Source organism: Trichomycterus rosablanca, chromosome 12, assembly GCF_030014385.1.
Source record: "Trichomycterus rosablanca isolate fTriRos1 chromosome 12, fTriRos1.hap1, whole genome shotgun sequence".
Taxonomy (NCBI): domain Eukaryota; kingdom Metazoa; phylum Chordata; class Actinopteri; order Siluriformes; family Trichomycteridae; genus Trichomycterus; species Trichomycterus rosablanca.
The window spans coordinates 6948407-7518625 of NC_085999.1; the positions used below are offsets into that span (position 1 = coordinate 6948407).

The 570219-nt window shown below is 39.0% G+C and overlaps 10 protein-coding genes and 2 long non-coding RNA genes across 22 annotated transcripts; 7 read left to right on the forward strand and 5 right to left on the reverse strand.

The window, feature by feature from the left end:
* The first annotated feature begins 2450 nt into the window (after positions 1-2450).
* stk39 (serine threonine kinase 39) lies at positions 2451-65107 on the forward strand. Its single transcript, XM_063005453.1, has 18 exons — positions 2451-2628; positions 8815-8927; positions 11796-11904; positions 12383-12524; positions 12634-12689; positions 15597-15706; positions 15940-16041; positions 17243-17376; positions 18076-18124; positions 18222-18287; positions 31616-31738; positions 34085-34114; positions 35635-35691; positions 39834-39895; positions 55903-55955; positions 56227-56295; positions 56798-56862; positions 64727-65107. The coding sequence occupies exons 1-18, from the start codon at positions 2508-2510 to the stop codon at positions 64799-64801; spliced, it is 1536 nt and encodes a 511-aa protein (XP_062861523.1). The 5' UTR covers positions 2451-2507; the 3' UTR covers positions 64802-65107.
* Positions 65108-68298: 3191 nt separating this feature from the next.
* b3galt1b (UDP-Gal:betaGlcNAc beta 1,3-galactosyltransferase, polypeptide 1b) lies at positions 68299-258841 on the reverse strand. The gene is made up of 4 exons (XM_063006115.1): positions 258793-258841; positions 162756-162805; positions 71744-71777; positions 68299-70401 (listed from the first exon to the last, which is right to left on the reverse strand). Exon 4 carries the CDS (start codon positions 70267-70269, stop codon positions 69193-69195), a length of 1077 nt encoding a protein of 358 aa, XP_062862185.1. The 5' UTR covers positions 70270-70401; positions 71744-71777; positions 162756-162805; positions 258793-258841; the 3' UTR covers positions 68299-69192.
* Positions 74394-89210, forward strand: LOC134324645 (uncharacterized). The gene is made up of 3 exons (XR_010014208.1): positions 74394-74436; positions 80144-80186; positions 89175-89210. It is a non-coding gene; the product is annotated as an uncharacterized LOC134324645 (long non-coding RNA).
* Positions 258842-273854: 15013 nt separating the features above from the next.
* xirp2b (xin actin binding repeat containing 2b) lies at positions 273855-300386 on the reverse strand. The gene is made up of 8 exons (XM_063005940.1): positions 300253-300386; positions 291619-291765; positions 290528-290656; positions 288355-288397; positions 287627-287724; positions 277703-286985; positions 276026-276156; positions 273855-274652 (listed from the first exon to the last, which is right to left on the reverse strand). The coding sequence occupies exons 2-7, from the start codon at positions 291673-291675 to the stop codon at positions 276065-276067; spliced, it is 9702 nt and encodes a 3233-aa protein (XP_062862010.1). The 5' UTR covers positions 291676-291765; positions 300253-300386; the 3' UTR covers positions 273855-274652; positions 276026-276064.
* Positions 300387-319674: 19288 nt separating this feature from the next.
* LOC134323814 (uncharacterized) lies at positions 319675-328653 on the forward strand. 2 transcript variants are annotated; one of them, XR_010014115.1, is made up of 3 exons: positions 319675-319732; positions 324506-324587; positions 328428-328653. It is a non-coding gene; the product is annotated as an uncharacterized LOC134323814 (long non-coding RNA). The 2 variants fall into 2 exon arrangements; XR_010014116.1 differs by lacking the exon at positions 319675-319732 and adding an exon at positions 324368-324415.
* Positions 328654-349803: 21150 nt separating this feature from the next.
* Positions 349804-391610, forward strand: csrnp3 (cysteine-serine-rich nuclear protein 3). Of its 2 annotated transcripts, XM_063006196.1 has the most exons (6): positions 349804-349839; positions 351527-351554; positions 383296-383462; positions 388076-388335; positions 388441-388737; positions 390359-391610. In XM_063006196.1, exons 3-6 carry the CDS (start codon positions 383315-383317, stop codon positions 391514-391516), a joined length of 1863 nt encoding a protein of 620 aa, XP_062862266.1. In that variant the 5' UTR covers positions 349804-349839; positions 351527-351554; positions 383296-383314; the 3' UTR covers positions 391517-391610. The 2 variants fall into 2 exon arrangements, with proteins under 2 accessions (XP_062862266.1, XP_062862264.1); XM_063006194.1 differs by lacking the exons at positions 349804-349839; positions 351527-351554 and adding an exon at positions 376308-376347.
* Positions 391611-398150: 6540 nt separating this feature from the next.
* On the reverse strand, positions 398151-417292 carry galnt3 (UDP-N-acetyl-alpha-D-galactosamine:polypeptide N-acetylgalactosaminyltransferase 3 (GalNAc-T3)). The gene is made up of 10 exons (XM_063005653.1): positions 416796-417292; positions 414091-414263; positions 410724-410873; positions 410008-410242; positions 408879-408996; positions 405701-405901; positions 401068-401199; positions 400577-400678; positions 399757-399909; positions 398151-398571 (listed from the first exon to the last, which is right to left on the reverse strand). The coding sequence occupies exons 1-10, from the start codon at positions 417290-417292 to the stop codon at positions 398458-398460; spliced, it is 1875 nt and encodes a 624-aa protein (XP_062861723.1). The 3' UTR covers positions 398151-398457.
* Positions 417293-428185: 10893 nt separating this feature from the next.
* Positions 428186-452843, reverse strand: ttc21b (tetratricopeptide repeat domain 21B). The gene is made up of 29 exons (XM_063006253.1): positions 452719-452843; positions 450562-450691; positions 449216-449326; positions 448926-449092; positions 448683-448805; positions 447776-447933; positions 445816-445900; positions 445598-445696; positions 443849-444041; positions 442527-442624; positions 441788-441988; positions 440683-440812; positions 440443-440600; positions 439529-439753; positions 439117-439355; positions 438101-438173; positions 437166-437276; positions 435415-435553; positions 435163-435269; positions 434807-434995; positions 432730-432840; positions 432565-432646; positions 432230-432380; positions 431735-431896; positions 430121-430316; positions 429038-429262; positions 428719-428839; positions 428567-428634; positions 428186-428466 (listed from the first exon to the last, which is right to left on the reverse strand). The coding sequence occupies exons 1-29, from the start codon at positions 452749-452751 to the stop codon at positions 428389-428391; spliced, it is 3963 nt and encodes a 1320-aa protein (XP_062862323.1). The 5' UTR covers positions 452752-452843; the 3' UTR covers positions 428186-428388.
* Positions 452844-461259: 8416 nt separating this feature from the next.
* On the reverse strand, positions 461260-488177 carry scn1laa (sodium channel, voltage-gated, type I-like, alpha). 7 transcript variants are annotated; one of them, XM_063006663.1, is made up of 26 exons: positions 487914-488177; positions 487575-487693; positions 487325-487393; positions 487094-487222; positions 485361-485455; positions 483999-484271; positions 481319-481385; positions 480879-481020; positions 479774-479980; positions 479250-479507; positions 477884-478198; positions 476916-477039; positions 475518-475756; positions 475216-475389; positions 474748-475101; positions 474122-474556; positions 472950-473070; positions 472120-472274; positions 471113-471286; positions 470556-470678; positions 464215-464490; positions 464032-464085; positions 463787-463924; positions 463593-463697; positions 462542-462812; positions 461260-462443 (listed from the first exon to the last, which is right to left on the reverse strand). In XM_063006663.1, the coding sequence occupies exons 1-26, from the start codon at positions 488175-488177 to the stop codon at positions 461260-461262; spliced, it is 5865 nt and encodes a 1954-aa protein (XP_062862733.1). The 7 variants fall into 7 exon arrangements, with proteins under 7 accessions (XP_062862733.1, XP_062862730.1, XP_062862728.1 ...); XM_063006660.1 differs by having other exon boundaries at positions 476916-477019; positions 477900-478198; positions 481319-481383; positions 484030-484271; positions 487325-487405; XM_063006658.1 differs by having other exon boundaries at positions 481319-481383; positions 484030-484271; positions 487325-487405.
* Positions 488178-500714: 12537 nt separating this feature from the next.
* On the forward strand, positions 500715-507906 carry slc38a11 (solute carrier family 38 member 11). Its single transcript, XM_063006665.1, has 12 exons — positions 500715-500756; positions 500866-500977; positions 503523-503597; positions 504180-504314; positions 504723-504788; positions 504871-504977; positions 505100-505179; positions 505283-505353; positions 505801-505962; positions 506112-506224; positions 506969-507100; positions 507613-507906. Exons 1-12 carry the CDS (start codon positions 500715-500717, stop codon positions 507904-507906), a joined length of 1389 nt encoding a protein of 462 aa, XP_062862735.1.
* A 5094-nt stretch (positions 507907-513000) lies between these two features.
* On the forward strand, positions 513001-538678 carry mbnl2 (muscleblind-like splicing regulator 2). 2 transcript variants are annotated; one of them, XM_063005378.1, is made up of 10 exons: positions 513001-513227; positions 522026-522723; positions 525363-525527; positions 526176-526385; positions 526541-526777; positions 528084-528137; positions 528492-528636; positions 530833-530868; positions 532347-532447; positions 534314-538678. In XM_063005378.1, exons 2-10 carry the CDS (start codon positions 522550-522552, stop codon positions 534326-534328), a joined length of 1137 nt encoding a protein of 378 aa, XP_062861448.1. In that variant the 5' UTR covers positions 513001-513227; positions 522026-522549; the 3' UTR covers positions 534329-538678. The 2 variants fall into 2 exon arrangements, with proteins under 2 accessions (XP_062861448.1, XP_062861449.1); XM_063005379.1 differs by lacking the exon at positions 513001-513227 and having other exon boundaries at positions 522194-522257; positions 522560-522723.
* A 2338-nt stretch (positions 538679-541016) lies between these two features.
* Positions 541017-559882, forward strand: LOC134323963 (ras-related protein Rap-2a). Of its 2 annotated transcripts, XM_063005589.1 has the most exons (3): positions 541017-541487; positions 541589-541906; positions 558394-559882. In XM_063005589.1, the coding sequence occupies exons 2-3, from the start codon at positions 541593-541595 to the stop codon at positions 558629-558631; spliced, it is 552 nt and encodes a 183-aa protein (XP_062861659.1). In that variant the 5' UTR covers positions 541017-541487; positions 541589-541592; the 3' UTR covers positions 558632-559882. The 2 variants fall into 2 exon arrangements, with proteins under 2 accessions (XP_062861659.1, XP_062861658.1); XM_063005588.1 differs by having other exon boundaries at positions 541017-541906.
* The last annotated feature ends 10337 nt before the right edge of the window (positions 559883-570219 follow it).

Sequence of the window (570219 nt, forward strand, 5' to 3'; positions counted from 1 at the left end):
AAGACACATAATTTATCCAAGTCCCTTGTCTGTTGTGAAGGCTGGAACATTTTTGTAATGCATTTTTGCCCCTTTTTCTCCCCTTTTTTAGCGGTCCAATTGCATCATGCTTCCACTCCGCCTATGCCGATCCCTGCTCTGACAGAGGAGATCGAAGCTAACCCACGCCCCCTCCGACACGTGGGCAGCAAGCCGTATGCATCTTATCACCCAAACATTGACAAGTGTTGTGCCACCTAGCGTTGTGTACGGAGAGACACACCCTAAGAGCACTCTTTTCCTCATCTCTGTGTAGGCGCCTCTAATCAGCCAGCAGAGGTCGTAATTGCACCAGTCTGACAGAGAGAGACCCCTATCCGGCTTAGTCTCGCCCATCTGAACAACAGGCCAATCGTTGTTCATGTGGCCGCTCAGCCTCAGCCGGCAAGGCAGAGCTGAGATTCGATACGATGTATTCGAGATACCAGCTCTGGTTGCAGCGTGTGTTTTTACCGCTGCGCCACCTGAGCGGTGGCTGGACCATATCTTAAACATTTATAGTAATTCTATTCCAGGTCCTGGTGGATCCACAGTTCATCCAAGTAACACTGGTACATAACACACAATGTTCGACTTTACTTAATTTCTAGTAAATATACAGACACCTGATCAGCCATAAGATTAAAATCACCTTCTTGTTTCTACACTCACTGTCCATTTTATCAGCTCCACTTACCACATAGAAGCTCTTTGTATTTCTACAATTACTGACTGTAGACCATCTATTTCTCTACATACTTTTTTAGCCTGCTTTTACCCTGTTGTTCAATGGTCAGAACCCCCAGAGGACCACCACAGAGCAGGTATTATTTACGTGGTGGATCATTCTCAGCACTGCAGTGACACTGACATGGTGGTGGTGTGTTAGTGTGTGTTGTGCTGGTATGAGTGGATCAGACACAGCAGCGCTGATGGAGGTTTTTAAACACCTCACTGTCACTGCTGGACTGAGAATAGTCCACCAACCAAAAATATCCTGCCAACAGCGCCCCGTGGGCAGCGTCCTGTGACCACTGATGAAGGTCTAGAAGATGACCAACTCAAACAGCAGCAATAGATGAGCGATCGTCTCTGACTTTACATCTACAGGGTGGACCAACTAGGTATGTATGTCTTATAGAGTGGACAGTGAGTGGAAACTCCAGCAGCGCTGCTGTGTCTGATCCACTCATACCAGCACAACACACACTAACACACCACCACTATGTCAGTGTCACTGCAGTGCTAAAAATGATCTACCACCTAAATAATACCTGCTCTGTGGTGGTCCTGTGGGGGTCCTGACCATTGAAGAACAGAGTGAAAGCTAAAAAAAACTATGTAGAGAAACAGATGGACTGTAGAACTACAAAGTGCTTCTATATGGTAAGTGGAGCTGATGAAATGGACAGTGTGTGTAAAAACAAGGAGGTGGTTTTAATGTTATGGCTGATCAGTATATACAGTATATATATATATACTACATTCAGTTGTATGAACAGAAATTGCACCAATGTTCTTTCAGATCAAATAAGCACTTATTACATTGTAATTATACATTTTGAATTTAAAAAGTATACTTCAGCTTGTGTGAATTAAAGGTGATTCATTCATTCATTCAGTCAAACACTGGAAAATTAAATCTTACCAAACTATTTGAACGCACATTAACAATATCTGTCATATTAATTAAGAAATGTAACAGTGATTACAATAATACAATATTTGAAGAAAGCACCCAACATTTACATATGTTTGGGCTTGTTTAATGTAAATCAGGGTGAATTAAGGTGGGGTAATATATAAGTAAATAAGGGGCATATGCATCCTGTGTACCTTAAGTGATTTAATAATTAAGCTGATATTAAAGCTCATATATAGTGCACCTTTTCTTCTATGGTCGTTTTACTCTTCTTTAAAAGTGGATATATTGGCTCTTATTCATTGGTGTTTAAACTCCACATTCCCATATTTATTTACACTGCTGTCCAGCCAGGGGCCAGGGGCTTGGTCTCACTGGAGGATTTATTAACAGGCCTGCAGATGGACCCCACTTCCTCACTCTCTGCATAAACAGCCCTGCACTCAGCCCATAATTTACCCATATGAGCCTCACAAAGGCCTGCTGGCTGGGACATAGATCCGCCCCTCCCTCCAAACGAGTAGGTTACAGTTAATATTATAGTCAATCTTTAAATCTGATGATTTGGATTAGTTGCTTAGCTGGTAATGAATACAGAACTAATTTAGTGTGTTGGAATTAAATGTCTTGAATATTTTCACAGCAGGGTGTGTAGTTATCCTCCTGGCTACATCCAAATCCGCACAGTGGGCACTACTTAGGCGCCCTATCTAGTGCGGTAGTCGGCTGGTGTGAGGATTTGGACGTGACCTCGGTCGGAGACAGCTGAGAGCGGCGCTTTAACCGTTAGCTGTTAGCAAAAGTGTTAGCATAGCTGCTGGCATAAGTAATCATCCGCAGCAGCATCATGGCGGAGAGAAGCCACTCATCCCCGGCTCCGGCTCCGGCTCCCGGCCACAGTCCGCAGGCGGCGCCCAACACCAGCTGGCCGATTGTGAAGGATGCGTACGAGCTGCAGGAGGTTCTCGGTCAGTAAGAGAGCGGAAAGATGGATGTTTAATGCGTGTATGTGGTGTAAATGTGAATGACAGGAAGGGCCCGTGTGTGTGTGTGTGTGTGTGTGTGTGTGTGTGTGTGTGTGTGTGTGTGGAGTTCACCGGCTTTTTCATGTGTTAGAAGAGCAGCAGTGTGTGATTGATAAGAACTGTTTCTGTTTTTACTAATGTAATGCGGATGTGACTGACAGCTTCATTTCACTACTGCTAGTTACAATGTACTATATAGTACCTGATTAAACTATAACATCAAACATTTCATCATTTATTCGTGTTAGACTGCGGGGTCAAAAAATTAAAAGTAATTATTTTGATTTAAACTAGACCAAAAATTGGTATCGCGGTATTTTTTAAGATTCTGACGGTTTCACGGTATATCACGGTATGTTCTATGTACATTGTATATCACAATATACTATATAGTGGCTGATTAAACTATAACATTAAACATTACATTATGTATTCGTGTTAGACTGCGGGGTCAAAAAATTAAAAGTAATTATTTTGATTTAAACTAGGGCTGGGCGGTATAAAAATTGGTATCGCGGTATTTATTAAGATTCTGACGGTTTCACGGTATATCACGGTATGTTTTTTTTATATATCTGTGGCTGGTTTTACTGTCGTAAGTACATAGAATAAAAAAAGTTTAACTTTTTAATGTATATAATGTCAAAGTGTCAAAAGTCAAAGTGAACTTTATTGTCATTCAGACTATACAGCTAGGAGTGCACAGCTGAACGAGATTGCGTTTCTCAAGCTCCAATGTGCAGAATATATATATATATAAAAGAGCATATACAAGACAAAATATACATTACGTTTTAAAAAAACGTTTTACTTTACTTTACGTTAAGTAAAGTAAAAAATATATACACACTAAGTAAGAGATATTGCACATGATTTGCAGTGGTGAGGTACCGGTGTAATAAATAAATAAAATGCCTAGTGTTAAACACTTAAATTATTGCACAGAATATAATAGAAGAGTAGCAGCATGATGTAGGTATTTAAATCTTAATAAATAAATGTGTTAGAAAGTCCGTAAGTGTGAGGTTAGCATAATGTGTGTAATGAAGGTTTTGAGTACTATAAGCTTTGCTTGGCCCCACAAAATAACACAATATACATATGATGGAATTAGTACGTGTGAAACAGTTGCAATATATAAAATTTTTTATTTTATTTTATATTTAAGTATTGTACAATTACACTTAGCTCTCCCTTTAACGAATAAAACGACGTTTATAAACTCCACTGTACAACTTGACCACTGTTCTGTTGTAGAAAAGTGGACGACTTTATATATCTCCACTTCCAGTTCGCTTATAACGTTGGTTTAGCGACTGACCCGAAGTATTTTCACCCCGTCAGACAAACCTGGAATCCAGTGTTTTAATTATCGCTCTGAAAGCTTCTTTCTTGACTGTTTATAGAGGAATCGTGTCCTTGCATATGTGGATTGTTACTGCGTTCGTAATGTCGTTGTTTGCAACAGTATACAGTGCATATTTGGTCTTCCTCTCTTCATCCTCCATCTGTTTTTGTTTATTCTTTTTCACCATATCGAGGAAACCTCTCTCATCTGTTAACAAAGTCTACATTTTCTTCATATAAGTATACTTACAATAAATACATTTATTTCTAATGTACTAGTTTCCTCATGAAATTCAGCCTAATGTTTTCATCAAACATGTTCCTTCAAACATGTTCTCACCAGAATCCAGGTTTGTGCCCAAAGTTTGTCTATGGAGGCTTAAGTTTGTCATATTTGAAATAACCGACTGCTTATAATGATTTGCTCTTTCTAATATTTCCTAAACTCATTTATTTATTTTTAGTAACTTCTTTAAACTTGTCATAGTTGCAGTGACTACAGAAACACTGGGTCCATGGCTGCAATACCTGGTGAAGTGTGCCAGCTTATCACAGTGCACTACATATTTAGCCCTTTAAAATACGCAATCCACCTAGTGGCATGTTTTGGGAGGTGGGAGGAAACCAAAGTACCTGGAGGTAACTCATTTAGACCTGGTGAGGACATGACAGACTTCTTGCTGTAACTTACAGTAACTGAGAGGAAGGACCACCTACACACCAGCTCTGGAAACTGTGACAGCTTCAGAAATTGTTTTATTTAAGTGCGATAACCAGCAGAGGAAAATCATCAGTGAAATAATGCAAGTTTTAAACATAATAGATATGACATTAAGAGAAAAAATGTGTTTATTTAAAAAAAAAGAATTATTAGGATTTTGTCTTAAAATAAAGACAAAGCTAAAAACATTCAGAATTGTAGTATAGTGGGGAGGGTTTGGCTGGTGAAGTGGTCCAGTGCACTAGTCCACCAACTCAGAGCTGTATCTAGGGCGGCTACATAGACACCATCGGCTTTGTTGAGTTGGGGGCGGGTGGGTGGCCAAAAGGGGTTCCTCATCGCTGCTCCAACTGCAGCCCTTGCTGGCTAGTTAAGGCATCTGAACTAGAGATGACTGATTCACAGACAGTAGTGAGTGACTCCCTATACATGATACTGCTCTCTGTGTCTCTGGCAGGTGAAAAGAAGTGGCTGACAACTGCATGTTGAATATTATGATACAGATGTCTTCATGAAACCTGATAATAATACTATACTAAGTTTTGCTGACATTTGCTAAATAAAGCAAAGAAAGAAAAGAAAAACAAGATATAGACTATGGCTTCATCCGAAATCGCATACTTAAACAGTACGTTCTAGATTCGAGGAAGTATGCACTGCTCAGGCGGTAAAGCAGTAAGCTTTTACATTACACAAGTATGCAGCTTCAGACGTACTACGTCCGCCATCTTACCAACGTCAAGTGATGCATGACGTTACATCACCGCAATTATAACAATTTTAAGAACAGACAAAATTAATTCTGTAGTTCTCCACAAAGCTGCTAATAACGTTACTCAGGGCTGTACGCAATAATAACATTTTTAATTTTTATCTTACTTACGCTTGTAAACAGCCGACTCTCTGCTTTCCACCATCTATTATCTTTAAGCGTCTTTGAGTATCTTGAAAAGCGCTATATAAATAAAATGTATTATTATCTATCAGCTCCAGTTGAATTATGGGATAGATTAGCGGACCGCAAGTGTGCATCATTTGCATACTCAAAAATGGCTGCCCATGAAGTAAGTCATCCGGGTACTTTTCGCGTACTCTTTAATGTATACTACGTATTCAGACATACTAACCGCTCTCGCGAACTTCTTTCACGTACTGTTCAGTATAGAAATATGCGATTTCGGATGCAGCTTATAAACTAATGTATGTAATAGGGATGTAACGATGCACCACAAGACAGTTAAAAATCGGTGCACATGTGCCACGATTTGAATCGGTTATTTATTTAAGATGAACTTTAAACAGCAGAGGGCACTGGCGCTATATATTGTTTTTACACAAAAAGTGAAACCAGCATTGTTTTGCATAGTTTGTACCTACCTCAGAAAAAAAAGGCATTCATTATTTAAATAAAAGGTAAGCACAAATACAGTATTTTATTTTATTTTAAACAGAAATAATAAAAGGAAACTTGAACCCAGTGAACCCAGTATCGTGAATCGTATCGCATCGTGGGTTGAGTGTATTGTTACATCCCTAGTATGTAAAGTTGACATTATGGAATTATGGACATCTTTAAAAGTATAAACTTTCAAAAATAATACTAAATACTAATAATACCAATAATTCTAAAATCAGGAATACTATTATTAGCTTTAGGTTGTGAACATTTCTATAAACTATTAGCACAATGTTGCTAGTTTCTATGGTGTTGATGGCACATGCCAGTGATTATTTGGACCTTAATGCTTCTTTGGGATCAACTTTCTGTTTTATTCATGCCAGCTATGAGCTGTTTATAATGGTATTATTACTACATTTCTTTCTGTGTGTGTGTGTGTCTTTGTGTGTGGTGGGTGTAACTGGCACAGCTTTGCTAAGGAAATGGCATTTAATTCACCTTCTGTCTTTTCCGGTTGGTTTGTATCTGATTGGTGTAATGTGCGAGCATCAGTCGCCCCCTGTTGGCTGTTGCTTGCACCTTAGATAATGTTCATCTTTCAGATGACTGCTGATCTTCCATTCTATTGTTAAAGACTGTCAAATGACAGTTTTACTTAATTCCTATTCATATCTCATTAAAGACTAAACACAAAATGATCCTTTTCGATGACGCAGTGTCAGTAGATAAGGCAGGCCAGTGTAGACAAACAGTGCTAGTCATGTCATCATATCAGCTGATAAGCAGGAATGCTGCTGAACACATCCTGCGTACATCATTTGTGCTATGTTTTTAATCAGCACCACATCCAGGACCCCCTCCTCCTTATCTGTCAGCAGCAGTTGGCACAGTGTGTGTGTGGTGGGTCACACAGTTGCTGGGAACACCGACTGCCTTGTATTGATCATGCAGACAGTGTTACACGTGTAGCGGTGCTGCTTATTTCGATAAGGTGTCTGGTTTAAAGTATCAAAATATATTCAGAATTATTCATGTTATTCATAAATAGCTAAATCTTTTTTTTTATTCAAACCCACTGTGTGAACAGTTCAGCAGAGATTATGTGAAGCATTGGGGAGTTCGACTGATCAGAAAACATGGGGTGCCATGTGCTGTAACTGTCTGCTATCAATAAGATAAGAGCTTTAGCCAAGAAGTCAGTAGCAAATAAGCTTATATTAAAAAAAAACAAAAAACATGAATATAAAATATATGGTTGTATTTTCTCTAGAAATGCTGGCAGGCAAGCAAAGTTAGAAAGCGAATCTTTTTAGTCATGTGAATATACTTTGTTTTAAAATAGTTGTAGCCTTAGGTTACTCAGTAGTTCAGTTTTACTTTATGCATGTGTTCTTGTTTGATGTTAATTTAAATAGTATTTAATTGTAAATATGCACTAATGCTTGCATGGCAACTAACAAACCTTTTCATGTTACATATAGTAGAAATTAGCATCATTATCATTAAAGAAGTTGCAAACAGCTGGCAAAGACCAATTTAAGAATGGTCTATTTTGTCTCTCAATATTTACAGCATTGAGAAGAAAAAAACAGCTTGTTTGGAAGCTTGGGTCAGAACGCAGGGTCAGCCAATGGTTAAGGGCCTTGCTCAAGGGCTCAGCAGTGGCTGCATGGCAGAGCCTGGATTTGAATCTTCTAATCGATAGCCCAAAGCTTTACCCACTAGGCTCCCACTGTACCCCTCAGTCTACTCAGTGACATGCTTGAAGAAGCAGAAGGCTGCAAGTGCATGAAATTAACATGCTAACCAGATTTCTAACAATAATATAAATACGATAAGCAGCTAAGTGTCAAAACCAGAGTCAAATTAAGAAAAAGGAACTAGGCTTCTTCGAATAACGTGGGTACGTTCATGTGACAAGTTAGGCTGCTTTTAAATGATAAGACTTCTTTGTGCTTTACGTGCTGCTTTGTTCAGTCTGTCAGATAATTTATCAGTTAGCATTCCTGAAGAGAGATCCATGTATTGAACAGATTTAAAATAACAATTTAAAATTTTCTGTATTATATTGTGTGATTATTGAATATTTAGATTTTGTTGATGTTATAGGATACAGATAATATATCATTTTGCTGTTTTTAGATTTATATAAATGTTTGCTTTATAATAACAGTGCAACATGTTATTTTCTTACCTAGGAAGCAAAATGAGGTGATATTGAGTCTATCGATCCTAACATCATTAAAATTTGGTGAGGTTTGAGGGGAAAATGACTAAAATAAGAGCTGTTTGGGAAACCATGCGAGCCATTTCCTAGCTGAGCCAATTAAACAACGTTTCCTTTAAAGCTCTGTGCAGGACACAGGAGTTTCTTCTCACCAATCTTGCCAAATAATGTTTTTATGGACCCTGCTTTCAACACGGGGCCTAATTCTACTTGAAAATGAAAGGTCTCCCCCAAACTGTTGCCAACTGCAGCATTAAAGCTTTAAATGTATTTAAGCAAACCGAAATTATACACCTGTTAGAAATAGGTGCATCTGAAACCTTGAAACTCGGTTATTAAAAGGGTGTCCACATACTTATGACCACCATATGTTGTACATTTAACTTACTGCATAATGTTGAGGTGTATAAATGATTTCTTTTCTGTCATTTCTAGGCAGTGGAGCCACAGCAGTGGTTCAGGCGGCTCTCTGCATCCCTCGACAGGAACGTGTTGCTATTAAGAGGATCAACCTGGAGAAATGTCAGACCAGCATGGAGGAGCTACTGGTAAGAGGGAAATGGTTTAATCTTAGTCTGTATGACAAAATATGCCTACATGAGCTTTTATGGCATCCTATTCTAAATCCATAGGCATTAATTTGGAGTCCCCCTCCCAATTTTGCTCACACTTAAGTTGGATAAGGGCCCCTGGCTTGCAGTCTCTGTTTTAGTTCAAGGTCTTCAGTGGGGTTCAGGTCAGGACTCGCCCAACCATCCTTTTATGAAACTTGCTTTTTGCACTGGGGACATGCTGGAACAGAAAAGAGCCTCACCCAAACTTTTACTACAAAGTTGTCCAAAATGTATTAGTATGCTGAAGCACTGGGAAATTCCCTCACTGGACATAGGGGTCTAGGCAAGCCCCTAAAAACAACCTAGCATTATCCCTACAAACATTACAGTTGGCACAGTACAGTCAGGCTCCTGAATGTTCTCCTAACATTCGCCAATCTCAGGCTCGTCTACCAGCCTGCCAAATAGAGACGAGTGAATTGTCATTTTACAGAACACTCTTCCACTGATCCAGTGACAGTGTGCTTTACACCACTCCATCTGACACTTGGCATTGTCCTTTGTGTTCGAAGGCTTGCATGAAAGAAATCCATGACATGAAGCTCCCGGTGCACAGTTTCTTTGCTGATGTTACTGCCAGAAGGAGGTTTGGAACTCTACATGCCTCAGCATTTGGTGACCCCACCGTGTAACTTTAGGCGCTCTGTCACTCTTGTGGCTGTGGGTCATAAACACTTCCACTTTTTAATAATACTAAAAAGTACTAATACTAATACTACTACTAATACCTTTTAATAATAGCAATACTGGCACGGTGGCTCGGTGGGTAGCACTGTCACCTCACTGCAAGAATGTCCTGGGTTTGATTCCCAGGTGGAATGGACGGGGTCCTTTCTGTGTGGAGTTTGCATGTTCTCCCTGTGTCTGCATGGGTTTTCCTCAAGAAGCTCTGCTTTCCTCTCACAGTCCAAAGACGTGCAAGTGAGGTGAATTGGAGATACAAAATTGTCCATGACTGTGTTTGGCAATAAGACTTGAACTGATGAATCTTGTGTAACCAGTAACTACCTGTCCAGTCCTAAATGTAACCAAAGTGTGTAAAACATGGCGTTAAAATCCTAATAAAATAAGTAAATAATACTGCTCACAGTTGATCGTGGAATATCTAGGAGGAAAGAAATTTCACAAACTGACTTGTTGCAACAGTGGCATCCTATTTCAGCACCACGCTCAAATTCAGTAAACACTTTACCACGACCCATTCTTTTATAAATGTTTGGAAAGGCAGACTGCAGACCAGGTGCAAAACATCTGAATCTAATGATTAAGAGCTGTGTCCCAATACTTTTCTATGTAGTGTATGTACAAACATTAAGTCCCCCGACATAATTCCAGCTGTGCACACACAGCACAGCACATAATAATTGCTTAGCTAATTTCTATAGTTCTGTTTGTCAGTTATTGTGATGTTTCTCAGAAAAGGTTTAGCTAAATTCTGAATGATGTCCAACAGCCAGCATTTTTCTTTCTTCTTTTTAAAACCCATTAAAAATCTGAACTCTCCCTGCATCACAGAATACAGTATATAAAATCAAATAAAAAGCTAAATTCAGGAACACGTGGAGTTGCAGAGTCGGTTGCTCTCATAAGTGAATTGTTTCCATCAGTCATATTTGTTTTGCCTTTTGTGAGCCTGATGAGAGATGCATTTGATCAATGACTGTTCTGTAGGAAAACATGGTTTGAGAAAAAGATAATAAATCTTTTTATTGCTGGCAAGTCTTCAGACACAATAACTGATTTCTGTTCATTTATGCTTCTCTGCGTTTTAGAACTGAATCGTGTAAGTTTTTTGTCTTTCTTTTGTCTGCATACTAGACTTGGCACAGTTTTTACACCAGATGCCCTTTCCTGACGTTGATAAATAGAACAGCGCTTATTTTCAGCCGCGATCCTCTGGAACAGTTTTTACCTTTACTTTAACAGATTTATATACACTCCTGTATCCCCCCACAGACACACAGCCATTTGTGTGTCTGTGCAGGTGCTGAAATTCGAACATGAGAGCTCGAGATCTCAGCACTGTTGAGCTGGCCCGTTTCACCGCTGTGTCACCCGAGCGCCAATGTCTGTTTTTTCAGAAACCTTACCATGAACTTGTGGACGTCTTGAGAATGTATTTGGAATTTTTTTTAGCAAAGGACAAAAAGGTCGCAGAAAATATTAAAATTATTAAAACATATGTCTGTTACAAGTGTTTATAAACATGTAAAAACTGTTCCAGAGGTTTGCAGTTGAAAGCAAGAACTGTTATTTTTCAGCGTCAGAAAAGGCATCCGGTGTAACAACTGCAACAGTCTGGTATGTGGATTATGCATTTTTACTCCAATTTTTCTCCAAATTTACTGTAGTCAATTTGTCTTCCGCTACTGGGGATCCCCGATTTTTTTGCAGTTGAGGTGGGTATATTGCTGCTCACGCCTCCTCCGACCCGCGCGCAGCCCTTAACGGAACCCTTTTCCACCCATGCATTCCGCACAGGCGCCTCTATCCGCCAATCAGGGTCCTTATATGGCATTTGAAGACCCCGCCCACACATATTCCGGTCATCCCTCCCTGCAGGTACTGCCAATTATGCCCGCTAGATGGCGCCCAGCCGACCGGTGGCAACACTTAGTTTCGAACCGAGGAGTTCAGAATCCCAGCACTGGTGTGCTAGCGGAATATCTTGCTGCGCCACCTGGGCGCCCTCCATACCCTTTCCTATAATAATTCTTCTAGATCAGCACTAGTTCTTACGTGTCTGTAAAAGAAGTTTTGGAACAAGAGTTTCACCTCGATGTGATTTCTGTCTCAATCCAGAAAGAAATTCAAGCTATGAGCCAGTGCAACCATCCAAATGTAGTCACGTACTATACCTCATTTGTGGTAAAGGACGAGCTTTGGCTAGTGATGAAACTACTGAGTGGAGGTAAGAGCCATTTTATTTATTGCTTTAAAATGTTTAATACAATGTTTAATACAATGTTTAATACAAGTGTGCTAGCACAGATCCTCAGATGCATTTATAGCTGACATTTCCATTTTAACCTAATAAAGCTTAAAATGTAAATAAAGTAATGCTCTGTTCTTATAAAGGAACAGTCTAAAGGCTTTTTTGAAATAAAATTCCTTGGTTATATGAAAACTACAACCTAGAGTGTCTTCTTTAATGTTAACATGCCTCTTTTACGTTAATGTCACAAAGCCTGGCAAAACTGAAGCACTTTCATTAGTGGTCTCAGACCTTAGGTCCTCACTGTACCTGTTTCTTACAAGTGTAAGAAGTGTTTAAATTTCTTACAAAATTCTTACCAGAACCTGGTACATTAAATACATATTGTGTATTTCTTTACTGTATGGTTTAAAGGATTTGGCTTTGTCTATGTTTATTTTTTTTGTGTGTTTAGGTTCAGTGTTGGACATCATAAAGCACACGTGTAGCAATGAAGAGCACAAAAACGGGGTTTTGGAGGAAGCTGCAATAGCTACTATTTTAAAAGAGGTTTTAGAAGGTCTCGATTACCTGCACAGAAACGGACAAATTCACAGGTAGGAAGATAAACTAGATTCTCTATTACTGACAGTTTATTATTACAGAATGGATTAAATCATTTTAAATGGCTTTTTAGTATTTTGGCTTCTTAACATGTCGTCTTAGGGATGTGAAAGCTGGGAACATTCTGTTGGGAGAGGATGGATCTGTGCAGATAGCAGGTAGGTTTTAAAATATACCATCTTCTAGCCGTTCAGACTGGGGAGATTTTTTGTCCCCAGTCACAGTACCTCAGTGCTGACCTTAACCAGTTCTGAAACATTTCTTTATGAAAAAATAAAGGATGATCATCTGTTTTATAAAACACAGTAAACAAGATTGTGTGATTTGTTAAGTCTTTTGAATATTTATTGAGCTGATTGAAGTAGAGAGAAAAGATTCAATTTTCACTGATCAACTTCATTGTATTTTGTAAATATAAACACATTTAGAATTTGATTACTGAAACACATTCCATAAAAGTTGGCACAGAGGCGTGTTTACCCCTGTGTCATCACCATTTGTATTAAAGACACTTTCCAGTGGTTTGGAAACTGAGGACACACATTGTTGCAGTTTTGCAAGTGGAATGCTTGTCCACTTTTGCTTGATACATTTTTGGCATTTAGCAGACGCTTTTATCCAAAGTGACTTTTTCCAAAGTGACAGTATATTGTCTAAGCAATTGAAGGTTAATGGCCTTGCTCAAAGGCCCAACAGTGACAACCTGGCAGTGGTGAGACTTGAACCGGCAACCTTTCGTTTACTAGTCCAGTACCTTACCGCTAGGTTACAACTGCCCTGATACGAGACTTTAGCTGCTCAACAGTCCTTGGTCACCGTTGTCTGATTCTCCTTTTCATGCTGCACTATACATTTTCAATAGGAGTCTGATCTGGACTGCAGGCAGGCCGGTCAAGCAGACGCACTGCCAAGTATCACTAACGGTTTTAACTGTATACCGAAAGTGAGCAACATATATTCATAAATACAAACTAAAATCAAAGCATGATTAAAAAAACAATTTTGTAAAATGTAAAAATGTGTTAGGAAATTACAATACAATAAATTTTTAGTGATGCTAACCTACAATGATGCTCACCTACAAAGTCAAAAAAGCTACCCTAAAGAACTCATAAAACCCCAATCTGTACCATGCAGTGTCCGAGCCACTATTATCGCTCGACTTGATCCTCAACCCAGAACTCGAGGAAGTCATTAAGGATCCTTTCTGTACTTGCACCCAAGAAGTGGAATGAACTTCTTCGCTCTGTTTGAACATCAGAGTCTCTCACTGTCTTCAAAAGACGATTAAAAACCCACCTGTTTACTGAACACTTAGGCTGAGAACTAACATGTATTACTAACGTTCTTTCAGCAGATTTGTATTCTTGGACTGTTGTCTACTTAAACTAGAGTAGGGAAATGTTTACTGTGGAAGCTCTTCTGTAAGTTATACTGGATAAGAGCGTCTGCCTAATGCAAAAATGTAAATGTAATGTAGTGCATGTAAGAGGGCGTCATTATTAGACCGAAGCTGCATCCAAGCATTATTCCTAAATCATTGTGTCATTCTGAATGGTCAAGTAGCAAACCTAATTCAGTCTGAGCTGCACATTAAGACAGGATTAAATAATTCTGCAAGGCTATTTATTTCTCTGCATTAATTAAACGTCCTTGGCTGGGAAAAATGCAGCAGTAATTAGTTTGGCTTGTTGCTCTACACATAGTCACATGCTTTTAGAAATAATGAAAGAGATTTATAGTTTACTGTAAACTCCTAATGGTTAAACAAACAAATAGTAACTAAACAGCAGCCTTCCAAAGACAGAAGAAAATGAATGCGTGAATGCATTGCTGGGTGCATCACGGTTCTGAATTTAATATAATTGCTTAACATTCATTTGTAGGATATTCTTCTTGATTTTTAAGCCCAGTATGAATGTATTCTCCAGGCAGAATGGGAAAAATATTTGCATAAAAAAGCATATTGATATTTTAATGTAGTCATGATTGGGGTGGACTTTCTCATGATTAGTGGAGTGGCAGATTAGTGATTTGCTTTACATAAACAGCAGCATCACGGACGACCTTGGCAATCATTGATTAATGTGGGCTTCAAACTGGGCAGCATGCATGTAAAATTAGGGCTGCTTGTTTTCTGATCACTGCTGATCTAAAATGCTGGATCTTTGTCATAATGCTGCTGACGTTTGTGATTAATGCACTCACCTTTGCATTTGTATAGATTTGAGGAATTAAACACAGCTTATTTTGTATTTAAAGCAAATTATTGCCATCATAAACACATCATTAGATTTAAGAACACTAAAAAATACTTTTATCTCTGCACCGTGATGGGCTGGCTGACCCACCGTGACCCTGACCGTGATTAAGCAGTGGTAAAACAGGCTGACTTCACTCACTGACTTTTCTTCCCTACAAGCCTATCCTTTTTGCCATGTAAACAGCTTCTGTGATTAAACTGACACATTTTAGTAATAGATCAATTTTGGTGATCTGTAAAAATACGCTATCCCACCAGTGCTGTTACTCAAGCTCTAGAGTTAGAATTTCAGCTCTGCTATCAGCCGGCTGGGCACTTACACAGACACACGATTGGTTGACACTAAGTGTCTGTAAGGGTTCATATAACTGCTGCAATTACGCCTCCTTTGGCTGATCTATGGCATCTGCACAATGAGACAGGGGGTAATGGAGATCAGTGTGTGACTGTCCATGCGTAAAACAGATTCTCATATCAATTGCCTTGTGTGGTACTGCGCATGTGTTGGAGGCGGAGGTATGTGATGTTGCAATCTTCCTCAGTCAGGAGTGGAGGTCTGCAGCAGTAGAGGCAAATAATGATCGGGTAAATGGATACGAATAGATTGGGAGAAATTAGGAGAAAATGCATAAACAGAGAATACAAAAAATATTGGTGTTTGGTCAATATGTAGATATCTATTGGTGCATTTGATAGAGTGTAAAATGTGAAATAAATCTTCACTGCATGTGATAAAAATCTGTACGCATGTACTGCTTGTACAGTATGTTATACTGGGAGTTTTTTTGTTCTCTCTTTGCAGACTTTGGTGTGAGTTCATTTTTGGCGACCGGAGGAGATGTAACCAGACATAAAGTCAGGAAAACCTTCGTGGGGACGCCATGTTGGATGGCTCCAGAGGTGATGGAACAGGTGAGATGTTTTAGAATATGTCTCACTACTTTCCGGACTTGTTTAAGATTGGTGATATTGTAAGTTTAAGCCAATATAACTTTGTGTTATTGATGATTTACTTATTTCTTCACTAACTATTAAAACTATTAGACTTTGCTAGCTTTATATATTTATATCTTATCTATATTGGACTGTTGACCTCAGGTTTGTTTATTGTTTATTAGGATTTTAACGTCATGTTTTGACCTCAGGTACGAGGTTATGACTTTAAGGCTGACATTTGGAGTTTTGGAATCACGGCCATAGAGTTGGCTACAGGATCTGCACCTTATCACAAATACCCACCTATGAAGGTAAGAGTCTTTATTTCCTGTTTACTATACTGAGTAGTGTACAAAAACATAAAAGATACTTTGAAAATTCAAATCACACTTATAAGTGCTAATTAATTAAATGCCGCATATTTTGCAAGTTATAAAACTAAATGACAAACCAAATTATTAAATGTTATATATGCTATATAATATGCTATATATTTATTGTACAGTACATGGTCAAAAGTATGTAAACACTTCTTTAGACTAGTGAATTTTGCTACTTTATTTGCATAAAATCAATACACAGTTACACAATCTACATAGACCAACACTAATAGACACTGATTTGACTTTTTCACTGATAGAAAGAATCAAAAGAGCCGAGTGAAACAGGCTGTCCCATTTAACAACAAATCAGGTCAACAGTTTGCTAAAGCTTCCCTGGGGCACTGCATCATGCAACACATGCCACAAAAATGTCCTCAGTGGTAACACTTACTTTACCACTCCAAACGGATTTAGAAACAGAGTCAGTATGTTACATAATAAACATAGTAAAAATTGGTTTGCAAATTTGCAGAAATACTTGACCTCAACCCCACCCAACACCCAATTTAAGGTGTAAATTGGAATGCCTACTGGCAGCCAGCATTTATCACTCAACTCAACAAACTCAAGGGTGGCATGGTCACCTAACAGCAAGAAGGTCCTGGGTTCGATTCCCAGGTGGAGCGGTCCAGGTCCTTTCAGTCTGGAATGTGCATGTTCTCCCCGTGTCTGTGTGGGTTTTTTTTCTGGGAGCTCCGGTTTCCTCCCACAGTCCAAAGACGTGCAAGTGAGATGAATTGAAGACACAAAATTGTTTATGACTGTATTTGACAGTAAAGACTTGAACTGATGAATCTTGTATAAGCAGTAACTACCTGTTCTGTCATGAAGGTAACCAAAGTGTGTAAAAAAAAAAAAATGAAAATGAGTTCCCACATCTAATGAAAAGCTTTCACAAGAGAATTTGCTCTCTTAAGTGAGTTTTTTTTAGCAAGCACATTGTTGTGACATTACATGTCCACATAATTCAGATTATTACAGAAAACTAAAAAAAACTATCCTGGTTTCCCTCACAACTAAATTATCATGTCTTAAAGTCAAAAATGCAGTTTCCTTAAACCTGCATTTTTTTTGCAAATGTAATTCAATCAGACACTGACTGTGACACTGTATTCCTCATCATGTACAGGTCTTAATGTTAACGCTGCAGAATGATCCACCAACGCTCGAGACAGGAGTGGAGGATAAAGAGATGCTTAAAAAATACGGCAAATCTTTTAGGAAACTGATAACTCTGTGCCTTCAGAAGGACCCCACTAAGAGGTACTTGGCTTCTTTTAATGTTCACATGGAGAAGAAAAGTGAACAGTGAGTTGAAATATCTACAGTAGAAGATGAATTTAAGGCTTAATTAAATAATTCGTATTTTTAGTGCATTTTTTAGTGCATAAATATTTTTCTCTGTGTTTTTTTTTGTAAATTCAGAATCAATAAAGTGATTTATTGTTGTTAAGCCAAGTGCAAAAACCCAATTAAGGTCAAACCGATATAGATTACTTCATGTCAGTAGTTAGAGTAATGTAATGGCTTGTTTTAAAACCGGATCTGTTCAGAAGTGATTAGGGATAAACAGAATATTTAAACTTATCAGAATTATTTTTGGGTGGCACGGTGGCTCGGTGGGTAGCACTGTCGCCTCACAGCCAGAAGGTCCTGGGTTCAATCCCCAGGTAGGGTGGTCCGGGTCCTTTCTGTGTGGAGTTTGCATGTTCTCCCCGTGTCTGCGTCGGTTTCCTCCCACAGTCCAAAAACATGCAGTCAGGTTAATTGAAGGCACTGAATTGCCTTATAGGTGAATGTGTGTTTGTGTGTGTTACTGTGTGACTTGCGCCCATTGAAAAGCTGGTATAGGCTCCAGTGAGTGAGAATTATTTTTTCTGGCCATTGAATCAAATCAAACCAGTCTGAAGAATGCACCCTCGTAATGTTTACATACCTTTACAATAATTCATGTCTTTACAGGCCGACTGCAGCCGAACTTTTAAAATGTAAATTTTTCCAAAAAGCAAAGGTACATTTTATTTATTTTTACATTTTCCTATCACATCCTACTTCAGAAAGCTCCTTGTACTTTACCTTCACCTGCTGGTTTTGTTTTTCTTCTTCAGAACCGGGAGTACTTGATCGAGAGACTGCTCTCCAAAGGACCAAATATGAACCAAAGATCCAAAAAGGTATTTTTATTCTGACCAAAAATTCCTTTGAGCAATTATGCTAATAAAAGTGGACCCTCTGTTGACTGAACTGTGGTCCATGAGGTTTGCCAGTGTGGTGCCTCGGTTTAAGAATAGTGCGACTCTCCACTAATTGGTGTTTTTTTTCCGTCTGAGTCTAAACACTCCAGTTTCAGAGGCAGAAGAAAGACACAGTTCACTGATTTCATTTGGGACGCTGCCTGTGGTTTTGTGTACCTGCCTGTAATATAATCGCACTCCTTTAGTTAAAGCATACGCCACATTAGTTTGACTTCTGTGGGCTAAACATTAATTTTGGGAAATACTGACTTGGTAGTTTTTTTGCATGTGACTTTTAAACCAGCATTTATACTTCTATATCTGTGCATACCTGATTTGGCAAACCTTCTTGTTTATACTTGGGCTTGAGACTGGCATTGAGAGCGCACTGACAAGTGCACCTTCCAATAGCTGAGCTGTTCCGCCACCCTCCCACAGACATGGCCAATCATGGTGGTGGGCTAGCACATTTATTGCACTGCTGTGCCACCCGAGCACTGTTTATCCATTTTAAATGGGAATAATAGATCATGTATGTGTGTGTGTGTGTTGCCCATTACTGTTGCTGTTGGTACTGAATGAGCTTTGCAGCCCGGCAACTGCCCTTGTATCAGTTACCCAGCGCTGTAATAGAAACAAGCAAGATGTTATTACATGAAATTGTTTATTACTCGGGTGTATATGTTTACAGGCAAATTCTGCTTAATTTCCCATGTGACCAGGCAGAGATATGAATCCATTATAAAAAAAAACCTTCCTGTAAGCTTAGTAAATAGAATGGTTCATTTCTAGGAAGATGAATTGTTTTCTTTTAAATTGAAGCTAATTGATTTGGGCTACAAACTGCTTGAATTTAAAATTAAATGAAAAGTACGTGACAAAAATACGACTACACTTAACTTTACATAATTCTACAGTAAAAAGGGAAATAAGAATTAAGTGTACAAATAGATTACAATATGAGTCACACAGTTTACATTGGTGACAAGATTTCACCTTCAGTCCATAAAATTAAGAACAAAGAGAGTGCAAGAAGAAATTAATGAACAAAACATGTCACAAATAAAATGAAACATGTATGTATTTATGTTTGTGTGTGTGTATATTTCACTGCTTATCCTGGTCAGGATTGTGGTGTGTCCGATTTCCCCGTAATGCAGTGACACACCCCAGACAGACGTAGCCTATCGTGTCTGTATGACGGACATGTGACCGGCTGGAAATTGTAGCTAATTGTTTTGAATTACAAACTGCTTGAATTTAAAATTAAATGAAAAGTACATGACAAAAATTCGACTACTCTTAACTTTACATAATTCCACATTAAAAAGGGAACAAGAATTAAGTGTACAAATAGATTACAATGTGAGAGTCACACAGTTTACATTGGTGACAAGAATAAATCATAAGAGATCAGTAATAGAAGCTCTTTGTTATCACAAAGGCGATGGGCGGCACGGTGGCAAAGTGGGTAGCACGGTCGCCTCTCAGCTAGAATGTTCTGGGTTTGATCCCCAGGTGGGGCGGTCCGGGTCCTTTCTGTGTGGAGTTTGCATGTTCTCCCCGTGTCTGCGTGGGTTTCCTCCAGGTGCTCCGGTTTCCTCCCACAGTCCAAAGACGTGCAAGTGAGGTGAATTGGAGATACAAAATTGTCCATGACTGTGTTTGATATAACTTTGTGAACTGATGAACCTTGTGTATCAAGTAACCACCGTTTCTGTCATGAATGTAACCAAAGAGTGTAAAACATGACGTTAAAATCCTAATAAACAAACAAACAAACATCACAAAGGCGGCATTTTTACAACTTTCACTTCTTCTCTCTAAAAATTGTTTTGGGTACAGTCTTACCTATTGTTATAGTACAAGTTATGATTACATTTTGATCAAAATCCTCATGAATTATTACGTAATGTTACATAGTGAGAACTGCTCCTGTATAACTTGACATACAGTACAGGCCAAAAGTTTGGACACACCTTCTCATTCCTGTGGTTTTTCTTAATTTTTTTTAAATTTTCTACATTGTAGATTAATACTAAAGACATCCAAACTATGAAGGAACACATATGGAATTATGTAGTAAACAAAAAAGTGTTAAACAAACCAGAATATGTTTTATATTCTAGATTCTTCAAAGTAGCTATCTTTTGCTTTAATGACAGATTTGCACACTCTTTGAAATTTTCTCAACCAGCTTTATTAGGTTTCCACCTGGAATGGTTTTCAATGAATGTTTGTGCCTTGTCTAGAGTGAATTTTTGGAATTTGTTGCTTTTTTAATGTGTTTGAGACCATCAGTTGGGTTGTGCAGAGGTAGAGTTGGTAAAATATAAAACATATTCTGGTTTGTTTAACACTTTTTGGTTCACTACATAATTCTTCATAGTTTGGATGTCTTCAGTATTAATCTACAATGTAGAAAATAAAAATAATCAAGAAAAAACATTGAAGAGAAGGTGTGTCCAAACTTTTGGCTGGTGTGTCCAAACTTTTGGCCTGTACTGTACATGATTGGATTTTGCTGGCTTGCATTGCTGGTTATTGGCACTGAAAGATGGTTTTATACTCTCTTTATTCATATTGTTGCTTAGTCAGTGCCAGTCCTGTCCTTCTTCTTGAAAACAAAAACCCTATCATAAAAAGTTCGGTAGTTTTAAATATACTTAACAATTCTTTCATAATGTATTACTATTACCTTTCTCAAAATGCCTTGCCCCTTGTTGTGCACACTTTTCCAGATGGTGCTTCAATGTGATGTTAAGTAATTATTTTCCCTAAATCTGTTGGTGGTAAATAACTATTGATCTCACTGGCAGGTTTGGCATATTTACAAGGAACCAGCCCACACAAGTCTCTAGATTGTTACTATAGTGAGGACCTGGTTACCTTTTTCTGCTAAGTTGGCGAATAATGCTGCATATAACTTGTTCTTTGTGGGTTTGTGCAACCAGCATTGACACCTTGATCCTGCAGTTGCATCCAGATTTCTGTGAAAAGGCCACGTATAACAAGAGAGAAACTTTTACATGCTGTCAGGTTATTTATTATAAAAATAATAAGTACTTTTTATTACAGCACTTGCACAATATGGTAGAAAATGGCTTTAGATCTCTTCTTCAATAGTGTTTCCTTTATACATACACCGATTAGGCATAACATTATGACCACCTCCTTGTTTATACACTCACTGTCCTTTTTATCAGCTCCACTTACCATATAGAAGCACTTTGTAGTTCTACAATTACTGACTGTAGTCCATATGTTTCTCTGCATGCTTTGTTAGCCCCCTTCATGCTGTTCTTCAATGGTCAGGACCCCCACAGAGCAGGTATTATTTAGGTGGTGGATCATTCTCAGCACTGCAGTGACACTGACATGGTGGTGGTGTGTTAGTGTGTGTTGTGCTGGTATGAGTGAATAAGACACAGCAATGCTGATGGAGTTTTTAAACACCTCACTGTCACTGCTGGACTGAGAATAGTACACCAACTAAAAATATCCAGCCAACAGCGCCCCGTGTGCAGCGTCCTGTGACCAATGATGAAGGTCTAGAAGATGAACAACTCAAACAGCAGCAATAGATGAGCGATCGTCTCTGACTTCACATCTACAAGGTGGACCAACTAGGTAGGAGTGTCTAATAGAGTGGACAGTGAGTGGACACGGTATTTAAAAACTCCAGCAGCGCTGCTGTGTCTGATCTACTCATACCAGTACAACACACACTAACACACCACCACCATGTCAGTGTCACTGCAGTGCTGAGAATCATCCGCCACCTAAACAATACCTGCTCTGTGGTGGTCCTGTGGGGGTCCTGAAATGTATGCAGAGAAACAGATAGACTACAGTCAGTAATTGTAGAACTACAAAGTGCTTCTATATGGTAAGTGGAGCTGATAAAATGGACAGTGAGTGTAGAAACAAGGAGGTGGTTTTAATGTTATGGCTGATCGGTGTATATTACTAGTACAGTAACTAAATGTGATGGCTTCTTTCTAACAGATTAAAGCGGACTATTTTTTTATGTCAGTGAATCGCCCGTGTTTAAGAAAGGTGCCATGACTGGTTACAGAAAACTGCATATTTCTGCACTGACATGAGTAAACGATTTCTTCTCTAACTCAGGCAGCTTAGCTTGCTAGGAAAAACACTGACATCCTTCCCTGTTCTAGTCATTTGACATTTTGGCAGTTTTGTGTATTTTAAGCTGTAACTGTTCCAGACAGCTATACTTGCATTTTGTGTTTTTATAGATTGTTGGATTTGTATGCACATGTGAACAAATGCAATCAGGCAGTAAGCAGTAGCCAGAAACTACGTCGCTCATGCAGAACGAATGCAGCGTCAACTCATGCATTCAGAGGAGTGTCATGTATCCAGGCTCTGCCAGGAGACAAAGACAAATCGGCTTTAATGCAGGAGCTTAAACAAGCAGGCACTGCACTTAAACACAGCCATTTTCATGCTAGGCTCTTTCTTACTCAGTTTTAACTGACTGTGAGGTCAAATAGAGTTGGATTTCACCTTCAGTCCATAAAATTAAGAACAAAGAGAGTGCAAGTGGAAATTAATGAACAAGACGTGTCACAAATAGAAAAATATGTATGTATGTATGTATGTATGTGTGTGTGTATATTTCACCGCTTATCCTGGTCAGTGTTGTGGTGTGTCAGTTGTAGCCGTTACAGTTACAGTTGTAGCCTAGTTGTTAAAGTACTGGACTAGTAATCAGAAGGTTGCTGGTTCAAGCCCCACCACTGCCAGGCTGCCACTGCTGGCCCCTTAAGCAAGGCCATTAACCCTTAATTGCTTAGACTGTGTACTGTCACAGTACTGTAAGTCGCTTTGGATAAAAGCGTCTGCCAAATGCCTAAAATGTAAATGTGTCCAATTTCCCCATAATGCAGTAACATACCACCGACAGAACACCAATCCATCGCAGCGCCTCAGTCACCCTCTTCTCAAATGTAGCCTATCATGTCTGTATGTAGACACACGACTGGCTGGTAGCACCTCTGGGCATTCGAACCCTGGATCCCAGTGATAGCAGACTAATGGTATTAACCACTGCACCAGCCGAGCAATACACACACACAGCAGTAATGTTAGGATTGTGAGAATAACATAAATCCCATATAAATCAATGCAATTGCTCATAAAATACACATAAATGCCACATAAATAACAAGTGTCCAATTACAAAAATTCACCATACGGATAGGGAGATTGTTGCATCAGAATTTGCAAGCACCTGTATCCATCCATCTGTAACCATTTGTGTGTAGCCAATTAGCTACTTTTAACAAATCCAGTCCAATACCACAGTCCATTGTTTAAACAACACACTAGCACACCACTGTGGAGTGTTCGAATTGGGTGTTCGAATCTCAGCAGAGCCACAGACCCGGCCGGGTGTCCACACAAACACAATTGGGTGTGTTTGTGAAAAGGAAGGTTGGACGAATCTCCTCCCGCTGCCTCTGCGATATGCGTTCTCTAAAACTGGTCCAGGTGGAGGTCCAGCGAGAGGCGGGGAGTCACATGGAGCATAGCACTCGCAGGTGACCAAAGACTGGACATCTAGCTCTCCTTGATCAGATCAGGGGTTGTGCAAGCGGCAGCAGATTCACAATTGGGAATGGGAAATGACTAGATTGGGGAAAAAGGGGGAAAATGTAGGAAAAAAAAAATCACAACTATGATTATGTTGATTTCTTGTGCAGCTCTGCACATTATGGTTAAAATCTCATGATGAATGAGATTGTATGAGTGTATTACCATATACCATACCCATTTATCTTTAGCATTTATAGACACTAATATTTAGCACTTTAGGCAGGAATATCCTAGACAGGGCACTGATCCATTGCAGGGCTTCAGCCATCCCCCCTCAGACATGATCAATAATATTTGTGAAGAAAATGCCCGCTGGGTGATGGCACAGATCTCAGTGGTGGTGGGCTACCATAATAGTGGACCGCTGCACCACACAAGCACCTAGCACTCGTGTCACAAAGCTTAATTAATGTGTGTAACATCATGTTTTGCACACTTTGGTTACTAATGACAGGACAGGTAGTTACTGGGTACACAAGGTTTATGGACACAGTCATGGACAATTTTGTATCTCAAATTTATCACACTTGCATGTCTTTGGACTGTGGGAGGAAACCGGAGCTCCCGGAAGAAAACCCACACACGAGGATAACATGCAAACTCCAAATAGAAAGGACCTGCACTGGTCCACCTGGGAATCAAACCCAGGACCTTCTTGCTGTGAGGCCACTGAGCCACCGTGCCACCCAATAAAGCAGAACAGTGTAATGTAGCCCCATCATTGAAATGATGTCCAGTTTTACTTGGCTGTAGTGAGTATTGTGAAGCTCCAAGCTTCATCCAGTCACATGCACTGAAGTCCATGAACAGTTCAGATTTGACAGCACCTGCAGATCTTGGTATGCAATGATGGAACCTCTGGGAAATGCAGTTGTAATTGAATCACAGAAGCTGATTGCAGCATCGTGGCTGAATAATGAGAATTATAAGTAGATGATGCTGTATTTTGGCAGCCATTGCTGGCATGTCTCTTCATCAGAGAGAACAATCTGCTGGCTTAATTGGTTTTATCTATTCCTGGTGTTTTTGTTAATGCTGTTGTAAAATGCCTAGAGCTGATGAATAATAACTACATTTTGATCATGTACATGAGCTATTGCTTTGTATTGAAGGTGCATTTTAACTGTCGTTTTATTTATTGCTCTAATTAAATATCCCTATTGTAGGGATGGGACTGGATTTTTACTGCACTGTATTACTTTTTCCATTTCCAACTTTTATGTCAGTGATTCCCAAAGCAAGATGCCCTGATAACTGGCCAGTGGTGCTGCTTAATTATTAATTCATTTATTTATTCATGTTTTTTACCATTGCTTAATCCTGGTCAGAAAACACCCAGCACAGGACGCCAGTACAATTGACCCAACTCAGTGTGTTTGGGGGCGGCACAGTGGCACGTTGGGTAGCACTGTCACCTCTCAGCAAAAAGATCCTGGGTTTGATACCCAGGTGGAGCGGTCCGGGTGCTTTCTGTGTGGAGTTTGCATGTTCTCCCCGTGTCTGTGCTGGTTTCCTTCAGAAGCTCTGTTTTTCTCCAACAGTCTAAAGATGTGCAGGCAGGTTCATTGGAGCTACAAAAATTGAATGTGGGAAAAGTGTGAATGTGGGTGAATGTGTGTGTGTTTGTCCTGTGGAGGACTGGTGACCTGTTCAGGGTGTGTCCTAGCTTTCGCTCGGTGAATTGTACCTCTTGCAACCCTAAATATGATAGGAAGGTGGTAAAAAGAACAATGAATAAATGAATGTCTTGGGATTTGTAAGAGGAAACTGGAGCCCTCAGAGAACACCCATGTGGACACAAGCAGAACATGCAAACTCCACACAGAAAAGACCCTGGTCGTTCTGCCAGGAAATCAAACCCAGATCCAGCTGTGTGAAATTCAACAGTTATTAGAATGGGGGGTATTTTGTGACTTTGAGTAAGAGAGAGAGAGGCGTCACTAATCTTCCATAATTCAGCCCAGCAAGCTTCCTCTGGCTGGCTATTGATTGTTTACACATGATTGTGAATGATTTCCTTCACTTTCACGGCATTTAGTGGACGCTTTTATCCAAAGTGGCGTACAAATTTGAAAGAATAAAGCGCAAGCAGTTGAGGGCCAACAGTGACAACCTTCTGGAATCTTAACAACTGAGCTAACACTGTTTAATTTCTGTTTTCTGTCTCTACCCATTTTATTATTATTATTATTATTATTATTGTCCAGTTGCCATCAAGTTGAGTTTGTTTTCTGGCGATCATATTAATTGTGATTTTCCAGAACTTCCTGTCTGCAGTTTGGGTTTTCAGGCTTCTTAATGGCTTGTTTACTGTTTCTCTGAATGTGTCCATTCATCGTATTGCTGGCCATCCTCTTCCTCTTTTACTGTCAACTCAAGCATTGTCTTTTCTAACAAATTAGTTCTTTTAATAATGTGTGCAAAATAAGCTTCAGTGTGCTTATCTGGGCTTTAAGATTTGATTTGGTATAGTATAGTATAGTGTCAAAATTCCTCCTGTCCCACTTTTTAGTCCAGCTTTCACATACATAAAGAACCACAGAGAAGTCTGTTTAGTTCTGATCTTTGTTTGAAGAGATAAATCATTACATCTGAAAATCCTTTCCTGTTCCTTTTCTTCATTCTTGTTCTGTCAGTGTGTATTCTTATCACAAGGTCACATCTGGCTTCCCACAGCTAATAACGCACATGGTCATGGACAAAATAAATCTGAGGATCAGGTCAGAAAATATGTCAGATGCGATCTGAAACCAACCAGGGGATTCAAGATTTATTAAATCCACAATCTCCAAAAACATCATTAAATCCACCAAATCTCACCATTCATTCAGTGCAAATTATTGATTAGCTTGAATACACTGTTGTTTAAAAGAAGCAGCATGGGTAAAGCACGGTCACATGAGGATTCTGGGACCTGATCACCTTTGAAATCCGATTCCATTCTTTCGTATTACAGTTCACTTTCTCTGGCTTCAATAAAGCCACTGTGCTTTAGATTGGTGTACAGGGATGAAGTGTACAATTCCTCTTTTGTAATCCTTACTAAAGCCTGTTAAAATTAAATATCAACTGGTCCGGTGACCTTTTTTAAAGCAGTGAAGGGCATTATATGAACAAAGAAATTGACATTGTCATGAACTTTTCACTGGTTTATCTTCAGATAGCTTCTAATAGTGGATCACAAACCTTTGAGATAAGCTGGGTGCTGATATTTCGATGGATGAATTGATTTTCCTGTTACATTTCCTTTAACCATCAATTGTTCAGGTCATGTTGATCATGATGGTTTAAGCTGCTTTTAGTTAACATTGTGTTTGTGCTGCTGCTTGGCCAACAGGGGGCAGATAAGTTCTTTGTTTAGTCTTAAAATCGGCCGTGAAAGGGGGGCTTTGAATGAGGGGCAGACCAGAATGTCATCCCACATCCCCAGGGCGAGCAGGGCTGATAAGGCTTTTAGACTTCCGAACACAGATGATTTTGGCATTGAATGGGATTAAATTTGAAATCTCTAGATAATAACGTGAGTGATGTTCGGGAGCTCACAGTATTTTTAACAATGAATGATGACATTTCTGTGCTTTTAGGCTTTGATGCTTAGTGCATTTTAAGTAGGGAACATTTGTGAGTATAATAGCTGCATAAAGACTGATGGAGCAGTAGATTTATGACTGTATGTGAATTTTATATTTACATTTAAAACATTTAGCAGATGCTTTTATCCTAAAGGAATTATAATACTTGTGTAAAAAATGCAAGCTAAGTAGTGTTAAGGGCCCAGCAGTGGCTAGTCCAGTACTTAATTTTTGTATTTATTTATTTATTTTACTGTTTTGTTTGGTGGCACAGTGGCTTGGTGGGTAGCACTGTTGCCTCACAGCAAGAAGGTCCCTAAATACAATTAATAAATAAAATTAATAAATAAAAAACACTATTTTATTTAAGCATTTTCTCCCTTTTTCTTTTGATTTGGCATAGCTGATCAGTTTTCTGCTGCTGGGATCGTGTCCTCTCCTCAGACACACGCTCCCTCCAACACCTCTTGTGCAGTCAGCCGACCACTTCTTATTTGACCATACTTTAGTGGATTTGCACGTGAGGCCAGTCCCACACACAGAGCGTAACGCACTGATCTCCACGTTCCTCCACATCTGTACAGGCCTCGTGCTCCAAACTAGGGTTCTTACGCTGCGTCAAAGACCCCACCCAGTTTTAGTTCTTTAGGTATTTTCCTACTCAGCAGACTAGTGGCCAGTTTTGTCTGCTGCAGGCACTGCCATTTGTGCCTGCCATGAGGCGCCCAGGTCACCGGTAGCAGAGCTGAGATTTGAACTCAGACTCGATTTGTAAAAAAAAAACTACTTTATACACACAGCTTATTAGATTATTGGTTTGGTGGTGTAGAAATCTATAATTTCATTTAATTTAAGTGCCTTTTAATGATGATGGATAGCTGGTGACCCATATAAATATGGCTAGGTTAAATGTGCACTTTAGACCAAGCCACAAGTATCACAATGTGTATCGACGTTTGGTGAAGCTTGGTGCAGATCTTGAAAAGTAAAAGAAATTTCAGGTCACAAGATGAAACTATTTCATTATTTCAAGCCAAACTAAAAGATTACATGTAAATTAATGTAAGGGATGTTTAGTTAATTAAAGAGTAAGCTGTATTTCATTTGGCCCCTTTAATAATCTAACAATGTACAGATTCTACACAGTTTATGTATTTACCTGAGCATTCAGGGGTAAACTGGAGCCCCCTAAACAATGTGCGTCTTTTGTTATCTGGTCATTTACATGATTGTGATTACAGTGTAACTTGCCCACGGTTTGAACTCTGGTAGTGTTGCTACTTGGCCAACAGGAGGCAGATAGGTTCTTTGTTTTGTTAAAGTATAGGCCGCCTGTCAATAGCCACAACATCAGCTTGATTGTGCACGACAGCCATGGCTAGTGTCTAATTAACTCATTATAGACAATTACATTTTGGGCATGAATTGACCGTCTAAGTGTGAATCTCTAGGCCCTGTGATTGGCTGGCATCCCATTCAGATTGCATTCCAGCTTTGTGCTTAGTGTTTCATGTAAAGGCTTTGGACTTATGACTAAGGATCACTCAGTGATTGTAATTTATTAAGTAGTGGAAAGTGGGACTGGTAAAGCACAGCTTCAGGCACCCAGTTTGTCTTTGAGGAGTTTGTAATGTTCTAAAATAAATGCAAGTAGGTGGGTTGGCTAGTTTCATTTGCCTTTACATTGTACTAAGTCTTAATAAGGAATTTTATGTTGCCATCAATTAACTGGAACCCTTTTAAGGTAGTATTCTGACTTTGTGCCCATTGTTTTATGATTGACTCTAGACTCACTGGTACTGTGATCATGGTTACTAAAAATAATGACTGACAATAAAGGTTACAGATCACAGCCCACGTTCAGTACACAAAACTATTTCTCACCTACAGAGCTCTACATAATCTAATCCCATTGTTACTTGTCTGAAATACACCATCCCTACACTAACTACATACTGTTAGATGCTCAAGGCATGGCCTTCTGTCTGTACCAAAGTTACCACTCTCGTCATTTGGTGTTATGAGTACCAAACTTCGTGTTATGAATCACCACTGCAAAACCTACATAACATCACAACATTCAGGTCATTCAGATTGCAGCTAACTTACCTTTCACAGTGTCCCATCCTCCAAATCATGCTCTAGTCTAGCTTTTTTCCCCCATACATATATTTGTTTGTAGGAACTAACTACTGTCTAACCATTTTGTGTGTGTGTGTGTGTGTGTGTGTGTGTGTGTGTGTGTGTGCAAGTGTGTGTGTATGAGTTTCAGGGTCCAGGTACTGTTGGCCATTTTGTCTTTTTCTAAACTCCAAGCCTCCATGTTATTTCAGCTAATGTTTCTTACTCATGTATTATTTTGGTGAAGGTGCCAGCAGAGAGGCAAAGAACAGCTGGCCCGCTGGTGTGTACCGAAACAGAGAATGATGCTGGGAGAAGGGTACATGCTCCTACACTTGATTAGCTTGTGTGGTGTCTGCTTTTGTAGATGTAGCTGCCCGTGAGCTTTATAGATGAGTTTAAGCTTGGTAAAGATTGTAGAGTTAGTGAAGTGTGTGATGTTTTTGTGTCGTGTTTTTGGCTGCCCTTATACAGTGCAACCCTGAGCCTTAACAATGTTTAAATAAGTCTTTTAAAAAAAAAATTATGTAACATATTTAACAAATTTGTGTTGCCACAGGCATCATTTCACATTTACCTGTGTTTAAAAAATAGAAAAGTTCTGTATAGACTTTGGCTTTTTTTGTTCACGGGTTTCCTCTGGGTCCTCTGGGTTTTCCCTTTCTCCATACAGTAAGCATGTAGGTGGGTTGGCTACATTAAATGCCTCTCGATGTAAAAGTAAGAAAGTGGGCGAATTTGTAATAACCTGGGATATAATGGGTTTACTTTATGGATTTTATATTAAATGAATAGAACTGCCATTATTTTCTCTTTCATCTATGATGAACCACCTACAATGATGAAATGGGTCTTTTAGGCCCTGTGAACTACACTGCATTGTTAGGACAAAAAAAGCCACATCTGTAGATCTCTGGGATCCAATTGTACAAGGCAAGGCATAGATCATGGCAAGGGCATTTGAGTCTTTACAGGTCACAGTAACCTAAATCGCTGTGAAATGTATTCAGCCCCAGTGGAAATTCACTTGGGATGAAAGGATATGCCATTAAACCTTTCTGGAGTTGTGCATTCAGGTAGGAAGGACCGTGGTCAGTCTTGTGAGGACGGAAAGCAGGTTGGATGGACATGGACATGCAAGACAGCTTCTGTTGAGTTGGAGTTTGCTAAAATCCATGTAAAAGCAAAATGAAGAAAATATTTTATGGTCTGATGAGCTGTTTTTTGGACAGAACAAAAAGAGCTATGTCTAGTGAGAAACCGGCACAGCGAATTACCTAGATTATACCATTTCTATATACCAGTGGCCCCCAACCTTTTTTGCACCATGGACTGGTTTCATATAAGATATAATTTCACGGACCGGTGGGGGTGGGGGTATTTAAAGTAGAATAACTGTACTACTCACAAATGAGCTTTTTTTTAAGAAACAATAAAAAGTAGAAAAAAGGAAAAAAGCAGTCTTTTCATTGCTGATGTAGCGATCTCTAATTATTTATTTATTCTGTGTGGCCCGGTAATAAATGACCCATGGACTGGTACCGGTCCGCGGCCCGGAGGTTGGGGACCACTGCTATATACCATTGATTTGTATGATAAAACACCTCCGACCATTAGCACATACTGACAAATTTAGGTACCAGGGAGCACATATTTCCATTTTTATTTGATCCTGGCTGAGCAATTAATTTGGCTTTTGCAGCCAAGTTTTACACACATCTATAATGTTAATAAAACTCACTGCAGTAGCTTTGCTGCTTCGGAGGATTAATTGATATTTTCATTATTGATGAACCATTATGACTGATTGATGCAGATTTTCAGTGACAGAGTAAGCTACACGCTGACTTAAATACATCTGCCAGTCCGTGTTAAATATCGACTCGCCCTCGGCCATGGGGAACCAGTAGCCTGTGTTCACTCACTGATGTGAGAATGTGTGTGTATTTTTAGGTAAAACGAGTACCGGGCTCCAGCGGTCGCTTACACAAGACAGAGGATGGTGAATGGGAATGGAGTGACGATGAGCTGGATGAAAAAAGTGAAGAAGGGAAGGCAGCTGTCAACCAACCAAGGGTAGGATTAACCCTGTCACGACTAATATAAATCACCTAATCATAATTAATCTGAGCTAATCTGGATTATTTCAGATGATCGCAGTTAAATGTCAGGATCCACCAGGTTCATTAGATGACTATTATCAAATTTTAAAAACAGGATTTTAAGTTTGCCAGAATTATTATGAAAGAACTTTTATTTGGGTGGAATTTTAAAAATGTTTTTTTTGTGCCATAAAGAAGAGCGAGCAGTAATTTTGTGGTGCACTAATTACTAATTAAAGAAGTTTAGCTGGTTCAATTTACGATGTTAGTTTAATTGACCTAAAAATTTAATTATTGTGTGTGAAGGTTTCTTATAATTAATAATTATTAATCATTATTATTATTAATCATTATTATCATTTGCAGTAATGCAATTATTATTGCATTACTGCAAATGCAAGTTCAAATGGGGTTTCAGTAGTTGTCATTGTCAGTATTTTTACAATATATCGTGTGCTCATAATTGATTATCCTAGTCAAACATGAATGAATACATTTAAACGCTAGAAAATAAATTTATTAACCAAATTTCTTCTTGCTGTTACACCATTTTGCCTCTTTTTTATTTATTTTTCTCTTTTTCTCAGATTTGTTCTTCTAATTTTCTCCCCTAATCTAGTCATATCCAATTACCCTGATTGCGTTACGCTTCCCCCTCTACCGATACAACTCTCCACTGCTGACTAAGAAGCTTCGCAACTGACACACGCCCCCTCCGACACATGAGCAGTACCGACTCTCTCTTTTCACCTGCACGAGGCAAGTTCATGTGCGGATCAGCCTTGTGCACGGAGAGCCACACCCTGATCAACATTATTCCTCTACTCGGCGCAGGCGCCATCAATCAGCCAGCAGAGGTCGTAATTGCACCAGTTATGAGGAACCCTGGTCTGGCTCATCCCACCCTGAACAACAGCCAATCATTGTTCATATAGCAGCTCAGCCCAGCTGGATGGCAGAGCTGAGATTCGATACGATGTATTCAAAATCCCAGCTCTGGTGTGCTAGCGTGTTTTATCACTGCGCCACCTAAGCGGCCTAAAATTTGAATTCTTTCAAATGTCTATGTGTCATCTTAGGACCAAACCACATGCATCTAGATACATGGTTTATTTTACAGTAGAAAATTATAATGTAAAACAAGCAACAATTTTCATTTTTGAAAATAATAATAACATAAAAAATTGCATTTAGATAGCACTAGGAAAAAAAACACTTAGGACAGAGAAGGAGAAAGAAAGTGCTGAGAGAAAAGGTAGATTAGAGATTGCCAATTTAAGAAGAAAATGAGCAGAGGCACAGGCTTTATGGTAATGAATTTTATAGCTTCTATAGCTTGGGTGCCATAATGCTGAATGATCTACCACCAGCACCAACTAATCAGAATTTAGGCACAGACAAAGTACCACTGTCAGAAGACCTAAGAGATCGTTCAGGACAGTAAAGGTGTAGAAATTCAGATAAATAGACTGGTGCCAGACCATGTAAAGAATTGTACATCAGCAAGAGAACTTTAAACTGAATACGGAGTGGGACAGGTTGCCAGTGTCGCTGATAAAGAAATGGAGTGATATGAGCTGACTTTCTAGAATAAGAAAGAACTCTAGCAGCAGAGTATAAGATTGGGTTCAAAATACATGTAATAAAATCACAAATCTTTTATACTCTTAGTTTCACAATGTTACAAAGCTTTAAATACCCACAGTATCACATGTTATAGTGTTGACAATCTTTGGCTGGGTAAACTAAGACTCTTAAATCCTGTAAAACTGCAGCAGAGTTCAAGTTGCTTTAACGCTTTAGTATTCCAATGCTTTCTGATATTATTTAGGTGTAAAACTGGTGTGTAAATTTATTCTGCCACCAGATGAAGAAGAGCATTCCTATAGTAAAAGCATGTGCTGCATTTATGAACAAGCAAAGACATGTGAAGACCACATCATTACTTCATCAGCAGCGTCATTTGTTTGTCAATTCTAACATTCTTCAGTTTCCTATTGTAGATAGATGTTTGTATTGACGCCTCTTGGCTTTGCTGTTCTCTTCAGTGCATGTAAAATGTACAACACACAATCAGCTATCAGAGTTACCGAAAAAAAGAACAACCCAAAAAAGCCGACAACCATGCTTTACTAAAAAACAGCTGTAAATCAGCATGTGCTAATGAGGTTGGAGACGCATTGCTTCTGTGTATTGTTTATCATAAAATGCAAATGAGCCGGTGCTGATTACATTTCTACACAAACAGCTACAGCTGTCGATCATACTTTGTGGCAGAAAGGGGAACATAATATAATCCTGTCTGTTAATTGCTTTTCAGTCGCGGAGGGTCAGAGACGAAAACGAGGACGTAAGTGGCTCTTTATTCTGTTTATATACAGGTTTGTTTATTACCGTGTAAAGTGAACCTGGCAGTACTGTGAATTAGTGTTTATTAGTGGTATTTGGAATGCAAAATGCTGAATTTGCAGTTATGAATGTGCAAACAGACAAGCAGTCCCTCTGAACTCATTTGGTTGTGACCCTTTTTAATTATCCACTCACACGCTGTTTTATAATGTGATTACAACCATCGGGGGGACGCAGTGATGATCTGATAAACTACGTATGAACTCCAATCAGACACAACATTAAAACTACTGGCAGGTGAAGTAAATAAGATTCAGTATCTCGTTACAATGGCAGCTGTTTTGGGGCTGTATTAGGCAGCAAGTGAACAGTCAGTTCTTGAAGTTGGAAGCAGAAAAAATGAGCAAGTATAAGGATCTGAATGATTCTGGGGAGGACCAAATTGGTATTCTAGACGGCTGGATCAAAGCATCTCCAAAACGGCAGGTTTTGTGAGATCTTTCTTGTTTAGTACCTGCCAAAAGTGGTCCAAGGAATGACAAACGGTGAACCAGTAACAGGGTCATGGCTGCCCAAGGCTCATTCATGCACATTGGGAGTAAAGGCTAGCCCGTCTGGTCTGATCCCACAGAAGAGCTACTGTACCACAGATTGCTGGTAAAGTTCACGCTGGCTAACACACAGTGCATCACAGCTTTCAGTGTAGCTGCAGACCTGTCAGAGTGCCCATTCTAAACCCTGTCCACCACATGAGCATTAGACCTGGATCATAGGCCGCTCAGGTGGCACAGCGGTAAAATACTCTAGCACACCAGAGCTGGGATTTCGAATACATGGTATCAAATCTCAGCTCGGCCCCAGAATGCACTGTGGAAAGATGTTTGATGCTCTGGAAAATGTTCTTCTGTGAAACCTTGTGTTCTGCATTTATGTGGATGTTAGTTTGACTAGTACTACCTACCTAAACATTGTTGCAAACCAAGTACAACTAACTCTTCATGGCAACGTTAATCCCTAATGGCAATGGACTCTTTTAGCAGATAATGCGCTCTGCCACACTGCACAAACTGTTTTTGAAGAATATGGCAGCGAGTTCCTCAATGTTTACTTGGCCTCCAAATTCCCCAGATCTCCATCCAATTAAGCATCTGTGGGATGTGCTGAACAAACAAGGCCCCACCATGCAACTTTCAGGACTTAAAGGATCTGTTGCTAATGCCTGGTGCCAGATACCACAGGACATCTCCAGAGATCTTGTGGGGTCCATGCCTCATCAGGTCAAAGCTGTTGTGGTGGATTAATGTGGACCTACGCAGTTAGACATGTTGTTTTAATGTTGTGGCTTTTGTTGTCTATATGAAGTATGAGTCTATTGGAAGAACAAACACTATGTATTCAATATTGTGCAAATATTATAGGTTTTTTTCTTTTACTGGATTAACAGTGGGCTAGGATTTGTTACAATCGAAAGAAAGTTTCCAGCAGCTGATTAGGAGCTTTTGTGTCTCGTTTGTTCTGCAGGGTGAAGTGAATGCCAATAATATTCCTCTAGAAGACTTGTCCATTCAGCATCCCCAGGTGAGGACTGTGTGTCTCGATTTAAGAACGCCGTGTCCTGTTCTGAAAGCTTTTGCATGCCCTAAAATCCTGTAGGAGTCTTTTTAACTTTAAAAATAGCATACCTTTTCAGGTCTAGCATTCTGGTTATTACCTATGAAGTCACCACCGAGTTGTTTTTGTCTTTGTTATTTTTTAAAATTTTTATTAATTTTGTTATGCATTTTCTCCCCATTTTCCTCCCGATTTAGCACACTCAGTTTGTCTTCCGCCGCTGAGAGATACCCGATTGCATCCGAGGAGAGCACGTCGCTGTACACGCCTCTTCCGACACGTGCACAGCCCTCCTCTTCTCGCCCATGCATTCTGCACAGGCGTCTCTTCCACCAATCAGGGTCCTTACACAGCGTATGAAGACCCACCCGCCCACACATAGTCCGGCCCCCATCCTGCAGATACGGTGGCCAATTAGTATCTGCTGCAGGCACTGCCAATTATGCCCGCTAGATGGCGCCCAGCCGACCGCAGGCAACGCCGAGTTTTGAACAGAGGAGTTCAGAATCTCGGCGTTGGTGTGCTAGCGGAATATCTCGCTGCGCCACCTAGGCGCCATTGAGTTATTTTTAAGTGCCATCTTTTGCTGGTTTCCTCACTCAATCAAGATTGATGCATTATTGTATTGCTTTACTGCGTCAATGTGGCAGTCAGCTGAAAATATTTAACAGCGACACAAAAAGAAAAACATTTTAAATTGGCATTAGCCAACTGATTAACAGATTATTCTGTGCCGCTGTACAGTTCAGTAAAAAGTGCTAATCTGACATCTGGAAGGGACGTAGAGAACAGTGTCGTCTTAAATGTACAGTAGGTGTTAAATTAGCACTGCTGATTTTTGCGATGCTGTAATTAAGTTAAAGATCTGCAATTATTTCCAGTCAGCCTATGTAGCTTTTGCTGCTAAGCAACAGAAACTTCCTGGTAAACACTTGAATCTGAAAGCTGTGGAGTGTTTGGTCAGAAGTGCATAAGAGAAAAATGCGTAAGATCAAGTTACAGTGTAAGATCATCGGAAAGTACTTTGTTTTTTATAAATGTACTCGAGCATGATGGGGAGGTTTGTGTACTTCCTGAACAACAAAACAAAATTACAGCTCATTTTTTTGTCCGCCTTGTATGCCAATAATGGTTGAAATATGATGGCACAGGGATTTAATAACAGTATTACAGTACCTGCTTATTAACTGCACAGTAGCACAGCCGATAGAGCGGGTGTTACACAATCCAGATCCTGGGGTTCTGGGTTCGATCCTTACCCCCAGGCACGATCTGTGTCTTGTAAGAACTGAGTTCAATATTGAACTTTTTAAAAGACATGAGTCTTCAAAGTCTGCAAGTGGTATAAGGCTAACATTTACCAATAAGACTGTTGTACCAACAGTCGTTAAAAGTGATGGTAAAGGTGCAAGGATGCTTGAAGCCCTCCAGTAGGGCTTAATAAAGGCAATTCTGCAGAGTCTTTGTGTCTCCAAAGTGATGCGAAAGATAAAGCTCCAATTATAGATACCACTTGGTTGCAGTGGTTGGCTGAGGGGGGTGGTGCATGTTTTTTTTTTCATATGGTGATAGATAAGTGTTACCTACACTGATCAGCCATAACATTAAAACCACCTCCCTGTTTCTACACTCACTGTTTATTTTATCAGTGTTGCTGACCATATAGAAGTTCTACAATTACTGACTGTAGTCCATCTGTTTCTCCGCATACTGTTTTAGCCTGCTTTCACCCTGTTCTTCAATGGACAGGACCCCCAGAGGACCACCACAGGGCAGGTATTATTTACGTAGTGGATCATTCTCTGCACTGCAGTGACACTGACATAGTGGTGGTGTGTTAGTGTGTGTTGTGCTGGTATGAGTGGATCAGACACAGCAGTGCTGCTGGAGTTTTTAAACACCTCATTGTCACTGCTGGACTGAGAATAGTCCATTAACCAAAAATATTTAGCCAACAGCACCCCGTGGGCAGCGTCCTGTAACCACTGATGAAGGTCTAGAAGATGACCAACTCAAACAGCAGCAATAGATGAGAAATCATCTCTGACTTTACATCTAAAAGGTGGACCAACTAGGTAGGAGTGTCTAATAGAGTGGACGCAGTATTTAAAAACTCCATCAGCGCTGCTGTGTCTGATCCACTCATACCAGCACAACACACACTAACACACCACCACCATGTCAGTGTCACTGCAGTGCTAAGAATCATCCACCACCTAAAGAATACCTGCTCTTTGATGGTCCTGACCATTGAAGAACAGCATAAAAGGGGGCTAAGAAAGCATGCAGAGAAACAGACTACAGTCAGTAATTGTAGAACTACAAAGTGCTTCTATATGGTAAGTGGAGCTGATAAAATGAACAGTGAGTGTAAAAATAAGGAGGTGGTTTTAATGTTATGGATCAGTGTATACTGTAATATTGTATTAGTCCTGGAGGCTTGCTAGTCACTGTAGGTTACTGTCCTGTGAATTTTGGTCTCCTTATGGCTGTGCAGCTTCCTCCTGGAAATACATGTTACCTCCCACATCTCAAAAACATGGCAGTAAGTGGAATGTCCACTATAAATTGGCATTAGGTAAATAAGTGTATGATTCCCTGCAGCGACCAGTGTTGCACCTGATCCTCTGAACCTGAACTGGGTATTAAATTGTAAAATCCTGTAAAACTACACGATGGGAAAATTGTATTTAAAAACTAGACTAGACACCTTCCTAATAAATCAAAGCTACTAATACATTAATAACTAATAACACTGCTCTGATGCATATTCCGGCCCTAAGGGCTGATAATGGTAAACTCTTCCCTGCAGATCTCTGTCTCTCAATTTAAGCTGTCGAGGTTACATAAGCATGTGAGAACTGGTGTAAGACGTAGCACGTTTAAACCAAACCCGTGGCTATTGCTTTGTGGGCCAGTGTTCCCAGCACTGTGACATTGGGAGTGAAAAAAATGAGTCCGAATTTTTTTTTTTTACACTTTTCCCATTTATGAGATGGAGTCGCTGCATTAAGGCTGGGTCAATTAATATCAGATCAATATATTATTAACTATACTGTAGTGTGAAAAAAAGTAATTGCCTTTATTCTGATTGCCTCTGTTATAGCTCATTTTTCACACTGTAGAAAACAAAGCAATAATACACAAAGCAGCTTAAGTTAAAAAAAATGCTTTAAAAAAGAATCCATGCTTTTGTATTACTCCAAAAATATTCTCTGTTACTGAACTCTTTCAATCCTCATTATTCAATTCTTAAATATTTTATACTGTGTATATTAACTTTTACACCGACTAGGCATAACATTATGACCACTGACAGGTAAAGTGAATAACACTGATTATCTCTTCATCACGGCACCTGTTAGTTGGTGGGATATATTAGGCAGCAAGTGAACATTTTATCCTCAAAGTTGATGTTAGAAGCAGGAAAAATTGGCCAAGCGTAAGGATTTGAGTGAGTTTGACGAGGGCCAAATTGTGATGGCTAGACGACTGGGTCAGAGCATCTCCAAAACTGCAGCTCTTATGGGGTGTTCCCGGTCTGCAGTGGCCAGTATCTATCAGAAGTGGTCCAAGGAAGGAACAGTGGTAAACCGGCGACAGGGTCATGGGCAGCCAAGGCTCATTGATGCACGTGGGGAGCGAAGGCTGGCCCGTGTGGTCCGATCAAACAGATGAGCTCCTGTAGCTCAAATCCTGAAGAAGTTAATGCTGGTTCTGATAGAGAGGTGTCAGAATACATAGTGCATCGCAGTTGCAAAGCTGTTTTGGCAGCAACAGGGGGAAAACACTTGGCCTAGACATGTTTATCAAGGCAAGCTTGGAATTATAAATGATATAAGAAATATCTGCTGGCATTTTTATTCGGTTCTTGTTTGTGATTATGCTTGATTACAGCTGGTGACTTTTCAGTACCATAAACATTACAGTAGGAAAATATCTGAAACTCTGAAGCACTGATAGCTTGTTGTCTCAAAAACAATGTTATGTCTTAATGCAACTTTTAAATCTAAATATTTTGATACAAATTGTGTTTCGGATAAATTCCTCGAGGATGGTGAATCTATTTGGAAGTGTGCTAACCAGTTGCATTTTCTCCCCTTGTTAAGATTCAACCGCTGGAAAAAATCTCGAACACTCATGGGGTTGTGAACATGGTTCTAAGACTGAGGTAAGTAGAGTACCTCTTTTCACCCCTTAACGCATGAAAAAGCCTGAACCACTCAGCCGTGTGCGCTGCTAAAGTGGTCTAATAACAGTGTTTTGTGTTCTGGAGACTGTATCTGTATCTTTGTGTCTCTCTTTAAATAAAGCCTTGTGCTCGGTCTGGTTGAGTACATATAGAAGGGAAGTGACCAAAATCAGAGCTGAGTGCTTAGATGGATGTTCTGAATTGATGTGCACTTTAATCTTATTCTGTCAACAGCCAAATGATGTTATCGGATCATCTAAGGTGAACATGAACCCAGGGAATTTCTCATAATGTTATTACAACTGCATGATGACAACTTTCCATTTTAATTCATAATTTAGTGTTGATACAGGATGGAAAATTTGATTCAGGATGGAAGTCCTTGTTAACATGCTCATCTTTCCAACCGATTAGTCTCTGTGTTCCGATCAGAATGAAAACTTTGAAATCTCTGCTTCATATATAAAGCAGAGGGTGCTTGGAATTGATTGGGATTCAGTTGGCAGACGGGGAGATAACAGTATTTCTGTGTTTGATAAGATGGTAATAAGTGATATATTGGAGCAGCGGTGAGGCTGGGGGCAGCAGGAGATTGTGAGATAGAGTAGTGGGAGGGCTTTAATCTCTGGAGAGATTACATTTGTAGTTATTGCACTGAATTCCAACCCTCCGCTTCTTTTAACCCATGTTGAAAAGAATTTAAAGGCCATCATGGAAAAACTAATCTAATTTAGCAGCAACTAATAGGATGGTACAATAGTGCTGCTGCTGCTGCTAAAAGTCCTGAAAACCTCTAAGGAGTAGTCATGTTTTTGCACTGTCTGTGTACATTTGCTTTGGGTACTTTTGTTTCCTCCCACCTCCCAAAAACATGCAGATGCTAAATTGGTGACTATTAAATGCCCATAGGTTGGTGTGTTTTACCATGCAATGTACAGAGCATATTTCTGGTATATAAGCCATCTCTAGCGCAAGATTATTAAACACTACTTGAATGGAAAAGCTTTAGAGCCATAGCAGACATCCCTGTCAGTACAATCAGTTCAATAATCTGCCTGTGGAAAGATCATAGAACCACAAATTGTCCCCGGACAGGTGAAACACAAAGGGTTTCACAACATACTCTTAGATTAATGATAAAGGTAAAAGAGAAGAAGTCAGCAGTCACTCAAAAGCATTGCAGGAGAACCTGAAAGCAGCAGGAACAACAGTTAGCACTTTGTTCTGATAGCTCATGCAGATGTGCATATGATTAAAACCTTACCCACAGTGAAGTACTGAAGTAAAAGAATTGTTCTATGAGACTCTACAAATGTCCTTTAGCATTGTACGCCATCAAAGGAAATGTAAATGAAGCAATGCATTAGGACATTAGGACAAGATAGATGGTTTACCCAAAAAATAAGGCAAATAACTCCTGGTTTCTTTAAGAAGGTGAATGCATGTCCTGACTAATCTCCCATTTAAAATGTGTGAAGGAAGGTAACAGTCCATCAGTGTGACCCGGTTGTTTGCAGTTCAATTGGAAGCGGACACAATCCTCGTTTTCCGCCTAACCAGATATCAGTACCCAAGCATGCACTTTTAGGTTTTTTTACGTAAAAGCAACACAGCAATTTACCAAGCCAAACGACTTTCTGAGGTTTATCATTCAAAACATCAACACAGTGAAAAGATGACCAGAGGATAATTTGGCTGACGGAGGGATGAAAGGAAGGAATGTTTTTATATTTGAGAATTTATTAAAGAAGCAGCTGTGTGCATTTCCCACACGACACAGATTTCTTAGGGTCCGGTGTCTCAGTCATCTAATAGAATGTGAAATGTGTATACACTGACTGTAAAATGACACCAAGACGAGACATTATAAATAAAGGATACACACTATATCCTTAGTTTTGAGTGTGAAAGGTTTAGAACTCATCCATTATACCAGTCACACACAGCCTTGCATCCCAGCTTGCCCTCAATGCCCAAAGTCCCTTTTCTATAAAAGAAAGTCTCATTGGAGAGAGGAAGTGCATTTATTCTAACCTTCACATGTAATTGAATGGCCCTAGCTTCTTATTACTCTTCATGTTGCTGTTCTGTTCCTGCCTGGGTCTTATTTTCACACCTCTGGTCCCTCTTTACCTTTACTGAACACGGTATAAAATGTGAAAAGCCAGGGATAAAGGTACTTTAAGTCGGACATTTGGGGTGGGAATACATTGGGATTTTGTTGGAGCAGGTAAGCTGGAGGTAAAAGATGCAGTGAAAAAGTCGCCCCACAAGTCACATCATCAGCAATTATCCACCTGATGCACACGTCCTGGGTACCAGTGTGCTTTTTTAACTCTAGTGTGCTTTCCTGAATACGAGGGTTGATAAGACAGTATTCACAAGCAAATTTAAAAGATCTCAGTGAGGGTGGAAGTAGTAGAAATTGGTCGTGTCTGAGACACTGAGAGAGAGCTTATAATTCGGATTTAGCGCCATCTGATTTCCACTTTTTTGGACGCTCAAAGAAGCTTTTTCATGTGATGATGATGTGAAAGCAGCGTGTATCAGTGGCTACGCGCTTAACCAAAATCATTTTTTGCTGATGGTATTAAAAAGTTGGTACGACGCTGGAAAAAATGCATTGGAAGGTGATGTAATTATGTAATTTGTTTTTGAAATTCTTAATAAATAGAGTTAAAAAAACGAACTCTCGTATTTTACTTTAACCCAGCTTCAGTGTCCACCTACACTTAAACGTTCTGAGCTGCTCTTCCCTTATCTGTGTGGGCTTCATCCAGGTACTCTGACATCTTCTCATATTTTGAAAACATGCCAGTAGGTAGTCTGGCTACTGTTCGTTGCTCCTAACAGTGAGTGAGTGCTTGTGTTTTGTGTTCAGAATGCAGTCTAGACCAGATCTTGAAAAAGCTGTAGGATATTTTAAAATCTGCTCAGCTGAACATAAAACCTCATCCTTAATAACCCCGCTTTGCTCAGATCCAAATCAGTGACTCCAGAGCCTACCTAACAGATACTCTGGTGTCATCCAACCTTAAAACATGCTAGTAGTTGGACTGGCTACTGGAAATTTTATATTTTATTAGTTATTTGCATTAAACTCATAGGTTTCTGCTTTCTTAGTACACTTAACAAGGGTAGAAATGACTTTTTAAAGGTTTCAGAATTCCAAAGACTGATACTGACCTTGACGCACAGCCACACATACACACAGCCATGTTCTTAACAAACTGACCATTCTTGTAAAATGATAAACAAGTTGGCCTTGAGCTGGGTCGCTGAGCAGAGTTAGCCTGAAGGGGCAGTAAAGCGGGGTATAAATAATGCGATAGGGCGGACGGTATCCACCCTTCTCTCCTGTAAAGGCCTGTGTGTGTTTGCATGGTGAGCGGGTCATCAGCTGAGTAATACATTGATTTTTTGCTTTTACTATTACTCCGGTTGTGTGTCAATCTTTAAGGGTTATTTTAAATTCCCACAACACTACTTTCAATTGTTCTAGATTTTTGAACAGGTTAACATGCTGACTGTGTTCAAGATATATTCTTTACCCTGCGTTCACACCCATGCTTTGTTGCCCATATTGCTGATCACTCGTTGCCCTGTGTTCACATCGGCAGCGTTATCATTGGTAGTAAACATTTGTTTGGCATGATTTAACCAATGCCAAGCCGAAAAAAACCCAAATGCCATTGTAGTAGAGCAAATGTTACCAGCTAGTATCTACACAGCATCTATAAAAAACAATTTGACACAAATCAGATTCATTCCCACCCAGTTTTTACCACAAATCAGAAGTGTTTCAGTAAAAGTAAAAAATCTTGGAGGGAAATTGCTCCTCTATAAATTTCCTCCCTGTGTAGTCCATCACTGTTTGTGCTGTTAATAAGATAAGAAAACTGGGTTTGTTCTTTGCAATTGTACTTCCATCTCTAGTAGGTACTCTCATCTAGGAACCAAAAAAGAAGCATACCGAGATGAAGTGCATGTGGCTTAATGTTTAATTTCTCTTGGTAATTGCCACATTGCTTTTCTCCTAAATAGTTAAACTTCGCTTTGACAGCTTTTGCCTGCACTACCTCATGTCGGCGGAAATTGCTAGTTCGTGCGAATGTTGCCGGTGTTAAAGCAAGCTAACACCCAGAGTTTTAAGGCGGCATTATCGACTTGGATCAGGGTAAAGCAGTTACTGAAGATAAATGAATAAATAAATATTCAGGGCATAGCCCTTTCATTCATTAATTCATGCACATATCATTCATTCAGTTGCTCACTCACACCTCTCACACACACACACACCTCACTCACACACAGCCATAGAGACTTTAGCGTCTAGTCTGGTTTTGGGAGATGGGAGAGAACTGTAGTACCTGGATGAAACCCACACAGACATGAGAACAACATACTTCTCAGGACCTTTCTTAAACAGCTTATGACTACTATTGGAATTGAAACTTGCAAGCAACAGAAGCAACAGAACCTGGAAATCACCTCCATGTGGTGCAATCGACAGGCAGATACTAAAGTTTTTGGTTGTTGCCTATGTTTGGTGTTGTCTTCCATATGTTTTGTAACATCACTGCAACCGAAACATTGGCTGATGTGAATGCAGGGTTGGATTGAATGATCAGTAGTGGATGGTGTGGTGGAAAAACCCTTGATGAAATACATCAGAGACTGGATTATGAGTAGAAAAGAGTTTTAATCTTGTTTACAGAGAAGGATCACACCTGCAAAGAATGTAAATGTTGGTCCAGTGAATGCTATAAGATGGAAATAAAATAAAATCACCCTTTATACTCCCATCAGTGACCTTGTAAGACAGTAGAGGATCCCACCATTAACAGAGATTGCTTTTCTAGACCATAGGAATTGGTCTAAACCAGCTAGAATTGGGTTTTGAAGGCCAAACAATTCATTTGACGCACCTCTTGTCACATACACCACTTTCCAAGAACATTCCATTGTAGCAGTATTCTTGGAATATTGGAATATGACTACTGGTAATCATGCCCTAATCATCTCCCACAATGGATCGTGGTCCATGGTTAAAGCTGAAATGAAGGGCAGTGTTAGAAGAAGTGAGCTTGAAGTGTAGCGGATGCTAAACGAGGAGTTTAAGGGAACTCTAGGTTGCACCATATGTAGCTAGTCATCCTGCAGTGTGTTTTCCTCTTCTCCAGCACATCTGATTCAGCTCATCAAGGCACAAGCAATTAAGCAAAGTTGGATCAGGTGTGTTAGAGCAGGAAAAAGCAAGCTGTGCCAAGAGTCTAAACATCTGAAATTCAGACCTGCATAAAATAGCTTGGGCTGTTATGTAGGAGGCTTCGCTTCGGCTTCAGTACGAGCTTTAAGACGAGAAGCAGCTTGTGCTTTTCTACGATCTGCTTCTATGTGCTATTTATCTCGTGCTTTGCCACGCATTGCCTCATTAGATATCTTAATGATAGACTCAAAACTAAAAGACTTACATTTTCAACATGCCGACACACACACAGTAATGCTCGCATTGTACCGTTTGCTTCCAGGGCATTTTCTCTTAAATAGTCGTACAAATCATGCACAATGGGATTTGTCCAGCTCTGTCAGCTCCTATTAGCTATCAGCTGCTGTCTGACCCATCGCTTTTGACTGCTTTTGTATAGAAATGCAATATTTCTGTATCGCCTGTCTGCCCAGGGATTGTAAAAAAGAGCCGTTTATTTGCCATTAGTGCATAAGCAGCTTTTTAATCTGACAGATAGCCGACTAAGCATCACATTACATTTGATGCGCTACAGTGAAATCTTTTTATATTTTACAGACCAGATATGCTGAAAGCTGTTTTTCCCCTGACAGGTTTGTGCCATAAAAGCTTCTAGCCTGTACAGCTGTCACTAGGGTGCCTTTTAGGATAGGATAGTAAAAGCACAATTACGGCACCCCAATCTATTTTATTTTATCAGCTTAGTGGATTTGTTAATAAACTGTGTAAGAAATGTGTGAACCATCTGTTTTTAAAGGCCGCACAAACATTAACAGGCTCTCTCATCTGAAATATCTGAGCTACATCAGTGTGTTAGAGGCTGTCCAAAGAACAAATCTCAAAGTCAAAGGAATAATCAAAACAAGTCACGGAAGCACATTAAGAAGCACAGGCATGAAGATGTGTATAAAACAACCTCAAAGTCATGGAACATTCCTTATGTCAGTTCAATCCATCCTGAAGCAGAAAATAACTAGAAGCTACAGCCCAGACAGCCCAAATATCTAGGTCAGGTTGTCCATTCAAATTTAGATACAGCAAGGGCACATGTTCAAGGTCTTATCTTTTTTTTTCCACAGAAGCCCTTTGGAGCAAGTTAGAAGTCTTTAATGAAAAAGAAATACATACAAAAAGACTTGTCAGTTAAGACTATGTCTTGTGCAAGTCTAGCAAGGCACATCACCTCAGCAACATGAATCTTAGTATATAATACTGTGGCTCTAGAAGGCTCTATGAGAAGCTTTTTAGCAGAGGGGAAAGAAAACTCTTGGATGAAAATCTGGGCGCTTGATTGATGCATTAGACTAATGCACTAGTCCACCACTGCAGAAATTTAGGAGCCTAGAACTCAAGTTGCTTAAAATGCGACCTCTACTGTTTGGTTGAGACACCAACACAGAAAATGGGGGACTCACATACGGCACAGCGTGTCTCTCCATATGCGCTACGACTTTCTGTGAGAGTTTACTGCTGGTGGTATAAAGAAGCAGCCAAGCAGTGCACGAGTTGGAGGGGGTGGGTGCTAGTCTGCGACTCTCCTCCACAGTAATTGGAATGGGGGAAATTGGAATGAAAATGTATGAATTGTTTGTAGTAAAGTATAACACCCAAACACACTTATTATGTCTAAATAGATAGAAAATATAAGTGACTGATGTTGGCGGCACAGAGCTGGCAGGTGGTTTTGGTGCTTGACCGGTACCGGTCCATGGGTCATTTATTACCGGGCCACACAGAACAAATAAATAATTAGAGATCCCTACATCAGCAATGAAAACACTGCTTCCATTTCCAACACACTGGTGTTTAATGTCTCATCACCCCCAGGTGAATGCAGCGTCTCGTTGCAGCGAAAAAAGCTAATTTGTGAGCAGTATAGTCAAGTCAAGTCAACGTTATTTTTAAAGCACATTTAAAGACTACAAGAGCCAACCAAAGTGCTGTACAATATAAAAATAAGGTAATAATACCATAAAATGTAACAGTAAAGAATAACAAAGGACAGTAAAATTTAAGATAATTAATAAAAATACAGAAACAATAGGACAAAGTTTAAGATATACCCTGGACATAAGAAGACATTTTTTTAAACTTATTAAGGGCAATGAAAAGCCTGAGAGTATAAGTGTGTTTTTAAATTAGACTTAAAAAACATCAATTGTGGATGACATCCTAATAAAAACAGGCAGACTATTCCACAGTTTTGGGGCAACAACGGAAAAAACGTTGTCACCTTTTGACTTAAGTCTAGATTTAGGAATGTATGGCAGCAAATGATTGGAGGATCTTAAAACTCTTGAGGTTGAGCATGGGCGCAGGAGCTCAGTGATGTATGTTGGAGAATTGCCGTTTAGTATAGTTATTCTATTTTAAATTCTCCCACCCCCACCGGTCCGTGAAATTATATCTTATATGAAACCGGTGCATGGTGCAAAAAAGCTTGTGGACCACTGTGTTAAACAGTAAAACATAAAGAAGTTTAAAACACTTAATTTACACAGCATTTTGCATACACTTTTTATCCCAGATGTCTTACAACTGTGACCAAATACAATACAAGCAATGTTGGCAGCTGTAGCCTAGTGGTTAAAGTATTGGACTAGTAATCAGGAGGTCACTGATTCAAACCCCACCACTGCCAGGTTGCTGCTGTTGGGCCCATGTACTGTAAGTAGATTTGGAAAAAAGCATCTGCTTGGCCAGTATCTTAACCAGAGCTACCACTATCCTCCATTGACTGTCATTTGTTTACCAGCATTACCACATGACAAATGAAAATAATGACCTGTAAGTGGTTTGTTTTACATACTTTGTGTGTCTGTAAAATTGTTCATCTAATAAATCAGGACTTTTATAAGTTGCGGTCAGACTAAAACAAAGTTACAGAGATGGTATTTAAGACGGTTACAGCTTGTGCTCCTCTGCAATCCTGTTGTAAGCTTGTTGTGTGTTGACTGGTGAGCTGTTTTGATTGAGAGGCTGTGTGTGTGGACGTGTGACAGACAGTGTGAATGCTAATGCGCAGTACAGAGTATAAAGAGGACTGGAGGAGGAACAGGGGAGAAAGGGCCGAGGGGGAGGAATGGCTGATGAAGGGCGAGGACTGCATAAATAAGATGGTTATACTTTATGAAATTTAGAAAGGTGAGGGTCAGTTGCTAGTGCTGTACAGCAGAATTAAGATCAAGCTGAAGAGATGGATGTTGGTGTAGGTGTTGTACCTACAGGATTTGATAATGTGCCTGAAGAGGTTTGATTTCAGGTTGTTTTGAACACTCAACAAACTCTCAAACGTAGAGATGCGTAATTAATCATGTACCAAATATTCAAAAGTGTTGTTGGTGGAAGGGGTCAAGGCTTTGTGTAGGCCAGTCTGTTCACTCAGAACTTTTTGACTTAATTTTTTGACTTAATTTACACAGTTTTTTGCATACACTTTTTATCCCAGATGTTTTACAATTGTGACCAAATACAATACAAGCAATGACTTAATTAAATCACCTCCTGGTTTCTACACTCAGTGTCCATTTTATCAGCTCCACTTACCATATAGAAGCACTTTGTAGTTCTACAATTACTGACTGTAGTCCATCTGTTTCTCTACATACCTTTTTAGCCTGCTTTCACCCTGTTCTTCAATGGTCAGGACCACCACAAGACCACCACAGAGCAGGTACTATTTAGGTGGTGGATCATTCTCAGCACTGCAGTGACACTGACATGGTGGTGGTGTGTTAGTGTGTGTTGTGCTGGTATGAGTGGATCAGACACAGCAGCGCAGCTGGAGTTTTTAAATACCGTGTCCACTCACTGTCCACTCTAGTAGACACTCCTACCTAGTTGGTCCACCTTGTAGATGTAAAGTCAGAGACGATCGCTCATCTATTGCTGCTGTTTGAGTTGGTCATCTTCTAGACCTTCATCAGTGGTCACTGGATGCTGCCCACGGAGCGCTGTTGGCTGGATGTTTTTGGTTGGTGGACTATTCTCAGTCCAGCAGTGACAGTGTGGTGTTTAAAAACTGCATCAGCACTGCTGTGTCTGATCCATTCATACCAGCACAACACACACTAACACACCACCACCATGTCAGTGTCACTGCAGTGCTGAGAATGATCCACCACCTAAATAATACCTGCTCTGTGGTGGTCCTGTGGGGGGTCCTGACCATTGAAGTTCAGGGTGAAAGCAGGCTAAAAAAGTATGTAGAGAAACTGATGGACTACAGTCAGTAATTGTAGAACTACAAAGTGCTCCTATATGGTAAGTGGAGCTGATAAAATGGACAGTGAGTGTAGAAAGTAGGTGGTCATAATGTTATGCCTGATCGGTGTATGTTGAACATTTAATTCCAAAAATCATGGGCATTAATATTGAATTGCTCGTGCATTTTTGAGTGACTATTTTAGACATTTACATTTTCGGCATTTAGCAGATGCTTTTTATCCAAAGCCATTTACAGTTGTGACAGTATACAATCTAAGCAATTGAGGGTTAAGGGTTTTGCTCAAGGGCCCAACAGTGGCAACCTGGCAGTGGTGGGGTTTGAACTGGCAACCTTTTGATTACTAGTCCAGTATCTTAACCATTAAGCTACAACTGCCCAAATAATGATGTTGGATGAAAAGGCCTGGCTCATAGTTGATGTTCCAGTTTATCCCAAGTGTTCACTAGTCATGTATCTGTGCAGGTCATTGGGGTTCATTTGTAACAAACTTGTTAAACTATGTTTTTATGGACTTTCTGCTTGGTATCAAGCAAGCAGTGTGCACTCTATAAGTTTTATTAAACTGTTGATTAAAGCTAACACTCTCTGTTGCTTTAAAGCAATTAAATTCACAAAGCTCAGGCTGAATAACTGCGATAAATAATAGTGATTTTAATGTGGCACAAAATTATTTTGAGTATCATTTAGCATGAGTGCAATCCTGCTGCAATCTTGCAATTATGTTCTCTTGCTAAAAAAAGCAAAGTTAGACATTAGATATGGATTTAAGTTTTTAAATGAAAGCTGAAGATTTTCTGCACTCTGGGAGGTCATAAAGCTGCTGCCACACTGATTAGTCGACTGCACTGTGGAGAGAAAAATAGAATGTGCTGCATGAAAAAAAACAATTAATTTATGCTAAAATTATTAAATGAAGTTTTTCTACTCTTTGATAGAAAATAATAAGCATTTTGGAGTGGATTCCTGTTTTGGTATATGCATAACATTAAATGAACACAAAATCAGAGGTGCCAATTTACACTAAATCCAGCTGAGTGATTTGAAACACGTCCACACTGAACGTTTGGCTTCTTTTAACATTCTTACTCTTATTTAAAGCTCCTAAATTTAGAAGCAAGGTTTCTGGCCCGGTTCAGATTCTTGCCCATTTGGCCCAACCATGCTGTGATCTGTTCTTTTCTTTTCTGCTTTTCTCCATCACTGTGCAGAGTATTTTCTTTTGAGTCCGAACGAGCAGGCAGATTGAGATGGAAGGTTTGGGATCTGTAAGTCAGATAAGGCTGTGGCAGACGAGACAGAGACGCGGACTGTTCTCCCGTCTAATAGATAACACAGGGACTCCGTTTTTATCCCTTCCTTTGCTGGCTAGGATTTTTCACATCACACTCCTACAGATGGCTGCTTGTCAGCCAAGTAGACGATGTGCCGCTAGAGTGATAGTAAACAGCTTAAGAGATGAAATCCTAGCACACGTGTTTGGAGTTTGGAGCCTAAATTGCAGCCCACATTGTCAGCCATAGCCTGCAGTCCATCACACAGTCAGCTTCATTCCATCGAGCTCCGCCAACACTGACATCCACATGAATGTCCAGCTTCAAATCAGCTCCTCTGTGCTGTCACTGCAGAGTTGGACTTAGCAGCGTGTGGGCGACGGAAGAGGATATTTTTTGAGCTAAAATGAGATCAGCAGTAACTGCTGTCAATGTAATCTGGACTTGGTGGAAATTGCGCTAATGCAACTGCCAATCGAGTAAATCAGCTCGGTCGGTTGCTTAAACAGCTGGAGGGGAGATTTTTATTAGTAAAAAGTCTAACACCCACACATGCTCTCTCCAGGACTGCACATGAGCTGCCCTCTGTCAATGCAAATCAGATGGCTTTTATGTTAATAGAAACATGGTGTCATGGTGGTATAGCAGGTCACCTTGGTGCCACATTTTTACTTCAGCCTTTGCCTTTACTTATGGCCTTGTCTGTTTTGTTTTGCTCCCAAAAATATTCCAGTAGGAGGATTGGCTTATCTAAATTGTCCCAAGGTATTATTGCGTGATCTAATAATACTTCTATCGTAATATATAATGACTTTGATTGACAGGGAATTATGGCTATATTGCACAGCCCTACCTGTTGTGATGTATGAATGAATGAACTGTAATGAACTGTTTATGGATGAGTGCATTTTTATAACACCATGTTTTTACTCCTGAGTTACATACACGGTAAGATAGGTTTGTATTTACATTTACATTTTTGGCATTTAGCACACTCTTATCCAGAGCGATTTACAGAAGTGCTTCCGTAGTAAACATTACCTTACTCTAGCGTACGTAGACGTTTGAGTTCTTTGGTGGTTAGATGGCTAACAGTTTTACATGTGTGTCCCCAACTTGATATTTGCAAGGAAATGTAATATCGTCCCAGTTTTATTCAGGTTAAAATGTCTTTTATTGTATTTGCTAGTGAGTGTTCCTTTGTTCCTCGTGAGAAATGTGTCAGAAATTGCAGAGTGGAATCTTCTCCCCTGTTATCATATGAGATTGAATAAGTCGGGCATGTCCACTGTGACAGGTAGCATATAGCACTTGGTTTTTATATTTTCTAGGGTAATTCTTTGGGTGGGTCTTGACATCTGGGCATATTTCTCAAAGCGTGTTGTTGGGTATGGAGTTCCACTCCATTGGCCTGGTGCTTAGCATATACACTGATCAGCCATAACATTAAAACCACCTCCTTGTTTCTACACTCACTGTCCATGACATGGTGGTGGTGTGTTAGTGTGTGTTGTGCTGGTATGAGTGGATCAGACACAGCAGCGCTGTTGAAGTTTTTAATACCATGTCCACTCACTGTCCACTCTATTAGACACTCATACCTAGTTGGTCCACCTTGTAGATGTAAAGTCAGAGACGATCGCTCATATATTGCTGCTGCTTGAGTTGTTCATCTTCTAGACCTTCATCAGTGGTCACAGGACGCTGTGAAAACTCCATCAGCACTGCTGTGTCTGATCCACTCATACCAGCACAACACACACTAACACACCACCACCATGTCAGTGTCACAGCAGTGTCACTGCTGAGAATGATCCACCACCTAAATAATACCTGCTCTGTGGTGGTCCTGGGAGAGTCCTGACCATTGAAGAACAGCATGAAGGGGGCTAACAAAGCATGCAGAGAAACAGATTGACTACAGTCAGTAATTGTAGATTGTTTGTTTATTAGGATTTTAACATCATGTTTTACACTTTGGTTACATTCATCACAGGAAAAAGCAATTACTCATTACAAAAGATTCATCAGTTCACAAGGTTGTATCGTACACAGTCGTGGACAATTTAGTGTTCCCAATTCACCTCACTTGCATGTCTTTGGACTGTGGGAGGAGACCGGAGCACCCGGAGGAAACCCACACGGACAAGATGAGAATATGCAAACTCAGAAAGGACACAGAAAGGACCCGGACCGCCCCACTTGGGGATCAAACCCAGTACCTTCTTGCTATGAGGTGACAGTGCTACCCACTTAGCCACCGTGCTGCCCCAGTAATTGTAGAACTACAAAGTGCTTCTATGTGGTAAATGGAGCTGATAAAATCGACAGTGAGTTTAGAAATGAGGGGGTTTTAATGTTATGGCTGATCAGTGTACACAGTTATTAGAGATATAACGTCTGTTGCTGGGGGTTTAGGATCTGGGGTTAATGTCTCAGTTCCTCCCCTGGCTAGGCGGTCAGCTTTGGATGCTTGCAATATAACCTGGTAAATTTCAACAGTTAATATATTTTTTAAATGACACAGCTTATATAACATTCCAAACAATTCATTGCCAAAATTCAGTCCCACAATTTTTCTTTTCATCTTTATGACTTCGATCTTTTTATTCTGGGTTTAATTAATAACCAAGTTGTTTAAACATGGTTTGACTAATTAGCTGATACGGCTTCTTATATTTCTTCTTTGTACATGTGAGTGGTTTTATTAATAGCTCAGAGGCATTTGAAACACCATAAAACAAAGAGCAAAGTTTCTGACTGTATACTTTGTACTAATTAGTATAGACACCAGTAGCAGTTAAAAATAAAATCAGCCCTACACCAACACTACAGAACATAAACCACAGCTAATAGCTTTTGCCAGTAATATAGGAGATTCAGATACATGCTGCTATAAAAGTGCTCATTTCCAGCATTAAAAGAGTCAAAAGAAACCAAATAATCGCTTGATTTATCAGTGATTGAAATAAAGTACACAATCAGAGCACATCACTTGTGTCATTTAGAAAGACCACTTTACCACAGTATTTCACTTTTACACTTTTTCTTACCATCAATACGAGGGATCTTCAAAAAGTTTTTGCACTTTTATATTTTGGTTGGAAACGGTGAGGGTGGGAAGAGTAGTAACTGGTTGTGTCTGAGAGACTGAGAGAGCTTATATCCGGATTTAGCGGCATCTGATTTCCAACTTTTTAGACGCTCAAAGAAGCTTTAAGAGGAAGAAGATTTTTATGTGATGATGATGTGAAAGCAGCGGTGCATCAGTGGCTATGCGCTTTATTAAAAACATTTTTTGCTGATGGCATTAAAAAGTTGGTACCACGCTGGAAAAATGCACAGGAAGGTGACGATGTAGAGAAGTGATGTCATTTGTTTTTGGAATTCTTAATAAATAAAGTGCTGAAACTTTTTGAAGAACCTTTGTAATTATAATAGGACACTCGGGTGGTGCAGCGTTAAAACATGTTAGCCTACCAGAGCTGACATCTTAAACTTGCAAGTTCCAATCTCTATTCGGACAAAGATTATCCCTTTTGAGGGTGGGAATGCTGGAGGAGATTCCTTATAACTGCTGCAGTTACGACCTCTGCTGGCTGATCGTTTGCGCGTCCACAGAGATGTAGGTGATTGGTGCGCGACTCTCTGCGAGCGATACAGATCTCAATATGAACCCACCTTGAGTAGGTAGAAAGAAGGGATTGATACTGCACACGTGTCAGAGGGGGCGTGTGTGAGGCACACATGAATAGAGGTCAGCAACAGTAGAGGAGGCAAAATGTGATCGGGTAATTGGATCCAACTAGATCTAACTAGAAAAACTGAGAAGGGTTGCATTAAGAAAATCCCAGTAGAGAGGCAGGGTTTTGTTTATTGTAGTTTTTCTTTGAGGGTAGTGATAGTGATATTAGTAATAATTTGAGAAGCAGCTTCTCACTTGCCCTGGACCTTGACAGCATTTTGGGATTTAAAGGATGCAGTTTGAAGTGAACTGGTCTTGCACTGCAATAACACTTTCAAGAAATGGTCTTTTAATATTGAGCCAAGTCTTATTAACACCTAGTCCAGCTCCAACTGGGTGTCTGGGCCGGTGTCCAAACTCACTCCTACTGTTGCTCTAGTGTGCGTTTTATCTAGTGCATGTGGATTAAACTGTAAAATGTATTTTGGATACACTGAAGATCATTAAAACAATTGTAAAAAAAAAAAAATCACTTATTTAACAAAAGATTTCCGTCATATATCTTATATCTATATTATTTATTGGAATGGTTTGAAGGTTGATTTTCTTTTTTTTTTTAATTAAAGAGCCTGTTTTACATATTTTTGTGTGATTAAAAAGAAGTCTATTTATCATTAATTTGTCACTTTGTATAACTGCAATTGTTGCAATGTGTGGAAATAATAGTATTGTAGTGGTGTGCATGTGAAACACACAAACTGCAGTGCAGATCACTCTTTATCTTTTTAATTAAAATGATTATGGAATTATTAACATTTTAATTAAAATCTTTTTAATATCAATTTAATCTTTCACCCAATAACTGGGTGTCCCCAGTCGAACCGTAGTGTCCAGTCTGGGAATGTGAGGGGATGCAGCTCATCTGACTTCATTGTGCAGATCATTACACCCCCTGAGACAAGGTGCAGCTGGCCACTTCATTACCTATTGGCTAGTTTTACACTTTCATCTAGTGGACACCCATATGTTTCAGTCACACAGCTGGATCCCAACTAACATTTATAAGGTATATCCATTATCCAGTATCCAAAACCATAAGCATTAATTTGGAGCTGGTTCCACTGTGCTGGCTCTCTGACAAGGCTTTCCCGAAAATGTGTATTTTGTGCCCATTCAAAAGAACATGTATGCCTGGGTGGGAGTTGATGTTCCAGTTGATGTTCCGACTCTTTAAATGTAATGCTAGAACTGAATACATTCGTGCCACAAAGTCAGAAGCACATCATTTGTTATTTAATGCATCCACCTAATTGATCGTATGGTGTATTTGCCAGTAAAGGACATTATATGTTGGCACAGATCTGTGCGTATGCTGTTTACCATGTACTTATCTGCCACTATTTTTAAATGCTCAGGTTTGCTTCAGGTTTTTGTTTGAGTTCCTGTGTGTTTTAGGCAGTTGCATCCTATCTTGGCTGACTATAGGACAGACAGGTGGCCTCATGTTTGACTTTTGGCTTTGCTTCTGTTTACTTCTCTGTCTCTTTCTCACAGGAACTCGAGAAGGGAGTTGAACGACATACGGTTTGAATTCACTCCAGGCCGAGGTGAGGGCTGCTCCAAACACATTAGCATAAAAGGGCAGGCATCACTATAGACACTGCAAATGCATGTGGTGACTGGCTTTATCTGCCTGCTTGCTGTTTGTGTGAATTTAATTTTAAAACCACACATGACCTACCACTGGTATTTTCAGAAGCTGTCTGAGTGCTTTGATGCTTTTACTCTGAACATTTGTGTTTGTGTTGGCAGATTAAACATCATGAATTTATTTACTCACTTCTTATCACCTCATGCTGTGGTGTATTATCCTTACAGATACTGCTGACGGTGTTTCTCAGGAGCTGGTTACTGCCGGTCTAGTCAGTGGACTTGATGTTATAGTTGGTAAAGTGAATTTCAATTTAAAGTTGTAATATAACCTCACTCACTCATTCACTCACTCACTCACTTTCTTAACCGCTTATCCAATCAGGGTCGCGGGTGGGGGCAGGAGCCTATCCCAGCTTTTCAATGAGCGCAAGGCACACAGTAACACTCTGGACAGGGCACCAGTCCATCGCAGGGCAGACACACACACAGATACACACACCCATTCACCCATAGGCCAATTCAGTGTCTCAAATTAACCTGACTGCGTGTTAATGCTACTGTTTTTGGACTGTGGGAGGAAACCGGAGCTCCCGGAGAAAACCCACACAGACACGGGGAGAACATGCAAACTCCACACAGAAAGGACCCGGACCGCCCCGCCTGGGGATCGAACCCAGGACCTTCTTGCTGTGAGGCGACAGTGCTACTCACCGAGCCACCGATGCACCGTACCATACATATTTTTATTTAAATTCTGCAAACAAATAACAATTCATTTTGTGTGCACATTTTTCAGTTGCTGCTAACCTTCAGAAGATTGTAGAAGACCCAGTTACCTATAAAGTATTGACCTTTAAGCTGGTGAGTACTACAAAAGAAAATGCCACAGCATGACCAGAGTGATAAAAAAAGACCTGAGTGAACTTAGCTAGAAACCAAATGAGTCAACCCTAAAATAAGACTGTAGACTTATTACAATAATCTTGTAGCTCATGGTAATTCACGTCAGTACTGTAATCTACAAACCCCATGTCCAAATTTCATAAAATGCAATAATTATTAAAGCAAAAATATTAATTCAATTCTGTTGAACCTGAACTGGCAAAAGAACTTTTAATGTTTTGACCGACCAGCTTGATTTTTTTCACCAAATATAAACAATATAAACAAATTTGCAATTTGATGCTCACAACACAACCGGAGCTCCCGGAGGAAACCCAGGCAGACATGGGGAGTGCATGCAAATTCCACACAAAAAGCACCCAGACGGACCGCTTCACCCAGGAATCAAACCCAAGACCTTTGTTGCTGTGAGGCGACAGTGCTACCCACTTAGCCACCTGGCCGCCTAAAATTACTTGGAAGAAACATGGAGAAAAGTACAGAGAAATAACTTTTAATGTTTTGACTGACTAGTCTGATTTCATTCACCAAATATAAACAATATAAACAAATTTGCAATTTGATGCTCACAAAACACCTTAAAAAAAAGTTGAACAGGAGCAAAAAGAATATTCAGTTTACACCTTTTTCAAACATTTCACAATAAAGCAGTTTAATTAATAACAGGTGAGAGGATCATGATTGGAATATAAAAGGCCACCAGAGGCACCACTTTGTGAGCTGAACTTCATGAGAGAATTTTTAATCAGGCTTCAAAGTAAATTTTAAAGTCCTGCAACACCCCTGTGGAACATGAAAATTAAATGAATACTTTTTTTAAAAGTTCGTCTTGTTCATAGGTACTGCTGGGGTGCCAATAGCTGTGATATGGTTTGATAAGGACATATTAGGTTGTAAAATGAATGAATGAAGGAATAAAAGCGTATGCACAACTGAGATACTTGACATTTCATAAGGAGGTTACAATTTATTAATTTAGTCAAGTCAAATTTATTTGTATAGCAGTTTTTACTCTCCTAACATTACAAGGATTTATTTATTAATTCATTAGGATTTTAACGTCATGTTTTACACACTTTGGGTACAGTCATGACAGAAACTGTAGTTAATGGTTACACAAGATTCATCAGTTCACAAGTTTAATGTTAAACACAGTCATGGACAATTTTGTATCTCCAATTCACCTCACTTGCACGTCTTTGGACTGTGAGAGGAAATCGGAGCTCCCGGAGGAAACCCACGCAGACATGGGGAGAACATGCAAACTCCACACAAAAAGCACCCAGACTGCTCCACTCGGGAATCAAACCCAGGACCTTGTTGCTGTGAGGTGACAGTGTTACCCACTGAGCCACCGTGCCGCCCCATATACAGACACCCCCTAATTCTTGAGTTAAGGTGGCCTAGAATTCAATTTAAACTTCCACATTTCCCAGACTGCTTTTCACTTTCTCATTTATTAAAACACATTGATTCTTGGTAGTTAATGACTGGGGATCCCTGATTTCTTGCAGTCGAGGTGGGTGTATTGCTGCTCACGCCTCCTCCGACCTGCACACAGCCCATAACGGAACCCTTTTCCACCCATGCACTCTGCACAGGTGCCTCTATCCACCAATCAGGTTTCTTACAGCGTTTGAAGACCCCGCCCACATATTCCGGTCATTCCTCCCTGCAGGCACTGCCAATTATGCCCGCTAGATGGTGCCCAGCTGACCGGTGGCAACTCCGAGTTTTCAAACTGAGGAGTTCAGAATCTCGGCACTGGTGTGCTAGTGGAATATCCTGCTGCGCCACCTGGGCACCTCAGAAATGCTTTTGAGAGAGAATGTTATTTGTAAAGCTAAGAACAAGTGAATAAATAATAAAATACTAAAATTACAGCAATTAATGTTAGATTCAGTTCAGATTCAGTTAGATTCAGGTTTAAGTCCAGATATGAGTGCCACAGCTTTATAATATCTGGTACTGTATGTTGTGTGGGCACTAGATCATCGTAATGTGCTCAGTTTAATATGCAGTTTTTTTGTAATCAAGCTCAGACACATCAGTTAGAGGGGATTTCTCTGACAGCAGGCGCTGCTGTGCCATCATTAGGATTGTGAGTGATGTAGGCTCATAGTTTTATTGCAGATGTTTTTACAGGAAGTTCCTCTCAATACTGTAGACAAATTATGCTATAGTTTTTTTGAAGATATTATTTTTCTTCTTTATGATGCTATTCTTTCTGCCTGTCAGAAGCTTCTGTTGGTCTGATGTATGTATGCCTAGCTCTGTGTGATGCATGACAGCGCAGTTCTCCAGCACTGGAGTGCGAGAGGCATTAAACACTTTACCATGCATCCCAGTGAACAGTGCAATATGGCCCAGCCTGCATCTAATCACTGCTTTAGATGAAGTGCTGCAGTGGAATTAAACATCTGTGCAGGAGTGCAAGCTCTACCCTCTCTGCTCCTCAGTGCTGGAACATTTCTCCAGCAGCTGCAAATCACTGTCCAAAACATCCCTCCTACATCACAACAGTCGCTACAATGTTAAATTTTAAATGTCCAACCTTTCAGAATCTATTTCTCTGAATGGGAAGAAACATAACATTTATCTTAGCAGGCAGATATGTGGCAGCATACAGACATCGGTCAAGTACGTCAGGTAATGTTTACATCAGGATGGGGAGAAATGTTTAGTGACTTTGACCATGCCATTGGTTGTCAGTACCAGACTGGCTGGGTTAAGTCTGTTAAAAGAACGGCTGATTTTTGAATTTTTGAAAGAGAAGTAATAGGTAGCAGTTCTGCAGGCTGAAATGCTGAGTTTGTGTGTGCAGTCATAGTAGAATATCTGGTGTGAGCTAACAGGAAGGCTGCGATAACTCACAAGCATAAAACATCTCAAATGTACAAATGTTAAACCTTGAGGCAGATTGGCACAACAGCAAAAGACCTGCTTTCCCCCTGTATACCACTGGCTACAGTGGGACATGCATACCTAAACTGGACAGTCTTAAATGCTTCAATGTGACATCTATATGGCACTCTCAGAATTTGGCAAAAGCAGCATATATCCATGGAACAAACAAGCTTTTAGTCAATAGTTTAGGCTGGTTGTGTAATAGTGTGAGAAATAGTTTCTCTGCACATGTGGAAGCCTTCTAATACTAGCTAATACTAGGATTGTTTTAATGCCACAGCTCATTCTGCTTTTGTTGTTGCCCCTGTGCATCCCTTTATGGCCACAGTTTATGTACAATAGCTACACCCAGCATAACAACACACCATTTACCAAAGTCATCTCAAACTGGATCCATTGACATAACAATGAGTTACATTTATAGCATTTAGCAAACGCTTTTCACCAAAAAGACTTACAAGTGTGACTGAATACAAGCAATTAAGCAAATAAAGGTTAAGGTCTTGCTCAAGAGCCCGACAGCAGCAGCCTGGAAATAATAGGGCTTAAACCTGTAATCTTTAAATTACAGTTACAGTACCCCAAACCTCCTTTAACATAATCAAATCTCAGTCCAACAGAGCTAAAGAAATATGTTCAACTCAGAATCCAGGCCACATTATTATCTGGTACACACTCAAAAATGTTCAGCTAGTGTGACATCAACCTCTTGGCTCCACAAGTTCAAGCCAATCACCTCAGATACGTAGACTATTAAAAGATAATATATGTAAAACAATTTTGGTAAGCAGTTGTATTACACCATGCCACCCACTCAAGTAATCTTCATATTACTTAGCAACATGCTAACACTAAGCATGCCAGACTAATCCACAAGCACAGCCCATAAAGTAAACATTATTCTTACCAGTATGAAGTCTTGCTGGTATTCTGTCTGGTATTGAAGATGCAGTTCATCTCAGTTGTAGTGATCCTCACTCAAACCTGCAGATCATTAGGATTTGACCTAGAAATTTTTCACTCACTGAAGCTAATTAGCTCATTAGCTTAATTGAGCATGTCAAACTCGGTGAAGTCTCCAAGACTCTAAGGAACTTCTACCAAACAATTATTGCTCCAGTAGATTTAATTAGTAGTTCATACACTTTTTTCGGTGTACAGAATGAAACCAAACACACAGGTCGACACCCTTTTGGGAACCCTTTGAAGGTTTTAGTCAGAGGTAGCCAGTTAGCCCTAGTGGACAAATAGTAAAATTATGAGTGGTCACTTCCTGTCTTGAGTGCTAATCATATCTGAAAGCTTGCTAACTTGACTACTTGGCACTTACCGTGCTAAGCTCATGTACAATTGTGATTGTTATACAGTAGAATGTTAACATTGTTGACTAGTGTTCCATAAGATGCATAGAAGCCTACCTACCACCAACGTAGGTTAACTTAATTAGGTTAGGTTAGTGGCCTGGCTCAGTAGCAACCAATGTGTGAGCTATGTGCTAACATTACTTACATTTAATGACAATTAAGGTGTTTTGAAAGGTTTTGCTAGTGTAGAATAGAACATATTCTACATAAGCAAATATATATATATATATATATATATATATATATATATACACAGTATATATATATATACATACATACATACACAGGTGTACAGTACAACGAAGTTATTTCATTGCATATCCCAGCTTGTTTTGGAAGCTGGGGTCAGAGTGCAGGATCAGCCATCATACAGCACTCCTGGAGCAGAGAGGGTTAAAGGCCTTGCTCAAGGGCCCAACAGTGGCTGCATGGCAGAGCTGGGATTCAAACTCTCAATCTTTCAGTTGATAGCCCAACACTCTACCCACTAGGCTACCACTGTTGCCTCACAGCAAGAAGGTCCTGAGTTGGATTCCCAGGCGGGGCGGTCTGGGTCCTTTCTGTGTGAAGTTTGCATGTTCTCCCCGTGTCTGCGTGGGTTTCCTCCGGGAGCTCCGGTTTCCTCCCACAGTCCAAAAACATGCAGTCAGGTTAATTGGAGACACTGAATTGCCCTATAGGTGAATGGGTGTGTATGTGTGTTTGCCCTGCGATGGACTGGCGCCCTTTCCAGGGTGTGACTGTGTGCCTTGCGCCCACTGAAAAGCTGGGATAGGCTCCAGCACCCAACACCCCACCCCCACCCCCCGCAAACCTGATAGAATAAGCGGTTAAGAAAGTAAGTGAGTTGCATATTTATTAAAATTTAAATAATTGTTAACTTAGGTTTATTTACTTTTCTTGGCAATAACAAAACTACAAAACAAAAAAATGATTATACTGGAAACTGTAAATGCAAGCAGGAATTCATCCTGTCCAGTCTGTTGCAGATCATCAGACACTTACCTATTTATTTCTTTACACTCACACCTGGGGGTAATTCACTCTGTCCACATAATATCATAAGAGATAAGTGACAATCGCAGTACCCAGAGTAAACCTAAGCATGATAAACTTGTGAAGTTCAGCAGCACCAACACTATGTACTGTGCCACCCTCCTCACACAAACTAAAACTGATATACAGCCGTGTATCCAGGTGAGAGGAATTATATTTGGCATTGTGAAGCTGGGATCACAGTAAATATGTTGTGCTGTTTCTTTTTCCTCTCAGTGTAATTCATAACAGTTTACTATGAGGATTAATGTGACGTGTCATTGTACAGTTTTATGGTCAGACCTCTCTACAGGCCAGCGCTGCCCTCATAGACTGAGTGAAATTGTCAACTCAGTTTTTCATCACTGGCCTTTTAGCTGTGTGAAAACACACAGTTCTAAGGCCAGTCATAAATTGTTGGACACTGTCTTGCTTTTTCAGCTTCTTCAGCTCAGAATGTACGACAGTGTGTGTGAGAAAGATCGATCTCCTCCTAGAGTCTCCCGAGTCTGTCACAGTGTGTGTTAGCTATGATAAGGACTCACACAGAATGTTTAGTTTGCGTATAGCTCTGCAGTTTGTACAGAGACAAATGTCAACGGATTTATTTCTACTTTTCTTTATTCTTGATTCTCTTTTCTCCCACTATAGCTGTTCTTTCTTATTTATCCTCTATATGGAATATACTGACGGTCCCCAACTAATCAGAACCTTCTTTCAAATTCTCATTTTTCATTTATGCAAAGCAAATCTAACTTGCTCTGAGCAAACTTAGAAAATTTTAAGTAAAATTAAAATCAAACAAGTGTTCATAGGAATATAAAATTGAAAACATACCAGAGAAAGTATTTGGTTCTTGATCCAACCCAAGTTCACTTAGATATTTGCCTGATGTGTGGCTGAGGCACATCACCACAGATTCACTTGAGATTAGGTGTGCTTTAAGGGGTGCAACTAGCTTAAAGTGACACTTTTAAACAAGAATCACATTACTGAGTTTAATGTTAACATAGCTTCACGCTTTAGGAGACAGTGGCCCATTGCGCAGAGCTTTGGGCTATCAATCGAAAAGTTCAGAGTTTAAATCCCGGCTCTGCCATGCTGCCACTGTTGGACCCTTGAGCAAGGCCTTTAACCCTCTCTACTCCAGGGGTGCCGTATGATGGCTGACCCTGCACTCTGACCCCAGTTTCCAAACATGCTTGGATATGTGATGAAAGAACTTCGTTGTATATGTACACTGATCAGCAATAACATTAAAACCACCTCGTTTCTACACTCACTGTCCATTTTATCAGCTCCGCTTACCATATAGGAGCACTTTGTAGTTCTACAATTACTGACTGTAGTCACACTAACACACCACCCCATGTCGGTGTCACTGCAGTGCTGAGAATGATCCACCACCTAAATAATACCTGCTCTGTGGTGGTCCTGTGGGGGTCCTGACCATTGAAGAACAGGGTGAAAGCAGGCTAAAAAAAGTATGTAGAGAAACAGATGGACTACAGTCAGTAATTGTAGAACTACAAAGTGCTTCTATATGGTAAGTGGAGCTGATAAAATGGACAGTGAGTGTAGAAACAAGGAGGTGGTTTTAATGTTATGGCTGATCAGTGTATATTTGACACATAAATGCATTCATTCATTCAGCTTTATTAAGTAATTAACACGATCTTGAAGTAGCAGTAATGCACGCTAGTTCTGTAGATTTTAGGTGAACAAAAGTCAATAGCAGTTACAAGATAAGACACCAATAATGATGCATTTGGTACTAAAGCTATTCTCAAAACATAGGTCAGTATAACATGGCCAGCAATGTCTTTCGCTGGTTGAGAAAAACATTTACACACAGGTCCACGTGTGCAGGGTTTAAAGTACTGACCACATGTAGTCTGTTTACCAAGTGCTCCACACCGTTCCTTATTCATGATTTAAATAATTAACAGATTTCGTGGCTGTGATTTAAATGCTTAGTTTTCCTGAGAATGAATCCACACACTCTCATAAGGGAATGCATCTGATGGTGGGGGGTTGTGGTAAACCCATGATCTGGTGTATAGAGTCAGATTTCAGCACAATTTTTATTGTTTATTAATGTGCATTTTAATGCAGTAAACAGGTTTCTTGGTGTATGGTGTGTGACATTTGCAAAGCTGCACTCAATTCGAGTTAATAATAATAATTAAAATTTTAACCATTGATTATTAAACCCAATTAATAAGCCTCATTCAACTATCACCTCATTGTTTATCTGTGCAGTATTAACATCTCTCCTTTAATAAATCTAGATTTTTCATGCCAAGGACTGGCACACTGTCTTGGTTTCTTTCCCTCTTTGCACCCTGCTTTCCTGGCACAGGCTCCAGATCCACCCAAATACTATTAGTCCAGAGAAATAAATAAATAAGGCTGTATGTAATTGGTCACCTGCTAAACGAATGTGTGGTGCCTAAGCGAAAAATGTTGCTAGTGAATTTTGCTCTGAATTAATAAATGTGTGTGTTTGTGTTCAGGCATCTGGCTGCGACAGCACAGAGATCCCTGATGAGGTGAAGCTGATTGGCTTTGCTCAGCTCAGTGTTACCTGATGGTGTTTATTTGATGAATGATGATGAGGAGGAGAAGAGGAAGGAGGTCCTGTTCTGAAAGACTGACTGCAGCAAAAAGAATAACTACCCTCATGCTGCCACTCCACCCTTCTCATTTAGCTCATTCTGCCACAAATTCCCCTCCACACACACACACATACACACACACTTTAACTTGCTCCAAATGCTGTACCTGCAATGTTTAAGCATTCCAATACCCTCAGTCCTGCTAACTTGATGCTCTCAGGTGGCAATAGCCTAGCAATGACCAATTATTATTACAATTAAAATAATTAGACGTTAAAATGTTTCAGCACAGCTCTTATTATTTATTGAAACAGATGCCTTTATGTGTCTTTCTTTTCGTTTTCATGTTTTTTTGAAGGCTCATTATTACACACGATGTTAAATCTAACCCGATGTCCTCCATCCTTCAGTTTGTAACCTTATTTATGGAAAGACGCAAGCACATGCTCATTAATTCAATAATGAATGTTGTTTTTAAACTGAAAATGTACTGTATGTAATCAGAGCAGAAACACCCCCATCCCTCCAGCTGCCATGTGCAAATATACTGCTTTTCTGTTCAGGACAGTGTTGATGCTGAAGTGCTAGAGGTGCCTTGTTCATTAATCCGTGCCTAAGAACTAAGAACATAGGTGACAAGCAGAAGTTGTATAAAGCACAGACTGCTACAGCAACTTTAAGCAAAATTGCTTTTTAGCTAATAGCTTCATTTAATAGTATTTGCACTGGTTAATGGCTAATGTTGAAATGACAACACTGTAATGCACTTTCATTTGGACCATAGAATGCCATGTGCTTTTGCCCCTGGAGGTTTCTCCAGATTTAACCTCTAAAGCTTTGTTTTGTGACAGATTGGTCATTATTACTGGAATGTGCACCAGAATTGTGATATGCTGGAGAGAAACAGTGGCTCGAGTATAATCGAGTAGCTCTGTCAGCTCACTGCATTAGCCGACATGGTGGCTTTGATTCCGTCCTGTATCTGTCTGTATCTGATGAACCAAACTGTAAGATGTAACTGAAGGAGGCTTCAAACCAAAAGGTAACTCATGTATGTATTGAGTTCAGAAACAAGTACAGAAGTTCCAGATTCTTTAAATTTTCAACTGTAGTTAAACATAGTAGCCTCATTATTAGAATAAATATTATTTTATGATGTTGTGTTTTGTACTATTTTTGCATTTTTCATTACAGCAATTTAAACCACAAAACAGGAACAAAACAACAAGGTGCAAGATAGTGTGGGTTCTGCATATTTAAGCAAAAAGGTTATTTAAAATGACATGATGATGAGTTGGAAGAATATCTGGATATAGTAATGAACTCATTCACTCATCTCCAAATACTTGTGGACACTTAAACATCTCCTCCATGTTCGCTTATTAAAAAATTATTTTAGACCAAGCATTGATAAGAAATCAGGAGCCCTTTTTATGCTTTAACATCCAGCAGTTTTGGAAAGACATTCTCTAGCTCAATTCATTAAAAAACAATTCATTTGGTTTTATATAATTTCTCCTCTATTTGAAGGTCTGTATTATACATTTGGGTTGGTATTGTACTCCTGGCATCCAGAAAACCTGCATTCATTCTTCAGAGTGACAGATGACGTGGCATGAATAATCACTTTAGAGAATGGGTTTTCACTTCTCCAGAGTGCAATGATGGTTTTCTTTACAACACTTTAGTCAATGTTGGATATCAAGCAGCAGCAAACAAGCAAACACTTACCATGCAGGGTCATGAAATATTAATAAAAGTCCAGTTAACAACTGCTGATATGGTTTCTGTTGGTGATGCACTTCAGTGTTTTGTGGTTCTTATAAGATAAGATAAGACTTTATTGATCCCGAAGGAAATTGCAGAATCTGTGAACTTCTTGTTGCTCCAGGATCAAGGTTCTGCAATCCAGGTTCTAAAGAGTTTAGCTTAGGTTGGTGGGTGAGCTGCTTGCTTATGCACAGCTGGTTTAAATTAGCAGTTAATTACCAGGTTTCGTACATGTGCCTGTGGGAGGTAATTATCAAACTATGCTGGGCTCTAGGAAAAGTGTAACACATTAAAATCACATTACTGAGCTCTTCAGACAATTAGTTAAATGAAGTTTGCATGGCTATGTGCTTGATTTTTGCATCTAGTTTCAACGATTGTGGCTAAATTAACCAAACTGAAGTATCTAAATAAACGGGGTGTTCACATACTTTTGGCTATGTAGTGTAACTTCAAATTTACAGACTAGTATTTTGACTTTGTACCTATAGAAATATACATGTACAGAAATGTGACAAATTATAAGCATAAACAATGTTTAGATTGTGATATCAGACATTAATGACATTAGTACATGATAAGAACTGAATAGCTTTCAGCCTTGTGGTTTATTATTTACTCACTTTTTTGACTGTTTTTAATTCATTAAGGTTAAAAGGGTCTGTAATACTTCTATAGTTTTAAGTCAGAATATTGACTAGGCCGTAAAAGCACATTTATCTTTTAAACCAGTCTTGGTTTATTTTGGCTTTATGGGGTTGTTTTGTTATGATACTTATAAGATAGAATTATCATTCCAATATTGCTCTGCTTTTGTACAAGACTGTAAATTAAATACAAGAAAATGTGGCTGAATCCTTGGAGGAATTTTAATATAACGACTGAACATGAAAAGTCAGACTGTTGGTGCTCGCTTTCTGAAAGACAGACAGATGAGCAGTGGTGTCCTCCTGACACAAGATTTTGTCATTAATCTCCCTAGACAATTAGCTGAGCAGGACCCAGTTCACTGTATTGACTATGGACCACTACATTACACTGAGCTACTTCTGGAACATAATGGTACACTCTTCAAACTGGATTGTAAAAAGGTTGGCATGATACCATTGTGCATACTGCAGTGCTGAGAATGATCCACCACCTAAATAATACCTACTCTGTGGGGGTCCTGACCATTAAAGAACAGGGAGAAAGCAGGCCAAAAAAGTATGTAGAGAAACAGATGGACTACAGTCAGTGATTGTTGAACTACAAAGTGCTTCTACATGGTAAGTGGAGCTGATAAAATGGACAGTGAGTGTAAAAACAAGGAGGTGGTTTTAATGTTATGGCTGATCAGTGTATATAATGAGAAACATGCCCTCACAATTAACCCAGTTAAAGATTAGACATGATGTCAGATTCAGAAATGAATGGTCATTCTGACCCAGTGAGATTAATAAATGTTAATAATGAAATTACTCAGCAAAGTGCACAATCAGCTTGGTCTGTTTCCGGACTCTTTTGTTTCACTGTTTGATTAAACATGTTCTCTGTGCTGCGACCAAGCAGGAGGACTGATGTGGCATCACTGACTTAAATTCAGTTCTATACAAACCTACAGCAATGAGACACTCCAGAGAAACGACACTATGCTTAAGTTTTTATGTTTAAAAAATCCACAGTATATTACAGTACAACATTCTCTCAGAGATCTCATCTATGCTTTTCACAATGAAATGTCACAGTTTGCTTGAAATGTGTCAATAAAAAAATATACACTGGAAAAATCAACTTTTGACCCACACAAGTTCTAGAAAATATTAGATTACCATTGTTCTGTACAACGTCCAATTAAATAAGTATGTAAAATTTGTAATGTAATTTGTAATCCTTCCTCCCCAAATATAGTAAATGTGCTTTATATGATACTTAATACTGAGTAATCAATATATAATATGCAGTAACAAATATGAGCCTACTGGACCAGATGTAAGGATGTTATTAAGCATTGGCTACAGAAATATTGAAAATAATTGTTATAGTTGTTATTATGCAGAATTATATATATATATGGACATTTTTTCTGGAAAAAATACAAAATAATAAATACAAAAACAGCTATATGTAAACAAATATAAGCATCTTTTGGAACATTTTTAATAACATAAGCTTAACAGTTCATGTGCTGAACGTATCAACACTAACTTTTAATTATACTGTATCTTACACAACTATAGGCAATGAATGAAAATCTTCAAGGACATTCATGTTTTTCTTTTATCCAGCTCGGTGTGGATGGTAACTGAAGCCGATGACTGTTTATGTATGAATTAGTATTAAGGTACTCATACTCATATACAGCATGGTGCATTTTCACTTGATGCAATTTCACTGGCACCAAAATAACACTCAAACGACACTGTTTATTCATCAGTGTAGCTCATATTTAAATGCCAGCAGGGCATTCCGGGCATCTAGATCTTGATGATTTAAAGGTGAGGAAATATTAAATCTGTTTCTTGAGCAGAACACTGGATAATCTCCAGAGCTGCACATGTTTTATGCCCTGTATATAAAATGGCCAGAGATGGATGGTTGCCCCACAGGCGTTACTAACACTTCAGATGTTTCTTGCTGGACATGTCATTCCAGATCCGGTGCATCTCCTCAGGTGAAATCTGGTGCACGGTGATGACCCGACGGTACCTGCAGAGGCTGTAAGCCATTTTCCAGTGATTAAAGCCACTGTTCTGATACGGATGAATACCGAGCTTCCTCAAGCAAACCCCCACGTAAACGTCCTCCAAATGGAGTAGCCGGGTGTGAAGGGAAGTTTTATAGATCAGCTCAGCAACATCTGCTGAGAAAACATATCCTGTGCCAGAGCAGAACGGTGGGTACTTGCTCTCTGGGTACAAGTCTCTGGGCATGTACCATTTACTGCGCATATCCCGAATAGGTGATCCGTTTATGACGTAGCCTGTAAAGTACCTCCGTCTGGGCTTGGTATCCGGCTTTAATAACTTATAGACCAGATTGTCCATGTTGACGAAGATGTCGCTGTCCGTCTTCATCACATACTTGGCCTGGTTGCAAAACGTTGCCACCCATCGCATTCCCATCAGGGTTTTCAGGGTAAGATTATGGTAGGAATCCACAAAATCCTCCACCACGATGTCATGAAAGATCTGACTCTCTTGCTCCACCATTTCATTAAGCATGTTATCTGTGCTGCGACCGAGCAGGAAGAGTGTGATGATGCGAAGGTCGTTAAATGTGCTCTCATCCCCCCACGTCTCTCGAATCGCCTGTCGTGCGTCAAACTCCTTGTGCGTTGTGCTAATAAGGATCACGAGAAACGGCACGTTGGTCTCGCACTTTTTGGGTTCATTAATGATGAAATCGAAATCATGGGGGTTTAGCGAGCGTGTTCGAATGTTGGTGAATGTAGTGTTGGCATTTTTTTGGACCTTAATGTTTTTGTTTGCAGGCACATTCAGCTGGCCAACATATGATGTTGTTGGTCTGGATAAGCTTAAATACCACAGCGCTCCTGCCCAGCAAACAACTGTCAACACGTACAGGCATGACACTTTTGAAGGCATCATTAAGCATTTATGTGTGCGTAGGTTGGTGAATATCAAGTAGCATCCAAGCCATTGGCGACAGTGTGTCTGGCAATGTTTCATAAGGCTGCATCTGGGTTGCTTGATATTAATGTAAGATTAAAAATGGGTTTAGAGAAAAATCATTTTATGCAGAAAAGACAAGAAGCTGCTGTGAGGCTCCAAATGTTCTTTCCAACGAGTCTCCATTGATGTCTGAAAACACAAACAACATACATGTTTTAATAAAAGTCTTTATAGACTCAACATTCATTCACAAAAACAATCTTTAGGGTTAAAAGTAGCTTTTAAGTGACCAATGTAGAAAGAGAATGATGGTCCTAATTTTAGAACTTAGTTACAAATAATAGGCCATTCATAAGTAATTTGATTTAGAACTAAAAGCAGCTCACTATGAGAGAACTGGCCTACTAAGGGAAAAAGCTTTTTCATAACAAACGTTTGTTTGGAAGCATGTTCATTATAAATAGTTAACAGTTTATAGCAGCTTATAGATAGTAAAGTACTGGTTTGAGTTAACTGGTTTGAATTAAATTATAATTTATTTATTTATTGGGATTTTAACATCATGTTTTACACTTTGGTTACATTCATGACAGGAACAGTAGTTACTCATTACTCAAGATTCATCAGTTCACAAGATTATATCGAACACAGTCATGGACAATTTAGTGTCTCCAATTCACCTCACTTGCATGTCTTTGGACTGTGGGAGAAAACCGGAGCACCCGGAGAAAACCCACGCGACATGGGGAGAACATGCAAACTCAACACAAAAAGGACCCAGACTGCCCCACCTGGGGATCGAACCCAGGACCTTCTTGCTGTGAGGCGAAGGTGCTACCCACTGAGCCACCGTGCTGATTCCAATTGTTATTTAACATAAAACAAGCATGTAATACTAAAATGACAATCAAATAACATCTGCTATTTGTGTTTAGTTTTAGTTTATGCCTTGTCAACCTTATTTCCTGACTTTCTATTCAGATTCTAGGATGTCTGGGTAGATATTTAGTATGAAGCCACAAACTCCACTGTACTGGTATATTAATACGGCCACATTTTGCATACTGTCTATGAAAAATCAGAATTTGTATTGATTAGATGCCTGTTATATTACATTAAAGTATAAAGTACATTAATATAAGGGCGGCACGGTGGCTCACTGGGTAGCCTCACAGCAAGAGGGTCCTGGGTTTGATCCCCAGGTGGGATGATCCGGGTCCTTTCTGTGTTGAGTTTGCATGTTCTCCCCATTCTCCCCATGTAAAACATCTACGTGGGTTTCCTCCAGGAGCTTTGGTTTCCTCCCACAATCCAAAGACGTGCAAGTGAGGTGAACTGGAGACACTAAATTGTCCATGACTGTGTTTGACATTAAACTTGTGACTTGATGAATCTTGTGTAATGAGTAACTACCGTTTCTGTCATGAATGTAACCAAAGTGTAAAACATTACGTTAAAATCCTAATAATAAATAAACAGTAATATAAGACAACTGTTTAAAGAATTAGTCATGAGTGCTACATTATCTTACCATTTATCAGCCTTTTGGAGATGGCAAAGATCATCTGCAAGGAAAAAACAACCAAACATTTGAAAAAAAAAGCCAAAAAAAACAATGAGTGCATGTATTCCATTTCATTCTGTATTTAAACAAAGCACACATTCAAATCATTTTATAAACATTAGAGTCACAATTAAATTAGTAAAATAAAGAATCTACAGAGTCTTTGGTTTAGTAACATTAGTTCTTTTTCTAAGAGTTTTCTCTTTCAATCTGCATGTTATAACTTTGTAGTCCTAATATACATTTACATTTTTGGCATTTAGCAGACGCTTTTATCCAAGGTGACTTACAGTACTGGGACAGTATTCAGTCTGAGCAATTGAGGGTTAAGGGCCTTGCTCAAAGGCCCAACAGCAGCAACCTGACCAGCAACCTTCTGATTACTAATGCAGTACCTTAACCGCTAGGCTACAACTGCATAAATAAAATAAAAAAAGGATCTACAGCTTTGAAGTACATGAAATGAAATAAAGCTGGTGCAGGCAGCTCAGCAGAACTGAAGGACTTGTACCAGAGTACGTGTGGTAGTTCTGGTGTGTGTGAGTTAAGAACAAAAATGTTTTATTGGTTTTTCAATAAAAGGTTAATTCAAGCGTGAGTCCCATCCTACATTCTCACATGTTCTCAGAAGAGGATCAGTTCTGATCTGTGTCCTGAATCTGGGCTGCTGTTATTGATTTGAGAGCAATAACATGGATATTACACACACGCTGTATTTCATGGCTTATCAAGCTTCGCTGAGCGGTAAACTAAAGGTCATTATAATGTCACCCTCTCTCTGTCTTCACTCATTTATTTATTCATTGATTTACTGTCGCTTTATCCTGGTCAGGGTGGCGGTGGGACTCATTTATTAGGCAGAAGACAGGAAACACAGTGGACAGGTCGCCAGTCCATCACATTTACACACACACTGACACTTTCGATTTCTAGTAGCTTCAAGCACCCAGAGGAAACCCACATGGGAGAACATGTACACACCCTACAGTTGTAGTCCTGGGATATGGTAGCGCCAATTTTGCTATGCTTGGACTTGAACTTGAAAGGTGTTTCAGACTTGCTCTATAGACGATGTTGATTTAAAAGCTGATGATGACTAACTACTACTGTAGCTAAACACTCCAGTACATGACTAACCTACTTCCTGCATGAGCAGTTCATTTAAATGGAACACTTGATGCAGTATTAAAGCCCTCAACTGGCATCAATAGAGTAAAGGTAACATAACATGGTTTAGTGTTGGTTATAGTCCAGTATCACAGTGCTTACTCCAGTGGTTTAGTGTGTGTGTATTAACAATGGTTTAAAACATGCAAGCCGTAGCCTAGTGGTTAAGATACTGGACTAGTAATCAAAAGGTCGCTGGTTCAAGCCCCACCACTGCCAGGTTGCTGCTGTTGGGCCCTTGAGCAAGGCCCTTAAACCTCAATTGTTTAGACTATACTGTAACTGTACTGAAAGTTGCTTTGGATAAAGGCGTCAAAATCTAAATGCTAAAAAAATTCTAAATGCTGATAACGTAAATGTAAACATGCAGTTTACTGCACAAAGCGAACCGTGATCGAGTTTTAGCAGCAGTTTCTAACATAACTAATTACTTATTTTTAATTTTCTGGTAAAATGCTCCAAAGAATAATTCATGGTTGCCGATTTCAGCTCCAGATTGATTAGATTAGATAAGACACGTGTCAATCTTAATTTTAATTTCATATTATTATTTTTTATTATATATTGTGAATTTATTTACACACTTAGTAATGATCATTGAAAGGAGTAATTTAGAAAAGCCTATAAGTGGAGGTGGGAGAACATCAGATTGCCCAGATGAACATGCAAAACTCCTAAACAGATCAAACCATTTATTCAGCATCACTGTGCATCTAATATTCATTTATTATTATCAAATAAATAATTCAGTCAATTACTCTTGTCTAACACTGACATCACAGTTGTAGCCTAGTGGTTAAGGTACTGGACTAGTAACCGAAAGGTTGCCGGTTCAAGCCCCACCACTGCCAGGTTGCCACTGTTGGGCCCTTGAGCAAGACCCTTAACACTCAAATGCTCAGACTGTATACTGTCACAGTACTGAAAGTTGCTTTGGATAAAGGCGTCTGCTAAATGCTGAAAATGTAAATGTAAATCACGTAATTTCCCATTAGAAAATAAAGTAAACATGAACCAGTAATGCAAGAGCAAATCCTTTTTTAAACATCTATTTCAGCTTTTATAAATGATCACAGACTTTTACTGAAGGATCATTTAATATCAAATCTGATCACATAAATGATTAAAAAATAAGACCCCAAGTTACAGAGCACCTCTACATGCTGACTTCAGCCACAGATCAAGCAAATCGACTTTTGCTGTGTTCCCTTATTGTTCAGTCATTAGTTTTGAGTTATGTGGTATATAAACCTCATCTTTATCACACCCCAAAATATGTATAAGACACCACTGACCATCTGCTGTGCCGAGCAGAAAAGCAAAGCCGGTCCCCTGCCGGGACGTGCACTAGCAGGTGCAGGACGAAAATAAAAATTAAACATCTATAAAACTTTCTTAAATCTCCCAATCTGTTCTGCAGGGTACATCAAAACCAGAGTGCTGGCTGAGAGTGAGGATGCCTGACGGGGATTCAGCAGAACGTTACCAGGAAGGTGAGGTGAGAAAATCACTGTGATCTACATGTCTGATTCATGTAGAGTTACCGCACAGCAGGAGGTCGGCTTCCCAAGTCAACACATTATACATAAAGGACGATTTAGATTCCACCAGATCAGATCCCCTGCTGACCAGCTAGTGTGATTAAAGGGCAGAAATTCAGAAATACACAGACACAAACATACAAATATAGTAACAGCAGCGGGAGGCTATAGACCAGAGGTCTGCAGTTTTATAAAGTCTGTGCCTGCCAGGCCCTGCACTATAGCAGCTTTATTATCCTAAAGCTTCGTTCCTTCTCATCCACAGATTCCACACACACACATGCATTTTACACGTATAAATGTCAGTTATTGATTAGTTTAAACTATTTTATTGTTCTGTATACAGTATAAAATAATATGTTCTATCAGTGTTTCTTTCTTACTATCTAGCTAGATGCAAGGCGATGTTCATCAGCTTATTTTTATGTTTTATTGGGAAGTGGTATCTCTGCGATTAAGGTACTGGACTAGTAATCAGAGGATTGCCGGTTCAAGCCCCGCCACCACCAAGTTGCCAATGTTGGGCCCCTGAGGAAGGCAAAAAATTATATTTATTAATGTATTTACTGGGTTTGTTCACTCTAGATACTTGAGTGTGTCCATATTTATTGACAGTCTTCATTGATATTACACTATTTCTTTATAGTTTTCAATATATCCAATAAATCACTTGAACCATTAATATTTATATGTTAGCACAATATGCACATGTATTAAGCATGTATTAAGTATTAATTTATGTATTTTATTCACTAATATTTTAGAATAACCAGAACCTGGCTCTGCCAGCATGGCTTGGTATTTTGTCCATCCCTGAAATAATGTTTATTTATAATACATTTGTATCAGGCATCGTTGACAGACTTTCAAATAAGATTTTACTTTACACTTATTAACAGTTACAATAATATATAAGTACAGGCTTCACAAAAAGTGTTTCAGACACTGAATCAGTCTTGCTGCTAATGCCTAGTTCACACTACACGATTTTTGCCCTGATTTTTGCTCGCCAACTGGTCGGCGCTAGATTTGCCGGCTCGGGAGCAACTCTGTGTTCACTTAGCGATCGAAACTCGGCTCTCGATCTCTATGTGTGAAGTGTTCATAACTCTACTACAGCAGATTTACACAATCAAAGCTTAAACAGAGATAAAGTTGTAGAGGGCAAATGTCCAGCACTGAGACAAGAAACAGCAGCAGATAACCACTGCCCACCACAGATAAGCAAAACACATACAGTGGATATAAAGTCTACACACCGCTGTTACACTGCCAGGTTACTGTAATGTAAAACTTCAGAACTCTTGTTGTGACCTATAAACCGTACAATTCAATTTAAAGAACAAACGGTACGCTTTTGGGCACTCAGGTGCTGCAGAATTTTGATTTTACAACAACAGTCAGTATTTTGGGTTGGAGTCTTATCAGCATGGCACATCATGACTTTCAATTGGATTCAGGTCTGGGCTCTGGCTGGACCATTCCATAACGGTTATCTTCTTCTGGTGAAGCCATTGTTGTTGATGTGGAGGTATGCTTTGGGTTGTTGTGCTGAAAGGTAAAATTGCCTAAAATCGTTATCTCTTTATGTTAGCAGGTTTTGTGCCAAAATTTACTGATATTTGGAACTGTTTATAATTTATGGCATATGTAATGCCTTGGAATTTTTTGGTACCCTTTTCCTGACTGGTACCTTTCAACAATGAGATAATTTGTAAGCTCTGTGTGGACCACGGCTTTAGCTGTAAGATTCAACTAAGTAAATGTCAGGAAAATCCCACTAGAAGAGTTAGTCACTTTAATTAATGGGAGGCATCACTGATCACTATTTAACGTGCGTCTGAATGTGATTGGTTCATTATAAGAGGGTGTGAACACTTAGACAACCACATTATTATAGGTCACATTAAGAACGACAATGAATCTGAAATGAAAAGCATGGCTGTAGGTATTGAAGGGTGCTGGATTTACACAACGCAAGATAATATTTACTCTTCAACACTAGCAATAATGAAGTTGCTTATCTCTGAGATACAATCTTCATATTTCCATATTTTGTATTACCAACCATATTTACCAGTGGATGGATAATTTAATATTCTATTAGGCACACTTTCACATTTCGTAAACTGAAAGCAGTTTCTCAGTCCTGTCTGTGGGAACTTTATTACAGCAAACTACAAATAAGACTTAAATAAAACTACCTTTAATAAAACTAACAAATGCATATAAACTACCAATGTATTCTCTAGTGAACCAGAGAGGACTAAAAAAAAATATTTGGCCACTAGCGCCGAGGTTCTGAACTCCTCGGTTCGAAACCCAGCATTGCCACCGGTAGGCTGGGCGCCATCTAGCGGGCATAACTGGCAGTGCCTGCAGCAGACACTAATTGGCCATCATGTCTGCCAGGATGGGATGACCGGACTACGTGGGTGGGATCCTCAAACGCTGTGCAAGGACCCTGAGTAGCAGATAGAGGCGCCTGTGCAAAGTGCATGGGCGAAAAGAAGGGGTCCGCTAGGACTGCGCACGTGTCGTAGGAGGCGTGAGCAGCAATATACCCTCCTTGATGCAATCAGGGTTCTCAGCAGCGGAAGACAAATTGACTACGCTAAATCGGGAGAAAAATGAAAGAAAATGCATAAATAATAGAATAAATACATAAAATAATAATAATAAAAATATTATTTGGCCAAGGTTGTTGTGATCTGGCTCACTGAACTGCATTACCCAACATCAGTACCTAACCCTAAGTATCCAGTTCTGGCTGAATAAAGATATCAGATCAGACATCCTTTATTTGTCATATATACATATACAGTACAATGAAATTCTTTGCATATCCCAGCTTGTTTGGAAGCTGGGGTCAGTGCGCAGGGACAGCCATCGTACGGCACCCATGGAGCAGACAGGGTTAAGGGTCTTGCTCAAGGACCCAACAGTGGCTGCATAGTAGACCCTGGATTTGAACCGCCAATCTTCTGGTTGATAGGCCAAAGCTCTACCCACTAAGCTACCACTGTCACTTTATTCACTGAATAAAGTAAATGCATGCTTGTATTCAAGAGTTCACACAATCCAATTATAAATGTTACATATAAAAATGATAAAATGCATTTGCAGACACAGTGCTCATTTGTGTGATGGACAGAAGCTCAGAACAGGAAGTGTTTGGTGTAACTTTGCTCTGTCTGGCCCGTCACCTCAGTGTGAATGTTCTGACTGTTCACATTGTAATTGCAGCATGTCACAGCAGCAGCAGCACTACACCTGAGTGCACATACAGACAGCACAGCTGCCACATTACATTCAAATCTTATTAACTTCACTGGATGTAAAAATGTGCTTCAACGTTTTCTCCACCAATTACTGAACTAATGGTTAAAAGCTGCAGGTCTCAGAGTCGAGGACAGTAACTGGATAACAGTGAATAAAACACGGTACACAAGTTGTGTAAGGAGTTATTTCAATTGGAAACATTATAATAATTTAAAATGTTTTATTCTTAATCAATAATTTGCTTTTATGCTTCAGGCTTTCTTTATCTGCAAGCACTCAGACTGGATTATGGGGCCAAAATCATTCAGCACTGTTAATATTCCAGTAAAACAGATTCATGTATATTTTAACTGTGGTATCTGTACATAGATGCCAAATCGATCAATTATTTTACTTAATTTATTTATTTTTTTCTATTTTATTTATGCATTTTCTCCCATTTTTCTCCCAATTTAGTGTAGTCAATTGGATCCCTGACTGCAGTCGAGGTGGGTATATTGCTGCTCACGCCTCCTCCGACCCACGTGCAGCCCTTAGTGGAACCCTTTTTCACCCATGCACTCTGCACAGGCGCCTCTCTATCTGCCAGTCAGGGTCCTTACACAGCGTTTGAAGACCCTACTCACATAGTCCGGTCATCCCACCCAAACAGAACCGTGTCTGCTGCAGGCACTGCCAATTATGCCCGCTAGATGGTGCCAAGCAATGCCAAGTTTTGAACCGAGGAGTTCAGTATATCGGCGCTTGTGTGCTAGAGGAATATCCCGCTGCACCAACTGGGCACCTTTTTTTACTTTACTGTTGACAGTAGTGCTACAGTAGTATACACTGGCCTAATCCATATACCTGGACAGTTTAAGTCTTTTAATTGTTACTATTTAGCCCCATTGTAAAACAGACAAACACATTTGTGAAAATGGAACAAAAGATCAGGTTTCTGACACTCAGATGTACAATATACACTCATCAGAAGCTCATTCAAGTCAATAAATTTGCACTGTTCACCTGTTATTAATGTGACTGTGTGGCTGTGCTTCAAGTTTCAAGATAAACATTTCAAATGATCTAGCACTGTAGCAGAGAAAAATAGGTTATTAGAATGACATAAATGTTTTAGAAGAGGCTCTTTCTCTGTTTTAAATCATGGCTAAAGTGAAGCATGGCACTTAAAAACGTTTTCCAAACCACTATCATGCACAACAGATACAAAATGTGCCGACTAAAAAGCAAGCGACTCCAATCTACATTCAAAATAGGGACAAAGAGGTGGATTTAAAGAACAAGCTGCAGACTCTAAACCACTTTTCAGGAAGGTAAACAAGGCATTGCTGGGCATGGGGCTTATGCATACAAACATTTTACAGCAGAACAAGTCAGGTCAGATTTATAAGTATAGAGCATTTTACAATAGGCATAGTCTCAAAGCAACTTTACAGCATCCAAAACAGAGACAAAAAAACCCTGCTGAGCAAGCCGAGGGTGACAACGGCAAGAAAAACTCCTTTAAAATTACAGGGAAAAGCCTGAGAGCAGTGGCCCATCCTCCTCGGAAAAACTCATCTTTTACTTTATTTTCTCCTATTTACATTATGACAGTAACTGATGGGTTTATGTAGGGAGAAGAAGATATGAGTAATTGCTACCACAGTTAATCAAAACAACTATGAAGTATTTAAGTCTGAGGTGTTTTCTGGAGATTTTCTGTTTCTGGAGTCTGGAACCTGCACAGAATAAAGTACACTCTGAGGGATGGACTGGTACTTCTGGACTCTTCTGTCAGAGAGATGCTGTCTCCTCTAGTTGGGATCTTTGTAGAAAGGATTTATACAGCAGCAAAATAATAACCCACAACACACCTCAAAGCTTTGAAACAACTACTCAAACACCAAAAAACATGATGACCTACACCCCGCTGAGAATTGACAGGAGCACTTTAAAACAAAGAAAATTCAACATTCAGTAACATTACAAGATGCTTTTGAAATATTGTGATATCAGATTTGCACAACTTGTGGAGTCCATGTCAGCTTGAGTGCATCCTCTCTTTACAGCAAAACAGTGGACAAACCAAATACATTAATAACTTTTCACTAAAATTGTTGTATATTTTTAATGAAAAACATTATATTATATTGAAGAAAAATGCTAAATGGAAGAATGTTTACTGTGGTTTCAGACTTTACCCTTCCCCCATTACAGTTTGAATAATAATAATAATTGTTTAAAAATATAAAACATTTTTTAAGCTTTAATTAATTTAGTGAATTTAAAGGGATTTTTTCTACAATGCTTAATCAGTTCATTGAATTATGTTGGGTTATGGAAACAGTCACTGAGTTCTTGTGGCTGATGGTGACCTGTTCTTTTTGTGCACTAGAAATCCAGTAAAGCCGGCTAAATTGGCAGCAGTGGACAGTGGGGTGAGTGAGTTCTCTTAATGGCTGTTCAGCTTTAGGATCATTAAGGTATTATAAGTACTGGAGTGACTGGTTAGCATTAGCCTATTTAATTTTAATTGGGTTCTGGCACACTGTGCCTGAGAAATAATTGGGCGCCTGCATCTCGAATTCGTTGACATGAAGTTTACACGCCGACTGAAATGCCGCGTTAAAATGTAAAATGATGCTTATTTTGGATGTAAGTCTATAGAAAAATAGTACGGCTCTTTAATGGAGTTTACACCATTTCACTGGTAAAGCCCCAAGCAGCTTGGTAAACATTTCGAGGTCACTATTATAATGGCTAATGTATTTCTCATTGATCATGAGGATAAGATAATGAATGTGTTGCATGCCAGATCCAGTCAGTGGATTTAATGAATAATTTATTTAGATTTGTTATTCCTAAAAGTATAAAGTATATCTTCTTCTTCTTCAAAATAAAGCATATATATACAGTATATACTGATCAGCCATAACATTAAAACCACCTCCTTGTTTCTACACTCACTGTCCATTTTATCGACCTCACTTACCATATAGAAGCACTTTGTAGTTCTACAATTACTGACTGTAGTAATAAGTAAGTGTCACCTTGTTCTTCAATGGTCAGGATCCCCACAGGACCACTACAGAGCAGGTATTATTTAGGTGGTGGATCATTCTCAGCACTGCAGTGACACTGACATGGTGGTGGTGTGTTAGTGTGTGTTGTGCTGGTATGAGTGGATAAAACACAGCAGTGCTGCTGGAGTTTTTAAACAACTCACTGTCACTGCTGGACTGAGAATAGTCCACCAACCAAAAATATCCAGCCAACAGCGCCCCGTGGGCAGCGTCCTTTGACCACTGATGAAGGTCTAGAAGATGATCAACTCAAACAGCAGAAATAGATGAGCGTACATCTACAAGGTGAACCAACTAGGTAGGAGTGTCTAATAAAGTGAACAGTGACACAGTATTTAAAAACTCCAGCAGCGCTGCTGTGTCTGATCCACTCATACCAGCACAACACACACTAATGATCCACCACTTAAATAATACCTGCTCTGTGGTGGTCCTGACCATTGAAGAACAGCATGAAAGGGGGCTAACAAAGCATGCAGAGGATCAGATGGACTACAGTCAGTAATTGTAGAACTACAAAGTGCTTCTATATGGTGGAGCTGATAAAATTGACAGTGAGTGTAGAAACAAGGAGGTGGTTTTAATATATATATATATTACATTTTTTACAAATGACATTTTATTGTATAAAAGGTTGATGTGTGACGGATGGTGCACACTACTCTAATTAGCTGGGTGCCGGGGAGCAGTTGACCAGATGCATGGACAGGAAAGCAATTCATTATTTAATTACTAATTATGCATTAGTTATTCACTGGAAAAATATGATCCATATCTATTAAAAGCTCAGGATAATTCTACAATGGTGTTTACATGACTGTAGGCAATATTGCATGAGATTTAAAGTTAAGTAGCCTGTTTCAGCTAGCAATTTTATGCCTTGCAGAATTACAGTGGTATGCAGCAAATAGCACAACGCTGCTCCATTACACCCATCCATCTCTTCAGCACAGAGACGGCAAACTGCACTCTGTTTTACCCTGCCTGCCAGCTACAGACAGCAAGGAAACCCACACCACAATTAAATATACACTGACAGTCATTCATTACTTACAGTCTAGAAGGAAACTGTCAATACACAGGCCAGGAAGGGTCATGATGCCACGGATGGGTTGTAGTTTCAATTTGGGCTGACGTAATACATCCATTATTCAATCCTAGTGTTAAACACTTACCAAGCAATACGTATTTAGTTCCAGTGTATAATCCGTTAACACTGTACACAATGAATACAGGATGCTAAACATGAAGGTAATCCATTACTGAGCCTCTTATTAACTCACTTAATTAAGCAAAAGTACTACTAATTAGTATTACTAATCCGGCTCTGGAGTGGTGCAGTGGTAAAGTACACTAGCTCACTATTGCTGAGATTTGGGGATCGAGAGTTTGAATCTCAGTGATGCTATCGGCAGGTTTTATGTCTGAAATCTTTTACTAATGTCTGTTAGGGGAAGCTCCTAGCCATTGGTAGGTGCACTTGTCAGTGCAGTGTAAAATTTTTACCAAGTCTGGTATGTGGACCACTACCGCTGTGGTGACCCCTAAATACAGGATCAGCCGAGGGAGGGGGAGGAAAAAACAGTACCACTAATCATCGTTATTTATTTAGCACTTTTAATTTTGAGCCCACAATCTTATCTATGCTTTACATACATAGATAAAAGAGAAATTGACTATAATTTATACTGATTATTTATTTAGTAATTTAATGGAATTATTTATAATAAAGTATGGTGATAAAAAATTTGCAATTAATGTAAATGACTAAAAATCAAAATAGTATTTCAATTACTAAAGCAAGAATAGACAAGGCTAAACAAGCCAGTTTTAAAGTACAATTACAAGAAATTATTAGCTGCTTAAATTAAATTAAAATTTAATTTAAAGCGCCTCCTGTCAAAAGTCAGGAGCATCATAAGTGACTCCACTCACCCGTCACAGACTGTTTACCCTTTTGCCCTCAGGTAAAAGGTACAGTAGCCTACGCTGCAACACGGACCGTTTTAGAAGTTAGTTTCTACCCGACCGCCATCAGATTTATGAACAGAACAAATGAACCCAAATCTGATACATATTTCATCTAAGGGTATATTATGTGTAATATCCTAATATCTTAACATGCAATAACGAAATGTGCAATAACGCAATTAGCAATAATTATCATTATGTATAAACACTGTGAATTTTTCCGCATGTGCAATACTTAATAACTACTATGTGCAATTTTCGGAATGTGAATATTATTATATTTAACTTTTGATATACCTATTTTAATTGTATATATATATATATTTTTTTTTTTTTTTTTTTTTTTTCCATTACTATTTTATATATACTCTATTTTAAACCTTAAATCTTAAATCTTGCTTTCCTCATATCCTCTGTTTTTGAATTTAGGAGCATATAAAAAATACAGGAAGGTTTTTAATCTTTTTCTTTAAGTGCAGAACACAATCCTAGCATTTAGAAAAAATCCTACATTGTTACACTATGAGATCGACATGATCTGTGAAAATTTAAAGGAAATAAAGGTGATAAAGAAGCAGCCAGTCTAAACCAAGAAAACCATGGTAATATAATCAGTTTTTCATTTCCAATAAGAACACGAGTTAACATTTTCTAAACAAACTGAATCTTAATTAAACAATACTGCAGGCTAGCCAGCAACACATTACAGAAATTTAATCTAGAGGTTATAAAAGCTGGCAGTATTAACATCCTGCAGAGATGGTTGCCATTTTGCAGGTTCTGACTGATACTGCCTGGGATTTCACCCGCTACTCCAGTGATGTATTGACGTATTGACGGTCCAGGGTGAATTTCTGGCCTGCAATCAGTGGTTGGGAAAAGGTTACGTTCTGTATCATTACCCTGATCAGAATGATGTGGTTACCAAAGATAAATGAATGAATAAATTAAACCTGAAGGAGGTGAAACAGAAAAACAGGACAGAGGAGAAGAAGTTTCAGTCTTTTAGACTATTATCAGTGTTAACACCACATGGTACAAAGAGAGACTTTGAAATCACTGACAAAGGCACAGATTAAAGACAGTAAACCAACTGGGACACATTTAACAGGCACATTAACAGGCTGAGCCATTAAAGGACTTTCTGATCCAGCCTCTCCAGTGTTGTTTTGGGTTGATGTTTTGCCTTCCAGTCTGATTTTTTTAAAGGATGTTACTGTATTTAAATACATTTATCCATATTTTAATTGTTATCATGTTTCACCAGAGTGATGAATATAGTGAACTGATAAGCACAAAAGTGCATTCATTTCTTAACACCCCAGGTGAAAATACTGTTATTTTAAATAGAACAGAAGTTCAATTTCAATTTTCATAGCTATAAAAATCTTTTGTGTTAAAGGCCGATGCACAAAGTGACATAACTTGGTCTAAGCAGCACAAAATTTGTATCACAAGCTTTAGGAAAAAGTAATTATGGTCTAATAAGCTTTAACCAGATTTTCTCCCATCTGGACAAATTTACATTTGGCAGAGGCTAAAGGACACCTTCAACACACCATGTCTGCTTCCAACTGTTAAGTACGTCTGATCCATTGTGTTATAACAGTAAAGGCAGCCATCTCAAAAAATCAGTTAGCCAAATGAAAGCTTTGCCTGGTTTTAGCTAATAAATACACCGATCAGGCATAACATTAAAACCACCTCCTTGTTTCTACACTCACTGTCCATTTTATCAGCTCCACTTACCATATAGAAGCACTTTGTAGCTCTACAATTACTAACTGTAGTCTATCTGTTTCTCTACATACTTTTTGAACCTGTTTTCACCCTGTTCTTCAATGGTCTGGACCCCCACAGAGCAGGTATTATTTAGGTGGTGGATCATTCTCAGCACTGCAGTGACAATGACATGGTGGTGGTGTGTTAGTGTGTGTTGTGCTGGTACGAGTGGATCAGACACAGCAGCGCTGCTGAAGTTTTTAAATACCGTGTCCACTCACTGTCCACTCTATGAGACACTCCTACCTAGTTGGTCCACCTTGTAGATGTAAAGTCAGAGACGATCGCTCATCTATTGCTGCTGTTTGAGTTGGTCATCTTTGAGATCTTCATCAGTGGTCACAGGACGCTGTCCACAGGGTGCTGTTGGCTGGATATTTTTGGTTGGTTGACTATTCTCAGTCCAGCAGTGACAGTGAGGTGTTTAAATACTCCATCAGCATTGCAGTGTCTGAGCCACTCATACCAGAACAACACACACTAACACACCACCACCATGTCAGTGTCACTGCAGTGCTGAGAATGATCCACCACACAAATAATACCTGCTCTGTGGTGGTCCTGGGAGAGTCCTGACCATTGAAGAACAGCATGAAAGGGGGGTAACAAAGCATGCAGCGAAACAGATGGACTACAGTCAGTAATTGTAGAACTTCAAAGTGTTTCTATATGGTAAGTGGAGCTGATAAAATGGACAGTGAGTGTAGAAACAAGGAGGTGGTTTTAATGTTATGGCTGATCGGTGTGTAAGGCCTGTTTAAGTCATGCACCTTTCATGTCCTTCTCATTTTATCTCCACATTTGAACAACTTTAAACCTTCAATTATTGCAGTACTGACACAAAGAAAATCTACATCCCTTTATATCAAAGTATTGGAAGATTTTCTTTTTGCAGTGACCATGGCTACTGTAATTCTAGGCAATCCTGGAATGCCTTTATTAATAACTGTTCTAAGCTGCAGCTGTGGTCAGGATGTATCTTTAGCAGAAATCATTCCAAGTCTGACTTTTCCTGCCAAAGGCATTTATCCTGTTCCTATTTGGCATGCATGAGAAATCACCTAACATAGCCATGTATATTCATGAAAGTGGAGACAAGGAATCTATTGAATCTTGGAGGAAATTGCATCCACTGAAATAATTAGAGGAAACATCCAGAAGTCACAAAATATATGATGCTTCATCCGAGCACTGGAGGGTAAATTGTATTGGGACAGACGTACAAAAACTTTAATCAGAGTAAAAACAACCATTTTATCCTAATGCTTTCTATAGTCATATTCAGACCAGATTAGTAATACATTTCTGCTGCTACTTACAGTTTATAAGGAGAGAAGTGGAATGAAAGTTAGCAGAAGTAAAACGGAGTACATGTGTGTAAATAAGAGGAAGGATGCCAGAAAGGTTATGTTGCTAGGAGTTCAGGTGATAAAAGTGAACGAGTTGAAATACTTGGGGTCAAGTGTACAAAGTAATGGAAAAGTAAAGTGTAGTAGAGAGATGAAGAGGACGCTGGAGTGATTTGTAACAGAGGAGTGAATCTGCCAGAGTAAACGGGAAAGTTTACAGGACAGTAGTGAGGAGTGCTATGGTATATGGCTTGGAGGTGGCAGCACTGACTAAAAGACAGGAGAGGAAGCTGGGGGTGGAGATATTGATGCTGAAAATCTTGCTGGATGAACAAGATAAAGTTTATTAGAGGGAGGGACAGTGCAGGTAGGATGTTTTTGGAGACTAAAGTTAGGACAGCGAGATTGAGATGGTTTGGGCATGTGCAGAGAAGGAATAAGAGTTATATTTAGAGAAGAGAGATGAGGATGGAGCTGCCAGGAGGTTTATGGATGAGGTGAGGGGTGCAGGTGGTTTAGGTGACAGAGGAGGATGCTCAGGTCAGGGCAAGATGGAGATTAATGATCTGCTGTGGTGAATCCTAACAAGAACAGCCAACAGAAGAAGAAGAAGAAGACTTACAGTTTACAAGGATTTAGTTCTTTCTAAGCAACTTACTTAATGGCTGAACAGTGGCAGCTTGGTGGTGGTGGTGGGACTTAAACCCTCTAATTTTAGATCAACAGACCAGAACTTAGGTGAAACTAGCATCATTGTGGAGGTTTTTGTCACAAAGCTGCTTCACATTGATGTTGTGTCTCCGTGTTCCTATTTACTTGTAATAATCTCACATCTTCATTGCAAACTTTGTCCAATGCTGGTCTGTCTATGTCGCTGTTGTATTGTTTATTCTATCTTTATATATAGTATTCCCTTTTCTGTTATTTAATTATATGTATATATGTTGACACATGCACAAAGAAATTCCTTGTACATTTGGTACTTGGTAAATAATAAAGATTCTGATTCTGTATTACAGTCTAATTGATTATATGCAGACGTTAAAAAGTAAAAACACATGCTGGAACCAGAACTGGGATCTCGAATACATCGTATCGAATCCCAGCTCTGCCTGCCGGCTAGGCTGAGCGGCCACAAGAACAACGATTGGCCTGTTGTTTAGATATGGGCGGGACTAAGCCGGATGGGGTTTGTCTCTCATGACTGGTGCAATTACGACCTCTGCTGGCTGATTGATGGCGCCTGCACAGAGATGGGAAAAGAGTGCTCTCAGGGTGTGTCTCTCCGTACACAACGCTGAGCTGCACTGCACTCGTCAAAATGTAGGTGATAAGATGCATACGGCATGCTGCCCACGTGTCGGAGGGGGCGTGGGTTAGCTTCGTTCTCCTCAATCAGAGCGGGATTGGCATTAGTGGAGAGGAAGCATAAACAAAAAATATTTAAAAAAAGACATGCAAAAACAACTATCAAACATGGCACAGTTTGCATAATTTCACCTTACACCCTTTTAATTTCTTTGTTAACATAAAATATAGAGCCCCTTATGAACGAGATTTTCTAAATTCTATTTTTTCCTTGTATTTAAACATACAACATCCAACTTTTAGTTTTCTAGAAATAAATGGTCTTGTTATCAGGTTCTAACAGCGAATGTTTAAATATAGTAAACAAAAATAAACACTTTTGCATAACAAAGGAGGCACCTATCTAAAAATATCATGTTTACGCTTCAGGGGTTACAGGGTTGTTAAGATCTGGATGGTATATTCTCCTGTAAACAACACAAGTCAGCCTTACTTCATTTTTGAAAAACTTGTTTCCTCAGGTACTGTTAAGATCCTACATTACAGAGAATTCCAACGAGAAAACTCACCTAGCAGAGAAACCGCTTTAACCATGTACTCATACATGTCATACAATACTGTCTATCTGAACAGTGATGTTATCCAAATCGTAAAGGCCTTATTTAAAAAAAAAAAAGCCTCACATGATGGGCTAGACAATTAACCAGGGGTGTCGACCTCATTTTCACTGAGGGACACATCTGCATTATAGTGGCCCTCAAAGGGACGATTGTAATGTATCCTGCTGTGATTGCAGTCTGCCTTTTAAGTTTTATATTTACATTTTTTTACATTTATATTGTACTCCTTTACCAGAGACACGGCCTCATAACACAGACGTACCGAGTTTTCTTCTTGAAGCACAAACTTGTTTTCACTTTCCCATCTTTCATTAAATTTCCTCCTTCTGCTTCAATTTTCTCTTCTTGTACATTTTGGGATGATTTGTAAATATTTCTCAACATCATTTGTTGGAAAACCACCTCGGTTAAACGCTGATGTGGAAACACTGCCATCTAGTGGCGGGATGCATTATGGGAGATGCAGTTTATGTACGATTTTAATGTACGGTGTATTTTAAAACAACTATGCGTCTTGATGTGACGGGCCGGATTTGGCCCGCGGGCCTTGAGTTTGACACGTGGTCTAAATGAATAATATTCTGCAACAAATATATATTAAACACTATATACACAATTAGCACTACATTCTGTAACAACACAAACTCTGTTACTAGGAAAATTTGTAAAACGCAGTAAAAGAGAAATCTGTGATTTGTTCATTCTGTTGAACCTGTATTTAACTGGCAAAAGTACTAAAAAATTGCCAATGTTTTCACTGCCTTCTTTTGTTCTTGTCCTGAATGTTGCAGGCATTAAATTCAAAACTTAATTGCTAAATTAAATAATGTAATTACAGAAAAAATGGCCAGTCAAGGCTGAGCTCTACTGAGTAAAATTCTAGAGAACTAGTTGCCTGCATTCTGAATGCAGCAGTTCTGTTACTAAGGATACTTGATGTTATTTTTTCATTTTTCATTTTCAATTCCACCAGGAAACACTGGGCGCAAGGCATGAATCCCCTGGACAGGGTGCAAATTCATCACAGGGGTTTGGCTATCCCAGATATAGCCAATCATGTCTGTGTTGATGCCCGGACACTGATAGCACCACTGAGGTTCAGTCCCTGAAATATGTTGCATGAATACACTGATTTAGCAATTATTGAATCATACAAACAAGGAAAACAGTTTAACACACCCTTAATGCCAGTCTAGATCACACTATTGATAAATACATCTCCAATGAAAATAACCAATGAAAAGCACTGACAGTGTTAGAGAGAGATACATCACCGTGACTCTGACTGGTCTTTCCTCTGTCTTTTGTTTCAGTATGAGCACTTTGGCTGACTGCTGTTTAATGATGCATAAAGGTCTTCACAGAGGTCACTTTTCTCCTGCCTGTGTTCTATGTTTCTGGTGTGTTATAGATTTATAATTAAACCCAGTCCCGATAAGAAACCCTGCAGGATACTCTGCTGTGTGTTTTCAAAATGTAACACATAATAAGACAAAGCTTTTCTTAAATCGCACAGATGCAAAAGGTAGTCAATAAAAAAGCCAGCAGAGCCCAGCATGATGTGTGCTCTCTTAATGCTTTTTTTTTTTTTTGCTTTTAATGAGCGATTTAGTAATATCTGAAGTCTTAGATCTGCTTCCTCTATAAAGAAAACATCTGAAGTCAACGCAGCAACAAAGAACTGTGAGTAAGATTGAAGTCTGCCACCTTCTGCTCCCTGTGCAGTCATTATCATCAATAGCTGGTGTTAGCCTTCACAGATCTCCAGTACAAGTTGAGCTGTCTGAAATGGGCAGAAAGTGCAGTTCATCTCAAAGTCGTAAAGTCGATCTGCGCCCACTAAAATTCCTGATGACACAGGCTGTTTTTGCAGGCTATCGCAGCCTCTTCCTGCAGGGACAAAATGTGCAGGTGATGTATCGTAGCTGGCATGGGTTATTATCTGAACCAGGCAGTATGGCTGGCAGGAGGGAGAGCAGGCTGATATGTTTCCAGATTCTGAACAAATTGCATCATCACTATTAATAATAATAATAATAATAATAATAATTATTATTATTATTATTATTACGTCTTTCTTACTGTAATAGTGCTTTACAATTACAAAAGGAATCACACCAGAAAACAGAAAAGTACATAATGTTTAGCTGACCTCTCCAAAATCCATAGCAGTGATAAATCACTATTTAGCTGGTCACAGTGCCACTCATGGCTGACAATGCCAAGCCACATATAAATCTACAAGCAGCAAAATCCATCAGGCATCACAAGTGTAAATGGAATTGTGGGGTGGGAACAAAAATTAGCATAGCACCCAACAGTGCGGGGTTGAACAGCCATGAGTCATCTTATAGTGTGAATAGTATTTCCACCTCACAATATTCACAATCTGTTATCTATTCAAGTTATTTATGTAAAAAAAAAGAAGACATAATTCTGTAAACCAATGTGTGTAGTTATTGTATTAATTAATATCACGCAGTGGTGTGAAATGAACATTGTATGTGAGGAGCTACAGTGTGTTACAGAATCACCAAAAACACTGAAATTACGTCTCACACCCACAAAGTTCAAGTGTGTTTTATTACCCAGCGTTAATAAAGCTATTTTAGAATTTTCAAACTTTAACTAACTAAATTTTTTTACATTTTAACTACAACCACCACAACTTACACTGGTACTACTAATAATAATAAGCATTATTATAAGTATGTGAGCAAATATTTTCACACTTACAAACCTCAGTAAATCAGCGCTTAATAGGGATGTAACGATACACTTTACCCACGATGCAATACGATTCACGTTACTGGGTTCATGATACGATTCTTTCCTGATTTTTTTAAACAAAATGAAATTGAAGACAAATTATGAAATTATAATTTTATGCATTTTCTCCCCTTTTAGCACGTCCAATTGCCCAATTGCATCATGCTTCCTCTCCGCCTATGCCGATCCCTGCTCTGACTGAGATCGAAGCTAACCCACGCCCCCTCCGACACGTGGGTAGCAAGCCGTAAGTGGGAAGAAACCGGAGCTCCCGGAGGAAACCCACGCAGACACGGGGAGAACATGCAAACTCCGCACAGAAAGGACCCGGACCGCCCCGTCTGGGGATCGAACCCAGAACCTTCCTGCTGTGAGGCAACAGTGCTACCCACCGAGCCACTGTGCCGCCCTTTAAGCCAGCACTGATTATTTACAAATACATGTTTGTGTTTAGATTACACAGTACAATGTGTGAGCATTTTTACAAATGAACTTGAAAGTGGCTTTTATATCCTTGTGAGCTGTTGATAAATCACTGACTGTTGCTCCAAGCGTTATATGAGGAGAATGTCTAACTCAACTGGTGTAGTTCCAGAGGCTTTCATGAGAACAGTATGGGTGATGAATCTAAAATGCTTTTTTCTGCAGGGTTAAACTGGTTGGAGCTCTGTCTTAATGCTAAAATCATCATGCATACAGAAAACATCCCAATACCTATATAAAACCTTTACCAAATAAATATGACTTTCTTTTGACTGTGCAGCCTATAATTCCTGCTTAGTATTCCATAATACAGCGCTAGCATAAAGTGCTACAGGCTAAATCTCTCTCAGAATGTCAAGGAGCAGAGCAATCAGCCTACATTCTTGGCATTTAAAACACAATCAATAACTTTTACTTAGGAGAAAGCTGCAGTGTGGTGTATTTACAAGGCTTCAAGGAAAAACAAACCCCCAAATTTATAAAGGATTGTAATTTATACAACAGGCTGGTGGTTTAAAAAGGCAAATTCAGAAATTGCTTAACATGTGCTGTCCAGGGTGAGGGTCATAGCGTTTCATTATAGTCCAATTCATACTTTTATTTGTTTATTCATTTACTAGGATTTTAACGTCATGTTTTACACTTTGGTTACATTCATGACAGAAACAGTAGTTACTCCATACACAAGGTTCATCAGTTCACAAGTTTAATGTCAAACACAGTCAACAAAGACAATTTTGTATCTCCAATTCACCTCACTTGCATGTCTTTGGACTGTGGGAGGAAACCGGAGCACCCGGAGAAAACCCACACAGACACAGGGAGAACATGCAAACTCCACAGAGAAAGGACCCGGACCACCCCACCTGGGGATCGAACCCAGGACTTTCATGCTGTGAGGCAACAGTGCTACCCACTGAGCCACCGTGCTGCCACCATTTCATACTTAAATACAGTACAATGAATCTGGCAAGACCTGGAAATAAACCAACACTGACCAAACATGAAACAGCATATTTTGTTTTTTGTATTTTGTTTTATGCATTTTCTCCCCTTTTCTCCGTTTAGAGCGTCCAATTGCCCGATTGCGTCATGCTTCCTCTCCACTAATGCCGATCCCAGCTCTGATTGAGGAGAACTAAGCTAACCCACGCCCCCTCCGACACAAGCGCAGCAGCCGTATGCATTTTGTCACCTACACTTTGACGAGTGCAATGCGGATCAGCACCGTGTACGGAGAGACACACCCTGACTGTGCAGGCGCCATCAATCAGCCAGCAGATGTCGTAATTGCATTAGTTATGAGAGAGAGATCCCATCCGGCTTTTTATATCCCACCCATATCTGAACAACAGGCCAATCGTTGTTCATGTGGCTGCTCAGCCCAGCCGACAGGCAGAGCTGAGATCTTGAATAGATTGTACATCTGGTTCCAGCACGTGTTTTTACCGCTGCGCCACCTGAGTGGCCGAAACAGCAAAGTTCAACACAGACACATGAAGACGACTGTGATAAACAACTAAACACACTGGGGCAGAACAACACATGATGATGACAACCAATTCAAAATGACAATATTTATGACAATATGTCTGCTAGTGTCAAACAGAAAGAAGGTTTAACTATATGTCTGCATAAGAACAGTGCACACAAACCGGTCTTCAATTTTGTTTGTAGATCACGAGTTTTATATTTAGATGCCCTAGTGACTTGAATAACTAAATACTGTGGTATAAATTATGAGTACGTTCATTCATTCATTATGGGCAGGAAACACCCTGGACATGTCGCCAGTCCATCACAGGGCAATTATGAGTATGTAAATAATTTAAAATAAATAAATAAATAAATACATATAAATTTTAAGGACCTAAGAGTTGGCTTATAATGACTTTCTTAAGCAGAATATTGAAACATACTTTGCTTAAAGCAAATATAACAAATGTGTGCTTGGTGGTTGACTTTTCTATCTGTCTACCTACCTACCTACCTACCTACCTACCTACCTACCTACCTACCTACCTACCTATCCATCATCCATCCATCCATCCATCTATCTATCCAACTATCTATTTAGTATCTATCTATCTAGAGTTGTTTTTCCTGGTTGACTCAATTATAAAAGCAAATTTAAATTTAGCATATACATATATACATGTACACATTAGATTGTAATGGGCTAAATTAAACTGGACTGTTCCACTATAGCAGCAATAAAGAAATAAGATCTCACCACAATTAAATGATGTCTACATTGTGCTGAATCAAAGGTCTTAATAAATCATTTTAGCTGCTTCAGAAAGCTCATAAACAAGCTGTACATTACTGTTGCATTATTCCATGTGGTGAAATTAGTTAAGTAAGCAGTTTCCATTAAGAAGATGGCTGATTAAAATCTTGTACATATAACTCATCATTTACACTACACGGACACAATTATGTGCCAGTTGAATCTTAATGAAGTTTGTCTCCACACAGGCCTATGATCACCATGCCCAAGCCAAAGTATAACTGGAGTGGTGTAAAACACACCAGCAGTGGACTCAAATATGTTGAATATGATGAATGATTACCACGGTGACCTTAATTTTACAGTTTTGCTGTAAAAATAATACGTTTCTGCTGAGGGATTTTCTTTCTCTTAATGAATTTATGAGATAAAGTGAATTCACAATTTATTATCTATTAATCTGGATGGATGGATTGATGGCTGGATAGACAGATAGATGGATGTCTGTATTATAATAATAAATACCAGTCATTTCACTGCTCTAAAACCAGAGTGGTCCTTTTATGATCCCAATTTTTCCTACACTGCCTTACACTACCTTTATAGGTCTTCTATCCTATCCATCAGTCTAGCTATTACAGGTGATGGCTGGATGGCTTGTCCTGTTACGTCCATCTTCACTTTTTTTTTTTTTACATTTTTTCAATGTTCTCTTACATAATTTGCCTTTACCCATTTTTTTTCTCAAATCAACAGCATTGTCATGATCTACCTTATTTGTGTATTTCCTGTAAAGCGCGGGTAGAGCATGTAAAAAGGGGCTATTCCAGGATTTAAATGCTAGACTGAGGTACATTAATGCTGTCAGGATGCACATTATTCACAGCACATGCAGTAAATAAATCATTAAATACATCTATAAAAAAACTCATCTCTCAAGCAGCACGAGGGCTCCGGTGGTGGAGCTGCTACAATCATAATGAAACAATGCAAAAGTGTGTGCAGGGACACGGGGGTTTGTGCTCTTTATGACGATTTTAGCATTAAGACAGAGCTCCAACCAGTTTAACCCTGCAGAGAGAAGCATTTTAGAATCATCACCCATACTGTTCTCATGAAAGCCTCTGGAACTACACCAGTTGAGTTCATATAACGCTTGGAGCAACAGTCAGTGATTTATCAACAGCTCACAAGGATATAAAACCCACTTTCAAGTTAATAAAAATGCTTAATGTAAAAATGCTCACATTTAAATAATCAGTGCTGGTTAATACTGTCACTACAAGTAACATGGTAGAAGTTACACTTGTTTTATTAAGTATTTTATAGGTAGTTAAACTATTTAATTAGCCAATAGTGGAGTAGCTGTTAAAACATTGCAAATCTATCAAGTCGCCAACTTACATTACTGGCTCTTAAATTTATTTTAATATATACACTGATCAGCCATAACATTAAAACCACCTCCTTGTTTCTACACTCACTGTCCATTTCATCGGCTCCACTTACCATATAGAAGCACTTTGTAGTTCTACAGTTACTGATTGTAGTCAGTCTGTTTCTCTACATGCTTTGTTAGCCCCCTTTCATGCTATTCTTTAATGGTCAGGACCCCCACAGGACCCACCACAGAGCAGGTATTAACTGGGTGGTGATCATTCTCAGCACTGCAGTGACACTGACATGGTGGTGGTGTGTTAGTGTGTGTTGTGCTGGTATGAGTGGATCAGACACAGCAGCACTGCTTGAGTTTTTACACACCTCACTGTCCCTGCTGGACTGAGAATAGTCCACCAACCAAAAATATCCAGCAAACAGCGCCCTGTGGGCAGCGTCCTGTGACCACTGATGAAGGTCTAGAAGATGACCGACTCAAACAGCAGCAATAGATGAGTGATCGTCTCTGACTTTACATCTACAAGGTGGAGCAACTAGGTAGGAGTGTCTAATAGAGTGGACAGTGAGTGGACACGGTATTTAAAAACTCCAGCAGCGCTGCTCTGTCTGATCCACTCATTCCAGCACAACACACACTAACACACCACCACCATGTCAGTATCACTGCAGTGCTGAGAATGATCCACCACCTAAATAATACCTACTCTGTGGTGGTCCTGACCATTGAAGAACAGGGTGAAAGCTAAAAAAGAAGTACGCAGAGAAACAGATGGACTACAGTCAGTAATTGTAGAACTACAAAGTGCTTCTATATGGTAAGTGGAGCTGATAAAATGGACAGTGAGTGTAGAAACAAGGAGGTGGTTTTAATGTTATGGCTGATCAGTGTATATTTATTAGATTATTACTATAGCAGTAGTACCAGAATAAGTTTATTTATTTATTTTTAAAGAAAAACATGCTTAAACTCTCTAGGTGTGAGATGTAATATCAGTGTTTTTGGTGATTCTGCACTTTGATTTCTGCATGCTGGTGGCCTGTAAGCTGCAATGTAATGTGGGTTTCAGTGGCCTCAATGCGATTTTTGTACTGATTTACAATAAGACGTTTTAGGGACACTTACTGTTGCATTCTGACCGTTAAGCACTGCAGGTGTAAATATTTGCTAACACCCACATTCATGGAAAAATGCTAGTGGGTTTAATGTATTGATAAATGTACACAAGTAGAAAAGACATAAAAAAATGCAAAGAAAATTGGCTGTAAACATATTAGAATCAGCCCTTAAACATATAAGTTGGGGTCAAGAAGAACAGATTATCAGCAACAATATGATCACTTCAGGAACGTAGAGTGACCTGTAACTAATGCTACAGACTGATGTTTTGCATTATGACTACAGTTATGCACAGAGGACAGTAAGGCACTGGATTCAATATTCCAGTTTCACAGAATCCTGCCTACAAAAACACATTAAATTGCAGTGTTAGGTCTGCATTTAGTATTTTATAAATTATTATAGTCCATATATATAAATACATATTAATCTAGTCCAGTGGTGCTCATACATTTCATGGTCTGAAATTCATCAATCTATCAGTCCATCCATCAGTAATTATCTCTGTCAGTTCAGTTAGTTTGATTTTCTGCAGCTGGAAACTGAACTGCATTTCCTTTCCTACACCCCATGTAATGCTAAAACATAAAACTATTAGACATATTGGAGAAGGATTTTCATTAATCTGCCATGATAAGAAAGAAGACCAAACAACCCCAAACTTGCAGCCAAAATGATTTAAGGTGAAGGTGTGTGCATGGCCTGATCAATTTTCCAACTAAAATCCCATTAAATGATAACAGAAGCTTCAGAAACTGCCAGTCCATCACAGACACACTTTTAACCTTGGGAATTAAAGATGGCCAACATTAAATATATGTTAATTTTTTCCTATTTGTAAATCTTTTACAGTTTCAATTGTCAACATTTTGCATTAAAATACTAATTTCTTTATACTAGAGATGGGCCCGATCCGATCCCGGATCGGTATCGGGTCCGATATTGACATCATATACAGATCCGATATCTGAGGGAAGGGCCGATCTACCCCCCTCTCTGTGAGCACACTCAGTCTCCTGCCATGCCCCTTTTGTGATTGGTTCCCAGAGCCAATTAGCTCCAGCTGTCCCTCATTTGAGGAAGTATAAGAGGGAAGCTAGGTGACACCTCAGTAGAGGTTATTTTGATTTGTGTGGCCTGGCCTTGCATTCTGTCTAATGGTCGGTGGCTCATGGTTTCCATAACTCTGTTCTGTCTAGTTTGTTTGCATATGCTTAGGGTGTAGCCTTTTGTCTTATTAGCCTTGTTAGCATTCTTAGCCTTGTTTAGATTAGTTTAGTCATGGTAGTCTTGTTAGCCTTTTGTCTTGTTAGCTTAGTTTAGCATGTTTAGCCTCATCTTAGTTTAGCTGTGTTTCGTTTAGTTAGCCTTTGTTTTACTGTGTTTAGCCTTGTTTAGCTTAGTTAGCCATGTTAGCCTAGTAAACTTTAGTTAGCCTTGTTAGTCTTGTTTGGTCTAGTTTGCTTTGTTTGTCCAGTTCATTTTCATTAATAAACCTTATTTATAATACATCTCTGCGAGTGTGTCCACCCCCTCTTGTCTCGTCCAAGTTCCATTACACATTATACCATGAACCCGTGACAACTTCAGTCAGTAACAGGGAAAAAATAACATTAGCTGCTTATTTTACTAAAGTGTCCATTGTATGGAAATATTTTAGTCTGGAAACACAGAAAAGCAAAACAGCTACTTGCAATGTGTGCAAAGCTAGTGTGTCAAGGGGTGGAAGTAAAGTAATATTTACTACTACTACTACTACTACTAATAATAATAATAATTCTTTTTATTTATGGAGCATTACAAGAATAAAGAATTAATAAAAACTTAACCGAGAAAACAAATGCAAAAGATAATGTTATTTTGTTTTTTGCTCTTTTAATATGAGGATCTGTGTGGTTTCAGTCTCATAATCTAACCCTTAACACAATAACAATCATAATAATATTAAAGTATCGTTATCAGTATCTGTATCGGCAGTTGTGTATCGGGATCGGAACTGAAAAACTGTGGATCGGCATATCACTAGTTTATACCTATAAACACATATAATTTATTCCTATTTATAAGTAACACAGCACTCTAATGACCTTTAATGTATAAGAGTTAACAACATACTAATAGTGATGTGATGGTGTTTAACTGTGATTAGATTTTTCACTACTGATCCAGATGTCCATATGACTAAGAAATATCTGAACTATTCTGGAATAATAAGTATGGCTGTCATGAATAGTCGATAGCATGGTCAGAGTTAATGCCCCTTTGTTGTAGATTTACTCTCTCAATCCTCAAAACAGAACTTGCCATTCCATTTTTGCATCAAGAGAAGCAACACGCTTGTTCTTATTTTGTTACATGCCAGTTAGAGTCTGCGGCTGATTTCTGGCTTTAGCCCCCAGCCAACCTCGTGTTACCTTCCCCGACAATCCATTTATTCCTCACCAGCCACTGAGAGAAAAGTCTCAGATACAGTCCTCCATTTTCTCATTTCTTAAGCAGTTTTTCCATTAAAAGCCTGCAGGTAGAAAGACATTTATCAGCAAATTTTGATTTATTTTATCTTGGCCACCATGGTGGCAATGCAGTTAAAGTGTCACATTTAAAAAGGCCCATCTATCTGTTTAAGTGGGTGACCCGTACCAGCCTTTTAGGGAAAAGGTAATGTCAGTATAACAGATGATGGTAAGTGGACATTTTTTTCCCCTGACGAAATATACTTATTACAATCTGAAGTGGCTTCATTATATTCACTGTGAGCTTCCAAAAGCTTACACACTTTTTAAAATCTAATAATTTAACTCAGGAATTGTTTGGTGTGAGATAAATGTAAGAAAATGTCTGTCACTAATGCCAGGAATTATATTTCATGCTAATGACACACGCATCATAAATCTTTCAACATCTTAAAGATAATTATGTATCTAGGACTTCCTGAGACCCTTGAAAGACATTCATTTATTAGCTTTCTGTACCCTGTGCTCTCACAATGGCTTTTTAATTTCACCGTTCAATTATTAAACACTTTAATCCCTTCCTGCTGCTCTCAAGGGAAAAGCTGCATACATTTCACCTTTAAAGTGAGAGCTGGAGGAAGTGCACTAGCTTCACCTCCCCCGCTATCAATCAAACAATCTCCCATGATGGATGGCTAGGAAATGGGCAAAAGAGAAACCATTTAATTACAGGTGCTCTAGAGCCGCAGGGCAGAAGGGGAAGCACCAAAAATAAACTAAATTGTCACAGACAAATGAAAGCTGGTGCATCGCATCAGAAATGCCAAATTATCATAAATCAATGTTGTTCCGCTAGCACAGTTAAACACCATGTGAGGTAATTTTAATGAGCAAATGATACAGCCATCCTGTTTAAAAATGATGCTCAAGTCAAAGATGCTAATGATAATGATTATAAAGCTTTTTACTTAGAAATGCATTACACTTATTTACAATTATGGCATTTAGCAGACACCTCTATCCAAAGCAACTTACAATTGTACCTAACTGCAGTCAAGCAATAGAGGGTTAAGGACCTTGCTCAGGGGACCAACAGTGCCAATCTGATGGTGGTAGGGCTTGAACCTTATGAGACCTTATGATTCCTAGTCCAGTACTTTACTCACTAAGCTACCACAATCCTGTATCATTTCTTTTTAGTAATCCACAGTAATCCATTTTATAATAAAATCATTACAGACATGCAATCCTTTAATCTGTAACAGTAAAAAATAAAAGCCAGTCCAGCCTTTAGTCATGTTAATAAAGCAGCTAAATACAGCTGTCATTATTGTTTAACTATATACATTAAAAATGATAATGAATAAAACCATACAGAATGTGGTTTAAACCAGCCATAGATTACTGTTTAACATAAATACTAAATATTATATTTAATATTACATTATATTTATTATATTTACTATTAAATATTTATTTAATATTTAATATGTAATATTATTAATATTAAATATTAAATATCAAAAGCATAATTTTCTAGAGGACTTCTTTATGTTAATATACACTATATGGAAAAAAGTATTGGAATGCCACATCTATTGCTAACAGGTGAAATCCCTCTAACTTTACAGCAACAGTTTAGGGAAGGCTCCCTCCTGCTCCAGCATGACTGCACAAAGCAAGCTCTAAAGAGAAAAAGCTAAGTATGAAGAAACTCCAGTGTCCTGCCCAGAGTTCTGACCTCAGATCCACTGAACAGTTCTGGATTGAACTGGAACATGAATTGAGGTTTTTTTTACCAACATTAGGGCCCAGTCGTACTACTGCTATTTTGACTAAATGGGCACAAATTCACTACAACAGACAGTCTTGTAATAATTTCACATAGAGGTCACTTAATGTATACTATCTGGTTTATGTCTAGGATAAGCTGTAGCCTAGTGGTTAAGGTACTGGACAAGTAATCAGAAGGTTGCTGGTTCAACCACTGCCAGGTTGCTGCTGTTGGGCCCTTGAGCAAGGCCCTTAACCCTGCTAAATGCCGAAAAAGTAAAGTAAGTAAATGTCCACCAAGCTCATGGTCTGACGTCCAAATACTTTTGGCCATACAGTATATTTAAATAGTTCCCCTCTGACAGACCATCTTACATAACATATTTAAACGTATTAATACAAAGCATAGGCAGGTAATAAGACTCTTTTTCAAGTCAACGTTATTTCAAATGTCATCCACAGGAATTGCTCTATGGAAAGCTGCTCAGCAAACTTATCTGTTCTAAATCCTTTCATTACTCCTGCAGACCGGTAAAGACAGCTCTGGCACCGAGACCTGGCAAAGGGAGGAATATGAAAGATGGTGCCAGTCATGAAGGACGGATGGAACGAAACACCAGAGCCAGAAGGTTGTACAATGAGAGGGGTTGCCCTTGAGCTGAGACAAGTTATAACTGACAGGTTTATTAAAATAAACAAAATGAAGCATCATTACAATCAAGCAATCTGACACGACGTTAGCTTGCGTTAGCATTCATTACAAATCCTTCACACACGGTGTGGAAACACTGTGGAAAGCAGCATCAAGACAAGTGTTGTTACCTGCCAAATTATCAGAAGATTTTTACACTTAATGACGGACTCATTAAGTTAGCTTCCTCAGCTAAATGGCTAAGCATGCAACAGTAGCTGGCTTAACATGTTAGCTATATTTTCCTTGTAGAGAAATGAAACTACAATAGGGCAGTTGTAGCCTAGTGGTTAAGGTACTGGTCCAGTAATCAGAAGGTTCCTGGTTCAAGCCCCACCACAGCCAGGTTGCCACTGTTGGGTCCTTGAGCAAGGCCCTTAACCCTCAATTGCTCAGACAATATACTGTAACTGTACTGTAAATGTACAATAGCAAAGGATTTTAAAAGTACCATCTTTAGGTAATAGCTGGGTATATACAGTATTTTTTTGTTAGTTACCTGTTTTAGCTTTCTAAACTGTTGTGTTTTTGGGTTAGATGTCCAACAGACTGAACAGGGTTCAATCCTCGTCTTCGACAATCGTCTGTAAAAAGTTTGGCATGTTCCCCGATTTCCAATCTGAGTGTCAAATTATACTTGTTTGACTTGTTCCAATGCAAAAAACAAACAAACAAAAAAACCGAAACGTGAATACCAAAGAGTTTGTATTTGCAGCAATTTTATAGAATGAATGTTCTTAAAGTAGAGGGGTGCCAATATTTTTGACAATGGCTGTAAATAGTAAATCTTGTCTTGTAGTCTTTACAACACTACAGTGACACCTTGTAATTCTATGTCCCCTAAACTCGAAATCTTTACATTTTTAAACGTATTTTTTAATTTTAAATGAACAATGAACAGCCGCTTTGTTCAGCGCTATGCTTGAGCAGTACAGTAAGACAAATCTGTACTATAGCTGGGGGTTCTGAGAAATTGTGAGAATCACCTTTCGACACAGGAACACTAAACTTCTCTGCACCACAGGACAGTTAAAAATCGGTGCACATGTGCCACGATTTGAATCGGTAATTCATTTAAGATGAATCGATATTCACTTTAAATAGCAGAGGGCACTGGCGGTATTCACCTCGCCTGGTTGACGGCACTTCACAAAGTTGCCAGGTAAGGGATTTTCCAGTTTGTACCTACCTCAGAAATAAAAGGACATTCATTATTTATATCAATAAAAGATACAGTACAAATACAGTATTTTATTTTAATTTTTTTAAGAAATAATAAAAGACATAATTTGTCTTTAATTTCATTTTGTTTAAAAAAATCTGGATAAATCGTATCGCGTCGTGGGTAGAGTGATCATGTATCGTTACATCCCTAATTATTACTGATCATAACATGTTCTCTCCACAAATAAAATTCCTCGCTCGTTGTTTTAGTACAATAAGTCTATATAAAAACACTGAAATACAATTAAATATCAGTTAAAAATCTACATAAAGCCGCTCAGGTGGCGCAGCGGTAAAGACACGCGCTGCAACCAGGGCTGGATCTTGAAAGTGCGTCGTTTCGAATCCAGCTCTGCCTTCACCGGTCAAGGCTGGGCGGCTATATGAACAACGATTGGCCTGTTGTTCAGGTGGGGGGGTGCGGGATTTGAGACCGGAGGGGATGCTCTCTCAGGACTGGGGCGGTTGCGGCCTCTGCTGGCTGGTTGGTGGCGCCTGCATGGAGACGGGAGGGGGTGCGGCGGAGTGTGTGATCCTCCATGCACAGTGCTCTGCCACGCTGCACTCGTCAAGTGTGGGTGATAAGACGGTCGATTGGCTGTGCACGTGTCGGAGGAGGTGTGGAACGGCCTCGTCAGTCCCAATCAGGAGCAGGGACCGGCATTAGTGAGAGGATGATTGACGGGATTAAATTGGATGCGCTAAATTAAAAAAATAATTATATATTTCTGTATTATATTTCTCAAGCATATTTAAATTGCCTAATGAACAAAGGCATTTAGTGTTTTTATATTTTGTGGGGGTTGCAAAATATAGGGTAAGAGGGTAAGAGGGGAGCAAATGAGTAAAGTATGAGTGAATCAACAATTTCATGGCTTTAAAACAATGCAGCATCAGCATCTCGTATTGTGTATCTCAGTCAAATAGTACTGTTCAATTCAATTCAACTTTATTGTCATTATACAGTACAATACAGTGTTGTACAGTATAACAAAACACTGTCGGGCTACATCTCCTGTGCAGACAACAAAAGACAATAGTGCAAAAGGTGCATACATAAAGGTGCTCAGACAAGGTGCACAGACAAAGACAAAGGTGCAATAACAATGTGCATGGACAAAGACAAAGGTGCATTGACAAGGCAAGGTGCATAGACAGGTCTGAGGTAGTGAATTAGCAGCTTAGGTTTAAGTAAACAAAGTCCAGTTAAAGTGCAGTGAGAAGGTAAAGTCCTACAAGTGTATTGTGCAGGGTTGGATAGTGACGGTCAGGATTGTGTATGTTATGTTCTGGTTGGTATAGCAGGAGTGACCAGTTTAACTGCTCGTGGATAGAAACTGTTCTTAAGTCTGGGGGTTCTAGCTCGGATGTTCCGGTACCTCTTCCCAGATGGCAGTGGCTGAACATGGCTGGTTTATGTTCAGTCTAGAAGCACTACTACAAACTACAGACTGTATCCTGAATACAGAGTTATTTCTTACACCAGTTATTTCCACATATTACCCAAATTCATTTCTATTTCTTACACTATCATTTCCACATATTATTACTACAAATATTTTAAAGAGTCATCTGTAAAAACATCAGCTCCATGAACACTTTATGCCTAATAAGATCCCAGGCTGCGATTTCAGTAATGGGTGAAGGAATTCATTTCACACAAGGTGAGCTTTTCCTTTTTCATACACCCGGGAGAGCTCGTATTTTTCCTGAAAAAAGAACAGCACTCATTAAACGAATGCTTTTGTAAAGGCACCAATCAAGCAGAGAAATGAACCAGTGTGAGAACGGTTCCTTAAAACAGAAAAGGCTTTCTGAAGAGAGAATGCATATCGGTGGACATTTACTGAGCTGATGGCACTAATTCAGTGTGATGAGAGTAATTATGAAGTATCATCTTAAAATGCCAATAGCAGTGAAACTGAAAGAGAAATGAGAGTGAGGTGAGGGTGAACATGTACAAACAACCAGAGATGTCATCACAAATTAATAGCAATCGATTCTGCTTTAATAAACGACCGGCACGAGAGACAGCTGCCAGACGCTGATTGCTTTTAAATGGAGGGACTGAAGGAGGAGAGAGTGATCTAGTTTTCCTTTACTATCAAAGCCATGTCAAGTGAGGAGGCACCGTCCAGCTGCATCTAACCTCTTCATCAATGAGACACTTACACTACACTAGATAAAAAGATAAAAAACATTTAGTGTAGGGCTGCCGCAATTGGTCGACCTAGTCGATGACGTCAACGCTAAAAATGCGTCAACGTCAATATTTTAAGTCAGTGCATCATTTTTAAAACTATGTTTAAAAATGATCCTTTTTAATTTCTACAACGTTTCCATTCATATAACATTCATTTGATTCCCTCAGCACTTCTTGCTGTGTGCATGACCTAAGTCGTATTTGGTCCAGTCACTGGTTGGCGGCATTAAAATATGCTGTCTGCAGCAGTCGGAGGACGATTGTAGAGAGGTTTGAGAAAACTGGCACAAAATAACAAGGTGGTTTGTACACTGCAAAGCTTTGATGGTACCACAGCAGCACCAGCGCGATGCTGCACGTCTATATTGTTTCATTAAGCTTCTTAATAGCGGGGGAAATCTTGGAATACCGTATTTCTTAGCGAGTTCAGTTAGACCGCCGCGCACTTTGCTGCGTTGGGCTTGCGATTTTTGCAGTTGCTGCGGCGATCAAAGCGCAAAAGGTTTCTCATGTGAATGTGCCCTAACACTTACCACTTTACATTGCTTAGAATGTGACGTAAGTTTTGAGTGAATGTGTAGGTTAGAATCTGGGCTCATTCTGTCGTTACTGTATGTTGGACTTAATGAGACGTGCCCACCTCTATTTTACTTCTGCTATAAGTTTAAGCACTTGGTTTTATGCCATACAGTTTGTTGTTAAAATAAAAGAAGCTTAAATGAGATTCTGAATAAATTTAGAAGGAAAATTAATCATTAGATTAATCGACTAATCGATAAAATAGTCTATAGATTAGTCGATAGAATAGTCGTTAGTGGCAGCTCTAATTTAGTCCAATGGTGTTTATTGAATTTCTAGGCTAGACATGTGATGGCAGACAGTTGTAGACTTAGAGATATCACATGTTGCCTTGAGCCCCATTTTTCTCTACAGCCTGCAATCAGCCTGCAGCAACAACTTCAAATCAAATTACAGTAAACTACAGAATACAGCTAGAGGGGATAAATGATAATAAAAAATAATCAGCCTTCTAAGTTTGCTTTGTACAAGATACAGTAACAGTGGTAAATGTCTGTGAATGCTTATTAAAGCATTTGTTACACTGAATGATTTCACATCAGGCAACACACATAATACAACAGCACAGGAGGACGGGGGGACTGAGGGGTTGACAAGTAAAAACATTATTTTCTGCCTTCTGTCTCCATTTGCATTTCCTCGGTTATTTTGATGCTTGCATGACAGCCTTGTGCAATTGATTTTTGCTCCTCACTTCAACCATTTTTATCTGGTGCTCATGCTGGCACTTCATCCACTCACTAGGAGTGGCTGATGAAGCAGCAAAACGTTTATACCCCATCAGGTCTTACACAGGTCTCAGGCACAGTTACAGTTGTCTGCTTATTTGATATGAGACTTGATCCCCCATCACCCATCGCTGTGCTTAACATGAAGCACACATGCCCACAATGTGAGGTTATTATGCATCAAGGTTTATAAATAAATAATAATCTAAAAAATAAGGGTTTTAAAATTTAGAATCTATTTAAAAATCTGTGCTATTTGAGAATCAGAGTTGCTCTACAGTTTCTTGTTTCTTTTTATATTGCACAATATAACACCAAGACATAATCCTAATAAGCAGACATGCTTCACGGAGGATAGACACAGCTTTATTTCTCAAAAAGTACAAATTATTTCACTCTTGAAAGAGTCTTGAGGCTTACTGTGTCTGTCACATACACTGATAAGCCATAACATTAAAACCACCTCCTAGTTTCTACACTCACTGTCCATTTTATCAGCTCCATTTATAGGGATATAGAAGCACTTTGTAGTTCTACAATTACTGACTGTATTCCATCTGTTTCTCTTTCATGCTGTTCTTCAATGGTCAGGACCCCCACAGGACTACCACAAAGCAGGTATTATTTAGGTGGTGGGTCATTCTCAGCACTACTAGGTAGGAGTGTCTAATAGAGTGGACAGTGAGTGGACACTGTATTTAAAAACTCCATTCTAGTTGGTCCACCTTGTAAATGTAAAGTCAGAGACGAGTCTAGACCTTCATCAGTGGTCACAGGACGCTGCCCACGGGGTGCTGTTGGCTGGATATTTTTGGTTGGTGGACTATTCTCAGTCCAGCAGTGACAGTGAGGTGTTTAAAAACTCCAGCAGCATTGCTGTGTCTGATTCACTCATACCAGCACAACACACACTAACACACCACCACCATGTCAGTGTCACTGCAGTGCTGAGAATGATCCACCACTATCTATCTATCTATCTATCTATCTATCTATCTATCTATCTATCTATCTATCTATCTATCTATCTATCTATCTATCTATCTATCTATCTATCTATCTATCTATCTATCTATCTATCTATCTATCTATCTATCTATCTATCTATCTACAGTGCCTTGCAAAAGTATTCGGCCCCCTTGAACTTTTCAACCTTTTGCCACATTTCAGGCTTTAAACATAAAGATATGAAATTGTAATTTTTTGTGAAGAATCAATAACAAGTGCGACACAATTGTGAAGTGGAACGAAATTTAGAAATAAAAACCTGAAAAGTGGGGCGTGCAATATTATTCAGCCCCTTTACTTTCAGTGCAGCAAACTCACTCCAGAAGTTCAGTGAGGATCTCTGAATGATCCAATGTTGACCTAAATGACTGATGGTGATAAATAGAATCCACCTGTGTGTAATCAAGTCTCCGTATAAATGCACCTGCTCTGTGATAGTCTCAGAGTTCTGTTTAAAGCGCAGAGAGCATCATGAAGACCAAGGAACACACCAGGCAGGTCCGAGATACTGTTGTGGAGAAGTTTAAAGCCGAATTTGGATACAAAAAGATTTCCCAAGCTTTAAACATCTCAAGGAGCACTGTGCAAGCGATCATATTGAAATGAAGGGAGTATCAGACCACTGCAAATCTACCAAGACCCGGCCATCCCTCTAAACTTTCAGCTCAAACAAGGAGAAGACTGATCAGAGATGCAGCCAAGAGGCCCATGATCACTCTGAATGAACTGCAGAGATCTACAGCTGAGGTGGGAGAATCTGTCCATAGGACAACAATCAGTCGTACACTGCACAAATCTGGCCTTTATGGAAGAGTGGCAAGAAGAAAGCCATTTCTCAAAGATATCTATAAAAAGTCACCTGGGAGACACACCAAGCGTGTGGAAGAAGGTGCTCTGGTCAGATGAAACCAAAATCGAACTTTTTGGCCACAACGCAAAACGTTATGTTTGGCATAAAAGCAACACAGCTCATCACCCTGAACACACCATCCCCACTGTCAAACATGGTGGTGGCAGCATCATGGTTTGGGCCTGCTTTTCTTCAGCAGGGACAGGGAAGATGGTTAAAATTGATGGGAAGATGGATGGAGCCAAATACAGGACCATTCTGGAAGAAAACCTGTTGCAGTCTGCAAAAGACCTGAGACTGGGACGGTGATTTATCTTCCAACAAGACAATGATCCAAAACATAAAGCAAAATCTACAATGGAATGGTTCACAAATAAACTTATCCAGGTGTTAAAATGGCCAAGTCAAAGTCCAGACCTGAATCCCATCGAGAATCTGTGGAAAGAGCTGAAAACTGCTGTTCACAAACGCTCTCCATCCAACCTCACTGAGCTCGAACTGTTTTGCAAGGAAGAATGGGCAAAAATTTCAGTATCTCGATGTGCAAAACTGATAGAGACATACCCCAAGCGACTTGCAGCTGTAATCGCAGCAAAAGGTGGCGCTACAAAGTATTAACGCAAGGGGGCTGAATAATATTGCACGCCCCACTTTTCAGTTTTTTATTTCTAAAAAAAGTTTAAAATATCCAATAAATTTCGTTCCACTTCACGATTGTGTCCCGCTTGTTGTTGATTCTTCACAAAAAATTACAATTTCATATCGTTATGTTTGAAGCCTGAAATGTGGCAAAAGGTTGAAAAGTTCAAGGGGGCTGAATACTTTTGCAAGGCACTGTATCTATCTATCTATCTATCTATCTATCTATCTATCTATCTATCTATCTATCTATCTATCTATCTCCATCCATCCTAATCTTTCAAAAGTATGTGTAATATTTGGCTAAATGTATCTGGTCACTTAAACATGAGTTTGTTGAACATCCCACTGTAAAACCATGGACAGTAACATGTTATTGCCCCCCTGATTGTGGCCATAATAGCTTCCCCACTTCTGAAAAGGCTTTCCAAAAAAATTTGAAGTGGTTCCAAAAGACTTTGGCGAGTATTTGTGCCTATTCAGTCAATAGGGCTCTAGTGAATTTAGACACTTGTGCTGGACGGGAATGTCTGGCTTGCAATCAGCATTTAAATTCATTCCAAAGATGTTTGCTGGGTTGAGGTCATGACTCTGTGTGAGCCTCTAGAGTTTCTCAGATTTGTTAAAGATACAGATCTACTTGACTACTGTTGCAGACCCTTATTTGAGTCCATGGGTTAAAGGTTAAAATTTCATAAATATTATGTACCTACCAAGAACATAAATAGTGTGACATGGATTTATTTGTGTTTTTATAATGTATCTGAGCCCACTGTCTGTAATCACTACCGGCCTAATTAAACAACAGGAAGCAGCCACACGGCTCACAGTGAAACTACTGCTAATGAATGGCTGATGAGAATTAATGCTGCCACACTATTGACCGCACTTAGGGTTGGAAAATTGTGGCTTTTTCAAAACTGAATGTTATTGTGCTTAATGACAAACCTGACAAATGAATGCAACCCACGCCCCTGCCCTAACCTAACCAACTAGTTCCTTAGCAACACTGCACAAAATCCACAGTCGACACGAATTCATTCAACAACCAGAGCAATTTAATGTGGACAGTGACAAACATCACATTTGGTATAATGATAACATCTGGAGAAAAGGAAAAGGTTAACCTTACAAAACAATTAAAATGTAGTATACAAACTGATCCTGTTATACACTGAATGTGTACAAAAAATGTGTGTATTTACTAACACAACACAGAATGAACACAGGGCAGGTAGTACTAAGACCCTACCTAATTCATGGCTGTGAAAATCGCATCACAAAATGTGAAATGAGTCTTTTTCTCGTGTAATACAGTTTGCTGTGGTTAGCAATTTAACATTTTTTTCTTCATGTAGCATTCAAGTGCCCTACATTTACTGGTTAATTTGCACTATGAGGCAGTCCTAGCAATCCTATGGCAGTTCAGTTAGTCAAAATGTTCAAGGTGTCGAAGTGTAAAGCAGCTAAAAACACGACTCGGGTAACCTCAGTATGGAAAGCTCCCAACCTTTTCTGTGGAAGGGGGGGTTGTCAAAACAAGGACGAGTATTTTTGTATTTGAGGCAGAGCCTCGCACCTTTGCTGAATGTTCTAGGTTTACATTCAACCGTTAAGGTAGCTGTGCTGTGTATTGTAGCTTTCATTTATTCTATCATTCAATTTATGAGTGTTATTTAATAACTGCTGTAAAATATGGCTCTTTTGTTTAAAAATCTGTGAAATCTTTAAACAAGGTCCGAGAAATTAAGCACATTTTCCCGTGGATTTAGTAGGGCCCTAGTTATTACTGGCGGTAAAGTTTGAAAATAGCTGTTTACAGAGATTCAGATTTGTTACTGCCAAGATGTCAGTATGAGATTATTATTATTATTGGATTAGCATCATTATGTACTGTTTTACTTTGGTGACAAATGATTGCATTCAAGGTAATTGTGTGCTGTTACCAAGTAAACAAAACAAAAATGACACCAGTACATTAGACACAAATCTCGGAGGACTAAATCTAATGACAGAACTGAAGTTTTTAAATGTATACCACCCGAGAGCATGGGTGGCACAGACTTAAGCATGCTAGACTATTAGTGCTGATATCTCAAGGTCCCAAGTTCAAATCTCAGCTCTGCTACCGGCCGCCCGGGCACCTACATGAACAACGATTGGCTCGATTGAGGGAGGGACCCATAGGGATTCCTCATAACTGCTGTAGTTACAACCTCTGTAATGTCGATGACGACTGAGCTGAACTGATGAGGGGATAACAGAGATTGGTCAGTGACTCTCCATTCACGATACAGATCTTTGTACGAACTCATGCAGGTGAAAAGAAGTGGTTGTCTGCTGCACATGTGTGGTAGTTGAAAGTGCACAGGATACAGTGCTGGATGTTAGAGTGTTGCTCTACCTGCAGGCATGAGCAGGCATGAGCTGATCTTGTCATTTATTATAAGTGTATTATTACTATTTAAAAATCATGCCTGGCTCTGTAAGACTATATGGCAGGCAACAGAACAGTTGATCCTAAATTGTGTTTAAGGCTCGGTAATGCAAAATGTCCCAGACTTGGTACATATTTAGTACAGCACTGCCCTTCTGTGCATCTCTACAGATCTGCTCACCTGCTTCGGTCTACATGAACAGCCCAAACATACAGTACAACCCTGCACAGATACTAAAAGGGGTGTTTGAAGTCCTCACTTTTGCCCTTGGCATATCCCTTGCTCTCATTTCCATGATTCACCTTCTCCGCTCTTCAATGTTTTCTTATCCTTTGTGTCTTTGCCTTTCTCATAACCCTCTTAGTATCTGTATCTCTAAATCTCTCGCGTTCTGTCTCAGCACTGGCAGGTAGTCATTAGGCGCGAGCAGATGGCGCAGCTGCTGATTACTTTGAGTGTGTTCTCACCAAGTACAGCCCCGGAGCAACATGGAAGCATTCAAAATATCATTCTGACAGCCAACACAGCTAAATATCTCCTATGATACAGACCACTGTTTACTGAGAATCCTGTCACATTTGCATAGAGTAAACAAGATTCTATAGGGTGACACATCTTCATTTGGCTATAAAGCAGTAAGTAACAAATGATCATATTGAGTTGCTTTTTACCCCGGTCAGGCAATATACAGTCTTAAACTTTTGCCACCCTGATGAAACATTTATAATTTTGGGCTCTTAAATTAGTGAAACTAATAATTTTCCTGTTCTGTTTACAACAGATCAGCAGTACCATTGTTCTATATCAGTGGGCCCCAAAATACATATATATATTTTTAAAATTTTTTTTTTAATGCATTTTCTCCCTTTTAGCACGCCCAATTGCCCGATAGCGTCATGCTTCCTCCCCACCAATGCCAATCCTCGCTCTAATTGATCTGTATTCGAGATCCCAGCTCTGGTTCCAGCATGTTTTTACAGCTACACCATTTGAGCAGCCCAAAATTTGTTTTATGTCCAGAATAAAATTTAAAATTAGCCATGTATATGTGTGTGTTGGAGCAGAGGGACTTGAAATATTATTTGCAAAAAGGGGGCATTACAGAAAAGTTTGGGAACCACTGGGTTAATAGAAATTGACACAATTTAACCTTAATGCACTATTATTTAAATATCTAGACTGACATTAGTTAAGCAGTTGTAGCCTAGCAGTTAAGGTACTGGACTAGTAATCGAAAAGTGGCTGGTTCAAGCCCCACCATTGCCAGGTTGCCACTGTTGGCCCCTTGAGCGAGGCCCTTAACCCTCTATTGCTTAGACTGTATACTGTCACAGTACTGTACGTCGCTTTGGATAAACGCGTCTGCTAAATGCTAAAAATATAAATGTAAAAATATGAGATGACACTAAGCATTACACAGATCACTCTTTCATGTGCCATTTCTAAATAGATTAGAAAACATACAGAAATATCTAATACTGCCAAATATGAAAGATTCCCAATTCATGCCTCAAGCTAAACATCACAAAAGGTGCTTTTATAAAAAGTGAGATACTGTGATTCTTTCAAACAGCTTTTTTTATTTTACATGAGGCACATTATTTCCCTTCATGTATTTACACAAGACTTTCTAAACTGTCCTGACATGTGTCTACATGTGCTAGAGTTGACATCTGTTAGATACTAGATAGTGAGAGAGTGTTGGAGAGACATTTCTGCATGAATGATTCGAGCTGAGTTGAGCTGAAAAGAGTTCTGGGTCAACATAAATAAATACACACAGCAAGAAGATCTCAGTACAATCAGGTTAGGGTTTACTATTATACCGACCAGGCATAACATTATGACCACTGATGGGTGAAGTGAATAACACTGATTATCTCTTCATCACGGCACCTGTTAGTGGGTGGGATATATTAGGCAGCAAGTGAACATTTTATCCTCAAAGTTGATGTTGGAAGCAGTAAAAATGGGCAAGCGTGAGGATTTGAGCGAGTTTGACAAGGGCCAAATTGTGATGGCTAGACGACTGGGTCAGAGCATCTCCAAAACTGCAGCTCTTGTGGGGTGTTCCCGGTCTGCAGTGGTCAGTATCTATCAAAAGTGGTCCAAGGAAGGAACAGTGGTAAACCGGCGACAGGGTCATGGGCGGCCAAGGCTCACTGATGCTCGTGTGGTCCGAGCTAACAGACGAGCTACTGTAGCTCAAATTGCTGAAGAACTCAATGCTGGTTCTGATAGAAAGGTGTCAGAATACACAGGGCATCACAGTTGCAGGGCTGTTTTGACAGCAAAAGGGGGACCAACACAATATTAGGAATGTGGTCATAATAATATTGCTTGATTGATGTACATAATGTTTTAATTAAGTAACACATATAATACAAAGATGTACTGAAATAATACTGGATTTTTTAAAAGGAATATGCAGAAAGGTAAATTATTCTGGAAAGGCACACTGACATATTACTGAACCAAACAGCTGCTTCAGATTTAGCACATCCAGCAAATTGAACTAAGTGCAGCAACCACAATAATTTACTCAGTGTTACACCTTCAGGTGTAAATCAGCATAGTATAAATACATTTCACTTTATACAAACCCACTTACACCTGCATGATTCATGTGTTTACACACATTTTTACCCATAATGCACTAAAATTATGATTTTACACATAAAGCAATAGCATTACTGTGACTTAAAAAAAAAATCTAAATACTAAATCTGATTGCTGGGGTTTAGACTGCCAGATGCCACTTACATTTACAGCATTTAGCTTACGGCATTAGACGCCTTCATCCAAAGTGACTTACATTACAGTTACAGTCTGAGCAATTGAGGATTAAGGGCCTTGCTCAAGGGCCCAACAGTGGCAACCTGGCAGTGGTGAGGCTTGAACCGGCAACCTTCTGATTACTGGACCAGTACCTTAACCACTAGGCTACAACTGCCCCACTTCAATAGACTGATGCATTTACAGCTAAAGTCTAAGGTTTACCTACACTTGTGAGAGACGAGGATGCCATAACAGTCTCGATTTTGTTTATGCATTTTTCCCCTTTTTTCCCAATTTAGCATTGTCAATTCGTCTTCTGCTGCCGGAGACTCCGGTCGTGTCTGAGGAGGGTATATTCGCTTGCCTCCCTCCGACGTGTGCGTAGTACACCGACCCTATCTTATTCGCCCACACGTTCGGTGAAGTTGCGCATGAGGCCAGTACTCGTGCGCAGAGAGCCACGCACTGATCCCCACGCCCTTCCACTTCCTGTACAGGCGCCTAGGGCTACTAACCAAGGTCCTTACACAGCGTCGAAGACCCCACCCATATTAGTCCGGTCTTTATGCATTTTCTCCCCTTTTTCTCCCTTTAGTGATTGAGGAGAACGAAGCTAACCCACGCCCCCTCCAACACGTGGGCAGCAGCTGTATGCATCTTATCACCTGCACTTTGACAAGTGCAGTACAGCTTAGCACTGTGTACGGAGAGACACACCCTGACAGCACTCTTTTCTCATCTCTGTGCAGGCACCATCAATCAGCCAGCAGAGGTCATAAGTGCATTAGTTATGAGAGAGAGGGACCCCATCCGGCTTAATCCCACCCCTATCTGAACAACAGGCCAATCGTTGTTCATGTGGCCACTCAGCCTAGCCGGCAGGCAGAGCTGGGATTCAATACAATGTATTCAAGATCCCAGCTCTGGTTCTGAGCAGCCTCCCGGGAGACTTTAAATAAACAATGTTGTCTGCTGCAGGCACTGCCAATTATGCCCGCTAGAGGGCACCCAGTCGACCGGGTTTTTACATTTTTAATAGAGTTTTAGATATATTGGCTTTCGAGTGGAACAGTGGGCAAATGTGGTAGCACAGTACCACTGAAATCTAGTCAGATTTATTGCTGCTTTACATCTGCAACCTCTGTCCAGTCAAAGCACCAGCATAAGTGATAGATGATCTGGATGGTATAGCGTGTCTCCACACTCCATGGGCAGGTGAAAAGAAGCAGTCGGTGACTGTGCACATGTCAGAGGGGATGCATGATAGTCTCAGCTCTCCTCAGCAAGCATTAAGATGGTACTAATAGTAAGTGGTCGGGGGGACGGGGGCTTGGAATTCGAGATGACTCAGAGCAAAAGAGGAAAAATATTGGCTTTCATAACTTTTTACAGTTGTTATCATAGAAATGTAATTATATTGTGTTAAGTAAAGCAACAGAATACAAATGACTAAAATTCAATGAACCGTATAGGACACAGAATTGCATATTCCTACTTTAAAAGACCAAATGTTTACTGGATGACTGCATTGTGACAACAAACATTTCACACTGAGCCTTGAGTGTATTGCTCATGAATACAAGGCCCATCCAATCAGATGTGTGATTACAAGAAAGTACCGTTTCCCAACATTACATTTCACTTACTGGCTTCCGGAACGATCTCTAACCTGTGAGACGAGACGGCCTCTGGAAAGAAGTAATAAGATAAAAAGACAGTAGTGAAAGTTCGTGAGCCTGAACTGCACAGCTATATAATGGACACAGTGCACATGCGGAATGCTTAACACTGTGGGAAATGATGCCCGATGTAATGCTGCCACTCAGCTCGCAGCATTAGCATAATCAGGAGAACCTCAGGTGTAAGAGGATGAAGAAAGCTCGATATGTCAGCCACCATTACATCTATTAGTCTGTAGGAGAGGGAAGCTGAGTGCATCTTAACCAGGTTTATTCACTAAAGTGTTTTAGAATTGTTCCGTTTTCATAATGCACTTTTCTCTCTATTCTTTAACTGTTTCTTGTCTTTTAGATTTAAACATATTCCTGAATCTGATCTACAGACTGTAATAAAGGTACAGTAATCTAGTACTTAATTAATCTACACTTAATCATCCATAATAATTGGCAGTTGTAGCCTAGCGGTTAAGGTACTGGACTAGTAATCGAAAGGTTGCTGGTTCAAGCCCCATCACTGCCAGGTTGCCACTGTTGGGCCCTTGAACAAGGCCCTGAAACCTCAATTGATTAGATTGTATACTGTCACAAAAAGCGACCGCTAAATGCCGAAAATGTAAATGCTACGTCTACTTATTTTTGGCAGTTGTAGCCTAGCGGTTAAGGTACAGGACTGGTAATCGAAAGGTCGCTGGTTCAAGCCCCACCACTGCCCGGTTGCCACTGTTGGGCCCTTAAGCAGGGCCCTTAACCCTCAATTGCTTAGACAATATGCTGTCACAGTACTCTAAGTCACTTTGGATGCCGAAATGCCGAAAATGTAATGATAAGTTATTCAAATACACAGGCACACATGGGTCTATAAGCACCCACATATTAAACTGCATCGTCAGGACAAGGAATTATCTGTAAATCTCTGTGATCTATCTGTAGCAAGACACAGGTCAGGTTAAGGATAAAATTATCTAAGCCTTTGAGAGTTTCCAGGACCACACAGACCTAAATAATTTTATAATAGAAGTATACCTGCACAACCATGAACCTACAAGAGTTAGGTAAAGTTTGACATTTGCTGGCCATATTGGGCATCCATGCAATAAAAAAGAACCCAAGGGCCATTCAACAAAAAGTCTACTCGACCAAAGTTCTGTGAAGACAAGGGAGAACAGCTTAAGTCAGAAGCCACTGTTAAGTAAAATGTATAAAACAGCTCACTTGGTATTTGCTAAATAGCATGTAAAGGATTCTCTGGTCTGATAGCTAAATTAAACATTTTGCTATTACAGAAAAGCAAGCATTTTATCAACCACGGACGTCATGCAGAGGCTTCGCTCGCCTTGTCGCATACATGGAAGCTGGGTGAACTCCGCGACAATGTCTGTTGGTCGGTAAAAAAAGAGGCATGCCATGAAAACGTCTCTCAGAGAAAGTACGGTGGTATCATCACCTTCATGATTCCTTGCTGAGAGATTATAACAAATTTGTGAAAGCAAACGCGACAGACAAACCGAAACCACTGAAAGTACGCCAGCTTGTAAGCTCACAAAGGTGCGTTCGGTTTCATGCAACGCTCGCGAGAACTTAGTTTTGCAGAAAGTATGCGGAGGCCTTAACCAATAACCGATTAAAACACATTACAGAGTGTCATCTCAACAAGTTACACATGCTAGAAACAGCTTCATGTTGTGAACGTGGCATTAATGTAATGGCATAAAACAGTAAGATGAACATAAACACTGGGAGCAGAACCAGTTCAGCATTCAGAATGTAGATTTTATACACAGTCTGCAGCAAACAGTTCATATAAGTGCCAACTAATCAAGTTAATCAAATATTAATGGTGCAGTTGTTAATTAAAGCTCTTTCGAACAACATTTTTAGACAAAATTCAACGTTCATTATTTGAAATAAATGCATAATAAAGTTCAGATTAGACACAACAAATACGGTTGCACACAGAGCTGACGTACAGTGCCTTGCAAAAGTATTCAGCCCCCTTGAACTTTTCAACCTTTTGCCACATTTCAGGCTTCAAACATAACGATATGAAATTGTAATTTTTTGTGAAGAATCAACAACAAGTGGGACACAATCGTGAAGTGGAACGAAATTTATTGGATATTTTAAACTTTTTTTAGAAATAAAAAACTGAAAAGTGGGGCGTGCAATATTATTCAGCCCCCTTGCGTTAATACTTTGTAGCGCCACCTTTTGCTGCGATTACAGCTGCAAGTCGCTTGGGGTATGTCTCTATCAGTTTTGCACATCGAGAGACAGAAATTTTTGCCCATTCTTCCTTGCAAAACAGCTCGAGCTCAGTGAGGTTGGATGGAGAGCGTTTGTGAACAGCAGTTTTCAGCTCTTTCCACAGATTCTCGATGGGATTCAGGTCTGGACTTTGACTTGGCCATTCTAACACCTGGATACGTTTATTTGTGAACCATTCCATTGTAGATTTTGCTTTATGTTTTGGATCATTGTCTTGTTGGAAGATAAATCTCCGTTCCAGTCTCAGGTCTTTTGCAGACTGCAACAGGTTTTCTTCCAGAATGGTCCTGTATTTGGCTCCATCCATCTTCCCATCAATTTTAACCATCTTCCCTGTCCCTGCTGAAGAAAAGCAGGCCCAAACCATGATGCTGCCACCACCATGTTTGACAGTGGGGATGGTGTGTTCAGGGTGATGAGCTGTGTTGCTTTTACGCCAAACATAACGTTTTGCATTGTGGCCAAAAAGTTCGATTTTGGTTTCATCTGACCAGAGCACCTTCTTCCACATGCTTGGTGTGTCTCCCAGGTGACTTTTTATAGATATCTTTGAGAAATGGCTTTCTTCTTGCCACTCTTCCATAAAGGCCAGATTTGTGCAGTGTACGACTGATTGTGTCCTATGGACAGATTCTCCCACCTCAGCTGTAGATCTCTGCAGTTCATTCAGAGTGATCATGGGCCTCTTGGCTGCATCTCTGATCAGTCTTCTCCTTGTTTGAGCTGAAAGTTTAGAGGGACGGCCGGGTCTTGGTAGATTTGCAGTGGTCTGATACTCCTTCCATTTCAATATGATCGCTTGCACAGTGCTCCTTGAGATGTTTAAAGCTTGGGAAATCTTTTTGTATCCAAATCCGGCTTTAAACTTCTCCACAACAGTATCTCGGACCTGCCTGGTGTGTTCCTTGGTCTTCATGATGCTCTCTGCGCTTTAAACAGAACTCTGAGACTGTCACAGAGCAGGTGCATTTATACGGAGACTTGATTACACACAGGTGGATTCTATTTATCACCATCAGTCATTTAGGTCAACATTGGATCATTCAGAGATCCTCACTGAACTTCTGGAGTGAGTTTGCTGCACTGAAAGTAAAGGGGCTGAATAATATTGCACGCCCCACTTTTTAGTTTTTTATTTCTAAAAAAAGTTTAAAATATCCAATAAATTTCGTTCTACTTCACGATTGTGTCCCACTTGTTGTTGATTCTTCACAAAAAATTACAATTTCATATCGTTATGTTTGAAGCCTGAAATGTGGCAAAAGGTTGAAAAGTTCAAGGGGGCTGAATACTTTTGCAAGGCACTGTATGTGCACCAAGAGCGGGTATAATTGCATTTTAAATTGCCATTCGCACTCTGTACTTAGAATTTAGACCATGTACCTAGTTAATCACTGACATTTACTGATTCATGGATGCTTGCCATGCATAACATGATGTAAACACTTGTTAATGAAGGTGCCTATAAAAAGCTGCCTATGCAATAGAAGTGTGTACATTGTGTGTAGTTAGATCGTAGTTAGTTTAGCCTTACCACATTAGCTGACGTTGTCAAAAAATAAAACTACTAAAACGTGCAGGGATGGTAATACATGACCAACCCCGGAGCATCCAAGGACAAGAGAGAGTAAAAGATAAGAGAGGTAATTAGACTTTCATTACATCCTATTTCTCAGCCCAGTTACTCTGTTAAAGCTGCCTGAGATCCAACATAAAGCACAACAGCCTGGTGTATAGTAAATAGCAGAGCATTAAGAATGTCACAAGATATCATCTTTTTATCCATTAGAGAAGATCAGATGTCTATTTTTTGCTCTGCTTCATGATAGTACAGATTAGGATTTAATACACGCACAATGGACATTGTTTGGCAAAAGGAGACTTAGCCTTTAGTGCTAACTGTTCACCCATCACCAGCTCTCAGCTGCAGCTGTAATGCAGGTCATTATGAAGGAGATTACTTCATTTTCATCTCATTATCGGAGGGTCTGCAGGGCTTCTGCCTGCGCCACAGACCTGCACCGGTGCAGGATGATTACCTGGCTTTCATCTCTCCTCTGTTAAAGGCACTTAAGGGACACTGTGGGTCTGTCTGAAAACCTACTGATCTCTCTACTTAGACGCATTTTACGTCATCCTGCGTGCGCTCCCGAGAAGAAGGCTGTCTGAATTCTTAGATGCCTTAAAATGCTGCCTACTAAGGTGCCTTAGTTTAAAGCGATTAACTGACTGAATAATGAGATAGCATCTGATGCTTCCTTAGCGGTGAAGGCAATCCCAGCATTCAGTGCAGCACAACTTTTCTCACAAAAAATTACAAATATGACGGACGGATGAGGAGCAACAAACAGAGTTCTTTCCTCTTTTTGTTCCTCAGCCTTTGCCCCGTTTTTCGGTTACGGGGTCGGCATTTCCGGCTTCTTCCCGTTAGTGGTCGTCATTGGGAGGAAACCGGAGCACCTGGAGGAAACCCACGCAGACACGGGGAGAACATGCAAACTCCACACAAAAAGGACCCACACTGCCCCACCCGGGGCTCGAACCCAGGACCTTCTCGCTGTGAGGCAACAGTGCTCTTAGCCACCGTGAAACAGAGTTCTTTCCAAATGTAAATAAATTCTTATTGATTTGTAATTTGGATAAAGGTGCACAAGTGTCATTTATTTGCAAATTCCAGCTTGCCAGTGACAACTTAACCATTTTTGGTAAACAGAAGGAGATGTTAGCTGTTGTGCTAGAGGGTTGTGCCACCTTAGCCCATTGGTTTGAATGGCCTGAAGCTATTTTGTGTTAGCTTTGTAAGAAAAAACGGCGGTGACATACACAGCCATAACATTAAAACCACCTCCTTGTTTCTACACTCACTGTCAATTTTATCAGCTCCACTTACCATATAGGAGCACTTTGTAGTTCTACAATCACTGACTGTAGTCCATCTGTTTCTCTACATACTTTTTTAACCTGCTTTCACCCTGTTCTTCAATGGTAAGGACCCCCACAGGACCACCACAGGGCAGGTATTATTTAGGTGGTGGATGATTCTCAGCGGATCATAAATAAATACCATTTTTAAATACCGTGTCCACTCACTGTCCACTCTATTAGACACTCCTACCTAGTTGGTCCACCTTGTAGATGTAAAGTCAGAGAGATCGCTCATCTATTGCTGCTGTTTGAGTTGGTCATCTTCTAGACCTTCATCAGTGGTCACAGGACGCTGCCCACAGGGCGCTGTTGGCTGGATATTTTTGGTTGGTGGACTATTCTCAGTCCAGCAGTGACAGTGAGGTGTTTAAAAACTCCAGCAGTGCTGCTGTGTCTGATCCGCTCATACCAGCACAACACACACTAACACACCACCACCATGTCGGTCCACCACCCAAATAATACCTACCCTGTAGAGGTCCTAAGAGAGTCCTGACCATTAAAGAACAGCATTAAAGGGAGCTAACAAAGCATGCAGAGAAACAGATGGACTACAGTCAGTAATTGTAGAACTACAAAGTGCTTCTATATGGTAAGTGGAGCTGATAAAATGGACAGTGAGTGTAGAAACAAGGAGGTGGTTTTAATGTTATGGCTGATCGGTGTATTTGCAGTAATCGCCCAAATAACCTGCCTTATAAGTCGATGTCTTATTAAAATCCTCTCTACTTAAGCAGCTGATCAGGTAGGTAGTAGGCAAGGCAGTTTACTAGGTTTTCAGACAGACCCCTTCTGTTTTACAGGACTAGCGATAATACAGCTCTACATTAGCTAGGGACATCACACAATACACTCACACAAAGGACTCACACAAGTCTCACCAGAGCACCTTCTGGATTTACCAGGATTTTCTGTTTTAAATTTAAAGCACAACATTTATTCCTGAAAGTACATGTGTGTACTGTAAAAAAAAAGTTATTTGCTTTTTCATCTTTTCAATTTCAAGACAATTAAACGTCCCCCATAGCTGCAGTGTATCTGTCTTCTCACTTAATTGGTACAAACCCCCCTAAAGGACAAATCTAACAGATGATAGCAAATTAAAGCGATTCATTATGATTTTGTGCATGGCTGGGATGCTATACTTTAAACTTTGTGAATTATCCAATTTTGCATGCTTGCAGAGCATAACTGATCATGTTAGTCAGTGACATTTGCTTTAATTTTGCTGTAGGTTAGATTTAATATAACATGAACACATTTAATTAGATCACTAGAGTAATCTGGTAGATAGAAAAAGCCAGTTTGTGAGACTGTGTGTTTTTCACATATACAAACCTTATTACCATAAAAGCTGGGACACTTAGTTAAATGTAATAAAATGAGAATCTGTGATGTGTTCTTAAACCTTTACTTAAATGAAAAAGTACAAAGAAAAGATTTCTAATGTTTGCAAATTGATTGCATGTTGTAAATATAAACAAAGAGGCACGTTTACCACCGTGTTTAAAAACTGAGGACAATAAGTGCAGTTTTAGTCATTCATGCTTGATAGACTCCAGGTGCCTAAGAGCCCATGTTTTCCATTGTATAATTCTACTTTTTCTTTTTTTAATGCATTGTTTCCCCATTTTCCTCCCAATTTAGCGCACTCAGTTTGTCTTCCGCTGCTGAGAGATACCCGATTGCATCTGAGGAGAGCACATCACTGTACACGCCTCTTCCGACATGTGTACACCCCTCCTCTTCCTCTGTGCACTCTGCACAGGCGTCTCTTCTGCCAATCAGGGTCCTTACACAGCGTATGAAGATCCCACCCCACACATAGTCCAGCCCCCTACCTACAGATACGGTGGCCAATTAGTATCTGCTGCAGGCACTGCCAATTGTGCCTGCCAGATGGCGCCCAGCCGATCGGTGGCAACACCGAGTTTTGAACCGAGGAGTTCAGAATCACGGCGTTGGTGTGCCAGCGGAATATCCTGCTGCACCAACGTCGCGCGTCCGATTCTACTCTTTATGATGCGCCGTACAATTTTAATAGAAGACAGATCTGGACTGCAGGCCAGTCAGGACTACACACTCTGTGTCTATAAAGCCACGCGATTGTAGTGTGTGCAGAATGAGCTGAAAGAATGCTGAAAGAACCATGGACAGAACAGGAAAGAACAGCACCCATCTTTGCTTGTAAAGACTGAGACTTTGGAGGATCCTCGTTTATACACAGTTATGATACTGTCAGTTGTTTGCAATTTACCTGCTAATAAATGTCCCAAAGTGGTAAACTAAATACTAACTTTATGTGTGTTGCAAGCATTAATTTCATAATTTGTTTCTGTTTACAAAATACAATTACAGAGCTCAGATAAAACATTAAAAGCCATTTCTTTGTACTTTTGTCAAATAAAGGTTTAGATAAATGAAGTGATTACAGGTTCTTGTTCTTTGGCCCATTTTTTTCAGGAAATAGGATTTGTGAATAGCTATATCACTAAACAATCATCCTCAAAAAGCTTTTTCATTCATCCAAACAATCAAAGATAAACTGCATTTGTAATGCAGGACGTGATGAAGCAAGACAGTGTATTGTCTAAGCGAGTCCTTTATAAGAAATGGTCTAAACATCACTGTCAAAAGTTCATAGCGAAGATCAATATACAGGTAGCCAAACAAACACTAAAATAATTTATGATCGTAGTCAAAGTAGCAGGCAAGTAAACACAGAAAAATAAACAGAACGAGGATCTTGGGAACAATGGTTAGATGAATCATTCACAATCACTTTGTGAAGAAACAGGAAACACTGAGGGGGGTAATAAGAATGATAATCAAGGGCTGATGTGGAAAAGGTCACATAAAACAAAGACAATAATCAAAACGAGGTGGTGACAGGGCACTGAAACAGAAGCACAACAAAACAATACGTTATAACATGACCACGGGAATCTCAGAGCCAAGGGGAGAAAGTGTAACAACATTGGTATCTACAGTATGTTGTACTAACCTGCAAACAGACACAAAATACCTAATAAAATAACTTTATTAGATATTTGTGTAAAAGCTATTTATGATGTTATTATTGTATGAGAGGTACACCGATCAGCCATAACATTAAAACCACCTCCTTGATTCTACACTCACTGTCCATTTTTTCAGCTCCACTTACCATATAGGAGCACTTTGTAGTTCTACAATTACTGACTGTAGTCCATCTGTTACTCTGCATGCTTTGTTAGCCCCCTTTCATGCTGTTCTTCAATGGTCAGGACTCTCTCAGGACCACTACAGAGCAGGTATTATTTGGGTGGTTGATTATTCTCAGCACTGCAGTGACACTGACATGGTGGTGGTGTGTTAGTGTGTGTTGTGCTGGTATGAGTGGATCAGACACAACAATGTTGATGGAGTTTTTAAACACCTCACTGTCACTGCTGGACTGAGAATAGTCCACCAACCTAAAATATCCAGTCAACAGCGCCCCGTGGGCAGCGTCCTGTGACCACTGATGAAGGTCTAGAAGATGACCAACTCAAACAGCAGCAATAGATGAGCGATCGTCTCTGACTTTACATCTACAAGGTGGACCAACTAGGTAGGAGTGTCTAATAGAGTGGACAGTGAGTGGACACAGTATTTAAGAACTCCAGCAGCACTGCTGTGCCTGATCCACTCATACCAGCACAAAACACACTAACACACCACCACCATGTCAGTGTCACTGCAGTGCTGAGAATGATCCACCATCTAAATAATACCTGCTCTGTGGTGGTCCTGACCATTGAAGAACAGCATGAAAGCAGGCTAAAAAAAGTATGTAGAGAAACAGATGGACTACAGTCAGTAATTGTAGAACTACAAAGTGCTTCTATATGGTAAGTGGAGCTGATGAAATGGACAGTGAGTGTAGAAACAAGGAGGTGGTTTTAATGTTATGGCTGATCGGTGTATTTGAATTTATTAAAGTCAGCCTGATAACTTGTTAAGAAATAATTTAATGTGCCTGCATGATTTTAGTCTATCACCTCTGTTTAATAACAGGATTAGTCTTGTTTATTAAGTTCATTAGGTTTAAAGACGTGTTGATGTATGTTATATTTTATCTTTCTTGTGCATAAAAATCTAGATTGTGTAACATGATTAATTGCAATCATCCAAATATAATCACAGGTAAATATGAAGTAAAATGTATTTAGTTGTTAATTGGCAGGTCAATTTAAATATATAATAAATGGCATCACTAACAGACACTGACACTGTCAATACAGAATGAGAACTGCAGCAGTCCTGGACTACACAGCACTTTCTGTAGGGACCATAAACAAAGCATGTAGTTGTTAATTTGTCTCTGTGAGTGATAAGATTCTTGCTTTAAACTGTCAGCATGAACCCATTTTAGTTTTCATGCTGTGCTATGCTTCAATTTCCTGCCCATTTATAATTTTCCTCTATCAATATTGTGACTTAATAGAGAAAGCAGTTTGGATTACATTCATATATTCAAGCTTTTACATACGCATAATTTTCTTCCTTTTTTAAAATAGGTTTTAAATCAAGGGATGGCAAGTAAAACAATTCCGATACTCTAAGGAATAGCAATTTTTCTGTAATGTACCTCAAGTATTCATGAAATACTTGAAAAGCGCTAGCTTGATTACAAAAAGCAGCAGGACTTCTCTTTATCAGTTGAGAGCAGCTGTATAATGTCTTTCCTCTTTTTAATACCAGAATCATTTACTGTGTCTTTTGTTCTAAACCAAATGTGCCTGGAAAGTCAGAAAAGGTTTTTAATATCAGATGAGATCTTGATCTCTTGATCTCTCCGACATTAGTGGTCTAGAAGTTGAGTAAGTAAACTTGAGTGTGGATTGAATCAGATAGAACATGACCATCATGCTACTGTGTTAAATACAGCAACACTAATGTGGGTGCACTTTGGAAAACCATTGTCACTTAACACAGTCCACTGCTGCATCAAGTTCAAGAGAATTAACAAATCCCAGATTAATGTTTCACTGGACCTTACTTTTTTGGAAATGGGGTTGAGTTTTTTATACTTTTTCTAAAGCTGTTTGCCTTTTTTTCTTTTTTTTTTACAAAATAATTATACATCCATCACATAAGCAATCGGGCACTTGTAGCCTAGTGGTTAAGGTACTGGACTAGTAATGGAAAAGTCACTGGTTTAAGCCCCACCACTGCCAGGCTGCCACTGTTGGGCCCTTGAGCAAGGTCCTTAACCCTCACTTGCTTAGACAATGTATACTGTCACAGTACTGCAAGTCGCTTTAAGATAAAAACATCTGCTAAATGTAGAAAAAGTTTATATCTTAATCTGGTGTGTGTGTGTGTATGTTACAGTGTTAAAACCAGGACGTGAGATACAAATAATCTGGCTGTTGCTTGTTTACAATAAAATTACTAAAGTTTTATATTGAGTGAATACTTATCCTCATGGACTTTGAATCTAAATTTAGCTATTATAAACATTTGGCTCATGCAGAGACTGTGGTGATGCCAAACACTAGAGGAAGATTTGCTAGTGGGTGATTACCAAGTTCTTTACTTGTAGTAGAGGTTAAACTCTGTCCAACCAACACGTTAGGAAAACAAATGATAATTTATTATAATTTTTTGACTTGGCATCATACATAAGACATCCCTAATACCAGAATTTAATTAAATGTAAAACCTGCAGTACTGTTTTACCTTTAATTGTTTCTATTTTATCTTAATAGAAACAATAACTGCCCTTGGCGCCCAGGTGGCGCAGGGGGAAATATTCCGCTAGCACACCAGCACTGAGATTCTGAACTCCTCGGTTCGAAACTCGGCGTTGCCACCGGTCGGCTGGGCGCCATCTAGCGGGCATAATTGACAGTGCCTGCATCAGACACGTCTGCTGGAGCGGGATGACCGGACTATCTGGGTGGGCTCTTCAAATGCTGTGTAAGGACCCTGATTGGCAGATAGAGAGGTGGAGAGTGCATGGGTGAAAAAGGGTCCCGCAAAAGAGCTGCACACGGGTCGGAGGAGGCATGAGCAGCAATACCCACCTCGACTGCAATCAGGGATCCCCCAGCAGCGGAGGACAAATTGACTACGCTAAATTGGGAGAAAATGCATAAAAAAAAATAATAATAACTGCCCTTACATTTACCTGCCCCTATAAATGGCAAAATACTAGCAATGATTTAATATCATAGCCAGTTATAGCTATAATTACCACTCTGTTTCCAGAAAAGTGGTTATTTTACATAACTGTGGTTATTTACACGACCTTCTGACCTCATTCTTCTTCATTCTAATTATAACAGCTCTTAATAAGGTTTAATTATATGTATTTTCCTGAAACATTATTGTTTTTTGTAATTACCCATACAGTAATGCAGCTCAGCATTAATCCATGCATATTTATAAACACACCTACACTGTATGTATGTTTAACCTGTATGTAGAACATGCAGCTACGATCTACTCTCTATTAAATTCATTACTATATTTCAGTATCATGGCAACACATGCAGTATATTATAATGCACTAACATCGATTAAAAACCAAAGCACCACTAGGAATTTTACAGAATATGTCCAGCAGACATGTGTGGTCATTGTTCAAGCTGGCATCTTCAGCTGTTATTATCCCAGCTATCTGTGATCACTAGAAAACAGCTAATCCACAGCTACAGGCATATTTATTAAAGTTTTGACATCTGCTCGTGTAGCTGTTACTCATTCAGCCCGTCTCAGTAGGAAAAGTCTGATGATAGGAAGCTCCTCTGAGACTCACACCAACAGCTGCTCATACGCATGTGGTAGCACATCCACACTGAGCACCTCTCCACACTGAGTGCTCACACACAAAGACATGCATGATTTTCTGACCCATATGCTAGTCAAAACAAAAACACTCGAATAGAGAAGACATCCACCACCTGGGGAGCTCCACATTCCAATACTATTCACTCCTGGCTTTCTCGCTTTTGTAAAAAACAGCTCTGAATACACTGAATCCATCAGAGCACAAGGACTATTTCACGTGTTTATCATTTGGTGAAAACGTGTTACTCATTTGAGAAAAACAAGTCACTTTTATTTTATTAGAATTTTTACGTCATGTTTTATACACTTTGGTTACATTCATGACAGGACAGGTAGTTACTGATAACACAAGATTCATCAGTTCAAATTTAATGTCAAACACAGGTATGTACCTTTTTGTATCACCAATTCACCTCACTTGCATGTCTTTTGGACTGTAGGAGGAAACTCACGCAAACACAAGGAGAACATGCAAACTTCACACAGAAAGGACGGCCCGGACCGCTCTACCTGGGAATCGAACCCAGGACCTTCTTGCTGTAAAGCGACAGTGCTACCCACTGAGCCATCATGCCGCCCCAAACAGGTTTACTATTAGAAGAGCTATGATGGTAATAGGAACAAAACCAAAAATACTCACTCACTCACTCACTCACTCTCTTAACCGCATATTCAATTGGGGGTGTGTTTGCTGGAGCCTATCCCAGCTTTTCAATGGGCGCAAGGCACACAGTAACACCCTGGACGAGGCGCCAGTCCATCGCAGGGCAGACACACACACACACACACACACATTCACCTATAGGGCAATTCAGTGTCTCCAATTAACCTGACTGCATGTTTTTGGACTGTAGGAGGAAACCGGAGCACCCGGAGGAAACCCACACAGAAACGGGGAGAACATGCAAACTCCACACAGAAAGGACCCGGACCGCCCCACCTGGGAATCAAACCCAGGACTTTCTTGCTGTGAGGCGACAGTGCTACCCACCGAGCCACCGTGCCACCCAAAACCAATAATAGATTATTTTAAATCATGTATTTAAATATGTGGTACATGTTACAGATTGTAGATTTATTTATTAACATTTCATAATTTACTATAACAGGGGCTTGGGTGGTGCAGCAGTCTGTTACGCTGGCCCACCCCCACTGAAATCTGGGTTCCAATTCTCAGAGGTGCTATCATCAACACCAAAACACATTGATTAAGAACATGAAGGCTAACGTATTTATATTATTATATTATATTATACTGTAGAATAATGCTCAGTTGTACTGATCTTATATTTAGTCTTTCAGAGCATCATGTACCTGTTGCACGTTATATTTTTATTATCATTATTTTTTCATTTCATTGCTTTAATGAGATGCAATTATTGTATACAGACAAAAATGAAAACATAAAAAGGCACTTTGTATCAATAAGCTTCGTTTACCAGGCATAGATACCACATTATACACCACTACAACAGAAATAGTGCCTTTATGGGGAAAAGTGATGTTAGGTTGAAAAGAAAGCTTATTTCCTAAGAGATCAAATTTACATCTCAGCATGGGAAATTTATTATAGAACAGAGTAGCACGTCTATAAATCCTGACGTGAAAAAGCACAAACAGGCATGAAAGCAGCGATGAAATGGTACACCGCTGCATCAGAATAATGAATCACTATTAAATACGGCAGCTGGTGAACTTTATTTTTATATTCTAATTGGATGTTAGCTTAAACAGATTCTGCAGGTTAAAGAGATGCTGTTTAACATCCGGATACAGTGTGATGCACTCCCACAAAAGTTCAAACCAAAAGGCAGTCTAAAATAAAGATAAGGTCGGCGTTCTTTGCTGACCTTGACTCCTCACCGGAATTTCAACACACGGATGGTGTAAAATGTATAATTTACACTGGCTGGCTGAAACCCAAAGTACAAAAAGAACACACTGGTTCTCGGCTATCACACACAATGTTAAAATGTTCTTCTCCACCTGTTAATGCATCCTTCATTACTGCTAAACATTTATATTTCATATATACACCGATCAGCCATAACATTAACTACACTCACTGTCCATTTTATCACCTCCACTTACCATATAGAAGCACTTTGTAGTTCTACAATTACTGACTGTAGTTCATCTGTTTTACTACATACTTTTTTTAGCCTGCTTTCATGCTGTTCTTCAATGGTCAGGACCCCCACAGAGCAGGTATTATTTAGGTGGTGGATCATTCTCAGCACTGCAGTGACACCGACATGGTGGTGGTGTGTTAGTGTGTGTTGTGCTGGTATGAGTGGATCAGAGTTTATAAACACCTCACTGTCACTGCTGGACTGAGAATAGTCCACCAACCAAAAAAATATCCAGCCAACAGCGCCCCGTGGGCAGCGTCCTGTGACCACTGATGAAGGTCTAGAAGATGACCAACTCAAACAGCAGCAATAGATGAGCGATCGTCTCTGACTTTAAATCTACAAGGTGGACCAACTAGGTAGGAGTGTCTAATAGAGTGGACAGTGAGTGGACACGATGTTCAAATACTCCAGCAGCGTTGCTGTGTCTGATCCACTCATACCAGCACAACACACACTAACACCACCACCACAATGTCAGTGTCACTGCAGTGCTGAGAATGATCCACCACCTAAATAATACCTGCTCTGTGGTGGTCCTGTGGGGGTCCTGACCATTGAAGAACAGGGTGAAAGCAGGTTAAAAAAGTATGTAGAGAAACAGATGGACTACAGTCAGTAATTGTAGAACTACAAAGTGCTTCTATATGATAAGTGGAGCTGATAAAATGGACAGTGAGTGTAGAAACAAGGAGGTGGTTTTAATGTTATGGCTGATTGGTGTAAATCGATAGTTTGATTGATAGATAAATAGATGTATCACTTTATTATACCAAAGGAAAAGTCAATATTACAGCAGCTCAAGGTACATTAAAGTAAAAAAGTATTTAAGTAAGTGTCCCTGTATAAGACTATGTTTGTTTGTTAATTAGGATTTTAATGTCATGTTTTACACTTTGGTTACATTCGTGACAGGAACGGTAGTTACTCATTACACAAGATTCATCAGTTCACAAGGTTATATCAAACACAGTCATGGACAATTTAGTGTCTCCAATTTACCGCACTTGCACGTCTTTGGACCCGGAATAAACTCACGCAGACACGGGAAGAACATGCAAACTCCACTCTGAAAGGACCCTGGCCTGCCCGGCTGGGAAATCAAGCCTAGATTTTCTTTAACTGTGAGAAGACAGTGCTACCCACTGCACCACCGTGCCGCCCCACTTCAAATCAAAACTATTTATTTCTCTCAATGTATCACCTCAATAAAAACAGCACCAGTTTCCAGGCTTGCTGAGACAAGGGATTTGATTGTAAGTGACTGAGCTCCGGCTTATACAGGTGATGCTTTACTATCTCCTACTACAGGACTGTTGAAACACAGTAGCACTGCAACAGAAACCTTCAGAAGATCCGGGATTAAAGCAGAAAATCAGGTTTGGAAAGATCAAGGGTTGAAAAATTGCAATACGGTGCAGGGCTTATGTGATTTATTTTAGTGAATCAAGTGATTCTGTTTAATATCAAAGCGTCTGTGGTATTTACATTCATTCTGTTTACATTTACTTTACTGCATGCAGGAATGTACTTTTCAATTCCTTATTGCCAAAAGTAAAATGTTCTTAAAAAGTCATTCCTGTTTTTTTTTGTTACATCAGAGTAAATATTACAGAGACACTGAAGAGACGTCTCATGAGGACGTGATAGAGTTCTGAAGTAAACATATCACTCGGAAAATTCCTTTCAATTATTGAAAAACTCTGCAACAGTTTATATTTTATTCATGTATGTTAAATTTAGCAAAATGAGAGATACAGTGAAACCTCGATTCTCGATTTTAATGTGATCCAGAAAGTCAAAAACTGATCTGGTTGAGAATAGAATCAAATTTTCCCAAAATAATCAGTGTTAATTGGATTAATCTGCTCCAGCCCCCAAAAATGAGGTATTATAAACATATACATAAACATTCCTGTTTAATAATACAGTACTTACATACATACCATCATACAAGAAATCTACACAATAAACATAAAATAAATGAAAATTAACTTCTATCTTTTTTTTATTATTTTATTTATGCATTTTCACCCATTTTCTCCCAATTTAGCATAGTAAATTTATCTTCCGCTGCTGGGGGATCCCTGATTGCAGTCGAGGTGGGTACATTGCCGCTCACGCCTCCTCTGACCCGCCTTTAACGGAACCCTTTTTCACCCATGCATTCTGCACAGGCGCCTCTCTATCTGCTAATCAGGGTCCTTGCACAGTTTGAAGCCCCCACCCACATAGTCCGGTAATCCCGCCCTAGCAGAAATGTGTTTGCTGCAGGCACTGCCAAGCCGATGGTGCCCAGACGATCGGTGGGCTTAAATGGACATGATGAAGAAGGTGAATAGGAAGTGAGGTGTTAATGTTCGGAAAGGGAGTCACCTACCATAAAAACGTTAGGTAACTATCCTTCTGCTCTTGAGTTTTTTTGTCTCTTTGCATCACTAAGCACTTTTACACCTTTTGCAACATCAGCTGCTTTAATAATCTCTCTTTATGTTTTAGTACGGTGCTGATTATACATTTCGCCATTCCGAACTGTGTAGCATTATCAGACATTAATGTCATTTTATATTTTGTTATGAGTTATTTTTTCAACTCTGTTAAGGTTCTTACGACTTTCCTTCTTGTTTTGCTGCTATCGCTTTACGTCTTTGGTCCCATAGGGTTTTAATAAATAAGAATATAAAAAAAAAAAAAAGGCAAGTTTAAAAAGCAAATTTGCGCACTGACCAAAAGGGTGCACTGACCAACAGAAACAGGCAAATTGGCCAATCAAAACTGGTTGGTCGAGAACAGAGAATACAGTCGACAACTGAAACAAAAAAAAGACATTAGAGAACCGAGGTTTCATAGTATTACATGATAATTGCTGCTGACCTTTTCAAAGCGTCTCCAATGAGACGAACTGTTTGATATGATGCGATAAAAACGGCTGTACGAACATGAACAAAGCTTTACGTGACTTATTGTACTAAAACAACAAGTGAGGAATTCCATTAGTGGACAGAACCTATGAGCAGTAATAACTGAGAGACGTTTAGTGTTCCTGTGTCGTTCTTTTAGTACATTAAACCATATTAAGCTTTTTTAACAATAAGCATTTTAGACTCTCAGAAAAACTAATTCTCACAATTTCTCAGCACGAGCTGTAACACAAGTTTAAAAGTGAAACAGTGAGGAAAATCCAGCTAAACACAGATACATGTGGAGCTTTCAGAGTGGATTTGACGGTTATTTCACACAAATACAGATTCGTGACATGGTGCACTTTGATAAAGGCAAAGCGGTGATTTGAGCCAAGGTTCGTGGTTTTGCCGCTTCTCATGTAAAAGCGTGCTTTTGCCAACTTCAAAGTCATCATCTCTTATGTTTCCCATTATTTGCAAACATCTTTATGTGTACACTTGATTTGAATGTCAATACGCTAATTTGCCAATTTGCTTCAGAGAAGAATAAAGTGTCATGTAAATTAAAACATGAAGTCGCTCCGGTGGCGCAGCGGTAAAAACACACGCTGGTACACCAGAGCTGAGATCTCGCAGCCACATGAACAACGATTGGCCTGTTGTTCATATAGGGGTGGTGTTGAGCCGGATAGGGACTCTCTCAAGACTGATGCAATTACGACCTCTGCTGGCTGATTGATGGTGCCTGCACAGTCAGGGTGTGTCTCTCCGTACACAGTGCTGAGCTGCACTGCACTCGTCAAAGTGTAGGTGACAAAATGCATACGGCTGCTGCCCACGTGTCGGAGGGGGCGTGGGTTAGCTTCATTCTCTTCAATCAGAGCGGGGATCGGCATTGGTGGAGAGGAAGCATGACGCAATCAGGCAATTGGGCGCGCTAAAAAGGGAGAAAAAGCATAAACAAAAATATTATAATAAAAAAAAATGAAAACATGATGTCTTGGTACCGGTGAGTGAATAAAGACTCAGCATGAAAGCTAGAAGGAATTCATATGCAGAGAAAATACTGTCTACGTCAAACTCCGTTCTTTCAGCCTCAAGGACACTAGAAGTGGATGACTTTCTATTTTCTCTCTCTATTACTCACTCTCTCACTCATTCAGGATTTCGCTTTGTTCTTTGTCCTCTTGGTTTTGCCCTAATGCAGCTGCTGTAAGACTCTGCCCTCACAGTCTCTTTCTGAAGGTTAATACCACATTATAATCGGTACATAATTTTGAACATTGCATATAGCGTATTCTACATAAACTAGGTAATATTCCACTTTCACTTAATTCAGCTAGGCTTTGTGACACAGAACTGATGGAAACTGGGATAGTTAGCACTGTTAGCTCTTAACAGGATGCTATCCACAGTAAAATCCATCTGAACTCCAGACACGCTCACCACTCTTAGATCATGATGGTTTGTAGGTTAGGAGGCACCTCCAGGTGCTGGTGTAGCTCGAAGAAATATTCCAGTGCCAGTCACTCCACATGTTCCTGCTCTGAAACAATGAACACCCAGTGTTTCTGGGAGTTATTATATCAGTAAGCGTAACACACGGTGTAACAGTTTCATCATCATGACATCAGATGTACCAGCGCAGACATTTGTACCACTGCAGACGTGTGTCGGTGAACATCTGTATAAGAGAGCATGACGGGAAAAAAAAGACACCAAGTGACAAAGAGTTGACGTTTGGATGACAGAAGAAGAACAGCCTGCCCCTGCAGCATGAACCTGTAATTTTGGAATGCCATCTGCTGCTGTGCCAGTCTGAGCAGCCTTACAGTATAAATATGGCACCAAAGTACAGACTGTAACAGGAGAAACCTGAAGAACTGAACTCTGCTGAACTGCTTTTAAGAAGAGCTTTATCATTTTTCAGCAAAGGCCTATTTTAATAATAAAAATCTCAATAAACTACTATGTATACAGTATACAACTAAGCACACATTCACATGAGAAGAGGCAAAACTGCTTTTGCGCCGGCTGTGCCGTTGTTTCCTATGGTGTGTGCCGGTGCTTCCCTGCACTCATGCACGCACTTTGCCACGTTGGGCTCACGATTTTTGCACTTATCACGGTGCTCAAAGTTGACCTGACTGACCCAGTTTGCCGCTCCCTTTTCAAAGTGCCTCCAATAAGACAAACTGTTGGATATGATGCAGTTGGACTCAAGCTTAACGTGACTTATTGTACTAAAAGGAACTCAACTAGTGGGGAGAACATATGACCAGTAATAATTGTTCTGTGTTCTTGATTATGTCGTTCTTTTAATACATTAAACCATGTTAAGCGGGCGGCACGGTGGCTCAGTGGGTAGCACTGTCGCCTCACAGGGGTGGTCTGGGACCTTTCTGTGTGGAGTTTGCATGTTCTCCCCGTGTCTACGTGGGTTTCCTCCGGGTGCTCTGGTTTTCTCCCACAGTCCAAAGAAATGCAAGTGAGGTGAATTGGAGATACAAAATTGTCCATGACTGTGTTCCATATAACCTTGTGAACTGATGAATCTTGTGTAATGAGTAACTACCGTTCCTGTCATTAATGTAACCAAAGTGTAAAACATGACGTTAAAATCCTAATAAACAAACAAACAAACCATGTTAAACGTTTTAGACTCTCTCAGAAAAGCTGATTCTTACCATTTCTCAGAGCCCTGAGCTATAACACAAGTTTAAAAGTGAAACAGCTCCGGTTTCCTCCCACAGTCCAAAGACATTCAAGTGAGGTGAACTGGAGATACAAAATTGTCCATGACTGAGTTCGATATAACCTTGTGAACTGATGAATCTTGTGTAATGAGTAACTACCGTTCCTGTCATGAATGTAACCAAAGTGTAAAACATGACATTAAAATCCTAATAAACAAACAAACAAAAAGTACAAGTTTGTGTTGGATGGCTTTCATATATTCCTGAATCAAAAGTACAACCGTGTATAATAATTTTTTTTTACCTAACTGGTAAAAAGCACCTTGATTTAAGCCAGACAATGTGAAAGCATTGAATAATTTACTCAGCATCTGTTAATCATACATTAATTTATTTTATTCCTGCAGCACATTGCATAAGTGTTTGTGTACAAGTTTAAACCCGGTTTGAATCTGTCATTAAACCTTTTTAATTTAATTTTAAGAGTTAAAACCGTCTGTCTTCTGTTTATGTATTCAAGCTCTGTATTTACAATCTGTACACTTTGCAACCCTGAAATACTGCTCACCCTGTTTAAAAGGGAACATTAGTAATCGATATCAGCCTCAAAAAGGCTGATTGCTCTCATCTCTAGTGGTAATATTATATTCTGGATTGGTTTTGCCACCAGTGCAGAAAGTACACACAGTAATAAAGAAAGATTACCTCAAAATCTTCAGCTCAACCTTAACCTAAAATGCATATCAACACTTGTTCTGGAATGGTTACATCAGACTAACATCTAGCTTTCAGGGTGACATTAAATCCATAAACAATACGCTGACTGCAAGTGAAAAGAGCTGAGTAACAGTATAACACTATAATCAAGTGTTAGATCTGTTCTGTAAGTATTTTTAGCTGATTCAGTTGTGAGCCAGGCCGTCTCGTCCAACATCACTGGCGGCCCTCACCAATGCTCTTCTAAATAAATTCATTCATTATTCATTCTTGTGGTGGAAAATCTTCACAGGAGAGTAGAAGTATGGTCATCCACCGACCAGGCATAACATTATGACCACTGACAGGTGAAGTGAATAACACTGATTATCTCTTCATCACGGCACCTGTTAGTGGGTGGGATATATTAGGCAGCAAGTGAACATTTTATTCTCTAAGTTGATGTTAGAAGCAGGAAAATGGGCGAGCGTGAGGATTTGAGCGAGTTTGACGAGGGCCAAATTGTGATGGCTAGACGACTGGGTCAGAGCATCTCCAAAACTGCAGCTCTTATGGGGTGTTCCCGGTCTGCAGTGGTCAGTATCTATCAGAAGTGGTCCAAGGAAGAAACAGTGGTAAACCGGCAACAGGGTCATGGGCGGCCAAGGCTCATTGATGCACGTGGGGAGCGAAGGCTGGCCCATGTGATCAGATGCAACAGACGAGCTACTAGGGCTGTCGCGCTAACCGCAATTTTGAAATATCGCGGTATAGACCAGCCAACCGCAGGGCATGCCAAGCAACCGCAACACCGCGATATTCACGTTTTTTCTTTCTTTCTTCTCTTTTTTTTTATTGTTGCAGGGTCCATCTTGTTTTATACGCTTACATTCATGCGTAATAAATGTTAAATAAATTCATAATGAAAATGAGCTAAGAGCGACATTTTCCCGCAACCTGTTCTCATGCGTTGCTGCTGAGTGTCAGGCTTTGTGTTTTAAAATGTAAACAATCGCAACAGGAATTATAGGCAAGTTTATTAATGATTAAATTGAGTTCACACTCAATAAATACTTGTAATTTAGACGACATTTAAACAGCCTTGGCGAACTAAAACACTTAATGACGGTTAATATGGCATTGCAGCCTGCAGATTCTCTCTTGCTGGAATTATTTAAATGCATTTTTTCGTTGAATAAAAATGTATTGAAACGAATAATAACTTGAAATGTAGTATATATTGTTATATTAATTATACCTACTAAATAGATGGTTAATAATGGTGCGATAACCAGGCTAGACTTTCTCTGATCTCTAAAGTCGCATGCAGGTACAGCACATCTACAGTGTATTAATGCAACGAGCACCATCAGAGAGAGTTTTAGTGCCGAGGGGAACATCGCTACCCCACTTAGATCCTCTCTAAAACACATCAGGTGAACATGTTGGTTCGTCTAGCGCGCATGATAACGCAGGTTTAAACTCTTACAGACTTTATTCTTTATTCTATTTTTTTTTACCATATTTTGATTAGATGTGCATTTAAAATATTTAGCCTAAACACTTTTTTTTTTGTTTCAGTGTATATCTAGCCTAGGCTAGAAGCTTATTTAAACCTTTTTTTAATAGAGAAAAGACGCGCATCCCTGCTCTGTTCTGTATTTAACAATAAACACGCATTTCATTGGTCTTAAAGCTGTCTCATCTTTGTCATTATAAATCAGTAATATACCGAATCATAGTCTAACAATAAAGCTTGTTTATATAGCTCTAAAATCCAGATAAATTAAGTAATTTAAAAAAAAAAAAAAAAAAAATGGCGATATAACCGCATACCGCGATATTGAGACAGGCTGAATATCGCAAGGTGAAATTCTGTCACCGCGACAGCCCTACGAGCTACTGTAGCTCAAATTGCTGAAGAAGTTAATGCTGGTTCTGATAGAAAGGTGTCAGAATACACTAGTCAGGGTCCACCACCAAAAGTGCCAACAATGGGCACGTGAGCATCGGAACTGGACCACGGAGCAATGGAAGAAGGTGGCCTGGTCTAATGACTCACGTTTTCTTTTACATCACATGGATGGCTGGGTGCATGTGCAAAGGGGGAACCAACGCAATATTAGGAAGGTGGTCATAATGTTATGCCTGATCGGTGTATAGTGTATATCATTTATTTCTAATAGGACAATCAGGGGAAATCTGGAGTAGTAATTCCACCATTCAGCATGAAAATTAAATAAAGCATGAATTTTTTATGCATTTTCTCCCAATTTAGCATAGTCAATCCACTTCTGGGGACCCCAATGGCGTCTAAGGAAGGTGTATATTCGCCTGACACGACAAACACTCCCACAGATGTGTGCGCAGTCCACCAATCCCTTCTCATTTTTCCATACTTTGCTGGATTTGCACATGAGGTCAGCTTTGCATACAGAGAGCCACGCCCAGATCTCCGTGCTTCCTCCACTTACTATACAGGCGCCCTGGGTAACCAAGGTCCTTACACAGATTTGATAACCCCACCCCTTTGTCTGGTCTTTCCCACCCAGCAGACTGGAGGCCAATTGTGCCTGCTAGAGGGCGCCCAGCTCACACAGCCATGACAACCCCATCCCTTAGTATGGTCTTTTCCACCCAACAGACTGGAGGCCAATTTTGTCTGCTGCAGGCATAAGCCAATTGTGCCTGTTAGAGGGCGCCCAGAGCCGAGTTTCGAACCTGGGATATGGTGTACTAGCGGATTATCCTGCTGCACCACCTGGGCGCCTGTATTTTTAATAAAAGGTCAAAAACGAATACCAAAATAAAACTTATACAGATAAGCAGAATACATGTATTAAAAACTAGCCATGTGAGAGTGACACACAGAACAGCTGCCATGCACCATTCTGATCATGTTTTCTTGTTGCTCTTGATTGATAAAGCCTGCCATTGTGTGCATATGGCATTGCCAACAGTGCTTTAACCTGAGGTTCATGACCAAGATGAGAGCTGGGTCAGGAAACGACAAGATCGACAAGAATGATCTGCCTTTTTTTCTATCCGTCCTTTTACACTCAGCTACAACAGCTATATGTTACTCAAGGACACGGTCTCTCTCTCACACAGACACAAAGGCTCTCTCACAAAGGCTTTGTGATTATTACTGTTATGGGTGTATAACAGCACAAAGTCGTTCGGTTAAAGGTCCACAGAACTCAGATCAGTGGACTTTAAGGGTGGTGTGTGTGCGCCTCGCAAGCACGGGGGCACAGAGCATGAACGGACAAATCCATATGGGAATGCTTTTTCATTACAGTCCAAGAGCTGACGTTCTCTCTTTCAGAGATTATAGCAAACCTTCTTCACTCCAGCGCTGGTCATTTTAAAACTCATTCATCCTCTCCACCTAGAAAAGCAAGTCCAGTTGAACTGTGAGAGCAGAAATTATTTTATATATATCAATATATTCCAGAGACTGCATCCTAAACTGTGATTAATAATCCACATAAGAGCATCAAAGAGCTGGGGACAGTTTTGTAATAATATTCCTGCACACAGCAGCATATAAAATAAAATAAAAAATATTATCCTAAATGTGACGTCTATATTCATAAATGTTACTAAAACCCTCATCTCGGCTGCCAAATAAAATAGAGGAAAGCTTTAATTAATTAGCAAAATAATTAATAAAAATATTTTCATTAGCTGAAAAAATTTATAAATAAATACAAATGACTTTCTCTCAGAGCACCCAGACAGATGTTCAGGCCAAACAGCAGAACCAATTAAATCCCTCATCCCTGACTGCTGCAGCTCATCAATTCAGAAAATGCTTTGCAAACCATCAACTATTATTGTGTGTTTACAGTTTATGCTGTAAAAATGGTGCCTGTATCATTTAATGCTGCTTTAATGCTAAACTAGATCTTAATCCTGCTCAAAGACTGAGGAACGTTTATGAATGAAGCCATAATAAAATATTGCCGATGTTAATAAAAAGGTTTGTTAAAATGTTACAGCCACAACCTCATATAACCTACAGTAGGGTACAAGTAGTGCTGAGTATACAAAAAGGTCTGCATAGAAGTGATGTTGCCAAGTCCCATACGTGATTGTATGTATGTATGTATATACACCAATCAGCCATATTAAAACCACCTCCTTGTTTCTACACTCACTGTCCATTTTATCATATACAAGCACTTTGTAGTTCTACAATTACTGACTGTAGTCTATCTGTTTCTCTACATACCTTTTTAGCCTACTTTCACTCTGTTCTTCAATGGCCAGGACCACCACAGAGCAGCTATTATTTAGGTGGTGGATCATTCTCAGCACTGCAGTGACACTGACATGGTGGTGGTGTGTTAGTGTGTGTTATGCCGGTATAAGTGGATAAGACACAGCAATGCTGATGGAGTTTTTAAACATCTCGCTGTCACTGCTGGACTGAGAATAGTCCACCAACCAAAAATATATCCAGCCAAATGTGCCCTGTGACCACTGATGAAGGTCTTGAAGATGACCAACTCAAACAGCAGCAATAGATGAGCGATCGTCTCTGACTTTACATCTACAAGGTGGACCAGCTAGGTAGGAGTGTCTAATAGAGTGGACAGGGTATTTAATATCTGCGGTTCTGAGAATGATCCACCACCTAAATAATACCTGCTCTGTGGCGGTTCTGACCATTGAAGAACAGCATGAAAGGGGGCTAACAAAGCATGCAGAGAAACAGATGGACTACAGTCAATAATTGTAGAACTACAAAGTGCTTCTATATGGTAAGTGGAGCTGATAAAATGGACAGTGAGTGTAGAAACAAGGAGGTGGTTTTAATGTTATGGCTGATTAGTGTATGTGTAAATATATATATATAGTGGGGCCCAAAAGTATTTAGTCAGCCACTGATCCAAAAAAAAATCCAGGAAATCACATTGTAGGATTTTTAAAGAATTTATTTGTAAATTATGGTGGAAAATAAGTATTTGGTCAATAACAAAAGTTCAACTCAATACTTTGTAACATAACCTTTGTTGGCAATGACAGAGGTCAAATGTTTCCTGTAAGTCTTCACCAGGTTTGCACACACTGTAGCTGGTATTTTGGCCCATTCCTCCATGCAGATCTCCTCTAGAGCAGTGATGTTTTGGGGCTGTCGCTGGGCAACACGGACTCCACAAATTTTCTATGGGGTTGAGGTCTGGAGACTGGCTAGGCCACTCCAGGACCTTCAAATGCTTTTTACGGAGCCACTCCTTCGTTGCTCGAGCGGTGTGTTTGGGATCATTGTCATGCTGGAAGACCCAGCCACGTTTCATCTTCAATGCTCTCACTGATGGAAGGAGGTTTTGGCTTAAAATCTCACGATACATGGCCCCGTTCATTCTTCCCTTAACACGGATCAGTCGTCCTGTCCCCTTTGCAGAAAAACAGCCCCAAAGCATGATGTTTCCACCCCCATGCTTCACAGTAAGTATGGTGTGCAACTCAGCATTCTTCTTCCTCCAAACACGACGAGTTGAGTTTTTACCAAAAAGTTCCATTTTGGTTTCATCTGACCACATGATATTCTCCCAATCCTCTTCTGGATCATCCATATGCTCTCTGGCAAACTTCAGACGGGCCTGGACATGTACTGGCTTAAGCAGGGGGACACGCCTGGCACTGCAGGATTTGAGTCCCTCTCGGCGTAATGTGTTACTGATGGTAGCCTTGTTACTTTGGTCCCAGCTCTCTGCAGGTCATTCATCAGGTCCCTCCGTGTAGTTCTGGGATTTTTGCTCACCGTTCTCATGATCATTTTGACCCCACAGGATCGAGGGAGATTCTCAATGGCCTTGTATGTCTTCCATTTTCTTACAATTGCTCCCACAGTTGATTTATCCACACCAACCTGCTTGCCTATTGTAGATTCACTCTTCCCAGCCTGGTGCAGGTCTACAATTTTCTTCCTGGTGTCCTTCGACAGCTCTTTGGTCTTGGCCATGGTTGAGTTTGGAGTCTGACTGTTTGAGGCTGTGGATGGGTGTCTTTTATACAGATAACGAGGTCAAACAGGTGCCATTAATACAGGTAACGAGTGGAGGACAGAAGAGCTTCTTAATGAAGAAGTTACAGGTCTGTGAGAGCCAGAAATCTTGCTTGTTTGTGGGTGACCAAATACTTATTTTCCACCATAATTTACAAATAAATTCTTTAAAAATCCTACAATGTGATTTCCTGGATTTCTTTTCTCATTTCGTCTGTCATAGTTGAAGTGTACCTATGATGAAAATTACAGACCTCTCTCATATTTCTAAGTAGGAGAACTTGCACAATCAGTGGCTGACTAAATACTTTTTGGCCCCACTGTATATATATATATATATATATATGTTTCTGAAATATACAGTGTATCACAAAAGTGAGTACACCCCGCACATTTCTGCAAATATTTTATTATATCTTTTCATGGGACAACACTATAGAACTAAAACTTGGATATAACTTAGAGTAGTCAGTGTACAACTTGTATAGCAGTGTAGATTTACTGTCTTCTGAAAATAACTCAACACACAGCCATTAATGTCTAAATGGCTGGCAACATAAGTGAGTACACCCCACAGTGAACATGTCCAAATTGTGCCCAAAGTGTCAATATTTTGTGTGACCACCATTATTATCCAGCACTGCCTTAACCCTCCTGGGCATGGAATTCACCAGAGCTGCACAGGTTGCTACTGGAATCCTCTTCCACTCCTCCATGATGACATCACGGAGCTGGTGGATGTTAGACACCTTGAACTCCTCCACCTTCCACTTGAGGATGCGCCACAGGTGCTCAATTGGGTTTAGTCCATCACCTTTACCTTCAGCTTCCTCAGCAAGGCAGTTGTCATCTTAGAGGTTGTGTTTGGGGTCGTTATCGTGTTGGAAAACTGCCATGAGGCCCAGTTTTCGAAGGGAGGGGATCATGCTCTGTTTCCGAATGTCACAGTACATGTTGGAATTCATGTTTCCCTCAATGAACTGCAGCTCCCCAGTGCCAGCAACACTCATGCAGCCCAAGACTATGATGCTACCACCACCATGCTTGACTGTAGGCAAGATACAGTTGTCTTGGTACTTCTCACCAGGGCGCCGCCACACATGCTGGACACCATCTGAGCCAAACAAGTTTATCTTGGTCTCGTCAGACCACAGGGCATTCCAGTAATCCATGTTCTTGGACTGCTTGTCTTCAGCAAACTGTTTGCGGGCTTTCTTGTGCGTCAGCTTCCTTCTGGGATGACGACCATGCAGACCGAGTTGATGCAGTGTGCGGCGTATGGTCTGAGCACTGACAGGCTGACCTCCCACGTCTTCAACCTCTGCAGTAATGCTGGCAGCACTCATGTGTCTATCTTTTAAAGCCAACCTCTGGATATGACGCCGAACACGTGGACTCAACTTCTTTGGTCGACCCTGGCGAAGCCTGTTCCGAGTGGAACCTGTCCTGGAAAACCGCTGTATGACCTTGGCCACCATGCTGTAGCTCAGTTTCAGGGTGTTAGCAATCTTCTTATAGCCCAGGCCATCTTTGTGGAGAGCAACAATTCTATTTCTCACATCCTCAGAGAGTTCTTTGCCATGAGGTGCCATGTTGTATATCCAGTGGCCAGTATGAGAGAATTGTACCCAAAACACCAAATTTAACAGCCCTGCTCCCCATTTACACCTGGGACCTTGACACATGACACCAGGGAGGGACAACGACACATTTGGGCACAATTTGGACATGTTCACTGTGGGGTGTACTCACTTATGTTGCCAGCCATTTAGACATTAATGGCTGTGTGTTGAGTTATTTTCAGAAGACAGTAAATCTACACTGCTATACAAGTTGTACACTGACTACTCTAAGTTATATCCAAGTTTCATGTCTATAGTGTTGTCCCATGAAAAGATATAATGAAATATTTGCAGAAATGTGAGGGGTGTACTCACTTTTGTGATACACTGTATATAATATATAATATATAATATGCAATTGGAGCAATCTGCTCTCCTAATGCTAAGCTCACACTACACAACTTGATCTCTTATAATCGGGAGTCTTTTAAGTCGTTGTGTTTTTTTTTTGTTGTAAAAACAAGGAGGATAAAGAAAAAAAAAGAATCTGGGTGAAGGAGTGGACTGGGTTATGCGGCCAGCAGGGATTGTTTGTTCTGTTCTGCAGAGAGAGTTGGAAATCAAATATTTTTTGTAATGAAACGTGGGTATTATGTGTTTTGGCATGGACGTTTAGGTCTTAAATACTGTAAAGCTTGTGTGTATGCTGATATATTCTGATAAAGACTTTATTATTCCCTCTGCCCTACACATTAACTCCTCCCTCCGGGTTTCCCTTCATTCTGTATCTTGTATTCACAACAATCACAACCTGATCGCAACACTTTTCACACTACATGATTTGGAGTCGCCGACAGGTCCAGATATTCAGCATGCTATAAATTTTTCTTGAGTCTGCAAGCAATCGGTGAGTGCTCGGCGAGCTTCTCGGATCGAGTCGTTGAACAGTTCACACATAGCAATCGAGAGCCGATTTCCAAACCCAAAGTGAACGCCGATTTGCCACATCGGCCACATCTAGTGGCGACCTGTTGGCGAGCAAAAATCAGGGCAAAAATCATGTATTGTGAACTAAGCATAAGGTAGGTCTTCCAAGAGGCCTGGAAAAAAAAGCTTGGTACACAATATATGGCCAAAGGTAAGAGGATACCCACTCTAATTATCTTGTTCAGCAGTTTCAGCTACCTACAGTCTAACAGGTGTATAAAATCAATTACAACAAATGACAGTTTGTGACAACAGTCTGGGAAATGAAGGCTTAAAAAAGGCTTATATCAATCCAACTAACCAGGCTTATGTACTATAGATAGGGCCCTGCAAAATTCAAGGGAAAATGTGCTTAATTTTACAGACCTCTTTTTTACAAAAAAAGTGCCACATTTCACCGCAGTTATTAAATTACACTTAATTGAATGATAGAATAAATAGAAGCCACAACACGCGCCCAGGTGGCGCAGCGGGATATTCCGCTAGCACACCAACACCGAGATTCTGAACTCCTCAGTTCGAAACTCGGTGTTGCCTCAGTTTGGCTGGGCGCCATCTAGCGGGCATAATTGGCAGTGCCTGCAGTAGATACTAATTGGCCACCGTATCTGCCGGGTGGGGGCCGGACTATGGGTGTGTTCAAAAAGCTAGTGAGCTCTCTACATAGACAGCATTTTACGTCATCCTACGCGCGCTCCCGAGAAGGAGGCTGTTCGAAATCCTAGATGCCTGAATAAGCTGTCTAGTTAGGCATCTTAAAATTTCAATCGGAAGCGTCCTTAGTGATCAAGGCAATCCCAGCATTTAGTGCGGCAGCTCTTCTCACACAGAAAAATAAAAAAAAACATGGCTGACGGTGCGGAGAAATGAACGAGAATGAGTTATTTTCAAACGTGAATAAATTATTATTGATTTTTAAACTTGTATAAACTTGCACAAGTGTTTTTATTTGCAAGTTCGGGCTTGTCAGCAAATTTAACCGTTGTCAGTACACAGAGGGAGATGTTAGTTGACATGCTAGCGCGCTGTGCGCGCTGTGCCATTGGTTGAATGGCAAGATGTTAACTGTAGCGCATTCGAATAACCTGCCTTATAAGTTAATGACTTATTAGAATCCTCTCTACTGAGGCAGCTGCCTATGTAGGCAGTAAGACAACAAGGCAGCTCACTAGGTTTTCAAACACACCCTGTGTGGGTGGGTGGGTCTTCATACACTGTGTAAGGACCCCGATTGGAGGAAGAGACACCTGTGCAGAGTGCATGGGTGAGAAAAGGAGGGCTGTGCACGTGTCGGCATATACAGCGACGTGCTCTCCTCGAATGCAATCTGGTATCTCTCAGCAGCGGAAGACAAATTGAGTGCTCTAAATCAGGAGGAAAATGCATAAAAATAAAAAAAAGAAGATACAATACACAGCACAGCTACCTTAACAGTTGAATGTAAACCTAGAACATCCAGCGACAGTGCTGGAGTCATGTTTTTAGGTGCTTTACACTTCGACATCTTGGACATTTTGACTATGTGATTGCTAACTGAATTGCCGTAGGATTGCTAGGACCGGCTCGGAGTCCAAATTAACCAGTAAACGTGTTAAATGTGTTTTAATTTGCTACACACAAACCTTAAATTTTTAATTTCACAGCAAATTGGCTCATTTCATGGTCCCTGACACGATTTTCACGTCCATGGTAGGGCTTTAACTAAAGATAATTGGAAACTAATCCACTTTAGGACATGATGTCAAATGTGAACAGCATATAAAAATAAACTAAAATAAACAAAAAAACTCAAACCCAAACATGATGTGTGCACAGCAAGCATGAGCTTGTCAATGCACTATCACAGCATCTTCAATATATCAAACGAGCACAGCCCACATCAGTCCCGACATGACAGACTTACATTCTCCTCCAGAAACTCGTGTGGCAGCGCTGTATAAGAACAGGGCGCCACTTTCACAAGAACAGAAATGAACCCGGGATCATTTGCCCTGAAGCAATTCAGAAGCAATTTTGCCTGAAGGTAATACAGAGCTGTAATGAGCGATTTGGATAACACACTGTTCATGTAATGGACTGTTCCCAATCTCAGCCACATAATGATCTTATACACTGATGCCACTGTGCTTCTGGCTGAACCTTCTTAGGAGCAGAACATTTGACACAGCAGCCACAGACGTGAGTAAAAACAAATGACTTTTTTGTTAAATGGTCCTTGATGATTTTAAAAGCACAGCAGGAGGACCGAGTATGACGATGCTTGTTCCACGCTAACATCACCATTTTCTAATTTATTATAGCGTAGATCATGCAAGTAATTTATCACACTTTGACAGCTACTGACCTTAGTAATAAGATTGACCCCACGCTGACACTGAGGAGGTTATTTAATAGAGGCGGTGTTGGTTTACTCTGATGTTATAAGTGCAAGCACATGCCTACAGAAAAAGCCTTGTACAGTGCAGAAAAAGTGTATGCACTATAAGGCCAAAAGTAAGTGGATGCCCATTCTAATTATGTTCTTCAGGTGTATAAAATCAATTATAACAACAGTCTGGGGAAGGCCAGGCCTTCTTATTCAACATCACTGCTGCAAGAAGGGGATTTTAAAAATGTCGAACAAGCTTTGGTCAAGTCAGAATATCTTTATTGTCATTATACCAGGTATAACGAAATTAAGGTGCAATACTCTCTAGTGTTATAAGCAATACATTTAAAGAAAAACTAGAATTTACAAAATACCAAAATTTGCATTTACAAAAATTAACAGAATTTACAATAAAACAATAACATTAACACACAAAAATAGACTTTCTGTCAGTAACAAGCTGGTGGAAAATTTGCACATTACCCTTAGTAAACATTGTAAAATTGCCCAAAAATTGCACATTACCCTTGTAAATTAAACTGCACATTACCCTTTGTAAACATTGTCCGAAAATGCAGTTTGTAAACATTGTCCAAAAATTAACAGTCCCACTGTTAGTAAAATTGCACAGTCCCATGTGTTTAAAATCACCTTATATAGAAATATTTAAGGTTCGTACTGCGGTGGGGTAAAAGCTATTTTTGAGCCGGTTTGTCCTTGTCCTGATAGTCCTATACCGTCTGCCTGACGGTAATAACTCAAACAGATGGTGGCCGGGGTGAGATTTGTCCATTACAATTCTGTTGGCTCTTTGAAGGCAACGAGACCTGTGTAGGTCCTCCAGGGTGGGTAGAGAGCACCCGATGATTTTCTCTGCAGACCTCACAATCCTCTGTAGTTCTTTTTTGTGTGCTGCAGTGCTACTGGAGAACCACACACAGAGGCCGTGAGTGAGGACGCTCTCTCAAGTAAGTTATGTGTAGGGTAGTTTTTTTCCAATAATTAACTTTATGGTATGTAACTGCATGTCTGATTGACGCCACTGCCAGCATGTTTACTCTGTGCTCTATAAGTCTTGAGTATGTGTGAATCAGTGAGTAAGGCTGAATGATAAATGGTTTTTCTAACAAATATCACCATCACAATTTAAGTTTTGTAACATACAGTGTAAGTGATGTTAGAATTTAAGTTGTGTAATATACACCGATCAGCCATAACATTAAAACCACCTCCTTGTTTCTACACTCACTGTCCATTTTATCAGCTCCACTTACCTGGTATGAGTGGATAAGACACAGCAGTGCTGATGGAGTTTTTAAACACCTCACTGTCACTGCTGGACTGAGAATAGTCCAACAACCAAAAATATCCAGCCAACAGCGCCCCATCCTGTGACCACTGATGAAGGTCTAGAAGATGACCAACTCAAACAGCAGCAATAGATGAGTGATCGTCTCTGACTTTACATCTACAAGGTGGACCAACTAGGTAGGAGTGTCTAATAGAGTGGACAGTGAGTGGACACAGTGTTTAAAAACTCCAGCAGCACTGCTGTGTCTGATCCACTTATACCAGCACAACACACACTAACACACCACCACCATGTCAGTGTCACTGCAGTGCTGAGAATCATCCACCTTTGATTCCTTCACCTGTTACCAATTCACCTTCTTATTGTGGAATGTTTTAAAACAACAACAAAAACGTCAATATTCTATAAACTTTTCACTTTTTTTTTTAATGCTTTTTTTCCCCATTTTCCTCCTGATTTAGCGCACTCAATTTTTGTCTTCCGCTGCTGAGAGATACCAGATTGCATACGAGGAGAGCACGTCGCTGTACATGCCTCTTCTGACACGTGTACAGCCCTCCTCTTCTCGCCTCTCCTTTATGCACAGGCGTCTCTTCCGTCAGTCAGGGTCCTTACACAGCGTATGAAGACGCACCCACCCACCCACACATAGTCCGGTCCCACCCTGCAGATACTGTGGCCAATTAGTATCTGCTGCAGGCACTGCCAATTATGCCCACCAGATGGCGCCCAGCTACCGGTGGCAACACCGAGTTTCTAACCGAGGAATTCAGAAACCTGGTGCTGGTGTGCTAGCAGAACTTTTATTTTGCCTCTGTACCAACTCTTTTGGAGGCATCAAATTCTAAAGGTGTTTATATTTACAAAACACAGTGAGATTGATCAGTGGAAACATTGGAAATCATTTCTTTCTACCTTATTCAGTTAAAATTGTAAAGGAAATGAACCAATCACAGTTTTTTTTTCATAAAAATCTCCCAACTTTTCTGGTAATGGGGTTTGTACTCAGAAAGTAAATCATTAATGTACTTGTTTTGTTTTTTGTTTATTTTACTTCCCTGAGGGTGGATAAAATATAGGCTAGACGAGCGGGTAGGCTGACTAGCCTGGAAGACATTGTGGAAATTTCAGCCTGTGGTGCATTATTTATTATCTATTCAGCCGCTGGTTATAAAATGCTGCAAGCTGTACTTCTCACAGCTTGTTAAATGTAATCTCACTTCGAGGGCCCAAAGTCTGCAAAATCAGGTTTATTTCTTTTTCAGACCACTCTAGAGATCTGTTACAGCTGAATCGAGCCAGATTTCTTAACACTCGGCATGCCCAAAGCCCAGCATGACCGGGAGACAAGTGCTTACACCCGGTGGCATTTATTAATATATTATGAGTAAATCAGCACACAAAAAGCATCGTGCCTGTGAGAAATGCACTTAACCTCCAAGCGTTCCCGTAGAGCTGTGGTCATATAAAGCATAAAACAAAACATACCGTAGTGCCAGCATGCACATAATAACTGTAGTTAAGCCAATGGCTCATTCAATGCCCGGGAACAGTAGAGACTGAAGTAAAAACCCGGCCATGGATCAGCACATCTGCCAGATGGACGTCAGCAATCACAACAGTTTACTGGATAACATGTAATGATCAACCTGGCATCGTATTTAGTGAAGTCCTGTCCGAATTAATCAGCATATTAAATACTTACACTGACAGTAGCACATATCTAGAGTTCTGCTCTCTGTGCAACAGTACTAAATGATTTTTTTTAATTATGTAATGAAAGTTCTTGTAAGAAAGACATTAAATTAAAATTTTTCTTATTACAACTAACAGCCAAACTTTATAACATAGACTTAAATATTACATACACTTGTTCAAAATTAATCTCTGGGTAAGAAAATCCCAAACTGTCACCTGATAATAAAAGAGATTTTATTGTAGATGGTCAGATGTAATCCAACAGCCTTCAAAAACAAATCTGCTCTGAATAAGAAGCTGCTGGCAGGCGACACTGTCAATGGTCAAGTTATCTTACAAAGTCATGAGCTTAGAGGCTGACAGGCAAGAAAGAACTTCCGGCTTCTGCTTCTTCTTTATCCATGTGATCAGTACAAACAGATTGCACAGCAGAATCTAAACCCATGATGGAAAGCTTAAGTGACTGTGAACTTTTTCTTTTTTTTTTAATGCATTTTCTCCCCATTTTCCTCCCGGTTTAGTGCACTCAATTTTGTCTTCTGCTGCTGAGGGATACCCGACTGCATCCGAGGAGAGCACGTCGCTGTACATTGCCTCTTCCGACACGTGTACAGCCCTCCTCTTCTCGCCCATGCTCTCTGCACAGACGTCTCTTCTGCCAATCAGGGTCCTTACACAGCGTATGAGGACCCACCCACCCACACATAGTCCGGCCCCCACCGTGCAGATACGGTGGCCAATTAGTATCTGCTGCAGGCACTGACAATCATGCCTGCTAGATGGCGCCCAGCCGACCGGTGGCAACACCGAGTAATAAATAGAGTTAAAGAAGTGCGGAAACTTTTTGAAGAACCCTCGAATAACATATACATGTTATCTAACACAAATCTTTAGGTTAGATGCTGAAGTGTGTCTAAAAATGGAAACACATTGAAACTAACTGTAAAAGACAGTAAATAAATCCATTTTACTACTTACTGTGTTGTGAAAAAGTCACAAAGTAATTTAATTACACAGACCTAAAAAAATCATAGACTTAATTAGAATTTAATTTAAGCACTGTTTGTTCTCTGTGTTTATTACAGTCATTTATTTTCAGCCATGGTTTGTTTTTGTGGAGAGATATAAAGCATTAAACAGCAGATCATATTTTCTCAGTCAGCCATGAGCCTCTTCCAGTGCGGTGAGTCACATGACTCAAGCTATAGACTCAAATGTGTTTAAGTGTGAATGATGGTCTATTACACCAGAAGCCAGTGCCCATTAAGCCTACTTTGTGTGCTATATGGTACCACTAAGCAAGCCACATAGAGAAGAATACAGATAATGTGAATGAATCTCTCTCACACCACCATGGATCACTCACTCACTCACTTTCTTAACCGCTTATCCAGTCAGGGTCACTGGGGGGTGCTGGAGCCTATCCCAGCTTTTCAATGGACGCAAGGCACACAGTAACACCCTGGACGGGGCGCCAGTCCATCGCAGGGCAGACACACATATACACACACACACACCCATTCACCTATAGGGCAATTCAGTGTCTCCAATTAACCTGACTGCATGTTTTTGGACTGTGGGAGGAAACCGGAGCACCCGGAGGAAACCCACGTAGACACGGGGAGAACATGCAAACTCCGCACAGAAAGGACCCGGACCGCCCCGCCTGGGGATGGAACCCAGGACCTTCTTGCTGTGAGGCGACGCCACCGTGCCAATAACCAATTAATGTGAAAAAAGTTTAAAGAGAGCACAAACTACTGTATAGTGTTTTAGTTTGCTTTTCATAAAAGTCATGTTAGAAGGACACCTTGGCCTGTTTATCAATTCCAGCTTAGCTCTGGACAGCGTGCACTGGCCAGCTGAGAATTATTCACAGAAATGTCTCCGGCACTCGCTTAAGGCGACAGCTGCTCTTTCCCTTTCTCGGAGCACTGTGTTAGTGCACATTTCTTTAATTACCATCTATAATTCACTTTCAGCTGATCAGAGTTATTGAGGGATAGATTAAAAGTTAGGGGGAGAGCGGTGGTAAAACAGGGCATTAATCCTGCAGAAGGTGAAGGCAGTGAGAGGGGCAGCAGCAGCAGCAGCAGCATGGTACGGTCGAGGAGTCAATCAGTGTTTTGTAACATCACGCTCATTGCTGTTCCACTCAATAACATTCACACCCAAATCAGTGGTGTTCAAATCAGCTTTAACCTAAATATACTACAGAGACAGGCCACTGACGCTAATTCTCAAAGATCGATCTATACTCCAGTGTTTCTCAGCACAGCCTGGACGTACAACATCTGTAATGTGTAATTACCACAAAAAAATGAGTGTCACAATTCTGATTTTATGATTTTCAAATTATGGTGTAAGTAAATGTAGCTATAAATCTGCATCATTCTCCCTGTCAGAGCTAAAATGACATTATTGGAAACAAAATTAGATTAGATTCAACTTTATACAGAGCCAATGAAATGCAGTAGCATCTAACCAGATGTGCAAGATAGAGATTATTTACATATAATACAGTTAAAGTGCAGAAGTGACCAGATAAGTGAAATGAGGAGACACAAGGTAAAGAATATTCAACAGGTAATGCTGATTGTACAGCGTATAGACTAGTAAATAATTACTAATGAAAGGTGGGTAAAGTGGCTAAATGAATGGGTAATGAATCAGAATAGAGTATATACAACGGTCAGCCATAACATTAAAACCACCTCCTGGTTTCTACACTCACTGTCCATTTTATCAGCTCCACTTACCATATAGAAGCACTTTGTAGTTCTACAATTACTGCCTGTTGTCCATTTGTTTCTCTACATGCTTTGTTAGCCTCTTTTCATGCTGTTCTTCAATGGTCAGGACCCCCACAGACCAGGTATTATTTGGGTGGTGGATCATTCTTGGCACTGCAGTGACACTGACATGGAGCTGGTGTGTTAGTGTGTGTTGTGCTGGTGTGAGTGGATCAGACACAGCAGCGCTGCTGGAGTTTTTAAATACCGTGTCCACTCACTGTCCACTCTATTAGACACTCCTACCTAGTTGGTCCACCTTGTAGATGTAAAGTCAGAGACGATCGCTCATCTATTGCTGCTGTTTGAGTTGGTCATCTTCTAGACCTTCATCAGTGGTCACAGGACGCTGCCCATGGGACGCTGTTGACTGGATATTTTAGGTTGGTGGACTATTCTCAATCCAGCAGTGACAGTGAGGTGTTTAAAAACTTCAGCAGCGCTGCTGTGTCTGATCCACTCATACCAGCACAACACACACTAACACACCACCATCATGTCAGTGTCACTGCAGTGCTGAGAATGATTCAACAGCCAAATAATACCTGCTCTGTGGTGGTCCTGTGGGGGTCCTGACCATTGAAGAACAGGGTGAAAGGGGGCTAACAAAGTACGCAGAGAAACAGATGGACTACAGTCAGTAATTGTAGAACTACAAACATGGTAAGTGGAGCTGATAAAATGGACAATGAGTGTAGAAGCAAGGAGGTGGTTTTAATGTTATGGCTGATCGGTGTAGGTATGGCAGATACATACAATATATACATTATTGTTTATTGTCATGTTGATTACAGTAAATTTTGGTTGTTTTTGTTGTGTTTGTATTTTTGATTATGATCATTTTCATCAGCACCTTTATCCTGCTCAGGGTTGCGGTGGGTCAAGGGTCTTTTTCCATTTACTCTGATGCCCTGCTAAATGATAGCACCGCCAGGGTTCTAACTCAGGTCTCAGGGGTGGTGAGCTAGCGTAATAGACCGCTGAGCCATTCCAGCGCCGTGATGAAGATAACTGCATCTGATATCATTGCAATCAATATCAGAGGGGTTTGCTTACATGAGCTGGTATTTTCTTTTGTGTTGGCCAACATTTTGACTAACTGGTCATACAGTATTTCATTTATATCACCGTAGCTATCAAAAAAATCTGTTAGATGTTACAAAATACAGAGTTAGAGCACAAAATGTCACTCTGGTGATAACTAATTACTCACATTGTTATGTAAAACAGATAACATGATAAATGTCTGAAAATTGAAATGACTGAAAAATTAACACACTGGCAGGAGCCCAGTAAGAAATCATAATGAGGAACTGTTAGTAAATTATTTGCCACAAAAATCTAAAATCGCTTGCCACACCCTTTTCTACAAACTTTGCCGCATTGCAATGATTATGCAAAGCACGGAAACGACAGAGCTCGCCACGGAAATGAAACGCTTAAAAGACTGATTACAATCTTTGACTGGCTGAAACTATCAAATACATTATTTTTCAATTACTCTATCAAGTGCTACCATAAATATCTGAACATTCTCCACAAATTAGAAAAGCCATGTGTCATGTCACCATTTCCTACAGAACATGTGTAATCTGTTTTCTACCAGTGTGTACATTTAGCTCAGAGCGATTAGTTTTAATGACATACCTGCTGATAAAAACTGCTAGTCAGCTTTCCCACCATCATTCACCTGCATTCGTTTCCTGCAGAAGACACTACATTTAACCAAGAACTATCAGCGAGCTACATGGAACTGAACTATACTAAACAACTACTGAATGTTTCCATGCATTCCTGCTGTTCTTATAATCTAAAGTAATTGATAAATGAAAACCTAATGGGGAATGTGGGGAAAAGATTTTACTGCCATAATGCTGCAATAATGTAGTTTAATGCTATCATTAGAAAGCACAATCACAGGACACAGGGAATCAAACCTACTTGCGGTGAGACCACCGCATCGCGTCCACTGTACTTATAAATAATGAATTAATTTAAAAAATAAAAGACACTATATAAAAAGTATACATGTGAAGGTGAAATAAAACCAAATCAAGATTTTACAAACATAAAAATTTAAATGTAATTAAAACTGCACCTGCTTCTATTATTTGCTGACACAGAGGTAAAAATATTAAACCCAGAGAGAGTGCAGATAATCTCAATTAGGGATGTAACGATACACTCTACACACTATGCGATGCGATTCATGTTACTGGGTTCACGATACGATTTTTTCCCGATTTTTTAAAACAAAATAAAATTGAATACAAATTATGACAAAGTTTCCTTTTATTATTTCTCTTTAAATAAAATGAAATACGGGTCCGCTCAGGTGGCGCAGCGGTAAAAACACACGCTGGAACCAGAGCTGGGATCTTGAATACATCGTATCGGCTGAGCGGCCACATGAACAACGATTGTCCTGTTGTTCAGATATGGGTGGGATATTAGGCCGGATAGGGGCTCTCTCTCATAACTAATGCAATTACGACCTCTGCTGGCTCATTGATGGCGCCTGCACAGAGATGAGAAAAGAGTGCTCTCAGGGTGTGTCTCTCCGTACACAGTGCTGAGCTGCACTGCACTCGTCAAAGTGTAGGTAATAAGGTTCCCACGTGTCGGAGGGGGCGTGGGTTAGCTTCTTTCTCCTCAATCAGAGCAGGGATCAGCATTGGTGGAGAGGAAGCATGATACAATCGGGCAATTGGACGTGCTAAAACGGAAAAAAGGGGAAAGATGCATAAATAAAATATAAAAAATAAATAAATAAAATACTGTATTTGTGCTTATCTTTTATTTATCTAAATAATGAATGCCCTTTTATTTCTGAGGTAGGTATGCCAAATAATGCTGCACATTTCCCTTTTTGTGTGAAAAAAAAACTGAAATGAAATAAATCCCACATTATATAAATAAATAAATAATACAAATAAAGAAAGTATCCTCAAATAAATAAATTTGGCTGGAAAATTCCAAACCTGGCAACCCTGTAGTGACGTCAACCAGGCGAGGTAAATAGCGCCAGTGCCCTCTGCTGTTTAAAGTGAATATCGATTCATTATACATGTAAACCGATTTGAATCGTTACACATGTGAATCAATTTTTAACTGTCTTGTGGTGCATCGTTACATCCCTAATCTCAATCATTTCTAAATTAAAGTTAATTAAACCAAAAAATGGACAGGTGTGCCACAAGATTTTGAAACATGTTCTTACGATAATGATTTGGGGGAAAAAAGAGAAAAGCCACAAGAAAAAACCCCAACAACTTTTACTTAAGTAAACTATTCATTTTAATTGTTCGATTTCATTACACATAATAGCAGAGTAAAAAGTGTTTTTCTGTGGCACTTCAATTCTGTGGTCAGGTGCAAATTGTTTGTCTCAATTATCCTTGAGATGTCAATTTCAGTCCTGCCATGGAAGTACTCTGAAGTGGCATGGACAGGCAGATTGGTAAGAAATGAGATGAAGAAACAGATGAAGGCAGGAAATACAGGAACATCCTTAAAAACCTTCTCTAGAGCGCATATACACACTCAGACTGGGGTGACGAGTCCTCTTTCAATACAACAACAACATCAAGCAGCTAAAACAACACTGAATGTCCTTGAGTATGCCAGTCAAAGACCACAGAACATCATCAAACATCTGAGAGCAGTTCACTGATGCTCGACGTCCAATCTAACAGAGCTTAAGAGAATCTGCCATGCAGAATGGGATAAACTGCCAAATCTAGACAAAAAATAGCTATAAAATTGCTCAAAGAGGCTATAACGTTTTGAATAATGTTTGAGTCGTACTAGTACGTACTAAACTGACCCAAATTTTTTTCAGTTACAATCACTTACATTAACATTCATGGTATTTATGTAGCAGATGCTTTAATCTATTACATCGATTACAATTGTAGCCAGATTACAGTGCAACCAATTTAAGGTCTTGCTCAGGAGTTCAACAGTGGTCATTTGGTGGTGTGGCTTGAACCTGCGACCTTTTAATTACTAGTTCAGTACCTTAACCATCAAGCTACCAGTGTTTAAATTGAGACTCCACCACGTTTGTGCTGACAGTAACTTCATGTGCTAAAAATCAATTGTGTTCGTTAAGCTGAGCAGAAGGAATGGAGGAATGTAATGATTACTATAATTACGGTAGACATAAATACTCATGAGAACAGCAGGGTTGCCATTATTGTGCAGTAAATTAAGTCACTGTCCTGTAAAGTCAGTAGGTTTAAAGGAAGGGGTTCATAGCTATTGTGAAGATGTGAAATTTGTGTATACAGACGCATGATTCCAGCAATGCCTACAGTACTTCTTACCAAACTTCAAATGAAGAATGTAATGATTACTATAATTACAGTAGACATAAATACTCATGAGCACAGCAGGGTTGCCATTATTGTGCAGTAAATTAAGTCATTGTCCTGTAAAGTCAGTAGGTTTACAGTAAAGGATTCATGGGTATTGTGAAGGCGTGAAATTTGTGTATACAGAATCATGATTCCAGCAATGCCTACTGTACTCCATACCAAACTTTAAATGAAAAGCTGTTAATGGCAAAATGAATCAAATGGGTCAGTAGCTAATACAGCTCCTTGCTTAAATTGCACTAAATTTAATGTATATTTGTATGTCATGTTTTTTTTTATTTATTTACAATAATATCTGATGATATTTTGAAAAAATCTGTGCATCTGCATCAGACTAAATAATCCAATCAGCACAGGATTCCCCCAACTACTTCAGCCAATCATAATAAGATACAATTATTAAGCCGCTCAGGAAAAAAACACACGCTAGCACACCAGAGCTGGGATCTCAAATACATCGCATCGAGTCTCAGCTCTGCCTGCCGCCTGGGCTGAGCAGCCGCATGTGGGGGTCCTGACCATTGGAAAACAGTAAAAGCAAGTAAAAAAAGTATATAGAGAAATAGATGGACTACAGTCAGTAATTGTAGAACAACAAAGTGCTTCTATATGGTAGGTGGAGCTGATAAAATGGACAGTGAGTATAGAAACAAGAAGGTGGTTTTAATGTTTCGGCTGATCGGTGTATTTATATATTTATTTATTTATATATAATGGATTGGCAAACTTAGCTTTTACCAGCACAGTTCCATTAGAAAAACAAAAGTGACAGGCAGCAGGGATGAACTGAAATGATTTCAAGCCTGAGCACATTGTACAACCCTCCTCCAAAGTTAAAGCAAATAGTCATGAGGAAGGATTTAAATAATCAGACGGCAGTAAGAGGTGTGATTCACAGAAAGCGAATTCTGTCCAGTCAGTCCAACAGATAACAGAGTAAGAAGTATTTAAAACACTCACTAAACACTAAGTACTGCCTGAAATATTCACTCTCCTGCGCAGCTGAAATGGACCCAAATAATTTTAATGAGCAAATCCATTAGACACACTGGTAGAGAGAAAAAGAATCTGCTGACAGTCCACAGAGCAATGAGAGCACTGCTCTATTTATAGTCTAAAGTGTAGTGAGCTCAACCCAAATGAGCCGACTGGGGATCACTCTTCTGTATCTTACTCACAGATTAATATATATGGTTACCCCCTTCACAGCACTTCATCATCATCCTCATATGCTGCACGGCCAAGAGCACGTGTATACGTTTCCTGGAACATCACATCTACAATGTTTCATAATGTTATTGTTGTATAATTTTAAACTTACTGGCATTAATATTGAGTTGGTCCTTTGTCTGTAAGAACAGTCTACCCTTCTTAACATCTCATTACATTTTAAACCATGTGACTGTATGTGGCTGAAATCCCTGTATACAAGACCATTAATAAAGCAAGGCACTAATATTAGGCAATAAAATCTGCCTGCAGATGGATTTAATCTTGAAAGGTGTTGCAGGGAATTGAAAGCTCTGAGCAGCTTCACAAAACTCAAAACTTGTTTTTTTTTAAGATCTGTCAAACTTTGAATAATCAATTAGACTACCATATGCTGGTGCTGTGATAAACCCCATTAGCGAATGTATTTCTACTACTTTGGGGTCCTGGGCGGCACGGTGGCTAAGTGGGTAGCACTGTCGCCTCACAGCTAGAAGGTCCTGGGTTCGATCCCCAGGTGGGGCGGTCCAGGTCCTTTCTGTGTGGAGTTTGCATGTTCTCCCTGTGTCCGCGTGGGTTTCCCCTAGGCGCTCCGGTTTCCTCCCACAGTCCAAAGACATGAAGTGAGGTGAACTGGAGACACTAAATTGTTCATGACTGTGTTCAATATAAACTTGTGAACTGATGAATCTTGTGTAATGAGTAACTACTGTTCCTGTCATGAATGTAACCAAAGTGTGTAAAACATGACGTTAAAATCCTAATAAACAAACAAACTTCAGGGTCCAATGGGAGTATGTTTTATACCACTTCAGCCACTTTTTTGTAGTATTGTTGGCAATACACAGCCACAGAAACCCAATCAATAAAGCACCGGAGAAAACAGTTTCTGTTGTTCCTACTAATGGTAGATTAAAACTCAGTACTGAGTGTTGCAACTAAGGACTGATCAGGGCAATTATAGCCTAGTGGTTAAAGTACCGGTCTAGTAAGCGGTCTCCTCCTCTACAACATTGGGAAGATTCGGCCATTTCTCTCCATGGAAGCCACTCAGATTCTTGTGCAGTCACTTGTAATCTCACGGTTGGACTACTGCGACTCCCTCCTGGCAGGTGCTCCCATGTCCACTATTAAACCCTTGCAGCTCATTTAAAATGCAGCTGCTCGCCTGGTTTTTAACCAGCCCAAACACTGCCACATCACCCCACTGCTGCGTTCTCTTCACTGGCTTCCTGTAGCTGCACGTTTAAAACACTGATGCTCGCCTACAAAGCCAAAAATGGACCAGCCCCAAGTTACCTTCAAGGTCTAATCAAACCTCGCTCTGTACCACGCAACCTCCGAGTCACTAGTCTTGCTCGACTTGAGCCTCCACCCAGAACTCGAGGAAGACGAGCATTAAGGCTCTTCTCTATTCTAGCACCCAAGTGGTGGAACGAACTTCCCCAGGCTGTCTGAACATCTGAGTCTCTTGCTGTCTTTAAAAAACGATTAAAAACCTTCATCACCTCTTTACTAAGCACTTAAGCTGACATGTACTTACTTACTAACACTCTTACTCATTTCTTGCAACAACAAAAAAATAAACTTTGGTTCTAACACAGTTTCAGCAGATTTGTGTTGTAGAGTAAGGTTATGTTTACTATGGAAGCACTTCTGTAAGTCGCTCTGGATAAGAGCGTCTGCTAAATGCAGAAAATGTAAATGTAAAATGTAAGCATAAGGTTGCTGGTTCAAACCCCAGCACTGCCAGGTTGCCACCATTGGGCCCTTGAGCAAGGTCATTAACCCTAATAAATGCTTCAGCACTTGTCGGTTCTGTTCTGTAAATTGGAGCTACTGCCCTACTGCTTCCTCAGCTGTTGTTGCTTATTTCATCCAAAAAGCACTTGTGGCTGAACCTTTTAGACCAACCATCCATAGACTAAACCAGACTCCACTTGTTACATCAGTTCAGACTGGTCGCTAAACAAATGATCGGTTAAATCAGGCATAGCTCCAGTCTGGATGGTATAAAGGCCTGCAGCCATGCTGATTGTACAAATGAGACACTCTTTTTCTAGATATTTCCACATCACAATAAAATCACTAACAGCTCACCAGGGAGGCTCAAGCAAAGCAGAATGTTGATAGAAAAGTGCCATTCAGTGACAGTGTTATGTTGAAAGTCAATAAGTATGACCTTTTCTGCTGCCAGCAACCAGTCTATTGCGATTGCAGGGCGGTATGATTGAAGTTAAGTGGCTGTTAGCCATGGGTTTGGATAAAATAGCCAAACCCAGTAATTAGAAATGGTGTCAGTCTATTTTCAGACATGTACCTTTCTGCAAAAAGAAAACAACTGGACAGCTTTATTAGCCCTTAATAAGATATAATTTTTAAAAGTGTGAGAGATTTACTGGAATTTTACTTGGTAATTGGTAAATACATAAAGCTTGCATTTCCAGTGAGAAATACACAAAATAATGAGCTTATATTTATTATATATATCCAGGCTGTACCGTATGCTAATGACTAAAAACTAATTGACACTTGTGGTGGGTGGGTTGGGTTGCACAGCCGCAAAGTACACTAGTCCACCACCGCTGAGATCCGGGAATCAAAAGAAAAAGAAAATAGAACGCCTCTATTTGTCATATATACATATACAGATGTACAATACAACAAAATTATTTCTTTGCATATCCCAGCTTGTTTGAAAGATGGGGTCAGAGCGCAGGGTCAGCTGTTGTATGGCACCCCTGGAGCACAGAGGACCTTGCTCAAGGGCCCAACAATGGCTGTGTGGCAGAGCTAAGATTCGAACTCTCAGCTTTTCAGTTGATAGCCCAAAGCTCCACCCACTAGGCTACCACTGTCCCAAATTGTAACCAAATTGACAAATGGAGCGGTCAGGCAAGTGCACGGACAAAACTGGCTAACTGGGGATGTGCACATGTGAGTGCGCTCTCAGTGCCAGTCTCAAGGATAAAAAAATAGGAGGTTTCACCAGGAAGGTCATCTGGCATAAAAACTGTGCCAAGTCTGGCATGCGAACCAAGTCAGCTGTGGCGACCTTGAAATATGGAGAATAACAAAACAAAAACAACAACTAACTGATTAAATACAAGCATAAGATATTTGTAAAGGTCAATTATTAAATAAATCTCTCTTCACAGCTGATGGCATTTAATATTTAATTATGTAATTATGTGCAGCCAGATTTAAATGGGCATTTAAAAAAATGTCATACTCATCAAGATGATATATCAAGTGTACTATTAAATATGGAGTGTTCAACACTCAGCACTTACTTTAAACTGGAGTAACATTGATATCTGATTCTATTTAAATATATCTAAATATATTTGTATACTTCCACATCTACACATGCTAAAACACAACATTCAAAAACACGACGGAATACACTGATCAGCCATAACATTAAAACCACCTCCTTGTTTCTACACTCACTGTCCATTTTATCAGCTCCACTTACCATATAGAAGCACTTTGTAGTTCTACAATTACTGACTGTAGTCCATCTGTTTATCTACATACTTTTTTAGCCTGCTTTCACCCTGTTCTTCAATGGTCAGGACCCCCACAGGACCACTACAGAGCAGGTATTATTGAAATGGTGGATGATTCTCAGCATTGCAGTGACAATGACATGGTGGTGGTGTGTTAGTGTGTGTTGTGCTGGTATGAGTGGATCAGACACAGCAGCGCTGCTGGAGTTTTTAAATACTGTGTCCACTCACTGTCCGCTCTATTAGACACTCCTACCTAGATGGTCCACCTTGTAGATGTAAAGTCAGAGACATCTCATGTATTTCTGCTGTTTGAGTTGGTCATCTTCTAGACCTTCATCAGTGGTCACAGGACGCTGCCCACGGGGTGCTGTTGGCTGGATATTTTTGGATGGTGGACTATTCTCAGTCCAGCAGTGACAGTGAGGTGCTTAAAAACTCCATCAGTGCTGCTGTGTCTTATCCACTCATACCAGCACAACACACACTAACACACCACCACCATGTCAGTGTCACTGCAGTGCTGAGAATGATCCACCACCCAAATAGTACCTGCTCTGTGGTGGTCCTGGGAGAGTCCTGACCAATGAATAATAGCATAAAAGGGGGCTAACAAAGCATGCAGAGAAACAGCTGGACTACTGTCAGTAATTGTAGAACTACAACATGCTTCTATATGGTACGTGGAGCTGATAAAATGGACAGTGAATGTAGAAACAAGAAGGTGGTTTTAATGTTATGGCTGATCGCTATTAATAAGATTCACTATTTACCACCAAAAAGACTTACATATAAATATTTAGAATAAAGCAACTCGAGTGTACAGTATACTGCATGAATCAGTTACAATATGAATGAAGATATGTATTAATATTGGTGAAGGTCCTGGTATGTCCAGTGCTGAAAACACCCTGTCCACCAGTCCAGCATCAGTCCACCCTGTGTGATACCCTGTGTGATGCACTTACATCCACTTACAGCTCAGGCCAGATTAGAGTAATCAGTCCACTTAATAGCATGTTTTGGGAAGGTAGGAGTAATCCATTAATCAAGGAAACCTAGACCTTAAACGCAAACAGGCAGTACCCCGGTGTGAGGAACAAACCGGTATACTCTGTACTACACAGTCCTTATTATATCTGCTGGGCAGGAATAAAATAAAATGGTCTGCCAGTGCTGCCCATAAAATCCAAGGTAGAATAAATGATACTGTATATAAAGAGGGATGTAAATATGAAACTTATGTTTATCAGTCTGGTCAGTGTGGTTATGATATTCTGTTTAAAAAAAAACAATCTTACAAGCTACTTCATTTAAAACTAGTCATGCGTCTATCTTGCACTGGAGGATGTATTTAAACCTTTAACTACACATTTGTAGATGCTACTGCTACTGTCATGCTCATGTAGACCGTTTGTTTGCCATCATCAAATTATTATACTGAAGTTCATGTTCACCTGGGTATCACATTACTGCTAAATCTGATTTGTTTTTTACCATTATACAACAAGTCAGTCTAAAAAGCAAAGAGTATACAGCAGCTGTTAGCACAGTAACAAAGCTATATTTAAGACATATTGTACCTCACATATGTGCTGTCCTCTCCACTCCATGCCCATCCTCCTCGGCTCATCTGTGGAGACAGAGGTGAGAGGTTATAGACAAAGCGCTCAAGAACATGACATGTAGAGAGAAAAAAGAAAGGTGGAGATAAACTCAGAGACGGACAGAAAGACAGAATGACTGGGACAGTGAGAGAAAGGATGACACAAAGAGAGATGGATGAAGGATAAATGGCTGCATTTTTATGAGTCTGTCAAAGTCTAAGACTGAAACAATTGATTATTAGGCTTGGTTTGATTGGAAGGCCCACTGTGACCTGTCACTGTCAGAAGATTGATGTGTTGTAGTCTAACTGAACGAAGGATTTATATCTTAAAGAAAAGCTGTCGCTGAGAAATGATCCTCACACCACGTGTGCTAGTCTGTTCCTCACAGCATTAGAACCACGGCATGTTCAGTGTTTGTGTTTTACTCTGAACAAGATGATGAAAAATTAAATTAACACAAACTCATCAGATTAAACTGGTATTACTGTGCTATAGACGGGGTGTCACACTTATTATCAGGAAAATGCCTCACAAATAGTCTAATAAGAATGACTAGTTAATTAGCTTGATTATTGGAATTACTAGTTTTGCTATTGTCTACACATAATAGCCCCACCCCTGGGATCGATCCCCAGGTGGGGCGGTCCGGGTCCTTTCTGTGCAGAGTTTGCATGTTCTCCCCGTGTCTGTGTGGGTTTCCTTCGGGAGCTCCGGTTTCCTCCCACAGTCCAAAATCATGCAGTCAGGTTAATTGAAGACACTGAATTGTCCTGTAAGTAAATGGGTGTGTGTATGTGTGTATGCCCTGCGATGGACTGGCACCCCGTCCAGGGTGTTACTGTGTGCCTAAAAATGCAAAAACATTACTGACCACTTGTTAAAATATCAGGTTTTTTTTTGCAGTTGGTCACAGACTAAATAGCTAAAAAAAAACTAATGAAGCACAGTGGACATGAGAGAGAGGGATATCTGCTTTCTGAGTATCAATATGTAGTTATACAGTGTATCACAAAAGTGAGTACACCCCTCACATTTCTGCAAATATTTTATTATATCTTTTCATGGGACAACACTATAGACATGAAACTTGGATATAACTTAGAGTAGTCAGTGTACAGCTTGTATAGCAGTGTAGATTTACTGTCTTCTAAAAATAACTCAACACACAGCCATTAATGTCTAAATAGCTGGCAACATAAGTGAGTACACCCCACAGTGAACATGTCCAAATTGTGCCCAAAGTGTCAATATTTTGTGTGACCACCATTATTATGCAGCACTGCCTTAACCCTCCTGGGCATGGAATTCACCAGAGCTGCACAGGTTGCTACTGGAATCCTCTTCCACTCCTCCATGATGACATCACGGAGCTGGTGGATGTTAGACACCTTGAACTCCTCCACCTTCCACTTGAGGATGCGCCACAGGTGCTCAATTGGGTTTAGTCCATCACCTTTACCTTCAGCTTCCTCAGCAAGGCAGTTGTCATCTTGGAGGTTATGTTTGGGGTCGTTATCCTGTTGGAAAACTGCCATGAGGCCCAGTTTTCGAAGGGAGGGGAACATGCTCTGTTTCAGAATGTCACAGTACATGTTGGAATTCATGTTTCCCTCAATGAACTGCAGCTCCCCAGTGCCTGCAGCACTCATGCAGCCCAAGACCATGATGCTACCACCACCATGCTTGACTGTAGGCAAGATACAGTTGTCTTGGTACTTCTCACCAGGGCGCCGCCACACATGCTGGACACCATCTGAGCCAAACAAGTTTATCTTGGTCTCGTCAGACCACAGGGCATTCCAGTAATCCATGTTCTTGGACTGCTTGTCTTCAGCAAACTGTTTGCGGGCTTTCTTGTGCATCAGCTTCCTTCTGGGATGACGACCATGCAGACCGAGTTGATGCAGTGTGCGGCGTATGGTCTGAGCACTGACAGGCTGACCTCCCACGTCTTCAACCTCTGCAGCAATGCTGGCAGCACTCATGTGTCTATTTTTTAAAGCCAACCTCTGGATATGACGCCGAACACGTGGACTCAACTTCTTTGGTCGACCCTGGCGAAGCCTGTTCCGAGTGGAACCTGTCCTGGAAAACCGCTGTATGACCTTGGCCACCATGCTGTAGCTCAGTTTCAGGGTGTTAGCAATCTTCTTATAGCCCAGGCCATCTTTGTGGAGAGCAACAATTCTATTTCTCACATCCTCAGAGAGTTCTTTGCCATGAGGTGCCATGTTGAATATCCAGTGGCCAGTATGAGAGAATTGTACCCAAAACACCAAATTTAACAGCCCTGCTCCCCATTTACACCTGGGACCTTGACACGTGACACCAGGGAGGGACAACGACACATTTGGGCACAATTTGGACATGTTCACTGTGGGGGGTACTCACTTATGTTGCCAGCTATTTAGACATTAATGGCTGTGTGTTGAGTTATTTTCAGAAGACAGTAAATCTACACTGCTATACAAGCTGTACACTGACTACTCTAAGTTATATCCACGTTTCATGTCTATAGTGTTGTCCCATGAAAAGATATAATGAAATATTTGCAGAAATGTGAGGGGTGTACTCACTTTTGTGATACACTGTATATGATTATTATTATAACATATTAGGAATAACTGATCTTTGCCTAATAAATAAATATCATTTCAGTGAATTACCTGATAAGAGCATTTGTTATATATGTAAATGAGTAGGATTATTTATGTTTTACGTTTATTTGGTGTAAAACTGAGACAGATCCATCTTTAAACTACTATAAAAAATAATGTCCATATTAATGTTTGAATTGAACTGTACTGGGTACAACAGCGTTTTTTTTAGTTCCGTTCTTCCTCTCACTTTCTTCTCTGTTTCAGCTCCAGCGTTCCCTGTCCTGCTTTCTGCCACTGGACGTGTCAGAATCGTTGATGTGAGCAGTTTATTGGGAAATGAAAATGCTGAATCCCATGTCACAGCAGGATCCAACAGTGTGTTCTCTCATAAAACTGTGGTGGCCTGATTATTTAGTCTGTGTTCCTCAGAGCTGACATACACACATTATAATCACTGCTGCTGTTCTCCTCTCTCGTATTTTCTTAAAGAGAAAAGCTCGTGTAAATAACACCACTGTGTGATTGAACTGTCAGTGAGCGTGAGATAGTTACGTTGGGTAATAATGTCTGCGCTCATTCAGCAGGCTAATATTTAGATTATCAGTTCAGTGCACTCATTTGTAAATAAGCTGTCTGTTGGAATGATGAATGTGCTCTGGTCTATGAGCCAACACCGAAAAGAACTGGGGACAAAAGAATCATGTTGTGTAAAATTGAAGCCACATTTTTTCTGTTTTTCACAAATTCTTGAGCTGCCGTGGTAATGACAAATAAATGCTCTAAACCAGCATTCACACTGATATATTTATACTGCTTTAAAAATTACCAAAGGGAGAATTATTATTGAAATATTAATTGCCGCTGACAACTGATAACTACTGGCATGGAACTGCAGGGTAATTAATGAAGCAGATTTATCATATTTAGTGCTGTAGCGGTGGCAGGGTGACAGGACTGATACTGAGAGAACTCCTTCCAACTGAGATTAATGAATGTCAAAGCACTAAAAATATTGTACATCTCAGACTATTTGTTGACCTTAAAAGAACAATCCAACACACAAAATCACATCTGCAAAAAGTTAAAGTCAAGCAGTACCGTGCAGCGGATTTATACAGCAAATGGAATTCAAGTGTGGTGAATTTATGGATGTTAGATATAAGGTAGTCGCACAATACCTGGAATAATAATAATTAGAAGTATAATAAACACATATTAAACAGGTTGTGACAGTCACACAGTCTCTACTCATACACCCACCACACACCCCAGTTTAACTGTTGAGTCTAGTTTTAGCTTTTACTGCTGCAAATTAAGCATTCACTGTTTTATTCACCCAGTTTTCCTCCCAATCTAGTCATGTCCAGTTACCCGACTGCATTACGCTTCCTCTCTACTGATGTTGACCTCCACTCTGACTGAGGAGAGTGACCAACACATGCCCCATCCGACACGTGTACAGTAGCCGACCGCATTTTTTCACCTGCACCAGGCGCCATCAATCAGCCAGCATTGCATCGTAATGGCATTAGTTATGAAGAATGCCCTCTGACATGTGTGCAGTGGGTAGCACTGTTGCCTCACAGCAAGAAGGTTCGATCCCCAGGTGGGGCAGTCTGGGTTTACTCCGGGTGCTCCGGTTTCCTCCCACAGTTCAAAGATATGCAAGTGAGATAAATTGGAGATACTAAATTGTCCATGACTGTGTGTGATATAAACTTGTGTAATGAGTAACAACCGTTCCTGTCATGAATGTAACCAAAAGTGTAAAACATGACGTTAAAATCCTAATAAACAAACAAACGTGTGCAGTACCGATCTTTTCACCTGCATGACGTGAGTTCATATGTGGATCAGCTTTGCTCATGGAGAGACACCCTGATCCCCAGTATCCCCCGTCTCTGTGCAGGCGCCATCAATCAGCCAGCATTGCATTGCGATTGCATCAGTTATGAGGAATCCCCTCCGACACCCTCTCTGCAACCGAGTCAATCATTGTTCGCGTAGGTGCCCAGCCTGCTGGTAGCAGAGGTGAGATTTGAACTGACGAGTTTGAGATGTCAGCTGTCAGCTCTGGTGTGCCAACGTGTTTTACAGCTGCACCACCTGAGCGCCGTAAACATTCACTGTTACAGTGAATGCTGTTAGGACCGGTTACTGCTTCCTTTAAAAATGTGCTAATGTGAAGCTACACAGAGAGTCTGTACTTACACTTTACATGCCAAATTCAGCAAATGTTAATGAGGCATTTACCTCCTCATTGTTCTGGGTTTGTCCTCTGACTGTTCTTGGTTTGTAATGCACTTCTCTTGTGGCACTTTAGTGTCACATCTTGTGAAATCACATCCTGTGTTTGATTTGTTTAGATGCCTTTTGATTTGTACTGTGTTAATACCTTAAAAGTATAGCTCAAAAATTTATTTGAAAACGAACTGAGAAGGGGTCTGAGCAGGGGGGTCTTGGTACGTTTCTAAACGGATTCCGGTGTGCACCAGAAAGCTGTAACAAACTGTACTAACAGAGCAATTACACCGGAGTTTGTTTTAATCAAACCAAAGCTAATAAATGTAAACACACCCTTATAAATCTAGCATGTACATAATAAGTAGCGTAGTCAGCAAGTTTTCTTCCACGATCAGAACGCAGTATTTCGGAACCAAGGACAGCAGCCATGTGCTACAGTTCATCACTGTGGAGAGCTCCAACAATGTGCCCCATAAAGCAACAAAAACAAGGTCAGCTAGCACACAGTGCCCGTCTTTCTCCTACAGGAACATTACAGCTTTATACACCGATCAGCCATAACATTAAAACCACCTCCTTGTTTCTACACTCACTCTCCATTTTATCAGCTCCACTTACCATATAGAAGCACTTTGTAGTTCTACAATTACTGACTGTAGTCCATCTGTTTCTCTGCATGCTTTTTTTAAGCCTGCTTTCACCATTCTTCAATGGTCAGGACCTCCACAGGACCACTACAGAGTAGGTATTATTTAGGTGGTGCATGATTCTCAGCACTGCAGTGACACTGACATGGTGGTGGTGTGTTAGTGTGTGTCATGCTGGTATGAGTGAATCAGGCACAGCAGCGCACTCACTGTCCACTCTATTAGACACTCCTACCTAGCTGGTCCACCTTGTAGATGTAAAGTCAGAGACGGTCGCTCATCTATTGCTGCTGTTTGAGTTGGTCATCTTCAAGACCTTCATCAGTGGACACTGGACGCTGCCCACGGGGCGCTGTTGGCTGGATGTTTTTGGTTGGTGGATTATTCTCAGTCCAGCAGGGACAGTGAGGTGTTTAAAAACTCCAGCAGCGCTGCTGTGTCTTATCCTCTCATGCCAGCACAACACACACTAACACACCACCACCATGTCAGTGTCACTGCAGTGCTGAGAATGATCCACCACCTAAATAATAGCTGCTCTGTGGTGGTCCTGTGGGGGTCCTGACCATTGAAGAACAGGGTGAAAGTAGGCTAAAAAAGTATGTAGAGAAACAGATGGACTACAGTCAGTAATTGTAAAACTACAAAGTGTTTCTTTATGGTAAGTGGAGCTGACAAAATGGACAGTGAGTCTAGAAACAAGGAGGTGGTCATAATATAATGCCTGATCGGTGTATATAGCAAATAGCTGATGCCAATTTACAATTCAACAACTGAGGGTTGAGGGCTTTGCTCAAGGCCTAACAATGGCAACCTGGCAGTTGTGGGGACTGAACCAGCAATCTGTAAATTACTACAGTATTACATTACTATATGCAGTAATTCATACCCAAACACTGCACAACAACGTGCACTCATGTATATATCATGTCTTATGTTTTAAGCTTCCTGAAGCGTTTTAATATTCCTCATTCTCTATCACTGCTCTGCAGACGTAGCTCAACAGCATTTGATTATACAGTAGCATAATGACAAAGCTGAACTGAACTGGATGATGCTAAAAGCCTGACACAAAGAAAGGCTGTGTGTTGATGTGAAATTAGAGCACAAATAGAGAACACTTGGAGCGCACACAGGAAAGGTTAAAGCTGAAAGGCATTCATAGCAGGGAATAAACAAAGAGTAAGTCTCTCCTGCTGCACACCTATAATTTAGAAATCTCCTTAAGGACAATATGGTAATGTAACGGTGAAGGGTAAAATACAGCAGGGGACATAAAAGAAGCAGTAAAATGTAATAAACGAGGAAGTTAATAGATGATGATGCGGGGCAAAGACGTTAAAAACATACAAATCTATTTTAGTAATGGATTAACACAGGGGTTTTCAACCTTTTTGGACATGCCCCCCCTTTCCGTGTGCCGATGTTAAACTTGTGCCCATGTCCCCCCAATCAACCCTCGCCCAGAAACTATTGTGAAAGCTCCTGACAGGTTAAAATAATAGAATTAATGTTGTGCACATCAAACATATGATGCAATTTCGCAAGATTTAAATATTTACAGTGGGGTCAAAAAGTAGTCAGCCACTGATTGTGCAAGTTCTCCTACTTAGAAATATGAGAGAGGTCTGTAATTTTCATCATAGGTACACTTCAACTATGAGAGACAAAATGAGAAAAAAAAATCCAGGAAATCACATTGTAGGATTTTTTAAGAATTTATTTGTCAATTATGGTGGGAAATAAGTATTTGGTCAATAACAAACAAGCAAGATTTCTGGCTCTCACAGACCTGTAACAACTTCTTTAAGAAGCTCTTCTGTCCTCCACTCGTTACCTGTATTAATGGCACCTGTTTGACCTCGTTATCTGTATAAAATACACCTGTCCACAGCCTCAAACAGTCAGACTCCAAACTCAACCATGGCCAAGACCAAAGAGCTGTCGAAGGACACCAGGAAGAAAATTGTAGACCTGCACCAGGCTGGGAAGAGTGAATCTACAATAGGCAAGCAGGTTGGTGTGAATAAATCAGCTGTGGGAGCAATTGTAAGAAAATGGAAGACATACAAGACCATTGATAATCTCCCTCGATCTTGGGCCCCACGCAAGATCTCATCCCGTGGGGTCAAAATGATCATGAGAACGGTGAGCAAAAATCCCAGAACTACACGGAGGGACCTGATGAATGACCTGCAGAGAGCTGGGACCAAAGTAACAAAGGCTAACATCAGTAACACACTACGCCGAGAGGGACTCAAATCCTGCAGTGCCAGGCGTGTCCCCCTGCTTAAGCCAGTACATGTCCAGGCCCGTCTGAAGTTTGCCAGAGAGCATATGGATGATCCAGAAGAGAATTGGGAGAATATCATGTGGTCAGATGAAACCAAAATGGAACTTTTTGGTAAAAACTCAACTCGTCGTTTTTGGAGGAAGAAGAATGCTGAGTTGCATCCCAAGAACACCATGCCTACTGTGAAGCATGGGGGTGGAAACATCATGCTTTGGGGCTGTTTTTCTGCAAAGGGGACAGGACGACTGATCCGTGTTAAGGGAAGAATGAACGGGACCATGTATCGTGAGATTTTAAGCCAAAACCTCCTTCCATCAGTGAGAGCATTGAAGATGAAACGTGGCTGGGTCTTCCAGCATGACAATGATCCCAAACACACCGCTCATGCAACGAAAGAGTGGCTCCGTAAAAAGCATTTCAAGGTCCTGGAGTGGCCTAGCCAGTCTCCAGACCTCAACCCCATAGAAAATTTGTGGAGGGAGTTGAAAGTCCGTGTTGCCCCAAAACATCACTGCTCTAGAGGAGATCTGCATGGAGGAATGGGCCAAAATACCAGCTACAGTGTGTGCAAACCTGGTGAAGACTTACAGGAAACGTTTGACCTCTGTCATTGCCAACAAAGGTTATGTTACAAAGTATTGAGTTGAACTTTTGTTATTGACCAAATACTTATTTTCCACCATAATTTACAAATAAATTCTTTAAAAATCCTACAATGTGATTTCCTGGATTTTTTTTCCTCATTTTGTCTCTCATAGTTGAAGTGTACCTATGATGAAAAGTCTGTTTCTCCGGGTACATCATAGAAATTTGGTGTTTAATATCAGTTACAGCTAGTCGTAATTCGTAAGCGGTACGTGCTTTTAATGTAGCCGAGAGCAGAAAACATTACTTCACAGAGCCAAATACAGGCAAAAGTACATCAGGTGGTAAGTTCACCAGTTCAGGATACTCTGCTTTAAGAGACAGCAAAAATCATTGATGTACATTGCTTATGTCTAGTTCACACTACACGATTTTTGCCCTTATTTTTGCTTGCAGACTCGTCACCACTAGATGTGGCAGCTCGGGAGCAACTCAGCTTTCACTCGGGGCTCGAAACTCAGCTCTTGCTCGCCATGTGTGAACTGTCCAACGACTCGATCTGAGCGGCTTGCCGAGCGCTCGCAGACTCGAGAAAAATATCTAGCATGTTAAATATCAGGATCAGTCGGGCGACTGACAATGAGTGCTATGTCGAACTACAGCCAATGAGAACGCAAGATATGGGGTGAGGGGAAACCCGGGGGAGGAGTTCTAAAAACATGGGACGGGGGCGTAATAAAGTTTATATCAGAATACATCAGCACACACACAAGTTTTACAGTGTTTCTGACCTTATTGTTCTCGACAAACTATCATACCAACGCTGCATTGCAAAAAATATTTATTAACCTCCAACTCATTACAGTACAGACGATACCTGCTGTTCGCGTAGCCAAATCCACTCGGGTTCATTTATATATTCCTACTTGATTTTACGCTGCACATCAGCGCACAAACAATTTTGATCGCTCGCTTATTGTTGATGTGCATTTTTGGACGTGGTATCAAGTTTTTGTGACAAAACGTAGTTTGGGAGACCAGAGAAGCTCGCCTGCGATTACAGTTGGTGATAGATCATGTGGTGTGAAACCCCCTATCGCCGATCAGTTGTTTAGTGTCAAAACCACAATGACTGAAATGGCTCCTGAGTGCAAGAGATCAAGTTGTGTAGAGTGAACTGTACAGCAATCTGAATGACCTGAAAGTCGTCAAGTGTGAACTTGGCATAATCGGCATCAGCGCTATCGGAATGGATGACCTCACTAGTGGAGTCCTCGGCTAAAACAACGCAGTCATTGTTTTTGCCACTGATTTATCTTTACTTTTTTCAGACTAAGCTGAATAACTTTAGACATGCTTGTGGTCAGCAAGACTAATCAATGTCTCCTGTGGGTGAAAAATGAATTGCTTTAGCTTTAGAAGTAAAAAATGTCGTAATGTCGCAGGTACTCACAGGTTGAAAACCCCTGGATTAACACACCAACATAGAGTCTTTCAAACAGCGGTACTGTGTATTTACTGGGACATTTTCTCAGCTGAAGTTACAGACTGTGGATTCCCTCTTCAGCCTGTAAGTCTGTTGACAGGTAGAGAGTTTAACAGCTGAGCCAGCTGTGAGATTGTCACAGTTAAGTGACTCGCTGCCATTATCACTGTACGCAAGCAGCTGATGGGAAATCGTATCTGTGCACAGCTGAGCAACTATTTAAGCTCCAATCACACGCACACACACGCGCACACACACACAACTCACTTTTCCTTAGGCTGAAGTATTGAAGCAAAATTTACCTCATCCAGACAAAAAATCCCTGTAGGCAGTTTAATTAAAGTTAGCTATTGATCTGCACAAAGCTAATTTGATTAGTCCAGCGTAATCACAGAAGATAATGTGTCAACACTACTGTTTGAAATACCAGCAAGCTTTAATAGGTATTGTTCAGCAGTTATGTCTTAGTTGTCACAGCCTAATAGAAAGCAGCTTCTACAAATTTGGTTTTAGCTTCTAGAAATTTGACGTGTCACTCCAGCTGGCAAGAACGTGGTCAGCGCTATGGCAGAGCACTAATAAATGCAATCCTTAACGTGTGCCAAGGTGCTTTAAGTCAGGGATAAACGGACTAATCCCCAGCTCGATTGCTGAAATGTGCTTCTTATATGCAAGCGTGGTTGCTTCAAATCCTTGGTAATGATATTCATTAAGACACAAAACACTTAATTGGCATTAAATCGACAAAATGCTTATAATTAGAGCTACTAGAAAATGGTTTTATTTACAAAATATTTTCACACTACGTATTGTTTGAGAGCTTGAATTATCTCAGTTTGGATCTCACTTCACCTGTGAGGAACAATACAACAATTTAAGCAATTTGCTTTAAATACTAATAATATCCTTGGGCAATAATTATTGTGCAATTTGGCAGAATAAGAGAAACATGCCATTAGGCAGAGTGCCTACAATGATTATAAGCAAGGGACGTTCTGCCAAATCCAAAAAAAAGGGACCTTTTAAAAGCATGAAAGCGAAGATTTCAGTCAAAAATTTTGCTTCAGTTCCCAGCACTAGAAAAAAAAGACAGGAGACAAGGCTGTGGCCTTCAACAACTTTGAACAGGGCTGAATTACTTCTCCTTTTCTTATTTTGTCTCTGTCTGTTACTAAGCGGTGGCAGATTTCATCAGCACTTCTTATTCAGAAAGTTTGCACGTCCTTGGTGAGTTCCTTACCTCAAAGCCTGGACTTTTCTCTGTGTCTTTCACACCCTGTCTGTCTGTCACTAACTGCAATTTAAATAATCCGTGTCTCTCTGGGTGTCTCATAATTACACACAAACAAATAAAGACAGTTCGTATTCAAAAATTACTGACAGCGCGAGTGCACGATTAACGCTCAGATAGTAACTGCAATCTCTCAACAGGCATCTTAATAACAATGAGTGTAAGATCTAACTGGCTCTGCACTGATATAGAGGTGATGTATCCGCTGTTAAACATTTATGACCTGCAGGTAAATTATTACTGAGTGGACAACTACATCAGTGCAGATGTTTGACTTGTGTTCTGCATAACTGCACAAACTACTGATTTATGTATTATCATATTATGATTATACATACAATATACATATAACATGTTGAACTCGCAAGTTCAAATCTCGGCTCTGCTACCGTCAGGCTGGGCGCCTGTATGGACAATGAATGGCTCGACCGAAGGGTGGAAATACTGGAGGGGATTTCCACCCTTTCTCTCTGCTGACTTGTCGATGGCGCCTGCACAATGACATGGAGGATAATAGAGACTGGTGTGTGATACTAAGAATCTGTGCAATACAGATCTCCATATAAACTCGCCTTGGGTGGGTGAAACGAAACAGCTGGCTATATTACACATGTATCGGAGAAGGTGTGTGTTAGTTGCAGCTCTCCTCGATCTGGAGTGGAGGTGTGCTGCAGTAGAGGAAGCAAATGTGATCGAGTGATTGAATACAACTAGATTGTGAGAAAAATTCGGACAAGAATCAACTTTTCATTTTATGGCTGTGAGTTACTTTCCAATTATTGTATTTATATACATTATGTACTTAAAGTCAACTAAAATAAAAAATAACATTAGAGGAGCAGCATTTATTACACAGGCTTGTTTTTTTCCAAAAAACTCCTTCCAAAAATATCAACTGGATAGATTAGATGTATTGGATGAAAGACAAAAAGCTGAATTTTAATTGTGAATTTGTGGCTAAACAATAAACAAGTTAGAGACTCTTTACATCACACTTACAGGTTTGGCTTTAACATCGGTATGGTATCTGTAGGGTGTATTTCTGACTGGTTCCCAGGGTATGACTCTAGACCACATGTGTCAAACTCAAGGCCCGCAGGCCAAATCCGGCCCGCCACATCATTTTATGTGGCCCGCAAGAGCTTAAAAGACGTATGATTGTCTTAAAATACACTGTAAAATCCCACATAAACTGCATCTCCCACAATGCATGCCGATTTTGTGAACCGCAAAGTGACCGCATCACGCCATTAGATGGCAGTGTTTTCACATCAGTTTTGTTTTCCAACAAGTGATGTTGAGAAATATTTACAAATAATCCCAAAATGTACAAGAAGAGAAAACTGAAGCAAGTTTGTGCTTCAAGAAGAAAAACCGGTACGTCTGTGTTAAAAGGCTGTGTCTGTGGTAAAGGAAGACAATATAAATGTAAATAAACATTATAAATATACAGAATAAATTTGGCATTTTTACACCAAACGCAGAATTTAGCCTACAAGAAAAACAACAAATTGTCCAAGACTTAAAAGACAGACTGCAATCACAGCAGGATACGTTACAATCGTCCCTTTGTGAAAATGAGTTTGACACCCCTCATCTAGACCAACTGTAACAAGTGTTGAAAAAATCATAATATACATTACAGTGACAAACTTGATACTTAGCAAATTAGGCTGCTGAATTACACCTCAGCTCACCTCCCTCACTATAAATAAATCTGATGATTAGTAAAAAAGAAAAAAAAGTAGGTTCAGCATAATCATAACAGAAACACCTAAAGCACACATGGGCATTGTGGCAAAACCAGCTTTGTGATATCCAAAAAGAATATCAAGACTGAAAAACAGTAAATGAGGTATTTTGACTCCAAACAAAATAGCAATAGGGCATTGTGTTGAGTTCATTTAAAAACATGCACATTTTGTTCACACCTGTTTTTGTAAAAGTTGGTTAAATAATAAAATAATGTTGATCTGTTACTCTGTCTGATTCTCATTTTCAATGTGTAATTGAAAGATCAACTCATAACAGTAACAGCTTATTAACACTGTACAATGTTCTGCTCTTGATGAAGAGATGCACTTAATATTGAGCAGAATGAAGTGCTAAGTGCAGCCTATTTGTCCGTCCCTTCATAACAGTAACTGCTATAACAGCACAACAGAGTGAAAAATCCTCTAGATCTGTGTGAAAGATCTCAAATTAGCAGACATATGGTTGCAGTTGTTGCTGCTAAGGGTGGCCCAAAGAGTTTATTTTTGAATAATTAAAACTGTTGTTTCAAATGTACAACCCCAAATCAGAAAAAGTTGGGACAGCATGGAAAATGCAAATAATAATTAAAAAAACACAGGGTTTCTTACATTTACTTTTGACTTTAATTTGATTGCAGACAGGATGACCCTGAGATATTTCATGCTTTATCTGCTCAACTTCACTTTATTTATTAATAAACATCCATTCCTGCAGTTCAGACCTGCAACATATTCCAAAAAAAGTTGGGACAGTAAAGCATTTACCACTTTGTAATGTTGCTATTCCTTTTCACCACACTTAAAAGACGTTTTGGCACCGAGGATACCAAGTGATTTAGTGTTTCTGGTTTTATTTTGTCTCGTTCTTCCTGCAAACACGTTTTGAGATGTACAACAGTACGGGGTCGTCGTTGTCACATTTTTCCTTTCAAAATTCTCCACACATTCTCTGTTGGGGACAGGTCAGGACTGCAGGCAGGCCAGTCCAGTACCCGAACCCTTTTCCTCTGCAGCCATGCCTTTGTAATGTGTGCAGCATGTGGTTTTGCATTGTCTTGTTGAAAAATGCTGGACGTCCCTGGAAAAGATGTCTTGAAGGCAGCATATGTTGCTCTAAGATCTTAATGTACCTCTCAGGTTTAAACTGTCTGCAATCGAATAAAAGTCACAGTAAATGTAAGGAACACTGCATTTTTATTTTATTTGCATTTTCCATACTGTCTCAACTTTTTCTGATTTGGGGTTGTACTACAGTTCTTTACGCCCTCATGGTCTCATTTTACATGTATTTATTGTTTGAGGGTTTAAACATTTAGTGTGAGAATTTTACACAAAGACCTGAATGAGGAGCAAAGCATCAGTGAGGAGCAAAAATATTGCATATTTAAGTACCTGGACTTCTAATGAAGCAGGTATTTTGACAACAGCTCTTGTAAACTAATCATCATTCTCAGCCTCTTTTTGTGTTAGTATGTAAAACAGCGTTAATGTTAAAATCAATCCCATCAAGCAGAGCTCTCTCTCTGATATCTGTCCTGGGAAGCAGACTGATATAAACAAAGTGTGGGAGAAATGTTGAAGCAGGAAATAAGGAATTCAGGGTGTTTAGTGGAGCTCTTTATACATTCTAAGCGTTGAGTCTATGTGCAAAGGACTCTGGTGAGTCCTCCAAAGAGCACACAAGAGATAGGCGGTGATTAACCTTCAGCGAGCAGTCCATGTGCTGCAGCCTGACAGAGCGCTGACAGGCAAAAGGATGAATGACACCGAGGAACTCAAGCTTCATGCAAATTCAGTTATCTCGCCTGCTTTTATATATTTAAATACCAGAAAAAGGACCTGTGTATAAAACATGAGAATAATACAAACACAGTAAATGTAAAGCTCCTATAAGAAATGATGTTTTGACGTTCTTATAAATAAGACATTAGCAGAAACAACCAGATGACAAAGCAAAACAGGTAAAGATGCACAAATCTGATAGTAATCAGAATTCAGGGCTCTTATTTACTGAAAATGCACAACCGTCCAATTCATCCTGAGGATTTTAGATAAGATTGATATCTGGGTTCTGTGCAGAGCAGCTAAGTCCTACCACACCAACTCAGCAAAACGTATTACAATGAATAATGAATTATATTTATAAAATATTACTTTTTATTAAGCTTGTTTTTTAAATGGTGGCATGTTATGCTAAAATAGGAAATGACCTTCCTCAAACTGTTGCCCCAATAATGAAGGCACATATTTATTTAGAATATAAAGGTACAATGATAAGAATTGTACTGTCCACCTAACTCCAAAATAGTGATGTTGGTGATGAACTGATTGAACTACTAACCAACTCTGTTTACTAAACAAATTCATTGTTTGATTAATGTAGTGTAAATGAATTACTAGCTTAACTGAACTGACATGAATTGAGAGAACTAAAGATCTTTCACACACACACAGAACACACACACACACACACACTTAACATTAGAACAACTTTTGGTAGCTTCAGTTGACCTGACTGCATGTGTTTGGACGTGTAGAATGAAAATCCACATGCAAACTCCACACAAAAAGAACCCTGACCACAGGTCCGGGGAACCTAACCTCTGTATTCTGGTTAAGGGTCTGAGTGAGTGGGCGAAAAGGTAGAAAAGACTCCAGACACACACACACACACACACACACACTCAACATTAGAACAACTTTTAGTATCTCCAGTTGACCTGACTGCATGTCTCTGAACTTGTGAAAGGAAACCCACATGAACAAAGGGAGAACATGCAAATTCCACACAAAAAGAACCCTGACCACCCATCCAGCAAACCTAACCTGGGCAGTTCTTGCTGTGAGATGACAGCACTACCCACTGTGCCACCATGCAGAGCTTTAATACAAGGGTCAAGGGTCACAGTGGGTCCAACTGAGTGGGCGAAAGATAGAAAGGTTCCCGGACACACACACACACTCAACATTAGAACAACTTTTAGTATCTCCAGTTGACCTGACTGCATGTCTCTGAACTTGTGGAAGGAAACCCACATGAACACAGGGAGAACATGCAAACTCCACACAAAAAGAACCCTGGCCACCCATCCGGAAAACCTAACCCTAGTTTAGCTCTATAGGCCGTTAGCTACTGACTGACTTCATATAAAATCTACAATTTAATTCCTGAACTAGATCTATCCAGTGTTTATTGTCTTACTGCTACATTTTAGTTTTTTTTTATGAATAAATCCTTAATGATGTGAAACTGTGTTATATTTTTTAATAAGATGCTAAAAGATTATTAATTAATACACTTTAATGCCAAAAGTATTCACTCACCCATCCAAATCATTGCAGACTGCTTCTACAAACATTAGTGAAAGAATGTGTCGCTCTCAGCATGGTACCGTGATAGGATGCCACCTGTGCAACAAGTCCAAGTGAAATTTCCTCGCTATTAAATATTCCAGTCAACTGTCAGTGGTATTATAACAAAGTGGAAGCGATTGGGAATGACAGCAACTCAGCCACAGAGTGGTCGCCACGTAAAATGTCAATCGCTACAGACCTCCAAACTTCATGTGGCCTTCAGATTAGCTCAAGAACAGTGTGTAGAGAGCTTCATGGTGTTTATGGTGTGGGGTTGTTGTTCTGGAGTTGGGCTCGGCTTCTTAGTTCCAGTGAAAGGAACTCTTAATGCTTCAGCATACCAAGAGATTTTGGACAGTTTCAAGCTCCCAACTTTGTGGGAACAGTTTGGGGATGGCCCCTTGCTGTTCCAACATGACTGCGCACCAGTGCACAAAGCAAGGTGTGGAGTCCTGACCTCAACCCGACAGAACACCTTTGAGATTAATTAGAGTGGAGACTGCGATCCAGGCCTTTTCGTCCAACATCAGTGTCTGACCTCACAAATGTGCTTCTGGAAGAATGGTCCAAAATTCCCATAAACACCTTGTGGAAAGCCTTCCCAGAAGAGATGAAGCTGTTATAGCTGCAAAGGGTGGGCCAACATGATATTAAACCCTGTGGATTAAGAATGGGACGTCACTCAAGTTCATATGTGTGTGAAGGCAGACGAGTGAATACTTTTGGCAATGTAGTGTAGTTTACTGTAAGCACTTAAAATGTAACAGACATAAATAGAATAGAATTGAACATCATATATACATATACAGGTGTACAGTACAACAAAATTCTCTCTTTGCATATCCCAGCTTGTTTGGAAGCTGAGGTCAGAGCACAGGGTCAGCCATGTACTGCGCCCCTGGAGCAGAAAGGGTTAAGGGCCTTGCTCAAGGGCCCAACAGTGGCTGCATGGCAGAGCTAGGATTCAAACTCTCAATCTCTCAGTTGATAGCCCAAAGCTCCACGCACTAGGCTACCACTGTTCCTGTAAAGAATGTAACGGCAAGCTAAGAGTCTTAAAGAAATAACTTTCCTTTACATTTCTTTATAAGAAAAATAGAGATCTACTGAAATATGTATTAGCTTAACTTCACACATTTACGTATGAAATCATTTCTTACACTGTCGAGATTCTCCAAAGCAAAACAGTGATTTAAGATTTAAATGGATGAAGAGCTGAAATACCCTTGGCAAGTGGTTGGTATACGAGGCTACAGATGCAGTGCACCAGAATTTAAACCCAACATGACAGGCTAAATTGAGGACACCAGAAGGAGAAAAAGTAAATAGCTCAAGCGTAAAACTGCACTTAGTTTTATATATGAGACACAGGGAATGTCACCATGGTGAGGCAACAGCCATACTATCAGCAAAACTGCAATTAAACAGCCAGCCGGAGAAAATAGAGTCAGACGTCTCCTAAAGAATCTGGTAATGGTGTCTGCATTATACACCTGGGGGCTGTTTTTAAGGGAGGTGGAAATGACTACATGTATTAAATATACATCAAATAGAAAAAAAAATTAAACAAAAGAAAATGTACAATTTTTTTTATTATTATTTATTTATTAGGATTATAACATCATGTTTTACTGACTTTGGTTACATTCATGACAGAAACGGTAGTTACTCATTACACAAGATTCATCAGTTCACAAGTTTATTGTCAAACACAGTCATGGACAATTTTGTATCTCCAATTCACCTCACTTGAATGTTTTTGGACTGTGGTAGGACACCCACACAGACACGGGGAGAACATGCAAACTCCACACAGAAAGAACCCAGGACCTTCTTGCTGTGAGGCGACAGTGCTACCCAGCTCTGAATTGGTTTTGACTGTTTTTACATGACAAGCATTAAAACCTGTTTACACATCAGTTTAGAAGACAAAAAACAAACAAAAAGTACAAACAAGTTAGTCTTAAATAACATGCTTAAAACTCTCACTTTGAAATTATCTAAAAAAACAAGAGTACAAAATTTTCTTAATAAAGTTCATTCCTATATTCAAAACAACGCTAATCCACATCGCAATGTAAATTTTCACGAATAACAAATGGAGGTTTTAAAACAAAGTTTACTTAAGGTTGCTCAACCATCAACATGTATTTAGTGGAATTACACCTACTGAGAATGTATTTTTATTAATAATAAAAAAAAACAGGGCGCCCAGGTGGCGCATCGGGATATTACACTAGCACACCAGAGCCGAGATTCTGAACTCTTCGCTTCGAAACTCGGCATTGCCACCGGTCGACTGGGCATAATTGGCAGTGCCTGCAGCAGTTACGTTTCTGCTAGGGCGGGATGACCGGACTATGTGGGTGGGGTCTTCAAACGCTGTGTAAGGTCCCTGATTAGCAGATAGAGCGGCGCCTGTGCAGAGTGCATAGGTGAAAAAGTGTTCCACTAGGGGCTGCGCGCGGGTCAGAGGAGGCGTGAGCAGCAATATACCCACCTCGACTGCAATCAGGGATCCCCCAGCAGCGAAAGACAGATTGACTTTGCTAAATTGGGAGAAAAGGGGAGAAAATGCATAAATAAAATATAAAAAAAATAATTTTAAAAAACAGCAACTGTCTTTTAACTTTGTCTTTACAGCAAATCATTGTTCATATAGCCGCCCAGCCCAGCCGAATGGCAGAGCTGAGATTCGAGTAAATGCATTTTTTAATTGAGCAAAGCTCTCTGCACGTTGATCTATCTGAAATTTATGAAGTATAATTTAAAATGTTCATAAAAAAGCCCTATATGAATGAGCATTTTTTTAAAGCCCTCACTCTCTAACACTACACTTTGCACTTTACCCCTAAACTCAAAATCTTTGAAACTCAACACCCTTCATCGAGAAATGTGTCCCCTTAAACTCAACGTGTGTTTGACTGCTTGTGTTGACTGCAGCCAATCGTTGTTCATATAGCCGCCCAGACCAGCCGGATGACAGAGCTGAGATTTGAACTGACGAGTTTGAAATGTCAGCTCTCGTGTGTTAGCGTGTTTTACCGCTGCGCCACCTGAGCGGTCAGATGGATTTTTAAAATAAGATCATTTTGTAGGTGCAGCTTTGATATTAGCTGAATGTAAATTATATTGCATGTTGCAAGCCAGGCACGGTGGCTCTGTGGGTAGCACTGTCGCCTCACAGCATGAGGGTCCTGGGTCCGAAGTCCAAAGACATGCAAGTGAGCTAAATTGGAGATGTTATGGACTGGCAACCTGTCCAAGGTGTTTCCTACTCTTTGCCCAGTGAATTGTACCCACCGCAACCACGTTTCATGAGCCACAAACAGCCCAGAATGTCCGAAGGTCTGAATTATCGCTACACAGAGAACAGATTTATGTAACCAGTATTAGTTCAAAGAAAAGAGCAATTACACAAAACTTCGAGCTTCAGCTGTGCACCCTGGCTGAGCCGCTGCTCAAGTCACCCTGTTAAAAAGAGAAAGTCTGAGGCAATTTAATTGCTTTTAATCATCAGAGTCTACAGTGACCCGAGGGTAGAAAGTTCCTCCGAGAGAGTCGAATTAGCCCGATAAAAATAAACAAGAAGTATTGGGAGGACTTTAATGCCTTAAATATATCCAGCTTGTGGAAAAGTGTTAAAAATATTCTGTCCAAACTTCAGGGAAGTGACCAAGGGTATGTGGGGCATTCCGCAGAATTGGTGCCATTTCCGTCAAAAGAGCATTTGTAAGGGCATTTATTGATGTCTTAGTTGGCATCGTTTAGGCATGTCATGCTGTAGGTTTGATGGCAGCTGAAGGCATCCTTTGGAGGCACAGCCACAGCCAAACTGTGATGGTCTGCAGTAGTCAGTATCTATCAAAAGTGGTCCAAGTTAGGAACAGTGGTAAACCGGCGACAGGGTCATGGGTGGCCAAGGCTCATTGATGCACGTGGGGAGCGAAGGCTGGCCCGTGTGGTCCGATCCAACAGACGAGCTACTGTAGCTCAAACTGCTGAAGAGGTTAATGCCGGTTCTCATAGGAAGGTGTCAGAATACACAGTGTGTTGCAGTTTGTTGCGTATGGGGCTGCATAGCCGCAGACCAGTCAGGGTGCCCATGCTGACCCCTGTCCACCACCAAAAGCGCCAACACTGGGCACGTGAGCATCGGAACTGGACCACGGGGCAACGGAAGAAGGTGGCCTGGTCTGATGAATCATGTTTTCTTTTACATCACGTGGATGGCCGGGTGCGTGTGCGTCGCTTACCTGGGAAACACATGGCACCAGGATGCACTATGGGAAGAAAGCAAGCCGGCGGAGGCAGTGTGATGCTTTGGGCGACGTTCTGCTGGGAAACTTTGGGTCCTGCCATCCATGTGGATGTTACTTTGACACGTACCACCTACCTAAGCATTTTTGCCGACCATGTAGACCCTTTCATGGAGACGGTATTTCCTGATGGCTGTGGCCTCTTTCAGCAGCATGATGCGCCCTGCCACAAAGCTAAAATGCTTCAGGAACGGTTGAAGGAGCATAGCAATGGATTCCCCAGATCTCAATCCAATCGAGCATCTGTGGGATGTGCTGGACAAACAAGTCTGATCCTGGAGGTCCCACTTACAGGAGTTATACCTTCAGGGTTCTAGTGGAGTCCATGCCTTGATGGGTCAGGGCTGTTTTGGCAGCGAAAGGGTGGCCAACACAATATTAGGAAGGTGGTCAAATTGTTATGCCTAATTGGTGTATATCCTAAACTTGCAATTAGATCAATGTGTTGGACACTTTGCTCAATCAAAAATGTCTGTGCCTCCAAAGGATGCCTTCTGCTGCCATCAAACCTACAGCACGACATGCCTAAAAGATACCGACTCTTTCCCCCAAACTCCAGAGAAGTGTAGAAAAGGAGCCGTAATGTAATTTAACAGGAAATCATGGTGCGCTGTAGACAGTACCAGGAGAAAAACCCATCACTGAGGTAAGTGATTGAACCCAATGCTGTACCGGGTCAAAGGGCCAAAACGCTGCTGCAATTCACCGCTGTAATTCTTATCTCACTTCTCCTCTGTACAGACCCTCTCCTGTTCCTCACTGATGCGTATTATAGCTACGATACACCTCGGTGTGAAGCGCGAGATGAACAATACCGCCGCTCTACCCTGTGTGAGCTCTCATTTAGCATTTCATTCGACGGTGCATCAGCTCGGTTGTGAATCATGAAGTGAATCGCACATGATTCAGTATATTATCACTCAGAAACGTTAAACGTAGAAGCTACAGGGTGGACAAAAGGCATAAGAGCCATTTCTGTCCCAGGATATGAAAATTAACTTGCATGGCATGCATTTTTTAACTGAACAAAGTGCATATCATAATGACCACCTTCCTAATATTGTGTTGGTCCCCTTTTTGCTGCCAAAACAGCCCTGACCCATCAAGACATAGACTCCACTAGACCCCTGAAGGTGTGCTGTGGTATCTGGCACCAAGATGTTAGCAGCAGATCCTTTACCTCCTGTAAGTTGTGAGGTGGGGCCTCCATGGATCAGACTTGTTTGCCCAGCACATCCCACAGATGCTCGATTGGATTGAGATCTGAGGAATTTGGAGGCCAAGTCAACACCTCAAACTCGTTGTTGGGCTCCTCAAACCGTTCCTGAACCATTTTTGCTTTGTGGCAGGGCGCATCATCCTGCTGAAAGAGGCCACAGCCATCAGGGAATATACCATTTCCATGAAAGGGTCTACATGGTCTGCAACAATGCTTAGGTAGGTGGTACGTGTCAAAGTAACATCCACATGGATGGCAGGACCCAAGGTCTCCCAGCAGAATGTCGCCCAAAGCATCACACTGCCTCCGCCGGCTTGCTTTCTTCCCATAGTGCATCCTGGTGCCATGTGTTCCCCAGGTAAGCGACGCACACGCACCCGGCCATCCACGTGATGTAAAAGAAAACGTGATTCATCAGACCAGGCCACCTTCTTCAATTGCTCAAGTGCCAAGTGTTGGCACTTTTGGTGGTGGACAGGTGTCAGCATGGGCACCCTGACTGGTCTGCGGCTATGCAGCCCCATACGCAACAAACTGTGATGCACTGTGTATTCTGACACCTTCCTATCAGAACCAGCATTAACCTCTTCAGCAGTTTGAGCTACAGTAGCTCGTCTGTTAGATCGGACCACACGGGCCAGCCTTCGCTCCCCACGTGCATCAATGAGCCTTGGCCACCCATGATTCTGTCACCAGTTTACCTCTTCCTTCCTTGGACCACTTTTGATAGATACTGACCACTGCAGACCGGGAACACCCCACAAGAGCTGAAGTTTTGGAGATGCTCTGACCCAGTCGTCTAGCCATCACAACATGGCCCTCATCAAACTCGTGAAATCCTTACGCTCGCCCATTTTTCCTGCCTGATCACGTGTAGAGAAACACACTTTTACATCAATTATGGAATTTTCAAATACGTAAACACATATATTAAACACTGTTAGCACACTACAGCACAGAAAAGTCAGTTACAATAGCAATCCTACGGCATTTCAGTTAGCAATCGGTTAGTCTGTAATGTTCAAGATGTCGAAGTCTAAAGCAGCAAAAAACAGTGTTTGTGGTGGTCGGTTTCTTTTAGGCATGTTGTGCTGTAGGTTGTGCTGTAGGTTCGACGTTTGCCATCAAACCTACAGCACAACATGCCTAAAAGAAGCCGACGCTTTCTCCCAGGTTGTAGGAATCTTTATTTTAAAATAATCTTTTAAGACCGCTCAGGTGGCGCAGCGGTAAAAACACACGCTGGAACCAGAGCTGGGATTTCAAATACATCGTATCGAATCTCAGCTTTGCCTGCCGGCTAAGGCTGAGCGGGACTAAGCCGAATGGGGTCTCTCTCCCATGACTGGTGCAATTACGACCTCTGCTGGCTGATTGATGACGCCTGCACAGAGATGAGAAAATAGTGCTCTCAGGGTGTGTCTCTCAGTACACGACACTGGACTGCACCGCACTCGTCAGAGTGTAGGTGATAAGATGCATACGGCATGCTGCCCACGTGTCGGAGCGGGTGTGGGTTAGCTTCGTTCTCCTCAATCAGAGCAGGGATCGGCATTGGTGGAGAGGAGGCATGATGCAATCGGGCAATTGGACGCACTAAAGGGAGAAAAAGGGGAGAAAATGCATAAATAAAATATAAAAATAATAATAATAATATTAATCTTTTAAATTCTCTCTTCGGCAGTAAAGTGTCGTGCGTACATTCAGTCCTGGTCCTCATAGTCTCAGTGCCACCGAGTCTTTAATCTCATCTTCTAATCTTTCCTGATGGCGTTTGGCACCACCTCTGGCTTTTTCTTCCCGCGCACCACTATTATCTAGTGCTAAAGGGGCTGCATTTTTTCCTCCTCTGTCTGTCACTAATTAAAGCAATTATCTGGCTATTTTTGTGCTAAAGCGAGGCTCGGGACAGGCGTGTATTATAACAGATGAGACAGAGTGGAAGCTTGATGGGTTATTTGTCCTTAATGAGAACATTGCTTCATGATCTCTGAGTAACTGCTTTTATTCCCATGGTTAGTAATTGCACACAGCTAAATATAATGGAACATCTAGCTTTATTTGCTAGATATGTTATTTTAAATCCCCTATTATAAAACATATGCTAGCCGATTAGAGCCACTGACTTGCAACCCCTCTAAGTGATGGGCTAGTGTATAAGATAGCTGCACAACCTGAGCATCAGGTTCTTTTTTTTGCAATTTTTTCTCCCAATTTAGTGCAGTCAATCTGCTGCTAGGGACCCTGATGGTGTCCAAGGAGGGTGTATATTCGTCTGACACACCCTCCCTCCGATCTCTACGCTCCTCCACTTTCTGTACAGGCACCCTGGGCAACCAAGGTCTTTACACAGTGCTGATAACCCGGCCCCTTTGTCCAGTCTTTAGCAGACTGAGGCGCCTGTGCAGAATGTGGGAACAGAAACAATCCTTCCCAAGAATACTGCTATGTGTTAAAAGCTAATTATTTATCTGATATAACTGATTATTTTCACTTTAGTAATGTGTGCTGCTAAAACACCGTAACAATTAATAGAGCAGCACATACTTTTACCTTTGGTCATTTGAGTATTTTCAAGCTCAGGTATGGATGTGGAGTTGACTGAACTTCTGGAATTATGATAGTTAATTGAATTTATATAAATTAATAAACTGGAAAATGATTTTTAATTGGGCATTAAGTTAAAACTAAAGAATTACTTAACATTATTTAGCTCACCTGAATGTGTTTAAATAAACTGTAGTACTTTCTTGCAGCCTTTATAATGAGTAACATCCCACCAGCTCTTTAATGCACCATTATTCACTATTTCCTCTGAACAAAGGATTGAGACACAGCCACATTAAATGCTGTCGTAACTCTAAGCTACACTTTCAGGAGACCTGCAATTTAACAGAGTTGTTTTCTCTGTAATGAGTTTTTTTCTGCTCCACCTTTAAGGCAAAATCACACACAGATTTTCTAGACATCAACCCAGACAGAGTAAAAGTCTGGCCCAGCGAGACCATTAGGGAGCAGACACTTAAAAGTGACCTCGGCCGGTTGCACAACATCTAAGCTGACCGAGGAGGGCCGCAGGCAAGCCCATGCCTCCTCTGACACGAGTGAAGGCGGCTGCATCTTTATAACTCAGCGTGTACAGAGGAATACGTATCTGTCTCTGTATTCTTCTAGTGTCAGCTCCATGAGCAGGTAGTAAGATTTATTCAGATGTACTCGAGCTGGGGTCTCTGAATCCCCAAACAGACAAGGGGGAAAGAAATAAAGGAATCAATTTAGGAAAGGTTATTAATAGAGCCTTCACTGGAAAAATTCAGTCCCACATTTCACAGCAATCATTAAATTACACTCATAAACTGAAAAGCCCCCTTTCATGCTGTTCTTCAAAGGTCAGGACCCCCACAGGACCACCACAGAGCAGGTATCATTTGGGTGGTGGTCACTGCAGTGCTGAGAATGATCCACCACCTAAATAATACCTGCTCTGTGATGGTCCTGTGGGGGTCCTGACCATTGAAGAACAGGGTGAAAGCAGGTTAAAAAAATATGCAGAGAAACAGATTAACTACAATCAGTAATTGTAGAACTACAAAGTGCTTCTATATGGTAAGTGGAGCTGATAAAATGGACAGTAAGTGTAAAAACAAGGTGGTGGTTTTAATGTTATGGCTGATCAGTGTATATTGTTGTTTATGCATCAGTGGTGTAAACTGCAGTCAGAGCTAATTAAATAAACAAGTAGTAACATGTTGCCTATTTTAAACTGCACGCCGGCAAAGTGTCTACCCAGCCCTGGTGCCAACTTCCTGTTGGCAGTGCACACGACAGTTGATTTGGAGGTGTTTTATCTATATGCTTTCTTGGCTCTAGCTGTTAAATATTGTTGAATGAACTGCCTTCAGGTTAGCTGTAAATCACTGTTACAAATTTTTTAATCTCAGAAATCTACCTGGAGCAGCTTTTTGGAGAGAGAGAGTACAGGAACATACTGGAGTTCTGCAACATTGCTAACAAAATTCCAACAAGTACTACTACATGAAGATATCCAGTGCTCTGTTTAGCCACCGGTGTTACAAGAAGGACCTGGAGAATAAAAATGGTACTTGAAAAAAAAAAAAAAAAAAAAAAAAAAACATACAAAAAAGTAGTGGGGCTGATTGGTCTTGGCATACCAGAACCACACAAGCACTGAAAACAACCATTACTCTGGCAAAATAACAAGCCAGGGAATAAAGTAGCGTTTGTAAACCTGAAGTTCTAATAAAGACACCAAAAACAAATAAGACAAACAGAAAATGATTCCGAACTGGAACCAATGACCATGCCCCCATGTACGAGGCAGAAAGATAAATTATATGCCATGGACTTCTCATTCACCAGATCTCAACCCAACCCACACTCATGGCAGATTTTGGATCAATGTAGCTGCGCGCCCAGACCTTTTATGTGTTAATACACTGTTAAAAGATTGATCTCAATTGGGGCAGCATGGTGGCACAGTGGGTATCGCTGTCACCCCACATCAAGAGAGGCTTGGTTTGATTCAGTGTCGCCAGTGCTAGGTACCCACACATACACACATCTGCAGCGTAATAAAAGCCTATTCATTGTAAATGAAAGGCATTTAAAGAAATCCAACACTATGTGGGAAAAGAACCATTATAATAAAGACTTCTCAAGACTTTATTCCACAACCAGGCTGCTCTGGAAAGCTTTCAGAAAACAAATACCAAAAAAATTACCCAGCAGTGGAAGCAGGCTGTGGATAAGTGCAGTTTGTGTTCAGATAATCTTTCAAAAGTTTTCATTCCGGGTTAGAAGCCTGCTCATTATTTCTGCTTCAGTAAACTTACTTCCTAATTGGCATCATTCTTTACTCAAGAACTGGAACTAAGTAGTAAAAACGGCTGGCTCAGTGCAAGTGAGTAAGTGGGCTGTAAGGAGTTTTTGGTGGTAGGATTTTGTAGGCATAGACATTGATGTAGTGCATTCCCACTGTATATCTAACTACTACTGATGTTTTATCTTATAATTAAGGCCCTACCTAATTCACAGGCGTGAAAATCGTGCCACGAACCGTGAAATGAGCCGTTTTCTGTGTAATATGCAATTTAAAATTCAAAATTTAAGATTTGTGTTTTTCGATTTAACATTTTTTGCATAGCAGATAAAATACGAGGTGCAATACGCAATACTAGTGGTACTTTTCTTTAAAAATCCGTAAAATCTGTGATTTATAAAAAAACAAGTTCTGTGTAATTAAGCACATTACCATGAATTCAGTAGGGCCCTAATTATAATATCAAAGTGATGGTCCTGGTAAAAAAGTAAATAGTAAAAACAGATATTTTGTAAGACATTTTAAACCCTTGTTATAGATTAAAAGCTTAACAAAATTGCATACTACTGTACTAATATAGTTAGAGCACTAAGTACAGTACAGTAATATGTTTGAAACTGCTTTATTTGTCTTTTTGTACATATAGACACTAATCTTAGCTGCAGCAGCAGCATTAAATATTCAGCCACACCCATTCACACATCCCTACTGATCAATTCTGCAGATGTGGACAAACATTTCTGCATTAAATGAATAATAATAATCATAGACACTTTTTAGCAAAGAGTATCTGTAGGGATGTAACGATGCACCAATACACAGTTAAAAATCGATGCATTTTTGCCACGATTTAAATCGATAATTCAAGTAAAATGAATCGATATTCACTTTAAACAGCGAAGGGCACTTGCGCCAGCCACCTCGCCTGGTTGCCAAATCGAGCTTTATCCAAAATGGGTGAAAATTTACTTTTTTTAATTTTAATTTAATTTTACTTTATAGCACTTTACTTTACAGCACTTTACCAAGCTTGGAAGGAGCACAGGCAAAACCTTAGTTTATTTATTTGAGGTTACTTTCTTTGTTGGTATTATTTATTTATTTATTACATAATGTGGGATTTGTTTTAAAATTTCATTTGTTTTTTTACACAAAATGAAATGTGAGGGGAAATGTGCAGCATTGTTTTTGTTTTTGATTTAGATAAATAAAAGATAAGCGCACATACATTATTCTATTTTATTTTTTAAAGAGAAATAATAAAAGGAAACTTTGTCATAATTTGTCTTTAATTTCATTTTGTTTAAAAAAATCAGGGAAAAATCGTATCGTGAACTCAGTATCGTGAATCGTATCTTATCGTGGGTAGAGTGTATCGTTACATCCCTGGTATCTGTACATTAATTTAAGTCTTGACATGTTTAGAAATTAGAATAAAAATGGAGTCCACCCCTTGAAACTGATTGGAAGTAGTTTGGCACACAAGTTTGTTTATAAGGGACAAACAAGGCATGAAGTCCAAGTATCTGTCCCAGGATCTCTGTGATCAAATTGTGGTAAGGAATAGATCAGAGCAAAGATATAAAACAAGGTCTGAGACTTTGTTTCCAGGACCACCGCAGCCTTAATTATTTTAAAATGGAAAAAAAAACTTGGCACAACTTTGAACTTTTGGCCAAATTGGATATCCAATACCCTGCTATGGCCTGTATGGAATATTTGTATTTATATTGACAAAATGTATATCAAACAAACCAGCAGAATCTCACAATCACATTTATGCTGTCAGTTTTACTTTAAATTAATCCAGAAAAAGTTCAATATTTAATAATGCTTTGCTATCATTGCAAAATGAAAGCACACGTAAAACAACAGCACCGCGACCCAGATCAACCACACAGCAGCATAACATCATAACCGCTGCTTTCCTGAGCTTCTGTTCCTCAAATAGCAAATCAAATTTATATTTGTGTGTTGTTCCATTAGGGATATAATCACCTTGTTTTTCTACTTGAAGGCCACCTTATATGTTTCCAAAATATTTCCAGAATATATTAATACATTTTGAACTGTGTTTATCCTCCTATAAGGTAAAAATCAAGAGAGAGATTGAAATTCTGCCCAAAATCTAAATTTGGAAGCCCTGATTGGTTTATACAGCTGTTGTTTTTCAAGGCTTGAACCACGAATGAATCTCTTTCACAAATGAAATGTTTCTGACTCTTTACTCGGTGATTCAGTTTGCATGTGTGTGCGTACACTCGCCCACCCGCTCATGCGTTAGAGAAAGCGTTATGCGCAGCGCTCGTGCTCTGTTTTAAATGTTCTCAAAAGGTAACCTGTGTATCCTAGACGTACTCGATATATCGAATATGGCCATTTTAAACATCGTGTAAAAAGTAATATCGAATATATCAATATTCGCGATATACCGCCCAGCCCTACTTGAAATCTTTTTACTATTTTACATTTCCTGTCCACACTAACAATCAGGAACCCACAAGTGATTTGTAGTTTTATAACAATCATTGCATGTCATGTATACCTAAACAAAAAAGATGCAATAAAAACGCAGCTGAAATCTTAATTGATCTTTGACACTTCTGATCTCGAGTACCTATCATGAATAATAACCGTGAAAGAACTACAGATGTAAATCAAACGCATGCAAATACAACACATGAGCCATGACAGACTCTATCAAAAGATCTTGACCTTAGAATTAAAGCTGTGTGTCCAATCAGTGGATTTGTGGTCACGGTTAAATGCTGTGTGCGGATTGCAGAATTAATCTCTGTAAAGAAATGTAAGCCATTCACAGGCTTCCCCAGGGATTCAACACGACATCCACGCCATATGGCACTGCCTCAAATTCCTAAAGCTCACTCTGAGCTGCGCCGCATGGATTATTTTTTTTACAGCGTCTCAGTGTTTTGAGAACTTCACAGCCCCAGACCTCTTACACTGCCACACAGTATGTGATTTCAGCTCTGCCTTGTCTCCCTGATCAAGACCCTTGATCAGATGCCCTGGTTAATTGACCAAGACCTTTGCTCAGAGGCCTAATTTGGCCAGACAGCCAACTCTAGGAAGGTTCAAGGGGAAATGCTTGTTTGTTTGTTTGTTTATTTATTTATAAGGATTTTAACGTCATGTTTTACACTTTGGTTACATTCATGACAGGGCAGGTAGTTACTCATTACACAAGATTCATCACTTCACAAGGTAATATGGATTGTCATGGACAATTTTGTATCTCCAATTCACCTCACCTGCATGTCTGTGGGAGGAAACCGGATCACCCGGAGGAAACCCACACAGACAAGGGAAGAACATGCAAACTCCACACAGAATGGACCCGGACCGCCCCACCTGGGGATCGAACCCAGAACCTTCTTGCTGTGAGGCAACAGTGATACCCACTTAGCCACCGTGCCGCCCAAGGGGAAATGCAAAGCCTTAAATAGTGTTTTCTATACTTGGACTGTGTTTTATACCCTGAACTGTGCCCTGCTGCATATGGATGGTAAGATCTACACACAGGTTATTGGACTCCATGGCTAAAAGATGCAGTTGGTACATTTAGACTTTTCCTGACCACACCGGTGTAGTTGTTATAATAAGCAAAGATCCACCTTTACACTAAGACATCATACAAAATATTCAAGCCATTTCTTTTAAAATAAATAAACAATTGCACTGTAACTGCATCACTTATGAGGAATCCCCTCCAGCAACCAACCCGATGGACGAGCCAGTTATTGTCCATGTAGGCGAACAGCCTGCCGACGTCAGAGCTGAGATTTAAACTCACAAGGTCGAGATGTCAGCTCTGGTGTGCTAGCATGTTTTACTGCTGCACCAACTGAATTAAATATATATTGAACAAAATAAAAAACCCACACTGCATGTGTAAATATGTGCGTAGAGTTAAACATGAAGTCCGACTCCATGCTGATGCTAAACAGCTTCACTGTTTGTGATGTTCATGCATTATTGTTAGTATATTGGGACACAAGCTCAGCTGTAGCTGGCCACCTTTGATGAGGGTGTTTAGTGTTGAAAGGCCGAAACACCCCTTGATTCAAAGGTACACTATATGATGTGTCCCGAAATTTACATCTTTCCACGTCTGAGATACAGCTCTCACGCCACTCTCAACACCAAGGCAAACCTCATGTGCATACCATTTACTGGCACAAAGGACAAGTTTACCATCACGTCCCGTGTTTCATGATTCATTCATTCTTCCTGACCAGTTAAAAAAATCGGGCGGCACGGTGGCTCGGTGGGTAGCACTGTCGCCTCACAGCAAGAAGGTCCTGGGTTCCATCCCCAGACAGGGCAATCTGGGTCCTTTCTGTGTGGAGTTTGCACGTTCTCCCCGTGTCTGCGTGGGTTTCCTCCGGGTGCTCCGGTTTCCTCCCACAGTCCAAAAACATTCAGTCAGGTTCATTGGAGACACTGAATTGCCCTATAAGTGAATGTGTGTGTGTGTGTGTCTGCCCTGCGATGGACTGGCTCCCTGTCCAGGGTGCCTTGCGCCCATTGAAAAGCTGGGATAGGCTCCAACACCCCCGCGACCCTAATCGGATAAGCGGTTAAGACAGTGAGTGAGTGAAAATCTAAATGTGGCTGTACAGCTTTGACACATGCACAGCCTGGGTGGGTCACAAATCAACGTTGGTACTCTGAACAGACTGTAGCTGCGCTCTCTATTGGAATCAGGAGACAACATTACCCGTACAGTAACTCCACTGTCGGCTCTCTGTTAATCATAGACGTCTTTAATAGAGACTGATGAGTAATAATGGTAATTATGTTCATTCTAAATGTTAGAAGCTTATATGGTTTTCCTGGTCTGCCTGCTGGGTGTGTGAAAGCAGAACCTAAACTGCATTATGCTGCATTTTTCTGCATCATCAGTAACAATTTGAGACTGATTATGTACAGTTTCCATTCTAACAGGCATTTTACTGAAGAATACTTGAGTGAAAAGCACAAATACCACACCACATTCACTCTCTTAAAATGTAATCGTTATGCCAATTGAGCTACTTAAAACAACTAAGCTGGATTGTAGCCAGCTAATCATGAACTGAGCTGTAGTGATTTTACAAAATCATACAAGCAGGTACAAAGTTTATGAAAGCAAATACATGAATTATTCATATAATGAAAGACAAAAGATACAACATATGATTGGTTACAAATTAACAGAGAAACACCTTATAACTACTCAATTTTCATTATGATCTTGGACACATACTGGACTAAGTACAGTGGTACCTTGTAACTCGCCATCCCCTAAACCCAAAATCTCTGAAGCTTGACAGCTGTACCCTTAAACTTGACGTTTACCTTAAACTCGTGTGTGTGCGACTGCCGTTTTGTTCAACGCTCGGCTTGAATGGTGCGTTAAAACAGTGTAAATATGAGACGATTAAACATTTATATGGAATAACCGTCACTTTGAAAGCTCCAAATGTATCTACACTGATCAGGCATTACATTATGATGAAGGTCTAGAAGATGACCAACTCAAACAGCAGCAATAGATGAGCGATCGTCTCTGACTTTACATCTACAAGGTGGACCAACTAGGAAGGAGTGTCTACTAGAGTGGAAAGTGAGTGGACACGGTATTTAAAAACTACAGCAGCACTGCTGTGTCTGATCCAGTCACACCACCACCATGTCAGTGTCACTGCAGTGCTGAGAATCATCCACCACCCAAATAATACCTGCTCTGTGGTGGTCCTGTGGGGATCCTGACCATTGAAGAACAGCATGAAAGGGGGCTAACAACAGATGGACTACAGTCAGTAATTGTAGAATTACAAGTGCTTCTATATGGTGAGTGGAGCTGATAAAATGGACAGTGAGTGTAGAAACAAGGAGGTGGTTTTAATGTTATGGCTGATCAGTGTATGTGTGATTAAATTCAAAAGTGTGATAAAATTCCATCAACAACAACAACAGTACCAGTCCTCTCCAGCCTCAGCTAAGGTCAGTGTTTGTGATTCTACAGTACACAGAGACTAGGTAAAACATTCTATTGAAATGATAACAAGGACAGGATCACTGCTAACATCAAGACAAACATCAGTGCTGAACTAATATTTGCAGTGAAAAAAAGAAGTACCTGGATGATCACCAAACCCTTTGGAATGATCTGTTATGCCCAGGTGGACACAAGTAAAAAAAAAAAACTAAAAGGGTTTTGTTTTTTTGGACATGAAGCAAATACAGCATTTTATAGTAACAGTCAAACACAGCAGTGAGACTAAAATGGTATAAGGCTCTGCTTTGTTAAGCTCAGCATTTGTGACTCAGTTCCTTCTTTGTGGACTTTGTAGTGAGATCTGTGTAGAAATTCTCTGAGGGAAATTCCACACTGTGTGAGTACGAGTACAGTTAAAGATCTACATCTCAGTAATCACCAAAGCTTTACAGTAAGGTCTGTAACTCAGGAACGTCTCTACAGATCCCCCCCCCCCCACCACCACCACCACAAGCTTTACTGTGACAGCTACAAAATGTAATTAAGTCTCAGAGGAGAACACAAAGCTGATTTAAATACAAGTACACTTAACAGAAACAACAAAAAGAATTAATTCAAAATAAAACACTCATTAAAGAAAGCCAGGGTTTAGGATGTCAGTCTGTATGTAATATCACATTTGGTAGAAATAGGGCTTTATAAAATCTGCAGTCTGGAAAACAGAAAGCATGCAGATTTAAAAATTACATTTTATCTTAAGAGAAACACTGATAGCTGTCGCCAATCTTTTATTTTACTCCACAGCTCAAAAAAACCTCTGCCACACTGTATGTGTGATTTCAGTTCTTCCTTGCCTCCCTGATCAAGACCCTTGATCAGATGCCCTGGTTAACTGACCAAGACCCTTGGCCCAGATGCCTAATTTGGCCAGACAGCCAACTCTAGGAAGGTTCAAGGGGAAACAAAGCCTTAAATACTGTTTTTTATACTGTTACATTTACATTTTCTGCATTTAGCAGACGCCTTTATCCAAAGCGACTTACATTACAGTATACAGTCTGAGCAATTTAGGGTTAAGGGCCTTGCTCAAGGGCCCAACAGCAGTAACCTAGCAGTGGTTGGGCTTGAACCAGCAACCTTCTGATTACTAGTCCAGTACCTTAACCACTAGGCTACAGTGTGCCTGGTATACTTGCTGCATATGGATGGTAAAGATCTGTAGACGGGTTAATGGACTCCATGGCTACAAGATGCCAGTCAAATAACAAAGATGCAGTTGGTATATAAGCTTTTCCTGACAGCACTGGTGTAGTTATTATAAATGGTATGAGGGGGCTTTGTTGAACTCAGCATTAAAGCCAAAAGGGCCTGAGTTTGATTCCCCAGCTGGGCAGCCAAGGTTCTTCCTGTGTCTGTGTGGGTTTCCTCCAAGTGCTCCGGTTTCCTCCCGCACATTTAAAAGGATTGAGCTCACCGCAATCCTGACCAGGATGAAGTAGTGGTAAAACAGTCAATGAAAGAATAAATGGATGAATGTAAAATGAGAGCACGCATGTGCAAACATGAATGAGTTTCCATGTATGTAGTATATCCTCTGAACACACACATGCGTGGCAGGGTCGCATCTTTATGTTAGTGAACTTCTTACAGTTAGCATTTATTTATTTATTAGTATTTTAATGTCATGTTTTACACACTTTGGTTACATTCATGACAGGACGGGTAGTTACTGGTTACACAAGATTCATCAGTTCAAGTTTTAATATCAAACACATTCAAGTATCTCCAGTTCACCTCACTTTCACTTTCTTCTCACAGGACTGATAAGATAAAACTCCACAGTCTCTGTCTTCCTCTTATCTCCCACTCCACTTCTATTTCACTCCCCTACTACCTATCATCATGCTCTAGATTACTCCACTACAGCTCTGCTTTTCTCTTCTAATTTGGTCTGGAGATCACCAAGAAAAACTGAGGACATGGCGGGAACACACCCTTAACAGGGCGCCAATCTTTCACTGGGCACCACACCCACACGTTCATTCACTCACACTTACTTTCTTAACTGCTTATCCAATCAGGGTTGCAGGGGGGTTGTTGGAGCGTATCCCAGCATTTCAATGGGCGCAAGGCACACAAAAACACCCTGGACGGGACGCCAGTCCATCGCAGGGCAGACACACACACACACACACACACACACACACACATATATATATATATATATACAGTATATATATACACACACACACATTCACCTATAGAGCAAATTCAGTGTCTCCAATTAACCTGACTGCATGTTTTTGGACTGTGGGAGGAAACCGGAGCTCCCGGAGGAAACCCACACAGACACGGGGAGAACATGCAAACTACACACAGAAAGGACCCGGACCGCCCCGGCTGGGGATGGAACCCAGGACCTTCTTGCTGTGAGGCCACAGTGCTACCCACCGAGCCACGGTGCTGCCCACGTTCATTCAGTCACGTTAAAATAGCAATTTATAGAAGTCAGTCAGTCTACTGGAGTCTTTTCAATAGGTGGGAAAAAACCCGGATACTTGCAATCAACCCACACGCACAGGAGAAAAAAAATGAACATACTGATCCTATAGACAGTTTCTGGTTGAACTCCTTAGGGTCAGAGCTGTCCAACACCGAAACCTTATGTGTTTAAATGTAACCTTATTCTAAATATGACAAGTAATCAACAGTTGTGCTTCTCTTGTAAAGAGAATGTATTCTTGTACATAATACAGTCATCCATTCTACCAGCTGCACCAACATACTGCTGATGAGCTTTTATATTCACCAATCAGCTAAACAATTAGCCGTTCCTATTTATAATTTTAGGATTTCCATTATAATCTCATTTATCTTGTTTGAATAATTTTCCATCTCTTCTACTGTCATGGCAGGTTCAAGTGTTCATTTAAAAGCAGGTGCTTCTACTCTGCTTCATTAAAATTCTTTACTTAAGCAAACACTTTCATAAAGGTCCATTTGTGCTGCAGACCCACTACAAAAGCACTAGACAGCTGAAAGTCATTTCTTCTCTGGATTAATCAGCATTAATAGGATTACTGGTAGCCTTCACTGTCCTTCGAATATTTCTTCTTGCTTAAGGATTTAATGCGCTTCACCAGCTGAGTCCCACTATGAATTTCTATTGTTTCCCCCTCAGCTTTGTTGCCATGTGTGCAGGAGGTCCAGATCTTTTAGGCTGTCTGTGGGCACATCATATTTAAAGCCAGTTGACGGTACAGTTTAAACAGTTTAATCGGAGTCTAGCTGATTCTCTGACTGACAGCACTGCTTCAAGTCAGCACAGCAGACTTTTGATCAGACCTCATATGGGAGATGGTTCGCCACCAGCATGCTCGAACAAAAGTCAAGTACAAGTGAGTGTGCAAAGAAAAAAACAGCCACCTCAATAAAGCCAAATCTTAAGAGCTTAGCTTTACTGGTGTTTTTTATTAACATATGATAAAAATGGTTCATAATAAAACAGTAATATGATCATGCTAGTAGGAGATGCCTTCTGATGGTCATCTGATGGTTGGAAAGAAGAAGGGGTACTGTCTTCAGGGTCGAGGAATTTCAGTCCTTCTAGTGTTAGAAACCTCTGATTTCTAATTTAAGAACATTGTGCTTAGTAAATAACATACAACCAACAGTTTAGCATAAAATCTCTCCTTGATTTAATTGATTTGAGTTTAGAAGCAGCAGATATCACATAAATTACCATTAGTGAAGTCATGGAGTAAGTTCACTAGGTATTTTTGAGCACTAGGAGGCCCGAGTAAAAGTGTGCAATAATGTAGACCAGGGGTGTCAAACTCATTTTCACCAAGGGCCACATCTTTATGGTTATTATGGTGGCCCTCAAAGGGCCGATTGTAACGTATCCTGTTGTGATTACAGTCTGCCTTTTAAGTCTTGGACAATTTGTTGTTTTTCTTGTAGGCTAAATTCTTTTTGGTGTCAAAATGCCAGATTTATTCTGTATATTTATAATGTATATCAACATTTGTATTGAACTCCTTTACCACAGACACGGCCTCATAACACAGACGTACCGGGTTTTCTTCTTGAAGCACAAACTTGTTTTATCTTTCCCATCTTTCATTAAATTTTCTCTGCTTGTACATTTTGGGATTATTTGTAAATATTTCTCAACATCACTTGTTGGAAAACCGCCTCGGTTAAATGCTGATCTGGAAACACTGCCATCTAGTGGTGGGATGCGATCACTTTGCGAGTCACAAAATCGGCATGCATTGTGGGAGATGCAGTTTATGTACGATTTTACAGTATAATTTAAGACAATCATATGGCTTTAAGCTCTCGCGGGCCACATAAAATGATGTGACGGGCCGGATTTGACACGTGATGTATACTATCCAGCCCATTAGAAGTTGTATAAGTAAAAATATAATATATGTAATAAATATAAATAATTCAATATTAATAAAATTTCATTTAATTAAAATACAGTGGAAAAAAGGTTGTTTGAACTATATGATTGGTTCATTTCAAATTTTTTTTGCCTGCTCCCATTTATTTTCATTAGCAATTTATTTATTTATTTATTAGGATTTTAACGTCATGTTTTACACTTTGGTTACATTCATGACAGAAACGGTAGTTACTGGTTACACAAGATTCATCAGCCATGGACAATTTTGTATCTTCAATTCACCTCACTTACACAACTTCAGACTGGGAGGAAACCCACACAGACATGGGGAGAACATGCAAACTCCACACAGAAAGGACCCGGATCGCTTCACCTGAAAATCAAATCCAAGAACTTTTTGCTGTGAGGTGACATTGCTACCCACCGAGCCACCGTGCCGCCCTCCATTAGTAATAAAATAACAAAGAACTCACTTGCACAACCCTGAACTTTACACGCTGTTAGAAATTTATGGCAGCATAATGCATTACCAGTGCAGAATATATATGGTGTACGATACGAGAGGAGCAAAAACTCTAAAAGCAAAAACACAAATACAATTAAAAGATAAAGTCGTGGTTCTGAGGCACTGAGTCCTTGAGAATAAACACAGTTGAAAGATTTATCACACACACTACTACAATGTCATTACTGCACTTTAATGTTGTCTCTACTGAATGCAGCCTGCAGAATATCAACTCAGCAGCGATACCCTCTCTGCAGAAATGTGAAGGAGACTAATGCAGGGCAAAAACAAAACGGCAAAGCTAAATTTAAGAGGTTTAGTAATGAGTCTACACTGAAAGTCTGTAAATCTGAAAATATTGGACCAATTTAATGAAAACTAGAATCTTAACTATGCAACGAAGAAGCATGTGTACATATTTATGCATCTGTCTAAGCAGATCAGAGAATGTGTGTGTTTTCAGCCCAGTCTGGCTCAGCAAGCCGGTCAGAACAAGGAAAATGTGTTCATGTGTGCGAGCATGTGTGTGTGATAGACAAACAGCCAACAGCTACTTCATTAAAATGACAGCTGGGGTATTGAGAAGACAGTTGATTTACTGGGTCAGCTGGAAAGCTAAGCTTAAAATCACAGAGCTGTCTTATAAATGAGCATCTGGACACTTGAGAGTCGAAGCCTGTCGGCTTAAGACTTTGTTGAGGACTAATCGTTTTTCTTCATGTGCGACAAAAGAGCACAGCAACCGAGGGCACCAATAAAATATTATAGAGACGTTAAGTTGGAACATGTGGCGACAACCAATTGTGTTTGCAAGGACACAGACAAATGCAAGTGTAGAGAGTGTATCAGAGCTCATCCTGCGCCCAGGTACCAACACGAGGCAGTGTTTACTGTACTTAGATAGAAATGTGAGAATAAGACACTAATAAACTAAATGACATTTAAAATTTTGATGATCAAATACAAGCACTTGTGAACAGTGCTGTCAGATGGAAAGCTGCTTGTAAATTCCATCACTGATCAGCCATAACATTAAAACCACCTCCTTGTTTCTACACTCACTGTCCATTTTATCAGCTCCACTTACCATATAGAAGCACTTTGTAGTTCTACAATTACTGACTGTAGTTCATCTCTTTCTCTACATACCTTTTTAACCTTGCTTTTTAACCCTGTTCTTTAATGGTCAGGACCCCCACAGAGCAGGTATTATTTGGGTGGTGGATGATTCTCAGCACTGCAGTCACACTGACATGGTGGTGGTGTGTTAGTGTGTGCTGTGCTGGTATTAGTGGATACAGCAGCGCTGCTGGAGTTTTTAAATACTGTGTCCACTCACTGTCCACTCTATTAGACACGCCTACTTAGTTGGTCCACCTTGTAGATGTAAAGTCAGAGACGATCGCTCATCTATTGCTGCTGTTTGAGTTGTTCATCTTCTAGACCTTCATCAGTGGTCACAGGATGCCCACAGGGTGCTGTTGGCTGAATGTTTTTGGTTGGTGAACTATTCTCAGTCCAGCAGGGACAGTGAGGTGTTTAACAACTCCAGCCGCGCTGCTGTGTCTTATCCACTCATACCAGCACAACACACACTAACACACCACCACCATGTCAGTGTCACTGCAGTGCTGAGAATGATCCACCACCCAATTAATACCTGCTCTGTGGTGGTCCTGTGGGGGTCCTGACCATTGAAGAACAGCATGAAAGGGGGTAACAAAGTATGCAGAGAAACAGATGGACTACAGTCAGTAATTGTAGAACTACAAAGTGCTTCTATATGGTAAGTGGAGCTGAAAAAATAGACAGTGAGTGTAGAAAAAAGGAGGTGGTTTTAATGTTATGGCTGATCGGTGTATTTAGACAATTTTGTATCTCGAGTTCACCTCACTTGCACTTCTTTGGACTGCGGGAGGAAACCGGAGCTCCTGGAGGAAACCCATGCAGACACAGTGAGAACATGCATACTCTACACAGAAATGACCTTGACCACCCACATAGGGATTAAACCCAGGACCTTTGTGCTGTGAGGTGACAGTGCTACCCACTGAGCCACCGTGCCTCCAAGATTTCACTTTAAATGAAGCCTTCATTGGTTGAATGATGCAGCAAACAAACAGAAAACAAATAATATTTTAGATTAGCAGGATATTTTAATACTGCCATATCACAATTATTCAATTCCCACATAACACTGCTGATCTTAAAACCTACTGCTAGTCTGTTTGACCTAAAGTTACATGATTACACCACTGGGATCTCAATTATAACCATTAATTTGCTTCAGCTGTTGTGTCTTATATAAACACCACCCTCAGGACCAGAATAATAGTGGATCAGTAAAGACACAGACACTAATACAAGGCAGTGTTTACTGTACTTAAATAAGAATGTAGGGAATAAGACACTAATAAACTAAATGACATTTAAAATTTTGATGATCAAATACAAGCACTTGTGAACACCACCCTCAGGACCAGAATAACAGTGGATCAGTGATGCAGGAAATGGAAATCCTGATCATGTGCATCAACAATTGTGACACATTTTAAAAAGAACGTCGTGGTGAAATGAAACCTGATAATAATTGAACTTTATAGCAAGACAATCATCCCAAGCACACTTCCAAAACAACCAGTGCTTGGTTCAGAAATCGGTCTTGGAGTGGATGTCTCATTGAAAATCTTTATATATACAGTGTATCACAAAAGTGAGTACACCCCTCACATTTCTGCAGATATTTAAGTATATCTTTTCATGGGACAACACTGACAAAATGACACTTTTGACACAATGAAAAGTAGTCTGTGTGCAGCTTATATAACAGTGTAAATTTATTCTTCCCTCAAAATAACTCAATATACAGCCATTAATGTCTAAACCACCGGCAACAAAAGTGAGTACACCCCTTAGTGAAAGTTCCTGAAGTGTCAATATTTTGTGTGGCCACCATTATTTCCCAGAACTGCCTTAACTCTCCTGGGCATGGAGTTTACCAGAGCTTCACAGGTTGCCACTGGAATGCTTTTCCACTCCTCCATGACGACATCACGGAGCTGGCGGATATTCGAGACTTTGCGCTCCTCCACCTTCCGCTTGAGGATGCCCCAAAGATGTTCTATTGGGTTTAGGTCTGGAGACATGCTTGGCCAGTCCATCACCTTTACCCTCAGCCTCTTCAATAAAGCAGTGGTCGTCTTAGAGGTGTGTTTGGGGTCATTATCATGCTGGAACACTGCCCTGCGACCCAGTTTCCGGAGGGAGGGGATCATGCTCTGCTTCAGTATTTCACAGTACATATTGGAGTTCATGTGTCCCTCAATGAAATGTAACTCCCCAACACCTGCTGCACTCATGCAGCCCCAGACCATGGCATTCCCACCACCATGCTTGACTGTAGGCATGACACACTTATCTTTGTACTCCTCACCTGATTGCCGCCACACATGCTTGAGACCATCTGAACCAAACAAATTAATCTTGGTCTCATCAGACCATAGGACATGGTTCCAGTAATCCATGTCCTTTGTTGACATGTCTTCAGCAAACTGTTTGCGGGCTTTCTTGTGTAGAGACTTCAGAAGAGGCTTCCTTCTGGGGTGACAGCCATGCAGACCAATTTGATGTAGTGTGCGGCGTATGGTCTGAGCACTGACAGGCTGACCCCCCACCTTTTCAATCTCTGCAGCAATGCTGACAGCACTCCTGCGCCTATCTTTCAAAGACAGCAGTTGGATGTGATGCTGAGCACGTGCACTCAGCTTCTTTGAACGACCAACGCGAGGTCTGTTCTGAGTGGACCCTGCTCTTTTAAAACGCTGGATGATCTTGGCCACTGTGCTGCAGCTCAGTTTTAGGGTGTTGGCAATCTTCTTGTAGCCTTGGCCATCTTCATGTAGCGCAACAATTCGTCTTTTAAGATCCTCAGAGAGTTCTTTGCCATGAGGTGCCATGTTGGAACTTTCAGTGACCAGTATGAGAGAGTGTGAGAGCTGTACTACTAAATTGAACACACCTGCTCCCTATGCACACCTGAGACCTAGTAACACTAACAAATCACATGACATTTTGGAGGGAAAATGACAAGCAGTGCTCAATTTGGACATTTAGGGGTGTAGTCTCTTAGGGGTGTACTCACTTTTGTTGCCGGTGGTTTAGACATTAATGGCTGTATATTGAGTTATTTTGAGGGAAGAATAAATTTACACTGTTATATAAGCTGCACACAGACTACTTTTCATTGTGTCAAAGTGTCATTTTGTCAGTGTTGTCCCATGAAAAGATATACTTAAATATCTGCAGAAATGTGAGGGGTGTACTCACTTTTGTGATACACTGTATATAAAAAAAAAAAAAAAAAAAAGCAGCTGCAGCATTAAAGTTATCAAACCTCACTGAGCCGGAAGCTTTTGGACAGAAAATATGGGCAAATATTATACAAGAGTGTTGTTAGAAGCTTGTTAGCACTTACTGAAATCGCTTATCAGAGGTAATCAAGGTAAAAGAATTTTCCACAAAAACCGAGGCTGCGGTTGAATGACGGTGCACATTTGTCAGGAGAACTAGATGTTTTTCATTTCAATTAAGAATTTTATCAAATTGTGTTTTCAAAAGTGCTTGTATGTATCAGAAAATCTACTTTCTACATTTACTGAAACTTCTAATAGTATATTTTTACTCAATTCTACACACACCGGGCCGCTCAGGTGGCGCAGCGGTAAAGAGTTGGGGTTTTTCGAATACATCGTATCGAACCTCAGCTCTGCCTCTCCGACTAGGCTGGGCGGCAGTATGAACAACGATTGGCTGTTGTTCAGGGGTAAAAAAAATTCGGATCATAGGTCCTCATAACTGGTGCGACTGCGGCCCCTGCTGGCTGACTGATGGCGCCTGCGCAGGGCTGAGGAATAATGCTGATGGGGGTGTGGCCCTCCGTGCACAGTGCCTGTCAAGTATATGAACTTGACTCGTGCAGGTGAAAAATGCAGTCTGTACTGACTGTACGTGCCGTATGTCAGTTGAGAGGCGTCCTCAGTCAGCGATGAGGGGTCGAATCAGTATAGAGGACGCAATCAGGGTCATTGAACACGACCAGACTGGGGGATAAAAATCAGGGGGGAAAAAATAATTCTACACACATCACCACAATACCTCACAAAGCAAAGGGGGTTAAATATTTCCGAGTGCAACTGCAGATTTATCCAGAAAATAGAAATATCCTCTCAGCGGTAGTGTTCAAGGACACGGTGAGATCAAACTGCTTCATTACTATTTTCTGCTGATTTCTTTAACATCAGGGCTCATACATCAGCATTAAGGTTTTGTTCTACTCGTCCATGGGAGCTACTGAAGGAAAATTACAATTTATTGTTAGATGATTAAATCGAAACAAATTATAGTCAAACTACACCACCGTAACATTAGATAGTTTTTAAAATATTAGATTCTTGCAGTAGTTGATTTAAATATTTTTAAAAAAAGGTTTTACACAAAACAGTAGGGATGTAACGATGCACCACAGGACGGTTAATCGGTAATTCATTTAAGATGAATCGATATTCACTTTAAACAGCAGAGGGCACTGGCGTTATTCACCTCGCCTGGTTGACGGCACTTCACGAAGTTGCCAGGTAGGGGATTTTCCAGCCTAATTTATTTATGTGAGAATACTTTTTTTATTTGCATTATTCATTTATTTATATAATGTTGGATTTGTTTTAAAATTTCATTTCAGGTTTTTTTACACAATAAGCATTATTTGGCATAGTTCTTAAGAGAAATAATAAAAGGAAACTTTAGTCTTTAATTTCATTTTGTTTTTAAAAATCTGGAAAAAATCGTATCGTGAACCCAGCATCGTGAATCATATCGCATCATGAGTAGAGTGTATCTCTACAAAACAGTTATTCCTTTTAGCCATGGAACATTTATTAAAGTATTAAGCCACATTCACAATCACATCCATCAAAAAAACACAGTTGCCACTGGTCTTGTGAAAACAATGTCACATGCTAACTGGGCAGCAAGATTCAACTAATGACCTTTAATTTATTACCAAAATTAGAATAATTACACAAAAGGGAACAAAAATGTGGCTTTTCAACAGTCTGAGATTTTTATTCAAAAGAAATCTGCTCTCCAGCTTTCAGTCTCGGTCTGGAACTCCTGACATGTCACATGAAACACAGAAGCAGACAGACCCTTTTAGACCAAAATGACTCTGGATCTTGAACTGGTTCCTTGAACTGGTTGAATCAGGCTTCTTAGAACCTTGATGCTATTCAGAGAACCAGGCCGTGTTTGCACCAGTTTTTACTGGAACCAAGGATGCGTCATCAATGGAGAGGACGCACAACTGAAGTAAACAGTAGTAGCAAGCTGGTGTAGTAAAAGTGGCTAGATTACCAGCAAGCATTTGTGCTGATGTTACAGATGTTTGTTTCTATCCAAAGAGCAAGCATGGATTAACTATCGGTGAGAAGAAGACGTTCTTTTCCTACAGATGTAATCAGGGTTCATGCTGAAAAACCTTCTGTTCTTTGGTTCCAGCTGGGAATGAACGTTTATGCTTTAGAATCGATTAATTTAGCTGAAAATGTTCCACACAGGGCTGAGAGAGAGAACAGGGGAGAAAATAAAGGGGTTATAAATAGGCAGAGATTAGCAGCAAGTCTAAGTACCAACTCGCTAATTAACCCTCTTAATCCTCCCCTTACCTCCCTCCCGCTCAAAAGCTCCCACTTAAAACACACCTCACCAGCTACAGACGAGGAACTGGCCGGGTGCACCGACACATGGAGATGTTTAATAACACTACATCATATGTTTAAAGGGAAAAAAGCATCTTTAATCTATTTAGAGAACAGGTCTTGATGTAATCATGTGTTAGCCATCATTACAGTACAGAACATGAAGACTAAACAAAGCAGCTTGATCCTTAGCACGAGTGGTCAAATAAAAAGCCAACTTAGCTCAAAGAACAGAACGCCTTTATTAATAATTTATACATATACATGTGTACAGTACAACGAAATTCACTCACTCACTCTCACTCACTGTCTTAACCGCTTATCCAATTAGAGTTGCAAGGGGGGCGGGGGGTGCTGGAGCCTATCCCAGCTTTTCAATGGGCGCAAGGCACACAGTTACACCCTGGACGGGGCGCCAGTCTATCGCAGGGCAGACACACATAATCTCACACACACACACATTCACCTATAGGGCAATTCAGTGTCTTCAATTAACCTGACTGAATGTCTTTGGACTGTGGGAGGAAACCGGAGCTCAGACACGGGGAGAACATGCAAACTCCACACAGAAAGGACCCGGACCGCCCCGCCTGGGGATGGAACCCAGGACCTTCTTGCTGTGAGGCGACAGTGCTACCCACCGAGCCACCGTGACAACGAAATTCTTTCTTCGCATATCCCAGCTTGTTTGGAAGCTGGGGTCAGAGTGCAGAGTCAGCCATTGTACGGCACCCATGGAGCAGACAGGGTTAAAGCTGGGATTCGAACTCTCAACCTTTCAGTTGATAGCCCAAAGCTCTACCCACTAGGTTACCACTGTCCCAACTGCTGCTTACTAACTGTTTTTTGTGTTTTGCACCATTGTGTGAAATGGTACTTTTGGTGAGTCTCACCTCCTGAAACTGGGACGTGGTGCTGTGGCTTGAGACATTCCGCTTTCCGCTTGAGACAAGCATGGTGCAATGCCCAAATTCACCAAAACCGGAAGGATTCCCAGGACAGTAAAAGGAATGTTGACGTTCCCCGCCAGCGAAAAATCGGAGTGAACCTCACAGTCCGGCATCACGGCTTCAAGAGTAAAGTAGTACCAGCTAATGAGCTGAGGAAGGTGACAGTTACCCCTTTTCCACCGACGCGTATCCAACTCGCGAACTTGAATCGATATTCACTTTAAACAGCAGAGGGCACTGGCGCTATTTACCTCACCTGGTTGACGGCACTTCACAAAGTTGCCAGATAGGGGATTTTCCAGCAAAATGTATTTATGTGAGGATACTTTCTTTATTTGTATTATTCATTTATTTATATAATGTTGGATTTGTTTTAAAATTTCATTTCAGTTTTTCAAAGAGGTTCCAGACAGCAAACTAGCGTTCTAATCTGGCACCACAGAATACTTGGTTTTTTAGCGTAAACCGTAACGGCGTCTGTGGGCGTGTCACAGTGTAGAGGTTTGAGAAGCACCTAAACCACATTTAAAGTTCACCTGATTAAATTTTGAGCCAGTTTGCCGCTGATATTTTCAAAGAGATGAACTGTGATATGACGTGGTAAAGTGACCTGGACAGTATAAACGCTTAACGTGAAAAATAAAGCATAACGTGGCTTGTTGAAGGTGAAGCTTTTTCGACTCTCCCAAGAAGCAGATTCAGAACCCCGAGCTGCAGAACCACCACACGTGAAGTAAATATGGCTAAACACAGATACATGTGTAGCTTTTAGACTGGATTTGATGGTTATTTTACAGAAATGGATGTTTGTGTCACGGAACTTTAATGACGAGCCGAGGGTCGCGGTGACAGCAACGCGCAAAGCGCTTCTCACATCAATGAACTAAAGAAAATAACAACTGCAACAAACATGTCTGCGTCTTCTTATCACCGGTAGTTGAGCGATGCATTTTGCATAAAATGAACGAACATCTGTAGCAACAGCACATAATCTACACGCTCCGCCATCATGTTACTACTCTTTACTTCCGTTGTGTAACGCCCACCGTTGATGGTGCATGCTTGGTTCCCAAAAACCGGTGGAAACATGGGTCGGGTCTCTACAAAACACCAATGTTCGAGTTAATCTGAACAGAACCGGTTCAAGAACCAGAGTTCTTTTGGTGGAAAAGCGCTAAGAGAAAAGTCGTGATTTATAGAAAACCTTGCACTTCTCTCATAAGCGCTGTGCAGTCATTAAGAGAAAGACGGCTCACACTGTGACTCCATGCTTCCTCTGCCAGCCAAACTAGGTCCTGGGAAAAATCACGTCTCCAACAAAGTTGCAACATTAAATGTGTATTTAGTATTCACCCCATGACACGGCTGTTGTGACATGACTGTCAGTTTAAATAACTACAGTACATGAATAAAAGGGTATAGAAGTGCTCCCATTAAAGTAACCAGAGGTTTTCAATTGACGGAAAGTAAAAACACCAGTCAACATACAATAAATCATTCATATAAAAATGAAAAACCTAAAAAATTGTTTCGTGAATTCTCTTCACACAGCAGATATAATATTACAGCTGCACAATGTTATACACGCTTGCGCTCAGACAAATAGAAAAGATGTAAAACTCCTCACAGACAGTTACCAGAGGCGAGGATTTAACCCCGGACCCTGTGCTGCCAGAAACCAGAGTACTCAGAGCAAGCCCACAAAGACACGAGGAGAACAAGTACAAGTACTTACAGAAACTGGAAGACAGATTTGAACTCAGGTTCCAGAACCCCTGTGCTGTGTGACACCTTCACTACCTGTTGTGCCACTGTGCTGACATCTGTTTTCTCCTCCTAGAACTGCTATTTCCTGGGTCAAGTTGTGGTGAGTCCATTGCAAGGTACCATTACAGTACCCCCCCCCCCCCCCCCCCCCCACACACACACACACACACATACAGGCACAATTCCAGCATCATTTACAATGGATATAAAAGTCTACATACTTATGATGTAAAATAACAAAAAGAAAAACTAAAACAATGTGGTTGTATTACTGTTCACACCCTCTTATAATAAACCAATCACATTCAAACTCATGTTCAATAGTAGTCAGAACCTGCCATCAATTAATACGACTCTGATTACAGTGTAGCCTTTCTAGTAGGATTTTACTGCCACTGACCTACAGCAAAAAAAGATCTCAAAACTGAACTGTAACAGACTGATGCAGGAAAACTCAGTAGGCGCTCAGGTGGCACAGCAGTAGAACACGCTAGCACACCAGAGCTGACATCTCAAACTCGTCGTTCAAATCTCAGCTTTGCTATCGACAGGCTGGGCACCTACACAAACAATGATTGGCTTGTTGTTTCAAGGGAGGCCAGAGAGGATTCCTTATAACTGGTGCAATTACGACCTCTGCTGGTTGATTGATGTCACCTGCATGGAGACGAGGGATAAAAAGGATCAGGGTGTGTCTCTCCATACACAAAGCTGATTCGCATATAAACTCGTCTTGTGCAGGTGAAAAGATGCAGTCGAGTACTGCACACGTGTCGGAGGGGGCGTGTGTTAGTCTTGGCTCTCCTCGATCAGGAGTGGAGGTCAACATCAGTAGAGAGGAAGCGTCATGCAATCGGGTAATTGAATATGACTTGATTGGGAGGAAAGTTAGGATGAAAATGCAAAATAAAAAACAATAAAATTATTAAAATAAATTATTAAAATCAGTTTCTTTCCATTTCAAAATAAATTAGCAGTTCAGAAATAGAGGGGGAGTAAATAAGAGAGCATCAGATACAATGTCAGAAAAAGACAAAGATGATGTGATGCTGAGAAACGGTGGGACCAGAAGTTGTTGTCCGGTCCATGCTGACAGCAGAGGATGCAATGATCTCTGATTAAAGATCCGGCTCCTGATTGCTAATAGCTGAAACTGCTCTCCACTCATGTGAATTACACCGGATACAAAAAACACACAGTTTTTTCACACTTCAGATTAGGTCTAGAACACCAGCTGTGAACAATGAGCCCTGAGTACTGAGGGACGAAGGTTGAATATGTATTTACGTGTTAAGGTCTATTTGTGCTGTAAATAACAGGTTTCTTCATGATTTGCCATTAAAAGTAAACACAAAGATTAATATTTCAATAAAGAAATAAAATTGAAATCAATATAGTCAGTTTAATCATAAACAACTATTTCAAAGTATTAAAAAGAAAAAAAAATTATTTTATTTTTTACTACAATTGGCAGTGCCTGCAGCAGACAGAATTGGCCACCGAGTCTGCTGGGTGGCAAAAGGCTGGACTAAATAGATGGGGTCTTCAAACGCTGTGTGCGGAAGACTAATAGGCCACGCTAAAAATCGGGAGAAACAGAAAGAAAATTCGTAAATAAATAGAAAAAAAACTACACAATTATTATTAATTATATCTCTGTGTAGAAGGTTAACTGTGGTCGTCATAGTCTTTACAGAATCTTTTTATTTTATCACTTCGAATTAAAAGTGATTGAATATGTGTGTCGTAATGCTGCGTACTCTCTAAATACCTGCAAATCTGCAGATTTCTGCAAGAAAGAGGAAATTCATCTTATAAATCAGGTGCACTAACTGTCTCACTTAACATAGGTTTGTGAAAAATTCTTTCTTCCTGCAGGTCATGGGATTTAAAAAAAATACAAACCAGTATAACAGAAAATCTGTATATTTTTAAGGGTTTTAAAATATTTATATTTATTTATTTTATTTTATTTATTTTTTCTATTTTATTTATGCACGTTCTCCCATTTTCTCCCAATTTAGCATAGTTAATTTGTCTTCCGCTGCTGGGGGATCCCTGACTGCAGTCAAGGTGGGTGTGCAGCAGATTACCTGAGCACAGTATCCGACCCTAAATTAAGAAACACCCTGACGAGGTACAGACTGAGCGCACACGACCTGGCCGTGGAGACGGGGCGACACATCCGGTCCTGGCTGCTCCGGGAGGAGAGGTTGTGCCAGCACTGCACTCTCAGTACAGTAGAGACGGAGCTGCACTTCCTCACCCGGTGTACCAAGTACCACCACACCCGGGCCCAATTCTTTATCAAATTTATCATCATCCCCAGCTGCCACCAGGTGAGGGATAGTGGGTGACCATGTCACACACGCGCGCGCACGCACGCACACAACAAATTTTTATGACTACCTCATAACTGTAAATGTCACCATTTTATTGTTATTATTTGCACTGTTTTTATTATTATTTTATTTTTGCACCTGTAACTGTTTTGTATAGATTTGTTTTCTTATCGTTATTTTTCTTTTCTCTGTAACTGAGCTTTGGCAATACGAATGTCCTTATTTCTCATGCCATCCGACCCCGCTTCGCCCTTAGCGGAAGCCATTTTCACCTATGCACTCTGCACAAATGCCTCTATCTGCTAATCAGGGTCCTTACACAGAGTTTGAAGACCCCACCCACATAGTCCAGTCATCCCGCCCTAGCAGAGACGTGTCTGCTAATTAAACTTGGATAAAGAATCGCTTTAAACAATGCTGAGACTGATTCTTTCAGCAGTAATTTTTCATAATTGTATGACAATGGATTTACATAGAATCACATCTACTAGTGTGTAATGGGTCTGTGCAGAGATAATATCAGACCTGACATGGCACTGCCAATTATGCCCGCTAGATGGCGCCCAGCCGACCGGTGGCAATGCCAAGTTTCGAACCGAGGAGTTTAGAATCTCGACGCTGGTGTGCTAGCGGAATATCCCGCAGCACCACCTGGCACCATATTTATATATTTTAGTATATTTAAAGTAAAATTAATACAGAGTCAGGTGTTTAGTTTACTCATTTTGTAACTAAACGAATAATTTTAATAGGTCCAATAGTGCAACTTTAAGTAAATAATGCTTATCTGCTAAACGACACTGAGCATGTCAGGTCTGATATTATCTTTACACAGACCCATTACACACTAGTAGATGTGATTCTATGTAAATGCTTTGTCATACAATTATGAAAAATTACTGCTCAGCATGGCTAAAAGCGATTCTTTATCCAAGTTTTATTAAAAATTATTTATTACCCGAGCGCCGTCTCTAAATCCTATGTTCATTTCAGATGTAATATTCATATGCTGAATTCAGAAGACTGGAGCATATTCATGGTAAGGGCACGCAGAGTCTGGAATGATAAATTAACTGCAGAGGTATTTAAAATTAAATTGCTAGAAGGAAACTCACAGAGTCTGAATTATTTCATTCCGATTTCATTTCACATCGCACTCATTCACACAAACACCCACCCAACAGGAGGAATTCTAATGATATGAATGAAACAGACCGGACAGACAGAGATAGCAGCAAGTAAGTGTGATGTTCGGCTCAGCTTTAGACACACTGAATGGCTTTATCAACATGACATTTCCAGTTCCCTGTTTTGTGTGAACGGCACAAATTGGTACAGCAAACAGGCATGGTAATCAGCACATCCCTCAAAATGCCTCACAATTCTGAAATTCTGCTACATGCTTAATGGCAGAAATTTACATAATTAGGGTAACAATGTACAGACAGGTGGAAAAAAGCTAAATCGGCACTAATGAGTGTAGACGCTTCCTGTCAGATGTGCTGCGTGATACATTATGCAGCTGGCATCCTACCATGCAGAGAACTGTGGACAGTGGATAGCGCTGTCGGCTCAAGGCAAGAAAGGCCTGGGTTTGATTCATGGCTGGGTGGACAGGGTCCTTTCTGTGTGGAGTTTGCATGTTCTCCCTGTGTTCGCTTGGGTTTCCTCTGGGGACATGCAGTCAGAGCAACTGTAGCTACTAAACATTGTGAATATGAGTGTGTGTGTGTGTGTTTGCCCTGTGATGGACTGGCGACCTGTTCGGGATGTCCCCTGCCTTTTACCGATGCATCATATCTCCTGTGACTCTGACCAAGGAAAAGTGGTGGTTTGTTTATTTGTTTATTTGGGATTTTTAACGTCATGTTTTACACTTTGGTGACATTCATGACAGGAATGGTAGTTATTTATTACACACGATTCATCAGTTCACAAGGTTACATCAAACAGTCATGGACAATTTAGGTTCTCCAATTCACCTCACTTGCACGTCTTTGGACTGTGGGAGGAAACCGGAGCACCCGAAGTAAACCCACGCAGACACGGGGAGAACATGCAAACTCCACACAGAAACGACCCGGATCGCCCCACCTGGGGATCGAACCCAGGACCTTCTTGCTGTGAGGCAACAGTGCTACCCACTTAGCCACCGTGCCGCCCAAAAGTGGTGGTAAAACAGACAATGAATAAATGAATCCTACCATGATCTTTGAATGATATAAAAAGTCCAGTTGATCGTGATTTGATTTTAAGGAAGGGTGTCTTTTAAGATGCCAATTCAACGTAAGGTAACATGTTGTCCGGTTCCTCTCAAGGTTTCTTCCTGTAATGTTATTGGAGTTTTTTCCTGCCACTGTCGCCCTCGGTTTGCTCAACAGGGGGTTTTTGGTCTGTAGGTCCTGGATTCTGTAAAGTTGCTTTGAGACAATGCCTATTGTAACAACTGCTATACAAATAATTTTGACTTGACTTGACCATACTGACATTTATGCAATGGTATAAGACATTTAGGGTCAGCTTGTTTTGGGACCAACTTTTGGTACTACAGTTCCAGGATAACAGCTTGGAACACAAGGGAAGAGACTGAAGACTACATATCATCGTGTATTTTAGAAAAAGTAAACAAATATGCTGTATCCAGGCGCCCAGGTGGCGCAGCGAGATATTCCGCTAGCACACCAGCACAGAGATTCTGAAGTCCTCGGTTTAAAACTTGGCGTTGGCACCGGTTGGCTGGGCGCCATCTAGCAGGCATAATTGGGGCAGTTGTAGCCCAGTGGTTAAGGTACTGGACTCTTAATTGAAAGGTCGCTGGTTCAAGCCCCACCACTCTTGCCACTCTTGGGCCCTTAAGCAAGGCCCTTAACCCTCAATTGCTTAGACAATATACTGTCACAGTACTGTAAGTCGCTTTGGATAAAAGTGTCTGCTAAATGCCAAAAATGTAAATGTAATTGGCTGTGCTTGCCGCAGACACTAATTGGCCGCCGTGTCTGCCAGGGGGCGGGATGACCGGACTATGTGTGTGGGGTCTTCAAACGCTGTGCAAGGGCCCTGGTTAGCAGATAGAGGCGCCTGTGCAGAATGCATGGGCAAAAAGAAGAGGGTGTGGGAGCAGGCGTGAGCAGCAATATACCCTCCTCTAATGCAGTCAGGGATCCCCCAGCAGCAGAAGACAAATTGACTACACTAAATTGGGAGAAAATAGGAAAAGGTGCATAAATAAATAGAAAACAAATGCTGTATCCAGAATTTTAAACATGAGACAGCATGATTGATTAAAATATTAACGTGGTAATAATAAATAGATTAAAAATCACAAACTAATTTACCTCCCTACTTTGTTATGCAAAACCAACCCAACAGAAAAAAAAAGGCGGAGTTTTTTTGTTTTTTAATAAACTGTGTATAATTTAGTACTGAGTGAAGTAAAGACTACTGTAAAGAAAAGTCATTTAGATTAAGATTCAGCAATTTTTATAACGAGCCATTAATCAGTGCAAGGAAATACCTGATAAATAAATCCATTGTGGGGCGGCACGGTGGCTAAGTGGGTAGCACTGTCGCCTCAAAGCAAGAAGGTCCTGGGTTCGATTCCCAGGGGGGCCGGTCTGGGTCCTTTCAATGTGGATTTTGCATGTTCTCCCTGTGTCTGTGTGGGTTTCCTCTGGGTGCTCCAGTTTCCTCCCACAGTCCAAAAACATGCAAGTGAGATGAATTGTAGGCACTAAATTGTCCATGACTGTGTTTGATATAAACTTGTGAACTGATGAATCTTGTGTAATGAGTAACTACCGTTCCTGTCATGAATGTAACCAAAAGTGTAAAACATGACGTTAAAATCCTAATAAACAAACAAACAAACAAACTATAAATCCATTGTGTTCGCGACTGTCCGGTCATTTTACATGTAACCAGTTGTTTATGTGTGACAGACATCTGGCAAACTAGCAGATAAATAACTGCATGTTTTAAAAAGCACGAGGTAAGACACTATATCCTGTCTCTATATGGCAGAAACAGTATCTGTAACAATAAAGCTTGTCGTACTGTTTCAGTGCATGGCAAGAGGAACACTGACAGAACGACTCATTATCCTGAAAGCAAAGCACACAAACATAAATTTGAATTTAATGAGTTAGCGAGTCAGCTGTTTCAGGTGTATTAGTTCCAAAATGTCATCAGATTTTACATAATAACAGACGGAGAGGGCTTTTTGGCCAATCTGGATGAATATTAACTACTCAACCGTAAATACTTCAATCATTTTAATTCATTGCACATTATCAAAAAGATGAAAATAAGTGAGGCACCATAAAAGACAAAATAACAGCTCAACAAACGGCTAACTCCCACCGCCGAGCCCTTCGCTCATTATCGGTGGGAATGGCGGGGTTGTGCGACTCGTACAGATGCACCTGTGTCATCCATTTTCACAAGGTGAATCATTAGAATAAATCGCTTTCGACAGAGCTTATTAAAATAATGCAGTCATGTTCTCTGTGTGTGTGAGGTAAAAGCCTGGTTTCTGCTCCCATGTGAGCGACTCTGCGTTTCCTCTTCACGGGTGCACCGACGCCGAGTTAACACGCGCCGCCACCAACGCGACACACACGGATAAATCAGCAATACGCCATTTAGTCAATCTGACAGTGCCGAGAACTTGAGGTGAGCAGTCAATACCAGCACTGAGCTGAAAACAAATAAGTGATTTAGACAGATTTACACTAGGAGTGTACTGGATGATGAAGACCTGGATGTTTCGAAAAGGCAAAGTTACCTGTAATAGAACAATAAGATTTATATGTAATATAAAATCTGAGTAAGAATTACATGATATAAGGGTCAGGGTCGGTGCCTTTTGTGTCTCCAGTACTGATCATTGTATTTATTAAGTAAATTTTAAACAATACAATTACTAAACATCTTACTGAAATAATTAACACTTTCAAATACTAAACACAATGTTTTCTACCCCTCCAAAATAAAATGACTGTATACATACTGTTTTTATCTGTTAGATAGCAGAGGTTTTCCCATGTCCCCAGTGCTGTACATTCTGATTTAGTGACGATATATGAGGTTTAATCATAATAATATCTCAGTCTTTCAATACTGTATAAATGTTTTGCTTAAGTCCCTCTAAACCTTGGATTTATTTTCTTTATGAGTTTGATTTTATTGCTGATTATGAGGGTTTTTCACACGTCCCTCAAGTTGCCGTCCACCCTGTTATCTCTTACTACTGTCTCTTAAAATAAAGAGCTTTTACATACTGACATCATTTCCTGGAGCTCACATGAACTTTCTGGAAGATGAAACAATTGTGGAAGATGAGCGGCTCATTAAACTCCTCATGTTGTTGTTTTTTCCACATTTTATCCTAAAAGTCTTCTATGGTCAACCATAACATGTCCACCCTGTTACGGAATATATGGGAAAAAGCAATACGATTTGATCATTTAAAAAATAATCACACTAAAAAGCAGATTCTATTAATTCTTTGTCTGATTTCACTTTTATGCTAGCATGGTTTTGCTCACTCGCCAGCTAATGGCTAATTTTATGTCAGAATGTCCACCCTGTTATGGTCCACCCTGTTACAACCTAATACGTAACAGGGTGGACGTCACAGTGTATATGAGGTGCATGTGTAATTTAGCTTGACCAATATTAGTTTGGAAAAGTATAACACGTCCTTTTTATAATAAAACATGAAAAACAAATTAAAACAGTGTTTCATTTTCAAAAAGTTTTAAGGTCCAAAAGGCACCCAATCCCAGGAATGACCCATAAACAGCTTAACATTTAATGAAAATGCCAGTGTTACGCAACCTAAATCAAATTTAGACCTGTCACTTCTTTAAAACCAACAAAAACACAAGCAATCTGTACCTTAGACCTGTGTTTTTTATTTTACCCCAGGGGTCGCGAGCCAAAAATAAGAAGAAATAAACGGGCTGCTCAGGTGGCACAGCAGTGAAACACACTAGCACACCAGAGCTGGGATTTGGAATACATCATATAGAATCTCAACTCTGCCATCTGGCTGGGCGGCTGAATGAACAACAATTGGCTGATCGTAGGGTAGGATAAGCCAGATAGGGACTCCTCATAACTGAGTGAATTACGACCTCTGCTGGCTGGTTGATGGCGTCTGCACAGAGTCGAGGAATAATGCTGATCAGAGTGTGGCGCTTCATGCACAAAGCTGATCGGCATGTGAACTCACCTCGTGCAGGTGAAAAGATGCAGTCGGCTACTGCACACATGTTGAAGGGTGGGGGGGGGGGGGCGTGTGACAGTCTCGCTCTCCTCAATCGGGGCGGGGGTCAGCTCCAGTGGAGAGAAAGCATAACGCAATTGGGTAAAAAAAGAATTGGACGCACTAAAAACGGGGAAAAAAATGCATTGAAAAAAAAATTAAATTAAAAAATTTTAACAGCCGCATGAACACGAAATGAATGTGTACACAAACGCCCCCTTGTGGAGGCTTTATGTTACACCTTGTAAACCACAGCAGGACCAGATTGCCACTATTTGATTAATTAAGTGTATTTTGTTCTGTGTTTTGATGCATTGTTTGTGTTGCCTGGGTCGGAGTAAAAATTATGAATAAAATGTGGGTCGCTTGAAAAAATGTTTGAAAAACTCTGCCTTATAGCAACATGAAGCAACAATAAAGCAACATTAGCTAGTTTAAACTATATGACAATACAAAAAGTATGTGGACAACTGACCATGAGCTTGTTGGACATCCCATGCCAAAATCATTAACACTAATATAAATTTTACCCCAGTCCACCCCCCATGTAGCTAGAACAGCCACGTCTTACTGAAAAGGCTTTCCACAACATTTTAAAATGTGCAGTTTGTGCCCATTTATATAAAAGAGCATCTGGAAGGTCAGACACTAATGTCGCTGACCTTATAATCAACATTACAATGATAAGCTCAATTACAGCAGCCATACAGTGGAACAAACAGTCGTCTCCTTACCTAATATTGTCACTAATGTGCTAATATTTTTAAAATATAAACATATTCACAAGGATAAAATTCAATTTAATAAAGTCAGTTAATCAACAGACCAGTGGCTATGAATACCCATTCTGCAGCTGGTACAGCGCCATGGTAACCCAGTCAGTCACAGTGTATAAACTGAAGGTTACTGCATATGCTTTTTTAATATAGCGAGCAAGGTCATTAATCATTTTAGAACATAAATTCTTCTGGGTTTTTGACAGTATTTCTCCTTTTATCAGTAAACTGCAGCAGCTACACTAATGTTAATTGTGAAGTACGTTTTAAGGTCAGTGTAACTGAATGATTACACAAGTGCATGTCAAATTCCATTCCTGATTCATGTCGTGACCTGGTAAAAACAAACCAACCGCAAATTTTAACATTTTTCAAATTATTTTCATCGACCGCTTTATCATGGTTGGGGTCGCAGCAGATTACTAATTTAATTAGTTGGGTTGGAGTACTTTACAGACATAATAAAATTACTGTAAAATTGTCATTAATGTGCCACTAAAACCAAGCAAGACTCTCAACCAGCAGTGCTCATTTACGATTACTAGAAGATCTAAAGTGTAGGTGGTCTTCCATTTAAAGCAGCTGTGCAGGAGGCACAACAAAACTAAACCATCTCTGAATCCATTCTCAGAGGAATCAACATTCACAGTTCATATGTTACATAAGCTGCTAAAAACACAACAACAGTTAGAGGCAGTGGAGGGGTTAAAAAAATGAAGTAAAACCTTAAATAAAAAATACAATCAAAACATTACTGAAAGTGTAATTAGTAAAATTAAAGCATATATGTGTTGATTTTTTATGTTTCATATGTTTTATAAGTTTTTGCTTTTATTTACACCACCTGTGTACTGTATATTATAACCTGTAAAACAATCAACGGTGCACCAATTTATTGTTGATTCTTCATTATTTACAGCCCAGCTCCCAGATGGACAATTATTATGGATTGACAATTGACATTTAACAAAAAAACTCTTTCAGATTCATAATGAATGTTTAATAAATGCATAAACACCATCCAGGGTCCTGCATGTGTTTTGCTGTTGATTTTTTTACTCATGACTGCTTGCAGGCTGTTTTTAAGCCATTAACATTAACAGGGAACTGTTAATTTTATCACTGTATGGTTGCGTCTGTTGTCTGGTGGTAATCCGGTGTGTGATTTCAGCTTAGTTATCTACCTTTAAACACATTGTAAACGCTGCTTTGTTGCAGCTTTTGGTGCAGCTTTATTGACAAGGTAATCATACAATGAAAAGTCTTGAAAAATTAACATGTTGCTAAATCAAGCTCATAGTTGATCTATGGAACTGGCCTGAGAAAACTAAATGTAACTCATTTGACTTTGCTCCACAGGCATTCATATTGCACAACTGATTTGAAGTATTGAACTTGTGAAACTTGTATCTAAAATGGCGACACTTATCATTATAATTGGCTTATTTTCTAATAGATTTGTTTAATATCACATGCTTTATCTGTACACAGTGTTAGAATGAATAGGAATCAGACTTTGCCATCGTATTTTACCAGGGAAGATTACATAATAAGTGTAAAAAATGCTAAGATGGTTGATCTCCATGAAGGAGGTGGTTTAATTTTGTCGAGAGAAAACCTTGCTGTGAGTGGGTTTCCATGGCTAAAGTTGAGAAACCCTGATCTAGACTACGTGGTCGAAAGTTTGTGGACACCTGACACCAAAATATCACATACACAATCGCTGGTGTTAAAACAGTTGGTAAAAGCATTATGCTATCAGAACACTGCTGAAATCAGGCAACAAAGTGTAACCAATATACATCTCAAAGGGAGTTGGTTTGGGTTGAGGGGACTCTGGCCAATCAAAAATTTCTACACCATTTCTCTAGAATGTCAAAAAACATTGTAGCAATAACATTTCCCTCGTACTAACTGAGCAGCCAAGCCAAACCATCGGTACTGTTCCTAGACCATTATTCTCGCTCCAGTAGCTATCTACTGCAAACTTTATAGACCCACACTGAACCCCAGAGACCAGACATAAACTATTGACCCCATTCACTTCCCTCCTTTCTGTCCATAATTCTTAAACAAGCTATATACAGTCAGTTATCACTTTTTTACCAGATCTCTAAGATCAGTTAAAGTCTGGCTTCAAGGCAGCTTACTATCATCAGTCCTGATCCTCCTCAACCTGTCTGCATCCTTCAATACAATCACATCATTCTCCTATCTACCCTCTCCAAACCTAAAATAACTGGTTCAGCATGGCAGTGGATGGCTTCCTACCTGGAGCTTATATTTACCAGCTGTCAGGTATAGTTGAGTCAACTGTGCTGCAGTCAGTCCGTTTGCAGGCTCATGCTGCTGGACCCAGGTGTGGCCATATGCTGGTACGAACCGCAGCAGCTGCTCCAGGACGAGCTCTTCGATTTCTTCATAATTATGTAATTATGGTCTCGCCCAACGGTGGCAAAGGTCTTTCAGTGGGCGATAGGTCTTCCTTGGCATCTCTCCTGCTAGTATGAACCCCCCCCTCAGCCTCGGAGGAGATGTCAATCTTCATAAGCAGTGCCTCCCTCATGTCTGGACATGAGCTGGACATCTATTCATCCATGGCCGTATATGCCTCAGGAGCCTTGCCTGTCAGCAGAGTAACAAGTCGTTAAGCCCATTTTTCATTTGGCCATTCCCAGATTCATGCCAGCAGTTCAAAGCCAAATGTCCTTCCTATCTTTTGCCTGGCTGGGAGATTTGTGAGAGGTGAGGGACTGGCTCTTGTGGATCCTGATGTCCCAACAACTGAGAGCACCTGGGTGCAGGTGCAGGAAGCAGCTCTCTGGGACTCTGATCATCTGTAGATCATTTTTTCAAATATCTTGGTGTTCCACCTGCTGCCCAAGTTCTTGCAAGACTGGTTCTCAGTTTATGGAACTTATGAGGTAGCCTGTCTTCCTGGTCTTGCTGTGTGTAGAGTAACTGACCAAAGAGCAATGTCAGTTCTGAAGACTTGATTGGATCAGCAGTGTCCTGGGCTATGTGGGCTATGTGTCCTGGACTATGTGGGCTATGTGTCCTGGGTTGAAGGAGATTTTGTCTTCAGAAGAATCAGCTTCTGTGACCATAGTGCAGTCATCTTTGGCACCTTCATTTTCTAGTGGCTGCCACCATGTGTCACACCTTACATGCAGGTGAGGGTAGATGGGCTCCAGCAAGGTTGTGGGATATATTAAAAATAATGACAAAGCACAAAAGTACATCTATGACAACGGTGTTTATTTCATGACAAAAGTAGGAATGATTTTAAAAACGTGAAGACAAAAAAGTGGTTATGAATGAAAAGTGAAAAGCAACATTTCCCATGAAACCACAGACTTTATTAGCCAACTATTCACTCTCTAATTATGAATAAAATGAGCCCTACCAAACCCAGAACGTACCAGTCCTTCACCTCAACAGAGGAGCGACCCACAAGTACTGAGACAGTATATTATCTAAGCAATTGAAGGTTAAGAGCCGTGCTCAGGGGCCCAACAGTGGCAACCTGGCAGTGGTGGGGCTTGAACCAGCGACCTTTCCGTTACTAGTCCAGAACCTTAACCACTAAGCTACAACTGCCCTAAGTTGAAAGGCAACTGCTGATTAATTAAATCCAGATTTTAATGTGACTTGTTCAAGATGGTTACTTAAAGCATATCAAGCTCAAAACATATAGGGTAAACTAAAACATTTTTAAATATATGACTCCCTTCTCCAAAAGGACCAATCAGACAGTGGCCTACAGAGAATGCATAACTTTCCTATTATTTAAAGACACCTGAAACTCCATTTGGACCTTTTCCCAGACCAGAAAGGTAAAATGGAGCTCATGTAAGTATTTTAAGGTAAATAAAGTTTCCACAAAAAGTTTGAAAACCCCTTAACTGTTAATTGAGTGAGATTATTAAAGTACAATTTTAATGAGAATGAATAAATAGCGGCATTAGCTGATAAAATGGGGATGTGTTTGAACTAATGTAAAACTAAAGAAAAGACAGAACTGAAATGAATGGGGGGGGGGGGTGAAATGAAATATGTAATATAATTAAGTTTGTACATCCTGCTATAGATGGGATCTACAGTACATCTCCACTATGCAATCTCGTAAATGGAGTCCCACAGGGTTCTGTACTTAGTTCTCTTATCTTTCCATATACACCCACTCTTTTAATAAAGTCATATTCTTTACAGATTATTTTACCTATTCTAATGACACTCAGCTTATCTATTCATTAGTTTCATCAGACACTCTAGTCTTAGCTGGCATCTCAGCATGTCTGGGAGAAATCTTCTTATGGATGTCAGCTCATCACCTGAAACTTCATCACCAGGAACGTAAAGCAGTCTTGCTTTGACTTTATCTTCATGCCAAGATCTAAACCTTTCTCATAATGACTCAACAATCAGTCCGAAAAAGTATGAAACCTTGGTGTTATCCTTGATGGCCAGCTACCCTTCTGACCAAATCATGTCAGTTCTTCCTCTACAACATCAATAAGACTCAGCCATTCCTCTCCATGACAGCCACTCAGATTGTCGTCTCTTACTACTGCGACGCCCTCCTGGCAGGTCCTCTAATGTCTACCATCAAAATGCAATTAATCCAGAATGTAACTGCATGCTAGGTTTTCAATCACTCCATGTGTTGCCGTATTACCCCACCGCTGTGCTCTCTTCACTGACTTCCTGTAGCAGCCTGTTTTCAATTTAAAACAATGGTCGCCTACAAAGCCAAAAATGGACCAGCCAAGCCTACCTAGAGAGCTTAACAAACCCTGTTCTGTAACATGTACTCTTTGGGCCTCGAGCCTGGCTCATCTTGATACACCCATCATTACGGCTGGGCGGTATATCGTGAATATCAATATATTCAATATTACTTTTTACATGATGTAAAAATGGCCATATTTGATATATCGAGTACGTCTAGGATACACAGGTTACCTTTTGAGAACATTTAAAACAGCACAAGCGCTGTACATAACGCTTTCTCTAGTGCATGAGCGGGTGGGCGCGTGCACGCTCACACATGCAAACTGAATCACTGAGTAAAGAGTCAGAAACGACTCTTCAAACTAATTTTTCATTGGAATCGAATCGGGGAGCCGTGCTCATATCTATGGTAAATATTCATTAGTTTTGCTCACACAAATGAATCAATTCATTTGTGAAAGAGATTCATTCGTGGTTCAAGCCTTGAAAAACAACAGCTGTATAAACCAATCAGAGCTTTCAAATTCAGATTTTTGGCGGAATTTCAATCTCTCTCTTGATTGGCTGTAAAGGCATAAGAGACAGTATTGTGAACGAATTACCAGTTTTAGCTTTTTACCTTATAGGAGGATAAAAAAACACAGTTGGAAAAATACACTACATTGCGAAAAGTATTCACTCGTCTGCCTTCACACACATATGAACTTGAGTGACGTCCCATTCTTAATCCATAGGGTTTAATATGATGTCGGCCCACCCTTTGCAGCTTCAACTTTTCTTGGAAGGTTTTCCACAAGGTTTAGGAGTGTGTTTATGGGAATTTTGGACCATTCTTCCAGAAGCGCATTTGTGAGGTCAGACAGTGATGTTGGACGAGAAGGCCTGGCTCACAGTCTCCGCTCTAATTTATCCCAAAGGTGTTCTATCGGGTTGAGGTCAGGACTGTGCAGGCCAGTCAAGTTCTTCCACACCAAACTAAAGAAAGTTGGCGACCTCTGTGCACTATGCGCCTCAGCATCCGCTGACCCCGCTCTGTAATTTTACGTGGCCTACCACTTCATGGCTGAGTTGCTGTCATTCCCAATCGCTTCCACTTTGTTATAATACCACTGACAGTTGACTGTGAAATATTTAGTACAGAGGAAATTTCACGACTGGACTTGTTGCACAGGTGGCATCTTATCACGGTACCACGCTGGAATTCACTGAGCTCCTGAGAGCGACCCATTCTTTCACAAATGTTTGTAGAAGCAGTCTGCATGCCGATGTGCTTGGTTTTATATACCTGTGGCCATGGAAGTGATTGGAACACCTGAATTCGATGATTTGGATGGGTGAGTGAATACTTTGGCAATGTAGTGTATTAAAATATTCTGGAAATATTCTGGAAACATATAAGGTGGCCTTCAAGAAGAAGAACAAGATGATTATATCTCTAATGGAACAACACACATATAAATTTGATTCGCAATTTGAGGAACAGAAGCTCAGGTAAGCAGCGGTTATGATGTTATGCTGCTGTGTGGTTGATCTGGGTCACGGTGCTGTTGTTTAACATGCGCTTCATTTTGCAATGATAGCAAAGCATTATCAAATACTGAACTTTTACTTTATCTGAAGTAAAATGGACAGCATAAATGTGAGATTCTGCTGGTTTGTTTGATATAAATATTGTCAATATGAATACAAATACAGCTTTATAATAATACAAAATATAAACACTGTAATTCTGTCAGAACTGATCAGAACTACCATGTTTTGTGTTTTTAAGAGAACTTATAAACTATATAAGCTAAAATACGAGCAGTGGTCTGAAACTGTACTTTAAATTTACATTATATCGTATCGTATATCACCACTTCTCAAAAGCATATCGACATATGAGTTTTTTAGTCATATCACACAGCCCTACCCATCATAAGTCGAGGAAGACTGGCATCAAGGATCTTTACTGAACTAACACCCAGGTGGTGAAATAAATTTCCTCTTACTGTTTAAACAGCTGATTCATCAAACAGTGACTAATAATAATAATAATAATAATACATTTTATTTATATAGCGCTTTTCAAGATACTCAAAGACGCTTTACATAAGACAAATAATCAAAACAAATACGTACATACACCATACAAATCAAATCATAGTACAAAATCAAAATAGTACATCAACATCAAGAATAATTAAGATAAAAACAAAGAGAGCAGCATAAGACAGTTCATTAAAAATTAGCTAAATTATGAGAGAGAACAACAAATATAGAACAATTTCTTAAAATTAGACAGAAACAGGACAGATTTACAGTGTATCACAAAAGTAAGTACACCCCTCACATTTCTGCAGATATTTAAGTATATCTTTTCATGGGACAACACTGACAAAATGACACTTTGACACAATGAAAAGTAGTCTGTGTGCAGCTTATATAACAGTGTAAATTTATTCTTCCCTCAAAATAACTCAATATACAGCCATTAATGTCTAAACCACCGGCAACAAAAGTGAGTACACCCCTTAGTGAAAGTTCCTGAAGTGTCAATATTTTGTGTGGCCACCATTATTTCCCAGAACTGCCTTAACTCTCTTGAGCATGGAGTTTACCAGAGCTTCACAGGTTGCCACTGGAATGCTTTTCCACTCCTCCATGACGACATCACGGAGCTGGCGGATATTCGAGACTTCTAGCTCCTCCACCTTCCGCTTGAGGATGCCCCAAAGATGTTCTATTGGGTTTAGGTCTGGAGACATGCTTGGCCAGTCCATCACCTTTACCCTCAGCCTCTTCAATAAAGCAGTGGTCGTCTTAGAGGTGTGTTTGGGGTCATTATCATGCTGGAACACTGCCCTGCGACCCAGTTTCCGGAGGGAGGGGATCATGCTCTGCTTCAGTATTTCACAGTACATATTGGAGTTCATGTGTCCCTCAATGAAATGTAACTCCCCAACACCTGCTGCACTCATGCAGCCCCAGACCATGGCATTCCCACCACCATGCTTGACTGTAGGCATGACACACTTATCTTTGTACTCCTCACCTGATTGCCGCCACACATGCTTGAGACCATCTGAACCAAACAAATTAATCTTGGTCTCATCAGACCATAGGACATGGTTCCAGTAATCCATGTCCTTTGTTGACATGTCTTCAGCAAACTGTTTGCGGGCTTTCTTGTGTAGAGACTTCAGAAGAGGCTTCCTTCTGGGGTGACAGCCATGCAGACCAATTTGATGTAGTGTGCGGCGTATGGTCTGAGCACTGACAGGCTGACCCCCCACCTTTTCAATCTCTGCAGCAATGCTGACAGCACTCCTGCGCCTATCTTTCAAAGACAGCAGTTGGATGTGACGCTGAGCACGTGCACTCAGCTTCTTTGGACGACCAACGCGAGGTCTGTTCTGAGTGGACCCTGCTCTTTTAAAACGCTGGATGATCTTGGCCACTGTGCTGCAGTTCAGTTTCAGGGTGTTGGCAATCTTCTTGTAGCCTTGGCCATCTTCATGTAGCGCAACAATTCGTCTTTTAAGATCCTCAGAGAGTTCTTTGCCATGAGGTGCCATGTTGGAACTTTCAGTGACCAGTATGAGAGAGTGTGAGAGCTGTACTACTAAATTGAACACACCTGCTCCCTATGCACACCTGAGACCTAGTAACACTAACAAATCACATGACATTTTGGAGGGAAAATGACACGCAGTGCTCAATTTGGACATTTAGGGGTGTAGTCTCTTAGGGGTGTACTCACTTTTGTTGCCGGTGGTTTAGACATTAATGGCTGTATATTGAGTTATTTTGAGGGAAGAATAAATTTACACTGTTATATAAGCTGCACACAGACTACTTTTCATTGTGTCAAAGTGTCATTTTGTCAGTGTTGTCCCATGAAAAGATATACTTAAATATCTGCAGAAATGTGAGGGGTGTACTCACTTTTGTGATACACTGTACATGCAATCAGGAAACTGAAAACTTTACAAGTTTTAGGATCTAGGACTTCACATTTCTGTCGTGATCTAAGTATAAAAACTATTAAAAAGAATAGCAAAAATAAAAGCATTTATTTCGTGTTGTTACAAGTTAAATGCCATATTGAATAGATGAGTTTTGAGAAGTGACTTGAATTTGGACAGGTCAGGACAATCTCGTAGGTGTTTGGGGAGAGCATTCCATAAAGATGGAGCAGCTATGGAAAAGGCCCTGTCACCCCAGGTCCGGTGCTTGGTCCTAGAGGGTATGGACAGTAGGTTAGCCTCAGAAGAGCGAAGGCTACGGGAGGGAATGTGCTGATGGAGCAGGTCGGTGAGGTAGGATGGGGCCTGATTATGGAGAGCTTTGTGAGTGAATAGAAGAATTTTGAATTGAATGCGTTGAGCAACGGGAAGCCAATGAAGTTTTTGTAGAACAGGTGTAATATGATCACGGGAGCGAGTATGAGTAAGGAGGCGAGCAGCTGAATTCTGGATATACTGAAGTTTTTTTAGGATTTTGTTAGATGTACCATAAAGGATGCTATTGCAATAATCAATTCTGGATGTAATAAAAGCATGAATCAAGGTTTCGGCGGCAGAAAAGGAGAGTGATGGACGTAGACGTGCTATGTTTTTTAGATGAAAGAAAGCAGTTTTGGTGATGTGATTTACATGGCGGTCAAAAGAGAGGTTGCTATCAAAAATTACACCAAGATTTCGGATGTTAGAAGACGGAGACAAAGTGTCATTATCAATGGTAATTTGAAAATTTTTTGTGGTTTTTGCCAGGGTTGTAGGACCTACGATGATCATATCTGATTTTTCACAGTTTAATTTGAGGAAATTAGCTTTCATCCACAATTTCATTTCAGTGATGCAATTTGTCAGAGTGGAGTGAAGTTCAGTATTAATGGATTTGGAGGAGATGTAAAGCTGAATATCATCAGCATAGCAGTGGAAATGTAAACCATGCCGACGTATGATGTCACCAAGGGGGAGCATATAAAGAATAAACAAAAGGGGACCTAACACTGAGCCTTGGGGAACGCCTTGGGACAGTGGAGCAATGGCAGAACTACAATTGTTGATATTAACAAACTGTTGTCTGTTTACGAGATAAAAGACTAAAGACTCACTTATTTAAGTGCTTAAATAAAAACTAAACCTGAACTTTATAAAACTCCATACAAAGAGTCCGGCATTTGGGTTTTTTTGTATTTGAAGGTTGTCTACTTTTACAGGAGTACAGAAATGTTTCCAGCGGTAAGACTTCTGTAAGGTGCTCTGAGAAAGAGCGTTTGATAAATGCTGTAAATAGAAATGTTACAGGTCGCACTATCAATTTGTGCAGGTTGAAAACTCTGCATACTGACATCTGTAAAATCCAGAATCACCAGCAGACTGCTAAACGGTAAAGCAAAATTCATTCATCCTGAGAAGAATCTGTAACAGTTTTGCAGTTCAGTGTCAGTGTGCTTCGCTTGACATTGTGGATGATGTTTTTGGGATTACGTGTGGCTGCTCAGTTATGAAAACCCAAACCGTGAAGGTCCAGATGAACAGATCTTGTGAACTGTGGATGCACAAACGTTTCATGCTATGCACTGTAGCAATATTCACTCCTGTTGACCAGGCAGCTCTATAAAAGATATATTGTATATATTTATAACTATAACAATATCTTTATTTCTACTGTATATTTATACTTATAAATCTGTACATATTGTTTATAAAAATAGATATACTACTGCTGCTTCTATTATTATTATTATTAATGTACCAGACGCACAATTAGCACATACCTTTTTTTGCACACCATATATTGTTTATATGCAGGTTGTACATTCGCCTACTTACTTTATTTGTATTTGTATTTGTATTGGTTTCTCTTCTTTGCTTGTTAAACTACTGGAGGCCAATAATTTCCCTCGGAATAAATAAAGTATCTGTCTATCTAATCTATCGAATCTATCTATATATCTATCTATCTAATATTTGAAAACTAACTAGTGGAATAATCAAGGTTTTAAAGACATTTTATAATTTGCTGATCTAAAATAATCGGCCCAGTGCATTGCATGTCTCAATAGGTTGTCCTCAATTATGTTAACCCTTTAATGGTCTGCTCTACTGTTGACGATCTTACTTTGAGTCTAAATACTTGAGTAAAAAATAAGCTGTATTTAAATAATCTTGTTTTGGTCATATCTACTCCATATTCTCATTGGCACACTCATATATATGCCTGTCTATATGTAAAAATGAAGCATTGCACCTTGCAGACTTTTCCACTGGACTAACTGTATACATTAATCGACCATAACATTAAAACCACCTGCTTGTTTCTACACTCACTGTCCATTTTATCAGCTCCACTTACCATATAGAAGCACTTTAGAACTACAAAATTACTGACTGCAGTCCATCTGTTTCTCTGCATGCTTTGTTACCCCCCTTTCATGCTGTTCTTCAATAATCAGGACCCCCACAGAGCAGGTATTATTTAGGTGGTGGATCATTCTCAGCACTGCAGTGACACTGACATGGTGGTGGTGTGTTAGTGTGTGTTGTGCTGTGCTGGTATGAGTGGATCAGACACAGCAGCGCTGCTCATGGAGTTCCTCACTGTGACCTCACTGTCACTGCTGGACTGAGAATAGTCCAACAACCAAAAACATCCAGCCAACAGCGCCCCATGGGCAGCGTACTGTGACCACTGATGAAGGTCTAGAAGATGACCGACACAAACAGCAGCGATAGATGAGCGATCGTCTCTGACTTTACATCTACAAGGTGGACCAACTAGGTAGGAGTGTCTAATAGAGTGGACAGTGAGTGGACTGCTGTGTCTGATCCACTCATACCAGCACAACACACATTAACACACCACCACGTCAGTGTCACTGCAGTGCTGAGAATGATCCACCACCTAAATAATACCTGCTCTGTGGTGGTCCTGTGGTGACAAGGTGACACTGAGGAACAAGGTGAAAGCAGGTTTAAAAAGTATGCAGAGAAACAGATGGACAACAGTCAGTAATTGTTGAACTATAGTTATGGCTGATCGGTGTATATTTTATTTTATTTAAGTAGAGCACACTAAATCTTGTTGTACTTGTACAATGACAAAAAAGGTTTTCGTATTTGTTAAACTCAAAAATATTTGTAAATGGTTTAAGAAAACAGCCGTTCTAACCTATATGTCAACTTAATAAACTAGCAGCTGAAAAATCATCCAACTGTTTGGTAGAGGCTCATTTGTTGTTGGTATAGTCCCAAGACAGTAAGAAATGCAAAGAAATACTTTTTTAAACATTATTCCCCTGGTGATACCATTAATGGGTTAAGCATACAAATTAATAATAAGTTCAGCAAACAATCTACCTGACAATCTAAGTGGCAAACGGACTAAAAACGTATCTTGTATTCACAAGTACACAGAGAACTTAAGCAGTACAAAAATATCTGAAGTGAGAAAACACACCCACTCAGAAGTGTGTGTAAAACCTACACATGCTGTTATGACAGGCGGGTTTGTATTTACAAATGCAATAAACTACAATAGCTACAGATCATTCTCACTGATGGTTAAATGCTGAGTAAGCACAGAGCTTTCAGTACACACGAGCAAGTTGTGTTAATCCTGAAGATCCACACAAAAATTCACCAGCCTGGGGTTTACAGGCATGTCACCACACACCAGTGCAGACACAATGCTTCCCGTCTCTCACAAAGCTTATTATTGTACAATCCTCACAGAAGGAAAGAGATTTATCACAAGTCAGGAATAAAAAAACAGACTGGATGTTTCTGACGGCACAAAAATAAGAGAATCCAAATAAAAAACCAACAGCAAAGGCTAAATTATTATAAAAAAACAATACTTCTAATTCACTCCAGCAAATATTCATAACTGTTCATGAAAACATGAGAAAAGGAACCTGATATCGACTGAAAATCACAAACACAGCAGCACGGTCCAGTTACAATAGGTGCAAATTAAAGGCTCAGATGTTTGTGTGCGGGTTTAGATTTAAAGGTTAGACGTCTTGTATTTTTCAAAGTGGAGTTTAGATATTTAACCACAAGTATACAGAATATTTATAATCTTTTAATAAGCCCCTCTGTGTCACGATTAAGAAATTAGCTAAAATACTTACGGCTGACATGATTTGAGACTGGCTCAGATGTAACTAGTGAAACTAATGAGCGGCTTTTGCTATGTTAAGGTTTTCTCAAAAAAAAAAAACATAGTAACTTAATAATATGACAATAATATGACGTGATGCATTTACGTTTAAATGGGATGCTATAATCTTGTCTTTAACAGTGTATTGTTTTACTGTCTTAAAATCTACAATCAGAATGATGGATTAGTCATGTACATGGTGTATTTGCTCATCTTATTGCTCCTTTTGCTATGTTAAGCTGTTTTGCTTGAAAAAAAAACGTAATAATATGACGATAATATGACAATTGTATGGGATGCTATAATCTTGTCTTTAACAGTGGATTGTCAAAAAATGATTGGTTAAAACAAATTGCCAGAATTTGCAGTCCTTTCACGTTACACTCTTTCAATAATCCTGAGTGTCTATTTATTCTACAGTAAGAATGTTTGTTAATATGATTATTTAATATGAACACTTAATATGATTACTGAGACTATTACTGCCTAATTTAACTTCTGCCTTTAGCCTGTAAATATTTCTATCCAATCTACTGCTAGTCATTTTATTTTGCAACTTGTGTAAGCCCAGTAAAACACTAACATCCAATTATCATTGTTTACCAATTATTACCAATTATACATTAAATGTATGTTTGCTTCTCATTCTTGATGAGCTTTTCTCTGATGTGGAGATAATTTAGACCTCAGCTCATCTGATTTTTCCTCCATGTAAACATCTGCTGAGCTCTAAATTTGAATCATTGCTTCAATTACTTTAACACTTTAATTACTGCAACAATCCCAAATCAGCCCCATCTATGGTTGAGCAGAAAACTAACTAATAAAATCAGATGAATATTTTTCTCTACAATGGCTTTAAAACAGATGTGACCGAGGCTGCACTGAGATTGAAGTTGAAAATGAAGATGTGTAGCTATATTTAAATGAGACCATACTGTATTTTTTATGTAATGTATAAAAAATATTACAACCCCAAATCAGAAAAAGTTGGGACAGTATGGAAAATGCAAATAAAATAAAAACACAGAGTTTCTTACATTTACTTTGACTTTTCTTTGATTGCAGACAGGATGAACCTGAGATATTTCATGTTTTGTCTGCTCAACTTCATTTCATTTACTAATAAACATCCATTCCTGCATTTCAGGATCTCCAGTTTGTCAATAAATGCGTGAGAAAATGATTGAAATGTTTAAAAACCATGTACCTCAAAGGATTGGAAGGGATTTGCATATTTCTCCCCTTACAGTGCATAATATCATTAAATGATTTAAGGAATCGGGAAGAATTTTAGTGCGTAAAGGCCAAGGGTGCAAGCTTAAACTGACGCCCGTGATCTTTGATCCCTCAGTCGGCACTGCATCAAGATTTGTTTGTTTATTAGAATTTTAACGACATGTTTTACACTCTGCATCAAGAACCGCCACTCAACAACAGCTGGTATAACCACATGGGTGAGGGATTACTTTGGCAAACTTTTGTCAAGTACTACAATACAGAGTAACATGCACAAATACCACTTAAAATTTTACTGTGCAAAGAAGAAGCCTTATGTTAACCATGTCCAGAATTCTGAAACGAAAAAGTGACAACGACGACCCCGTACTGTTGCACATCTTAAGACGTGTTTGCAGGAAGAATTGGACAAAATAAAACCAGAAACACTAAATCACTTGGTATCTTCGGTGCCAAAACGTCTTTTAAGTGTGGTGAAAAAGACTGGCGACATTACAAAGTGGTAAATTCTTTACTGTCCCAACTTTTTTTGGAATGTGTTGCAGGCCTGAAATGCAGGAATGGATGTTTATTAATAAATGAAATGAAGTTGAGCAGATAAAGCATGAAATATCTCAGGGTCATCCTGTCTGCAATGAAATAAAAGTCAAAGTAAATGTAAGAAACTCTGTGTTTTTTATTATTTGCATTTTCCATGCTGTCCCAAATTTGGGGTTGTAAAAAATTAACAAGTAAAAACATTTTGCTTACAAAGCAAATGACATTTATCAACAAGTTCCTGTTTTGTGGAAGGTGTGTACAGTTTTCACTAATAGAAAACACAGATGAATCTACGTATAAAGCCAGAGATTATTGTTAGAGATAATCACTACACTATATACAACAATAACTGCTCTATTATTCTTACAATGCATTCAGGTTGTGTAAAGTGTAAAACACAGAAATTGATTAAGGAGCCAGTGATACGTCTACTGTCCTTGAGAACAGAAAGCCTTGTAGTAAAGAAGTCATGCTGCAGCGGTTCATGTGTTACTGCACAACGATGTGTAATCACAGAGCTAACATCAGTCACAGTCAGCATCCCAATGAGAAGTTACTGTTCAACATAAAGCTGGCATGAGAGTAAATTAAAAATAGAAATAGGGCTGTATAATGACTAAATGCATAATATGTATCCATCATGTTGTCCTGCTATGCACAAATGTGAAACAAACAGTTGAGTAATGAGCCTCACACAAAACTCTGTGGCTCATCACAGACACCAGCTGCTTACACACTCTACCAGTACAGTAGACCCTTGAGTTCAGAACCGTTTACCATACGAACATTTCGGGTTATGAACGATCTTTTTCAACTTAACGTATGAACAAATTTCAGATTACGAACCGAAATTCGTGAAACACGTGGCGTCAAGACTCCGAGCATCTCTCTCTCACTATATATATATATACAGTGAGCGAACATTCGGACAGCGGATGGTGTTTTTCCGGTGTTTTCTTTATATTTTGTAAAAGTCAATTGCCCCAAAGAATGTGCAGAGGTAGTGCAGTGGTAGGCAAATGAACAAATCTATTACATTTCTTGTTGTATAATTACTCCTGCCAGTAGGTGTCACTGTGTATCAGACAGAGGGGACAGTGAGTGAGAGAGAAGAAGGAAGTCCGCTGAGTAAAGTATTCTTTTTTCGTGCAATTACACCTACAAAATACAACACTATTGAAATAAAGAAGGAAATAATAGAGAAATATGAGAGTTATTGTTGTTTCTGGTAGATACATTTTATAAAAAAAGGACATTATGGTGTATGGTACAGCACACGTACTGTACTGAGATGTGATGTGTTTTATGTACAGTACTACTGTGTATTGTTGTTTATTATTGTTTATTACAGGAATGTCTATTCTATAATTTAAGGGAAAATATACTTGTATTTATAACAAAAAAGAGCATTTAAGACATTAGAAAGGTTAGGTAATGGGGTGGTTTGGAAGGTCTGGCACGAATTAATTCTATTTACATTATTTATTATGGGATTAACTAACGAACATTTTGACTTAAGAACAGCCCTTCAGAACCAATTACATTCGTAGGTCAAGGGTCTACTGTATAGTGTTTAACTGGAACTGCATATACTGAAAGTCTGTTTCAGGATTGAGCCTGTTTGTATAGTCTGTTAAAACTGCTTTAATTTCCCTAAAATCGATAATCAAAGTAAATATGTATTTATATGAGTGAATAACTGAAATACGCACTTTAATGTTATTTTATTACCACTAGGTGTTTTATATGATGCATGTGCATCTCATGATTAGACACACAAGTGGAAATTTAGCAGGTCAGTGGTAAGAAAGTGGATAATGTAGTATGGATGTTATTAAAATGGTCAAAATGTAAACTAGATTAGCACAGTTGTGCCATAAGTGAGTTAATAATACACAGCAACCTGGGTTCAAACCTCAGTTCTAGTCAACGTTTGTGAGAAGTCTGGGATGTCAACCAAATGATCACATATTTCTTCTTCATATTACGATATCGTGCCTCCTAAAAACCTGTATTTGCCTATACACCAATCAACCATAACATTAAAACCACCTCCTTGTTTCTACACTCACTGTTCATTTTATCAGCTCCACTTATCATATAGAAGCACTTTGTAGTTCTACAATTACTGACTGTAGTCCATCTGTTTCTCTGCATGCTTTGTTAGCCCCCTTTCATGCTGTTTTACCACCACAGAGCAGGTATTATTTACGTAGTGGATCATTCTCAGCACTGCAGTTACAATGACATGGTGGTGGTGTGTTAGTGTGTGTTGTGCTGATATGAGTGAATCAGACACAGCAGCGCTGCTGGAGTTTTTAAACACATCACTGTCACTGCTGGACTGAGAAAAGTCCACCAACCAAAAATATCCAGCCAACAACGCTCCATGGGCAGCATCCAGTGACCACTGATGAAGGTCTAGAAGATGCCCAACTCAAACAGCAGCAATAGATGAGCGATCGTCTCTGACTTTACATCTACAAGGTGGACCAACTAGGTAGGAGTGTCTCATAGAGTGGACAGTGAGTGGACACGGTATTTAAAAACTTCAGCAGTGCTGCTGTCTGATCCACTCATACCAGCACAACACACACTAACACACCACCACCATGTCAGTGTCACTGCAGTGCTGAGAATGATCCAAGACCTAAATATTACCTGCTCTGTGATGGTCCTGTGGTGGTCCTGACCATTGAAGAACAGGGTGAACGCAGGTTAAAAAGATATGTAGAGAAACAGATAGACTACAGTCAGTAATTGTAGAACTACAAAGTGCTTCTATATGGTAAGTGGAGCTGATCAAACTAATGCATTGCTATTGTTTGGCTCCATGTCCACTGTGTATTTTCATCTTTCTCCCAATTTCCAGAAAGTCTCTGGTCCCACTATTATAATGGTTACGTAATGTAGTAACTAAAAGTAAAAAATGTGGACTGCATGTTCTTATTCTTTACCACACAGAGAGAAATAGTAAAACATTTCAACCACTAAACTGAGCCTTCTGTCAAAAACAATCCTCAAGAAAATGATCACCATCACATTTTCATACACAGGCATTGTTTCTATGGCAAACCATTGTGTTACTTGTGCATGCAACCTAAAATATCAAATTAGTTTGGTAAAAATAAACCAACTGTATTACGTAACACACACAAACAGATTGGTTTTTTCTTTTACATTTTAGTTGCACTGAATAAAATTCTGGATATGAGTGTCTTAGGAATCAGTGTTGGATTTTAAATGCTGGCATTTGAATAATAGTAACATTTACACTATGGTCAGAAGTATGTAGACACCTGATCATGGGAATTTGTAAGGTCATGCACTTGTGTTGTTTGGGAAGGCCTGGCTCACAGTGGATATTCTAATTGATCTTAAAAGTGAACAATCGCCGCTCAGGTGGCGCAGCGGTACAGTACGCTAGCGCACCAGAGTTGGGGTTTCGGATACATCGTATCGAACCTCAGCTCTGCCTTTCCGACTGGGCTGGGTGGCAGCATGATCAATGATTGGCTGTTGTTCAGGGCTAGAGGTAAAAAGTCGGATCATAGGTCCTCATAACTGGTGCGACTGCGGCCCCTGCTGGCTGACTGATGGCTCCTGCACAGGGCTGAGGAATGATGCTGATGGGGGTGTGGCCCTCCATACACAGTGCCCGTCGGTGTATGAACTCGACTCGTGCAGGTGAAAAATGCAGTCTGAACTGACTGTACGTGCCGGAGTGGGCGTATGTCAGTTGAGAGGCGTCCTCAGGCAGCGGTGAAGGGTCGAATCAGTACAGAGGAAGCAATCAGGGTAATTGGACATGACTAGATTAGGAGAGAAAATTGGGGGGGGGGGGGAGTGAACAATCGGGTTCCAGATTTCTCCACATCAAACATGTCAAATCATGTGTTGACGAATGTTGACAAGGTGTACAAACATGCTAAAACATGCTTTTACCACAAAGTTGCAAGAATTGATGATTAAATGATTAAAGACATTAGCAATAATTCATTCATTCATTAGGGTCACGGGGGGTGCTGGAGCCTATGCCAGCTTTTCAATGAGCGCAAGGCACACAGTAACACCCTGGACGGGACGCCAGTCCATCGCAAGGCAGACACACATACACCCACACACCCACACCCACACAATCACAGGGCAATTCAGGGCATTAACCTGACTGCATGTTTTTTGGACTGTGGGAGGAAACCGGAGCTCCCGGAGGAAACCCACACAGACACGGGGAGAACATGCAAACTCCGCACAGAAAGGACCTGGACCGCCGCGCCTGGGAATCGAACCCAGGACCTTCTTGCTGTGAGGCGACAGTGCTACCCACCGAGCCACCGTGCCGCCCACATTAGCAATTTTTTAAAACATTTTCAATATATGATTAGGAGGTGTATCAACATGCTTCTGGCTGTACCTTGTGTTAGTTTACATTTGCAATCCAGGGTTAAGGGCCTTGCTAATGGGCCCAACAGTTGGCTGTGTTGTACAGTATACTGAATTTATTCAGATATTGTTTGATTTAGTGGTAATGAAAAAGTATGCAAAAAGCAGTTTTTATTTGCTTAGACACATGCTGTAATCAGGTAATGCAGCGGTCCATTACGCTAGCCCACCGCCACTGCCCAGTGTTTCTAGATGGAAGTGGACCTGGCGCTACCCTGACCACAATAAAGTGACTGATAAAAATAAAATAAAACGGGGAAATGCTGCCATCAGCCCATCATTGATCCTAGTACAGTAGATCGGGCAAGATGTATTAGTCCATAGAGCCAAACAAATCCTTCATGCATCAGCCACTATGTTAAACTGGATCTGACTGGCATACATGTACCACAGCATAACAGCACTTAACAAAAGAAAAAAACACCTAATGAAACCATCTATTTTAGAGCACGACCCTAAATGACCACATTTCCCTGACCAATGTCCCTTTAACTCAATCTAATTCAATGTAAATCAATATCTGTATCTGTGACAACTGCAATATATGTCACAGTGATATCTGGTTGGACAAATTCACTCTTAATTCCACACCTAAATATCCCTAAGGTCACACTCTGAAGATTAGTCACAGGCATTAGCAACATTATGTTGACTATTAATTTCGCTCCCTGACATTGCCCCATTGCCTCAGGTCTGCCCGGGGATCTGTAATGATCTCATCGATCTTTAACATGAGGGTTTGATCTCTGGTTGGGCGCCAGTCCAGACAAGGTCTGTTTCCCACAACACCAGCTTATCGGCATGCAGCGAGAGCGAAAGCCGTTCTTGTGGTATATTCTCCAGAGGTGCAATTGCTAATGTCTCGCCAGTAACATTCTCTGGCCCATTTCAGGACCCTGAGTTATTGCCTTTACACTAACAGCGCTCAGGCTTTTGCTGCTAATAAATTGCAGTGCTCAATATTGGAGCAGTGAAGTGTCACTTATGAAGACCGAACCTGGCACAGAATTTGTTTTCCATCTTTTAAACAGCAGGCCTGCTGCATCTCCAACAACATTGATTGTGTCTTTTCCCGGTGATGAGATACCGGAGCATGGGATCAGCCGAATAATTCAATTAAATAAAAACCAGTGCTCTGGAGCAAGGCCGGATTTAATATGGATCACTTTGGGGTCAGTTCATTAGCATGCTTCCCGCTAGTGGGCTGCACAAAACTACAAAGTCATTGTGACCTTCGTGGTCAAATAAATGAAATAATTAATTTCAATATATTTATATATAAAAATAATTTCATGTTTGAAATATGGGGCGGCACGGTGGCTCGGTGGGTAGCACTGTCACCTCACAGCAAGAAGGTCCAGGGTTCGATCCCCAGGCGGGGCGGTCTGGGTCCTTTCTGTGTGGAGTTTGCATGTTCTCCCCGTGTCTGTGTGGGTTTACTCCGGGAGCTCCGGTTTCCTCCCACAGTCCAAAAACATGCAGTCAGGTTAACTGGAGACACTGAAATGCCCTATAGGTGAATGTGTGTGTGTGTGTGTGTGTGTGTGTGTGTGTGTGTCTGCCCTGCGATGGACTGGCGCCCCATCCAGGGTGTTACTGTGTGCCTTGCACCCATTGAAAAGCTGGAATAGGCTCCAGCACCCTACGACCCTAATTGAATACTCGGTTAAGAAAGTGAGGGAGTGAGTGAGAGTTTTGATTATGTATTTAAGGTTCTTGTCCACATACAACACTCGGCCCAGTTTTTAAACTGGATGCACTCCCGGACACAACCGTCAATCATGTCTGTGCAGACGCCTGACCGGCCGATAGCACAGCTGGATGCACTTTCTGATGCAACTGTCAGTTATGTCTGTGCAGACGCCTGACCGGCCGATAGCACAGCTGGATGCACTTCCGGACACAACCGTCAATCATGTCTGTGCAGACGCCTGCGCAACTAATAGCACAGCTGAGATTTGGGCTAATATACCTTACCACTGTGCCACCCAAGTGCCCAGGAACACATAATTAATAACTGACACAAATGCTTCAGTGTTTTACATACAGTGGGCCACTCACTGACATTCAGATACTTGACCTGCAGCCAGTCCAGTGTTGTTTTAGCTGCACGTTCCGGTCATTGTCATGTTGTTTACTCCAGAGGTGTTTCTGTATTTGGCTTCATTATTCCATCCCTAAATTTCTACCAGTTTCTTTGTCCCTGCCACTGAGAAGCACCCACATGTTTGATTGTACTGATGGTATTAGTCAGGTGAAGTGCAGTGCCTGGTTCTGACAGATATAAGCCTAAAGCTTGCTGTTATATTTAAAGAATTACACTGTTACTGTTATCTCATCAGACCAGAGAGACCTGAGAACGTTTTTCCTCATGTTTCCTCACGAGTCGATTAAAATGCTATTTTAATTTTTTTTACCTGTAGTAAACATGTTAATGTACATTTATGCACACACACACACTATATATATATACATATATATACTGTATATATATATATATATATATATATCCTAATATTTCTAAAAATAAAAGTCAGTCTCAGTTACAAAAAAGAGTCCAGTTTTATTTTAAACTATTATATTGCATAATAAATGTTTCTGTATACTGTAGTGTTCTAATTAGGATAAAACCTGTAACACTGCATCAAATAGCTATTTGATATATATATATATAATAGCTATATATAGTAGTATTATTCTCCAGGACACTGTCTTAATTAAAATAATGTATTTAATAGCAAATATTTGTTTTCAATAGAGATGGGACGATCGATCGGCTACGAATCGGTATCGGCCGATTTTTAATCAAAATATGCTATCGGCGATCAGCGATATTTCCTAAAAGTAGCCGATCCGATCGTGTGATATATATAAAGATCACGTTAAGTTAACAGCTCAGTGAATTGATCCAGACTTTGAGCTACGAAGCACCAACCATCACATCACCATTCATCAACAATCGTACAGAAACCATCGTGAAAACTCTTTGCTGATTGTAATATTTACTTTAAAAAGATAATTCAACCCGGTCACATCTGAGTCGATTCTATCAGCACGTTATATAAACTCCTGGTTCACTTTGGTAAATCGTAAGCGGTTCTTACTTGTGATGTAGATGAGAACAGAAGACGTTACAGAGCCAATTCGAGGCAAAAGTTTATTCATTACCAAATTCGTTAGTTCAGGATCATCTGCTGAACTTTTAGAAAACTTTTAGCTCCTTAGACGGAACGAGTCTGACTCGGTTACAGATCTGTGGTAATAGCAGTTTAATGAAGCTTTTTAATGTAAGAGAGTCACACAGAATGTTCTGTAGTAGCTGGTGTTTATTTAAAACCACGACATTTAATTAATAACAGTAAACACGGAGAGATAACTGTGAAGAGAAACTTACGCTTCACATAAAAACGAATCAACTCATGAATCAATGAATCACTTATAGCGATACTGTGAACTCTGCGTCTCTGTAACTCTGTAACTGCGTCTCTTCTAAAGGCACAAACACACACACACACACACAAACACACGCGCGCTGCTCCAACGCCACCCCCCCCCCCCCCCACCCCACCCCCCGCCCCCGATCGGAATCGGCTATCGGCCGATGTCCCTGAAAGGAGATCGGAGATCGGAATCGGTGCCAAAAACCCCGATCGGTCCATCTCTAGTTTTCAAGCTTGCATCCTTGCTTGTTGATCCGTTTTTTGGCCATAGGATTTATCATTTCACAGCAAAGTTAAGTTTGTTTCTTTCTAAGGGGAAAAGTGGAACCCAATTAATCAAACAAATTAGCTGGCAGGAACATAACATAACCAGACTGAATGAAGAAACACCATACATACTATAAAACACTGATGCCAAGTTCACACTACACGACACGACAGATCGCTGTACAGTTCACACTACACAACTGGATCTCTTAGACTCGGGAGTCTTTTCAGTCATTGTGTATTTCACACTACACGACTGATCGGTGATCGGGGGATTTACACTACACAATTTACCATCGGGAGGAATCGCAGATGAGTCTGTCTGGTCTCCCAAACTATGTTTTGTCACTAAAACACACGCGAGAAGTGATGAGGGGTTTATACCACGTCCAAAAATGCACGTCAACAATAAGCGAGCGATCAAAGTTGTTTGTGTGCTGATGTGCAGCGTAAAAGCAAGTAGGAAAAATAAATGAATCTGAGTGGATTTGGCTACACAAACAGCATGGATTGTTCTGTAGGCAAGGCAAGGCAAGTTTATTTGTATAGCACCTTTCATACACAGTGGCAATTCAAAGTGCTTTACATAAGGAGAAATTTAAAGCATTAAAACATTCCTGAGATCTAGAACCTCAGAAAGACTTCTCGCAAACATTTAGTTACAATTAAGAAAACATGAAATGAAAACAAGAGAGATAAAAAATTAAGAACATGAAAAACTAAAAGAAAATATAGTAAAATGAGGGCCACACAGACTGTAGTGAGTTGGAGGTTAATAAATATTTTTGCAATGCAACGTTAGCATTATGTTTTGTCCAGAACAATAAGGTCAGGTATACTGTAAAACGTGTGTGTGTGCCGATGTATTCTGATAGAAACTATATTATGCCCCACATTTTACAACTCCTCCCCTGCCAGTCACCAGACTGATATCCAGATATTTAGCAAGCTAGATATCTCTGTTCAGTCAGTGAGCGCTCAGCGAGCCGTTGAACAGTTCACACACAGCTATCGAGAGCCGAGTTTCGAGGCCTGAGCGAACACTGCGTTGTTCCTGAGCCGGCAAATCTAGCGGTGACCAGTCGGCGAGCGAAAATCAGGGCAAAAATCGTGTAGTGTGAACTAGGCATAAGCATTTTCTCGACCTGAAGCTTCTGTTACAAAGACCTTATTTCTGTTCATCTGCTTTACCACCTAATAAGTTTAGAGTGCGGCAATGATGCTGAAATGCATTTGTCACTCCTACACAAACACAGACGGTGTGTTAAAACACCCAAACACGATCACATGTCCACAGAGAAACACATCACCCCCCATCTAAAGTATTTAGAAAGATATCAAATAAAACGGGGCTTGTTTAACTTAATCTACACCTGTGATTATCGAGTCAGAGTCATTTATCTCATTTTTTAAGCAAAATAAAAATGTTACCATAATTTGTACACAAATACACTGATCAGCCATAACAGTAAAACCACCTCCTTGTTTCTACACTCACTGTCCATTTTATCAGCCCCACTTACCATATAGAAGTACTTTGTAGTTCTACAATTACTGACTGTAGTCCATCTGTTTCTCTGCATGTTTTGTTAGCCCCCTTTCATGCTGTTCTTCAATGGTCAGGATCCCCTCAGGACCACCACAGAGCAGGTATTATTTAGGTGGTGGATCATTCTCAGCACTGCAGTGACACTGACATGGTGGTGGTGTGTTAGTGTGTGTTGTGCTGGTATGAGTGGATCAGACACAGCAGCGCTGATGGAGTTTTTAAACACCTCACTGTCACTGCTGGACTGAGAATAGTCCACCAACCAAAAATATCCAGCCAACAGCGCCCGGTGTGCAGCGTCCTGTAACCACTGATGAAGGTCTAGAAGATGACCAACTCAAACATCAGCAATAGATGAGCGATCGTCTCTGACTTTACATCTACAAGGTGGACCAACTAGCTAGGAGTGTCTAATAGAGTGGACAGTGAGTGGACACGGTATTTAAAAACTCCAGCAGCGCTGCTGTGTCTGATCCACTCATACCAGCACAACACACACTAACACACCACCACCATGTCAGTCTCACTGCAGTGCCAAGAATGATCCACCACCCAAATAATACCTGCTCTGTGGTGGTCCTGTGGAGGTCCTGACCATTGAAGAACAGGGTGAAAGCAGGCTAAAGAAGTATGTAGAGAAACAGATGGTCTACAGTCAGTAATTGTAGAACTACAAAGTGCTTCTATATGGTAAGTGGAGCTGATAAAACGGACAGTGAGTGTAGAAACAGGGAGGTGGTTTTAATGTTATGGCTGATCGGTGTATGTCAGTGAGAATATGCTTTTGTGTCCCTCAACCGCTTAAGTCACTTCTGTCCTCCAGCCTCCACCCACAGAGATATTACAGTGGAATACATTTTCGGATGGGAGGCAGAACATTTTCCCTTCATGACACAGTGGTACAGTAATTAAAAGATTCTTTGTTCTTACTCCTTCAAAGATTTTTTATTTAAGTTTTTTCACACTTGGAGGAAAAAGCTTCAAGGTGTGTATGTCAGCTTTACATTGCACACACACTCAGCAGGCAGGATGTCCAGCTCAGCTCAACTCTAGAGGGTTCAGCTTTGTAGATCATTTCTCTGTGGATTTGTTTTACTGAGTTCAGTATAGAAATTTCTGTTGCATGGTGTGCACTAGTCTGACGTGGCAGGTTGCATGTGGCTTTAAGTCTCACACTCACACTCACACTCACACTCACACTCACACTCACACACTCACACTCACACACACACACACACACACACGCACACACACACACACACAGCTCTAGGAGCAGGTGATATGACAGGCAAATAGAAGTGATCCTCTTTCCAAGCTGACAGCTACAAGAGTGGAGAGGAAAACCGCACCCAGCACATAGAAGGCATGTGTATCAGAGTTTAAGCCACAGTCCAGCACAGAGTGTCAGGTGTGTCTGAAGTAGCCAAACCAACTAACAAATGCATCAAATCTAGCATAAAATCGTCATTGACTAACACTGTTGAACTAAGGAGCTCAGACATACAGTAGTCGATACATGCAGATACACAGACACACCCCGCTGAGTTCAAACTGCCTCTGGATGCAAGATCAGCACAAGAATTCTCCGTTAGGAGGTTGATGGATTTGATTTACATGGCTGAGCAGAAACACATAAGCTGAAGATCATTGTGGGCACATCCATGTAGTGATTAAAAAAAACAAGAAGAGTGCCTTTATTTGTCATATATACATACACTGATCAGCCATAACATTAAAACCACCTCCTTGTTTCTACACTCACTGTAGTCCATCTGTTTCTCTGCATGTTTTGTTAGCCCCCTTTCATGCTTTTCTTCAATGGTCAGGACCCCCACAGGACCCCCACAGAGCAGGTATTATTTAGGTGGTGGATCATTCTCAGCACTGCAGTGACACTGACATGGTGGTGGTGTGTTAGTGTGTGTTGTGCTGGAATGAGTGGATAAGACAAAGCAGCGCTGCTGGAGTTTTTAAATACCGTGTCCACTCACAGTCCAGTCTATTAGACACTGCTACCTAGTTGGTCCACCTTGTAGCTGTAAAGTCAGAGACGATCGCTCATCTATTGCTGCTGTCTGAGTTGGTCATCTTTTTGACCTTCATCAGTGGTCACAGGACGCTGCCCACGGGGCACTGTTAGGTGGATATTTATGATTGGTGGACTACTCTCAATCCAGCAGTGACAGTGAGGTGTTTAAAAACTCCAGCAGCGCTGCTGTGTCTTATCCACTCATACCAGCACAACACACACTAACACACCACCACCATGTCAGTGTCACTGCAGTGCTGAATGATCCACCACCCAAATAATACCTACTCTGTGGTGGTCCTGTGGGGGTCCTGACCATTGAAAAACAGCATGAAAAGGTGCTAACAAAGCATGCAGAAAAAACAGATGGACTACAGTCAGTAATTGTAGAACTATAAAGTGCTCCTATATGGTAAGTGGAGGTGATAAAATGGACAGTGAGTGTACAGAAAAAGGAAGTGGTTTTAATGTTATGGCTGATCGGTGTATACACGTGTACAGTACAATGAAATTCTTTTTTCACATACCTCAGCTTGTTTGAAAGCTGGGGTCAGAGCTGGGGTCAGTCATTATACAGCACCGCAGGACCCAACAGTGGCTGCAAAGCAGAGTCTGGATTTAAACCAACAATCCTATGATTGATAGCCCAAAGCTCTACCTACTAGGCTCCCACTGTCCCAGTAAAGTGGTGTAAAACACGCCGCCATTGTTAATCTTTGTATCTGTACTTAAGTATGATTTACTTTAAAAACAGACAAATTTTATTCCTGTCACTTTCCAGAAAAGAAGCTATAATGCTGGTACAATATAACCTCAACCACCTAACAGTGCATCTGAGACATGCACCACTCCCAGTAAACTGTGCCATTTTATTGACACATTCTTAAGCAAGCTAAGTACTTAATCCAAATAATCCAAATCCTCCACTGAATATCTATTTGCAAACCTCATTTCTGAAATAGATGCATATTTCTGGAAAAAGACGTTGTCTAGACATATGCCACTCCAAAATACCAATATAAGCCTCTGCATGAAAAAAAAACCAAGCTGAAACGTGGACTCGTCTCACCACATAATACGTTTTTACTTTCTTTCAGTCCATCTCACATGACTCTGAACCCAGATAACTCACCAGCATGTTCACACAAAGTTAATATGCGACTTTTATTTAATAAATGATTTCAGATTGCATTTCTTGATGCAGCGGCAGACTGTGTTAGGTGAGAGGGATTTTCCAAAGTAATCCCAAGTCCATCAAAGTAGCATGACAGTTGTAGCCTAGTGGTTAAGATACTGGACTAGTAATCAGAAGGTTGTTGGTTCAAGCCCCACCATTGGCAGATTGCCACTGTTGGGCCCTTCAGCAAGGTCCTTAACCCTCAATTGCTTAGAATGTACACTATAAGTCGCATTGGATAAAAGCGTCTGCTAAATGCCGAAAATGTAACGTAAATGACAGTTTCTCAAACAATACCGCCTGAGAGCTTGATGATCACGCACATTCAGCAGAGGTTTCCGCTCTTGGCCTTTATGCACTGAGTTTTCCCTGCCTACATTAACCTTTTTATGATATTTTGAACTGTAGGTGAGAACACACACACACACACACGCATACACGATGGACTCTGACACACACATACATACAGGATGGACTCTGACACACACACACACACACATACATGATGGACTGACAGACACACATAAATACATGATGGACTCTGACACACACACACATGATGAACTCTGACACACACACACATGATGAACTCTGACACACACACACACACACACACATAAATACATTTTACATAAATGGGTAAAATATAATCCTCTACCCTGGATACAAGCTGTACTTAGTAAGAGCAGAAAGAGGAAAAACAAAAGGAACAGAGCTATAACATAAGTGTGGTACAGGAATTGTAACACAGCTTATTACTCATTCAGATTCATTGTAAATTTCAGGGCGGCAGGTTGAGCAGGGCTTGAGTAGTTTAGCGTGAATGAACTGCTTAAATACAATTACTAGCCAGCATTCTCTGAATCCTTTTAACACGAGGTACAGAAGACTAAACTACACAGTGTCCATGCTAGTGCGTTTCACACAATGAGCTAAACCGTATTAGCTTCAATTGAAAAATTCACTTTAAACAGACCTCTATGACCAGAGGCTAGCCTGGCTATAATCTTATGGAATTACATTTTTTATTACTACAAACGTTTGTCTTTTCAAAAAAATACAGTTTTAAATTACTGAGGGAAACAAATATCATGTTAATGTGTCTCATTAAGATTAAAACCAGAACTGTGGGATATCATCACTAGTGTATCAATCATAAAGTTTGAAGCTTGACCTTTTTAGTATTTATTATATGCAACATATTCATAGTACTCATTATGTGTTAATGAACAGGCTAAATGTCATTTAAAGTTCTTATAATGAAAAAACAAATATATTTTAAATCAGAAAACAAAACACAAATTGTGATTTAGATAGTTGACCCATAACCATTAGTAGAGATTTTTCATTTTCATTTTTAACACGATAATTCATGATTTGTCTGTTACCACAATCAGCCAAGTAAAAATTCCACAATGCGATGAAACACTGACACACCTACCCAAAAAATAACTTGAAACAAGGTTAAAATTATTTACCATGTATAAACATTCGCTCCAACAGACGAAAAGCAGCACTTTATTTAGTGGTTAATTGATATTTGCATTGTTAGGATTAAACTCTTCTCCTGACAAACATTTAAAAACGTCTTCAAATATCCATGCTGTCCTTTTGAGACATTGATATTTTTTTCTATTTATGACTAGTTTGCGTGTTTCACTGCAGCATTGTTGGGATTTTTAAACACTTCAATGTCAATGTGAACAGTTCTCCATTGAAAAGCCAGCATCCACTGATAAACGATGAGCTTAGCTTAGTATACGTTGAGCATTCAAAATAAAAAATCTCTAACTGTACACCTACACCGAACAGGCATAGCATTATGACCACCTTCCTAATATTGTGTTGGTCCCCCTTTTGCTGCCAAAACAGCCCTGCAACTGTGATGCTCTGTGTATTCTGACACCTTTCTATCAGAACCAGCTTTAACTTTTTCAGCAATTTGAGCAACAGTAGCTCGTAGCTTGTGCATCAGTGAGCTTTGGCCACCCATGACCCTGTCAGCGGTTTACCACTGTTCCTTCCTTGGACCACTTTTGATAGATACTGACCACTGCAGACCGGGAACACCCCACAAGAGCTGCAGTTCTGGAGAAGATCTGACCCAGTCGTCTAGCCATCACAATTTGGCCCTCGTCAAACTCTCAGATCCTCACGCTCGCCCATTCTTCCTGCTTCTAACATCAACTTTGAGGATAAAATGTTCACTTGCTGCCTAATATATCCCACCCACTAACAGGTGCCGTGATGAAGAGATAATCAGTGTTATTCACTTCACCTGTCAGTGGTCATAATGTTATGCCAAGTCGGTGTATAACCGATAAGTGCTAATAGAAAGGCCAGTAAGTAAAAATACCAGTAACACTGCTGCACCTAATAGGATCTTACCAGTACAACACCTGATACCATGTTCATGAAACTGCAGTGCAGATCATCTGATCAGTGGGGGTCCAATAGGGTCACTTTTGATAAGATAGTTGGGGGAAAGGCATGGCAAAGTGTACAGAGCAAAAGATGGGCTTAAGTCAGTAATTGTATACCCACAAAGTTCATCTGTATAGTAGACATCTACTTTACCAGATGTAACTGCTTTTGTACTTTAATTCAGGAGTGGGCAAAAAGCCACAGTCCTGTTACTGTATATGTCATTTTATATCACGATCGTAAATTATCAGTGTAGTATTTATTCAGTAGAAATTTGATGCTAAAATGGTTTAGCACTGTATGTGATATACTGTACTGATTGTGGTTAGAGATGGCTAATGCAGATCCCCAACATCTGTCAGGGACTGTAAAATAAACTAGCAGAAACAGTTGTGTGCACGACTTAATGTATCAAGTTAAAAGCACTGGCAGCTGCTTTTGTTCTACTAGCAGATAATTAGGAACGAGCTTTAGAAAGAACAAAGATCATTATCTCCTGCCTTTTGTTTCACACAAAACAAGTTCTCCCATATACCTTATGGAGACAACAAGCTCTATTAATTCTTACACTCCACATATTCAGGACAACTGTGAATACAGCCATAATGAGCACATGTATCCTACTGAAAGAAAACTCAAACAAACAATACACAGCCTCTGTACGCTGACAAAGGGTTTATAATGTAAGATTTTGCCTACAAATGTATGACAACAATGCTAAAAACAGAACAGCATAAAATGCTTTATTTAAACTGTGGCACAGAAAATCCAAACACTGAAAATCCATCCCTTGCTCACACTTGGAATTTATTTCACTAGTCAATATTGGCAGCATGTCTCTATTGACCCTATGGTGTGGTTAATGTCACTGCAAAATAATCAATCGGTGCCGGGGTTTATTGAAGCTTTTTCTCCCAAGACCAACTTTTTCTAATCAATGTGCCGATGCCAAGAAGCAAAGCTCAGAACAGTAATTACAACAGTAATTTCATCCTGTTATTTATTTGCTCGTTTGTGTGAGTGGCAAAAATGAGAAAGATTCTGTCAGAGACTCGATGGATCGTATAAATAATTCAAACAGCAAACAGATCCCTGAGCATCTCAGACTGTTTAATATCAAATTGGCACAGTGCTACGCTGAGACACCTGGGACCCTGTGAAAGCAGTCCAACAGAACTGAAATAAGAAAAGCCTGTGCACTAAAAAAATACAGTTTAGCAGCTTAAATCACAAACGCAGTTCTAAATGCATCAGCACAATTCACAAAGGATTTCAAATGACTATGCAAAGGTGCAAAAAAGGCTTTTAGCTTTGTGATTGTTGGGAAAAAGCACCCTGAAATCATTCTGTCATTTATTACCACTTCTTAAAAATAGGCAGGTGTTAAGATTAATCATAACGTTAGCTCAATTTTATTGATAAAGCAATAAAAAAATATTACCTTGTATGCCCTCTTTCATCAGTGCTTACACTATGTTTATTTTACTTTGTGTGTCAATGACCTGATACAGCAAACAGTTAAATATGTATTTACTAATCTTAATAAATAATAATTCAGTATAGGGTTCAGGTTAGTTAATTTAATGAATTGCTATTGCCACAGTAAAAAAAAACATTGTTAACATTGGAAGACCTAGATGTATGATATTTATCTTTGTCTCAAGACAAAAATACCTAAACTAAATACTTCTTATTTAATGGCAGGTACACACAACTTCTATTAAACATGTTCTGTTTCACAAAAAACGTTATTTTAAGCACTACACTAATATACAATATGAAGACAGAACTGAATCACTTGATTGCACTGTATTCTGCAGCTAATAACCCTCTATTATCCCTCCTACTTATTATAGAAAAGTCAAATAAACTGATAAATGCTCTACAGCATTTTGTTCCAATAATGCATGACTGCCCTGGCTCCAAGGTAACGGCAAACCGTATTTGTCAGATTAACATTCAATGAACCATACACAACTGACATATTGGTAAATAAATATTATTGACCAACCTAAAGGTTTTTGAAAACAAATTTACAAGGATTTAGAAAACTAAATAAAAAACAATAATGTGGTTTTCCAACCACATGGGGTTGCCTGGAATGTAGAAGGGGTCACAGGGGATCTTCTGCAAACCAATAAAGTAAAGTATTCATCTAAATTATGAAATATTTATAAGTAATACCTATTAAACTCCAATAATTAACTTTGCTAAATATAATTCTATTAGATTAAGCTCTTAACATTTAAAGGTCCTCTAATGGCTCATTTTAATGTTTTAAAGAGAAAATCATTTTGCTAACATTTGGTGGAATGCGCTCTTATTTACAGCACTGACTTAAAACTATATCCCACAGTTTTGACCAGTTACAAAAACTCTTGTTCTGAAGTGTCTTTTTCAGATCATTTAAACACTATAGAAAATTAGGTCTAATTCTATAAAATCAGTAGTAGCTTATCAGTGTGTCTGACTATGTCATTAAAACTTTCTTGTAAAATAATGAGGGGAAAAATCAGTGTGAAATGAGCCAGAGCTTCAACATATGGAACAGAAATAATCTAATTAAACCTAAATGTCTAACCTCTGTTAACAAATATAGATGTTTAAACAAACAAACGTGTTTACAAGCATTTTCTGAGGTACAGACAAATACACACTCACAGGCCATTTTATTAGGAACACCTGAACCAGTAATGTTCAGAAGGGTTATATACAGTAGGTTAGTGCTGCTGTTTGATTAGAATGACAGTTATATTCACAAATCTGCATTTATATAAACATGCAGATTGGTTGTATAGCAAAAGAGAGAAAATTAGAAGTATTTGGTAGCAAACAATAGAGTTTACAAGAGCTAACTAAACATGCTGTAAAATATAACATGATAGATTCACATGTACAGAGATTAACATGCAAGCTCATACTGACATAAAACAGCTTCCTCTTTGTTATCTGATTGTGTAATAGTTATAATTTATTATTAAATATAAATGTATTTTAAAAAATTGTGCTTGCTCTCTAAATTAAAAATGTAAAAAATCAACTGTCCCATGCCCACTGAGGGTGGGTTTCAAATCAGCAGCCTGAACTCTCTCTATATCACTTGTGTCTCTGAGATCTGTAAATAAAACATTAGCTGTTGAAATTGAATTGACTTCTTTGTCAGTTATCAGTGAATTATTACCTCCTCTAAAATTTGCAAATTTACAGCTAGAGGATCCTCTAATACAAAAAAAAAATGTCCGACAGACAAACTACTCAGTTCAGTCTACATAGTGATACCGTCCTATTACTCACCACACTGTTAGACTCACAGGGCCAGCCATTATTTCTAACAACATTCTCATCTGGGAAAAGTCACTGCAAAAGTTGGCTATGAATTAAGCTGAAAACAAGCTCTGCTACTCCCACGAATGTCCACACTTTTAACAGTGCCGAAGTTTAACACATAACGAACATAAAACAGCTTCAACAACCTATTATTTTAGTACTGTTACAGAAACTGTGGTTTTTAATGTATAATCTCAGTGTTTCGTTACTGTTGCTGCCAAGAATGATAACAAATACATTACAATAACATCAACTATATCATTTGAATTATACAATTTGGTATTATTCATAGACTGAATTACATATCTCTCAGAGTTCTTCCCCTACAATCAATTAGATAGGGCTGCATTATGGCATAGATTATAGGAATTGATTTTAGGCATATTAAAAGAGAATGCACATAAACTTGTCGTGCTACAATACAATACAAAATTGTTAATTTTATCTATATGTTATCATTCTACATCTTTGTCTATTTATGTATTTGTATCATTCACTGCAGAAACAGAAGCCTGCCGTTCCAAAGCTCGAGTGATAATTCTAGACAAATGAAAGCAGGGTTTTCACACATGTAAACACAGTTCATCCGTGATTACTTAACATTACTGCATGTTTTTAGACAATGAACCACTGTTTTGACCACTGCTGTGGACAAGCTGAAAAAGGATTAAAAGTCACTTGGTTAAGGTTCTAAAAACTACATCTATAGTTGAAAGAAAAAAGCTGCATTCATATGAACAGACCTGCACCCAATAAGCACTAAGTGAAGTGAATAAAAAGACCGTTTATAACCTGGCGTTAACCTTTATCTGTTGTAATTGACCCGGAGCAGCAGGCTTTTTTTGTAGCTGACGTCTTTGTGACAGATTTTAGTTTTTAACACTTCAAAAAGAAAGAGTGTCACACAGCCTCTCACATTCAGCGCTGTACTTCATACATTTCATTTGGTGTTTGCCTGTCTGTGTGTGCAAGTGTGTGTTTATTTGCACCAACTGTGACAGCGCACCAGGAGGAAGCAATGATTATTAAAGGCACATGAAGCCGTTTTTAACCAAACACTTATTAAATAAAAGGGTATTTATGTTTGCGTACAAAACTGTGATGTCAATTGCTGAATTACAGTAAACAAAAATGATGACTTTTCCATTTATTTGGGTAAATTAAGCAGTTCTAATTAGTAGCTCATTTTGAAAATCCCACCTCCGACAATGTTGGGACAGTTTGTAAAAAGCAGTATAGAAAGAATCTGGGATTTGTTCATTCTCTTAAACCTTTAATAGACTGACAAAAGTACAAAGTAAAGATTTTGATTGTAAGCAAGATTAAAATTTGATGCCTGCATCACACTCAAAAACAGTTGAGACAGAGCATGCATGTAAACACGATGATTATACTGCGACACCTACTGTCTGATTGAGGTGCCGGCGCAAGAAATTCAGAAATACAGAGAAAGAAATGTGATCCTCTGTACGTGTTACAACTCTCTGTACGAATCAGCTGCTGGACAATGTAAAAGTGTACAGAAAGCTAGTGCTAGCTAACAGATTAACTATTACCTAACAACCAGTGGCGGCTGCTGGTCTTTCAAAGAGGGGAAGCTCATTGTCGGCTTACATCATAAAATTTGTCGATTTATTTTTACATAAATTCTGCCCTCTGAAGGTCAGTGAAGCTCCCAGTGAATAAGTGACGTGTAGATCTCAAAATAGCTGTCAATCAAAACGGGATTCAGCCTTTCGACTGATCCTCCAATCATCTTGCAGAAGCTCAGCGTCCAGACCCGCCCACAGCTCCATTCACCCCCAGAGACGCTCAGCGTCCGGGGCCGGGACAAAATCGTGGCATTTATCCAATGACCGGCGAGTTTCGAAGCAATGAAAAAAAAGTGAAGAGACGCTCAGCTTCTGCGAGCAAATGCATTAACCCTACGGGAGTTAACAAAATCGAGTCAGTCGATTTGTGATAAGTAGCTGATTCTGAATGAACTCGTCTTCGAGATGAACGTGTTCTAACGCATTTGTACTCAATGAAATGTTAACACAACTGTACATATTTGACCATTTAATAATGGACATTTTAGGGGAAGCTGAGCTTCCCTTGCAGTCTTAGAGAAATCGCCACTGCTAACAACCCCCTCTCCACCGAAATGCTGACATAAAGGGCCACAGACGAAGGAAGAGCAAAGGAAAGCTAAAAATATTTAAAATAGAAAGGGGAAATAGATAGATAGATAGATAGATAGATAGATAGATAGATAGATAGATAGATAGATAGATAGATAGATAGATAGATAGATAGATAGATAGATAGATAGATAGATAGATAGATAGATAGATAGATAGATAGATAGATTAGATAGATACTTTATTGATCCCGAAGGAAATTAAAGCCCCAGTAGCATAGTACAACAAATAATTAACAGTACAAAACAAAACAAAAGCAAACACAAAAGAAAAAATAGAACCGAGTCTTTCTTGTGATTAATATAAAATAAATAACTGGTAACTGTAATGATGCATGAGGTATATTGCTAGTGTAAAAATTGAATAGTAATTAAATTATTAAATAGTAAAGTGACATGTGACAATATTGCACAATGAGGCCAGTATAGCCATATATATACATACACATATACACCCATATACATACATATTCACACATGCAAATACATACACACATACATACATATATATACACCTGCACATGCACATGCATACAAGTACGTACACACATGGCTACACTAGACACCCTCACTCTTTAGCTACAGTCAGCCGTCCCTGCCTGGTGGAGTTGTAGAGCCTAATGGCTCTGGGTACGAATGACTTTCTAAGCCTGTCCGTGGAGCAGCTCTGAGACAGCAGCCTTTGTAAATGGACCGGCGACGGGGTGCGAATTATACAGTAATTGGGGCGTTAAGTAAGTGGGCAGCACTGTCCCCTCAGAGCAAGAAGGTCCTGGGTTCGATCCCCAGGTGGGGCGGTCCAGGTCCTTTCTGTGTGGAGTTCGCATGTTTTCCCCGTGTCTGCGTGGATTTACTCCGGGTGCTCCGGTTTCCTCCCACAGTCCAAAGACGTGCAAGTGAGGTGAAATGGAGATACAAAATTGTCCATGACTGTGTTTGATATAACCTTGTGAACTGATGAACCTTGTGTGATGAGTAACTACCATTGCTGTCATGAATGTAACCAAAGTGTAAAACATGACGTTAAAATCCTAATAAACAAACAAACTAACTAACAACCCCCTTTCCCCCAAACTGCTGTTTTTTATTTCTTTTTGGGGGGTGAGGGGGTCCAGGTATTAATAAGAATAAGAACATTTGAACCATGACGGCAATCTGCCCAAGTGTTTCCTGTCTTTCACCCAATGAATCAGACCTACCGTGACCCTGACCAGGATAAAACGGTGGTAAAACAGACAATGAATGAATAAATAATAGAATGAATATTTAGTAAATCAGAGTCAAATATAACTACTTAAAACCCGACTTACAAATGCAATAAAGTCCACTAATAATTTATTCATGAAAGCAGAACAGCATGAAAAAGAATGAGCACAAATTCACATGCATCATGGATTTTCTTAATAAACTATTCTGTCTGAACCTGCTTATTTCTAGATAATAAAATACATTCATGTGCACGCATGTTTAATGAGAACATTCACACAGCTTACCGACAGTCTCACTCAAGGCGACTAGTCAAGCAGATAGAGGAGGGCACCTTCTCAAAGTGTGATTCTCAGTGGCCAAAATAGAGTATCATGCATGACTGAACACTTTAGTGGCCCCTGTTTTCACAGCAGCATCTTACCTCTCTTACTTCTAACATTTACTGAGAAAATCGCTCTTCCCATGTCACATAGAGACTCTCATGTAACCACCGTATAGAGCCTGTGGTTCAGTACAGGAGGTAAACATGGATCTGCGCGTTGGAAGATGTATCTAGTGGCGATCCAAATCTATTTAAAATACCATTAAATAATAAATTTTTAAAAATTCCATAATGTATGTAGTGGGGAGTTATTCATTTTACTGTACTTCAGCCTAGAGATGCACCAATACCATTTTTCCCAACCGAGTACAAGTACATGTATTTTTGTACTTGCCGATACCGATACCGATACCTATTGGATCAGATAATCTGACATGCTAGAAAACTCGATCCGGTCGCCGAGCGCTCGGCGAGCCGGTCGGATCAAGTTGTTGGATAGTTCACACTTAGCGATCGAGAGCCGAGTTTTGATCGCCGAGCGAACGCCGAGTTGCTCCCGAGCCGGCAAATCTAGCGCCGACCAGTCGCCGAGCGAAAATCTGGGCAAAAATCGTGTAGTGTGAACTAGGCATAACGCAGCAACGTGCACTAGGTACGTTTGCGAGTACGAGTTAATGAGCGCGGTATCGGGCAAATACCCGATACCAGTATCGGTACTCGTGCATCTCTACTTCAGCCTATGAGGAACGGCATTAAAAATGTTCAAGTTTTTCTAAAATGATAAGGTTTTTTTCTATGGTGAGTTTATGCGGATACATGCTGTATTACTGTGTTTTTCGTTTGGTGTGTGTGTTTTTTTTTTCTCTCGTTAAATGATTATTTCATTTTTTACTCTTTCTATGTTGATAGTTTTTTGTTGTTTTCTTTTTTTTACTTACATTTTCACTCTTCGGTATATATGTCATGTATCTGCAGAAGTATTTGTTTTGTTTTACATTGTGAAACGAAGAGAAGAAAATCAATAAAGTATCAATCTTATACTAAAATATACTTATCTTATACTTATATTAAAATTAACCAGATGAAGGGAAATATGTGGATTTGCAGTCTGAGGCAAATTCTATTAGTGATCAGAAGAACTTAACCTTTGCCAAAACTTATTTATTTGTTTATTTATTTGGATTTTAACGTCATGTTTTGGTCACTTTGGTTACATTCATGATAGAACAGGTTACACAAGATTCATCAGTTCACACGTTTAATGTCAAACACAGTCAAATCTCCAATATATCTCACTCGCACGTCTTTGGACTGTGGGAGGTGAGGTGGAAAAACCCTTAATAAAATACCTCAAAGACTGGATTGTTTGTTTGTTTATTAGGATTGTAACGTCATGTTTTACACTTTGGTTACATTCATGACAGGAACGGTAGTTACTCATTACACAAGATTCATCAGTTCACAAGTTTATATTGAACACAGTCATGGACAATTTAGTGTCTCCAATTCACCTCACTTGCACGTCTTTGGACTGTGGGAGGAAACCGGAGCACCCGGACGAAACCCACGCAGACACAGGGAGAACATGTAAACTCCACACAGAAAGGACCCGAACCGCCCCATCTGGGGATCGAACCCAGGACCTTCTTGCTGTGAGGCGACAGTGCTACCCACCGAGCCACCGTGCTGCCCAAAGACTGGATTGTGAGTAGAAAAGTTTGCAGAGAAGGATCACACCGACAGAGTCTCACATGTGATAACAACTGATAAAATAGACATCCTTTTATACTGTTGTCAGTGATCTTGTAGGACAGTGGAAGATTCCACAGTTAACACAGGAACTGGTCTAAATCGGCTAGAACTGGGTTTTGGATGTCATACAATGCACTTGATGCACTTCTCATCACGTACACCATGTACACATCAACAATGCCCTGAGCATATCCACATTTTCTAAGTAGTAATTGATTATGTGTTAATACTTCTAGTGTAAATGAACATTTTTCTCTCACAGAGGAAACCGGAGCTCCCGGAGGAAACCCAAGCAGACACAAGGAGAACATGCAAACTCCACACAGAAAGGACCTAGATCTCTCTACCTAAGAACCAAAGCCAGGACCTTCTTGCTGTGAGGCGACAGTGCTACCCAAAGAGCCACCATGCTGCCCTCCTTCGCCGAAACCTCCAAAAGTCCTGGGTTCTTATTTCCCAGCTTCTATTTCGAGTTTTCCGTTTCAGTGTAAATGGTTCTGCGGCGCTTCAACCCGCTGTTTAAAGCAAGTCAGACAGGAATACAGAGACCGATATTTCTCATTCATATGAACTTTTCATTAGCAGTTCTAGCAGCACACAGCCGAACAAGCAAACGACCGTTACCTGACACAACCGTCCACAGCCGGAGAGAGTTCTGCTCTCTACAGGTATTCAAACCGCCGCGCTAAATCCATTATAGCTGCACCAGACCGACCAATGGAAGTACCTCAGATAAAACACATTTACCTTGCAGCAATAAACACCATTTTCAGCGATGAAAACGGCAGAAAAACTGACGCTGTAATTACCGGGTGAGTCGCAGCGGTTCAGTCCGCGGCTCCCTGCGAGCGCTTCGGCATCTCCGAGCGACACAGAGCAGCGCGCGAGGAATGCTGATAGAGCGACTCGCCCCAGCTGGATCCCAGCCAATCAGAGACAAGCCTCATCATACCTTAGCCAATCAGCTCCCCAGAAACACACGCTACTTAGCATAGCAAGGTAGATTGACGATATGAAGAAATCCAAAGAAATTCAGAACTCGTTTAATTACCAAAGTGAGCAATTATACAAAATGGCAAGAGGGTCATTAAACCATTCCAGAGCTATTTATATTCAGGCAATATTCCTTCTTATCATTTTTGACATTTAAGTCTCTAATTTTAAAATTAAATGACATTCATTCATCTTCAGTAACTACTTTACCCTCCAACATACGGGCAATTTTAACTAGCCAGTATAACAATTAGCATCTTTCCATGAGATGGAATCAGGGAGAGATTCTGAAATTTCTGAGAGAAAACGTGGTAGCCTAGTGGGTAGAGCTGTGAGCTTTTAATCGGAAGGTTGAGAGTTTGAATCCCAGCTCTGCCATGCAGCTGTTGGGCCCTTGAGCAAGGCCCTGCGCTCTGACACCAGCTTCCAAACAAGCTGGGATAATCGAAGAAAGAATTTTGTACTGTATATGTATATATGCCTTCTTCTTCTTCTTAATTTCAAAATTATTTGCCATCTATTCATCTTTAGTAACTACTTTACCCTGACCAAGGGTGCAGTGAGCATAGCTTCAACATACGGGCAGTTTTAACTAGCCAGTATAACAAGTAGCATCTTTCTATGAGATAAAATCAACAAGGAGAGATTCTAAAATTTTTGAGAGAAAACGTTATTAAAATATTCCAGTCTAGGAAAGATTACAATCATGTTTAAGGCTGAGGAACATCAGCGAATTACAGTGAAAGTCATTATCTCCAACTTGGAACATTAATGAATCTGCTCAAAAGTTGTCAGCCTACCCAAATTCCATTATCATTGCTTTGAAGACTCAACAATCATGAAAGACCCTCCAACATACGGGCAATTTTAACTAGCCAGTATAACAATTAGCATCTTTCCATGATATGGAATCAGGGAGAGATTCTGAAATTTCTGAGAGAAAACGTGGTAGCCTAGTGGGTACAGCTTTGAGCTATTAACCAAAAGGTTGAGAGTTTGAATCCCAGCTCTGCCATGCAGCTGTTGGGCCCTTGAGCAAGGCCCTTATCCCTGTCTGCTCCAGGGACGCCGTACGATGGCTGACCCTGCGCTCTGACCCCAGCTTCCAAACAAGCTGGGATATGTGAAGGAAGAATTCTATTGTACTGTTCATGTGTATCTGTATATAGGACAAATAAAGACATTCTTCTTATTAACATCTTTCTATGAGATGGAATCAACAAGGAGAGATTCAAAATTTTTTTGAATATTCCAGTCTAGGAAAGATTACAATCATGTTTAAGGCTGAGGAACATCAGCGAATTACAGTCAAAGTCATTATCTCCAACTTGGAACATTAATGAATCTGCTCAAAAGTTGTCAGCCCACTAAAATTCTATTAACATTGCTTCAAAGACTCTATAATCAAATTACAACAGAATCCAGACCGAGCTGCTGGTATAACTTACCTAAAATGAAGTCAGCATCCATGATTCAATCATTAGAGAGATTCCTGGCAAAAATGGAATCCATTGAAAATTTGCAAGGTTAAAATCACAGCTAATCAAAATGAACATGAAGGCTCTTTTTGTATAATTTTCTGTGGACTAATAAATTAAAAGTAAAACATTGTGCAAGTCATGGGTCCTGTTACATGCAACCTAAACCTAGTACAGTTAGAACATTATATCAAAAGTTCAACACGGTGGTGGTTGTGTCATGAGGTGAGAATGCTTTGCTATTTTAAGGCCTGGGTGACTTGCCATAATTGAAAGCAGAAAGGAGAATGTAACAAGATCCTAAGCACAAGAGCAAGTCTATCTCTGAATGGCTGAAAGAAAAGAAATTTAATGTTTTTGAGTAGTCTATTTAAAGTCCTGACTAAAACCCCATTACGATGCTGTGGCGGGACCTTAAATTGGCAATTCATGCTTGAAATCCTTTAATGTGGCTGAATTAAAGTGATTCTGCAAAGAGGAGTGGGTCAACATTTATTAACAGCAATGTGAAGTTAATAGAAACATTTGGTTACAGTTGTTGCTAAAGATGTTTAAGGTTATAGGGTGAATACTTACTTGTCACAGAGGTAACATAGGTGTAAAAACGCAACAACAGGCTCAGTTCTTTGTTCTACCACATCCTAAATCTTCTCTATAAATACTATAACAGAAATAAATGTTTGAGATACAGTACACAGAGGGGGGCAAATATGTATACACACTTCAAAAAAGAAAAACCTGTATTTACATTTACAGCAGACGCTTTTATCCAAAGCGACTTACACAATGAGCTGAACACGATGAGCAATTGAGGGTTAAGGGCCTTGCTCAGGGACCCAACAGTGGCAACTTGGTGGTGGCGGGGCTTGAACCGGCAACCTTCTGTTTACTAGTCCAGTACCTTAACCACTGAGCTATCACTGGCCCCTGTATAAAATGTATAAAAGATAGTTTTAATACTAAATTTATACAGACATCAAGGGATGATTATGTCATCTTCAAACATCATACTACACACTGCTACATAATTCGATTCAACTTCAAACAAAAGTCTAAAGAAAAATAAAGTCTGTATACATTTTTTGCTCCCTTCTGTATATAATATGATGAGAATGCAGTGGGCGAGAAGGTGTCACACAGAAACACCTTGGGTTGTCTGGTTTCCTCTCATATTTTAAAAAGCCCAAAGAAAGTAATAATAATAATACGTTTGACTTCTACAGCACCTTTCACAGACTCAAGGTCACCGTACAATATCACACATCAAAAAAGGGTTATTGAGATTATGTATGAGAGAGGAAAAACTGAGTAAACAGATGGGTCTTGAGTCGAGATTTAAATGAGGTAAGGTTTGTTACTTTGCTGAGGTATTGCATTTCAGAGTCTTGGGACTGTGGCACTAAAGAATCTGGATCCAACTGTGCAGAGTTTGGAGATAGAGGTGGTAAAAAGGCCAGTATCTTAGGATCTAGGTCTTTTAACTTTAAGCAACTGCTGAGAGTTAAATACAAATAATGCTGCAGTGTTTTAAGAATATTTCTAGAATTACATTTACCTGCCTGGAGGAGTTTGAATTATTCGTGAGCGAGATAAACTTTTTTCTTTGTTGCTTTGTTGTTTATTCATTACAGACAAAAGGTCAAGTGCTTAAATCAATTAATTGTCAAATATCAAACAAAATATTTTACATTATTTTGGGACGTTGTTTAAATATTAACTATAAGGTTTTGTTTTCTATTTCAGAGTCTTGGGACCGTGGCTCTAAAGAATCTGGCTCCAACTGTGCAGAGTTTGGTGATAGGGGCTGTAAAAAGGCCAGTATCTTAGGATCTAAGTGTGCAGGGTGGTGTATAGGGGAGAAACATTTCAGAGATGTAAGATGGAGCAAAAAACTCCTTTATTTTCAATTGTTGTGTCACATTTTTGCAATTTCAGGACAGTGTCAATCTGCAACCTCCCAATTACCAGTGTAGTACCTAGTATAAAAAAATATAAACCATGTTGCCATCACCCCTGGATAGGGCACTACACACTCACCCATTCTCTCATCAGCATAAAACAGCCAATTTTACCTTATTCAATGTTTTTTGGGTAGTGGAAGAAACTACCCTAGCCAAATTACCCTAAAATTTTTATTTTAAATTTCACTAGTTTATTTATATACAGTAACTGCCTTAAGAGTAGCTATCTGCAATGTTTTCTGGAGGTGGGATAACCAGATGATCTAAAACACTTGAAAGAACATGCCAAATGTTTTAACAGACAGTGAAACTTAAAATTCAAATCCAATAACCCTGGTGCGATGTGCCTTCCATTCTTGAGGCTGCTTCACCAGGCCTACCTGGAAAGAGTTTGGAAATTTTACCTACATCCAGTAACAGATGATTTTTGCAGCCTATTTGGAATGACACAATACTAATGAGACCTAAGTTTTGAATTCAGTAAATGAAGTGTCACTGTGTTTTCTACTTAATTAAACTAAAGTATAACAAACAGTCTCAACTTCATGGGTGCAATCTGTTGCAAACACTATTGAGGTAAATTTATTGCACAGTTAGTTTAAATTCTTCTACACATTATTTGTGATCTTTAAAAAGGCATTAAGAGACACCTATGTGCTCTCTTATTGCCCACCAGAAGACTTAGCATCTGTTAGAAATAGCATTAAAAAACTGTAAAACTTCAATTTGTTGAGCTCGGAACACTCTGCTAAGCTTGCCACACTCTTAATGTTTCAACTAAACACCCTTATAGGTTTTTAGTGTGTTCCTTATAGGGAACCTTAAAGGAACTATGTAGATCCCAACAAAATAAAAGCTTCCAAATAGATTGCATTTATATAAAGCAATTTTAGGTGCTTAAGATGTAAAACAAATATAACCACATACAGGGTGCTGAGCAGGTAGAGTTGGTTCTGTACAGCAAATGTGTGCCTGAACCTTACCTTCATTTATTTTCAGTCAGCAGTTTGACATGTTTCCCTGATCTCAGCATGGGTTTTCACTTGATCCCCTGGTTTCCTCCTACCTCCCAAAACATGCAGAAGGTGGAAGTGCTATCCCTTGGTGGGTGGCACCAAACCCACCTGGACCCTTGCACATGAAGCAGTTACAAGTCCAAGTATGTGCACATGTTTCAAAGGGTTTGTCAAAGTAAATGCCTTACTTATCCAAACGGGTTCCAAAATAGTGCAAAATATTTCTGAAATCCCACAGGGAACCCATAATGCACTTTTCAATGTGAAGGGAGAGAGACACAATGCACTCCAGGGAATCAGGGATAGTGTAACCTGCAGCAAAATACCCCTAATGCACTTTGCAGTTTTTAGAGTGGTAAGCAAGGCAACACTTTTGGACACAGTGATACAGTAAACTTCTGCAGAGTTTAAATGAGTTAAATGCTTTAGACACTGCCATTCATTCCCACACTCTCATTCCCCTATAGTCATGCCTGATTGGACCCATGTCTCTTTATATTTGGGTAGGGTGAGGAGCTCAGTAGAGTTCTGAAGATAAATCCTCTCTGCTGTAATTTGGCGAGATGGGCAAGGCCAATACTGGGGGCAGTGAGGTAATGTCAGCAAGGCTACTCTGTTAATTTGGGGGAAGTATAGGTCTGATAGGTCTGGTCTTTTAACTTTAAGCAAGTGTTGAGAGTCAGGTTAAATATAAATAAGGCTGCAGTGTTTTAGGAATATTTCTAGAATTACATTTACCTACCTGAAGGGAGTGGCACGGCGGCTAAGTGGGTAGCACTGTCGCCTCACAGCAAGAAGGTCCTGGGTTCGATCCCCAGGTGAAGTGGTCTGGGTCCTTTCTGTGTGGAATTTGCATGTTCTGCATGGGTTTACTCTGGGTGCTCTGGTTTTTGTCCCACAGTCCAAAGACATGCAAGTGAGGTGAATTGGAGATACTAAATTGTCCATGTTTGATGTAACCTTGTGAACTGATGAACCTGTGTAACGAGTAACTATCATGAATGTAACCAAAAGTGTTAAACATGACTAATAAAAAGTATTTTACATTAGTTTTGGACGTTGTTTAAGTATTCACTATAAGATTTTGTTTTCTACGTTTTCCAAACTGCATTTCTCCCAGATAAGCCATGTAGCTTTTAGTTTAGACTTTCTTCCAGTTATTTGAAATTGGACATTGTTTTCTCAACTTTTGACATAATTGCATTCCAAGGATCTTACTGGAAATATAAAGCCAACAACAGGGAGAAGAAATAGTAAAAGAAAAAAGAAAAAAAAAGACTTTTATTTGTTGCTCTGTACACCAAAAAATAATGGATTTGACAGCAGTCTTTTAAAACATCTAAATCTCTAGACCTAGAGTATTAGTCCTGCAGTGCCCAAAGGACTGACACATAATGCTTTCTTTAATTCTTCAGCACAGTGGTGCTCAAACTATGATACAAACACCACACAAAACACATCAGATGACCTTGATAAAACTGAATGTACTAAAATAAAAGAAATAAACGTTTCAGGTAACATATTTTAGAAAGTATGTGGGGTGTATGTATTTCCATTTTAATAAAAACGGTGTGTTTAGTGTTTAATAAAATAGTGTAGGCAAAGCATCCAGTATCCTTTAATTTACCTACACGTCACACACAACTGTTCAGGCATCCAAAAGTTAAGCAATACTAATGACAGCATGCATTAAAAATCAGATACAAGACTATACATTGCAAGTCATATTAGTTTGCAATTAACTCATAATGTGACAACGAAAGAACCTCATGTCCACAATAATACACTGGTTAACCCATTTTACCGAAGTGGTAGGTGTTCACTGCACATAAAAACCTACTATGTGGGAGACTTATAGGTGGTACTTGGAAGTTCTGGATGGATCAGGGATGATACTTTAGTAAATTTGGGCCATATTCAGAGTTGATGACAATCAAAAGACGTAAATAGACAAGTTACTCACATTCAAAGTTTTAATGTACAATGTAAGGAGCCGCCCTGACATGAGATTTTAGTTAGATGTAGTTTATTTCCTTAAAACAAGCCCTTACCTTTAAAATATGCATCATAAACTGAATACTAATCACTACTGTATATGTAACCCAAATTACATGCATAAGTATTGTACAAAGAACAGTGTTTTTGCTAATGCAGTATTAAAATAAAAAAATGAAAAATAAAATATAAAAATAAAAACACTAACTAGAAACATGGTAGTTAATTCTGCTGTTTTGCACCCGCTTCACCAGCCAAAAAATATTTGAGACCTTGATTTAATGCTCTGTTACACTTTATTTAGGCTGAAGTGTTTTTGATGTTTACCTGATTGTCACACATTTCCTATTTCATGCATTAAAGTAATAAAAGAAAGAAACCACAAGAACAGTATAGCTGCAATATACCACTCCAGTGAAGTGTTTAAATAAATGTAAATATTAGGAATATGAATGTAAATAATATTAATTACCTTTCAGGGGCCTTAAAACAACCTTTAACCATCATTCTTTATTGGAACACATTTTGTGTGTATTTTATTAATGTAATAATGACATTCACAGGGCTGCATGGTTGCCCAGTAGAGTGGGTGCCACACAACAACAACAGTCTTAAAAGGACACACATAAATGAGTAAAATCCCTCAAGACCCTAATTAAGAATTAAAACCCAGGTCCATATGACCCTTGTGCTTTGTGTTACACATCACAGTTGCCCAACATGCCATCCTGTAAATGGTTTAAAGTGTTAATAGCTTTAAAGATCAGGCATTATACAGCATATTCCACTATTAAAAACATTCAAACATTAACATAAATGTAGATGATTCAAGTACATTAGCCACAACCGTGCTTTAATAAATGCATGATCTATGATAACTTTGCACAAGCTTGCAAGTCTATAAAAAAACTTTATTTTTACAGTGTCATTAAAACATAGATTCTGAAGTATCCTGGTTCTGTGTTCTTCCTCATTGTATTCATGCTGTTTAATGGGAGTTCTGAATGGAATTAATTAAGCAACATTCCCCCTAAGGGGGCTAGCTACAATTGTTGTCACTAAGCAATCTAAAAAGCATGTTTTCATACATTCCAGTGTGAGAGCTGACTCGTCTTAATTTATATTCTGATAGCATCCTAAAATATAGTCTGGGTATAAAGAATAAAACTATAAAAATATTTCTGATATTGAAGATTATTGAACATGTGCTGCTTTGAATAAAAAATCTGTGATTTATAATAGAAAAGGCGGTTTTGATTAGTCTGAACTGAAATAGATACGGTGCCTCTAACACCTGGCCTTTATCCTCAAATCCTGATTAACTCGTCTCTTATGAAGACTCAGCACAGAGAACTGTAACCCACAGCATTGAATTAAACACAGAATATGCTAGATATAATGAACAAGTGATTATAGCAGGCTTTAGGGAAATGTCTAACTGAGATTAATGACAATATCCAATTCGGACCATTGCTGAGTTTAATATTAGATGAAAATGCAGATGCATAAAATCTACTGCAACATTTATATGAGTCATCATCAAATATTGTATGGGGAAATATTATAGGGGTTTTACAGAGATAAATATATTTTGCAGGTCCTATTGTCTTTAAAAAAAATTATTTGACATTTAAAAAAATACACTACATGACCAACATATAGTATGTGAACAATGCATCACAAACTACTTACTCATTCATTCGTACTTGTGCCTAGGGACAATTTAGAGTAGTTGTCCACCTACTGGCATTTTTACAAGTTGTTAAGTTGGTTTAGTATGCACAAAGTTCAGGCTAGAATCTTGACTCTCAATCTCTATGTGTGAACTGTTCAACAACTCGATCCGAGCAGCTCACCAATCGCTCGCCAATCTAACATGTTTAATATCTGAACCAGTCACAGACTCAAAATCCTGTAGTGTGAAAGGCGTTGCGAGCAGGTTGCAAGTGGCAGCGAGTGTGGAACTACAGCCAATGAGAACAGGGGGAGGAGTGTAAAAACGTGGGACAGGGCATAATATGATTCGTTTAGTATACATCGGCACACACACACAAGCTTTACAGTATTGTGTGATCTTATCGCCCGCACCAAACCCTAATACCAACGCTGCATTGCAAAAAATATTTATTAACCTCTAACTCACTTCAGAACAGACAATCGCTGCTGGTCCAACTCGCTTTAATGCTGCACATCAGCGCACAAACAACTTTGATCGCTCGCTTATTGTTGACATGCATTTTTGGACACGATATCACTAAACCCCTCTACACTTAAAAGACTCCCGATTGCAAGAGATCCAGTGTGTAGTGTGAACTGTACAGCGATTTAACGACTTGAAAAGTCATGTAGTGTGAACTTGGCATAACTGGTGTGCCAAAGACCATGGCATCAACCTGATTCAACAGCCTTAGTGTGTATTGAAACACATGCTTTAACATATTATATACGTATGAACTGTTGTGGTGTAAATTCATTAATTCAAAGGTCATTCATGTATCAAAAACACAGATTGTATGTCTAGTGTCTTTTTGAAAGCCCAAAAACCAACTTAAATTTAGGTCCTGAACAAAAAAAACCACAACCTTGTATCACTGTGTTATGAACATGATAAGCATGCTTTCGTATATAAGAAACAACTTGACAGTTGTTGTGGGAATTCAAAATAACCCTTAAAGATTGACACTGGTGTAATAGTAAAAGCAAAAAATCTATTTATTACTCAGCTGAGGACCCGCTCACCATGCAAACACACACAGGCCTTTACAGAAGAGAAGGGTGCCTATCGCAGTATTTATACCCCACTTTACTGCCCCTTCTGGCTAACTCTGCTCAGCAACCCAGCTCAAGGCCAACTTTCCACATCAAACTTGTTTATCATTTTACAAGAATGGTCAGTTTGTTAGGAACATGGCTGTGTGTATGTGTGGGTGTGTGTCAAGGTCAGTAACAGTCTTTGGAATTCTGAAACCTTTAAAAAGTAACTTCTACCTGCAGAAACTTATGAGTTATGTAAAGAAGTATTTATAAAATATAAAATTTCCAGTCACACAGTCTACACCCCAAAACTTCATTAAAGGTTAAAAACTGCTCACTGTTGAGGATATTGAATGATACATGAATACTTTTATTTTGCATGGGTTTTATTTTGCATGTTATATAAATAGTCAAAAACATACTGGACATTTTCTACCACATTGTTGCCCATCACATTTTGAATCATCCGCTGTACCTGGTTGGTAGCTGACATGTCATCATTTAGCTTACTTTAAGCATGAATGCATTAAAATGTAGGAACTAAAGTAAAAGTACCCTTTAACATGAAATCATTTCTGAGGTTTTGACTTTGCTTTACACACTTTCTGTCATACTGTCCACCTCCTGTCTTTAACTGCTGCTAAATCATACCTATATATTATTTACATAAAAATTCAAACTGTTCTTGTCAAGTTTCAGCAAAGCTGTGAGAACCATGTCCTGCTTAACAACCCACTCTTCCCCAAGGCATTCTTTACTGAGAGATATTGATTTTAAAACGATGTTATTGCTTACTTAAGATGACAGGAAAACACATTGGGGATCACCAAGTAGATTCTGGATTTTCATAATAGCAGTAATGAAACTAAACACAACAAATTTTCATCACTTTTATACACTGATCAGCCATAACATTAAAACCACCTCCTTGTTTCTACACTCATTGTCCATTTTATCAGCTCCACTTACCATATTGAAGCACTTTGTAGTTCTACAATTACTGACTGTAGTCCATCTGTTTCTCTGCATGCTTTGTTAGCCCCCTTTCATGCTGTTCTTCAATGGTCAGGACCCCCACAGGACCACCACAAAGTAGGTATTATTTGGGTAGTGAATGATTTTCAGCACTGCAGTGACACTAACGTGTTAGTGTGTGTTGTGCTGGTAAGAGTAGATAAGACACAGCAGCGCTGATGGAGTTTTTAAACACCTCACTGTCACTGCTGGACTGAGAATAGTCCACCAACCAAATATATCCAGCCAACAGCGCCCCGTGGGCAGCGTCCTGTGACCACTGATGAAGGTCTAGAAGATGACCGACTCAAACAGCAGCAATAGATGAGCAATAGTCTCTGACTTTACATCTACAAGGTGGACCAACTGGTAGGAGTGTCAAATAGAGTGGACAGTGAGTGGACATGGTATTTAAAAACTCAGTGCTGCTGTGTCTGATCCACTCATACCAGCACAACACACACTAACACACCACCACCATGTCAGTGTCACTGCAGTGCTCAGAATCATCCACCACCTAAATAATACCTGCTCTGTGGTGGTCCTGTAGGGGTCCTGACCATTGAAAAACAGGGTGAAAGCAGGCTAAAAAGTATAAAGAGAAACAGATGGACTACAATCAGTAATTGTAGAACTACAAAATGCTTTAATATGGTAAGTGGAGCTGATAAAATGGACAGTGAGTGTAAAAACAAGCAGGTGGTTTTAGTGTTATGGCTGATCGGTGTATGTAAAAAAATCATTCAGTTATTAAAAGATTTTGCTGAAACTGAACTGAAATAAAAGCAGATTTGTAAAAACAATAAACATAATGTAGATATAAATCCTAGAGCTTAGAATTCTAGGCGCTACCAGTGTATAAATTATTAATTCATTTACTTTCACTCATCACTTTATCCTGGCAGGGTAGATCCGGAGCGTATCCAGACACATGGAGATCGTGTTTAATTGCCACACAGGCAGTAATCCGAGGCACAGATTGAACCTGGGTTGTTAGAGCTGTAAGGCACCCTAAACACTATTTGCTGCACCATCATGCCATTTTATTATTTATACTGCTTCTTATATTGTAGTGTTGCTTTTCTATTACACTATTAATTATGGATTGTGTGTGCTTAAAATCATTTACATCAGTGACAAGCTGTGTGGCTTAAACCAGTACAAGGGTCATTCCTACAATTCTGAGCCTTTTGTGTCTCCAGTACTGATCATTGTATTTATTAAGTAAATTTTAAACAATACAATTACTAAACATCTTACTGAAATAATTAACACTTTCAAATACTAAACACAATGTTTTCTACCCCTCCAAAATAAAATGACTGTATACATACTGTTTTTATCTGTTAGATAGCAGAGGTTTTCCCATGTCCCCAGTGCTGTACATTCTGATTTAGTGACGATATATGAGGTTTAATCATAATAATATCTCAGTCTTTCAATACTGTTTAAATGGTTTTGCTTAAGTCCCTCTAAACCTTGGATTTTTTTTCTTTATGAGTTTGATTTTATTGCTGATTATGAGGGTTTTTCACACGTCCCTCAAGTTGCCGTCCACCCTGTTATCTCTTACTACTGTCTCTTAAAATGAAGAGCTTTTACATACTGACATCATTTCCTGGAGCTCACATGATCTTTTTGGAGGGAAAACAATTGTGGAAGATGAGCGGCTTATTAAACTCCTCATGTTATTGTTGTTTTTTCCACATTTTATCCTAAAAGTCTTCTATGGTCAACCATAACATGTCCACCCTGTTACGGAATATATGGGAAAAAGCAATACGATTTGATCATTTAAAAAATGATCACACTAAAAAGCAGAGAATTCTTTGTCTGATTTCACTTTTATGCTAGCATGATTTTGCTCACTCGCCAGCTAATGGCTAATTTTATGTCAGAATGTCCACCCTGTTATGGTCCACCCTGTTACAACCTAATACGTAACAGGGTGGATGTCACAGTGTATATGAGGTGCATGTGTAATTTAGCTTGACCAATATTAGTTTGGAAAAGTATAACACGTCCTTTTTATAATAAAACATGAAAAACAAATTAAAACAGTGTTTCATTTTCAAAAAGTTTTAAGGTCCAAAAGGCACCCAATCCCAGGAATGACCCACAAATAAAACATTTCCAAGTAAGATAAACACTACATGGCCAATGAGTATGTGGAGCATTACATTCTAATATTATCACAGAAACTGTAGAAATTTTGTTCTATTTATAAAAAAGCATTAGTGTGGCTTGATTTGCTCTAATGTTGGGTTCTATGGTCTTGGTGTCATATAAGACAGGGTTCAGGAAGAGTTTAAGTCAAGACCTGTCAGTTCTTTCACACCCAGAACTTTATTTTGTGCACTAGGCCATGATTATGCTGAAGCAGGAAAGAGCCCTCTCTAGAGTTTTACCACAAATCTGGAGGAATCTCATTCTCTAAAATGTCACTGTATGCTGTGGCATTAAATTGACTTTTCCTGGAACTAAGAAGCCTTTAGCTTAAATGTTTTTCACCCAGTGGCCCATGTTTGCTTCTGGGCTACACTGTTGTTGCTCATAAATGTTTTAAATTCAGAATAACAGCACATACACCTAACCAGGACAGATTCAGCAGGGCAGATTTTTACCATGTAGTCATCTTCATGCTGACCAAGGAGGGCTGCAGACTGGCACATCATGTATGGAGAGTCACGCTACACCCTATGTGTTCCTCTACTGCATGTGCAAGTGCTCCTACCAAAGGGGGGGGGGGGGTCGCTATGACAGTGGTGGTGGAAAAGGGACCCTATCCAACCTTTACTCCCTCAGACATTTTCTGTTAAAACCAATGATTCTATTGTCATTGTTTGTTCATTGAGTCATCCATCAGCCATAACATTAAAACCACCTCCTTGTTTCTACACTCATTGTCCATTTTATCAGCTTCACTTACCTGTAGTCTGTTTCTCTGTATGTTTGGTTAGCCCCCTTTTCATGCTGTTCTTCATTGGTCAGGACTCTTACAGGACCACTACAGAGTAGGTTTTTATTTGGGTGGTGGATCATTCTCAGCACTGCAGTGACACTGACATGGTGGTGGTGTGTTAGTGTGTGTTGTGCTAGTATGAGTGGATCAGACACAGCAATGCTGATGGAGTTTTTAAACACCTGTCAACCAAAAATATACAGCCAACAGCGCCCTGTTGGCAGCGTCCTGTGACCACTGATGAAGGTCTAGAAGATGAACAACTCAAACAGCAGCAATGGATGAGCGATCGTCTCTGACTTTACATCTACAAGGTGGACCAACTAGGTAGGAGTGTCTAATAGAGTGGACAGTAAGTGGACACGGTATTTAAAAACTCCAGCAGCGCTGCTGTGTCTGATCCACACATACCAGCACAACACACACTAACACACCACCACCATGTCAGTATCACTGCAGTGCTGAGAATGATCCACCACCTAAATACTACTACCAATACCCTGTGGTGGTCCTGTGAGGGTCCTGACCACTGAGGAACAGGGTAAAAGCAAAAAAGTAAAAAGTATGCAGAGAAACAGATGGACTGTAAGTGGAGCTGATAAAATGGACAGTGAGTGTAGAAACAAGAAGGTGGTTTTAATGTTATGGCTGATCAGTGTACATGGCTGCATACCTAATTTAATTCACATTACATTTGATGTAGACAGATTAATAGGTGTGTCAACAATGGGTCAATGCAACATTAATTGGTAAATAATACAACAAAGACATTAAACATCAAAGCTTTTTATTGTTCGTAAATCAATAAATGATCAAGCTGTATTACTGACCCAGCTTTCTTAAGTGACCAGAAATCGTTTTGTATAAATAGACTATGCTACATATAATGTCAATAATGTCAAAATATTTTCTGGTTAGGGTTGGACACAAATGCCCCAAACAAAGAAGAATTATACTGATTAGATATACATTCACATAATAAAATAATCACATTATTTTCATCTGCACGCCAGGTGCTAAAATGTTTGATGATATGCAGAACGACAGAAGGATAAGATAAAGATATACATAAAGAATACAAAAATAATCAGAGACAAATTGGAAATGGATACCGAAACAGATACAAAACTATTGTAGTTTCTCCATGGACAGTAAAATGTAAAATGATGTTACAGAAAATGTTAACCAAGGAAAATGTGATTAAATGTTACCATTTAAAAACTATAGTCCAGCTCAGGTGGCGCAGCGGTAAAGTACCAGAGTTGGGTTCTCGAATACATCGTATCGAATCTCAGCTCTGCCTTCCGACTGGGCTGGGCGGCAGCATGAACAACGATTGGCTGTTGTTCAAAGTTAGGGGTAAAAAGTCGGCTCATAGGTCCTGCTGGCTGACTGATGGCGCCTGCACAGGGCTGACGAATAATGCTGATGGGGGTGTGGCCCTCCGTACACAGTGCCCGTCGATGTATGAACTCGACTCGTGCAGGTGAAAAATGCAGCCTGTACTGACTGTACATGCCGGAGGGGGCGTATGTCAGTTGAGAGGCGTCCTCAGTCAGCGGTGAAGGGTCGAATTAGTATAGAGGACACAATCAGGATAATTGGACACGACTAGATTAGGGGAGAAAATTGGGGGAAAAAGTGGGGAAAAAAAAAAAAAAAAAAAAAAAACCTACAGTGTGTGTTAAAATAGTAGAGCATAACAAAACAACCTACATAAACTCTCAAACAAAAACTGGCACAAAATAAATATGGCACCAAGTCACCAAGATTTTTCTTTCAATCATTCACATTGTCTTACATACAAACATCCTACATACTTTATTTCATTTCTTTTACATCATCAGTATGCAAGACACAATCCATCATTAAGTACCTGCCTTTCCATCTCACTTTTTACACTCTGTCAATATCTTTCAGTTTTCTTTTTTGTCCACATTCAGTCTTTCTTTTATCACCATTTCTAAATCCTCAAACTGAAGATTATTGCCTTGTCCTCGATGCTATCACCCATGATTTACTCTCTTAATAATTCACACTGTGCATTTCCTTGGGTTGTTTTGTTATGTTTTTAGGATTTCAATATATATGTGCAGTCTTTCCGTCTCAAGCACCCATTATACATAAACGTCTTATTTAAGTGTACTCCTCTGTGATGCTTTATGTCGTTGTTGTTTTGAAGACTTCAAACTTTCACATTTCGGAGGCCACTCTGGTTTTACTAACTGAACACCCAGGTCAACGACCAAGGGCTTCTTCTGTGAGTCTGTTTGTGGGGGCCACGCTAAATTTTTATTAACTTTCTTGGGGTTTTGATCAGCTTTATCAAACGTGTCTGAGACAGAAGTGATGCTGCTTCGTGAAAGGGAACTCCTCCAGTCGAATCCTTCCTTCTGTGATCCAAATTCTTCATCAAAATTTCCTTTGGATTTGAAGAGTTGTTTATAATGGGGCAGGCAGTACAAATGTCCATGGAGAGAGACATAGTTTCCAAGGCTGTTAAACACATGGCTTGATTATTATAAAGTTCACAATAATACCACAGAATTTATGCCATCCCTCATCGCCTATAATTATAATCATAATCATTTAATCACTGAAGTGATTGAAGCAGTTATTGTACTTTATCTGTATTACATTGTTTCTCCAGTAATCACAGCTTTCTGGATTGTTCATAAGAAATAGTAGAAAAATAAGTGAACTGTTATGTATTAAATTGATGTTACCTAAATGCAACGTCTAATATTTACAAAGAAAATGAGAGATCTTTTCTCCTACTTAAGCACTGCACATTAGCACTGTTTATTAATTTTCATTTTATTTAATTGGTGGGATTTTTCCCTGAATCACTGGACATAATGCAGTACGACACCACAGACTGGACGCCAACCCAACACAGGGCTATGCCCCCCAATTCCCAACGGCAACGGCAATCATATCTGTACGTAGATGCCAACCAGTCAATAGCACTGCTAGGATTCAAACCCAGGATTGCAGTGGTAGTGTAACACAATGTACCTAGTCTAATAAAGTTACTCCTAATATTGCGTCTGCAGGACAGCCACTCTCAGGAAGAGTGGCAGGATTACTACATTTCTACCATTTGTAAACTTTGTGCGAGATGTACGATGCAAATCTGTTCAATCTGCCAATACTGCCACACATGCACATTGTCTCTGATAGTGTTAAAACTGGTAAACCATATATCCAATAAATTCTCCGGACTAAAGATGAAATGTGACCAAAAAAATAATAGTTTTTTTAATAAATAAAGTAATATGGCCACAACAAAAAAGTGTGTAGGAAATTAATATGACAATTAAGGCATTTTATGCAGGATAACATTGTTTTATAATAAAAACTCTATACAGAATAAACTATTATTAAGTCCCTATTAAACTAGTTTATATTTTAATGTATAATTCATTTAATCTATGTCAATACCCAAGCCATAGTCTGGGAAAAATGCATTTCCTCTACACACAGGAACAGTTGAAAAGAAACTTCTTTTAGAAAAGAAAACAGGGGCCTGAGGATCACATCCCATCTGTGGATGGATTACACCTGGATTTAGGACTTGGAAGAAATTGTGTAGAAAACTGGCCAGTATAAATTGGCCAACCCTGTAGACTTGCGGGCTATTTTTAACATAACATACAAGGTTTTTTTAAACAGAATGTAACAAAATTGCATCTAAAACTGGGGCAGAATGCTTAGTACATTTAGGTCAATGTGTCTGTGTCTAATTAATACAGACATGCAGACACTTTCAAAGTGTTCACAAACCTTTAAAATATTTAAGCTGATACACTGAATAATATAATAATAAATGTTTTTTATCATAGAGCATAATCATGCACATGACTCACCTCAATTTGTTTTTGCAGTATTCACAGGAAAAACAGGCTTTATGGAACATCTTTTTGTCTGCTATCAGACTCTCCATGGGGTACACTCTCCTCCGACACACTGTGCACAGCTCCGACTTGGGAACTCTGATCTAGAAAGAGAAAGAAAGAAATTCAATCTTACACAATATAGTTTTCTCTGCATCATTTATAATCATCTCAAAATGGAAAGGATGGCGGCTCTGCTTTAGAGACCAGGTTCAATCCTTGCCTCTGGTTGATGTCTATGTTAGCATCTGTATGTTCCATCTCTGTCCATGTAGGTTTTCCTTGGGTATTCCAGTTTCCTCCTACTAAAATGATGTACTCATCATAAGGGTTTACCATCTATAAGCTCATCGACCTATATTTTTCATATTTTACATGATATATTTTGCATTTTAGTGTGTTTATTCAATTCCTATATTGTTCATCTATTTTAGTTTTAGTGTTTATTTAATGTTTATTGTTGCACCATGGGTCTGAGAGTAATGTAATTTCAATCCTCTGTATGTCCTGTACATATTGCAGTATTGACAATAAAGCAGACTTTGACTTTTATTTACACACATACATCTCCTTAATTGTTAAGTGATAAGTTAGCAATACTTCCTTGGAATAAAAATATGTGGACACCTGACCGTGAGCTCATTGGACATCCAACTTTAAAACCACAGGGCTTTCCACAAGATTTTGGAGTGAATCTGGGGAAATTTGTGGTGGTTCATAAGTGATTTGTGATGTTGGTGAGGTCAAGCACTGATTTTGTCCTAAGGCCTGATTTGCAAATAGCTTTTTTTTAAATCAGTTCCAAAAGTGTTTGGTGGGGTTGAGGTGAATGTTCTGTGCAGGCCAGTGGAGTCTCTCCACGCCAAATTTGTTAAACCATGTCATGGAGGCAGTGGCTAGGAGCTCATAGGCCCCAGTGCAAAAAAAAATTTGGGCCCACTTCATGCAATGTGCCTTCTAGTAACATTAAGCAGGTTACACAGATTCCCAAAATCGCTTGAATTTTGATTACATGTATTCTGATATTTCATTGTCTTTAATAATATTTTAATATTTTACTTATCAAAAATATTGTAATATAATAATAACGACCTGGCATGGGTAGTGAGGTGAGGTTTGAGTTCATGTTGTGGAGGGCCCGCCCCCCTCGCCCCCCCAGTAGTATCCACATACTTTTAGCAATATAATGCATGAAAACTAACATGCAGTCTCAAACAATGCTGTTTAAATGTGTTGCTCTATTTTACATACTTTAACAAGCCACAAAATAAAATAGTAAAGACATAATGCTAAAGATAAAAAAAATGCTGCAACAAAGAAAATAATATGCCACAGTTTAGGTCACAAATGTAAATAAAACGAAATTATGTACCACATGTAAAAATAAAAAAAGCTTGAAAATGTATTAAATCCAGCACAGACGTGCAGGAATGCTGTTAATACGATGTTTATAAACTAGCAAGCATTAATAAAGATAACTTAGGTAATAAATATGCACAGAAGGACTACATGTAGCTAGTGGTGATTGTAGACAGAGAATTGTTTTATCTGGGGAATGCAGTTAGTCTCTCATCCCATCATGCAGTGTTAGCATGTTTGCCAGGCCAGGCAATTTCCTTTAAGATCTGACAACCAGTTAAGTTCCCTCACCTGAGACGCTGCAGCCAAGGCTTTTAAACACAGTCTCACTGTCGGTCCACATCTTGTGGAATTTTTTCATCAGTTCTTCAGCTGACGCCTCAGGGGAAACCTTCGCCTCTGGGGCTTTTTTCTTTACTGCATCGGCGTAAGAGATTGGAACACTCTGCGAGACAACATTTTCTGAATGCTTAGATATGGTCGTGGAGCTTCTCGTTTCTGTTATCCTCGTGCCAGAATCATGGACAGCAGAGTAATGCTCTGTAATGGTTTGTGTCTGTGAAAATCCAGGCGGATCGACCGACTTTTCCAGCGTTGTTTCTTTGCGCAGAGGCAGAGGAGAGGTCTGCTGGGAGCTCTGAGGGAATGTGTGCTGAGGCTCGTGCTTTGAACTTTCAGATGTGATTTCCTTCACTCTTGACGCCTGCTCCTCCTGTTTGTTTTTTCGGCCTTTGATAGAGGAACTTTGCTCATCCGTTTCAAAAGTGTTTTTCACAACACTTATGTTAAAATCTGGTATATCCTCTTGTTTGGTTGCTTTTTCTTTCTCTAACTCTGGGCGTTTTGTTTCTTGGCCAGGCTGTTTTGTGTTATATGTAGATTCTTTGCTGGTGTTTATTTTATTTTCTGCGGACCAGTTAGCTTCTAGCTGACCTTCTTTCGCTGGCATTTTCAAACATTCTTTTGTTTGAATCCCTAAACACTTGGAGAGATCTTTTTGTGCAAATGTCTTATTTAACTCAATTTCCTGAGTCTTAATTGAGACTGCTGTTTTGTCCACATCTTCTGAACTGTCCTTATACTTCTCCCGAATAATTGCTTCCTCCACAGCCATGGAATCCGATTTGATTTGGCGGTGGAATGTGGCTGGAATTTCTACAATCTCAGACTTCTTTCCAGTAACTGGTACAGGATGAGGCCCAGGATCAGGTGAGGGTCCACGAGAGAGTCGGGCTGTCACTTCTCTAAGCCTTGTCAGACTGTCGGCCCTGCCCCGAGTGGGTGACGGAGAGGCTCTAGTTAAACGAGACGTGGGTGTTTCAGACCTGCGTGGTGGAGGAGTAGGTGGCATTGGTGGAGGTGATGGTGCTACTCTTTGTGGTGAGTCAGTTCTTCTTGTGGATTCGATAGTAATAAATGTGGGTGAAGATGACCTTGATCTGATGTCCAAAGATTTATTGTTCTTCTCTTCCAACTTTTGACTTTCATGGGCCCCTTTTTTCTCGTCTACTTCTTTCTTTTGAGTTTCAACCTTTTTTGAATCAATAGTAATCCTCGCGATTCTTTGTGTAGCTCTGCCCAAATCACTTTTTTCAGAGGTAGCCTCGCATTCATGTTTTTCAATAGCTGCAATATTACTTTCAACATCCATCAGTTTCTCTTGAACAAGATTATGTACATGAGCAACAATTTCTTTGAGTTTCTGCGTGTTGTTTTCATCTTCCAATATTACCAAACTATTCTTATCCTCTGGACCAATGAGCCATTCTGGGATTTCATTAAGCAAGGTCTTTACACTTTTGGAGTCAATTTTTCCTGTAGTTTCCTGTAACTCTGTGACATGAGACAGCAACTTCTGAGCTGTGGCACATTTTTCCAATGCCGTCATGCTCTCTGTAATGGTTTTCAAAGGCCCCTGTCGTGTCAGCTCCTCTGTCACATTTCGGCTTTCATCTTCAGGTTTGCCTGTAATCTTTTGGCTGTCAACTTGCTCTTTCTTTTTCTGAGAGGTTTTGGTCTGTTTTTGAGACTTTACAGTGATGGCCTGTTGCTGAAGATGCTGCTGAACTTTACTCTCTGTGAATGTGATCTCTTTGTGGAACTCACTGTTTTCTCCTTGAATGGTTTTCTGTGTCTGCACCACTTTGATTTCTTCTTGTTTCTGATTAGGTGTTGAGACTGAGTGTTTGTCCTCTAAGGACAGAGCAGGCTGAGGTACGGTGGTATTACTTTGTGTTTGTTGAGTTATTTCTTTGTCTTTCTTGGGTTTAGCCCTCCTCTTTTTCTTTGACAGGACCGGACCTTCCTCTGCTTGCTTCTGTGTGACCTGTTTTTCTGCTTTATTCTCTGTCACTGTGACTTTTCTTTCAGTGAGATCTTTAACCCGGGCACTTTCCTCTGTCAGCGTCACACTCTGAGATTTATCTTCTGCCATTTTTTCTGTACCTTCATCTTTCTTGCGACCTTTTTTTGTCTTCTGAACCTTTTGCTCGGCTTCCATAGCTTTGCTGTCTGTATTTATCTTTGTCTGGTTGACCTGATCAGGAGAAGCTTTTCCGTGACCTTTTGCTGCAAAGACAAAGGTTTTCTTACCTTTCTCATTTTCGGATTTGTCTGTCAATTGAGTATTTATAATTTCTTCATTGTCAGCTTTTATCTCACTACTCAGTGACTCGCTGGTAAAGATAGCTGGATGATCTTTTGTTCCAGTTATTGGAACACTGGTAGATGCCTGTTCGCCCTTGCTAATGATTATCTCTGACTCGGTAACAGAGGTAGAGGTTATTTGTTGGATATTAGTTGTCATGGATCTGTATTTTTTCTTCTTTTTTGAAGTGGTAGGTGTGGCCTGCTGCTGAATGGAAGGTGTCTGATTAGTAATGATGTGCTGTTTATCTGAGGAAATGTCAACAGGAGATTTTCTATTTTTGGTAGAGATTAATGTCTTGCTTTCTGGAACATCTGACAGAGTGTCAGTCTTAGATGAATTAGACGACTCTGTGTGTGATGTGACTTTGGTCGTCTTTTTTTTGGTTTTAATTTGGGTGATATCTGAGGCACTTTCTTCAGACTGTGCTGAGCTTGTACATTCTAAGGAAAAGCTGAGGAGGGCTGGGCTGATTAACTCATGCTTGTGAATTTCAAAGCCTGGGGAGCTGGGTGGTGCTTGGATTTCTTTTTTCTCCTCTTTGGACTTCTGGTCAGATTTTATTAATGCGTTTTTACCTTTGCTTATGGCTGATTGGCTTGGTGGGGGTGGTGATGCCGGCGGGGTGAGACCCATGTAAACGACAATTTTCTTTGTCTGATATGGAGACCCAGGTGGCTCCGTTATAATGGATGACTGGATCTCAGATGAGATCAGACTAGAAGAGACTGATGAAATACTCTGTGACTGTGTTGAGCTGATATTTGTAAGTATTTCAGTGTTTATGGGCCCTTGAGAATCTGTTTGGGCCTTAATATCAGTATTATTAAGTTGTATGACTGGTTTCAGCTTTGGCACTTTACACAGAGCCGGAGCTTTGACTGGCTTTACTGTTAGCTTGGTAGGCTTTACTGGTGTAATAATAGGAATGAGGTCTAGCTCTTGCTGAGATGGAGGAGGAGGAAGGAATTCTTGTTCCATTGCAGGTGGAGGTGGAGGAGTAGGTGGAGGAGGTAAATGATCAATGCTGGATTTTTCCGGTTCACTGAGAGGTGGAGGAGGACTAGGTGGGGGAGGTAGGTCATTATCAGCCCTAGTAACAGGAGGGGGCAAAGGAAAAGGAAGACTTTCAAAATCTGGAGAAGGAGAGGGGGGTAATGGAAAGTCAGGTTCAGGTAAAACAGGCATACTTGGTGGGGGTGGTAAATCGACCTCTTGCTTTTTGTCTTTGGTTTTATCTAACCTGATCAAGCCTTTACGACCACCTTTAAGATTGCGGAATTCAGTCTTTATTGTCTTAACCTCATGGGTCTGATATATCGTTTTGTGTTCCACTGTGGTGGTCTTGGATGCTTGTGTGTTTGCTTTCTTTTTAGTCACATGAGTTTTCTTCTCTTGCATTGTTTTAGTGCTTACAAGTTCTTGTACATTCTTCTGTGACTCACTATTGTTGGTAACCTTCTTTACTGCCGTGGCAGATTTTTGTGACTGGACCTCTTGTTGAGTAGGAGATTGCACTTTAACTTTGGGAGTCTTAACCTTTCTAATCGGTTCTCTCCTGGGAATCTTTGGACTTGCTCGTTGTGCTGTTTCTAACAAGCATTTTATTGTGCCTTTGACATCTCCTTTTATTACCTCTTCTTTTTCGGACTGCTCATGTTCTTGTGTCTCATACAGTGATTTTATTGAATGTTTCACATCGCCCTCTGTACTTGCCCTGCGCTGCATTCTGGGGGAAGAAGGAGGAGGTTCCAGTAGGAGCTGAATTGTTCCTTTCACATCTCCTTGGACTTCTATCTCTTGCTGGCAAATCTTTCGGTCAGTAGAGGCCTCTTGTAGACTCTGCAAGGCTGAATTAACGTCGCCTTTCACAATTTCATCTTTCTCCACCACTCTCACTGTCTGTTTGGCTTCCTCCAAAGATTGTAATGCACCTTTTATGTCACCTGGGACTACATCTTCAGTAAGGATCTCAACTTTTGTTGCAACTGAGTCTTCTAGAGATTTTAGTGCTCCTTTAATGTTGCCAGGAATTATTTCAGGCTTCTCAACTTCTTTAGGTTGATTCTGGGCTTCCTGAAGAGATTTGAGAGCGGTGGATATGTCACCTTTTATAATCTCCTCTTTCTCCAGAATGTCTGGCTGATTTATGCACTGTGTCAGTGAGTTCAGAGTGGCCCTTAAATCACCTCCTACTATCTCTTCTTTCTGAAGATTCTCAAATGAGACAGGAGGTTCTGTCAAGAACACCTTGACCGTATTATGTACATCTCCAGGTACAATTTCTTCAGTGTTTACCAGACGACAGATTTTGGCTTGATTATGCATGAGGCTTAGTTTTGTCCCTTCGATATCACCACCAACGATTTCCTCCTTTTCTTGTTTGCTTGTTTCTGTCTCATCTGGCTCTTGCTGGAGCTGTTTCAGGTAGTCCAGAGATCCTGACTCAATACAGGTGGAATAAAAATTCACCTGTCCTTTCTCTGTTTCATCCACCTGAATTTTCACAAACTGTTCTGTGTCCGGGTTGTTAAGTTTTTCCAGACAGCTTTTAATATCGCCTTTGACCACCTCTTCCTTTTCAATTAGGGCATCATTATGTTTATTAAAAAGAGAATAAATGGTCATGCAGACATCTCCCTTCTCATCCTCCTGAATAAGAATACCACGTTTGCCTGTATTTTCCTCTTTCAGCAAGTTGTTTACAGCTTCTTGAATATCCCCTCGGATAATCTCTTCTTTTTCTACATTGGTGTCAGTCTTTTGGTTAAACAACTGTTGCACCGTATTAACAATATTGCCTTTTTCATGTTCATCTATAACAATGCTTTTCTCATTTGTCTCTTGTCTATAAAGGAGGTTCATCATAATGTTCTGCAAATCTCCTTTAATGATTTCTTCTTTTTGAATCTGTGGAGCCTCTTTATTCATCAGATTATACTTAGCCATGCGTACATCCCCAATCTCATCAGTCTCTAATATTATCCCCTTGGATTCTACCATTTTGTGACTGTACAGCTCATCAAGGGTTTCTTTTATATTTTTCCCAATAATTTCAGTCTTTACTACATTGCTCTCATTGAAGGCAGGAAATGGAGTAGTTTCAAAAAGCCAAGTTGTTGTTTTCACATCTCCCTTGGGAATCTCTTCACGGATGAGTGGCTTACTCTCCTTGTTCTCTTTAATGCTATCAAGTGGATTCTTCTCAAAAAGCCACACAGACTCTTTTACGTCTCCTTTGACGTGTTCTTGCAAAACAACCGTCTCCATTTTGTCTTCTAAGTTTTTATTATGGATCTGATCAATAGTGCTTGTCTCAAACATCCACCGAGCTGCCCTAACATCCCCTTTATGAATCTCAGTCATGCTAACAGTTCGGACTAACTTTTGGGACGGCAGCTCAGATTCAAAATGTAATTTGTTTGCCTTGACATCGCCCCCTTTGATGTCTTCCACAGTTTTAACAACTATTTCTTTGTCGTCAGTAATCTTGTCAAGGGGTTGGGTTTCAAATTTCCACCTAGCTGAGGTGACATCACCTTTCTGAATATCCTCCTCAGTAACAGATTTTATGACATACACTTCATCATCATCCCTGATTGAATCAATAGGTTTTGTTTCAAATAACCATCGAGCACCCACTACATCCCCTTTCAGTATTTCTTCTTTAGTGAGTGTGGTAACTTCATGGTAATGCCCCTCTTTGTCCTGGATGGCATAAAGTGGCTGAGTTTCAAACATCATGGCGTAGTTTTTAACGTCTCCTTTCTCGTCATCTTCAAAAACGACTTTCTGCAGATTTTTTGTCTCCGAGTCGGCGGAGACCTCCTGAATTTTATCTAATGAATAGGTCTCGAAAATTAAACGGCCCTTATCAACATCACCTCCCTGAACATCAGTCAAAGTGCGAATCTCCTTCAATTCATTCGGGTCTTCATGAATTGCATCTATGGGTTGGTTTTCAAAGCGCCACTTGCAGTTGCCCACATTTCCCTTCTGAATGTCCTCAGCCTGGGCAGTTCTTAGTTGATGCATGAATTCCTCTGAGGTTGAGGTCATGACATCGGCCGATTGGGTATCAAATCTATATTTCATTCGTGATACATCACCAGACTGAATATCAATCTCAGTCACTTGCTTAATAGTGCATCCATCTTCCCCGGTAATGTTCTCAATGTTCTCTGTCTCGAAGAGGAAACGAGCCATGCGTACATCTTTCCCCTGAATGTCCTCTTGTTTTACGGTGCATGTCTGCAGTACATTCTCTGATTCATCTCTGATGGTGTCGAGGGCCTGAGTTTCAAAGAGCCAGGTGCAAGTTTTTACATTACCTTTCTGAACCTCGTTAGATTCATTTTCACTCTTGAGCTCAACCTTTTCATACAAGACATCCATTGGTTTAGTCTCGAACAGCCACTTGCAGGTCTTAACATTACCTTTGACAATTTCAGTCGCCTCTTTAATAACACACTCTTCATCTTCAATATTGCTGAAGTATTTGATGGAATCAAGAGGCTGTGTCTCAAAAAGCCATTTGGCTGTTTTAACATCACCTGATTCAACCTCTTGCTGTGTGATGCCTTTAATCACTTGCAATCGGCTTACGCTTTCATCCATCTGGTCAATAGGACGGGTTTCAAACATCCACTTGCAGCTTTTAACATTTCCTTTCACGATCTCTTCACGCAGCACGGTTTTCACTTCATGGTAGTGGCCCAAACTATCCTGCATTGCATACATTGGTGTAGATTCAAAAAGATCTTTGTTGGATTTAACCGAGCCTACAGTCACACCTTCAACTTGAATCTTTTGATTTTCATTATATCTACTCAAATCATAGGTTTCAAAGATTTGCTTGTAATTTGCAACATCCACTTTCTCATTTTCATCTACAATCACTGTTCTACTTATTTCCTTTTTCTCGTCTCTGATCTGTTCCAGTGGCTGGCTTTCAAACACCCACTTCTGGTGTCGGACATCCCCCGTTTCTTCCTCATTTGTGATCCTTTTTTTGAGTTTTCCAACCTCTCCAAGTTCCCGTAACTCATCTTGTGGAGGTGTTTCAAAAAATTGCCTGGCACTTTGAACATCCCCTTTGATCATTTCCTCATTGTTCACTGGTATGTCATTTGAATGATCTTTCAAAGTGTCCATGGACTGAGTCTCAAATACCCAGCAACTCTTCTTCACATCACCTTTGTAACACTCTTCATTTGTTTGTTCAGTATTGATCAGTTTAATCACTTCTTTCTTTTCCTCTTGGATATCCTCGAGTTTTTGGTTTTCAAATTGCCATTTCTGGTGTCTCACATCACCCCTTTCTTCATCGGAAGCCACTATTTTATTTAGCTTTACAGGTTCCTCCTCCTCATTGTGGATGCTGTCTGAAGGCTGCTTTTCAAGCACCCAATTTTGGTGTCTTAAATCCCACATCTTTTCCTCTGGGGGCAACTTTTTCTTCAGCTTCCCCACTTCTGGTAGTTCTTTTATTGTGTTCAAGGCGGGTGTTTCAAACAGATGTCTTACAGATCGTACATCACCACCAATAATCTCAGTAGTGATGGGTCTGGAGTTGGAATCATCTTTTAGCTTATCCATAGGCTGAGTCTCAAACATTGTGCATTGTTTACGAACATCTGCCCTGATGATCACCTCTTTCTGCTGCATAAGTATTGTTTGCCACTCCTCTTTTGAGGAGCTTAGATTTTTTGTCTCGAACAACCATCGTCCCCTTTTTAAATCATCTTGAGGACTGTCCTCCAGTGAAACACTGGAGATCAGTCGAACCTCTGAAGGATCTTTATTAATTATGTCAAGAGGCTGTGTCTCAAAAAGCCACCGAGACGTTTTGACACCGCCTTTCTCGGTTTCTTCTCTGCGAATGCTGGTAATTTCCACTACTTGACCTGAGTGCTCCCTTAAAACACACATGCACTGGGTCTCAAACATCCAGACCGTTACTTTTACATCATCTTTGATCTCTTCTATGACAGATTTCAGACTTAGAAGGTGATTTTCATCCATGGTTTCAGTATCACCCAGTGAATCAATTTGCTGGTTTTCAAACACATGCTGCATACATCTCAAATTGCCCCGGGCTGCTTCCTGTGTGAACACAACCTCTTTGCTTTGCTCAGTGTCATCATACATCTTATGCAGAGAGTCCATTGGCTGTGATTCAAACAACCAGGCTGCTGCACGAACATCTTTTTTACTTATTTTGTTGTAAGGATCTTTTTTTGCAGAACCTTGCCTTAAAGTATCTATGGGTTGAGTCTCAAACAGCAAAGCAGTATTTTTCACATCACCGCCAGCTAAGAGTTCTTCATAAGATCTCATTTTGCTGCCCTCATCTTCATCGGAAGAGTTCTTAATGCAATCAAGAGGTTTATTCTCAAACATCCAGCACATGGACTGAACCTCACCTCTCAGGATCTCATCCCATTCCAGATATTCTGCTTCCAGGCTTTTGGTAGTGCTGTTTTCACTGTGCTCAAACTGGTATGTAGCATTCTGCACCTCACCCACCAGCTCCTCATGATCTGTATAATCTACCTCATTATAAAAATCTCTCTCCAGGTCTTTTCTGACATCAGGATGAAAGTGCTTGCACAGACGCTTCAGTTCCAGCAGTTCTTTCTGTTTTAGGTGTTGATCTTTGGTGAGGAATTGCTTTTTAAAGTTTGTTGGTTCGGTGGGCTCTGGGAAATCTGGGTCCTCAGGGAGGTCCTCGAGTAAGTCAGGAGGTGGTGGAGGTAAATCATCCAAGAAGTCATCACTAATATCATCGATAAATTCTAAATCCTCTGCTTCGGCTGTTGCAGAATCTACTGTATCTTTTGATAATCCAGGTAGCTCACCATTAAAAGTCTGATCGGAAACATTTACGTGTGAAGTCTGCTGAGAATGGTGGTTGTAGTGTTCAGTCTTTTTAGAGAGAGAAAATGAATTGTATCATTAATAAAAGGTCTTAACTTTTTTCATCACAGCTGAAATATTGCATGATATGCAAGTCTTACACATTAAATTGTTTTCCCTCACATGCAGCTACCAGTTTCTTTCAGACCTCAGGAACCCAGCCATCACCTCTTTTCAAAATACTGCTTCTGCAGCCTCATCTGGCAGATGATTGAGTCTGGAGGATGGTACTAACTGCCCCTTTTCGAATATGAGCTCATAAATGCCTGAGATTGGTGGGTGTTACTAGGCATCAGCGAAGAAGACAATAATGCCATCTCTCCCACACAGAAAGCAGGGGCATTTATGCTCTCTTGGCATTGTCTAGGATCAAATTGCTTTCTTTTTATAATGGTACAAATGGTTTGTTTTGCACCAACCTAGCAATCAGTTCTGGAATTTAAATCAAAATTTGTTTTTACAACATTATATAAAAATGGTCCTAGAATGTAACCTGTATAAAGAATTTTATTATTAGGAAATGTGCCAGTAGTTATTGTCTTGTACTGCCCAGCACATTACACTGTACTCTTTACTCTGTGTAGATGGTGCATCATTCTAAAGCACCAAACCAGTTAACTGAAAAAAGAATGATCAGAATGGGTCATTACCTTGATTTTCTTATATGGAGCCGCTTCTTCAATCGTTTTCTCAAACTGCCGTGCCAGTTCCTTGGCTGATAGTTTTGGGTAGTATTCTTCATCTTCCCCTGCAACCATATAGATGATTTAAAACCTGCACTCTTTATAAGTATATTATACACTGATCCGGCATAACATTATGACCACCTCCTGGTTTCTACACTCACTGTCCATTTTATCAGCTGCTTTCATCATGTTCTTCAAGACCTTCATCAGTGGGCACAGGACGCTGCCCACGGGGAGCTGTTGGCTGGATATTTTTGGTTGGTGAACTATTCTCAGTCCAGCAGTGATGGTGCAGTGTTTAAAAACTCCATCAGCATTGTCGTGTCTTATCCACTCATAGCAGCACAACACACACTAACACACCACCACCATGTCATTGTCACTGCAGGGCTGAGAATGATCCACCACCTAAATAATACCTGCTGTGTGGTGGTCCTGTGGGTGTCCTGACCATTGAATAACAGAGGAAAAACAAGTTAAAAAAGTATGTAGAGAAATAGATGGACTACAGTCAGTAATTGTAGAACTACATAGTGCTTGTATATGGTAAGTGGAGCTGATAAAATGGACAGTGAGTGTAGAAACAAGGAGGTGGTCATAATGTTATGCCTGATCAGTGTAAAACAATAACCCAATAATGAAACTGAAGTTTAAAAAGGCATGTTTCTATAAATGTAAGAAGTATATATCACCATAGTGATTCTCAGCAGTGCTATCCATTTCCTGATGTGAGACCTGTTAAAACACATGCAGTGATTGTTAATTATCTTTCATTTTCTAACCTAAGATTTAACCTTTTGTCTTAGAGATTTCATTCTAAATGAAAATGTAAACCAGCAGCCTGAAAAGACTTGTAAGACTTACTTTAAAGTTACAATGTATTTATTTACGGTATTTTAATATGAAAAATTCTAAGGTCTAAAAAAGACACAGGCTAGATTCAGTTAGCAATGTGTCTGCTTAAAATACCTGAACTTAGGAGGAATAATTAGAAGAGGTGTCCACATACTTTTGGTGTATAGGGTATAGAGTATAAGCATAAAACAAAAGTAATTGTCATGATTTCACTCAGAAGCACTAAAAAAAAAAAAATGCTTCAAAAACAGCCACAGAGCACATGGACATCTTGGGCACCAACAGACTAAGACCTAGAGGACTGACTGGGGTAAACATCCTACCCCTTAAATATAAGTAGCACTATTCACAGAGTAAAACAAACAAAATAAGCTTGAGAAATGCTTTCGTTCCAACCTAAACCTGAAGAGCACTTTAGATGTCATTGTTGTACATGTAAAATAATAGAAGGAAGAAAGTCTCTCCAACATCCATCCATGTTCATTCAGTATTCATCCTCCACTGAGGTATGTGAGTCCCTGCATGGGGAACGAGGTGTGCAAGAAGAATCGCTGGCATGGAAGGATAGACAGAATTTGGATAGACAGGCTAGAATTAGACAGGATTTGGGTCTGTTGCATCTGCTTTTCTATTCTCTTTCTCTCATTGCTAGTCATGGGCTATTCATGCAGGTGTTGTATGCATGTCATTAGCATTTGTGAATACTAAACATCTGCATGAGTATCTGTGTGGATCTGCAAAGTGCTTTATTCCTAATAAACATTTACATTTGCAGCATTTAGCAGATGATTTTATACAAAGCGACTTACATTTATTACTAAATACATTTTGAGAAATTGATGGTTAAGGGCCTTGTTTAGGGACCCAACATTGGCAACTTGGGGGTGGTGGCAACTTTCTTATTACTAGTCCAGTACAGCCACCACTGGCCTTTTATATACTTTTTAGGTCTGTGATTTAATTTTGTGTGACTAGTAATCAAAATGTTGATGGTTAAAGCCTGACCACCACCAAGTTGCTTCTGTTGAGCCCCTGAGCAAGGCCCCTAACCCTTAATTGCTCAAGTTGTATTTAATCACAAGTGTAAGTCTCTTTGAATAAAAGTGTCTGCTAAATGCCAAAAAAATAAATGTACAATGAAGTACATCTTATTTGGGCATAGAAATAATAATTAAATATTTACTAAAGTACATGTGGGGAGCAGGGGAGCATCTAGTGTGTTTAAATTATGCATGAACAAATTAATAGCAAATGCTGACAATTAAGCCATAACTAACATTTAAAACATAACTAACATTTAAAACATGGAAAACATGTGGACCGGTGGTGAATCTAGTCAGGAAGGGTAAGCCTCCTAATATATTCAGGGTAAAAAAGAATATAGAGCCTACGGTGGAGGTACACTAAGCATTACAGAAATACAACCTGTGTTCATGGCATCACACACAAACTCCAAACACAATAACTGGAGATAAAGATCAAACCTTGGTCAGTGGAAATGTTTAGAATCCATACTACCTGCAATACCCCTGTGCCCCACCGCAGGAGGAACAAACATTTATTGAAACAATGATTGTGTAAAATCCAAAACAGAATTATTTAACATGCTTGTTCATGGGTCTTTAGTTTGTCATTTTTTTTATTATCGGAAGTAGGGATACATTATACAGGCAAAGGATTCAATATTTTAAAAATAACAAAAAATACCTAAAATACTACTAAAAAGACAGAAAATACAAAGAATAAAGGATTAAATAAGAGTTCCAGTAAAGTCAACGAGGGTTTTAAATGCCACCTTGCTTATGCATGAGTTTATAGTCCAAGACCAGTTATGGTATTTATACCACTCATACTATTCAATTTGTGGGGTTTGGAAATCAAACTTGCAACCTCACAATGACTGAGAAATGCTTCTTCCGTTGTGCCATTTAAATGCAAAACTATTCCTATTAATGCCCTCTGTCATTTACTCAGTAACTGCATGCAAGCTATCAGCAAATGACTGTTTACCTGCACAGGTCTGTGTGTGGAGTTGAATTGAGTAACAGTGTTTGAAGAGGAAGTTTCATTTTTCTCAAACTGTTTGCGAATGCTAGCAACTCCACCAGGTACAGAACACACCTCAGTTTCCTCCATGACCTAAAAGACAGAAATGGTCAAAGAATTATACAGTGCCAAAAAAGTCATTGCCTGTTTCTGACTGTCTCTGTTATTGCGTATTTGTCATTTATTAAACAAAGAATATTGAGCAAAAATGCAACACATTTTGCTTAATATCAATTTAGTAATTCTGTAGAAAAACAAAAACTCTTTACATTTGGCTTTTTCATATACACCGATTAGGCATAACATTATGACCACCTTCATAATATTGTGATGGTCCCCCTTTTGCTGCCTCATATGCAACAAACTGTGATGCACTGTGTATTCTGACACCTTTCTATCAGAACCAGCATTAACTTCTTTAGCAGTTTGAGCTACAGTAGCTCGTCTGTTTGATCGGACCACACAGGCCAGACTTCACTCCCCACGTGCATCAATGAGGCTTCGCCGCCCTCGTCAAACTCACTCAAATCTTCATGCTTGACCATTTTCAGTGCTTTTAACACAGTTTTTTGCTAGGGGGCTATCATTTGTTGACTTGTAAAAAAATTGCAGGCCAGTCACTTGGTTAAATTTTGAGATAATGGCTGGGGGTTCAGTGGACTCCTGCTAGCTTTAGAAAAGGTGCTGACATAATTAATTGGGACGTTTCTGTAACTATAGCAGAGTGTTCATGTAGAAATATTAAAACAACTGCTTGACTTTGACAGTAAAGTTTAAAATGTCAGAGATTTACATTTCACAGCGCTGACTGAAATTAAGCCTGGCTGTGTGAAAGCACATGGTTATCTGCCTTTTCTGATGTTTGTTGGGGGCAAAAGTTGTTGGGGTGAACATCCTGCTTTTCTTAATGTGTAATCTTACACCTGTTAGCGATTGGTGTAAAACTAATTATGTACTGTTTGCTCGGTTTAAACATGTTCATAAAACTGTTTTTAGTTATTTAAGCAATATTGTACATGCAGTGTACTTAAGAGAATTTGTGTAAGCTAAAGTACCCCTCTGGAGAAGTCTGGTAGATCCTGCTTGGTGTCTGCAAACTGGTACGTGGCCATGCAGCTCTTTAGAAGGATAGATTCAGAGTGAGACCTGCTCTTCTAACCCCTCGGGATGACCAGTCCTGGATATCACCACACTGCCAGCAGCTACACACAATAACAAATACATTAAAAAAAAACAAGGCCACTTGGAGTTGCAGCTATTTAATACACAAAACGCAATCATTGTCTTTAAAACATGTATTCAGTTGAAGACAATACAGGGACATTATCTTCTATGTTTCAAATGTAATGGCTGTGATACATTTTGTAATTGTTAAGAAACTGAGGACACCGAATGTTAATGTAGTTTAATGCTTGAAAAAACACTTCACCTGCTCAACACCCTGGGGTCTTGGTTGTTTTACACCTATCAGCCATAACATTAAAACCACCTCCTTGTTTCTACACTCACTGTCCATTTTATCAGCTCCACTTACCATACTGTATAGGAGAACTTTGTAGTTCTACAATTACTGACTGTTGTCCATCTGTTTCTCTGCATGCTTTGTTAGCCCCCTTTCACCCTGTTCTTCAATGGTCAGTGGTGGATGATTCTCAGCACTGCAGTGACACTGACATGGTGGTGGTGTGTTAGTGTGTGTCGTGCTGGTATAAGTGGATGAGACACAGCAGTGCTCCTGGACTTTTTAAATACTGTGTCCACTCACTGTCCACTCTATTAGACACTCCTAACTAGTTGGTCCACCTTGTAGATGTAAAGTCAGAGACAATCGCTCATCTATTGCTGCTGTTTGAGTTGGTCATCTTCTAGACCTTCATCAGTGGTTACAGGAAGCTGCCCACAGGGCGCTGTTGGCTAAATATATTTTTGGTTGGTGGACTATTCTCAGTCCAGCAGTGACAGTGAGGTGTTTAAAAACTCCATCAGCACTGCTGTGTCTGATCCACTCATACCAGCACAACACACACTAACACACCACCACCATGTCAGTGTCACTGCAGTGCTGAAAATGATCCACCACCCAAATAATACCTGCTCTGTAGTGGTTCTAGGAGAGTCCTGACCATTGAAGAACAGCATGAAAGGGGGCTAACAAAGCATGCAGAGAAACAGATGGACTACAGTCAGTAATTGTAGAACTACAAAGTGCTTCTATATGGCAAGTGGAGCTGATAAACTGGACAGTGAGTGTAGAAACAAGGAGGTGGTTATAATGTTATGGTTGATCGGTGTATTACTCTTCACAACACACCATACATTTTCAATAAAAGACAGGTATGTACTACAGGCAGGTCAGTCTAGCATCTGAACTGTTTTACCTTGTAGTTTGGCTTGACATTGTTTGGCTTGACATTGTCTTTGTAAAACAAACAGGAATGACCTTAGATGTAGCTTCAGAATTAGTTTGTACCTTTCCACATAAATAGTGCTTTCACAAAAAAAACCCTTCCTTCTTCATTTCGGAAGAAAAAACAATGTACAGTATGTTACCTCTAAAACAATCTGAAAAGTGCAGTCATGAGAAAAAAGCACACATTTTCACTTCTTTACTTGCATCAGTCTCAGGTGACCTTATGCCCTGAGAGGCTGGCGGTGTTTATATATGGCTTTTACTTAGCTTGCATTTCTAAAAATTCTTATTAAAGTATTTTTTCCCATAAGAACGTATGGGAAGCATGTTAATGCGTTCCATGGTCCCATGGAACTGCATATATTTAGGCTAATGTAAAATAACGGGGTTGTTTTTGACACTTATACACTGAAAATAACACAAATATAATATAAAAAACACTCAAATACAATTAAAAAACAGTTAAACATCAATCAAAAATACAATAAAACCTGCACTTTACCTTTAATTATTTACTGTTTTCTTATGCTTTTTAATTAGTAGAGAGAACAATTAAGCAGTAATAACTAAGAGAGGTTTAGTGTTTCTATGTCGTTCTTTTAATACATTAAGTTACATTATTTTTTTTAATGATAAGCATTTTAGACTCTTTCGCAAAAGCCGATTCTTACAATTCCTCAGAACCTCGACTGTAACACAAGTTTAAAAGTGAAACAGGAGAAAAATCCTGATAAATACAGATACACGTGGAGCTTTCAGAGTGGATTTGACAGTTATTCCACACAAATCACATGACATTTTACTGCACCTCTCAAGACGAGCGCTGAGCAAAGCAGCAGTCGCACATATGTTGAGTTAAAGGGAAACGTTGAGGTTAAAGGTACAAATTTCTCGACAAAGGGTGTTGAGTTTTAAAGATTTTGAGTTTAGGGGACGTTGAGTTACAAGGTACAACTGTAGTTCTTTTAAACATAATCATGATAACATCACCTGTCACCGATTTACCAGTGTTCTTGTGGAAGGTTCCAAAACAGGTGCTTTTGTTAACGGCACAAACTTCCATTGATTACAGTTCCTCTGTTCCAACTTTTTGTTGTGTGGCAGGCATCAAACTAAGTATTACTAAGAGAAATCAGTACAACTAAAAAGTAAAAGCAATAAACACAAATAAATACCTGTAAAAAATACCTTTTTATTGAACAACTACAAATTGCCTTTATGATTACTGCCTACTAGTATTACCTACTGCCCCAATTTTTTTTTTTTTGGAATTGAGTTTGTACAGTTACAGTTAGTCTTGCCACAGATTCACAATCAGCTTTAGGTTTGAGATTTGGCATGGCTTTTTCAAATACATTAAGATTTTTGTTTTTTGAACCACTCCAGTTTAACTTTAGCAGTATGCTTAAGGTCACTGTAAACCTCTACCTCAATCTCAAGTCTTCTGCAGACTGAATCAGGCTTTCATATTGGCTCTTTATCCTTTATCCAACCATCCTGCCATCAACACTGGCATGCTTTACCCTTTTCAGAAGAAGCCAGCCACTGCATGAACCATGTGGAACTTAACCAGGGAGAGCTGTTTATCTTTCATTAAAAAAAAAGCAGCTAGCAGCTCTGTTTACTTTTGTTTCACCCACAGATTATTTTTTGTTTCCCAGCTCAAAGTGTGCAATTACCCCCTCTATAGGCTATTGGAATGGTACCTGCTGCTAGGGCATCACAATATTATGCTTGCAAATTATGTTGATTCTAGCTAAAATCAGGACTGTAAAATGCAGACTAAATGTAAAATATTGAATTATTTTAGTCCTTCTAGTAGTAGACATTTCAACTTAAACTAATCTGAAACCCCCCCACAAATGAGCAGTAAATTAAGACTGCATTTCTATTTCTGATAGATCCATCCAAGGTTCCTTGCCAATAACCATATTTTGAACCATCCATATACAGAATATCTTTTAGGTGATAATGTTTTATGGGTACTGGACTCAGCACAGCACAGTTCTTGTAAAATGGCTAAAGGTGTTGTAAAGCTTGCCCTTAAAAATAAACCACACAGTAATTTTAGCATGTAATTCCTAAATACAGATGACACTGAGTGTGCACTGAGGATGAAACATGTCATGTGGTTGCAAGTCTTGTTGGTAGATTATTGCCTCCTTGGGCCTAAACTCTATTTTAGTCACAGGCATGGGAGGCATGTTAGAGTAAACCAATCAAACTGTCAAGAGAAGTTAGTGCAGGACATTTTTTCACAGAAATAAGTGTGATTCCTGCTCTGTATATGCTTATAATTCCTATAAATGGTGCTTTATGCCGGTGAAGAAGATGTCATGCACATAGGTGTTTATGGTGTCATCTACATGTGACCTGAAAAGGTCTGATGGGGTGAAATGTACCAACGGTTCTTGGCTATCTTGTGACAAGTTATGTTTGGTTGCAGGCTCGCATGACAGAAAAGTGAAGTAATCTAGGCGCCAAAGAGCTGCAAAAATAAATCAACTTTATTTTAATCCAGTGTGGCTGGAAGGTTCGGGTTTCCTGTGGGGGGTGGGGGTTTTGTGGGTGTTACAGGGAGCAGAGGTTAAAACTGAAAGTCTGTCTAACCAAGCAATTAGTAATTGCAGTTATGCAGGGGGTAAAAGGTGAGGTAGAACTTTCCATCAAAATAGTGATTAGAGAATTGGTATTCAAGCTTATTTCGGGGTTTGTAGAGCCACCAGTACATCACACATATAGCAAACTACAGCAAAAAAAGAACCAAGACGTACTGTTAAAATACATTTGTTTTCTTTTATTGGTCATTTTAGTTAAGTCCATACATGCTCCCAGACCTTTTTATAGGATTTAAGAAAACTGTATAACCCATTTAAGTGCTCTGCATGTAAATGTTTATTAAATCAATGAATATCAGTGCATATCGGCTATTTTGGTGGTTTAATAAAAGTGCCTATGGGCAATAATTTGTGTGTAAGTTAACATTTAAAGAAAAAAAACTTTAGTAAAAAAAAAAGTCTGCTGCTGATTTCCCCCTAGCATGCATATGAATATGAATGAATAAACGCCTTTAATTGTCATATATACATATACAGATGTACAGTACAATGAAATTCTTTCTTCGCGTATCCCAGCTTGTTTGCGCAGGGTCAGCCTTCACATGGCACCCATGGAGCAGAGAAGGTTAAGGGCCTTGCTCAAGGGCCCAACAGTGGCTGCATGGCAGAGCTGGAATTCGAACTCTCAACCTTTCAGTTGATAGTCCAAAGCTCTACCCACTAGGTTACCACTGTCCATATACTGTATACATACAGTGTATCACAAAGGTTTGTGCCCAAAGTGTCAATATTTTGTGTGACCACCATTATTATCCAGCACTGCCTTAACCCTCCTGGGCATGGAATTCACCAGAGCTGCACAGGTTGCTACTGGAATCCTCTTCCACTCCTCCATGATGACATCACGGAGCTGGTGGATGTTAGACACCTTGAACTCCTCCACCTTCCACTTGAGGATGCGCCACAGGTGCTCAATTGGGTTTAGTCCATCACCTTTACCTTCAGCTTCCTCAGCAAAGCAGTTGTCATCTTGGAGGTTGTGTTTGGGGTCGTTATCGTGTTGGAAAACTGCAGTTTTCGAAGGGAGGGGATCATGCTCTGTTTCAGAATGTCACAGTACATGTTGGAATTCATGTTTCCCTCAATGAACTGCAGCTCCCCAGTGCCAGCAACACTCATGCAGCCCAAGACCATGATGCTACCACCACCATGCTTGACTGTAGGCAAGATACAGTTGTCTTGGTACTTCTCACCAGGGCGCCGCCACACATGCTGGACACCATCTGAGCCAAACAAGTTTATCTTGGTCTCATCAGACAACAGGGCATTCCAGTAATCCATGTTCTTGGACTGCTTGTCTTCAGCAAACTGTTTGCGGGCTTTCTTGTGCGTCAGCTTCCTTCTGGGATGACGACCATGCAGACCGAGTTGATGCAGTGTGCGGCGTATGGTCTGAGCACTGACAGGCTGACCTCCCACGTCTTCAACCTCTGCAGCAATGCTGGCAGCACTCATGTGTCTATTTTTTAAAGCCAACCTCTGGATATGACGCCGAACACGTGGACTCAACTTCTTTGGTCGATCCTGGTGAAGCCTGTTCCGAGTGGAACCTGTCCTGGAAAACCGCTGTATGACCTTGGCCACCATGCTGTAGCTCAGTTTCAGGGTGTTAGCAATCTTCTTATAGCCCAGGCCATCTTTGTGGAGAGCAACAATTCTATTTCTCACATCCTCAGAGAGTTCTTTGCCATGAGGTGCCATGTTGAATATCCAGTGGCCAGTATGAGAGAATTGTACCCAAAACACCAAATTTAACAGCCCTGCTCCCCATTTACACCTGGGACCTTGTCACATGACACCAGGGAGGGACAACGACACATTTGGGCACAATTTGGACATGTTCACTGTGGGGTGTACTCACTTACTGTATGTTGCCAGATATTTAGACATTAATGGCTGTGTGTTGAGTTATTTTCAGAAGACAGTAAATCTACACTGCTATACAAGTTGTACACTGACTACTCTAAGTTATATCCAAGTTTCATGTCTATAGTGTTGTCCCATGAAAAGATATAATGAAATATTTGCAGAAATGTGAGGGGTGTACTCACTTTTGTGATACACTGTATATACATATGAATATACTGTACATATTTGTAGTAAGTTCTAGAAACCCAAATCTTTTTTCTATTTATTTTGCATCTAGACATTACAGTCTCTATTGCAATTCCTCTGCCGCTTGCACCACCCCCTCCATCACTTGTGCAATTGCTGGTCCCTTCTTTTCACTAACCAGCAGCGGGTTCCCACACTGAGCCATATTGCATACAGAGAGTGACCCAGTCATGGCAGTGCCTCATCCAGTCCTGGATTTAAACTCTTAAAACACATCAAGCTCTTAGCAGTGGAGACTTACTTATTAGACTATTGGGCCAACTGAGCACCATTCACAAACAAAATTCTATCCCAACAAACCTCTGCAGCACAGAAGTGTCATTGTCTCCAGCCAAGTGAGCTTTACTTTAACATCACTCAGACATGCAAAATAAATAAATAAAATAAATAAATCACCCGTTCCAAAATCATCACCTTAACCCCTTAACGCTGTTTGTCGTAAATTCGCAACACACCGCTTCCATTCAGACTGCAGCTGAGAAAGCGTATGTATTTCCACAATGCCAGTTTGTGCTTGTTTAATACGTACCTAGGTACCTTTTGCAAGCACTGGTTTCTCGTAGGACCGGTCGGAATAGGAACTACATCCGATTCAAGGAAGCTAACTTGACAAATAATGACTCATGCAATTTGCGGCTGCAGAAATTGTCCTATTTGAGTTAAGTTGTGCTAAGATAAAAATACGTACCACCTTACTGATTGCTTCAACAGCTGACATATTGGAATAGACTTCATGTGACGAATATTTTATATCCTAACGTTTATTGATAATTCCATAAAGACAATGCAGCAATAGGGGCTATTTTTGCAAAGCAGTCTTTGGTGGTTCTGGGACAACATCTGACCATACAAACAAATTACAAATTCATTAAGAGACCACTGTTCCAGAGAGAAAACCTAGCTTTGTAAACTTTTTTTAAGGCACAAAGAAGTCACCATCTATAGTCAATTAAAATCAATAAAGGATAAAAGGAAATAAGTACATTATATTACAAAACAGCACAACTAATTATGTAGATGTATATACTATTTTATACCAGCATATTATCAGAATCTCCCAAAAACAGTTGTTCCCCCTTTCCAACCATAACCACCTCGACTGCTCTTAAAAGGTCTTTTACAAGATTTTGAATTGTGTCTGCTGGAGTTTATGCTCATTCAGTCAAAATGAATTTGTGCTGTCAGCAACCAATACAGGAACTGAACAAAAAGGCTGAAAAAAGGCTTTGGCTTGCACATAATGTTCCAATTTACCAAAAAGGACCCATGCAGGCCACTGAAATTCCTCTACACCCAAATTCATTAAACAATGTCTTTATTGACCTTGCATGTTGCCTTAAATGAAAATGAAATCATATTAAGTATTTTATATAATTACACCTGTTAGCAATGGATGGATGATATATCTGGACTCAGTAATATGGAGGAGTGTCCACATTATTTTCACTACATATTGTAAATGTCTTCTATACTGTAGATGGGCATTTTGATTTAAGCTGTATCAATTTTACAGCTGCATTCATACAAACAATAAAGAACAGACCGGTGACATAAATCTAAAGAACAGACTGGTGTTAGTTGTGCTAAGGCATAACGTGCCAAAACACTCATCACAACAGTTCGATTGACTACCACTGATGCACTTCAAGCACGTTCATGCTACAACATTTTTGTTTTTCTTTTACTGCACAACACACCCTGCCAGGGTATCCAGGGAAGCCAAGAACAAAGATGTTTACCAAAATAAGAGAAACAGCACAAAGTTTGACTTTTGAGTAACAAAACCAGAATTATAAACAGAACTATACAGGTAGGCTGAACAGCGATTAACAGCATGTGTCAGGTGCCACAAAACCAGGACCTCTGAGCAATAACAGTATAGTCAAGGATTTGTAGTAGTAGTACAGGAAACCATCCGGTAGAAATAATTTAATTAATTAATTATTTGGATAAATAATTGGCTAACAAACGAAGCAATTTCATAAAATTATTTGTATGCATGAATAAATATTCTTTATTTAATGAGACTTCTTGCTGTATATTTTCTGCTGTAGATAATATATAATGTATGTTTTACAGTACTTTTATTTAGGGCACCAATGTATTTTGATCATCAAAATTATTTAGGGCACAGTGTATATTGATTTTGATTAAATAATTAAATTAATTAAATAATTAAATAATAATTCATTAATTCCTGTTTTACGTCCAGAAAACAGTTAAGCATGAAAATTCTCAGAGAGACAAGAACTTTTATAGTGGCAGCATAATATCAGTCACTCAGACCCTGGTTCTTCAGTAGAAGTTGAGTGCATCTTCGCTTTTTTACTAATCCTTTGTCTCCTAAAACCACCTGCACAATGTATCCGGCTCTAATGATCCTTCCAAGAGGGACTTCAACTCACATTCTCTACACCAAACACTTCCAACACAGTACCACTACTCCACAAATGCACAAAATTACTTTCACAATTAATTCCAAAATCAAAAATCCACATTCCAAGACAAACACAAATGCATTATTTGCTGGGACCAGTCAAACTCACCAACGTTGTATAGCTTAAGCTGTAATAAAAGTTGTGACAGAATTCCAAAAACTGGGTCTGTAGGTTTCAGCCTGGCCTGCAGGTCGCTTAATGTGCCAGCAGTCCCGCCAATCCTGCCGTGGTGGTGGAGACCAGCTCCTCCAGCAGGCTTACTATGTTAACTGTCCACCGAGTGTTACGGGACAGCTGGTTTTATTTTCTAACACCCTTCTCTCCTGCCTGTGCAACCCCACATACTGTCACAGAGGCTTTTTTTAGAGTCCTTCATGCCTCCTGTGTTGAGTCCCTGAAATTAACTACCTGGGACTTCCTCATGTCTTTCACTTTTTTTAATGTAAATAAAGAATGCCATGTATGCACTCATTATGTTCCATAAATCACTCATTAGACACCACTTACCAGCAGATTTTTGGGTGGTGGATCTTTGTCATCACTGCAGTTACACTATAATAGTACTAACATGGCAGCATGTGTTGTTGGGATTTTTAAATATGGTTTAAACTTGCTGACCCCTTTATTTGTCAGTAACCCTCTGACAAATAGCTGTTAATCAATAAAAATACTGTCACAGAACACTCACTGGCATGATAATGGTGTGTTACAGTGAGCTGCACTGATATTAGACACAACAGGAACTACTGCAGTCCCTTTTTACTGATGGAAAAGGTAGCTGGTGGCAACAGAAGGACTGGTCAGTGTTAGTGCATCTGCATCATACTCAAAGTGTACATTTCAGTTTCAATTGAATAAGAACCTACTTTAAAGTACAACTATAAGATAGGGTGCCCAAAAGAAACCCATGCAGTCATGAAGATAGACTCCACACAGACAGAAACATAGATTGAGGACCCAGTTTAGTTATGTGAGTACACCCCTCACATTTCTGCAAATATTTTATTATATCTTTTCATGGGACAACACTATAGAAATAAAACTTGGATATAACTTAGAGTAGTCAGTGTACAACTTGTATAGCAGTGTAGATTTACTGTCTTCTGAAAATAACTCAACACACAGCCATTAATGTCTAAATGACTGGCAACATAAGTGAGTACACCCCACAGTGAACATGTCCAAATTGTGCCCAAAGTGTCAATATTTTATGTGACCACCATTATTATCCAGCACTGCCTTAACCCTGCTGGGCATGGAATTCACCAGAGCTGCACAGGTTGCTACTGGAATCCTCTTCCACTCCTCCATGATGACATCACGGAGCTGGTGGATGTTAGACACCTTGAACTCCTCCACCTTCCACTTGAGGATGCGCCACAGGTGCTCAATTGGGTTTAGTCCATCACCTTTACCTTCAGCTTCCTCAGCAAGGCAGTTGTCATCTTGGAGGTTATGTTTGGGGTCGTTATCCTGTTGGAAAACTGCCATGAGGCCCAGTTTTCGAAGGGAGGGGATCATGCTCTGTTTCAGAATGTCACAGTACATGTTGGAATTCATGTTTCCCTCAATGAACTGCAGCTCCCCAGTGCCAGCAACACTCATGCAGCCCAAGACCATGATGCTACCACCACCATGCTTGACTGTAGGCAAGATACAGTTGTCTTGGTACTTCTCACCAGGGCGCCGCCACACATGCTGGACACCATCTGAGCCAAACAAGTTTATCTTGGTCTCGTCAGACCACAGGGCATTCCAGTAATCCATGTTCTTGGACTGCTTGTTTTCAGAAAACTGTTTGCGGGCTTTCTTGTGCGTCAGCTTCCTTCTGGGATGACGACCATGCAGACCGAGTTGATGCAGTGTGCGGCGTATGGTCTGAGCACTGACAGGCTGACCTCCCACGTCTTCAACCTCTGCAGCAATGCTGGCAGCACTCATGTGTCTATTTTTTAAAGCCAATCTCTGGATATGACGCCGAACACGTGGACTCAACTTCTTTGGTCGACCCTGGCGAAGCCTGTTCCGAGTGGAACCTGTCCTGGAAAACCGCTGTATGACCTTGGCCACCATGCTGTAGCTCAGTTTCAGGGTGTTAGCAATCTTCTTATAGCCCAGGCCATCTTTGTGGAGAGCAACAATTCTATTTCTCACATCCTCAGAGAGTTCTTTGCCATGAGGTGCCATGTTGAATATCCAGTGGCCAGTATGAGAGAATTGTACCCAAAACACCAAATTTAATAGCCCTGCTCCCCATTTACACCTGGGACCTTGACACATGACACCAGGGAGGGACAACGACACATTTGGGCACAATTTGGACATGTTCACTGTGGGGTGTACTCACTTATGTTGCCAGCTATTTAGACATTAATGGCTGTGTGTTGAGTTATTTTCAGAAGACAGTAAATCTACACTGCATATACACTAAATATCATTAATATAAAATAATGCTGACAGACTTATGTCTATAATTTAATGGATATAATATTAGGGTACAATGTAATGTAAAAATGTACAACAAGACCTCTTATTTTTATCTGTAATAAACAACAGGTAATGTGGTTATTAGGTAACTGGCCTTCTTTTTAAGTGCATGGGGGCATTTTCAAATTGCACATTAATAAATATTCATAGATTCTGGTGTATTTGATGGCCATTATTAACATGAATTATTGCATTGTAATCATTTTAGTAGTTGGATTTAAATATATTCCACAATATATTGTTTGAAATAAAGTATTTTTAACAATTTAAAATGACCTAAAGTAGGCTTTTACCATGACTTCTTTGTTTATCATTTGACTTCTCCAAAAATCACACTACCTAAAGCCTTACAGTTCAAAAAAACTAAGCAGATTCTACAATATTGCATGTGGCAACATTCTTCTGCTCAAACCTTAAGAAGGAAGTGGTTTTGGGTTTTTAAACTGGGTCATTGCTGTAATAGAGGTTCTGAGTAGGTTCAAATTGTTCAGCAGAAACACCTGAGGCCTGGAGAGACTGAGAAAATAGGTTATCCTTTCAGTCTCAGCAGGATATCAGGCAGCCCTGACTATGCTCTTTAGCTTCCACAGGAATGGCATGAGTCCAGCAGTCAAGCCATTGGATCAAGTGGTAAGAGTAAAGGCGAATGTAAGGTAAACAAGCATCTTTCTTTTTTAAATCAAGGCGAACCTGCTGGAATCTTGGTAATAATCACAAAAGCAAGAAACAAAATTCTCTGAAGACGGTCACCTCATGACATACAAAAGCAGAGAATGGAAACGAGCAAGAGGAACCAAACGACATGCATTATATGAATTTAAAATGTAATGAATTTTAAAACTGTAATAGACATACAGTGCATCAAGGCCATAATCACAAAATATATTCAGATATGATTAAAAAGCCCCCTCCCCCCAAACTACTGGTGTAAAAAATAAACATATTCCACTCACTAGCTTTGTGTTAGGACACATCGGGTGTGTTTGAAAACCTAGTGAGCTGCCTTGTTGTCTTACTGCCTACATAGGCAGCTGCCTTAGTAGAGAGGATTCTAATAAGTCATTGACTTATAAGGCAGGTTTATTCGAACCCGCTACTTTGACAGCACAGCACAGTTAGCATCATGCCATTCAAACCAATAGGATGGAGTGGCACAAAGCCATAGCATGACATCTAACATCTCCCTCCGTGTACCGAAAACAGTTACATTTGCTGACAAGCCCGAATTTGCAAATAAAAACACTTGTGCAAGTTTATACAATAATAATTTATTTACGTTTAAAAACAACTCCATTCGTTTCTCCGCACCGTCCGCCATGTTTTCAAATTTTTCTGTGAGAAAAGTTATGCCGCATTGAATGCTGGGATTGCCTTCGCCGCTAAGGCAGTGTCGGATGTTCCCTCGTTCTTGAGTCAAAATAGCATCAAAATTTTAAGATACCTCAGTAGTGAGGATATTAAGGCATCTAGGATTTCGAACAGCCTCCTTCTTGGGAGCGCGCACAGGATGACTTAAAATGCTGTCTATGTAGAGAGCTCACTAGGTTTTCGAACACACCCATCAATGTTTTTGTGAGTTGTTGATATGGCAGGAATGTGGAAGAGTGGCATTTTTTGGTATAGCTTATTTGTTTAGCTTGAGGCATTGTTTTGTTACTGGATGATTCCAGTGAATATTTCCGTGAACATACTCAGCTGTTTTACATTTAAGAACAATAAAGTCATATTGTCCATTACAGTGGACATATTGTAAAATTAATATTAAACAATTAATTTTAACATTTTTTTCTTTGCAAATGTGTTTTCCACCACCCTATCACTTAATTTATGTAAACAATAAAAATTAAAAAGCTTTTTTTCCCTGGGTCTCAGGAGGATGTATAAGCTTCCAATGTGTAAATGAAATCCACCTGACAGGCAGACAGGCAATAAGACAAGTCAGTAAATTGTATACTATAGCCTTTAAAGTCCCCAATTCATAACCTGACTAAACATGTTAGAGTGTTAGACAGCCCTGAAACTTGCCTTTATTAAAGCATCAGTAAAACAAAGTGCATGTCAAGGTGCATTGGTGCTGTTTTGTGCTGAATCACTTTTTTACTAAGACAGGGTTTGCACTTCAATTTGTCATTATCTACACTACAGTATATGGACAAACGTATGTAGACACCTGACAGTGAGCTTGTTGGAGTTTATGCCCCTTATTGCAGATGAAATAGCTGTTATTCTTGTGGAAATGTTTGTTTTGTAATTTTTGGAGTGTGTCTCTAAGATTTGAAACCATTCACTCAAAAAATCAATGAGGTCAGGCATTGATGTTGGGTGATAACCTGGCTGCACAGGACACTGTAGTTCCTAGGTCCCAATCTTATTAAACCATTTCTTTACTTTTATTGATTTTATACCCTTGTTATCAATGTACATGGCTTAAATGCCTGAACTGAATTATTAGAAAGAGTGTCCATGTACTTTTGGCCATATAAAAGACGTATGTAAATATTTTTATTTAGAGAATATGACCCATTCCCAGGCCTGGAGAAGTCATATGCTCTAAGATAAAAACACATGGATTTGAACCCGCATCACAGCAGTGGTGGCCTAACATAATAGACAATTTCAAATGTTTTAACTGAATGCAAAATAAACAAAACTGACCAGTTTACATAAAGTAGAGATTAATTCAGGACACATATTAGGCCTACCCTGCCATGGCAGTTGCAAGGTGCCCAGCTGCTGTGCCCATGCTGGCTGGCAGAAGGGGTGAGGCGCAAGTGAGGCGGAATGCTTTGGAATGCAGCTCAAAAATAAGTGCACTTTCCCTGTGGCTCATTAAGCATTACACGCTGCATCTGGGAGAAATGCCTGACAAGCGTGCTTGGGACTCAGCTCTGGCCTGATTTAGTGGATTGAGTAGGTGGTGTAGCAGTGCCCCAGAGCTCCTTTTGTTTTTTTTACAGTTATTATCTGTTTTTTGTTTTGTTTTGTTTGATGATCACGTGGAATGATGGTTGACTGTTTTTTCTGTTCTGCAGCTTCAGTTTATGTTAATATTTTGCTTATTCATTGAGTTGTTATTATTCTCCTCTTATTTTGTCATGTAAGCACAGTAATGTTCTGCCTTGGAAAAGCCTCCCATGATTAGATTTAACTCCCTTACATCACAGGTGCAGGGTTACACCTGGTGCCTCTGTCACGAGGCGTTCACCTCGCCCAAAACCAGTATCATCAATTATCATATCAATTTATTTACCACCAGTCATTTAAAATACAAAAGCTGTATTTGTGGATTCAAGTCATTCCTTATGTAACAAGATGCAATTTTTCACATACTTCAGACTGTCATCACTTTTTGGAATAGACTGTTTTTTGGCAGTCAGTGTGCCTTTATGGTTAACAGTAAGATGAAGTAATGCAGAAAAACTCAGGACTAAGCCAAACAATGTTCTCTTTTTAACTTACAGGCTGTTTCTTTTTTATTAACAGTAAACAAATGTTCAGTACATGCTGCCTGATTAAAGCATCACAATTTTTGAATAGCCATGTGCAAAGACCATCTCCATACATTACAATTTCACCATGATTTCACATCTGGGCTCACAGCCTCTTCACAGGATTCATACAGTATTCAGACTAATTGACTTTTTGTACACTTTGTGTTGTCTTTAATTGTAAATGCATATAATTGTTATTCTAAATCCACACTTAATTACCTATAATTTAAAAATTCAGCATTTAAAATCAAAAATCTCTTTTTTTCTTTTCTATGACACTTCAAGTTGTGGTTAGGAACATCATGTTTGCTTTGAACTTTACAGTCCACGTGTTACAATTTGAATTGATTGGGCACAGTTTGAAAAGACAGTGCAGTATATAAGGCTAAGAATGTTCCCAAGACCATACCAGCCTTAATAATTTGGGAATTGAAGAAGCGTGGCACAGGTTGGACCTTTTTACAGTTGGCTGTCCAGCCAAATTGTGCGTTTCTGCAAGAATGGTCTCAGTCAAAAAATTAAAAAATAGCTGTGGGAGACATAGAGATGACAGTTCACAGACGCTCGCCATCCAGTGTAACTGAGCTTGAGAGAATCTATCATGAAAAACAGGGTAAACTGCTCAATTCCAGGTGTGCAAATTTTGTATAGACATATCCAAGAAAACCTGCAGCTGTGTTAGATTATATTCATTTTATCAGCTCCACTTACCATATAGAAGCACTTTGTAGTTCTACAATTACTGACTGTAGTCCATCTGTTTCTCTACATATCGTTTTAGCCTGCTTTCACCCTGGCTAAAGAGATAGCCAGGGTGATAGCCTGGTGTGTTAGTGTGTGTTTTGTGCTGGTATGAGTGGATCAGACACAGCAGCGCTGCTGGAGTTTTTTAAATGCTGTGTCCACTCACTGTCCACTCTATTAGACACTCCTACCTGGTTGGTCCACCTTGTAGATGTCAGAGACGAACACTCATCTCATCGCTCATCGCTGCTGTTTGAGTTGGTCATCTTCTAGACCTTCATCAGTGGTCACAGGATGCTGCCCACAGGGTGCTGTTGGCTGGATATATTTTTGGTTGGTGGACTATTCTCAGTCCAGCAGTAACAGTGAGGTGTTTAAAAACTCCAGCAGCGCTGCTGTGTCTGATCCACTCATACCAGCACAACACACACTAACACACCACCACCATGTCAGTGTCACTGCAGTGCTGAGAATGATCCACCACCCAAATAATACCTGCTCTGTGGTGGTCCTGTGGGGGTCCTGACCATTGAAGAACAGAATGAAAGGGGGCTAACAAAGCATTGTAGAGAAACAGATGGACTACAGTCAGTAATTGTAGAACTACAATGTGCTTCTACGTATATGGTAAGTGGAGCTGATAAAATGGACAATGTGTGTAGAAACAAGGAGGTGGTTTTAATGTTATGGCTGATCAGTGTATATATTATATATTAAGGTTGCTTAAGGTTGAATAAAAAGACATTAATATCCAATAAAAATCTCATGCTTAGATTCTGACTAAAGACATTAAAAGATACCAACATTAAAAAGAGAAAAACAGAAATAACACAGGAGAATAATGGGATACCTACTGTACAGTACACAGTTGTTAGCATTGAAAGCGCTACACACCTCTTTTATCACTGTCAGAGTTGCTCCACACATACTTATACACACACATAACTTAACACAAAGTCTATATTCCCCCGCAGCAGGTCAAGGCTGCTTCTACTTTAACAGCAGATTGAATCAGTAGTGAAGAGGGCAGGACATTGCATTGCATACTGTCACTGTAGCATTATCCTGCTCATAATTTATAGCCCAAGAATTTTGTGGACAGTGGCGTGAGCTGCATACATGTCTGTGTTTAGTATTTCTCACCAGTAGCAATGCACCACTCTCAGGGATTGACTGCACCACTCTCAGGGATTGACAAATGCAGCAAGCTATTACAAATATAATCTCACTGTTTATTTCTGGAGGACTGTAATTTGTAACTGTCATCACAAATATGATATGTTATATTGGTCTGAGTTGGAAGAGGCACTAAGGTATTTGTGTAAAAAACATATTTTAAGTGAAACACTCGATTCTGAAATTTGTTTAGTTTTTTTTGTTTTTGTTTTTGATTAAATTACATCTTTGCTTTTACACATCAATATTATTGTGAAGTCAAATCTTATCAAATATCAATCAAATATATACTGGAAGCTTTAAATATAGAATCATGAGATGTCTGCTTTTGGTAGAACATGGATGCTAATGAACAAAATAAGAAACATTTAAAGTACATTTGTCTAAAGACCACTACATTGTGACAAAAAGATATTCATTGTGTAGTTACACAGTAAGATAGTTCTACCAAAACTGCCTAGATTATTATTTGAACTGCAGACTCAAGATAGTACTGATTAACCAAGTAACTGTTTTAATTAACTATTTAAATAAAGCTGTCGGTAACTAAATTTTACACTAGCATTTCACATATAGGTCAAATATGTCACATATAGATCAAATATGCTATTTTTATACCACCTTTCACATACCCAAGGGTGCATTAATTACTAAATTATTATAAATAATGGCCTTGCTTAAAATATTATTATATATCAATTTATTTTTACTAATATAATAGGACTACATGTGGACTGACCAGTTATATATAATAGTGTTTATTTATACATCGATCAGCCATAACATTAAAACCACCTCCTTGTTTCTACACACGTTGTCTATTTTATCAGCTCCACTTACCATATAGAAGTACCATGTACAGTAGAAGGTACTTGTTCAGGCTGCACTAGATAGTTAAAACTAAAATTAATGCCTTTCCATAAATCTGACTCAGCCACTTAGTAGATGCTGTCCAGTGGATGCATAATTGAAAGTCCAGATGTGGATAACTTTTATCGATCATCACTTCCACTAATGTCAGCAACTCTGTGTATAGTGCACATTATTATACACAGGCATCAGCCCAAAATTCCAGTTCAAGGTTAGACAAACGTGCAGGGTAAAACACAATAGTATCAACACAAAGGCAAAATGGCTCAACTTGAATAGCAATATGTTTAATGTCTGGCTGGCAGAAGAGACAGCAAGCTTGTGATATTAATTCATTTATTAGGGCAATTTATGGAGGAAATGTCCATAGCAGGAGTCATAGCAGGAGTCAAGACAGACAGACAGGGTAATCATGATTACATCCATAACCAAACCCAAAGAACAGGCAAGGGTCAAGACTAGGAGTGCAAGTTACAGGAACGAGAACAGCAACAAAGAACTAAGAACATAAGAAGTCCAGTTTATAAGCATTTTTCAATGGCAAAACTCAGCAACCGGGAACAGAAACACAAGGGTAATTTTTCAAACACTAATCAGAATGCTCGGTCATGGGGAACATGTGTTGACAATGAACAAAGTAACAAATCATTGATGTAGGGTGTAGAAACAGAAAACCTATATAAAAACACGTGTTGCAATATGCCAGTAACACTGAATATTTAACTTATTCATTTTATAACCAAAATAAAATCTTCTGAATCACTTTTGGTGACTCACATGAAAAATGAACATGTGCTGGTTGTAGACTAATAATTATTATTCAGTATAAATATATTATGTATAACTACTTTGTATATATATTATCTGTATATTTATGCATTTTGTCCTTTTTCTCACAATCTAGTCCTATCCAATTACCCCCATTATATCTCCTCTACTGCTGCAGACCCCAACCCTGGCAGAGGAGTGCTGTACCAAGCACACACCCCAACACGTGTGTAGTGCCAACTGCTGAGAAGGGTTCACACATTGATCAGTATCGCGTACAGAGAGTCGCACATTGATCCCATTTATACACCATCTCTGTACAGGTGCTATTGACCAGCCAGAAGAATCTGCAATAAGGATTCCCTTCGGCCCTGCCACCTGGGAGACATTGTGAGCTTGAGATCTAATATAAAGATACTTTAAGGTTACAAACGAACAAAAGTCCCTCAGAATGAAGTGCTCATGTCTGGCCTTTGCTGCAGTTATAAAATACAATATATGTCCTACAATTTTATTATAAAATCAAAACAGCAATGCCTTTCAAAGGTGATACTATCTATTCTTTATCAACCAGTTGAACTGTGAAATAAAAGCACATTAAAAACAACAACAGCTTCACTGTTTTCCAAGACAAAGTGCACAGGAAAGTAATTTAAAATACACTTAAACATTTAGGCTGCTTAGACTTCATTTCCAATAATGGGGGCAATGTGTGTGTGTGTGTGTGTGTGTGTGTGTGTGTGTGTGGGTGTGTGTGGGTGTGTGTGTGTGTATCTAACAAATTAGATATCTGAGAAAAAGTGGATGAGTTTGCATTTCTTGGCTTTTAATGACTTTGTTATGACTGAAGCATAATTAGATTTGCAATAATAAAAACACATTTGTAGGTTTAATGTATGCAGAAACGATCTGTCATTCTACTTTAAAAGCTAATAGCGTCCTGGTCCTGCAATATTCAAAATGCCTCAAATTATTTTAATATTACATCATTAAGTTTTACATTATAGTTTATTATTGTAAAACCATACAGATTGCAGAATTTGTAATCACATTTTGTCAGTAAACGTATGGAGCCAGTATACACAAACCTAAAGTTTTAACATGCACCAACCATTCTGTTATAAAACAAATTTAGAGGCCAAATTTATTTCAGCTTGTAAACCCAGCGTCTATTGAAAAACTATTGTTACATAATAAAAAAAAAAACAGAAAAGAAACTGTTTAAGGCAACATGGATTACCAGCACAATTTTCAGACAGGTTTTCTAAAGGTCTTGCAATTGTGCTCACACAAGGCCAAGACATGCTCTTCAGTACAAATGTACTTTAGGTTATTGTTAGAGCAAAGGTTGTACCACTGCAGCAATAGTGCAGTGACGTGTGCTGTCATTACTTTGCTCTGCTGGTTATTTGAATTTGGACCTGACCTTTCCAGGGTAGAATATAATGTACCGAACAAATACAGTGGGAGGGTGTTTTGCTAAGTGGAATACCCAGAGAAAAACAACATGGGCACACTGTAAAATCTGTAAAACTCTTTCAGTTCCCAGCAGTTTTGCTGTTGTGCTGCACCCAGTCTATCAGCTTTATCACTGTGCTGTCATAATGTACCTATTATTCCATTCATAAATAGTTTATTCTGGTCATGGTCACCTGAGAACCTCTTTCTGTAACTCTTTCTGCATAAAGGGGAACACAGCCTGGACAGGACAACAGTTGGTAGATCAGCAGTCGAAGTACTGGACTACAGTTGTATCTTGAAACTCAACGTCAGCTGGTTCTGGGACTGGCATTGAGTTTAAAAGGCGTTAAGTTTTAAAGTATTTTTTTACCTAAAGAATGTATGGGAAACCTGTTAATGTGTTCTGCGGTCCCGTGGAACTGCATATATTTTAGGCTAATGTAAAAAAATGGGGTTGTTTTTGACACTTATACACTGAAAATAACACAAATATAATATAAAAATAGTGAAATAAAAAGCTGATTCTTACAATTTCTCAGAACCCCGAGCTATAACACAAGTTTCAAAGTGAAACAGGAGAAAAATCTAGCTAAATACAGATACATGTGGACGCTCTCAGAGTGAATCTGATGGGTATTCCAACAAATGCAGTTTCATGTCATATACACACTTTGATGATGTATTACCGCACCACTTAAGCAGAGCGCTGAACAAAGCGACTGTTCATTGTTAATTTGAAATGAAATAAATGAATAAAAAAAAAAAAAAAACTGCACTCATTGAGTTTAAGGGTACACATTTCTCAATAAAAGGCTTTGAATTTCAAAGATTTTGAGTTTAGGGGACATTGAGTTACAAGGTACCACTGTACTAATCTGAAGGTTGACTGTTGGGCCCCTTAACCCTCAATTGCTTGGATTGTTTTCAGTCACAGTTGTAAGCTGCTTTGGATAAAATCTGCAATGCTGCAAATGTAAATGATATGGGTTATCAGATACTCACTAATTTACCCTCATTTAAACCTAAAACAATTAGGAATAGCTAATCTGACTATTGAATATGTTTTTGGAGTTTGAAAGAAGATAGAAAGCCTGGATGAAACACACAGACACTGTAAAACATACCAAATTCCAGTCAGGCAGTTAGCAGAGATGTGGATTAAATCTGGGTCCTGACAGTATTATTATTATTTTTATTTTAAAAATATACAAGAAACACAAGCATCAAACATTGTTCTGTACTTATTGCCACTTCAAAAGTTCCTTGCAGATTTGCAGACTGAAAACGCTCCTCATAAAGCATGAATAAAATTAATAAAAGATTTACTTACTTACCAAAACATATGTAACATAACTTAACTGTGTAGGGTATATACACTTACCAAGCACTTTATTAGGTACACCTACACCAATCAGCCATAAAATTAAAACCACCTCCTTGTTTCTACACACACTGTCCATTTAATCAGCTCCACTTACCATATAGAAGCACTTTGTAGTTCTACAATTACTGACTGTAGTCCATCTGTTTGTCAGCATGCTTTGTTAGCCCCCTTTTATGCTGTTCTTCAATGGTCAGGACTCTCTCAGGACCACCACAGAGTAGGTATTATTTAGGTGGTTCATTGTCAGCATGGCAGTGACACTGACATGGTGGTGGTGTGTTAGTGTGTGTTGTTAACACCTCACTGTCACTGCTGGACTGAGAATAGTCCACCAACCAAAAATATCCAGCCAACAGCGCCCCGTGGGCAGCATCCTGTATCCACTGTTGAAGTTCTAGAAGAAACAGCAGCAATAGATGAGTGATCGTCTCTGACTTTACATCCAAAAGGTGGACCAACTTGGTAGGAGTGTCTAATAGAGTGGACAGTGAGTGGACACGGTATTTAAAAACTCCAGCAGCGCTGCTGTGTCTGATCCACTCATACCAGCAAAACACACACTAACACACCACCACCATGTCAGTGTCACTGCAGTGCTGAGAATGATCCACCACCTAAATACTACCTGCTCTGTGGTGGTCCTGTGGGGGTCCTGACCATTGAAGAACAGGGTGAAAGAAGGTTAAAAAGGTATGTAGAGAAACAGATGGACTACAGTCAGTAATTGTAGAACTACAAAGTGCTTCTATATATTAAGTGGAGCTGATTAAATGGACAGTGAGTGTAGAAACAAGGAGGTGGTTTTAATGTTATGGCTGATCAGTGTATCTCTTCTGTACATTTGTTTATTATTTTAAATTACACCTACCATTCAAATGAATTCTGTGGATACACAATTACTGACTGTACCCAACCTGTTGTTCTGACTTTATTAACTCCCCCCACCAAAAAATAAATAAATACAATGTATCGATAGGGACCCCCATAAGACCCCCATTGACCAAAAATTATTATGGTGGTGGACATTCTAGGTTCAGCAGTGTTGTTGGGATTTTTACTCACCCCAAAGTCAATGCTGGGAGGAAAACTGTGCTCCAACCAAAGCAGTAAGCCAATAACACCCTGTGATTCAAAAGTGTCCACTAGTACAGGACTAGAGGAGGATTAGTATAGTCTCTCAATGTCTAACTAACAATGTTAGTGACATTACGGTGCTGAGAGTGATTCACCAACCAAACATCACCTGGTCAGATCTGTATGGAAGATGTACTTCAAAAGCTAATCACTAAATGTATGTATCAGCAAGTGTTTGGTGAGAATGGTTCCCAACAATTATCAAGCTGGCATCAATCTAACTGAGGATAAGGCTCAACCTAATTAATTGGAGGCACTAGGTTATGAGCCATAACCCTTATTATTTTTATTGTCGTTTATTGCATTGCATATTTCCATTCTGAACAGCTAATTTCTCAAGAACAATCTATCTTCACTTAATGTGCTGTCATTTAACAGAGCAATGGATTTCATTATTGTGGGGAGAATGAACAAGCCCTTCAGTCTTCTACTCTGTCAGCGCTCCTGGCATTTCTTTTCTAAGTGATCCATTTTCCTGCAAAGTCATTGACTTTAGAACAGCAATTTAAATGGATGACACAGATAATATGATTTAAGCCTCTGTCCACGATTTAACTGAACCGTTTACTACAAGAAGAGTTCATTTAATTAGCAGGCGTTTTAGAGAATAATAGAAATACTATTTGTACTGATAGTTTAAAACCAGATTATCATTCATTCATTTATTCACTTTCATTATCAACTTCATTGTGGTTCTTGTTGTGCTGGCTCTGGCACTAAATGGAAACGTTGGGTGCAAGACAGGAATTAACAGCTAGGGGCAGTTTAAGGCCGCCAGTTTACTCACTCCATGGAGTACTCAGAGGAACCCATTGGAGCCACGACTTTTATTTACAGCTAGACATATTATACCTACAGACATAATGTTTTTTTAAGGGGTTAGGGGGCTTTTTTCTTTTTCCAATGTATTCATTTCAAATTTATTATTGAAATTTCTTTACCACTTGAACCACTTCACACAGACTGTCGCACACAGCCTATTCAAGTACAGTCACAACTTCTTTTGGCAGCTAGGCCATGCCCCCTGTGAATCATCCACCACTCATGCAGACACCTTGACCAGGCAGCAAAGGCCACATTTCTGTAGCAGCAATAAAACATCAATGACCTTCCCGCCATCACACATCCAGTTATAAGATTCAAACTTAAGAGCTCAAGGTTAGTGCATTAGATTACTAAGCCATTCAAGCACACTGGCGGGGTCTGGAGGAGGCACAAGTCTGGCACAGGACCTCATATACCCAGTCACACATTAACAAGTATTTATTCATAGGGTTAATTTAATCACTCCCCCTACTGGTACTCTTCTGGAAGTTATGAAGTAACCCAGATGGAAATACAGTATCCAGAAGAAATTTATGCAAACACCAAGAGACAATGATGCACCACTTTGTCACACTTATTTCATTTTTTTTTGTTAGGTGTGAGGTGGGCCTGACATCACAGAGAAACACTTGACACAAGGTAGGAATACACCCAGGATTTACCCACTAACTTTTTATACCTTTTATATAGTTTAAAGCAGGCAATCAAACTCTTACTTGTTTATGAGGACACAGAGAGACCATACAAAACTCCTCACATATAGTGAATGATGGTCAGACTCGAAAAACAGATCTCTGTTACCAGCTGTTCCACCCGCAACCCTTATATAAATTTTTATTCTAATTTTAAATGCTATTTTAATAATTAGGAGCAACCAATGCCCACCTTAGCTTATGTTCTTCCAGATGCTATTACATTTATAACCGTGTGTCCCACTAGGAATATTAGGTTATTTTGTAAATGTGCTTATAATTAAAAACCTCCAAACTTTTCCCGGTTGTGAAGTAAAACACTAACTCATTAGAAAGCCAATCAAGCGTTTCATTGACACATCATCTGTGTGACGCAAACTGAATAAATGCAAATAACAGCATTTCTTACTAAAAATTTAATCAGAATGTCTGATTGGTTCAGAAAGCGGTTCCTTCAACCCTTAGCGCCAATTCTGTAGGAGCGTTCCATTCACCCCAGTTGTTCCTGTGAAGTGCACTACGTAGGGTATTCCATCGTTTTAAGTGAGATTCCAATCCAAAAGTAACGAAAATGTTCAAATGAAGTGAACTTCAAACTGTGTAGGGAGTAGGGAGTGATGCTTTATCACTACACCGGAAGCTGGCTGTAATATTTACCCATTGCGTGCATTGAGGGTTAAGACGGTCGGAGCATTATTAGAGTTAGAAAATTAGAAAATTGTCACACATAATTAATATTAACACATGCTGACATTAGGGACTCTTGTTGTTTATGAGTCATGAGTCAAGTCTGAAGTCGCTGTGTGTGCGACTTACGTGCGACTCGGACTCGAGGCGCAGACCTCATCTCTGCTTTAAATATCATGTCTTTTTGTGCTTCGCTGCTCTTCATCAGGACTTTAGTGTCTAACCCTGGCTCCTTTCCCAAAGACATTAGTGCACTAGCAGATCGTATTTTATCAGCACAGGGACACTTGGCTACAATATGATGCTGACTTCTTATGCCAAGTCACTAATAAAGAACTTCTGACAATATTCTATTAAATCAGTCACAATGAATTGCTCTTTGAGGGTTGTGTTTATTTCCAGGCCTCATATATGTGTCCGGGCAATTTAAAATAGTGTATACTAAAAGTTAAGAGCATTAAGGTTTGGTGATAAAAAGCCTATAAACAATCATTTTGAACATTGTGAGCTACACCACTGTACAGCTGCAGGTGAATCTTCAAGAGCAGACTCATATTGAAACAATGGATGCCAAAGAATGATGGATTCAGGCAATAGTTCAATGTGCTCAGTAAATCAAACCCACAGCACCATTAAGGAAAACAATGAATTGTAAAGTGTCTAATGATTTATGATAAAAATTTATCTATATACTTAAACATGGCTGTAAAGTCTGTGCATGTGGCTTGTGAAATCATTCCTATAAAGACACTACTAGATTTCAGGTTGAAGTGAAGATGTTAAAGTGTTTTCATTTATTAGAGGTAACCCACTCATCCTAACCCGGGTCATGGTGAATCCAGTTGAAGTGGGCACACTAGGTGCAGGACAAGAATGCACCCTGGTCAGACTGCCAAGTCCATGCAACTTACTCACCTACCTATTTACTTCACACCTAGCAGCAAGTTTACCAACTACCATATACTACTGGTGGACAAAGTGTAACAGTGGGTCGTGCCCTACTAGGAGGCACCAGTTGGAGCCCCACACTTGTGATATATAACATATGAAGGAAATCTAGATAAAAAATCCCTGGCACACAGCAAAGGGAGATGATAGAAACAAGAAAAGATGAGAATCACTTGTTACAATTGTACCAGCTGCTCAGTCCACCACTGTGTGATAACCTGACTTCTCAAAACAAGTACAAACAGAGGGAACTTGACAAAAGCCGGCAGCGACCATAAAAGGAGCAAAGCAACCACTCTGCCAGCTGACACTGTCTGCGTGGTCCACTCATAGGTGTGCCATCAGTTTGGGCCCCAAAAGACACCACGTTATTGGTTCAGTTCCCCAGAAAAAAAGATAAAGAATACCAGCATGTGTGCAAGCAGGAAAACTGGGCATGACCAAGCTCTGCATCACAGACTCAGACAGAGTGCAGAAACAAAGGATTAAACCAGAGAGGTTGTGATTATAAAGATGCTCACATACAGTATCTGGAGCATATTAATGCTTAATGAGGCGCAGAGACTGCCAGTTAATGGAACCATCACTGTCAGTCATCTTTGTCTCTAAGCCCATCTGCTGACCATAAGTGACATGGCATGTGGGCATGATACTGTAACCCATGCCCCCTGCCAAGCTATATGACAGGTGAGCACAATACACAATGGAAGGACACAGAGGGACAGGTGGTGAGGATCAAACCCAATATTCCAGGACACTGGCATTATGCACCACACACACTTATATGCTGTATACTAAAGTATACTAACCATACTTTATAGTTAGTAATGTGTTCATGACTGGTCTACTATTTCATGGGTACATCTGTTTATATGTTTAAGCCTCACAAACATTTTGGTCATGTGTGTCCTTGCATTTCCATGATGAAACATGAAAACTATTGAAAATGGCATGCTGGGCATGTGCAGGTCTATGTCATGATGTACCACCATGCCACTGTTTGTGTTGCTGCTGCAGTCTAGTGGAGTTTAAATGAAACCTAAATGTTTTTTTCTGCCCCCTACTTCCATGCAGTACATAGAGAATAATGATAATAGCTTTTACACACTATGTGATGCACCATGGAGCCTATTTACAGTCAGACACATATGTTTAGAAGACTCATATGTCTAGAAGTTGCACCAGAGATTCCATTTCTTCTGGTTTATTTTCATCACAGTTTATAAATAATCATATTAGCGGGGATCTAAACCAGTCTTACAAATGTGAGTTATGTATGTTAGCCACAGTGTGTGCAAACACATTTTGCCATAGAAATAAAAAGTAATGTAGGTGTTTACTAAAACCTCACTCACTCACTCACTCACTTACTTACTTACTCACTCACTTTCTTAACCGCTTATCCATTTAGGGTCGTGGGGGGTGCTGGAGCCTATCCCAGCTTTTCAATGGGCGCAAGGCACACAGTAACACCTTGGACGGGGCTCCAGTCCATCACAGGGCAGACACACATACACACACACACACACACACATACACCCACCAGTTCACCTATAGGGCAATTCAGTGTCTCCAATTAACCTGACTGCATGTTTTTTGACTGTGGGAGGAAACCGGAGCTCCCAGAGGAAACCCACACAGACACAGGGAGAGCCTATCCCAGCCTTTTAATGGGCGCATGGCACACAGTAACACCTTGGATGGGGCTCCAGTTCATCGCAGGGCAGACACACAAACATACACACACACACATACACATACACACACTAATTCACCTATATGGCAATTCAGTGTCTCCAGTTAACCTGACTGCAAGTTTACTGGACTGTGGGAGAAAACAGGAGCTCCCGAAGGAAACCCACACAGACACGTCCAGAAAGGACCCGGACCACCCCGCCTGGGGATCAAACCCAGGACCTTCCTTTATTTGTAATAACATGCAAAGATGGCATTTTTTTCCCATGGAATCTCATGAATACCCATATTTGGAAGAAGGAGGACAGTAGCACAACATATTTAATCTTAAATAATACTATCAAAATAGCTACTAATTATGCTAAAACGTTAACTAGTAGTTTGGGTTTTTTTCCACTAGATTTCTTATCCTCGCCCATGTTGCATTTTGGATGAACCTTGAACTTGATATTTTAATTCTTGCCCCACTGACCACCTGATAATGTAGTAGTGCCAATTTAATTGTCGCGAGACAGAAAGGCCATGCTTCTGAGAGTGAGTCAGCTAGGCTAGTCTGCCAATAACAGAGAACCTTGGCATCATTAAGACTGAGCACTTTTTGGGTGAATGCTTTAGCAACAGATGCACATTTAGAGAAGTCTTAGACTAAAGTATAGGCATACAGTACCTTTATAAATGATCTGTATGTTTCATATGTTGTATGATACACTTGCCCATTGTTTCTCTGACTATCAGATCCAGATTAGGCAAAGCACCATGTACGGGTATTATCACTCTGCTGAAATTGTAAATGTCGGGGCCGTGCAGTCTGGTTGCATCATGTTGCAAAGTGTGGGTGCATGGTGTCACATGCAGACGTGTTGGCATTGCCATTCCTGTACTTCAGACTGTCGAGAATCCCACCTCTCCCTCCCAGCTGACTGAAAGGCCACAATGACATAATAGCAAGGCAGCCCAAAATAAAATATTAAGTAAACATGTTCACAGTGTGTATGGTACATGAGGGACCTGGACAGAACCAGAGTGTGTGGTCACATCTGGGTTTAAATGTGTCAGTGTTAATCCGAGAGTGCTACTCCATATAAAACGTCGTGCTCTATAAGAGCAAAGGGGTGTAATTCATCCTGAAATCTTTTCTACAATAAAATATTCAGCTTCATCTGTGACATGAAAAATTCAAGCTGAGATGAAAAAGAAGGATGTAATGCTGCACCGAACTTCATAAGGTAGAAAGCAAATGCATATTCATCATGAGACATCAATAAAGAAATCTGTCAGCATTCATTTTTAATTAAACAGTCTCACTGCCGAGCCTTTCTGACATACTTACGGAAAAGTTATTTCAACATGCTCAAGGCTAATTTTCTCTGTTTAGCTAAGAGGAAAAGTGTAAACAAGAATATTCAGAAAAAATAAGATATGTGCTAAAATAAACACAAACAAATAAACCCAGTTCTCTCGCAGTCAGCATGAATTGAAAATTAGATTTTAAATTAGCATTTCTTCTGAGCAGGTTTCAGCATTCGTTACAAAATTAAATATTAAATATGCAGCAATAAATGGAATTCAGTCTAAATTATTTAATGTTCCTCACAAATACGTTATAAGTGTACTATTCCCAAAGAAGACTAAAAGGCCACCCATATATTAACAAACCCCATTTCCAGAAAAATTAAATGTTGTAGAATCTTAATTGTAAAATTTGTTGATTTGTTTATTTTATCAACAACTGACAAAAAGACAAAGAAATTACTCATTATATATTTTTTATGCATTTTCTCCTCATTTTCCTCCCGATTTAGCGCACTCAATTTTGTCTTCCGCTGCTGAGAGATACCAGATTGCATCCGAGGAGAGCACGTCGCTGTACATGCCTCTTCCGACACGTGTACAGCCCTCCTCTTCTCGTCTCTGCATTCTGCACTTTCGCCAATTAGGGTCCTTACACAGCGTATGAAGAAACACCCACCCACACATAGGGTGTGTTCGAAAACCTAGGAAGCTCTCTACATAGATAGCATTTTACGTCATCCTACGCGCGCTCCCGAGAAGAAGGCTGTTTCCTAGATGCCTTAATATCCACACTACTAAGGTATCTTAATATTTCAACGTTATTTTGACTCAAGAACGAGTGAGCATCGGAAGCGTCCTTAGTGATCAAGGCAATCCCAGCATTCAGTGCGGCAGCTCTTTTCTCACAGAAAAAAAAAAAAAACCAGGCGGATAAACGTAAAAAAATTATTATTGATTTTTAACTTGTATAAACTTGCACAAGTGTCATTTATTTGCAAATTCGGGCTTGTCAGTGAATGTAACCGTTGTCGGTACACAGAGGGAGATGTTAGTTGACATGCTAGTGCGCTGTGCCACCCCATCCCATTGGTTTGAATGGCATGATGCTAACTGTGTTAGCTTAGTTAGTGAAACCTGATGGAATCGCTGTCTAAGTAGCGCGTTCGTATAACCTGCCTTATAAGTCGATGACTTAAAAGAATCCTCTCTACTGAGGCAGCTGCCTATGTAGACAGTAAGACAGCAAGGCAGCTCACTAGGTTTTCGAAACACACCCATAGTCCGGCCCCCACCCTGCAGATACGGTGGCCAATTAGTATCTGCTGCAGGCACTGCCAATTATGCCCACCAGATGGCGGCCAGGCGACCAGTGGCAACACCGAGTTTTGAACCGAGGAGTTCAGAAACTCGGTGCTGGTGTGCTAGCGGAATATACTGCTGCGCCACCTGGGCACTAATCATTAAATATTTTTGATAATGTCTTGAAGCAAGCAGGCGAAGTGGAAATGGTACTCACCATTTTCTAGCAAACTTTGTAGGAGAATAGTCCATATACTGTAGAACACTTCTCAATGCAAGACAGCAAATAATTTAGGTCCTTCACCATCTACCGCACATAATGTTGTGAAAAGATTCAAGGAAATCTGAAAAGTTTTAGTCTGTATAAAGCAAGACCAGAAACCATCTAATGGCAATGCATGTGAAACATCATACTACTGTAATAAATATAATCACTTGGGCTCAGGAGTACTTTAGAAAAAGTACTTAACACAGTCCACCACTGCATCAAGAGATGCAACCTGCAAATCTATTATACAAAGAGAAAGCCTTACACAAGAAAGGAGGAAACCAGACTACCTGAAGAAAACTCATGTAGACACAGAGAGACAATTTGAGAGACAGAGAGACAGTTTGTGAAAGCAAAAATAAACACAGCTCTCCAGGAGCCTTGTTTATTCACCTTACAGTTTAATCAGTGGTTAGGAATGACCACTTAGCAGAACTAGGAGCGTAGGGAAGAAAGTGAGGGAGCACAGCTGGGGGCTATGGAAGGGGTAAGGGTGAAATTGGGTCTGTAATGAAAATGTTTCCAGTAATGAGTAAGAAGACTTACTTTCCATTATAAAGCTCTTTTCACTTTTTAAAGGGCGCAGCTCCCATTGATTAACACAATCACGACAAACTGGACTGGGGGGCTCCTACTGCGGGAAAAACTGCATCACAGAGTTTCCTATGAAGAAATACAAGCATGCGCGAGTGTTGAGTCTTCAATCTCACTGCTTCATGTATTTATTTCATCTTCTTAATTTAATCATTTACAATTTTCCATTGTAATTCCGTTGCTACTTGCACTAGTTTCAAGCTGGGAGTGAGAGAGCCATAGACTAGCACATGCCCATTCCAGTATATGTGTGCAGGTGCCAGTGGTGGAGAGCCCTATCACATACAGAATAATACTGACAATTACTTTCATCCTGTTGTAGGTGGAGGTGGGTACAGAAAATCCTAAAAGCTCTGAACAAAGTGCAGGAATACACCATGAACAGGGTACTAGACAATCACAGATCATCATACACTTATTTACATAACACACAACACATGGGCAATTTAAAATGGTCTTGGATAGAAACTGGAGTACCTGAAAGCATTTTACCTCATGTTTTACACACTTTGGTTACATTTATGACAGAACAGGTAGTTACTGGTTCACCAGTTAAAATTTAATATCAAACACAGTCATGGACAATTTTGTATCTCCAATTCACCTCACTTGCAAGTCTTTGGACTGTGGGAGGAAACCAGAGCTCCCGGAGGAAACCCACACAGACACAGGGAGAACATGCAAACTCCACACAGAAAGCACCAAACTGCTCCACCAGGGAATGGAACCCAGGACCTTCTTGCTGTAAAGAAACAGTGCTACCTACTGAGCTGCCCTGAGTACTTGGAAGAAACCTAGAAAAACATTGGGACATATCAAACTCCTTACAGATAATAACCACAAACAAGAGTTTAATCTGTGTTCATTGTTTTATTCACTTTTAAAAATAAAGGTTTAGGGAATTCCGCTGGCACAGCAATAAAACACACTAACCCACCAGTGCTGACATTTCAGTCTTGTAACTGTGAATCTCAGTTCTGCTATCGGCTGGGTGGGCACCTATACAAACAAAATTGGCTTGTCCAGGGGGGAGAGGGACAGAGGGATTCCTCATAACTGTTGCAATTACATTTACATTTTCAGCATTTAGCAGATGCTTTTATCCAAAGCGACTTACAGTACTGTGACAGTAAGCAATTGAGGGTTAAGGGCCTTGCTCAACAGTGGCAACCTGGCAGTGGTGGGGCTTGAACCAGTGACCTTTGGATTACTAATCCAGTACCTTAACCACTAGGCTACAACTGCCCTACCTGGAAATGGAAATCAGTGTGCAACTCTCTGTGCGCGATACGGATCCCCAAATAACCCGCCTTGTGTAGGTGAAAAGAAGTGGTCGGCTGTTGCACACACGTCAGAGGGGCATGTGTTAGTCATGACACTCGTAGGTCAGGATTGGAGGTCTGTAGCAGTAGAGGAGAAATATGATCGATAAATTCAATATGACTAGATTGGGCAAAAAACTGGAAATAAAATGCACTAAAATAAATAAAATACAAGAATAAATACAAAATTAACTTAAACAAATAAATAAATAAAAGCTTATTTTTATCTCTTTTTCTCGATAACATTAAAAGTTAGCTTTTTTTCTTTTGTAGTTTTCCACTTATTCATATTTGACATAAAAGACTATTTTGTCCAGGCGAATGAGCATAAAAGAAAATTATCAGGGAAAAAAACAACCCTGTTTGAATCACCAAAATTGCACCAGCTTAATGTACTGTAATAGCACTAAATTGTGTCTTTCATCTGAAAACATCAAACCAATGGCACTTTTGCTAGGATGCTGCTATAGCAACATCAAAAAGCTGAATTTTTTTGAAGCTGTCTCTATGTTTAGCCTGAAGAAGCTAAAATGCAAAAAAAAAAATTACCTCACTCACTTATAGGCATCAAAACCGTCTCCGCTTTTGTCTCTTCAATCTATTTACAAATCAAATGCTCCCCTGACGTGCCTCTGCCACAGGGAGTGCGGTGGGAAGCAAAAACCTTTGTTTAATCACCAGTGCAGTCGCTTATTGCGGTAAAAAATTTGTTTACCAAAAATACTGAGACTTAGAAAATTTACAACAAAAGACAAAACATTCACAGCAGAACGTTTTAGGGAAAAGTCTTTCACTAGATTAAATTATCATCCCTCACTGGCTTTCGTCTGGAAAAAAATCCTCTTACAGTTTCTGAACAGTTCAAAAAGTCACCGCAGAGTGCTCTGCCTTTTGTTCAACAACAAACAGATAAACACAGGCTAGTCATAAACTCTCCCAGTCTTTCTTTGAACAGGAGATACTTCAGCCTGGCTCTCATCTATGTTCATCCAACAGGTATACAGAGCTGTATTTGAAATATTGACGAATTTAGTCTAGGCTTATTGAAAGGAGCTTATCGGTAAAATGCTGAAGAAGAAATCAGACTGTGAATGAGGATCTCCTCTTACCCCATTGGTAGAACAACTACAATTGTACCAGTTTTTATTTTTGCATTACTACACAAAACATGTCACTGAAAACTACCCGACATTTTAACTAATGTTTCTTTTTTTGTCCACCAGGGTCAAAAACGTATGTGCCATAAATCAGAGGTTTCAATATGGGTCACATGACGTCCATCTGGGGTACTGCATAATCTGACATGTATGTAAATTTTTTCCACAATAGATTTTTTAAGATCTTAAGATGTTAGATCTGTCGATACTGTCTGATGTCCTGTCAACTGTGTAATTACCATCTGTTGGCATTGTAATTACAACTGCCCTGTCAGTGCAAATTTTTCACTATAATTGTCACTTAATATTTGTTTTGCACTCTTTACTGTCTATTGTCTGTCTGTTATGGTGGGTGTAGCTCATGTTCGGACAGCCATTCAATCTCTATAATTAGATATACTTAATGCAATCTTTAAACCCACTTTCAAAGTATAAAAATGTAAATAAAACAGCAATAATTTGCAAATTCAACAAATGCTAATTCCTAATTTAATGACTGCAATGCGTGCAGTTTAGCACACACTATGAGCATTGTAAGATGGAATGATCAACAACACCTGTTTTGAAACAGGTAATAGGTATAGGTAACAGATTATGGTCGTTTATGGGCAAGGATGGAAAACAGATGGAAGGATTGCCACATTTCATCACCTACAGTCCATAACACTGTCAAAATATTCAAAGAATCCAGACTAATTTCTGTATGTAAAGGACAAGACCACATACTAATATTGAAAGCCTGTCAGCTGACATTGCTTAAAAAAAACTACATGCTTTTCTGGTCAATGTAACCACATACTCCGAAAAAGTCTCTACAAGCCAAATACCAACATCTAGAAACTTCTATGGGTTCAAGCTCAGAGATGAAATGACACAAAGCAGAAATGTTTCTTGTAGTCCAACAAATTAACCTTTCAAATTTTAATGAGAAATTATGTTGTGGGTTCTGAGTAAATGAGACAAATGACCATTGCCCTGTTGCCAACATAAAATTCAACGTTTCCATTTGCGTTTGACCTAATGTCCAAACTTTTTGAAACTGGGTTTTTAATTTTCCCTGACTAAGTTAAAAAAAACTATTTACAGTGTACGATAAGTCAGGCTTACCTACACACTCCACATAAAACAAACCTTATACAGTAGAGACTTTAGCCCAACAAACTAAACATTATAATTCCAAATGTCATTACAATTATTTGAAACTGGTTAACATTAATTTAATTATTCACATTTTTAATTAGCTCCAAGGCAGTATGATATGAGTAATTTCACTGACAGGCAAGCTGCAGTCTGTGATTATGGCTGTAAATTCTTATTTAAATGCTTAATAGTAAACGCTTAGAGAAGACCCGAGAGAGCTCAGGCTGAGAGATTGAGATGTAAAGTAGACGGGGCTGGACTGTACTGCTGTCAAAGAGAGGAGATTTAGGACTGGTGCTCTATCTCTTTCTCCCAGCTTTACTGAGGTGGCCCATGAGAGGAAGGGAGCAAAAGGGCTGGAAACAAGAAATGCAAAGAGAAAGTATTAGAGCTAAGTGGAGAGAAGAAGCCCTTGTAAAAGACACTTTAACATTATATGGCAGATCTTTTGTTACATGATAAGCAGTGAAATTCGTCTGTTAAGTAACCCTATACTTATTCCTGCAGCCTTACAGTGGAAAACTGAAAATTATTATTATTATTATTATTATTATTATGATTATTATTATTATTGTAATTTACATCTACAGCATTTAGCAGATACATTTATATAAAGTGACCTACAATTGTGACCAAACACAGTTTCACCAATTAGGAGTTAAGGGCCTTGCTCAGGGGCCCATCAATGTCAACAAGCAGTAACAGGGTGTGAACCAGTGTTTTTTTGGTCAAGAGGCCAGTAACGATGAGCCAACACTGTCAATTACCCCTTAGTACATTTACAACAAGTGTTACAGTAACCTATCTGTTACTGAAATAAGTACATTTTAGTTCTACTGCAAAAACGTACACGGATTGGACAGAAAATGTATATTTTATGAGGTGTGAAAGAGGTGGAGATCTACTTCACGGTCTGTGCTATATTTTCAGTGACTCCTAAACTGGTCATTGGAAGTCTTCAAACTGATGGTCTGATGGTCTTCAAACTGTACTTGAATAATTTATGGGTGCATATGGGTGCATTAATATATACGAACAAAGCACATAACACAAAGCATTGTAATATGATCTCATGTTTGTTGGTGAATGTTTAACAATGCATTTTACAGATCCAATTTCATGTCAACTAGACAAAAGTTAATGACAACACAAAAACTGGACCAGTGGTCTAATTTGAAGCAAGCTCTAATTCAATATGATTTAGACTGGTCAGATTGAATATAAAACCAATATCTACTGGCTGACTTGCTCTTTAGAGCGTGGTTACTTTTAATCAGAAAACAATTTAGTGCATGACACATCATTACTGTAACCTATAGACCTTATATTGCAACTAATGTAATTACCATGGTGTCTTTCATTACTGTTTTCATCCACGTTGTGTAGAATATTTATTTCTGAAAGTAATTGCTTCCTGATTGATAGGTGGTCACATGACATGACTTTGCAGAGAAAATGTAGGAAATAAACTGCGAGAAAGGTGAGCGAGTGATTGGAATAATAAAATAAAAAAGCTGCTGAAACTGGATCAGTCCTCAATCCTGCTTTCTTTCACTAGAAGAGTGATCTACACACCCTATATACATCGAATGCCATAATTTATTATCAATATTTCAGTTCAGTTTGTTTCTAAGAAAAACAATTTCAACAAATCAAGATCAAAGATCAATAACACAGTTCTAAAGCTTTATTAAACAATTATTTACAGCTGGAAAAGTGAGTGAGCCTTTTGGATACTGACTCAAATTGAATGAGATGAGATTAAAGGCATGTATTTTAGCAGGGTTCTGCCATTTGTGTATTTTATATAACTGTAGAAGGAGAAATGTAGTAATGCAAAAAGCTGGTAAGGGCTAAAGAATCATGTAAGACCTGCATGGCCATCAGTAAATCAGTACAACTATAGAAATTGTCTACAAAATAAGGACTAATATGGTGCTATTGCTAAGCTTTATAAGGAGTGAGCACACTGCAAAGAAAAAGAAACCCAGGGTCAAAGCAAAACACTTTGAAATCTTTAGAATCTATTACTGTTATTATACTGTCTGTGTCCACTATAAAATACTGAACAAAAGGGCATTAAACTTTACTAACAAAACCTCATTTTTATTTCTTCGTGTGCCAACGAATTCTATATATTTTCTCCTCTTCAAAGCCTTTCTATATATCTTGCTGGTGCTGGAGGAACATTTCCTCACTTGTTCTTTCTTGAGATGAGTAATGGGTGTTTGTCAGACACCCAGGCCCTCTCTCTCTATTCATTAAGTGATGTGTCTGCTGCTCACCATGGGCCTTCATCTAGGTTTCTTCAGGACCTTTGATCCTCTCGGTTTCTGGGGAATACATGAGAGCCAATCAGTGCAGCCCACACTGCTTTGGTGCCGTGGGCTGGCTGAATGGTACAAGCTGCTCCCAGCCTTCTGCCCATGTGTGAAGGAGACATGGCTTTGTCTCTAATCTCGCCAGGGAGGAGGTGAAGGGGAAGGCTCTGTAGGCCTCAGGCAGGCAGGGACTTTTTCCTCTCTCATGACCACTGAACCTTTTTTTAACTTTCCCATTTGCTCTCTTCTATTCATTCGATTTATGGATTTTTAGATGGCACGGCTCAATAATTAGTACTATACCTTAAAAGTGAGTGCTTAATGTGGAAACATGCACAGTATGTAAATGTATTGTATGTAATTTTAACCTTATATACTTTGCATTTTCTGCATTTCTTAAGCCTTTCTATTCAGATTGGATTTGCACCAGGTAGGTGAGATACTTTTACAAACTGGACAAAGGGAAAAAACTGTTGCATCTGTTATTTCACAGCCACCAATTCACCTTCTGCATTTCCTTTGCACAGACATGAGGAGGCCGTGCCAATCTCATCTCAGGCAGTAACTAGAGGCAACAATCGAACCCATGTTGCTAGGATCCATGTTGCAGTGTAGCTGTCACTTCACCTTCTCTGTCAACTTGTCACCCTGTTCTACAAACAAGACAAAGTTTTTTTGGCTAAAATACATAACATTATGTTTGAGAAGCAAAAAGTGCTAGAAGCAATAATCAATAAATGATGTTCCACATGTATTTCCCCAGCATTGATTCACAATAATCAGTAATGAGTCTAATAAAGATCAGATTTTCAATGAAAATACCACACAAATCCAATTGTTTCAAAGGTCGTGCAAAGTTTTTCTTGTACCTGTTAGGCACCTGTACTGTACTTTGCAATAAACCCAATTAAAACCTTGTGCCTTATTATAAAGTACCTTATGTAAAGTTTGGTATAGCTTTAAAAATGATCTATTATTATATCCTTCACTAAGCTTTTACATATACAGTATGGTGTTTAACACCAAGGCTTATGATTACATGTACAGTTTAGCAGCAGACACGCTATAAATCTGAAGTGTTTGGTTGAAAAGCAGTGTTCTAGTCAAGGCAAAGCAGACTGAGTACCAAACTCTACCAGCTAAGACCAGGACAAGATCAAGACCAAATTGGGGCCGCTCGGGTGGCGCAGCGGTAAAAACACATACTGGAACCAGAGCTGGGATCTCAAATACATCGTATCGAATCGTAAGGCTGAGCAGCCACATGAACAATGATTGGCCTGTTGTTCAGATATGGGTGGGACTAAGCCTGATTGGGTCTCTCTCCCATGACTGGTGCAATTACGACCTCTGCTGGCTGATTGACGGCGCCTGCACAGAGATAAGAAAAAAGTGCTCTCAGGGTGTGTCTCTCTGTACACAAGGTGATAAGATGCATACGGCATGCTGCCCAAGTGTCGGATGGGGGCGTGGGTTAGCTTCGTTCTCCTCAATCAGAGCAGGGATCGGCATTGGTGGAGAGGAAGCATTTTGTATCTTATTTTACAAAAGTCTTCAGTAGCTAGACAGCTAACTTATTAACCTGTGATGGGACACTCCTCCATGACAATACATATGGACTTCTGAAGTATACATAAATAAATGCTAACACATGCCTATTAAAATAACCTTTATTTACTGATTGGTTGTTTTTAAAGTAAGTTTAACAGAACTTTGAATAAGCATTTAAAGTGGAACATGTTCTTTTGAAAATTGAATTGTTCATTTTGTTTTTGACTGAACAAAACAGCTAAAGCTTAATTTATTTATTTTTATCTTAAAATATTTTCCTTACAATATTTTCCTAAAACCAAGCTCACAGAGAGGCTTGTTTACACCACCTATTTCCAATCTCTTTTTTATTACAGCTGAGATGAAATCAATGCAAATCTCTACTCTGGTACCTTCATCATCCTCCCGAAACACTGCAGTTCCATCACATAGCCTCAGCTCATTCCGATCAGCTTGTGTTCGTGTGTGCAGGTTTGATCAACCATTTGGTGATAAATCTGGCGTGGGAGAAGGCATCATTTCTGACACCCACACGCTTACGCTGGAGGTCACTGAGGGTTCAGTTGGTCTTTTGGAGAACAGCGTGAGATATGCAGGCTGGCTACTATGAAGCAAAATGTTGAAGAGGATGATAGAAAGTCAAAAACAGGAGAGAAAGAGAAAGCGAGTGAGTGTGTTGGGGGGGCTAATTACTGATAATGCGTTAGCCCGATGCAAGGTGCTGAAATGACCTTCACACTTCCAATTATGGCCACTTTCACTCTCTCACACACAAACACGAACATTCACTCACACAGTTTTTCTCTGTCTTTCATTACTCTTTGCTATGGCAACCAAACCTAATTTATGAAAAGACCTTGCTTTTGTACTTGCTGCTTTGGTGTCAGGCACAATAATGTCTACAGTTTTGCTCAGGTAAAATAAAACAGGGTGTTGATAGATTTTTACACAGTCTAAACCACTTGAACCATACTAATGTTAATTGAGGCTTTGTCAGCAATGCAATAGCCAAATTATCGTGTGTAAACGGTTGATATTGGATTGTATATACTTGGATTAGGAATATACACCAATCAGCCATAACATTAAAACCACCTATTTGTTTCTACTCTCACTGTCCATTTTATCAGCTCCACTTACCATATAAAAGCACTTTGAAGTTCTACAATTACTGATTGTAGTCCATCTGTTTCTCTGCGTGTTTTGTTAGCCCCCTTTCATGTTGTTCTTTAATGGTCAGGACCCCCACAGGACCACTACAGAGCAGGTATTATTTGGGTGGTGGATCATTCTCAGCACTGCAGTGATACTGACATGGTGGTGGTGTGTTAGTGTGTGTTGTGCTGGTATGAGTGGATCAGACACAGCAGCTCAGCTGGAGTTTTTAAATACCGTGTCCACTCACTGTCCACTCTATTAGACACTCCGACCTAGTTGGTCCACCTTGTAGATGTAAAGACAGAGACGATCGCTCATCTATTGCTGCTGTTTGAGTTGGGCATCTTCTAGACCTTCATCAGTGGTCACAGGACGCTGCCCATGGGGCGCTGTTGGCTGGATATTTTTGGTTGGTGGACTATTCTCAGTCCAGCAGGGACAGTGAGGTGTTTAAAAACTCCAGCTGAGCTGCTGTGTCTAATCCACTCATACCAGCACAACACACACTAACACACCACCACCATGTCAGTATCACTGCAGTGCTGAGAATGATCCAACACCCAAACAATACCTGCTCTATAGTGGTTGTGGGAGAGTCCTGACCATTGAAGAACAGCATGAAACAAAGGCTAACAAAGTATGCAGAGAAACTGATGGACTACAGTCAGTAATTGTAGAACTACAAAGTGCTCCTGTATGGTAAGTGGAGCTGATAAAATAGACAGTGAGTGTAGAAACAAGGAGGTGGTTTTAATGTTATGGCTGATCAGTGTATATATAAAATGAATGAATCTTGCTTATCCTTCTAGCAGTCTGATTGACAATTTTAGTCAGAGAATTCCAGGAAAACATTACATGCCTGACTGCATTGTACCAACTATACAGTTTGATGGAGGATGGATAATCCTATTGAATTGTTTTTTAGGGGTTGGCCTAGGCACCTTAGTTCCACTGAAGGGAAATCTTAATGCTTTAGTATAACAACACATTTTAAATACTTGTATGTTTTCAAATTTGTGCTAACAGTTTGTGAAAGGCCCTTTTCTGTTTCAGCATGACTGTGCCCCAGTGCACAAAGCAAGGTCCATAAAGTCATGGTTTGGAGTTTGGTGTGATAGAACTTGACTGGTCCACACTAAGCCCTGATCTAAATCCCATCAAACATTTTTGTGATACACTAGAATGTAGATTACAAGGTAGGGTCTCTCACCCAACATCAGTGCCAGACCTCACAAATTGTGTTTTGGATGAATGGGTAAACATTCCCAGGGACACACTTCAAAATCACATAGAAAGTAATGTAGATGAATCCTTGGGTGCTGGATTGGTAGCCATTGACAAAGGTACTAAAAGTTTCAATGCTTGTGGGAAATAAGACTGTCAGATATAATTTTTTTTATAATGTTCATCAGTGTATTCCTTCAGTATTAAAATATTGATTATTTTCGGTGAGATGCATTGTTTGGTCAGGCTGCGCTGAACTCTGCCAGAGGTTTGTGTCTTTGTGCTACATAATTGATGTTTTGCCAAAGAAAATATTGTACCCCCCTCACACCTGCCCATCCTCTATCTCTTCACATGCACAATAGCACACAGGGGTACATAAACACATCCACACAGAAAAGCACCGGGTTATTTGTTACCCACTGATGAATTCGATGAAAAATTCTTTCCTGATGTATCAGCAGGGTAAGCCATGACAATCTGAGGAATAACTTATAAGAATCAGAGGAGACAGTTGGAATAGAAAAGGAATAATGTATAAGGCTAATATTTCATTTAAAATAGAGGAGCATGAGGGTAGATGGTGCTGAAAGTAACAGTGGGACGAGTTTCTCTCTGTTTTTCTGGGTGTTACTTTCCTCTGCTACAATAAGAGGCTTTTGTACTTTACTTTGATTATGGTAGAAATACTTTCGTTTCACAGAGAGAACACTGCACCGCATTTCTTACCAGAAGGAATTTTATAATCACAATAAAATACATACATTCACAGTTTTTAAATTTTGGTCTAAAGCAATATACCAGCATACATACCACTGTAACCAAATACAATCAAAGAATTAAGGGTTAAGGTCCTTAATTATACTCAAGAGCCCAACAGTGGCAACCCGGCAGTGTTGAGATTAGAACCAGGGACCTTCCAATTACTTTAAATAGCAGTAGGACATTTAAGGTATTGTGATATACACCAACCAGCCATAACATTAAAACCACCTGCTTGTTTCTACACACATTGTCCATTTTATCGGCTTCACTTACCATATAGAAGCACTTTGTAGTTCTACAATTACTGACTGTAGTCCATCTGTTTCTCTGCATGCTTTCTTAGCCCCTGTTCATGCTGTTTTTCATTGGTCAGGACTCTCTCAGGACCACTACAGTACAGGTATTATTATTTAATTGGGTGGTGGGTCATTCTCAGTATCATTCTCAGAGTCATTCTCCTGACCATTGAAGAACAGTGTGAAAGCAGGCTAAAAAAAAGTATGTAGAGAAATAGATGGACTACAGTCAATTATTGTAGAACTACAAAGTGCTCCTATATGGTAAGTGGAGCTGAAAAAAATGAACAGTGAGTGTAGAAACAAGGAGGTGATTTTAATGTTATGGCTGATCAGTGTAATGATACACTGTATGGCAAAAATCAAGGTGCAGTGTTAAAGTATGTGTCCCTCACTGTATGTCTTCTATATTTGCCAAGTTATCACATTTAAGATTTAATTACTTAAATATTTAATAATAATAACAGTGAGTAAATATAATATTAGCAATTAAGGGTCAAGGACCTTGCTCAGAGGCCATATAATGGCAATATTAGATAAAGACAACAGAACCAAAAACAACATTTAGCTTTTAAATGATCATTCCATTTATTAAAAATAACAATTTATTTAAAACCTACTGTATATCACTCATTTGGAAAAAAGTAATTGTTTCCCTAAACCTAATAACTGGTTGTGCAGTAACACTGTAATCAAATGTTTGTCATAACTTGCAGTAAGTCTTTTGTAATGCTTTTGAATTTTTGAATTGTTTATGAGAGTTTTTTTAGTATAAACTGACTGTTTTAGTTCTTGGCACTGCATCTCAATTGAATTCTAGTCAGGTCTTTGACTTGGCCGCTCCAAAACCTTAATTTTATTTCTTTTGAGTCATTCAGCTGTGGCCTTGCTTGTGTGCTTCGGATCACTGTCCTGCTGCATAACCCAACTGAGCTTGAGCTTTAGGTTACAAACTGACAAGCAGAAATTCTCCTTCAGGATTTTGTAATATAGAGCTGAATTTATGGTTCAATCAGTTATGACAAGTCATCTAGGTCCCACGGAAGAAAAGCAGCCCCAAACCATCACACTACATTCACTGTGTTTGACTGTTGGTATGATGTTCTTATGGTGAAATGTGGTGTTAGTTTTTATGTCAGATCTAGGAGACCCAAGCTTTCGAAAATGTTCCACCTTTTAATCATCAGTCCACAGAATAGTATCCCAAAAGTGTTGGGGTCATCTAGATGTGTTCTTTTTGGTAAGTGGTAATTTGTGCCTTGCAATTTTACAATGGATGCCATTTTTGCCCACTGTGCCTGACCTTATCTGAGGCTGAGTGACACCTGCAGTTCTTTAGATGTTCGTCTGGGTTCTTTGTGACCGGCCACTCCTGGAAACTTTCATCACTGTTCCAACTGTTCTCCATTTGTGGATGGTGAAATTTGAATTTTAAATTGATTGATTTAGTAGCTAAGGGGTCAGTTACTTATTTACATAGGGCCTGGTAAGGCTGAAGTGCCTTTTTTATCAATAAATGAAGTCATTTAAAAAATGTGTTTACTTGAGAAATCTTAGTCTAACATTAAAAGTAGTCTAAATATCTAAAGTATATAGATATGTAAAAATAGAAACTGTCTATTTCAACACTGCTTTATCAAGGTCACGGTGGGTCCAATTCATTGGACAAAAAGCAGGAAACATCCCAGACAGGTCACCAGTCCATTACAGGGCAGACACACACATACATATTCACCCACCCACAGTACACTCCGCTGGGATATAATGTAGATCACAAGGCCAGAAAAGCTTGTTAAACATCTCATTCCAATATATATAGTTTCTGTACCTTTACTGCTTTAAGACCCTCCAATCTAATGTAAAGACATTTCATGATGACTGCAGGATTTTACTCCCATCTTTGCTACAAACGCAGCAGTGCATTAGATTCTAAACACATATTATGGACAATAATCTCAGTATTGTCAGTATTCCAATTATTTCCAAAGGTGATCAATGAGTTTGAGGTTAGGGATCTTTGAAGGCCAATTAGCACAACACTCAACCGAGATATACGTATATATCCCACTCCCAGAAAAAGGATCATTCACAAACGATTGCCACAAAGTTAAAAACACCCAATTCTCTAGAATGTCATCTCCAAACATCAAAAACCTCAGACTATTATTTCTCTTCACAAAACATACAGGTGGCACTAAGCACTCAGGCAGGCAGCTTTTTGCTGGCACTTACCACAACAGATTTACCTTTCTAAATGCCAGGCGGTAAAGGGTGGTGAATAGCTTCAGAGAATTTACCACTTCAAAGTTCAGTGGTGGTTTTCCTTAGATCACTCCAGCTCACATTTGGCACTGCTCATAGTAATCTTAGTCTTGTCCAAGGCTTGGCCCAGACAATGCAATATACAAAGCTCCTGATGAATAGTTCTTCCAGAAACTGACTAGGACTCTGCATTGAATGCCAACAGTCTCATTCTGGGCTTATAAAGTGCATCTCTTTATTACTGAGCTGCTGTTGATCCAAGATGTTTCAATCATAATAACATAACTTATAGCTGACCATGAAATATCATAGGATGCTGTTGCATTAAAAGTCACTGACCCATTTTACTGCTGATGTCTGACCCAGTAATTAGAGGGGTGTTTACATACCTTTGACCTTTTATTATACAGTGCCTTGCAAAAGTATTCAGCCCCCTTGAACTTTTCAACCTTTTGCCACATTTCAGGCTTCAAACATAACGATATGAAATTGTAATTTTTTGTGAAGAATCAACAACAAGTGGGACACAATCGTGAAGTGGAACGAAATTTATTGGATATTTTAAACTTTTTTTAGAAATAAAAAACTAAAAAGTGGGGCGTGCAATATTATTCAGCCCCTTTACTTTCAGTGCAGCAAACTCACTCCAGAAGTTCAGTGAGGATCTCTGAATGATCCAATGTTGACCTAAATGACTGATGGTGATAAATAGAATCCACCTGTGTGTAATCAAGTCTCCGTATAAATGCACCTGCTCTGTGACAGTCTCAGAGTTCTGTTTAAAGCGCAGAGAGCATCATGAAGACCAAGGAACACACCAGGCAGGTCCGAGATACTGTTGTGGAGAAGTTTAAAGCCGGATTTGGATACAAAAAGATTTCCCAAGCTTTAAACATCTCAAGAAGCACTGTGCAAGCGATCATATTGAAATGGAAGGAGTATCAGACCACTGCAAATCTACCAAGACCCGGCCGTCCCTCTAAACTTTCAGCTCAAACAAGGAGAAGACTGATCAGGGATGCAGCCAAGAGGCCCATGATCACTCTGAATGAACTGCAGAGATCTACAGCTGAGGTGGGAGACTCTGTCCATAGGACACAATCAGTCGTACACTGCACAAATCTGGCCTTTATGGAAGAGTGGCAAGAAGAAAGCCATTTCTCAAAGATATCTATAAAAAGTCACCTGGGAGACACACCAAACATGTGGAAGAAGGTGCTCTGGTCAGATGAAACCAAAATCGAACTTTTTGGCCACAATGCAAAACGTTATGTTTGGCGTAAAAGCAACACAGCTCATCACCCTGAACACACCATCCCCACTGTCAAACATGGTGGTGGCAGCATCATGGTTTGGGCCTGCTTTTCTTCAGCAGGGACAGGGAAGATGGTTAAAATTGATGGGAAGATGGATGGAGCCAAATACAGGACCATTCTGGAAGAAAACCTGTTGCAGTCTGCAAAAGACCTGAGACTGGAACGGAGATTTATCTTCCAACAAGACAATGATCCAAAACATAAAGCAAAATCTACAATGGAATGGTTCACAAATAAACGTATCCAGGTGTTAGAATGGCCAAGTCAAAGTCCAGACCTGAATCCCATCGAGAATCTGTGGAAAGAGCTGAAAACTGCTGTTCACAAATGCTCTCCATCCAACCTCACTGAGCTCGAGCTGTTTTGCAAGGAAGAATGGGCAAAAATTTCTGTCTCTCGATGTGCAAAACTGATAGAGACATACCCCAAGCGACTTGCAGCTGTAATCGCAGCAAAAGGTGGCGCTACAAAGTATTAACGCAAGGGGGCTGAATAATATTGCACGCCCCACTTTTCAGTTTTTTATTTCTGAAAAAAGTTTAAAATATCCAATAAATTTCGTTCCACTTCACGATTTTGTCCCACTTGTTGTTGATTGTTTGAAGCCTGAAATGTGGCAAAAGGTTGAAAAGTTCAAGGGGGCTGAATACTTTTGCAAGGCACTGTATGAACTCGCCTTGTGCAGGTGAAAAGATGCAGTTGGCTACTGCACATGTGTCGGAGGGGGCGTGTGTCAGTTCGCTCTCCTCAATCGGAGCGGGGGTCAGCACCAGTAGAGAGGAAGCATAACGCAATTGGGTAAAAATTGGACACGCTAAAAGATCGGGAAAAAAGGGGGAAAATGCAATGAAAAACGTACAGCTATTTGGAAAATATCAACAGCTATTGGGAAAAAAAAATAGATGATTTTTTTAGATGGATTTTGAGAGGTTACATCAGCCTATACTTCATCAAAACTGAATGCCAGATATGCCAAAATCCTTAAAAAATGCCCCCAACACACACACACACAAACAGAGAGAGAAAGACAGACAGAGGGAGATAGAGAGAGCGACAGACAAGGAGAGAGAGAGAGACAGACAGACACACAGTGTCCTATTTGAATTCTGAACGTCTATCTCCTGCACTCAGGTCTCAAAAAAATAACAAATTTCCACTTTCTCCCACTGAATCCTGAAGAATTCTCAAGAGAAATCACTATTCTGTTAGGTGATGCTCCCGAAACTTCAAAGGTAAGAAGCTGAGAAATACTTTCATAAAGGTGTAGAAAAGAAAAAAAGTAAACAACCCAGTGTCCAATTTCAAAAGAAATTGTCAGCAAATGAAATAACACATAAAGATTAAAATTTCACAAATCTGACCCAGCGCTGGCTCTGCTGAAATCACTGAACACAAGAAAGTCAAACAGGTGAAGGAGTGGGAGACAGTATTTCACAAGTGTCTATTACAGAAGATAGAACCCAGAGACTCTGGCTGTTTGGAGATGAGTATAGCCTGACATTCATGGTAACAAGGTATATATTTAGTGCCTGCTTGCCTTATGAAACCAGCCAGTCCTGACATCTAATCCCAGCGCCCAAAATCTTTAAAAGAGAGGCTAAATATAACTGTCTCAAGTGACAAAAGAACAGGACCAGGACTGGCATGACCTACATTCCCCTCACACTTGCTATATTGCAAAGACTGAAAAAGTAAAGAACTTTAAAAGAAAATAGCTGAAATGAGCATACTGGCAGGAAGCTATCCAGATCATCGTCTCTTTGTGTTTACAACCAGCAGAGCAAAGCTAACAAACTCTGAACACACGGTGGAGCTGAGAGGCTCAAACAATTCTTCATTTATCAAGGGACTGCGATGACAGCCAGATGCAGAAATAGGACCATTAATATCACCGACATGTGCTCCTATATGACTGATATTTACTTTAAAATGTTCATTTTAATACCTTTAAATCAAGCTTGTTATGTTTGTTTAATTTTCTTTTTTTTAGTCACAGATACATCAGAAAACTAAATATGTTTAAAAAAAGCACTATGTACAGACTGATCAGACTTGACATGATGTCTTTTCTCTTTTGATGCATTACTTGTTTGTTGCTTTATTTCAATCTACCTGCAGCTTCATGTGGGAACAAGATACAGCAAGCATGATGAAATGTCTGAAAGACCACAATTGTTGTATTGTTTTCTGGTATCATAGTAAAGATCATGCAAATTGTTAGAGTAAAGACTGCATAACTCATACCAGCTTATTAGAATTCACCTCATTATAGTTACTGCTACCAACTAAGAAATATAGCATGAACAATGATTTATGTTTCAGTAAGCTAACCTTGGAATTTATTTAGGCTAAATGGCATTACAAAGGTACTTCAACATCTAGCCAGCTTAATCACTGCAGCAACATGGCTTACTAGATCCAGGGTTAGATTATTTAAGGTAATAAATAATAAATAAATAAATAAATAAATACATAAATACATAAATACATAAATACATACATAAATAAATAAGTAATAAAAACAAAAGTCATCCAAATAAAACGTTAAGAAAGCAACAAAATGCAATTACAATTAAGAGACTCAGAGACGTTATCTTTAGAAGCCTTACTAAAGTTAGATACTTGCATTTACCTGAGTTATAACCAGAGCTGTAGTCAAGCCAATATTGAGTTTAAGACATGACCAAGACCTGTGTAATATGAGACCCTGACCACACCAGTGAAAACCAAGATCCATATCAATCAAAACCAGAACAAGACCAATGTCAGTTGAAGTTAAAATCCAAGACCACACAAAACCAAGACAATGACAAAGCCACACCAGCCAATACTAACAGATTAACACTAACCAAATATCAGCTGAGACCAGGACAAGATTAATACTCATACTAACCAAGTTCAAAAAATGACCACCATTTAGTTTGCCATGCAAATGTACAAACCCCATTTTCAGAAAACTGGGACATTTTGTGAGATGCCTTGCCCTAAACAGACTGAAATTTCTTCAAATTCCCAGGATCTTTTTACAGTATTATGTATGGTAGATGGCAAAACACCTAAATTCTTTGCAATCTTATTACAATGTGAGAATTCAAAGAAAATTTAACAAATTAAACATAACTGTGAATAGATATGTAAAGCCAGCTATCTTCAAACAAGTGATGTATGTTGTGGGTAAGCTTTATGGTACAACTATCTGCTCTGGAGAAGTCTGGCATCCAATATTTGCCAGAGTTCCCATATAGGACCATCACCAGAAATTATATGGGCAGTGGACAATCCTCAGCAGAACACTGACACTGACATGGTAGTAGGTGTGTCCATCCCTTCTTCTGTTCGTCTAACTGCTCCACTGTTTCCAGGATGTTATGGTAATTAGACATATTCAGCAAACAAAGATGTAATGTGTAAAAGTGTAATATTTCCTAACTGTTTTCCACAACTAGTGTAAATGGCAACTTTTCCTCCCCACTAGCTCACAAAAGCCACCAGTCTGGAGGGTTTTGACCAGCATAACATTCCCATATTTTAAAATAATGGTGACTTAATGGACACAACTAAAATTAACCAAGAGTGGCTTATTACATACCATAATGTGCATTCCAATTAACAGATTTTAACATAATTCAATCCTTTAGGGGGATCTGGAGCACAAACTGTGAAATATATTTAGTCTTATATGGCATAAAAGTGCATGATTTTACCCTTTATTATAATATGTGAATACGCAGAATTACTTACAGGTCATTTAGATTTTTAGAAAAGGTTTATTCACATAAAAATAGCAACACAAACCACGTAGCAACGTATTTTACTCTCGCTATGAATCTAACACTGCTCCCCAGTGGTGAAAGAATGATATGCTGAGAACTGTTTTTAATCATCAATCTCACTGAAAGGACAATGAAAAGTCACACTTGCAATCTTAGCAAGCCACACTTGTAAACATAATTGACAACTGAGTAGACAGGACATGTGTAAAACTGTGAAGTTACTTAGTTGTCATTGGACCATTGGACAAAAAATACATCTATAGACATAAAATACATTTAGAATTGTAATACTTCGAATGCAGTTAGTGAGATGAAATGATTTAATGAGATCATTTTCTTCTCAGCAGGCTGGTGTAGAAAACCCATCACTTACAAATACCCCATCCCTCTCATCTGTTTTTGCCTTTCACATATTAACTAAGACTTAACATTTGTCTTTATTAAAACACATTACGTATGACTGCACAGCTCTCTTTTCTCTGTGGAGCCCATTAATCTCTGCCACAGATTTACTCGATTTCTCTGCCATGTCTCACTAATAGTAATTAATCTCAAATAACAATAGAACAAGATAAGAAAGCAGATAACAAAAAGTAATGCATTTTATTTTTCTCCATAGAAAATTGTCCTATAATTATGAAAGCCCTGTACAGACACAGAAAGCCGTGTTGACACACAATTAATGGGCAGGAAATATAGTCCCTAAGCCTACCAAGAGTTTTCTGACTGACGGCTAAAGTGATGCTAAGACGATGTTATATATTTGTGTGATTACCTCCTACCATAAATTCTTCTGTGGTCACCTTGCCACAATAGAGGCCGTGGAAATAAATCATGAGAAAAAACACAGAAAGAGAGAGAGAGGATGGAGAAAAGAGGGGTGGGGTATGTTCTCATTAAGATTCATTACAAAGCAAATGACCAGGCTTTGGGTCAAAGAACAGAATCTACAATTTAAGTAATTTAGACATGCACTGTCACTTAATGCAATAAATTATAACATTCACTCGTACCAGTTAATTTAGTGGGTGGGTGGAAAACAGGTTTTTTTTTCAGTACATTAAATCTGGGTGCACTGTATATCACGATGAACCTTTCAAAGAAAAAAAGTGTTTTCTCTCTTTCATGATGCCATACTGAGTGAAACAGCTAGCTATACATAACTGTTGACTTTTTGGTCATAATTATTTAATAATTTCATTCATTTCATTGTTTTTTTTTGTTTATTAGGATTTTAACGGCATGTTTTACACACTTTGGTTACATTCATGACAGAAATGGTAGTTACTGGTTACACAATATCCATCAGTTCACAAGTTTATTGTCACACAGTCATGGACAATTTAGTATCTCCAGTTCACCTCACTTGCACGTCTTTGGACTGTGGGTGGAAACCAGAGCTCCCGGAGGAAACCCACGCACACACAGAGAGAACATGCAAACTCCACACAAAAAGGACTCAAACCGCCCCACCTGAGAATCAAACCCAGGACCTTCTTGCTGTGAGGCGAGAGTGCCACCCACTGAGCCACCATGCCGCCTGATTTCGTTGTAGTTGAATATTGACTACACAGACATGATTGGCTATGGTGGAGGTGGGTGGGGAGAAGCCCCGTGATGGATTTTACCCTGTTCTGGGTATTTCTGCCTTGCACTAAGTGTTTTCTGTTGGAACTGGACCCACAGCAATCCTGACCAAGATAAAGCAGTTGTAAAAATGAACAAATCTCCAAATGAAATGGGACCACCTATATCAGAAAAGAAAATTGGATGGGAGTCTCTCAAAACCCAAGAATTTGCAAAATGCATATTTCTAACACTCCTGCTGTGTGTCATGGACCAAATTTTTGGTGTATTGGTGCATTTGACTTGGGTTTTGGGTTTGTGTAATGACACCATCTGACCATCAGAGATCACAGTCACCTAAATTTGGGAACATACTATTACAAAGGTGCGTAACTACTATCAGCTCAAAATGTTATTTATTCCAGAACTTACATGTGCAGTTGTTATGAAATAGGCAATGCCATGCACATTTTTGGGGGTGGTCCTAATGTTTTGGCTTATCAGTGTAGTTACATCAGTGTCTTTTTAATACGTAGTAAGCCAAAGTATTGGTTTTTTTTTAAGTCTACGAAGAAGTAAAATATAATAAATTAAAGAAATACTCAAATACCTGGAACATAAGTACAGTAACAAAATTCTTATTTGTGTATAATTCTTATATTTACACAATGATTAATGTAACATTATTACATAGAAATAGTACTTTTGCTGTTTAGAATGGCTGACTGGACTGTTATGTGTCACAGGTGAAATAACCTTAAAGATGAACATATCTTATAGAGTAAGAAGTAATTTAACCAGGGAGACAGTGTTAAGATGGCCATGGTGACCTGACTAGCCCCAGCTGTCAGGCAGGGTTAAAGTAATTTTGTTTTGGGAGTACGACAGTAATACAGTATTACAGTAATATACTGTATATAGGCCAGGTATAAACTGAAGAAAAGGAACTCAGGAATCCAGATTTATTTGATCAGTGTAGCTAATGTGCCAGCAGTCTTGTTTTTTTTGGCACTTAAACTTTCCCTGATCTGTGTCCTGGCTAGTAGTTTGTATCTGCCAGTGTGTGCCTCTGATATTAGACTGGAAGGCCTCGCTTGCAATTAACCTTGCAATTTATCCTAAATAGGATTGAGTTTAAGGTTATTTGCAGGCCACACCATGAACCTTGCTTTGTGTACATGGGCTCAGTCATGCATCAACAAAAAACTGCCTTGACCATATTATTGGACAAGTTTGAAAGCATGATTTGGTTTATACACCTGTGTTCACATATATTTGGCTATTTTGAGTATGATTTATAAAAGAAAATCATATTAATACTTAGTGACCTGGTTCTTTTCTGTTTAAACTGCAGATTAAGATAATCATTTGTTCAGTGATCCGTTGCATGTGCAGACAGCAAGATGATTTGTTCTCAGCATTGTGTGGTGAGGGGCACATATAAACTCAGCTTTTTCATATTAAGTTTATAGTGTTCCGCTAAGCTGAACTGATATTAAAGCAATATCCTTCACCCTGTGCTACCCGTGCCTAATCAGTGAATTTTAATTAAACCCACAAGGAGAGGACATAAGCTTGGCAATTTTACATGACAGCTTTTTATTTAAAACCGTACCCTGTTTATATTACTGCAATTTAACGCGTGAAGCTCTCGCTCTATCTTTCTCTCTGTCTCTCTGCCCAGTTCAAATTTCTGTTGTGTTGAATGGGTTCCTGTAACAGGCCCACCTGCTGTAGAGATTGACAGGGGGTGTGGGTTACAGATGTCATGTCCACCTTCAATGCCATTATGACCAGCAGTGAACATGGAGGTACATTTTCTTTAATCAGGCAGTCTCAGCATTAATTCACTGCAGCTGGGCGAGCCCTTCAACTACCGTCTTTGTTGGCCTCCTCGCCACAGGCTCTTTGTCGTGTGTTGTATGGTGTTCCCACTTTCCCAACACATGCACGATCTGTAAGGCCAGTACTTTTTTCTGCTGGCTCATATGCTGGCATTCTTTGACCTTCTTTTCGAGGAACTCAGCCAATGCTGAGGCTTCTCTCAGCTGTCACAGTGTAACTGGCATTATTTTGGTGACTTATCATTTATCATCTTTCTGCTTTTTTGTTTGTGGCTCTTTACTATATTTTGACTTCACCTGATCTGCCTTGTTATACTCAGTAAATTAGATTTAACAATTGCTTGATTCCATTCAGCCCAATACAATAAGAACACTGCCAGATATAATAGAACATATTGAAATATAAATCTTTGACATGACATTTCAGAAAATAAATAATTAAAAAATACATTAATAAAATAAGTAAATACATAAATAAACTTGGTATCATTTGTATCCACAATCTTATCCATTATGTTGCAAAATATGGGAGCTTTGAATGTATTGCAATGATTAAAACACTTTTATAGACACTGTCTATAAATTCTTGAAAATTGCAGCACAACCAACAATAAAGAAACAAGACCAATAAAAAAGACTACTTGTGGGGTGCAGTGACAAGGTCACCAGCCCTTCCACCAAGTTTTATTAAGTAATTATTTAAACTTATATACAGTAGTATTTAACCCGTATTACATTTAAATGGACAAAATACATGTTAGTTAGTGTTAGTGTTAATAAATCCTAATCAAACATAATAAAATATATTAATGTAGTTGCACCTTCTGGACTTTTTCAGGTTGGAAAAATAATTATCCTGATCTAAAATAATTTATAAACTTTAAAAAAGCTCAAACAAATATTACTTAAAATATTACAGATACAAAATGCATAAGACATTAAACTCTTATTTGTTAAAGCCAATCAGGTCTTAAAACTTAATACAAATGCAAACAATATACAAATGCACACAATAATAAGCTTGCATAGGTATTGTGTTAACTCAAAGCCATTTCTCACCTTGTTTTAAACCTTACAAAATAATAATATTAAAGACTGTAGATTGTATGATATGGAATCCTTTACTTACCATGTATGTGTTCACATTCACTGATTCCTTTTCTCTGCTAAAATAAAGCCTCTTTTCTGTCTCCCAACAGGCCCATCAGTCCTCCTGACAAGTACCATCCCTAGATTTCAAACTGTAACCCTGACAAAGAGGAGGGCAGTGGATTTGGGGCTATCTCAACTCCTCTATTTCCTAATTGAATTTCCATTGTTGAGGAAATTGAATCCGTGTCCCATGGCACACTGGGCACATAGTATAAGGGCATAGAAGAGAAAGCGTTCTGCAAGTGACAAGATTGCTAAAAAAAAAAGAGACAAGAGAGTATTTTGAGTCTACAGTCAACTACAGCTTACTACAATCAAATAAATATCATGTGTTCTTATGGGGGTTCTTAAAAAAGAAAAAAAAATCATAGTGAATAAATTCAGCAGACCCAGCTCTAACAATGCTGACTGAGGACTATAATGTAACCTGCATCTACTTAGTGTCTATGCAAAATTTATCACCTGTGTAATGTGAGAATGTAATCCAGGTCTCCTAATTGTCTCAGATTACGACTTTCTATTCAGGAATAGCTGCACTCTCTCATCTGTATAGCTAACTGACTAAAGTACTAAATGAAGTCACTATTGAAGTTCAGCCACGGAAAGTAAAAGTGAAAAGGTTTCAGTTTTCCAATGTGTAGTCAGAGCTGGTATACATTTTATGAGTAGACATGAAGTATACTTATGTATGTACATGCATCTGACATCTCAAGTCTTTATAATATGCAAATTTGTGCAGATATGTTCTGTATCCGAACACTTGCACAATAAATGACCAGTAATATGACAGTTCTTTAATCTAGTGACTTAATCTGTTTTAGCAAAACCTAACATACAACCATGCAGCCCCAATAAACAAACAGCAAAATGGGTTGTACTGAAGACATCAGCAATACACAACATGTAAAATAAGTAAAATAAAGTTCTGATACTGTGGGTGTGTTTGAAAACCTAGTGAGCTCTCTACATAGACAGCATTTTAAGTCATCCTGTGTGCGCTCCCTAGAGGGAGGCTGTTCGAAATCCTAGATGCCTTAATACCCTCACTAGTAAGTTCAGCGAAAGCTGATGGAATTGCTGTCCAAGTAGTGCGTTTGAATAAACCTGCCTTATAAGTCGATGACTTATTAGAATCCTCTCTACTTAGGCAGCTGCCTATTAAGACAGCAAGGCAGCTCACTAGGTTTTCGAACACACCCTGTAATGTGGAAACATCTAGAAGCAAAAACAGCTCAACCAAATTTACAGAACAGGATTGCTGAGTGGGGGTGGCATGATGGCTCAGTGGGTAAAATTGTCACCTAACAGTAAGAAGGTCCTGGGTTTGATTCCCAGGTGGAGCAGACTGGGTCCGTTCTGTGTGGAGTTTGTATGTTCTGCCCGTGTCTGCATGGGTTTTCTCTGGGAGCTCCAGTTTCCTCTTACATGCAGCCAGGTTCATTTGAAGATACTAAAATTGCCTTAGTGTGTGTGTGTGCGTGCGTGCGTGCGTGCGTGCGTGCGTGTGTGTGTGTGAGAGTGAGTAATTGATGGGTGTTAAAGCATGAAGTGCATCTTTGCCAAGTTCCAAATTAACTCTAATGACTCTAAAAGCACAAGTTTATTTATTTAAAACTTTTGTAAATTAAGTTTCATGACCTACCAGACCAGCTTCCAATGCACAATCTAAAATGGAATCTAAAATTTTTTTTTAATTAGTAGAAATTTAATCATGTCTTATCATTTAGCTAGTTTTGCAAAAAGTAGGAGATGCATAGTGCCTCTTGTAAGGTCTGTATAACAGAGCTGGATCTATTAATATGAATGTTCTTCAGAATTATGTGGGTTCAGCTTTATGTCAGCTGTTAAGAAAAGGTTATTTTATACCATGAAATTACAAAAATGCTTTTGTGCACAAGTCTGCTTTTTTGAGACTGGTGTGAATAACTTGGCTGTACAAAGTCTCAACCTAGTTTAACAACTTTGGAATAAATTGGAACATAGACTAGGCTTTGTCACCTAACATCAGTGCCAAGCTTGTCACTTAAAATCACCTTGCATCATTGCCAAGCTCTTGTGGTTGAGTGGAATGCCATCCGTTTTGAAATACAGTGAGAACTATTTCCAGGAGAGTGAGGGGCTATTCCCATTTACACATTACACAAATATATATTACACATAGTTTTGAATAATCAACATGCACACATTGTGTATAATATATATACAGTATATATATATATATATATATATATATATATATATATATATATATATATATATATATATATATATATATATATATTATGTTTAAACATTGTGGAAAACAGTTGTGTTCATTTAAAAAAAAGCTTTACACCCTCACAGACCCCCACATACATCATTCTGTTTTCTAAACCAAAGGCCCCACAGACGAATACAATTAATACATGCATTTTCCAACCACGAAATACAAATGCAGCACCGATGTGGCACTAAAAGGATTAAAAGTGCACCAATCTTGTGGGACACACATTTCTTATAATGATTTAAAGTTTTAATTAGGTTTCTAGTGATGCACACAGCATGAAATGGTAATAGAAATGACTGCCAGGTTCTAAACAGAATTACAGAATTGAAAGAATCAAGAGAAAAAAATATATTATACTGTATATAAACAGAGTTCTCCCCAACCCCCAACACCACACACACACACACACACACACAAACACACACACACTTTAACTGAAGTGGTAGAGATAGATACATTTCATCATAATTTCAATGTTCAAATCCTGGAACTTAAAACATTTGCACAAAAACAAAAGTTATTATAGGAAGAAAGAAAATCATTTATTGTAATCTATACCTTTTTAAATGCAAAACATTAATAGAGTTTACTTTAATAAACATGCATTTAAAAGTTACCTTTATAACTACAACACATTATTGTTTTAATTTAGACAATCGGGGCGGCACGGTGGCTCAGTGGGTAGCACTGTCGCCTCAGAGCAAGAAGGTCCTGGGTTCGATCCCCAGGTGGGGCAATCCAGGTCCTTTCTGTGTGAAGTTTGCATGTTCTCGCCGTGTCTGCGTGGGTTTCCTCCGGGAGCTCTGGTTTCCTCCCACAGTCCAAAGATGTGCAAGTGAGGTGAACTGGAGATACAAAAGAACTGATGAATCTTGTGTAATGAGTAACTACAGTTTCTGTCATGAATGTAACCAAAGTGTAAAACATGATGTTAAAATCCTAATAAATGAATATGAATCAGGTATTTAATTAAAATGTGTGGGTAAAAATATAGACTATTCATTTACTGTTTCTATAGTTCTATAATGTCTTTAAACTTTGTGACATGGCTTCTAAATTCCTTGGTATCGATTATGATTTATTGCCATTGGTGACATCTCTGTGCTCATGTAAATAAAGTAAACACATAAAAAATGAACTGATTTTATACAGTTATGCTCATGGTTATGATAAACGGTTACTGAGTTTATACCTGTTAGGTAAAAGTTATGATAAACACCTGAACTCCATATTTAGTATGGGTGTCAAGATACTTTAGACCATATAGTATAGTATAGTATACAGTAGTTGTATATTATTTTATAGTTGGCTTATAAAACTAAATTAAATATTTTGTTTACAATTTGTTTTGTTTAATTAAATATTTTAACATTGCCTAGTTTATTAAAAACAATGAGTGTGTCTGTAATCTTCCACCCCTAGACCCACTGAAACCCTTACCAGAATAAAGCAGCAAAATGAATAAGTAAATCAATAAACTGTATGTTTTTTAATTGTTAGAGCTTTATTTATTAATAAAAAGACACTGGTGCGTTAATTTGTTATCACTTACCACTACTGTAGAATGCCACTACTGTATCACTAAGACCAGACTGATTTTCCTGTAGTGAAATGTATGATAGTGTAATTTACAGTATCTTCCACTAGATGTCAGAATTAGACAGTTTTGTAAAGATGTTGGTCCACACAAAGCTCTGTGTTTGGTACAACTAGTCCCACTTATTGACCCTCCTGCCCTGCTCTGCTTGTTGATTGAATTGCATCTGTCCAGAGCTGACCACTAGATTTCAAGGGGTATCAGCACTCAGCCATCAGGCTTTCTAACGACGGAATCCATGCACTGTCCTTCAAGCACTGTTGGGTGAAATAGTGTATGCAAACCATGCCAGCTATTATTGTCTTGGTTTGTCTTTTTCACCCACTTGTTAAAATATGATGAAGTATGTGTTATCTGTGCATACTTTTAATTACACATTTACATGCATGTGTTTTTTGCACCACTGAAGTACAACGGTGCATTTGTCTTTGTAATGAGATTTTTGTGCCATGCAATCCTGCTACAATACCTGTCTCTGTGTATTGATGGACCGTTCCTACTAACAAAGTCTGATAACCCTGGGCAGAGCAATAATCCGTTTAATGGATTTACTCTTACCCATACAGTATACTCACATTTACAGGTAATTCAGTGCAGCCAATCCATATACTGGCCTGTTTAAAAGAGTAACTGGAAAAAACCCAGACATACAGTGGGAGAACATGCCAGACTTCTCACAGACAGTGGCCAAAGGCAGGAGTGGAACCCAGGTACTCAAGACCCAGAAGCTGTGCGGCACCCACACTACCTGCTGCGTCACCCCGTTACCCTGCTGGGAGTACACTGTAATTGAAATATAGTGTTGGAACGGAATGTCCCAATCTGGCAACACGGACAGATAGCGATTCCTTGAAGGCAGAGTCCCCAGCCACAGACGGATTGGTTGGATGTGATCACGTGGCCGGCGAAGCTGTCAGAGCGGCCCAGTCTGCACCATTGTCTGCTGGAGCTGCTGGAGCTGCTGCTGCTGTGTGCGTGAACAGGCGCTGATTACAGGCTGCTGTTTTAAACACGCATCCTTCTCCAGCTGTGATACCGGTGCAAATCGTTTCTGTTTACATGCAGAGCTCTCCATACATGATATTTCATCTGTAACGTGTATGATTAAAACAGCCCCGCTGTTTAATCTGATGCTGCCCGGTTTCTGTTGGAGCTCATTAAAATGAATGGTGAGTGAAATTAATGCATTCTTCATTGTCAGATCTGTGCATTGTTTGTCTATTTTCAGTGGTAATTGTTGTGCTTTAGATTGGACTTAAATTTTCTGTAGATCCCTTTGTTAGCAGGGTTAGGTGTGTTCTGTACCCCTGCAGTAGACTCTTGTGTATAACTGAACTCCAACCCAATATCAAGTGATTAATAAAAAAAAGCTTTCATTTTATATAATTATTATATATATAATATATATATTATATATAAGCTTTTTTATTAGTATATTAAGCTTTTTTATTTAGTATAAGTAATCTGTTAATGTTTAGTTGCATGTGGATTATTTAAAGTACTGTATGTGTATTTGAGCCTTTGTGTTACGTGTTAATACCTGATGATTTTCTCAGTTAAGTTTTTCATAATAAAGTAAGTAAAATGAATACATCCACAACAGAAAACATGTCCCATATTATTACATTACATACACGTTTCACTGGCATGTTAAATTCAGCAAATTAACAAAAATATGCATTAAAATTTTCATATGTTTGGTTACTGTAAAAATGTGTTAAATTGCATTAGACTAAAGTATGAATTAATTGCTTTTTTAATTTATACTTATAAAGTTAAATAGTTAATGTTTTATGTGGTATATTAAGGTGAGATTAATCAATTAAATTAATAAACAATGAAGGGTTAATGGCCCTTTGAGATACTGTTAGATGATTATAGAAATACAATAGGCTAATGTCTGTAAAAATGTATAAAACTAATAAATTAATACACATAAAATAGTATAAAATCAATACAATAATAATAATTTCCATATATGAACTGAGTTACAATTCTCTTACAAAGTTTGACACAAAGTGATGAGCATCTTTCCTTTGAGTCTTTGGTCGTTCTTCCATTTACAACCAATTATTCAACCCTTATCTGTAATTATGTGTGTGTGTGATATCTATGTACTACTGGTAAAACAACTTTCATTTAAAACAGAAGAAACCGTGCTATTATACATTGGTGAGTGAGTGTGTCAGTGCCCCCTGTCCTGCAGCAGTGAATCACTGCCCGACTTCCACAACATCTTTCCTTAAGAGCAGCCAGTTGTATCAGGCGAAGCTTTGCTTTTTTGTCTTGTCCCCTGGGAATTGCCTTCTCCAGTAATGAGGAAGCATTTGGAGAGCCCACGCAGGGCCTCTGGCTGACACACTACTCACTGCTTTTACCCATCATAACAGCTTCTAATCACAGATATGTACTGTTAATAAAACATGATGCACTAGATTAAACTACTGTATTCTTAAATTTGTATGAAGATTTTAAAATTTTGGTTTAAATATAAGTACACACACAGACACACACAAACAAATTCCCATAGGCCTATGGGAATTTGTGCCCATTTAGTTAAAAGAGCATTTGTATGGCTAAGCACTGATGTTGGTTAATAAAGCCTCGATTGATGTTCCAGTTCATTCTAAACCTGTTTAGTGAGGCTAAGGTCAGGGCTCTGTGCAGACCACTGGAGTTTCTTTTGTTTATGTCTTAACCGAGCTTGCTTTGTGCACAGGGGCACAGTCATGCTGGGACAGGAAAGGGCCTTCCCTAAACTGGGGCTGTAAAGTTAGAAGCATATAATTTCCTTAATATAATTGAGTTATTAACATTTAAAGCATTATGCAAATTAGAATTCTCTTTTTTTTTCAGAAATTTGACACTGCTCATCTCATTTAAGGTAAGAATGTGTCTATAATATGGCAAATGATTTTTTTAAAAATATTTTCTCATTTAAGGAATGTGTTGGCACTGGTTTGTTTATTTTTGCCTTGAATCATTCAGAGCTACTATAATTGTCAGTAAAAGATCGTCTGGGGATTGCTTTATGGCACTAAGTCTTTGACAGACAATAGCAGTTTTCCCTCTGTTGTTTGGAAAGTACCATCCTTTTGATTCATGTTTGTCACTCGGTGGATTAGTACCATCAATACAGATAATTGGCTGGCTCTAGAAACCGTGCCTCTTATAACCGATCATTCTGCTGCTGTTGGTTCAGCTGCAGACTGGATTTGTCATTAGGAGGAAAGCTGATCTGATGGCTATTAGTGCTTTCTCTTCAGAAGATTGCTTTAGCTCCTTAGTGGCTTTTCGCAATGATGGATTGTCATTATAAGGTTTAAGTAGAAGTCCTCTGAATATATGAGCTCCAGTTCAACACTCATTAGGCTGATTGGTTATCATTTATTTATCAGTATGTGATCAAGATGATGTTGACCTGCTTTTTATTGGGCTAAACTGGGCCTTGAACTAATTAATTTTTTTTCTTTTGCACTTCAGCTTAGAGTTTACTATTTTAATAGGAGCAGTTCTTCATTTATCCATAATTGTGCTGTAAAAAAGGCATTCTGGATTTTGGTTTTAAACGTAAAGCTTAATGCTCTGCACATTTGTAGCTTTCTTCCCCCCTCACCCTTTTACTGCAGATTCTTTTACATTTACATTTTTGGCATTTAGCAGACGCTGTTATCCAGAGCGACTTACAGATATCTCGTATATATATTTATGTAACACTTGGGGGGTATGTTATGCCATGATTTTATATATATATATAACTAATAAAATTATTGAGATAAAAATACTTTTTTAAATACTTTTTATTCTTTTAGCAAAGACACTATGTTTATCATGAAGGATGGAATAATCATTTTTAAATAAATTATACAGCTGTCATGTGATAAAACTCTATTCCATCAACTGTACTGTACAACCCCAATTCCAAGAATTAGGATAATAAATAGTAATTAAAATGCTAATAAAACAGGTAATATTTATTTGTGCAAAGTATAGATATTTATTGTTTTAACTTTTCCATTTTTTTAATTTAATCATTCGATTTGATGCCCCTAACAAATCCCATAAAGGCTGGGGCAGGGACAATATAGAACTGGGAAGTTTGTGGAATGGATTTGTGATTTGTGGAACTAAAAACATCTGTTTTGCCATAATGGATTATTAAATAAGCAGTTATTGGGTTATGGTTTGCTATGTTGCAACAGTGTCAGTAAATAGTTCAACAACCTAAGAACATAATTTCTTAGGGCATTATATCAAAAGATTTTATGAATTTTGCCATCTACAGTCCTCGACATAAAATATTTAAAAAGTCCAGAAAAATCTCTGCATAAAGAGCAAGACAGAAAACCAATTCTAAATGTCTGTGACATGCATCAAAAACCCACCATGTTCTATAATGAATGTGTCCACATGGACTTCAGAAAACTCAGTAAACACAGTTTGTTGCTGCATCTATAAATACAGGTTAAAGCTCTACAATGGAAAGTGGAAGCCATATATCAACAACATCAAAAAACGCAACCTTCTTTAGGCTGAAGCTCATTTAAAATAACCTGATGCAAAGTGGAGACGTGTGCTGTGGTCTGACCAGTCTTCCTAAAATAATAATTGTATTATGTACAGTATATAATGTTATTCATAGTAACCTTATAACAATGCAAGTTTAAAAAGCCAGCATCTGTCATGGTGTGGAGTGTGGAAGTGCAACTACCATGGATGTTTTGCACATCCCTAAAGGTACCATTAATGCTCAGAGCATCAGAGCATACGCTTCCATACATTAAATATTTTTGTGCTGTTTTGAGTTGAATACAGGTAGGAACATCTATTAATTTCTGTCTGTTTTTATTTAATTTTTCCTAGCATCTCGACTTTTTTTGGAATTGGATTACATTAATGTGTATGTTAATGTGAAGTTTTGTGGTTGTCTATGTTTTGGCTAAAAGCTTTTTGCAGTGGTGAGGTTAATAGTAGTAGTGATTTTATTTCTGAATAACATAGTAATTCTTGTGGCCAGCAAAGAGACAAATGGTGCTTTGTAATATGTAACAGACAGCAAAAAAAACGTACCTATTGCAGCCTTAATTAGATTAACTATAATGTTACTGGTTTATCACGGTGCCAGTTGTCTGTAGGAGCGAGTGAAAGTGAGCGGGAGATGGTGAACCTGAATGTGGCAGTGAAGCTCATTATCCGCTTCCATTGTTGCTCTCAGCAACTCTTTTGCCCACAGCAAAGTGTAAGCTGAGTGCGCCAATGCATCCCAGCATGCGACGCATTTATTATTCACAGACATACTCACTGTAGGAATAGTTGTAGGGATTTAAATTCACTTACTTAAGAATGGACTTATTGACACACTTCCTCTGTGATACTTAATTATGATCTGAAAAGATTTTTATATTTTTATGCTGTTTCTGCTTTATGTTTGCTTGAAACAGTAGATTACAGTCAGTAATTGTATACCCACAGAGTACATCTCTGTTGGTGAAGTTCATGAAATGGACAATAAATGTAAGTTTAAAACATGTGTTCCTAATAAAATGCTTGGTGTGTGTTTGTATGTATACATGTAAACACATACTTAGAAATGACGGTAAAGCAAACATCCAGTGTATTAAATGCCTTTGAATAGCATAAACAATCGTAAATATAAATACATGAATTAAAGGAAAACCTTATATAAATGAGCGGTGAAAAATACACCCTGTGTCAAAAAATGTGTGGACACCGCCTGTAATTATTGAGCTCATTTAACCACACCTGTTAATATCATGTGTATAAAATCAATTATAGTAATGAAATAAAATAAATAGTCATTAAATAATTGTATTTGCCCTGTGAACATAGTGGGATTACAAAATTTTGAACAGCCTCTCCAGAGAAGAAGCCACCAATGGAATGGTTGGCTACGGCTTGGCAACAAGTCATTCACGACATTGTTTCCTAATGATCTATTTCAAGAATATCTGGTACTTTACTTTTAACAGTGCATTAAAGCAAATGTTTTAGAAAAAATAGGGGAAAAAACTATACTTATATAACTATATTTGTAGAAATATTGTGACTTATGTTGACATTGTTCACTGATGCATCAATAATGAAAGTTACTGTACTATGCACAAGAGAAGCCACATGTAAATACATTTCAATACCGCCAACTTCTCTAGGCTTAGAGTCATCTATTATAAACCGATGCGCAGTAGAAATCAGAATCAGATTTATTGGCCAAGTATGTGGATACACACAAGGAATTTGGTTCCGGCTGATGGTATCTCTGTAGTATAAATACAGTATACAAGCAATGTACAAGTTGCAGACAATGCACAAGAAAAATTAAACATTAAACACAAAATATACAAACTATCAGACTATATACAGGCCATTAGCAGCTTGTGGAATATTTAAAAAATAATAGTAAATTGCACCGCATGTAGGATGAGTACTACAATATTTAGTAAATTGCAGCAGGTGACGTGTATGTGTATTATGGTCTGATTAATCAACCTTGGAAATAATGGTTATTTTATTTTCTGGGTCAAAGAAAACATCCAGACTGTAACCAGTAGAAAGTTAAAAAGTCAGTCTTTATGAATGGGGTGTACTGGTTTCCATGACGGGGATAACTCACACAGCTGTAAAGAGACCATTAGAGTTAAAATATATCCACAAATTTGCTCTTTTTGGAGATGCCAAGCCAGATTGTGCACATTTGCAACAGCATGGCTTCATAATTAGAACATGCAGGTATAAGACAGACCTTCCCTTAAAAAACTATATCAATTTGTGTCTACAGTCGTCAAATTATTAAAAAAAGACTTAAATACTCCTAAATATGTACATAAAAACAAAAAATCATCAGGTAGAACTTGTTTTACTTGATTTTATAATCACAACCATATATTCCACTTACTCTTGTATGGTGGCCCATTAGAATTTGTAATTTGTACTTAACAAACACAGAACACCAGTGGCTGGCTGGTACACAGGCAGAAACAGGCAGCTTAATTAGGAAAAATGCCCTGCACCATGCTGTGCATATGCCTTTCAGAAAAGGAGGGGATACCTTAATCCGTTTCTGATTTAAGGAACAAAAAAGCCTCCTAGGGGATGAAACAAAGATCATGCTTTTTTCAGCCTGCTCAGTTCAGCGATATTCTTTATGACCTTAATATTTAAGTGGTGGCAGTTTCTGCTGTCCAATAATGCTGATTAAATGTAAATGTACTTACATTTACACACACACACACACTCATGGGTAATTTCTCAGATTTGTAGCACATTTGAAATTTTTGGTAAATAAAGATGGGATTGTCATCAGTGCTAATAATGTAGCTTAATTTAGATTGACATAGATTTTATCATTTACACTGTTATTATTTAACATAACTGTGCATGACACCATATTGTATGTGGTACCAGTCACATTTTTTCACAATGCAATTGTAATAATTGTAATTGTAAATAATAATTTATTCTGAAGTCATCCATAGGTAAAAAAGCCTGACAAAACTGAGCAAATTACCTCACTGCATCTGTATCATGCGGAGGAAACCTCAACTCCAGAGAACTTATCCTAAACTAGGAGGTGAATGATTTGTTAGTGACAATACCTCTTAGAAAAGTTCTTCTCCTGCTTGATATGGACATGATTATGTAATTGGTTCAGGGTTTTTCTTTGTATCAGTGGTTTTAAGAAATAGTAATGTGGCATTTCCACTTAAAATACAGAATATGACTGCTCACCTCTAAAAGTCTCAGTCTGCAAATTCCAGCACTACAGACTGCATAGTATTAATTATGATAAAATAGTGGTAGAGCTGAACATTGGCACAGCTGGTGTGGGTGCTGCAATTACATTGTTCCTGATTTCCTGGGTTTGGTCCAATAATCATAAGGTTGCCGGTTCAAACCTCACCACTGCCAGGTTGCTGCTGTTGGGCCCTTGAGCAAGGCCCTTAACCCTCAATTGCTTCGATTGTATACTATCACAACTGTAAGTCGCTTTGGATAAAAGCAGAAAAAGTCTGCTAAATATCGAAAATGTAAATGATACTTTAGTTTACTTACACCTTCTAAAAATGCATGACTGTGTGTACTAAAAACAAAACAGCTCTAAAAACAGAAATAAATCAGTTTAGAAAGTAATTTATGAGTCTTGTAGACTTCAATTTTTTAAACATTTCATAACAGTATATTGCCTAAGTAATGTAAATTAATAAGCAATAATCTATGTCTGTCTATGCACTGAAGTTAGATTTAGTCTTAGGAGGACATACATGCAGTCACTCATCCCGTTTTGTCTGGAACAGAAGGACTCTTAGAGATCAATTAAGACTGTGGGGGTTTGATATGCCTTGTTGGCTTCCTCTCGTTTTCTCTGTCTCAGCTTCATATCACAGCGATTCGCAACATCTTGCCAATGCGAGTGGTTGCCATGACACTTGTCTGGCATGTTTAAATGTGCAGAAAGAAAGGCACATTGTTTTTATAGCATTCACTGCAAAATGACATCAGTTAAAGCACACTTACCGTATGCCATGGATCCTAGGATGTCTTGTGCATTATAATTCTAATGAGGCTATCTTAATCTCTTTTATATTAATCTGGCAGCAGTGTTGAATTATGAATCATGGTTTTTGCTTTTAATTCCATTTTCATCTTATAATTACAGTGTGAAGTGATACAGTGTCTCTGTCAGCAACGTCACTGCTGTATTGCACTTCTAACTTAGTGCCACTTCACAACACACAAAATGCTTCTTTTTTTTTTTTTTTTTGCATTTTCTCTAAATCCAGTGTCGCAGTGAGTGATTTACTACTAAACAGATGTTTTCATAACCGGGAAACATTTCAGTGTCTCGTCACCTCTCACCCTGTCTGATGTTAATTACGCTACACAAATTCACAGCATTGAAATTCGATAGCACAGTGCTAAAGGCGATCATCATTAAAGGTGTGATGTTGTGTCTTCAGAATGCAGGATACTAGAAAGACATTACAGAGCTGTCATAAATAGGCTATGCTTTAATATTCAGCTATTACAGAGTTTTTATTTTATACAGAGATCAGACATTATCAGTACATGCTCAATATATCTTTCTTATAACTTTATATCATGGTAATATCACATTATATACAAGCAGAGGTTTTGCCACATAGACATTATAGATACATTATCACAGCTGTGTTTCAAAGAGTCACAAAACACAATGCTGCTTATTTCAAATTGCTTTAAATTATTTTGGTTTCAGAGTGATGTTGGAGTACTATTCTCCTGCCAGCATTAATTTCAAAATTGTTTTGTTTAGTAATTATTTAACAATAAGGTAAAAAGCTCTGCATCTAAAGCAGATCACCACTGGTAAATAGAATAATTTTTGTAAGCTGATTACCATTATATTTTTGTGTGTTTAAAGTTTAACAACACTATTAATAAGTGTTAGTTTAAGTAAATATGCATACACTTTAATATCAAAGCATTGGATTATATTAAACATTTAAAAAACCTTAGTAATTTAATGAAATTCCATGGAATTATTTTTAACTTTTTAAACAATCCTTCTGTAAAATTCTCCTAAATAGGAAGACACATCTTGAATTACATGAATGCAATATTTTGTAAGACTCTTGTCATTACAAACAAAATGCAAATATACTGTTATGTTGACTGGATTCTAAACTGAATCTAAAAAACATATTTTAAGAAAAAAAAATCTTATTTGACTTATTTTATTTGACGTGTATGCAGACCTTTTATGGATATTATTCACCCTATTAGTCCACTGATATATTTACACATGAAAGGAGCAAAAACACATTTAGGAGTAATGGTTTTTGGGAGTGCAGGGTGGGGTAGAACAGATCATTTAGTTTGTCATTCTGTACCAAACTAACACATGAGCAGAAAACAAATGTGGTTACATGCATTTGTTAAGATATAATAATAAAGCTATTCTTAATGCACAACAATATTTTTAAAATAATAGAAATCACAGTCCTTCTTTTCTGTCCCATTTAGTACAGACAGTGAACAAAAGTGAATATGCTTCGGGTCCGAGGTATTTTGATGGGGCCACTTTTTCACGCTGTACTCAAATATACACAAATATTTTAAAATTTGGAAATGATGATTAAAATGATTAATTTAAATATTGTTTTATACTGTTCTCATAACATTCTGATCCTGCTCGTTTTTCCTCTCTAAGCTCTCGTTTTCTCCATCATATTGCTATGGCAACCGATTTTAATATGAGGAAAAATAACAGGAATTGTAGACAGTTGCCATATGTTTATATATTTAAAACCACCTAAAGATAGACAATTGGACTAATGTGATTGGTAGTCTGTCATGAATTATTTTGTTACTAATTGGTGCAGTCTAGTAAGACTCTTCTGATGTTCCAACATGACAGAGTTTATAAATGACTATTTTATTTATTAAAGGGAAAAAAAAGCATTATCTAACACCAACTGTTCCTGTGTAAGAAATTTAATTGCCTTCTTTGCTACTCAATAACTCAACTAACCAAATTTATGTAATAATCAAATTCAGTAAGATTAGACATCACCTTGCTGAATCACATCACTTAAACATCACTTAAATCAAACCTGTCCAGTAATATAAGGTGGGCTAAATGGTTTCAACAACAGCACGCTCAGCACAAATATATCAGTTTGGAAACTAGTTTTTTTGTGAGGACAAAAAAGGTTATGAGGACTGTAGTGAACCACAGGGAGAACCATTATATTTTGTGAGACTGTAAAGATTTGAATGGTCTGGCAAATCATCCCAAAATAATCAGTCTACCAAAATCCCATGACTTATTCAGAATGTCAGGTAAAAGTCTGATACTCTGACACACCTAAACATCCGATCAGAACATTTAATTTAAAGTAGTATTGTGACAGTGGAAAATATGGCATCAAAGTCGAATCAAGGCTAAATCAAAGGTTTCTAAGGGGACATGGAACGACACTTTACCAAATGCTTTACCAAAACTGGATCATGTATTTCCAAACCATGATCAGGTGGACCAAAGATACACCATCCCACCACTGTAAGGCCAATAAATAATTATTTTTTTCCAATAAAGACAAAACTGCATCTTCTGCTTAGATACAACATGTGCTAAATAAAGAGTGCAGCAGAACTATGGTCAGAAGAAGGCTACTTTGAGAGTTATTGGTCTCAAAATCAAGCTGCAGTTTCTACACCACTTCTCAGAAAGGTAAACAAGACAAGATGCTTGGAATGGGCTAAAACATAACTGTAGTTATACTTGTCGTATAATGATGAAAGTGATATTCTGTGAACAGCTGCAAATGTGTCTTCTCAGCTGGAACATGCACTAATTAATACACCATCATATCAGCACTAAATGTCTGTCAGATATTACTAACAAAATACTGTTTGATGCCAGTTTGATTCTATCATCATACAGAACTGACAGCTCTTTAAAAACAATTCATTTAGCCGTTTATTTTTGCTTTATCATGATCGGTGTCCCAATAGATTAGAGACCACCCCAATGGCAATTTGGAACAGTCAATCTACATGTTCCATGTTTTTGAGAGTTGGGACTGGATTGATAATTAGGTCATTGGTTTAATTCCAAGCACTTTCAAGTTGCCACTGTCGGACCCGTGAGCAAGGCCCTTAACCCCTTTAGATCACTGGTAAGTCACTTTGTAAAAATGTGTCTGCTAAACACCATAAACGTTAATGGTTTGGATGCACTAAATTGCACTGTGATCAGCAACAAACTTAGGTTGTGTCGTCACAAGTCTTTATGTGTCTTGGAGGAAGCACATGCTGGCCCCCACACTTGCAGACTAGTTGTGGTTGCGTGGTAACAATTATATCTGTTAAAAATATATTAATTAATATTTAAAAAAGCAGTATATTTTAGCAGTCAACTCCAGATGTGGCTACATTAACAAAGTGCTCTCTAATAAATAGATCAATTATAAACATGATGCCTACCAAAAATAATTTCTACATCTTAGGATTTCTAAAGCTCAGGAATACTCTAAAAGCCTAGAAAAGTCGTAAGATAAAATGTACTTTTATACACTTTCCTCAAACATTTGGATGTTTTCTGTATATGAAATAATTGACAAATGTAATATTTTCTTTACATTAAATTAATAACCTGAAACAAAACTCCTCCAAGCATCCTTCACTTGGATGTACATGTACAGTGGGGCCAAAAAGTATTTAGTCAGCCACTGATTGTGCAGGTTCTCCTACTTAGAAAGGTGAGAGAGGTCTGTAATTTTCATCATAGGTACACTTCAACTATGAGAGACAAAATGAGAAAAAAAAAATCCAGGAAATCACATTGTAGGATTTTTAAAGAATTATTTTGTAAATTATGGTGGAAAATAAGTATTTGGTCAATAACAAAAGTTCAACTCAATACTTTGTAACATAACCTTTGTTGGCAATGACAGAGGTCAAACGTTTCCTGTAAGTCTTCACCAGGTTTGCACACACTGTAGCTGGTATTTTGGCCCATTTCTCCATGCAGATCGCCTCTAGAGCAGTGATGTTTTGGGGCTGTCGCTGGGCAACACGGACTCCTCAAATTTTCTATGGGGTTTAGGTCTGGAGACTGGCTAGGCCACTCCAGGATCTTGAAATGCTTTTTACGGAGCCACTCCTTCATTGCCCGAGCGGTGTGTCATCAGTCGTCCTGTCCCCTTTGCAGAAAAACAGCCCCAAAGCATGATGTTTCCACCTCCATGCTTCACAGTAGGTATGGTGTTCTTGGGTTCTTCTTCTTCCTCCAAACACGACGAGTTGAGTTCTTACCAAAAAGTTCCATTTTGGTTTCATCTGACCACATGATATTCTCCCAATTCTCTTCTGGATCATCCATATGCTCTCTGGCAAACTTCAGATGGGCCTGGACATGTACTGGCTTAAGCAGGGGGACACGCCTGGCACTGCAGGATTTGAGTCCCTCTCGGCGTAGTGTGTTACTGATGGTAGCCTTTGTTACTTTGGTCCCAGCTCTCTGCAGGTCATTCATCAGGTCCCTCCGTGTAGTACTGGGATTTTTGCTCACCGTTCTCATGATCATTTTGACCCCACGGGATGAGATCTTGACCCCAAGGGAGATTATCAATGGTCTTCCATTTTCTTACAATTGCTCCCACAGTTGATTTATTCACACCAACCTGCTTGCCTATTGTAGATTCACTCTTCCCAGCCTGGTGCAGGTCTACAATTTTCTTCCTGGTGTCCTTCGACAGCTCTTTGGTCTTGGCCATGGTTGAGTTTGGAGTCTGACTGTTTGAGGCTGTGGACAGGTGTCTTTTATACAGATAACGAGGTCAAACAGTTGCCATTAATACAGGTAATGAGTGGAGGACAGAAGAGCTTCTTAAAGAAGTTGTTACAGGTCCGTGAGAGCCAGAAATCTTGCTTGTTTGTTATTGACCAAATACATATTTTCCACCATAATTTACAAATAAATTCTTTAAAAATCCTACAATGTGATTTCCTGGATTTTTTTTTCTCATTTTGTCTCTCATAGTTGAAGTGTACCTATGATGAAAATTACAGACCTCTCTCATATTTCTAAGTAGGATAACCTGCACAATCAGTGGCTGACTAAATACTTTTTGACCCCACTGTAATTAATAACTGTAATTCTTACAGTACAAAATTGTTCAATAAGTGATCCTGCAATAGGCAATATATGTGGTCTCCAAACCTCCAGCCTCTTAAACACTTACCGTGTGCTTTTCTTTTTGTCCTCCCACAGTGATAGTTTGGCATGAATGACAGTTTAGTCATCTTTTGTTGTTATATACGCACACACATGTCTCAGCCTACACATGCACTCATCTTATTTAGGCTGCAGACACACTCTGGCTGTCAGGTAGCTGTCAATCATTAAAGGATACTACAGCTGGCACAGCTTCAGTGGTTACAGCATCACTCAGCTTTAAATTACTGGGGCATCACTGGACTCAACCAACTGCAGAAACTCATTCAGATAAGATCCTAGGAATTTTAGCATAATTTGTGCTTTTAGTATAAAGCTAAGACATTTATTTTTAGGCATTTTTTCAAAAGTGTTACTAAATACTTGCTGAACAGAGACTTTGTAAAATCTTGATTTTATTTCATTCGTAACTTTATTTTTCACAATGAACACAAGTCTTGCTCAGTCATTTGCTCCTTACATGAAATTGCTATCAGATCTAAAAGAAAATGAATTAATAATCATTGTTATAGTGTTTGTGTGTTTAAGAGCACGTGTAGACCGAGACAGCCCCAGTCTTTTAGATCTTTTATTAAAGAGGACAGCATTGTTCACTATGTGAGGTGTTCCACGTCTCTTTCCAGCCAGAGTTTTGACTTTTCCTACTTTTTTGTGTTGCATGGGAAAATGCTGGCATAAATAAAATATGGCTGTATGAATAATTTAGATGCGCTTTCTGATTGACGTGGGTGCAGGTTTCTGATTATGCCTTAGACGTACGTGAGTGGAATAATATTTACATTTGTATTCAGCAAATGCTTTTCTCCAACTCGACTTACAATTGTGACTGTATGCACTGCAAGCAATTAAGGGCCTTGGTCAGGGGCCCAACAGTGGCAATTTAGCATATGTGGGGCTTGAACCAGCTTTAACCTTCCAATTACTAGTCCTGTACCATAACTGCTGAGCTACCACTCCCCCCAAATCTGGAGTGCATAACAATTGTTTCTCCTAACATTTTTAAACCAGTGTTCTCCACTCCCAGAGCTTTGTAACTTTCTACGTCACATTGCTTACAAGGTGAAACATAGGGGATGCTTAGATTTAACTGGGCTTACAGTAATCAGTTTGCCTGGTTGGGTCTAAAGTTTTGTTAATTGGTCATTAATTAATTGCTAATTTGTCTATTAATACATTTATAACAAAAATTTTATTTACTAAGGTTGTCTTTGTCTTATTTTGCATTTTCAAAACCTGAAGGAATTGCGAGTGGCAGATATTTTTAAAGCAAGTTTACATATAAACAAGTTTACTTAAATTAATTTAGGAAATAATTTTCTTGATTTGCAGTCTACAATACCCCTTCATTTCAATAGCAGTGAATATTTTCATGTCCTTCTTAATTTATGCAGTAACTCAATCTGCGATGTAGAAAGCTCAAGGCATTGTGTAACAGGGAATACAGGCCACCCTAATGAATTCGGACAGAGAGAACTAGGATCAGATTCTGCATGTTGTCTGTCATTGTGAAGCTGAACCTGTGCACTTGTAAGCAGGCTGATAGAGGAATGGTGCTTTCTCTCTATTGTTCTGTGTTGGATAAGGAGATCAATGCTGGGCGCTAGCTGCAGCAGTCTGCTCCGTGTGCTGGGTACTGAGCAGCTCTCGGCTCTGTCTCGCTGCTTCATGTGTGTGTGTGTGTGTGTGTGTGTGTGTGTGTCTGTATGTTGATGACTAATGCTCTGCCTAGGGCCACAGCAAGTTAACAAATGTACAGAGCTGGAATGAAGCCTCATTTCCATAAAACAGTGAGTGTAGTACATTTGTTTAAATAGTATTTTTTGTTTTTAATTGTCTTGTAGATTCTTACTTACTGCCTCAAAAAATATTTTAGTATCAGAACTGTTGTGTCTCTCACCTCAAAGTATGTCGTCCTTTTTCGTATTTAGCAAATAACAATTTTGGTTAGTGGTATGTTTAATAAAAGCTTAAATTGTGCATTATTAATATAATAAATATGAACCAGAGAAGAGCACTTTACTGTATGGGTGGGTTTTGTCTTTTTGTTTATATATACATTTTGACAAAATAAAGTGACTTCTAGTAGAGAGTTGGATTTACAATTTGTATCACAGTCCACACAGATGGGCCCATAAAACCTGTAGTGTAAACCTTGAAAACCAGTGTTGTTTATCTCAGATATGCCATTTAAAACTGATTAAATGTGTTTCAAGTGAGAGGAAATTAATTGGGGAAAATATAGACTACAAAAATAGAGACGAGGAATGGCTAGAGCTAACAGAAATGTGTCTGTAACAAGATAAAAACTTTTTATAGCCTTGATGAACAGCTATAAAATGGAAATACATTTTACTATACACCTCGTATTATTTACCCTGAGCCAGATTGTATGCATTAGCAGAAGAGCAGATTCCAGACAAGAACAGGAGCTACGGTCGCCAGGTTTACTGAAACTGGATATTGTCTGGTCTGATGACCAGTCAAGATTTTTGCTGCACTATGTAGATGGTCAGAACTTGGCAAAATAGCTTGAATCCATGGACCCAAACTGTTTTGTGTCAAAGATTCCGACTGGTGGTGGAGTACAGGAGTGGAGGGTCATTGGCATTTGGCATTAATTGGACCACATAATACAGAGAATCCTTATGATGAGGTGTTGCTGAGGTGTTTCTATTAAAGTGGCCGTTACCTGTATGTGTGTGTTTCTTTACATCAGGGAAGAAAAAATCGATTTTTGGACTGACCGGGTCATTTAATACATTGAAGTAGTCAGCTGACTTCATTTTATTGCCACATAACACCACTGAGCCTAGACCTGACCAATTAAAGCAACCCCAGATCATAAACCTGCCGCCTCCAGAGGCTTGTACAGTAAGCACTATACATGATTGTTGCATCGCTTCATACACTTCACTTGACCCTGACACACCCATCGTTTAATAAGGTGAATCTGGAATCACCAGACCACATGACCACACCAGACCACCTTTTTCCAATGCTCCAGAGTCTAGTCTTTATGCTACCTAGCAAATTCAAATGTTGTTAGTGGCACTAACAACAAGTGGTATTCCTATGGTCACGCAACTGTTTATGTTATGTCAAATTGTGTGTATGGAAATGCTCTTATCCATCCATCCATCCATCCATCCATCCATCCATCTAATCTCCAGTCACGGTTTTGTTCCGACCACATTGCTTCTGCAAAATTGATGGTTCACCACTATCCTTTTAGGTTTTAGTAATACATTGGGCAGTTCCTAATCTAGTTCCAGTCATTTCAGCTTCTCCTTAGTTGTTTTCTTTGCTTGATAAAGGCCAATAATTTGACCCTTCTAAAATACAATAACATTTTCCACAGGACCACAGATACATCTTCCGATATAGTTGTTTAAGAAATAAGAATCTACTCACCGCATCAGTTAGGATTAAAATAATTGTTGCCAGCTGTGATATAGTAATCGCTGCTTATTATCAACAAGCAAGTATTTGCTTATTAAATCCAAACAGGGACCAAAGTATTTCAAGGCAGTGTGTGTGTGTAAGAGATTTATGGTCACTATTTTGTCTTTATGGCACATAACAGCTTGTGAATTCTATTAGAGGTAGTGAACAATGACCTGGTCAAAATGAACTCTAAACTGATATTTTCCACATAGCAGGTCTGAGCTTCATGTTAAACCCCTCCCTAATCTACTATCAATGCATATTTGTACTCCATATCAGACTCTAGTGCCCATTCAGAAGTATTTAAGCACCTAAACATCACAATATGTGATGCTGCTTATGTAACTTAAAAAAGAATATTGAGAGGATTTAATGCTAGAACAGCCTCCTCCTGTTACTGCACTAGATTTTGTGATATTACTGCATAGTACTGGTTCTTTCACATTGAACTTGTTAAACCTTTTGTTTATGGACCTCAGTTCTGAGAATGAAAACTAAAATAAATAAAAAATAAAGAAAAAGAGCCAAACTATTACCACAATGTTGGAAGCAAACGGTTCTCTAGAATGTCACTAAATGATGTAGAATTTACTTTTTCCTTTACAGTATCTAAGGAGCCCAAATCATTTGTCCTCTATGAAACTTGGCACTCAGGCAGGTAGCTCTGTCATAGCAAACCGATTTGTTTGTCAGATCACCAGATTGTAAAGCCTGATTATTGACTCCAGAGAAATTCTTTTACTGCTTAAAAGTGCAACGCTTTAAATGAAGACAGGTCCAGCTTGATGATATTTTGCTTGTGCGTGACTGATCTGCCATCAGAACTCAAATCATAGACATCCACAGACAACCAGTCCTTATTTTATTGGTGCTTTCAGGGGGCAGTTTGAAGGTCAGTAGTAAATGCTGAAACCAAGGACAGACGTTTTGTAACTTCATGCTCTTGTTTTGTGCTACTGCTTCACAGCTGAGCTGTTGTTGCTCAGTTGGAGCTGACTTGGGGACACATTTGACAAACTGATTTGTTGTAATTCTGGATTATTATGAATTCACTGCTCCTCAGCATGACACATTTTACTGTCAGTTTTTAGATTGCTCAGAAATGTGTAGCTAAAATATACAAACCACCTAATTAGATAGTGTCCACATACTTCTGATCATCTAGTGTATATAATTATTGCAGTGTACAGTAAATTGGAGATAACAGAAACGAGATGTTTCCTCTGGGGGTCTTAAATTAATCAGTGCTCTCAATGTTTATGTTTAGAGCTGCTTGTTATCTTTATGTGATTTATGGGCTTAAATGCAGCATCTGAATCTTGACTGTTACCACTTTTAAGATGCTAGTGGCTCCTTGCTCCTCACTTGTCACTCTTTCATTCTGACTTTAAAAACACTTGATCAGTCATCTAGAAAGACAAAATGTTTTTCCCAACAGTAAAAACATATTGCAGAGATTAGACAGACCATATTATGCTCTACATAATGCAGGTAGGACAAGTGCTCACATACTGGTTTCTTTTTTGCCTGCTGTCTATATTCTCGGTGCTCTTTGTTTCTAGCTGGCTGCAGTGAAGCTGTGTACATACTGTACTGCACAGTTGTCTTAGCCTCCGTAGTTTGTCCATTGCAGTGAGGAAAAAAGAGAGAGAGGAGGAGGTCACGCTGGCTAGCACATCAAACACTGTGCTGACCCTTCCTCGGTTAAGATTAGAATGTCTGTCTGCAATTACTTTGTACTGCTTCAGGGACAGCAGATAATTTAGAATTAGTCTCTTATATAAACTATTTTGCCAAACGTATGTGAACATATGACCCTTCCTCCCCATCACAGCTATTACAGCCTCAACTGTTCTGGGAATTTTTTTCTACACGATTTTAATATGTGGTGGTGGGAATGTCTGCCCATTCAGTCAAAAGTGTATTTGTGAGGTCAGACACTGATGGTCTGGTTTACAATCCATGTTCTACTACATCCCAAAGGTGTTTAATGGGGTTAATGCCAGGGCTCTGTGCAAGCCACCGTTGCTCATTTACACCAAACATAAAATTGTGTCTTTATGGACTTTACTTTGTGCACAAGGGCAGAATCAAGCTGGAATAAACCTGATGTCCCTTCAGCACCGGATAAATGCTCAGATGAGGGCATAAGCAGTGTAAAACCTAATTTCCCCCACAAGATTGAATTATTTACCCTTTTCCTTTCCTTGAAACACATGCATCACCAGCAAATGCTAGATTACATTTAATTCCTTTTCCTTTTATATGTGGCAACACATACCATCAGCTTCAAGCCATAAAAATACAGAACAAAAGCCTAGCAGATGCAATTTCTAACAGACTTGGGATGCAACCCCGGCAATTACAGTGACCTGTTTTGTAATTATTATGAACTAACATGTGAATCACAGCAAGATCTGTGCAAATGAAAGGGAGATGTGGATATGTATTGGGCTTCATTTTCATAAAGAAATGTTTGGCTGAATTTACATCACGTGCAAATGAGATGTCTGTTACTTAATCAAATGACTGGCTGTGTTGGGGACTAAAGCAAATATGACATAGTTAAAGCTTCTTAAGATCTTATAAAGTGTATACCAGTGAATGGCATACAAATAATTGAATTAACAATTGCTGTTAAAAGAATTTATTTTATTTAACAGATACATTTGGGTATACAATTACTGACTAGCTCATCTGCTGGCCTGTACACTTTGTTACCCCCTATACTCTATTTATATATTGAAAGTGACCCAAATTAAGTTCCCCACTGACCAGATGATGTTTGGGTAGGGGAACATTTTTAATATTATGAAATTTTATTAACAATAATATGATAGTAACATGATAGTGCCTTTAAAGGTTGTAATAAAAAATTATATCTTTCTAGTAAAATAATTAATGAACGTATGTACCAGATAGGTGTATTTAATAAAAGTTATATGGATCCATAATTAAACAAGCAAGTAAATAATATAAAAGGTATACACTGATCAGCCATAACATTAAAACCACCTCCTTGTTTCTACACTCACTGTCCATTTTATCAGCTCCACTTACCATATAGAAGCACTTTTAGTTCTACAATTACTGAATATAGTCCATCTGTTTCTCTACATACCTTTTTAGACTGCTTTCACCCCATTCTTCAATGGTCAGGACCCCCACAGGACCACCGCAGAGCAGGTATTATTTAGGTGGTGGATGATTCTCAGCACTGCAGTGACACTGACATGGTGGTGGTGTGTTAGTGTGTGTTGTGCTGGTATGAGTGGATCAGACACAGCAGCGCTGCTGGAGTTTTTAAATACCGTGTCCACTCACTGTCCTCTCTATTAGAGACTCCTACCTAGTTGGTCCACCTTGTAGATGTAAAGTCAGAGACAATCGCTCATGTGTTGCTGCTGTTTGAGTTGGTCGTCTTCTAGAGCTTCATCAGTGATTACAGGAAGCTGTCCACGGGGCGCTGTTGGCTGGATATTTTTGGTTGGTGGGCTATTCTCAGTCCAGCAGTGACAGTGAGGTGTTTAAAAACTTTGTCAGCGCTGCTGTGTCTTATCCACTCATACCAGCACAACACACACTAACACACCACCACCATGTCATTTGTCACTGCAGTATTGAGAATGATCCACCACCCAATTAATACCTACTCTGTGGTGGTCCTGTGGGGGTCCTGACCATTGAAGAACAGGGTGAAAGCAGGCTAAAAAAAAGTATGTAGAGAAACAGATGGACAACGGTCAGTAACTGTAGAACTACAAAGTGCTTCTATATGATAAGTAGAGCTGATAAAATAGACAGTGAGTGTAGAAACAAGGAGGTGGTTTTAATGTTATGGCTGATCAGTGTATAAGTCAAGAAAAGACGTAAATAATAAATGAAAATGTTCTGCAGCAGAAACATGGATATTTGAATAAAACTGAAGGAAGCCCTAGCTTCTAATGGTAACAAGATACACAAAACATAGTTACAATAGTTATAAACTAGGGCTGGGCGATATATCAAGATTTTATAAAATATCGATATATTTTCATACGCGATATAAGATAAGACAATATCGTCTATATAGATGTTGCGTTCCAATTAGATCCGACAGTTCGTCTTTCTCTTCTCCCAGTTTGTCTCTGCACATGTTCACCTGCCCCGCCTCTCTCCCTCACTGAACACAACTCCCCCCTCCCCACCGCCAATTCTTTCTGCCCTCAGAACACATTTCTGTAAGTAAAATTCCCATGATAGCATGGAGACGGTGGATGAGCTGCTTAGTAAAAAGAATAATAATGGCTCAATTATTTGGAGATGGTTCGGATTCAAAGTGTCAGATGAGCAGCAGAATAATGTATTCTGTAGAGAATGCAGAAAACAAGACCAGACAAAAGGTTCCAGCTTCGTGTACCTTCGTTTTTCACTTCAAATCCCAAAGTTGAAAAACAAGAAAACGAGTCGTTATTCGTTTCAAAAACCAATATTGGAAAACGGAAATACATACAAGCGCATGCACGCGCTGACATGCATGTATTTACTTCATATATATAAACAGTGTAAGTCGAGCACAAGTGTTATAAACAGTAATAATAATGTAACGGTGCATCTCCTGTTGTTCTGACTCTTGTGTTTGCATATGTGATGTGCATGTATAGATATTTGCTATATCTGTAGTGATTTCTGTACTGGATGTTGTACGTGGTCGTGTTAGTTTATACTGGATGATCGCCCGACGTCCGAGACTCATTTATTTATTTATCTTCTATTATAGTATTTATTGTTCTTGGCCGATAAACAACCAAAAATTAATAAAATTGCATGAACTAACTCTGCAGTAAACAAGGAGCAAACAGCAATTAAACAACAAATAAAGCTGTTAAATAATAATAAAGTGCATGAAGCAGAACGCTGAATAAAATGCATGAAATGTTGTAATAGTTACACAGTAACATTAACGATTAGTTATACCTGTATTACAGAACTGAGTTCTATACGGTAAAAAAATATTAATGTAAATGTTGTGGCGACATATACATAATAATGTACCTACACACTCGCTCCCTGCGCCCTATAGTGCACTTAACATTCTTAAAGGGCCAGACAATATATTTGTAATTGCTATCCGGTATGTAACAGCATGCCTCTGAATGTTGAGGGAACGTTTGGGGGGAGGGGGGAAACGTTGAGGGAACGTTTGTGTGGAAACGTTCGTGAAGGAACATTGAGGGAACGTTTCTTGGGGAATGTTCGGGGGGAACGTTGGGGGAACGTTCGTGAAGGAACGTTGAGGGAATGTTCGGGGGGGAACGTTGGGGGAACGTTTGTGAAGGAACGTTGGAAGAACGTTCGTGTGGAAACGTTGGGGGAACGTTTGTGAGGGAACGTTGGGGGAACGTTCGTGTGGAAACGTTGGGGGAACGTTTGTGAAGGAACGTTGAGGGAACGTTCGTGTGGAAACGTTGGGGGAACGTTCGTGAAGGAACGTTGAGGGAATGTTCGGGGGGAACATTGGGGGAACGTTTGTGAAGGAACGTTGGGGGAACGTTCGTGTGGAAACGTTGGGGGAACGTTTGTGAAGGAACGTTGGGGGAACGTTCGTAAAGGAACGTTGAGGGAGCGTTCGTCAGGGAACGTTGGGGGGGAACGTTGGGGAAACGTTCGTGTGGAAACGTTGGGGAAACGTTCGTGAAGGAACGTTGAGGGAACATTCGTGGGGGAACGTTCGGGAGGAACGTTCGGGGGGAATGTTGAGGGAACGTTCGGGGGGAACGTTTGGGGGGAACGTTGTGAGGGGGGAATGTGAGGGGGGACCGTTGAGGGAACGTTTGGGTAGATTGTTGGGAATGGTTGGGTGCATCGTTGAGAGAACGTTCGGGGGGAACGTTTGGGGGGAACGTTGAAGGAACGTGAGGGGGGAATGTGAGGGGGGACCGTTGAGGGAACGTTTGGGTAGATTGTTGGGAATGGTTGGGTGCATCGTTGAGAAAACGTTTGGGTTTTCAACAATTCACCCAACCATTCCCTTAACAATCCACCCAAATGTTCCCTCAACAATTCACCCAACCATTCCCAACAATCTAGCCAAAAATTCCCTCAACTGTTGAGAAAACGTTTGGGTGGATTTTTGAGAAAACGTTTGGGTGGATTTTTGAGAAAACGTTTGGGTGGATTTTTGAGAAAACGTTTGGGTGGATTTTTGTGAAAACCTTTACATTACACGACAGGAGATACCTTAGAAACAACTTTCTTTTTCTTAGAATAGCTCTAAGTAAAAATAGTTCTTGTGTGAAGCTTCCCCAGCATGAATTTGAATAAAAGTGCCTGTAAAAAATTTGGAACATGTAGCTTTGTCTCAGAAGTGTCTTTTTGTTATTACCTTATGGGATAAAAAAATATCGAGATATATATCGTATATCGCCGTTTAGCGAAAAAATATCGAGATAATAGTTTTTGATCCATATCGCCCAGCCCTATTATAAACAAATAATTCTTGATTAATACAGTAATATGGACTACAAATTAAGAGTTAATGACACTGATTAAGTTATTAAAGATGTGCTTTGTGATTGCCCATGTGATTGCTCATAAAATTCAATAAAAACACAAATCTGTAATTTGTTCATTTTCTTGAAACTTTCTTTAATGACAAAAGTAGAATGAAAAGATTTCCAGTGTTTTCACTGACCAACTTAATTGTATTTTTTTTTTTTTATTAAGAATTTAATGCCGACAGCACATACACAGCAGCTGTAATGTGTGGTTTAATTTTTATTTCATGATCAAAAAGCAGAAAAATATAACAAGCAATGTTAACTATAATAAACACAATATTTTGTACACTGTAAACTGTTACCATGATATGAATTATATTTTGATTACATTGCCCATTCCTAATATATATAGGAGATAAGAATGCAATCCTTCTCTTCCAGAGGAAAAAAGCAAATTATTTTCTGTTGTGCCACTCAGAAGCCTGTAACACATAAAAGTGTAAATAATATTACACTTTTTTGTCATTTTTAATGACACACGTCTGATAAATATGTTAAACTGCTGCTACCAGCTGGTATCTGTGAGCCCTCGGTTTATTCAGTAACTCTTTTGTCTCTGACCTTTTGTAAGTGAAGAGCATTACACAGCATGAAACAGTCTCAACCGGTCAAAGTGTAATCCTGCATACACTGGCTTCAGACTACACAATGCTTAACTTTCTCACAGTACAGTACAGTGTCTGGGTTCGGGAGCAGTAGAGAAAACCTCCTGATGCCAGCTCTCCTCGGTCCACAGTATGTCTCTTTTGTCACCTCTATTTAACTCATTTTGCTTTCTGCTATCTCTCCATCTGTTCACTCTCTTCAGCCTGAGCTTCCTTCTAAATGCTTTCTGCTACGTCACTGTGGCTTTTCCATGGCCTGTAATTAGCGGCACGCTGACCCCTGTATGCCCTCAGGCTGGAGAAAGCAGAGCACTTCCACTGCACTGAATCACACAGGTCAGTTTGACAGGTTGCTTCCTGGCCCTCTGGGCTCACGCTTCACAAAACAAATAAATGCGTGACCGCTGTTGTAAAAGACACTGAGAATTAAAATCCAAATCACTGAGCGCCGACTACACCGGTAATGTAATACTATTTACTAAGGGAGAGTCCGGCGGAATTTAATATGCTGAAAGCTTCTTTTACTCACTGAAACACCTCAGTTTGACATTCAAGTGATTTTTCCTTACAAACCAGATAAAATGTAAGATATTTTAAGACCAGAATAAAGACATTTTTTCTTCTGACAAATGTAAAAGTAACAGGCTGGAATGTTTCTTTTGTGTAAAAGTTCATGGTTTAATAATTAATTAATGAATCCATTTTCACTAACTGCTTTATTCTGGGTAATAGGCAGTAATACACTCAGCCCAGGGTGTCAGAGCAACACACACTCACTCAATCACACCTAGGAGCAGCTTTTAAAATAGCCCATCTACCTTCTGCTTGTTTTTGGGAGGTTCATTTGTCTTGATATACTGTATGTATTACAATTAGGGCTGTCAAACGATTAAAATTTTTAATCGCGATTAATCTCAGAATTTCATATAGTTAATCGCGATTAATCGCATTAAATAAAATCTGTGTAAATGTTATAGAAAACAAGGTTTTTTAAGTGAAATGTGAAAAGTGGACGTTTCTACACGAAGTGAGTGTGTTTTGACCCTTTTGGGGCTTCCATAGTTCATGGACTAGCGTGCTTGACTCCGGTATTCAGTGCCGTAACAGATTAAGTTAATGAAGTGTTTTGCTCCCGACAACTTGTGAATATAGCGTGTATTTATTTCTTTATTATGCAAGTGCATCCCTACGACGCTCAGTTATATTATTTTAACAAATCGCAAATGAACAACGGTGGCAAGTCCGACATTAAAACGTTGGTTCTACCAGTCAAGTCTCAACATGAACTAGAATTTGCGTTAACGGCACTATTTTTTTTAATCGCGTTAAATTGAGATTGCGTTAATGCGTTATTATCGCGTTAACTTCGACAGCCCTAATTACAATATTCTACAAACCTTCTGAACATTTTTCAATTCATCAGTTTTAAAATCCAGAAAAGTCAAATGGTGCAACCATCCGACAATATATGCACTGTCTAAACAGAAGAATGAAAAATTTGAATATTAGAATTTAGTTATTGCTGTTGTGCAATACTGGTGTTCAACAGATGAGTTTTAAACTAGGAGAGGAAACACAGTGGCTAATCTTGTGGGAAAATTAGGTTTTACATTGTGCATGCCATAAGTAATTATATCATGTGCTGTTATGTAGAACATCATTAGGTTTTCTTCTCATAGACTAAGCTATAGACAAAAACAAATCAACATTATTTAGACAACATTCTACGAGTAATATGAAGAAAATGCTTACTGCTGTTATTCTGAATTTTTTCCCTTTATCATAAGCTTTGGTTTTTATCTATTTTTACTCTATAACCCACAGTATGAACTGAACGTTTCCTGAGTTTGCCATGTGCATCCTCAGATGAACCCAATGGGCTCAGCTTTGCCATGTATCCCTGAATACTGCTAACTGGCAGGTTCATTGCTTAGCAACAGTGGAGAATAAGCCTGCAGCTTGCCCTCTTCTACAATAACTGCATCATCAAGTTATTTAGGAAACACAGATCAGATTGGGGTTCCAAGTCAAACTTCAGCAATATTAATATGATTAGGGTGAACCAAAAATATTTCAAACCCCATCAGATACCAATTTAATAATTTAAGCAAATAAACCATTTTAGCAGTTGTAAAACATTTTGCCCAAAATGGAAATATAACCATTAAAAAGCTAAATACAATTTACACTAATTCATTCATGCATTCATTGTTTTACCACCACTTGATCCTTGTCAGGGTTGTGTGGGGTGTGATTCATTGGGCAAATGGCAGAAAACTCGGAGAGGTCACTAGTCCATCTTAGGGCAGACACGCAAACACATTCAAAGACACTTACACAATTTCTAGTAGCTTCAATTAACCTGACTGCATGTCTTTAAAATTGTGGAAGGAAAGCGGAGCACCCGGAGGAGACCCACATGGACACAGGGAGAACATGCAAACTCCACACAGAAAGGACCCTGTCCGCTCGGCTAGTGATTCGAACTCGGGCTCTTCTTGCTGTGAGATGACAGCGCTACCCACTGTGCCATCGTGCCGCCTTGTTCAGTCTACTCAAATTAATTTCATTTGTCTTTCTGTAAGTCAGATTTGGTGCATAAACCCAGTGGTTTATATTAGTGTAGCTCTATGAGTTTATGAGTTTCTATAACAAGTCCCAGTGCAACCATTTTAAACCTGTGGTTTTGTGTGTGTCTGGCTAATTTGGTATTGTATTTATTAATCTCTTTGGATAACTTGCTGTGCAGGGTATCGACTAATAGCTTCCTCTCTGTACTTCATCTCATTTTTTTCTCCATCTCTCTCTCTTACCCTCCCTTTCTCATGCTGGTAAAAATATCTGCAGACAGCAGGAGCACAGAAGAGGGTGCCTCTTATGCGCTCTCTCTCTCCTGCATTGCACTCTCGCTTTCTCTCTCCAACATCCCGCCCATGTGATCTCCCAGGCAGGCTGTGCTCAGTCTCCAGCCCTCAGCTGGCTGCACCTAATGAGTCTTTGTGTGGCTGGAACGAGTAAGAGAGAAAAGCAGAGAGGCGAAGAGAGAGAGAGAGAGAGAAGCAGAGTGAGGGGAGAGAGTGCTTCACTGGTAGAAACAGCAGATATCTGTCTGCTATTAAATGCACAGGTCTCTTACATAGTCCTCTCTCTCTCTCTCTCTCTCTCTCTCTCTCTCTCTCTCTCTCTCTCTCTCTTGCTCTAACTCTCTCTCTAACTCCTCTGCTGCCCAGTGCAGGGTGAGTGAAATGGGAGGCCTTCATTCATCACGATTCATCCAGGCTTAAAGCAGTTCATTCACTCTGAGTGTGAGTGGAGGGAGTACCGCATGGAGCACGTCAGTGCAGGACCCAGGTCAGTTGGCATCTTTAAAACCCAGTGTGTGGCCCCATGCCATACTTCATTCAGCAGGGCTTGGCAGACTGTGACAAAGATGATCAGGCTTTAGTGATTGAGCATGCAGACGATGAAAGCATTTTTATGATATATATAAGCTGGTGTGATATTTAAGTGTTGATGTACGTATGTGAATCCCTCTGCATTTGCATGATGTGTGGACCCATTCCAGGGAGTGGCTAGATCTCAAATTTGGGTGCTGGGTTTTGATGCAGAGTGCTTAGTTAGAACATGGATGAAGTGTTTGAGCTGTGGAAAAGAACAGCAGCTTAGCCGGCAGAGACAAAGAGAAAGAGAGACTGTAGAGAGAGAAGGAAAAGAAGGATGAACAGGAGGAATAACTAGCTGGAAGAATTAGTCTTCTCTTAAATTCAGTGCTCTTTCTCTTTCCTCTTTCTCTACTACAGCAGTTGGCTCTTGTTACCCCTTGGCTAATCATGATGTAATGCCAATTCATTGTGTCCAAAAATTAATAGCTATTCCACCTACCCTGGCATCAGATGCAACCTGGTCCGGTGCAAGTCATCTGCTGACCACTTTAGCATGGGCCAACTTCCCTGTCAGTTTGTTTTTGTTATGGGTTCCTCTGTCAATCTTACAATCTTGGCACAAAAAAGTTAATTAATAATTGTAATAGATTTTGGTATTTTATTACAAGCATGTGACACTGAAATATGACATTAAATAAGACATAAACAGTATGTTTTTTTTAATGAAGTTCAGTTTTGTTGTGATAATACATACCAGAAAATACATATCACTATAACTGTATACTCTAAATAGAAACCTTATTTGAACTAACAGCTGAGAGATCCTATTTTTTCAGTAACGATTTTATGAATGCAAGATGATTATAGATGCATGCGGCATGGTCCTTGTATTTATTTTTGGGTAGCCAGGGAGTGTGGTAAATGCCAGAAGGAAAAAAAAAATCAAATGACTCTCTGATATGAAATCACTATTTGAGCAAGTATTATTAGTATCTCCATAGCAACCACTTTCAGTATAAAAAAGCAGTGCAGCATCCACTGAGAGCGAAGAATGTGAATGGATTTTTAACAAGGGGGAACTAATTATGCTGATTACAAGGAAATAGGCTTACATTGTGTCCGGAAACCTGGAGGAGTCCTTTTTAGTTATCGCAGATCCCCTTCATGTTTTAGATAATCATAAGTATGCCTGGCATGAATGGAAAAATACTGAATGATACATCAAAGGACCTTTACCGGAGGCTCAAGATGTTCCTGTCCTGATTTTGGGTAATATTGGACCATAAAGGATCGGCAAGATCTGTGGTGGAGTATTTGTAAAAAAAAAAAAGGAATAAGTTGTAAGCATTAGCCCATTGTCTTTGCAGTGGGGTTTACTCAGTGATAGAGTCAAACCCAGAGACTATCATTCATGGTCATATTATCATGTGATTATCATTATATACAGTGTATCACAAAAGTGAGTACACCTCTCACATTTCTGCAGATATTTAAGTATATCTTTTCATGGGACAACACTGACAAAATGACACTTTGACACAATGAAAAGTAGTCTGTGTGCAGCTTATATAACAGTGTAAATTTATTCTTCCCTCAAAATAACTCAATATACAGCCATTAATGTCTAAACCACCGGCAACAAAAGTGAGTACACCCCTTAGTGAAAGTTCCTGAAGTGTCAATATTTTGTGTGGCCACCATTATTTCCCAGAACTGCCTTAACTCTCCTGGGCATGGAGTTTACCAGAGCTTCACAGGTTGCCACTGGAATGCTTTTCCACTCCTCCATGACGACATCACGGAGCTGGCGGATATTCGAGACTTTGCGCTCCTCCACCTTCCGCTTGAGGATGCCCCAAAGATGTTCTATTGGGTTTAGGTCTGGAGACATGCTTGGCCAGTCCATCACCTTTACCCTCAGCCTCTTCAATAAAGCAGTGGTCGTCTTAGAGGTGTGTTTGGGGTCATTATCATGCTGGAACACTGCCCTGCGACCCAGTTTCCGGAGGGAGGGGATCATGCTCTGCTTCAGTATTTCACAGTACATATTGGAGTTCATGTTTCCCTTAATGAAATGTAACTCCCCAACACCTGCTGCACTCATGCAGCCCCAGACCATGGCATTCCCACCACCATGCTTGACTGTAGGCATGACACACTTATCTTTGTACTCCTCACCTGATTGCCGCCACACATGCTTGAGACCATCTGAACCAAACAAATTAATCTTGGTCTCATCAGACCATAGGACATGGTTCCAGTAATCCATGTCCTTTGTTGACATGTCTTCAGCAAACTGTTTGTGGGCTTTCTTGTGTAGAGACTTCAGAAGAGGCTTCCTTCTGGGGTGACAGCCATGCAGACCAATTTGATGTAGTGTGCGGCGTATGGTCTGAGCACTGACAGGCTGATCCCCCACCTTTTCAATCTCTGCAGCAATGCTGACAGCACTCCTGCGCCTATCTTTCAAAGACAGCAGTTGGATGTGACGCTGAGCACGTGCACTCAGCTTCTTTGGACGACCAACGTGAGGTCTGTTCTGAGTGGACCCTGCTCTTTTAAAACGCTGGATGATCTTGGCCACTGTGCTGCAGCTCAGTTTCAGGGTGTTGGCAATCTTCTTGTAGCCTTGGCCATCTTCATGTAGCGCAACAATTCGTCTTTTAAGATCCTCAGATAGTTCTTTGCCATGAGGTGCCATGTTGGAACTTTCAGTGACCAGTATGAGAGAGTGTGAGAGCTGTACTACTAAATTGAACACACCTGCTCCCTATGCACACCTGAGACCTAGTAACACTAACGAGTCACATGACATTTTGGAGGGAAAATGACAAGCAGTGCTCAATTTGGACATTTAGGGGTGTAGTCTGTTAGGGGTGTACTCACTTTTGTTGCCGGTGGTTTAGACATTAATGGCTGTATATTGAGTTATTTTGAGGGAAGAATAAATTTACACTGTTATATAAGCTGCACACAGACTACTTTTCATTGTGTCAAAGTGTCATTTTGTCAGTGTTGTCCCATGAAAAGATATACTTAAATATCTGCAGAAATGTGAGGGGTGTACTCACTTTTGTGATACACTGTATATATATATATATATATATATATGCCGATCAGACATAACATTAAAACCACCTCCTTGTTTCTACACTCACTGTCCATTTTATCGACTTCACTTACCATATAGAAGCACTTTGTAGTTCTACAATTACTGACTGTTGTCCATCTGTTTCTCTGCATGCTTTGTTAGCCCCCTTTCATGCTGTTCTTCAATTTGTGTGGTGGGTCATTCTCGGCACTGCAGTGACACTGACATGGTGGTGGTGTGTTAGTGTGTGTTGTGCTGGTATGAGTGGATCAGACACAGCAGCGCTGCTGGAGTTTTTAAATACCGTGTCCACTCACTGTCCACTCTATCAGACACTCCTACCTAGTTGGTCCACCTTGTAGATGTAAAGTCAGAGACGATCGCCCATCTATTGCTGCTGTTTGAGTTGGGCATCTTCTAGACCTTCATCAGTGGTCACAGGACGCTGCCCATGGGGCGCTGTTGGCTGGATATTTTTGGTCGGCGTAAATTGGCTCTGGTGGCTTTGTTATGCTGTGTTGATTTGACAGTCAATTAATCTACACAAAGTTATTCTGACTGATCACCAAATTAAAGTAATGGAACATTTCCATGTTGAGAGAATAAAATCAGTCACAGTCACCCAGTATTAACTCAGTTGAACATTTCTGAAACATTTTGGAACAGCATGTTAGATAGCACTATCCAAAACCATTAATAAATCATAATTTTAGGAGATTTCTTTTAAAGAATAGAGTTTCAGCCCTCTGGTCAAGTTCCAACGCCTTTCTAAGACACAGTGTTGGTTTTCCCTTTAATTTGCTACAACTTGCAGGTCCCCTCCTACTGAAAATAAATGTTTTGTTAGATTAATTTAGCAAGACAGTAATTCAGCTATAGTCCAGGCTATACGAATAATGTGTTCTGTACTGTGGAGAAAGTGCCAGACATTCCATGGCAGCACAGTATGCTGTGCCTTGGAGCTTCTCCAGCTGCTCTCTCTCACTCTGAATCTACCCCGTCTCTCCATCAGCATGCACAGAAGAACAATAGGCTTGTGCTGAAAGCCTGCCCGAGCTCCCCCCTCTCTGCCTGGGCTTCTGTAATCAGCTGATAGAGCTGAGAGGTTCCGAGCCTCACCACATGAAAAAATGCAGCAGCATGTCCCTCTGAAACCAGCCAGCCAGCCAGACTGCCTCCCTCTCGCTCTCCTGGCACAATGCTAATCTACGCTTTCTTCTCCAGCTTTTTATCCTTGTGGCTATTTCGGTTATTGAAAAGGAAGTAAATAAGAGAAATGGTACCTTTCAGTGTGTTCTCAAGAGTTATGCTGCAGGCTTGGAAAACCAGTGTAGGTAGGATCAGGTCCATCTACATGATAAAAGGCTTTGACAGATCACCTTTCAGATCGCCTTGATTTTAGCAATATTTAATTTTCTGTTGTACTGTGAACATAATTGGTGGCTGATTAATAATTGTTACATTTGTTAATTTACACAATGTCGAGTTTTTTACTAAATTAATTAATTAAAGCTTTTTAATAAAAACCCAAAATAGGACACTTACTATTACTTTAATATTAGGGATGCACTGAAATAGGAAAGATGCTGAACAGAAGATTGGACTCAATTTTCTCTTCAAGTGATAAACAGTTATTATAGTATTTGTTTATAAACCTATTAGCCTAGTTATCATAAAGCCTGCCACTAACAGGTGTATGTGAGGGCTTATCTTTTGCTTTGGAGAAAGCCACCTGGGTTACCCTGAGGATTATGCATGCACAAAGCCAATTCTGGTATAGAGCTCAGCTCAGAATTAAGGATTAGTTCAAACATAGGAGTTAGTGGGATTTGAGACATGCCACTTTAATGAGGACACTGGCTGTAAGTATTTTGGGTACCACTTTGATATCTGTTGTTAGGGATCTTACAGTTTTCTCTATACAAAAACTGGATATATTCATGTTATGTGTTAGTATTTGGGTGTGTTAGATGTGTACTCTAATGAAAGTCTGGAGAATCAGTCAAAAAAGTCAGATATAAACAGCTTCACTGTTTGTGATTTTAATGTAATAGTTCCATTGTTGATTATTTAAATAATATAAAAGCATTTTAAAAATCTCTATCCAGAAGTAGCTCAGATACACTAAGGGTGGGTGCGGGTGAGTCTCAAATCGAGTGAGAAAGAGAAAGCTCTGTAGTGCCGCTCCTAGTTTAAATTTTTTAGCTACTGGAAATGAATTTAAATGATATTTTTAACCAACATAATTAACTGAACAAATGACTGTTTGTCTGTTATAAGTTAACCATTTAATCATTAATTCCCTAGTATAAACCAATGTATGTCTCCTTAAGGCAATGCTCAAATTATGTCATTTGAAGCAGCTTTGTCCTAAATAGCACAATACTATACTGAATAGCATATTTAATTTGTGCACTTTAAATGGTTTAGTGATACACTAGGTGATGCAGCCAAGAAACAAGTAGTAAATAATATGCATAAGTGAACCCTTAGTTAAGTGTCTTGCCTTGGTTTGGTTGGTTAGTTTGCTACTGTATCCCTAGATGAAATCTTGTTTCTCTGGGAGTGACTGTGCTTGATTTCAGCACTGTTCATTGCCAGTTTTTATGACTTTCCCTGGATGCAAATCTCATTAGGAGAATGCCGACTGGCCATGCAAGAATAAGTTATGTGTATATAAAAATATATAGGCCCCATGTCCAGGGTATTACTGCCTTGAGCCCTGTATTTCAGAAAAGGGGTTACTATACTAAGCATTTTTGCAGCTTTTTAAAATATAATGTAATGTACATTAATATAGAAATATAATGTGTAATGCCCTCTTTTATTTAACTATATTTAGTTACTAGATTCTAGGGATTGCAATTATGCACTGACATAGTGAAAGAATTCAGCACGTAAACATTTATCATGTGGAGAAAAGACTGGATTTGTTTATTTCTTGCAGTGATATTAAAACTCTCTGCAGGTACTTCCTTCTTCCATTTCACATCCTTCCTCTTCAGGTGCTCGAGCTTTTGTTTGAGAACATCATTGCACATAATGAGCTTATTTAAAGAGTCTAAAGTGAAATGTTTTTAACTCTGTACTGTTTTCTTAGTTGTATGTGCATGGAAATACAAACTAGGAGTGAATTTGGATTGGGTTTATGCTATCATAAATAAATGTCATCTAGACAGTTTATCAGTGGCTTCATATTTAGTTGTGTTAGTATGGGATAAACAACAGACCAACTAATCGATCATAAAATTCGCTGCCAACAATTTGTATAAGCAATTTTTATCGATTAGTTGTTGTAGCACTAAAGATTTCAAATCAATTACAATATTAACATTTTATTATTTGTCTGTTAGTAGTTATTAGATAATTATATATTAATTGATATGTTGATATTAATTGCATCAAACCACTGCTTTTATGGGACCTGTACAGCTAGTACACAATAATAATTTGCTATGCCTGTGGAATGTTTTAAACCCACTGCTATGTCTTAACATCTTATTTTATTTTCAGGCATACTTTAGTACTTCTGTGATTGATTAGTTCTTTAAACAGATTACATTCCCTGCAGTATGAAAAGGGATGGAAACATAACGCTAGCAACTGTGGCCCCTTAAAGACTTACACATTTAGGATGGCTTTTAATTAGTGTTTTATTTTTCTCTTTTTTCCATCACAGGCTATTGGTTGTATGGTAATGAATTACCTGAGGAATATTAGACAGTGAAGAAAGAAGGAGATTGAGATCTTGTTGCTAATTGAGAGCTTTGAGGATTATCGCAGACATAAGCTAGAAATTAAAGCATCTTTCCATCTGTCTCTCAGGTGTGGTCTGGCGGCAAGCATGAGTGGAATTTTGAAGAGGAAGTTTGAAGAGGTGGAGGGAGCGTCCCCATGCTCCTCACTGAGGGAGTCAGAGGAGGAGGAGATTTCGAGCAGCGAGAGTGGAGACAGTAGTGACAGCGTCAACCCCTCTGCCTGCCACTTCACACGTGAGTCATCACTGCTGTCGTCATCACCACTGTTCAACTAACTACATGTGTGCCTATGTGCATGTGTTGTACTGGGAAAAAGCTTAGTGAGAGGAGCTAGTACATTTATCAATGATTCAGCCATGAAATTTTCTCTAGCTTAGAGAACAGTGAAATAATGTTCTGTTTTATGAATCATTTCACTGAATCAACACGCTAGCACACTACAGCTGAGATCCGGGGTTTGAATCTCATCAGTGCTGTTGGCTGGTCCCGCGGGTGTTGGTTGGCTTTATATGAAAGGGGGGCTGATGGGCAAACAGTGTACCCACTGGAAGGTGCACTTGTCAGTACGACCTGAGCACCAGTCTCAAGCACAGATAAAATAATGATTGCTGCATTAGAAAAAAAAACATCCGACATAAAACTAAGCCAGTTTAGGTATGTGGATTAGAATGATCCACTGTGGCAACCCCAATGCATGTCAAAAATGTGCCTATCCTCCAGCTAGTCTAGTCAGTCCTGCTTGTAAGCTCTTTAGATTTGATGTTCAACTAAATCTGTAGTAGGGGCGGCAAAGTGGCTCAAAGGAAAAAGGTCCAGGGTTCGATTCCCAGGTGGAGCGGTCCAGGTCCTTTCTGTGTGGAGTTTGCATGTTCTCCCCGTGTCTGCGTGGGTTTGCTCTGGGAGCTCCGGTTTCCTCCCAGAGTCTAAAGACGTGCAAGTGAGGTGAATTGGAAATACTTAAACTGATAAATCTTGTGTAACCAGAAACTACCTGTCCTGTCATTAATGTAACCAAAGTGTGTAAAACATGACGTTAAATAAAATAAATCAATCAATAAAAATCTGTAGTGTGCCAATAAAATTCACCCCAAAATGAGCATATATTACCACAAATCCTGAGTTTCAGCATTGAGATGCTACACTCAGTGTGTGCGTTTTATTGACTAGTATTTTACTTGCACCAATATTCAGGAGCATGCCATACTAAAACCACTGCTTGTTATGTTGGTGCTGCAAAAACACTTTATGAATCTATCAAATTTATGACGGCCGTTTAGATTATATCACAAAAAGGTACTGTGTTTTCAGCTGTACCCACTTGCTTCAGCTATAAAACCAAAGCTGTCTCATATTCAGAGCTACGGTGCAAACCCTAGACCAATAATTCAGTGATTTAATGCTACTGAAGGCAGTGCAACATCAATCAAACTGAAATTCTCACCCCTCACAGAGTTCAGTGAAAATATGTGGAGATTTCTAGGAAAAAAACACAGCTGAATAAACCTTGTCCTCATTACTCATCACATAAGCTAGGATGCTAGCTGCTTGCTTACTGGGATGGTGGGGAACTGCTCACTTTAAAGGCTCACACTAGCTTACTGCCTGATGCTGGGACTCTTTAATGATTAATAACTCCAAAGGTGCCTGGCAGGACTCAGTGCTAATAGGCTACTAGCGCTTTAGCTCAGTGCTGATTCAGAGCTCAGTGAGAAAAGGACAACATCCCAGAGGTCTCCCCCTCCCCCCTAATGCCTAGAACAGACTGTGATGTTTGGGGGGGGTTGGTGCAAGTGTAATTGCAATACTAATTTCTCTGTCCTCTCAGCACATAATGGTATACCTACAACCGAACATTAATGCAGCTAAGCAAGACAGAGGTGAAGCTGATAGAATGGGTGCTACATAGTAACATGGGTCTGAGGTCCTGGGTTTGATCCTTGCTTCTTTCCTTTCACTCTCTGCAGGGTAAAGCTTGCCCTCAAACTCAATAAAGATGTGCTAACCACCTAAATATTTTACATTACCATCAAAATCTAGCAGTCACCTTAAAGGATCCACAGAAACACCATGCCAATGTTATCCACAGTACGAATATGTGAGACAAAATGAATTTTCTTTAACTGTTATGAAATGTAGAAAAAAAACACAAAAAGAAAAAATTCATGTATAAATCAATATATACATTATATACATTAGTTTGTCCTTCCTGCTATCTGGATGTTTAATTTTAGGAGCTCCATCACACCTTCATGACCATGAGTTTGTTGCACATACCTTCCCAAAGCAATATGCATTAACCATTATTTATTTAATAAAAAATGTACAACCTCCCACATAAATCAAATAAATTATCAAAAGCCAGTATATAAAGATAGAGATCATTTGCGTTATTGATTGGTATGGGTCAGCAGCAATGGGCTATAGATAAATATGTAGGTAGTTACTCCCACTGGCTGTAAGATAGTAAAAGGCTATGAAGTTGTTGACACCCCCCAACCCATCCCATCCCACCACCCTCTGGATCACTAACAGCCTCCGCTTCCTTTTGCACAAGATCACATTCATGCTGGTGCAAAAAAGGAACTTTACCAATCTGATGCCGTAAAACTGGAAACTAAGTTTTAAAAAAATAGGAAACTCAATTGGACTTGATTATTACAAATCTAAAGGTTTAAAAGGTTATCAAAAGGCTGTGGCAAAAACACCTGAGCTAAATAATTAGGAGGGTGTCCACATACATGCACATACTGCATCATCTACACAGTGAGAAGACACCCATTACACACACGAAATCTTGTGTCACAAATACAAAAGCCATTTACTCAATACTGTTGGCTGATGAAATATGAAGGAATATTATGTGAGGATAAGTACATAAATAAAAAATGAACTTCTTAATCTCTTAACGTTTTTAGCAAAACTAAATCTGCACAATATACTTTTAGTTGAGGTCAAAACCGGAGACCATGCTTTAATATAATAAGAATGACTACGCTTTTCCAAGTCGTGAGAATGCCCATGTTTTCCCAAGGCACTGGAATGTAGTGTTCTTGTGCCTGTAATGAAATATATTGTACTGGTGCTGGTAGGTGGGGGTGCTGCAGGAACAGATGGTTTCTATTTGTCCTGTGTGTGTCTAACATTAGGGGTGGTCCGGGAGGGGTTGTGGGGAACTCCACAGATATTGAGTGGACTAGAGAAATGTATGCAGTGTGTATTTACCCTGATGCTAGCGCCTCTCCTTTTTACATAGAAACTCAGCAATGGGAATCACGGGCATGTTTGTACCTGACAGAGGTTACCGTGAAGCTGCATGGTAACAGGCTGTGCTGCTCAGGTGGAGCTGGATGTGATTCGTTTTGAGGTAGCCTGATCGGGCAAAGCGTTGTAATAAAAAAGCAGTCTGTTTAGTTCACCCATTCCATGTGAGGACAATATATCATATCTCTAATAAAGATATTTTTGGATATACATTTTAGGTTTGGATTAGAAATGTACCAGTACCAGAGCAAACTAATTATTAAGATAAAGGAAAATAAAACTATTTATATATATATATATTCATAATCTTGTAATCATACATATGTCGTGTGGTTAAATGTCCTCCTAAACACAGTCTAATTTTTGTTATCGGAAGTAATAGTGGAGTTATTCTTATAAAATAACAATTTTACTCTGAGGATATGATTATTTATCACATTTGTTATGTGTTCTCCAGCCAGTACACTTAGTTTAGACCAGAACTAAAGTTCCTGGTATCCCAAACCATGAAAATGCCCATGGTTTCTCAAATCATAAGAATGCCTATGGTTTCTCAAATCATGAGAATGCCCATGGTTTTTAAAATCACAAGATTGCCTATGGTTTGTCGGCTAGCGGGCATAATTGGCAGTGCCTGCAGCAGACACTAATTGGCCACCGTGTCTGCTAGTGCGGAATGACCGGACTATGTGGGTGGGGTCTTCGAACCTTTGTAAGGACCCTGGTTAGCAGATAGAGGCGCCTGTGCAGTTGGCATGGGTAAAAAGCAGGGGTCCGCTAAGGACTGCGCACGTTTTGGAGAAGGTGTGAGCAGCAACATACCCTCCTTGAATGCAATCAGGGATCCCCCAGCAGCAGAAGACAAATTGACTCTGCTAAATCGGGAGAAAAATGGAGAAAATGCATTTAAAAAAGAAATGCCCATGGTTTCCTATCTATACAGAGCATTTGGTTTCCTTTTATTCTGTGATTGTCACAAATTTCACTGTAAGATTGTGTTATGAAGAATAAGCACATTTCTCATCTCTTTCCAATTTTCAGGAATGCTGTGTTTACAAAGCTTTACTAATCTTTAATACAGACACAGGTTTGATGCAGGTTTTACTGCGGAATCTAGTGTCTTCTGTAAAAAATGTACATTTGAGCAGAAACTAGATGCTTTTTGAAGGACATACAACTTTAATGCTTAACTGGCAGATGTCAGAATAAATTTACATTGTACTTCAGAGTCACAACGTCATGAACTGTTGTATATTACATAACATAACAAACAAAAATATAGATTGCAGCTTACATTATTATTATGTTTCTATTTGCATGTTATAAAGCCATTAAATTGTCCAAACTGTGTTATATTCAATTTATTTATTCAATTGTGCCCCACCTCTTTTTATAAAATCAGTAACTATACCTAAAATGTTACTTTCTAAATTAAGAACTAAATGAAAGAGGAATTCAAATAAGTGAATTCCATATTCGAACCTTCTGCTAAGCTAAACTAAATTCATTCACTGGGTTAAAATATTTATATTCTAAAATTTCTGGTAAAGAAATGAATATTTACACTGAATTTTTGTCCTTACCAGCCTCGTCTATCCTCAAACGTGAGAAGCGGATGAGGACTCAGAGGGTGCATTTTGAGAAGGTGACGGTGTATTACTTTAGCCGGCGACAGGGCTTTACCAGCGTGCCCAGTCAGGGTGGCAGTACCCTGGGCATGTCGAGTAGACACAGCTCTGTACGGCAATACACCCTGGGTGAGTTTGCCAATGAGCAGGAGCGCATACACAGAGACATGCTGAGGGACCACCTGAAAGAGGAAAAGCTCAACTCCATTAAACTCAGGGTAGGAAACTGAGAATGAAATTAAGTATATTAAGCTAAATTAGTAAAAGTTCACTACGGCAGAAATCATAATAGCAACTCTTCAAACTGCATTTTTTTTCTCTAGCTCACCAAAAATGGGTCTGTTGAGTCTGAAGAGGCCAACACTCTTACACTGGAGGATATCTCAGATGATGACCTGGACCTAGACAACACAGAGGTGGATGAGTACTTCTTCCTCCAGCCATTAACCACTAAGAAGCGTCGGGCTCTGCTTCGTGCATCCGGGGTCAAGAAGATCGACGTAGAGGAGAAGCACGAGCTGAGGGCCATCCGAGTGTCACGAGAAGACTGTGGTTGTGACTGCAGACTCTTCTGTGACCCTGAGACCTGCACCTGCAGCCTGGCAGGCATCAAGTGCCAGGTACTTTACTGATGGCAAGCTGAATAAAGACTTTTAAACAACAAAAATATGTTTACATCAAGAGGAGAAAAATGTGTTTTTTACTAAGGTCAATAAATTAAAATGTTATGTTACAGATACCTATAAAATAGTGTCAAAGGTTGCAGTGGGTCAGGATCCTACCAGAAAACATTGGGCACTAGATAGGGATACACTCTAGGGGCAGTGGTAGCCTAGTGAGTAGAGCTTTGGGCTATCAGTCGAAAGGTTGAGAGTTTGAATCCCAGCTCTGCCATGCAGCCACTGTTGGACCCTTGAGCAAGGCCCTTAACCTTCTCTGCTTCAGGTGCGCCGTACAATGGTTGACCCTGCTCTCTGACCCCAGCTTCCAAACAAGCTGAGATATGCGAAGAAGAATTTTGTTGTACCGTACATCTGTATATGTATATATGACAAATAAAGGCGACACTCTTACTCGACACGTAGTCTGCAATTATGGGTCCACACACTTACTCATTCACACTTAGGGGCAAATAAGAGTGATCAATTCAACTGCATTAGTTTTTTGGAGGTATGAGGAGACTGGTGTACCCAAACGAAACCCACTTAGACACATGATTGTGCTAAACTGACAGATTGTGAGCAAAAAAGAGGTTTGAGTCCAAGTCCTTTTGACCTTAAAGCTGTGAGTCACCCACACTTCTGCATCAACATGCAGCCTCTGAAAATGTCCATATCCTAAAAATAAATAAATAAATAAAATGTACAAACCAGTCGTACCACTATGACCTGTTTCTAGCTGACGAGTTTTTATTGCCCTATAAAAATGTAAATGATGCACTTATACTGACTGCCATGTGTTTAAGTAAGACAAACACATGCCAGGTCACCACTATTAGGCCCTTGAGCAAGGCCCTTAATCCTTAATTTCCTAAATTGTATTCAGTCATATGCGAAATGCCACAAATGTAAATTTAGTTTCTTTTGTCAAAACTACACAGTGGAGTCTCACATCTCTTAAGATTTTGGTTCGATTCCTAGCTTTGGTTACAGTCTTTGTAGTTTGTCCTCGAGTCCTTTAGTTGGTTTGGCATGAGTTGGTTTCTTATTGGTTTTAGTGTCATAAAACTTCTGAAAACCTATATCTAGATGTATTTGGTTACTCTAATCACCCATAGGTGTGAGTAAATGTGAATAGATGAGTGAGCATGTAATGCCATGCAATAGATTGGCACCTCTTCTAGGGTGTATTCCTGCCTTCCACCCAGAGTTTTGGACAGACTCCTAATCCACTGCAACTGTGACTTTGAGTACTGACTAAATAATTGGTTAAATAAATAAATGAATGTCCATTATTTATGTGTGCAATAGTGTGTTTCTCTAAAAGATGCATGGTAAAGTAGAACCTAGCAAGGAAAATACTGAGAGGAATGATGTGACAAAATCATTTTAAATTAAGACAGAGCTGATAAAATAAAGACATCTTTTAATTAGGCAACACTGAGTTAATGAATAGTTATTAATCAGAAGCCTCATGCTGTCAGGTTTTTGGATTTTAGATGATTTTACTTTTTTATATCAAGTGCTCATTGGTGTGTGTGTGTGTGTGTGTGTGTGTGTGTGTGTGTGTGTGTGTGTGCAGGTGGACCGCATGTCATTCCCATGTGGCTGCACTAAAGAGGGCTGCAGTAATGCAGCTGGGCGGATTGAATTCAATCCTATCCGAGTGCGTACGCACTTCTTGCACACCATCATGAAGCTGGAACTAGAGAAGAGCAGAGAGCAGCAGCAGAGCTCCACCCCTGGTACAGCCACTGTTTCTACCCCTAATGGCAATGGGTACCACAGTGACACTAATGGCCACTGCACCGTCCCTCTCACCACAGGCCAACACGCTCTGGAATATCAGGTTTCTGATTCGGTCCAGCAGAGTGCCATGATGCACCTGCAAGCTGTTGATGACATGGATGAAGCTTTGGAAGAGGAAGACGATGAAGAGGAGGAAGAGGAGGAGGAGGAAGAAGATGATGAGGAAGATGATGAAAATGAGGAAGAGGAAAGCAGTAGTTTGTGTAGCCTGTCCGATTCGAGTACACAGAGCCTTGCGAACAGCGACTCAGAAGAGGAAGATGATGATGTCGGCGATGTTGACAAGGAAGAGGAGTTTGAGGAGAGGCTGAGTGTGGCTGCTTTGCCTCACAGTGAGGTGGTTTCTTCATCATCTGTGATGTGCTACAGTGAAAATACAATCACACAAGAAAACCAAACTAACGGCAATGCTTACTTCATCAACTCCTCAGCTGAATATTATCAGATGGAGAATGCTAGTGCAGCTTCACTTTTAGCTGAAACTAACCAGGCTAGCGAGAGCTACATAGGAGATTCAACTTTATATCAAGACAGGGTTAACAATGCCAACAGAGTGATGCCACCGGGAGCCTTTAACATGACCGCTGATCATTACACTGACTATTCACAGCCACCTGAAGAACAATACACCAACCATCATTTCAGTCTCAATAATGGATCCACAGCCATCGTTAGCTGCTGCGAACCACAACAGGACAAAAGCATGCCATCAAAAGGGACCTTCCACAGCCAATCAGGAGAGCTGAATCCAATGGAGTTCCAGAACTATCTGAACAATAACACACAAGATGCATACTCTACTAATGGGAACTGTTTTGTGGTAGAGCAGCCAAAGAAGGTTTCTCATAGCCTTTCTGAAGTTCCATCTTTAGCAGATGCTACAAAAGGACCTCCAGTACTGGAGCCTTTCACTGAGCCGACCCCAGTTTGATAAATACACCACATTATTCAAAAGAAGGCACACATTACAAGACCTCTTTTACATGCTATGAAGAGTTTGAATCAGATTCCATATTGACTGAAAACATGCACTTGTCAGAGTTTAATCTAAAGACGTCTGACATTCATAGTCAATGTATTTTTCAATGAGCTGTAATTTTACGTCTAAACTGAGATCATTTAAACTGTAAGCTTTAGGCCTGTGCAATGTATCTGGTATTTTAAAAGTTCTAGTTTTGAGCGGATATTGTGGATAGAACTTTTCTATGTCTAAGTGTCAGTGGTGCAAAAATTGTTGCTGTTCATAAATATATACAAAAAATTATCATTTTGATAAAAAGTGCATGTTATTTTGTAGCTTTTGTTGCCAATTTATGTTTTTTTGTAATTACTGCATTGATGTACTGTAAAAAGAGTTCTCGTTAAATATGTATATCATGCTTTTTAAAGCATTTGTAAAAGCATGATGCCTGATCTTACAATGTTTGCTGTTTTTGCAATACCAAATCACATTGTGAATAGAATACATTTCCTGAAAACAATGCACTTTTTCAGAGGCTGATGCCATGCCAAACGGCTAATAGTCTTGTTTAAAGCACTGATGAGGTGGATTTACACTTACTGGACCATTATTTAAACCTTGTTTTAGCATTCAAGTTTTAGATGAGGAAAGTACTTTAAGTATTGCCAGCTATTATCTTTGGGACTATACAGGGACATCTGAGAAATTGCACTTTGAAAAGCATTAAATTATTTTAAAGAGTTGCATCTTAATAAAATGAAGTTATGATTTACAACCACTTTTAACTGTTAATACTGTGAAATCTGTGGATACAAAGAAAGAAAAAGACAGAATGGTTGGGTATAGATACGTAGAAAGGTGATTATTACAACACTATTAATAAAGTAATAAGGAGAAAGAGATCAGACAGTTTTATAATAAGAATTGTACAGCAGCATATGTTTATTTCCCATTATAAGATTTCTTTAGCTTACAATGATTTGCTAGTAAGACATTTTAAATTGGTAATACCTGTCTGTTGAAATGATGTATTTGTTCATCTAATTATGACATAATTTCATATATGAACAATAATGAATGCCATTATATAAGAACAAACAAGTACTAGAATGAATTATTAATGAAGTGCAATAGTGAAACTTGCTAACATCTACAGTCTTTTTAGGAGATTCACAAAAAATTCAGTGTTACTGTGTTGCATATCTCAGTAGTTAGTGTTCAAAAGAAACATTCAAGCTGACAGTCGTGTCTCAAGCAACAAAAAAGTGGACAATCATATTTCTACAGTAAATCGTACCAGGGTATAAGTAATTAAGCTCAAAGCGACAAGCATCCTTTAAAATGACACGTCATAAATGAATGCTTTGAATAAAGTGGAAAAGCTTAAATTAGGTTGATTATCCAGGATTTTCTGAAAGAGAAAATATGAGAAGTAGTTTAAATGGTAAACTGGAGTATTGCCTGTGAAATATACAGAACAAAAGAAATGGCTTTCCTTCTTTCTTTTATGTCCTTATAAACTCCAGTCAAGGTATTTGGGTTTGCCTCTAAAGATAGTGTTCCATTGTTTCCAGTTTGTGTTTTAAGTATTTTTAATTACCTCTTGTCTTAATGGACAGTGCTCATATTTAACCTCATTCTATATTGGGAGTCCTTCATATGAAGCGTTGTATTGGCTGTGCTGAAGCAGCAGGCAGCACTCTCAGCATCGCTGTGACACTTTGTTTGCAGTATTTATTCTGAATGATCTATTGAAATGTGTATTTATTGTGGTTTCTTGAAACGGTATGTGCTGAATAAAACCTTTCTTTGCTAATGCCATTCATGAAGTGTTGTGATTCTAACATAACATAAAGCTGTGTTTAAAAGTGGTTTACTTTTGTATTGAACTAGTGAATGGGAAGCTGCCGTACAAGGCCAGTTGTTGGTAAAAAAAAAATAGAGCATGTATTATTTAACAATTATTTCTTTAATATTAAACCTAATTTACTTTAACACATCCTGGCAAAATTAATTTAATTGTGAGATTATTATTTGTTTCATTAAACACAAAAGTGTTAAGCCCAGCCAAACACAAAATTCCACACAAATGCATTGACGACTCATCCAGGAGGTCACAAAAGAACCAACACAAACATTTACAGAACTACAGGCCTCACTTGCCTCAGTTATAGTCAAGGTACATGATTCCACAATAAAAATACACTTATTAAAAGACATAGGCAAAAATGGTGTTCATGGGAAAGGCTCGTCTGGGCCCAAAAGAACACAAAGGCTCGTTGCACATTTTCCAAAAAACATCTAGATAATTCACTAGACTGTTGAGATAATCTGGGTACTGATCCAAAAACATGCAAAAGATGGATTGGCTGCTCTAGCTTTCGAACTAGGTATGGATTGGTGAGAGATTAAATAAAGCTCAGTCCAAGGTCTATTCAGAAAGAATTCCAGGAGTTCAGGGGAAAAACAAACCTGTATCACTTGTGTATATAAGTATGGTATTTTGAAAAATAAAAAAGCAAACATATCGTAGCTGACGTATCTTGGTAAAATCCCAATGTACACCACTGTATGGTACTTCCACACATATGAAAGTCCTGTTGTAATGTTTCGAGTATCAAACATGTATATAAACATGTAAAAGAGAAGTAGGAAAGGAATTTGGATGGACTGTTATCGTAGATTTCAACACAGTGAGTTTATGGTCATAGCTAGTTAACTTGATAATAAGCCTGTAGAACATATATTACATTAAAAATAAAACCACATAGTAAATAAGCAGGTGTTTCAATGACAAACACATCTCAAACGTACTTTGCAGAATGCAGATAGCGAACACCAAGAAATCTACTCCCTAAGACTCCAACGGTTAAATACGACAACTTGTATTAATAATAAAATGATAATTTTGGGCAAAAATTTTAAAATTCAGATTACTAATAACTGTATTCATCAGCTGTTAACATCTGGCCCCACCACAAGAACTCAACGACGATTTAGTTCAAGTTAACGAAATAAAGTAAAACTGCGCCCTCTATTGTTCAAACACCGAATCTACAGTGCGATCTGCTGCCCACTAACACTGTGTGGCATGAAATACCATCGAGGGTTTTTTATACGTTCCTTTGCAATAAGTTGTTCAAATCTTGAAACAAGTTTAATTAGAAAAATAACATACAGTTTATGCAGGAGTATGCACACATTTGGCTTCAAGTTTAAGTTATTTTCAAAGTAAAATTGGTTAACACAAACGTGCATATTTTGTTGTAAAGATTCAAATACGGTAAATAGTTTAGAAGTTTCAATAACCTGGAACCAGAGTGCGAATTGTAATATATGTAGTGATATATTATATCCTGGAACTCTTGTTTAGTTATCTACAGAGCCCCTAAGGTGACATCCCAAAAAAAAAATGCTTGGCCACGCCTATTAATGGGAACGAGATAGTTAAGTCGTTGCCACCATAGTAAGGTGTGGTAACGAGATCCTTTTATTTTCACAGCTTACATAAATAATACAGAATCAGATATATGCTGTAGGGGAATTGGCCATAGATGATCACACCATATTCAACTCTTTCAAACTTTTTAAGTCGTGGCCACGATCTCATTCCCACTCCTTATAAAGTCGTGGTCACGACTTAATTATGCCGTTCCCATGAGTTAATAAGGTGTGGCCACGCATTACTTTTTTTAGGGGATGTCACCTTAGGGGCGCCGTAGTTATCTTTTTATATTGAACTATTAATTATGTAACCGAGCGTCTTTAATTGTGTCCTGGCTTAATAAAGAAAGAAATAAACAGCACATCAGCTAATCATCGGGAGCACAACACCTCAATGATTCTGGTTAGGCGCAGCGCAGGCGCACCTGAAAGGTAGATCACGTGTGGGGAGTATATGCTCTTCCATGGATCATGGAATCCCCAAAGCAGCAAAACACACTAAACAAGGACTCATCCATCAAACATGGTCATAACACTACACCACAGAAAAGTCTGTTACAATTATCTCCCCCTTTATTTGAACCAGTGCAGAGGATGGCACAAATGGAGAGTTTCAGAAGATCAGATGTCACCACCATGCCAACATTTAAAAGGTTTGCTGGGAAGAAGCTTTACATGTTATCTAACTACAAAGGTAAGCACCAGTACTTTGAATGGAACTGTGTTCAATGGTCAGATAAAATGGAAATTGAGCTTTTTGGCAACAAACACACAAGGTGGGTTTGGAATAAAAATGTTGGTTTTGTTAAGCAGTGTTTTAGCTCGAAGTGTAGCTGTTTATGTTAATAGGGACACTTAACCCACAGTGTGTTCAAACTCTTATGTTCTGTTTGGGGTCCCTGAGACCTCAGAGTCTCTTCAGCAGCTCACAAAATATCCTGAGCCTTTTTCATTCAGCTTACTTCATGACTTTTCCTAATTTTATGGAAACTGCAAATAAACAATTTGATATTGTTATCTCTAAGGTCAATTTAATTAATTAATTAGGTTATTTTTGAACTCAATGTAATATTATTTTACCTACACAACACTGGGGTCTCTGGAACCCCAAAGAACAAGGCAGTAAAGTCAGTGTCAACAGAACACAAGGGTCAGGAACAAACCTGTATTTCTTAACTAATCAAACATAAAACTAGCTATGACCATTTTATCCTTGAATAAGCCTTAATATAAACATTCTCTATTACAAAAAATGTATTAACATATGAAACTAACAGTAAAAACTCCTACCTGTCCCATCAGTTCAGCAGGACGTTTTTTATGATAAACGAATAATCCCAACCTCAGACATCCAGTACAGATGCACAATGTGTTAACTCTGTGATTAACTGTGATTCACTGTTGCCACTTCATTTCCAGTAGGTGGCAGAAGAAAACAAGGATACATCATGAACTTTACAAAAACTGTAGTTTAACTAGTAATCAAGAAAAGGTTGGTGCCTTTACGTCTCTAGTTTGCAGTCATACGTAATTTAAGTCTGTGTGATACAAATGAATTTCATTAGTGCCAAACTTTAACATTGTACATGCTGGTTCATTCTAGTTTTGTGAAGTAAAGGATGGAACGTTGGATGTGTCACATTAAAAATAGAACTTAAATAACCTTATACTGTATTAGAAAAAGAAATGAGAAGGAAGAAGGTATGGCTGAAACAGTTGCCAAATGAGAAGTACTTATTTACTCAAATGTCATTTTAAAGCAACATCAATTGATTGATTTCTATGCTCACTGCAGAGATATCTCGATTCCAGTGGTTACATGCACTTGCTTCAACAAGTATAGTATTGTAACATGCTAGTCATTTAGTAAGGGAGTCTGCTGTGTTTGAGCAGTAAACATTCTAGGAGTAATAAAGGGCTCATGGGGGAGCCTCCCTATAACTTTCATTATATAGCTTTCATTCTTCTGTAAAGGCTTTTACCAAAACATGTCTTGGTGTATAAAGCTGTTGGATTTTAGGCCACATGAAATCACAATGACAAGATGTAACACCAGATACCTTCATTATCCCATTTCACTTTACTTAGTTGTAAATTTAAGGCACATGCCAATTTTCTAGCATTGCACCAATCAAACGATGCTAATAGTGCATTCTGCCAGTATAAGTTATCCTATTGCGAACAGAGACGAGGGAAAGGGCATATTCGATCATATTTAAATGATTTATTAGTAAAGCTGTGCACATTAGGCCCCTACTGTTGTCATAAGCTGTATCTTAAAATACTTTATTAACTATTTTATTGTCCTTCTTTATCATCTACCAAACTATAAGATTGGTTTGTAAAAATAAAAATTAGCTATCTTTGAAAATACGAGAGATCTTCAAAAAGTTTCAGCACTTTTATATTTTGTTGGAAAAAACGTAAGGGTGGAGGAGTAGTAATTGGTCGTGTCAGAGAGACTGAGAGAAAGCTTATAGTCCGGAATTAGCGGCATATGATTATCACCTTTTTGGATGCTCAAAGAAGCTTTAAGGGGAAGAAAATTTCATGTGATGTTGATGTGAAAGCAGCACTGCATCAGTGGCTATACGCTCAACCAAAAACATTTTTGCTGATGGCATTACAAAGTTGGTACAATGCTGGGAAAATGCATCGGAAGGTGATTATATAGAAAAGTGACGTCATTTGTTTTTGAAATTCTCAATAAATAGAGTTTAAAAAAGTGCGGAAACCTTTTAAAGAACCCTTGTACATGCAACAAAAATACATTACAAATATTTTATCCAAGCATATGTGCGATACAGCTGCCATCAGTTTAGGCCTCACAGTTGATGTTGCAGACACGTTTATTTCTGAGGACGCACAAATCCAGTGCACCAAACAAACGCAGGATGAGCAGGGCTGCATAGTTCAAATCAAGTACAATGCTGGCCTGTATGCTTGTGCTAAAGTCCTTCAAGTCCACAAAAAAGCAGTCAATGAACAAAACAAACAAGTTTGTCCAAGATCAGCTGGTTCACCTCAGTGCCTCTTTCATCAAGAGAAGCATTTAATAGAGAATCATTTCTATTAGTGCATATGACGTAGAAATTACACCAAGTAACAGTAATCACAAATACTTTTATGAAGTCTTTGGTGCTTTAAATGTCCATGGTAGTTTAGATTAAATTAAAAAAAAAACTTTTAAAAAAATTAAAAGCCTCTGTCCTTCTTGGAAATTTACACTTAGATAGTGGTTGCAGCCCTTTTTAATTAGGAGAAGCTAAAGGTTTGAGAATCAGATTCAGAATTCAGAAGTCATCACTTCACTTTGTGCTTCACTGTATCGCTGTATAAATACACGTTTTGTATGCATACCTTAAACATTAAAATCCAGCAGCAGTATTTTCACATACAAAAATAAATTAAAAATTCTCTTGTTCAGAAGTTCAGTGACACAGAGTGCAAGTCATGAGCACAGTCTTTCAGTTAAATGTCCAATGCTGGTATATGTCCGCTGGGTTGCAGGAGACCAGAGAGGGGCTTTCATAACGAGCGCTGAGACACATCTTACAGTCGGAGTTATACAACAGCTGATCCTACAGAGTCAAAAAGACCAGACAGAGAGCCGATTAGAATATATATACACCGATCAACCATAACATTAATTAATTACATTAAAACCACCTCCTTGTTTCTACACTCACTGTCAATTTTATCAGCTCCACTAATAGAAGCACTTTGTAGTTCTACAATTACTGACTGTAGTCCATCTGTTTCTCTGCATGCTTTGTTACCCCTCTTTCATGCTGTTCTTCAATGGTCAGGACTCTCCCAGGACCACCACAGAGCAGGTATTATTTAGGTGGTGGATCATTCTCAGCACTGCAGTGACACTGACATGGTGGTGGTGTGTTAGTGTGTGTTGTGCTGGTATGAGTGGATCAGACACAGCAGTGCTGATGGAGTTTTTAAACACCTCACTGTCACTGCTGGACTGAGATTAGTCCACCAACCAAAAATATCCAGCCAACAGCACCCCATGGGCAGCATCCTGTGACCACTGATAAAGATCTCAAAGATGACCAACTCAAACAGCAGCAATAGATGAGCGATCGTCTCTGACTTTACATCTACAAGGTGGACCAACTAGGTAGGAGTGTCTAATAGAGTGGACAGTGAGTGGACATGGTATTTAAAAACTCCAGCAGCGCTGCTGTGTCTGATCCACTCATACCAGCACAACACACACTAACACACCACCACCATGTCAGTGTCACTGCAGTGCTGAGAATGATCCACCACCTAAATAATACCTGCTCTGTGGTGGTCCTGACCATTGAAGAACAGCATGAAAGGGGGCTAACAAAGCATGCAGAAAAACAGATGGACTACAGTCAACTACAAAGTGCTCCTATACGGTAAGTGGAGCTGATAAAATGGACAGTGAGTGTAGAAACAAGGAGGTGGTTTTAATGTTATGGCTGATCAGTGTATATGTAAACTAATAAAAGTAAACATTAAAAAGTTACTTGTAGAAGGTGATATATTAAGACAGGTAGACAGGCAAGTCCTGACATGTTACAATTTTCAACAGATTATTAAGCATTTTAAGAGCAGTTGAATCAGTTCAGAAGTGCAGAGGAAATTGCAGTAGAGTGCTACAGTGCTTCAGGCCTTTCAGATCTCATTACAGTAGGGCTTAAGCACAGTTCAAACTGTCATGTCTACTCACAGAGAGGAAAGATCAGTAAATACTGTACAATGTGATAAAGCTTGACTACCTCCTGTATCTCCCATTTCTGTTCAGGTCCAGTGAAGGTGTTGTGCCCTTTATATTGACATTCCTCTAGTTTTACAGGCCCAGAACTTGCATGCACACAAAGCTCCTTCTGAAAGTTGTGTCTGATTTCCTGGTGTGATGAATACTCAAAGTACTGGATTTCACAGAGGGACAAAGAACATAAACATGAAGAAATACAAATGTCATTTTACAAATCATTTTAGAAATAAATATGAGGTATACAATACTGAGCAATAGAACATAAATAAAGAGAATTTTCGATGGTATTTTGTATGATCGCAGCACGTCATCTGGCTAGAGCTGTTGAGTCCAAAACAAGTTCAGACTCATAGATACAAAAAACATGTCCAGTGTAAAGCAAGATAGTGCTCAGTCAACTCAAAACAAAGAACGGGTCTTAAGTACAATTTAATTTGGTGAAATTACATAAGCATGCATTATTATAGCTGTTGTTTGAAATGATTTTAAAGCTGTGTTACTCTTTAAAATTAAAATTAGAATAAAAAAAAAGTCTACACACTAAGGTTTCATGGTCCTGTTCTTATACCAGAACACAGAAAAAAACCCAGAATTCTATAGAATTGCTTGTTTGAAGTATTGGAAAAAACTGTTTTGACAGGTTATTAAGCATTGTGGTTTCACTCAGGTTATTATGCCATCACAGGGTTTTGCAAGTAAAGTAGCCAATTCACCAACTGGCAAATTATTTTCATTTTATAGTATTCCTTGTTAAATGCACAAACACTAATGCAGTGAAAAGAAGGATTCCCTGCCTATAGTCAATAGTCAATTGTTTGTACCTGGTTGCCTCCCATGCCATGGCATGGGTACATTATTAGTGGCTTGCCTCCATCATTGTTCTCGCCAGCATCCAGGCACATGTCCTTCCCTATATTCTTGAGCTGAGAGGAAAGACACAATAAGAGAACAATAAGAAAAGAGGAAAATAGGGAATGCTATCAAGGCAGTCAGGTCCAAGCTGTTAAAACATCAGCCACACTTTCTCCAAGACCCTCTGCGGGGAGAGATGCATGGCGGGAAGCCACAGCTTCCAGACACAACATTCTGTGGTCTGCAGAGTTGGAAGGGGGAGAAAGAAAAAGAGAGGGAAAAAAGCTGAGGGAATAATTGGGAAAGCCCAACAAAAGACAAAAAAGGAGACAGAAGTGGGCAAAAAGATGGAAAAATAAAAAATGTGAAACATAACACCTGCCACAGCACACACACGCACACTTGTGCAGACACACACACACACACACACACACACACAAATGTGCATGCACAAACTTACCTCACCAAAATGCACAGGATTCACATCAGGCATGAAGACCTCTGGGTATATGTTTTGCAAATACCACGAGAAGTTTTTACAATGTAGCCCCTCACGGAGCTCCAAGCGTTTGCTGATGTCCCCAAACGATCTCTGTATAAACAAACCCAGTCTTCTATTAAAAAAGGAAGGGGGTTTATTTCTGAAATGACTTTTAAACCAAATCATCCACCCTTGTTTGCCTCTGTATATGAACTGGTTTTACACTGTCTTTACCCTCGGGTTTAGCCAACCAGCCAGTCCTGGCTACACTGTACTGTAAATTTCTGGAAAGCTTTCTGTGGTTTATGTGGCTATGAGAAAAGGCAAGACTTGGCTTCAGGTTGTAAATTTGGCAAGAATCTATAAAAACAGTGAATGCTGCAAAGCGACCATACGTATTCTCACAGTAAATATGTAGCCACAAATTTATTATGTCAGGGTACAAAAGAAAGAAAAATCCAAGAGTGAAAAAATAATAAAAGTAATAAAATAAATTGTTTAATCTTAAAGTGCTGTATAGTAAAATCTGAACTACTTAGTTTTAGTACATGCCAATTTCTCTAGTTTTTTAAACATTAACTTGGTGCTAGTTGCTTCAAAATGCTGTTATAGCCTCTGTCAGTCAGGATTTCAACTACTCTTAGCACTGACTCTGGATCCAGCAAAAGAGCCCAAAACCATCACACATTCTCCTCCATATATGAAAGTCAATGTCACACACTGAGGAATCATCATTTTGTCTTATCTGCAGTACACAAAAACCCAGCATGATGAACAGAGGATGAATGCAGTCAGTTGTCCACTGGTGGTGCTGCATGCCCAAGGCAGGCCTCTTTTTCTTATTTTCCCATCTTAACAATGTCCTTTTAGTGCCATCTGACTTGCAGCTTGAAGCCTTTTTTCATTGTTGAAACAATCTCTTTTCTTTTGTTGTGCCTCATCAGTGTGTCCATAATAATATATTCCAGTATCTTTCATTTCACCAAAAATATTTTTCCCCTGATAATTTGTGTAAAGGATTACAAGACTATTTGACAGTAAGAATAGTATTTATAATAAGATATTTTGTAAGACTGTATTGCTGATTTTTGGGAAATTGCCTTGCACCTTGATTGCTTATACCCTGTTCAGGTTTGTTCAACTTGTTTAAGCACTTTGTGGTCTACCGGGATCAGCACATCCTAAACATTACATGCCCAAGACAGATAAAGCATTTTACTTTATTTGGTGGATAAAATAGTCAGTTAAATCAGTTGTTTGGAAAAGTTTCAGTTGCTGATAAGCAAAAAAGAACTGCTGTCTGCAAACTGCAGAAAAGTTGTTCAGTAGAACCAATATTCAGTAAAGGCTGAACACTAGCAGTAAAACCGAAAGCATCTGGTTCTGTATGATGAGTGAACATATCAGGGGCTGCTACGCCAAGCAATGGTGCTACAAAAAAGCAGATGCTAAACATTTTTCCAAGAACCACAAATTGCATCTCATAGACCTTGAGCTAAAATTCTACCTCTCAGCATAGAATTTTCCATAGGTTTGTCAAGTATGTGTAACAGGAAAGAGTTCGTAACATGGCCAAACCATTGTCCTTTTAAAAAATTACATGTATAATGTTTATTAATATTGTGAGCTGTCCAGATGTATGTATGTACCTACACATGTCATGACTACTTTAAAAAACTGAACTAGTTAATTTTCCAAATGCTAAGGATGATTAAGATGATACCAGAAGCTCAGTTTTAAAGAAGATATTATCAAGTAGCTTTAAATCTATGACCAACCATCTACAGTGTATCACAAAAGTGAGTACACCCCTCACATTTCTGCAGATATTTAAGTATATCTTTTCATGGGACAACACTGACAAAATGACACTTTGACACAATGAAAAGTAGTCTGTGTGCAGCTTATATAACAGTGTAAATTTATTCTTCCCTCAAAATAACTCAATATACAGCCATTAATGTCTAAACCACCGGCAACAAAAGTGAGTACACCCCTAAGAGACTACACCCCTAAATGTCCAAATTGAGCACTGCTTGTCATTTTCCCTCCAAAATGTCATGTGATTTGTTAGTGTTACTAGGTCTCAGGTGTGCATAGGGAGCAGGTGTGTTCAAATTAGTAGTACAGCTCTCACACTCTCTCATACTGGTCACTGAAAGTTCCAACATGGCACCTCATGGCAAAGAACTCTCTGAGGATCTTAAAAGACGAATTGTTGCGCTACATGAAGATGGCCAAGGCTACAAGAAGATTGCCAACACCCTGAAACTGAGCTGCAGCACAGTGGCCAAGATCATCCAGCGTTTTAAAAGAGCAGGGTCCACTCAGAACAGACCTCGCGTTGGTCGTCCAAAGAAGCTGAGTGCACGTGCTCAGCGTCACAGCCAACTGCTGTCTTTGAAAGATAGGCACAGGAGTGCTGTCAGCATTGCTGCAGAGATTGAAAAGGTGGGGGGTCAGCCTGTCAGTGCTCAGACCATACGCCGCACACTACATCAAATCGGTCTGCATGGCTGTCACCCCAGAAGGAAGCCTCTTCTGAAGTCTCTACACAAGAAAGCCCGCAAACAGTTTGCTGAAGACATGTCAACAAAGGACATGGATTACTGGAACCATGTCCTATGGTCTGATGAGACCAAGATTAATTTGTTTGGTTCAGATGGTCTCAAGCATGTGTGGCAGCAATCAGGTGAGGAGTACAAAGATAAGTGTGTCATGCCTACAGTCAAGCATGGTGGTGGGAATGCCATGGTCTGGGGCTGCATGAGTGCAGCAGGTGTTGGGGAGTTACATTTCATTGAGGGACACATGAACTCCAATATGTACTGTGAAATACTGAAGCAGAGCATGATCCCCTCCCTCCGGAAACTGGGTCGCAGGGCAGTGTTCCAGCATGATAATGACCCCAAACACACCTCTAAGACGACCACTGCTTTATTGAAGAGGCTGAGGGTAAAGGTGATGGACTGGCCAAGCATGTCTCCAGACCTAAACCCAATAGAACATCTTTGGGGCATCCTCAAGCGGAAGGTGGAGGAGCGCAAAGTCTTGAATATCCGCCAGCTCCGTGATGTCGTCATGGAGGAGTGGAAAAGCATTCCAGTGGCAACCTGTGAAGCTCTGGTACACTCCATGCCCAGGAGAGTTAAGGCAGTTCTGGGAAATAATGGTGGCCACACAAAATATTGACACTTCAGGAACTTTCACTAAGGGGTGTACTCACTTCTGTTGCCGGTGGTTTAGACATTAATGGCTGTATATTGAGTTATTTTGAGGGAGGAATAAATTTACACTGTTATATAAGCTGCACACAGACTACTTTTCATTGTGTCAAAGTGTCATTTTGTCAGTGTTGTCCCATGAAAAGATATACTTAAATATCTGCAGAAATGTGAGGGGTGTACTCACTTTTGTGATACACTGTATATTGGGCCCACAGTTAGAGACAAGGGATGCTGCGGGAGTGTCCTACAACCACACAAGCATTGCTGCAGCATTCCAAAGAGACCTTGCTCAGCAACCTACAAAACATGCTGTTAAGCATAGTGAATTTTACACATTCCCCACAGGCTACAACGGGAAGAGCAGGATAGAGATGTAATATGGCCTAAATCCAGCATAAAATGCCTTGTAAAAATTGGCACATTTGAACTGTTTATATTTCAGTGCCTCAGGTGCATGTTTCAAATGTAGAACTTTTTTCATTTCAGGTAATCTATTAAAGTGAGAGAAAACAGCCAACGCTATTAAAACCTACTTTAAAATTAAATAGTGAGATTTAACATACCCTTGTAATTGTGGAATTTCAATCAAATGCAACACATTACCTTGTCAACTCACTTCATTTGTGGATAACAAACATTTTTGTAAGGTTCAGCTGTTTTCATTTACTTTATGAGGATAAACAACTCATTTTAAGGTCAAGTAGTGTGAAGTGCTCAAGTAAAATCTCTGCAGTGGTGAGATTATAATTACTGTAATAACAGTTCATATTTTAATATTTAATATTAATAAATTTTTTTATTCAAATATGTTTTTGTTTTTAGACTTGGGAATAAATTGCTGCCATAATACCATAATAACAACAGGAATAGATGCTTTAAAATATGACAAGCTGTAAAACTGGGTGATGAACATTAGAAACTTGACACACTGAACCCCCACATATAATGAAAGCATGGAAGTCTAAGAATGTCTTTCTATGTTTCTCGTCCATTCATACTAACAGACATACTTGGCCATCATCTAATCATGAATCATGGCCATAATAAACATTAAGATACCTTATTAAAATCTCGTTAGTTTTATCTATGTCTGTAACACATTAAATTTATACATTTATAACATAGCAACAGAAGTATTAGGTTACACAAACCAGTTTTTACCAGCCTCACCCTGAGAGACTGTGTAGTAGATTTTTAAATAATAACATAGTTATATAACCAGACTAGAATATTTTGCTGCCAACAACCACATCTTAAATCCACATAAGTGTTGAGGCTGTCCGCAGGGGTCCCTCTGTCACACTGCACATACTTTTACAGCTGCTGACTTTAATAAAGTCTCTAACAGAAATGTACTACACCAGGCATAAAGTGGATTGTGTTACCTCTTTAGCCATCTGAGCAGCTTGCAGGTTCCTGTGGTAGAAAATCTCCTTGTAGTCGTCCATCCACACCTCCGCCAGTCGCACCTGGTTGCGCGCGATTACCTGCGTGCCCTTGGGGAAGGTGTGAGGGCTCTTAGTGCGGAACACATGACCCACAATGGAGCATGGGATGATCTCTAACTGCCCTCCACATAGCCACACCTGCAGGTCAGCCAACAAAAAATGGAATCTATAAAATGTTGATTACAACTATTCAAAGTGGACCTACACTGGGCCTGCACGCATACGTATTTTAATACATATAGCAGAATATACTGTATATGTATGTACAGTGGGGCCAAAAAGTATTTAGTCAGCCACTGATTGTGCAGGTTCTCCTACTTAGAAAGGTGAGAGAGGTCTGTAATTTTCATCATAGGTACACTTCAACTATGAGAGACAAAATGAGAAATAAAAATCCAGGAAATCACATTGTAGGATTTTTAAAGAATTTATTTGTAAATTATGGTGGAAAATAAGTATTTGGTCAATAACAAAAGTTCAACTCAATACTTTGTAACATAACCTTTGTTGGCAATGACAGAGGTCAAAAGTTTCCTGAATGTCTTCACCAGGTTTGCACACACTGTAGCTGGTATTTTGGCCCATTCCTCCATGCAGATCTCCTCTAGAGCAGTGATGTTTTGGGGCTGTCGCTGGGCAACACGGACTCCACAAATTTTCTATGGGGTTGAGGTCTGGAGACTGGCTAGGCCACTCCAGGACCTTGAAATGCTTTTAACGGAGCCACTCCTCTATTGCCCGAGCGGTGAGTTTGGGATCATTGTCATGCTGGAAGACCCAGCCACGTTTCATCTTCAATGCTCTCACTGATGGAAGGAGGTTTTGGCTTAAAATCTCACGATACATGGCCCCGTTCATTCTTCCCTTAACACGGATCAGTCGTCCTGTCCACTTTGCAGAAAAACAGCCCCAAAGCATGATGTTTCCACCCCCATGCTTCACAGTAAGTATGGTGTGCAACTCAGCATTCTTGTTCCTCCAAACACGACGAGTTGAGTTTTTACCAAAAAGTTCCATTTTGGTTTCATCTAACCACATGATATTCTCCCAATTCTCTTCTGGATCATCCATATGCTCTCTGGCAAACTTCAGACGGGCCTGGACATGTACTGGCTTAAGCAGGGGGACACGCCTGGCACTGCAGGATTTGAGTCCCTCTCGGCGTAATGTGTTACTGATGGTAGCCTTGTTACTTTGGTCCCAGCTCTCTGCAGGTCATTCATCAGGTCCCTCCGTGTAGTTCTGGGATTTTTGCTCACCGTTCTCATGATCATTTTGACCCCACGGGATCGAGGGAGATTATCAATGGTCTTGTATGTCTTCCATTTTCTTATAATTGCTCCCACAGTTGATTTATTCACACCAACCTGCTTGCCTATTGTAGATTCACTCTTCCCAGCCTGGTGCAGGTCTACAATTTTCTTCCTGGTGTCCTTCAACAGCTCTTTGGTCTTGGCCATGGTTGACTGTTTGAGGCTGTGGACAGGTGTCTTTTATACAGATAACGAGGTCAAACAGGTGCCATTAATACAGGTAACGAGTGGAGGACAGAAGAGCTTCTTAAAGAAGAAGTTACAGGTCTGTGAGAGCCAGAAATCTTGCTTGTTTGTTATTGACCAAATACTTATTTTTCACCATAATTTACAAATAAATTCTTTAAAAATCCTACAATGTGATTTCCTGGATTTTTTTTCTCATTTTGTCTCTCATAGTTGAAGTGTACCTATGATGAAAATTACAGACCTCTCTCATCTTTCTAAGTAGGAGAACTTGCACAATCAGTGGCTGACTAAATACTTTTTGGCCCCACTGTATATGTATATGTATAGCAGATGTCATAATATAATGTCAGAGGAGAATGGACAGACTAGTTCCAGCTGACAAAAAGGCTGTGGTAACTCAGCATCTCAGATCGCACAGCACAACAATCCTTTAGACAGATGGACCACAACAGCCACATCAAGTTCTACCACTGTCAGTCAAGGAGAAATCTGAGACTACAGTATGCAGGCTCACCAAATCTGGACAGTTGAGCATTACATAGATACAAGTGTGACCTGCTTGGCCTTGTTTTAACAGTTTAGACTGGTGTTGGTGGTGACACGTCACTACTCTGTGATTGCTTTGTGATGGTTGGCTGCACAGATGAGTCAGCTTTCTTCAATGCACTCTATCTCGTTTCACTATCTCATAGCAGAATAGCCCCTGATAATGTGGTGGTGTAATGGTGTGAAAACGATTACGTGATGCAGACTGTGCCCCTAATATGAATACCTTCTAAAGAAATAATTTAACCCCCCTCCCCCCACCAAAACATGACAGCAACTTCCTGTATGATAATGCAACATGTCACAGCATAAGAAGTCATACTGAACTGGTTCCATAAACATGCACTTAGTTCAAGTTATCTCAATACCCTCCCTGGTCATCAAATGTAAATCCAAAATAGTACCTTTGGGATGTGGCAGACAGGTAATTGGCAGCATTACTGTGCACCTGTTGTCACTTGTCATAAAAATCTTAACAAAACCATTTACTGTGTATAATAAAAATGTCTAAGTGATTATATAATACTTATAATAAAATACTTAATTTCCCACCCAAATTTCAATCTTAATTAATTCACTGATTAATTTTTCTGTTTTCTTTTAACAAATACCTCTATAACTTCTTTCCTCAGGCCATTACCATACTTAACAAGGACTATTCCCACATCCCTCTGCTTTAACAGAATGCACATGGTTTTATCATAGTCAATGCACATATGCAACTTATTTACTTATGTATTTATCGCACAAAATGGTTACTTGAAGTTTGTCAGTAACCTCTACTGTACATCTCCATTGCACACTTGTCTAATGCTGTACTGGTAATGTCGCTGTTGTGTTGTTTATTCAGTGTTTTTATATATTGTTCCTTTTTCTACTGTTTAATTAAATGAATACACCTGCACCAAAGGAAATTCCTTGTACATCTGGTACTTGGCGAAAATAGAGATTCTGATTCTAATTCTGATTCTGAAATAGCTACACCATAATAATAAATAATATCTTAATTATTATTTTGGAATGAAAAGAAAAAAAACTGATGATAAACAGCATTCTTTATGTCTTACCCTGAATGACATTTCAATGTTTTCTCCTCCCCAAATCTCCATCTCTTCATCATAGCTCCCAATGTGATAAAAATAATCTTTAGAGACTGAAAATAGACCTCCAGCAAATGCTGGTGTTCTGTAATGTAAAGAAACAATATTTATTTAAACAGTACTTTTGTATGAATAATGCATCAACATATTTAAATAGTTATCCACATTTAATGCACAATAGAAAATCATTTTCTCTGATATCTATAATACTAAAACAAAGACACATTTACATCTGGTTGGCCATTAAACTTCTACATGAATTGTATCCTGATAAAATTTTGACCATGTGTATTTATAAAAATGTGCCTTTAGGTAGCTGAACTGAAATGTATTGGTGTCATAATATAAATGATAAAATAAATGACAAACACATCTTAAGTTAGTTTCCGGCTGGACTATGCAAAGATTTACATTTTCGGCATTTAGCAGACGCTTTTATCCAAAGCGACTTACAGTACTGTGACAATATATTGTCTAAGCAATTAAGGGTTAAGGGCCTTGCTCAAGGGCCCAACAGTGGCAACCTTTCAGTGGTGGGGCTTGAACCAGCGACTTTTCGATTGTTGCAAAATTAAATATTTTAAATGAAAATTAAACAAAACTGTTCAGAGGGTTTAGCTCTACAATTACACCACCATGAATGTATATTAAATGGAACTACAGTCAATAAGCTTAATTTACGTGCAAAAGGAAGTGAAGACTGGTAGAAGTGGGCTGTGCTGGCCAAGGGGTTGGACACTGTGACATGTCTAAAAATTAATTTGGTTGTCAAAGGTGAATAAATGCTGCACAAGTGTATGTTTAAAAGTGTAACTGTTTTATCTATCTGACTTTTAAACCAAAGATAAATGCTTAATATTAGAAACCTTTAAGAAAATCTAAAAAAACATTTTTTCCTGCCATTCATACATTTCACAATTAAAAAAAACATCATGCATGTCATAACAAAACACAAATAACTTATTTTATTTTGAATGTATAGTCTTTTTTATTTTGTCTACATATTGACTATATTAACACTGATCCTTACACATCAAATGAAGTGTAAACAGGATTAAAAAAGACACATTCTATATACGTGTATATGATGTCTTGCCTGATAGGGTAGGTTTCATCTTTACGTCGTTTTTTCTCATGCTCAGGCAAACCCTCCCAGCCAAAGGACAGACTCCAGTCAAAGTTTCCTCGATTATGGTTTTGTCCATATGGTGAGGGTTTCATGAACTCAAACGTGTTCAGATCGATGGTGGTGATGTCTGGACTCACCACTGCTGTGTAGTTCTCAGCTATCCGGGCCAGCAGCGGCTCAAGCCAGCCATTAAAGCATTCGCCTGCATATACAGAGCACATTAAAAAGAAAATAAATTCAACCTAGAAGTGAAAGGAGGACCTAAGGAATTTATGGATGTTACTAGGTCTATATTCTATCAAGTCTATAGTGGAGAAGCATGACATCAGTGGCTATGATTTAAACACTGGTAAGCCTCAGTAAAACTGTCTCATAAGGTTTTGTTTACAATATGACTGAGATCAATTTTCTGAAGTGTCTTGTCTATAAGTCAATATTTATCAGTGCTTAGTGACAATGAAGTGTATGTTCAAACCAAATCAGTATGTCAAAAACTATGTGCTATGTGTTTGTTAAGCACTGGTGCATTATTATGTAAACAGTGTATGAAACCATACTGTAAAACAACAGTCTTTAAAAACTAGCATACCACAAAGTTATTACTGATGCAAGCCATCATTACTGCCTTTATGATTGTTTTGTTAGAGTAAAAGCTTAAAAGTGACTATGACGAAAGCACTTACAGTGGGCGTCAAGGAAGGTGAGGGTATCTCCAGTGGCTACTGAGGCTCCCAGCAAGCGTGCAGTAATGAGACCTTTCCTTTCAACCTGACGTATTACACGCACAATGTGCAGCTGCTTTAGATATATATCCAGTTCCTCCTTCAGCCATTCTGTGTGATGCAAATATAATATATTATTACCCATGGTTTTCGAATGGGTTTTCTAATTGGTTAGGTGTCCACATACTTTTGGCCATTTGGTGTGTTAGATGCACTAGCCATGAGGGCACAAATCCTCAGCATGATATCAGCGGCTATGATTTAAACACTGGTAAGCCTCAGTAAAACTGACTGGTTTTGTTTACAATATGACTGATACATTTTCTGAAGTGTGCAGAAGTGTCTTGTTTATAAGTCGATATTTTTCAATACTCAGTGAATAGCATGTTGCAATTACAGTGGTACCTTGAAACTCAACGTGAATTGGTTCTGGGACTGGCGTTGAGTTTAAAAGGCATTGAGTTTCAAGATATTTTTTCCCATAAGGATGTATGGGAAACCTGTTAATGCGTTCCATTGTCCCGTGGAACTGCATATATTTTAGACTAATGTAAAATAATAGGGTTGTTTTTTACACTTGTACACTAAAAATAACACAAATATAATATAAACTACTGAAATAAAACACAGAAATAAAAAGCTGATTCTTACAATTTGTCAGAACCCCGAGCTGTAACACAAGTTTAAAAGTGAAACGGAGGAAAATCCAGATGAACACAGATACATGTGGAGCTTTCAGGGTGAATCTGATGGTTATTCCACAAATGCAGATTCGTCTCTTTGCGCACTTTGATGATGTATTACCACACCGCTCAAGCTGAGCACTGAACAAAGCGACTTCATTTTTTTTATTTGAAATTAAATAAATACATTTTTTAAAACAAACTGAACATGTTGAGTTTAAAGGAAAAGTTAAGTTTAAGGGTACAAATTTCTCGAGGAAGGGCGTTGAGTTTCAAAGATTTTGAGTTTAAAGGACGTTGAGTTACAGGGTACCACTGTACATGAAATATACTACTAAATCAACTTTTAGTGCCAAAAACATAATTGATTCAAACATTAAACTTTGATCTGAATCCAAAAGTACATTTTGCTTTAACCATTGCCTAAAAGATGTATGGTAGTGTCTACATGTTACAGACTCCACTGTTGTCCAGTATGCTGGTTTATTCTAATAGCTGTACTATGGACTTTTCATTTTTCCAACAATCCTGACCCGATTGGCAATGATGTCATGTTATTGTAATACTACACAAAAACATCCCCTTCACATGATGCTAACCTACCATATTTTATAGTGGATTACATTTATTCCACATTTACCAAAAAGTTCTACTTTACTCTTATTAGACTACCAGACTTTCTGCCATTTAATTCTGGAGCAAGTAGAAGCATTTCAGGAAGGGTTTCTTCTGTTTGACTCTTGGCCTGTTGGTGTGACACCATGGATGTGACTGATCCACAAATCATTACCTTCATTCACAGCCACTGACGTCTGCAACTTGTGACCATCTCAATGTGACCATACTCAGTGTCCTCAGTGTTTGTTGACTAAAGTTTAGCGAACTGGCTAGACCTAGAATGTGTGACTGTAATTAAATGTGTTTGTGTTGAAAGCTAGTCTTAAAATTAAAAACTCTTTCATTTTAACTTTAGTAAACAGTTTAAAGGTTTTGGCCCTTTAATCTGAGAGGACAACATTTTCATTTTTATAAAGATCAGCTGCACAGTTATATTACTAATACTTGAAACGTGCAATATAAGACACTATATAAAATATTACATTTTAGTACACATAATATGTAGGATAACTCTACAATGTGTTATAATATTATGAATATAAGATTATTTTTGTTATTTAAATTTGAAGCATAGCCTTTAATTCCTTGTTAATGATTAAGATTGACAAAAGCTTGTGATTTTTTTTTTTAGTTTAAATGCACTTATAAAACGGATAGTTCCGGTCCTAAAATCTGATTGGCTGAGCCGCATTCAAAGCTGTTGTAAAATCCCCGATATACGCACACCTACGCCACTGAAAAGAAAAAGTACAAACTTGGTTGAACACTATTTTAAGTCATGTACTATACATGGAAATGTCCAGATTAATATAAACAGTAATCATAATCATTAAGCGAGTGTTTCGTCCAAGAAATAGTGTAATAGTGTTTGTGAAGGGATGTTTATTGCGAATGTTATGTTCGTCCTCATGTTGCCTAGCAACACTGTTAACGGACTACCTGATTTCGCGGAAGAATGCTTTGTGTAAGTGTTTTTGTAAATAAAAACATTTATAAATTGAACATTGTTTTTTATTACATTATATTGTTTTTTATTATATTTTATGTTATATTTTATAGAAAAGCGATAGTGCAGAAATGAGAACTGGTTGTCACCATATGATAGGGTTTTCGTTCCAACCCTGACAAAGAACTGTTTTATGTTATTTAACACATCCAGTTCTCATTTCTGCACTATCGCTTTTCTATCCTCTTTCTCCATTGCAGGTTGCAGATGTTTTTGTGTCTTTCATCTGATGATTTGTTACTTAGAATTTGGACACAATTCTCATCCTTTTCGTTAGGGGCTGTTTTAGTCACAGTATTTTTCTACCTTGATTAGATATTAGCAAATGGATTCTATTTCCATTCTTGCAGGTGTATTGGGATCAAGGCGCGTTTCAGCCTCCGTTACAGAAGTTAAGTACTCATGTTTCAGAGCTAACATTCAGACGTTTTAATTCTGGAGCTCACCTGAGAAAAGGCAAAGGGGAGAAACTAAAAAAATTAGACTAAGATTACATGAAAGTATTAATACATGAAAGTATTAATACATGAAAGTATTGACTGGATTTGAGTAGATGGAAGTGAATAATGCATTGGTGAGTGAAACAGAACTCAGTAAGAGCAAAAACAACAATCTTTGGGGAAAGTGGAGAAGGAAATGACAGACAGACAAAGAATGAGCCAGCAAATGGGAATGAAAGTGAGAGGGAGTGAAGCTCGCTGACTCATATGCACTGCATGGAAGTATGCCAGTCCTGGTCCCTGGGTGCTGTGGCTATGAAACAATTTTATGACTGAAACCTAGCAGTGAGACTTTTTTGCCCATTGTATTTGCCCCCCTTCTTCCCAACACCCTCTCAAGCAGCTGTGCTTCCTGCTCTATAGCCTGTCATGAGCCACAGTTAAGAACACCCAACCAGGACGCCCTGTCCTTTTCTAGCAGTTTGGCTAGTATGCAGTACAATGGGCCACCTAATATACTGAGTTCATTTAATACCAAGGGTGGTCCTGCATGGTGGGCTGGAAACGGGAAGGATCATTACCGTCTGCGCTGGCATCATCAACTAGAATGATCTCCTTGAGAAGTAGGGCAGGAGAGGTGTGGAGAACGCTGTAGACTGTCCGCAGCAACGTGCTCCACGCCTCGTTATGGAACACGATGATCACGCTCGTGGTCGGCAAGGGTGGGCAGCGCCGGAATGTCTGCTCTATGCATCTGAAAAGGGAAGAAAAAGAAATCTTTAGAATGACGCACGAAAAAACAGAGCAAGACAGATGCTTAACATTTCCACACTGCTGTAAATGGCTATGCATGAGTACAAACTGCTATGTACTATTAGGTGAATACATCTTTAAAATATCTGTTTTATTAGATAACCAAACTGTTTTTTTTACAGAAGAACAATAAAACTGGGATTGGTACAGAGTAAGCTGTCCAGTTAAAACAATAAATACAAGAACAGGCTATGTCCCAAAGCCAGACATAGCTCAACATCCTACTCGTCTCTTTTTTTTCAATCAAACCACAATCACTGGGCAGAGAAAATTTGTGTGGTTTTTCAAAGCAGTTTAATATTTAGTACAGCCAAATATAAATGACATGTTTGGTTTTAAGTTTTTTTTTGTTATAAAACATGTAATTGTGAGCTTTTTATGTGTGTGTAGCACCACATAAGCCTGGCTTTTAACTAAAACACACACTGACATGTATCACACAAGATTTTTCTCCACAAGGAGGAGCTACTGGCACTGTAGTTTCTGTGCTGGTTGGGACCAGTTACACTAGGTGCTTCACATCAATGGCACTTTTTGTCCTTGTTTTCTGAGATTTCAATAGTTGTGCTCCTAGAGGAGAAAATATAAATCCAGGAAAGTGTAAAGGTGTAAACTGTAATTATATGAAAACGGTTTGCAGCATTTTTATATCATCATTTGAAAGCCATTTGATTCATCTGATTAATGTGCACATCTGAATAATGTGGCTTTACTACTCTCTGTAAGAATAAAAACGTGTAATAAAGTCTTATATAACAATATTATAATCTAAAAAATGATGTGTTGTCTACTAGCCACTAATTTAGTCTGGCAAGACTATTTAATTTTACTTTATAAGTTTTTTTAAATATATTTATTGTACATAATTATTCTGATGACATGTTTTTTATGAAATTGACTGACAAAACTGGGCAGACTACTGTGTTTATTCCTTCTGCCCAGCAGTGCATATACAAGTCATATTTTATCCTTCAAAATACACAATGTCTTTGTTATTTGCAAATACTACTTTTGTTGAAACACAGCCATACATCAGGGTCTGACACAACTAGTGAAAAGGCTTCTATTTTTAAAGTAAAGTCAAAATGTTGAATTTTTGGAAAACTGTTTTGGAATTTCTTAAGATTTGGTATGGCCATATTTATATTTGGTACGTTTCTGGACATGAACTAATGGTTATGGGTCTTGTCACAGCATCTTTACTGGGTTGAAGTAAAAACTATAATTCTGTTTCTTTTCAGCCATTCGAGTGTAAACCTGCTTTTGTGTTTTAAATTACACCTTCTGTATAACCCAGTTCAGCTTTAACTCTCATTTACAGCAAGTTATCCTGCACCATGCATCACACTACCACTGCCACGTTTAACTGTTGGTATAACGCTCTAACCAAATTCAAATTTCATTATATATGTACACATTGTTTCAAAGTATTTGGGCATCATCCAGGCGCCTTTCTTCAAATGTCAGATTAGCACTTATGCTTCTTTTGGTTAGCAGTGTTTTTTTTCCTTGCTACCCTGCCAGGAATAACCTACTTCAAATGTCTTTGTCAGAATGTAGCATAATAAACCTTTATACGTCTCTGCTTGACTTTAATTGTAAGGTGCAAGATGGGTAAAATGTATATTTTACAATGCTGGCTGTAATTGATCCTGGTGTGTTAAGTTTGCTAAAGTGTTTTACCAGTTAAGTTCAGTAAACTTAATGTTTTAAGTAACCAATGTTGTTTTACATGTTGGATTTCTTTCATGAAATTATGTTCTACAAACATGAAATTCTATAAACATGAGTATCATGTTTTGTGATCTAAAATAATTAAGAGTGACATATACAAAAATAGAGGGACAGTTACTTTTTCCCAGCACAGTATGTAAATAAACCTTTGTTTGTTTATGAACTGGGAAAATGGTAGACAAAAGGACTGTACTGTATACATTATTTTTTTCATTTTTATGTTTTACCATTGCTGCACCTGGTTACACCCCTCTTTGCCAAAGGATCCAAGCTGTAGTGGACCCTTGATCCCAGAGGTAGTGGGCTACTGCAATTCATCACTGCACCACATGAGTGCCACACATAATTAATGTACAATGATAATAGGTTTTAGTGTGGCAGTGCAGGCTGTATGGGCAGCTGTAGCCTAGTGGGTAAGATACTGGACTAGTAATCAGAAGGTTGCCGATTGCCAGTTCAAGCCTCACCTCTGCCAGGTTGCAACTGTTGGGCCCTTGACCCTTAACCCTCATTTGCTCAGACTGTATACTGTCACAGTGCTGTAAGTCGCTTTGGACAAAAGCGTCTGCTAAATGCCAAAAATGTAAATGTACGAGTTTTGAACCCAGGATGAAAATCTCTTCTGTGAAGTATACAAGCTTTTAAACTGTTTAAAATAAAGTGTACAAATCATTTACAAAGTAAAGTCACATTGATTTAAAACGTATTGCTTAATGCAAGCTGTTGCATTGCTACCTACTCTGGCGGTCTCGTATCAGGGCCAAGATCCCGACTGAGCGAGATGCGATCACTAGCATACAAGTTAAAGCAGTGTTTCTCCTCTCCTTTTTCCTTTTCCTTCTGTTGATCTGGGCTGAGGTTGTCTGTGTGGAAGGGTTTCCCTGCAGCACCGGGAGTACTGGGATTTTGTGGAGGTCGCTCCAGTGCAGGCCTTAGCTCTGCTGCTGTGTAATAGCCAGACAGACAGGGCTGGCTACTGCTGCTCTCCTTCTGCCTCACTGGGGCACGGATCTGCATCTTTGGCATGGCATCCTTAAAGTTATTTACCGCCCCCATTACCATGTTCAGCATGGCATTCCGTTTACCCACAATCTCTTTTAGCCATGGCTCCTCCAGTGGGCTCTGGCTAATCACCTCCTTCTGCATCAGAAACAAAAATGTCATGAAAACTAAAGCCACAATGGCAAGTTTCCATAGTTGCAAACGCCTGCGTAGAAGTCTGCGAAACACTGTCATTCTTCTGTACCAGAACTTAATAGAGTTTTGTTTTCATGTGACCTTTCACAGTCTTGCAGACAAAGCTTCACCTGATGCACACCCAGTAAGTGACATCGCTCACTGATAAACCTGTGAAAGAGAAACAAAGACAGTGACAAATATTTATTTAAAGCACAGGTCTCAGGGAAAAGTTTAGCTATAGTTAAAGGGAAAGTATAAGTTTGGGGCAATAAGAAGGTATTTTAATACAGCTGTAACATCTAGATTGTCCAATACAAACATTTTCATTGATAATTAAGCCCCTTTTCAACTCTCAGCAGTGGTTATCCTAATCAGGGTCATGGGGAAGGGGCATGCTGGAGCCTATCCCAGCTTTCTGTGCGAGCAAGGCACATAGAAACATGCCGTACAGGGCGCCAGACACACACACACATCTAAGGGCAATTTTAGTATCTTCAGTTAACCTGACTGCATGTCGTTGGACTGTGGGAGGAAACCGGAGCTCCCAGAGAAAACCCAAGCAGACACAAGAAGAACATGCTAACTCCACACAAAAAGGACTCAGATCACTCCACCTGGGAATCGAACCCAGGACCTTGTTGCTATTAAGCTACGTAAATCTAAAATTACATAGTAATTTATTCGTTCATCATATGAAATTGATGTATAAGATGATTAGGGTCACAGTAAGCCAATTAATTGCGCAATTGCTACCTACTGGCATGTTAAAGGAGGTGTAAGAAAAAAGTTGTACCTGAAAACCCCAACAGAAGTACGGCCAAATAATGTAGAGTGAGTGAGTGAGTGAGTGAGTGAGTGAGTGAGTGAGTGAGAGTGTGAGTGTGTGAGTGTGAGTGTGAGTGTGAGTGTGTGTGTGTGTGTGTGTGTGTGTGTGTGTGTGTGTGTGTGTCAGAGTGAGTGAGTGACAGAGTAAGTGAGTGAGTGATATAAATTCACAGCAAGAAGGTCCTGGGTTTAATCCCCAGGTGGGGCGGTCTGGGTCCTTTCTGTGTGAAGCGTGCATGTTCTACCAGCGTCTGTGTGGGTTTTCTCCGGGAGCTCCGGTTTCCTCCCACAGTCCAAAGACGCGCAGTCAGGTTAATTGGAGATACAAAATTGTCCATGACTGTGTTTGAGATTAAACTTTTGAACTGATAAATCTTGTGTAATGAGTAAATACTGTTTCTGTCATGAATGTAACCAAGGGTGTAAAACATGACGTTAAAATCCTAATAAATTAATTAACTAATTAATTTAGTTATTACTGCACGCACTATTACTACAGTCAGAAATATGCTGCATAATTTATAGGACTATCAGGACAGACTCATGAAGCATGATCTGTCACTGTTTATGTCATTGCACATCTCTGGACATTAAATGCCAAGACACTTTTGTAATTTTTCTATTATATTACATATTGCATATATATTTATTCCTACCCATTGTACTGCAATACTTACTTAATATTTCTTGTGCTCCTTTAGCCTATTTAATTAATCTATCTACCTACATAGATGTGGTAACACCAGTGATTGGAATGAAGAATAAAATGACTCATATTATAGCCCTCTTACTGTTGTTTTTATCTGTTCTGTTCACCTGTCTATATAATGGATAGGAGGACAACTGTAAAGTACTTTACATCTTGTTTTTTCCATGCATAAAACTAGAACTAGAATGATATTGGTTGATTTTGGTAAATAAAAATTACAAGCAGATAAAATAAGACCTTTTCCATCTTTTGTAAAGTATAAGAATTGTACTCAGTCTTTCTTTTCATTGAATTGAGATACTGGAGATAGTCTAAAATAACAGTAAAAACAGTCAATTATATTACATGCCAAGACTGCATGAGCCAGTGGTGTCAAGACCACACACACACACACACACACACACAAACTTATAAAAAGTCAAAATCCTACCCGAACTACTGCAATAAATCATTTAAAATCCCATTGAGCCTCATGAGCAGAACTGGACACGTCAGAGAACCCGGGAAGCAGAGAATCTCTACTCGGTACTTCCGTGTCGCTGGATCCAGGTGTGCTGCCGCGGCTCGTAGGTAAAGCGCCTACCTTTTGCTGCGCATGCGCATTCTTAAATACGCTACCCATCCACAGTGTTCCAGACACAGTGTTCAAACTCAATGTTTTACATTTATTTTTTTCTTATATTTGTGTAATCCTAAAACGTCTAAGTGACGTTTGTTAACAAATTGTTCACTGCACTGCCGCTTTGTGGCAGAAAAGCGTATTTTGACGACACGTTATAAAATGTCATTTTAGGAGACAGATCAGTGATGTGTCAACTATACAGGTTTTTATCCATAACACAGGTGAGAAAGTGAAACTAACACACAAGGCACGCCTTTATCTTTGTTGTGGAAATGTATTTACCACGTTTAAACAGTATTGCAAGAGGTCCTTCTTGTATTACTCAAAAACACTGGATGCAAGGCAGGAACATACATTGGAAGGGGTGCTCCATTTCTCTCCATGGTTCTTGTTCTCACTCAGATTTTTGTCCAGTCACTAATAATCTCACGGTTGGACCACTGCAACTCCCTCGGGTGGGTGGCACAGTGGCTAAGTGGGTAGCACTGTCGCCTCACAGCAAGAAGGTCCTGGGTTCGATCCCCAGGTGGGGTGGTCCGGGTCCTTTCTGTGTGGAGTTTGCATGTTCTCCCAGTGTCTGCGTGGGTTTCCTCTGGGTGCTCCGGTTTCCTCCGTGCAAGTGAGGTGAATTGGAGGCACTAAATTGTCCATGACTGTGCTCGATATAACCTTGTGAACTGATGAACCTTGTGTAATGAGTAACTACCGTTCCTGTCATGAATGTAACCAAAAGTGTAAAACATGACATAAAAATCCTAATAAACAAACAAACAACTCTCTCCTGGCAGGTGCTCATATGTCCACTATTAAACCCTTGCAACTCATCCAAAATGCAGCTGCTCACCTGGTCTTTAACCAACCTAAACACTGCCACATCACCCCACTGCTACGTTCTCTTCACTGGCTTCCTGTAGCTGCCAGCATTCAATTTAAAACACTGATGCTCACCTACAAAGCCAAAAATGGACCAGCCCCAAGCTACCTTTGAGGTCTAATAAAACCCCACTCTGTACCACGCAACCTCCGAGCCACTAGTCTTGCTCGACTCGATCCTCCACCCAGAACTCGAGGAAGACAAGCATCAAGGCTCTTCTCTGTACTTGCACCCAAGTGGTGGAACGAGCTTCCCTTGTCTATCCGAACATCTGAATCTCTCGCGGTCTTCAAAAGACGATTAAAAACCCACCTCTATACTAAGCACTTAAGCTGACACGCACTTACTAATGCTCTAATTTATTTCCTGCATTAAAAAACACCTTTGGTTCTAACAGGGTTTTCAGCAGATTTGTATTCTTGGACTGTTGTCTTTTTAAACTAGAGTAAGGTAATGTTCACTATGGAAGCACTTTTGTAAGTTGCTCTGGATAAGAGCATCTGCTAAAGGTATAAGGTACTCGAAGGTAGCTTGGGCCTGGTCCATTTTTGGCTTTGTAGGCAAGCATCAGTGTTTTAAACTGAATGCAGGCAGCTACAGGAAGCCAGTGAAGAAAACGCAGCAGTGGGGTGATGTGGCATTATAATGAATGTATGGCCAGAATGCACAAATGACACATGTCCTGGGCGAATACTAAAGCACACCAATGATTTCCTCCAGTGATACATGCTATTTAGGATAGACTACTCGAATGCAAATGGAGAGCTTTCTAAAGTGACAAGCAACAGTTTACGAAATTATTATTATTATTTTTCTACTCCCCTGTTCACAGAACCTACAACAGCCTCACAGAATGAAGTTCTGTGTATAGCTGGCAGACTGTGAAGTAAACGTCCTCAATATTTTAAGTCATTTAATGAACAATTATATTAATTATTATAAAATGTAGCATGTCCTAAAGCTATGGGACATTATATATTATTATTATTAATGTTGTTAATATGTTTGATGTTATTATGTTAAATTAATTTAATTAAATATGTCTAATCCAAACAGTAATAGAGGAAATTATCCTCTATTATTAGCAGAAAATAAATGATGTTTTTCATGTAAAGAACGTGTTTGTTATGTTTACTGTAAAAAAAATGATAAAACATGGAATATGATCAGAGACGTTTGAATAAGACTGTATATGTTGTGCATGTTTCTGATAAAGGATTTACAGGCTGAACTTTAGGTTTGTTTGGGGTCGTACTTGGCCTTAAAATTTTAAACTTGTGTGTGTATATATATATATATATATATATATATATATATATATATATATACTGTATATATACAGTGTATCACAAAAGTGAGTACACCTCTCACATTTCTGCAAATATTTCATTATATCTTTTCATGGGACAACACTATAGACATGAAACTTGGATATAACTTAGAGTAGTCAGTGTACAGCTTGTATAGCAGTGTAGATTTACTGTCTTCTGAAAATAACTCAACACACAGCCATTAATGTCTAAATAGCTGGCAACATAAGTGAGTACACCCCACAGTGAACATGTCCAAATTGTGCCCAAATGTGTCGTTGTCCCTCCCTGGTGTCATGTGTCAAGGTCCCATGTGTAAATGGGGAGCAGGGCTGTTAAATTTGGTGTTTTGGGTACAATTCTCTCATACTGGCCACTGGATATTCAACATGGCACCTCATGGCAAAGAACTCTCTGGGGATGTGAGAAATAGAATTGTTGCTCTCCACAAAGATGGCCTGGGCTTTAAGAAGATTGCTAACACCCTGAAACTGAGCTACAGCATGGTGGCCAAGGTCATACAGCGGTTTTCCAGGACAGGTTCCACTCGGAACAGGCTTCGCCAGGGTCGACCAAAGAAGTTGAGTCCACGTGTTCGGCGTCATATCCAGAGGTTGGCTTTAAAAAATAGACACATGAGTGCTGCCAGCATTGCTGCAGAGGTTGAAGAGGTGGGAGGTCAGCCTGTCAGTGCTCAGACCATACGCCGCACACTGCATCAACTCGGTCTGCATGGTCGTCATCCCAGAAGGAAGCTGACGCAGAAGAAAGCCCGCAAACGGTTTGCTGAAGACAAGCAGTCCAAGAACATGGATTACTGGAATGACCTGTGGTCTGACGAGACCAAGATAAACTTGTTTGGCTCAGATGGTGTCCAGCATGTGTGGCGGCGCCCTGGTGAGAAGTACCAAGACAACTGTATCTTGCCTACAGTCAAGCATGGTGGTGGTAGCATCATGGTCTTGGGCTGCATGAGTGTTGCTGGCACTGGGGAGCTGCAGTTCATTGAGGGAAACATGAATTCCAACATGTACTGTGACATTCTGAAACAGAGCATGATCCCCTCCCTTCGAAAACTGGGCCTCATGGCAGTTTTCCAACAGGATAACGACCCCAAACACAACCTCCAAGATGACAACTGCCTTGCTGAGGAAGCTGAAGGTAAAGGTGATGGACTAAACCCAATTGAGCACCTGTGGCGCATCCTCAAGTGGAAGGTAGAGGAGTTCAAGGTGTCTAACATCCACCAGCTCCGTGATGTCATCATGGAGGAGTGGAAGAGGATTCCAGTAGCAACCTGTGCAGCTCTGGTGAATTCCATGCCCAGGAGGGTTAAGGCAGTGCTGGATAATAATGGTGGTCACACAAAATATTGACACTTTGGGCACAATTTGGACATGTTCACTGTGGGGTGTACTCACTTATGTTGCCAGCCATTTAGACATTAATGGCTGTGTGTTGAGTTATTTTCAGAAGACAGTAAATCTACACTGCTATACAAGTTGTACACTGACTACTCTAAGTTATATCCAAGTTTCATGTCTATAGTGTTGTCCCATGAAAAGATATAATGAATTATTTGCAGAAATGTGAGGGGTGTACTCACTTTCGTGATACACTGTATATATCGATTTTTCTTTGTAGAATAATGAGGTTTTGGGTGTCCCAAAGCTTTTTATTAAACTAAACTGATACACACAAACACTAAAAGTATTTAAAAATAAAAAAAATAGCACAGTAGGTCCCTTATTTGACATGCTAGTACAAAGTTTGCAGTGGGAAGTTTGTTTGATGCTGATATGTTTAATTTAATTACATATATCTAATCCAATAAGTAATAGAGGAAATTATGCTCAAATTAGCAGAAAATAAATGATGTTTGTCCTGTAAAGGATGTGTTTGTCATATTTACTGTAAAAAGAATTTCTAAAAATGGGATCTGACCAGAAAGTTTAAAATAAGACTATATGTTGTGCATGTTTCTGATAAAGGATTTACAGGCAGAACTTTAGGTACTTGGCCACATACTTGGGATTTTTTTTTTTCGTAGATTAATGAGGTTTTGGGTGTCCCAAAGCTTTTATTAAACTAAACTGATACACACTAACACTAAAAGTATTTAAAAATTGAAAATACCACAATTTGTGTTTTTATTATTTGACATGCTAGTACAGAGTTTGCAGTGGGTAGTTTGCAGTGTTGTGCCAGTTCACAGCTTTTCTGAACTAGTTCAAGTTCAGTTCATACATGCTCAAAGTGAACAGTTCACGTTCAAAGTTCACAATTTTAATTCTGAACTAGTTCAAAGTTCAGTTCATTTTACTTTTTTCGTGAGATATTCAAATAAATACTTTTTTTCACACTACAAGCTAGAAATCACTATACGTTCTTTGAAACTGCTCATTGTAGACATTTGCTCATGACACTGCAATTGTGGGTTTCTTACCAGGTGATGAAACTTGCAGCAGTACAGACAAGGTAGACCAGTTCTATACTTAGTGCAATGAAATCTACCAGCATTTAATTAAAAAAAGAATATATAATATGAAATATGTATATATTATTTGATATATATGATATTATATATACATATGTGTGTGTATGAAATGAAACTCTTGAATGAAGGTAATGAAGGCAAAACTCAAAGGCACAAAAAACTTTATTTTTAAGGAAACTGCGATGCATTGCGCACACAATGTCAAAACCATTTCTGTCTGGTGATACATGATTTAAGCGGCACCAGCGAGAATACAGGAGGGAGGAACTTTCTCTCGTTGCGTTTCAAAAGAGAAAACAGATGTCACTCAGTTTTCAATGGAAAACAAATTCCAACGTTCATTTACAGTGATGTCTGCCGTTCATGACACATAATGTGAACTAATTCACGTTCAAGTTCTTTATTAAAAATGTGTTGCGTTCAGTTCAACGTTCACGAAAAAATGAGCGTGTTCAATGAACGCGTTCTTTTGAACTCGTTCACGCACAACACTGGTAGTTTGTGACACAGCCGTGAAGTAAAGTAAAGCTAAGCTAATCGGCTACCTCAGTCCCTCAACCGGTTGCTTGGATACCGCATCAAATAGCGGAATGTCTAAAACTGCTGGATGAAAGATTTTTATACACAAAAAACTTTTAATAAACGTTTATGCACTCCAACAGAAATCAGTTTATATCATCATTTAAATACGATAAAGCTCACATGCAAAAGCCTGGTTCTTAATTCACGGTTTGTAATTAAATGCTGCTGGCTTTCTCACGGAGGTTCATCCGGGATCGGTTAAACGGATTATCTGATCTGTGCCAACCACCAGGACTGACATTTGCTCTGGCAACAAAACTATCTACAAATTAAGACAAAAAAAAAAGCATGATTTTAAAATTACCTTATTTAACAGTTCAGTTTTAAAGTTGCCGTTGTGTTTTAATCCATTTCACGACTTGTAAAAGTAAAGTAGAAAGTAGAGAGAACAGATCCGATGTGCATGAAGGAGACCAGCGCAGTGAGTGTGGGAGTTCTGCTCTATAGACGCACATGCTTGCCAAGAAGGGGCACCAACCTCAGCTCCACCATGACTTCCCCCTCTGTCCTTTCTTTTTAGCACCTCACTGAGTTAAGCTCAACTGTTGCATGTCCATACGCATTAGTGATGCAAAAAAAGCATTGATACTGCTTCTGGCTCTCAGAACATGAATGCATAACTGATGCTGAAGTAAAACTGCTGTTAATGGAAGACACTGACAAATACAGGTCCTTCTCAAAAAATTTGCATATTGTGATAAAGTTCATTATTTTCCATAATGTAATGATAAAAATTTAACTTTCATATATTTTAGATTCATTGCACACCAACTGAAATATTTCAGGTCTTTTATTGTTTTAATACTGATGATTTTGGCATACAGCTCATGAAAACCCAAAATTCCTATCTCAAAAAATTAGCATATCATGAAAAGGTTCTCTAAACGAGCTATTAACCTAATCATCTGAATCAACGAATTAACTCTAAACACCTGCAAAAGATTCCTGAGGCTTTTAAAAACTCCCAGCCTGGTTCATTACTCAAAAGTGCAATCATGGGTAAGACTGCCGACCTGACTGCTGTCCAGAAGGCCATCATTGACACCCTAAAGCAAGAGGGTAAGACACAGAAAGAAATTTCTGAACGAATAGGCTGTTCCCAGAGTGCTGTATCAAGGCACCTCAGTGGGAAGTCTGTGGGAAGGAAAAAGTGTGGCAGAAAACGCTGCACAACGAGAAGGGGTGACCGGACCCTGAGGAAGATTGTGGAGAAGGGCCGATTCCAGACCTTGGGGGACCTGCGGAAGCAGTGGACTGAGTCTGGAGTAGAAACATCCAGAGCCACCGTGCACAGGCGTGTGCAGGAAATGGGCTACAGGTGCCGCATTCCCCAGGTCAAGCCACTTTTGAACCAGAAACAGCGGCAGAAGCGCCTGACCTGGGCTACAGAGAAGCAGCACTGGACTGTTGCTCAGTGGTCCAAAGTACTGTTTTCGGAAATCAAGGTGCCAGAGTCTGGAGGAAGACTGGGGAGAAGGAAATGCCAAAATGCCTGAAGTCCAGTGTCAAGTACCCACAGTCAGTGATGGTCTGGGGTGCCATGTCAGCTGCTGGTGTTGGTCCACTGTGTTTTATCAAGGGCAGGGTCAATGCAGCTAGCTATCAGGAGATTTTGGAGCACTTCATGCTTCCATCTGCTGAAAAGCTTTATGGAGATGAAGATTTCATTTTTCAGCACGACCTGGCACCTGCTCACAGTGCCAAAACCACTGGTGAATGGTTTACTGACCATGGTATTACTGTGCTCAATTGGCCTGCCAACTCTCCTGACCTGAACCCCATAGAGAATCTGTGGGATATTGTGAAGAGAAAGTTGAGAGACACAAGACCCAACACTCTGGATGAGCTTAAGGCCGCTATCGAAGCATCCTGGGCCTCCATAACACCTCAGCAGTGCCACAGGCTGATTGCCTCCATGCCACGCCGCATTGAAGCAGTCATTTCTGCAAAAGGATTCCCGACCAAGTATTGAGTGCATAACTGAACATAATTATTTGAAGGTTGACTTTTTTTGTATTAAAAACACTTTTCTTTTATTGGTCGGATGAAATATGCTAATTTTTTGAGATAGGAATTTTGGGTTTTCATGAGCTGTATGCCAAAATCATCAGTATTAAAACAATAAAAGACCTGAAATATTTCAGTTGGTGTGCAATGAATCTAAAATATATGAAAGTTAAATTTTTATCATTACATTATGGAAAATAATGAACTTTATCACAATATGCTAATTTTTTGAGAAGGACCTGTACAACACAATGCTTCCCCCTAAATGAAGGAGCCTATGTTTGAATAGGAGAGAGGAGAGCTGATTTTATGAATAAAGCAAGTGCTCTGTACCCCCAAAAGCATCAGACTGGCTGTGTAAATATGTGCACAAACAAATATCGTTCAGCTTGTCAGTCCTCTCTATCCTATTCTCTTGCACTACACAACAAGAAAATAGCTCAGTTGGAGCTTGTCTGTTGAGCTTGCATTTTTATAAATAAAAATTTTTTTTTTTTTTTTTTTTTATAAATAAGATTAGATTTTATATTGCAATTTTTATTTGGGATTAATTCTAGTTTCTGTAGTTAATTTTTATGTGTGTGTTTATTATTATTATTAGGATTTTGACTTAATGTTTTACACACTTTGGTTACATTCATGACAAAACCGGTAGTTACTCGTTACACAAGATTCATCAGTTCACAATTTTAATGTCAAACACAGTCATGGACAATTTTGTATCTCCAATTCACCTGACTGCATGTCTTTGGACTGTGGGAAGAAAACCGGAGCTCCCAGAGGAAACCCACGCAGACACGGGGAGAACATGCAAACTCCACACAGAAAGGACATGGACCGCCCCACCCGGGGATCGAACCCAGGACCTTCTTGCTGTGAGGTGACAGTGCTACCCACTGAGCCACCGTGCCGCCCATGTGAGTGTTTAAGATGCTATTATTTTTAATGTTTCAAGAGGTTTGTGAGATGTTAATTATCTTTCTAAATTAAATGTTTTAAGCTGTTCCTGTGGAAAAAAATGGAGCAATGTTACAATGGGTAAATATGTGAACGCAACCTATAAAATAAAAAAAAATCAGTTCTTTTTAGTGTCAGCAGTTTTCATTTGTTTAGTTCAAGAAAATGTAAATTTGTAGTTTTAGTTTTCCATTCAGAATAAACATGACAATCCTATATAAAGATGGATTTAAGCTGAAGCCCTTTAGTAGGTGTTTGGAGAAATTAAGAACATAAACATCTTTCAGTGGTGGGTTTAAAGTAAAATAACCCCCTTAAATGGTCCAGAAAACCTTTAAGGGACCTTTTTTTGCTAAATGATAAAATGTTTATAGAATAAAAAGTTAAAATAAAACTGGTGCCATCACTCTACTCCAACTCCTTGCGACCATATGGATTTAGTGTTTCTCCAAAACATCATGTATTATTTATAATATAATAGTAATAATTCAAAGCAGATCTACATATATTTTGTACTGCTTTTAATACAATTATTTTTCTGAAAAGTTAAAAAGTAATTCTCATAAATTGACTAATTTAAGTGTTTAATTAGAAAACAGCATTCACACATTTTAACACCATATTACAACACAATATTATAATAAATCAACTTATAACACCACTGTTGTTCAATACAAACACGTTTTTGCTTTAACCCATAGTTAAGCAAAATAAGTCCATTTAAATACACAGTCAATTAAGGTCAGACAGACTTCTCCACCCAAACAATGTTATGATCTTAAAGCAGCTCTTGCTTTGTCTAAGATGTCCTTTCTTATCCTTGGATAGTTTGGGTGTGCATCCAGAACCTGGAGACAAAGCAAATGTAGGAAATAAGATATTATTGTTTTAACATGAAGTGTTTAATACTGTAAAAGGAATCGTTTACAAATATAGTATTTTACTCACTTTATGACAAACATCTATGGCATCAACATGTCTCTTTGCCTTTAGATAGTTAAAGGCAAGCTTGTACCCTACAACATGTAAAACAATATATTATATCAACAGGTACCAAATTCCACGTGCATGTAAAGGAAAATGTTTTTAAGTGAACACACCTATAGTCGGGTTAGTCTGATTGCCATATTTCCAGGCCAGTTCATAGTTCATAGCTGCATCTCTGAATGACTGCTCCTTCTCCATTATGTAACCCATGTATTCATAAGCCTTGCAGCATGACTACAGGAAGTATACACATTTTCTAGTCATGATCTTGTAATAATCCTACTGCATTTATATTAAAGTTTCACTGCTGCAAAATATTAATGAGAATAGTCATGCAAAAACTCAGATGTCCACCTTTTCTGAAGGAACTATAGTAAAGTTCTCACCAGCTACAAAATCAAGCACTCCAAAAATTATTTTACCCATGCTAACCTTATTGTGGCGCAGACAGCGTTTTAATAGCTCTCCTGCCATGTCATATTTGCCTGACTGGATGTAGATGTCTGCCAGGAGCAGCCAGCTCTTCTCGAACTCGTCTGCATCGATGATTTTCCAGTTCATCTTAGCAATTCGTTTCAGCTGATTTCTGGCTCGAGGAGTCTGTTTCAGGATCATGTAGGCTGTGGCCATTGCCAACAATGCAGGAACATGATCTTTCTGCAGTATAGGAGAGTGGAGACAGAGTCGTTAAAACTAAAAAATATATATTTTTAAAAATCGGACTCATGGTAGTACATAGCTGTTTATCTTTCTGGAAATACAGGGTGCAAAGTTAAAATACAGATCAGATTCACATATACACACACCTAGGAGCATGTTTGGGAGGTGGGTGGTAATGTATGAGAACATGCCAAGATCAATTCATACAGTGTTTAGAGGGAAGGATCAGACCAGGGTCAATGAAGCTGGGCTCCACCAACACCACCTATTGTGCCACTGGCACCATGTCAAATACAACCTGTAAAGGGTGCCAATCTATCTCAGGGCATCACATACATACATATCCACTCACTTATTAACAACCCAGAGGCAATTTAGAATAGACCAATTCAGCAGATCCAGAATAGTGGGTCTGAAGCCTAACCAGAATAACTGGGCACAAGGCAAGAACATACTGGACAGAGCTCCAATTCATTAATAGGCATAACACATTCACAGATTTATTCACTGAAGCACAGCTATGAGTCCACAGGACCTCAGACCTGCTGAACAGTAGTGCTGCCAGACAACTAAAACAGCTTAATATTTTACTCAGCCACAGCTGGAATTAGAAAATGGCTATGAATGTATTACACTTATTACCTAAAATGTGATTAAAAAAAGTTTGATGAGTATCATTTCTGTGATGTGCTATAATGTAATATAAACTCTGTGAGCTTTCAACCCTGAGCCGAGTGCAGACTTCTGTTTATATAAGGATTTGCAGTTGATTTGTGCGTGTGTGCGTATGTTTCAATATATGCTTTTTAGAGGGGTGTGTACACAATCCACCTTGTTCATCTGAATTTTGCGCACCTCATTGTTTGCTATCTCAGTGAACACGCCAAGAGCTTTTTCTACGTTGGCCTTCTGCCTAGTGGCAAGGTAGCAGTAGTGCTGCAGGATGCGCAGCTGCACATGGCCCTGCGAGGTCTGTGGCTTCAGTTCCTTTAGCAGCTTTTCTGCTGTTCGTACTGCCAGCTGCTCTGATTCCTGCTTCTCTGTGGAATTCCTTATATGGCAAATTATAAAGAAGTACAACAACTGAAGTTAGGAATATGATCAATTTAACAAGACAGTACAAGTAGATCGTGGCAGGGTAATTTACATGTAAAGTCAGGTGTCAAGAAAAACCTGTACAAATAAGCAAATTTGTAGAGGCATTTGAAGAAAGGTATACTGCACAATATATGACATAACTGAGGAATTAACAATCAACTAGCCTGTGTGACATTTACAAAATGCTAAAAAGGTTCAACTGATTTCAAACAGGGTTAATTATCAGGGCAAGGGCAGAAGATGCTTTAATAACAAAGCATGTTTAACTTGTTAGCATTTTTAGTAAGAAGAGTAACAAAAGGGACATTTGCATTAGAATTGCCAGGAAAAGACATTAACAAATAGGCCTTATGTTGTAGCTAAAAGTGCACATTTAATGATGAGATACTTGTGCAGTAATGTAATACATAAAAAAAAATACATAAAAACAGAAGAGCAACTGCTCATCAGGTAAAAACTTGATCAGACTGTGTAAGCACGACCAGTTTGTTGACAACTTTAAAAGAGAGATACAGTGGAGTAGCAATTCATGCCTGTTATTCCAGACAAATGCACATGTCAGACTTTATTCATGCAAAAGCAAAAACAATAATAGCCACTGGTCTAGAAAGATGTGGAAAGAAAGGTGATGTCAGAGAAGTCATGGTCAGCATATTATATTCCTATTAAGTAGGCAAGTAATTGTGACATACACCAAAAGAATGGTACATGCCTGCATGCTTGGACTCTACATGGATGCAGTCAACCTAACAGCAAAGCATGAGGGGTCAGTACATGGTGTGATAAGTATAACATTTATGCTATAGCATTTATAGGCAACACATCTTCACACAGTCCGACACCTATAGGAGATTCTGAACTGATGTTTTACACAGCTGCACATGCACCAATTCAGGGACTGTTCTTTAAATAAATGGTGTGTGTGTCATTGTTTGTCACCAGCCTGTAAGTCATATTTACCATGTACAGTAAATTGCAAAGTTTGCTGTAGCTAACAGTTTTACTATTATTTAGTTGGATTTCCAAGGCTTTACCAAACATAGTTTTGAAATGGTCATAGTTTTAAAAATAAAAAGCTCAATGTAAAGCTGTTCTCAGTGGTGTCTTGGGCATTGTAAATAAACAGCATACAATTTTTGAACATCTTAATGGTTTAACTATGCCAGATTCAGTATTTCTTAATATTCATTGCACATTTGTTGATCAATAAGCCAATACCTTTAGTTATGATAAAAAAGCAATTCCATGCTGCATATTAACCAATTTTCTATATTCTGCATATCCTGAGTTGTGATCATGTGGGACCATTTCCCATGTGTGTGTGTGTGTGTGTGTGTACCACAGAACTGTGGTGTTTTCTTCTGTACTTACCCAATGTCTCCATCCAGGTTTTCAAACACTTCTCCTCCCATAGTCTCATTGTCTGGATTCAGGCAAATTTCAATCATGTTATAGACAGCATTCTGACCCCAGTCATTGTCCTTGCGAGCCTTATTGAAGTGGCGCAAACCTTCATTCGGCTCACCTGTGTACCTGAAGCATTGTACTTGGGAATTATTTTAAATCAAACAATATTTTAAACAAATGTTTGACACCAAAAATCATTTCTAAAATCATTATTTCACTTAGCATATTAAATTTAGCGTTAGATCAGGTGGTAAATGAAATGTTCTGTTATAATGTATAATGCACATTACAGTAGTGTTTCTTAATTCTGTTTCTATAATAGTAGTATTTTCCTGCTCCCTATACATGTGTATTAACACACTTAATACAAAGTGCTCAACAAGAATTGCAAAACAGTAAAACATTGACCACAAAATCAAAGACATGTCAACTCCAAATAAGTTTACTTAGTATTCCTACCACAGGTAAAGGCCTTTGCAGTAGTTGTACCCAGGCTCAAACTTAGCCCTGGGCAAATGTTTTTCTGCCATGTCCAGAAACCTGGGAATGTCCTCCAGTTTGCCAGCTCTGCGCAGCAGATCAATCAGCCTGGAGAGAGTTGGGTAGTTGTCTGAGAAAGAATAGATGTGGGAAAGACATTAACAGAAACTCACAACAGGCCAGCATGCAGCTCTGTATTTGTGCGCAGTACTCAGGTTTCCCTCAACGCTCCCTCGTTAGCTTTGTTTAGATGGGATGCAGAATGGAAGTGTTGAAAGACTGGCTTTTGGAAGGGGATGTAAATGATGTCACACCTGGTTTCCTCTCCAGCAGCTGCTGAAAATGGAAAACAGCCTGCTCATAGTCCTGCTTCCTGAACATCAGATCAGCCATCATCTACAGACAGAAAGAACAGAGGACTTGCTGTTAGCAGGAAAACATCTACATGTCAAACAGGAATCTTTGGTAGATTGACTAACCAGTGTTGCTGCCTCATTAACAGGATCATTTTTCAGGATAGCACCGCACTGCTGCTGGCAAGCATCTACATCATCCAGAGTTAAATAGAGCTGGGCTAGCTCCAACATCACCTGGTTTAAAATATGATAAAAAATAAACCAATGCTAAAAGACATAAATATACCAATGCATGTCATTTTGACAACTAAAAATATCCATGTTAAATGATATTTATTATATTTTGCTGGTAATGAACTATACAAACAATGGTATACAAAGGTATAATTCTACATTTTACCCTTAACAATAAACAAAAACAATGTGGAATGGATAATTCCCCTTGCCAACCCAAGCCAAGCACTTTTTCTGCAATTTCCCTGGTATGCTATATTAGTGGGGAAACAAAACCCAATATGTAGAACCACAGGGTAACTACAGGTTCAAAGTATTTTGCCAAAAATGTGAATTAACTGAAACTGCTTACAGCTAGTAGTGTTAGCACGCAGTCAAGTGGCTAGTGATCTGCTAGTAAACTACAATAAATGATAAATATATGTGGATGGCTAACTATAAGCTTGTTGGTTTTCCAATTCCAAAATAAACATTAATATGGAATTACTTAGTATAGTGTAGAGTATAGCGTAGTCTGCAGCTGTAACAAAGACACGCAAATTGGATTTCAATATCAGAGTCTTGGTTTGTATCATCATATCCTTTGTAATTTACACTCACGGAGCACTTTATTTGGTATATATGGAGATGTACCTAATCTGGTACATTCATTGATAATTTTATAAGCTACCACATAGATGAACATTGTGGTTATACAATAACTGACTTTGTAACTGACTTGTTCTGTGCTCTGTACCCCTCTGTATCCCATTTGAACACAAGAAAAAAAAGCTAAGTTTCTACAAGAAGTGCTAATAAAGTATGTGATCCTTATAGAGAGGTCAGTATTTGAAGAAACATTAACAACACTGCTGTACCTGATACACACATAGCAAAACAACACACACTAACATGTCATTACCATGTCTGTGCCATGGCAGCACTGAGAATGGTTAACCACCCAAACATCATCTGTTTAGTGGTGGTCCTGTGGGAGTTCCTTCTGATTAATATGTAGGGCACAGGAGGTAACAAAATGTAGAAAGCAACAGATGTGCTACAGTCAGTAACCGTATGCTCACAAAGTTTAGCTGTACAGAAGGTGTAGCAAAAAATATTCATCAGTGAATGTAAGTAACAGATTGGTGTGCCTAATTAAGTGCTCAATGGGGGTATGTAGCAGTCGTCAAGTAGTCAATACTGTCAAAATATTAATGTCCTTTATAACAATATTCACACTTTTGCACACTTGCTAAATTAGTATGCAAGGTCTCCAGTTCTGTTTTAATGACCAATTATGCACCCGCATACTCACTCACTCACTTTCTTAACCGCTTATCTAATTAGTGTTGCTGGGGGGCGTTGTGCTAGAGCCTATCCCAGCTTTTCAATAGGCGCAGGGCACACAGTAACACCCTGGACGGGGCGCCAGTCCATTGAAGGGCAGACACACATACACAGACACACATAGACACACACAGACACACACAGACACACACAGACACACACACACACACACACACACACACACACACACACATTCATCTATAGGGCAATTCAGTGTCTCCAATTAACCTGACTGCATGTTTTTGGACTGTGGGAGGAAACCGGACCGAACATGCAAACTCTGCCTGGGGAACGAACCCGGGACCTTCTTGCTGTAAGGCGACAGTGCTACCCACCGAGCCGCCGTGCTGCCCTGCACTCACATACTCTAATAATAATAAACTGCTTTATTATCATCAAAAATGTACATGTTTAAATAGAAATAATAATAACAATACATTATTATTTCAGTTACAACTAACATTATTTAAAATCAATTTCAAATAAGTATATTAAAGTTTTTGCTCAAAGATTAAAATACAAGCAACAGCAAGTGTTATCATTTCGCATCACACAGAAAGAACTTAAGGGTGTTATCAGGCTCGTGAAACACAGCTGCAGTAAAGGAACACACTGCATACACTGATTCAACCGTGCTGACCTTGCTGTCGCTCTCGCAGTACACAAGCGCTTCTTTGTAGAATTTGACGGCTCGCTCATAGCCACGCTGGTTGCTGCAGTGTTTGGCAATTTCTGCACATATCTCTGCGGCGAGCTGCTTCTGCATGGGTACCGCGTCAGGCTGCTCTAGCTGAACACGCTTCAGCACCTTCGCCTGTACGTCCCTTGCCTGACCAAACAAACACACAATGTGGAACACTAGATATTAACCAGCTTATTTACGGATTTCAGTATTTATCACATGGAACACAACCTTTGATGTTTTAATGCCGGGCAAATCTACAATCAGCAGAGCACTGAGAGATTAATGGCATTATTATTCATCAATATACATACACGATGTAAAGAAAGCAAAGTCTCATCATTTTTATTGACTTTGCTCTGGATCTTGGCCAACAGTACAAGATAGCGGCAGTCATCTGTTAGCAAAGGCAGTTCATTCACTAAAACACAAAAAACTCAGAGGGTTAAAATCTTGAGTAGATGAGAGATGGTTAAATATTTGCTACAAAAACTTGCTTTTGCAAGTCTATTGTTCCTTAGCAACTGTTCAGGTTTCCACATCACAAGCATCGATTCCTTCCTCACCTGGGTCATGAGATAGCGCTTCCTGTAGAACCTTCTCACAGCGTTCATACTGTCTTAGTTTCATTAGCAGCTCCGCCAGGTCATAGCGCAAGAAGTTCTGCTGACCACTCTTCAGGGCAGCTTCATAATAGTTTATGGCCTAAAAATCATCATACAAAACAGTGTTAGGTTATTATCTCCATATGCTCCTTTACTTACCATACATTTACATTTATTTATTTGGTAGACGCCTTTAATCTAGAGTAACAATAAAATAGGATACAATTAAAGTCATAAAAGGCTACGAGAATTACACTGAGCTACCACTGCACAAAAATCAGATCAACACTTAAGATATAAATATTGACAGTTGTGGTTCTGAACTCAACATTATTAGCATTAGGATTACATTTTTTAGATTGGTTCACAAAACAGTATTTGTTTATTCATTCTTTTTTCTTTCTAGTTCATCCTTGTGAGTGTTGCAGGGGGGGTCCAACCCCATTCACACAATGTGCCAAGTTGAGTCACTTAACTTTTGCATGTTTTTTGGTGGTAGAAGAAAACAAAATACCTGGTGAGTGGTCACAAGGAGAACAAGAGAAACTCCTCACAGACAGTGACTGGAAGAAGGGAATTAAACACAGGTTTCCAGGACTCATGTTGCTGTGTGATACGAACTCAGCTACTTTATTTGCCAGTATTGACTGGAAGAGGTTAGCACAGCATCAACTGACATTCACTGATTTGTTGGGCCACAGTGAGCCACTAGAACAGCTTTAATGCACAATTAAAATAGATTGTAGTCCTGCAGTATTGAAAGCATAAATGCTTTTTAAATCAGTTTAAATATTCATAAAACCTTTTAATGACCCTGTGGACATAGGTTTTATCTTCTTAAAACAAACCTCCCCATCAGGATAGAAATGTTTCATCCTACTGATCAGGTGATTTGTCTATAAAATATATTTTACATATTTGTAGTGAACCCAAACCATGTAGTATGACTGTCTGGATAAATCTGCTTTAATTGCGTATAATCATGTACTGTGTATCATCACTCGGGTTATTTCCTGTTAATCAGTTCAGATTCCTAAGGCAGTGGGTTCTGTTCTAGCCATTGCAGTGTCATGCCTGTATGCAGACAAACAGATGGTCAACAGAACTGTTTGGGATCCTGGCAGCTTACTTTTCTATTTCTTTGTACTACATTATTCTTAAAGAAAAATTTGTTATAAAATTCTTTAAAAGTATTTATATATTGTTAGTTTGTTAGTACATTGTTAATGAAATGATTTTAAAAGAATGAATGAATAAACTAATCATTGGTAAGTGAACTTTTTTTTTTTAGTGAATGATTACTAATGCCCACTCCTAAAAAGTATAATCAATTTTTTAATTTGGCATCAGTATTGAAGGATTAGTTTAGCCGACTTCCCTGTGTTTAGAAGAAAATGGTTTGATTACTGGCAGAGTAAGTTTAATTTTATTTGTGCCATTATATAATTATAATATATATTATACAAAATAGCCTGAATGTTCTTACAAGGTGTTCTTTAAATATTAGTGGCACAACGTCTGCCAGTAAATATCATTTGATATCACAATGGCTACAAACATTAAATATTCAATGTAAGCACTGTTGTTCTGTGTAAATACAAATGTCAGTTTGAATATGTGAAAAGGAAACACACCAGGACTTTTTTTTTGTGTGTGTGTGTGTGTGTGTTTAAAGAACAGTATGATAGAAATGTTTTTTTTCTTTTGCTTACCTTAACATAGTTATGAGTCTTAACAAGAGCTTTTCCAATCTTGCTAGCCACAGCACCATCTTTGGGGTTTCTCTTTAATGCCTGCTCAAAAACCTCAATGGCCATCTCAGGCTGCAAATATACAGTTCCATATTCAGTTAAATGTTTTAATATTAGAAATAAGGTAATTACTTTATATTTGCTTGGGTATGCTCTCAAGGGTAAATGCAAAAAATGGGCACAGAGAGAAAAGTTAATCAATAAGTCAAGAAGTCAAACAGTAAAAGAATAGTTAAAAATCATGGTAAGACTTACATGTACATATTTCTTACTTTAACTGTATTTTATAATTTTGCATTTAAAACAGCGGGGTAGTAACACTCCAAAACAAGCATTGTTTCTCATTGTGTTTAGATCAGACCGAGTTAATTATTTGAAGGAAGCAATAACATTAAATATGTATACAATAGCTAAGGCAAACACTGCTTACTCCTTCAATTATTTGACCAGTTCAGATATTTGGCTTTCTAACCAAAGATTAAAAAGTAAAAGGTTTTATTTAATACTAACTCGGCTGCTAATTAATGAAGAACATTATTATTTACACATTATCGCCATTTTATTACATACACCTACCACATCTTTTGTCAGTCCCCTACTACCCAGTTACCTCGAGTGGCCAGATACATGGGTGGTGGAGCATACCCAGCAAAGCACAGAGATAAGAGATAATGGGATTTTAGTTGGTTTTGTGCTGGTGTTGTTCAATGCAATAGTGTTGTGCCTCATACACCCACACCAGCTTCACATGCAAACCCAAATAACATTGATAAGAGGTGATTTTATGGTAGTCCATTTTACAGTATGTCACAAAGACCTAGTGTTTCTATTAAGAACACCTACCATATAGATGCATTTTGTCAGTATACAGAGTGTTTATAAAAATTAACACTAACCTCTTGGATGTTCATGTAGGCATCTCCTAAAAGCAGGAAAGTATGTGAGCTGGGCATCTTTTCCACTAAATCCCTGTTAAAAGCAAATAGGTGCATATTTATTTATTTTATTCTATTACATCCTGTGCTAAATGCAAGGGGTATATTCATTTGTGGAATGTATGGTTGAGAGAAAGCATAAAAAATATGTTTTTAATTAGCACAGATACAGATTGCTGAATGTTTTTACCTTACACCTTATGTAAGGTAGATGGTAAAATACCTAAATTCTTTGCAATCTCGCATTGAGAAATGTTCTTTTAAATTGAAAAGTTTAAAACACAATAATAAGCCTTAACCAAAGTTTGCTTGGAAAGATTGAGCCTTTGATAGATCTTTTTTTTTTTTTATAACCAATCATGATCCCCTCACCTGTTACCAATTTACCTGCTTATTGTGGAATGTTTTAAAATCTTGTAGCTTAAATATTCTATAAACTTTCCACTCCTATTTTGCCTCATCTCAGCTTTATTTTTTGAGTGTGTTGTAAGCATTAAATTCTAAATTTATTTTTGCAAAATACATCAAGTTGGTCAGCCAAAGCATTAAAAGTAATTTCTTTTTATCAGTTTAATAAAGCACAAACCACATGTTCTTGTTTTTATTGCATTGTACAATAGATGAATGTACTATTGTATATTGTATGTCTTGGCAGTCAGGTTTAAATCCATGAAAATAATTTACACCTGGCTTTTTGTGGATAATCCCTAGCCGGATACAGTTCTAACACTCAAAAAGTGTAAATAGAAAATGTAAACAGTGTCACTATTCAGCTTGAAGGTGTGTGCAAAGCACTATTTGACTTTCTAACTGATGTGATAAACTGATAGTGTAAAAAAGGCTGCCATTTTATTTTGTATAAATCCTATTATGATTTTATATATTTGCAATATAGTTTATCAGTATTTAAGTATTTTAATTAAAATTAAAAAATGTATTTTGACATTTCTGTATACAACATCTGGTTTTCTACTCACCTGTAGCAGCTTACATAGAGCCGTTTGTCTTTCATGTGATTCAGGTAGATATCTGACATTTTCTCAATGGCCTGCACATAGTACGGCTGCTCCTGTGTGATGTTTCTAAGTATGTTTAGTGCGAGCTCTGTGTCCCCTCGCAGCAATGCAAGGTCAGCATTAGCGATGGTGACTCGCAGTTCCTCAGGAGTACCAGTAAACATATTTATAGCATCCTGCATCACTTTAGCTGCCTCGTGCTGCGGTCATTAAAACAAACAAACAAACAAACAAAAAACATAGACCTTAGACATTTGAGTTAATCTGAATACAAACAAGCAACTTGATACTTTTGCATTTTAACTACAAAAAAACTTGGCATCCTGCTTCTTTAACTTTAAATGAATCCTAGGTTTACAATCACAACTGTCACCTGTTCTCCATTGATCCAGAGTGCCTCTGCCAGCTCCAGATACACAGAAACACAGTCTGCAGTGCTAAGTTCCACTTTCCTGGCCTTGAATTTGGCAGAGGAGCCAGTTTTCTTTACACAAGGCAGACTCATGGCCAACTGTAGCGTCTGAATGGCTTCCTGCAGCTCGCCCATTTTCCTCTGGGTCTGAGCTTTAATAAGATGATAGAGAGGATGCTCCCTTATCTGATCAACACAGAGAAAAAGAAATAAAGTCATAAAAGAAAATAATTCTCATGAGGAAATGAATTTGTAGCTAATAGTACCAAAGATGACCATAAGCCTGTTGGACAACCAATGGCAAAATCATAGACATTAAAATGGAGTTGCCCCATCACACGTTGTGACTATATCAGACTTTACTCTTATTTGTAGCTAATAGTACGAAAGATACATAAACCAATGTTAGTGACAGTTGTAGCCTAGCGGTTAAGGTACTGGACCACTGCCAGGTTGCTGCTGTTGGACCCTTGAGCAAGGCCCTTAACCCTCAATTGCTGTATACTGTCCCACCACTAATGTAAATGTAGTGACAAAGTATTGTGTTGACAGTTTAGCGGCCCACAATCTTATTTTATGTTGACGTATCTACAGTGGTGATCACTAGTAACTACTACACTATATCAATAGCTGACAATAAGCCTGTTGGACAACCAATGGCAACTCATGGACATTAAAATAGAGTTGCCACATCAACTGTTGTGACTATATCAGCCTTTACTCACCCAGGGAAGGCATTCTACAAGATATTGGAATTTGTGCTTATTTAGTTAAACAAGCATTTATGGGGTCAAAAACTAGGTCAGGGTTCTGTGCAGGTCAATAGAGGTCAAACTCATCAAACCATGTCTACAGATCTTGCTATAAACTCTTACCTCGAAGTTGTGGCTGAGGCAGAGTTCCAGAGACTGGGAGGAAAGTCTGAAGTTGCCTTGTAGGAGATGAATTTGTGCCATAAGAAGGTGAGCATCAGCAAAGGAGGGTTTTTGATCCAAACAATGCTGCAAGCTGCTCTGAGCTGCCTCGATGTTACCTGAATAAAATACAACTCATTAGCAAGACTTAAACAATTTTCAAAATGTGGCAGAAAACAGATTTTAATGTCAAACATTTACCGGTGAGAAATCTGACTTTTGCCATCAGAAACACAGCCTGGAGGAGCCCAGGTACAAGCTTGACCACTGTATCTAACACAGATGCACAGTGTTGTAGCTGAGGGGCAGGAGGCTGGCCCTGGGCTGGAGGCTGATGGATGGAAGACAGGACAAATTAATCCAAACAGAAAGAGATGGACAAGATCTAGGAAGGCTTTGAGGTGCTACCAGATTTCAATTTTATTTTTGGATGTTAAAGCAAATTCCAACCCAAATTAGTTTAATATTAAGTCAATTCCATATTCCATTCCAAGTCCAAACCATGGAACAATATGAATGGTCTCTGGCATAAAGTACTTTCCAATTAAAAGTATTATAAAGCCAGTGGACCATCATCTAAATGTGCACATCTCAGGGCATTATACTTACCCCACCTCATAGGAACTTATTTTGAAGTGGCTTATAACCATCAAGTAAACCATCAAGTAAAACTGTCATCGACTCAGAACTTTACAGCTTTTTTTGTCAGTGACATAGAAAATCTGAAAGCATTATTGGAGAGTGTCTTCTCACACTAGTAAACCTTGGTAAGATAAAATTAAACCTGTGTTGGTCTAAATTAGGGTGCAGCTAGTGCTTATGTATAACAAAGGTTACATATGCATAAGCAAATGCTAAACAAATATCCCTGTCCACACTATGTACACACGTGAACACATCTAACACACCGTCCTACTGAAGTCAGGAGTTTCTGCCAAGCCTATTACTAACAGGTATAAAAAAAATAAATGATATGCTTCCAACTTAGTGTCAACTGTTTGGGAAAGGCTGGTGTCAACTGTTTGGCAAAGGTGTCTTTGTTCTGCTATGACAGTTGGGACATATTGTGAAACTAGACTTTATTATAAACTAGACTTTACTATAAACTAGACTTTGAAGTAGACAAACAATACACTAAAGACTGAGAAAAATATAAACAGCTAATTCACAATTAGGGTTATACACAGTGTATTAGTTTTTGTTGTTGGTATGTTTATCTCCATAAATACAGTATAACCCCACAGAGTTAATTAGGAAACAATAGCTGAAGTAGATGCATTAACTTCACAAGTCACGTGGGAAAGACCTTGGAAGGACAGAGTGCCAGGTATTCCATAGCGATCTCCAGCAGGAAGTCAGGGTTAAGTTTGTCATAGTATTCCACGCTGAGCGGCAAATTCTGGAGAGTGGAGAAGTGTGTTTCCACTGTGACATTCAGCAGTGTGGTCACCTCATCCTGAGACTTTCGTTTCTTATTGGCCAACACTGCTTGCAAATACAGCAGCTCCTAATACACACAAACACACACACAAGTCAGAAGTGTAAAAGAAAAACAATAACTGATGTAAAACTCTCAGGAACAGGAGTAAACTGGGATCCAGTACTTAATGTTTGAACACATTGCTTATATTAAGTCCACCACTGATCCTACTTGAGTCTTTTTAACATGCACACACAGTATTGCACTGAATGTCACTATCATGACAGCTCTTATTTATTTCATATTTGATATTTTGGACAAATTGTCAGAAAAAAGCAATTCATTGAAAAAAAAACATGCCTGGAAATGTTGAAGGTAAAATATGACGATTGGAATGCAATTAGAAGAACAAAGAACAAGCAATTAAGAAGCCTAAAGACCCAAACAGAAAACAGTGTTATGCTGTGGAACAGCAAGATGAATTGGCTTCTCTGAGCAAATAAATGTGTAAGTGTGTGTGTTGCCTTCTGATGTACGCACTTTATGCACGTAAGTTCCTGATTTCCACGCTGTGACCCTGATCAGAAAAAAGTGATTTGTACAATGACATAAATGCACGTCTTACTGCTGATTTGCCGATTGACTGCTGGATTTCAGTAAGGAACTCAAGCTGCTGCTCAGCGTCCTGCAGGTGGCCCTCGATCAGCTGGCATCGAATAATACCTGCAAGAAACAAAGATATTTATATACACCAAAACCTGATAAACACGGGAAACCATGAGGAACATGAACACTACCAAAACAAAGCACTGAATGTCCTTTTGGCAATCTACAAATGTGTGACAAGGAATGGATTTGTGCAGCACAATCTAAAAGTGTTCATGAAAACCAATTTTCAAAATCTTGAAAACCTATTTGAAGCACTGGAAAAAAGTGACATAAATTCAGTTCAAACTGTTTAAAAGTACAGCCTGTTGTTTAAGCTGTTTGTTGTAAGTTTATGATTATTATAAAACCAATAAAGATTGTTGGTGTGTGTAAATGTACATTAAATGACACAACAGTGAGATAAATATTTGCACAGTGCAGAGAAACAACATAAGAGACACTAGGATTTACATTTGCAACCACAGCTGGTGTCAATTCCCACACATCATTGTGGACAGTGATTTACCCACCACAACTGGTACCAGTGTTTGGTTTGGTATGAAATTTCACAGATAATTCTGGTATGTTCCATATAAGATTAATGCTGGATTTTTGTCCAAATTGGTGATGGAGCAATGCCGGTATTAATGTGCATCTGTTATGAATAATATAACTACTATTTATTTGGAAAGCAGATCAAATGAAGGACTCATACTGAGTGTTGTACACTTCAGCACGATTAGGGTGTAGTTTACATTTGATACTGTGATTCTATTAATTCTAAGAACAAACTTTTATGCATCTTGCTAGGCTGCTCTACTTCTTTGGGCATTAACACATTGGCTAGAGGGTGGGTTAGATGACTGTTTATGCTAACACTTCACATGCAAAAAAAGTGCTGAACTTTATATGAAACAGAAACCATGATGCCACTGGCTCACAGTTGATCTTTATCCTTTTAATAACATTTAATGTAGAATGTAAAATAGCCAAACATGCCTGTTATATTTTTCGCTGTATTACTCTCAATTAACATGGATCAACTACTTTAAGGTTATTCTTAAAATAAGGGAATATCTGGGGTTGCTACCCACCCCATTCTGATTAAGCAAGCCCATGTATGTCTAGGAATGGCTAGTATTGCTTAAATTGAGTAACACCATCCTATCAAAGAGCAGGGTGAGTAATGCCAAGAATGCTATGGCAACATTCAAGTTTAAACAAGAAATCTTCCAATAAAAAGATGATTGCTTACTGCTGTGCCTACTATCTTGTACATATACTGAATTCAAATCTTACCTATCAGAGCAAAAACACTGCTCTCATCCAATGTCATGGCAGTTTTGTACCACTTTATGGCCTCTTTGGCTTTGCCTTGCAGAAACAGCTGGTAGCCCAGTTCAGTGGCCAGCTCTGCATCACCTGATGCTTGCGAAAATGCCTGCTCCACCATTGAATGGGTGTGCTGAAGCACTGTTTCTGCTCTCCCACACTGTAAATGAAGCCACATTATCAGTTACAAAGGTCAAGTATTGGGATTAAGTATTTTAACTTAATTGCTCTGTTTAAAATATAATGCAATCCATTAATCTAAACAGTAAATCTAAATAAACATGATTTAGCTGTATTTTAATTTAAAAAGCATTACAAAACATGAAAAACACCTGAGTGTACAACACTACAAAGCATTTAGTAGTCCTCATTGGAGACTAATGCTGTCTAGTTTGGTCTGAACTGTGTTAAAATTAAACTGGGAACTATTTAAGTGCGTAAGCAAAAACAGTATTCTTAAAAATGTAAAACAGCATGGTTTATATAACCATGAAAGGAGTACAAGAAGTACAGAGTACAAGAAGTGCAGCAAAGAGGCATTCACTTGAGTATTGTTTAAAAGGTTAGGTCTGTACACTTGTGGAGGGAAGAGGGACACTGAGTTTTCTTACAAGTGGTTTAAACTCATTTTACCATTAAGGAACCAGCAGATCGAAACCCCACCTTACTTGTATGCTAAGATCTTAGAAAAAAATAAGCCAGGCAACCTAAGGTTAAAGATAAGAACTGATGTGGAACTGTCTAGCTCTGAATCAAGGAGCGTAGATAATTTAAAGCAGAGTCCTTTGAGGCCAGGAAAGCAAAGACAAGAGATTTGAACTTGATCCTGGCTGTGACGGAAAGCCAAAAAGTGATTTCACTTTCTGAGTTTCAAGAGAGAACTTGTGAACCAGGTGAGCAGTAGCCATTTAAATGCTCTGCACTGGAGATAATGAACATGAAGGCACACATGTAAGTAAAACATCAAGTAGTCTTTTTTAGTTTAGTTGTTATATGTTTCTGATGAAGTCAAAATGTTAAAGTTCCTGTCAAGAGGCACAGCGAGGTTGTGAGCTGTGTTGGTTGGAGGCCTGGTAAGGCTGTCTATTAAAATTTATAAATTCAGTGTAAAGAACTTCTTTACAGAGGTAAAAAAGTTCCATTTTATCCCAACTGAGTTTCAGGTTGCCAGCCAAGAAGTGATGTCTCCCGCATTTATTTTCTGTGGACGTCAGGATATTATGTGCATAACTATGAAAAAAAACTTTAAATCTAATAAATGAGCCCAGTAATTCAGTGTTTTGTTTAATAGGATTTTAACGTCATGTTTTACACTTTTGGTTACATTCATGACAGAAATGGTAGTTACTCATTACACAAGATTAATCACTTCTCAAGGTGATATAGAACACAGTCTTGGACAATTTAGTGTCTCCAATTCACCTCATTTGCATGTCTTTGGACTGTGGGAGGAAACCCACGCAGACACGGGGAGAACATGCAAACTCCACACAGAAAGGACCTGAACCGCCCCACCTGGGGATCGAACCCAGGACCTTCTTGCTGTGAGGCGACAGTGCTACCCACTGAGCCACCGTGCCGCCCCAGTAGGTCAGTGTACAAAAAGAAAAAAGTGAATCAGAAACTAATCACTGAGAAACAGGGTCATTTCGACTGCCAGTTCTCCAAAACCAATATCCACTATGATCATTAAAAATCATTATAAAAAGATATTACCACTCTGGTAAACGCTAAAGACATTCTGTAAAGAAGTTCTGGGTTGTTGGGTTCTTGTGTATCCAGATTGCTTATCAGGTTCGACAGCTGCTTTACTGACTGCAAAATAACACAACACAATTAAATGCTTTAAAAGAAACTTTTAGGGATTTCTTTAGCTTTATTACAGCTAATATAATGTAATATATTGACTGTTGGTATAAGAGTTATTGTTAGACCTCCCCAATGTCTCCTTCTCTACAGAGTGTGTGCAATGCCAGCATTCTTAATCCCTCCAGATTGCTTCTGTCTTTCTGAAGAAGCCTGAAGCAAAGCAAAAGGTTAAAAAATACATTAAAACACTAATTTTATACTTGGTTGGTTTATCGCTATAAATTGGTATACTATGGAGTTAACATAATAATACAGTGTTTATTGCTACAAGATAGTAGACTTAGCCTACCACAGTCAAAAAAGTTTAGTTTAAATCTAAATTTCTGTTCATTTAAAGATGTTTGGTCCATCACATGTGGTACCCACCAAGGTTAAGGGGTTTACCACAAAACACTAGCGAATCCCAACATCTGTTTACTGTGTTGTCCCATAAAATAGCCTAACAATAGCAATGTAAATAAAACATTTTGATTTTTTAATCATTTAAACAGTTGTTCACTTTTGTACAAAACAAGTGATCATGTGGGAGCTGATGGTGCCATGGGAAGAGAATATGGAGGAAGCTCATGAGAGAAAGCTGGCCAAATATCAGGAGCTAGTAGAGCAGTGCAGGAGCCAAGGCTGGCGGGCTCTTTGCTAGCCAACTGAAGTGGGCTGTCGGAGGTTAGCTCACTCTGTAAAGCACTGTCAGGCCAAGGACAAACTGGAGCGGCAAAGTTGAGGGCCATTCGTTCCACCACAGAAGCCACAGAGAAAGCCACACGGTGGCTCTGTATAAAGAGGGCGAGCTCGTGGACCGCTGCTGCTGGGGTGCAATCCGGGATTTGATCAACCCCGGATGGGTAACCTGGGCGAGGGGGTCTGATGTTGAAAGACCCGAAACCCCCTGTGACCCCAGGAACATCACTGATGATGGATCCCAACGCATCCAAGAGATGTATCTTGCAACCAAACTATTTAAATACAGTAGTATTCCATTCAATTTGTTTAACAGTAGATGAAGTTACACTTCAGTGGCCTGTTTGTCATGATGGGGAAATAAATTCATGAGAATAAATCACAAGAAATCAAACATCACAGTAGAACATACTGGTCTAGTCAAAATGATGTGGCAAATTCAGAGCTCTGATCTTTTCATTGACACTTTTATTTTCATTGTTTTCTTACACTATTTATTACACACTATTTTGTGAATTCCCCCACTTTCCCCTTCCAATTTGGAAATATTCAAATTCCCCCATAGCTCTCTGCTACACCAGTTGAATATGGGGTTACATTTTGATTTCTGGCAACTCCTGATAAAAACAGGCTGTGTTTAAATGTTCACAGTGTAGTTTTAAACACAGCTTTAAATATAATTTCTCTAGACATTTGCAAATGTATGGAATGCATGACTCTACAGATGAAACACTATATAGCAGGCAAGCAGCAAGACGAATAAAGCCTGGATAGTGCAACAGGCAAACAAAGAATACAATCCCCGAAAGTAATGGGGTGTGCATTAGTTAGCGGTTTAGGAATTGAAAATCAGTCCTGAACAGAAGTCTAGTTCAAAAGTGAGAAAAAACAGGTGTGAGACGCTTTTCCTCTGTTTTGACGCTGTTCAGTAAAGGATAAGTTGGCACAGTGGCACAACCAAGTCCTAAACCACTGAGGGTCGCACACACTCTGTAGCAGTGCTCCCTGGGTTTTGTGTGGCTTTTGGGTTAAGCCTCAAAGGCTTCTTTGATTCAACCTCCCTCTGGCAATAATCCAATCGGGAAAGGAGAAGAGAACAATGGCCCAGTATCTGAGCCTGGATTTGTGGTGTTACATTTGATTTTCATTTACACTTGAACACAGATTGATTTATAGTAGCACATACTGGCCTAACCTAATGACATTACCTTTGTCTGTTTAAAAGTCAGGAACACTGCCTCGGTGCATTTAAACTAACACGTATGACATTTAAACATAATGCAGTAGGGGAAAAAAAGCCTGCTAATCTGAGACCGGAGTGAAACAGAGCGTTGAAAGAAACGATACCTCTGAGCAGCATCCACAGTCTGTTCCCAGTCCTGTAGGCTCAACAGTAACTTCATCTTCTTCACCAGAGCAGGGATAAAGTTTGGGTAACTCACAATAACTTGGTTAATCGTCTCTAAAGCACCAGAGTAATTCTGCCGGAACTCGTTATACTGTACCTGGAAGTAAGATAAAAAGCTAAATAGATAAATAGATAAAAAGAAGTGCAATAACAAGCTCAATAAAAGTCTCTTATTTCTAGATCTAGTGTGATCTTAATTTTAGAAGATAATAGACAAAGTAAATATTTGCATTGATTAGAAAAGCATTTGTACATGATATGTCACAGGCTTTTAATATCCCCCCCCCCCCCCCCCATCCCATTTACCCATTTCACCATTTCACCTAATTGAACTGCCACCTCAACCAGACAGCAGAAGTCATGGTTGCACTGGCAATTGGGAGAAATGCCTCCCGGCCTTTTGTTAGTCCCACAGACACAGCCAATCACAAGCATTAACTAGAGGAACTTCCCCTGGTGGCAGGCTAGCTAATCACTCTTTTCTAAGCAATTATTGTCACACTTGTGTTCAAGTATACGACCAGCAACTTTTTTTTAATGTAAATAATTAGCAATTGTAAATATTTGTTTCCTGCATTATATTCTGTTCTTTTCTATTCTTTCAAAATTGCAAAACAATTTATGCTGCCTTACTATGACGTTCCTAAAAAATAAAAATTAACTATTTTTGGTATTCTAAATTATTCTGAATTCGGGTGGAACCTACAAAATTACCTCATAAATACACTTCAATAAAATAGTATTATTAAATTCCTAGCATCACAGACCAAGTAGTGTTTCAACCAATGTAAAAGCAAAATACAAATTACACTTCAAAACATGAATGATTCACTTCTTTTACATTACCTTTCCCATCAGAGCTAAAATGTTGATTTTCTCTTTTAAGGCTTCATCAAAGTATTTTCCAGATTTTTTTACATAGGTATCTTTACCAGATGTCAGATCTATCCACCCTTTTAATATTAGTCCCTGAAAAACATACATTAAAAAAATTTGAGAACATCACACTGCTTGGATATTTTTATTGTCATGATACTGTTTATAAGTTTATTAGATTAAATTATAATATTAACATTTTAAAACTCTCACCTCTGTAGAGCCACTGGATATTTTGATCATTCTGTCTACATACTCTCTGGCTTTGTCATTGCGGCCCAGCAGCCAGAGCAACATCCCAGCATAGTACAAAGCCTTTGGGCTGGCACTCTTACGATTCTCCTTAACTTTCACGTCAAGTTCCTGGATGGCATCTCTGTCTGAAGTTCAAAAAAAGAAAAATATAAATATGATAATAATATACAGAATACATAAGTAAATATATGGTGAACTTAATGCAAAACAGTACAACATGTGGTATAATGTGATGTGTCACTATCTACCTGGATTAGGTATTTTCTTATGAGCGTAGATCAAAGCCATAAGTGCACACAAAGATACATCTCTCCTGTCCTTTACTTGGTCCAGCTCCTGAATGGCTTCCTGCAAACGGTCTGAGGAGAGAAATTTAATTATACACAAAACATACTGCAGATTGTCATTTATGATAGGACAGAACACATTTTGAAACTCATAATCAAGGATTTATATGCACTTGTAAAAAATATAAGCTAAAATATGCTCAAAATAAGCAGCTTTTTTATAATAGGTGACAAGTTTTATTAGTGTTTTTTAAATTCATTATTACACAATAGGTTGATCGGGTGGTTAATTACGCTCGGCCAGCCAGGTATTTACATACAGATATGACTGTATGTCCAAGGAGAGGATGGCCAAGACCACACAATGCATTTAGCATCCTGTCTGGGCTGTGTTACTGCATTGCACACAGTGTTTCATACACTATATGGCCAAAAGTACAAGGAAATCTGACCATGAGCTTTTTGGACAACCTAAATGTCTGTGGGAATCTGTGTCAATTCAGTTGATGTTCATCCCAAAAGTGTTAAATAGGGTTGAGGTCAGGGCGCTGTGCAGTCCACTGCAGTTCCTTTACATCAAGTTAGTCGAAACTTGTCTTTATGGAACTTGGTTTGTTTACATGGTAGTTTGTTCCACAGTCATGCTGGAGGAGAATAACTCAAATATTTGATTTACACTTGTTAGTAAAGGGTGTGACGTTAACGCCTGTGGCTTAAACATCTAAACCTAATAATTAGGAAGGGGTGTCCACATACTATTGGCCATACAGTGTACATCTAGTTAATCAGGTGAGTCTAAATAAAGACAAGTGGACTTATGGTATTATTTTCTTTAAAACATTTAGGTGAACTTAATCAGTTTAAAGTTCTCACATTGGCTCACAACTACCCGTCACTTTAGGTGTATTGTATTAAGCAATTTTTCCACAACCACAGCACCATAAGCTTTTTAATTGAGCTAGGAGATCTGCCATATTTAATTTAAGATAAGATGGATTTTAAAGATAAGATTGAGAGAAGGTTTCCTGTGGTCATGTATGGCCTTGCAGTAGGAATGTAAACTAACACAGCAGTGTTTTTCAGCATATGTATTCTGTGCTACACTTGTGTTTTATAAAGTTATTTTAACAATTATGTTTCATTGCTTTCTTTAAATTTTCTCCACCTTATTTGCAAAATTAAAAACAAAAACATGCTGACCAATGCATTTTTGATTTACAGCTTGTTTGAGGAAAACTGTATACGACAGACAAAGATTTGCTTTTTTACAATCTATGACACTTGGAGATGCTGAATAAACAATTTACCTTGCATAAGAAGTCCATAGGCATGGAGGAATTTGTAGACTGGGTCACTGCTCAACTTATGCTGGGCTTCACTTGCAACATTCAAGACAAGACTGGAATACTTCTCCTGGCAGTAATATATGATCAAGGCCTAAAAATATGACCAAGTATTGGTGTATACGACAGATTCTTTCTTTCAGGAAACTTTGTTTTTTAAAAAAACAAATACATTATTATTATTAACATTTTACTGTTACACAGTAGCAAATGGTGGCAGAGGGAGTGACCGGTCAAGGCCTTGGGAATGTTTGCTTAATTCTTGCTATTTATTTTATTTATTTAATGATTTGTTAGTAATGATTTGTTATTAAAACCATCAAATGCTTCATAATTTGCTATTTTGGGCTTGGCTTGCTATGGACTGGCACTATCCAATGTGTGTACCTGTCTTGCACCCAGTGTTTCCTCACAACACCAACCAGAATTAAGTGGTTAGGGAAAATGAATAAAGTAAATAAAAACCGCAAAAGGTAAACATAAAGCAACCAGACTTGTTTTGTAACTAAGTCTTGTAACTGATAAAAGAGTGCTACAGAAACACATATCCTGGGGATTTGGGTTTAGATCATCATCTTCAGTCACTGTAAGTACTGTATTTGTTTTCACTGTGCCAGCATTTATATACGCATTGATATACTGACCAAAACATGCTGAATGTAGGATGGCTGTTGGCATTGTTCCTAGGTGTGAGTGAGTATGTGAACCTGTAAGTGCGGCACCCTGTTTAGGGTGTATTCCTGCCACACGCCCAGGGTTTCCAGGGGGCCACAAAACCAACTTCTCAGTCATAATGTTCAGTGAATGTATTTAAGTGATAATTAATAATCAGGTAAAATGTCATAAATGTCATAAGTAAAAGACAATGGTAGTTGTAGCCTAGCGGTTAAGATACTGGACTAGTAATCAAAAGGTGGCTGGTTCAAGCACCACAACTACCCCTGGGCCCTTGAGCAAGGCCCGTAACCCTAAATTGCTTAGAAAATATATACTGATCAGCCATAACATTAAAACCACCTCTGTGTTTCTACACTCACTGCATTTTATGAGCTCCACTTACCATACAGAAGCACTTTGTAGTTCTACAATTACTGACTGTAGTCCATCTGTTTCTCTGCATGCTTTGTTAGGCCCCTTTCATGCTGTTCTTCAATGGTCAGGACCCCACAGGACCACTACAGAGCAGGTATTATTTGGGTGGTGGATCATTCCCAGCACTGCAGTGACACTGACATGGTGGTGGTGTGTTAGTGTGTGTTGTGCTGGTATGAGTGGATCAGACACAGCAGCACTGTGACACCTCACTGTCACAGCTGAACTGAGAATAGTCCACCAACCAACATACAGCCAACAGCGCCTCGTGGGCAGCGTCCTGTGACCACTGATGAAGGTCTAGAAGATGACCAACTCAAACAGCAGCAATAGATGAGCGATCGTCTCTGACTTTACATCTACAAGGTGGAGCAACAAGGTAGGAGTGTTTAACAGAGTGGACAGTGAGTGGACACTGTATTCAAAAACTCCAGCAGCGCTTACCAGCACAACACACACTAGAAACAAGGAGGTGGACATAATGTTATGCCTGATCGGTGTATACCAATGACTAAATGGGTGTGAGCTATAGCTAAAATCCACGTAGTGAAAGTCAAAGAAAATTGTAGTTGTAGCCTAGTGGGTAAGATGCTGGACTAGGAATCAAAAGGTGGCTGGTTTAAGCCCCACCACTGCCAGGTTGCCACTCTGGGGCAGAAAATGCAAGGATAGAGAAGTTTTATATGATAAAGTATATCTTTAAAAAGGAATATCTGCCTGTTGGAACAAACAAGATTATATGTGTCAATGGACCATAACAAAGAACAAGTTGATATAATTCAAGGTTAAAAAGGGTGATAAAGTGCTTACTTGCAGAACAAAATGTACAAGAATTCAAACCTAACCTAATCACAAAGTAGAATATAAAATTCCCCCAAACAATAAGTGATAGTAATATAGTAAGAAACCGAGCATACAGCAACAGAAATGTAAACTAACAGATTCAGTCATCTGAGAAGGATGCACCACATTACATCGTGTTTGTTAGCTAGCTTCGACTTGAGATTCAAACTAACATGCAACACTTACTAGTGTTACCGCTTCATCCTCCATTTCAGCCATTATTCCGCTCTGTATAACAGATTTATTACTAATAAACAGTCAGTGTCTCTTCCTGGACATTTTTACTCATCTTTCGCCATCTTTAAGATCACGGAAAGCGTCTTGGTAACCAAACAACAACCGCCATGTTTGTTTGAGAAGAAGCTTCTCACTGTTGTTCAAGCCCACACGATGGCGCCGTGATTCTTCTTATTGTACGGCTAACGTTCTTACTATCGAAAAATAGGAATACAATCTGTAAAACATAAAATATACGTTGAGTTAGTCGTTCACGAAACACTGGAGAGCAACGCACTAATAAGTTGTGTATTTTGTATCCGTGTTTGTGTGGGTTTCCTCTGGATATTTAGGTATTTTTGGCTCCAAAGCCTTCAAGGTGAGTTAACTCACAAAATATCCAGAGGAAACCCAAATAGACAAGGATGGAACATGTTAAACTCCACATTAGGATTGTTTTAAAAGTCTACTTTGCTACTTTACTGATATTTTAAAATGTAACTGGACTGTTCTCAGCTTTTAGACCACGTTATTTGGTCTTGTTACTATCTTGTTCTTGAAGGCTTTACCAGCCATTGTTTACATCCATGCCCATGCAAATGTACTACTACAGAACTATAACTAACCAGATATTTGGCTGCTGAACATGATAGCTGTACATGATAGCTGCAAGGTGGAGTGTATGGTGCTCGTACGAGTGTATGAGACGAACAGCTGGTTTAACAGTTCAGCAAACTGGTTTAACATCCAGCCAACATTGTCCTGTGTTATGACACTTACAAGACAAAATAAGCCAATATAGTCATTTTAGAGCAGTGCAAAGGATCTTTTAATGTAAAACAAAGGTTTTTGTCAACATAAACTCTTTAGCAGTTTGGATATTTTTTGTATTTTTTATAGGGTTCTTGTTTATTGGAAGGGTTAGGGTTACTAACTGTTGTTAGCTGATTTGTATTGCAAGTTGTAAATCCAGGCTTCACAGTACCAACAATAATGGAAGTGTACATTATTGCCATTTTTTTTTTGCACATGAAAAATGTTATTAACAAAAATATGATAGTAATTTACAGTGATTGTAAATACTAAAGCTAGTATTTTGCTCTATGCTAAATTACTGCATTTTTGTGTACATACCCAATCAAATTTAATGCCTGAAACATACTCAAAAACTTTTTAATGAGGCAAAGTAAGGGTAAATGGTTAATAGAATATTCAGGTTTACCATTTTAAATAAGGTTTACATTTTACAATAAGCAGATAAATTGGTAACAAGGTATCACGATTAGGTATAAAGGACGATCCAACAAAGGTTCAATCTTTGCAAGGCAAGATGGGTCATGGCTCACCACTTTGTGTACTTTGTTAGAGACTCAGCAATCAGTTCTTAATGCATTAAATTTCAAATGCATGAAATGCAAGTGGAGATTGGTGGTGGTGGGGGGTTCACAAGTTACAAAATTATGCCCATCTTCCATGCCATTTATGGCTGGCAAATGGGTTACGGAGGCACAAATAATGAATAATTAATTTCTCTTAAATGGCAGTCACCTGCACCTCATTGAGCATTAATTCAGTCCAGTTGAAGTGGTGTGAATATATGTGTTTTAGGTTTCCTTTCTTTACTCTTTTATCAAGAATTTAGATGTCACAAGCTTGTGGGGTAAGCCTTATTGTGACTACTAGTTTTTATTCTTTTGCTTTACCTTTTTTATCCACTTTCTTTCATTTGCTGTTTTGTTGTTGCAGTATTACCCACCAGATCGACAATACTGATTGTGAAATCTGAGCTCTGCTGAACAAAGCCCCACAGGAGCGAGAAGCCCAGTATCCAGAGCCCTAAACCTCACAGAGACCTTTCGCAGGCCTGTCAGACATCATTCTATGCTGTGGACTGCCATATAATCATCAGCCCAGACAGAAATCATCAGTGATGGAAATAATCACATTTTTATTGAACTCAGACTGAGGCAAACCAGAACATGGCACTGCACTTTTCTAATGGTTACTTATGCATTCCTTTTGGTTTAAAATGCTTTTTGTGTTTGTTTAGTTCTGTAATAATTATTAAGTTGGTCACAGCCATAATAACTTCTAACTGTTAATAAAAGATATTTACTCTTTAGAAAGCTATTTGAGTTTGTAAAATTTGACATTATCTGGCATGTCAAAACTTATAATGTCAGAAAATGTTTAACTCAACCAGATAATCTTGAAATTCGGTATCTGAATAATTACTGTTTACGTAATAATTGCTATTACAAAAACGATACATAATTGATCCTAAAAGCCAAAGTGGGAATCACTTTGATAGAGTTGAACCTCTTTCAGTATGTGGAATTATCCATTACAGTTTTTCTACAATAATCAACCTGTTCACCTCAAAGGGCAATAAGTACAAGTTCTTTACACTCTAAAATGTACACAAATTACAGATTATACTACTTAGTGTTACTAGAAAGCCTTTTAGAAACCCATATTCACTCACAATGGTCCTACCTTTAAATGATAAAGAAGTAATACATGTAGCTGAAATGTAGCTAAATAATTCAGAGAATTGTTGGGAAAATGTTCTTACAATTATATTTACAAAATTTGTATGTGTATGTATTGAAAGAAGTCTTACTTATAGGTTCTTACAAAGCTTGATAATGATGCTTGAAGTACATTAAATGCACTAGTTACTAGTACAGATTGAAATCTTTAGCATGTACACTTTTTAAATAAAATTTTATACAAAACCCTTTCCTTAACCTTACTATACAAAATAAGTGGATTTAGCTGCCATATTCCCCAGAAATTGCTGACAGGTTTACTAATTAAACATTTATCCATGCAATCTACATTGACAATGCAAATAATGTTGTGATGAAAGGCTCAGTTCTTTTTTATAGTATTGATTGTTCCACTTATATTGGCTTTTTTTTTCACTTATTTTTTTAAAATTGGCAGTTACAAAATAATGTAACAGGCATTGTGAATCTGCTTCACCATGCCCACTCTGCCAACCATTACTGGCATGGCAGAAGGGCATGATACTTTAACCCACAGTACAGTACAAATGCACTTCAATCTAAAAAATTTTTTTTACTAAATACTGCATAATTATTGCATTACAAATTGTACATTGCTTATTGGTGTCAGATCACCTTTTTTCCTTTTTTATTTATAATTATTTATGTTTTTCTAAAAATGTTGACCTTTTGTTGTCCTAAACTTTGTTGTGACAACCTGGCAACTTCCGATTTGTTAGCACTGTAGTTCTAAGCACTTTTTAGTAAGTAAACCAGGCAAGGTCAGTTGGCAACTCGTGGAATTTAATTGAGATGTGAAGAGCAGCTTGCACATTAACATCCTTATCACCAAATGATCAGTCGAACAGCAATGAGATCACATTGCCTGGCAACAGCCAAGGCAAATCTGCTGCCTCACTTTTCATTTTAATGATTCTCTGGAAGAGAAGCTTCCTGTTTTTGCTAGCCATACTATAAAACTTACTGTGGTAATGCTACACTACAAATATTTTCATTTAACACTGATGTAGGTGTAAGTAATGGATTTGAGTCTACTTTGTAGGTGTAACAAAACTGTAGTAAATGAAGCATGCTCTATATGAACAAAAGTATTGGGACACACCTCTCAGTAATTGAATTCAGGTGTAGGTGTATAAAAACAAACACCTGGTCACGCAGTCTGTCTTTACAAACATATATGAAACAATAGGTCGCTTTAAAGAGCTTAATTTAAGTGTGGTCCTTGCAACAAGTCAGTTCAGTAACTTTCTTCCCTTCTTGATATTCCACAATCAACTGTGAGAGGTATTATTGAAAAGTAAAAGTGTTTAGGAACCACTTTTAGCTATTCAGCCACAAAGTGGCAGACCATGTTACAGAGCAGAGTCGCAGAGTGCTCAGGCACATAAAAGTATGGTTTACTTTAGCCTTGTTTATGATCATTTCTGTGTTTTTTTCCTGACTATTTATTAGAGAGTATTACATTGTGTGCACTATTTCTGCAAGACTGTTCAGAAAATTTAATCTGTGTTTGAATAAAAGCCTGTTCAAAGTGTCTGTTTAATTATTAAACACATGACCTAACCAGTATGATAATAGTTCGTAATAGCAGTCAATAAACTACTCAGAGCAGATTTGCAGCATGTTCTGTGGTCAGGAGTTCAACTGTCCAATACAAACTACTTAAAAATTTATAAGAGGAATTAAATGAATAGCTAAAACAATTATGGACATTTTAGCATTTCAGTATGTTCAAGTTTTTTATTTATGCAAATTAATTATAACTAACAAACATATAACAATGCACAAAAATAATCCACAAATTCATTCTATAGTTCTTCCAATTATTGCAAGATCATTGTTAATTTAATTTAATTGCTTGCCAGATAAATTTGCTTCTTTCAAGCAAAAAAATATATTCGTAAAATTGTAGTTAGATTGGTCTAGAAATAAAAATTGCTATTTTTTAATGAGATAATTTCATAATGATTGCTTATTAATCTTATAAAGACAAATATGATCGACCTCTGTATTAGTGAAATATGTTCCATATACAGTTTAGATTGGATCAGAATGATTTTAAATTCTTGAATATATAATATAACTGAAATCTAAAATGATCTAAATAGTTGAATTATCCAACAATTGTTTCATAATTTTATAATGAGATATAGAAGATAGTTTGGGATATTTAATATACATTTAGTGCATTTAGCAACGTTATTTGTTTTTTACTTTATGCATATAAATATGGAAAAAATCAGCACTTAGTGGGAGAAAGTTTGTGGAACCACAACTTGTCACTAGACAGGTGCTCCACAAAGTCATTGCTGGAAAATTTTAAATGGGTAAATGCAATGGAACTGATTAAGAACAAAAACATCAGTGGCTGAATACTTCTTCTTTCTAACTGTATTAGACATTTTCTCCTTCTAAGAGGATCTTTACAGTGTATGCAGATTATGATCAAACAATGCTTGCCTAATGTTGGGTTTGTCCACACACATTCTCCCTTGAGGATGACGGGATGAAACATCTAAGTGCTCATTAGCTGCAATTGAAGAAATTGACATGAAAAAAACATGCTTTCCGGCAGTATGGAGGCCCTGATGCTGATTGTGGTTTAGTTGAAATGGTCCTAGTGAAACTCATAAAATGGGTGACTGGAAGAGCATAGGGCACTAATGCATTCCTAATTAGGTGTGGTTAGTCACTTGAGACAGCATCTTATGGCCATAATATAATTTTTCTGGTTGAAAAAGGCCATGCTGTTTCTATGGTTCTATCTTACTGATATGATTGCAATGAGTTCTGTATGGATTCTGAATTAGAAAACATTTAAATGTGTTTTTGAATATCTGTTCATGAGAAACAAAACAGACATTTAACACAATAGCATTTTGGATTTATCAAAATTAAAGGAAAATTACAACTACAGCAATAATAAAACAAATAAAGAAATCTAATGTAGTGCTACAATAAATTACTAGTTTAATAGTTCAGAAGTAGTAAACAAATTACTTGTGTATAGAACATTTTATAAACTTTTTACTCTTATTTTCCACTGTGAAAACTTTGTTGATTGTACTGCAGGCAGCAAATGCAAAATTTGTTGGCACTTGGGTGGCGCAGCGGTAAATTACGCTAGCCCACTACAGCTGCGATCCTAAGTTTTAATCCCCAGTGGTACTAACAGACATTCAGGCGTCTCCACTTAAAAGGGATTGGCTATGTCTGTTAGGAAGGGAGGAGTTTGGCCAAGCCCCTGTGATGGATGGCTCTCTGTCCAGAGTGAGCAGCAAGGCAGGTCACTAGGTTTGAAGACAGAAACTATAAATCACTGGTGGATATGAATAAACGATTCAAAAAAGCAAATAAATATGAATTAAATACAGGGATTCAAATACAGGTGCTGCAGCAATTTAATGCACTAGCACACTACCACAGGGAGCTTGAGAATTGGCAGCTATTAGTTTTAAAGGAAAATGGGGGAAATGGCAAAACAAAAATAGTAATAAAATTCAGAAGGGGCTAAAAGTCTGAGACCAGTGCAAATACTTCTAATTTGCATTTGTTTTGAATTTTATATATTTTTCAGCATTACAAATTGTTTAATATTCATAATAATTTAGGTTAAAAGTCTTTTTCCCTCCACTGAAGTGCATACTTCATATGATAATGATGTGAACAATGCAAATGACACATAAAACAATGAAACCCAAGCAGTAACACTCATAGACCTGAGTTACGTAACATCTTTATTATCTTAGCTTTTGTTTTTAGATGACACAAAGCAGTAAGTTGCATGCATAACAAGCTTAATGCATGTTTAAAATATGTAATCCATCAGCTGTGTTTATCAAAGCAGAACATTGATTTCATATAAATGTATATTTCACTGGCAGTGAGTTCATGTATACCATAAAACAGCCTAATTACAGTGTCTATGCTGTATGTATATAATGAGATCTGACAAGCAGTTGATTTGAAACAAACCAAAAACTTACATGTTAAAATGCCTTAATAATGTAAACAGATTATCCCAGGCACAGTCCTAGTCATCAGTTACCCATATTATAAATAAATCTAAAATAATATATTCATGTCATAGGAGGCTGTATTTTAGATAATGCAGCATGTGTTTAGTTTACAGAGACTTCTATTCAAAGCGTAAAAGAAACAGAAATACACAATAAGAGCAAGTTTACAAATGATATGCAATTAAAGTGCAATTAAATTGTGTTTTGTGCATTTTTTATACTATACTTCCATTTGTATAAAAGCAAGGCAAGTATATTTTAGAAATTCAGATGTGAGTACAATAAAGAAGTACAAATTTTTCAAACACAGTTTTTGCCATCTTAAAAGAAATTATAAATTATTTATGAACTAGTCTTCAATACAGGCACACTTCACGCCTTGTAGAAATTAAGCTATTCATACAATTGCATATAGGCATAATGAAAGGATTGTCAGTGTATTGAAACTATAATAGAACAGAAAACAAACATCCAAAAATTCTGCACAATAAAAAGTACTTTTCTACTTTGGACAAGACTTTTTCATTCAAAACACACTGGTACAGGCTATTACACACTACAGCACAATAGTTGTACATGTTTATCATATAAGCAATACAGTAGAAATATGAGATTGTTCAAAGGCTAGTAAATCTTTTATAATTTTTATTTATATCAATATTCTTATTCTTAATATTACTATTAAAAAACACCCCAAACTGCATAGCAAATTCATTCATTCATACCACAAAAAGTGGCTATATCTGAATGCACGATTAACATACCAGATTATTTATTCATTCATTTATTGTCTCTTTTACCACTGCTTTATCCTGGTTAGTGTCACAATGGGTCTGATTCTTAGGGCAAAAAGCAGGAAACACCCAGTTGCCAGTCCATCACAGGGCAGACACATACACACATTCACATACACACACTCACACTTAGGGCAGTTTTTCGTAGCTCCAGTTGACCTGACTGCATGTCTTTGGACTTGTGGAAGGACCGGAGCACCCAGAGAAAACCCACATGGACACAGTGAGAACATCCAGACTCCACACAGAAAGGACCCTTGCCCAGCCTGGAAATATGAAACCAGGCCCCACTCACTGTAAGGCGACATATCTTCCCACTGCACCACTGTGCCACCCATACCAAAATATATTCATGTATATACAGCCTGTTACAGCTTATTCCACCATTTGTGCATGATATGTTTGATCATACATACTAAGCTTTCTTGAAAGTCTTTAGGCACACGATTGTTCAATTTTTTACAGTACTTTTTAGTTGTCATGGGTGAATATTTCTCTTTCCTACAAAAGTTGGTAAGGCAGTTGTGGCAGTGGTTTCTGCTGTTTTACACTGTGGTTGAGGAATATGCTTACAATTACATCAACGAAGGATTAACCACCAAGCTCGTCTGCCTCATCGGCCATTGTAAACAATACAATTCCCTGGTGGTCATACAAACTCTTAAAGTTCCAGTAATGTGCCATGTACCAAAAACACAGGCATGGCAGAGCTCAAAGCTTGATTGCAGTCTTGGTTTCTTGCTTGAGCTATGCTAAAATACTTAGAATGGTGTTTTGTTCCAGTTCAGTTTTATGTAACAATGTGTACAATCAGCAAAAGAATAAAACAGTAGCATTTTTAAAAGTGTCATGTTTTTCATATTATGTTTAATAATATGATATTCAACTGCAATACACAAGTTGGAGCAAAACAAATTCCTAAGAAAGGCTGTTCTGCTATATACAGTACAGTGGCTATGGCCAAAAACAGCTAAGAGTGTTTACATGACTGTTAACTATTATATTTTGGGCAGTAGCCTTCATATAAAACAAGTATGGTTTGACAATTTAGCATTTACAGCCACACTTTGAAAAATGGTGTGATTGATTCTAATAAACTGTCACAATCTAAACAGTATAAACATTATTATACTGTAGCACATTATATCAGTAAGAAGTTTTTTGTTTTCATTTACTGTGTTTCTTATCCTTGCATTTCACTTCCTTCTCCCTATGGTCTTTCTCATATTTGTCTTTATCAGATTGCACTACACTATCATATGATGGTGGGACAGCAGTAGAAGATGTTGTTTCAGTTTTGTCAGAAGTGGAATGGTTATTACACCCATTAATAACCACTGAGTCCTTATTTAAAATTGTTCCATTGTCTTGTACAGATTTCTTTAATGTTTTTATGTTCTTTGTTACATTCTGTCTGAAGTTATGCTTCCTGTAGGCATTCTGAATGATGACAGCCGACATGTACTCTTGCTTATGGCGTAGAGTTGAGGTAATGGGTTCATAGGATACCTTGGGGTTAGAAGCCATAAAGCGGTCTTCCATTTGCCCCCGGAGCAGGTCTGTGTTACCGCTATCCCCAAGGACACGTTTAGTTAAAGCAAACAAGATATCCAGGCAATGTATTCTCTCTCCACTTACTAGTGGTAGGTCCATACTGATAAGCTGGACTTTATTGGGCTTGGGGATGCGAAGCGGAGGGCTGAGAGCATCAGCCAAATCAGACAACTTTTTGTACTCTATGAACTGTGTTGCCAATGGGTCAAATTTTTCCCACACTTCATAGAACATCTCAAAATCGTCCCCACTTATCGGCTCTGTACTCTCCTCTGTGGCCACACCAAAGTTTTCCAGAATCACGGCTATGTACATGTTTACCACAATCAAGAAGCATATTATGATGTAACTCACAAAGAATATGATACCAATAGTTGGGTTGCCACAGTCACCTTTAACTTGGCTGCCAGGGTGCTCCTTTTGAGGGTCACAATCAGGTTTCTTTTTATTGAGAATGGGTGCCAACAGACCATCCCACCCTGCAGAGGTGGTAATTTGAAACAAACACAACATGCTGTTGCCAAAAGTCTCAAAGTTAAACATGTCGTCGATTCCATCCTCCTTTCTGACATAGGCAAATTGTGACATTGCAACAATAGCATAGATGAACATTACTAACAGAAGAAGAAGACCGATGTTAAATAGGGCTGGAAGGGACATCATCAAAGCAAACAAAAGGGTGCGTATTCCCTTGGCACTCTTGATAAGGCGCAGAATTCGGCCAATCCGAGCCAGGCGAACGACACGAATTAGGGTTGGAGGAAAAAGATTTTTAATGATCTCAGCAACAAATGTGGCTATAAAAAAGGGAAAATACATTAAAATACATCATATTATTGCTTCAAATATTGCATTTTATAACATTTCTAATAAGGCACTAATTACTGTATCTTACCAACTATTGAGAGAATGACCACTATAAAGTCAAAGACATTCCAGCCAACAGTGAAGAAATAATGTCGAAGTGAGATCATTTTTAGCACACATTCCGTTGTAAAGATTCCAACAAAAAACAAATTAATCTTTTGTAGAACGTTTTTCTTCTCTTTTGAATCATCTGCTGATTCCACCATCATTGTGATCATATTAAGGCATATAAGAACCATGATAACAATGTCAAAAGCTTGATTTGTTACCAGGTCAAATATATACCCCTGGAACTTGTTCTGAAAAGTTAATAATAAACAGAAAAGATTTTAGGAAAGATTTTATTTTGCATTATTTATTTTTTATTTTGTTTTATTTAAAACTAAAATTAACCCCTCAGATAAAGAATGATACATATCCACCAAGAGCAGCAGCTTAATGCAAACAGATTGCTGATTGCTGCATTTTGAGAAAGCACACAAAAGACAATATTGGGCAGGTAAATGATGCAAAAATGGTTTCATAGAATTTGTCTGTTTTTCAACAAAAAAGTTCAACTGGTCTATAAACAGTAGTCAACATTTAACTTACCATAATTTCCTAGAACTAAATGTGGTGAAAATGTATAGCTCAGTGCCAAGTTCCACCTTCACATTTGCTTAATTGTGCCTACTGAATTTAAACAAAAATGGGCAGTCAATAAAATGGACAATGGGCAGTCAATAAAGCTTAGGCCCTCGGTTAGCCGAGCAGTCTAATTGGTTAGCCCACACCACTGTAACATCTGAGCGCCCCCAGTTGAGGCATGATTGATTATGTAAGCGTGTTTTTATTCTAATAAAATTGGTCTTCTGGCATTTTTGAGTATAAACAAATATGTCTAAAAAGCAATTATGGATGACCACATGTTGCCTTTCTTGCATCATGACCAAGAGGAACATTGCTGTCAAGCCCATATTCCATAATAAAACTTTTACAAGCCAATAACTTTACCTCAATCCCATTCGACCACGTAAATAGGCATCCTATTTAGTGGGCTAAAATTGTAAACTTGTAAATGTATTAGTCAAATAACTTACTGATGGCCGAGGAATTGGTTTTTGTGGCTTCTTTGACCCCAGTTTCCTCATGGCATTGTAATATTTTTTTTGTTCTTCTGTCATAAAAATATCCTGACCTCCAAAGTAAAAAGACAAAAACAAAAAGTTTTATTATATGTTATTAAAAGCTCTGAATGAAATCATACAAAGTACAAAACGTATTAGGTACTTATCTTTTTCTTCTGCTGATTAAAGTTATCAATAATGACACCAATAAAGAGGTTTAATGTGAAGAAAGACCCAAATATGATGAAGATCACAAAGTAGATGTACATGTATTGATTTTGCTCAAACTTAGGCTGTTCATCCAACTACACAAAGACAACAAGCATAAGATTCCAGAAATAAGACAGTATAAATGGTCTGTACGACAGTATTCCTCATGCTTTGTTGGCATTTACTACGATAGCATACTTACCTTGTAGGAATCTACTGCTGCATACATAATAGACATCCATCCTTTAAAAGTTGCCTGAAGTAGATTCATAAATTTAGAATATGAAATAAATTATATATTTAATTATATAATTATATAAAACTAGTGTATTATACATTTATTTGGCTACTTACTATGTTTAGGCTTCTACTACAATGATCTTACCACTTGCAGCAAGGCCAGATATCCTGCACCAACATTATCAAAGTTGATTTTCAGATTTTTCCAGCGGGCCGTATCATTACCCAGTTGAATACAATCTGTGCTGTTGGTAACAATGGAGTCATTAAAGCGGGCTCCGGTGGTAATGTTTACACATTCATAGAACTTGCCAGCAAACATATTGACGCCCACTATACTGAAGATAAGCCAGAAGACGAGGCAGACCAGCAGCACATTCACAATGGAAGGAATTGCACCAAAAAGAGCATTGACAACCACCTATAAGAGACAAAAACACAAAATTAAAATATTGTTACAATCTGGAAGTCCTGTTAGTAACACTTTAACTTACTTTATTCTGTCCATACATAAAATATAGTTAATATGAAGTCATGTACAGTGTATCACAAAAGTGAGTACACCCCTCACATTTCTGCAAATATTTTATTATATCTTTTCATGGGACAACACTGTAGACATGAAACTTGGATATAACTTAGAGTAGTCAGTGTACAGCTTGTATAGTAGTGTAGATTTACTGTCTTCTGAAAATAATTAATGTCTAAATGGCTGGCAACATAAGTGAGTACACCCCACAGTGAACATGTCCGAATTGTGCCTAAAGTGTCAATATTTTGTGTGACCACCATTATTATCACTGCCTTAACCCTCCTGGGCATGGAATTCACCAGAGCTGCACAGGTTGCTACTGGAATCCTCTTCCACTCCTCCATGATGACATCACGGAGCTGGTGGATGTTAGACACCTTGAACTCCTCCACCTTCCACTTGAGGATGCGCCACAGGTGCTCAATTGGGTTTAGTCCATCACCTTTACCTTCAGCTTCCTCAGCAAGGCAGTTGTCATCTTGGAGGTTGTGTTTGGGGTCGTTATCCTGTTGGAAAACTGCCCTGAGGCCCAGTTTTCGAAGGGAGGGGATCATGCTCTGTTTCAGAATGTCACAGTACATGTTGGAATTCATGTTTCCCTCAATGAACTGCAGCTCCCCAGTGCCAGCAACACTCATGCAGCCCAAGACCATGATGCTACCACCACCATACTTGACTGTAGGCAAGATACAGTTGTCTTGGTACTTCTCACCAGGGCGCCGCCACACATGCTGGACACCATCTGAGCCAAACAAGTTTATCTTGGTCTCGTCAGACCACAGGGCATTCCAGTAATCCATGTTCTTGGACTGCTTGTCTTCAGCAAACTGTTTGCGGGCTTTCTTGTGCGTCAGCTTCCTTCTGGGATGACGACCATGCAGACCGAGTTGATGCAGTGTGCGGCGTATGGTCTGAGCACTGACAGGCTGACCTCCCACGTCTTCAACCTCTGCAGCAATGCTGGCAGCACTCATGTGTCTATTTTTTAAAGCCAACCTCTGGATATGACGCCGAACACGTGGACTCAACTTCTTTGGTCGACCCTGGCGAAGCCTGTTCCGAGTGGAACCTGTCCTGGAAAACCGCTGTATGACCTTGGCCACCATGCTGTAGCTCAGTTTCAGGGTGTTAGCAATCTTCTTATAGCCCAGGCCATCTTTGTGGAGAGCAACAATTCTATTTCTCACATCCTCAGAGAGTTCTTTGCCATGAGGTGCCATGTTGAATATCCAGTGGCCAGTATGAGAGAATTGTACCCAAAACACCAAATTTAACAGCCCCGCTCCCCATTTACACCTGGGACCTTGACACATGACACCAGGGAGGGACAACGACACATTTGGGCACAATTTGGACATGTTCACTGTGGGGTGTACTCACTTATGTTGCCAGCTATTTAGACATTAATGGCTGTGTGTTGAGTTATTTTCAGAAGACAGTAAATCTACACTGCTATACAAGATGTACACTGACTACTCTAAGTTAAATCCAAGTTTCATGTCTATAGTGTTGTTCCATGAAAAGATATAATGAAATATTTGCAGAAATGTGAGGGGTGTACTCACTTTCGTGATACACTGTATGTGGAATGCCAGTGTCTTAGTGTGATAAAAACTTTGATTAAAACTCAGTAAAAAAGTATGTAGAGAAACAGATGGACTACAGTCAGTAATTGTAGAACAACAAAGTGCTTCTGTATGGTAAGTGGAGCTGATAAAATGGACAGTGAGTGTACAAACAAGGAGGTGGTCATATTGTTATGCCTGATCAGTGTATAATCCGTTTTCATACATTTGTAAGGTTTAGGTAGAAAATGGTAGTAAACTTTTATTTAAACTTGCGTTTCAGTTTTAACCACTTAAACCAAATCTTAAGTGTCGTTCTCTACAATATTTTCTTGATATTCTCCACCAAAGAAAAACAATTTCCTCTGGCAAGTTAATTTCCTTATGCAGTGCCACACTGGTTAAGTGCTAAACATGTTTGTAGCTAACTAGCCCATTTGAACAAAATATGACAAACTTTAGTGCAGGCTCATACCAGTGTCAACCATGGCTAGAATATTCTATCTAGCTAATGACACTTGCTTTTGCTCTGCCTGTCACAAACTTGGTGTTTCCAGTTCCAAACAAGAGAACATAACATGGATACACAAATTGAAAGAGAGCTCTTGAACGACACGGTGGTTTCCTCAAACATATCTCTAGTATTCCTCACGTCAGAGCAATGTCTACATGGCAGGAATACCAGTGTCACTCAGAGATAGGTGAAAGTATTGTACAGCTACTGTGTCGAACTCAGGTGGAAAAGAACAGGTGCTAAGCAAAGTCATTTAGCTCTCACCCTCATCGGACAGTCGGAGACCAGAATTGTATGTTCATAATAAAAAATAGTAAATAAAGCAGTACAGGGTGTGCTGTTAGTGAAAAAAATTACCTTATGGGTGAGTTCACCCTTACATACTTGCATTATATACAGTACGTATATATTATGTAAGAATTTTGTATTTCCGTGACTACCATGTGAAGTACAGAACTGGGCAGCAGCAGCATGGCATAAAAAAACAACAACATGCAGCCAAATTATACAATGTAACCGTTTGATCAATGCCATATCAGATATCACAGAAAGCTTTTAAGTCCTCCCAAACATCCACTTTTAGTGTTAAGCACGCACAGCTTCATGCTGTTCCATCACTAACAGCATGGAACAATCAGTGGTAATCGCTTTATGATTAGTATTAATTTTTTGGTAAAGATGACTGGACGGTCATGTCCAAAACAGATGATGCCATGGTGTCACACATTATCTTACATTATAGTTTAACACGACATATGGAAATTCAGCAAATAAATATGAGTGGTTTTTCTATAGATCCTGCAATGGATTGTTTTACAAGATAATGGATGCTAAATCTAATGAGTCTAAGGAAGAGTTAAGAGGAAAGAGCATGTACTGATCCACTTTTACCTGCACTGTGTACATACACAGTTACTATCTTCCCACCTTTAGTAAGTTTATCAAGCAACCCCTCACCCCCTGCCACACCTCCCTTGGGAAGTTAACACAGTCCCCCCTTCCCCTCTTCCGCCTACCATCACTGCAGACCAGGTCAGAGGTGAACTGAAGAAAATTCGTACCAGGAAATCAGCGGGTCCGGATAAAGTATGTTCAAGACTACTGAAGTCCTGCGCTGCTGAACTGGGTGAACCACTTCAGCACATCTTCAACATGAGTCTGCGACTAGGAAGGGTCCCAACACTCTGGAAGACATCGTGTCTTATTCCTGTGCCCAAAAAGAGGTGTCCGAATGCGCTAAATGACTTTAGACCAATTGCGCTCACCTCGCACATCAGTAAGACCATGGAGCGTCTGCTACTCCGCCTCCTCAGACCCCAAGGACAACACACTGTAGATCCACTACAGTTTGCCTACCTGGAAAAGGTGGGGGTTGAGGATGCCATCACATACCTTCTTCACAGAACCCACTCTCATCTGGACAAGGAATGCAGAGCTATAAGAATCATGTTTTTTTACTTTTCCAGCACCTTTGACACCATACAGCCCCTCTTACTCAAAGACAAGCTGACTGGAATGCAAGTGGACCCACACCTTGTAATCTGGATTACTGACTACCTCACTAACAGACCACAATATGTTAGACTGAAGGACTGTACATCAGAGTCAGTGGTCAGCAGCACAGGAGTACCACAGGGGACTGTACTTTCCCCCTTCCTCTTTACACTCTACACATCGGACTTCAGCTACAACTCTGAGACCTGCCACATGCAGAAGTTTTCAGACGACACAGCTATTGTGGGATGTGTCAGAGATGGCCAGGAAGATGAGTACAGGAACCTGGTGAAAGACTTTGCTGTGTGGTGCAGGGTGAACCATTTGCAGCTAAATGCATCCAAGACAAAGGAGATGGTAGTGGACTTTCGTAGGTCAGGGCAACCCTCACAGCCAGTATCAATCGAGGGGAGTGATGTGGAGGTGGTCAAGACCTACAAATTCCTAGGGGTGCATCTGGATGACAAACTGGACTGGTCAGCTAACACAGACATCCTGTACAGGAAAGGACAGAGCCGGCTCTACTTCCTAAGAAGGCTGAGGTCCTTTAACATTTGCAGGAAACTTCTCCACATGTTTTATCAGTCTGTGGTTGCCAGTGTCCTTTTCTTCCTTTTCATGCTGTGCTGTGCTGGGGTGGCAGTATTAAGAAGAAGGACGAAGCACGGCTGGACTAACTGATCAGCCGTGCTGGGGCAGTGGTCGACATAGAACTGGAATCTCTGGTTGCTGTGGCTGAAAGAAGGACACTAAGCAAACTTCACTCCATCATGGACAATGTAAACCACCCCCTGCACACTGTTGTTATAAACCAGAGGAGTATGTTTAGCGACAGACTGCTGTCACTGAGCTGCTCCATGGACAGATTAAAAAGATCATTCGTCCCCAGAGCCATTAGGCTCTATAACTCCAGCATTCGTGGACAACGGTGATCACTATGGACTGAGCGTATATACATGTATACCTGTATATGTGTACTTAAGTATATTCATACACATGCATATGTATGCTAATGTACATATAGTTATGGCTATATTGGCCCAATCCAATGTGCAATACTTGTCACTCATCACTTTATATTTAATATTTAATCTATATTTAATCTAGACCGTGTACTGTATACTTGGAACTGCACCTTCCTGCACTTTTAATTCCATTCGGTTATGTTATTTTGTTTATTACACTCAATCCATTCTCATCATTAATAACTGCTCTGTAGCTATGCGATATATGTAAAACTCAGGTTACATTCAATCTGTCAAAAGTGTTTGTACTTTCTAGAATTATATTGTTGTAATTTGTTTTCTTTATAGTGTGTATTTGATTTGATTTAATGTACAATGCTACTGGGACTCTAATTTCCTTCGGGATCAATAAAGTATCTATCTATCTATCTATCTATCTATCTATCTATCTATCTATCTATCTATCTATCTATCTATCTATCTATCTATCTATCTATCCATCCATCCATCCATCCATCCATCCATCCATCCATCCATCCATCCATCCATCCATCCATCCATCCATCCATCCATCCATCCATACATCCATACATCCATACATCCATACATCCATACATCTATCTATCCGGGCACTGGTTTGTGCATTTTAGCGGCTAGGTTAAATTAAACACTTAATTTACTTTCATGTATGCTATTATGTGTAATGCTGTGTACTTTTAATATTCTGTTATGTATGATATAACCACATATGTATAGTATTTCGCCACAGTAGGCAGCAGGCTAGGTGGAACAGTAGCCAGCTGCACTAAATGCAGCTAATTCTGTGTGAAAAAATACTAAAGCTGGCTCTATAAAACAAACACACATACATATGCCCATAATTTAAGAAGGAGTCTTTGAGTATTAGCAAAAATAATAGCATAATAATAATTGTTTTTAATAAAATGTGTTTAAATTAACTGTAGCATCAGAGATTGTAGCAAGCAATTAGATTTTTGTTTTGATGTAGTATTAGAATAAATGTAAAAGTAAAACAAAGTAAAATCAGGCATCTGTTTTTTCTCAGGTCAAACCAGCCACAAGTTAAGATTTATAGTGATGATTTCCAAAGATGGTTAGGATGAGTTGTGGATGAGGATATTTTCCAGACATATACTCCCAATATAGATTTTTATTAGATTTTATAGATGGTTATCTGGTATAATTTTTATTTAATTATGGAGTAACATAGGCCAGGTTTCTGGTCATTAACACATTGCAATTAATTACAAGCTTAAGATGTATTATATCAGAACACAACTAATGTACTTATGCATACTGGCCATAGGGCTGTGCCAGTAGCTACAGTAGTTGTAGTTTGTTTTTTGTAGTAATAGACAGGAAGTGAAGCTGGGGAGTAATGGATGGGCCTCTTACCCTCATGCCTTCAAAGCGTGATAGAGCTCGAAGAGGTCTTAGTGCCCGCAGTGTACGGAGAGATTTGATGGCTCCAAGCTCAGAATAATTAAGGGCGCTGGCCGCTAAGCTGATCAGAGAGACCTACACACACACACACACACACACACACACACAAACATACACATGTACACACACATTTGAAATGGATATATAAACACACACACACATTTTCATACAAATGATATAATTCAGAGCCAATTCTCTCATTTGCTTTAATCATTTTATCTCTATCAACTTCCATCATGCTAGTCCCAAGAGTGGTGGTGTTAGAACCACAAATGTATAATGTATTCACTCACTCAATCCCTTTTAAACAGAATCTTACACAGAGACACACCCCCATGCAAATGCTCTCACCATGCCCTTACACACATAATTGCAAATGATACACAGGCACAAAGCAATGAAAACATGAACCGCTCAACCAAAATAACAGTCAAAACAGGGCTAATAAAAACTGGTCTGAAGCTATGAGCCAAAAAATCTGATTGTTAATTTTTAAAATTAGAACATACCCCAACAATCAAGAAGTCAAGCCAACACCAGGCATTGGTAAAATATTTAGCAAATCCATATGCCAGCCATTTTAAAAGCATCTCCAATATGAAGACATAGGTAAACACTTTATCTGCATATTCCAGAATTGTCTTTATGGTCTTCCACTTATCGATGTGTATGTCTTCAAAGGCCTAAAACATTCAGATATATTTCATCTTTATATACACAATGTTAATATGCTATCTTCATTATTCATAAATAAACATACCATTCACCACCACACAACTTGTAATGTAAATGAACACCTATTCTACATTACTGCAATCAGCCATAACGTTAAAACCACCTCCTTGTTTCTACACTCACTGTCCATTTTATCAGCTCCACTTACCATCTAGAAGCACTTTGTAGTGTAATTACTGACTGTAGTTCATCTGTTTCTCTGCATGCTTTGTTAGCCCCCTTTCATGCTGTTCTACAATGGTCAGGACCCCCACAGGACCAATACAGAGTAGGTATTATTTAGGTGGTGGATCATTCTCAGCACTGCAGTGACACTGACATGGTGCTGGTGTGTTAGTGTGTGTTGTGCTGGTATGAGTGGATCAGTCACAGCAGCGCTGATGGAGTTTTTAAACACCTCACTGTCACTGCTGGATTGAGAATAGTCCACCAACCAAAAATATATCCAGCCAACAGCGCTGCTGTGTCTGATCCACTCATACCAGCACAACACACACTAACACATTACCACCATGTCAGTGTCACTGCAGTGCTGAGATCACCCACCACCTAAATAATACCTGCTCTGTGGTGGTCCTGTGGGGTTCAGTGGACAGTGAGTGTAGAAACAAAGAGGTGGTTTTAATGTTATGGCTGATCAGTGTATTAGGTACAGTCTATTTTTTTTGTGTGTAATAAAGTGCAAATAAATCAGTTGATGAAATTATTGACAAAATCCGATTTTTAGCAGTTACTCATTTATTCTCTACCTATAAAGATTATTAATGTATTTTGTTCTTACCAGTGCTGCACTGCTCAGCAGGATCATAAAGATAATAAACGACTCAAACCAGTTGTGCTCCACAATCCTGTAAGAGGTACGCCTGATGGCCCACCATGTCTTCCACCTCCCTTTTTCCACATTAACCTGGCAACAGGCGAAACTGCGCACACACCCTGAAAAAGAGCATATTTTTCATTACTCAGTCTTGAAAGTTGCTGTTTGCTTTGTTATTTCATGCATTTATTTATTGCATTAACCACATCATTGTGTTCAGTGTTGTGACACCACCCAGAAACACAGGATGCATGGCAAAGAATACACTTCTGACAGGGCACCAGTCATTGTATCTATTACTACTTACTCACCTTTTAACTACAGACAATCAGGTTAATTTGATTGTATTTTGTAAATATAAACACATTTTGACTTTGATGCCTGCAACAGACAATTTAGACAGAGCAAATTATGAAATGTTTATAAAATATTCAAGTTAACCCATTTGTATAAAAGAATCCACCAAAGGCTCAGTCTTTGCAAGCAAAGATGGCCTATGGCTCACCTATGTGCCAAACTTGCTAATCAGTTCAAGAAAAAAAATTTATGCAATGTTGCAAATTGGTCTTTCACCATCTACCATTCATTATATTGTGAAAAGATTTAGGGAATCTACTGAAACCTAAGTCTGAGAAGGGGGCAAATAAATTTTTTACAAATACGTTGGTTACGTTGATCAGTGAAAACACTGAAAATCTTTCCTTTTACTTTTGTCATAAAGGTTCAAGACAAAAACAAGAGAGGCAAAGACAATTTGGGCTTTAATCTTAAGTTTTTCCACTGTGGTGACTCACTGTTTGTGAAGCAGGCCTCTGGATCCATAGAGTCTTCTAACTCAAAGTCAAGTGATTCTCTTCTTTCCCTCGGGTGCCGAAGGTCCACTGTGCTGCCCACTGAAGAGCTCACCTCTGACAGCTAAAGCAATACACACACAAACAGCAACAAACCCACACACACACATACACAGACAACACATGTTTTCATGACAATATATCCAAGAAGACACACAAAGCCTCAAAAATCTTCTCAGTAATGTCACTGGTAAATGTTGTGATTGTTTGCCACATAATCTGGATTTGTTGTTCGCTTGGGAATAGAGTGGGTCGATTTACACTTCAAGCCATGAGAAGAAACACATTACACTGCTTAAATAATCCTAATATCATGTGGTATGAACTAAATTTTTAAATGCAAGAATTTACATGAGCAGGTTTTGTAAGGTTCCTGTTAAAAAAAAAACTGATTTGTATTTACTGGCAACACGATGGTGCAGTGGGTAGCCCTGTTGCCTCAGAAATGAGGACCTGGGTTCAGTTTCCCCGGCTGCGTGGCCAGGGTCCTTTTTTTTTTCTTTTTCCCAAATTTCCTCCCAATCTAGTTGTATCCAATTACCCTGATTGCATTACACTTCCTTTCTACTGATGCTGATCCCCACTTCTGATTGAGGTGAGCGAGACTGTCACACGTCCCATCCAACACGTGTGCAGTAGCCAACTGCATCTTTTCACCTGCATTAGGCGAGTTGATATGCAGATCAGCTTAGTGTACGGAAAGCCACACCCTGTCCACATTATCCTTCGACTCTGTGCAGGCACCATCAACTAGCCAACAGAGGTTGCAATTGCATCAGTTATGAGGTCCCCATCCGGCTTCCCACCCTGTATGAACAACAAGCCAATCGTTGTTCATGTAGCTGCCCAGCCCAACAGGATGACAGAGCTGAGTTTCAAACCTACGAGTTCAAAATGTCAGCTCTGGTGTGCTAGCATGTTTTATCGCTGCGCCACCTGAGCGGCCGGTCAGGGTCCCTTCTGTGTGGAGTATGCATGTTCTCCCTGTGTCAGCATGGAGTGTCCTCCCAAAAGTCCAAAGATATGCAGTCAGGACAGTGTGAGCTACTAGAAATCGCCGACCAGGATAAAGTCACAATGAATGAATGACTTGTACATAAAAAAAGCAAGATTACCTCTTTAACTTCCTCTATGTCCGAAGAATAACTGCTGCAATCATCCATGTTGTGACACTCGGGATCAGAGTCTGCAGTTGCTATAGGTACAGTGATAGTCACACTGCATTCAGCAATAAAATCTTCAGAGGCACTGTCTTCCCCCGATAGCTCCTTAATATACGAGCCATCTTTGATCAACTCTACTGTGGTATGGGTGGAAACATCAGTCAGCTTTTTACCATCTTTTAAGCCTTCTTCCTTTATTACCTTTTTTGTCCCTGTAATGCAGCTGCTCCGGCAAATACGGCAAAGTGAGTCTTTAATAAATATAAGACCTTTACGAATGCGGCCCACAGCAATTTTCAAGTTGTTCATTTCCTTGTCGGTCTTTGTGGCTGCCAGGTTATCTGCACTAAAGGAGCTGAGCAGCAAGGCCAGAAACAGGTTCAAAACCTGAAAGAGTCAAGATCAGAAACCATTAGATACCTTACAAAATCTATTAGGTACCATTTTGTAAAGTGTACCAAAATACTGCTAATTGAAAAAAAAAATCAACATTGTTGTAGTATACACAAAATTGATACACAATCTCTATATTTTAAAGAAAATTAAACGGGTAAAAACAGAGTAAAATATGTGCCTACCACAAGATTTCCGATCACCATGACTGAGAGGAAGACGGTCAGACACATACTCTTTTGAGCCACCTCCATGCAGTCCCACATGCTCTCAATCCACTCCCCACACAGCACACGAAACACAATCAAAAAGGAATGGAAGAAATCCATCATGTGCCAGCGAGGCCTTTCATCAGGTGAGATCTTAGACTTATTGTTGGAGTAGAGGTTTCCAAACAACTGCATGCCCACTACAGCAAAGATGAAGACAATGATGGCCAGGACAAGTGTCAAGTTGCTAAGGGCACCCACCGAGTTGTGTATGATTTTGATCAGCATGTTTAGAGTGGGCCATGACTTGGCCAGCTTAAAAACTCTAAGCTAGAATGAAAATATATAGCAAGTTGAAATATTTAACAATCAGTTCAGTATTGTAAATATAGTGATTGTTACATTATGAAGTAAATATTTCTAATTAGAGAAAGCATTTCTTACCAAGCGGAAAGACCTGAGAACAGACATCCCTGGTAATTTTTGCAGCAAGAGCTCCAAGACACTCATAGTGACTATAACACTATCAAATATATTCCAGCATTTTTGGAAGTAGTAATAAGGATCCATTGCAATGATCTTCAAGATCATCTCAGCTGTAAAGACCCCTGTGAAAACCTGGACATACAAGTTGCACAATCAATCTACAGCAACTGAATTAAAAAATAATTTATTCATAATTTAAAGTCTTATTTGTTGGTAAAGGTATTTAAAACATTCTACAAATGTAGTTAAAATGTTCTTACATAGTTTCCCACATTAAGCATGTATTTAAAATTTTCATCCCTGGTGTCATGCTCCATGGCCATAAATACTGTGTTCATTACAATGCAGGTGGTGATAGTCAGATCCGCAAATGGGTCCATCACAATCAAATACACTACTTTCTTCATCTTCATCCATGCTGGACAACAATTCCAAATGAGAAATTTTTGTGCAAACTTATACCAACGTGGAGGGCACTTTTGCCTTGACTCTTTCAGCTCTGTAATATTAAAGAAGATTAAACAACATTAGACATTCAATGACTATATGGCTATAAGGTCTTTGAACAATGTATGCTAACATTATAAGGACTCAAACATCTCAAACATGAATATGTGTAGCATATATGTGACACAAAATACATCCACTGTTTACACTTTTCTTTGTCTTTCTCCAAAAATATTTCTTATTTTCTTAATGTTTTTGTTATAATTTGCTTGATTCGAAATATTGCAATATTTGCTACACCTGTAGATGGCTCTTTATGAATGTACTTAAAATCTGAGTCTTTTGACATCCTGTGTGTCTGTTTGTTGGTTTTGCCTTTTGTTGGTTTGGCTGATTTTTCAGGTAGTGTCCCAAGCTGCTGACAGTTCCCCTATTTTGTTTTTCTAGTGAGCGTTTCATGTGCAACTCACTGGTGGATTGAGTAGCTGGCAGTGTTGCCTTCAGTATTTATTTGTTTCTAGTTTAATGTATCCAAGTGTCCATAAACTTTTGGTAACTTGTCGTTCTCCTTTGATCCCTGTGTTACAACTGAGGTGCTCATTCCAGTAATAGTTAACCACACAACCTGTTTCAACAGGGTTTTGTTCCCCCCTCTGAATGTTAAACAAACCCCACACCCCTAACCATTAACTTGGTTCTGCTTGTACATGATTTTCTTTGGTCCCTGCTTCACTAAGCTTGGACACAGGCTCACATTCTCACATACACGTTATCTCCACTATATAAACTCAGTCTTCCCTACAGTACAGGGGAAGCTCACTCTGATTGTCTAAGTGTGGTGATTTCTTCCTGTGCACACTCAGGTTTTGCAGGGCTCTTCCTCTCAAACGCATAGCAGAAAATGACACTGGAGTAGATGGTCTGAATGCCCAGATTTCTTTAAGATCTCTTGCTGTTCTAACAGTTCACCTCTTTAACACTATAGATCCAATGTTACTCCTGGGCCTTCCAAAGATTAGTCAACTTATCTGATGCATCTATAGTTTTTCGTGTGTTTAAGTATCTATGTGATGTTACAATTCCATCAGTCATATTGACAATGTATATTTTCAACAAATGATTTACACAGAATGTTTCAAATATAAATTAAAGTCCAATTTAAGTTGAAAAAAATATAAACTTAAGCATATTTCGTATTTGAGTGTGCCTACCTTCAATAGTGTTGGGAATAAAGCTGGCTGCACTCAAAGCTCTCTCTCTGGCTGTATGATCATTTAAAAATCCTGGTGATGGTTGTTCAGAATAATATCTCCTCCTGTACTCCTCTGTACCATTCTGGAGAAATAAAGATGTAACAATACAAGGTAGTTTTACATTTAATACGCTACATATAGTAATTTAATAAACTGCATATAGTCAGATTTAATGTTAATAATCATCTCTTAGGTGTGATTCTATCTATCTATCTATCTATCTATCTATCTGTCTGTCTGTCTGTCTGTCTGTCTGTCTGTCTGTCTGTCTATATTCTTTCAATTTGTATTATTTGTGTCTATCTCATGCTGTTTTGTCTTTTTTTACTATCGTTATTTCACCTTTATTCCATTCTCTTGTCTTGTCGAATGGCAGACAGGTGCTTACTTTGCTTACTATTGCTGCACCAGAATGTAAAAATGGAAAATGTACTTTGCATATGAGATCTAACTAAAGAATTGCTTAGTCTGTGAGTCTGACAAGATAGTGACCCTTTACTTAATTTAGAGTTTTACTACTCTTACATATTTATTTAAATACACAATTAACTGTACTAGTTTGTGTTTAATTAATATAGTTGTGATGACATGCAAATATGTGATGTAAAAACATTTGATTTAGCTTAGAATTAGCTTAATATTATTTCAATTTCATTAACTGTTTAATCCTGGTCAGGGTAGCGACAGGCCCGGTTCCACCGGGAAACACACCTTTAAATGTGTAGATGCCCAGCCAGCCAATATCTCAATATCTCAGCAGTGGTTGGCTAGCACAATAGACCAGTGTGCCACTCAAACCCATAATTATGATGATGATGATGATGATGATTATTACCAACAAAGAGTTTTAGCATAGTACAGCACTAACATAAGTGTCACAGAAAAAAAATGTTCCTTACATCATCATCTCTTTTGGCAGGATCTACAGTCAGCTCAGACAACAGGCCAGCAGGCGAGCTGGGCAGAGAGTTTCCAGACACTTTCCCATTGCAGTCCATGGAGCAGTGCACTTTTCCAGTTGGAGACAGAAGAAAGCGTGGGTTAATACTGCCGGTACTATAAAGGCGCTCAGAACGCCGCGGCAGGAACAATGAACCTCGCCGATTGCCTGCATCCTCAAACATACTGTGCTCATCATCGGCAAAGCCATTCTCTGATCCCAGGCGCCCACGAAAGGTAAAAATGCTAGCTCTACTGTTGCGTCGTGGGGTGAAGACAGAGCCTTGGATACTTAAAAGTGACTGGAAAAAGAAAAAAGTACATACAGTATATTTTAAAAAAAACACACCCCAGGACTGGTTATTTTAATTAACTATAAATAGTAGGTTAAAGGGATGTCTTAGATCAAACACTGTCTATTATACTAAGTGACAGAGCTGATGTGATTGTTTCAGCAAATTGGATCATTGATTACCGATTAACAGTACCATGCATTGGTCACATATATAAACAATTGCTAGTTTAGCATCTGCATCTCTATTAGCATTCTTTTATTCTTAGTAAACAGTATAAAACTATGAAAAACCAATCACAATATTATGTTACTAACATTGGCAAAGTTAAAAATCACACAGATTACAGAGTTGCATCCAGGAAGCATGCCTGATCGGTGTATTCTTGATCGTTACTTCAACAGTATAAAGTTCACATATTTCAACCAGACTTCTAGCAGCAAACTAACCATCTTTTGGAAGTTTTGGAGCACCTCAATATCTGTATAATGTACATTTTAGATGTAATTGGCATAAAATAAAATAAAATTAAAAAAAATAATAATAATAAATAAAGAGCCATTTTAATCTGAAACATCCTGCCCCTAGCTGTTTTTGCTGGAAGTACCTGGTAAGACTTGATTATAAAAGGTAAGGTTCCGTGCAGCATTGACAAATTTGACCAGAAAATTGGATTATAAATTAAATCATAAACTATTGTTAACTTTATAAAATAGTTAACCACATAAAAACAGGTCGGGGGTATGTAGGTGGATTAGGATCAGTAACATGCATCTTTTGACAGTTGGCAAAAACTTATGATAGCATTAATAAAGGCTCATTCCACAAGGCAATAATGTTAATGATGATGGCACTGACAGGAAAAAAAAAAAAAAATGAAATAGATTTAAATTTCAGAAATACATCTGAAATTAAAATACTGCATATGGAAGCATGTATGGCCTAAAACTTTGACAAAGCTACCATACACAGTAGTACACTGTATATGTAACATGTTAGCAAATAATTGATACAGCACAAAAATGCACTAGCACTGTTGCAGCAGAGAATGATTTCTCACCTGATGAGGAGACTGATTTGTCCTCTCATATGACAATTGGTTTCCATCTAAAGACAAGCAAAAGCTGAGCCTTCTAGCGCTGATCTCAGGGTCAGAATTGTGAACCTTCTCATCATCCCCTTTCTCGCCATCCTCCTCCTTCTGCTTTCTCTTCTTTCTTCGGTTGCATCTTTCTTTGGCACTTTTGGAACTGAGTTTGGAAGCCTCAGAAGAACTTCCTCCACTAAGACTGCCACCTTCACACAGTGCAACTGCCAACTAACAGGTATTAAAAAAATGTTCTGCTTACTGTATGAAAGGATTGCAATCCACCAAACAAAACAAGTAACTCCTGACCTCAAATGGCTATAGCATTGTTTATGCTTGAACTGGTGATTTTAATGGACAGGGCAAAAGTACACCAAAATCCCCCTTCAGTCATATTAATTGAATTCCAAATTTGAGCTTTTATTGTGCAACATGTATATTTACATTTTGTAATCTAATACAAATATCAGAAATGTATAAGACATCCCTACACAAACCTGTGCATCCATCTGTTGCCTCTTGAGCTGCTCCATCATTGCCTGAAACTCTTCCTCTTTCTGCTGAGCCTCCTCTAATGTGGCTTGGTTCTGTTCATCGTAGGCCATGGCCACCACAGCCAGGATTAAATTTACAAGGTAGAAGGAACCCAGAAAAATCACCAGCACAAAGAAGATCATGTAGGTCTTTCCTGAAGCACGAAGAGTCTGCAGATTATGGTCACCATTAGTCATTTTTACAGTATTGCTCTAATATAAATATTTTGAGAATTTTTCTTTAAGGGATATATTTTGCCAGTGAGTAGAAACATAACCTGTCTCTCTGGATAATGTGCCACACCAAAAGGTAAAAGTAAAAAGTTCAAACATAACCCAGTAGGGCCAATTCCTACTAGGGCCCACAATTTTGAAACTATTAGACAGACAGCCATCATGCTATTGGGGTGCAATTATTAATTTTTGATTAATGTTCAGAAAACAGGCTATCACAATGTCATTTGTGTTACATTATCATTATACAGTAGATACATTATTGCCTGTCCATCCATAAATCCATTTATCCATCCATCCATCCATCCATTTATACAATTATCCATACAGCCATCTGTCTATACATCCATCCATCCATACATCCGCTAGGCAGGGTTTTCATCACCAGTCGTGCAAATTTTAGAGATATAACTTACAAGCATAATACAATATTATAAATATTATCAAACATAGGTTAAATTTTTGTTTCTACTTGAACCTTCAACCTTCTGATCGATAGTTCACTAGTACTAGTACAGTCTTGTAATTATTTAACCACAGTCCAGCTTTAAACTGAACCCACAGAGTGACCTACAGTCCTGAACCCACACTGGCACAGTCCAGCCTCCAAATAAACCTACACACTGACCTACATCTATAACAACACAGTCCAGCATTAAAATAAACATACAGTGATGTACAACCCTAAACCCATTATTCTACAGTTCGGCTTGATAAAAACGCCAAAAAGTGACCTACAGACCTAAACCTATACTGATACAGTCCAAGCACCAAAAAACTGAGGAGATACTTTAATTGTAAGCATGAGCGGCCATAAACAAAATTACCCACAAACCTGTTGGTAGAGAGCCTCCCAGCAGTCCTGAGTCATTAGTCTGAAGAGAGAGAGGAAGGCCCAGGCAAAGTTATCAAAGCTGGTATAGCCAAAATTTGGATTTCTGCTCGCCATGTGACAGAAAAACCCATCTGGACATTTTCTGAGGAAAAGCAGAGAAAACATTGTTACTAATTTTAAACTCTTTTTTCTTGTGAAGAAGATGTGTCATTTTTGGTCTGAAAGCAAGATGAATGATTAGGAAAGCACTCAATTAGTTTACATTAAGAGACAGGAAATTGTCTTTTCACTGTTACATAATGGATTTCTAAGAAGGAATGAGAGCTGTTCAACTGTCAAGTGTTAGTAGTGCACTTGTTTTCTATGCCATCTCCACTCTATAAAGCTTTTCCAGTCAACCACCCTTTTCAGGATGTGCGTTGTGGTTTTAGCAAACTTACCCTGCGTCACTGCTGTGTCCACAGAGCAAAGGATCTGTCTTTCCATCAATAACATAAAAATAATTCTCTACAGAAAAACAGACAAAGCATACAATACAATACAAAATAATTGCTCAATACAAAATAATTTATATACTGGTTCATTCAATAGGCATTCAGATCCCAGAACTTATTGTGCTGTAGATTTTAAAACTGATATATTTGCCACCTTTATTCACCAAGCTACACATAATCACTCATAATGAAAATGTAAAAGCATGTTTGGTTCTTTGAAAATGACCTAAAATTAAAAAACTGAATTCTCTTATCTTATTCACAAAAGTATTTAGACCCTTTTGTGTGCCACTCTTAATTGTGGCCAACTGTTTGCTTTAATTATCTTTGAGATGTCTAGAACTCAGTTGAAGTCCATCTTTTGCCATTTGAATTCACTGGACATAGTTTGGAAAGGCATATGCAGACAGCAAGCACTATATCTGGAGAAAAACAGGCACCATTACCTGGCTAATACCATTTTACAGTAAAATATCATGGTAGCAGCATCATGCTTTGGGGATGTTTCACAACAGCAGGGAAAGTGAGCCTGGTATGAATTGAGGGATTGACAAATGCAGTCATTGAAGAAAACCCCTCCAGGGTACATGGAAATTCATGTTCAACACAACATTGACTATTGGAGTGGCTCCAGGACAAGCCTCTGTATGTCCCTGAGAGACCCCAGCCAAAGCCCATACTTAAACCCCACTGAACATCTTTAGAGATCCTTAGAGATCTAAAGATGGTATTTCACAGACACTCACCATACAATATGACAGAGATTGTAAGGATCTGTCATGAAAAGTAAGATAAACTGCCCAAATCCAGGCGTGCAAAGCAATTACAGACATAGACAAATACTGTGACTGTCAAGGCTTCTTAACTAAAGTGTTACTGAATAAAATATTGAATAAGTGGGCTGAATACTTTTGTAAATAAGAAATTTCAGTAATCAGTAATCATGTATAGAACATGTTTCCGCATTGTCCTTTTGTGTGATTAGATGTAAAAACATCTAACACTAGATTTCAAGCTCTTGAGTACGAATCTGATCTATGCTATCAGTCGGCTGGGGACCTACACAGACACAGACTGGCTGTGTGTCTGTAGGTGGAGGGCAATGGCTGAACAGGGTTCCTCTTTGCTGGAGCAATCGTGCTGACCACTTAAGGCGCCTACATCAGAGGCAGCTAATTGTGGGTGGCAGTGCGTGGCTCTCCACACACAATACTGTGCTCTCTTAGGAAAGGGGCCGTAACAGCCTCCTTGATCGGGGTTGGCAGCAGCAACAAGAGAGAGATAAACTCCAGTTCACTGAATCAACACCAACACATATTACATGACATTAAGGCATTTGGCTTGTGCTTTTATCCAAAGTAACTTCCAATTAAGATACAACTGAGATATGACTAACAATTGAGAATACAATTGAAGCAATTAAAGATTAATGGCCTTGCTCTTGTGGTGGTGGGGACTGGCACACAGACTTTGGATTATTAGTTCAGTAGTCAGATAACACTGAGATGCCACTACCCTCTGATCACAGTAAATAATATATTATTTACAGTAAAATAAGGAGTAACATATTATGTGTAATACCAGCTGTTGGAGCCAGTCAAACCCTGACGTTACATTTAACAATTTCTTTTGAGCTTTAATCTGCTATGGAATCTTTCCTTTGTATTCTGATAAAGTACTTCACAATATGTATCACATTCCCTCCCTTATGAATAACCACAAATGTGCTTCCCAGCCTTTCTTTTGCTCTAACACATTCTATATAGCCTTACTCAGTGCACTTACACCTTTTATCTTGTTATTCCATGAGACAAGGCCGTAATCACAATATACAATATACTGATGTAAAAATTGTAAACATATTTCACTCAATAGCTTGGTGTAATGTCAGAATCTGTCAGTGTTTCTATCAGTTGTTGAAATGGCAAAAATTTTTGTTTACTTTTTTAAATATTTGTTCATTTATTTTCTTTGTATACAAATCCTTTTTGCATAACATTTTTAGTCTTGCAGCCCTCATTAAAAATGAAATTGTTATAGAAAGGACTATGATGATTTTAGAACGTATTTACACCCCTTGACTCTATTGTGCGGTAGATTTGATTTTCAATAGGTCATTTTAATTTTATTCATCATTCTACACCTAATCACCCAGTGACAAAAGGAAAACATGTTTTTTGAGATCAAAAACTGAAAGTTAATGCTGTGACACTCTAAATTGTGGTCAGGTTAATCCTGTTTACTATAATTATTACTGAGATGATTATTCATTTGGAGGCCAAATGTTGCAATTTGAATAGTTTGGACACAGTTTGTAAAGGCAGTGTCAAAACAAAAACCCAGCCATGAAGTCCCAGAACATGTCTGTGGTTTTCCACAACCAAACTGTGACAAGACAAAGATCAGGGCAGGGATATTAACAGTATCTAAGTCTTTGAGTCAGGACCACAGTGGCCTCAATAATAATGAAGTAAATAAGCTTGGCATTATTTTTGCTAATGCTTGCTAATTGCTGATGTCTGTGCATTAAAGAAATAACAACAGCTGAACAGTAAAGATAAATGTGTTAAATATAGAAAAAACATAGAATCTGTTTTAATATACGCATTGAGGAAATAACACTTACCCATTTCATTACTGAAATTAGTAAAATTAACAGAATTAATATAATTAATATAATCCGTAGGGTCAAACACATTTGTTGTGTTACTAATGTACATGGTTCCATTTTCAGAAACTGTGACATTAGATGGTATTTTGACGCATTTATTCCTCAGGACGCCCATAAAAAGCTGCAGGCCAACCAAAGCAAATACGCTTAGACAAAAGAGGGTCAGAATCATCACATCTTTAAGCTTTTTTACTGACTGAAACAGAGCTCCTATAATGGTCTTCAGCCCTGCAAAGAAAAGTCATTTATTATAAATTGTTGCCATTACATGGAAAATTAATGATGTAAAAATTATCGAAGCATCTAAAAATAACTGTATAAAATTTAAAAAAGGTAAGTAGATATTAGCACTTCATTTTTTTTGCATTATATACACTGAACAGCCATAACATTAAAACCACCTCCTTGTTTCTACACTCACTGTCCATTTTATCAGCTCCATTTACCATATAGGAGCACTTTGTAGTTCTACAATTACTGACTGTAGTCCATCTATTTCTCTACATATCTTTTTAAACTGCTTTCACCCTGTTCTTCAATGGTCAGGACCCCCACAGGACCACCACAGTGTAGGTATTATTTAGGCGGTGGATCATTCTCAGCACTGCAGTGACACTGACATGGTGGTGTGTTAGTGTGTGTTGTGCTGGTATGAGTGGATCAGACACAGCAGCGCTGCTGGAGTTTTTAAATACCGTGACCACTCACTGTCCACTCTATCAGACACTCCTACCTAGTTGGTCCACCTTGTAGATGTAAAGTCAGAGACGATCGCTCATCCATTGCTGCTGTTTGAGTTGGTCATCTTCTAGACCTTCATCAGTGGGCACAGGACGCTGCCCACGGGGCGCTGTTGGCTGGATATTTTGGGTTGGTGGACTATTCTCAGTCCAGCAGTGACAGTGAGGTTTTTAAAAACTCCAGCAGCGCTGCTCTGTCTGATCCACTCATACCAGCACAACACACACTAACACACCACCACCATGTCAGTGTCACTGCAGTGCTGAGAATCCTCCACCACCTAAATAATACCTGCTCTGTAGTGGTCCTCTGGGGCTCCTGACCATTGAAGAACAGCATGAAAGGGGGCGAACAAAGCATGCAGAAAAACGGATGGACTTAATTGTATATACTGTATATACAGTATATATATATATATATATATATATATATATATATATATATGTATATATATATATACAGTATATACTATATATTTGAAGTGGATTTATGCAATTATTACAAAATATATATTTATATAACCTAATCTGATAGAGGGACAAAGAAAATCATTTTAACGTTAACCGTATCTTTCACCTGGGATGGCTGATATCGTTTTCAGTGTTCGGACCACTCTGAAAGACCTCAGGGCAGAGATTCCACCCATGTCAGGCAAAAACATTGTTACATATCTAAAGTGGGGGTGACAAACACAAGACATAATGAGAGGTCATGAGGAAATTAGAAGAATAATAAACAGTAACACTGGTTAATTTGACACTGCACTGTCCTAGTCCAAAATAATATTTAATACACTTAGGATTACATTTGCAATCAAAAGTATTCAACCCTCAAAGAACTTGCAACTTACAACTTCATAGTTAGATTTTGTTTAAACAGAGATGTGTTCAAGATGTGCGAAGAATAAGATGTGTGAAGAATAATAAGTATAAGACCAATGGAGGTATTGTTGTTAAGCTCCAAACTTATGGCACTGCAACAAACCCACCTAGCCATTTGAGAAAGCCCAGAGGCCTTACCAATCTTATTATTCCAATAAAGAAAAACCCCAATTTACTGCAAAAATTTACCGGATGACCTGATAAAAGCAGGGACAAACGTGTCAGCGGCAACCATAAGCATCACTTAAAAACCAAGGCTGCATAATGCACAGCAAGGGTTGACTGGATTACAAGGGAAGGGATTTAAATAGGCCTGCAGAGTTCTGGGACACAGTTTATGGGGTGTCAAATCAAAATTGGGATTGTTTGACCATATGGATCTGCAGTTGTCTGAAAGCAAGAAAAGTGAGGCTTATGACCAGAAGTAAACTGCCCAAGGCATTTTGAGGAGGAATGTTAAGATAATTGTGGTGAAATTAAACCTTGGTGATAACTGGACATTTTAACAAGACAGTGATCCCAAGAACACTTTCAAGCCAACTAATGCTTGGTTAAGGAATTAGTCCTGAAATATCCTGGAGTGACCTTTTAAATATCCAAAAAATCTTTGGTGGGATTTAAAAACTGCAGTTGCACCATAAAAGACAAGCCTCAATTACATTTACGGCATTTAGCAGACACTTTTTTTATCCAAAGCAACTTACAGTACTGTGACAGTATATTGTCTAAGCAATTCAGGGTAAAGAGCCCAACTTGCTCAAGGGCCCAATAGTGGCAACCTGGCAGTGGTAGGGCTTGAAACAGCAACCTTTTGATGACTTGTCTAGCACCTTAACCCCAAGACTACAACTGCCCCGTCGATAAGCTGGAATAAGCTGAAAGATTTTGCAGAAGGAAAATGGGTGAAGATTCCCCAAGACAGGTAACAGAAACTTGTTAGCACTTAACAACATTTTTAATTAGATGTACTGAGGCTGGGGGTTGAATAACGGTGCACATAAATATTTGTCAAGAGACTTAGATGTTTTTCATTTAAACAAAAATTATATTACATTTTTAAAACTGCTTGTTTGCATCAATAAATATTATTTCTCTACTTGCTTCTTGTTGTAAATTTTTATTTAATTCTGTACACATTGCCATAATACATTTTAAGTTAAAGGGGGTTGAATATTTCTGATTGCACCTGTAAGTAAGTACTTAGTCCTAAGCTTAATCAATAAGATCGTGGTTGGCTCAGCTTTAGGTAATTAAATATATCTATCAAATTAAGCATGCTTTTATGGACTGGCACAAAGTTGTTGTCTGTAGAGAGAGGTATATTCTCAATCGATTATCTGCCGTCTCATATATCACTCAGTTGTTAGACCGATGCAGGCACTGAAATATAAAAATATGTCGAATATATGTGCATGCTTTCCAACTTACGCCATCACAATAACAACGAAGTCCAGCCAATTCATTGGGTCCCTGAGAAAGGTGAACTCTCCTATACAGAATCCCCTGGATAATATCTTTAATAGTGCTTCAAATGTATATATTCCAGTAAAGACATACCTGTTAAAACCACAACATATTAACTGCATCAAATAGACACGATAATTTTACTCTAGCATTTAAACTGTATGTTTGAGGATGCTAATTGTAAGAGTGACTTACTCTGTTGTCTTGGAAGTCTCACGATAAGTCATGAACACACAGTTGGTAAGAATAGTGCATATAATAAACATGTTAAATAATGTAAGTAAGAGTCAAGGAAACTTGATTTAAAAAATAAACCTAAATGAACCCAAACCAAGAGAGTCAGAATCTTAGCATTAATCATTTTAGGTTAATTATTACTAAAAATGGACAAAACTGTTCCCACCTACAGATTGTTAAGTGTATGTTGTGACAAAGCAAAGGATATGAATGCACAAGGATCTTGATTGACAGTTTTCGGAGAGGGTTGAAGGGACTTAAGATAAACAAGGCAGAGGTGGCATTGAATCTGAAGATATTCTTACCTGCATTTAACACTAAGAAGGTCTATAAAAAGAAAGACAAAAACAGCTAGATTACTGTTAAAGATACCAAATAAATTACTCATACTGCAGTTTTAATAGTAATCTCCATTATTTGAGAACTCATTAAGGAATATGTGTTATGCACTCAATGGCCAACCACCCTGAAACACTCCACTTCCAATCAATAACCCATTTGACACACCCAAATACATTTCAGATCAAAGAAACAAATCAAAGCTTACTTTCTGATTGCGATAGAATGGGTCGATGTCTTCCAGTGGTGAAGACACCATTTCTTTGGGAATGTCTCCATAGATAAATGGCAGTTTCTTTCCTGCCACCAGGTCACTGTTAGGTTTTCGTGGAAGCACAATGTTAATATTTTTCTCCTGCTCTTCTTCAGTCTTCTTGGCTTTCTCTGCAATTCGATTCTCAATGGCCTTGAGTGATTCTCGGGTAAACAGGCGGAGGCTGGCTGGTCCCGGTGGTGTAAGCATCTGTGCCATTTTTGCATCCTGTACCTACAAAGTAAATGGCTAGCATGCTACTCAAGAAGCTGCTACAGACATAATAAAAGAGAGCCAAATTGTTAAGGAATCATTTACATTGTTTCAATATTAAACTACTGTATATCAAATGATGGAATGAATACTGTGATTTGTAACTACCTTTTAGAAATACATCTTTATTTCCTGTCTGCAGAGACCTGGCAACAGCTCCACAACTTCACAACAGATCTTTAGATGGTTTAGTCCTAAAACCAAAAAAGCCATGTACATTTAACTAAAATGCTAGCTTAACAGATGCAAATATTATAGATGTGCTGGAAACACACCACAGATCCCATACACTACTTTAACTCTTAGTAGAAGTAATGACCACATATGATGTAACATAATTGTGCATCTCCAAGTAGAATTGAACAAGGAGAACCCACAGATCTCAAAAATGTAGGTATTAGTATTATCGTATTCACATTATGCACTGCTTTTACATTAAGTCTTAAACGAAGTACACATTGATTTAAAATTGTGAGACAAACATGTATACAGCCATTGGAATTACCTGGACTTCTGCATAAATTACTAATACTTTAGTCAAAGTAAGTGTGTTTTATTTTTTTTAGAAATAGGGTTGGACGTGTGGGTTGTAAAACTACAAAGCCATTTTTAAAGATATCACGATAATACTAGACGCAAACACTTGTGGTTATTGTAATTTTTGCTATTAATATTTTAAATTTTAAAACTCCACTTATAATAATCCTTGTTACATATCCCTATAGGAATAGGGGTTTTTTTTATTTTTCCAACCTTTCCCCCCCGATTTTCTCCCCTAATTTAGCCGTGTGCAATTACCCTGATTGCGTCCTCCACTGATTCAGCCCTCCACCGCTGACACCCCCCCCCCCCTCCCCCTCCGACACATGCTCAGTACAGACTGAATTTTTTAATCTGCAAAGGTCGAGTTAATATATACCGATCAGCACTGTGCACGGAGAGCCACACCCGATCAGCATTATTCCCCAGCCCTGTGCAGGCGCCATCAATCAGCCTGCAGTGGTCGTAATTGCACCAGTTATGAGGACCCATGATCCGGCTTGCCCCTAACCCTATGAGCAATGGGCAATCATTCATGCAGCCACCCAGCCCAGCCGGGTGGCAGAGCTGAGTTTCGATACGATGTATTTTTATTTTATTAGTAATTTATTAAATTGCTTGAACTTTAGTAAACTGATAGAGGTACAAAAAACAATATCAGTGTTTTTACTGCAAACCTAATTGCATTTTGTACATATCAAAAACAATTGAATATAATGCCTACAACAGCTCATCCCTTGTGTTGAGCAAAAATAAGACTAATGTTACACAAGTAACACTGTTCTGAAGGTTCCACAGTTAGCAGTTTAACAGGTGAGGTCATCAAGACTGAGTATAAAAGAAGCATCCACTAAAAGCTTACTCTTTGCAAACAAATATGCGTCATGGTTGACCACTTTGTGCCAAACTTGAGGAAAGAATTGCCAGTCAGTTCAACAACAATGTTTCTTAGTGCCAGCTTGCAAAGAAATGAGGTCTTTCACCATCTACAGTTCATAATATCATGTAAAGATTTAGTGAGTCAAAGGAATTCTTGGCGCATAAAAGCCAATGGAAGAAAATACTGCTTAATGTGCGTGACCTCCGAGGTATTATTTAAGAAACCATCATGTTACCTTGATGGACATAGTCACATGGCTTTGGGAGTACTTGTGTTGTCACTTAACACAGTACGCCGCTGCATTAAGGAATTTAACCTGAAACTGTATTATGCAAAGAGTAAAAATTTATCAATTTTGCACAAAAACACTGGCGAATTCTCTCAATTATGAACATTTTGCTTATTTAATTTTATATATATTTAATATCCAAAATATATTTTTATTTATGATGTATGCAAAGGTAGAAACATTTTTTTTTGGGTTGGGGATGGGGACTTTTTATGTGATTTCCATAGTTTAAAGGCCATGAGTGACAGTAAGAGTTAACATATGATGAAACAGGGATTTAGGGCGGCACGGTGGCTCGGTGGGTAGCACTGTCGCCTCACAGCAAGAAGGTCCTGGGTTCGTTCCCCAGGTGGGGCGGTTCAGGTCCTTTCTGTGTAGAGTTTGCATGTTCTCCCCGTGTCTGTGTGGGTTTCCTCCGGGAGCTCCGGTTTCCTTCCACAGTCCAAAGACGTGCAAGTGAGGTGAATTGGAAATACAAAAATGTCCATGACTGTGTTTGATATAACCTTGAGAACTGATGAATCTTGTGTAATGAGTAACTACCGTTCCTGTCATGAAAGTGTAAAACATGACATTAAAATCCCAATAAACAAACAAACAGGGATTTAATTACATAAATTGAGGAATTAAAAATGAACTTGTTGGTTGGCAGTAAGTAATACACCTAATATACAGATATTCCTCTGTATAGATTCACAATGCAAAGAAACAATAAACAAAAATAACTATATTTTTGTGGTCAGCGTTAGTATTGCTGTCCCAGGTCCTGAAACTTTGACCAGAATACGTTTCCCAGCATAAATTAGATAGGAAACACATATCCAGAAACAAAAGGCCTTGCGTAACTCTGGAGACATTTCCTGGAGTGAAACTGAAAACCACTAATAGAGCACTTGGCAGCGATTCCCCAAAACACTCACTGCATTTGATAATGGATCTAACCGCCTATATATTCATATGTCTTATACCACAGAACAACTGGCTCATCTTCAGATGTGTGGTTTAGGAAAAGAATAGATTAGAACAGAATACAATTGAACAGCATTCACATTATGACTTCTTTTAATCAATCACAATCCAACTGCTCACTTAGCCAGTAAAATATGCCTGTATATTAAGAAAGCTCACATTATACTAACTGCGTTGGATGTAAAAATAATAACTGGTTACACTAACAATATTATTTACTTCATTCAAGGAAACAAACACCTACACAGCTTCTGCTTAGGCTATATCATCACCCTATAAATAAACACACACATCTTCACCAACACACACACCTTCACCAAGAAATACATGCACTTCATCTGGTATACAGCACCCAGGAGTACCTGCCGCTTCCTGATGTATGTTTGCATGTGTCATGCTTAATTGATTCAGTATATTGGTAAAAATATGTGGACACCCCTTCTAATTTCCGAGTTCGGTTGTTTTAGTAACACCCACTGTTTAGAAGTGTATAAAAACAAGTATACACTTCCTGCTCTATATGAATGAACATGGTTTTCAAAGGAGATATACAATAAGGTCAGGGTCAAGTGTGTAGTTGGGATCAGTTTGAATAAACACACACAGATGTAAATACTGTCAGCCCTGTTTATTATAAAAATCACTGAAGTAAAACATTTCTAGTTATGTAAACTAGGCTGAAATGTCTAGCAGCAGAGTCTGTCACGATCAAAAGAAATTCAGGGCAATTTATCCTAAAAGTCACAAACCAACCCAGACAGATATCTAAGGAACTGCAGGCATCACTTAAACAGTTCAGCTTTTATTCCACTATATGATAAAGACTGGGTGAAGATGGTACCCATAAAAGCATTGCAAGGACAAAAACTAAGGGGAACATAATGGTTTGTCTTTCATTTGCCAAAAAAAACCCACATTAATTACCCGAAGCCTTTAAAGATAAAGTTCTGTGTAATGGTCTAATGCCAAACATTACCATGATACCAACAGTCAAACATGATAGTGTTTGTGTGATAGTGTGGTAATGGTTTGCTACATTAGGTCCTTTGTGATTTGCCATAATTGACAGAACCATGAATTCTGCTCTCTACCAAAAAATCCTGAGGGAGAATATCTGAAAATCAGTTTGTAATATGAAATATAATTGACAAGACACAATCCAATGCAACAGCAAACACAATTTTGAAAGGCACTTTAGGATTTTAATTTTACAAAATTAGGATTTTAAAGTGGTTTTTTTAACTACATAACTTATGCTAAACCCCATTAAGATGCTGTGGTGGGACAATAAAAAGGCGGTTCATACCAAAATGCTTACCATTGTAGTCAAGTATTCAATGAAGACTGTGCCAAAATTTCTCCACAGTGATGTGAAAGGTCGGTTTTCAGTAATGAAAAGCCAAAAGTGGCACAACCAATTAGTAAGTTTAGGGGGCATATACTGTTTCACAGGGCCACTTAGGGTTGTTATTTTAGTTTAAAGATCAAAATTTAAAAATAAAAAAATAAAAAATTGGTTAAGGACAAAAAATTGTAATTTAATAACTCTCGTAAAAGAGCAGTACTCAACAATGTAACTTTATTCAGATAAATATTTAATTTTCAAGCAATATGCTGCTCTGTAGCTTTCTACTGTTTACAGTGTATTTTATTAGGAAGAGACCCTTTTGTATCATTACATTTGTTTGAACTATTCTTTATCAGCATTAGCATGATGTACATTCTGGGAGCTGTGTATTGCTCATAAGAGATGAAGTCAAATGCATCAATGTTTCCTACAATGTGGGCATGGCTGCTGAACAGCTGCTGTTTAGACCCCAGCTAATTAAAATTGATTTACAGCAAAGTAAAATAGGAGAATGGCTACAATAATCTTGTAATGTAATTAGGAGCACTGATGTCAAAATATAAGCATTTATTCTAGTCAGATTATGTGATGTATTTGCAATTTTAAGATCATGTTGATATAACTGAACACACAATAGACTTATTGGATAAATATTCAGTTATAAGAACACCAGCTGGACCTGTCTAAAAAAATAGGGATTTTTCACTTTTCACAAACAATGGTTATTTAAGCAACCAATTAACCACATTTTATATGTATTTTATGTGAAAAGAATGTAAAGTATATGAACACTTCTAATTATTAACTTTAGTTGTTTCACCCACAATGTTTGTAAATGCCTATGACACACTTGTCAATTTAAATTAGTATGTAGCTGAAGTATGTAGTTTTTCAAATTTGAGCATTTAAAATCCTCACTAATAAAATTAGTTGCATCATTTCACAAGTATGCAACTTGTGAAATGACATTTTGTGAAGTCAGTTGAGTCATGCATCACTTTTCCACAAAGATTAATAGTAGGTGGTGTCAAGTATGTCTTAAGTATTTGAAACCAGTGCAGCTCCCATTTTAAATATTGTGGTATTTTAGGTAAACTTACAGGAGCACAATTGCACTCTTTTAAATGATTCAGTATTAAATATTTGACAAAAAGTTACACTCTGCATCTTCAGCTAAGCTAAAGTGGGCGTTATCTGTTGTTGACTCCTTCAGGTGGCTGTGCCCTAATATGCTTTAACTGTGGCAAGATTGATTTGTTTAGGTTTTTGTCACAATGTTTATATTTCAGTTTCTCTTTGTCCCAAAGTAAAATAATAGCAGTTTACTCCTACTTCAAACCCAAAATTAATTCTTATTGATGCTTAATATTTGCTGGTATCTTTTATGTACTGGGGGGGGTCATCTTCCAGCTCAATTAATCACTATTATTTTAATATTTGTCTTATTGCTTATAATTATTATCTAAATAGAACAAAACTAAAGTAACTCAGTAAAGTGCATCATGCATTTGATTTGAAATATGCCAAGTTTTAGAAACAAGACCCACCCTGTACAGCTGAAATTGAATGTATTGAATGTAAAATAAAGTTTTTCACTCTAATGAATCTAGTAAAATGTGTTAACAGATACAACTTAATAATAATATTTAATGATTAATCATTTATAATAATAATAATTTTCTTTGTAACTTGATGAATTAGGTAGACTTTAAACCTCACAGAAACAGTTTGTACAATGCTGAGCAGCTAGATAAACTATGGACATTATTTTATTCTTATGCAATACAAATACTGCTCATAAAAATAATAACTGAAGAAGGGAAAATGTGTAGGCTATTGTCCTGGGTTGCAGACTGGTCTGTTTTTAGTACTATTTATAGAAGACCTAATTAATTAATCCATTGAATTACATTTTGTTATGCATAGCCTCTTATTAAAGAACCTTTATATTGAAAATTATTAATAAATAATGAAATTCATGAAAAGTAAAGTAAGTTTTAACTGTTAATAAAAACGTTAATTAAGAAATCATGAACCCATACAGGCTACTAAAAGATACTATTTAAAAATAGAATTGTTTTACAATAAAACATTACTGAAATAACAATAAATACAGTTTTTAAAAAGAGAAAACAGATTGTAGACATATCCCATGATAAATAAATAATAAATTAATATTAAACAAAGCTCTATTCGACTATTATGACTTGACTATATCGACTTGATTATTTTAAACTGTGTGATATTTTGTGCTACCACATCCATACTAGAGTAAAATTATAGTTAAATCTACTGCATGTTGCTTCAAATATCCCAAACCTGATGTTTTTACTAATCCACCCTTACATTTCTAACATTAACTGTTCTTTTATCATTAACTGTATTTAAATGTATAACAGAATGTTTTGAGGTTTTCTTTTATTATTCACGTGTTTTGATTGTACCCGCATCCCTACTTTACTCACCATCAGCATCCAGGGCGGGTTATAAGTCCCAAAACGCGCTCCAAGGAAAACGCCTTCAAAGTCTTTATTTACGTGTAAAGTCCACAGCTAATATACGTTCCTTTTAAAGTACAAATAAAATGTAAACTCCTCTTTTTAAACAAGTAAATTACAGTCGGTTTCAAGAGCAACAAAGAGAATCACACTGGACCAGAGCCGAGCCGACAGTTAGTAAATAGATTAAGGAGAGAAAGAGTCTGAGAGCAAAACCAACTGCGCTTCCGGTTAATCATTAGAAAGCTGTGGTGAGTGACGCTCCAGCCTGCTGACCACGTCCAGAGCCACACACTACTGGACCACAGAGTACACCAGAGCAGGACCACACCTGTGCTAAATCCAGGTCAACCCAGATCATTTGACTTGCTTAGTTCGGTAGGTTTAGTGGGTATTACGAATAAATTAAACGCATTCTGACAATATTACATAATGAACCACTGTAGCACTGTCGCCTCACAGCAAGAATGTTCTGTGTTCGATTCCCAGCTGGGGCGGTCCGGGTCCTTTCTGTGTGGAGTTTGCATGTTCTCCTCGTGTCTGCGTGGGTTTCCTCCAGGAGCTCCGGTTTTCTCCCACAGTCTAAAGACATACAAGTAAATTGAAGATACAAAGTTGACCATGACTGTGTTTGATATTAAACTTGTGAACTGATTATTCTTGTGTATCGAGTAACTACTGTTTATGTCATGAATGTAACCAAAGTGTATAAAACAAGACGTTAATATCCTAATAAATAAGTAAATAAAATAACAAGGAATCAAAGTAGTAATTTCACACTTCTTTTATTATTCTCTTTCATGTTCCACACAGCTGTACCTTGAAACTCAACATCAATTGGTTCTGGGAGTGGCGTTGAGTTTTAAAGGCTTTGAGTTTCAAGATATTTTTTCCTATAAGGATGCATGAGAAACCTGTTAATACGTTCTATAGTCCTGTGGAACTGCATATATTTTAGGCTAATGTAAAATAATTGTAAAAGTAACAGTATAATGTATAATATAAAAATATAAAAAGGATAATATAAAAACGCTCAAAATACAATTTAAAACAGTTAAAAATCTGTTGCACAAAGCTTAACGTGACTTATTGTTCTAAAATGAGTGAGTAATTTAATTAGTGGAGAGAACTTATGAGCAGTAATAATTTGAAGAGGTTTAATGTTTCTATGTCATAATTTTAATACATTAAGTCATGTTAAGCTTTTTTTTTAATGATAAGCATTTTAGACTCTCAAAAAAGATGATTCTTACAATTTCTCAGAACCTCGAGCTGTAACACAAGTTTAAAAGTGAAACAGTGAGGAAAATCCAGCTAAACACAGATACATGTGGATTTGACAGTTATTTCACACAAATGCAGATTTGTCTCATATGCGCACTTTGATGACGTTTTACTGCACCACTCAAGTGAAGCGCTGAACAAAGCGGCTGTTCACTGTTAACTTGAAAACAGTTTTTTTAAGGTGAACACGTTGAGTTTAAGGGAAATGTGGAGTTTAAGGGTACAAATTTCTCGACGAAGGGTGTTGAGTTTCAAAGATTTTGAGTTTAGTGGCGGTTGAGTTACAAGGTACCACACTGAATGTATACAAGTACATGCTTTACATTTGCACATGGACATGTACATAAAGAATCAACAGGAGAGTCGCACTTTGGTGTCGCTCAACCCTAAGAGTGTGAATTTACAATCCCTGAGATAATTCATCATTCCAAGTAATCATTCAATCGTTTAACATAATGGTGTGTATAAGGAAAAGTGGAAAAGTAAGTGTACTCTGGCAATCTAAGATCTTGTAGTCCGAAAAAACTGTTGTCAGGGTTCGAAGACTGGTGAAGCACTCTTAACCTGGGAAAAAGGGCAATTACTAGTACTGTATATGAAATGTTCTGTCGACATCTAGTGGCTGAAAATATTAGTGTTGCGTGCCAAGCTGTCACCTAATAAGTTGTATTTTTAAAAGCATTTATCTAATGCAATTTATACAGGTTACTATTTAAACTCCACTGTACACTGAATGAATATTTTGTAGTGTGTTCTTCGCAAGTATAATTAGAGCTTCATGTGAAATCCATTAATTACATGCAAAGTAAAAATACATAACATAGTATTAAAAAGTACCTGGATATGTTCTTTATTATGATACATTTATTTTCCATATTCGAATTAAATTATACTAAAATACATTTAAAATGATTATATTTTAATATAACAAAAATTGTAAAAACGTTTGACTATTTTACCAAAAGTAACTTTGTGGAAAAAATACAACAAATCAGTTGTTCAACATAGTTTGCAAAAATATACCAAACAGCTATTTGAGAAGTGTATTAAATTTCATAAAACTTTATTTTAACTAAAAGAATACTTACATTTACATTTTTGGCACTTACAGAAGTGCTTCCATAGTGAACATTACCTTACTCTAGTTTAAGTAGACAACAGTCCAAGAACACAAATCTGCTAAAACCTGTTAGAACCAAAGTTGTTGTTTTTTTGTTTGATTTTTTTTGCAAGAAATGAATAAGAGCGTTAGTAAGTAAGTAAGTACAAGTCAGCTTAAGTGCTTAGTAAAGAGGTGAGTTTTTAATCGTTTTTTAAAGACAGCAAGAGACTCAGATGTTCGGAGGAAGCTCAGTTCCACCACTTGGGTGCCAGTACAGAGAAGAGTCTTGATGCTTGTTTTCCTCGAGTCCTGGGTGGAGGACTAGGTCAAGTCGGGCGAGACTAGTGGCTCGGAGGTTGCGTGGTATAGAGCGGGGTTTGATTAGACCTCAAAGGTAGCTTGGGGCTGGTCTATTTTTGGCTTTGTAGGCAAGCATCAGTGTTTTAAACTGAATGCGTGCAGCTACAGGAAGCCAGAAATACTTCATGGTAATGTATTTATTAAAATTATACTTTTTGATCATTTTTGAAAAGTACAATAAAAGTGTACTTGCAATCATTTGATTAAAGCATGACCTTAATACATTTTCAACATGTTTTAAATAAGTACAGACATTTGCTAGTTTATTTATAGTATACTTGGACACTCAGTATATTTTAAGTACATTTAAGGACTTTTTTTTACTAGGGTTGAATGAAAAAATTAACTTATTGTGATATAAGCACCACAGTTCCACCTAAAATAAATCTTTATAGTTTTAAAATATGTTATGTAAAACAACTAATATATAAAACAATAATAATAAGGCATGGCTATTAAATAATATTATTAATGCAGGAAGAAACTAATGAAGTCTGAGGCATCTTGTATACAGCCCAAAGGAGGTGGGCTTACCTAAATCTTAAAATGTTAATGATTTAGGTAACTTTTTACATGAGTCAATCAATATTCATTCATTCATTCATTCATTAACCACCACTTTATTCTATTCAAGGTCGCAATGAGTACACTGGACGAAAGCTAGGAAACACCCCAGACAGTCTCCAGTTCATCCCAGGACAAACACACACACATACACACCTAGGACGATTTTTATCTCTATTACACCTAAATGCATGCCTTTGGACAGTGGAAGAAAGCCAGAGCTCCAGGAGGAAACCCAAACTTCACACAAAAAGGACCCAGATCACTCCATCTGAGTATCAAACCTAGAACCTTCTTGCTGTCAGGTGACATTGCCACCCACTGAGCTACCATGCCACCCCAGTCAATCAATAATATTGTAACATCTTGACTTGCCATGGTCAGTTTAGGCCTGGAAAGTAGTGGGGGTGCGGTTGGAGGGAATGTGAAATACACTTCTAAGCAACCCTTGCACCTTATTAAACATTACTCTTTACACCTGGGGAAATGCTTTAAAAGCATACCTGAGATCTTTGTGCTGAGCCCTCTCTGACTCCCTGGTGCACTCTCACTAGGGCTATGGTTAAGGCTTTTAAGATTTTGTTCTCAGCCAGTATATGGTAGCAGCATTCTGATTTTGCAGTTGCTACATATATTCTTGTGCTCTATCCTTAGCCACTGAGGCACCAGCTGTAGCAAAGTACCTGCAAGATCTAAAAATTAATTAAATTTACAAGAGCCATCTCCAATGTGATGAAGAAACCATGATTACATCGAGAGACTTGAATGGCATGGCAGATTGGTATGATTCTGTAATCTGTTTACTCCTGCTGATTTTCATGGCAGGTGGATCTGTTATGTTTTCTCTTAGACAGCATAGAAGACTTAGTTTTCTAGTGAATGTTTGGGTTGTGGTTTGCCAGAAGATTGAGTAGCTAACATAGTTTCAAGTGCTAGTTTCTCTCCTCACAAGTCTGTCTCTTTGTTCCCTGTGTTTTCTGGTGATCTCAGGTGTAATGTTTTTGCTCAGATAACGCAGTCTCCTGACTTTTATATTATTGAATCATACTTTGGACTGCTGCTTATGGTTTGGTTTTGTTTTCATTTATTTCTCAGGTTTTACACTTTGTTCACTCATTTAGTAATATTTTCCTTTCTTTTGTGGTTGTGGCTTTTCAGCTACAGTATTGTTCATCCTTTGTTTAAGTCTCCTGTATCTGTCACAAGGCACTCACTGCCCCATCACAATTATGCTGTAAGTACAGGCAGGAAACTGCCCTTTGGCTAATTGATTTATGTTGCTAGGCTCTTCGAAAATTGAAATGGCAACTTTTACATCAAGATGTTCTCCAGGATGAAGAAAAATGATTGGCTATGTAGTTCAGCTAAATTAATTGATGCATCTTTGGTTAGAAGATCCAACCATGACCCAGTTTAAGATTCCTGCCTAAGGCAGTAGGGTTTTGATTTATTATCTGCTGGTACAAAGAAAATGTTCTTCCAACTTTGCAGCAACAGTTTAGGGAGGTTTCCTGTTTCAGAATGACAGTACCCCTGTGCACAAAGCATGGTCATTAAAGACATGAAGAAAAGCTGGTTTAGGAAACTCCAGTGACCAGAGCCCTGACCAGAGCCTCACTGGAACTGGAACATCAAAAGGTCAGGCACATGTGCATCATCTAATCATGGATTAGATGCACTAGGGTGCACTATAGGACAATTTACCTTGCAGTGCAGAAGCTTGACCTGATGGGTATGTCCTGGTACCAGATACCACAGGACTTCTTATATTTTTGGAAGCACCTGTATGTATGTACATTTACACCTATGTAAGGAAATTCAGTAACCCAACTGCAGTGAGGAAGAAAGGAAGAAGCTTAAAGTTTTGGGTTCTTTTGTCTGAAATTTGAACCTGAGAAGAGCAGCATATTTATAAACAAAGCTACAAGGAATATATGGATGGATGGATGGATAGATAGATAGATGTGACCAGCTAATAAATGAGTCTACAAGCTGATCAGTGAAGCAAAACATATTTCCAAGAAGAATTTTGATGGATCAGCCAGACGTCACATGGCAGTTGCTTAGCAGCATCAGATGATCTGCAGGAGCATCAAAGCCTAAAGATGTAACAACACTAAAAAAGACATCCAGCCTTAAAAGGAAAATGTTCACAGAACAATCTCTCTTAATTCGAAACCCATTTTACTTTTAAAATTATGGTCACAGGACAACTAATTTATTAATGGTTACTTTTACATCACTTATATGTTACTTGACTAAGAAGACAGGATTGGTCAGAAGGGCCCCTGTGTCCTTTGCATGTGTTTTTGCCTCAGGTCCCAGCAGTTTTTGCTCAAACAAATGTTAGATGTTTGCTCAAACGAATGTTAGATTGAGATAATAGGCCTCTTGTTACATGGTTTAGTGGTAAAGTGCCTGAAAAGCAGCTTAAAACTTCTGTTTTGGATGAAAGCCTGAGACTAAAGCACTTCAGATGTATATTCAGAAAAACTGCAGCTGAAAATATTGAATCACCACTCTCATGATCATGTGGGCAGACTGTGCCGGGTGAAGAACAGTACACTGTCTGCTGATTAGCCCAACCTGGAAAAAAAAAAAAACACTACAAGGCAACAGGAATCCATCTGAAACTTTTTTAATGGTAAAATGGAGAAACCACAAACTGACAGGACTGGACTCATTCAGGATGTAAGTTATTTATTCAAGCAGAGGTTGAATAAGCCAAAAAAGGTTTGGCTCAATTTTATCCTGGTGCATGTGTGGGGAAAGACTTAGATTTGGTGTTTATTTTCTGCAGGAGAAAGAGCTGCTTTTACAGAATAAGGAACCTGCCAAAGGCGGTGGCACAAGCTCCATGACACAAGCATCATTAAATTTTATCAACTCGATTATTGGATCTGGAATTATTGGTAAGCCTGTTATTCAATATCTTAGTCACATTGGAAAACAAATGTACAGTGTATCACAAAAGTGAGTACACCCCTCACATTTCTGCAAATATTTTATTATATCTTTTCATGGGACAACACTATAGACATGAAACTTGGATATAACTTAGAGTAGTCAGTGTACAGCTTGTATAGCAGTGTAGATTTACTGTCTTCTGAAAATAACTCAACACACAGCCATTAATGTCTAAATAGCTGGCAACATAAGTGAGTACACCCCACAGTGAACATGTCCAAATTGTGCCCAAAGTGTCAATATTTTGTGTGACCACCATTATTATCCAGCACTGCCTTAACCCTCCTGGGCATGGAATTCACCAGAGCTGCACAGGTTGCTACTGGAATCCTCTTCCACTCCTCCATGATGACATCACGGAGCTGGTGGATGTTAGACACCTTGAACTCCTCCACCTTCCACTTGAGGATGCGCCACAGGTGCTCAATTGGGTTTAGTCCATCACCTTTACCTTCAGCTTCCTCAGCAAGGCAGTTGTCATCTTGGAGGTTGTGTTTGGGGTCGTTATCCTGTTGGAAAACTGCCATGAGGCCCAGTTTTCGAAGGGAGGGGATCATGCTCTGTTTCAGAATGTCACAGTACATGTTGGAATTCATGTTTCCCTCAATGAACTGCAGCTCCCCAGTGCCAGCAACACTCATGCAGCCCAAGACCATGATGCTACCACCACCATGCTTGACTGTAGGCAAGATACAGTTGTCTTGGTACTTCTCACCAGGGCACCGCCACACATGCTGGACACCATCTGAGCCAAACAAGTTTATCTTGGTCTCGTCAGACCACAGGGCATTCCAGTAATCCATGTTCTTGGACTGCTTGTCTTCAGCAAACTGTTTGCGAGCTTTCTTGTGCGTCAGCTTCCTTCTGGGATGACGACCATGCAGACCGAGTTGATGCAGTGTGCGGCGTATGGTCTGAGCACTGACAGGCTGACCTCCCACGTCTTCAACCTCTGCAGCAATGCTGGCAGCACTCATGTGTCTATTTTTTAAAGCCAACCTCTGAATATGACGCCGAACACGTGGACTCAACTTCTTTGGTCGACCCTGGCGAAGCCTGTTCCGAGTGGAACCTGTCCTGGAAAACCGCTGTATGACCTTGGCCACCATGCTGTAGCTCAGTTTCAGGGTGTTAGCAATCTTCTTATAGCCCAGGCCATCTTTGTGGAGAGCAACAATTCTATTTCTCACATCCTCAGAGAGTTCTTTGCCATGAGGTGCCATGTTGAATATCCAGTGGCCAGTATGAGAGAATTGTACCCAAAACATCAAATTTAACAGCCCTGCTCCCCATTTACACCTGGGACCTTGACACATGACACCAGGGAGGGACAACGACACATTTGGGCACAATTTGGACATGTTCACTGTGGGGTGTACTCACTTATGTTGCCAGCTATTTAGACATTAATGGCTGTGTGTTGAGTTATTTTCAGAAGACAGTAAATCTACACTGCTATACAAGTTGTACACGGACTACTCTAAGTTATATCCAAGTTTCATGTCTATAGTGTTGTCCCATGAAAAGATATAATGAAATATTTGCAGAAATGTGAGGGGTGTACTCACTTTTGTGATACACTGTATGTAATGCATGAGATGTAGACTGTGAATGAAAAGGAAATGGGCTTTATGAAAATTATTAGAGGGCAAACAATTGACATGACAGTTTTTACCTTAAAAATATAAATTCCAAAAAGATGTGATGCATTAAGCCTCTAACAATAAAGATAACCCTTAAGATAAAGCAACGTTTTAAGGGCTGATTTACACATATATCATTTTCATAGCTATTACTAAAACTGTGTGTTATGTGTATTTATTATGCCTTTAAACATTTTTCTTAACTTTTGTCATGCTTTTGAGAAATAGGTTGATAGAGTGTTGCATTATAAAAAAAGACATCTAAGTGGTAGTGAGAGGCTTAGCAGCCCTTCCACAAGTATGTTCAAAATTACCATTACTTGATAATTATAAATAAAATAGTAATTAAAATTATACATTAAACATTATTTTTACACAAACAAAATGTATGAATATCATTCATATTAATTAGAAAATATAATAGAATCAAAACCTTTATTCACTGGACATATTATATCCTATAATAGTGCCTGTAATATAGCCTCTTAAAAACCACCAACTTTTTTAAATTTTTATTTGTGCTTACTTTCGCTGCTGTTAAAAGAAGAAAGAGATGTGTGTGTTTTATCTAAATTACAAAAGGGTTTAGGCAAACTAAGTGTGCTTAAAGTGCCCCCTGGTGCACAATCATATGACCCAGCACAAAGATTTGATGGCTCTCCACCAATAGTTATTATACTGTACTGACGTAACACAGAACAGGATTAGCCTGGTTCCATGTGTGTTAATATGGCCAAATTCTCAATTGGCTCCCTTACAAATAAACTACAATAAACAATGGTTTACTGTGGGCAGATTGCAAAATAATCTAAACAAAATGTTACATTTTGCAATGTGTTTTAATCAGGTCTGCCATACTCACTGGCTCAGGCTGGCCTTCCTCTGGGACTGCTGCTGCTTTTTCTGGTTGCTTTTATTACAGGTACATGGCGATTGCTTCATTACACACCTAATGCTGGCACTGGCTAATATACATCATGAGCTATTCTAATGCAGTCCCATCTTGAATCAACTTTGAGGATGTCATGTTTTTAATATTTTACAAATAATTATTTTTCTTTTATGCAAAGAGAAAGTCAAACATTAATTCTACACAGACATGCTGCCAAGTTCCCTGGGCCCAAGCTCATTTTAGGTGACCTGAAAGACAGTGGAAACGTGCGCTAAAGTCGAATGCGCACATATTTCAGCTTGATTTTGAGAATAATGTTGAGTGTTCAGTGCCCAAAACAAAAGGACCATTGTATGGGGGTGCATCAGTGCCCATGGCATGTGTGACAGACATCCAGGTTTGAATCTCAGCTGTGCTATCGGCCGCCAGGAGTCTACACAGACATGATTGGACTGGTGCCTGTCCAGGGATTTCCTGGCATGTGCCCAGTGTTTCCCCATGAAACCAGACTCACTGCAATCCTGACATGGATTAATGCATTAATGGTTAATGTAACATATGTAATGAAGTGTAATTTTTTAAAGATGTGATTTTTAAATGTCTGTTTTACAGACTACTCAATCATCTTGTTAATAAAAGGGGGGAACTTGTCAGGGACAAAAAGTTATCAGGCACTGGTTCAAAGCACTTTTGGCTTTGCTGGATATCTGATCTTATCAGTTCTGCAGTTTCTTTATCCTTTTATTGGTAAGTACTACAATTTCAAATTTTCAGTCGATCATGGATGTCTAAAAATTTATGTGTTAATGTTTTTATGTGTACTATCTGTCAAACATTTAAACACACCAAGTTAAGTGAAGGAAAATTAGCCAAAATGTGTTTAAGATACATTTGGGAACCCAAGATCTTCAGCAAAGTAAAAAAAATTAGCACATGAGTAAGCACAAGCTTTACAGGAAAAAATATAAATACAGTATTCAATATGTGAAGTTAATGCTGTTAAAATGGGTAAAAGTTTGTTTACTGTAGAGGGCATGTTAACCTATTGTCACTAAGACAATCAATAATTTAGACAAGGGTGGGGGTTGAAAATTTGTATAATATTGTGTATTTAGTATGTAAATAGGTTAAAATGTAACACTCTTTTCATCACAGCAATGATAAGCTACAACATCATCACTGGTGATACTTTGACCAAAGTGTTCCAGAGAATACCAGGAGGTATGATAATAATAGCAGTGACTTGATTGTATGACTCAGAACTTGCATTCTTGAGGTATTTGTGTATCCGTGTCTCTTGCAGTCAGTCCTGATCAAATTTTGGCAAACAGGCACTTTGTTATTGGAATCTCCACTATTTTCTTCACATTTCCTCTGTCACTGTACAGAGATGTGGCCAAACTGGGAAAGGTAAAAATGCACAGGCTACACAGCTTTACTTTCAATAACTGTGTAGTTTAACAAGTAAATAAATAAATGATAACTGTTTTACACCTATAGTAAATATAAAATTGCAGTGATCTGTGTTTTAGGTGTCATTAGTGTCCATGCTGCTGACTCTGGCAATCGTCATCATTGTGGTTATAAGAGCTACAACACTGGAATCACAAATGTACTTAAATAAGCAGCACTTTGTAAACACTTTACTATCATCCAACACATGCAAGTGAATTTAGTGCCACTTCTGTATGTAAGTGTAATTATTGTTCCCTTAGCCCCTTATCTAAGGATGCATGGGTGTTTGCACGGTGGGATGCAGTTCAAGCAGTTGGTGTCATGTCTTTTGGTGAGGTAGCACTGTTTAAGTATATTTATTTAAAAAAATAGCTGAGAGGAGTATTGGTTGGTCCATTTTTCATCTTTCATTGAATATTACAGGCATATCATATACTACAATATTACATAATGCTTTGTTAAGTTCTATATGACTAAGATTATGCTGCACAATAATGTTGTGAATTTACTACAGAACCTCCCAGTGTATTTAATAGTAACCTTAAGATGTATTGCAAAAGTTATTTAGATTTGAATGGAAAACATTACTGTTAGATTATTATGACTTTTGAATGGGACAGTGTGCCAACCAAAACACTGTACCAATCATGCTCTCTTTAAAGTAACCCCACGTTTTATCTTTTATGCTTGTTTTAAGTATCTTATTTATTGTTAGCATCCTTCTGTTATAAATGCACACATTGGTAAATCACATTTAAACTGGATCTGTGTTGTCTAGCCTTTATCTGCCACCACAACAGCTTCTTGATCTATGAGTCGCTCAAGGAGCCCACTCTTAGTAACTGGACACGGGTCACACATGTGTCTGTGGGTTCAGCAGCCCTAGTCAGTGTACTGTTTGCTGCTGCCGGCTATGTTACTTTCACTGTCTACACACAAGGTAAATCCAATTATATATTAAAAAGATTTTGTGTAATGATTTATTTTATTTATTTGGTTTATGTATTAAACTGATAGAAAGGAAATGTAAAAGATGTATCCAACCTTGTATAAAACATATGTTACAATCTCTTTATTTACTAATCCTAGGTGATCTGTTTGAAAACTACTGCAAGAATGATAACTTGGCCACTTTTGGTCGGTTCTGCTATGGACTGAGTATAATCACCACTTTTCCTTTGGAGTGCTTTGTGACACGAGAGGTGTGAAATTATTATACTATTATATAATGTTATAATACTATTATTCAGTTAAAACTGAATATATTTAAGAAGTAATGATACTCTGCATGTCTGCAACATGACTTTTAGACTGTATATTTGCACTGTGTATGTTCTAATACCAAAAATAACTAGTGGTAATATTCAGCTTTCTAGAAATTAGAAAGCATGTATTATTTTCATATATTTCTAAACATCAGAGGCATACAATACTACCACTGATCTTGTTCTGGGCACTGGCTGATACTGGTTAAATAATTACACCCACACAGTAAGCAAGTAATCTGTTTTTGTTCAGAATCTGCTAAGCTCATGTTGCTATTTATGCAAAATGTTACAGGTGTGATAGTTACGTTTTAAAAGCATTTGTTTTTTAATAACATTACATCCAAGATCTGGATACTGTAAGTCAACATGTCATGTATCCAGCACAAAAAACTCTGCCATGTGTCACATTGAAAAATACACGTGAAAGTACATGTGATTTCAGTCCAGAGGTTCAGGCAGTATACTCAGAATTAAATCAGTGTATCTTTAACATCATGTTTTAGGCCCAAATAAGAACAGTTTAATAATACAATTATATTTAAGTGAATCCATGTATTTGACATATGTATATGTAACTGTAGATGTAGATGTAGCATATTTATAATGCTGTTCTGAAAATGTTTTTTCTAAGATACTCTGTTTTGAAGTCTGTTATATTTCATGTTTTCTGTCCTTCAGGTGGTGTCAAATGTATTTTTTAATGGACGACTTAGCAACACAGCCCACATCTTGATTACCTTGCTGATAGTTTTAGTGGTTACAGCAATATCTCTCTGTTTTGACTGTCTTGGGGTTGTGCTGGAGTTGAATGTAAGTTTTTAGATATTTCTAACAAGTTGTTTGGTAGTGAGTGGTATAACACAGGATGAACAACATTTACCCGCTACATTCTTTAGCATGTGCTGCTGTTGTTTTGTGAGCTTGCTTAAGCTATGATTCACAGTTGTATTTCACCTCTGAAAACCAATACTTACTGTGAAGTGGGTCAGCTCTGGCTGAGTTAAATGTCGCTGACCTCTTCTGTATGAATAATATAATAATAATATAATCTGTAACTGTTTGACATGCTACTGTTTGTCTATTGAGATTGCATGACTGTATGCTTGATGATGCAACTGTTAGCAACGGATATAGCTTTAATAGCTTAATTCATTACTAGTCCACTGTTGCTCATGTTGTGTATATTGAAATGGTAATACTAACCAGCCACTATGTGCTATCATATGTAGCTTATAATTACTTGTTAACTAAACTTGTCTTTACATGGTGTTTCTATGTGCTTATGTGTTTATCCTGAGTAACAATGTGTCTTTGTCTGACAGGGTGTTCTGAGTGCCACACCACTGCTTTTCATCCTTCCATCAGCCTGTTTTCTGAAGCTCTCTGGTGGTCACTGGTTTCAGAGAAAAAATCTTATCCCAACCCTTATTCTTCTGGTTGGGGGTTTTGTTATGATCATTGGTTTGATCATGACAGGGCTGTTTCCTCAGGACTGTTCCCATGGAAAGGAAATGTTCTACTGCACAAACTTGAACTATACTGATCCATTAAGCCCTACTCCAGCAATAAATCTGCTACCAATCATAAATTCTACTCAAAACAGTAGCATTTTCTAACCCCTAATTATGCTTTTAGTTTAAACTAAAGCTTTTGTTTAAATATCATGCTGCTTTTTTTAATTTGTTTGACATTGTATCATGTATTCAAAAATAACCATTTAATTTTCTTTTTTAATACAAGAGTTTGTAATGTTTAAAAGAATAGGTAGGTCGTTTATTGCAAATTCAGACAAATTATGTGATGTGCTGAGATGTGGCACATTTGTGCCACATGGTGTCGACAAATAGAAATAAGTGTTTCTGACCAATTACAGTCCACCCAAACCTTCCAGTCAAAATCTTTACAGATCTAAAGTAACTCTTCGTTTAATAAAATCTCATCTACATGTTTTTTCTTTACAACAAGTGTAGTTCTATGTCTAAGCCAAACAATGCTGAGCAAAAATATTATAAAGAATAATTCAACACAGCATGGGGCACAGTGGCACAGACCCCTGGGGACCTGGGTTTAATCTTTGCCTCGACATCATGACTGTTTGAAGTTTGAATGTTTATTTCTTAATGTTTATTATCCTCCAGCCTTTGAAAAAGCACTAGATCAGGGGTCCTCAAACTTTTTAACTTAAGGGCCGGATTACTGTTCTTCAGTGTTTCGGGGGGCCGGACCGCAGATTAAATAGTAAACACACCCCAAAAAAGCTATTTACTATGTATACTGGATGTATTGTCTGCTGTGTACAACTGTAGTATAATTTTACTTCATAATGATAATGCAGACATTTTATTTATTTTAATCATTTCCATTATCCCAACTCATACAGTGTTTCCCCAAAAATCAGTGTGAACTGTGAGTCTGCTTTTGCCTGACGAGACAGTCAGCATCAGGTTCCATATTTGTTACTGCCAGTCATAATAGGTAATAAGTGTTGATGAGTGAGTCTGAATCTGGTTGGATATTTAAGGTGTTTAAACTTCGATAAAGTCTGCTCACAGGTACGGTGGTACCTCGGTATACGTCCTTGGATTCATACCAAACAGTACGTATACCAAACGAATTCTTCCCATTAGAAATAAAGGGAAAATGATTAATCTATTCCCATGAAAAAAAATCCTATTGTTATTGCCATATTATACGTTGATGGGGTTGTATAAAATAATTTATAAAACGGATAGTTCTGGTCCTAAAATCTGATTGGCTGAGCCGCGTTTAAGTCATGCACTATACATGGAAACGTCCAGATTAATATAAACAGTAATCCTGATCATTAAGCGGGTGTTTCGTCCAAGAAATAGTGTAATAGTTTGCGAATGTTATGTTCGCCCTCATGTTGCCTAAGCAATACGGCACACCGTTAACGCTCGTGGCTTTGTCTCGCGAGAGGTAAACAAGAGTAGCGCGCGGTGTCGTGACTCATTTTGACCCGTACAAGTCGTATTCCAAACAAAGGTCGTATACCAAGTAAAATTGTTTGTGTCCAAACAGGACAATAATTCCTGAATCTGCATGTAGTTAAGAGCATTAGTTCCATTAAATTAAATGAAATTCCATTTAACTGCTTTGCAACACAGTGCAGTGGCTGCGGTCAGTCATCTCTCTATTGATACGCACAATCACTCCTCTCGCAGAACCCACCATGCTTGGAGCGCCACCCGTTGGATCGCTGCCGTATAATCCACGGAGACTCCAGGTGGGCAATTTTTGTTTTTTCTGTTATTTTTTTTCCGCTATAATACTGTGAGTTTAAAGATGAACAGGGGCCAGACAACATGTATTGCTACTGTGGTTAAAGGGGCCGGTCAGATGAAAGCATTGGGCCGTAGTTTGATGACCCCTGCACTAGATTGTAATCACCAATAATGGACTGATGTCATCTAGTTGTTCCTACTAGACCCACTGTGAACCTGATCTATAACGAGAAGTTACAAAAATAAAAGAATGATTATGATTAACATTGCTGCTACTACTGTTTTAGCTATACAATATAATTTTATTTGAATTTAAAGACTCACAAAATCCAAAAGGAAGTGTATTTAAAGCAAACGTTTGACAATTTAAATACGTGCTATATCTGGAACTTAATAACTACATTAAGCTCAAAGCTACAGTAAAAAAAAAAAACTAAACAAACATTATATGGACATCAAACAGTCTAGAACTGAAATTAGAGCACTTTCGCAATGCACTCTGCTGCGGTTTACTTAAACTGGTTTAACCATGTATCAAAATTAACTGTGATTTATCTCATTATATAATTATTTAAGTCTTGTTAAACTAAATTAAGTATGTTGGAAGTAAAGTTAGACTGGGACCCTTTGAGACTCAAGTTTGACTGTTCTGGTCCCTACTTAACACAGAAATCTCCACAGTACTATAATAGGGCCCAGTACAAAAGAAAATACATCTCTGAATCCACCTGCAGCTTGGCCCACAGACTCTGATATAATATGCTATTTCATTTTCATAACCAGTGGATACTTATAAGATCAGCAGGTGACTAAACAGAGTAGATGGTAACTCCCAGTCACTTCACTGTAGCCAGCCATTTACAGTCTTGCCATTCCACACATATCAACCACTATAAACAGAAGGAATAGACCTGTGATCATGAAAACCACTGTAATCCAGAATGTCTTGCCCCCGGAAACAGCCCTGAGCTTATGTATTAGTAGGAAAACAAGAGTGATTTGCATAGGTTAGGAAAAAAAAACAATGGCTTTCAAAAATACCTGGCATAATAATGCAGGGCAAAAAAACTGACAACTGATAAGTACCCTTATAGATTTTCAACATAACAAACCAAAGCCTTACACTGGTTTACATGTACACACATTTGCACTGGTTTCACAAATGGATAAGATTTATCCTTTCATAAGAACATTTATTAAATAAAATAACAAATACTGTCAACACTACTCTAATAATGGCATATATTAAGAACTTCCTTAAAACCCTCTTTTGCCAGAATAACAGCATAATGTTTTCCTCTACAATACTTGGCCTTTGGAAAAACATCAGCATCAAAACATTACAAATCCTGTACCATAATTAATCCTGTACCATAATTAATCCTGTACCATAATTAACAACAGAGATTATGTACTTTTTTGTTTGAAAAACATGTATTTAATACCAAACCTACCCAGTGTTGTTGGCAAAAATATAATCTCATCGCATGACTGAATCTGGCTCTAATGGTTTTTCAGTAGCTTTTAGTAATTTAGATTTTTGACAACATAATTTCTTGGGGTACCAAACGTGTGTCACATGGTTTGTTCAAAACATAAATAAACATTTTTGGCACTATCTGTACATCTTTGCCCCTTTTAAAAAATCATGTACAAGGTAAAGGTCATAGTGTCTCATCTAATCTGACTTCACAAATGCTACCTTGACTGAATTGGCACAAATTTCCACAGACAGAATCTTAAAGCCTTCCCAGAGGACTGGGGGCAGTTTGTGCTGACTAGAGATAAACGGAAATACAATTATTCATGTCATTAATTACTATGTAATATATAATGTAATACCTTTTTTAATAAACAGTTGTTTAATTATTGGATACACTTATGTAGCTACAGTAATTTTGCCATTTTATCACATAAACCCACAGTACTAGTATGTATGCAACTGATGAGATTGTATCCTGGTGTTCTGGTGTGCATGTTGTTAGCTATTTTACACCCTTCCTATTAAGTAAAAAAGACCAACTCAGGTTCACTGCAGTCCTGATATAATTTACATAGTGGATGATTTTAGGCACAGCAGTGACTTGCACAGTAGTTGGATGTTTGTTTTACCTGCGACACCTATAACAGTGGCACATCTTTATTATTTAGACGTACTGTAGGGCAGTCGTAGCCAAGTGGTTAAGGTACTGGACTAGTAATCAAAAGGTCACTGGTTCAAGCCCCACCACTGCCAGGTAGTCACTGTTGGGCCCTTGAGCAAGGCCCTTCACCCTTACTTGCTTGGACTGTATACTCTCACAGTACTGAAAGTCGCTTTGTACAAAAGCGTCTGCTAAATGCCGAAAATGTAAAAATGTACTGTACTCTTTGTTAGCCACATGTGGTTGAAATGTTATTGGCACACCTTGTGCATGTGCTTCTTAAGACTATAGTAATTTTCTCCCATGTATAATGTATAATACCGGCACGGTGGCTTAGTGGGTAGCACTGTCGCCTCACAGCAAGAAGGTCCTGGGTTAGATCCCCAGGTGGGGCGGTCCGGCTCCTTTCTGTGCGGAGTTTGCATGTTCTCCCCGTGTCCGTGTGGGTTTCCTCTGGGTGCTCCGGTTTCCTCCCACAGTTCAAAAACATGCCACCAGGCTAATTGGAAACACTGAATTGTCCTATAGATACCTAGCTGCTAGATGCACAACCCAGTGCATTGTAGTGCCGGTCCCAATCCCGGATAAAATAGGGAGGGTGGATCATGATTCGCCGAGAGCCGACACCGCAACCGAACGGGACAAAGGCCGAGAAAGAAGAAGAAGTATAATGTATAAAACTTATACATATACATTATAAAACTCTTATCCTTTATTAGTGAGCAGTAAGGATTGTGTCTGATACATTCATACCAGCACCATACACCTGTGTATCAGAACGGTCCAGCACCAAAATGATCTCCTAGTGGTAGTCAGCAGTAGTCCTGGTGGTCCCTGTGCACCAGAAGATGGTGAAATTTTACATGGCAACAGATTGGCCTCACTAAGTGATTGTACCATGTCAATGCACATCTATATGGAGCTGCTTCACCCCGGTTATGATCTGTAGCTGTCTGTTTTCTTCGGGCGCTGCAGTGTTTTGAATGTGATGAAAATAAACTGCTTACGTTCACGCTACAGCATCACTGTTACCGTGGAAACAAGGAGGCCGTTCTCACGGCGGCTGACATTCGCTAGGACCGTACCATGTTGGAGAGCAGAGGGGTAATTGGGTGCCAAGAATATAAATTTTAGGACGTAAGTTTGACAAGATTGTGTGCAATTAATCACCTAGTACATATACAAACATTTTAGTTCGAAATGTATCATTAGATTTGTTTGGTTTGTCTTATTTCATTGGATAATGAAGGAAATCGGATTGTGTACTCCCCTCTTATTGAAGTTGAAGGCTCTTCCTGAAAAAAACAGAATCAAGCTGTCAAATGCTTGTTGCTCGGGAAAGTCGGCGCCAGTAAAAAGTAACGAATTTGTCTTAAATAAACCAAGTCGCGTTTAAATTCGTGACAGTTCGATTCGCACAAGAGGCTTTTCGATAGTGCGTCGAGTTTGGACGTGTACACGCACTATTTCGGTGTGTTTTTTCGCTCCGACTTCGGCTCCGCTGGGTGGGTTACAGTCTGGCTTCGTGACTGATTTGGTGGCGATGAGGTAAGCAGGTGTTGAGATTTTGGTAACTTTACTCTGGCTGCTTTTTAACTCATATTTGTGCTTGAAAAGACTCAGAACGGCTGTGTGTGCGGCTGTACATGTAATGCACTGTCAGAGCTCCGTGCTAAATAAATATCGAACCGGAAAATGCAACTGAGCCCGAGCGAACACCGACCGGCCACATCTAGCCTTGCTATAACGTTAGCCGTCCTGCTAGCTTGCTAACTACAGTAAGTTTAGCTCCGCTTAGCTCTGTTTACTGACTGTACAAGCTAACTAGCAGATTAGCTACTGGATAAATAAAAACAACAAAATAAGATTTATTTAGATTTACAGAACAACTGTAGCGCGTGTTTATGTTTATGTTTTCAGTAGTGTCCAGTCATTCCTGTAACTTACCAGTCGAACAATTTCAGTCACCTCACTCTATATCGGCCTGTAAGGCTTTACCCAGGGTTACTATAGTTCTACATTTACATTTTTAATAGTTGTTTTCAGTTTCATTACAGTTTCACTTAGTTTTAAAACTACGTGTGTTTTTGTTCTATTATTTTAAAACATGTTAGATTCGATTTGTTTGATTTAATTTCACTATTATTGCATGTACATACCAAATTGCATACAGTTGTAACATTACAGTGCTGATGTAATATTTAAAATAATTTAAAATAATAAGTGCTTCACTGTCGCCTCACAGCAAGAAGGTCCCGGGTCCTTTCTGTGTGGAGTTTGCATGTTCTCCCCGTGTCTGTGTGGGTTTCCTCCGGGAGCTCCGGTTTCCTCCCGCAGTCCAAAGACATGCAGTCCGTTTAATTGGAGACACTGAATTGCCCTGTAGGTGAATGGGTGTGTGTGCGGTCCGGGTCCTTTTTGTGCGGAGTTTGCATGTTCTCCCCGTGTCTGTGTGGGTTTCCTCCGGGAGCTCCGGTTTCCTCCCACAGTCCAAAGACATGCAGTCAGGTTAATTCAAGACACTGAATTGCTCTGTAGGTGAAAGGGTGTGTGAATGTGTGTATGTGTGTCTGCCCTGCGATGGACTGGCACCCCGTCCAGGGTGTTACTGTGTGCCGTTGCGCCCATTGAAAAGCTGGGAGAAAAGTGAGTGAGTAATAAGTCTTCTTGCAATAAAATACAAAACCTAATGTTTTTGCCAATTTAATCGATTTTGTATGCTTTTTTAGGCAGTGTTTCTGTCATTGTGATCATATTATTCAAAACACCTATATTCTGTACACCTATTTGGTGTGTACATGAATTGCTTAATTTATAAACTACTCTTATAATACAGGTTAGCATCCATATGATCTCCACTGACCAGATGATGTTTGAGTGGTGGATCATTCTCAACAATGCAATGACACTAACATAGTAATAACATGGTAGTGTGTGTTGTTCTGCTATGAGCCTATCATGTGCAGCAGTGTTGTAGGGATCTTTAAATACTGCTTTAGTGGCTTCTTTATTAGGAATACATACCCTGGTAACACCTATAGTCAATATGCAGTTACATTCTTGAGCTATTTTCTTTTTTCATGCACAGTGTGTGTTAATCTTCCTCTAGTGTTTTATCAGTGGACACTTTTGGTTTATATTTTTGGTTGGAGTAGCTCTCAGGTGATGCAGTGGCCTGTTATGCTGGCCCACCACCGCTGAGCCCTGCGATGGATTGGTGCCCTGTCCAGGGTATTCTCTGCTAGTGGAATCAGACTTTTTGCAGCCCTGACTAGGGTAAAGCGGTTGATGAAAATGAAATGAAATTAAATATATTTACGTTTTTGACATACTTAAAATTCCCTAACCCTAACCCATTTAATCTGGAGTCAGAAATACTGTGTAATAACAATATAATAAATGCTAGTTAACTGTACATGTTTATTTATACCAGTGTTCTATGTAAGTACTTGGAATTATGGTCCATTACCAACACTTACTAATAAAAAAAGATGCATTCAGTGTATCAAAGCTCTTCCTGACAACAGTTGTATTAAAAGATTACTATGCAATATTCCACCTTTATACTGAAACATTTAAAAATAAATACACAGACAAATAATGAAAATACCCTTTAAACTGACAGCATTAATCAAACAATGACTTTTATTGGTTATTGGTTAATCATTTACGTCCCTATTTCACGTTAAACAAAAACATGCACACTAGGGTTGGGCGGTATGACGATATTACCGTATACCGCGGTATTCAAAAATGGTGACGTATTCAAAAATGGTGACGGTATTTTTTAAATGTGAAGCGCCAAATTTCTGCTTCAGATTTACCTTGAAAACTGAGACTTTAGGACATGCGCGCATCCACAGTAAGGGAGGGGTGGGAGGGGTAGGCGGTTGGAGCTCGCTGATTGGCTGTGGGGTGCTCACACAGAGAGACGAGTGAAGAGCCACACTGGCTAGCGTTAGCTGTGAGCTAACAAGCAGAAACTGAATAACGGCTCGTCTTTTAATTTTTCAAAATCAACATTTTTTATCAGTTCAACCGGAAATGAACACGAGCGCGTGCATGCGCGGACATGTACTTATTTACTAAATATATCTTCAGTGTAAATCGAGCACAAGTGTTGAGAAAAAGGAGCAAACAGTAATAATAACGTTACGCCCAATCCGCTGTTCTGACTCTTGTCTGCCATAGATTTTCCTGCCTATGTAAGAACTATTTTTTCCTAAATAAAAGCGCTATATTAAGAAAAATCGTGTCGTGTAATGTGAATTATAAATATATTGTCTGGCCCTTTAAGAAAGTTAAGCGCACTATAGGGCGTAGGGAGCGAGTGTGTAGGGAATAGATCGGATTTGTACCGTTTCCGTGCTCGTGTTTTGCACTGAGCTTGTGTGACATGTAAAGTAGCGTTCTCGTTAAACCACTCAAATGTTTGGACTTTGAATTATTTTAACATTATTTTACATCACCGTCATCGCAACATGAACATTTACATTCATATTTTTTGTTACGGTATAGAACTTAATTCTGGATTACAGGCATAACTAATCGTACACGTTCATACACTTTTAAGAAACAGCTGTAACTATAAACTAACCAGCTAACTTTTGGAATATATTGAAGTGTGTAGCTGCTATTATTCTGTTTTGTGTGGGCAGAGAGAGATTACAATGCCAAAATGTTATGTGTTAATGTTTGTGTTAAAGTGTAATTGATACACATGCATTTATACTTATGCGTATTTATTATAGATCAGATAAGATAAGCAATGTTTGACGTTCAGATTGTTAAATCTTTTTATAATAAATCATTGAAATATTGTAATTACACTCAAGTGTGTACACTGTAAAGTTTGTCCTCCCCCGCGGTAATACCGTATACCGCGGTATTTCCTGAAGATGGTATGACGGTATGAAAATCGGCAATATCGCCCAACCCTAATGCACACACATATTTATTTGAGCTGTGATAGTTTTACTATCAGCCTTTCTTCTTGTTTTGTGGTGTATTGTGGTATACAGCAGCAAACATTAACAAAGCTATGAAATGCTGTACAGTTATAGAAGCATTTTGTTGAAATGGCTTGGGTTAATCAACTCAAGGATCTATGCACTGTTATGCAACAGGAAGGCGTTTCAGGAAACACAGGGAAAAGGGAAGGGTGAGGTTGAATGAGAGCCTAAAATGCAGACTTTCATTTTAATCTTAATAGCATTCCTTAGGATTGGGCTCAGATTCTTTATGGTAAAGTAACTTTAATAAGAGCCAAATCATTATTGCCTGACCAGTGGCTCGAACTATCTCTGAAACAGCAAAGTGGTCTCGCAGCCATAGTGAGCATCCGCCAGCAGTGGTCTGAGAAGGGACGAATCTCGAATGGTAGACAGGGTGTTAAGCGGCTATTTCAAAAAATGCCAGTACTGCCATGGTATTGTGTTATTACCACGTCATGTCATCATCTGACAATTCCCAACCGGCCTAACATGTCATAATTTCTCAATCAGAGTCGATTTAAGTTTTGTAAATATTTAATATTAAATATGGAAAAGGCTGAGCATTCTGTACTTCAAGTGTAGCCGTAGCTTTCTTTGAAATGAATTGAAGGGTTGTTCCCAGAATAAACCAGGCATAATTTAGGCCAAGGGTTCTCTTGGGGAGCAAGGGCTCTAGTTTTTTTTTTACTATTCTCAACACACCTAACACAACTTATAAAGAGCTTAATAATTAGGTGAAGTAATACGTTGAATTAAGTGTGTTAAAGCTAAGAAAACTAAGCATGAATCACATTTATTTAATTTTATAAAATATATAGAGTAATAAGACACTTGAGTCTTGTTAATACCATCATTAATGATAATACGTGCTCATATACTTACAGGTAAAATATGGGTTATTTTTGGATAAAAAATGGTTTAAAGCAACAATAGAATACAGTTTTTATTCTGTCAGCTTTCATACATTTAGATTTTCTTAAATCTACAGTGTTGTCTTCATATATAGAATATTGTAATACTTAAGCATTAAAATCACAGCTATCCTCCCCAAGATCATATTACTTACACAGAACTAATCATTAAAGCAAAAAACCCTTCACACTCCACTGGTAAGGTTCTGATTTTAAGAAACAGTGGCAGCAAAAACTCTAAAACACCCACACATAACAAAAGGTCAGAAAATTCAGTTGCAGAATGTACAATATTATTCCTACCCACCTCCAGCCACTTTCAACTGCTAACGCTTCTTATTTTCATATTGCCATTCTAAAAAGCAATAACGTGGATAAAACAGATTCATGCATGGTCTGATGGTATAGTTTTTTACCCAATACATTTAGTTTTGGTTCTTTCAGTGCCTTCTGGGTATTAACGTAATTTAAAAAAAGAAAAACAGAATTGGCCCAATTATTTTGAATCTTTTGGGAGCACAAAATGATTATCAAGATGATTAAGAAATGCCTGTGTCCAATAGGGGAAATGCATGTGTCCTACTTAATCATATTTAACATGTGGCAGATGCTTCTTTAGACAATATAGGTAAACATGTGTAACTTGTAAAATGACAACTTAGTATATATGCACAAAAATGGCCAAACCCAAAATTGCCGGAGGGAGACTCTTAAACACCCAAACGTATAAATTTAAGTTTAAGATAAAACACTTAAATGTTTTTTTTTGGAATTTATGTATTTAGACTTTAATTATTTAGAGTTTATTTATTTACATTTCCCTGTTTCCAGCTAACCCCCCCCCCCCCCCCCCCCCCCCATGATGTTTTGTTAATGTAGTACTTTTTGTTCAAAAATGTGTAAGCTAATTCTGTTCAACCTTTATTTAACTGTCACAAGAACAAAAAAAAAGACTTTTCATTGCTTTCACTGATTAACATTCTTGTATTTTGTAAAAATAAACAATTTTTTGTTACTGTTAAATGTGCATGACCTGTGGGCCCTCAGCAGCAGCGCACGAAAACTTGTTGTGCTGCTGTTATAAATACAGCCAAACAGTGCTTTAGAAAAACTGTTATCTGTTGACACTGCCTGCTGCTGCATCAAGAAGTGCAACATAAAACACCTAAAACTTGTTTACATAAAGAGAAAGCAATGCATCAATTCTATACAGCTATATATGTAGGGCCAGTGATAGCTCAGTGGTTAAGGTACTGGACTAGTAAACCGAAGGTTGCCGGTTCAAGCCCCGCCACCACCGAGTTGCCACTGTTGGGTCCCTGAGCGAGGCCTCAATTGCTCATCGTGTTCCGCTCATTGTGTAAGTCGCTTTGGATAAAAGCGTCTGCTAAATGCTGAAAATGTAAATGAAAATGTGTACAGAAACACAGCTGTTCTCTGTGCCAAAGCTTGTGAAAGAACTGAAAGACAGTGAAAATGTGTGTTGTGGTCAAATAAGTCTATGTTTTATCCTGTGTTTGGTAAGAAAACAAGCTTACACCAGTAAAAGGTGCAAAAGCCCACATTTGTCATAGTATGTAGCACCCACGCCATAGCCGACTTGCATATTTGTGAAGGTACCACTGATGTGGAGGCGTAAATTGGTTAAAATGATTTTAAACATTTGCTGCTGTCTTTTTCTGGGAAGTCCATGGTTAATTCAGCAAGACAATGCCAGGTTTCATTTTGCACATGCTACAAAAGTGTGGCTTTGTAGAAAAATGCATGATGCATCATGAAGAGGAAATTCAGGGACAGCAATCAAAGACTTGAGCAGCTGAAGGCAAGCAGGAATGGGTAAAATTTCTACATGCAAAATGCCATAAATTAGTATCCTCATTTCCCAAACCATTAAAAAGTGTCATTAGTAGGAAGATGATGTAACACACTGGTTTATATTTACCACTACATATATGAGGTATTATTTGTAAGTTTGTTTTTGTAAATGTTTTATTTCATAAACTGTATTTCTTGTAAATTCCATTTATAGCTTTTGTTTGCTGAAAATGACCGCTGGTCAAAATAACAAAAAAGATGCAGTGTTTATAGACCTAAATAATGTAAATAAATCAAGTACATGTTTATTTATAAACAATATAATCATAATGTTTTATCTTAGGAAGAGTTTAAATATTCGGCAGAATTCCAATTTTTGGTCACACTTTCCATGTGTCTTGGCGTGCTCGTCACCAGTCTTTTACACTGATGTTGGGTGACGTGTGCCACTCCTGGCACAAAGATTTAAAAAGCTTGGCTTTGTTTGATGGGGTTTGACCTCTTGATCACATTCCAGACGGTTTTGGTTGGGTTCAGGTCTGGAGATTGGGCTGGCTATGACAAGGTCTTAATTTGGTGGTCCTCCGTCCATGTATTGATTGTCCTGGCTGTGTGGTATGGAGTAGAGATGGAACGATCGATCGGCTATAAATCGATATCGGCCGATTTTTAATCAAAATATGCTATCGGCGATATTTCCCAAATGTAGCCGATCCGATCGTGTGATATATAAAGACCATGTTAAGCTTAACAGCTCAGTGGATTGATCCACAGCTACAAAGCACCAACCATCACATCACCATTCATCAACCATCGTACAGAAACCATTGTGAAAGCTCTTCACGACCTAAAATAACATCATTAACGTTGTGCATCATACATAGTTCAGGATCATCTGCTCTGACTGACAGAAAACTTTTAGCTCCACAGTCGGAACGAGTCTGACTCGGTTACAGATCTGTGGTAATAGCAGTTTAATTAAGCTTTTTAATTGAGCTTTTTAATGTAAGAGAGTCACACAAAATGTTCTGTAGTAGCTGGTGTTTATTTAAAACCACGACATTAATTAATAACAGTAAACACGGAGAGATAACTGAGAAAAGAAACTTACGCTTCGCATAAAATGAATCGACTCATGAATCACTTATATCGATACTGTGAACAGAGCGTCTCTCTTAAAGACACACACACGTCAATGCTTCTGTCAGCGGTTTATCTTCACTGTTCGTCCTATTTTTAAGGTTTTTTCAGACTGAACTGTATAACATCTATCGTGCGTGTGTGCGTGGTCAGTTAGACTAATGAAATATGTCTCCCGTGGGTGAAAAATGAATTGCTTTAGTTTTAGAAGTAAAAAAATCTCGCAATGCCGCCACACCCCCGGTCAGGCACTCGCGCCCCACAGGTTGAAACAAGTTGAAAGGTAGATTTCTTCCTAATCAAAATGGGTCTATTTGCATACTGAGGAAATGCTGAACTTACAGTAAGCTAAGACAAAGTTGACATATTGACTTTATAGTAGACTTAGCACATGAATAATATATAAATGTCTTCCTAAGCTAGAGTAAGGTAATGTTTACTATGGAAGCACTTCTGTAAGTCGCTCTGGATAAGAGTGTCTGCTAAATGTCGAAAATGTAAATGTAAAATATAAATGCCCTGCTTGCTGCATTCAAGACACTGAACACTCAGCACTTTACATTGTAATACTCAAAACAAAACAGTGTACATTCTTTTAATGTGCATTAAAAGGAGCATGTATAGTTATATTGTAGTTATTTTATTTATCTTTATCTTTTTCCCCACAGTTGACTCCATTAAAGTGTCTTATATCAGCAGCACTTCCTGTCTCTGCTGAAAGACAATGTAATCAAATGTATTAAAAACTGACTTACTCTGCTGCACTGCCATTATAAGCTCAGATTTCAAAAATACTATGTATTGCACTTAAACCTAACATGGTCTCTCATGCACCAGACCAAGTGATCTGGGCCAGGCTTAGATAGCCTTAAAATGGTTATGGTCACTTAGTAAGAATGCTTTTAATGTAGTTTTATCACCTATGGTTAATACATAAGCTTTGTCATAGAAAATTGGGGTATTACATATTTTCCAGTCCTAATACTTGAAACACACGTCTTCACAATAATTATTACTCTTAATTGCTATGGAATATAATTATATATTATATTATCTAATATTATCTCTCTAACATAGTCCCAATTCTAAAGCATTAGTATCAGTGGTATTTGTCTGCATTTATGTGCTTGTGTGTAATTGTTGCTGGGCAGTCTTTGATTTCTTTGAAGTAAATAATCACCCTCCCTCTACAGCAAATCCCTTTAGACTATGTGTCATAATAGGATTCATGCTCTGTCCTAATCTAATTTAGATTTTAAAACTGTTGTGTGCTGAGAGATTGTAGCCTAATGGAGGACCCTTATGTTCAATTGTTGCATCAGAAAACATTACAGTAAAAGCAGCCAGTTTGTGTACTTGACCATCTCGATCATTCAATACCATAATAATTTACCAAGTTGGGCGGGCTGTTTGCAGGTGATGCTTGTTTGATAATTAATAATGTTTGGTAAATGTTTACTAATTCATTCTTTTTATTCTCTTACAGACCACTGTCAGCAACTGCTCATACTACCCCCTGTGTAGCTGATTGCCAGTGTCTGTCTGGCTGTACCACCCACACTCCTCTTTCTTCGCCTCTGTCAGTGCATTAATCCCTCTATCTGAAACCATCCCTCCCTCCACCTGACTGCAGCATTTCAACCAAAGCACAGGAAAGAACGACAGAGCAGACCAGCTGAAAACCAACACAACCAAGGAAAACAGGAAGAGAAGAGGAAGTAATTAACTGAGCACTTTGTCAAAGTAGTTAAAGGATGACGCTCATCAGGAACATTATGTTAAAAGTGAAACTTTTTTAAAATTTAGTGACAAGTGGCCTACAGTATCACAGACCCCTTAATTCTCCTGTCACACACAAACAGACGTGTGATTTACAACATACAAACTACTCTCTCTTCACCATAAATGACTGTACATCACAGCCATTCAGCCTGAAATTAGTGGATAAGGCTCATATCTGATTAATAGATCTCTGATTGTTTTGTGCATTTTACTGTGGCTGTCAACGAGATGTCTGTAGCATTGCCAGCTGTGCGAGACACAAAGTGGCTGACTCTGGAGGTGTGTCGTCAGTTCCAGAGAGGCACGTGTTCTCGCAGTGATGAAGAATGCAAGTTTGCTCACCCACCCAAGAGCTGCCAGGTGGACAATGGCAGAGTCATTGCCTGCTTTGACTCCCTCAAGGTTAGAACTGCTGTACAATATTTGCATTATACAATTTGTAAATAATTACTGTAACACTGCTTTCCTTTTGAGAGGAATAAGAATATACACCTCCGTCCTTTTTCTGATCTCTCTTTATCCTGTATTCTGCTCATTTGTCCTAATAAAATAGGGAAAAAATCAGGAATAGTATGACAAAACTTAATATTTATAAGTATATATATATATATATATATATATATATATATATATATATATATATATATATATATATATATACTAACACTGTTTAAATCCTAATTTCTTAATAAGGTACTTTGACACTAGCAGGGAAAACAAGAATCCAACCACTTTTTTTTTTAACTCAATATACTTCTAGGGCGTTTATCCACGTGAAATTGGACCAACAAAAGGACCAAAAAATTATTTTAATACTGGTAATGAGGATTATGTGTCAAATTATCAAACCCTTCTGTGTATGGGGCTGTCTTGTGAAGTCCTTGTCTGCAGGTCAAAGCTGTTTTGACAGTATTTTAGATGGATGGATGGATGGATGGATGGATGGATGGATGGATGGATGGATGGATGGATGGATGGATGGATGGATGGATGGATGGATGGATGGATGGATAGATAGATAGATAGATAGATAGATAGATAGATAGATAGATAGATACTTTATTAATCCCGAAGGAAATTAAGGCCTCAGTAGCAACTTACATGAATCAAAGTCAAAAAGTAAGCAATAGTACACACAGTGTTCTGATTTGTCTAAATGATACTGATCCCTGTGTGAACCCGCCTCATGCAGGTTATAAGGGGGAACATTGCAAAATAGAATTAAAAAATATAGTCAGCACATGTAATGTACCCATCAAATGCAGTTAAGTTTTATTAGAAAGTAATTTACCTATTTAGAGAGGGATGCCAGCATACATTATCTTTTTAATATACATTAAAGCTCGGGCATTGTGGCACTTTTCCGGAGCTTGTATTCTTGTTAGTTTTCTTTATTCCCCTGTTTTAGCGCCCCTATAGCCACTGTATACCTTGGTTATACCTCAGTCTTGGTTAAGTATCCTACAATTGGTTTAATTTTTAGTTCTTGCAGGTGCGTGGCTTAACACGCTCACGCTTCCACAGCAGTAGCAGTAGTAGTTGTTACAATTATTAGGATATTTTGATTTAGTTGGTTACTTTAATTAAACTGTGTGAACATCTGTCTTGTGATCGAACTTTCAGCTACTAAACGTGCTAAATTTATGAAACACATGAATGTGTCGTGCATTAATTGACTCATTGTTTGCACATAATACTGTTGTCTACGACTTCTCATACACCGAAGACCACCAAACAAAACTGTAGTGTTGTTGCTGCTGTGTGTAAACGCTTTTGTGACATGATACTAATGTGAAGAAAGCTTTGATACCTAGAGAGGCTAATGTAAAAAATCTTTATTTGTTGTTGTGTGAAATATCTTAGAGACCAATTACATTTTAATTAAAGGCACTCCTAGCTAAACTAAATTAACACCCAGGCACTGTCGTTTGTTGCTCTTGGATTATTGCCATGTTTAATTTTTAGAAATAGAAATTCCAGTTTTGCAGTTTTGTTTTAGTTCAGCACTGGTAATGGCCAAATGCTTAAAAGTCTAATGTTGGATTAGAACTGACCAGGTCTGGGTCCTGTAAATTACATGTTTTAATATAAGAATTGGACAAGGTCAAACATTCGATTTTATTCGTAAAACTTTCCATTGACTATGCATATTTTTGTCACCTGTAAAATACTGTTTGTGCCTGACTGCAGAACAGGCAAACAAAAACATGTTTAATTGGCTTTCTTTTGATTATACAGACATTTGGAATAAGTAAAATGGGCTCATAAAACAACACTGAGTTGGGATTCTAAAAAATATGCTAAAAGCAAAAAGAGAAGAACCAACAAAGAAAAAGACAATTGGCAGTTACCTTGTTTTTTTATTTGTATCCAAGTTTTGCTGGTACAATTTTTAACTTGACCCAAAATGTAAATGAGAGCAGTGTGGTGTCAGTAGTCTGGAATCAGTGACCTATCTGTAAAACAGCCTAATCAATGCTGATGTCCTCAGGAAATGTTAATTTCCAGAAAGCAATACATGGGAAGCCTGCATGCATTAATTAACAAAGGTTAGCAGACATGTTAGTGCAGTTTCTGCCGTGTGTAAGTAGATTTTTCCGTAACTGTAGTTTTGTTGGGAAAAAAATCGTGAATACCAATTATTGTGATTACTTAACAAATGTGGGGATGGGTGTTATATATCGTTATTTGGGGGCACGCTTTATATGGAGGTTAGCTCACAAACACAGACTCAGACATGCATAGACACACATATTGACCACTTTAGTCCTTTCTTTCATGTCTCTGTGCAGCCTGGATCAAAGCTGTTGACGCGTCTGACAGCTATGAATGTCCAAACTCTGCTACCAATCCATCAAACATACTGTGCTGTAATTAACTCACTCTCCATCATGTCTAAGAACTAGTTTCAGAAATCTAACTGCAAAGATATGATCTTGATTATTACTACAAGTACATTAGTATTGAATCAAAATAATTGTGATTATTAAATAAATAATCTAAAGACATTCTCTGATCAGAGTGCATGGCTTGCATTCCAGGGTCGTTGTTCGAGGGATAACTGTAAATACCTGCACCCACCATCTCACCTGAAGAGTCAGCTGGAGATTAACGGGAGGAACAACCTGATCCAGCAGAAGACCGCTGCAGCCATGCTAGCCCAGCAGATGCAGTTTATGCTGCCAGGATCTAGCCTTCCTGCTGTGGTATGCTCCACCTTTTTGCCTCTATTTGTTTCAGAGCTGCTGATCCAACACATGCCCTGTGATGGACTGGCAACCTCTACAGGTTTCCTGTCTTTCACCCAAAAAATCAGACCCACTGCGACCCTGACCAGGATAAAGCGGTAGCAAAACAGACAAAGAATAAATTCTGAAGTTATTAAACCAGTTATCATACGTTGTGAATTCTCTACAATTCTTAGATTACTAGACTTGTGTCACATAGTTCAGTCACATCACAGCGACAAATTATGGTTCATTTTAATAGACATGCTTTACAGTTCTTGTTGCTGTGCCTGTATGAGAAATCATATGTACTCTGTTGCTGCAAATTAGTCATTTGGCCGTCTTTGTTTGGCAGAATTAATTGTGACTTCTTGGCCTGTTTTTCTACATTCAGTCTGTCAAAATAGGCAAATCAGGCAACATTTTTACACATTTAAATAGGAAATTTGCCAGATGAAATGCAGAATTCTGGCATGTGTGCTTAGTGCAGCTAGATATATTTAAATATAAAGAGAATTTTTTGGCTGTTTGCTGTACAGCTTGGAATAAGTCACAATTGAGATGAGATTTAAAACCTTTTCTGTAAGAATTGCTAGTTTTCTGCCTTATATATTTTTGTCTTTGCAGTCTTCATTTCCTGTTAGTCAGAGTTTGGGGCCAGGAGCCGGGATCAGCTACTCCCCCTACCTCTCTCCTGTCACTCATGGGATGGGGCTGATTACCACGGAGATGCTCCCAGGCAACCCTGTAATCATCCCTGGCAATGCCACAGTAGCAGTACAGAGCACGAACTCCTCTTCTTCAACTCAAAAAGCACTGCGCTCTGACAAGCTAGAGGTACAAAAAACAACATTTACACAGTTTCACTGTTTACTTGTTACATAAAGAGCCCTGTGATACAATAAACACATGCACTATACAGGTTACGGTTATTACATCTTAGTGCATCTAAAGGTGGATATTTTTGTCACTTGCTGATGCTGTGTTCGTAGGTGTGTCGAGAGTTCCAGCGCGGTAACTGCTCCCGAGGAGAGACAGACTGCCGGTTTGCACACCCCAGCGACAGCCCCATGATTGACAGTACCGATAACACAGTGACTGTGTGTATGGACTACGTAAAGAGCCGCTGCTCTAGAGAAAAGTGCAAATATTTTCACCCTCCTGCTCATCTGCAGGCACGCCTCAAAAGTTCTCAGAACATCCAAAGCACTGCTGCAACTGCTGCTATGGTAAGAGTGTAAACATACACATGCAGGAGTCTCTTACAGAAGGGCCTTGCTTTTTTCCTGATTTAGTACACATCCTAAAAATAGATGATTCCTGAAACCTGTCAGAGCCACCTGAACACTAGTGCTAGTAGTGATGGTATAGTGGCCGTAAGAGCACTCACCTAAACGCTGACTCAAACCCACGCAAAGTAAATAGACAACCTTATTATTATTTTATATTCATTTAGTATCAAACTGCAAATGTCACAAAGGGCCTCTTCTGTGCTTCTTCTGTTGTCTGTGCCATATATGCAAACAAAATCTTCTGTCAATATAATAAAATCAGTCAATTGAAATATACACACTATAGACTGATAAGTAGATGCAGCTGACATTGGTTTTTAACGTTGATGACATATTGTATTTGTAATGAGCCTTTATAGAGTCCATTGGCAGTGGTGGGGCATCTGCCCTTATTTTAAAATCAAAGACATTTACATTTTGTATAAAATTGTGGCCAGTTTTAATTAGAGTGGAAGATTACTACTCTATACAGCATTTACTAAATTACTTTCAATTTGTTTAAACCAATAATCGATCCTAATTAGTCAAGTTACTGTTAACCAACATGATATAGCGTCCTCAAATAATAAAACACACCCCCAAGTTTCATATTAACAAGGCTTCATGCTTTAATCTAACTATTTAACTATTTATTTGTTGGGTATTGGTTAATGGGTGATCGTAAGCATCCCTAGTCAGTTTAAAACCCTACGGTTGTAATCCAAAGCTATGAATAGAAAACGTGACATAGTGTGAAAGTGAGTTGTTTAGCCTGTCATTTCAACACCGCTTATTTTACCTTATGCCTTGGTGGACAGATTGACTTTGTTTACACTTTGAACATGTTCCCATGCCTGTTTTCCTTTACTATTTGAAATGGTCCATTGAAAATGCTAGCTGACTATTAAAAATTATATAAATAGATTTAATAGAAGGCATCTTGATATTTTATGACTAATAAACTTTTGTTGGTGACCAATGAAACATCATGTCAGTTTGTGCCGTAGTAGTGTTTCTGCAGCTTCTCTTTTTTTAACGAAACTGCTTAGGACTTTAACAGTAAATAAGCCTGTTTTGTTTGTGTGCATGCATATTGTTTATGTAGTAAATGGCGTTCAGGTTATTTCATTTTTTTTGTGTTTTTTCCTCTCACCTCTCCACAATGCAATGCTGTTCCCATGATGCACCTGTGCTTGCTGTATGTTAATACGCTTGACTCCCATTGGCCCACTGCCATCATGTGTTGGCTGCGTGCTGTGCGCAGACTCAGTCAAGTGCCAAAGTGCTGAAGCGACCCCTCGAGGCAACTGTTGACATGGTACTTCACCTTTCACCTCTGGCTTTGCATGGTCTTAAATCACTGTTATCGTACTGTGGTGATTTTTCTGCTTCCTCATTTAAGATTAAGATTTTCTGCTTCTTCATTTAAGACTGTTTAATGCTCATCCTGTTTGTGTGTATTGACATCATGTACCCTTTGCTAAAAATTTACCCCAAATCCCAAAGTCTGATAGGTCTGACTAAGCTGTTTTTAAATACTTCTAAAATGCTATAATTTACTAGTAGGGCTGTATTTAATTTATGATGTAAAGGTTATTTGTTTGCTTAATACATCATGCATTTATTTTTTTTCTCCACCCCCTACCCTGCTCTGTCGCTGCCTCACTCTCAGGTGTTTCCTCACAGCATGTTACAGCCACTAGCTAAGAGAGTGGCACTGGAGAAGAGCACAGGGCTGTTAAACCCCAGTGTTCTGCACTACCAGCAAGCTCTTGCCAATACACCACTGCAGCCTTCTACTGCACTTTTCCCTACAGGTTTGGACAGACGCACATACACCTTGCTTTACACCTAAATTTGATGCTCCTAATTCTAGCTTCTATCTCACTGTAAGGCTGGGTAGTAATGCGCTGTTATGAGAGTTCAGTGATTTTTGTGGTGTATTTATAATGTCATATAACTTTGTGGCATGGCCTCCTAGGGGATTTTTAGTAATTATGTTTAATGTTAGCTAGTGATTTCTTTGTGTCCATACAAAATAAACTGTCATTTTCCGCTGTAAACATGTTGGAACATGGGTGACACTGTTCACAGTCCAGCAAGCTTCAATCACCATAGGCTGCAAGGCAAGGCAAGTTTATTTGTACAGCACCTTTCATACACAGTGGCAATTCAAAGTGCTTTACATAAAGAAAAAATATAATTAAAAGCATTAAAACATTCCTGAGATCTAGAACCTCAGAAAGACTTCTTGCAAACATTTAGTTACAATTAAGAGTTATTACAATTTAGTTACAATTAAAGACTGTTGTGCAAATAAGAAACTTCTGCTCTTGCTTTATCATTGTTCAATTACAAACTTTAGTCATACATGACAGCCTCTAAACCCACCTCGATGTCAAGCTTTCTTATAGGGGTCCCCACAGTGGATCATTCTGTTCTTCATATCTGATCTGTCACAGTTTTTATGCCAGATGTCCCTCCTGATGCAAGCCACCTTATTTTAATTTGGGCTTGGGAATGGCACTGAGGGCACAATGACAAGTGCACCTCCAATGACTAGGCTGTCATGTCTAACTGCAAGCTCCCACCAGGCAAAGCCAATGGGAACTGGGCGAGTGTGTAAAAGGGTAAAAGGCCATGCCACAACTTTAATGGCTTTACAAAATATGTAAATGAATAATTTTTAGTTAATATATGCATAGTTTTGACCAGGCATAATGTGTTTATGGAAATCTATTTTAACCACTGCCACAGACAAAAAATTAAATCACAAGATTACCATAACAATTTCGGCTTCAGGTGCCTATTATTGTAATATATTTTCGGTAATATGGTGGGTGTAGCAGAATAAACACCAATTTGCATTTTATAGTAAGGGTATAATTTATTATTTCATTAATTAGTTTTTTGTAAATTAGTGGAATTGAATCTTTAACCTTACAGATTTACTGCACTGCACATATAAAATCATCTCACAACGCTTCCAGCTTTTTAAGTTCTTTTTCATTAACACGTGAATTTTATGTAAATAATTTTTATCCAGATTCAATTCTTATAGTCAAAACACAAGTAACACCACTGAATTGTTAGCAGAAGTTTTATAAACCTAATATAATAATAAATGTCATGAAAATAAGTATTGCAATATTTTTTTTTGTAAAATGCAATTAAAATACAAATCTGTGATTTGTTTATTCTTTTGAAGCTTTATTTAATTGACAAAAGTACAGAGTAAAGATTTCCAATATTTTTACTGACCACCTTTATTATATTTTGTAAATACTGTATGAACAAATTTAGAATTTGATGACTGCAACACACTTAAAAAATTTACCACTATGTTGCCTTTGCTATTAATTACACCCCTCCCCTACCCATTTGCACCCAATCTAGTCGTCTCCATTTCCCTGTTGGAATCATGCTAGCTCCCTGAGCCCCCTCATGTTTGGCAAATTCTAAGCCTTTGGTGGATCCTCTTTCAGTCATGATACCCTCAGCTGTTACCAATGTATCTGCTTATTATGGAACAGTAAAATTGTTCCATAAAATAGAAACTTAAAATAGAAACTTACTAGACTTTTCACTCATGTTTTGCCCCTGTAGTAACTTTTTTGAGTGTGTTGCAGGTGTTAAATTCAAAAACTCGAATATTGAATACAATCAAATTGGTTAGTCATAACATCAAAAGTCATTTGCTTGTACTTTTGTCAGTTAAGTAAAGGTTCAACAGATTTAACAAATCACAGATTCTTGTTTTCACTGTGTTTTACAAAATGTCCCAACTGTTCCAAACTTGGGGCTTGTATGATGACCCTCCGTACTGCACTCACATTTCTGTATTCTTGCCTGTTTACTTTTTACTCAATGCATTTGTATTAGCTTGCTTGTCTTAAATCACCAAAGCCTCTGTTATCTCTGCATTTAGCTTTGAATTCGGTGGATCAGAAGCATGTAAAGCTCTGTAAATGGGTGACTGTATTAATTCTCTTGTTTCTTTACTGCTGCTATAGGTTCAGTCTTGTGTGTGTCCCCTGGACATGGCATTGGTATGTTTCTCTCTACTTTTTTTACTCTGACCTTTTTCAACAATCTTTATCTCCTTGTTCTGATCTTCTGCCTTCCTAAAATAAATGTAAATAGATTTTACAGTTAGCTTAAATAGGCTAGTCATAAGGCCTTAATAGTTATTTTTAAATTGTGTGATGTTGTAAATTTGCACGACATAGAATGAAACAATCTGACAAAACCAAACTAGCATTTTATCACGTATGGACAGTGAATTAGTGACAACATTCCTATTCATGCAATTCCTATAATTAAGTACAGTTTAAGACTTGACAGTATGTAACTGTTTGTTCTACCTAAAAGAGAAACACAAGGCTTTAGTCATATGCCATAAAGAATGAGATAAACTGCCCAAATCCAGATGTGAAAATCTTGTAGATATATATCCAAAAAGACTTGCAGCTGTCACTGGTCTGAATACTTTGTAAACAAGAGATTACAGTCATTTTTGGTGATTAAGTGTAGATTGATAAGTAAAAATGGCAATTATATTCATTTAAAATCAAATCCACAACACAAAAAAATTGAAGTGGTTTGAATATTTTATGAATTTACTGTAAAACTACTAACACAGTTTGAAGTTACAGTATTAGATGTTGTGTATATAGAGTGCTGTGATTAGTTTACATGTAAGTTTTGTCTATTTGTGCATCTGTTAGTACTAATTTTGTCATTTTTGTTAAATATGCTAGCAATTGTGCTGTGGCTTTTGTCTATCAACTTCATACCCAAACATACCTATTTGTTGTATTAATTTATTATATTCATTTTTTGTATACAGTACTGTAAAAAATGTGTCTCTTTCTGATTTTGCCACATTAAATGGTTTCATATCCTTATATAAAGCAAGAATATATATCAGAATATATATTTACAAAATACAATTAAGCTAGTTAAGCTAATTAAGTGAAAACATTTGTAATCTTTGTACATTTGTTAGTTAAAGAAAGTTTCAAGAGAAGTAAATCACATATCCCTGTTTTTATTGCATTTTACAAATGTCCCAACTTTTCTTTGTATTTCGGTAATTTATTCCTGGAATTACTGCGACAGTGTGTGCTGTTTCCCCCCACAAATAAGTAATAAACTCTGGGTGTGTCTAGGCTACTTAAAGCAAATAACACATTGGTTTGTTTGTTGACTAAGAGGGCAGTTACCTTTTTACAGGGCCATAACATCTAACATCTAAAATAATTAATTGTGGCATTTATGCAAAGATATTAGAGGCCTGAAGGGAACAAACACTTTTTTACAGTACTGTAATAAGACACAATATGTGACAGTTTCATTTTTCTCCCTTCTTTCTGCTTTGCTTGTTATTTGCATGACATCTGCTGGTCTGATTTATAGTTGATTCTTTTCGTTAGACACACACAAGTATAGTCCACACGATTCTGTGGTTACCGTAATGCTGCTTCTCCTTGTTCATTGCTTTTATGGTTCCCTTCCTGAAAAAAAGTTCCCATGATGCTCAGTGCCCCGCCCGCTACTGCCTCCGCTCCTGCTGCAAGCCCCTACGCTGCTGCTGCTGCTGCTGCTGCCGCAGCAACCGCCAATCAGGTTTGCTCTTTTACAAGCTCTCTCATCTTTTAGTTCATGGATAAACTTCTTTTTACAGGAACAGCTTTTATACAGATCATACATCTCTTCTCAAATTCATTACAAATATAAGCTATCAAGAAATGCTTTTTGATAGCTTAACGTTTGCTTTTCTAACATAGGTCACATCCTGCTGTGATAAGGTCATTTAATCGAATAGCTTGAACTGATTTAGTAGATGAACTGATTTTGGTTTTAGGCTTTTGTTGGCTTTAGAAGGCTCTCACCCAGGCGCTTATTTCAGTTGGTATAATGGGTCCATGAGCAGCTCCTGTGTCCTCAGCCATTCATATAAGCTGTGTAAAATTTTCTGTATCTGCTTTGTGTAGTTACGTTTTGCTGCTTTATTTCTGTCATTGTTTTGCATTTGTGCCTTTATAGAGCTTCCCTTGTTACTCAAGCACAATTCTATGGTTTTTACCAAAAGAAAAGAATCATTTGTCATCAAGAAATGAAAACATTGGGTGCTCGGGTGGCACAGCAGTAAAACACACTATTCCAGAAGTGCTAACATCTTGAACTCACAATTTAGTTCTCAGCTTTGCTACCAGCTGGCCAGGCGCCTATACAGTCATCGATTGGCTCTCCCGAGGGTGGGAATGCTAGAAGGGATTCCTCATGACTGCTGCCATGAGGACCTCTGCTGGCTGGTTGATAGCACACTTTGTGCGTGGTACGGGTCTCCATATGAACCTGCCTCATGCAGGTGAAAAAAGCAGTCGACTACTGCCTGTGGGGTGTGTGTTAGTCACAAATCTCTTTGGTCAACAACGGTAGAGGAAGAATAATGCATACAGGTTTTTGGATACGAGTAGATTGGGAGGAAAATTGGGGAAAATGCATAAAAAAGGAAGGAAAACATTATTTACATCACAACCCAACGTAAGCTAATCAATAATATGCTTGTATTATCAAGAATAATAATAATTCATAAATTACTGCCCTCTGCTGGTTATTCTTCAGGCTCACATGTCAGTTTCAAAATCTAAAAAGCAGATAGTCATGGACTATGTGATGCATTACCCACTCCTAGCATCTTTTCCTGTTAGAAATTCACTTCTTACTCAAAAAATAAATAAATAATTTGTACTTATTGTACTTATTAAGTACTTATTGCTGCATTTATTTTGACATAGCTAAAAAACTAACATTTTGGATCATTCAACCCTCCTCACATGCCTCCTCGGAAACGTGAAGCCGGTGGCTCTGTCTGGATTCTTACAGAGAGCTTTACCATGTTTAATGCCCCTGACTACGACCTCTGTATTCCTTAATTCCTCATGCCAGTGCCTCGATCAAATGGTCGGCAGTGGCAATGGGGTGAATTCTCATCTGGCCATTCCTCACTCAGACATAGCCAGTTCCGTCAGTTGAGCAACTGACCAGGTTGTTGGAACTACCGAGATTTCAACTCCAGACTCAGGTCTCGGCTGTGATGGGCTTGTGTATGACTGCTGCTTCACCTGAGCGCCCTATATGATTAACCAATTTGTACAAATGTGTTACATTATAATCACATGTAAAACCCTGATGTGTTCCGCCTTGAAGCAGTAATCTGCGGGTCCCATAGATTAGCTGATCCCTACACACAGGCTCACTAAATTTCCCCACCACATGTCCACTGGTTGGTGACACAAACACAAAACACTTTGGCATGCCTCTCTATCTAAATTTCAGGTCATTCTCACGTACACTCGTTGAAAGCTGTTATTATACAAACTCAAGAAATGTTCAGGTATAGTTCAGCTTTTTCTCGCTCTGTTATTTGGTCTTTGCTGGAAGGTGTACACATTTTAATATGCTTTCTTTTTGTTTCCTTTGTAACAGATCATTTTGAAATAGATCACAGCAGTGGGACAGAGTGCCAACACCGCGTTAGACAAGTGTGTGGATACAAGACCCTCAGTTTCACAGAATTACAGCTATGTGCATGTTAATACACTTATAGGATAGTTTTTAGGAAATGCATACATTCATACATAGAACCTCAAAGGCCACTTTATTAGGAACACTACTAATATTGGTAATATAAAATAACATAGGTAAATTCTTTGTGGCATTGATTCCACAAGATGTTGGAAAAATTTCAGTCCATCTTGACATGATCATTTGATGTAACTGCTGCTGATTTGTCAGCTGTGCAAATTCCCTATTGTACCACATCTTACCCCATCATAAAGGTGCTCTGTTAGCTTCGGATCTAGTGAGTGGAGGCCAAAATGCACTGAAAAAAATAATTTGTGCCCACAAAGGAATACACATGGTCACCAACAATACTCAGAATAGGCTGTGACATTCAATCGATGCTCCACTGGTATTAAGGGCCTAAAGTGTGGCAAGAAAACATTTTCCAGACTATTACATTACTATCACCAGCCTGTTTATCAGACAGGTTGTGTGCATGAATTTAAACTGTTTACACCAAGTTCTGTTTCTGCAGTTTGCATGTTGCAGCAGAAATTAATATTCACTCAGACCTGGCTGTGTTTTTCAATCTTTAACTTTTTTGTTTTGGTTTGGTTGTGCCCAAAGTAGCCCGTTCTTGGCTCACATCAGTGAAACCCACTGTGCTCGTTTGCTGTTGTAGCACGTTTAGTCTCAAAAATTGACATGTTGTGTAGTCTGAAATTTTTTTGGCTAACCAGGGCTGTAAAAAGAGGTCAGTTAAGTTACCATTCCATCTGCCATCATAAACAATGCATTGTCTGCATGATTTTTATGCATTGTGCTAGTGCCACATCACTGGCTAAATAATTATAAGCTGCTATACTGGTGTTCCTCATACAGTGACTAGTCAGTGTGTATGTGTATACACAATTATATATAGGGTGGACAAACCACAAAAAGGAGCACATAAACAGCTGAACTGATGAGTAATATTTGGTTGATTGGCAATTCAAAAAAACAAGCCACATTTACAGGGTTTGATTGTTTTGTTATGCACTCACAGTTTGGACATCCTTTATTTAGCCTTATTAGAACTGATAGTTGCCACATAAAGAAGCTACTTATCAGTTATTTTATTAATGTTAATTCGCTGTCAACCTAATAATCTCACCTTTTTTAAAGTCAAGCTCAATTTTCACCTGTAAAGTTTCCCTGACACTTGACTCTTTGCTTGTTCATTCATTATTTAACAATAATATACAGTGCCATCAGCAGTGTTATGTAAGATTTTAACACTTTCAGCACTCATGTTACTGTGTGACTTTATTTGCACTTTTGATAAAGAAAAAGGGCATCATCTCGTGAAAGACTATCAAAGCTCAACATGAAAAAGACATTTTTGACAATTCACCTGCGCATACAGAGGGCAAGGAGAACTGGAACCCTGAGTGCTGAATCACATCAAAGCCATGCAGGAGGATTACACACAGCATGTCACAACCACATATGAGAAAGTGCATGTGAAAGCTTTGCAAAGGCACAGAATACGCTGAACTTTAAACTCAACTCCAGCCTGAACACTGCTGCAACCCATATCAAGAAAATGGCTACTCTGTTTGCCAAAATATGGATAGTGGGAGAGAAAAAAAGTTTGACCTTTAACAGTAGCCAAACAGAATAGATACACGTGAACCCTTTAAGACTTCGTGTAAGTTAGAGTTTTTACTACACAATTTTTTTTTGTAATTTTAAGATGGATCTACAGTTTGAAGGTTATTTTTTTTCTTTATACTGTGCCATTAGCAGAGTGTGAAATAATAGAAACAATAAGACACTAGTGTACAAAGTGTGCGTGAATTAGTGTGTTTGACACTGTCTGTGTGTATAGTAATGTAATATGGAGTAGATTGTTAAGCCTGGGCTTTACAGCTAAACTCATGGCCTAGAATTGCCAGCACTTTGAGCTTTGTTCAGCTGGCTGAGTTCAGTTGTGTCGAGCTGGGCAATGTTGATCCGGTTTTGCTTTCTGTATTTATTCTGATGTACAAGTGCCTAACAATGTTCTTGAAAAGCGTCGTATGGAAATTTGACCTTGTTGAATTTTGTTGCTTCAGTTTGTCTTTTTCTTAAGTAGAGAAGATTTAAAATAGTTAATGTTAAGTTAATGGATCATGAGTGTCATTTATTTCTTATTTCCTTAATCTTTTGATTAAAAAACAGTAATTGGGAGTTACTCTTTAAAAACTGGAAAGTGCTGGTAAATATCAGGTTCAGCTCATTAAATCATCAAGCCCTTTATGCGATGGATTGTTCATTTAAGGGGGGAAGCTGCAGAGTAATGAAAACATCTGTAAAAAAGCATCTTAACATCACAGCACTACTCTTTAACTACACAGTTGCTTTAGGTAACAGTCTCAGATGCAGAAGATGCTTTAGAAATCATAACAGAACTTATGGTTGTTTTATTTTCTAAAGCAGTAATTGACAGCAGTACATTTAAATTGAATTGTACTAGTTATAATTCTGAATAGCATTATTAATACCAAGACATAGAGTGCATATTGATTAAGGAAACTCACTCGTAGTATTTGTGTCCATGTATGTTGTGTGTTTTCAGGAGTTTCAATTCAGGGTGAGTTAAATGCCATGTGAGTACTCAAGACAATCTTTAGTTTAGATACTGCTTAGACTTTCATTCGTTTAACTTCTTAGCAAAGCCTGAAGAAAAAAAATGTTGTGGTAAATAAGATATTTGAGATATATTATGTAAATTTACACTATTGATTGTGGTTAATGGACCATTGTTATGTTCTGTTTTGAGATTAATGTAATTTATTTGATGTATGGCCTTCTTGTTCTGATGGTGTTTTAAAAGGCCAGTTCAGTGCTGCCTTTCTCTCCATCACCTGACCTCTTGTACGATGAGGAAGAGGCAATTCACTTAGGACAGGTGCAGTGTACACAACTATTTAACATCACTGTTATCACTTCTTGTGTAATACACTAAAAGTTCTTAGTTGATCTGATAGTTTAAGATAATAGTTGTTTGAGGTTTCTAAGTGTGTAAGTGGTTAAAGTTTGCTTTTGTGAATGAAACATAGCAGTGAGTAATGCAGGTAGTCAGACAAGAAAAGCACTCAACATCAGTGTAGGTCAGGCTGCAAATGCTCATTTTATTTTACACTACAAACGACTTTACATTTCAGTTTATAGTAAGTCATGTTTGTGTGCTAATGTTTTAGAACAGTGCTAATTTATTAATGTGACGGTTTAAATGACTATGAATGAAAATGTCTTGTGATATGTTAAAGTATTTTTCCCTGCTGCTGGAAATAATACTTGGTTTTGATGCCTTATTGTCATGATGGACCATCCTATGTGATTTAAAATATTCAAGTCTTAAGGTTTCTTTACACTTATTCTTTTAAGGAACATAAATCATGGTTCATCCAGGTTTGTTTTCATGTTCAAGTTTAAATATGTTGTAATTCTAACAGCATACCAGAGCAGTGAGTTACTCAGCATCTTACTGTGCAGGATTAGTGTTGTACTGCAATATGATTTTAATCATATTGAATATTTCCACTGATTTATCCCTACAGCAGATTTAGACTTGAAGTTCTCAGCTAGCCTCAAGTTCTAACTCCCATTTAAAATGTATTGAATATATGAATGTTTTATTTATATATCAATGTATGTGCTTACTTAATCAATCTGATGGATGCTGAATTCAGAATGTGTTTTCTCTTGACTGTTGAAGCACTTTCTGGGCAGATTAATGACCAGAGGGCTAGTGTGCTTACTTAAGTAGTACGTTCATTGCCTTATCATTTCCATGTTTTTTTTTTTTTTTTTTTTTTTTTTTTTTTTTACCATTTCACCTGTTGCTTAAGATGTTGTTTAAAAGCTTTAGTAGTACAAAACAGCTTTGTTAGTTTAGTGTCAGATTATTAAAAAAACAATATAAATTGGCTGCTAAAAAGGTTATAAGTTGAAAATATAAGGAATAGCCTGTTCTCTGTCCCTGCAGTAATGAATGGATGATAGAACAGTACATGACTGAACATGACTTTTAAGTCCTTGTTGTACTTTTTATTAATGTTGTATTTTTTAGCTTTACCATGGTCTATAGGCTCTGACACTTGGGGTGATGAGTCATTTCATTGCAGACTGGTTATGCCATGCGTTATAAAATACATTAAAGCTGTTTTATGTTACTTTGTGTAATAAGAATTAGTTTTGTTCTGTAAACATAGAATATGTAAACTATATTGTCACAAAATAAATAAATTCTTTATCAACCACCATGCTTTGTGTATCTGTGTATACAATTTTAAGCGAAGTCTCTGTTTATTTATTTACGCATGTGCACATGAAGTGGGTAGCATTAAGTCAATTTATTACAGCAACACATCACAACAGAGACTGACGGATCACAATTCACATTTAGAATTTTAGCAATTCACATTACAGCAAAACGACGTGTACTTGTAACTTTCATAAATAAAAACTAAACATTAAAGAAGTATTTCCATACAATACAACAGACAGAAGTTCAAGAAATTACATTTTAGTTACTATTTGTCCTACGTCTTGTCTTTGTGATCTTGTCTGTACAAAACACCCTCTTTATCACAGGTCACGACACACACACACACACACCTACCAAGACAAATTGGAGTAGCCATCCCCATTTATATCATGAGTGATCTTGAGACCATAGAGGTTACTTTTATTAGTATTATTATTATTATTATTTAATTACCAAATAGACCAGCTTCCTAATAAAGTCATTGTGTTACGATTTTAAAAAGTTGCAAAACATTGTGTATTTTATTTGTGTTTTAATTAGCAGTAGTCTGTTGCCGTTTCTACACGCAGTTATTAAGTCTTTACTCACGTTATGAAACAGCGCCACCTTGAGTCATTTAGCGGTCACAGCACTTGTTTTGAAATTATACATTGTACAGTATTACTACTATACATAATACATTGTATTGTATTACTATGACTATTTTGTTATGGCATGAATTAATTACTTTTCGTCTTAACAAAAAAAAATTAAAAATGCATATTTTATAGCCTGTTTTGGAGGGTGACTGGAAACCGGAGTACCTACAGAAAACCTATGCAGACACAGGGGAAAACATGCCAAACCATCTAAAACAGTGACTGGGGGTGAGGGTGGAACAACCAACCCTAAGGACTATATTTAAGTGCTTAACTTTACTTATTTATTTGTATTGTATTTTTTATCTATTTTATTTTTTGTGTATATTGTGTACATATTTGTAAATATGTATACGTATATTTCATATTTTACTTATTTATTTATTAGGATTTTAACGTCATGTTTTACACTTTGGTTACATTCATGACAGGAACGGTTGTTACTCATTACACAAGATTCATCAGTTCACAAGTTTAATGTCAAACACAGTCATGGACAATTTTGTATCTCCAGTTCACCTCACTTGCACTTTGGACTGTGGGAGGAAACCGGAGCGGCTGGAGTAAACCCATGCAGACACAGGGAGAACATGCAAACTCCACACAGAAAGGACCCGGACCGCCCAGATCGAACCCAGTATATATACACACACACACACACCGATTAGGCATAACATTATGACCACCTCCTTGTTTCTACACTCACTGTCCATTTTATCAGCTCCACTTACCATATAGAAGCACTTTGTAGTTCTACAATTACTGACTGTAGTCCATCTGTTTCTCTACATACCTTTTTAGCCCGCTTTCACCCTGTTCTTCAATGGTCAGGACCCCCACAGGACCACCACAGAGCAGGTATTATTTAGGTGGTGGATCATTCTCAGCACTGCAGTGACACTGACACGGTGGAGGTGTGTTAGTGTGTGTTGTGCTGGTATGAGTGGATCAGACACAGCAGCGCTGCTGGAGTTTTTAAACACCTCACTGTCACTGCTGGACTAAGAATAGTCCACCAACCAAAAATATCCAGCCAACAGCGCCCCATGAGCAGCGTCCTGTGACCACTGATGAAGGTCTAGAAGATGACCGACTCAAACAGCAGCAATAGATGAGCGATCGTCTCTGACTTTACATCTACAAGGTGAACCAACTAGGTAGGAGTGTCTAACAGAGTGGACACGGTATTTAAAATCTCCAGCAGCACTGCTGTGTCTGATCCACTCATACCAGCACAACACACACTAACACACCACCACCATGTCAGTGTCACTGCAGTGCTGAGAATGATCCACCACCTAAATAATACCTACTCTGTGGTGGTCCTGACCATTGAAGTACAGGGTGGAAGTAGGCTAAAAAGGTATGTAGAGAAACAGATGGACTACAGTCAGTAATTGTAGAACTACAAAGTGCTCCTATATGAAAAGTGGAGCTGATAAAATGGACAGTGAGTGTAGAAACAAGGAGGTGATTTTATAATTAGATTTCAAATTAACAATGAACAAAAAACATCGCTGTATATAAAATATTGATCAGGGTGCAGTAATAGCACAACAAAATATAAAACACACACTATTATTAATAAAAAGTATTAAAATATGGCGTGTTTATGTTTACATTCATTTTTGAATCTGTGCTTCCGTTGATGACGTGCTTCTGCTTGCGCTAGCTACGGAAGCCGGGACGTGCAACTGAAAGGACGGTAACGCGGCGCGGCGCCTGTACGAGTCCCCACCCGAGAGCATGGCGGCGACCGCGGCTGGGCTGGTGCGCACAAGAAGAGGCGGAATGAAAACACAGCCCGGGAACTGGTGCCTTTAACCGTGAACATCGGCTGCTTTAAAAACAGCTCGTTTTCTGTTTGCAGCTCCGACATTGATTCGGAGGCTTTGTTAGCCTAGCCAGAGCTACAGCCGCTGCACGACGTTAGTGAGGCACGGCGGTGATTTAGGACGGTGTGGCTGAGCTCAGCAGCTGATAATAGAGCCCCGCACACCGCTGTAACCGTGCAGCCGCCCGGACTGCGGTGGAAGTCGATGCCTGGTACAAACGAGACGATGCACCGCTTCATGTCCTCCGTGTTTTTATCCGGGCAGCGCGGTTTTGCCTTTGTGCGCCACTTGTTTACTTCTCCGAGCTAAAGCGAGTAGCAGCAGCAGCAGTATGGGAGTCACACGTTCCCGGCCACTGTAACTATAAAACACAGCTTTGCCTTTTAATCCTAGTTTTAATGTTTTAGTGTTTTGTTTTTGTTTATATAAGAGCCATGCGCGAGTATAAAGTGGTGGTACTGGGCAGCGGCGGCGTGGGGAAGTCTGCCCTCACCGTGCAGTTCGTTACCGGCACCTTCATCGAGAAGTACGACCCGACCATCGAGGACTTTTATCGCAAGGAGATCGAGGTGGACTCGTCGCCTTCTGTGCTCGAGATCCTGGACACGGCTGGGACCGAGCAGTTCGCCTCCATGCGCGATCTGTACATTAAGAACGGCCAGGGCTTCATCCTGGTCTACAGCCTGGTCAACCAGCAGAGCTTCCAGGATATCAAGCCCATGAGGGATCAGATCATCCGAGTGAAAAGGTACTGAGCTCCCAGGAACCAGGCCTGCAGCACTGACATAACAGATAGAAATATTTAACCATCACTGCTTTGTATAGAGGCTTTTCTAAGATGCATCAAAGACTAAATTCTTCCAAGTTCTGACATAACAGATAGAGCTTGTGCAGAAGGGCTTTTCACATTTAACCATAACACACAAGTACTTAGACACACATTCTTTGTACTGCTGTGTATCAAAGACTTAATCATTAGAGTCATGAGAACCATAAGAACCATTCTTACATAGATGTTGGCTGTAAATGCTTCCAAGTTCTGCGTATTGTTTAAGATAAGATAAGATAAGATAGCCTTTTATTATCCCACAGGGGGAAATTTGTAGTGTTACAGCAGCTTTCAAGAATATAAAAAATAGAAAATTACAAAGTGTTTACATGTATGTACACATATATTAAAAAGTAAGAATATGTAAAAAAAAAAATTACAGAAATATAAACAGTATTTATGAAGGAAGTTTACCAAATATTGCACAGTTATTAAAAATATTGCACAAAGTACAGCAGGTACAGCAGGTATTGCACATATTTTAAACATAATTGCACAGAGAATATTAAAAACCATGTGAATTATTGTGATGGTGATTATCTACATTTTGGGCGGTGCTGGTTGTAGAGCCTGACAGCAGAAGGAAAAAAGGAAGACTTAACATTATTTAAATGTTAAGTCATGTAGTCTGGTTGATCGGTGTCCTCACCAAAATTTCAGGCATTTCAAGACATTTAGTGGTCACGTTAAAGATATTTAGGGCCGCCTTTTGTTACAAATGGCATAATATAGCCAACTGGTTCTCAAATCATATAATTTTAAATGGCACAAGGTTTGGACACGTATGGCTGAGTGTAGACCAGCAGAGCTTCCAGGATATCAAGCCCATGAGGGATCAGATCATCTGAGTGAAAAGGTACTGAGCTCCCAGGAACCAGGCCTTGAGCTTGTGCAGAAGGGCTTTTCACATTAAACCATAACACACAAGTACTTAGACACACATTCTTTGTACTGCTGTGTATCAAAGACTTAATCATCAATCTTTTAAACTATATCATTTTAAATGGCACAAGGTTTGGAAATATATGGCTGAGTTTAGACCAGCAGAGCTTTTAGGATATCAAGCCCATAAGGGATCAGATCATCCGAGTGAAATGGTACTGAGCTACCAGGAACCAGGCCTGCAGCACTGACATAACACAGATATTTAACCATAACGCACAAGTACTTAGACACACTTTCTTTGTACTGCTATGTATAGAGGCTTTTCTAAGATGCATGCACTATAGACTGAACCATTAGAGTTATGAGATAACCATAAGATGCACCAAGTCAGACTGAAAGTTTTCTACATTGATATTGGCTGTAAATTCTTCCAAGTTCTGTGTATTACTTAGATGTTAATTCATCTAGTCTGGTTGATTGGTGTCCTCACCAAAATTTCAGGCATTTCAGAACATTTAGTGGTCACATTAAAGATATTTAGGGCCGCCTTTTGTTACAAATGGCATAATATAGCCAACTTGTTCTAACTATATCATTTTAAATGGCACAAGGTTTGGAAATATATGGCTGAGTTTAGACCAGCAGAGCTTTCAGCATGTCGAGCCCATGAGGGATCAGATCATCCGAGTGAAAAGGTACTCAGCTCCCAGGAGCCAGGCCTGCAGCACTGACATAACAGGGATATTTAACCATAACACACAAGTACTTACAAACACGTTCTCTGCACTGCTTTGTATAGAGGCTTTTCTAAGATGTATGCAAAGACTATTTTATTTATTTTATTATATAGAACACCTTTATTTGTCATTTATACATTTACAGATGTACCGTACAACGAAATTCTTTTTCCACGTATCCCAGCTTGTTTGGAAGCTGGGGTCAGAGCACAGGGTCAGCCATTGTACGGCTCCCCTGGAGCCAAGAGGGTTTAGAGTCTTGCTCAAGGGCCCAACAGTGGCTGCATGGCAGAGCTGAGATTCGAACTCTCAAACTTAGGATTAATAGCCCAAAGCTTTACCCACTAGGCTACCACTGTCCCCTTAATATTTAAAATATATTTAATATTTTTAGGAACAAGACATTTAGTGGTCACTTTAAAGATATTTAGGGGCGTCTTTTGTTACAAATGCCGCAATATAGCCAACTGATTCTTTAATCTTTTCCACCATATAATTTTAAATGCAACTGGGTTTGGAAATATCTGACTGTAGTGTAGGTCCCGTGTAACCCATACAGTATTCACATTGAACACTAAACACAGATTTTAAACACTGAAAACAAATATAGAAACAGGTCATGCTTTCTGAGAAAATGGTGTCAAATATGTACAGATATTTGCAATGCATTTCTAGGGTCATCTAATGTACCAACTGGACAAACATTTAAGTACCACCAGTGGCACTCATACCAGTTGGGAACCACTTATGCAGGCTAATGTTTCATAAGCTGCACGACTGCTTTCATGTTATGCATCTCCTAGTTTTGAGTTTTGTATTGATTATTGGGAGGTGAGTGCTTCCCTTGTTTGATAGACACAACATAATTCGTCCTGTTGAGTGTGTGTTGGGGGGGGGTAGTAGATTTTACAGTTAGACGAATAATAAAGCTTTGGTATAGTGCAGCATTTTCACCTGTTAGATACACTAAATGGCCAGAGGTATTAAGACAATTATTGAGTTCATGTGTTTGTCACTCCCATTGTTAAGAGGTGATAAATGATTTTATCAATGATTTTATCAAGGACAGAACCTTGATACAGATGTTTCAGCATGACTGTGCTTCTGTGCACAAAGCAGTTTCTATAAAGACATGGTTTGATGAGGTTGGTGTGGAGAAACTTCAGTGGCCTGCACAGAGAACTAACCTCAACACCACTGATCATTTCTGAGATGAATTTTAGGCCAGGCTTTGTCATCCAACATCAGTGCCCAGCCATAATAATCAACTACATATTACTGTCCCCGGTTTTGTGATGGGATGTCCCAAAAAGCCATGGTCAGGTCTCCATATATTTTTGGCATAGTGTATTGCTAAGCTTGGCTTTTCCACTTAAGGACAATCGGGAACTCATTCCATAAGTTTGTGTGCCTTAGTACTAGCTTTAGCTTTAACTCGAGCTAACACTGGATTTGGTTAATTCACTGCTACTTACTAGACCCCCTTGCTTTGTAAACACACTTGGCTGGTACTATGCTATGATGTTACACTGAGACTAATGCACATGTGTACACAGGATATGCAATCCAACCACTCCCCACTTAGTACTGCTACACACTTATTATACAGGGTGCTAAGTGAAGAAGTAATTAGTACAGTATACTAGTGTGCATTTGTGTCTTATAAGCGTAAGGCTTTATTCCGAATAGAGTCATGACAGGTTTCTGGTAGGCATGGCATTTAATGCAAAACACTCTAAACCTTCAGTTCTGTTTTTCTTTCTCTCATAGCCGGATACTGTCTGTGTTCTCTGTGTCTGTGCAGATTTTTTATACAGTGATTTAAATTGATGTTTTAACACAGTCTGCAAAATCGCCCAGTGCCTAGTTTAACTATTCAGAAATATTATTGAGATACACAGTTACTTTCACCACTATGCCTCTTCTATAAATTATGTGCTATAGTTGTACAATGTATGCTTTTAAAATACTTGATTCCCCCCTTTCAAATATCAAAACCAATAAGCAGATCATTCAAAACAAATTTTGGAGCCTACCCCCAACCCCCTCTCACACTGCCTGAATTACTGGCTGTTTGGATTCTAAACCTTAATTTTGCTTCTGGGTGTTTGGTGCCAGATTTTAGGTGCAACATCCTAAACAGGAAATATGTGTCTGAGGTGGCTTTACTAGCTTATTACTGTACTTAACTACCCTGTAATGTAACATTAACTGGTCATTTAAAAGCTGCACTGACGCATCAGTGTGGTGTCAGAACTATAACTGAACTATTACGTAGGATTTAGATATTTGGAATCTCTAAATATCAGTAATGTATGCATATTTCTATACTGCACAGTATTTTTATTTTTTTGCATGTATCCAAATTTTCCCCCCAATCTAGTTGTATCCAATTACCCAGTTGTATTATGCTTCCTCTCTACTGATGCTGATCTTCACTTCTGATTGAGGTGAGCGATACTGTCTCATGGCCCTTCCGATACGTGTGCAGTAGGCGACTGCATCTTTTCACCTGCACGAGGCAAGTTCATATGCGGATCAGCTTTGTGTATGGAGAGCCACACCCTGTCCACTTTATTCCTCTACTCCTCGTAATTGCATTACTTATGAGGTCCCTATCCGGCTTTCCGCCCTGTATGAATAACAAGACAATCGTTGTTCATGTAGCTGCACAGCCCAGACGGATGGCAAAGCTGAGTTTCGAAGCAACGAGTTCGAAATGTCAGCTCTGGTGTGCTAGCGTGTTTTACCACTGCGCCACCTAAGCGGAACTGCGTAGTATTTTAATAACACATTGTTTGTGCACTGATTATACACATTGTTTAATCTTGCAGTATACAGTTTTAGGCACTGCATTGTGCCCAATTTTCCTGTTTGTGTTTTACACTGGGATGAATAACGCATGTGCCGCTTTGCTGATTTATCATATTGCGTCGCTTCTTCCTTATTTGCATAAATTTGAACTTTTGTACTTTGCGTTGCTACCTCTGCCCACTTCAGTTGCTAATGATTGCTCTGCCTTCTGTCCATGTAGACTGGCATATTCATTAAAAATAAGTAAATTCCTATTTCTCTGACATTGTGTCGCTGCTGATGTAAATATGGGGTGGGACCGGATGTATGACAGCACTGCACTGTGGTGATCATTTGGAACAACAGTGCACCTGCTCATTAATTTAATTATCCAATTAATCAGTCATGTGTCAGCAGTACAGTGAGTAAAATCATTTAAACATGAGCCAATAGCTTCAGTTCAAATAAATCAGAATGGTATAAATTGTTATTAATAGTTTCTTTTAATGTTTTTCTGTTTGGGTTGAAGTAAACTGTGGGCCTTTATCTTTTAATTGCTTGGATTGTATTTAGTCACTTGGGGGGGGGTAGTATACTGCTACACACTGTAAATGTTATGTATACATATTTAGACTGCAGCACACACTCCTGAGATGAAATACATAAGATGTGGGTCATAAATCTGATTCTACTAGTAAAAATGATTTTGTTTATTTTATGCAATTCATCACAAATCATATTAGTATAACGGTTTGAGTGAAAATTCAAATTTTTTCAAATTTCAGAATTTCTTAGTATTTAATAAGACCATATTTATGATCAGTAAACAATAGCTGCAGATGTATTCACCTAAACAAACTTATGATGAGTAGATCAAATCTTTATGTTCAAAGTTGTCTAAGTATGTGCTTTAATGGAATGAATGAGATGCAAGAAAATCTGACCGTTTGTTTAAAGAAGTTGACGTGATTAGTAGTGCTTTTCAGTAGTGCCAAATTTATGTAATTTATGTTTCATGGATGCCATTTTTTGCTCAAATGGTTTTGCTGAATGTATAATTTTAGATTTCAGCTGTATTCTTGTACACACGGTCGAGGGTGTGTGAGAAATATGTGTGCTCTAAACTGAGTATCAAAGCAATTTTTTTGGCCCAACTGTTACAACTTATTCTGTCAAAAGGGTTTATTTTTAACTAACAAACAGAACCATGTGAGCACAGTAGCACATGTTAATACTGTTTGTCTTATCACATCAGTGAAATTTTGCATAACATTAGAAATGTTGCACATTGTAGATTCAGTTACTCCAGAGGCTCGGTTGCCACTGTGGGCCATTATCCCTTAATTACTTGAATTGTTTCTAGTCACTTTGGGGAACAAAGGCGTCTGCTACACACTGTAAATGTTATGTATACATATTTAGACCATAGCACAGAGTAGCAGAAGTGCACCCCACCAAAAATCTTAGCTATGTGGTTATGCCCGAGACGAAACAATACTTCATGAATTCCAGATATAGAACAAAGATTAAATGAAAGTTCCACGTTATTGCAGTCAGAATCAGTTAAACCTCTGACTGAAATATCATACAGTACTGTGTAACTTATTTGTCCCCTTATATTTGTCACACTGCTGTTTCAGATCATCCAACTACTTTTAATATTTGATAATAAGTCAACACAAACAGTCTTTAAAAAAAGCACACAATCAAGAAAAACCCCTCCAGTGTGGACCAAAGTTCCTTCTCAGTGATTATTGCAAAAGTTTAATTTGTAGTTGTTACTTCCAAGGGTGGTACAACCATTTCATCAGTACGGGCAATTATTTATTCACTTCATCTTTATTAAATGGAATGATCATTTAAACACTGAATTTTGTGTTTACTCATGTGGTCCTTATCTTTTTAAAATCAGCTAGAAGATCTGAAACATTTAAATGACACAGTGGGGGAAAATACTTTTTACAGCACTGCATTTACACCACAATGCCCTCCTTAATTGAATTATTATATCAAGCTAATAATTGTAGTATTCAAAAACGTATTATTTACATTTTTCATATTTTTTATTCCAGTAAGGCAGTTCTTTACAATAGGAAATACTGTTTCTCTGTTTCTAAAAGGAGTTACAACAGGCAGAGCAAGTGGAAGATGGCATACTACATTTGCCAGTATTTATGTAATTAATTCTACATTGTTACTTAAATAACAAATGCAAATAATAAATTGTTTTTAAAATATTTCCGAACTTGTTAAATGTAGCCCTAATCACGAGTCTACTACACTAACTAAAATAAGTACAAATGTGTTTTCAGAAAATAATACGGTCGGCACAGTGGCTAAGTGGGTAGCACGGCAAGAAGGTCCTGGGTTTGATCCCCAGGTGGGGCGGTCCGGGTCCTTTCTGTGTGGAGTTTGCATGTTCTCCCCGTGTCCGTGTGGGTTTCCCCCGGGGGCTCCGGTTTCCTCCCACAGTCCAAAGACATGCAAGTGAGGTGAATTGTAGGCACTAAATTGTCCATGACTGTGTTCGATATAACCTTGTGAACTGATGAATCTTGTGTAATGAGTAACAACCGTTCCTGTCATGAATGTAACCAAAGTGTAAAACATGATGTTAAAATCCTAATAAACAAAACAGACTGAAAATAAAACAAGTGTTTAACACGTGCAGGTCAGTCACAATAAAAATCCCAATTATTATTATTTGTAACTCTGCATATACAGTAAGATGAAATGCTGATTTCCATCCAGAAAAAAACAATTCATTTTAACATTTTTAATATACCTGACCTCAACATGTATTGGATTAACCTTACAAAGCCTCTTTTGACCGAGTTGGCTCACCTTTCCACTGACACACAGCCACTGAAATCTTGTTTTAAGTTAGTTTGAAATCTCAAAGATCATTACAATCAGTAATCCAAATATTGAAAAGCTGTTTCATAGTGAAGGGATGCTGGAGCCTCGTCAGAAAGTCTTAAGTCATGTTCTGTCAGTAAGGCCTAAGACCCTGTGATCTGGTCAGCCCTGCCCCATTAGCTGGTGTGATCAGTAGAGTGGTGATGTATTATATATAAGCTGTGTCTGCCGGAGCCTTTGTGTGGCTTGGCAGCTGCAAAAAGAGCTGCAGTAAGATTGAAGAGTGCACTAGGTGCATATATATGCATTTAAGTGCTCAAATAATATAGATTTATTCTTACACAGATGGAGTGTGGGAAAATAGAGGGTTAGTTGTCTCAACCAGAGTAGGGTACCCAGCCAGTTTTACTTTAGCCAGTACTTGCTAACTTTGCTAACATTTATTTTAGCATTTTACTAAATCTTAAGCTTAGCCAGTTGACAAGAGTGCCTAAAAATAATTTAAAAACAAAGGAATTAATGTATAGTGATCAGCCATAACATTAAAACCACCTCTTTGTTTCTACACTCACTGTCCATTTTATCAGCTCCACTTACCATATAGAAGCACTTTGTAGTTCTACAATTACTGACTGTAGTCCATCTGTTTCTCTGCATGTTTATTTAGTCTGCTTTCACCCTGTTCTTCAATGGTCAGGACCCACACAGGACCACTACAGAGCAGGTATTATTTAGGTGGTGGATCATTCTCAGCACTGCAGTGACACTGACATGGTGGTGGTGTGTTAGTGTGTGTTGTGCTGGTATGAGTGGATCAGACACAGCAGTGCTGCTGGAGTTTTTAAATACTGTGCCCACTCTATTAGACACTCCTACCTAGTTGGTCCACCTTGTAGATGTAAAGTCAGAGACGATCGCTCATCTATTGCTGCTGTTTGAGTTGGTCATCTTCTAGACCTTCATCAGTGGTCACAGGACGCTGCCCACGGGGCGCTGTTGGCTGGATATATTTTTGGTTGGTGGACTATTCTCAGTCCAGCAGTGACAGTGAGGTGTTTAAAAACTCCATCAGCATTGCTGTGTCTTATCTACTCATACCAACACAACACACACTAACACACCACCACCATGTCAGTGTCACTGCAGTGCTGAGAATGATCCACCACCTAAATAATACCTGCTGTGTAGTGGTCCTGTGGGGGTCCTGACCATTGAAGAACAGCATGAAAGGGGGCTAACAAAGCATGCAGAGAAACAGATGGACTACAGTCAGTAATTGTAGAACTACAATTATTTATGCAAGTATTTTAGCTTACAACAGACTGTGGGAACAATATGTGGTTTTAGTCTTTTTGATTTGAGTTTTTGTTTACTGCTGATTAAGTTACTGGCAGACTATTGTGTACCAGTAAGTATTAAACATCACCAGGATTTTGCTGTAATCTGCTCTTTTACAAACATGCAAGCTTTTCTACAAATTGCACTTTAAACAGCTGATGCGTAAGTTCTTTTCAAGTGAGGTGCATTATTGTGCTGGGATACTTTATTGATATTAAATTTAAAAAAATATCATAGCAATCTACTGAATAAATGTTTTTTTTTGTTTGTTTGTTTTTTACATGAGTTTCTGGACTTTTTGAGCACATTATTCTAGCCACTACAATGTCATACAGACTACATTCCCAGACTTCCTTGTACTGCACAAGATTGATGTTATACAGTGCATTGAAATTCATCTCTTGTTTGTAGTAACTCACCAACTCGCCAGAGAAAAAACACTTTTATTTCCGGCTTTTATTTTTCCCCTATGAAAAATGGTGTAGATTTATCTTGTGTGAGTCACAAGTTTAGCATAGAGGCTCTAAGTAGCAACATGTCTGTCTTTTCTGCAAGATTTGTTCTAGTTTGTGAAGGACAAAAACAAATGTGCACTGGATATCAATGATTTGGATATATAAACCCCATTTTTGGAAATGCTGGGTATTCACATTGTTGGTTCACATGAATAACCTGGTGTCCTTTCTCCTTTGTCCTGAGCTCTGTTTATTTTTAGAAAGACTTTTGTCCTACTACTGAATGTCTTTGGGTCAAATCCTTTAGCTCTAGCTACCCCCAACGATCAGCCCCGAAGCTGATTTCTTCCACCTTTAGGATTTGTGATCAGGAGGAAAAGTTTTTCCTGTTTCAAAACTGTGTTTTGTTTTAGAGTCTGCTGCAGCACTTCAATATCAATGATTCTAAATTATTGTATGCTTTTTATTTTAATGTTGCTGCTTTTATACACATACTGTTTTTTTTTTTAATCTGCAAATATAGACTACTGTGTGCTTTATTTTGCTGCCATACATGATGCCATACACCAATCTAAAGTGCAGGTGTGAAACCACAAGCTGTATTACCCAAAGAGTAAAGTCTTACATTTTGTTTTATTAGCTCTGCAGCAGTTATACATCTGTTCTCTCCGTTTCAAAGAATCTGACTGTCACTTTTTTAATAAATTAGATTTATCAGAAGAAATGTAATATTTGCACAAATCTGGTAATAAGTTGATTATTTACATGTTAAATACACTTAGAAATGAAAAAGCTTTTCATATGGAAAGGTTCATACTTGAGTCATACTCATACAACAAAGGTTTAATTAAAAGAACGAATTCTTTTTATACACCTTAAGGCTGATCCGGTGGCGCAGCGGTAAAAAGTTTGCTAGCACACATACATCGTATCGAATCTCAGCTCTGCCTTTCCGACAGGGCTGGGCGGCTGCATGAACAACGATTGGCTGTTGTTCGTAGGGCCAGTGATAGCTCAGTGGTTAAGGTACTGGACTAGTAAACAGAAGGTTGCCGGTTCAAGCCCCGCCACCACCAAGTTGCCACTGTTGGGTCCCTGAGCAAGGCCCTTAACCCTCAATTGCTCATCGTGTTCAGCTCATTGTGTAAGTCGCTTTGGATAAAAGCGTCTGCTAAATGCTGAAAATGTAAATGTAAAAAGTCGGATCATAGGTCTTCATAACTGGTGCGACTGCGGCCGACTGTGGCTGACTGATGGCTCCTGCTGAGGCTGAGGAATAGTGCTGATGGGGGTGTGGCCCTCCATACACAGTGCTCGTCAGTGTATGAACTCGACTCGTGCAGGTAAAAAATGCAGTCTGTCCTGACTGTATGTGCCGGAGGGGGCATATGTTGGCATCCTCAGTCAGCGGTGAAGGGTCGAATCAGTATAGAGGACGCATTCAGGGTAAGAACTGAAACTTACTCACTCAAAGCTGAAAACAATGTCCATATTAGGAAAATATTTGATTAGGAAAATATATCGTTGTGTTAAACCAGGTTTTTAGCTTAGATCAGAGAGTCTGTAGGTCCCTAAAGTGTTCCATTCATAAAATGTAATATCAGACTGAGTTGTAATATCAGACTGTCACACCTTATGCCCCAAACACATTTGATCTTTATTATAATATCAGAATTTAGTGTTAGGAATTGTAACTAGCTCCTAGATTAAAGTAAGAGCAAACCTTTACATGTGGAAATAAATAAGGCTGAGCAAGCTTTGGATTAACTTTATACGTTAGGACGGCACGGTGGCTAAGTGGGTATCACTGTTGCCTAACAGCAAGAAGGTCCTGGGTTCGATCCCCAGATGGGGCGGTTCGGGTCCTTTCTGTGTGGAGTTTACATGTTCTCCTTGAGTCTGCGTGGATTTACTCCAGGTGCTCTGGTTTCCTCCCACAGTCCAAAGACATGTAAGTGAGGTAAATTGGAGATACAAAATTGTCCATGACTGTGTTTGATATAACCTTGTGAACTGATGAACCTTGTGTAATGAGTAACTACCGTTCCTGTCATGAACATAACCAAAGTGTAAAACATGACGTTGAAATCCTAATAAACAAACTAACAAACATATTTTAACATAAACTCTATGTTATGACACAGTTGTTCTGACGTTAGTGCGAATTGTTTTTTTTTTTATTATTATTTATTGCTGTCTGTGCATTGGTGAAAGTCTTGTGCATTGTTTTTTGTAGTTTGACTTGGCAGTAGTAGCTTAGTGGTTAAGGTACTGGACTAGTAATCACAATGTTGTTGATTCAGGCTCCATTTAAGCCAGGTGGTCACAATTGTCCTCAACTGCTTGTGTTTATTCATCACAACTGTAAGTCACCTTGTGTTTGCTAAACGCTGTAAATGCAAGTGCCCACAACTTCAGTTTTTTATATACATACTTTTTTATGCATTTTCTCCCCATTTTCCTCTCGATTTAGCGCACTCAATTTTGTCCTACACTGCTGAGAGATACCAGATTGCATCCGAGGAGAGCCACCCACCCACACATAGTCCGGCCCTCACCCTGCAGATACGGTGGCCATTTAGTATCTGCTGCAGGCACTGCCAATCATGCCCGCCAGATGACGCCCAGCTGACCGGTGGCAACACCGAGTTTCGAACCGAGGAGCGCCTATATACATACTTTTGACCATGTAGTGAATGTTCATGTTTTTAAATGCACAGTCTGTGTCTCTTGCATTTTTTCTCTTTGTCTCTGTAAGAGATGAAGTGTGGGGATGAAGTGTATAATACGTAGTAGGCCCTGGTCAAGCATTTTACTGTGACGGCCACCATAAAGGCTCATCACACCACTCCCTTTCCTTTTTCCCCCTGCATGTATACAAGTCTCACATCCTCATGAAACACACATCCCCAAAACCACTTTTATGTTTATCCCCCTCCCTAGTTACACAGCACTGAGTCCACCACTATAATCAGGGGTTTATTTAAAGAGCTGTATTGTAGGGCTGCATGCCTTGTGCCTGTGTGTGTACTTGTGAGTTGTGTGTTTGTTTGTGTGTGTGTGTGTCTAAAAATAGTTCACTGTGGGTCTGAGACCATATTTCCAAACAAACTCTGACACCCACAGATCACTTAGCAGTTGTACAGTAGATTTATGCCGGTCCCCTTGCCATTTTGTAACTTAATGAACGTTTTAGCAAAAACCCTCGTAGGGGTATCTGGATAAACCAATATTTTGTTTTGATTTATCCAAATCCATTTCCTATGGAGTTGAACGGTGCAGCTCACCGCTTTGATGCACTCTTTTTACAGCTTGCCGCTGCACTCGAAGTTCAATCTGATTGAACTTTGACCTAGTTTGCCACTGACCTTCTCAAAGCGCCGCTAATGAGATATATTGTTTATATGATGTAACATCTCAAAGGTGGCATGAAGAAACCGATTCACAAACCCCTGAACTGTTGTATTCCACTTTAAATGAGAACCATGGCATAGTGAGATGCCAGCTGTGATTAGTGAGCTGTGAAATAGGGAGAGCAGGTTTGCATTTTAGACAGCAATCCCACGCATACTATTTCTGGAATCGCTAGTTGTGACTTTGTAGCTCTCTAATAAGATTTAATGTACCTTTTCATTGAAGCAATGAGGTTTCATTAAACCATTTCCCCTTTTTTAATATTCTCACCACAGCCAGTGTTCTTGTTAATATACATTTCATACAAAACTGAATGTAAAGAACTGGCAGTACTGTTAGTCAGGATTGTGCATTGTTTTCAAGCAAGTTCTTCTCCAGTTACTTTTAAAAACAAATGGTTTGTTTGTTTGTTTATTTGGTTACATTCATGACAGGAACGGTAGTTACTCATTACACAAGATTCATCAGTTCACAAGGTTATATCAAACACAGTCATGGACAATTTTGTATCTCCAATTTACCTCACTTGCATGTCTTTGGACTGTGGGAGGAAACCGGAGCACCCGGAGGAAACCCACACAGACACGGGGAGAACATGTAAACTCCACACAGAAAGGACCCGGACCGCCCCACCTGGGGATCGAACCCAGGACCTTCTTGCTGTGAGGCGACAGTGCTACCCACTTAGCCACCGTGCCGCCCTAAAAACAATTGGAAAGCTTGACTTGGCACAGAGCAAGTTTCCACTTTGCATCAGTCTTTCTCAGAAATGACAGCAGCATGTCTGGATATTGTTGATTATATAGCTTTTACTGTGCATAGTGGAGTCCTAACTTGTATTTAGGTTTCCCAGAGTAATTCTATGTCTGTGTGGTTATGTATATATATTACAGGAGTCACTGGCATTTAGTATTGATTTTTGTCCTTGCACTTTGTACACAGAAATGTACCCAGATTTTTTTAAATAATGTTCTGGACTGTACATGAGGAAATTCCATTTAATCATGCTGATGAAATGTTGTTCTTAAACTGTTGGAGCTTTTGCTTTAACCTTATTTTGCCTGTTGTTCAGATATGGGCGGGACTAAGCCGGATGGGGTCTCTCTTCCATGACTGGTGCAGTTACGACCTCTGCTGGCTGATTGATGGTGCCTGCACAGAGATGAGAAAAGAGTGCTGTCAGGGTGTGTCTCTCCGTACACAACACTGAGCTGCACTGCACTCATCAAAGTGCAGGTGATAAAATGCATACAGCATGCTGCCCACGTGTCGGAGGGGGTGTGGGTTAGCTTCGTTCTCCTCAATCAGAGCAGGGATCGGCATTGGTGGAGAGGAGGCATGATGCAATCGGGCAATTGGACGCGCTAAAGGGGAGAAAATGCATAAACAAAAATATATGAAGAAATATTTTATATACTTTTTTGTATTTTCCTATCGATATTTAATTCTATATCTTCCATCTTTTAGATTATATAATATTTACTCTTTACAATAAAAATAATAAAAGACAAAGAAACAAATAATTAAGATACAGGTAGATTAAGACATAATGAGATGAATAAGCAGTAAAGTGTCCTTGGGTGTCTTGAAAGGCGTTTATTAAATACAATATTATTATTATTATTATTATCAATAAACTTGATAAGGCCTTGGGTGGTGCAGCAATCTATCAAGCTAGCCCACCATCTCTGAGACCTGGGCTCGAACCTTAGCAGTGCTACACGACATAGTGTCAAACAATTGGTAATGTTGGTTGGCGCCCTGTTCGGGGTATTCCTGCCTTGCGCCCAGTGTTTCTTTGTAGAATCGGCTGATAAAATGTAAATAAAATGCAAAAATAAAGTTGATCCAAATCATTTGCAGACTTTTTGCAGATTTGTTGTTCATTTTCTCCATTTGTATTATGTAAGAAGAAATTAATTCTGCTTTCCACAAAGTTGAATCAGTTCATCTGGACACAAGTTTGTTGTAGAGATACGTTTCGTCACTCATTCGGATCGAGTGACGAAACGTATCTCTACAACAAACTTGTGTCCAGATGAACTGATTCAACTTTGTGGATTTGTGTACCTGGATTATTGAAAAACTGTATGCTCTTGTTTTTAGTAGTGCCAAGATGTCAGTCAGTTCCCCACCATGACCAGGCTTTAGATCAGTGTTCAGATCAGTGTCTTTTTATCATAAATGAACAAAAGATTTTTTATAAGTATTTAAACTCTCCTAGTGCTGGAGATTCTGATCCCAAATCCTCTTGTTACATGCAGAACTAACCTACATGTTAACACACCATTGTGTACTTTGGCTTTTTAGCCTATAGTGCATAATTTAATGCCATTAATATTTAATAGAGGAAAGCCAGAGTTTATTGAGTAACAGAGAGTGATGGAGTTTGTTGCCTTTACCAGAGGGGTGAAAAAGGCAAATCTAGAAAATCACAATCTGCAGTGCCTTGTACATTTAAATCATAGTACTTAGTCAGAATGACAGGGAACAATAATATTTAGCCTTTGCTGACTCATTAGAATCTCTACATCACTCCGGTCTTCTCATGGTCATGGCCCACACTGACCACACTCAAGTCAAAGGCAGGAAACTCCTTGTTTATGTTATGACAAACACCCCCAGCTTTGCATCTGATCTACAGAAACGTATTCCTGTTTGAAGGACCTCACAGTTAACCCTCTGTTCTTATTAATGTTGTGCAGCTAAATATTAAGTGTCTTCTTACATATTTTCTACATTTTTTGCGTAAGTTGTTTTCACAGCTGTGACTTTTGTTATTCAGAGCAGAATTTCCTTCCCACTGAGGCAGTACAATATTTCTTCACTATTAGAATAACTATATTTGACCATAACTAGCATTTTCTTCTGAAAATGTGTTGTACTGTCGCAAATGATTATTTTTTATATTGTGAAAAGCAACTTAATAGACTTTTGTAGACTTTGTGTTGCTGAACATTTCTGTATTATATATTACTGTAAAATACATACAGTATACATACCCTTTATAAAAATGGTCATTTATCAATTTAAACATCACCATAATACACAGTAGTAGTGGTAACACAACATGAAAAAAATTAGCTATGCTTGGTCATTTTGTCTGGATGAAAGAAAGGACATTCCAGTCTCCCAGGATGGTCAATGGTTTCACTGTGTCAACATGTAGTAAAAACCAGTAAATGTGACTTATCTAACAGCTGCAAACACAGAGTTGGTTTTGTTTGCAGCAGTAGTGCATGCTAAGAACAGTGGTTGCTACACAGGGCAACCAGAGGCTAACAAGCAGTTGCCAGCTGCCTTATCCTTGTGTTTAAGGGTGATGGGGTAAATGCTAAATTGAAGACTTGCTGCAGACAAGGTTGACCTTATAGCCATGGTTTTAAGAAGTTGCAGTTTTTCTAGACTAGATGATAGATTGTTTAAAAATTAATAGGTTTCTGTTTAAAATGTAAAGTAGGAGTGTTTGGTATTCAAGTTGGTGTGAAACATAGTGGTTGTTCTTATTGCTTATAACTCTTACAATGATGGACCAATCATGTTTTTTTTTTTACTAACTGTGATGCCAAGAAATGTAAAAAGTCTTGTTAGTGGTATAGTCAACAGTTCAAATCCCAAATGACTTCAGTACTTTAGTTACAAAACCCTACAATAGAAAGCTATTTGATCAATTTGTGGACTAGTAACTAAACCCAAGATTATGACAAATGTGTTATTGAAATGTCAGTTTGGTGTACAGTTATAAGTATTTGAAAGGTATTTCTCCTTACAAAAGAGTGTCAGTCTAGTCCAATATGAATGAAAGCAACAGTTTGTGGTTTTACAAATGTGATTTACATTAGAAACACCTTAAGCCTAGTTGTTATCATGTAGTCAATTTTAAAACTGTCAAGTATTTTAAACTGCCATGTTTTGTGTCTTACAGGTATGAGAAGGTGCCTGTGATTCTGGTGGGGAATAAGGTGGATCTGGAGAGTGAGCGGGAGGTGTCGGTCAGCGAGGGGCAGGCTCTGGCTGAGGAATGGGGCTGCCCCTTTATTGAGACCTCGGCCAAGAGCAAGACCATGGTGGACGAACTGTTTGCCGAGATCGTTCGACAGATGGACTACGCAGCACAGCCGGACAAAGATGATCCTTGCTGCTCATCCTGCAATATACAATAACCCTCTATTATGAGGACACACACACAGTATACACACACATGCAGGCACAGTCATGACACACATACATGAAAAAAACAACACAAATTTTAGGTGTTCTTCTTTTGGTGCATCATTTTCATCATAGTGTCATTTATTCTGGCTTATATGTCCATGGTTAACAGGGCAAGTCATGAGACTTTTATCATTTTATATGATTGACTTTCTGAAACACAGAGATGTGCACTGGCCTTATGATTGCTCTACTGGAGATGGTGTCTGCTGTGCTCTGGGCCTTGTTAACCCTATCTAACCTAGACTATCTCTTTTTCATAGTTTTTAGACCTATTTTGGTTGTATGGTTGTGGATTTACTGACTGAGAGTTGTATAGCAGAATTACACCTCAACCATAAGGATGTTACACAACTTTGACACTACCAAAAAAAAAACTTTAAAAGGCCTTCTGGTGATTTTTTTTTTTTTTTTTTGGTTCATTAGTCTTCAGTTTGAGACTGTAGATGGTATTTTTCTTTCTTGAACATCAGTGTGATGGTGCTGTGTGTTAGTTGTGTTTTGTGTTCTTGGAAATGTTACAAGACCACAAAAAGCCCAGAACTCAATTGTACTGAAACAAGTGTTATCCAGCCTTTGAATTTCTGCTCCTAAAAGCTTTTGTTTGGTTATAAGCTTAAGTTTTAGGTTTTACTTTCTTTACGATTTACATTAGCAGCATTTAGCTGGCGCTTTTATCCAAAGCGACTTAGTTATGACAATACAATTTGAGCAATTGAGGGTTAAGGGCCTTGCTCAGGGGCCCAATAGTGGCAACTTGGCAGTGGTGGGGCTCAAACCGGCATCCTTCTGATTACTAGCCAGTACCTTAACGGCTGAGCTACCACTGCCCTTATATGGTGCCATTAGACTCTGCTCTACTTGTACTATTTCACCATGGAGGAATGAGAAGCAAACATCAAACTCATAATAGCAGTAATAGAAATACATGTGGACATTGCCAGTTCCACTGCTTCCCCGTGAGACTGTGAACTAGATGCATGGCCAGAAACTGGTAAATAGCCAGAAGCAACTGAGATTATTTGAAGCCGTTTTAAAGAGTTTGAGCCAAAACGACGATCACTCCGGTCAGACCAGAGGAGCGAGGTGCTGTGTATTCATTGTTGATTTTATATTTTTTTATGTGAACATTTACTCTCTCCCTTCCTGAATGAATGGTGACACTATTTTATTTAGCACCTGAATAAAGTGTGTTCAACTCATCGTGACTCTGCTTGCTTTATATACTTTACTGAACACTTTAACTCCAGTTTTGACAAAAAAAGCCAAGTTTGCTGCTTTTGCCTGAATAGCAGGTCTGAACCCTGTCGATGGAACAGGCATCAGTGCCTGAGAGTTTAAGAGATTTTAAAAGCTTCTTTCTGGGTCATGGGAAATGTATTTTCTAGTCACTTAAAGTATAACTATTTTGGGCATACACTAGGAATGTATGCCCAAAATACAGGAGGCAGATTGGTTAACATGAGCTGCCCCTAGATGTAAAAAAAAAAAGTACACCAATCAGCCATAACATTAAAACCACCTCCTTGTTTCTACACTCACTGTCCATTTTATCAGCTCCACTTACCATATAGGAGCACTTTGTAGTTTTACAATTACTGACTGTAGTCCATCTGTTTCTCTGCATGCTAGTTGTTGTTGTTAGCCCCCTTTCATGCTGTTTTTCAATGGTCAGGACTCTCACAGAACAGGTATTATTTAGGTGGTGGCTCATTCCCAGCACTGCAGTGACACTGACATGGTGGTGGTGTGTTAGTGTGTGTTGTGCTGGTATGAGTGGATAAGACACAGCAATGCTGCTGGATTTTTTAAACACCTTACTGTCACTGCTGGACTGAGAATAGTCCACCAACCAAAAATATATCCAGCCAACAGCACCCTGTGGGCAGCATCCTGTGACCACTGATGAAGGTCTAGAAGATGACCAACTCAAACAGCAGCAATAGATGAGCGATCGTCTCTGACTTTACATCTACAAGGTCGACCAACTACTGTAGGTGGGAGTGTCTAATAGAGTGGACAGTGAGTGGACACAGTATTTAAAAACTCCAGCAGCGCTGCTGTTTCTGATCCACTCATACCAGCACAACACACACTAACACACCACCACCATGTCATTGTCACTGCAGTGCTGAGAATGATCCACCACCTAAATAATACCTACTCTGTAGTGGTCCTGACTATTGAAGAACAGGGTGAAAGCAGGCTAAAAAGGTATGTAGAGAAACAGATGGACTGCAGTCAGTAATTGTAGAACTACAAAGTGTGGTAAGTGGAGCTTCTATATGGTAAGTGGAGCTGATAAAATGGACAGTGTAGAAACAAGGAGGTGGTTTTAATGTTATGGCCAATTGGTGCATTGTCCAGGGCGTAGACAAATACACTATCGGGTGGGTACGTTTGTTGTAGTTTTACACACACACACACACCACATCTGTAAAAATTAGGACATTATGTAAAATGATGTAAGAGGAGAATCTAATTTATTTCTCTTGATTTTTTTATTTACCTGATAAATGTAGACAGAAAAGATTTCCGATGTTTTCATTTATCAACTTAATTGTATTTTTATATAGAAGCACATTTAGAATTTGATGTCTGCAATTCACTGAAAAAGGATTTCAGTTTTGCTTTTTCTTTTAAATGTGTGTGCACTCTAGAGTACAGTAGATACGTTTAATTGTTGAGATTTGGTTCATGCTCAGATGTTGACAGCAGTTTTAAGCTTCACTAACACTAAAGGCAGTAGTGAGGAAAAAAGCTCATAATGATTGTGTCAGTTCTTGCTGGAGTGTTCTGGTTGTAAATTCGATATTCAGCCCAATTAAGAGGTTATTTTAACCGTAACAGCTTCTCTGCTACTGATGTTAAGAGACAAAAGAGAGAGAAATAAGAAGAATGGTCATGTCCTTCTTTTGATGTTTTCTCAATCAGTGAAACTAAAAGCATGAAACATTTAAACTCTTGAGCTGAGACTATATGTATGTTTATGCTTTCAGCACATATGCACACACGGTGACTTAAACACTTAAGTGTCATGTTTAATTTTAATATTTGCCTTACCAATAACAGTTTTCAGCTGACTGTCTTTAAAAAGTATTCTTTGTCTACTGACCCATTTTTTTGCCCAAGTTAAATGTTTCACTGTTTTCTGAGTCTTCTGTACCACCGTTACCAATTGGACAGTGCTCGATCAACTGATCAACAGTACTCGAATAGTAATCGAACCAGAAGGGTAAAGCTGGCACCTGCTTCCTACGAGATACACTATATTGCCAAAGGTATTCACTCACCCATCCAAATAATTGAATTCAGGTGTTCCAATCACTTCCATGGCCACAGGTTTATAATACCAAGCACATCGGCATGCAGACTGCTTCTACAAACATTAGTGAAAGAATGGGTCGCTCTCAGGAACTCAGTGAATTCCAGCGTGGTACCGTGATAGGATGCCACCTGTGCAACAAGTCCAGTCGTGAAATTTCCTCACTACTAAATATTCCGCAGTCAACTGTCAATGGTATAACGAAGTGGAAGTGATTGGGAACAACAACAACTCGGCCACGAAGTTGTAGGCCACGTAAAATGAGTGGGGTCAGCGGATGCTGAGGCGCATAGTGAGCAGAGGTCGCCAACTTTCTGCAGAGTCGATCGCTACAGACCTCCAAACTTCATGTGGCCTTCAGATTAGCTCAAGAACAGGAGCTTCATGGAATGGGTTTCCATGGCCGTTTGGCAGTTGCCAGAAGAACGGTACTTGTCTGACTGAATTGTGCCAAGTGTAAAGTTTGGTGGAGAGGGGATTATGGTGTGGGGTAGTTTTTCTGGAGTTGGGCTCGGCCCCTTAGTTCCAGTGAAAGGAACTCTTAATGCTTCAGCATACCAAGAGATTTTGGACAATTTCATGCTCCCAACTTTGTTGGAAGAGTTTGGGGATGGCCCCTTGCTGTTCCAACATGACTGCGCACCAGTGCACAAAGCAAGGTCCATAAAGACATGGATGAGCAAGTTTGGTGTGGAAGAACTTGACTGGCCTGCACAGAGTCCTGACCTTAACCCGATAGAACACCTTTGGTATGAATTAGAGCTGAGACTGAGCCAGGCCTTCTCGTCCAACAACAGTGTCTGACCTCACAAATGCGCTTCTGGAAGAATGGTCCAAAATTCCCATAAACACACTCCTAAACCTTGTGGGGTGTCACTCATATGGGTGTGAAAGCAGACGAGCGAATACTTTTGGCAATATAGTGTATTTACTGATTGCAGCTCATGTTATCTATTAAGTAAACGTTCTTGGCTGCTTTTTCCCATATCCGATGGCACAAGCTTGCAGACACTCATTACTGACTGGCGTTGCATTATTGATACAGAACTTGTGTATATATAACAAGATTTAAGTGAGTGCTTACACTAATGTGGCACTTACAAGCTTTAAAACGTTAATATATCTAAAGTACAAAAATTATAGAAATATATCTAAGACTACAGATTAACAAAAACCGTGTTTCCAAATGTATTTTGTATTTGTCCTTTTACTTAACAGTGAGTATTGAGCATCTGACAGTGCTACTGAAGTGTTTGCTCTTACATCCATGACAGAATGTTTGATTTGTTCAGGAAAGAGGTTGCTTTGAGTCAAATGTTAAAACAATCATTTCACATAGATGCAGTGACCGGTTAACATGCTGATGTCTTCATACTTGGGCTCGCTGCAGGCTCTCATAAACCGGGATCCTTTTTTAGTCTTCCTTTGTGTATTGTGTATTTGTGTGCAGAATCCCAGCCTGAGACTGGAAAAGCACTTTAGGCTTCTAGCTACAGGGAAAAAACTAGAGAAGATGAGTCCAACCTGAATAGATGGAAATGTTTTTGCTTATCAGCCCAACATGTTTTTTTTTTTTTTACTGTAATAGAATTTCTACAGCTTGACATGACATTTAAACATTGTAAACATTGTCCTTCTTACCTCAATTGTAGTTGACAAGTCAAGACATTGAATATACTAACACTATGTAGACAGTTACAGAGGGTTTTTGTATTTATTTTAAATATATATTTTTTGTCTTTACAATGATTATAAAGGCAAATAACAAAGAAGTAAAAGTTTAGATTTCTAAATGTACTCAAGTTTTGCCTTAAAAGCAGCTTCATAACATGCCCCGGCGTTCTCTCATTAAGCTTTATAAATGGTTTTTCCATAAATTTCTACATATGCTGAACACTTGCTGGCTAGATTTCCTTTACTTTAGACAGAAGCATTCAGTTTGCTTTGACTGGGTCATCCCAAATAATGAATCCATACATTTATGGTATTCAGCAGGGTATATTTATGGCCCTAATAGTGGAAACCTAGATTTAATAAGGCTTGAAGCAGCAACCTTTTGATTACTAGTCCAGTATCTGTGTCACCAACACTACCTTCTGTAGCACTGCCACCCTTATCCACCCAGACAAACCTTGTGTTCTTAAAGCATAATTTATCTGCACTCATGCAGCATGCACAGAAAGAATGAATTATTGTGAGATTTTAATGAATTATTAAAAGGATTTCCAACCATTTTGATCTGATGTAAATTTTAGCTGGATTAGCATCAGTAAGTTTACTTTGTTCTGAATGAGGAGCATACATAAGTGATTTATGCTGATCAAGTGATTATTCAGATGATCAGAAAGCATTTTATCACCTCAGTAAAACTAAAGAGGAAAAGTCAGATGCATCATTTTTCTTCCTAAGTAAGCATGTGATGTGATTGGGTGAGTGTGGTGACCTGCAATGGATTGATGCCATGTTCAAAATGTATTACTGCATTGTACCCAATGTTTCAAAGTGATGCTGGACCCACTGCAACCTTTACCACAATTAAACTGTTAATACATCTAGAGGAAATATGAAAATGTATTTGCATTAATGACAATACATACTTATTAAATCACATCCTCTGCAGTTCACTATATGGTCAAAAGCATTTAGACACCTGACCATGTATGTGTTTGCTGGGCAGCAAGAAGGACCTGGGTTCGATCCCCATGTGGGGCGGTCTGGGTCCTTTCTGTGTGGAATTTGCATGTTCTCTCCATGTCTGCATGGGTTTCCTCCGGGTGCTCCAGTTTCCTCCCACAGTCCAAAGACTTGCAAGTGAGGTGAATTGAAGATACAAAATTGTCCATGACTGTGTTTGATGTAACCTCGTGAATTAATGGATCTTGTGTAACTAGCAACTACCGTTTCTGTCATGAATGTAATTAAAGAGTGTAAAACATGACGTTAAAATCCAAATAAACAAACAAACAAATGTGCTTGTTGGACATCCCATTTCAAAAACAAATGGTATTAAAATAATCTAACCTATATGTAACCTACAGTATATGTGATCTTTTCAGCTATAACAGACACCTTTCTGAGAAGGCTTCTTACAAAACTTTGAAGTATCTCTGTGGGAATTTGTGCCAATTAAAAAGCCAGTTAAAAAACATTTGTATGATTGGGTAGTGATGTTGGTCAAGAAAGCCTCAATTGATGTTCCAGTTCATTCCAAAGCTGGTAAGTAAGGCTTTCTTTATAGAACTTGCTTTGTGAGCATGCACACAGTACTACTGGAACAAGAAAAGGCCTTACCTAAACTGTTGCTGCAATTTCTATTATATAATTGATTCATTACACATACTGGCAATTGTTGTTAGCCAATATGAAAAATTAGAAGGGGTGTCCAAATACTTTTGTTCATATAGTGCATTTTCAGTGTTACATGATGAGATTGAGTTTGTCTGTTCTCAGTCTCCTGCACTAAGAGAATTGCTTTCAAAGAAAGTCTTACATAAGAAAGCGGCAGCAGCAGTCTGATGTGGACTAATGTGTGGGAAGATGGGAAATTCTTGGCAAGTTCTCGGGAGACCACGCAGTCTGGAGTCTAAATTCATGTTTTGTTAATAAGCTGGCTCATGGGTTACCTGTGTGTTTATGTAGGTGTGCGTGTCCGTGCTGTACTTTTGTATTTGAATGTGTGTTAACAAGGTTTATACACTTTAAATTCTTTACTTTAAAGCATTATTAGATGGCAAAGCTGTACTGTACAGTTCATTGCATTTTGTTGCGACAGGTCCGATTTATTGGGCAAAATGTAGGAAACAGCCCAGACATGTTGGCAGTCCATCACAGGACAGACAGACACACACAAACACAATTAGGGCAGTTTTTACTAGCTCTAATTAACCTTACTGCATGTATTTTGACTGTGGGAAGAAAACAGAGCAGCTGGTGGAAAGCCACCCAGACACAGGGAGAACATGCAAGCTCCACACAGAAAGGAATCAAACCCAGACCCTTCTTGCTGTGAGAGGACAGTCAAATCATACTGCCGAGCACATACATTGCTCAGCTAAATTCTAATTTGAAAGAGGTACATGACATGTCAAAAATGTTGTTTGTTTATTTATTAGGATTTTAACGTCATGTTTTACACTTTGGTTACATTCATGACAAAAACGGTAGTTACTCATTACACAAGATTCATCAGTTTAATGTCAAACACAGGACAATTTTGTATCTCTTATTAACCTCACTTGCATGTTTTTGGACTGTAGAAGGAAACCGAAGCTCCCGGAGGAATATGCAAACTCCACACAGTAAATACCCCGACCACCCCACCTGGGGATCGAACCCAGGACCTTCTTACTGTGAGGTGACAGTGCTACCCACTAAAGCACTGTGCCGTCAAAAATTTTGTGGACGCATTTAAAACTATTGGTTTTTAAATGGTGTTTCAGCCTTATCCTTATCAAAATTACTGCATTTGAAACCTGACTGCAGGGATTTGCTACCATTTGCTACCATGTTCAGTAATAAACTTACTTGCAATTGGTTTTCCAGTGTTCAGTGGAATTAAAGTCAAGCGTTTTACAGGTCGGCCAAGTGGTATCACACCAAATCTGCAAATCATTTTTAGGGCTTTGTGCCCAAGGGTAATGTCATGTTGAAAGAGGAAAAGGCATTCACAAAATGTAAAGCAATATTTTCAACAGAGTGTGATTAATTGCTAAGGCACAATAATCTTTCCTCAGTGGAGTAAACTGACTGAGCATAAACCATTACAATCCACCCTTGTCCATTATTCCTTTACCACACTTTACTCTCAGTACTATTTATCCCCATATTCATTTGTCAGACTGACAAATGGTGATGTGTGATCTGTCACAGAATTTGGTGTACAGTGGCAATGTGATTTACACCACTCTAGCAAATATTTGGCAATGTACATAGTGATCTTAGACTCATGTGTGAATGTATTCAATCTGTAGCTCTTGATAAACTGTTTTCTGCAGAGTCAATCGCTACAGACCTCCAAACTTCATGTGGCCTTCAGATTAGCTCAAGAACAGTGCGTAGAGAGCTTCATGGAATGGGTTTCCATGGCCGAGCACCTGCATCCAAGCCTTACATCACCAAGCGCCACGCAAAGCATCGGATGCAGTGGTGTAAGGCACACTGCCACTGGACTCTAGAGCAGTGGAGACGTGTTTTCTGGAGTGACGAATCACGCTTCTCCGTCTGGCAATCTGATGGACAAGTCTGGGTTTGGCGGTTGCCAGGAGAACGGTACTTGTCTGACTGCATTGTGCCGAGTGTAAAGTTTGTTGGAGGGGGGATTATGGTGTGGGGTTGTTTTTCAGGAGTTGGACTCGGCCCCAGTAAAAGGAACTCTTAATGCTTCAGCATACCAAGAGATTTTGGACAATTTCATGCTCCCAACTTAATGGGAACAGTTTGGGGATGGCCCCTTCCTGTTCCAACATGACTGTGCACCAGTGCACAAAGCAAGGTCCATAAAGACATGGATGAGCGAGTTTGGTGTGGAAGAACTTGACTGGCCTGCACAGAGTCCTGACCTCAACCGATAAAACACCTTTGCAATGAATTAGAGCGGAGACTGCGAGCCAGACCTTCTCGTCCAACATCAGTGTCTAACCTCACAAATGCGCTTCTAGAAGAGTGGTCAAAAATTCCCATAAACACACTCCTAAACCTTGTGGAACGCCTTCCCAGAAGAGATGAAGCTGTTATAGCTGCAAAGGGTGGGCCAACATCATATTAAACCCTATGGATTGAGAACTTTACTCAAGTTCATATGCGTGTGAAGGCAGACGAGCGAATACTTTTGGCAATATAGTGTACATCACTTATTTATTCCAAAAGACTTGTTTTACAGTAAAGCAGAGGTTTTCTGTTCAGCGTCTCAGTGGGAGTCGGTTCTCAGGTTTACCACACAGTATTCAATAATACTGAAGAATATGTTATGGCTTTATTTTATTTGCAGACTGCACCAGACAACTTCATGAATGATTTTATTCAACCTGTTTTCCATATTGGCCTTACTCATCATTCCCCTACTGTTATTAGAGCAAGGCATTGAGCACAGGGAATTTCCTGGCCATGTCCAGTATTTGCCAACCAAACACCGGTCATGGGCAAGACATTTTAAAACCACTACCTAAATACCTAACATATTTCATCTATGGGTATAACATGTGCAATATCCTTATATCTTAACATGCAATAACGAAATGTGCAATAACGCAATGTCCTATAATTATCATTATGTATAATCACTGTGAATTGTTCTACATGTGCAATACTTAATAACTACTATGTTCAATTTTCATAATGTCAGTATTATTATATTTAACTTTTGATGTACCTCTTTAATCCTACGCTATTCCCTTGTTGCAATTCCCTTGTCGCTTATACTACACCCTCGCTGACTGAGAAAACCTGAGACCTATCACACACACCCTCAGAGTCTCTGGCTGAATCTTTTCACCTGTCAGTGATGGGGACTCACAGAGAACACTAACACACCACCACTATGTCAGTGTCACTGCAGTGCTGAGAATGATCCACCACCTAAATAATACCTGCTCTGTGGTGGTCCTGTGGGGGTCCTGACCATTGAAGAACAGGGTGAAAGCAGGCTAAAAAAGTATGTAGAGAAACAGATGGACTACAGTCAGTATTTGTAGAACTACAAAGTGCTTCTATATGATAAGGAGGTGGTTTTAATGTTATGGCTGATCAGTGTACATTATATACTTTAGCTTTGTGGCAAAAATTCCACACACACTGCAAAATCTTGTGGAATGGATTTCCAAATGTATAAAGACTGTAATAGATGGGTTAAAGGGAAGCGACTCTATATTAATGGCCACATCCAACAAGCTCAGAACAAAAACTCACTACATTTTTACAGTGTTCAGTTAAATGTCTGAATTATCAGTGCCACTGAACATAACAGGAACTGCTACCGTTTATTTGTGCTCTCTCCTTGTCTGTCTGCCCACTTTCTCTGTCGTCACTGGTGCGGATATGCAATATGAGTCATGTATCATATGGAGATGCTTCTGCATGAGCATGATAATGATTTGTAAAGAACACAGGCATTATAGACTTCTGATGACTTGAGGGACAGTACAGTACTACTAGATCATACATGTAGTGCTGGAGTGTTGCCCATTTATAATGCATGCTATTCTCCAAAGAGTACCAACTTTAATGCTGAACAGAGCATGTGGGCATGACCATCAATCAGGCATCCTCTGGTAATCTATAACACACTCAGGTTGTGTGAGTGCATGTAAGCATTTGTGTGCCTACAGTGTCTTGTAACCTTTACTGCAGCTTCCACAGCCGTGTGTGTGTGTGTGTGTGTGTGTGTGTGTGTGTGTGTGTGTGTGTGTGTGTGTGTGTGTGTGTTACCTCTCAGGGATGTGAGAGAGCAGGTGGGTGGCTGGTAAAGGAATGAAGAGAAGAACAGAGCTGTGTCTTTTATCCCTCATCGTTCAGCCCAACATAGACATGAGTGGGTGGTGTGGAGGCACCAGAGCCAGTTTGTACCATCTCATTTACAAAAATCCACATTAGAGCAAACTCTGATCATCTTAACATAATACAGTTGTCATTTCTCGAGTTTGCTTATAAAGAAGCACAAAAATCATTTAAATACTAGCTATTACATTGCCTTTGTAGTGGGGGAAATGTAAAGGATCTATAAATAGCACAGTTTTATAGAACAGTGTTCGTCATACAGCTCGATTGCTGAGCGGCCAATGGCACAGTGGGTCCTGTGGATGCTGCCCAGCACTTGAAGACCTGCACCTTGCTTCCTGCTACTGGCTGTAAAAATATTTTATGTTCTCCCAATGTGTCCTATGGGCACTGCAGAAACTTGTAGACAATAGATAAGCCACCCTAGATGACTGAGATAGTAGAAGAGTAAGTGTAAAGTTTATTTTCAGGTATTTGTCTTGGTGGTGCTGGGCCCATCGCAACCCTAATCAGGATAAAACCTGATTAACAGACTCAGTCAATTATGAGCAAGGGTCGAATAAGGTTTGCCAGTAGTCCAACCATTTAAAAACAATGTTTCTTAAGGCACCCTTGTGTTAAAAAAAAAAAGCCCCTTGACACTTCCCGCAAGGATAACAAAAGGTTTTGTGTTCTTACTCATGGACAATTCACTGAATCCATGATGAAGGTATATATTTGGTA

What these genes read in the sequence shown, in the direction of transcription:
- stk39 (XM_063005453.1), top strand. Translation starts at nt 2,508, where the DNA reads ATGGCGGAGAGAAGCCACTCATCCCCGGCTCCGGCTCCGGCTCCCGGC. An exon ending in GATGAAACTACTGAGTGGAG is followed by an intron (nt 11,905 to 12,382) that starts GTAAGAGCCATT and finishes TTGTGTGTTTAG; the next exon opens with GTTCAGTGTTGGACATCATA. An exon ending in AATTTTTCCAAAAAGCAAAG is followed by an intron (nt 18,125 to 18,221) that starts GTACATTTTATT and finishes TTTCTTCTTCAG; the next exon opens with AACCGGGAGTACTTGATCGA.
- scn1laa (XM_063006662.1), bottom strand. Translation starts at nt 488,177, where the DNA reads ATGGCACAGATGCTTACACCACCGGGACCAGCCAGCCTCCGCCTGTTT. An exon ending in TATTCCCAACACTATTGAAG is followed by an intron (nt 475,757 to 476,915) that starts GTAGGCACACTC and finishes TTAATATTACAG; the next exon opens with AGCTGAAAGAGTCAAGGCAA. An exon ending in CAGCAGTAGATTCCTACAAG is followed by an intron (nt 463,925 to 464,031) that starts GTAAGTATGCTA and finishes GTCTTTGTGTAG; the next exon opens with TTGGATGAACAGCCTAAGTT.
- slc38a11 (XM_063006665.1), top strand. Translation starts at nt 500,715, where the DNA reads ATGGAGAAACCACAAACTGACAGGACTGGACTCATTCAGGAT. An exon ending in TTTCACTGTCTACACACAAG is followed by an intron (nt 505,963 to 506,111) that starts GTAAATCCAATT and finishes TACTAATCCTAG; the next exon opens with GTGATCTGTTTGAAAACTAC. An exon ending in GGGTTGTGCTGGAGTTGAAT is followed by an intron (nt 507,101 to 507,612) that starts GTAAGTTTTTAG and finishes TTTGTCTGACAG; the next exon opens with GGTGTTCTGAGTGCCACACC.
- ttc21b (XM_063006253.1), bottom strand. Translation starts at nt 452,751, where the DNA reads ATGGCTGAAATGGAGGATGAAGCGGTAACACTA. An exon ending in ACTGTGGATGCTGCTCAGAG is followed by an intron (nt 445,901 to 447,775) that starts GTATCGTTTCTT and finishes GCTTTGCTTCAG; the next exon opens with GCTTCTTCAGAAAGACAGAA. An exon ending in TGCAAAGGCCTTTACCTGTG is followed by an intron (nt 431,897 to 432,229) that starts GTAGGAATACTA and finishes ACAATGCTTCAG; the next exon opens with GTACACAGGTGAGCCGAATG.
- LOC134323963 (XM_063005588.1), top strand. Translation starts at nt 541,593, where the DNA reads ATGCGCGAGTATAAAGTGGTGGTACTGGGCAGCGGCGGCGTGGGGAAG. An exon ending in CAGATCATCCGAGTGAAAAG is followed by an intron (nt 541,907 to 558,393) that starts GTACTGAGCTCC and finishes TGTGTCTTACAG; the next exon opens with GTATGAGAAGGTGCCTGTGA.
- csrnp3 (XM_063006194.1), top strand. Translation starts at nt 376,322, where the DNA reads ATGGAGCACGTCAGTGCAGGACCCAG. An exon ending in CTCTGCCTGCCACTTCACAC is followed by an intron (nt 383,463 to 388,075) that starts GTGAGTCATCAC and finishes TGTCCTTACCAG; the next exon opens with CCTCGTCTATCCTCAAACGT. An exon ending in TCAACTCCATTAAACTCAGG is followed by an intron (nt 388,336 to 388,440) that starts GTAGGAAACTGA and finishes TTTTTTCTCTAG; the next exon opens with CTCACCAAAAATGGGTCTGT.
- xirp2b (XM_063005940.1), bottom strand. Translation starts at nt 291,675, where the DNA reads ATGGCCACGTACCAGTTTGCAGACACCAAGCAGGATCTACCAGACTTC. An exon ending in TACCAGACTTCTCCAGAGGG is followed by an intron (nt 290,657 to 291,618) that starts GTACTTTAGCTT and finishes TCTGTCTTTTAG; the next exon opens with GTCATGGAGGAAACTGAGGT. An exon ending in CCTTGGCTGCAGCGTCTCAG is followed by an intron (nt 276,157 to 277,702) that starts GTGAGGGAACTT and finishes TTCTCTTTCTAG; the next exon opens with ATCAGAGTTCCCAAGTCGGA.
- b3galt1b (XM_063006115.1), bottom strand. Translation starts at nt 70,269, where the DNA reads ATGAAACATTGCCAGACACACTGTCGCCAATGGCTTGGATGCTACTTG.
- galnt3 (XM_063005653.1), bottom strand. Translation starts at nt 417,292, where the DNA reads ATGACAGTGTTTCGCAGACTTCTACGCAGGCGTTTGCAACTATGGAAA. An exon ending in CACCTTCCTTGACGCCCACT is followed by an intron (nt 410,243 to 410,723) that starts GTAAGTGCTTTC and finishes CTGTATATGCAG; the next exon opens with GCGAATGCTTTAATGGCTGG. An exon ending in CTGCTCAGATGGCTAAAGAG is followed by an intron (nt 401,200 to 405,700) that starts GTAACACAATCC and finishes TTGTTTATACAG; the next exon opens with AGATCGTTTGGGGACATCAG.
- mbnl2 (XM_063005378.1), top strand. Translation starts at nt 522,550, where the DNA reads ATGTCTGTAGCATTGCCAGCTGTGCGAGACACAAAGTGGCTGACTCTG. An exon ending in CTGCTGCAACTGCTGCTATG is followed by an intron (nt 526,778 to 528,083) that starts GTAAGAGTGTAA and finishes TGCTGTGCGCAG; the next exon opens with ACTCAGTCAAGTGCCAAAGT. An exon ending in TCGAGGCAACTGTTGACATG is followed by an intron (nt 528,138 to 528,491) that starts GTACTTCACCTT and finishes CCTCACTCTCAG; the next exon opens with GTGTTTCCTCACAGCATGTT.